The sequence below is a fragment of the Ursus americanus genome, chromosome 23, assembly GCF_024610735.1.
Source record: "Ursus americanus isolate L20-20 chromosome 23, mUrsAme1.1.p, whole genome shotgun sequence".
In the NCBI taxonomy this organism is placed as follows: domain Eukaryota; kingdom Metazoa; phylum Chordata; class Mammalia; order Carnivora; family Ursidae; genus Ursus; species Ursus americanus.
In genome coordinates this window covers 18,755,945-19,306,692 of record NC_142149.1, presented here as the reverse complement: position 1 = coordinate 19,306,692, position 550,748 = coordinate 18,755,945, and the positions used below count along the sequence as shown (strand labels likewise).

The window sequence follows — 550,748 nt, the reverse complement described above, 5'->3', positions numbered from 1 at the left end:
CAGATTATTTGATTCCATTCTGCCTATGGAACAATTTTTCCCCTTCTCTGAATATATGATTTATTTATGTCTCTGAGTCACTTGTCATGGTCTTTCTGCTTCATTCTGCCTATTTCTGCTTGGTGAACTCTGCCTCATCCCCCAGAGTCCCAGCTCAGGTGTTTCCTTTGTACATTTTTGTCCACTTACTCATTTTTTTCTCATAGTTATTCCTGCATATGTTCATTTCTTTCTTTCATTCTTTCATTCTTTTCCCATTTTCTTTCCTTCTTTTTTCCCCCACATTTTTTATGGATGTAAAATTTATATTCACTGGAATACATAGACCTTAAGAGTACAGTTTTGTACTCTTGTATGTATGAATGAAGAGTAAATTTTTAAAACCTTTACCAACACCACCCCGGTCAAGATATAGAATATTTCCATCAGCCCAGAAAGGTATCTTGTGCCTACTTCTGGTCATTCTCTACTATTTTGATTTCTACCATCATAGAATAGTTTTGTCTGTTCTTGAACTTTATGTAAATAGAATGATACAAAGCCTTATGTCTGACTTCTTTAACTCAAGCTAATGCTAAGATGTGTCTGTTTTTATGTGTATCTATAGTTGATTCTTCTTATTGCAGAGTAGTATTCCATTGCATGAATATGCTACAATGTCTTTATCTGTTCTCCTGTTGTTGGATATTTGGAACATTGCCAGTTTGTGGCTATTGTGAATAAAGCTGTTGTAAACATTCTTGTACAAGTCTCTGTAGACATGTTTTCATTTCTTTTAAGCAAATACCTAATAGTGGAATGCTTAGTCATGAGGTAGGTAGGTATATGTTTTAATTGTATAAGAAGGTGACAATATTTACTTTTTTAAAATAGCATTTATCACAATAAATTGTATTTATTAGTTTGTGTCTGTCTCATCCGTGGGTCTGATGGCTCCTCAAAGCTTGGACATATCCTTTTGTATTTATACCGATGCCTAATATAGTGCCTGGCGCATAGTTGTTGCTCTATAAATGTTGAGTGAGTAGCTATAGTTCTTTACTTTTTAAAAAAAATTTTTGTATTACTTTTAAGCACCTTTTTAAATTTTGTTTTATTTATTTATTTTAGAGAGAGTGCGCATGTGTGGGGGGGAGAGGCAAAGGGAAAGGGGTGAGAAAATCTTTTTTTTAACTCCTTTATTTTTTTTATTTAAAGGTTTTATTTATTTGAGACAGGGAGAGAGAAGCACAAGTGGTGGGGGGTGCAGAGGGAGAGGGAGAAGCAGACACCCCACTGGGCAGTGAGTTCAACAGGGCTCGATCCCAGGACCCTGAGATCATGACCTGAGCTGAAGGCAAACGTTTAACCAAGCCATGGCCTAGGGTGAGAGACTCTTAAGCAGACTCCACGCTAAGTGCAGAGCCTGACCTGATCACGATGTGAGACGAAACCAAGAGTCAGACGCTTAACCAGCTGAGCCACCCAGGCACCCCTTACCTGTATTACTTTTATGGAATTTATCACAAGGTATCTTATTGATTGTGTTCATCCTTTTTCTTTATTAGATTGCAGGCTTCTTAGTAAGTAGGAACTTGTTTTATTTTTGTTTGTATTTCCCAGAATATCTGTCACATTGCTTTGAAAATTACTTGTGATGTATGAATGAATAAACCAGCCTGTCCCCTAGGAAGTGAAGATCCTGGGACGGAAGAATAAGAGAAGTTTGCCTTCTGTGTCTTCTGATGGGAAGGAAGAGAAGGAAAACCTGGCAAAGCTTCTATTACATCCGTTGCTCAAATTTTTGGCTGGGGGAGCTCACTGAGACATTGGCCTGGGGAGACCATTTTGTACCATACTCTTTTATCTAATTTGCCTCCATTCCAGCAATATGGTGCTACAGTGAGGGAGGGGTTTTTACCTTCAGTTGGTGTGATTGGCCCCGAAGCAGGTTATGTAGATCAGTAGGGCCGTTATTGTTAGTGTTGCATCAGACACCGAAACAAAATATTAGATTTTCACTTTGCAGGGTGTCACTTGTGAAACAGAAAGTAGATACAGTATTTAAATATGTGGTATTGTGTTCTTATTTTGCAGTTAAATCCAGATGTGAATGTTTTCCAGCGGAAATTTGTGAATGAAGTTAGAAGATGTGAAGAAATGGATCGAAAGCTTCGTATGTACATTTTGGTTCCGTATGATGTTCCTATAATGAGTAATTTGTCTTAAATTAGAGACACTAGTCCTCTTAACAAAAGAAGAAAATACTGCAGGAGAAAAAGAAAGGAAGAATAGTCTTATGATCCTGATATTAAGATGAACTTCTTGTGTACAAGTAGATTTTTTTTTTTTTTAAGATTTTATTTATTTATTTATTTGACAGAGAGAGACGGCCAGCGAGAAAGGGAACACAAGCAGGGGGAGTGGGAGAGGAAGAAGCAGGCTCACAGCAGAGGAGCCTGATGTGGGGCTTGATCCCATAACGCCGGGATCACGCCCTGAGCTGAAGGCAGACGCTTAACCGCTGTGCCACCCAGGTGCCCCGTGTACAAGTAGATTTTGTGGTATTGGGGCTAGGTGGTGTTTAATGAAAACCTTGTCTGAGATGACAAGGCTGCAAACTGAACATATTGGTTATTTTTCTGTGGAAAGGGTTTTATAGCAGTACCGCATTATGGACTTTTTTTTTTTTCAAGATTTTATTTATTTATTTGACAGAGAGAGACAGCCAGCAAGAGAGGGAACACAAGCAGGGGGAGTGGGAGAGGAAGAAGCAGGCTCCCAGCGGAAGATCCCAGAACTCTGGGATCACGCCCTGAGCCGAAGGCAGACGCTTAACGACTGCGCCACCCAGGCGCCCCCGCATTATAGACTTCTGAGAGATAGGCCACAGACCATCATCTTATTTTATTTTAATTTATTAAATATTTTATTTATTTATTTTTAAAGATTTTATTTATTCATTTAAGAGAGAGACAGAGAGAGCACAAGCAGGGGGAAAGGCAGAAGGAGAGGGAGAAGCAGTCTCCTGGCTGAGCAAGGAGTCCAATGTGGGACTCGATCCCAGGACCCTGGGATCATGACCTGAGTCGAAGGCAGACGCTTAATGACTGAGCCACCCAGGTACCCCTAATTTGACATTTTTATGAAGGAAGAAACTAACACATTTATTAGGGTCCTGTTGAGAGTTGGGGTGTTCATATACTTAATTTCATTCATTCCTCACAGTATTCCTTCAGGTGGGTATTACCTCATTTAATAAATGAGGAAGTTGGGGTGCCTGGCTGGCTCAGTTGGTAGAGCATCCAACTCTTGATCTCTGGGTCATGAGTTTGAGCCCCACGTTGGTAGAGATTACTGTAGAAAGAGGTGGGGAGGAAGGAAGGAAAGAAAGAAAGAAAAGAAAAAAGAAACCAAAGATCAGAGAGGTTAAGTGACTTGCCCAAGAACAGAAGCAGTTATGCTGGAATCAGTATTTGAACCCCAGTTGTTCTCTCTGACCCCCAAACCAATGATCTTGGTATGCCAGCTTTCAGTTAGCTGATTGGCGAATTTGGTCTCTGCTCTAAAAAAGTCACTAGTTGTCACTTTTGTCTTCTGGTTTTTTGGGGCCTTACTCCATGTCACACTTTTTGTTTTTTTGTTTTGTTAAAACTGATCCGTTTTTCAAATTTTATGAAACCTTTTTGATCTGGAATTGTCTCACTAGTGTGCTAAATGTCAAATATTCTATTGAATTGTGCTTTTCTGTAGCTCCGCTCTACAACAATATCTACAAACAGAACCATCGTACTCTGGACTAGTAGTCGCACATGGTGGAGAACTGAAGTAGATGAGGTTTTAAGATCAGAAGAGGGAAAGAAGATGGTCGTGGGATGATAATCCTCTTTGGTGTGTCTGTGATTTAGAGAGCGTGCAGTGGAAAAAGAGGAACGTGGAGGAAAAAGGATTTACACGTTGTGCTGCTTTTATGTGAAAGTATCTTTATAGAACAAAGCTCTTTTTAGCCAGGTTACCGCTCCTATTTTTTTCCTCAGCTATTGGCAATTCCAGGCCTGTGCTATACCTGAATGTTTTGATTCTGTCATTTTAGGATTTGTTGAGAAAGAGATAAGAAAAGCTAATATCCCAATTATGGACACTGGTGAAAACCCAGAGGTGCCCTTCCCCCGGGACATGATTGACTTAGAGGTAAACAATTCTAAGGAAGCCAGATACGTTTCTTTCTACTTAAATGCAGAAATTATTTTCCTGTGTGGATGGAGAGTAGAGGAATTCTTGCTACAATTGTCCGCATTGTCTCTTGTTGTGAGTTTCTTGTGGAGACTTACCATAGAGCACTATCTTGAACAATTTCACTCGCCACCAAATAAATGTTTATTGCCTTATTGAAACCTTATTAGATTAATGTCACCTTATCTAGTAATTTATTAATCTCATAGACTAAATGAATAAGCAGCAGACTTTTCAATATTTTATCTATCCAAAGTCCCCTGAGAAATTCAACCACGTGTGTAATAGAACTTCTAAAGACAGATGATGTTAAACAAAAAATTTTCATAAACAAAATTGCCCCGGTAAAATGACATTTGCCGGGTAGATATAAAATGTGTTTGAACCATGAGGGTGGCAGGAGTTCTGTGGAATGGATGAATTCATCTGTCTTTCAGAACAAGCATATTGAACTTAGTTTAAGTTAATAGTCTGATTTTTTTTTTCCCCTGTAGGCCAATTTTGAGAAGATTGAAAATGAACTGAAGGAAATCAACACAAACCAGGAAGCTCTGAAGAGAAATTTCCTGGAACTGACTGAATTAAAATTTATACTTCGCAAAACTCAGCAGTTTTTCGATGAGGTCAGACTATTGTTTCTTTTAGTATTTGAGCAGCTGATATTACACCTGCACAAGTGGGCCATGTTGTTATTCCAGAAATTATTTTAATTTGCTAGTTTGAAAGCAATACCATTTTTGCACCGTTTTAGTTGAAGAAATGTCAGATTTTGTTCCATTTTTCATGCAGTACACAGCCAGTCATGGTTTTGTATATTTTTGCATTTTCTGCAATTTTTCATCACAAGATGGGGAAGGGAACCCTAAAGTAGTTGTGTAAACATAACCGAAATTTTTACATTATATTTTAAGGTAAGTAAAGGCTTCAGGTAAAAGTTAAAGCAACAAGACAGATTTGGTCCTACGTGAAATTATAACGAAGTTTTAATCTCCGAACTTTTATCGTCAAATTTTTATTTTTATTTTATTCTCTATGTTTGCTTATCAATCATGAGCACATTTGTAACTATCCACATAGCACGTCACATTTTAATTTTTCAAGAGTTTCTCTTTATGTTGTATGGAAATATTGGTAGGATGCCTGTTTTTGAAATTCCTGGATTTTCACGGAAACTCAATTGCACTACTTTATAGGGAAAAATGTAAATCAGTTCCTGGGTTAAAAATGTAGGTTGCACATGACAGTTTGCTGAGGTGAGCCCATGGAAAGGCATGGGAGCAAGGTTTTCAAAAGGCTTCCTTCTCCTAATTACCCCTGGAAAGGAGTCTTAGCTTTCAGCTTGGACTTGCTTTATTGGTGGCCTAAGATATCAGTAACTCTCTTTTTTACAGTAAGGTGTCTTTGCCACCGGATTAGCAATATCAGACACTTCAGCTATTGGTCCAGCCACTGTTCGGTGTGCCTTCCATAAAATTCTTTATTTCCTTGGCTCAACAACAACAACAAAATTTGACAAAGCTTTTTGAAAATAGAAGGCCTGTTTTAGTTAGCACGTGATATATTCTCTGTCTCTGTTTTTAAGATTTTATTTATTTATTTATTTGAGAGAGCGAGAGAGCGCATGAGCAGTGGGGAGAGAGAGAAACAGGCTCCCTGGGGGACCCCGGGGTCATGACCTGAACTGAAGGCAGATGCCTAACCCACTGAGCCACCCAGGTGCCCCAGGTGATGTATTCTCAGTTCTACTTTTAATATCTGTCTTTTAAGAAAAGACCAACTCTCTAGCCCTCTAGACTGGAGCCCGGGCTCTGTAACTAGCAGCATGAGCCTCACCTGGGAACTTGTCAGAATGGACATTACTAGTCCTCCCTCCAGACTCAGGGAATCAGAAACTCTGAGGGGGGGCCCAGTGATCTGTTTTCACAAGGTGACTCTGAGGCGCACTAGTTTGTGAAACACTGGGCTCCAGAAAGTCAGCTGAAGATGTGATACATTCCTCAGTAACTAGGGACTGACTCAGACAAGCCATGCTAATTAAAAAAATCTGTTGGGGCAAGGGACCAGGGAAAAGCTCATAAGAATTTAATTGCGAGATCATCCCAAGAATCAGAATCTGGCTATGTATCAAGAGAGGTTTGGTGTGAATATTCAGCTTGCTCACTGAGTGGAGAATTTTGAGACTGACAGAAACTTCTTTCACCAGTCCCCGATATCTCATTGCATTAGAGGGTGTGGGACAGTGTGATTAACTCTTTCCAAGTGTTCCAGGTCTTTTGCAACAGGCATGGCCACTTTTGCCATATGGTTTTAATGAACAAGTAATCTGGAATTCCCGTTGTGCACTGCCTAAACTGTTATTGTATTTATATTCATTAATTCACTGAGCATTTAATGAGCACCTACTCTGCGTGAGGCACAAGATGAGTAAGACATGGTCAAGGAATGCATCGCTTAGTCATATCAGGAAACATGCCAGAACACAGTCCCTCCATATGCCCACAGATGTGTGCTTTTCTAAATGTGTCCAAGCTGCTGCCCACAGATCCAGTTTCAACTGGCCTCAGAATCAAAACTCAGGTACTTTGAGCATCACTTGGGGCTTAATTCTTTCTCCTCCCCCCCCTTTCCCCTTTTGATATAGTCTTTGTTTATGACTGGGATGTTGCTGAAGTGTATGCAAATGTCTTTCATAACCTCCTGAGTTTAAGGAATGGAATAGGCTTCCTTGTCTAGTTCATTCTGAGAGAAAATCTGAATAAAGACTGGCAAATGGACTCCCTTATGGGCAGCAGTTACTTGAATTGTTTTTAAACAATACTTGTTACTAAAAACAAGGTACTAAAAACAAAATAAGAGAAATCACTTGGAAAGATGATCACAGTTTTAAAATCGTAAGTTCTGGATTTAGGAATTTTCTTTATGATTAATAAATCGAAACATGAAACACCCATGCTGAGAAGGCAGGCTGGAAGTCTTCATGACCTTCATGCCCAATCCACAATGGATTGTTTTGCCCCTTACTCAGGCAAAATATTTTTTTTTTTTTTCGTAATAATCTCGAAGTACTTTTGAGCGTGAGGCCTTGGCTGTGAGAGATTCTTTGGCTGCTTTTGTCATCAGTCTGTCTTGTTCCTAGCACCCTCACCGTAGCGCGGGGAGTCTTCTGACAAGAGCTACTCTGCCTTTCTACTCCGAGTGCAGAGTCCATGCCTTGCGGAGGCCTGCCGCTAGCTCATAGGCTCCGCCAGGTCCCTTTCAATGGCCCTTGCCCTGCTCTTGCCAGACAGCAGCCTCGCGTGTCACTGCCTTGATAGGAAATGAGACCTCACAGAGTAAGTGCATCTGTGCTCGTGAGTGCGCACTTTACATAATGCAAAAGATAAACTTGGGACCCTCAAATCTCGGAAACGTGATTTTTTTCACGAGATCGTCTTCCATGCCTGAAATTAGTGTTTGCAAATGGCCTGAAACACGACCAGTTCAGACCCTTCTTTTTTATATAATTTGGTGAACATGATCAATAATTTATAATAATGAGTTAGCAGAAAATGGCTAAATCAGGAAATGATTCTTTCCATCTTTAGGCATAGCGGTCATGATTGGCAGGATGTCTGGAAGGGGAAGAGTAAACATAAATTGAACATTCTTATGATTTAAGATGATTACAAATTCGACTTAGCCATTTCTTATCCAGAGCATTTAAAATGACTTGTTAATGATTATCCTTTTCTCAGTCTTCTTGCTTATGAAGAACTGTAAGAGCTGGAGAGAATTCTCTGCATCTTTTACCATAAGCACCCTAACATATGAGAGCGTAAAGAAGACTGGAAAAGTAATGGTTAATGGCATGCAGGTCCCTGCCTTCCTTTCCTTCTGAGTCTTCCATCCATCTGCTTTTCTTTACTTTTCTTTCCCATCTGCCATCTCCTCTGGGGCTTGGGCGAATACCTTAAGTGACGAAATGTGATTTCTCTCTCAATGTAGCTGGAAGTAAAAGCGTTTGCTCTTGGTAATTAACGCAGCTTGACCTGGGTGTGCTGTCGACAGGGTGCTGCTGAGATTCTGCTGCTTCCTCTTTCAGGGCATCTGGTCTTAGTGTTCTGACTGGGGGAAAGGTGAACCGGAGAGCACAGCGAGTAATTCAGATGCACACGGGCAGTGTTGTTACTGCTATTCGGAAACCCAGAATAGGATTCAGATACCCCACGATGCGGTTTCAGAGATTGTCTTAAAGGCCCTCAGTGAGCAGTTCTGGCCCTCCTAGTTCCCCATGAGGCACAGTTATTTTACTTAAAAATGTTTGACTTCCCTCTCTAAAATGTAGGATTCTGAAGTACGAAGTAGTGAAATTATTAATTAGACTATTAGTGCGAGTTTTCTTTTCATTTTAATTCTGTTGAGGTTTTACGCCCCCTGAGTCCCAGGGCAGCAGTAGACGACAGCGTAGTCTAGCTCTTCAGCTCTCTTTGCTGCTCCAGCAGTTGTCCCCTGTAGGGCACAGATGTTTGCACTGTGCCTCATCTTTTGGCTTTACTGAAAGCAGGTCTTGTGAACCCTGCGGGGAAGTAGGCAGAAGTCTTGTGGCGAGCAGTCAGTTTCGCGGGCTTTTGCCAAGGGACATCCCAAGAACAAGTTGAAATGAGGTAGTCATCTAGATCCTTAAAATGTGTTGCCTGTGGCTTGCAATCAGCTGATCTGATATTAAGAAGAAACCAAAAAAAGCCCCCTAAACTTCCATTCGATAGCAAGTGGAAACCTGTTGCCCCCATTATCTCTTCTTAAACTTTTTCACATCTCATGACAGTATTTGTCTGCCCTCTGACGTACTCAGGGCCTGCCCTTCCTTTTCTTTCTTTTCTTTTTTTTGGGGGGTGGGGAGGAGGTGGAGGGAAGGTTGAATGTTGATCTTGCATCAACTTTTAGAATTCACGTCCCCAGAAATTTCTTTCTGTTTTTTTTTAGGCTTTCAGCCTTATCATTTGGTTTTTATCCTCTGGTTTATACTCAATCCTAAAGCCCTCCCCCACACCCCTTGACTTTACCTTTATGGTCCTATCACTTATCAAGTGAGGTTCCCTTGTGACATTTTTTGATCATAAGGTTAACAGGAAGAGAATCGAATTGGTGTTTGGAATGAAAATGATAGAGAAAAATTCTCCTGATTTTTTTGTTTAGTTTTGCTTTTGAGAAGGAAGATTATTCTGGCTTATTTCTAGTCTTTGGTCAAACAAGCAGTGTGTGGATATTAAAGTTGGGGAGATCAGGTGGCAGAGAAGTTGATTGGCCTTTTTTTAGAGCAGCTTCTCCTTCCTGATAAGAATAAAAGGTGGTAGGATGTTTTGGATAGAGAGAGTCTAGGAAGTATAGACTTCCATCTGAGAAGGTCCCTCTCCTCCTTCATTTCATTGTATAAACTGTCATGGTGGAAATCATTTTAAATCTGAACCATTAAACGAGCCAACATACTCTATATTGGTTTATTATCGGTTACGTTATCTTCACTTGATTGAGATTATTGGCTTCCACTTTGTTCTCAGTGACCCTTAACTATATGGCCTAACATGAACTTTTTAATATTCCTAGATTCCTGGTCAGAAACTAGGACATTCAGATAGGCTTTCACTTCTCCTTCCCTTTGTTGATGCAGTGGAGTCCCTGGCCTGCCCAGCTGCTGTGCTGCTTCTCCTTTTGGAGAAGGAAATACTCTAAATCCCATGGCTTGGGGCATTTTATACAGTGGCCATGCTGAAAGCTGTCATGTTCTGAATTTTGAAGAGCATGGAAACCCAGACATGTGGAAACGCCCCTTCCACTTTTCTCCCTATCACGCTGTGCTCACGACGGTGGCGGTGCCTTGCTTTCTTCCTTGGAAAGAGAGTCTCCATCTTTCACATTCCCACCCAGTGAAAATTCTAGTCTGTAGCTGCCTGGAAATGTGATGTTGAGAGTATCTTCAGAGTTGCTTTGGTTTTGCTGAAAACGGAGAAACATTTCAGCTTCCATCCACACGCACAGGTATTTCCTGGTACTTTCATGGCTCATTCAGGGAAACACAGAAAAAATGGTTTCCACCAAGTAACAGATTTATACATTGTCACCATTATTTAGTGGTTTTTTTTCCCCTTTATTCTTTATTTCAAAAACCATTTCCCCAGATGCTTTACTGGGACAGTTAAGCTTTCTTTTCCTCTTGTTTCTTTCCTTTGTTTTCTTCCCCTATTTTTGTGGGTATGTCGTCTCTTTTGGTGGTTTTCTTCTTTTCCTTCTTTATTTTCTGAACTTATCTCCTGGTTCCTCGTTCCCTGCATGCCACTAACTATTTTCATTAGATATTAATTGATTTGTGAATTCAGGCTGAATTGCATCATCAGCAGATGGCGGATCCAGACTTGTTGGAAGAGTCCTCGTCCCTCTTGGAGCCAAGTGAGATGGGAAGAGGCACACCTCTAAGACTTGGGTAAGTACTCCTTCAGCCCTCTATAACTCGGTGGGGCCACATTCAATTTTGCTATCAAAAGAGTAGTGAAGCTGGGCATTCACTTGTTTCCAGGAAGTGTTTTCTTCCGAGCCTCTTGAGAGGTGTTCCTACGTCACTTTGGATTCAGTTCCTGAGCTCTTCTGTCAGCCCTCTCCTGGTTCTGGGAAGAAGACTTTGGGAGCCCTCGACATAACACTGCATAGCCTTGCGTTTGTCCTGTTTGCCCCTCTCCCCTCACTTCCTTTCTTTGTCTTAAAGCCTTCCATCCCATGGCGTGGAATAGAGTTCCCCATCTGGCTCTTCTCCCCACAGCTTCGTGGCTGGTGTGATTAACCGGGAGCGCATCCCTACTTTTGAGCGCATGCTTTGGCGGGTGTGCCGGGGGAATGTGTTCCTGCGACAGGCTGAAATCGAGAATCCCCTGGAGGATCCTGTGACTGTAAGACAAGGAAATTGCGTCCTGTGGAGTAGGTCTTGTAAAGGGAGCTCAGAGCAGTAACACTGCATGGTACCACCTAAATCTGACCCTCCCGCAGAGGAGCCCTTATGTTTCCCCCCGCCTTGATCTGCGAATAGGAAGTACTACTCCTTACCTCTCAGCTTCCGTCCTCTGAGTACCGATGATTTATACTGACAGATGCATAGACATTTTCGAGCCCCACCTATGTCGGTATTATTTGGACTATAAATATGTTTTTCCCCTTTATTTTAAACTTCAGCTTTATATACTTTCTGTTACTTCTCAGAGGCCAAAAGAAAATTAACTTTCTATGAAGATTAGAGCATGACATCTGGTTCCAAGTTTGGTAATATCAATGTGTAAGAAGAGAGAGTTCCTCTTAACTATGAGCTTTATAAGTTGATGAAATTTTTAGTTGGTAAGGTTCTTTGTCTACTTGTTTGTTGGGAGATTTAGAAACTTAGTTTAAAAATACTATATTGTGCAAGATCGGAGGATCTTCCCTACCCAGTTCTTTGCAAAGTAGGACTGGCTAAACATCTTGGCATTTGGCATAATGGGACGGAGCTCTTAACATCAGCCTACGCTAAGTGTGGTAAATCCTGATTTCAAGGATCACACGCAAGGAACATGAAATGTTCTGCAAAGAAATTTACTTTACTTTTGTATTGGTAATATTTGGAAGCCTGGACTTGGATTTTCTGTTGAAAATTATCTTTTGGATTTTCTTAAATTAGTATCTTTTGCTCCACGAAGAGAGATTGGATTGTGAGACTTCTCAGAGTGGTTGGGTCATGCAGCTGAAATGGTCTGGGTATCTGAGGCTTTTATCCTTTTATCCTCCTGAACAGGAGCGTGGGGCACTTAGGGTTCAGTGAGCCCCGAGAGGAGCAGTTGTGCAGATTCACCGAAGGCTGTCCTCGCGTTGTGGGGACATCGCAGTCTGCAGTGACTCCTAATGTGGAGCTCTTCTCAGGAATATTCAGCCAGGTTTCTGGGCAACAGAAACATTCTTTTATCAACAAATTGAGGGAAGGGGTCTGGATAGCAACAGCAGAGCGGCAGCACAGGAATGTATGTGCTCCAGTTTATTCTCCGTTCTGGAGAATTTAGGGATTTAAGACTCTTTGCCCCATTTTCTTCACTCCTCATTTCCTTTTATCCTTCTAAAGTTAGTTTGTTTTTTATTATAAAAACTCTAGGAATATGAGAAAATACAGGCAACCAGAGGATGGTTAACACCAGTTAGGCTTATTTTTTTTTTATCTTTCCCTGTAGTCCTTGTGTCAGATTTCACATGTGAACTTGGTATTTGGAATAGCCCTCCTCCCTGTCCCTTAGATCAAACTTAGCATGAAGCATGAGATTCCACATCAGCATTCTTCCCCAAACCCTCTCTTCCTTATAGTTCCTCAGTCCCCTTTATCTGGGAACTTCTAAGCATGGAACAAATGGGAATGGCTTCCTTTCCTCTCCTCCATCCTTACTCGGGCAGTGTGAGGTTTGAAGTTGAATTGGTAAAAAGGGCTCTATGGAGCTACAAGGAGAATCATCTTAGCGTCTGTGTTCAGCTCAGGGTTGAGCTTAAAAACAAATACAGAAGGGTTTTTTTTGTGAATGAGAGACTACAGGGCAAATGTTCTTGGAGCAGAGCTTAAATGGATGGAGGATGATAATTCAAGTGCAGGGTTGCCATATCCTTCAAAGACTCCCGTTGTTCCAGTATCACCAAGACAGTTGGGTATTTAAGAAATTTTCTTCCAGGCCAGAAGTCTGAATTCTCTGTTTTGGGTTTGGGGCCCAGGGTGACTACGTGCACAAGTCCGTATTCATCATTTTCTTCCAAGGCGATCAGCTGAAAAACAGAGTCAAGAAGATCTGTGAAGGGTAAGAGAATTGTGCCTCCCTGAGGGTGTAGCCAGGCTGCCTGACTCTTAAGCCTCAGAGTATAGAATAGCGAAACAATAACGCTTTTAGTCTACTTTGACACAGCGCATATATCTTTTAATAATATTAGGGCTATTTTAAACAATTAAAAATGACCTAAGTTCATTTTTAAAAGTACTGTCAAAACCATAATTTCCTTTCTTTGGAAAAAAGTAATTAGGACTCATGGTTTATAAATGCTTCATTGTTCCAGGACAATGGGTTTGTATACCCAGCAGTGTGCCATAGGCACTGTGCCCGCACACTTTTCTGAAATTCTGCCCATAAAGTCTCTTATCCGTGCCATTTTTCTCTAGTAATTTACAATATGATTTGTATTCCTGAGTTTTTAAAATTTTAATCTAAGGGAATTCAGTAGCTGCAGAGAATGTCAAATAGTTCAAATGTTATTGCTCCATCTATAGGGCACTTCATATTTGTTAATGATCAGCGCACGAGTCTGAGCTAACCCTGTTTTGGTCCTTCTGGTACATTAAGCTTACTTTCTGAGGTTAAGAAACTTCCGTGTTCGGGGCGCCTGGGTAGCGCAGGGTTAAGCGTCTGCCTTCGGCTCAGGGCGTGATCCTGGCGTTCCGGGATCGAGCCCCACATCGGGCTCCTCCGCTATGAGCCTGCTTCTTCCTCTCCCACTCCCCTGCTGTGTTCCCTCTCTCGCTGGCTGTCTCTCTGTCACATAAATAAATAAAATCTTTAAAAAAAAAAAAAAGAAACTTCCGTGTTCATCAGGCTGTGTCTGTGTGTTCCAGGTTCCGGGCCTCACTCTATCCCTGTCCTGAGACACCACAGGAGAGGAAGGAAATGGCTTCTGGAGTTAATACCAGGATTGACGATCTCCAAATGGTACCAGAGGGCTGGAGGGAATTTTTGTGTGTGTGAAATACTATAATCGAAGACCGTTCTCCTTCCTTGAAACACTAACAGTTTATTTGGCACCCACAGCCGCCAGGATGCCAAAATAAGAAGTGTCCATGGGTAACTTGTGCCCTTGGGAGCTGGAGAAAAGTTTCAGGGAATGACTGTTAAAAATAGCATAACAGCGTTAATCATCCTCAAACGCGACAGGAATGCTATACATCTGAAATTGTTGTTGCTTCGAGTATTCAGTTTCCCTCATGAGTCTGAGGTATTTTTTATGAGTAAAAAAAAAGTATACTTAGTTGAGAAAAAAAATCAAGTAATACAGAAGTACGCATCGAGTCAGTTCTGCCGTCTCTCACATACTCTGTCCTTCCAGAGGCAGCTGCTTTTAACAGCTTGGTGTTTAACTTCTGGTCACCTCAGGTCTTAACCACATGGTCTAGCCAGAGAGTCCTACTGTAAGTCTGGTACCCAAGAAGAGACTGTGTTAGATTTTTACCACCTCACCAGTGTGGTTTATACGCTCCATGGTTGTCATGAGGTCCTAAGGATGGAGTCATGATTGAGGCGTACATGGAAGGAAAGCGTGGCCAGTTGGAGCTTTGTTCCCTGTTGAAAGGATGTGACGATTGCCCTCTTGAAACATTAAAACATACAGTAGTGCCCACCCCCCCTTATCTGCGATTTTGCCTTCTGAGGTTTCAGGTACCCACAGTAAACTCCGGGTCTGAAACATGATCCTCCCCCTGACGAGGTCAGAAGGTTAGTAGTAGCCTACGTCACATGCCTACATCATTCACCTCACTTCATCTTCTCACGTAGACATTGTACCTTCTCCCATCCTCACAAGAAGGGTGAATACGGTACAATAAGATATTTAGAGAGAGAGAGACCACATTCCCATGACTTTTATTATAGCATATTGTTATAATTATTCTATTCTATTATTGTTAATCTCTTTGCATAATTTTTAAATTAAACATCATAGGTATGTGTGTATAGAAAAAAACACACTATATATAGTTAGGCAGTATTCACGGTTTCAGGCACCCACTGGGGGTCTTGGGTGGTGTCCCCTACAGATAAGGGGGCCCACTGTACTTAATCTCAAAGACAGTTCTTTCCAGCAGGGGCAAAATTGTCAGACATGTTGTAACTCCCATTTTAACTCGCTTTGTCATCTTTCCCTCCAACTCCCATTGTCTGTGACCCACCAACTTGACCTATTTCTAGCTCCTTTGAGATACACTTACCTGTTTAACCAAGGGAAGAGAGTTTTTTAGAACTGCTGGTAGGTGATAGGCCAATTAGCCTGGTCTGGGTTCTAGGGCTATCTTATCCCCTCCAAGACTTACGCGTAGATTTTTAAAAGGCATGGGCAACATGGTCAGAATTTGATCTTTGAAATACCCAGCCGTATGAACTGAAACTTTAAAAAGGAATTGAGGGGTGCCTGGCTGGCTTAGTTGGTAGAGCATGCAACTCGATCTCAGGGCTGTGAGTTCGAGCCCCATGTTGGGTGTGGAGATTACTTAAAAATAAAATCTTATAAAATAATAATAATAAAAGGGATTGAGTATCAAGGAGTGAGATGTGGGGGTGGGGGATGGGGAAAGAGAAAAGTAGATAGGGCATTGCTTACAGGTTTATCCAGCATCCTTCTAGAAGTTTGAATAGTAGTTGTAAAATTGTCAACAGCCAGAAGGAGAGAAAATAACTTTGTTCCTTCTCAAGTGATACAAGAGTTTCTCTAGTATGCTTTTTTTTTTTTTTTTTTTTTAAACCCTCTATGGAGCCCCGCATTGCATCGGGCTCCCTGCTCAGCGGGAAGCCTGCTTCTCCCTCCCCCACTCCCCCTGCTTGTGTTCCCTCTCTCGCTGTGTCTCTCTGTCAAATAAATAAAAATCTTGTGTTTTTTTTTTTTAAGATTTTATTTATTTATTTGACAGAGAGAGACAGCCAGCGAGAGAGGGAATACAAGCAGGGGAAGTGGGAGAGGAAGAAGCAGGCTCCCAGTGGAGGAGCCTGATGTGGGACTCGATCCTAGAATGCCGGGACCACGTCCTGAGCCGAAGGCAGATGCTCAACGACTGCGCCACCCAGGCGCCCCCAAATAAATAAAAAAATTAAAAATAAAATAAAACCTTCCTCCTTCTTAAATAAATAAATAAATAAATAAATAAATATAAAGCTCTGTGGAAGTCACCACCTAGTGCCCCAGAAAGTAGTTACTACTTTTTTCTGAATTGACTTGATGAGCCAGGTACGATGGAGCATTGTACATTTTAAAGAAAGGTGGAGATTTAAGGTCAATTTTCATGCAGAAGTGCGAGTGGTGGGCCGATTGGCTTAGCCGCTCTCCTGCTGTTGAAATCTTAAATGGTGATAAACAAGACGGTAGAGTGTGAAGTGTCCCTGCCCCTACCTCCCACTCCAGTCTTGGTGCCTGATTCCTGTGAGGGCAATATGTCCTGGTTTCCAAAGGATCAGCACCCCCTCTCGTCGTCCCCCCCCCCCCCCAGAAGCCTGACAGAAAGATAAAGCCTTATCTGCCCCATGATAACAGTGGTATGTGGCAGTCTAAATCTCCTCTAAGGCCTTGAGTCCTTCTGACCCCATCATGTCTCCTGTCCCTTGTTCCCTGGCATGGAGTCTCTTGGCATAGGCAGACGGTATTCACCACTGCCTCTTTCCCATCATTCCCTGATGCTGGCTTATGTCCAGGGCATTTTGCAGCTTACTGTTTTTAAGTGTGGATTTTGTCAATTCCCAGCCCTATGATGCAGACTTCTTTGAGTCTGAGTTACAGATTCTACGTGGAAAGCCATTGCTCTTTAATGATCCAGGTGAGCTGTGGATTTGGTGGGAAGATAAATAGAGAGAAACTAAAAACGATTTCCTCAGGTTTCTCTTCAGCTTGAAACCAAATGAAAATGAACGTAACTAAAGCTCTAATTTCTTGTAATTTGCTCCCCACCCTCCCAAAAAAGCCATTCTAGTCAGAAGAAGAATAAATCCCTAGCAGCCCTTCTCATAAAGCCGTGCCTCTTTGTCATTCATATCCTGAGACCTCAGCCTGGTGTCCAAGGATCTCTCCTTGTTCCTTTCTCTCCCACAAGGTTCTCAATCAAACAGAGGACCACCGCCAGAGGGTCCTGCAGGCAGCTGCTAAGAACATCCGTGTCTGGTTCATCAAGGTGCGCAAGATGAAGGCCATCTACCACACCCTGAACCTGTGCAACATCGACGTGACCCAGAAGTGCCTGATCGCAGAGGTCTGGTGCCCCGTCACCGACCTCGACTCCATCCAGTTTGCACTCAGAAGGGGCACGGTGAGTCCCCCACAACTGGGAGTGCAGCCAGGAAGAGAGGTTCCCATCCATAGTAACATTAATTGATTACATTCTTACGGCATTTTTACTTTCAGAGTTCCTGGATGTACTTATCTTGTACTCCTCTCGCATCCTAACAATACATCTTGTATACCCTTGTTTTCCAAGTGTGGAAACTGCAGTTCAAAAAAGATGAAATGACGGGGCACCTGGGTGCCTCAGTCCTTAGCCGGTTGCATGTCTGACTCTTGATTTTGGCTCAAGTCATGATCTCAGGGTCGTGAGATCCAGCCCCACATCGGGCTCCATGCTCAGCATGGAGTCTGCTTGAGATTCTCTCCCTCTCCCTCTCCCCCTCCCCCCACTCATGTGTGCATGCACGCTCTCTCTCTCAAAATAAATAGTAAAAAAAATAAATAAAAAAATAAAGACCAAATGACTTGGTCATATACCCATGATTCTTCAGAATAGCTCCTGACCAGAACATCAGTTTCTTTGTCCATTCTCTCTGCCCCTCAGACTGGTTGGTTTTGTTTTTTTTTTTAAGATTTTATTTATTTATTTGAGAGGGAGGGTGGGAGAGCACAAGTGGATGGAGGGGAGGAAGAGGCAGAAGGAGAGGGAGAAGCAGACCCTGCTGAGCAGGGAGCCCAGTGAAGGGCTCAATCCCAGGACCCCAAGATCATGACATAAGCAGAAGACGGACGCTTAACTGACTGAGCCATCCAGGCACCCCCATCAGACTGCTTCTGAGAGATCACCTAGCAGTCCTGTCTAGTAGTTAGAGTTTGAGAAGATAATGCTGTTTTCTCCATTAAAGGAGAGAACAACGATACTCTTAGAAAGGCAGATGAGGATGTCTACAGACAAGGAAGTTTCATGTTTTCTTTGGTTGCACATTTTAGATTTGAATTTTCTCACATAAGGATATTCTTTCCAACATTTAATTTAAATCTTTCATTGTAGATTTTATACCTAGTTCCAATTTCTCCAAAGACTGGGCAAGATCGAGATACAATTTACATAAAATAAAATGCACCCATTTTATATGTGTAGTCTGATGAGTTTTAATAAATATATATATATCTGTGTAACCACCACAATTAGGATTATCTAATTTTGACATATGTGTTTAATGTTTCCCAGGAACACAGTGGTTCCACTGTGCCCTCTATTCTGAACAGGATGCAAACAAATCAGACACCGCCAACCTATAACAAAACGAACAAGTTCACATATGGCTTTCAGAACATAGTTGATGCTTACGGAATTGGAACTTATCGAGAGATCAATCCAGGTGAAAAAGCTTGAATCTTCTCCCTCTAGAGGTTTTATTTTTTGTTTGTTTGTTTGTTTCTTCTAATGCCTCCCTTCAAATGTTCTTGAGTAACTGGCATAAAACTAACGATGTTGTCAAGACTTCAGCTGTAGTGATTCCTTCTAGGAGGTGCCCATTTTGACACAGGGAGGGAGGTTTATTGCTGGGTGGCACTGTTCTAAGAGGTGGTTTTATAGGTGTGAGCTCAGCGGGTTGGATTCTTTTGTGTGCCCTCACAACTGTGAAACACCTGGCTTTCTCTAGCATACCATTTGTAGGAAGTGCTTTAAGCAAAAAGTTTTTTTTCTGAGATGTTAGATATTTTTAAATGGCTTCCCTATTCCAGGTTAGACAGAGAAAATATAGCAATTTTTGACCATTTTAGACACAAAGCAGATTTCACAAAGCAAAAACAGGAGAGTTAATTATTAAATCGAGTCTGAGAATTTGTTTTTAGCTGGAGTCTTCCCCAGGACTGGCTTTGCTGTGGGTTCTGGGCTTTCTCCCACTCAACCTGTGAGCTTTATTCAGCTGAGAAATGGTTGCTGCCCAAGAGAAGAAAGCTGGCCGATCAAAGGAGCAGTGTTCCGGGGTTTAGAGGAAAGGAATCAAAGAACAAACCACACTCTTGCCGGGGCTAGAGACAAAACTTTCACTTCCTGTGTTCTGTGTTTAAAATGCTAGCGGTAGCCCTGATCTCATCCCAGCTGCTTTGTGAGGACGCCCAGATCCTGCCATGGAAGGTTTTCTCTGGGAGTCCATCTGACCAACAGCTAGGGAATGGGTGCCCTTGTACTAATCTTAGAGGATGAGGAGGAATGTGATGTGCTGCTGGTGGTTGCGGTTTTCTGTACTTTTTTCCTCTGCTTTCTTCATAGCTCCCTATACCATCATCACTTTCCCTTTCCTGTTTGCTGTGATGTTTGGGGACTTTGGCCATGGTATTTTGATGACCCTTTTTGCCGTATGGATGGTATTGAGGGAGAGCCGGATCCTCTCTCAGAAGAATGAGAATGAGGTAATGTTTGCTTCATCTGCGTTGGACTGAAACTTTGTAATTTCTCAAGCATTCATTATAAAATTATGATCCGGAAGTCTTTTATCCATGAATTTATAGAGAAGTTATAGAGGCTGTTTCAATGTTCATTTTAACTCTAAAGTGGTCATGTGCTGTGAAAGTAATTTCTTGTTAGCATTGTCTTTTGGCCTTTAAGCTCTCTGACCTGGGGTGGGTGGAGTAAATTAATGTGAGAAGAAGGGTCAAAAATTCTCAATAATGTTGTCACAGCACGAGCCACAGGGAGTGTGTTTCACTGACTTCTTTCTTCCGGTTCCCAGATGTTTAGCACTGTATTCAGCGGCCGGTACATTATTCTGCTGATGGGTGTGTTTTCCATCTACACTGGCCTCATCTACAATGATTGCTTTTCCAAGTCTCTTAATATCTTCGGGTCATCCTGGAGCGTACGGCCGATGTTCACTTTGTATAATTGGACGTAAGTTGCAAAGAAGCTCAAAGTCAAAGGTTATTCCTTTCCTGTTCAGCTCTGATTTTCCAGACAAGAGGTAAACTTATACTTCTTTAGGAAGTGGCAGACAGCGTCTCTGTTTCAGAAGAATGCATGTCCCCTCTTATTAATGCCCCAGCCTGGCAAGTGTTTGTGATTCCTTCAGCACTACCAAGAAACTGAGTGCCTGGGGTGCCTGGGTGGCCCAGTCAGTTAGGCATCTGACTGTTGATCTCAGCTCAGGTCTTGATCTTGAGGTCGTGAGTTCAAGCCCTATATTGGGGTCCACACTAGGTGTGGAGCCTACTTAGGAAAAAGAAAGAAAGAAACTGGAACTATAAATTTAGGTACATTGTTTCTTTTTGTAAATTAAAAGCAGATTCCCCCAAATTCCCTACTTAGTTGGATAGGTGTGTTTGTTGTGGCCTTTTGTTATTTCTTTTTTTTTTTTTTTAAGATTTTATTTATTTATTCGACAGAGATAGAGACAGCCAGCGAGAGAGGGAACACAAGCAGGGGGAGTGGGAGAGGAAGAAGCAGGCTCCCAGCAGAGAAGCCCGACACGGGGCTCGATCCCAGAACGCCGGGATCACGCCCTGAGCCGAAGGCAGACACCCAACCACTGTGCCACCCAGGCGCCCCCCTTTTGTTATTTCTGATCCCTCCTCATTCTCAGATGCTAGTCCCTCCTCTTTTATTGAAGAGACAAGACAGCTGTAGTAGTTTCTTTTAGGATCAGTTTTGGACCCCAGCAGTTTCCCTCTCTTGATAAAAATAAATGGAACTTTTCTCCTAACGTGGTAGGGATGAGACGCTTCGGGGGAACCCTGTTCTGCAGTTGAACCCATCTGTCCGTGGAGTTTTTGGTGGACCATACCCTTTTGGCATCGATCCAGTAAGAGCACTTCTTTCCTATTATGTCTAATACCAGATATATTTTTTAAAGATTTTATTTATTTAGTTATTTACTTACTTATTTGAGAGAGAGTGAGAGAGAGAGAGAGTGCACATGTGTGTGTGGGGGGGGAGGCAGAGGGCAAGAAGAGGAAAAGGGAAAGAATCCCAGGCAGACTCCGTGCTGAGCGCAGAGCCCGTTACAAGGCTTGATCCCATGACCCTGAGATCATGACCCGAGCCAAAACCAAGAGTCAGATGCCCAACCAGCTGAGCCACCCAGGTGCCCCTAACACCAGATTTTTAAACTGTAACCCTGAAGTGAGAGAATTGAATTGAAGATAGTTATTTGGTTTTCAGTTGAAGTATTTTTGGAAAGCCTTTGTGTATCTGTCTAGAGTACTTCCAAACCATAAGAAAGCCAAGGGCCTTGGGGAGCCGAATAATTTTTCCTGTGCTGCTTATTTCAGAGGTGCGTAATAATTTTGACCCTGGGAAGATTGACTTCTAAAATTCCTTCCCAGTTTATTTCTGTTTAACTTAGTTTGGTTTTTATTTTTAGCAGATATTTTAACAAAGCAGAAGCAGTTCTTTCCTATGGATTTTTAGATTTCCATTTTTATCCTTACATACTTTCAGAAACTTTTCCCAGAATTAAAAAACAAAAAAACAAAAAAACTTTGGGCAAACAAAGTGTGATCCAATCTTTTGTGTTGTGTGCTGAAAGGGGAATGGGGGAGGAGTAGAAGAATGAGCATTAGACAGGAAGGAGTACAGAGTTCCAGAGGAAAACAGATCCTTGTGGGCCAGAAAGATCAAGGTTTCTTAAATGGGCATTAATTTGGCCTTTAAAAAATATTTCAGATTGTTACAGATGAGGAGAAGTGTGTGCAAAAGCATAGAGGTGGGGTTACTCGTTTTGATTCTTATAAAAGCAAATGTTACTGCAATGGTCCCTGTAGGCCAGGCACTGTACTCTGCCCTCGGCACGTCTGATTCCACTCCAACAGTTCTAACAGGGAAGTACTGCTACCACTACCATACAGATATGGAGACCACGGCTTGGAGAGGTTGAGTAACATTTCACATATGCATTTAACAAATGTTTATTGAATCCCTGTTGTGTGCAGGCATCGTGCTTGCTGGGGGAACACATTATTTAAGTTGTACCTCCTGCCTTCAAGTAGCTTAGAGTCTAATAATAATATTAGGTAACGTTATATAGTATTCTGTACTTAACAGAAAGTTTTTTGTGTTTTGTTTTGTTTTGTTGTCTTGCGTACATCTCATGTGATGCTTAGGTGTTGAGTTTGAAGTGCCTGTTGGACGCACAGGTGTAAATGTCCATTAGGCAGTTGGAGCCATAGAACTGAATTTCGGGGGAGATGGGCTGAGAGAGAACCAGCCACAAGTTTTCAGGTTAGAAGTCACCAAGGATGAGCTCCTCACAGGGAAACCGGTTCAGAAAAAATGATGCCAGGCTCGCTGGTGGAAGATCTGGCTTATCCTGCTACTGAGTTTGCACTTTATCCGAAAGAAGACGATAGGGGTGCGTCGTAAGTTTGGGCACAAGGCAGTGACTGTGTCAGAGGCATTGACTTAGGAAACGTGATCTGATGGTCAAGCAGAGGCAGAGGAACTGTGGAAAACAGTACAGATGTCAAAGCCCTAGGTGACAAAGCTTAAGGCAATTAATATTTAAAAATAGATGGAACTCCCCCAGAAGACAGACTGGAAGAACAGGTGAATGACAAGCTTATGGATCCCACAGAACTGTGAAACTCCAACGCTGGGGAAAAGAATGTATTGAGCTCCAGGTGTTTCCTCATGACTCATTTATCCTTCAGGCTAAAATCAATCCTTCCTTCCTTCCTTCCTTCCTTCCTTCCTTCCTTCCTTCCTTCCTTCCTTCTTTCCTTCCTTTTTTTACCTTTTTCCCATTTCAAATAGATTCTTATTTTCCAAATAAATATATAAATAAAATAAAAAAAAATAAAAATAGATGGAACGATAGCACCGTGGGGATATGATCAGCAAAACAATGACTGTGGGAACATCTACAAAATAAATGTCCCAGCTTCTTCAAATATTTTGTAAGGAATAAAAAAGGAGAGTAGAGGGAGAATTTATAGATTAGATATTTAAGAGCTGTGTCAACGTAGAGACCTGATTTGGACTCTACTTTGAATAAATGAATCATTTTTTTAACAATTGGGGCACAATTAGGGAAGTTTAAATACTGATTATATGTCTCATGATATTAAAGAACGGTTGTTAATGCTTTGGGGAGTGATAAGAGTATTGTGGTCATGTTTTTAAAAAAAAAAATTAGTCCTGCGGCGCCTGGGTGGGTCAATTGGTTAAGTGCCTGCCTTCAGCTCAGGTCATGATCCCAGGGTCCTGGGATCAAGCCCCATGTCAGGCTCTCTGCTTGGTGGGGAGTCTGCTTCTCCCTCCGCCTGCCGTTCTCCCTGCTTGTGTACTGTCTCTCTCTGTCAAATAAATAAAATCTTTTTTAAAAAAAATTAGTCCTTACCCAAGGAAGGGGGGTGTGGCACCTGCGTGGCTCAGGCAGTTAAGTGTCCTGCTCTTGATTTCAGGTCAGGTCATGACCTGAGGATCATGAGATTGAGTCTCATGTCCATGCTGGGTGTGGAGCCTGCTTTAAGATTCTCTCTCTCGGGCGCCTGTGTAGCTTAGTCAGTTAAGTATCTGCCTTCGGCTCAGGTCGTGATCCTGGGGTCCTTGGATCAAGTCCTGCCTTCGGCTCCCTGCTCAGCCGGGAGTCTGCTTCTCCTTTGCCTCTGTCCTCTCCCCTGCTTGTGCTCTCTCTCACATTCTCTCTCTCAAATAAATAAAATCTTTAAAAAAAATTCTCTCTCTCCCTCGCCCCTTCTCCCCACCCTCGCCTCCCCGTCCCCAGCATGTGGGCACTCTCTCTCTCTCAAAAGAAGAAAAAAAAAAGAGTCTGAAATATTTACGGGTAAAATACATGATATCTGGACTTTGCTTCCAAATAATACAGAGGTGGGGAGTAGGTTGTCTGTATGATAAAATAAGATTGACCTTGAGTCAATAGGTAATTGTTCACCTGGGTCATAGGTAAATGCGAGTTTGTTACACTGTCCTCTCTACTTAAGTCTATATTTAGAATTTTCCATAATTAAAAAAAAGCTTTAAAAAAACAGATGAATAGTAGCGCCTGGCTCACTCAGCTCGTAGAGCACACAACTCTTGATCTCAGCGTTAGGAGTTCTAGCCCCACATTGGGTGTAGAGCTTACTTAAAAAATATATAGGTGAATAATAATATCCTATTCACAAACTCTGTAATGCCTTTTTGTTTCCTTGGGTTGTGACAGATCTGGAACATTGCTACCAACAAACTGACCTTTCTCAACTCCTTTAAAATGAAGACGTCTGTTATCCTAGGCATCATCCACATGATGTTTGGAGTCACCTTGAGCCTCTTCAACCACACGTGAGTTGCTGTGTTTATGTCACAAGAACGTGCATAGCTTAGATAATGCTTTTGCCTAAAGAAATCATGACATCTTTGGGGAGGGATTAGTAACTCAGAACCCCGTTCTATGTTAAAGAAGTGCTTTTATAACAATCTCATATTCTTAAATGAGGCTTAATTAATATTAGTCCCTTAACAATTCACAACTGCAGTAAAGATCTTTAAAAAACCTTATGTCATTTTCATCAAAATGAGTGAGTTACTTTTTTCTTTTATGTGTAACTCACATAAAATTATGAACTGTGGTCCCAGAATGTACTGTATTTTCCAGTCTCTTTCTCATGGGAAAAGATGGGTGGGCGTGGTACCAAGCCGTTCAAGGTCCAAAAGTTTAGAAGTCATGGTTAATGCTGCTTTGTCTCTGTTGGCCTCCAGCGCTCCTGGCTGTTGCTTCTTAAAGTGGTAAAGACAGAATTGAGGGAGCTGTAGGTAGGAAATCTAGTAAGTACTCCATTTGGTGTAGGGGTGACCCTGGGTCTGCTCACCATTTTTTTTTTTTTAAGTCAGCTCTATGCCAAACATGGGACCTGAATACACGACCCCAAGATCAAGAGTCCGATTCTCCACTGACTGAGCCGGCCAGGCATCCCTGGGTCTGTTCACTTTTAACATTTTTTTTTTCCTCTCTTCCTTTTTAGCTATTTCAAGAAGCCCCTGAATATCTACTTTGGATTTATTCCTGAAATAATCTTCATGACCTCTTTGTTTGGCTACTTGGTTATCCTCATATTTTACAAGTGGACAGCCTATAATGCCAATACATCTGAGAAAGCGCCAAGCCTTCTGATCCATTTTATAAACATGTTTCTCTTTTCCTACGGGGACTCTAGTAATTCGATGCTGTATTCTGGGCAGGTGCGTCAACCCAGAGCTGGACTGTCTTAGGTGGTTACCCTAGATGAGGAAGCCAGATATTTCTGTGGCTCTGGAAAAGCCTTTAAAAATCTCTTTCTGTGGTATTAGTTTTCAGCCTGTACATCCAGACCTAAATTCAGCCCATCCTCCTTAGCTTCAGAGGATCTAATGTAATTCCTGTATCCACAAAGGGTAGAATTTACAACTCTGATCCTATGAGACAATTCCTGGGCTTTGCCACAACATCTGCTAATTATTTTGAGAAGCTAGGTAGTGTTATTCCTAGATCAGTAAGAAAGTACTGTTTGGGGGGAGATTTGGGCTGCAGTTGGAAACTGCGTGTTTGATTAATGTGATGCACCTTGTCCTTACTTTGTAGAAAGGAATTCAGTGTTTCCTGGTAGTCGTTGCGCTACTCTGTGTACCTTGGATGCTCCTATTTAAACCACTGGTCCTTCGCCATCAATATTTGAGGAGGAAGCATTTGGTGGGTGTATTTTTATTGCTGAAAGTTACTAGATTTTTTTTCCCTTACGATCAAGGCAATTCCTCATCAGATATAATGAATCATGCACATGTCTATGTACTGTTAAAATGTACTTGTGTCATAACCCAGCATGAGCACTGGACCTGCTGAAATTTAAAAAACAAAAAACACATGTTTTTGCTGTTCGAACGTCTGGATTCAGCTTTGAGTAGCTCAGGTAGAAGAAACAGGTCATAAGTTTTTACCTTCCCGGTCGTGCTTTGCTCGTGCTGTGCTCAGCATAATCCAGGTCTGGGCCTGCCTAGATGCAGCGTCAGCCAAATCAAGGCTGCAAGAGCTGCAGGTAGGTGAACCCACTCATGTGGTTTGCCTGGGCAACCACAGGGCTGACGCTCAGACATTTTCTTTTAAAATGAGACCATGATACTTTCACCAACCAAGACATCCGGAAAAAAGATTTGGTTTAAAGAACATTGATTTTTTTTTTTCTTTTTAAAAAGCAGCACATACACTTGTGTTTACTTAACGTATGTGCGCTTATGAATTCTACACACACACACACACACACTTAAGTTGCCAAATTTTCATTTCTGGCTATGCAATAATGCTTACTTATTATACTACCTGGTAAAGCCCAAAAGATCTTATTGCATGACTCTCATACGGCTGTTAGATTATTATTCCTGTTGGAGAGCAGCTGAGTTACAAGACCCTCCTTCTCCCTTTTCTGACCATCTTCATCCTTCCATGTACCCTCCATTCGTCTCCCCCCCTCACTCCCTCCCTCTTTTGTTTCTTTCCCCCTTCCTCTTCTCTTCCATTCACTATCAGGAAGGGCAGCCTGTGGAGGCCCCAGTCAGCCCAACCCCGAGCCAGCAGGGACTAGAGGCAGCAGCGGCTGCAACAGTGAGTGAATTAAAACTGACAAACCATCACATTTTGTGTAAAGAGGTGGCAAACAGTGCAGCAGAATTCTTTTCAATTATATTGAGAGCATGGGACATGTGTGCTCTTGGGAAGTACGTCCTTGTTACTCACTGAGACGATGACAGAAAAGATTTCCACCTCTTATGAATAGATTCTAATGTCATCTTTTGCCATTGGTCTACTAAGTTTCTATTAAAAACTGTAAGTACAGTCATGTCTATGGAAGCAAAGTGACTGTTGTACCCTCTCAGAATTCCATCATCTTAATCCAAGATGGCAACTCTTGGACTCATTCCAGTTTCATGTCTGTCTTTTATAACCATGTATTAGATGATTTTTCAGTGTGGAGCAAGAACATTTCTGTGATTCTTGAATTAATTTCCCTGCTCTTTAAACTTCTGCTTTGGAGGAACGCGTGAACATTGGGTCCATTTTAGCTCTGACTTACTCTTCTGCCAGTGGGACCGTATACATGTCCACTCTTTTGTGAGAGACTCAGAGGCCCTCCTATCCTCAGCTGCTCCACTGAAACCTCCAACCTGCCACGGGTCTCATGCGCTCTCTGCATCTGAGGCAGTAAGCAAAGTCATCTGTTTGGATCTTTCCTTCTCTAAATACCAACTCATGATTCAGCAACAGCACTTTGAATGTTAAGCATTTCAGTATTTGTCCTTAAAAACATCTCTTAACCAAACTCTTTTAATGTGTTGATTATCAACTTAGCCTAGTCTATTCTAGGTAATCAATAAGATGTTTAAAATCTCACCAGCAGTGATCACGTATGTTACTAGTGTGATCTAGTGGCAACATACTCCTTTAAAAGAAAATGAAATATTTAGATGGATAACCATTTCCTTCATTAGGTGTTTCTGATCATTTTAAACTTAGAAACCTGCTGTAATCCTTCTAGAACGAGTCTCAAAGGGCTGACATTTTGGATCAGAAGATAATTTAATGTTGCTGCTTGAAATTATGTTCAAATAGGGACTTACTGTCGCCTTTCCTATGAGAATTTTTTTTTTTAAAGCCCACAAAGCACATACCATCCATGTATGGACACACTTTCCCAGTGCTCTTCTTTCTGCTGGTCTTAGCATATTTATGATGTGCTTCTGAGGCATCAGTCTTGATGCTTTTAACTCTGGCATCCTCTTCCGTGACACTATCCAAACTAAATGTCCCCAGTCTGGAAAGCTGCACATTCACGGGGTGTTCTTCGCCCCACTGGTTCTTTAGCGAAATATCTGGTTCTAGAGAGCAGCCTGAAGGCATCAGGATGGTCATTTTACAACAAGGGCCCTGGATTCTTGACCCTAAGCTCTTGAGGATACGATCACTGATCTGTGTTCTCTTCTCTGTCCTCTTGATTGTTTATAAATGGTGTGTCACGGTTTACTTTTTTCTTTTCTTTTTTCTGCTGATGTATATGTCTCATCCCCTCTTCCCATAACTCTCATGTCCTGTGTCGTGAAGGGACACTTGTTAGTGTCTGCCGGGGGAGGTGGTTCACCTGTCTGCCTCTCACTGTCTGCTGGTTGGGAAAAGCTTCAGAAATGACCTTCTGTTTTGGGAGCCTTAAAGCCTGAAGGCTGCCTGGACTCTGTAACCCCTGTCAGGTACACTGGGGTCCTCTCCTGTCCCCAGTGACCTTTGTTGTCCTTGCAGTCCACCTTCTGAGGGTTGTCAGGTGTAAAGTTCGCATGACCTCCTGCAGGTGCCCAGGGTCTCAGGGCTTCCCGAATCTGACTACACATCAGAATCACCTGGCAAACTTTAAATTTGTTTGTTTCTTAGGGTATTATAATGAAAGAAGAAGTAATAAAGATGGCCCTTAATTCCATGACCTAGGCAATCCCCTACTGACTTTAAAAAGTAAAATTAGGGGGCACCTGGGAGGCTCAGTTGGTTAAGCATCTGGCTCTTGATCTCAGCTCAGTTCTTGATCTCAGGGTCATGAGTTCAAGCCCTACTAAAACAAAAACACAAAAAAAAGTGAAATTAAAGCAACAGGTTAGAAAAAATAAAACAGTAGGTTAGAGAGTGCAAATAGTACAGAAAGTCCCCCTCTCCCCAGACCCCTTCTCCTGCTCAAAGGCAGGGACAATTTTGCTTCCAAATTTTTTCTGCATTTATCTTTTATCCATTAATATAAATATGTATATATGTTTGTACATGTATATGTATGTGTTTAAAACATACTAGGAATTGTGTTTTAAACTGTGGCACTCTTCTGCCCCTTGATTTATTAGGTTTTAAATTTTTTAGTGTATCCTGGGAGATTGTTCACTCTTTTATAGTTATCTAGTTGTCTAATTCCATAGAACATTTTGTTGGATATGCTAAAATTGTGTAATCACTCTCGTTGATGGATGTGTTGGTTGTTCCCAGTTCTTTGCTATTACAAATATGAATGCAGGGAACATCGCTGTCCATGTACCTTGATAAAATTTCATAAACATAGATGTTCCCAGCAGTGGGACTGCTGAGTCTCAAAGGGTACATGCATTTTTTGTCTGTGCTTGCATTTTCAATTTTGATAGACAGTAAAAATGATGATACAGTTTGTACTTGGGGAAATGTTTTTTTAAACATAGATTTCCCAGGCCCCACTCCAGACCTAAGTGTACAGTTTCTGGAGGTAGCATTTGAGAATCTGTATTTAATTTAAAGGTGATTCTGATGCAGCTGGTTTTCTGACCAGCACGGGAGAACCCCTGCTACAAGGAGAGAGACTTTGCCCGGACACTGAGTTCTGGTGGTCTGTAAGCTGTGGTAAAACGGGCACCTCAAGAGGTGAAGCTGTGAGTAGGGACCCCAGGTCAGTTGACCAAACCTGTTGGCACATCGTGCTGCTGCCCAGAAGGCCGTTTTGCAGGAGAGCAGTTTTTGAACCCTTGCCTCCTTTGGGCTCCCTGATCAGAACCTGGAAGAAGTGGGTCTAGGGGCTGTTTCTTTAGCTCCTTTTCCCCACTGGCAGGTTAGCACTCATTGCCATTTGTCTGACTTCACCCCAGTTCTGCCTGGTTTTTGCATTCAAAGAGTCCTTTTGCCTTAATAAACCCAAGCTTTTCCAAGTCAGGTTGACTTAGAAATTCTGGTTCTGGGGAGCCTGCTGAACGCAATGCGTGGGAAACGGGAAGAAGCAACACCCAATCAGCATCTGCCCACATGCCTGTAAAAGAGTTGTTCTAACTAACACTCCAGAATCCTCCACTGAAGGAAAGGAGCCTTTTCTTTTTCTTTTTTTTAATTCTGTATTCTGTAGCCACGGGCTGATGTACATTAAGCTTTTTTCCCTTCCCTGATCTAGGAAGTCCTTTGTTTCTGGGCAGAGACCCTGTCCGCTTCTGGGAGAGTTTGCTGGAACTCTTGGGTTCCAGTTGAAAGCTTATCCGATCAGGTTATAGTCACCATGTCATTTGGCTCCCCTCCCTCTTAGAAAGTCTGATCTTTAGTTCTAGAAAAACTTAGACCCCTGACAGCTTTACAGATAGAGCTACAGTCGTTGTAAGAGTCTGTTCATATAAAGCTTTCATTCAAGCAGGCATCTCAGCTAGCCTTGACCGAGGCCAGGTCGGTGCGTCCTGGTGTGGCAGGCAGGGCTGATGAGAATGAGGTGGGAAATGCGGCTGGGGCTGGGTCTGGGCCGGTGGTGGTTGGGACGGGGACAGTGGTTCGTTTTTACTTAGCTGTTGGATCAGCGGGTTTTGATTTTGTTGTTAGAACATATGCTTTTCTGAGGTTTGTATGTACTAACCATCACCCTTCCCCACCCCACAGAATGTCACATTAAAGCCCAGGCAAATTCTACTCTTTCTGTTCATCTGTGTAGGGAACTCTCAACTTTGGTGGGATCAGGGTGGGCAACGGACCGACAGAGGAGGATGCTGAGATTATTCAGCATGACCAGCTCTCCACCCATTCAGAGGACGCAGAAGAGGTAAGAGCCAGTGGCGTGGGCTTCCTCTCCTTCTCCTGTGGGTCAGCCCCCGTCTTGTGTGCGGAAGTGGCCTCCCTCCAGTCTTCTTGAAAGATGAAAACACTAATACTAGTGATCAGCCTGCCTTCTGGGCCTCTTCGGGCACCACAGCTTTTTGCAGCAGACCTGCTGTGAATGCCCGGTGCCCCCTGCAGAGCCCACGACGGTTGTGTTCCCTTGTCCGAACCCGCTGAATTCTGAGTTGCCCGCAGTACTCTGCGTGCCAGTCTCAGTGACTGACTGTGCTCCTGGAGCCCGAGGGCAGAGTAGGCCCAGGCTTCCCCGCTCTTGTTACTGGAGACACAGCCCCCTTAGGGTAGCAGCTTCATCCCTTGCCCCTTCCAGGGATGGTTCCAGTTGGAACTGTAGCCACGGGTACTTTTAAAGTCTTGTCCTACTAATGTGCTCCTGTTGCACATGCATTATTTGAGCTTTTTAAAAATGTTATTTGCCTACTTTTTACAGGGAGAGTGAGAAGTAGTAAGGCCAGATTAGACTTTGCCTTAAACAACCTCCAAGCTGGTTTTTAAAATCCAGTCTCCTTGTCTGACCACACTCACACCACAGAGCTTCTGAAATGAACTTTGGAATGTCATCTATTCATTATATTCTTTTTTTTTCTCTTTATGTTCTTTTTGAAGCAAATAGAAGAGGAGTTGGGGACCTAGGTGACTGAACTTTTCAGTCTGACTGACCACTTCCCCTATGTGTACGACATCTTTAAAAAGAACTTGTTAAGGGTTGGGTGTCTTTAAAAATGATGTATCTTAATGCTCTAAATCCCACTGGGTTTGCTTTCCGTGTATCCTGAGGAGGTCTGCCTCCAGCACATGAGGCCCATTTAATATTAACGGTTTTCCCCAAGAAACAGTCAGTAACCTTGTGCTCGTGACTTGTGACCGTGTGTGGCATGGCTTCCACTAAGTGTAAATTTGTGTTTACAAGCCTACCGAGGATGAAGTGGTAAGAAACAAGCTGGCTTTGCCTTCGTGTTTATCTGGGGCTTCTCTTCCCATCCTTGTGATCACTCTGCTGACCCTGCTGCAACCGGGGCCCACACGTGACACCCGCGCATCCCGCATTCACTGGCCATTTCTAACCAGTTCGTGAACCTGTGTTCTGAAAAAGCTCATCTCCATTAACTGCATCTCATGTCGGTCACCTCTGTCTTTGTTTCATTGACTTTGCTGATCTAATACCTCTGAGAATGGCTTTGAAAGGAGCTACAAGTAATGTCTGCTTTGGCATTCTTGAAGTGACCCCCTTGGGGGTTAAATCCTGTTGGTCTTTGCCTTCCTCTCCTGTGGTGTTATGTATGGTATGGTCGCTCTGCCGCTGGGAGTAGCTGTTTCCTCCTTGCTCCTCTGAGAGCTTGTGAGTAAAGCTCACCCTTCCTCCCTGTCTGAGATGCAACCAACCTCTTCCTACTGTCCTCATCAGCTTGATGATGCTTAAAGTGAGAATTGCTGGACCCTCACTTGGGGGTCAGCTCTACCTCCCTATGACCCAGGTGGGAGGTAGACAGCTTTCAAAAAGGAGGCTTTGCCTCTCCGATGTATCCCAGAAAAAACAATCCCATCTGCATATTATACCAGGTAATAGAAACAAAGTTGGCTATTCAGGCCACATTTGGAATAGAAGGCCTTCTAGCTCAGCAGTAATTCATTTAGCAATACACGAATTTTAAATTAGGTTTTTTAAAGGCCTTGCTGCACTGTTTGCATCTTCCCCCAAAACTTTTCTCTAAAATACCTTCCCTTTCCTGTCTCTCCTGGTCCTCTCTAAAGGGGCAGTGGGATGGGAACAGGAAAACCTTTGCTGTTCTGTGTAAAAACAGACCGTGCTCGGTCTTCCTGAAGGCTGGAGAGGCTCTTTTGCTGGCATCCGGGAGCCTCTGTGTTCCTGTGAGCTGCTCATCTGCGCATAGTCACTGGTTGAGCTGCCTGGAAGGGCTGGCTGGGAGTGTGTTCCGTGTTAGTGAGGAGCCCAGCCCTCTCCCAGTAACACAGCCTCCAACAACACTGCTCTTTCTAAGTGTCTTCCTAGTTGAGCCCCCAGTGCCATGGTCACCATCAGAATGGTCCTCATCTGTAAGCCATGTCCCAGGGGCTTTAGACATCCACATAAGATACACTGTAATTCAGCCTCCCTAGTCTCTGGCCCCTCAGCTCCCTCAAGGGTTCAGCTTCCCGTGGCTTCCTAAATAATGTGACATTTTATCTTTATCAGGCACATGTACAGTCTAGTTCTCCACAGCCAGATTTAAATTAACTGTTAGAATTATCTAAAGATATCAAACAAAAAAAAAATTTTTTTTTAAGTCCAGCCTACTTCTAGAACTTCCCCTTTTTGCTTGGCTGTGAAAACCTATTTGCCCCATGCAGGCCATTATTCCAGCCTGGTGGAAGCAGGGGAGCACTCAGCCCAGTTACAAACCAGGGCCAGGCTAGTTGATTTTTAAAAGGGAAATCTTTAAAGGCTGTAACCATTCAGCAAGGGTCAGTGGCACCTCTCCCTACTGTGTCATCCCACCCGGTGTGATCATCCCACCCATCCATCCACGTACTCATTCCATCCATCCATGTATTCATTCATCCCCCTCACCCATCCATCCATTGAGTCATCCCACTCACCCATCTGTTCATCCCACCCATTCATTCATCTCACCCATCCGTCCATCCCGCCCACCCATCTGTCCATCTGTCCATCCCACCCACCCAATCATCCATCTTTTCACTCATCCCACCCACCCATCCATCCATTAATTCTTTTATCTCACCCATTCATTCATTCACCCTCTATATGCCAAGCACTCTGGTGCTACAGAAACTGCAAGAAGAAAAACATAGCCCTTGCCTTCAAGGAACTCCCAGCCAAATTGAGGAAACAGCCTGGGTGACAGATGGTGTGATTAGGTGTGCCCACGATGCTATGGGAACACAGAAAGAGGACATCTGACAAGCACTGGGGTGGGGGTGGAGAAGAGGAGACCAGGAAGTGATTCCCTAAGGAGATTGTTGATAACTTAGTCCGGTCAAGCAGGAGTCTGTGGGAGCTGGGTGGGAATGCAGACGCATCAGTGTGTATAGATACCAGAAGGACACAGGCATGTGGGCCCATCACGTATTGGGGATAAACAGGTACACGGCTTGGCTGGAGCTCAGGGCCAGGAGTTGGAGAGCGGTGAGAGGGGAGCCTGGAGTTTCAGAAACTCCACGCGGAGTGTTTGGATAGCAAAGAGCCGGTCAGAGGGTGGGGAAGCCGGAAGTGTCACAGCATATGTGCGTTGCTGAAATGCTCTGGTGGGGGTGTTTTAGGGGATATTGGATTGGGGAGGGGTCACAGTCTGGAGGCATGACCAGTGAGTCCGATACAAGTCATGAAAGAATCGGGAGGCCTGAAGTGAAGTGAAGCATTTGCAGGGAGTTGGAAAGGAAGGGACGGATAATGAGATCAAGGAAATTAGAGCTGGAGGTCCCAGGGCCTTAATGTAGGCAGTGAGAGTGAGGATTCAGGATTGACTGCCAGGCTTGGGTGCCTGGGGCCCTAGTGATGACGCTCTGTTAGACATAGGATGTAGAGTAGACGTAGGGACTGGTGGGGTCAGAGGAGAACGATTAATGAGTTTGAGCGGCACTGAGTTTGAAGTGCCTGTGGCGCACTAGGAGATGTAGCACGGCTAGTTGGAAACAGGCAACACGGAAATGAAGGTGTCCATCTGGGTAGGACACACATGGCCTATGGGTGGCCGTCCAAGCCCTCAGCGGCCGTGCTGCCGGAGAGGTGTAAGAGCTGAGGCTGGACCTCCAGCATTTAAGGAAGAACCAAGATGGAGACTGGGAAGGAGCATCCAAGGAGGTAGGAGGAAAACCGAGGGCAGACGAGTGTCTCAGGAGGGAGGAGGAGAAGGCGACAGTGGGAGACACCTCAGTCTGGCCACAGAATGTGTTAGCCCTCACACCTGGGAGGCAAGGGAGCGGGTGCCCAGAAAGTTGTTTGTGGAGCAGAGAGGGTGGAGGGCAGGGCGCAGGAGGTGAGGAGGGGATGGGAGGCGCACCTGGAGGAGAGGGTAGATGGAGTCTGCAGCATCCCTCCCCAGTCACAGCTGACTCCTGAGGCAGCGACAGGCTCCTAAGTGCTTGGCTGCCTTTCTCACTAAAGCCTCACCCACCATAGTCTCCCCCCATTATATAGAGATGAAAACTTGCCCGAGGTTACAAAGCAGGAAGCTGGGAAGAAGAGAAAGTGCAGAGAGTGTGGGTAATGCCCGGAAGGGAGGCTTCCTCTGTGTTTTCCATTTCTCTAGGGAACCCTGGGTAGATGCTGAGAAGGGTCTGGTTCTATAGGAAACCCAGCAGTCCCTGCTTTCGTGGAGCTCTTAGCAGCAGAGACCAGTGCTCCTGGGAGCCGGGACCTTTCCATCCTCTGAGTGCAGGCCCTGGGGTGACAGCCAGCACTGGTGGGAAAGAGCTCTTAGCAGCGTTGTTGGGATTGAGGTAACGAGGATTACCCTAGTTTTTAGGGTAACTAGGAGGCTTGAAGCGCCTGTTGCAGAAGAAAAGCCCAGAATTACCCAGAGTGTAGATGGTCAGGTGAGGGAGACTGAGGCAGTCGCCCAAAGATGGCATGTTGTGCTGGCCCCTCTCCCTCCTGGCCGCACCCCGGAGGCCTGGGCTGTCAGCGCTTTACCATTCAGCTCCTTCTCCCGTCCTGCCCTCATGCAATTTCCCAAGACATTGCTGGCGTCCTTTGGGAGTGGAGTCATGTGAGTCTTGAAAGAAACTGGTGAAAAACAGACTCTGACCTGAAGGCAGGGCAGGCGGGAGGCCCCGTGCTGCTTCGGGGTTCCGGTCTCCGGGCTCCGGGTGGCCTGTGTGGGAGGAGCCCGGGAAGGCCCCGCCTCCTGTTCTTGGGCGGCCGTGATTGCTCCACCTGGTGGGGGGGGGGAAGAGGCCCGGCGTGCGCCAGAGCGGGCCCCGAATTCTTGCCTAGCGGTGCTTGGAGCGGGCGGGGGGGGGGGGGGGGGTTGGTGTGAGCGCCTGCAAGCTTGTTCTAGCTCTGCCCCTTTCTTCTGGAAACATTCTTGACGTGGAAAGGCAAGCTGGGAGAAAGGGAGCGTGAGAAAAACAGAAACAGAAAACAATAGATGTTGCGTGTGGTCTCAGTGAACTGGAGGGTTTTGGAAAACTCTTGTCAGCATTTCCCTGTGTCATCGTCTCAGAAGCCACAAAAGAAAAAGAAGGTTATCTTGCTCCCAACAGGTTGTAAGAATAATAAGTGAAGCAGCTGTAGAGGCTTAGTCTTGCTTCGGCAGCTTCTGGCCTGGTAGCTTCTCACCTGAAGCATGGCCAGGGTGGGGGGAGCGATGCTGCTCTCCTGAGTCAGAGCAGGGCGCTTCCCTCGGGCACTGTAGGGAGGAAGTCAGCTGGAGGAGGCCCAGCAGCAGGGCCCTGGGAGTCCCGCGTGCAGATAGTCCCTTTGAGAGCTCTTAACTCGGCATACATTCCACTCTCGAGCTTATAGCCTAGCGGGAAGAAAAAACAAATGTGTTGAGAATCATCTCATTAAGATGGAGGTCATTAAAATGTAGTGTATTAAGAGAAATGGGGTGTCCCAGTTGGGGGCTAAGCCAGGCAGGATTTCTGGGGATGGCGTAGCTGAAATCACCACCTGAGTTCAACGTTGGGGGTTCCTGGCCCGCCTGTGTAGCCGTTAGTGCTGGCGCTCAGGCCCAGGCCCGAAGCACCAAGTGGCCACAGCACCATCTGTGCGTCCCCTCCCGGCCTGATCTCTTCTCTCTGGTTTCCTCCCATGACAGTTTGACTTTGGGGACACCATGGTCCACCAGGCCATCCACACCATCGAGTACTGCCTGGGCTGCATCTCTAACACCGCCTCCTACCTGCGGCTCTGGGCCCTCAGCCTCGCTCATGCACGTGAGTGTAGTTCACTCAGGTTGAAACTTATGCTTTTCCCTTCCTCTGGGCACTGTTGAGGATGTGGGCTTAAGTAGAGGGGCTATACCATCAAGGTTCTGGAATTATGCAGACTCCTGAATCCCGGGAGAAAGATGTGCAAATGGGAGGACCAGTGCTTTTGCCAGGTTAACTATGCGCAGTAGTCCCCCTAAGGCTGCGGGAAGCCGGGGTGCAGCAAACACTTCAGGTGAGGGGCGGCAGAGCAAGGTGGAAGGCCCACAGCACCTCTTGCCAGACTGAACCGATGTCCTGTCTCTGCATTCCCCAGAGCTGTCTGAGGTGCTCTGGACCATGGTGATCCACATCGGCCTCAGCGTGAAGAGCTTGGCAGGAGGTTTGGCACTATTCTTCATTTTCGCCGCCTTTGCCACCCTGACCGTGGCCATCCTCCTGATCATGGAGGGCCTCTCGGCCTTCCTCCACGCACTGCGGTTACACTGGTGAGCGGCACCGAGTTCGGGGGGCTGGGGGAGGGCAGCTTTATTCTTGTACAGAATCCAGAGACATTAGGAAGTGTCTGCTTTCATTCACATCGTTATGCCCAAGGACCTGCATTAGGAGTGAGCTTCAGGAAATGTCCACAGAAAAGCACAGCTCACTTTTCAGAGCCCCCAAGGGAGAATTCTCTGGTGGGTGTTGTCAGATTCCCTCTCCCTGCCTTCAGCCTTCTTCACTGCTCTTGATTATGGCTTAAAAGACTTGCTGAGGTGGTTGGTATTTGGGGTTTTTTTTTTTTTGCTCTGGCATAAACTTTCTCCTATCTTCAGAGCAATGGAAGCAACTCTGGAATAGATTTGCAGTCCAGGAAGGTGCTAGAGCGCACTGTACCCCAGTTTTGTCCCCCTTGTTCTGTCATTGTGCTGGTGTGTTTGGGCAGGAGCCATGGCAGCTCCATGCAGATAAGGGGGTTCCTGGTTCCATAGTGTGTAGCTCAGTACCCTGAAGCAGCTTCTTCACAAGGGCAGGTTTGGATTTGTTTGTTTTTGTTAAAGTAGTTTGTGGCTTTTAATGGCTCTGCCTGGAGAGAGCTAGCTCAGCCCCAGGGCGTGGGAGAGGTGGGGTCTGGTCCAGGCAGTGACCCTGTGACCTCAAGGTACAGTTACCAGATTTAGCAAATAAAATTACAGGACACCCAGTGAAATTTGAATTTTAGATTAACAATGAACTTTTTTTTAGTATAAGTATGTCCCAAATGTACATGGGACATACTCATACTAAAAACTAGGCGTCCTGTACTTTATCTGGCTTCATGCCCTCCCTCTTTTGAGTCTCCACTTCCTCCTTTATGTTGTGATTCTCCCTCTCTTTTTGGGTCTCAAACCCCAGTGGTTCTGGAAGCTCTGGACCCTCTCCCTTGAGAAACACCCCCCAGTTTTACCCATTTAGGGAGTCACAAACTCCCTGACCCTTCCTCAGGAACTCCTAGACGAGATGGTCTGTGGTGCCATTGATCTCAAGATCAGAGAGTGTATGGAATGTCCCGTTACATCAGATTTCTAAACCTGAACCAAAGGATCCTCTTCCCCGTTCCCTTTATCTTTGGTTTTCCTCCTGACTTGGTCATGCTGAGCCCCCTCAAGATTCCTCTGTTTGCTGTTTAAATGACAGGGGACCGGGAGGCATGGAAGGGCGGGGCATAACTGGGACTTACTCTTCCCTCAAAAGCTCCTTTAAAATAACCTGTCCTCTGGCTGGCATTCCTCCGCCTCGCCGCCCTCCTCCCCACCCAGCTGTTGTTTATTTACTGTCCAGCCAGGAGGCTAGGAGCGCTGCGTGGCTCAGACTGCTGGCACGCTACCCTGTTCTCAGCTTATCAGCATACTCTCGCCCCAGCACACTTCCTCAGCCACTCGGTATGAGGGAATGTCTGTGTAACCAGCCTGTGGTGACTCACTGTTCCTTCCTTCCTTTCCTAGTACTTCTCTGTCTCCTGAGCCCTGGGCTTGTGGGCTTAGTGACTACCCCACCTGAATTCCAACCCAAGTGGGGAGCCTGTCGCCTCCTCCCTGGGCGGGCAGGGGAGCAGTCACGGTGCTGGGTCAGAACTATCAGAGCAGTGAGCCAGCCACACCGCAGAGGGAGGAAGGTCTCCTGAGTCCGGGCCTAGTCTCCAGAGTGAGCAGAGGCAGCTTGGGAGGCCATGTTCTGTTGTCGCCAGAAGGATTATTTCTTCCTCAGGGATACCTGTGGCCTTCAAGTGAAGGTATCTTCCCACGTTCCCTGTGAATGAGCCCAAGGATCTGATGAGTGACAAGAGATCAGGCTTCAGAATTAGGCCCACCTGGGTTCAAATTCTGGCTCTGTTACTGGCTGGGTGACCCTGAGGAGAGCACGTACCTCTCTGAACCTCACTTTCTTTCGTGTGAAGAGAGGATGATATCCACGTAACATGGTTGCCGTGATAAATATGAAATAACGCACATACTAGGCGCCTGTCACAGTGTCACGGCACATCATAAACTGTGTTCAAGGGCAGATTGCAGCCACCCGCTTAGAAGTGGGCCACCCTGTGGAGAGGGTATCTTGGCCTGGGTCCCCTTGTAAAGAAACTGCTTGTAGTGTTTAGAGAGGGGAGACCCCCTGGGGGAGGCACATCTGAATGCCTGTAGTTTTCAAGGAACGGACTTATCAGACAAACTTATGGGTTGCTTTGTTTGGGTAGTGGAGGTATCGCAGAGAAGAGAAACCCGAAACTCCTTTGTCGGGCTTTCAGAATCCATTGTTGGAGGTCCCGTTTGGAGCATTGCCCTTACTGAAAGGGGGTGAATGAAAAGGGTGCTCGTGCTCCCCCTCCTGGCCGAATGTGGATGTGCTGCAGGGATTCCTGGGCCTTCTAGTCCCCCAGGACTGTAGGAATTCTGAGTTGTGGCCCTCTTGTGAGGCTGGGGACAGCTTGTCCTACCGAAAATGGCTGTGGGATATTGCTGCTGTTTTCCTTGGGGTCCAGCCTGGGCGTCTTCATACCCGTCACTTTACCCCTGGCTGTCAGCTGGGGTTTCCTGATCCTGATGCAAGGGCTGCCCCATTATAAAAGTTCTGGATGTCTTCAGTGGGGACAAGAACAACAACGTCTGCTCTGGTAACAAACCACTAATCTGAGATTCATGTAGGGTCCTAAGAAGGTGGGTGATATATTTGAAAACAAGAGTGAACAGGCTACTGTCCCAACCTGCTAATTCCGTCTCCTTCTGATCAGAGTTACATGTCTCTCTATTTTTGCCTACTGTAATTAGCTGTCTTTTCTTCCTCAGGAAAGCAAAGGCAGGGATAGGGTTTGTCAGTTTGTGGACACCAAACTGACTTTAGTAGGAAGACTGTTGCCCCGTAGCCCACTTCCAGGAACCGAATCCCTTCTTACCGAGCAGATTCCACATACGTGTCAGTGCACACACTTGCGCACTCACAGATTGCTTGAAGGCCAAGGGAAGGTGGGGACCAGACTGTTGTAAGGAGTGGAGTGGCGCTGCAGCAGGACACCACGGGACGGTTGTGGGAACGGCTGGCCCGGAAGTAAGCACACCTGAAGTGTAGTTCCTGGCTGCCATCATTGCCCTGACATGTGGGCCATCAGACAGATGTGCGTTCAGGCCCTGGACTGTTCAGAGAGTGGCAGAAAGGGCCAGAGAAGCAGCTCAGCCCAGAAAAGAACTGCCTCTTTTCACTCACACCCCCCGCCAGGAAAGGAAGAAGACCCAGGACTCTTTTCCCATTCCCTCACTCAAGGAAACAAGGTTTCCTGTTACATAGCAGTGGTGAGCGCTCCGGGCACTCCCGTTTATCCTTCGGGGTCACTGGGGAGCCTTTGCCAGGTACTGCAGCTGAAAGGAAAGGATCTCCGAGAAACCCATCCGACTTCCCGAGGCCCTCCTCACAACCGTGGAATTCTAGAGGTGCATTTTGGTGGCTTGGGGCGTGGTGGGGCCCTGGAGGGTCCCTGGGTGGTGTAGCAAGCTCCTAAAAGAAGAGGCACTTGCAGGGCGGCGAGCAGGGCCCCCTGGGCCCCGGCGCAAAAGACTTCATGTTTGTACTTTCTCAGGAAGCACACATTTCCCTGGTTGGGAGGGAGAAGAGGGTGGGGAGCAAGATAGGGAGATTGCTTTCCAGCCTTGTTCTGGGAGGTTGAGGTAAGCGAGGCGGAGAAGGGACGTGAAGTCAGGCTGACCCTGAGATGCCCAAGATGTCCATGGTGGTGGCCACCCTGAGTCTCTAACCGCAGGCAGTGGCTGGCTGGTGGTAGAGGCGGTATCAGGCCATGTGTCAGAGGGACCGCCCGTGTGCTCATACGGCAGAATTTATGCACCTGCATTCCAGACACATGTAGCCCTTCCTTCCCTCTGGGCCCCCTGGGTAGATGCAGAGGAATGCCAAGAGAAGGATGGTGATCCCATGGGCATCTGAAAACTTCTGAAGCTTCTATTCCATTCGTCCAGTTTGGAATTTGAATTGTTTGTGTGATTAGCCGGCCAGGGGCTCAGAGTTCTGGACCCCTTGTAGACCCTAAGGTGACTTGCCCACCATCTCACTGCATGAATGCAAATGGGATGTGTCCAACCCTTTCCAGTTGTTCAGAAAGGCCCTTGCCATATGCAAACAGCCTAGTCAACATGAAGCATTCAGACCCAACCAGTGGATGAGGAGCAGGAACCTACCCCATCCCCACCGAATTCCCCCAACAGAGGCCTGAATGGCTGTAGCTTCTACGTTCTCGGGGTTGGGATATGGGGACGAGTCCAGATGCCGGGTTGAAATTGCTTTTGTTAGGAATCCTGTGACTGACTTCAGTTTGAAGCCCCCTCCCCCAGGTCCTATTTTCCCTTGGCCCAGGGAACCCTCCAGAGTCCGGGAGGCTTTGGGACCTTGGCCCAGTCCCTGGAATGTGGGGCTGGGAGGAGAAGGCTGCCTGTTCTTACGCCCACACGGAAAGTTCTGTTCACCTCTTCTCCCCAGGGGGTGGAGCCAGCAGCTCTGCAGTGTCCTCAGCCAGCACCCCAGGGCCTTTGAGGACCTCTGAGGACCTCTGAGTGCCACCACAGACCATCCACGATGCAGGCAGTCCTTCCAGTGTGCAGGCCTCTGGGCTTGGAGGCAGGAAGGAGCCCATTGCCCGTAGCCTGCCCCAGCCCCCAGCTCCGCCTGTCCTTGCAGGGCTTCTGGCGCCCCCAGGGTCACACAGCCCCAGTGGAAACTATTCCTCAGGGCAGCTCTCCTTGGCTTTTTTATCCTCTGAATCATGCATTTTTCTGCCCATATTTGGTGGTGATTTGGTTGCTGGGCGGCCATCCAGGGAGTATGCAGGGGGAAGCGTAGCCTGCAGCCTGGCTCTGCTTCCAGGAGTGCCGTCTTCCTGCCCCTCGGAGTCTGAAAGGGCCCCAGGGAGACCGGCAGCCATGGATGCTGAACTGCTTGGGAAGGGAGGTGAAGCTCTGCTTTTCCTTTCAGCCCCTGGGAGAAGAATTTGTTCTCAGATGTTTTTGTAGTTGAAGAGTATTTTTGCCATTACTTGGAGAAGACTCCCCCCTCACCTTCCTGGGAATTTCCTCCCCAAAGCATCCAGCCTTTACTCGCAACCCTCCCTTCTCCTTCCTCCTGTGAGAAAGAAACAAACTAGAAAACAAGGGCCCTTGCCAGAGTCTCTGGCGCTGAGCTCGCTGCCGCCCAGGGGCTTCCCTGAGAGGTTCACCGTGAGCCCCTGCGCCCCGGCCAGGAGCCTGGTATCTAGTCTCTACATTGCCCTTAGAGACTCAAACCAACCGCACTTCTGTTGCACATGGCTAGACAGAGTTTTGCGTAAACATACTCTGCTCAGCAGGAAGGAGCAGAACTGAGGAAAAACCAGTGAGGAGGTATGCAGGCACTCTTGCCTTGCCGAGGGCAGGCCCTGGCTTCAGAAGCGGGGATTTGTGTGTGCTGTGGGAAGTAGGCCAAGGCCTGGGTTTGGTGGGTGGGTGGCAGAAGGCCGGGCTGCTTTCCCAAGCTCAGCTAGGAAAGTGAGGCCTTGGGGAGGAGGGTCAGAGCATCTTTCTAGCCCACTGTGAAATCCCAAAAGGATTCTATGGAATGATGACTTTCCTTTTCCCTTTCCCCAGGGTCGAGTTCCAGAATAAATTCTACAGCGGAACCGGTTTCAAGTTCCTACCCTTCTCCTTTGAGCACATTCGGGAAGGGAAGTTTGACGAGTGATTCCTTTGTGGGGCTGTGTGCCGGCGGGCTGCCCTCCCCACTCCCTCCACAGTGGTTAGCTGTGCTCCTCTCGCCTGTTGGTTGTGCTCCCTGGGTACCAGGACGTGTGTGCCATCCCCGCCACCCCTCCTCCAGTCGCCTGTGAGTCATTTAGATAGACCCGTCCCTCCCTGGTCCCCTGCCCCCGCCAACTTTATGTGTAGTGTAGTGATTTTCTAGAGAAAAGCGGGCTCTGGCTGTCACTCACACCCACTGGGCACCGGCCCTGCCCTCCCAGCCTCCGTCCAGCCAAAGACAGCCCTTTCTCTGTCCCCTATCGGTAAACAAGTTAGTGCATTTTACCTTTGAGCCCGAAGCCCTAGGAAGGAGACCCGTCACCATCCACACCCAGACTTTGAGCCCCCTCTTCCTGCCACTGTAGTTATTGGTTGGGGGTAGGGTTGCTCTTTAACATGCCCTACTCTTGGATTAGCAGGGGTGGGTCTAGGAAGATGGTATCTGTCCTCTGCCCATCCCTCTGGTCTTCAGAGCAGTTGTTAATCAGGAATTCAGCTGAATGCAACTATGCCGGTGTGTGTAGCTTCTCCCTGTCACTCCCAAGGGTCCCAGGGTACCCAGCACCACCTCCCTTACCCGCGCCGGGGTGACCCAAACAGAGGTCCTGGCTGCCTCCTATGGCTGGATGCTTCTAGGCCATGCTGGGGGCCCTGCCACAAGCACGCCCTCTGGGCAGAGGGTTCAGACTTGCTCTTTCCTGGTGCAGACCCCAAGACCTACCTTCCCCTACCCCTAATCATGAGTCTCGAGGGCAGGACCGTGGTCATCCAGGGTGGTTCTGCCTGCAGACCTGCCTTCTCTGCCCTCCAGTGCCCCTCCCCACTTCCACTGGGGACCCAGTCAAGGGAGCGGGGTCCTGGGCAGCGAAGGCTGGCGCCGTTTACAGTTTGCGGATTGGAGGCAATGGCCAGGGCTGCAGCACGCTGGTTGTGAGAGCTGCACGGCCTTGCCCTGTGGGCCGATGGTGAGCACCCCCCCCTCCCCGCAACGGGCCACCTCTCCTGTCACCCCCATGCTGGGCTATGGCTCTTAGGGCCTTTTAATCATGTGTTGACACAGCAGCCGTGGCTGTTTCAGCTAAATTGAACCCTGTGGCCCCCAGTGGTAGAGATAATCCTCTGAATTGGCCAGGCCCCTGCCCTCCTCCCACCCTGGCTTTTCTGAGTGAGTTACTTGGAGCTGCTCATGACTCTCCTGGGCATGGGCCACGCACCCAGCTTCCCTGTGTGCTGGCCAGTGTGACCCTGTGCTGAGCCCCCTCCCCTCTGGGCCCAGTGGTTTACATGATGACCTTTGCTCTGTTTACAGCGGGGGTTTGAAGCAGAGCTCTTTGTCAGGAACCCTGCCCAAGGCCCTTCTGTTACACATTCCTGTGCTGAATAAAGTGTGTTTGACTCTACCAGGGAGGCTGCCTGTCCTTGTGCCCACAGCCCCTGTGTCGCACGCCCCTGCCCCTTTTCCAGCATGTCTGCTTTCCTGTGATCAGAGGCCACAGCTGCAGGCAGGGCAGTTTGTGAAATTCTCACCTCTCAAGTTTCCCAGGCGCCTTCCCCTCCCTGGAGCCCAGCAGCTTCATAGCTACTGCGTCTGGTGGGGAGGGGATCTGGGGACCCGTCCTCCTCTTCCTCTCCTGCCCTACCACCCAGACAGCAGGGGAAGAGGAGGCCTGGGCATCTGTCCACCTGCCTCTCTTCTCCAAGTGTGCTTTCCAGGACTCAGTAGCCTGGCTATTTTGAGCCCCAGTGCCCTTGGCCTTGGTGTTAAGTGGAGGCTCTCTATGGGGTTCGTCAGGGCAGTGGGAGAATGTGAGGTGCTGAGGTCGGCAGGCTGCTGAAGAGCCAGCAGGTGGGGTGGGCAGGGAGGGTGCCATCTCCCTCCTGACTGCCATGTAAGGCACCCACATTCTTCCTCAGTGCCCTCCCTCCCCATTCCTCCTGGGGCCTCCAGGATGGGGGCTGCGCAGGAATGTGAGCAGGAATGTGAGCAGCGAGCAGCGGGCTGACAGCTGCTGCCCCGGAGCGGTGAGGAGGGGCAGGAACACGGTGTTTTGGTGTTTCGTGTTCCTTATCTTCGAGCGCTCTCCTCCCTGACGGGCCACCTGCCCTGGAACAAGCTGTGGAGTGCCACACCCCCACCTGGCTCTACACACGTGCGCAGTCCAGGATGGGCCTTCAGGGGGAGGAGCTCCTTTAGTCTCTGCTTTGTTACTGACTCAAAAAGGAGGTTTAATAAGAATAGATATTTGGAATCAATGGAATAGAAATGAATTGAGAGTCCAGAAGTAAATAGATTGACTTTTACTTTGTGGAAAATTGAGCTTCCACAAAGGGGCCAAGACAGTTCAGCTTGGGCAGAACAGTCTTCCACAACTAGTATTTGTACAACTGGGTATCCACGTGCAAAAGAACAAATTTGGACTGCAGTCCCCATGCTGTATATAAAAATTAACTCAAAGTGGGCCGTCGATCTAAATGTAAAAGTTAAAAACTAAAACTCCTCGGGGAAATTCTAGGAGAATGTCTTTGTGAGCTTAGGTTAGGTGATGATTTTTAGATACAACACCAAAAGCAAAGCGATAAAAAGATTAAAGAGGGGCGCCTGGGTGGCACAGTGAGTTAAGCGTCTGACTGCTGGTTTCCCCTCAGGTCCTGATCTCGGGGTAGTGAGAGCGAGCCTGGCATCGGGCTCAGCGCTCAGTGCAGAGTCTGCTTGAGTTTCTCTCCCTCTCCTCTCCCCAGCCCTACCCCCCCAAAAGAAATTTTAAACAAACAAAAAAAAAAGATAAAAGATAAGGGCCTTAGGGCTGCCTAAGGTGGCTCAGTCAGTGGAGCGTCCAACACTTGATTTCAGCTCAGGTCGTGAATTCAGGGTCATCAGACCCAGCCCAGCATTGGGCTCTGTGCTCAACACAGACCGCTTCTCCCTTTCCTCCTCTTCCTCTGCCCCTCACGCCCCCGCCACATAGGCACTCCCTCTCTCTCTAAAATAAAATAAATCTAAAAAAAAAAAAAAGATAAGGGACTTAGTCTTACAAGGTTTTGTACTTTTTTTTTAAATGATTTTATTTATTCATTTGACAGAGACAGCAAGAGAGGGAACACAAGCAGGGGGAGTGGGAGAGGGAGAAGCAGACTCCCCACTGAGCAAGGATCCCGATGCCGGTCTCAGTCCCAGGACCCTGGGACCGTGATCTGAGACGAAGGCAAACGTTCAACAACTGAGCCACTCAGGGGCCCACAGGTTGTGTACTTTAAAGGATGGAATCCAAACTCTAACACTGGGAGAAGCTGCAAATCATATCTAATAAGGGACATATATCTAGCATATATATAAAGAACTTTTACAATTCAGTCATAATTATATAAGTAAATACCTTAATTTAAGAGGTAAAATTGGGGGTGACTGCCTGGCGCAGTAGAGCGTGCAACTTTTGATCTCGAGGTAGTGAATTCAAGTCCCATGTTCGAGTCCCAGGGGTATAGAGATTACTTTAAAATAAAATCTTAAGGGGTGCCTGAGTGGCAGTTAAGCGTCTGCCTTTGGCTCAGGTCATGATCCCAGGGTCCTGGGATGGAGCCCCACATCAAGCTCCTTGCTCAGCGGGGAGTCCGCTTCTCCCTCTTCCTCTGCTCCTCCCCCTGCTTGTGCACTCTGTCTCTCTCTGTCAAATAAATAAAAATCTTTAAAAAAATGTTTATAAAAAAGAATAAAATAAATAAAATCTTAAAAAAATAATAAAAGCGGGGCGCCTGGGTAGCGCAGTCATTAAAGCGTCTGCCTTCGGCTCAGGGCGTGATCCCGGCGTTCCAGGATCAAGTCCCACATCGGGCTCCTCCCCTGGGAGCCTGCTTCTTCCTCTCCCACTCCCCTGCTGTGTTCCCTCTCTCGCTGGCTGGCTGTCTGTCACATAAATAAAATCTTTAAAAAATAATAATAATAATAAAATAATTTTTTAATTTAAAAAATGAAAGGATTTGAGTAGGCATTTCTAGGAAGAAAACAGAACACAAATGAGCAATAAGCCCATTAAAAGATGATTAGCATCATTAGGGAAATACAAATCAAAACCACAAGAGGATCTGCCACATCAAACCCACCATGAAAGGCAGTAATAAAGGGACAATTACAAGTGTGGACAAGGATGTGGAAGAATTGGAACTGTAGTTGGGGGGGGAGAATGGAAAATGGTGCAGCTCCTTCAGAAAGCCATCTGGCAGTTCTTCAAAATGTTGAACATAGAATTAATATGAGTCAACGATTCAACTTCTACATATCTACCCAAGAAAAATGGGGGGAAAATGCATACAAACTTGTACACAGGTGTGCATCGTGGTATTGGTCATTGCCCCAAAATGGAAACAACCCAGATGTCTATTAGCTGAAGACTGGGTGAGCAAAGAGTGGCCCAGCCATCCATACGACAGGTATTAGTCAACAGTGAAGAGGAATCTAGTACTGACACATGCTACTACATGGATGAACGTCAAAAGCATCATGCTAAGAACCCAGACACAAGACCTTATAATGTGTGATTCCATTTGTGTGAAATTTCTAGAATGGGCAGACTGGTAGAGACAGATAGTAGGTTGGCGGTTGTCTAGGACTGGATGTTGGCTGGGGCCGGATTAAAATGGCAGCAGTGACTGCTAATAGGTATAGGGGTTCTTTTGAGGAATGATGAAAATGTAAAATTATTATAGGAACAGTAGCACAACTCTGAATTTACTAAAAACAACATTGCTAAATTGAACGTTTATTTTTTTTAAGATTATTTATTTATTTATTTGACAGACAGGGCACAAGCAGGGGGAACGGCAGACAGAGGGAGAAGCAGGCTCCCCGCTGAGCAAGGAGCTCGATGTGGGGCTCCATCTCAGGACCCTGGGATCATGACCTGAGCTGAAGGCGGACACTTAACTGACTGAGCCACCCAGGCGCCCCTGAATTGAACATTTAAATTGGTAAACTTTATGGTATATATCAATAAAATGGGGCAGGGGCTGGGAGACCTAGGGCTTCCACAGGGAGAAATTCCTCCCTTGCCCAGCGGAAAAGACCTAAGCAGAACTTCCGGGATCTAGTGGCCTTGGGCTGCCTCCAGCCCAGCCAGCTAAAGATGGACTGAGTAGGAACTGAGCCACGGAGGGGGGCGGGGAATACCAGGAGCCCTGGGGTATGGGCGGAGGGGGGCGGGGAATACCAGGAGCCCTGGGGTATGGGCGGGGAAAAGGTTGGATCCATTGCTCCTGTGTGTTTTTTTTTGTTGTTTTTTTGTTTTTTTTTAAAGATTTTATTTATTTATTCAACAGAGATAGAGACAGCCAGCGAGAGAGGGAACACAAGCAGGGGGAGTGGGAGAGGAAGAAGCAGGCTCACAGCAGAGGAGCCTGATGTGGGGCTCGATCCCATAACGCTGGGATCACGCCCTGAGCGGAAGGCAGACACTTAACCACTGTGCCACCCAGGCGCCCCATTGCTCCTGTGTTTAAGGGACATGCCATGTATCCTGATCCCCTTCTTATGGAATCACTGCACCCCAGACCTCTGCTGAGTGAGTCTGTGCTCTTGTCCAGGGAGTGCCCCACCTTGAGGTACTATAACAAGTGTGGGAGAGGGTGGCTTGGTGTTCCAGAAATAGGAGACAAGTCCATCAGCATTTTCAGGACCCCACTCTCCGTCCTGTCCTTCACTGGGGGCCTGAGAAGGACTGCCCCTTTTTTTGCCCGCAGAAGCCCTGGGTGGAAGGGGCATTGGAGCTTCCCTCAGATCTCAAGATTCTCAATGACCTGCCTGCTCTCCCAGCTCCCCAGCTGACCCGAGGCATGTCCTGGGTGTGGACTGTCCCCTGGTGGCGAGACAAGGAAGGAGCCACACGTTCCTCCTCACAGCAAGGTGGGTGGGATCCTACAGGCTGTGACAGGCAGAAAGGGGTAAGTGACCCTGAAGGTATTCTGGGGTGCATAGGCAGAAGGTCAGGCTGGCCAGGAACGAAAGAGGAGACAGATGGAGAGCGGAGAGCCCAGCTCACTTGTTCCATACACGTTAACTGAAAAATAAAGTGTGTCATGGGAAAATGATCAGACAGTACAAAAGGCCCTATTACAAAAGCCCTCCTCCCACCCTGAGAGTCCCAGTGCCCCACCCAAGGCAACCACTGTTTACAAGGCCTTTTTTGTTGTTGTTTTTGTTTTTAACACAAATGGGAGTTTGCTATACCCACTAATTTGACCTTTAAATATAAATACATATATATATAATATAAATACATATAGCTTGCAGAACAGTAACACCACACATCGCCCTCATCCTTTTTTTTTTTTAAGCTAATAGTTGATATTTCATCAGTTGATGCACCTTAATTTCTTCAACCACCCCCTACTGTCAAAGAGTTCCCAGCCTGGGGGGCGTGGGTGGCACAGCGGTTAAGCATCTGCCTTCGGCTCAGGGCGTGATCCCGGCGTTATGGGACCGAGCCCCACATCGGCTCCTCCGCTGGGAGCCTGCTTCTTCCTCTCCCACTCCCCCTGCTTGTGTTCCCTCTCTCGCTGGCTGTCTCTATCTCTGTCAAATAAATAAATAAAATCTTAAAAAAAAAAAAAAAAAGAGTTCCCAGCCTGGTGGGGAAGATGAGCAGAGACAGTGTGACTTGTCCCACGTAATCCGTGAAGCTCCTGCCCAGCATCTATGAGCTCAGGCCTTGAATGTGCTACAAACCCCCTGGAAGGTGTCCCTAATCTTTTGCTGCTTCCAGCAACCCCCACCACTCTAGATGAATCCAGATCCCACAGAGAGGTACCCTGAGCCTGACCACCTCCAGCCCAACTCCCCCAACAGAAACACTGGTAAAATGATCCTGGGAGGAAAGTCTGACAAGTCTTACCCAGATTAAAGGCTGTTTGGAGGGGGAATTGGAGAGAAGTGGAGAGAGGCCCCGGGGGCTATAGGCTATGGCCCCAGGAGGACACAGCTCTCTGGGCTAGTCTAGGAGCTGCTCCCTGGGAAAAGGTGAGAACCTTCTGATACCAGGAACTGACTGGGAGCAGGGCTGCACCTCCCACAGGAGCTGCTCGCTGAGCTGGGAACAAGGCAGGGGGACTGCAGTTTGTGCCTGTGGCTGGGCAGGGGGCAGAGGAGCCGGGCAAGCTCAGGGAACTCCCGCGTTTTCTTTTGGTTTCAGGCTCTGGATTCTCTGCACCGGCAACTCTTCCTCTGACCCCTCCCCTTCCTCTAAGCAGTTTCACTCAGGCCTGACAATCTGGAAAAAGCTACATCTGTATCCAAAAGGACCCAGAATCCTCTTAGAACGTGTGGTGCTCCCAAAGGGCCCACTGCTTCATGCCACCACATAGCTCCACCCCGCCCAGGCGGGCAGCCTGAAAAGTGGCATCGTTTGGGAACGGTGGCAAGAACGCTGGTCTGGGAGTTGGGAGGTCCGGGTTCCAGTCCTGGACATATTCTTCTACCGGTTACTGATCTTGTCCGAGTCACTTCCTTTCTCTGGCCCTCAGTTTCCCAATATGTGCAATGAAGATATGGGCTCCATCTGTCCTGCTTCCACTGCCCTTTAAGGATCAAATGGAGAGCCCCTAACTGCGCCCACCCCCCACCCTGCCTCACCATGGCCAGTCCAGACTCACATGACCCATCTCTCCTTCAACTTCCTGACCTTTTAGTTCCTCAAATCTGCCCAGCTCTTTCTTTACCCTTTCATGGTCTTCATGTATATACATTTTTCTCTGCCAGGAATGCTCTCTCCTCCCTCTTTCCTAGTCAATCCCAATTTAATTCATATTAAATGTCACTTCCTTTTGGAAGCCTTAGGCCAGGTATCTTTGTATTTCTTCACAGCATCACAACTTTACTTATGTTAGGGTGGCCAGTGTCCTGGGCAAAGAATTGCAAAAAGAGTAGAGGAAGAAGCAGGACAGAGTTTATTCTTCAAGGGAGGAGAGGAGTCAGACATCCAAGAGAAGTCACCTGAGTTTCTGTCAGGCTGGGTGTTTTTAAGGGGTTTTGAAGGATGTGAAAGGGCTGCAGCTGTGTCCTTGGGGAGGGGGTATGGGCGGGGGAGGTCGACTCTTGGCCAGGTAGAGCAGGAGATGTTAGAATCTTTGAGGGGCTCTGTCCCAGGCTCATCCGGGATATGGGTTGTGGTCAGACTAGAGAAGAGTATGTTTTGTAGTTGGGGTCTACTGTCTGAGAATGGAGGGCACCATAACCTAGAGAAACAGAGTTACGACCAAGTGCAGACACCTGTGAGTTTTGTCTGTAAGCTTTGCGGGGGGGGGGGGGCGGGAGTGGACTTTGAACAGATTCAATTTTTTTAGGACTAAATTAATTTATTCAGAGCACGTGAGCGGGGAGGGGGGCAGAGGGAGAAGGAGAGAGAAGCTCAAGCAGACTCCCTGCTGAACCCCATGTGGGGACGGATCTCACAACCCCGAGATCATGACCTGAGCCAAAGTCAAGAGTCAGCTGCTTAAACGGCTGAGCCACCCAGGCGTCCGGATTCCTTTCAATTTATGTAAGTATTTGGTTTCCAGGTTTTCCCTAGAGGAGGGTGGCAGTGCCTGGTACAAAATAAAACTCCAAATAAAAGTATCTGTTGGACAGTTGCCCGGATGGAGAACAGTAAATCACATGTGAACACCCTCCAGGAACAACGGTACCTGAAGGCGCTTGTGAAGGGCACCGGGTCACAGCCGGTGCTTTTGAAGACACGGGTCACGCGGTCCCGCACCACGTGCGGTCTGAAGACACGCTCCGGGCTCCAGTCGGGGACCCGGAAGCGCGGTCTCTCGGGAGCGGGCTCGTGCGCTAGCTTCTGTGCCACGTGGTCTGAGGCCCACAGCTGATTGGACGCGGGCCGTCCCGCCCCCTAGTCAAGTCGCAATTGATGCCCCGCGGGCCCCGGTCAGCCCGAGACCGCAGGACCATGGAGGCAGCAGCTGTGGCGGCGGTCCTGGGCTTCCTGCTTCTGGCCGCCGCGGGCCGCTCGGCCGGGGACGAGGCCCGGGAGGCGGCGGCCGTGCGGGCGCTGCTGGCCCGGCTGCTGGGGCCCGGGCCGGCGGCCGCCTTCTCGGTGTCGGTGGAGCGCGCCCTGGCGGCCGAGTCCGGCCTGGACACCTATCGCTTGAGCGGCGGCGGCGCCGGGGCGTTGGTGCGGGTGCTCGGCTCCAGCGGCGTGGCCGCCGCCGCGGGGCTGCACCGCTACCTGCGCGACTTCTGCGGCTGCCACGTGGCCTGGTCCGGCTCCCAGCTGCGCCTGCCGGAGCCGCTGCCCGCCGTTCCGGAGGAGCTGACCGAGGCCACGCCCAACAGGTACGGGGCCCGCCGGGTCCCCCGCCCCCTGCGGCCGCCTGCACCTGCCTCCGCCTCCCACCTCCCGCCCCGCGGCGCCAGAGGCCCCGCCCCGCCCCGCGGCAGCTGCTGCAGGGAGACTGAGCGGAGCGCTGGCTTTAGGGTCGCCCTGCCTCTAAAAGCCGTGTGTCCTTGAATAAGTCACTTAGCCTCTCAGAGCCTCAGTGGGCTCATCTGAAAAATGGAAATATAACATCACGCAGTGTTGGTCGTGAGGATTTGCACCGTGACGGGCGTAGAATTTGTGGTGCAGAAAATGCTATTCCTTTCCTTCCACCTTCTCTTGGAAAATGCCCACCGAGGAATGACACCCACCCCCTCACAGCCTCCGTTCTGGCGCTTGTCCCACCGCAGGGAGGTGGTGTGTGCACACACCTGTCTCCACATTAGACTATGGGGAGAGGGACCCCCCCTTCCAGGACAGGGACCAGTGTTGCCATAGAGCACTTAAACACTGTGCAGAAGGGGGCTCTAGCAGAGTTGGCTGGAAATGCAGTGTGCTCTCCCAGATAGCTGCCTGGCTACAGCTGGGGGCACCTCGGACGCTCCCGAACTGATCCGGACAGGCCGAGGCCCCGGACTCGAGGGCCTCAGGCTCCTCCTAAGACGGCTCTTGGCTTTTGGGGGAAAGATTTAAGAGCAAGGCATTTAGAGAAGGGACAAAGGTTTATTAAGTCTGAAAGTAAGAAAGGTGCCACTTCACAAAGTAGCCATCTCTCCTCCCAGATGAAGAGGACACCCCTTTGCCTCTAGAGAAGGGTTTTATAAGTTTTTCAAATTAGCTATCCGTATAGGGAGAGGCTTACTTTTTAACTTTGGGCGTTTTAAAGACTTTATTTCTTTGAGAGAGTGACTGAGAGAGCACAAGCAGGGGGAGCGGCAGAGGGAGGGGGAGAAGCAGGCTCCCTGCTGAGCAGGGAGCCCAATGAGGGGTTCAGTCCTAGGACCCTGAGATCATGACCTGAGCCGAAGGCAGATGCTTAACTGACTGAACCACCCAGGTGCCCCTAACTTTGGGTTTAACCTTTAATTTTTCCATTGCTTTAGGGTTGTGATTCGGGTTGTGGAATTACCCATGGGGAGCAATTTTCAGAATGTCCAACCTTTGTGGCTTTTACTACTGGAGGGAGTGGGGTCTTGTAGTTTTCCACGAGTGGGATCTTGTAACTCTTTTTATGACCTGCTGATTTTTAGGGTAAGGGTCAGCCCAAAACCAGAATGGCTTTACTTTGGTCACCTTGTCTCCCGAGCCTCCCTTCCCTCCTGCCTCAGTACTGAGTCCCCGGGCCACCTGGGGTGGGTCCTGGAGTGAAGCAGTAGAAGGGTCACAACTCCTCCCCTTTGGGCTAGATCTGTAGTGGGGGGTTGTTCCAGGGCAGGGGACCCTCGGAGGTTGGGGGACGTCCCCTCTGCCCCCAGGGACATGCTGCAGCTCACGCCTCCACCCGCAGGTACCGCTATTACCAGAATGTGTGCACGCACAGCTACTCCTTCGTGTGGTGGGACTGGGCCCGCTGGGAGCGGGAGCTAGACTGGATGGCACTGAATGGCATCAACCTGGCACTGGCCTGGAGCGGCCAGGAGGCCATCTGGCAGCGGGTGCGTGCCCCCCCCCCCCACCGCCCCCGTGTCCCTGCCTCCCCACAGCAAACACAGAGGAGCACTTGCTGGGGCCTGCACGCCAGCACCTCACTAGAAACGCTAAGGAGTCAGGCTCCCCTCTCTCCCACCGCCACAGCTGGTCAGGCTGCCGCTTCCATGGATCCTGTCTCCTCAGCAGCTCTTGATCTGCCTCATCCTCTTTATCCTCATTCATGGCCCCAGTGCAGTCTCTTGCCCCCTCTCCTTGGATGACCCCCCCCCCCCAAGAGCCTTTGAACAGAACTCTTGGCTCCTAAGTTCCACCAGTGTCCTTTCTCAGATGCAAAGCTGGTGGAGACCTGCTGCCCTCAACACGCAGGAGCTCCCCTCAGTTCCAGGCTTTTCCCCTGCCCTGGGGGCTTCCATGCCTGGGCCCTGAGGGCTCTGGCTGCTGGAGGTGGGAGTGGACTCTTTAGTCTCCCTGCAGAGCTGGCTTCACCCATCATTCTAGCTGGCCTTGTCCCGTGAAGCCTTCTAAGGCCCCTTCCCCGTTTGGCGAGAGCCCCTTGTGCCTCACCTCACCCTTGCAACAAAGCTGACCGATGAGTCAACTCACCTGTTCACAGGTCTGTCTCTCCTGGACTGTGGGCTCCTGGCAAGGGCCACGTTTGTCTTAGTAACTCTGGGGCTCAGCACAGAGAAGAGATGAATGAGTGTAGAGTGAACGCATTCATGAACAGAGATGAATGTATTTCTATGTATTTACGTGTGGGGCCCGCCCTCCTCCTCAGGTGTACCTGGCCTTGGGCCTGACCCAGTCAGAGATCGATGAGTACTTCACTGGCCCTGCCTTCCTGGCCTGGGGGCGCATGGGCAACCTGCACACCTGGGGTGGCCCCCTGCCCCGCTCCTGGCACCTCAAACAGCTTTACCTACAGGTAAAAGGACGGGGAAGGAGAGGGGGCAGAATTGGACAGTGCTACGTGGTCCTGGGCTAAGGAGCGGGGTATTTGGCCAGCCTCGGGGCTCTTAACTAGGCCTTGGGCAGTCTGTGTGCCCCGGGGGAGTGAGGGCGTCCCACCTCAGGGCGACGCCCACCACCTTCCACTCCCCTCCTGGCAGCATCGGATCCTGGACCGGATGCGCTCCTTCGGCATGATTCCAGTGTTGCCTGCCTTCGCGGGGCACGTCCCCAAGGCTCTCACCAGGTAGCGTTCCCCCCTCTCCCTCCTACTTGGCTCAGAGAGGGGATTTATTTTTCCCTGCAACATGTGATTTAAAGAAAAACTGAAGCTCTCCATGTAGGCCTGGGCTTGATGCCGGCGCTGCTGTTGTACTCAGATTTACATGACTGCTCTGTGCCTCAGTTTCCTCACTTGTACATATGGCTCGGCACAGTCTTAGCAAATGGTGCCTCTTATTTAGTGGTTCGTAGAGGTGTGCTGGTCCTCTGTCCTTTCTGCTCCTCTGTGCCACTGACCCTTCCTCTCCTATGGCTGGGAAAATTCTTCACGGCCCAGCGGACACCTCCCCTCCTTCAGGGAGCCTTGCTGGGGCGCCCGGCCTTGTTGGCACCTCCTTCGTGCCCATGAGCACCTGCTTCCCACCACCGTCACAAGGCTTAGTGCACGCTGCTGGCCTGGCTGGCCACTCCTTCACCTCTCGGCTGGGTAGCAAGAGCCTCGTTCATACATTCAGCAGACGCTTGTCCTCCCAGGCTCTGTGCTGGGCGCTGCGGCTGCAGCGACAAAGGTGCACTGAGTTCCGCCCCTGCTGGGTGAGAGGTTGGCAGGGGCGCACACTACAGTGATGTGGGCAGGAATATATGTGGGTCCCCTTCTCTGTCTAGGCCCCTTCTGCCTGGGGAAGAGGGGCAGCCAGGGCTCAGAGCAGAGGCAGCACTGGGCCAAATCTTGAAAAATGAGTGTTGCTTGTTTCAGCCGGTGGGAGGGGGAGAGAGAGCAGAAGCTCTACAGATGAGGTGAGGTACATAAGCAGGGAGGGAGGAGGAAAGGACTCCAGCCAAGGGCACAGTCTGTGCAAAGGCACGGAGGCACGGGAGACTGGGATGAGTTCCAGGACCTGCAGACAAGCCAGAGAGGCTGGTGATGAATACTGTGTCAGCCTCCAGGCAATGTTTGGACGCCCCCTCCACCCTGCGCCCTCCCCCACTAGGGTGTTCCCTCAGGTCAACATCACCCAGCTGGGCAGCTGGGGACACTTCAACTGCTCCTACTCCTGCTCCTTCCTCCTGGCTCCGGAAGACCCTCTATTCCCTATCATTGGGAGCCTCTTCCTGCGGGAGCTGACCAAAGAGTTTGGCACGGATCACATCTACGGGGCCGACACTTTCAACGAGATGCAGCCCCCCTCCTCGGAGCCTTCCTACCTTGCCGCAGCGACGGCCTCTGTCTACCAGGCCATGATCACAGGTTTGGTGCCAGGGGGAGCTGGGAAGGGGAGCCCCCCCTCCGCAGGGACAGGGGCGCAGCAGAGGTCAGTGGGGTGGGAAAAGAGCACTTGACCGTTTACCAAGCACTTGCACACACATCCCCATCTCAGTTAACCACACTGCGGTTGGGAGGCGAGCTCTGGAGCCAGGCAGCCTGCTCAAACCCTGGCCTGTGTGACTTGCAACAAATTATCTTCTTCCCAGTGCCTCAGTTGCTTCGTCTGTAAAATGGGGCTACCTCATAAGCAGAACGATGCCTGGCTCAGAGTAAGTGCCATTAAGTGCTGGCCATTGCAAGCCTTTCAGGTGGGCTCTGCTCCGAGCTGAGGCAGGTAATGCGGGCCAGAGGTTAGGGGTTGTGTTCAAAGCCGGTGGGTGCCCTTCCTGGTGCTCAAGGAACTCAGAGCTCCTTCCTGCCGCTTGCAGGGGAGGGGTAGAGAGGGGTCAGGTCAGCAGTGGCCGGGTGGGGAGGCCTCTGTGTCAGCCAGGAAGGGAGCCCATTGGTTCAGGCTGCCTCGAGAGCACTGGTCCGAGTGTGATCCAGGACCCGTGGCCTCAGCCTCGTCTCAGAGCCTGTCAGGTCTGCACATTGTCCTAAATCGGAATGACTTGGGCTTGGGCCCGGGAATCTGTTTTAACCAGCCTTCTGGGTAATTTCGATGCTTCGTAAAGCTTGACAACACTGGCCTAGAGCTCCCAGCCGGGAGGAGGAGGGGATGGCAAGGGTGTGTGTGATGCAGTGCCCTGTGGGTTGGGGGTTACAGAGGAAGGAGTGTTCCGTGACAGAGTCATTTAACTTCTTTGGACCTCCGTTTCCTTATCCGTAGAATGGGGTGAACGTTCCCCTGCCCTCTCTCCTCTCATCAGTCCTCTTCTCTGTCTCCCTCCCCCTGCCCCAACCACAGTGGACCCTGAGGCTGTGTGGCTGCTCCAAGGCTGGCTCTTCCAGCACCAGCCCGAGTTCTGGGGGCCGGCCCAGGTGAGAGCCGTGCTGGGGGCAGTGCCCCATGGCCGCCTCTTGGTTCTGGACCTGTTTGCTGAGAGCCAGCCTGTGTACACCCGAACGGCCTCCTTCCACGGCCAGCCCTTTATCTGGTGCATGCTGCATAACTTTGGGGGCAACCACGGTCTGTTCGGGGCCCTGGAGGCCGTGAACCGGGGTCCTGCGGCTGCCCGCCTCTTCCCCAATTCCACTATGGCAGGCACAGGCATGGCCCCTGAGGGCATCGGCCAGAACGAAATGGTCTACGCCCTCATGGCGGAGCTGGGCTGGCGGAAGGACCCAGTGGCCGATTTGGAGGCCTGGGTGACCAGCTTTGCGGCCCGGCGGTACGGAGTCGCCCACAAGGACACAGAGGCCGCGTGGCGGCTGCTTCTCAGGAGCGTCTACAACTGCTCTGGGGAGGCCTGCAGCGGGCACAATCGCAGCCCTCTGGTCCGGAGGCCGTCCCTCCAGATGGCGACTGCCGTCTGGTACAACCGGTCCGATGTGTTTGAGGCCTGGCGGCTGCTGCTGACAGCCACCCCCACCCTGGCCGCCAGCCCCAGCTTCCGCTACGACCTGCTGGACGTCACCCGCCAGGCGGCCCAGGAGCTGGTCAGCCTGTACTATGAGGAGGCCAGGGCCGCCTACCTGAACAAGGAGCTGGTCCCCCTGCTGAGGGTGGCGGGCCGCCTGGTCTACGAGCTTCTGCCCGCGCTGGACAAAGTGCTGGCTAGTGACCGCCGCTTCCTGCTGGGCAGCTGGCTGGAGCAGGCCCGGGCGGCCGCCGTCAGCGAGGCCGAGGCCCGTTTCTACGAGCAGAACGGCCGCTACCAGCTGACCCTGTGGGGGCCCGAGGGCAACATCCTGGACTATGCCAACAAGCAGCTGGCCGGGCTGGTGGCTGACTACTACGCCCCCCGCTGGGGGCTCTTCATGGAGATGCTGGTGGAGAGCCTGGCCCAGGGCCTTCCCTTCCAGCAGCACCAGTTCGACAAGAATGCCTTCCAGCTGGAGCAGGCTTTCGTCTTCAGCACACAGAGGTATCCCAGCCAGCCCCAAGGGGACACTGTGGACCTGGCCAAGAAGCTCTTCCTCAAATATTACCCCCGGTTGGTGGCTGGCTCCTTGTGACCCATGAACCACCCCTGGGTGGCCGTCTTCCCAAATTCCAGGCCTGGGCGGGTTCCCAGGGCCTGGAGCTAGACGGGCATCCCAGGAGGGCCCCAGGCCTGGGCAAAGGAACTCAAGACCCGCCGGAGGATCAGGCCTGGGAAATTGGGACGGAGGTGAGCTGCCCTCCTCCACCACCCCAAATTTGGGATCAAAGTACTGTTTTAATACAACTTAATAAACTGGTGAACCACCTGGGCCTGTCTGTCAGAATGTCACTACCGTGATGCCTGGGAGGACTCGGGGCTAGAGGACGGACCCAGTGTGAGGCTGTTTTTCCCTGCGCCCTTGCTTCGGCCTCCCCATTTCTGATACTAACACCCGACCTTGGAACCGGGAATGCCCTCCCAAAACGTTTACTTTCACACCCTCAGCAGCAAACTTTGGAACTTATAATTGTCCCTATGGGACAGAGGCACACCCAGGGGAAGATGTGCCCAGGGCACTCAGTGCCCACACGAGAGCCCACATCTCCTGTTGCAAAACTTTGCCCTACCTCTGACGAGCCACTGAAGAAGGGGTATTCCAAGCAGTGGCGTCATCTCCGCCTTGACCAGGAGCGGGCTGGGGAGAGTAGGCCCCAGACCCGAAGGAGGACTCAACCTTGAGATTAGGCTGGAGACACAACAAGGGGTGGGGACCCCAAGGGCGGGGGCGGGGCAAAGCAGGTGATAATCTAGCTCGGAGACCTGAGCCCTGCACTCCCGGGCCTCTCCCCACTTGTCGCCTCATGGACCGCACGGTCGTGCTCATCACCGGCTGCTCCTCGGGCATTGGCCTGCACCTGGCCCTGCGTCTGGCATCCGACCCCTCCCGGAGCTTCAAAGGTATATGAGGGGCTGGGGTGGAGAGAAAGGAGCAGCCCCTGGTCCAAGGGCACCCAGGTAGGGGTAAGCAGGGAATTCAGATCCTCCGTTTCTTTCCGAATCTCCAGTGTATGCCACGCTGCGGGACCTGGGGGCGCAGGGCCCTCTGTGGGAGGCGGCCCGGTCCCGAGGGTGCCCTCCTGACTCCCTGGAGACGTTGCAGCTAGATGTGAGGGACGCAGATTCTGTGGCCGCTGCCCGGGCACGCGTGACCGAGGGCCGCGTGGACGTGCTGGGTGAGCCCCCCACAACACGTGTGCAGGAGCCTGTCTGGCGCTGTGTCCAAACCAAAATGCCCCCGGGAACACAAAGAGGACAGAGAGGCAGGCAGGGTCTGACTTCTCTCCCCTCAGTGTGTAATGCGGGGCGGGGCCTGCTCGGGCCGCTGGAGATGCATGCGGCTGGCACCGTGGGGTCCGTGCTGGACGTGAACGTGGCCGGGACGGTGCGGACACTGCAGGCCTTCCTGCCGGACATGAAGCGCCGCCGCTCGGGACGCGTATTGGTGACCGGGAGCATGGGCGGCTTGATGGGTGCGTGGAATGGGGCGGGGCGAGCGGGAGGGGCGGGGCCTGGCGGCAGTGCCACGGGCTGCAGTGGGCTCCGGGTGGAGACCCTCCTAGATGCGCCTCCAAAGCCTCTTCTCTCCTCGAAGGGCTGCCGTTCAACGCCGTTTACTGCGCCAGCAAGTTCGCGATCGAAGGTCTATGTGAGAGTCTGGCGGTTCTGCTGCCGCCCTTCGGGGTCCAGTGAGTTACCGCCCCGGCCCCGGAACCCCTGACCCCTGACTTTGGGAACTCTAGCCCCCTGTCCTGTTGGAGCCTCTCTCAGGCGGTCTCCCTGGCCCCTCCCCACTGCGGCTCCCATTGACGGTGTGCCAGGGCTCTGCACGGGTTATCGCACCGGTGCTGCCATCCCGCTGGGAAGCTCCGGCCCCGAAGAGGTTAGGTGACTGGCCCAAGGCCACACAGTAAGGGAGCCAGCCAGGTTGGAATTCTGATGCAAATCTCCCTCACACCCCCAAATGGCTGTGGGGCGGGGGAGAGGCAGGGATGGTTTTCGCGCAGCAAACCAATTTTCAAAGGCTCTGGTTACCTCGGCGCCTGTCGCGGGCTTACAGACCCTCGTCCCGCCCGCCTCCCCCTTCCCGGCGGCGGTGCTGGGGTCCTGCCCGCTGGCTGCGCCCCCGCGCACTCGCCGCTCTGCGCCCGCAGCGTGAGCCTCATCGAGTGCGGCCCGGTGCGCACCGCCTTCCTGGAGAAGCTGGAGAGCGTCCCGGGCGGGGCGCTGGACGGCGCGGACGCCGAGACCCGCGACCTCTTCTCCCGCTACCAGCGCCATTTGGAGCGGATCTTCCGCGAGGCGGCGCAGGACCCGGAGGAGGTGACCGAGGTAGGCGCCGGGCGGGGCCCGGAAAGCAGGGACGGCGCGCGGGGGACAGCGGCCAGCCCCGGCCAGTGCGCCTCCTCTCGCCGCTGCAGGTCTTCCTGGCCGCGCTGCGCGCCCCGCGCCCGGCGCTGCGCTACTTCAGCACCGAGAGCTTCCTGCCCCTGGCGCACCTGCGCCTGGCCGACCCCAGCGGCTGCAGCTACGTTGCCGCCATGCACCGCGCGGTGTTCGCCGACGAGCCCGCGGAGGAGGAGAGCGCCGCGGCCCCGGGCGGCCCCGAGCTCCGCGCTCCTCCCGCCGCCGCCCCGCAATAAACGCTTGACCCGCCGCTGTCTGCCGCTCTCTCCTTGGTGCCCCAGGGTCTCGCGATTCTGGGGGACGGAGCCAGGCTGCTGGCTGCACCGCACCTGGGCGACAAGTGGCGCGTGCTGCGGGTGGGTGATCTGGAAAGATCGTGCTTAGCCCCGGTTATAGCTATGCGGAAACCGAGGCTCAGAAAGAAGAAGGAGCTAGCCCCGCCGAAGGGCAGGGTGGAGAGTGGTCCCTGGATTCCCAAGGGATGTCTGCAGCAGTTTAGTGGGCCCGGGAAGGGGGAGAGTCGGGTTGTGACTTGGCCCCCACTAGTCATGGGACCTCAGGCAAAGCCCTTATCTTCTCTGAGTCTGTTTTCTTATCTGTAAAATGGGTATAAGACCTATGTCACGGAGTGTATGAACGATTAATTGAGGTAATGTCTGGAAGTGCTGGGATGGAGGTCTTAATAGCAGGCACCGCTGTTATTACTGCTCCTAGTGGTGTTACTGTTGTAATCGTGTTCCTGTGTGGAAGCCAGATGTGTAAAGAAGAAACAAGGCTAAGCGAGTCAAAAGGATACAGCTCCACTCCTCCTCCTCTATGCCCCTGCCCTAGACAAAACTCAGCTGGAGGGATCCCCACCAGCCCAGAAGCTGCCACTCACCTGGAGGTTCAGCTCAGGATCCAGACCAGGCTGTCTGCCCAGTGGGCTGTCCTTCCTGAAGCCAGGGGAAGGGCCTGCAGAGTTGTGGGGCCAATCTCCCTCTAGGTTGCTGGAGGAGGGGTGGAGAACAGGTGCAGACTAGGCCATGAAGTTGCAGGCAGAGGAAGGACAGAGGTGGCCAGGAGATGGGGCCGGGGAAGGAAATGACCATTTGGAGTGGGCAGGGGCCTGCAGAGAACTTGGGAAGCTGGACTAGAGAGGAAGCTGCTGGGGTTTTGTGGGGGGGGGGAGGTATGGCATCTTGGCCTGCTGCTTCCTCCAGGTAATGGTCTTCTCTGGGCCGTTGACTGCTGGCCGCTTCTGCTCCTGGGACAGGGGACCTCAGCCAGGGGGATCCCTATCCTCCTGCCCTGCTGGCCCAGATGGTTCTGCTGTCCCTTCAGGATCCAGAAAGGCCACAGGAAGGGGAAAGGGCCAAGGTGGCATGAATTGCTGAGACCTGCTCTCAGAGCCCAGCTCCCCTCCCCCAGGCTGCTCTTTTGCACCCCTGTGTGAGTGTGTATGGCTTGTGTGTGTGTGCTCAAAAGGTCACCCCTGGGGGTGCAGACACAATGATGAGAAAGGCAAAATGTGACCCCTCCAAAAATCACATACTTTTTTTTTAAAGATTTTATTTTTAAGTAATCTCTACACCCAATGTGGGGTTCGAACCCACAACCCCGAGATCAAGAGTCCCATGCTCCACCGACTGAGCCCGCCAGGTGCCTCAGTTACATTCATACTCTTATAGTCTCAGGCAGTCCCATGACTTTGAAGACCATTTATATCCCGATGAGCCCCACCTAAGTCTTCAGTGTCCCCAACTCCACTGTTTCCTACAAACTCCAGACATACATCTCCAACTCCCTACTCAGCATCTCTTCTCAACGCCTAATAAACTTAATGTGTCCGAATGCCAAGTCCATCCCAGCCCTCCCACTGCTCCTGCCCGTCTACCACACTTCAACATATGACAACTCCATTCTTCTTTCTCACTCATCCCTCAACCAGTTCATCAGCAAATACCTTCAGTCTTCAAAGCAGATTTGGAAATCACCCTGGTCTATGCAGGCACCATCACCTCATCTGGATTATTGCAGTAGTTTCCTAATTGGTTTCCCTGATGCCACCCGTGCCCACCAATAGTAAAATTTCCACAGAGCAGCCAGAATAGTCCTTTAAAAATGAAAGTTATTTCATGCCTGTGCTTAAAACATCTACTGTGGTTTTCTAAGTAAAATCCAAGACTTTTCCCCAAGACCTCCAACACATTCTTTGATCTGGCCCCCACCTTCTGACCTTACCTCTCACCACTTCTCATTATCTGATTCAGCCCTACTGGCTTTCTGCCCCAGAACTTTTGAACTGGCTCTTCCTCTGTCCCGTTCACTTTCCCTAATCTCTGAATCTTCTCTTCCTTTAGGTCTTTGCTATTTCCCTGGACAACCTTATCTAAAATAGCATTCCCTTCCCTCCACTGTAGTCCCCTTACTTTGTTTTATTTTTCTTCATAGCACTTATCACTAGATGTGTTATAGATTGACTTGCTGACTTTATTGTTATACATTTATTTATAACTTTCACCACCCCATCCCAAGACACACAGGAATCTAAGCTCCAGGGGAGACCCTTTGTTTTGTTCACTGGGTGATCGTTGTACCTAGAACCATTCCTGATCATGGGAGACACAAATCCACATTTACTAAATAAAAACGACTGTTGGTTCACAACCTGGGCAGTTCCCTGGGTGAAATCTGAAACCGGCCCCTGTACACAGAGGGCAAGAAAAGATGAAAGAAAGAAGCAGACCACTCCAAGTTGGTAGGTGGTGGGTTTAATAAGCAAGTGAACTGACATACGAGACTTGTCCTGGGTGGCCGCAAGACAAGTAGATCGCCGCACTTACCCACCAGAATCTTAAAAAGTTTATATAGAAGCCTTCAGTAGGTTCGGTCACATGTAATATGCAGATGGTCTCAACAACATTGCGCTCTCAAGGCTCCCACTGTGGGAATAGGGGGCGGAGCGTATACTCTGACAGAGGACGGGGCGAGGAGCCTACAATTGCCTAGGTCCAGCTTGAGAGTCAACCGGCAGTCACATTTTCTTGATGATCTCCTCCAACAGTGACTCTGTGTGGGGCTGTGCTCAGATGTTTCAAGGTGCTTCCTGAGACTCTGCAGTTTGTTTCTTCATTTTGAGTCCTCTCTTTTAAAATCCAACCTAAGGGGGCGCCTGGGTGGCTCAGTCCCTTAAGAGTCTGCCTTCGGCTCAAGTCATGATCCCAGGGTCCTGGGATCAAGCCCCCATTAGGCTCCCTGCTCTTGGAGAGTCTGCTTCTCCTTCTCCCTCTGCCTGCTTCTCCCCCCGATTATTCTCTTTCTCACTCTGTCAAATAAATAAAAAAATCTTAAAAAAAAAAAAATCCAACCTAAGGTGTCTCCTGCCAGAAGCTTGGCCTCAGTGCCTTCGTGGCTCTATAACTCTTCCAATCCTGGACTCCAGGGGCAGATCCAGGCTCTGTGGGGCCAAAGGCTTATACACCTTCGGGACACCTCTTTATTTATTTTTTAATATTTTATTTTTTATTATGTTCAGTTAGCCAACATATAGTACATCATTAGTTTTTGATGTAGTGTTCAACGATTCATTATTTGAGTATAACACCCAGTGCTCATTGCAACACGTGTTAAGATTTTATTTTTAAGTAATCTCTACACCCAAGGTGGGGCTTGAACTTACAACCTTGAGATCAAGAGTTGCGTGCTCTACTGACCGAGCCATCCAGGTGCCCCTTAGGACACCTTTTTAGGGCACTTGCGTGGCACAGTTGGTTAAGCTTCTGCCTTCGGCTCAGGTCATGATCCTTGGGTCCTGGGATGGAACCCCACAGCTGGTTCCCTGCTCAGCGGGGAGCCTGCTTCTCCCTTTCCCTCTGCCCTTCCCCCCCTGCCCCTTGTGCTGGCTCTCTCTCAAATAAATAAATAAAATCTTTTAAAAAATACAAAACAAACCCACATAATTATGAAAATAAGCATTTGTTTAGTTTGGGGAAATAAATCACAGCACATTACTGGAATCTTGGAAATTGGTTTCCCTCCCTCTCGAGATCTCTGTGGACAACTCACTTGAAATATCTCCTGATGGCAACCTGGCTTCCTCTCCCCAGGGAGACTACCAATTCCAGCCTTTCCAGCCCCATTAGCTTCACAGTAAACCCCTTGCCACTAGGTCTCCCACCCTCCTCCCCTCTTCTCCTGTCTGGAGACCATCCTCTGGCAACTTCACTGAGCTGCCATGCAGAGTTCTCTGCCTCAAACTGGTTTTGGGTGATGTGGAAAACTCCCCACCGAGCCACAAGACCTCTGCCATTACTTCCTCATATGTTCCTGGAACACAGAGGGCCTCAACTTCCCCAACTGTGAAATGGGGATTCGGACAGAGTTGTCCTGCGGCCTCCCACAGGAGGCTCTTCGGACGGGGAGGGGGCCAGGAGGGCTGCGGGGACTCTGAGTCCTGATTTAAGGGCCACCCTGTGACCCCCACCTTTGTAATTTCTTAAGAGGAAAGCCAGGTGTTAGTTCTGCCTTTGCCGCTGTCTCCTGGGTAACCTGGCTGAAGCCATTCTCTTCTCTTAGGGTCTAAAGGGCATCCGCAGAACGCTGCTTTCAGGTCCGCCTTGCCCCCCACGGGCCAGACCCCTGATCGCTGGGACCTGGAAAGAAGGCTTCAACCACCTCCCCAGCCCGTGAGTTCGGCCCCGCCCCCTCGGCCGGGCTCACCCCACGCCGTACATAGTCTCGCGAGATCCCGAACCGAGCGGAGACTTTGGCCTTTCTGCCGTTCCGTAGCTCGGAGCCGCAGCTGCCGAACTAGTGCTTCCGGGTCGCCGCCAGGTAAGCCTCCGCGGCGGGGCTAGCGGAACGTAAGCCCAGAGGTCTCAGTAAGTAGGGGACCGATCCGAGCCTGAGCGTTTCCCTCTAGTCCCCTCCTTCGAGTCCCTGAAGACTCGGGCACAGCCTGGCAGGGGGGCCCAGGATTTCTGGATCCCCAGCCCTATGACTCAGGGGCTCTTGTCCAGCCTAGTTTCCCCGCCCAGGATTTCGATTCAGTTCAGCGACTTCTCCGCTCGGTCTGAGAAATGTGGAAACCGCGGCTTAGCGCATAATCCCGAGGCGCGGGGTACCAGGCCCCGTGCCCTCCCCCGGTTTCCTCTGGATCAGCACAGACCCCCGTCCCTGCGCCAGGTCCCCTCCCTTAGGTCCAAGGCCCAAGTTTTCAGCCTCAGCCGCTTAATCCCTCAGTCACCCACGCCTCGTCTCCCTGGCTGTCCGCAGGCCTGGGCAGCATGGCCGTATTCCGGTCGGGCCTCCTGGTGCTGACGACGCCCCTGGCCTCCCTGGCCCCTCGCCTGGCCCCCATCCTGACCTCGGCGGCCCGGCTGGTGAATCACACGCTCTATGTACACCTGCAGCCGGGCATGAGCCTGGGGGGCCCAGCTCAGCCCCAGTCCAGCCTCGTGCAGGCCACGTTTGAGGTCCTGGATTTCATCACACACCTCTACGCTGGCGCCGACGTCCACAGGCACCTGGACGTCAGAGTCCTGCTGACCAATATTGGAGCCAAGAGCGCCTTTCTCCCCCCACTGCCCAGTTCAGTCCAGAACCTGGCCCACCCACCGGAAGTGGTGCTGACTGACTTCCAGACCCTGGATGGAAGCCAGTACAACCCGGTCAAGCAACAGCTAGAGCGTTATGCCACCAGCTGCTACAGTTGTTGTCCCCAGCTGGCGTCGGTGCTGCTGTACCCCGATTATGGGCCCGGAGAGCTGCCTGTGGAGTCCCTGGATGTCCCCTTACCCTCCACCATCAGGCCAGCCTCCCCCGTGGCCAGGTCTCCAAAGCAGCCAGTGCGTGGCTACCACCGTGGGGCTGTGGGTGGCACGTTTGACCGCCTGCACAATGCCCACAAGGTGTTGCTCAGTGTCGCCTGCATCCTGGCCCAGGAGCAGCTTGTGGTGGGAGTAGCAGACAAAGACCTGTTGAAGAGTGAGTGAGAGAGACCCTGGAATAGAGCAGGGAAGACCCTCAGAACTCCTTAAACTTGCCCCCAGTTCATGATTGAGGAAGAGTGGGGCCGTCCTTTACTTCCAACCCTCCCAAATGTCACCCTGCCTGGCACTCAGCTGGTGCTGAGGAAATTATGTTAAATGAGTAAATGCAGCTTTCTCAGTGTGTGGTCTAGTCACCACTCAAAGCAGAATTCCCCCAAATGTGGAGCCAAGGAATCTGTACTTTTAAGAAGTTCTCCGGGTGATGAACCCTAAAGATAGAGACCTTGGCAATAAATGGATGAGTAGCTTGTAGGTAGCTGTGCCAGAGACAGCAAGAGGGGACTCGTGGTTGGTGGTTCTCGGAATTGTCCGTCTGACGCTGATGCTCCCTGGCACTGCTGGTTGTCTGGGCACTGGCCGGCCCCTGCCGTGACTGCTGTGCTTGCCGGCTGCCCCTCTTCGTAGCTCCCCTGACACAGACTACTTCCCAGCTTAGTCCTTTCTTCCTGCCACCCACCCCCATCTGGAGATTGGATGCTTAGGGACAGTCTTCCCAAACTTTCCTCCCCCCCAAAAAGATCTCACTGTTCTTTTGGGCTCCTTCCCCAGGCAAGTTGCTCCCTGAGCTGCTCCAACCCTACGCAGAACGTGTGGACCATCTGAGTGAGTTCCTGGTGGACATCAAGCCCTCCTTGACTTTTGATATCATCCCCCTGCTGGACCCCTATGGGCCCGCTGGCTCTGACCCCTCCTTGGAGTTCCTGGTGGTCAGCGAGGAGACCTATCGTGGGGGGATGGCCGTCAACCGCTTCCGCCTTGAGAATGTAACCCCTGAGGGAGACTGGCAGAGGGAGTGGATGGGGATGGGGAAGGCCACGTGGGGAACTGTTGGAAGTACCACGACCCCGGAGGAGGGAAGAGAGGGTTTAGGGTGGTGAGGAAGAGGCAAGAAGGAACTGGTTCCCAGCTTGCCCTTGGACACAGGCTCTACCTCGGGGATACGTAGGGGAGGATATGGGGAGGGGCAGCTCAGGTGTCACTGTCATCCTGTCCCTCCCTCCCTCTCCTCACCCCTCCTCTTTTACCACAGGACCTGGAGGAGCTTGCCTTGTACCAGATCCAGCTGCTGAAGGACCAAAGCCACAAGGAGAATGAAGAAGACAAAGTCAGCTCCTCTAGCTTCCGCCAGCGAATGCTGGGAACCCTGCTTCGGCCTCCATATGTATGTCTGCCTCCCTCTCTCTCCCATCGTGGGTGGGCTGGAAATGCTGGAGAGTAAAGACTGAAGAATTCAGTCTCAAGCATGAGTCTGAAGACCCTAGTAACTGGGGTTCCCTCTCCTCCACCTGCAGAAGAGGCCAGAGCTCCCCGCACAACTCTATGTGATTGGGCTGACTGGCATCAGTGGCTCCGGGAAGAGCTCAGTAGCTCAGCGGCTTAAGGGCCTGGGGGCATATGTCATCGACAGTGACCAGCTGGGCCATCGGGCCTACGCCCCAGGTGGTCCTGCCTACCAGCCTGTCGTGGAGGCCTTTGGAACAGGTAATACCTGGGGAGGGCTGGGAAGTGGCCTGAAGTGGGATGGCCTGGCCTCCTTGCCCAGTCCTGTGTCTCTGTTGTCCAGATATTCTCCATAAAGATGGCATTATCAACAGGAAGGTCCTAGGCAGCCGGGTGTTTGGGAACAAGGTAAACACACTCCTCTCCAAGGGTTTCTTAGCTGCTTCCAGACGCAGAGGTTGGGACCCAGTGGACCTCTCTGGTCCAGCGTGCCACTTTCCACTCATCTGTTCCCAACCACCTCCTCCCTTGGGCTGGCTCCATCTCTGAGGGAAGGTAAACTGTCCGCTTCCTCTGTTCCCCTCCTCAGAAGCAGCTGAAGATACTCACGGATATTGTGTGGCCAGTTATCGCAAAGCTGGCTCGAGAGGAGATGGCTCAGGCTATGGCCGAGGGTAAGTGGGAGGGATGATGGGAGCAGCCAAGGGGGACTTTTTATGCAGATTCTCCTCCTGGGAGCTTCCCCACCCCAAGCCAGACCTTCTAACTTTCCTTGGGACTAGGCCTCCTGGGCTCTAGCAGCAGGTGGGGTGTGCTGCTAGCAGTGATGGGGGCCTCCCCACAGGAAAGCACGTGTGCGTGGTCGATGCTGCTATGCTGCTTGAGGCCGGCTGGCAGAACATGGTGCATGAGGTGTGGACCGTTGTCATTCCCGAGACTGAGGTATCTGGACCCCATCTCCCTCCCCACCCCTACTGCAGACCGCAGCCTGCTCTGAGCCCGTGGGCTGACCTAGGCTTTGTCTGTGTCGAGGCTATACGACGCATCATGGAGAGGGATGGGCTGAGTGAGGCTGCAGCACAAAGCCGGTTGCAGAGCCAGATGAGCGGGCAGCAGCTTGTGGACCAGAGCCACGTGGTGCTGAGCACGTTATGGGCACCGCATGTCACCCAGGGCCAGGTTGGTGCCGAGGGAAGGGCTGGGTTGTGGGGAAGGAGTCTCCAGTGAGTGCCTGCCTGACCGTGTGCTCTCTTCCCCCAAACGTTCTGGCCCCGCTTAAAGGTGGAGAAAGCCTGGGCCCTCCTGCAGAAGCGCATGCCCCAGTCGCCGTAAAGCCCGTGGCTGACATTGAGTTCTCTGTGGGGCCAAAGTGGCCCCTGCAGCTGCCAGGAGATTCAGCAGTGAGAAGGAATGGGGGCCTCAGTGCTCAACCTGCTTGGGCCTAGAGGGCTCTGAGCCAAACTGGGGAGGGCAGGGCTGGGCCTGGTGACACACAGGAGGCCTACCCTGCTTGCTGGTGTTTGGCCATCAGTGAGGATGTGGCTCGTGGGGGAGCAGGCCTCTGGCGTTCTGTGCCTACTCTTGCCCACAGTGTCTTGATACCTATGGCTGACTGTGGCCAGGGCAAACACTGGAATGTGTAACAGAATTAAAGACGAATGTTGCCAGGTGCTGTCTGTATGGTGTCTGCTTCCTGTCCCCATGCCTCTGGGTGTCTTTGGAAGCCTTGAGCTGCAAGCCGGGAGGGCACTGGTTAAGAGCTTGGCTTTTGAAGCTAGCCAGACTGAAGTCAGCCTTGGACCTATCACTGATAGCTGTCTGCTTTGCGAGAAGCTACAGACTTTCTAGGTTCCTCGGTTTCCCTATCTGTAAAGTAGCATAACTTCGCTAACGGGCTCTCTGAAAGCCTTTCTCCCACTGGTCTCCTGCCAGATGCCTGGCTGCGTGTTGGAGGACCGGCCTCCCACAAGCCAGGCGGGGCCTCTGCCCTTACGGAGCTGGCAGCCCGGCGGGGTCGGCCCAGGTGGCCAGGCCTGCACCCCGCGGGGCGGGTCGCCTGCAGGGTGGGGGAGGAACACGCGTCCCCCGGAGCCGCCTGGGCCCGCACAGCGCGTGTACACGACTATCGACACTGTTCGGACGAGCCTTTTGAGGGGAACCCATTTTGCAGAATGTGCTTCACGTCGCGGCAGCACCCCGAGGGAAGGCAGAGACGACATCAGCCTCAGCTCCGACGCCAGTGTCCCCTGTCCACGGTTTCTGTGTTTCCGGGCTGCGCATGCGCGCCCCTCACCCCGCCCTCCGCCTCCCGTTCGTGGGTTGGTGGGTTTGGGTCACGTGGATGCGCCTCGCCTCTTCCTCGCGGCTGGGGGCCCGCCCGCGGGCTGGTTTCCGGTTCGGTGGGTTGGAGATGACGGAGCCGGGCGCCTCTCCGGACGACCCCTGGGTCAAGGCAAGCCCCGCGGGCGCGCACGCCGGCGAGGGGAGGGCGGGTCGGGCTCGTGCACGTGGGGGGGCCGCAAGACGAGGGGATTCCTTGCAGTCCCCAAAGTTCCCCCCGCCCTCCGGGCCCCGGGGCTGCAGAGAAGACAGCTCTCACCCCGCGCGTGCCAAGGTGGGGAGACAAGTGACGCGTGTGTGCACGAGTGTGAGGGGGCAGGGTTTGGGGCTCGGGGAGGTGCTGGAGCGGGGACGGGGGCAGACGGGATCCTGCGGAGGGGCGGCGCTCCCATGGCCTATCCGCTGTTGGCTCCCGGGGCAGCCCTGCAGTCGCCTGCGCACCCCGGGGGGATGTGTGTGGTGTGTGTGTGCGTTTGTGTGTACACACGCGCGCGTGGATCCTGCAATTGCCTGCGCACCGTGGGGGGTGGGTGTGGGTAGGGTGTGTGCGCGCGCGCAGTGAAAGGAGGTGCGGTCCCCGGACCGAGGTCTGATGAGCTTCTCCTTTGCTCGGTGCCGCAGGTGGAATATGCCTACAGCGACAACAGCCTGGACCCCGGTGAGTGCCTCCCCCACCATCTCCAGCTCCCTGGTAACACTCCCGCTGCAGCCGATAGATTCCCGTGGTCTTGCCGGCCACACCTGAGCACAGTCCACTGTCCCTGAACAGAGTTCCTGCCCTGAGACAGTGAGGGAGGAGCTGCAGGACAGGGGCAGGAAGCCTAAGGGTACACCTGGATCCCTCTGCGCTGAAGCAGGGAAGTGATGACAGTAGTGATAGCTAGCAACCTCACCCTCATTGTGCCCAGATGCCACTTTGTGAACCACTGCAGGCCCATGGAGCAGTGTGGACACCAGGGACAGGAGCATTGCAGCACGGCACAACAGGAAGTGGATGACCCAGTATGGGTGGCTTTTGGGTTGAAAGGGAGAGGTCAGCATTTAAGGATCAGGAAGCCATTGTACCCCAGGTGTCTCAGGGTCTAATAGTGTTCCCCTGCCCTACCCCTTAGTGATTGGGACCCTCTCTTTTCCAGGGCTTTTTGTAGAAAGTACCCGAAAGGGAAGTGTAGTGTCCAGAGCTAATAGCATCGGTTCCACCAGTGCCTCTTCCGTCCCCAATACAGGTAGGCAGCAACATGCCCCCACCTGGGGGGGCTCAGATATACCATCATTTTAGTAAATTTCCTAGACAGGAAGCTCCAGGCATCCACGTGGCGGTGCTGGAGGCCTAGTGTTAGACAGAGGTTCTCACCATCTCTCACCTCATCTAGGACATTAGGTTCTTCTGTCCATTTGTCTCTGGGCACCAGGTTTTCCTTCCCTGTTGGGGCAAGGTGCGTTAGCTGGGCCCCGCTGGGCCTCAAAATGACCTCTTCCTGCCCCCAACTTTGAGCGTAGATGACGAGGACAGCGATTACCACCAGGAGTCCTACAAGGAGTCCTACAAGGACCGGCGGCGGCGAGCACATACGCAGGCTGAGCAGAAGAGGAGGGACGCCATCAAGGTGACCGGGGAGGCCTGCAGCTCAGCCAGCGCAGGAGGCCCCATGTGTTCAGGTTCACTCTGCCCTGACCTCATCAGGCAGCCCCAAGCATCCTTGCGGGCAGCTAATCCAGTCCCTGGACATGAACACTTCCCTCCTTCCAGCACCCCCACCCCTTTGAGTTTCGAGCATGGAACTTGGTTCTCGGAGAGAAAGCTTGGTGCCAGTGTGCCTTCATCCCTCAGAATTAAGGAAGCCTTGTTTCCCTTGCTGTCTCCACAGAGAGGCTATGATGACCTTCAGACCATCGTCCCCACCTGCCAGCAGCAGGACTTCTCCATTGGCTCCCAAAAGCTCAGCAAAGCCATCGTTCTACAGAAGAGTATGGCCAGGGAGAGCCCTGGGAGTGGTTGGGGCCTGTGGGGCTGTGAAGAGGCCAGAGCCTTCTACCCACTCTCGGCCTGGCCCTGGTGGCGTGGTGGCTATGGGAGACTAGGGGAACGGGGGGTGGGGGGGAAGAGGAGACAAAGTCAGCCTTGTCGGTTGAGACTTCCTCTGTGCCCACCCCCACCCCAGCCATTGACTACATCCAGTTTTTGCACAAGGAGAAGAAAAAGCAGGAGGAGGAGGTGTCCATGCTACGCAAGGACGTCACGGCCCTAAAGATCATGAAAGTGTAAGGGGGACGCTGAGCTGGGGGAGCCAGGGATTCTGAGGGGACGCAGACTGACTTCAGTTCATACCTTCCTCTCGTTCAGAGGCCACATCAGATACTTCAGGACAGATAATACTCTCGCTCCCTTAGGTGGCCACTTAGAGGCAGGACTCTGTACCCCAGCCATCCCCGACGCACAGCAGATGCTCGAAGTGCCTGTGGGATTCGTGAAGGGAGGGGTGGAGAGAGGGGTCACCATTTCTGTCCCAGAAGCAGCACCTGGCTGTGCTGAGTACCTCCCCGCAGCTCTCCAGGAGCCCCTGCCTGGGGGAGAAGCTCGGGTACCGGGGCGCGACAGCACCTGAGCCCTGTCACTGCTCGTTTCCAGGAACTACGAGCAGATCGTGAAGGCACACCAGGACAACCCCCATGAGGGGGAGGACCAGGTCTCTGACCAGGTCAAGTTCAATGTGTTTCAAGGCATCATGGACTCCCTGTTCCAGTCATTCAACGCCTCCATCTCCGTGGCCAGCTTCCAGGAGCTGTCGGCCTGTGTCTTCAGCTGGATCGAGGAGCACTGTAAGCCTCAGGTACGGGGTAGCAGTGATCATGGGGTGGGGGTGGGGGGTCCTCTCCCCTCCAATAGGCAAAGTGGCCCAAGTCCTAATTTGTTCAGAAGGGGAGGGCAGCAGCTTTTAGGTTTTTTTGGGGGGGGTGTCTTCCTTCTTTGCTTCCCAGCCCCGATTTTCCTGTTAAGGTTTCATTTGGCAAGACTGATCTAGCACTTAAGCTCCGAAAGCCTAGCTCTGGCCTTTTGCAGCCCGCGGGCAGCTGCCCAGCGCATAGCTCTCATCACGGCAGCGGAGGCTCCGCACATTCGGGAAAATTCACTGAAGTAGTCTGCCTGGGGGTTTGTGGTTGTTTGTAACAGGGCAGCATGTGAATGCTGTCGCACCGAGTCTTCTGCTTCTGAGGCCTGGTTGCCTCTTCTGAGGCTTGACTTGCATCTGAGAGTCTCACTTCTTTGTTTCCTGACATTTTCTGGAAACGCTTTAAGCATACTGCAAAGCCGAACACTCATGAGCCCGCCACCGAAATGCTGCCATTCCCATTTCTTGTATTTGCTTTTCCATACAGCCAGCCATGCCTCCATCCCTTTCCCCATCCTGTTGCGGGGACATTTCAGAGTAAACTGTAGACCACAGTGTGGCCCAGGGGCTCTTTCTGTTGCATTCTAAAGAGCACACCTGGTCTAGGCTCGCGTCCCCGAGCCTGCGCGTTGTCCTCGCCTGAGCGTCCCGTGTCTCCCTTTGCCAGACGCTGCGGGAGATCGTGGTTGGCGTCCTGCACCAGCTGAAGAACCAGCTGTACTGACTGGTCCTGGGGCTGAACCTGCGGAAGAGCCGATGACGGGCCGGAGCCTCCTACTCGGCCACAGAGCCACTGGGCTCCTGAGATTGGACTGCGCCGCTGCGCACAGGTCTGCTGGATCCTGGTGTTTGGTTCCTCAGCACCCCCTCGTCCTCAATGGGGCTGGGGTGTTTGTTTTGTGAAAGCTTTAATTTATTATATTGACCACAAACCTCGAGCCTACTGTCTTTCCCCCTCCCCATGAAAGTCCTCTTGGGGGGGGGTCTGCTCTGGGCACCCCCAAGGGCTCCCAGCCTCTCCCCTTCCAAGCCTCAAATTTTTCCTCCTGATTGACACACACCTGGAAGCTACTATTTGCATTTGGTTTGGTCCCTTGGGCGACATCTGGCCCAAGTTTGGCCATTTTGGCAGTAGTTGGACGGGAAGAAAGGAACGCGGAAATAGTCCCACAGCCATGAAGTGTGACAGGCTGCCTGGTACCTGGGCCAGGGCTGCCAGGATCCTGCCCTCACCTGCTACTCCATCACCTCTCCTTCCCCGCTCCAGGTGCTGGAGGGAAGCGGCCTCCCTGTGTGCTCCTGCCCCCTCTGTCCCCACAGGCAGGAGCGCAGCACAGAGAAGTCAAGTGTGACACAGCACTACGTATTAAAAGTTTTTTTTTAATTTTCTAAACACCAACAGTGCAATTTTGCTAAAGTTACAATTCTGGAAAATGAACTGGGCCTCACAACCATTCCCAGCCTTCCCGTCAGGTGTATCTGGGTCTCTGCCATCTCCGTGCTGCCTGCATTTCTCCCAGGCCTTGGGACTGGGTGAAGGGGTAGAGAAGGTATTTAAAGGCCTCCTGGGGTGCAGAGCCCGAAGTCCTGGGTGAGGCCTCGGGCTCCTTGAATGCTGTGTACAGTCGCCTCTCTCTACCCTGTAGCCTTTCTCAGGGTTGACATCTGGGAGGATTGGTTATCCAGAGCAAATTAAGTATTTTTACATCGAATTATATTACAATAAACACTGCCAAGTGCTTTCCTCTGGCGTTGTTCCAAGGTGGAGCGTGCAGTTCGGGCACCTGCCATGTGGCCCGTGAAAGCGTGATCATCCGCTGTGAGCTCGCTCACTCCTGTGCCCGCACTCTGGCTCCTGCCCCCTCCCAGCGGCTCTGCCCAAAGGCAGAAAGCAGCAGGAACAAAAAAAGAAGCCAACCTGAAGGAGGCAGCCAGTGCAGGACGTCTCTCTCCATCCCCCGTCCTGCCGGAGGAGCCCTCAAGGGTCTGGGAGCTTCACGTTGTAATCTTCATCTGTCTCTATCCCGACTTCCTCCTGGGGCAGGGAGGCAAGGGAATGAGCCCCCCTCCCCGGACGGAGCGCCCAGGGGAGCGAGGACGGGAGGGGAAACCACTTACAAAGAACTGCTTCTTGCTCTTGGGGTATCCTTCCAGAATTGCATCAGACAGCTCTGTCGCCTGACAAGAAACAAACCCGCCCCCTTTCAGGTGGGCAGCCCGGCCTGGGGGATCCATGCTCTCGGGCAGTGGTCTCTCCTGGCCTTTCTCAGGGCCTGCCCGGAGCGCGCACACTCACCATCCTCTTCCGCTTCCTCCACTCCCTGCAGTACTTCTGCCGCTCTCTGTGCACCTGCACAGGGAAACAGCCGCCTCTAGCCCGCTCGGCCCCACAGCCGCTGCCGGGGGCAAGCTGCCCTCCCCGCTGCTGCCCGCCCCCCACCTCACCTGCTCTTTCTCTTCTGGAGTCACGTGGTTGGTGGCTGCTTTTATATTCTTCAGTCTCTCTCTGTAGCCAGCACATTCCTTCTTCAAGTCCTGGATCTCTTTCTGCATCTCCGGTGTGGTCAGGGCACTGGTTAAGTCCTTCAGCTCTGAAACCATAGCTCTCTGAGGTCACTTCCTACCCCTGAGGTAGGAGACTGGGCCGCTGCCTTGCTCTACTCCACACAGGGTCCAAAATGAGGTCCCTATTCTGGAAATGCTCAGCAGAGATGAAGGCTTACAGAATTACCAGCTTACTCTAGTTTTCTTTCCTCCTCCATCTACCAGCAGTGGTAAAGTGAGGCTGAACAGGCAGTTAAAGCAGCAGGCACAGAGGGAGTGTGGGCACAGCTCACTGATAGCGTTAGGGAAAGCAATGCGTGTCTTGCTCACTTATATTCAAAAGCCATTCATTAGCTGGTCTCCGTCTCTTTTCATACGATGCCAGAGGCAGCCCAGCAGAGACTCACGGCCGCAAGACAACACTGCAGCTGGCAAACCATTCACTCCGTACTTCCCGACCTCTAGACTGACCCTGACCCTGACCCTCGGGGCCCCTTCAGGGGCTGCCCAGTCCTACCTGCCTCCATGTGGCGGCAGCTCTGCTGTAAGCTCTGCACCTTAGCAGCGAGGGCCACGATCTGGGCATCCAGGCCTTGGAGGTCAGCGTCACTCACCATGGCAAACTGGTCCTGCCGGAGGTGAGAGGAAAAACAGAAGGGGGCTGATGTGAGGCACAGGAGGGGAAGCCACATGTGGGGGCGGGGGGCAGCATCACACACACAAGAACGTGGGGCTCCCCAACCCTCCAGAGGGCCGGGGAGAACAGGGGAGGGTCCTGTGAGAAACCACTCGGTTTAGTCCTCATCCTAACTAACAAGGTACAAACAAGTTAAAACCCGATGCCTGTCCTCCAGGGGCTTCGAGGCTGGCAGGATACTGAACAGGGCGGAGATCTCAGTTCAGTGGTAAAACCACTCACTGGGCTAAAGGAGTAAAGGAACATTCTTCCCAAGGTAGGGATACCTAAATTACACATTCCCACAACAGGAGGAACCGGGACAGGTAGGGGCACAGGGGGCAGTACTGAAGGGACTCGTACTGGTACAAGTGTGAGCAGCCCGTCCCATGAGACCAGCTGCTACCAAGGACAGTGCTGGGGCTCGGTGGGGGTCTTGTCCGCGGTGAGGGGGAGCAGGTCAGGAAGAACAGGAACGCCAGCCTGGGCGGCGTGGCCTCTATAGTAAGAAAAGGCAAACCTTCAGAGCAGCAGGCCTCACACTACAGCCTGCGCGCTAGATCCCGCCAGACCCGGGGTTTGGAAAACAACTTGACTGAAACACAGCCGCGCCCACTCGTGTCTCAGGCGGCTTTTGGTCTCCCAACGGCGGACACGAGTGCTCCTGGGGGCTGCGCAGCTGTGACAAGAGACCATCTGGCCGACAAAGCGCAAAAATATTAACGGTCTGGCCCCTCACAGAAGAAAATCTGCAAAATTCTCCCTTAGGCAATCTTCCTAGAGTCATCACATAATGAAGCCCATTTTAGGAAAATTAGCTTTGATGGTGGTTTGGTTCAGTTAAACTAATACTCAGTGTCTACCGGATGTTAAATACTGGGGCGGGGGCTGCTGAGCAAAGGACTACGAGTGAGAAGTGGGGCCTGCAGTCTAGTGAGGAGACGAGTAGAAAGACAACCCCAGTACAGCATCCGGCAGAGAGGTGAGCGCCTGAAGAAGAGGCGATTCGAGAATTCAGGGAAGGTCTCTGGAGAGGGTGATGCCTGAGGGGAATCCGAAAGGATGAGGAGGAGTTCGGGAGCAGAGGCAGGAGAGGAAGAAGGGACTTTAGAGCTCCAGGCAGAGGAAGGACACAGGAGTAATCATCTAGATGGTCTAGTACTGGTGAGCTGACCTGAAGGGAGAGGAGAGGCAGGCGGCCTGGGGCTCCCTGTTCCAGGGAGCGCTAGAGTTTGAGCTCGGGCAACGGCCCTCGATGAGCACCACGGACCATTCCGGCTGCAGTGTTTAAGCCGTCTGAGGCCAGCGGACGGCAGGAGGGTGTCGGGAGATGCGGAACACCTGAGCTCCAGCTGCCGCGCAGGGAGAGGAGAGGGCGGGGTCAGGAAGGGGGAAAGCCAACAGGGCACGAGGTAAGAGACGAGGGGTCCCCGGTGTCTGGGTTGGGTGAAGAGTGACTCCACCGAGGGAGAAGCAGGTAAGAGGAGCCCATTTGGAGGAGATGAGGCATTCTACTTCAGCAATATTGACTCAGAAAGGTCTGGAAGGCATCCAGGTGGTGGTCTGGCCCAGAGACACAAAATTAGTGTTATCTGTGTTGGGAGTGAGGGGTGGGGACAGAGGGCGAATCCTTGGGCAGCTGGTGGTTCTCATCTAGATGACTGGGAAAAAGAAACTTCCAAGCGGGAACGGATCTTGGCAGCAGCAATCTTCTGTCATCTATCATGGCCCGAATCTGGAAGTCTCATTAAGTCTGGATCACAGCAAGGGGAGAACCCGCTTTGATTTAAAGGGAGCCTGGGGCCATTTGCATGGCGTAAGACAGGTGAGTTTCATGGGGTGCCTCAAATTCTCCAGAAGAGAGTTCATTCTAGAGATGGATTCACCTAATGTCGGGGTCTCACACGGGCGATGATCTGCACAGGTTCTCCTCACCTGGTCCGCGAAATAGATCTTCTGCTTGCCGTACGTCTTCTCTTTGATTTTGCCTTGCTGGGCCAGCTGCTCCAGCGCCTTCACCACCGCCTGGGGGGGGGGGGCGGCAATCAGAGAAATGGCTTCGCGGTCCAGGCAGCGGGAATTTCAGCCCGAGACCGGGAAGCGCCCGACGAGCCTCCGGAAGCCCAAGGCTAGAATGGCTGCCTCGAGAGGGCAGCACCCCAGGCGGATTCCAGGGGCCCCACGGGGAGGAATCCCAAGAGAGGGTCCTCACCGCCTTGCCCAGTCCGTGCTCCCGCTGCAGGTTCCCGAACACGTCCTGGGCGCTGTAGGGCCGGTTCTGCTCCTGCAGGTACCTCAGGAGGATCCCGGGCGCTACGAAGAGACGGGGCAGCGGTAGGAGTCCCTCAACCGATCCCTCGCCCGCCCCCCGCCTGGGTCTCCCCCGCGCCCACGGCCCCGTTTACCTCCCGCCGCGGCCTCCGCCCGGCCTTTACTCATTGCCTTTCCCGCCGCCAACTCGGAAAGCCGGACGTCGCAGTTGCTCGGGGCAACGGCTGCTTCCGGCGACGAGAAGTGCGGGCCGCAAGCGGTGATTGGCGGAAGGGGAAGTCTTCGCGGCGCACAAAGCGACCCTTCCCGAGCGCCGTAGTGCAGTCGAACCCGGAGCCGGGCGCCGGCGCCCAGGGTCCCAGCGGCGGAGGCGGGGCGCTAGCTCGGGACCGCTCCCCCCGCACCCTCCCGCTCCGGGCGCGGGCCGGAGTGAGCCACTCCTTGAAGTTTCGAAACCCACTTCCAGCGGCGGCTGAGCTCTCGACCGTGAGCTGGGACGGTGTTCCAAGGGGGAAGAAAGCTTAGGATCACCTCCTGCAGGGCTAGCGACTTGCTCAAGGTCACAGGGTCAGTTACCCCCAGGAACGTGTCCTATCCCACAGCCCAAATGTTCTTTTTGTCGGTCAACCTCATTTGTAAAATAGGAACAAGAGGTACTAGCAGGAGGGTGGTTGGGGAGACACGAGAATGCCTGAGAGCCCTGGAAGCGTGGCGCTACCTTTACTTGCCGTTTGCCGAGCCTCGCACGCAGGGGGCGCTCAACACGTGCTGTGGTTTGGACGCCGAGGAAAGGCAGGGTTGGGAGGGGGCTACTGTTAAGCCACAAAGCTTGTAGAAAAGTTTCCTGTTGGCCGAGTTGATCTTATGGCAGCACCTGGCAGGTGTTTTCCACTCCTGCCCACAGTGGCCAGTGGGACAAAGCCTGAAATAAGTGTTTCTAGTTTCTGAGGTCAGTTGAAGGCCAAAGAGCAGCTGTCCCTGCAGCTCAACCCAGAGGAGGAGCATGGTGCTTTTTAAAACCTTGTTACCTAAAGTCTCATTAGCCTTTGAAGCACGCACTTAGTCTTCACACGCTAGGGAGCAATATTAAGAAAAATGGGGACGCCTGGGTGGCTCATTTGGTTGGGTGTCTGCCTTCGGCTCAGGTCGTGATCCCAGGCTCCTTGCTCAGCAGGGAGCCTGCTTCTCCCTCTGACAAATAAATAAAATCGTTTTTAAAAAATTAAAAATGATGGGACTGCAGGCTGGATGCCAGCCAAGAGTGCCAGTTGTGCTGTCTGGGCTCCCCTGGGGAGGGGAAGTGGCCTCATATGTGGTGATTGTTCTGACCATCACAAAGGTCACAAATAGGGACTGACAGGTGGGTCTCGCACACCGTGCTTCCTTTTCTGAGGCTGTCACCTCAGATTAATCACATCTCGGATTACCAAGAGAAGACTATCAAGGATAAGACACCATTCAACACCCATCTCTTAAAGATTGTTCTCATACAAGATTTATTCCCCAGCACCACTCCTCCCCCCCCGCCCCACCCATCCCCACCCCAGTTCACAGTGGAGGACTAAGGAGATTCAGAGCAGGATCCCCCAGGTACAAGAAACACCTTCTGAAGATTTTGCTCTCCTTCCTTCCTCCCTCTTGCCAACTTCCAAGGCCCAAAGCTACACACACTCATGCAAACACACCGAAACCCACTCCTCTTCCACACTTCCCGTTGTTTCTCACATCAGAGCTCATCTGTGGGACATCGGGGCTCTGAGAAGACAGAAGGTGTCCAAAGTCTGAGAACCGTAAAGTGGGGAGATGCCATTTACCCCTAACCTTCACACACACACAACTGACTATGAAACAGGCACCTAGCTCTTCTCCCTTCTCCCCATCTCTAGTTTTCACTCCTGGCCTCTACCTTTTCCATCAACCAAGAGCAAACATGTTGCACACTCCCACCTGCAGCACATGAAAATGGGCTCTGTCCAACATCCCTTGCCCAGGTATGGGGTGTTGGGGGAGTGGTCCCTGAGGATCAGCGAAGGGTTAATGCAGAGGGCAGGAGGACAGAAGAGTTTGGCCTGAGCTCTGACTGGGGAGGCAAAGAGAGGCTGTAGGCTGGCATCGGTTTAGAATGACCATTTTTAGTTTTGTCTCACATGATTTTTCTAGGGGCAGTAGAACAGATACCCCTTAAGGAAGTCTCTGCTGACTACAGACACATTCTTGCTAATGGGCTCATCCTTAAAAGAGGCCCCGCCAAGTTGGGAAGCAGTTGAAAATCAAAGTATTAAAGGAACTGAATAGGGAGTAATAGCTGGTGCAAGAAGAGCCGGTGGCTCCTGGGGTGAATGCCAATAAGCCACTTGTAAAGTGCTACTTTGACATCCCCCATGCGATTATTGCTTCTCCAAAGGAGGAGCAGGGGAAGGAATGGGAACATGGAAATGGATATGGTATGGTATTGCTTTGCTCGTTGCTCAGGCTGATGGTCAAATGGAGCCAGGGGTTAGCAGCACCAAATATAACCAGGCAGGTTCAGAAGATTCCATGAGACCAGGAGATACAGAGGCACTCGCCCTCTCAGCCAGCTGACCCCACGGCCCAAGGTAACGTCGAAGAGGCCCACCCCCACATCATGTTCACATTTCTTAAATTTCACAAGCACTATTTTGGAGCACTGGAGGTTAGGCCTCAAGAAATGAGGATGGGCTGGGGCAGAGGGAGCAGGCCTGCTCTGCAGAACCAAAAAACTTGCTTAGAAAAAGACAAATCAGAGATCATGGCTTAGCAAAAGAGGAAGATGGCAATGTAACTCTTTCAGCTGCTGCCTGACTTGGAGCTCCAAGGAGGTGATGGAGGGAGGGAGGGAAGGGTGCTTCTACCACTGAGGGCCCCCAAGCACCCATACCTAGAAGCAAACAGCAGCACCCCCTCAAAGGGGAACCGATACCCCTGATTACTTTGTTCCCCAAAAGTACCATTCTGATGGCGAGAAGCCTCCCTCAGGGGAGCACTCTCACTGCAGTGACAGCTCAGAAATGGGCGTCCAGCTGGTAGCAGGGGAGTGAGTATCCTCTCAGCAGGCCTGAGCTTCAGCCAGGCCACCAAGCATACATATATGATTCAGTGCATGGGACCTGGGTTCTTCCCTTGCCCCTTCACCTTAAGTGGGATAGGGAGAAAAAAAACCTAAACCACAGTGACCCCGAAAAGGAGTCTCCACCTCAGTGGCTCCTGGAACTGGCAGGGTCCAGCTGATTCAGCTCTGACTGGTCCAGAAGTTCAAAGTCATCCCCCTCAGCATCAGTGTCCAGGTCTGAATTGGGGGCCTGGAGGAAGCCTCTTGCTGTTCTCCGGGGAGGCAGGCCAGAAGGGCCTGGCTGGGAGGCCCCTGACAGGGCCAGATGGATCACGCCCTGGGAGACCAGGCTGGCGAGGTTGCTGGTGAGGTTGGACCCTGCAGGCAGGGCACCGAGCAGGAGCTCCGGCAGTACGGCTTCCTCCTGGCTGGCAGGGGGGTTCTGGAGCTCCTCATGCCCTGGTGGCGAACGGTACATCAAGCTAGGCATCCCAATGCTGGTATCGTCCTCATCATCCAGGCCAGCAGGATCCACGTTAATGGAAGGGAAGTCTGGGAGGTCTCTGGCAAAGGATTCTTCTGGATCACTGTGACCATCTAGGTCTGGGAGAATAGAGGGGTGTCTGAGACACAGCAACAGCCTGGCACTCCTGTGCCCTAGCCCCACAAAGTCAGCCCCATGTGACCCGATTTTTCTACCCTGAATTTCTCAGGGTGAAGCAAAACCTGTAGCACTGGTCGGCCTTTCCCCTCCAGTTATACACTGCTCAGATCTCTACTGGCCAAAGAATTCCCTCCCCTTCCTCCCCTATGCCACATAGCAGCCTAGAACCCAAGGCTACTAAGGGAGGATCTCAAGGAGAGCAGCAGTGCAATCCCAGCTACAGCCGTATCTCACCCCCCACCCAAAGCTGCTCTGCCGCCCGGTCCACACCTCAGAAAACAGGAGAGGAGGGGACAGTCTCCTCTCTGCCCAGAGAAGCTGAGCAGCAACAGTCAGAGCCATTATGAACTCGTGTCCACGGTTCCCCTCACCTTCAGAGCCTTCTGTTAGAGGTGTCTGGCCTCGTGAAAGATTGAATGTGCCGTTGTCTGTACAGGAGACCTCAGCATCTGAGTGCTCAGAGTCTGTGATGGCCAATTCCTTGGCAACAGCAGAATCATCCAGCTTAGGAAGAAAAGACCAACAAGCCTGAAGAGAGGATGCCATTAGGAACAGGTGCAGTTCCCCAGTTATAGCTCTACTAATTCGCTGGCCCTAAAGGCTAGCCTAGGGCCAGCTGTGCAACCAGACAAGACTGGGGACTTTAGTCAATATCTTGATCCCTTTTAGGCTGCCCCCCCCCCAAGGAAAACACCCTTACTTATCGATCTTGAGCAGGAAGGAAAGCAATCTGGGCAGTCAACCAGCCACTTACTCTTAAGCAAATAACTGATCAAGAGATTACTTTTCACAGGCGGCCAGGAAGACACATTGCCCAACATAAGGTGGGCCGGGCTGTTTAAAAGACAATCACATCAGTTCCAGAAGTTCTGCCATGATGATAGGGTTTGAAAGGAGACATGGAAGAGGGTGTGCTGGTCACCAGGCTCAAACTGAGATCTACGCTCACAGTCCCAATATAACACTAGCTTCTCTCCTCACTGCTCTTAGGAGTAAGGGGAGGGTGGGGCCTTGGAGCCCCCATAATAGGCCTGAAAACCTACTATGGCCTAAACGTGAGGTGCCATACGGTTACAGGAGCTAGAAGAACACTAGCCCCTGGTGTACTTCCCACACCCGAGATACCTGAGGACAGAAGGCAGCAAGCTCTTCTTCACTGTCACTGTGGTTGTCCAAGGCGCGCTCTGGGTGTAGAGCTCTGCGGCGCACTGCACAGAAAGAGCAGAAGGCCGTGACACCTTCGCTTCAGGGAAAAACCCCACCCGCCTCAGACTTCAAAGCATAAAATCAGAACAGAAAGAGAATGAACCCTCTGAATAGGGCCCGAAGCCTACATTACAATGCCTGGAAAAAAAACACAACACAATGCCTGAGGGTGGGCTGCTGAGCCTAAGTGCCAGGACAGGCTGGTAACACAGCAAAGATCTCGCTTCCAACGCCTCTCCCCCACCAGCCCCTCCACATTTTTGTTCTGGTCAGATGATCAACAACCCGCAGGACAGGCTGGGGGAAGACAGGATGTCAAGGGGAGAGTGGATGCTATCAGAGAGAGGGCAAAGGGAGACGCCCCACTGCGGTTAAACCAGGCTTTGAGGGCTGACACTATTCAGCTGGCTGTGCCGGAGGGAGCTGGGCCTTGACGACCAGCCGCAGGGCTCTCTGACTGCTAGGGCTTTATGACACCCCCAATCTGACCAGCCCACAGAAGGGAGGAGAGAGTTCACACGATTGTCATTCACATGTTGGAGGGTCTTAGGCTGTACCCTTCTGGCTTCTCAGGATCAAAGTATCACCTCTGGAAAGCAGTTTTTAGTAGTGAAAAGAGGCCTGGCTTGGGAGTTGCTATTTACTGATTGTAAAGTTCAATTTCTTTTCTCAAGGTTGTCAAGGTTCAATAAGATATGCATTAATAAAATAAAAATAAAATAAGTACAAACATGCAGAGCGGCCAGCACAGCGCTTGGGCACACGGAAAGTGCTTCATAAAAAACAGCAAACACTAGAGATCTCTATCTTCACTGTCTGACTTTTATTCAACTTAGGAGTGGCCAGAACTGCAAAAGCAAAACTCAGTAAGCCTCCACAGAGTTGCCTGGAATAAGATACCACTTTACCTACCACCCTCCTACACTCCCACCACATCCCACCTCTCCCACTTTCGGGGACCTACCCATTATGTCAGACCTCCAGGCTTTTCCTTCTCTTCCCCAAAGTGCCCAAGTGGAAGGAAGCCTCCCCTTGACACTTACATTGTCTCTCTCTCTGCTTGGACATCATGTAGCCACGGACACTGAAGTCCAGCCGCTGCAGAGCTGGCTTCAGCCGGACATAGGCTCGATCCCACAGTCGGTGGTACACAGCAAGGGGCCACAGCATGACAGTGACAACTGCGAGGAGGAGTGGGAAACAGCCGCAGAGTGGAGAAGGGGCTGGATGAAACAATCCTGACTGTCCCTCTGCTACTGTGTCCTCACCGGACACTTGGTTGGGAATAGCTCTGCTTGATTCTAGTCTCCCGTAACACTTGGGGGGTCTGGAGGGCAGAGACTTCTGCGGCCGCCTACGTGGCTGTGCACAGTAGAGTGTGGTGCTGAGATACTGAGCACAGAACCAGGTGTGGTCACTTGCATCTGGGTGTCACATGAACAAGGCTGGATGGTAACAATGCTCAGGAACGACACAACGTCATGTGAACAGCTGGCCACAGCATTAACGCCTCAGTTTTTCCAGCCCCACGCAAAGTTCATGCCAATAGGAAGTAACTAAATTTAAAACATTGTGTTCCAGGAGAAAAAGAAGTGCTCCAGGATAAGCAGAATCTAGTAGAGAAACCCCTAAAAGTTATGTTCTGCTGTTACACAATATACTGACTCTAAATAATTTCCTCTTAAATAGGGACAGACAGTCCTTTAGAGTTGGTAATACAATGTGTGTTAGTGGACCGTCATCAATTTCCTAAGCTGACTTGGTAAGAAAAGGACTTGGATGTGTGGGGAGCCTGTTATAGGCAAGAAGAAAGATATTTTCATGACACCAAACAGTTATGAAAATATAAAAGGGTTATTTCCTGGTGAACCAAAATGTAAAAGTCCTCCTCCTAGACCCAGAGTTAGGTGTGGCTAGAAAACCTAGGAGGAGGGGAAGCTCGGCGGGGGGGGGGGGGGGGGGGGCGGCATACGTGCCATACTTACGTATCAAGTAGGACAGCAGGAGCCCGGGGATGTAGCGGCCCAAGACGGCCAAAAAGGTCAGTATCCCACAGCTTAGCAAGCAGAACTAGAGGATTCAGGAAACAGGATTAAGTTTTTGTGACATGGCAGGAGACTGGGGTGCGGACAGGGGATGAGGTGGAGCCGTGACTGAAATGATTCTTCATGACCTGTGAGTGGGCAGGTCAGAATGACAGCTGTGTCTAGCCACGGTGGCATCCCGTGGTGACTCTGTTCGGGATGAAAAGGAGGACGTCCGTTCTATTCACACTCCTTTTCCCTGGCTAACCCAACAGGGCTGCACCTTTCCCACTGGGAAACTGGTTTGCATAGGCTTAGCCAAAAATTCTCTCTGAAAGCAAGTGTTGGTGGTGGGTTTTTTAAGTAAAAAAAAATAAAAGAAAAAGAAAAAAAACTAAAAAAAACGAAAAAACTCAACGACCTACCACATATTTAACCTGACCCAGAATGCACACGAGCAAGCTCTCCTTCCCGCCGGGCAGGAAGATGCTCAATCTGAGAGGTGGGCACCCAGAGGAGGAGTCCTCAGGCTCTTCCCTTGGTCCCAGTGGCTGGTCAGCAGCCCCTTCCTATCACTTCCCTTTGTCTCCACAATCATCACAGTGTTTCCTTTCTTGAATGAGGCTATGTAGTCAAAGGACTGTTTCAGTTTAGCATGAACTGAACTGAGAAGCCAGAAATGAAAGTGAAAAGGGAAGAGTCTTACCTTGCCTGGGTTTTGCTTTTTGAAAAGCACAAGATTCCTTATGAAAATGGTCCCACTAACCCAGACTTCAGCTACGTGGTGGCAGAGCTCGGGCACGCTGAGCAACCGAGGGTGCACAAAGCCCCAGCTATAGGAGAGAGAAGGGGGAGCTGTGAAAGGAGGGTGCTGAGGGATCCCCCCATCTTGCTGTGTAGGCAGCCAATGCTTCTAGGCTTCAACTGGAGCTGGGAGTGGCTAGTCCTGGGTGCTTTAGAGGCGAAGCGGGACTTTTTTCTTGTCTTGCCAGGTTGAAACTTGAATTTAGGGACTAGGAGGGCACACTTGTTCTGACAACTCCACCCTATGAGCAAGCTGCCCAATCCACGTGTATAAACCTGCCACCAGCTCCAAGGCACTTTGTGCTCAGAAACCTCTTCCCTGCACTCGGACCACTGCAATACCCTGTGACTGCAATTCAGGGATACAAGTAAAGCACAGTCTGATGCTGCTGCTGCTGAAGGGGAGGCGATGGTAGATGTGTCTCAGAGAGAAAATAAACACAGCAAAAGCAAAATAAACCACAGCAGAGGGAACGCCTTGGATCAAACACATGGGATGAATGAACTGAGAAACAGAGCAGGAGCTGTAAGACACAAGAGGAATCTTTGGCTTGCTGATGCCAGGAACCAATGTGTTTTCTGACCAGGAACTTTTTAAAAAGCCAGAGGTCACAGAACACATTAGATAACCCAGTATAAAAGCCAGGAGACAAACGAAATAAGCTGCCTCTAAGTTTTTACAGTAGGGCTAAAAAATGCAGCTAACTCCCTGGCATATCAGGTTATGGGGCACAATAATGCTGCTTCTTCAGAAACTTCTCTTGTGAATAGCACAGGACACCAACCATCTCAAAATACTGCTGTCTGAACTTCAGGATTTGTTAAGATGGTTATCTGGAACAGACTAGGTTCTCAGCTCATACTGTGTATCCGTAACATGGGGTTAACAACATGTAACCAGAATATTACAACAAGAGAATCAATCCGAGCAACAAAAAGGGATTTAATTAGTGTTCCATACCTCTCATTGTCTAACGCGTCGGGTCTTGGCACTACAATATTAAAACAAACACCAGCATTAGTCGGTAGGGAAAACTAAACATAAAAATGTTAGGCTGTTGGTCTGACAGCTCGAGTTTTAATAGGTTTGGGGGAAAGAAAATAGTAATAGCCAATAAAAAGGAGACACCATGTTATACTGACAGAGTTAGGGAACTGCAGACACGGGGAGGATGGCTGATGCCTGCTCATTTCTTGGGGGGGGGGGGCTAAGGGGATCCAAATGGAGCATCAGGGCCCCTTCTACTTACTACAACCAAGAGCCAAGGTGCACATGAAAAATGATCCATCCCACCCCTCAAATGTATCTTGGTTGCTCACACACACCAATGTGCACCAGGTCACTGAGGCGTGTTACAGCCACTCCAACCCCAGACATCTGCCTTTTCTCTTTGAAAAGAGACCCACTAACTACAATGAATGATGTCAAGTCTTTTGACATTCACCAACCATAAGACTGGTGACTGAACTACATGATTCCTTAAAGTCTTTACAAAATAGGATGGGAATGTATTCGCTGGTGTAAATATCCTGCCAACACTTCAAAATCAACATCTCAAAAGCAGACATCAATTTTCCCCTGCTCTCGTCCCCCACCCGAACTGCCTCCCCTGCCAGATGCTACTCTCTCTGCTACCTGGAACACCATTCTCCTACTCTCCTAGCTTTGAACTCCCACACTTGGCTTTTATCCCTTACTCTTCTGACCCCCTATTTATCAGTCTTCACGTGTCTTCCTTCTTCCCAGCTCCCAAGTCAGCCCTAGTTTGTTTCCAGGAATACCTCTCTGACTACTTCCCACACAGATACAGCCATAGTTTCCTATCAGGTCTCCCTCCCTCCCCTTTTACTCCTTCCATGGGATCCTGTAAAATGCTACCAAATTAATCTTTAATATCCCTTCAGCACATAGGGCTAATAAAAAAATGTTCACTGACCACCCGCTACTTATAGGATAAAGTCTAAACTTCTAGGCCTAACTTGAAAGCCTTGTAAAAGCTAATCCCAATATATTTTCAGATTTATCTCCTAGCAATCCTTTTATTAATGACCTCTTCATTCTGGTGAAAGTGTCTAATTCCCTGCTCTCAGGAGATGCTTTGCAGCTTCTGGTTTCTCAGACTAATCGAACTACTAGTCCCTCCAGAAACACACTTTTCTCTTCACCTGTTCAAATCTCTTGCTTCGTTCAAGGCCTGAGCCAGGGCCAAAATACATGACAAACGTACCGATCCCATACTGCCCAGTGACATCTCTGGTCCTGTTCTGTAACAGTCACCTGTCTTTTGTTTATGTATGTATAATCTTTGAGAAAAGGAACCGTATCTTAGAGTACTTTATATAAGTCACAATGCTTAGGTTAGTGCTTTGCAAATACACAATTTAAAAGAAATCCCTGAGAGGCAAATTGATACTGCCTTGGGAAAGATGCAGTATCCAATGATAATTTTTTTTTAACGTGAGGACTACTTATTCCTCCAGCCAATTATGAGGGCAAGAATATCTCAGGTGGTGGATACAGATTTCCTGAGCTTAATAACAATGGGAAGGGTGGAACGAAGCTCTAAGGAACTACTGATGGAGCCCCAGCCCTTCAAGTGTCTCCTAAAGCAACAATTCAGACATCAAAAGATATTCCCGGTTCTATATACTCCCTCATAAACCCCCAAAACTAAAGGTAAAAATTAAAGGAAAGACCACTTCCAGTCCAGATTCTTCTAAATGCTATCAAACTCACCTTTTATCTCAGGCCATATTTTGTTCTTCCATTGATCTATACATACAATGATCATTGAGCTGAATGCAAGTAGAAACACAAGACGAAGGGATGTCAGCGCAAAGAACCTACAGGAAAGGAAAAACAGAAGATGATTATCCAATTAAACTAATTTCAGAAAGGACCATCTGTATAACTCAGGCTCTAGTAAATAGACTTAAGTCCTAGTTATACACCTTAGGAAAATCACTTGAATTTTCTGAGTATCGGCAATTTTATCTACGGGGCAGAGATAATAATGTGCTTCTGTAAAGGCAGAGGATTGAATCAAATAACCTCTGAAGGCCCTTTCAACCTTCAAGTCTGCAATTCTATTAATTTCAGGGAGAAATTCATTCCTGATAACAACTTATGATGATGAAAGCAAACACCCTTCTACCAAATTAGACCCTAGTGTAGGGCAACAAACTGTTAGAGATGAGTTAAAAAGCATATAATTCAATTAGATATCCTTTTACAGACGGAGGAACTCAGCTCCAAGAAAGTAAAATGCTTCAGTCAAGGTCAGTAGAGAGTTAGCACTGAAGCTACATCTTAAAAGCCAGTTCTTCAGAATTAACACCAATATTCCTTCCTTCCTTCCTTCCTTCCTTCCTTCCTTCCTTCCTTCCTTCCTTCCCTCCCTCCCTCTTTTCTTTCTTTCTTTCTTTCTTTCTTTCTTTCTTTCTTTCTTTCTTTCTTTTCTTTTCTTTTCTTTTTTCTTTTCTTTTCTTTTCCTTTCTTCCTTCCTTCCTTTCTTTCTTTCTTATTGTACTTATTTATTTGACAGAGACAGCGAGAGAGGGAACACAAGCAAGGGGAATGTGAGAGGGAGAAGCAGGCTCCCCACAGAGCAGGGAGCCCGATGCGGGGCTCGATCCCAGGACCCTGGGATCATGACCTGAACCAAAGGCAGATGCTTAACAGCTGAGCCATCCAGGCGCCCCAACACCAATATTTCTTAAACATTTCCAAAAAATTGAAGAGGGAACATTTTTTAATTGATTTTATGAGGCCAGCATTACTCTGATACCAAAGCCAGACAAAGACACTACAAGAAAACTAATAGCCCTACATCCCTTATGAAAATAGATGCAAAAATCCTCAGTAAAACACTAGCAAACTGAATTCAGCAACATATTCAAAGGATTAATTTCAGGAATACAAGGGTAGTTCAACATATAAAAACCAATGAATGTAATATGTCACAATAGTAGGATGAAGGAAAAGTTAGTTATTTGAAGGAATCAACCACAAATAGATATTTACAAAAAATCTGGGAAATCTGAATACATACAGAAGCTATTAGTGAATTGCTGTTTATTTTTTAGGTGTGATAATGTTATAGAAAATATGTTGGTAAAGAGTCCCTATTTTTAAAAGATACATACTAAAATATTTATGAACAAAATGATGAGATATCTGGGATTTATGTCAAAATAACATAGTTTGGCAAGGGAAAGGATATGAAAGAAGATGAAACAAGGGGCACCTGGATGGTTCAGTCAGTTAAGCATCTGACTTTGGCTCAAGTCATGGTCTCAGGGTCCTGGGATAGAGCGCTGCATAGGCTCTCTGCTCAGCAGGGAGCCTGCTTCTCCCCACCCCCCTGTCTCTGCCTCTGCTTCTCCCCCTGCTCCTGCTTTCTCTCTCACTGCCAAATAAATCAATAAAATCTTAAAAAAAAAAAAAAAAAAAGGCAGGGGCGCCTAGTGGCTCAGTCGTTAAGCATCGGCCTTCCGCTCGGGGCATGATCCCAGGGTCTTGGGATCGAGCCCCGCATCAACCCCCACATCGGGCTCCCTGCTCCATTGGGAGCCTGCTTCTTCCTCTCCCACTCCCCCTGCTTGTGTTCTCTCTCTCGCTGGCTGTCTCTCTCTCTCTGTCGAATAAAAATAAAAGATTAAAATTTAAAGATTTTATTTATTCGACAGAGAGAGAGAGACAGCCAGCGAGAGAGGGAACACAGGGGGATTGGGAGAGGAAGAAGCAGGCTCTCAGTGGAGGAGCCCGATATGGGGCTCGATCCCAGGACTCTGGGATCACGCCCTGGGCCGAAGGCGGACACTCTAAACAACTGAGCCACCCAGGCGCCCCTAAAAATAAAATCTTAAAAAAAAAAAACAAGATTGACCATGAGTTGATAAATTCTAATATTTAAAATCTCTCACAAAAAGTGAAAAAAAAAACACATTAAAAAAACTAGTCCTTTTTTTTTTTAAGATTTTATTTATTTGTCAGAGAGAGAGTGAGCTCACAAGCAGGGGGAGCAGCAGGCAGACGGAAAAGCAGGCTCCCTGCTGAACAAGGAGCCCCATGTTGGGACTTGACCCCAAGACCCTGGAATCATGATCTGAGCTGAAGGCAGACATTTAACCAACCAAGCCAGCCAGGCGTCCCTAAAAGAACTAGTTCTATGAGTCTGTGTACTACACCAGCCTACGGCCTCTAAAGCAGTGCTTGTCAGTATCTGTAGTCAGTGCAGGACCACAAGCTGACTCTACCAGTCTGTGAGGAAGTCAGTATAAAAATTCGGGTAAACATTTAGAAACTTTTTATAGCAATCTGACCATTTTGAATCTAAGAACACATTTGGGTTTGTATTTTCTGTCCCTTTTTATTTATTTTTATTTTTTAAAGATTTTATTTATTTATTCGACAGAGAGAGAGAGAGACAGCCAGTGAGAGAGGGAACAGAAGCAGGGGGAGTGGGAGAGGAAGAAGCAGGCTCATAGCGGAAGAGCCTGATATGGGGCTTGATCCCGCAACGCCAGGATCACGCCCTGAGCCGAAGGCAGACGCTTAACCGCTGTGCCACCCAGGCGCCCCTTTCTGTCCCTTTTTAAACTTAATTTTTCTAGTAACTCATTTACATTGTATTTTACAAAAGTACTAATTTGCAACAGATGGGGGAAAACACCCTCACCACAGACGGTTCAGCAGGGCAGTAAGGCACCGTTTTTAAAGTCAGACTGGCTTGAGCCTGATTCTCTGAACACCCACTCTTAGTCACGTGACCTTGAATAAATTAGCTTAACCTCTTTAAAACCTGTTTCTTCATCTGTATGTAATGGTAGCAGTAAAAAAACTTGCAGATTGTTTTGTAGGTATTAGACACAACATACTTAATTGCCTATAAAAAGATCATACTTCATCTTGCTAAAAAGACAAGAAAAAAATACAAGCCTAACAGTTCTATTCAATTTTACAACGTAGAAGTGTTATTAGCTATTATCACAGCAATTGATTAAATAAGAGTAAGGATGACCAAGGTTTGGTTACAAATGATCTCTTCTCTTCTCAACTCAATACACGACCTAATGGCCTGAGATAACAGAACAATGCTAGAGTATGATCCTTATGAAGAAAAAAAAGCCTTATCTGTGCATATATATGAATACATCTACATATGCAGGGATTGGCAGAAGAACTTTAATTTTTGTTTCTAGACATTTTTGTACTTGTTTTCAATAAACATGAATCCATGTTATGTAATTTTTAAAACTACACAAAGAATGAAGGATGGAAAGAAACAAGAACTGAAAAATCTAGTCACCAATGATAACCCTATTCCAATTTTCCACCCCACCACTTAAAGGACACTGTAATTATACTTGAGATTAAAGAATGAAAGTAGCTTTACAAAAATAAGCCTCTAGAGCCGCCCCAGGTCATTAATCTTTTCTCCAAGGCCAGTTCATCATCCTAACAAACAAGCAAATTTAACAAGGCCAAGGATAAGGGCCCTAGAGCTTCCTGATCCCTAGTGCTGCTGCTTCTCTGTCCCAGCAGCAGGAGGGGGAGGCGCGACCACTGTTTCCTCCAGAGTTCTTGAAAAGGCTCCCTGGGGAGGCAATCCAGACTGTCTGCAATCTCCACTTCCCAGATCATAATTACAAACACAAATATAAACTGGGGTAGGGAAAGGATATTAAGCTCTCCTAAGAAAGACTGATTTTCCAAAAATAATGGCAGTAAAAATGCTGTTTCTCTAAGACCTGAACTATTTCATATTTTAGTAGCCTGTTATAGTCCCCACCTATGCTTCAACTCAATCCAACAAATACTTACTGAGTGTCCATTTTATGTGGAGGCCTGAGGTAAGCAGCCCAGTTACAGAAAAGAGTAAGACATGGACCTTTCTCTCAAGTAGTATTTATGTGTCTATCTGTGTTTGCAATGTAACATGACAAGGTAGTGATAACAAAGAAGAGGACATCTAAGCTGGAATTTAGAAGATAAATGGTAAGAATGGGGAGCCTGGCTGGCTCAGTCAGTAGAGCACGCGACTCTTGATCTCGGGTTGTGGGTTTGGGCCCCACGCTGGGTGCAGAGATAACTGAAAAAATAAAATTAAAAAAAAAAAATGGTAAGAAAACAGGACAAAAGGGTGTGGGGAAGAAGAGAGGACACTCAGGGAGAACAGCCAGCTGGTGTAACATATTTAAAGAACGACAAGCAGTTTTGATAGAACTGAAACACACGGAACACAAGGAGGGGATGAATTTGGGGACAGAGGCAGAAGTCAGATCATGAAGGGCCTTTTATGACAAGCATATTAGATTTTACCCTGCAGATAAAGGTGATACAGTAAAAAGTTTTACAAAGGCTGTATTTTTTTGGGTCATGAAGGCTGAATCTTCTTGAACAAGATTAATCTTCATCCATAAATTAATTTTAGGAACAGATTTATCTTTTTTCTTGAGTAAGCCAATGTAGGAACCTCAGAAGTTTTTCTGTGTGGTATAAAATAACATTTCTTGGGAAAATAGCTTCTTCCATTTGGTAAAAAGTTAATTAATGGAAAGATCACCTCAATACACTGCAGTTGACCCCTCCAAGGTAACCAGAAAATTAGCATCAACGTTCTCTTAGAGGTCTGACCGTCAAACATAAAATATGGGTAACCGTATGCTTCTTTCCTTCCAGGCCTCAATGCTAAAACCCTAAACAAAAGGAATATCAATCTCAGATTAGTGTGTTTTGAAAAAAGTTCAGAAGAGTAAGACATGGACCATGTGAAAAGAAGTCACATCAATGCTTATCATTTTACAGACGTGACCTGGAAGCCTACCTATAAGAAAACTCTGCAACTATGCGCAAACACAAGACATAACTGGGGGCGCCTGGGTGGCTCAGACGGTTAAGTGTCTGCCTTCAGCTCAGGTCATGATCCCAGGGTCCTCGGATCAAGTCCCACATTGGGCTCCCTGCTCAGTGGGGCATCTGCTTCTCTCTCTCTCAAAAATAAACAAATAAACAAAATCTTAAAAAAAAAAAAGACAAGATATAACTGAAGATAAAGTATTTCTAAGATTGGTACAGGTAAAGGATGGATGAAAAATGAGGAGGACTCTCCTGGACTGGTGTAGTCCTGCAATGCCTATTCATCCAGGCCAAAAAATTCACATGCAGATATAACAGTGTGTGAGTTTGATAAGACAACATGCGAAACATTTTTCAGCAACTAAATTCAGCGTGAAAATTCCCCAACTTAACAAAACAACTGCAAATGCTATCAATTCTGAATAATTACATATGAATTGTTCAATTTGGGGATTGCCCACAGCCTATTACTCCTTTTACCCACTGTGGGCTCCCAATCTATTCTTTCTTAATGATGCATTTTTTTTTCTTGTTCGTAAAAGCAACCATGTTTATTGGAGAAAGTTTAGAAAATGTAAGCGATAATTACAGATGAAATTAAAAATGAGGGGCGCCTGGGTGGCACAGTGGTTAAGCGTCTGCCTTCGGCTCAGGGCGTGATCCCGGCGTTCCGGGATCGAGCCCCACATCAGGCTCCTCCGCTGGAAGCCTGCTTCTTCCTCTCCCACTCCCCCTGCTTGTGTTCCCTCTCTTGCTGGCTGTCTCTCTCTCTGTCGAATAAATAAATAAAATCTTAAAAAAAAAAAATTAAAAATGAAATTAGTACACCATCTATGAAACAGTCTTACCAAAAAAAAATGTCTTGAACCTGAATCTCATCAAACCTCTAGATCCCACTACCAACTTACAGGAAATACAGAGCACAAGGGGAATACGCACAGGGATGCAATCAGCAAAATCCAGTCTGTGGAACACTTTATATGTCAAACTGGTTTCTTCAACCAACAAATGACAGAGGAAAGAAGACTGAAGGGGAACCAACAGAGTAAAAGAGATGTAAAAAAACAGAATCATCAGTCACAATATATGGACTTCATTTGGATCCTAACCCAAACAAACTGTTCTGTTTTCTATTTCACTTCTTTTTTTTGGGGGGGGGGGAGGGCAGAGAAAGAGAGAGAGAGAGGGAGAGAGAGAGAGAATCCCAAGCAGGCTCAACACAGCACAGAGCCCAACTCGGGCTCCATCCCATGACTCTGAGATCTTGATCTGAGCTGAAATTGAGTCAGGAGCTTAACTTGACTGAGCCACTCAGGTGCCCCCCAAACTATTTAAAAAAAAAAAAACAAATAATATCTAAATCTTTCTTTTTAAAGTAAGCTCTACACCCAATGTGGGGCCTGAACTCACCAACCTGAGATCAAAAGTCATATGCTCTACCAATTGAGCCAGCCAAGTGCCCCAAAACACAAATAATATTTATGAAAAAATTGGAAATTTGAACACTGACTAGAATCATTAATTTTTTACATGTGATAATGGCACTGGTATTTTTTTGAAGTCTTTACTTTTCAGAGATTCACATTCTAAAATACTTACAGATTACATCATAAGACACCTGGGATTTGCCTCAAAACAATAAAGGAAGAGGTAAAAAAAGAACTGAGGTACAGAAGACACAAAATTGGCCACGAATTGAAGAATTTTATTTTTTATTTTTTTAGATTTTATTTATTTGACAGAGAGAGACACAGCAAGAGAGGGAACACAAGCAGGGGGAGAGGGACAAGCAGGCTTCCCACTGAGCAGGGAGTCCGATGTGATGTGGGGGCTCGATCCCAGGACCCCAGGATCACAACCAGAGCCGAAGGCAGATGCTTAACGACTGAGCCACCCAGGTGCCCTGAACTGAAGAATTGTAAAGCTGGGTACATGGTGGTACATATTATTATTCTGTCTACTTATGTACTTATGTACGTTTTAAATTTTCCCTAAGAAAACATTTTTTAAAATGGCCCTTTGGGGAAGCGGGTGGCTCGGTTGGTTGAGCAACCAACTCTTGGTTTCAGCTCAGATCATGATCTCAGGGTGGTGGGATCAAGCCCCGCGAGTGGGGCTCTGTACTCAGGATGGAGTCTGCCTGAGATTCTCTCTTCCTTTCCCTTTGCCCCTCCCCCTGCTCTCTCAAATAATCTTAAAAAAATAATTAAAAAAAATTTTTTTAAATAAAAATGGCCCCTTATCTACATACATGCCCCCAAATGTGAGGAGATGTTATTCTCTTCATTTAAAAAAAATTCATATATAAACACTCCATGGATATATATGCCATATCTGGTTTAAAAACCTCTTTCTTCATTTAACAATACATAGGTATATTTTCCTATATCACCAGAAAAACATGAAAAACTTCTAAAATTATATCATACATATATACAATTAGTCTGTTAAATCTTTCCCTAACTGAACTAATATGTCTCTAATTTTTGATATAAAAAAGCTGAACTATGTATCACTGAGCATGTATCTCTGTCCTCATGATTAACGACTTTAAGTGGAATTACTGGGTCAAAAGGCATTGACTTTTTGTTACTGAGATACAGTATGCATACCATAAAACTCACCCTTTTAAACTAATTCAGTGTTTGTTAATATATTCACAGAGTTGTGCAACTATCACCATTATCTTAGAACATTTTCATTATCCCAAAAGGAAACCCATACCCGTTAGGAATCATTCTCCATTTCCCCCCAGTCCCTGAAAAGATACTTTTTTTAAGGGGGGGGGGGCAGAGAGGGAGAATTCCAAGCAGGCTCCACACCCAGCACGGATCCCAACATGGGGCTGGATCATATGGCCCTGAGATTATGATCAGAACCGAAATCAAGAGTGGTGGCTTAACTGACTGAGCCACTCAGGTGCCCCAAGATACTAACTTTTTAAGTGTCTTAATACATGTTGCCTAATTAACTTTCCAGAAAGATTGTGCAGCTTATGTTGCTAACAACCATATGCCAGTTTTTACATATTTTCCCCAGTATTAAATACTACCATTTTAAAAAACCTAATAGGGGCACCTGGGTGGCTCAGTCAGTTAAGCATCTCCCTTTGGCTCAAATCATGATCTCAGGGTCCTTTGGCTCAAGTCATGATCTCGGGCTCCCTGCTCAGTGGGGAGCCTGCTTCTCCCTTTCCCACTCCCCCTGCTTGTGCTTCCTCTCCCTCCATGACAATAAATACATCTTTAAAAAAAATTTTTTCGGGGCGCCTGGGTGGCTCAGCTGTTAAGTGTCTACCTTCAGCTCAGGTCATGATCCCAGGATCCTGGGATCGAGCCCCGCATCAGGCTCCCTGCTCCGCGGGGAGCCTGCTTCTCCCTCTCACATTCCCCTTGCTTGTGTTCCCTCTCTCACCGTCTCTCTCTGTCAAATAAATAAATAAAATCTTTAAAAAAAAATAAAAATAAAAAGACCTAATAAGCAGAAATTAGTAACTCATTTCATTTACATTCAAAATTTTTACTACTAATGAGAGTGAAATGTTATCTATCCATCAATTCATTATTTTCTGCTTTTTCCCCCTGTCCTTTTGTAAACTTTCCATCCCCTTAATTAGGGGTTAAAATCCAATTATCCATCTAAATAAAATATTCCTTGAAAAACCCGATTTCCAGAAAAATCACGAGAAAGTCCAAAACTACACAATTTTGAGGTTACCTATACCATGGATCCTCTTTACTAGTAAAGGTAAATTAGAGTTTACTATTATAAAGTTTATGCTATAACCATAAGCAAAATAAAGAGCACATGTTTATCTTCAATCAAAGAAGATACTATTTCTGGGTTCCTTTGTTATTACAGAGTAAGCCTGTCTCGCTGGCACTTCAGAACAAAGCCTCCCATCCTATAGGGACAAAAAGCCCATTATTGTGCAGCACTTGTGGCCGTCTGGTTAATGAGCCAGTCACTGGTAAATGAGAATGAAAAAAATTAACCCAACCCACATAATGTAGTGATCGTTGTTGCTTACACAAAACCAGAAATGAAACCAGCTAGCTGCTAAACACCTACCTTATGTTAATGGACAGAAAGCACCCAACCTTACAATTAGGATAGATAAAAACTGATGGCAAAAGGGAGGCAAAAAAAAAAAAAGTAAGCCAAGGCATCCTTGGGAGTCTCCCTGAGTACCAAAAGCAGCAAGACTAGCATTAGAAATGTGCTCAATACACTGCAACTGCAAGTGGATGTGCAAATTTTTCTCACAGAATATCTCTACTTAAATGGGCCCTGCCTTCCATTTCCTGTTCCTATTGTTTTTCTCTCATATTCCAACCTTTTAAATCAGAACTCCTGTACCTTTAATCACTTCTCAGTCATTTTTTTATTTGGGGGGTTTTGGGGGAAGAGGGAACATCTGTATTTTTTTAACCGTGGAAACAATAGATTCCATAATATCCTCTAGAATATAGGATGGTTAATTCTGACAAGTGACTGTCAACGCAGGTCTCAACAGGGATTCAGCTTGTGATTGCTCTAAAGCAATATCCCTAATTTAAGGACTGTCTAAAATCCTAGAATGTTAAAAACTGGAAAGGAGCTCCAGAGTCATCTAGCCCTCCTTGAATCATGTGCTGCTCTTCACAGAAGGGCAAGGGCTTAGGATGCACACACATCTCCAGGGCTCCTTGGTGCTCCCCTGATCTGCTAGGTCGGAGTTAAACCAGCAGGTAACTCCAACCTGTTCTTTTCTGAACCTGTGAGGATACACTCTCCCTGACTCAGATATTGTTCCCCCAAAGCACTCATTTCCAGGTGGGGTTGAGGCTAATGAGAACACTAGCTACTGGAAAGGAAGGGCTGACATTTCTGTTATTATCCTAGAGATAATAACATATCAGTGACCAGAAGCAATACAGACTGGGCGATTTCTGACATAATAGCTATAATTGCTCTGGAAACTGAAGAAGAAGAAAAAAGAACAAAAGCCCTGAAATACTGTAGAGCAAGACTATACATGTCTCTCTTCTGCGTTGTTGTTGTTTTTGTTTATTAAGATGTAAGAGGGCATACTCACAGGCACAGAAAAACCTTGACTGAGAGAATACGTATCACTGAAAGTTAAGAGCTACCTACCTGAACTCTGGTGATTTTTTTGTACTCCTATTCAATCCTCTAATACCTCAAAATGTATAAAACATCTCAGTTAATGATGTATTATTATTCAAAACAAGTAAGGAAAAAATTGTTCTAATTTCTCTCTGACCTGAGCCAATGATCCTCATACATTTTCTAAACATTTATAAAGTCCGAGAACTAAACAGATACTCTTCGACATTCCTAACCGAAATGTCAACACACATATAATACGATGCTACCAGAATGTTGTCTAGTCTTCATTTTGAACCTCAACCTGCCTCCCGAGGAAGCTCATTTCCTCAAACAACAACCTGTGCACTGCCATACCAAACTACCTTAGCTGTCCCTCTGCAGCCTTCCCGGGTATGAGTCCTCTCTCCAGACAGTGCAAGAGTCTCAAGAGCCAGCCCTGCATTTTGCTGTAGCTCTTCACCTTCAGAAGGCTGGGAATGTAACAAGTAACCACGTTCTGGATACACACAGTAGGCAAGTACCAGGAAATGCCAGAGATGAAGACCAATCACAAGGCTTTCAGAGACCAAGAGTAAGAAAAGAGGAGCTGAGTGAGATTCTAAGCATAGCATATTAGGAAACTTCAGCACACCCTGTTGAGGGCCAGCAAATTCAAGCTAAGTGCAACATTTAAAGATGTGCCTCCGTAGGCGCAGCTCATGTTCAGACCTCAAATCCACACTCTTCTTCAGAAGTGTCTCAGGCAAGAGGCATTATGACAAGTCCCCTCAGAAACAACACCATACATGCTACTGATTCATTTCTATTAACGCACCCTTGGTTTCATTATTCATTTAAATCCTGATGAAGTTTTTCTATGACAGCCAATCGCACTTTGATCCCGACTGGTTTACGGAGGACCAGTTTTCTCCCTAGAAGTACAATCTCAATGTAGGTAAAAAAACGAAGTTTTGCCTGGATGGTCTGGGGTTAGGAAGGGAAAGGAAGAGAGCATCATTTCGGAAAACGCTCCTGACTGAGGGGCGACAGTTAAAGGTCTCCGACAGAGAGGAACAAGACAGGAAGCAGGTACCTGAGGATCCAAGAAGCACTACCAAGAAGGAATGAAGAACGCTGTAGGAAAACTTTATCCCCAAGTTTGCTAAAGTCGGTGGAAGCGACTAATGCCAGAGCCTGCTGCGACACCCTTACCCTGAGTCTTCTCCAAACCGTGAAGAGTAATAGCTGACCGTGTGTCTTCCTGTCAGTGAATGTGAAATTGCTTCGCTCCAGTTCACTGAAAATCTTTCAGACAAAAGACTGGTTTTAAAACCAAGAACTTTCGGAGAAAAAGTATTTTTAGCAAAAACAAATTTTCTTTGGAAATACATATTTTGTTCCATTTCAGATTCACTCAGAATAAGGTTGATTTCATTCAGCTGTAGAACCCCCTCTATACTCATTCAGTTCCCTTGGAATCTGGTGGATAATCCTTTCCTAGTTATGAATAATCCCGAAGCATGCTCGGCAGATCGTAGGAAGACCTATGTCCACCTTAGGTCATGCCAACTGAGAAGCAGCAGTTCCATTTTCACAAAGCATGACACACAGACTCTTAAAGCATATTTATAGTCTCATTTTTCCAGCTGAGGAAGACACACACGCTTTTAGGCATCCTCAATTTCCCTGCCTATAAACCGTGCCTAAGGTTGGATCTCTAATTCCTTGGAACAGGGAGGAGCTGCAATCGTAAACGGCTTTGAAACGGGTGAAATCTCACTATCACTATTTCATAACTGTTCTTCAAAAGCTTATAATTTTCTTTCAAGTTGCAGCTCTGGAGGCTCTCATCGACGCTCAGACTTCCCAAACTTCCTTGAGCAGTAGAAAGGATACCTAACGTGCTAACCGCAGATCACCCAAGCTTGTTTTCTTACCCCACCTATGGATACCTTTGCACATCTCAAGCCTCACACATCTACCCCAGTTAACAACTGCTAAAATCAGAGCTCGGGGGATGGTCTTCAAACTACATTTGAGCAAACAAGACACGGGAAGTTGATGGCCTTAAGTGACACAGCTTTCGCTAACCAAAATGAGGCGCCCTCGCTCACTGCGAGCGGCTCAAGATGTTACCAGAAGCTCCCGCCATCTGTACGGGTTGAGGCTGCAGGAGCAGGTAAAGCGAGGACGGTAACTGGAAGGCCTTGGGGAGAACTGCGGTGCCAAAGCCTGCAGGCGGGATGGAGTGGAAGGAGGTGAGGCAAAATTAGGCAGGTACTGAAGGAGCCAATGCAGCGAAGAGAACAGGGGAGGCGAGAGGTAGAGCCCTAGAAAAACCTGACGAATTCGCGCCTGGGGAGGTTTCTGAGGGTCCAGTTCTCTCACCAGAAAGCCGCGTTCAGCCCCAGGCACCACAGGGCGCTCCTGGCTGGCCGCTCCCACACCAGGGCTGCCTGCACCCGGCTCAGCAGAGGCTCGTAAGGCCCCAGCACCTCCACCAGGGCTCGCTGCGCCGCCTCAACCTGCTGGTCTCGCTCCCAGGAGCCTGACATAGCGCGGCGGCCCCTGAAACTCGGCCCTGAAGATGGGCCTGGGGCCGCGGCCGCCCCCTCTGCCTCCGCCATCTCCCCCCCGGCAGCCACAACATCCGGGGCCGCGGCCCGACGGTCACAATAAACACCAACTGCGCAGATGCGCGAATCGGCGGGGGAGGCCGCGTCCATCCACAGTGCGCCTGCGCGCAGGCCCCAGCTTGCGTCTCTCCTGAGGAGGAAACACTACGCCAAAGTACGTCCCCCGCGCCCAGGCGCAGAGCCCGACCCGGAGCTGCGCACGCGCAGTCTGCTTGACTGAAGCCAAAGGAATAAGGACCCGCCATCGCCAGAACTCAGTTCTCATTGGAGCGGAGAAAGTTCGTGGGAGGAGCAGGTTGTTTGGCGCCTGCGTCGTGTGGCTAGCGGCTAGCGAGCCGTGGCTTGGCTGGCGGGAGCGGCTGCAACGCCGGTACCTGAGGAGCGATGCCGAGGGAAATCATCACCCTACAGTTGGGCCAGTGCGGCAATCAGAGTGAGCGAACCTCCGGCCCCTCCACTAGTCAGGTTCCTTAGATTCTGTGGGATCTCGCTGTGTGATCCTGGACTCCATCTGCCCTTCCCAGAATCGTAGTTTTCCGAAGGCGGGACATGCCTGACCCAGTGTCCAGTTGCCCAGCCTTGAGGGGCCCTCCCCTCCCAGTCGCTGGCATACGGCCCTTTCCTCTGACATGGGAGACTCCCGAGGCTTGACTTCCTATATTCGGACCTAGTCCCACAGCTCCTAATTGGAATCTGCCCAGACCCAGATATCCTCTTTCTCCCCCGTCCGTCCCCCCTCCCCCAGTTGGGTTCGAGTTCTGGAAACAGCTGTGCGCCGAGCATGGTATCAGCCCCGAGGGCATCGTGGAGGAGTTCGCCACCGAGGGCACTGACCGCAAGGACGTCTTTTTCTACCAGGTGCCCCCAGCGACTTGGCCAGGCGGGCTGAGGGAAGGGCAGGGGCCTGCTACCGGGAAACCTGCTGGGCAGAGGAGCCAGGGCGGCTGGCTTGAGGACGGAGGGCAGGCAGGAGCCAGAGTTGGGAGGATGGAGGACTGGGCCTTAGCTGATTGGGCCCCTCTGCTGGACTCCCCTTGACAGGCCGACGATGAGCACTACATCCCCAGGGCGGTGCTGCTGGACCTGGAGCCGCGGGTGATCCACTCCATCCTCAACTCCCCCTATGCCAAGCTCTACAACCCAGAGAACATCTACCTGTCCGAGCATGGAGGAGGAGCTGGCAACAACTGGGCCAGTGGATTCTCGCAGGTCGTTTGCTATTCCCTGGCAGGACCCACAACTCCCTCCTGGTGTGAGGACAGGCGGTATGACTTGCCAGAGAGAGAAGAAACCAGATCAAGGATGTATGAGTAGTGCAGAGAGAGAGATGGCTGAGGAGAGTTCTTTTCTCTAGGTCAACTACGTAATATGGTTAAGACGGCACTTGCTAGTGCTGTGTGCCAGGCTGTACTAAGTGCGTTACATGTAACTTATTTAAAGGTCCCCAACAGCCGTAGAGGCAGGTATCATAGGTTCACGGACTCTTAACTGCTTTTCCAGATTCCAAAAAGCTCTGAAACCAGAAGATGCTTTATAACTTATGTAGTAGCAAAACCGAATCTTGGGTGCCTGGCTGGCTCATTCAGTAGAGGAAGGGACTCTTGATTTCCGGGTTGTGAGTTCGAGCCCCATGTTGGGTGTAGAGATTATTTAAAAATAAAATCTTTAAAAAAACAAAACAAATCTCAGTGGAGACTGGCTATTTTATAGTTTCTGTCCAACTTGTCGTTACTCATATGTTTCATTGCACAAATGTTAATACGTTTGATTAACATACATCAGACACCCAGCTGGCGTTTTACTTAACATACATCATATGTACCATAGTACCTTACTAGAACGGGAAATATTTGAATCCCAAAACATACCTGACCTCAAGAATTTTAAATAAGGGACTGAGGAGTTGTATTATTACCTTCATTATACAGATGAGGAAACTGAGTAATCTGCCCAGAGTCACTTGGTTAAATAAAACTAGAGCTAGGGGCGCCTGGGTAGCGCAGTCGTTGAGCGTCTGCCTTCGGCTCGGGGCGTGATCCCGGCGTTCTGGGATCGAGCCCCACGTCGGGCTCCTCTGCTGGGAGCCTGCTTCTTCCTCTCCCACTCCCCCTGCTTGTGTTCCCTCTCCCGCTGGCTGTCTGTCTCTGTCAAATAAATAAATAAAATCTTTAAAAAAAAAAAAAAAAACTAGAGCTAATACATGACCCCAGGTAGTGTGGATGTAGTGTCTGCTCATAATGTCTGCTTTACTGCCTCTCAGTGCAAATAAAAAGCAGGGCCACTGTGCTCCAAAAAAGGCCTTTTATGTTCTATAAGGAGAATTCAGGGTGGCTGTTCTGAGGTCAGAGTCCTTGTCCCATGGTCCTGTTCCACTCTGACACTCCCTGTGTCTGTACAGGGAGAGAAGATCCATGAGGACATTTTCGACATCATAGACCGGGAGGCAGACGGCAGTGACAGTCTAGAGGTGAGTGTCTTAGGAATGCTGGTGGGAGCTCTCATAGGGAAGGCTTGACAACACCCTTTAGAAGCCACCTGTTAGATATAAAACCTACCCATGTGCCCTTTGCACACTGGACAAGCCACTGGGCTTTGCTGGACACAAGGCAGAGTCTCCTGAGCTGTATTGTGTGGAGGACGGAAGTGGAGGAGGGGGCTCGGGAAAATAGGAGTCCAAGAAGTTGTACGTTGGGTCCAGTTTGCAATGCAATACCTAGGCACTGACTGCCCCTTCCCCATGCAGGGCTTCGTGCTATGTCACTCCATCGCTGGGGGGACAGGCTCTGGCCTGGGCTCCTACCTCTTAGAACGGCTGAATGACAGGTAAGTGTGTGTTTCATGGGGCTGGAGGACTTAGTTTCCCAAGTAACTGGGAGGCCTTCCAGATACGCCTTCTTATTTGCTAGAACAGTGAAAGAGCCCTTCTATTTGCTCCTGTAGTTAGGAAAGGGAAGTTACAATAGCCAAGAACCTGGTCACATTCTGGGCGGTTGGATCTGGAGCCTAGCATCTAGGCCCTAGATGAAGAGATGAAGGTTCAAGGAGTAGGACTGGTTTAGAGTTAGAACCCTAGGTCCTAAGATGTGTCTCCGCCATTCCTCCTTTGGGGTTGCAGACTTCCAAAAGTCAAATCTCCCTTCTCTACTGATTCTGTGTCCCACCCCAATTTCCCCATCTAGATTCAGCTGCTCTCTGACTGTCACGAGCCCCATGTTTGCCAAGCCTCCAGTCTCTTACCCTGACCCTCTTCTCTTAACCCCGTCAGGTACCCCAAGAAGCTGGTGCAGACGTACTCAGTGTTTCCCAACCAGGACGAGATGAGCGATGTGGTGGTCCAGCCCTACAACTCACTGCTCACACTCAAGAGGCTGACCCAGAACGCAGACTGTGTGGTGTGTCCTGGGTTCTGCCATTCTCCACTCGCAGCACCCCTGTCTTCTTTCATCATTTTCCTGCACTTAAAAAGTCCATTTTGAGCCCTTCTGTTCCTCAGTCCTCTGCCAGTGCCTTTTGGATGGGTCTTTTTGGTCATGAAGCACCAAGGAAATTATGCTTCAGAACCCAGGATCAGGCAGAGCTCCTGCTCTTTTTGTCCCCATAAATTTGTCACCTTCTTCTGTCCCCCCCAGGTGGTGCTGGACAACACAGCCCTGAACCGGATTGCCACAGACCGCCTGCACATCCAGAACCCGTCCTTCTCCCAGATCAACCAGCTGGTGAGCCCCCACTCCTGGACTCTCTGGACTGGAAACCCCACCCCTCCCTGGGGCCAAGGCCCATGACACGGCGCTCCTGTCCCCAGGTGTCCACCATCATGTCAGCCAGCACCACCACCCTGCGCTACCCCGGCTACATGAACAACGACCTCATCGGCCTCATCGCCTCGCTCATTCCCACCCCTCGACTCCACTTCCTTATGACGGGCTACACCCCGCTCACCACGGATCAGTCGGTAGGAGCAGCCCCAGCAGGCCCTGCCCTAGCCTTTCTCTCCTCCTGCTGCCCCAGGAGCTGCCCTTTGCGGCCCCTAGAGGCTCTGTGCTCAGGGACTGGCACAGACTGTGCGACTCCGCGCCGCCCTGGTCTCCTCTCTCCTCTGCCTCTGGCTCCCCGCAGGGCCCGGGCTCTGGGGGCCTGCTGACACTCCTGCACAGGGGTAGGACCTTGCTGAGCGGAGGAGGGCCGAGGTTCCTGGTCCCACAGCAGAGGCTCAGTGTAGACCTGAATCTCGAGACACCGCCCCAAGAGACCACACTGGCCCGAGTTCAGAGTCTGATAGGGCTCAGGCATCAGACTGTGCCCTGAGTGCCGGCCTGGGCCCTGTGGCCCGCTGTCCCCTCAGGTGGCCAGCGTGAGGAAGACCACGGTCCTGGACGTCATGAGGCGGCTGCTGCAGCCCAAGAACGTGATGGTGTCCACAGGCCGGGACCGCCAGACCAACCACTGCTACATCGCCATCCTCAACATCATCCAGGGGGAGGTGGACCCCACCCAGGTAGGTGAGGCCCCTTCGTGCCACCCCCGGAACCCACAGGGGTAGAGGAGAGGCTACCACCACCACTGTTGGGTGCACCCCTCCCCCCAGGTCCACAAGAGTCTGCAGAGGATCCGTGAACGGAAGCTGGCCAACTTCATCCCCTGGGGCCCTGCCAGCATCCAGGTGGCCCTGTCGAGGAAGTCTCCCTACCTGCCTTCAGCACACCGGGTCAGTGGGCTCATGATGGCCAACCACACCAGCATCTCCTCGGTGAGGCTCACTGTTTGCACCTGTCCTCCCATACTTCCTTCCCTGGTTGGGCCTCACCTCTCCGCATCCCTGCTGCCCCTGCTTCTGAATCTCCTAATGTGTGGAATGCGCACACTTGGTTCCCCGGTTCTCTGGGCCATACTGCTGCTCCGAGTTCTTTGTGACCCCTGCTTTCTGCACACACCAAGCTCTTCGAGCGGACCTGTCGCCAGTACGACAAGCTGCGGAAGCGGGAGGCCTTCCTGGAGCAGTTCCGCAAGGAGGACATCTTCAAGGAGAACTTCGATGAGCTGGACACGTCCAGGGAGGTTGTGCAACAGCTCATCGACGAGTACCACGCAGCCACGCGGCCAGACTACATCTCCTGGGGCGCCCAGGAGCAGTGAGGACCCCAGGACGGGGACCTCATCTGCCTTACTGGTTGGCCCAGGCCCTGCCTGACTGACCACCCCCTCAGAGAACCGGTCAGGGACCTCACATATCTCTTCCTCATAAATACACACATGTACATGTACTCTGTATTGGCCTGGGGGTAGGCTTATGTCTCCTCTTATGAGACTATTTATGTTTAATAAAGCACTGGACATAATAAATTAAGTCACTGGTCTCTTAAAGCTTGTAGATGTGGGGAAGGGGGATGCCTGTTCTTTCTCCATCACAATGAAAGGGTCTTCCCCGACTTCCAGCCTCTTCAACTCTGAGCAAATGCCTCCCCTAGCTTTTCCTCCTCCTTCCTCATTTTGGAAAACATGGGTTGGGTCCACTCATGTGAGACATGTCTTTCCAGGGTAAAAAGGCTAACAGATATTACCTTACTCTCTCCTGACATTCTGGGTCCCAGGTTCCCCCCCCCCCAGTCAGGTGACCATTCCACCAGTTTCATGTTCCCACATCAGAGTGTCCTGTTAATCATCACAGCAGCAGGCCTGCAGCCACCACCCCCACCACCAGGCCCTGGGCAAGCAATAGAGTTCGTCCAAGTGCCTTCAATCTTGTAAGCAGGGTATGTCAGCCAGTTCGAGAAAGCCACTGGTCAGGCAGCTGGAGTCCAGGACAACCAGCTCAGGAGACCAAATCCAAAGCCTAGACTATAAGCAGGCCCTAAAGTGGGTCCATAGCTAAGGCTCCATAATTCTGTGTACAGGTGATGTCCAGTTTAAAGGGCCAGTGCTCTCCACTTCGGTGGGAAGATTGCAAGGAAGTAGTAAATATGTAGTGACCTAAATTTTCAGGATCACAAGGGCAAACAAAGTAGGTTGTCCCTAGATCATGGTGGATTGTCAGGGCCCCTCTTAGGCCCTTATGCACCCTAAAGGTGAGGTTTGGGTGACAATAGCAAACATGTATGGGGCCACTATCCTAGGCACTTCACATTATTTTGTTCAATGCTACAAAGTGATGGATATTATTAATCCCATTTTATAAATGAGGAAGAGTACCCAGGAACTTTGGGCAAATTATGATTTTTTCCTCCTGGTTCATTGTTGACCTGAGGACATCTTTTTCCCTTCATGGACCTACTTATCTTTAATAAAGCTTTGAATATGAACAGTGAGAAACATTTAGACCAGGCCCTTATGAACAAAAGGGACGGCCGGGCAGAGAACAGGCAGTCAGAGGCCGGGCCCTGGGCTGTCTGAGGGGTGGCGGGGAGGCCATTAGCCTGTTACCATCACAGTCAAAGCTTGAACTTGTCACCTTCACTTGCCAGGGCCCGCAGGAGGCTGACTCAGGAGAGCCAGACTGGTTGATGTCAACCAGCCGCCTGTCGTCTCGGTACCGAGGGTGACTTCAGGGGAAACCAGCGTGCACCTGGTGCCTTCTCGGCTCCACCTCTGGCCCCTGCACCACTGGGCACCTTGCCCGGCTCCTCTCCCCTTATCGCCTCTGCCCCTGATGACCAACCTTTCATCACCTGGGGTATCTGCTGGAGTGACTGGTGCTGAGTGGGGGTCATGAGCGCCGGCAGATGTGGCCACAAGCCCAGGGCCTTCCTTGGCCAGACCCAGTTAAAGGGTGTGGAGCCCCAGGGGGAGGAAACAGCAGGTAGTCCAGAGTAAAAGTTGTGTGTGGTTAGTACTCCAGTCACGTACCCCAGGCTGGATCTGCAAAGATGCCTCCTTTTCCCCACTGCGAGGGCCAGGCCAGGCGCTGCAAGCACAGACACACACCTCGGAGCCAGCTTCAAAGCCAGGCCCTTCCCCCCAAGGCTATTTCCAGATCACCCATCACCCCCGGCCAGCGCAGCGCCTCCCAGTTCTTGGCGAGTGGCAAACCCCCAACCATGTCAACTAGAGGGCAGCGAGGAGGCCAGGTGGAAAGGGAGGAGGGCCTCTGGGAATCAGGGCAGCAGGTGGTGCTGGTGGTGAAAACTGTGGTCTGAGAGCCTGCAAGCCATTGAAGTCACTGTCCCGGGGAGATGAGAGGTGAGGGTGGCTGCCGGGAGAGACGGCTCTCGCCCAGGACAGGCACCTCTCCAACTAAACAAATAAGAGAAAATCAGCCATTTCAGGGTACTATACCCAGAACCCCCGTGTGATGTGACCCAGGGACAGAGAGCCAGTATCAGGAAGCACTTTATGGTAGAAATAGAGTGCTATAAGCCAATCTGGAACTCGGGATTGTCCCTTTGGAAAGTGTACCCGGATGAGGCGAACAGGGGACGAGCACCAGAGTGGGTCGGGAGCTCACGGTCAGTGCAGACCCGGACAGGCGTGGTGAGTCAGTCCGCTCACCCTCATCCAGGGTCTCCGCTGGCCACCCGTGTGCTCCGTCTCCCGAGAAAGGGGCTCTCCCGTGGAGAGTCAACTCAAATCCAACACCAGTATACCTTCCAGGAAGGCCCACCTCCACCATTTGCTCACTTTCCATTCCTCTTGCGTATGCGGAGCAGGTAAGGGGCTGCCCTATGAAAGTAACGGGAACATTTTAAATTGATGTTCTGGTTTTCTAATCCATCATTTCTAAAGTTTTAGTGAAATGCCCTAGGACCTGATCGCAGCTGTGTGAATTGGTAAAATCAAGTTTCTTGCAAAGCTGCAGGTTCTTGTCAATCAAGGTCTGACACCCCTGTGAGACCCAGCTGGAAACGCCCTCCTCGTATCTCTGGCATTGCTAGAGTACTGACCCTGGCTATGGACTCCAGAGGTAGGCAATTCGTCCCTCCAACCCCGAAATCCATATGAACTATGAATAGGGTGACCAGCTCATCCTGGTTTTATTTTTTATTTTTTTTAAGATTTTATTTATTTATGTGACAGAGAGACAGCCAGCGAGAGAGGGAACACAAGCAGGGGGAGTGGGAGAGGAAGAAGCAGGCTCCCAGCGGAGGAGCCCAATGTGGGACTCGATGCCGCAACGCGGGGATCACGCCCTGAGCCGAAGGCAGACGCTTAAGGACTGTGCCACCCAGGCGCCCCTCATCCTGGTTTTAGCACCGAAAGCTCCAAGAGGCTCAAGAACCCCTCAGACTTGGTTTTAACTAAATTTCCCACATTCCCTCTGTCCTGAGAAAACCGGGATCATTGGTCACCCAAATGAAGGAACACCACCAAGAACGATGAGAAAATCTTGAAGCATTATCTATGAATGATCAGGGCTGGATTAAGGTATTGTAGACAGTTGTTCATTTTGTTCATTAATTAAGCAAACATTCATTAAAAATAGAGACCAAGTTGCCCATCAAGCTTCATAACGAACCCTACCTAAGGGGTTTTTCGAGTTTTTGGGGGGTAGGGAATATGATATATAATATAATTAACTTAAATGAAATAAGTTAAATATATTAATATAATTTTTGCACATGATCATATATTTTATTCCGCTTTCTTAAAAAACTACATAAACTGCCCACCCAATGTGGGGCTTAAACTCATGACCCTGAGATCAAGAGTCTTATGCCCTACCGAGGTGCCCCCGTCATTCTGTTTTTTTTTTTTAAGATTTTATTTATTTATTTGACAGAGATAGAGACAGCCAGCGAGAGAGGGAACACAAGCAGGGGGAGTGGGAGAGGAAGAAGCAGGCTTCTAGCAGAGGAGACTGATGTGGGGCTCGATCCCATAACACCGGGATTACGCCCCGAGCCGAAGGCAGACGCTTAACCGTTGTGCCACCCAGGCGCCCCCGTCATTCTGTTTTCTTAGTTAAATGACTCAAAATATAAGCTGTAAAATTTTAAGGGCTATAGGTAAAATATTATACAAAATAATATTGAAATCATTATTGAGCATTTAATATACACCAAGCACTGTTCTAAGCACTTTACATACATGAGCTCATTTAATTTTGACAACTGCATAGACAGGTACTGTCTGACCCGGATTTTTACAAACAAGGACACTGAAGGTCAGGGTCACACAGCCGGGCTGTGGTCTCTCCTGTCCTGGAAAGAGAAAACCTAGGAAGTGATGCATTAGCTGCCACATATATGGTGGGCTGTCAACTGCGGGAGCGGAGAGCCTCTACTGTGACCGTCCAGGGAGCAGAATGAGGGTGGTGGAGGGAACTACGAAGGGGCAGGTTGCAGCTCTGTGGCAGGAAGAGTATCCGCACCGTTGCTGCTGTCTTCAGGTGGAATGAGCGGCCACATGGCCTGTGAGTCCCCCTTCACCGAACCCCGTCAAGCAAATTCTGCGTGACAACTAGCCTGGAACAGTCAAGTCCTAGGAGATGGATGAGGTGACCGTAGTGTGCTTTCCAGCCTTAAGGATTTAGGAATTTCTTGGAAACCAATTTCGTTTATAATAAAGTATATTAATTTTTTATTTGTATTTATATTTATTTTTTGAGGCTCCACACCCAGTGTGGAGCCCAGCGCAGGGCTTGAACTCACGACCCTGAGATCAGGACCTGAGCTGAGATCAAGAGTCGGACACACTCAACCGACGGAGCCATCCAGGCGCCCCATGAATTCATTTTATTTTTATTTTTATTTTTTTATTTTTTTTAAAGATTTTATTTATTTATTTATTTAACAGAGAGAGAGACAGCCAGCGAGAGAGGGAACACAAGCAGGGGGAGTGGGAGAGGAAGAAGCAGGCTCCCAGTGGAGGAGCCTGATGTGGGGCTGGATCCCAGGACTCTGGGATCACGCCCTGAGCCAAAGGCAGACGCTTAACGACTGAGCCACCCAGGCGCCCCAAATATATTAAGGCCTACTGTGTGCCTGAACCCTTTCCAGGAACTGGGGATCCCTAGGTGTGTAAGCGAACGTCCTGACTGTCAAGAAATTCACAGCCCGACTGGGGCGCCTGTCTCTATCTCTGTTTAATAAAAATAAATAAAATCCTAAAAAAAAAAAAAAAATTCACAGCCTGAGACACCTACGCAGCAAAGTGACAGTTAAGGTGATAAGCACACATCGGCAGGGTCACCACAGTGTGTGCTCAGTAAATATTTACTGAGTGTTAGCAAGAATGAAAGGCTTCGGGAGGCCCGTGTGGGAGTCACACAGAGGAACGATCATTTGACAGGGTCTTGAATTCTCAGGGAAGCTTTCCAAGGGGAGACATAGGCGACGGAAGGGGGGCTAGCCTGTGCTAAGGCCCTTGCTGGCAGGGAAGCGTGAGATGGCGTTTACTTCTCTTCTGCGGCTCAACCACCCCCTTCCTGTCTGCTGGGGCGGGGAAGCTCACACCGGGCAAACGGGCAAACGAGGCCACCGGAGCCCACCTGGGGCTGAGGGAAGGCCAAACACTGAGCAAAGAGGTTATGGCCCAACCCAGGTCTGACGGAAGGCTTCCCAGAGAGAAACCAACGGGGCCTTGTGTGCAGGGGAGCCGTTAATGTGTTCACATCCGGAGGGAAAAGCATGGTAGGCAAAGGGAAAAGGACCTGAGGGGACCGGGAGGCCTAGAAACAAGACAGTGGGTTCTGGAAACTGCAAAGGCCCAAAAGGCGCTTTTGAAGGAGCAGCAGGAGACAAGGTCAGGTTGATACTCCAAGAGCAGACAGGTCATGCAGGGCCTTTTATGCCATGTAGAGTTTGGACTTTATTCTCCGAGCAAAGGGGAGCCCCTGAAGGCCAGCTGGGAAGCTTCAGCCACCAGCCTGCCCTTTCTGGACTTTTCACCCAAAATAACACCACACCCCTGCCCCCACCCCCTGCTCTCTATTCCCTCCTGTTCCCTAACTCTGCAAACTGATATTTGGCAGAATCTGGTATCAGAACTCTAGCCTACGTCCTGCGGCTCCTTCCTAAAAGTGGATTCTTAGACGCCGCTGCCCACGCCGGCGGCCCGCTCTTGATCATTTTGTTCTCAGGCACCGTGGCCTGCCCTGCCCTGCCCTGAGCTGCCCCAGACCAGCTCTGCTCAGCAGACTGCCCCACTTTCTTCCCTCCCCCAAAGCCCTCCCAGATCATTCCTGACCGGGCACACCCGGGGCCTCCCGCCACGTTCGACCACAACAATCCCCTTTCTGTCTGCAGTCCACCACATGCATAATTTCACGTGAGTTTGTTAGTCTTATCATTGTATTTTTGTTACGTAATTTCCTTTTCTAATACTCTCAAATATAACTCCATGTGTTCTCTAGAATGTTCAGGCATTCTGGCAAGAATTAAGTTCCAACAAATAATAGATTTTAAAATATGTACCCTCAAAAAACAATTTTTAAGGGGCACCTGGGTGGCTCAGTTAAGCGGCTGCCTTTGCATCAGGTCACGATCCCAGGGCCCTGGGATCCAGCCCCGCGGCAGAGTTCCTGCTCAGCAGGGAGTCTGCTTCTCTCTCTCCCCTGCCCTTTCTCCATCTCCCCCCCACTCATGGTCTCAATTGCTGTATCTCTCTCTCTCCAATAAAATCTAAAATTTTAAAAATTATTTTTTAATGATTTTATTTATTCATTTGAGACAGAGAGAGACAGAGGGGGGAGGGAGAGGCGGAGGGAGAAGCAGACTCCCTGCTGAGCTGGGAGCCTGAAATGGGGCTCGATCCCAGGACCTGGAGATGGTGACCTGAGCTGAAGGCAGACGCTTAACCAACTGAGCCACCCTCAGCCTGCCTTTAAAGTGAACGTGGGATAGTGTAAAAGGACATTGTTCCTGTTATATATTGCTGCATAAAATTCACTGCAGAACATAGAGACATAAAACACTGATTTACTATTTCTCTTGATTGTGTGCACTGATTGGGCAAGTCTTCTGCGGGTCTCTTCTGGCTCACTGGGCCACTGCAGATGGCTGGAACAGGTGGAAAGTCCAAGTTGGCTTCATTCACGTGTCTGGCAACTGGTGCTGGGTAGGAAGCCTCAGCTCTCCTTCTCATAACCTCCCAACCTCCAGCAGACAAGACCCACTTCCTTGCATAGCGGTCCAGGATGGTGTTCTTTTTTTTTTTTTTTTTTAAGATTTTATTTTATTTATTTGACAGAGACAGCCAGCGAGAGAGGGAACACAAGCAGGGGGAGTGGGAGAGGAAGAAGCAGGCTGGGATCACGCCCTGAGCCGAAGGCAGATGCTTAACGACTGCGCCACCCAGGCGCCGCTCCAGGATGGTGTTCTAAGAGGACAAGCCCCAGGGCGCAAACCCTACCCTACTGTGCTTGTGTCATGCCTGTCGGCCAAGGCACGCTTTATGGTCAAGCCCAGAGTCAATTCTCGGGGGAGCTACACAAGGGCATGAATACTGAGAAGCAGACTTCGCTAGGGGCCCTTGGTGCAACAATCCACCACAGATATAAAGGCTAGCCCTTTTATAAGAATTTAAACATGGTTGAAACAAAATATTGCTTTGGGTTCAATGGTAAGGTTAAGTCAGTCAGTCAGAAGGCGATTTCACGTCTGTGTATAACTCTGATTCCCCTGTAGCTAACTTAACAGCTAGGGCCTCCTAAGTGAGTTGCATAATCTCTTACATAAGCAATTAGATGCCACATTCAGTTATACATCATGGCCTGAACTTCATAAACCTATTTCTATAGGTAAACAACAACAAAGAACTTCTGTTTTCTTAACATCCTCCATACATAATCATATTCTTTATTCCTAAAAAAGAGTTATTACTTAAAAACAAGTATTTGTGAAAAGTCTAATTCCCACAAGTTATACATGACACCAACTTTCACCTCAGAACCAAATTTCTGCAAATACGGGAAATACAAAGATGGATAGGTTTACAATTTTTTTAATGAACGCATTTCTTTGTTTCCTCAAAGCGCTTAGGCAAATAAAACTTAAGATCTCCTGGGAATTGGGGGGATCCAATGTTTCAGCTGATCTTGAGACTAGAGCAGTTCCTCAGACACCTGCCGGGACGCCTGCTCCCTCACCTGGAAGATGCTCCCTCCAGAAGAGCTGGTCCCTGTCCAGTTCTGCATCACACCTCCACCTGGCTCCCTTCACTCCAGCCACGTTGGGCGTCCCCCAGGTCCTTCAACACTCACATTCTGACTTCCCAGCCCTCTCCACGTGTCTCCTCCTCTGGGGTCTCTCCTCCTCACTCCACTTCCTTCATCCGGCTGGCCCCTTACTCATCCTCCAGATCACTTTCGTGTAACTTCCAGGGAAGAGTTCTGGTTTCTCTATAGATGTTCCACCAGCACCCTCTATTTTCTTTGCCATAAATGTCACCACACTTTGTTATCTTATGGTTTGGGTTTTGTTTTTTCTCCCTGAGGGCAAGGACTGACCTGTTCATCGCCGTATCTCTAGTGTCTGATACATGGTGGAAATTCAGAGACATCCCTCAAAAGAATATAAATACCAAGCAGAAAGAAAACGATGAACAGCGCCTTCTGGATAGCCAGGTTCACGTACTCGAGATTAGGCACTTCACCCATACGGGAGCCTGTCGAGTCTTGACTCGTAGTCTACTCACTCTTATCATTTTTTTTTTTATTTTTAAAGATCTGTATTTATTTACTTGAGAGAGTGAGCGAGAGCACGAGTGGTGGGAGGGGCCGAGGGAGAGGGACAAGCCACTCCCTGCCGAGCAGGGAGCCCAATGCGGGGCTTAACTGGGGGCTCGACTGGGCGCTGGATCCCAGGATGCCGGATCACAACCTGAGCCAAAGGCAGACACTCAACCAACTGATCCACCCAGGTGCCCTACTCACTCTTATTTCAAACAAAATTCTAACCTATTTAGATGTATGAATTCTTAGACTAACACAAATTTGCAAGGAGAAAGGAGAGGGGTACTAGGGACTTTTTTTTAAGAGTTCTTTTTTTTTTTTAAGATTTTATTTATTTATTTCAGAGAGAGAGAAAGAGAGCTTAAGCAGGAGGGAGGGGAAGAGGGAGAGGGAGAGGGAGAAGCAGACGCCCTGCCAAGCAGGGAGCCCAATGCAGGGCTCGATGCAGGGCTCGATCCCAGGACCCCAAGATCATGACCTGAGCCAAAGGCAGATGCTTAACCAACTGAGCCACCCAGGTGCCCCTAGGGGTACTAGAGACTTTAAAGTAAAAGACGTTAGGACCCAGGCTATCACCCCAACAAGGAGAAAAGAGACAGAAAAATGACAAAAAGCCATAAGGAAGGGACGATCTGGCTTAAGGGTGAAAACACCTCCAAAGGAGTCTGCGGGCAGCTTAGCCAGAAGCAAAGGCTCCCTCCTTTGCTTCATGCCCATGCCTCGAGCCAAAAAGAAAAGATTGAATTTCATTCAGTATATTCCACTGAAGAAAAGAGAGGAGTAAAGAATACATTTTACAAATATTCCTACCAAAAATAATTTTTAAATTTTTTTAAAGATTTTATTTTTAAGTAATCTCTACACCTGATGTGGGACTCGAACTCACAACCCTGAAATATCAAAAGTCACATGCCCTACTAACCAAGCCAGCCAGGCTCCCCCTAAATAACTTTTAAATGTTTTAAGTTATGGGACCTAGAGAGATAAGCCTGGTTTTCTGGGAAATTCACTTATCTATGTGGAAAATCTTTTTTTTTTCCTGATAAAATGTAACAATGGCTGAAAACAATAGTAAAACAGTGAGGGGCTACTGCTTTTCCCCTGGAAGATGCAATGAAATTCCTCAGGGATACCTGCACTCTGTTCCTGCTCTCCTAGTAATTACCCCCCTATATTCCAACTAATGGTTCACCTCCCTGTCTTCCCCAAAGGCCAACGCATTTCTTGTGGGCTGGGACAGTGTCTCTGATCTCTGTATCCCTGATAACTACCACAGGTCCTAGGACATCGGAGCTGTGCAACAAACATTTGTCGGACAAATGAGAGAATGATGTCAAGGTCATCGCCTCTCTTCCCTGCCTCTCCTTTAACAAGAAGACATTAAAAGACCCACCGCACGTGGGACAGCCGGCTGGCTCAGTCTGTAGAGCATGTGACTCTTGATCTTGGGACGGTAAGTTCAAGACCCAGGTCGGGTGTAGAGATTACTTAATAACAAAATCTTAAAAAATAAATAAAATAAATAAAAGACTCACCCACAATCAGATCATAGTGTACCCCAGGGTAAATTCATGTGTTCGCCACATTGGCCTATAAATCAGGAATATTGTGACTTTAACCCTAGGCAGTTTCCAAAGAGAAGGGAAAGGTGGGGGATGGGGGAAGAGAGGTCATTTCTGCACCTTTAGAAATGAATTTTTTCAATTCCTTTCATGCATGACATAGGAAAAGATATCCCAAGATTCTTACACAGAGTAGCTATGGTGTCAAGGAACCAAACGGTGTGATGTTGCTGAATTTCTGATATTTGATCCTTTGGAAATATTCCCAACAGACACATTACACAATATCCCATTAGCACCTGAATGGAAACAAACTAGTGACAACGAGTATCTTACTTCCTATAATATCCAGTAATCGTCCTGAATCATGAACTGGATCTGTAGACAGCGGCACGGGCACACAGACTCAGCGGAAGGCAGGCCAGTGTCAAGGCCAGACCTGCAGAGTGAGCTGGGACAGGGGAGCGGTCAGAACCCACACAGCTGGAAGGTCATCCACGGGGTAAGGCTAAGTTGCCAACTGGATGTGTTCCTCTAAATCTACCCTGTGGCAGCTTGTCTTGGTCCAGGAGCACAGCCACTGTCAAAAGATGGCCAGGAGGAGGTGGTAAGAGTGAGAGAGAGCCTCAGGGGACCCCCAAACTATAGCTGGGCCAACGAGGAAAACACTGGGCCAGACACCCCCAGATCTTGCTCAAGGCTTGAGAACAATCCCTCTTCCTTTCCCTAACTTGCACTTCTCTCTGAGGACTCCCGCTCCCGCGACGGGCCACCCTTGCTTAGGATTCCTAAACCTAGAGGGAACTGCTCCCCAAAACCTTCCCTCGCCCAGTTAGATTCTGGTTCTGGAAAAGGCACTATTCTGAGTATCCTGAAGGCCCAGACCTTAAGGATGGAAATGAGTCGCAGAGAGCACTGGCTTAGAGGGATAGTATGAAAAAATACCAGGTTCCCTGAGGTTCATGAAAAGGATGAGTGGAGACGAACATAATAATGTTAGAGGCCTGTGAAGGCCAGACTACTACCTCTGCTTCTAGAACATAACCATAAACAATACAGTGAAGGGGGCCCCCCACCCAGAGCCCCTGGAAATCCTTGCGACCTGGCCCTCTTATGGACTGTAAACCGAATCAGTCCTAAGAGCACGATAAAATCCATCTGCTCTGGTGTCCAGTTGTGTTCCGGGATCTCCCCACGGTGACTGGTCCATTCCAACCAGCGGTGTTCCTTTGGACACATAGCATTCATTTCTCTGTAGGCATTGCAGGTGTCCCCTGCTCATTCAGCAGGTTTCTGACCACCATCTCTAACCCATGTGTGTGGATATGCCTCCGGATAACTACTGTTGTCAGGCGATACAAGAGCGGTTAATCCACAGGCCCTGAGCCACCAAACTGATTATTACTGCACTGTCGTACTCCATTCATTTCTATCCCTCCCGTGCGGACAAGGGCCCTATAAATGCGTGCGATGGTTCTTAACCTTTGCTGACTCATGGATCTCTTTGGGAATCTGCTATGAACCTCCCCAGAAAAAACAGACACATGGATTTGAAAACAATTTCACAGAATTCTTGACTCATAAAGCCCAGCCTTCAGACCCCAAGCCAATGCTAACAATTCCCAATGGCAAGAAATGATGACATTTCTAAAGAGAGGTAGTCAGAAGGGTGAAAGCTTCAACTTAATTCTGCCCTACTTGTTTCCCAAAGGCATAAAGACCTGCAAAGGATGTGGGAACACTAGTTGGTCAACCTCATCTGTGAGGTCCGGCCGGGTGCTGTCCTCACCTGTCCACCTAGCTGAGGCAGCAGCTCCTGTCTGAGACTGACACAGGCCTCTCCCTTGCCCACCCCAATACACTCCCCTCTGAGTCTAGCCCAGGCCTTACACACGTTTCCCTATGGCCACCCAGGCAAGCGGGGTCACTCTGACGCTCACCTTGTCACCTAGGAATAGTGGATGAAAAGGACTTCTACTGGGTCTGCTGGGCTACACCCTCTCTACACTTCCTTCTTCTCCCTTCATCTCTCTCTCTCTCTCACACCCACACACATGCACGCACACGCACACATGCACTCCAGCCATCACTCAGAAGAGCCAGAGTCAGCATCCTGAGGGCTCCCTGTAGCTGATCTCCCAGAGCACACCTTCAGGCTGGACTCTGCCGAATTTAATGGTGACTGCCACCCAGCCACTGGCCAGATTACATTTTCGGGGTCACTGTGACCTCCTCAAAGGCCAAGCATTCTCATCCGATATCTCTTCTGATACTCCAACCCTCTCTGCTTCAAAAATAACAACAACAACCACCAAACAGCCTTGATCTTGGCTCAAAACTAAATGTGCATCACACACACACACACACACACACACACACACACACACACACACGGTTGCCACCAGCCTTCCCCAACCTCTGCCAAAAATGATTACATATTTCTAACAAGGACTGACTGTGAATATAAACAAGGGTCTGTGGACTCCAGGGATAGGAAGAGGTCTCCCTGCCCTTCCATAGATTGGGGGCTTGCCCCATTCTAGCCTTTCTCCCAAACATGGGAAAGACAACCAAGGTGGCTTCTTCCTCACCACAAACATGTACCCTTACTCTAACTGAGAGAGTGTTAGCAAGAAAAGCAACACTCTCAGGTACCAAAAACACCTCTTGAGATGGACCCCAGAGTCAACTCTTGATGCTATGGACTATCCCATGAATTTCCACTTCTGTGAATAACCAGTCACTCCAGAGTTTTATTCCAAGATCCAGTCCAACTCCGGCCTTTCACTCTGTGCTTTCAAGTAATGCAATGTAATTAAAGTGTTATCACAACCTACTTCTCAGAACATTACTAACTAGACTTGTGATCTTAGGCAGGTCACTTCCTGTCCCAGGGCCTTGGTTTCATCATTCATTCCCTCCACAAATATTTATTGAGAAGCTAGTAAGTTCCAGGCACTGTGCTAAGTGCTGAAGAATGTCTCCCTGTATTGTCTGTGTGTTGATGTAAAGGGCTCCTCATTGTTGCATGATCAGGGCAATGACGGAGGCCGGACAAGGTATGAGCGGAAAACTGGGACAGGAGCACCTGTGTCTGATTAGTGGCATGGGGGTTTGTAAAAATAAGGGAGCTGGACTTCTTAATCAAAGAGTCTGTTATTCTAAGACCGTGCTGCATTCCAAACGGACACAGAAGCCATTTGGATATCCCGCGCCAGGGCTATGTGAGCAACCCCAGCCCTCCACTAGTGCAGATAAGGAGTTCGCCATTGGCGCTTTACCACTTGGCACTAACACCTCTCTTTCAGAGCGAATAGGAGCCAGATTCTCTTTATCAGACTTTGGCACGATCCAATTCTAATGATCACCTAGGAGTGTAAACGACACTTGGTCAAGTCAAGTCCCTTCCAATTCAAAGGTCAGCAAAGACATCAGGTATACCTGAGCCATACATACGCTTCACCGGGTGACGAAACAAACACGTCATTTGGGAAGGGAAAATCCAAACCCAGACACACATAGAATGAACCCTTCATAAGGTTTTCTTTCGAACAAAGCCAGAAATAAAACCTCTTGGTCTCTTCTTGCTGGAAACTCAATAGTCAGCCCAAGTAGCTGTAGAACAAAGTCTGCGAATTGTGGCTTATAATGAACTCATGCACCAGCTAACATTATTTAAGCCCTCAAATACTGAAGGGAACAGTGTTATGAATTCCTAAAAGGTCAATATAAATAATATCCATCCTTCTAGGTTATTCTTTTTCTGCTTACCTGTATCTTCTATATTTACTACAATAAATATGTTTTCATGTTGTAATGTTTGAACCAGGTAGAGGTTATTATTTTACATAGAATAAAGTGTGTCCTCTCCCATTAAAATATTTATTAGTTTTTTCCTGTCCTGCCAAGATAGTGGGAATCTGATACTGCCACATCCAAACTGCCTGGTAAGTTAGTTATACGTAAAATTCAGTTCTTACATTTTGTTCTATCTTGAAGTAGAAATGCAGGTAAAACACACGGCTTCCCCATTCCATTTTCAATTCCTCTATGCATCATATATATAATATATATCTATTGACCAAAAATCGTATGTGCTGAGACGCCATCTTGATGGTTGTACGTCAATGTGAATCTACTTCACCAAACTGTTCACTTAGAAATGATTAGAATGGTAAATTCTATGTTATGTATATTTTACCACATTAAAAAATAACTTAAAAGTTTTTTGGGGGACATCTGGGTGGTTCAGTCGGTTAAGCATCTGCCTTCGGCTCAGGTCATGATCCCAGGGTCCTGAGATCGAGCCCCGCATTGGGCTCCCTGCTTAGCAGGAAGCCTGCTTCTCCCTCTCCCACCGCCCTGCTTGTGTTTCCTTTCTCCCTCTTTCTCTCTCAAATAAATAAATAAAATCTTAAAAAAAAATTGCAATTGACTTGTGTGTATCTTGTAACCTTTCTAAACTCACTTATTAGTTCTAGTAGCTTTTTGTATATTCCTTAGGATTTTCTATGTACCATCATGCCTTATATCTTCTGTAAATAAAGACAGTTTGATCTCTTCCTTAAAAAAAAAAAGGTACCTTGGGGTATCTAGGGGACTCACCTGGTGGAGTCCCCACATAGTGTGTAGAGATCTCTTAAAAATAAAATCTTTTAAAAAAAGGAAAAGGGCCTCTCTGCATTAACCAAACAAAGGCTACCAGAGTCTAAGTTCTTTTTCTCTGTACCCTCAGATGCTTCTAAAATACACCAGGGAGGAGGAAACATGTCACACAGATGTCAACTCAGATTAGGAAAGCTAAGATTTAAATTACTTTGATTCTGACACGTGAGAACAGTTTGAGAATGACTTTGTTTCAGCCTGTGATTAACAGAAAACCACTTTAGGCCACGTGTGGTTTCTGAGTGGTGGAGGAGCATGGCAGAGGGAAGTGGACATGGGTTGTTTCCAGGGCTCCTTGGTTCATCAGCTCCTTATTTGATGACAGGGTGATTCAACCGGGGAGCACTGCCTCAGCCTGTTTGGTCTTGATCAGTCCAGAAAACACACTCGCTGACTTCCTTCTATCCCTAATTTATAGGTGGCCATGAAGCAAGTCAGGGAGGGGACTTTTCACTCGGGAATGCTCAGAACAGTCACAGAACTGCCCTGAGAACTTGCACAAAGGGATCAACCGAGACCTGCAGGCCCTCGGGTCAACAGCCAGTCTTAAAACTGGAGAGGTGAGGAGCTAGAGGGGCAGGCAAGCCAGGACTAAGAAAACCGGAGCTCTGAAACAAGCAAACAAAAACTATTCATAAGAAGTCCGGGAAACGGGCACCTGGGTGGCTTAATGGTTAAGCATCTGCCTTTGGCTCAGGGCGTGATCCCGGCGTTCTGGGATCGAGCCCCACATCAGGCTGCTCCGCTGGGAGCCTGCTTCTTTCTCTCCCACTCCCCCTGCTTGTGTTCCCTCTCTCGCTGGCTCTCTCTCTCTGGCAAATAAATAAATAAAATCTTAAAAAAAAAAAAAAAAGAAGTCCGTTAAACAAACTGAGGGTTACAGAAGGGAGGGGGGTGGGGATGGGGTAACTGGGTGATGGGTATTAAGGAGGACACGTGTGGAGATGAGCACCTTGTGTTCTACGTAAATAATGAATCGTTGAACACTACATCAAAAACTAATGATGTACTATATGTTGGCTAACTGAATATAATAAAAAATAAAAATAAAAATAAACATTCATAAGAAGTGCTAAAAGGTGAGAGGCACCTGGCTGGCTCAGTCAGTAGAGCATTCACCTCTTGATTTTAGCGTTGTGAGTTCAAGCCCCCATTGGGTGTAGAGATTATGCACATTGGGTGTATAAACCTTAAAACCAAAAAAAAAAAAAAATACTGAAAGGTGTACATAGGGCTGGACCCTCCAAATTGCGATTAGACTGCTAAGTAACTATTCTTAGAACTTTGTCATGTTACTTTAACAAACCAACTTAGAAACCAGCAAACTAGAACCACGTCGAAAATTGATTTTTAGGGGCTCCTGGGTGGCTCAGTTGGTTAAGCATTCCGACTCTTGATTTCGGCTCAGGTCATGATCTCAGGGTCCTGGGATCGAGTCCCCTTGCCAGGCTCCCTGCTCAGCGGGGAGTCTGCTTCTTCCTTTGCCCCTCACCTCCCCCTGCCCACTTATGCTCTCTCTCTCTCTCTCTCAAATAAATAAATCTTTTTTTAAAAAAGTCAATTTTTAATAACATCCTAAATGGTCTTATTTTAAAAAAATTTTATTTGAATATAGTTGACACACAGTGTTACATTAGTTTCAAGTCTACGACACAGTGAGTAGTTCGACAGCTCTATATGTTATACTGTGCCTAAATAGTTTTAATTAGCCAAATACCCCAGCCTGGCATAGATGGAGGGACGTATTGATAGCATAATAAACATTAGTAGAGACAAAATGGACCAAAAATTTCAACATACATATAAAAACAATGGAAGCTCTAGAAGATAAAGGAACAATAACTCAATCCCAAATGCTTGAAGAGATCGACTTATAAAATACAACAACACGTTAAAGCGGTCATAGGAAATATTGTATCTTACCATATTGGAAATATTTTAAAATTTCATCAGAAAAGGAAAAACCTGTGAAGGCATAGAAGCACAAATGGCTGGAACAATAGGATCTTCAAAAGGAAATCCGACAGAAGCACCAAGACAAAGGCATCATGAGTTAAACAGAAATCATCTTTACTGTAAGAAGAAAAGTAATTACAACTTTCACAATAAAAGAAAGGGAACCAGACCACGCACAATAATACTATTCCTTGTAGGTCATGCAAATAGAGTTTCTGAAAACAAAACAAAATACCCATGAGCCTCAATTTCTTCAGTCGGGAAATGAAATGTTGAAATAAACTGGGTACCTTGAACGAGCTAGAGGTGTGCTGGTCAGGGACAGAGGCCTTCAGGCAGCTCCCGGGGCAGCCAGCTGCCTCTGGCTTCCCTCTCCTTGGGGTGCTGCCGGACGCCATCATTTCCTGTGTGAATACTGTGGGGGCAAGGCTGGGAAGGCCTAATTAATAAGTGATCTCCGCACCCGTCCTGTCTGGCATCTGTCACCGTCCCCCCACCCCGCCCCCCGTAAACCAATATCGTGTTGTATGGTCGCAACATGGCGAACAGACAAAACCTCTCTTTCTACACAAAGAAATAGAACATATCATGGAAATGACAGAAACACTCCTATCTTTCTAAAAGCAACTTTTCCTGAAAATAAGTTTAAGGAATATCAACACTTTTTGAAAAGTTGAATACGTTTTAAGGCAGGCATTCCTAGCAAACTGTGTTTCTGAGGTAGACTGGAATGAGGGCCGAAGGGTCAGACATTTTATGACCGACACTGTAGCTATGACCGACGGTGAGGCGGCTGTGGCAATGGGGGTAACGTGGCCGTGAACTAAGGACAGTCATAGAATCTGAAAAATGCCATCATGAAATACATCATTTCCAGTGAGTCCTATAAAGAAGGATGCAGAAAAGTCATACAATCTAGCATTTTAAGTTTGCCCCATCCTTTTTCCAATGGGCACAAAGATATTAAGACAATTATTCGAAAAAAGACTTGTGTGATTTCTTTTTTTTTTTTTTTTAAGATTTTATTTATTTATTCGACAGAGAGAGAGACAGCCAGCGAGAGAGGGAACACAAGCAGGGGGAGTGGGAGAGGAAGAAGCAGGCTCATAGCTGAAGAGCCTGATGTGGGGCTTGATCCCAGAACGCCGGGATCACGCCCTGAGCCGAAGGCAGGCGCTTAACCGCTGTGCCACCCAGGCGCCCCTACTTGTGTGATTTCTTTCACAGAGGCACTGGTGTCATCCACAAATTTACCTTAGCGTTCAAGAGATTCCTAAAAGTTGGGGTGGCTCAGATGGTGAAGCGTCTGCCTTCCACTCACGTCATGATCTCAGGGTCCTGGGATCAGAGTCCCATGTCAGATTCCCTGCTCAGCGAGGAGTCGGCTTCTCCCTCTCTCTCTGCCTCTAACCTAATCATGGTCTCTCTCTCTCTCTCTCTCTCTCTCTGTATCTCTCGGTCTCAAATGAATAAATAAAATCTTCAAAGAGAGAGAGATTCCTAAAAGAATGTTCTCAAATTTATACTTGGGATACGTTTTCTGTTTAAAGTCAATTGTGAAGCGCATAGGGTGTAATCACAGGATACTTGCGTCTGCCTTCGGCTCAGGGCATGATCCCGGCGTTCTGGGATCGAGCCCCACATCAGGCTCCTCTGCTGAGAGCCTGCTTCTTCCTCTCCCACTCCCCCTGCTTGTGTTTCTCTCTCGCTGGCTGTCTCTCTCTGTCAAATAAATAAACAAAATCTTTAAAATAAATAAATAAATAAAATGTTTAGGTTTTCCCATGCGAAGTGTATTGGCTGGATCCTGGGTGCCTGAACTCAGCCGGCTCAGTCACGTTGCTTTTCAATGCTCTGGCTTCAATAAGGAAATGAAAAGGCTCAATTAAGCATATTGCAAAGGGATGCTCCTTAGGCTTTCATGTGCATACAGATAACCCAGGGATCTCCTGAAAATACAGAGTCAGGTTCAGTGCATCTGGGGTGGGATCTGGGATGGTGCGTTTTCACGAGTCTCCCGGCGATACCAAGGAAGAGCACAGCTAGAGATCAGTGGCTCTGCAAATGGGTGCGTGAGAATCACCGGCAGGCAGGGCTTGTTAAACCAGATTGTTGGGTCTCTGATTTAGAAGTTTAGAAATTCTGCATTTCTAAGGAGTTCCCAGGCAATGCTGAGGCTGATTGTCTGGAAGCCACACTTTGAGAACCACCGCTGTCAAGGAAAGGCTATTAGATTGGGAGAGAGAAAACGGGGGTTTAGCCTCAGCTGTTGCTCACTGGCCCTACGACTCCATCAGGCAGAAGTATGCTCAGCGGCAATTAACAGAACATTTCATTAGCAGTAGGCTACACAAATAATATAGTTTGTTTTTCTCCCTTCGTAAGTCCAGGGTTGGGGCATCTGTTAGGAAGCCACCTAGAACACCTGGCCTGTCTACCTTTGTGTCCCAGCATCACTCATGTGTGGCCTTGGTGCTCCTGGGTACAAGATGGTGGCCGGACCACGTTCCAGGCAGATAACTAGGAGCAGAGCAAAAGAGGCAGGGGCCTCCAGCTGCACTTGCCTTTCTGAAAAAGCTGCCACAGGAGTCTTACTCCACAACTTCTGTTTACCTTCCACAGGCCAGAACTGGGGCAACCGTAGACCCATCATTGAGAGGTGACTAGGGAGAGGCGGCTGGATTTGCCAACCAACATTAATTACCACAGTGACCTCGGACATACACACAGATCTTAAAAGAATATCAAGACTAGAGAAGCTCCCCACCCTAGCTAAGCACACATCTTGGCTCTCTGAATCCTAGCCTCCTCATCCGTAAGGTGTATAGGATGCACTGTGGGCATTTTGGGCAGGACGGTTCATCGCTGTGGGGCTCTCCCGCACACTGCAGGACACAACGCATCTCTGAGCTCTAGGCACCAAATGCCAGAATCCCCCACCCCCACCGCTGTGATGAAACCAAATAGGCCTCTGCGGGGCTGCAGATGCCTCCGGGTTGGGGTGGGGCATGGGAGGGGACTATCTTGTGGGATTGGAAGCCACTGTCCTAGATCAGGTCTGGTCCACAACTATCTGATTGTCTCTGGCCTCTTTCATAAAAGCTAGTTCGTTTTTGAAGTCCTGGCTACACAGCAGGAACACGGATCCCCGTTCTCCACCTCATGGTGGGTAGATATTCCATTATCTCCTTATTGCTACTTTTAGACAATTACTATTTTGCCTTGCTGAGAGGCCCTCCTCCTCCTGTGAGGCCCACGTTATCCACCACCATCAGATTCTTCTACCACTTACTCCAATGATCTACCTATTTTCAAATCACTCCTTCACGTCCTCCAGACCTTCCACTCCAAGCTTCACCTTCCTCCTAGATGACTTTTAGATCCGTATGGATGGTCGTGACTGGACTTGACCTCCTCACCTCTAATGCCCTTTCTAACTACTTCTCTCCAGTCACCCACACAATGGACAGACCTCAGCACTTGCCATCCTGTGAACTACTTAACCTTAAACTTGACTGGCTCCCTCTTGCCCCACCACTTCTGGCACCTCCACATTCCCGTTCCCCTTGTCCCATTCTTCTTCCTAATGTTGATATATGGATTTTTTTTAAAGATTTTATTTATTTATGTGACAGAGAGACAGCCAGCGAGAGAGGGAACACAGCAGGGGAGTGGGAGAGGAAGAAGCAGGCTCCCAGCAGAGGAGCCCAATGTGGGACTCGATCCCAGAACGCCGGGATCACGCCCTGAGCCGAAGGCAGACGCTTAACGACTGCGCTTCCCAGGCGCCCCTGATACATGGATTTTACTCCAAGCAAGCAGCCCCTTCCTAGCTGCACATCCTTTTCCACGCAGCTTCTGGACAAACTGGTCCATCCCTCCTATATTCCCCTGATCTTCACGCCGTCCTCCTGGTAAAACCCCAGCCCCAGCTCTAGCTGCCTTTCTGCCCTCTGACTCCCACACTTGAGCAGCTGAACGCGGCCGAGACAGCGCACACCCACGCTAAGTGTTGCCGTGACAACCGGGTGGTGGGCCGGTGGTCCCTCTACTCTTCGGGTTCCCTACCTTATCACCTCCCCTGTCATTCTCACTCTCAGCAGATAACTTCACTCCTACTTGACAGTGAAAATAGAAGCCATCAGTCAGAAGCCCCCTCAACTTCCTGCCCCCCACTGCCACCCCACTAAAACACTTATTTTTATCTACACTCATCCTTTCCTCCCTTTTATTGTGGGAAAAGTTTCCTTCCTGTGGTTAATCCCTCCACCTGAGCCCTGCATCCCAATAGCTCCAGCCTCCTCAGGGACCTTGGCTCTCAAAGTCCCCTCTCGGTGCCTGCAGCATTGCCACCGGAAACCTCTCCCATGTTCTAAACAGCGGTGTTCTCCAGACCCCACATTCCCATCGCCGCTGTGCAAACTTGCCCTTCTCTCTTTTCCTTTGCAGCCGGAGTTCCTAGCCTTTTTCCCACCGTGGATGCCTTTGGCTGTCTGGTGGATAATGTTCTTGAATGCCTGCGATATACGTAGAACTACCATGGACACCAATTACCGTGACATACAGTTGTTACGATAGATTTTTAAAATTCGTGACATCATTATCCATGTGCTTCTTTTATTCTTGTGTGTCCTCTGTTAATGCATTAAAGAGCAGAATCTTGGAGTGGGTCTGTAATAACTCCCATATTTTCAAGTAGTGATGATTATAAACATTATTTCGCAACATGTGTGTCAACTGTAATGTGAAGTAAAAATAGCTGTGATTTTTACAGGTGACAACGTCACAGTTACTACTAATACTACTGAAGATTGATGCCTGCAGTCATAATGGAAGGGGAGACGATATTTTAATTAGAGGTGGGTGAAAAATCAAGGTGTAGTTTTTTTTCCCATCCGAGTTCGTGGGTCCCCTGAATTCTGTCCATAGACCCCCTGGAGGGGACCCGTGCGCACCACACTAAAATGCCCGTTGTAAAGTCTATCCTCCCTGCCCACCTCCTTATCTTCCATTTGTGCCCCAATTTTATGATTCTTCAAATATCCATTAGTGCCAACTATGTATAATGGTAAGTAAGCTTCTGCAATCTGGTTTTTACTCTCATGGCCCAGGGTCAATATCCTTACCAAATTACTCCCAATCATTTCCTCCTTGGAATTTTCTCCTTCCTAGGCTTCTGCAGAATCCTTCCCTATGGCTGTGCCTTGAGCTGCAAGTAAAAACTGAATCCAAATCAAACAGCTTAAACCATAAGGAAAAATATATTGTATGTTTAAAAAAAAAAGATTTTATTTATTTGGGCAGCACAGCAAGGTTTTATTGAGCAATAGTAAAGTATATTGAATGATAGTACAAAGCTCCTGAAGACAGAGGGGACCCGAGAGGGTTACCTATTTATTTATTTTAGCAAGAGAGAGAGCTCATGCTCCTGTGAGCGGGAGGGTGGGGGCAGAAGGAGAGGGAGAAGGAGAAGGCAAGTAGAGGGGAGGGAGAAGAGGAGGGAGAGAATGCCAAGCAGACTCAGTGCTGAGTGCAGAGCCCAATGAGGGGCTTGATGAGGGGCTTGATCTCACGACCCTGAGATCATGACCTGAGCTGAAACCAAGAGTCTGACATTGAACTGACTGAGCCACCTAGGTACCCCAAAATAAATCCTACATATTAAGAAGTCCAGCTATGAAGGTGCTCCAGGGCTGATCAATTTCATGGCTTAGCAATGTCATCGGGGACCCAGGTGCCTTCTGTCTTTCTGCTGTACCACTCTTGGCATGATGACTTATCCTCAAGATGCTCTCCTCTACACATGAAAGAACGAATGTAGCAGTTCCAGGCGTCGTATCCAAACATGATAACCCGCAGCTAAAGAACAGAGTGTGTCTCTTCCGGTATGTCTATTTCTAATCAGGGAGGAGACCTTCCCCAGGAGCCCCTAGAAGCCTTTCTTCACATCACATTGACCTGGATTGCATCACATGTCCCTTCCTAAATCAGTCCCTGGCAAGGAAACTCTGATGACCATAATTGGCTTGGATTAATCAGGATTTATTGCCAAACCACTTGGAAGAAGGGTGGAATGCAGAACAAAATCAGGGCTCTGCCAGAAGTGAATTGGCAATCCAACCCCACTGATACACACTCGTTTTTCTTCTGCTTTTCGCTGGCCCTTTTGTTTTGTCTTTGCAATGCACTCTTCCTTCCTACCCCTTAAGTGTTGTATTCCATCAGGTTCTCTTCCCGTCCTTTTCCAGTCTAGGACCATCCCACACCACAAATTCTCCCTGAGCGACCCTATTCACCCCTATGGCTTTAACTGCCACTTGGGTGTGGCTCACTCTCCACCTAGAACTCGCTCTAGACCTGTGAATTCTCTGTCACCTACTGGGCCCTTAGCTCCATCTGGATATCCCATCAACCTGTGCGTCCTTGGCTCCACCTGACTTCCCTGTGTCCCGGTAATCATCAATCATCATTGAAATCTGTCCACTCAGACCCCTTCCTCTCCTTCACCCCCGTTACAGAATCAGTCATCTTAAACTCCTGTAGATGCTCTTCACTCAGTGTCTCTAGAATCGGTCCCCTCCTCTCCAAACCTGGGCAGGGCCCTGCTCCTTTCAGGTCTGGGTGGTAACCTTGCCTCTTGCTTTCCTCCAGCATACCTGTGTCACTGATGTTGGAGGGATCCTTCTCCAGCCCAATTCAGCAACCTTCAGTAGCTGTTTTGCAAGGCACATCCACGTCTGGTCCTGGCTGACTTCTCCAATACACTACCTGACGCTTTCCTCCTTTACCCTAAATGCAACATGCCACCTTTCACATCCAGCCCACACATGTGCTGCTTCTTCGACACCATCAGCCTCTTCAACACACACACACACACACACACACACACACACACACACACACACACAATCTTTTTTTTTCCTCCGTGGGCACTCAAAAATACTCTCATTTTTTGATGAAACTTATTTTTGTCACCTACCATGTGTTGGCCACATTTCCATGCTGATGATAGCTCTACCTTATCTTTCTTAAAAATGGCTCCTTTGGGTTCCTTAATAGGGATCACTGTAAGTTTACTTAAACACACCCCCCGGATGGACACATGGACAGCCAGGTTGCCCTTCAGCATCATAAACTCCGCTGCAGCACACATCCCTACATATACATCTTTGTGCATATGTCCCAGCTCATGTCCCTAGTTATCAGGGACCCAAGCGATTCCTGGAAGTAGAATTGCTGGGTCAAAGGTTATGTGATTTTACACATCAAGAGAACTGCCAGTTTACCCTCCAAAATGTATCCATATAAACTACCACCAATATAAAAATACTGTATTAAAGCATCCATTTCTCAGAACCCTCATCAACAGTAGATATCTTTAAATATTTTCTTATCTAATATTTTGCCTTAAATTTGAATTTTTCTGATTAGTAGTGAGACTGAATATCATTTTACATTTATTCATCATGAGCATTTTATTTCTTTTATCTATTTTTTTGACTATTCATTCCCTTTGTCGTCTTCCTCCTCTTCTTCCCCTCCTCTTCTTCTTCCTCCTTCTTCTTCTCCTTCTCCCTCCTTCTCCTCCCCTTCCTTGTCCTCCTTGTCCTCCTCGTTGTCCTCCTCCTCCTCCTTCTTCTTTTTTATTAAGAAACCCTACCCCAGGGCACTGGGTGGCTCAGTCAGTTAAGTGTCTGCCTTCAGGTCATGATCCCAGGGTCCTGGGACTGAGCCCCGCATCGGACTCCCTGCTCAGTAGGGAGTCTGCTTCTCCCTCTACCCTTCCCCCTGCTCATGATCTCTCTCTCATTCTCTCTCTCTCTCAAATAAATAAATAAAATTAAAAAAAAAAAAACCTACCCCAACGTGGGGCTTGAACTCACAACCCTGAGATCAAGAGTCAAATGCTCTACCAACTGAGCCAGCCAGGTGCCCCCTTACTTGTTTTCTTATTGGGGTTTGTATCCCCCTCCATTTTCTCTACCTGGCCAATTCCTACCAAACATTCAAGGCTTAGGCCAGCCCCCATTTCTTCCAAAAAGGTTTCTCCAATTCTGTGGCCTCTCCCCGCCCCCACCCCCAAGTTAAGCCCCCTCCTCTGCACTGTGTGCTAACCTTGCTGTGTGCCTGTCTCCACCACAGGGCCATGAGCACTGGGGTCTGTTACCTCTTCTTCCCCCCGTTCATATTAGTGTGCCCCTGCATAGTACAGTACATAATAAAAAAATGAGACAATGAGCAAATGATCCACAAGCAGGATCGCTTTTGGGGTTATTTCTTTTTTCCTATTCCTTGAGAAAACACTACATAACAAACTAGCCTGTGTTGTTCTGTTTCCTAAGGAAAATGTGAATTTCACATAACTCCGTACAAAAAGCTTCAGCTCTTCACCTTCATTGTTTTCGTTTTTCCTTGGCTTCATTTTGAAGGTAAAACCCCCTGCGGTCATAGAATCCCAGTCTCAGGAACTGAAGCTGCTCTAACTAGCTCCTCCCCCCCCCATCCCCAACTCACCCTCCTTCCCCCTCCTCATACCTCTGCCTCTTCACCTCCCCAACATACCTGCGCTCCTGCAGGCCAAGTGTCCAGGAAAGGCCAGAAATGAAGGTGCGGCCACAATAATGTTTTCCTCAACCTGGAATATCAAATAAAGAGTTTAGGGCGTTTAACAAACGTGTTTGTTTACAAATGCTGCATTTATCGTCAGAGGCAAACCAAAGCCTCGGACAAAGGAGTGCCACAGCCCGCTACATTACTAGAGCCTGGATCAGGGAGCACGGAGCCATGCAAACGGAACTCAGTACTCAATAATCGAGCCATGGGTGACGACCTTGAGACCCTGGATCTGAAACCCATGACAAAGACCATGAACCTGGTCCTTTTGCTCAACCTCAATAGAAGTGAGAGCTGAAACCAAATCTGTAGGATCGTGACAAATAATTAGGTTTTAATGCTTTGAAATTTATGCAAAACAACCACTCATTTTGCTTTTACCCTGAATAAGAGCTTTCATCTGTAGCAACAGCCAAGCTATACTTTGGTTCTGATTGCGCCGAGGGGTGATCGTAACAGTGGCTAGTGTGTGTTGAATGTTTTCTGTGAGTCTGGCACTTTCCAGATGCTCCTATATCATCTCGTTGAACCAACACGGACGGGTCAGTTCTCAGCAGAAATGGAAAGCACAACCTGCTAATAACTGGGAGGATTTACGTACAGCTCCGTACGTAAGCATGTCTCCGACCCATTTCTACAGGTGAGAAGGAGCCTCCAGCTGGTCAGAGATGGCTTCTTCAAGGAAACCCACCTTGCAATTTCTCCAACTCGGATCAAGTCACACGTTGTAGCCTGTTTGCCTATCAACTAGGATTTGAAGGAAGTTTTCCCACTTCTGGGAGACTAGAAGGAGGAGCAAGACACTGTTATTAATCATAAGAAAAGGTTAAAATTAAACTTTCTCATTTCACAAGAGTTCATAAACTGCTTACAGCTTATTATTTTTAAAAGAAGCAGACGGCTGTTCCAGACTCACAAGGAGGGGAGGGCTGGCAAGTTTACTCTCATCTCTAAAGCCTTCCTCTTCACCTGGGCACTCAGAGAAGGGCCTAGAAGAGCCTCTGAAGCCATCCAGCCCTTAGGAGCAGTCTGTCAGGGGAAGAGAGCCCCAAGGAGGAGCTCGAACTTCAAAGGAAGCACCCAGATCCTTCCTGAAAGGGCGAGGCTGCCAGTCCTCCTGGGGGACACCCCCAACAGCCTGGCCCAAGCAGAAGAAGTGGGCTGGGAGGCTGGGGTGGGGGGAGGGGAGGGGAACTGAGCAGAGGCCTGGGAGGGGATGGGCATGGGGCAAGCCAGAGTCTTCTAAAGAAGCCCAGAGGATTCTTGGCGGCCAGGGCTGGAAGGTGGCCGAGTTCTCATAAAAAAAGAGAAAGTGAGAGAGAAAAGAAAACAAAAAACTTCGTCTGAGCATGACTCTTGGCAGTGGTGCTTTTGCCAGTGCCTCTGCAGCAGCTCCCAGAGAAAGCCCGCCAGCCAGGGACAGACAGACAGCCCAACGGAGCAGAAGAGCAGCCAGAAGCCAGCCCCGCATCAGAGTGGGGACTGAGAATGTTCTGGGGGTGGGGGGTGCTGCACCCACTCTTCAGTAATTGGCTTGGAGACCACGGGCCATCCATATGGAAAAGATAAAGTGGATCCCTATCTTACAGCAGGCCTCCAAATAAGTTCCAGATGAACCAAAGACCTACAGGGTGTTTCGTTCAGGGCAAATTATGCTCGGGGACTAAGTTTGTCTTTGCCAATAATTTATTTAACACAGGTTCACTGTAAGAATTATAATTTATAGTAATAATATTTCACAAGCTAAGAGCATACAGGATAATGTCTCTTAATACATCAACAGAGAACTAATATATTCCAAACCAATGACAGATTAATTACATTCTCGTTCCAGGCAAAGGAGAGATGAAAGAAATAAAGTCCAATATTAGTTGAGGTGTACCTTTCTACGAGTTGGTTCTTGATAGTGTCAGTCCTTCCAACTAAACGCTAGGTATCAGCTGCCTGCTTAGGTCCCTCACTGCTGGGGCATGTAGCTAGCGGGAGACGGTGCCAGTGTCGGCAGGCAAGGTAGCTGCTCTGAAGATTATTACTGCTGGGACGGCTACACAGCTTGCACCACCACTGCCAAGGAGGAGTAGCCTCACTGAGACAGAAGCAGGGGCGCCTGGGTGGCTCAGTCGCTTAAGGTCTGCCTTTGGCTCAGTGTGTGATCCCAGCGTTCTGGGATCGAGCCCCACATCAGGCTCCTCCGCTGGGAGCCTGCGTCTTCCTCTCCCACTCCCCCTGCTTGTGTTCCCTCTCTCGCTGGATGTCTCTATCTCTGTCAAATAAATAAATAAAATCTTAAAAAAAAAAAAAAAGACAGAAGCAGATGTCGCTTCTCTTCCTGAGAGCGCTGTGTGGTTTAACGCCATTGCTGACCAAGGTAGCCTGGCCACAGCAGGAGTAAGTGTCTCAAGATCTCCAGAGAACTATTTAGATCAGCCAAGAGTAGCCTTGTCCAGACCAAACATTTTTGAGTTGCTGGTCATACCTCTTGGTTTTTAAAGTTTAAAAGTCCACCATGTGATGGACACCACGGCCGGCCATTACTATGGTGTCGATGATGTAATGGTCCTCTTCACTCCAGGTTCTAGAGTTTGATAAGAAAGTTCTACTATCCAACTTCAAAACAATTTCATGAAAACAAGTTCAAACCACAAACAACTTTGTCCAAAACAAGTTTTCAAAACATGGATTTGAAATCGTAACAAGTCAGTACACAACGCAGGGAACAAGCAAAACTACTACGGGGCATTTGGAAGACAACATAAAAGGACAGATTTATGATACTGGGAAAGGGGATGATTTTTTAACAAGGTATAAAACATACAAAACAGAAGGGAAAAGTAGAATAACTGTGTACATTAACATTTTCTCTATCCCACCAGATGCAGAATATAAAGAAAGACAAGCCATAGGGGCGCCTGGGTGGCTCCGTCCTTTAAGTGTCTGCCTTTGACTTGGGTCACGATCCTGGGGTCCTGGGATCGAGCCCCGTGTCAGTCTCCTCCTTGGTGGGGAGCCTGCTTCTCCCTCTCCCTGCTGCTCGCCTTCTTGTGCTCTCTCTCTCTCTTGCTCTCTCTCTTTCTCTGTGTGTCAAATAAATAAAATCTTAAAAAAAAAGACAAGCCATAGACCAAGTGACAATATTTGTGACCCATACGACCAAGAAAAAATTCGTAGAATATCTTATTATGTCTAAAAAAAAAAGCCCAATAGAAAAATGAGCAAAGGATATGAGCAGGCAATTCTGAAAAGTCTAACAACCACAACAAATCAAATCAAGCTCCCTTGTGATCAGATTGTGTGGAAATTACAATCATGAGATCCCATTGGGCGTCCATGGGATGGACAAAAATTAAGATCTGATACCCCAAGAGTGGATGCAGGTGTAAGGAAACGGAAACTCCTTTGCTGGTAAGAGTGTAAATTGGTATATCCATCCAGGAAAAAATATGTGAAAACTTGTTAAGTTTGTAAGCCTTCCAAAGAAGATGCACACGGCAGTGGTAGAGATATTTTCCTTCGCGTTCAGAAATGACCAATCCTGTATTCATTCTATATAACAGGGGATAAATAGAAACAATCTAATCACCCCTGCGTGGGAATAGAATAAACTATTTTATTCATCCAATGAAACCCTATAAAGCAGTTAAAAACAATGAAATAAATCTATATGTATCAACATTGCTAAATCACAAAAATCCAATGTGGGTGAAAAAAGCAGGTTACAAAAGGCTAGTATACTCTGATACCATTTACATAAAATTAAAACAAAAAATATAATAAAAATACAAAAGCATGCTTGTATGTTTAAAATTTTCTGTAATTTAAAATCAAACAGAGGGGCACCTGGGTGGCTCAGTGGGTTAAGCGCCAGACTCTTGATTTCGGCTCAAGTCTTGATCTGAGGGTGGAGGGATCGAGCCCCATTTTGGGCTTGGCACTCAGCAGGGAGTCTGCTTGAGATTCTCTCTCTCCTCCCTCTGCCCCTCCCTGCCCTGCTCTCTCTCTCTCTCAAATAAATAATCTTTAAAAGAATTAAAAAAAAAAAAACAGAAACCACACTGAGATACCACTTCACACTCATTAAGATAGCTATTATAAAACAAACAAAACAAAAAATAGAAAGTGACAAGCGTTGGTGAGGATGTGGAGAACTTGGAACCCTTGCACATTGCCAGTGGGAATGTAAAATAGTGCTGCCACTATAAAAGATGGTGTGGCAATGCCTCAAAAAATTAAACATCGAATTACCATATGACCCAGCAATTCTGCTTCTGGGTATCTACCCAGAATAATGAATAACTGAAAGCAGGGACTCAAACTTATTTTAACAACCAGCTCGTGGCAGAATTATTCACAATAGCCAATAGGTGGAAGCAACCCAACCTCCATGTCCATCTACAGATGAATGGATAAACACAAAACGTGGCATATACATGCAATGAAATATTATACATCCTTAAAAAGGAATGAAATTCTGACACACGCTACAACATGGAGTTACCCTAAGGGCATTACAGTGAGTGAGTAAGTGAAATAAGCTAGACACAAAAGGACATATACTATATAATTCCATTTATATAAGATGCCTGGTCAAAATCATAGAGACAGAAAGTAGGCTGTTGATGGGGATGAGGATGGAGAGCTTCTATTTAACGGTACAGGGTTTCAGTTTGGGAAGGTGACGAAGTTCTGGGGATGAATGACAGCGATGATGGCGGAACAGTGTGAATGTACATGATGCCACAGAACCGTACAATTAAAAATGATTAAAATGGTAAAGTTTATGTTAGGTAGATTTAACTGAAAAATAGAAACTGAAAAAGAGACTGGTTTGAACCCAGCCCCTCTGTCCAGAAGAACCACCTACCCACTCACGTACCCGCAACAACCGGCTGACCGGGTCCACCTGGACCGCCCCTCCCCGCCCCCACACCCGGGTCACTACCCCCGCAGCCCCAACGAGTCTCACCGCGCAGGCGCGGAGCTGGGGGGGGTGGGCGAGCAGAAGGGGCGTGGCCTCACACTGCGCCTGTGCCGAATTCCAGCTGTAAGTGTTGTGGGGAAATGATGTCCAGGTTGGGCTGCCCCGGCCGGCGGCAGCGGGGAGGCCCGCACTGCACACGCGCAGACGGAGCACTCGCGTCAAAAGACGAGGAGAGCGCGCGCTCCTCACGTCCTGCGAGCCCGGCTGTCAGGCGTTCGTCTCCGCCGTGACTCCCGCCGGGCAGGGCTGGCGCGCCCACGTCTGAAGAGCGATGCCCCGGGAGATCATCACCCTGCAGCTGGGCCAGTGCGGCAACCAGAGTGAGCGAGCGAGCGAGCGCCGGGCCCCTCCAGTCTCCGCTTCTGCCCCTTCGGGTCCCACCCAGTGCTTGGCATCCTCCAGTCCCCCTTTCCCTTCCATGAACCCCTGCCCTATTGCGCGCGCGTAATGAACACGCCCCAGACGGAGAGCCGCGCCTGGGCTGTGACAGCTCCCAGACCAGGTGTCTTGGGTGCAGCCTCTGAGTGTGACAGCCTCTGAGCCTAACCCTGGGCTCCTGAGGCCTTATGACTAGCAGACCCAGGCATCTCTCCCCATCCCCCAGTTGGGTTCGAGTTCTGGAAACAGCTGTGCGCCGAGCATGGCATCAGCCCCGAGGGCATCGTGGAGGAGTTCGCCACCGAGGGCACTGACCGCAAGGACGTCTTTTTCTACCAGGTGCCCCCAGCGACTTGGCCAGGCGGGCTGAGGGAAGGGCAGGGGCCTTCCCAGACGGGAAACCTGCTGGGCAGAGGAGCCAGGGCGTCTGGCTTGAGGACGGAGGGCAGGCAGGAGCCAGAGTTGGGAGGATGGAGGACTGGGCTTTAGCTGATTGGGCCCCTCTGCTGGACTCCCCTTGACAGGCCGACGATGAGCACTACATCCCCAGGGCGGTGCTGCTGGACCTGGAGCCGCGGGTGATCCACTCCATCCTCAACTCCCCCTATGCCAAGCTCTACAACCCAGAGAACATCTACCTGTCCGAGCATGGAGGAGGAGCTGGCAACAACTGGGCCAGTGGATTCTCACAGGTATCTGTGTGGCCATCCCAGAAAGCCTTGATGTTCCCGCCCCAGGGCAAGGCAGGCTCAGGCAGCCTGGGGATTTGACCAGACCAGACAATAAATAAGAGACAAAGGGATAACCTGACAAGAGGGACAGCCAGAGAGAGGCTTATGCAGACTGCAGATCATTTGCAAAATAGCTTTATTGGGCTGAGGGTCACAGCTGAGGCTCTGCTTGAGGGTGGCAGCGGTGTCCCAGGGTAGAGTTCTTGGTGCTGAAAAGAGATACTCCCTAGAACCCTCATCCTGACCCTCCCTTCCATGTCTCTCTCTACAGGGTGAGAAAATCCATGAAGACATTTTTGACATCATAGACCGAGAAGCAGATGGAAGTGACAGCTTAGAGGTGAGGCTCTGCCCCGCTGAAGGAAAAACAAGGCTGTAAAGTGCTGGGGACAAGTCAGGACGTAGCCCGAACAGGTGGTGTGATGGGGGCAATTCTACTCAAAACTAATTTTTTGAGCATCATATGTGAGGTATCGAGGTAAATAAGGTACAGTACTCGTCCTCAAGGAGATCCTAATCTCGATGGCATCAGCTCCTTAGGCATGAGTCTTCCTTCCCAAGGAGTGGCAGCCTGGATGGACACAGAAGAAGCTTTGAGACATGGGTGTGTTGGGAGTGGGGAATGAGACAAGCCTGAAGCCTCTCCCCCACATCCCTGGAGACTGCCTCTCCATCCCTCCCCCTGCAGGGCTTCGTGCTGTGTCATTCCATCGCTGGGGGGACGGGTTCTGGCCTGGGCTCCTACCTTCTCGAACGGCTGAATGACAGGTAAGCCTGTGTCTGGGGAGAGGGCATGAGCCGTGGTTCCCTAAATAAGGTCTTTCCTTCTTATGGCTTTTTCCTCTTGGACTGGAAGGCCTGGCACTGTCGCTTTGAGTCATTGGTAGGAACAGAGCCTGGCCATCCAGGGAATATCTTGGAAGCAAGAACTCCCAGGAGGGGGTTTGCCTAGGAAGAGGAAGGACCTGCAGGGTTTGATGGGTTTGATGCTTTAGGTTTATTCTTTTTGGCTCCTGGGCTCTAAGCACTCCGTTCTGCCCTTGCCCCCCTTTTGTACCAAGAGCTTGGCGACACTTGGAAAGGAATGGCCCTGTTAGCTCTAGAGAAGACCAAGATGGACAGTGATGGGGGTCCTTCCAATTCACTGTGTCACATTCCCCTTTCCCTCTTCTTCACCCCCAGGTACCCCAAGAAGCTGGTGCAGACGTACTCAGTGTTTCCCAACCAGGACGAGATGAGCGATGTGGTGGTCCAGCCCTACAACTCACTGCTCACGCTCAAGAGGCTGACCCAGAATGCAGACTGTGTGGTGAGCACTGGAGAGGGAGTGGGGGGCTTTGGTCCATCTCCTTAAGCCAGTGAGACATGGACACCCTGCCCTTCCCAAGCCCCTGCCCAGAGAACAGAGGACCAACAAAGTCATACCCGGTGGCCCAAATTATGAACTAAGGACTTGACTCCAAGTTGCTTTTAGTCCCTTTAGGCAGCAAGGCTCTCAAGAAAGTGTATACGCCCTGACATATGTCCCCAGTTAGCCTATTTAATGCCTACGCATGCTTAAATTCTCAGCCCAAGGGTCACTTTCTTAGACCTTCCCTGACCACCCGTTAAGGTCAAATTCCTTTGCGTATTTCAGACTGTAACTATACTTTTCTCGGAGACGGACCACGCTTGTTTTATCCTCCATGGTGTCTCCAGAGCCAGGCACAGTGCATGGCAATGGGGATAATCATATTTATTTACTGGATGGCAGAAAAGTGTCTTGTGACGCCCCAGAGACAGTAGTTTCCCTTTTAAGTTAGCACACCTACATCCTGGTTTTGTAGTTTAGAGGGGGCTAAGCTAATAACTTATCTCTCTGCCCCCTTTCTCCTCAAAAAGGTGCTGTGACCCTCTTCTGTCCCCCCCAGGTGGTGCTGGACAACACAGCCCTGAACCGGATCGCCACAGACCGCCTGCACATCCAGAACCCGTCCTTCTCCCAGATCAACCAGCTGGTGAGCCCCCACTCCTGGACTCTCTGGACTGGAAACCCCACCCCTCCCTGGGGCCAAGGCCCATGACACGGCGCTCCTGTCCCCAGGTGTCCACCATCATGTCAGCCAGCACCACCACCCTGCGCTACCCCCGGCTACATGAACAACGACCTCATCGGCCTCATCGCCTCGCTCATTCCCACCCCTCGACTCCACTTCCTCATGACAGGCTACACCCCGCTCACCACGGACCAGTCGGTAGGAGCAGCCCCAGCAGGCCCTGCCCTAGCCTTTCTCTCCTCCTGCTGCCCCAGGAGCTGCCCTTTGCGGCCCCCAGAGGCTTTGTGCTCAGGGACTGGCACAGACTGTGCGACTCCGCGCCACCCTGGTCTCCTCTCTCCTCTGCCTCTGGCTCCCCGCAGGGCCTTGGCTCTGGGGGGCCTGCTGACACTCCCGCACAGGGGTAGGACCTTGCTGAGTGGAGGAGGGCCGAGGTTCCTGGTCCCACAGCAGAGGCTCAGTGTAGACCTGAATCTCGAGACACCGCCCCAAGAGACCACACTGGCCCAAGTCTGATGGGGCTCAGGCATCAGACTGTGCCCTGAGTGCTGGCCTGGGCCCTGTGGCCCGCTGTCCCCTCAGGTGGCCAGCGTGAGGAAGACCACGGTCCTGGACGTCATGAGGCGGCTGCTGCAGCCCAAGAACGTGATGGTGTCCACAGGCCGGGACCGCCAGACCAACCACTGCTACATCGCCATCCTCAACATCATCCAGGGGGAGGTGGACCCCACCCAGGTAGGTGAGGCCCCTTCGTGCCACCCCCGGAACCCACAGGGGTAGAGGAGAGGCTACCACCACCACTGTTGGGTGCACCCCTCCCCCAGGTCCACAAGAGTCTGCAGAGGATCCGTGAACGGAAGCTGGCCAACTTCATCCCCTGGGGCCCTGCCAGCATCCAGGTGGCCCTGTCGAGGAAGTCTCCCTACCTGCCTTCAGCGCACAGGGTCAGTGGGCTCATGATGGCCAACCACACCAGCATCTCCTCGGTGAGCCTAATGTCCTGGGCTTCTTTGACCAGTCTGTTCCACTAGCCACTCTGATCATCCTGCCCCATTCCATTCCAGCCCCTTATCTTGTGCTGGTTCCCATCCTGGAGATTTCTATCTCTTTCAGCTCTTTGAAAGTTCCTGCCAGCAGTACGACAAGCTGCGGAAGCGGGAGGCCTTCCTGGAGCAGTTCCGCAAGGAGGACATCTTCAAGGAGAACTTCGATGAGCTGGACACGTCCAGGGAGGTTGTGCAGGAACTTATCGATGAGTACCATGCGGCCACACGGCCAGACTATATCTCCTGGGGCGCCCAGGAGCAGTGACTTCCTCCCTACCACTTCCCCTGGACAGTAAGCATAGTTCCCATAATGCCTGGTCCCTGTGACCCAGATTGCCCTCACCAGAAACCTTTCTAGGTTCATCTCCAGCCCAGGCGCTGGCCCTACTTCCTCCCTTGTCTGCCCTGACCCTTGATATGCTTGTTCAGCTCTAATAAAGTAATAAAGCTTTGTCGTGGCTATAGTCAGAGCTTGGCTGTGGATACAGTCAGGGCTCAGTCTGTGAATATGGGGGGGATGATCCATTTTCCCTCGCGGTTTCCAGGCATGTGGCCTTTACCTGCACTGGCTTCCTACCACTAGTCCAGGTCTCAGTGTGGTCACTGTTCCATTGGCATACGCCCTAGAACCAGGCTGCTCTACCAGAGTCAGCCCTACCTCTCAAGATTACAGAGAGTGACTGAGGTCTGCTCTGTCCTCGGTGCCTAAGCTCCTGCCCCAGGATGGATCAGTATTGCCCTAGACTCTTCCACTCAGGGAGTAGGCTGTGGGGGCTAGTGAAGGAGGGCCTGTAGCATTCTGAATGGGTCAGGAAACCTGGGACTCTGGATTCCCAGTGCCCAAGGCTATCGGATCCTTAGGAATGCAACCCAATTCAACCTAACTTGCTAAAGCAGGAAGGGAACTCGGGAGTAGGCTGAGCCCATCCTGATAAGGTATTGATCTATGCCGGAGAAGTTCTTGGGTCTGATCTTGCCCCAAGCTTCTCTCCATTCCAGACCCAAAGCAGTAGGCACACCGAAATGGACCCAATGAGGGCCCAGAAGCTGGACACCGGGGTAGGAACTGGGTAGTGCCAGTTGATGACTCACTGCCTTCCGGCCTCAGGGACGCCAGGAGGCCACCCCTGTGGCACTCAATGGAGAAGCGAGTGTGAGTAATTGCCAGCTTCCAAAACTGCCCTGTTGCCTGCCCCGCCCAGCACCCTGTGGCAGCCTGCTGGCTACGAGGAGGTTAAATCCAGAAGGTCAAGGAGGGTGGAGCCCTGTGGTGTCCAGACTCCCCTCAGTGTTGGTAAAAGCCTGGAGTGTGGGCGTCCCCAGGGGTGGAGCTCTGAGCTCTGGGGCTCTAACTTGTCCCACTGACAACACTCCCACAGGAAGGGTTTGTGTAAATAAGGATTTTTTTTTGCTTCTCTTCTACAAATAAATTAAGAAACAAACTAGAAAATTGTCTGCACCCATTGCAGCCCTTGGGTGTGGGGTGTGCCCTGTCCCTGCAGGGCCAAAGGGTCCACAGTTCCCTCAAATCTCAGAGCAGTCCAGGTCCAGGCTGGAGGCAGAAGGGAGGTTGTGACCTCTTGGCAGGCTCAGTCCTGCAGCTGCCCCAAACAGCCAGACTGTCCCTGGGGCTCGTCCAGGCCCGGGTGCTGGCTGGGAGGGGAGGTGTCTGGCAGGTCTTGGCATGGAGGAGAAGGGCTGCTGGAAGGCCTCTCGGAGGAGGGATTGGGCAAGTAGGCATTCACCAGCTGCATGATCTCTTCCACCTAAGAGAGGGCAGAGGTCAGAGGGTAGTAGGGGCCACTGGGTTCTCCTTTGTCTCCTCTTCCACCCAGGCTCTTCACCACGGCCTTCCGAGAGCTGCCCCCGCAACCTTTCCCTCCTCACCACCGCGCTCTCCTTCATTTGCTATGTGCCAGTCACACTTGGGTCTTTCTGCTTCTCTAAGATGCTGTTGTCATCTCTGGGCCTTTCCACCTGCAGTATCCTCTACCTGGAATGCTGTTCCCCCAGATCTTCCCGGGGCTAGCCTAAACGTCCCTTCCAGTATCCCTTCCTGACTGTCCCACCTAATGCTACGACCCCTTCCAGTCACTTCGTGTCACCCCCCCCCCCACCTTGGTAGCATTTATTACTGTCCTATAGTTGTTTTTTTTTTTTAAGATTTTATTTATTCGACAGAGACAGAGACAGCCAGCAAGAGAGGGAACACAAGCAGGGGGAGTGGGAGAGGAAGAAGCAGGCTCCTAGCGGAGGAGCCTGATGTGGGGCTCGATCCCAGAACGCCGGGATCACACCCTGAGCCGAAGGCAGACGCTTAACCGCTGTGCCACCCAGGCGCCCCTACTGTCCTATAGGTTTTGATTCCTTATTTAGCGTCTGACATCCTGCTCTAATGTAGGCGCCTTGAGCTTGTCTTTGATCACTGCTGCATCCCCAGTGCCTAGAGCTGTACCTGGCTCAGTGTTTAATAAATGTTTCTTGACATCCCTTCCCTCCCTTCCTCCTTCTACACCCTCTTCCCACTCACCTGGGGACTCTGCAGGAGGAGCTGGCTCTCTCCCACCCTCAGTGCCAGGGTGTGGGGGCCCATTAGCTGGCAGGCGGCCACATGGCCATAGCTGACACTGTGGATGGGCTCTGTCTCACCCGGCCGGGAGAGGGACATGGCCTTGGCTCCCAAGCCCAGGCATAGCTTCTGTGGAGTGCCCCCACCAGGCTCCTACGGACAGATAGGTAGAGTCAGGGTGGAAGGAGGGGACCCTGCAGCATTATTTTTGGTGGGGGGAGATGGCTGTGAGCAGGGAGTTTCCCGGTCCCCTCTGTGATCCACACGGCGTGTGTGGTGGGGCTTAAGGCTCCGGAGAGGTGAGAGCCCAAGGGCCAGTGACTCCTGGGGTTTGAGATGGGCAGCTGTGCTGGGCGCAGGGAGCGCAATGACCCACAGGGGGGCCTGTGGCTCTGGGGCAGAGGTGTAGGGCTTGGGCCACCAGAGTCCCCTCTCCCTTCTCCCCCTCACCGTGCTCAGCTCCAGAACGTCATACCGAGCAGCGCCGAACCCTGGACACTGCGCCGCCAGAGCCAGGTAGGCGGCCATGGCCTCAGCTCGGCCCATGCCCCGAAGCCGCTTCCAGCCGCCCAGCACAGCAGCCGCCGCACCGGCGCCACCTCCTCCCTCGCGGGCCACGCTTCCCGCCGTGCCGCCGGCCCCGCCGCCGCGCCGGGTCCGCTCCGCCCGCCTCTTGGCCAGGCCCGGGCTCCAGATTGCCCCGGCCAGCAGGGCGGCGGAGGGTGGAGGCCTGGGGACGGGGCGCGGAGGGTCTTCCCGCGGCGGGGCCGAGGGCGGCAGCAGGCGGTCCAGGCGCGGCAGCGGCGCCCTCGGGGAGAAGTCCCGGTGCAGGCTCTGCAGACGCAGCGCCGCCAGGGCGCGCAGCGTGTCGTCGGGCGGGGGCGGCCGGCCGCGCAGCAGCAAAGCGTGAGCCTAGGACGAGGCATCGGGTGTTAGCGCGGAAGTGGCGGCGAAAACACCTTGGGGTGCAAAAGCCGAGGTCTGGGTTCGAGTAAAGCCTCCCGCGAGTTTGCCATGACTGTTAAATGTGACGGCCCGGAAAGCGAGGGGTTCAGGTTGGGGGGGTCTTTTTGGCGGCGTGAATGCCGGAGATCCTCACCTGCTCAAAGAGGAAAGGCAGTTCGTGACTGTCTGGGGACAACCCCTCAGGGTGCAGGGGCCCATGAAGACGCAGACATAGTCTCCAACCAGAGTCCGGCGAGTCGTCCAGCCCGGCTTCCTCCGCCGCCAAACTGCAGAAGAGACGAGGACTCGATGACACGCAGAAGCGGGACCCCCTCCAGGGCGCGGGCCACCGGGGGCGGGGGTGGGGGAGGGGAGGGACCATGCTGGGGGCGGGGCCAGATGTTTGGGAAGCCTGGAAACCCGACTGCAAACCGCCCGCGGGCAGGGCCCCTCCGTGAACCAGCCAACGTGACTGTGCAGGGCAAGGGGCCTCCGCTCGGTAAACGTTTGCACAGGGATTGACCAGAGCTGAGAGGCAGAGAGGTTAACGGAGAGCGGGGCTGGGGCTGGACATTTACTTCTCAAACCTGGTGAGCACGTCGGCTACGAGAGTACCCCCAGCCAGGGCTCGCTCCTGGGCCCCTCGCTGCTCGTACAGCGCGAATGCGTTGCGGCTCCGGGCCAAGCCCAGCCGCCCCACCAGCTCTCGAGCAACCTGGAGGGGAGGAGGCATGAGGGGAAAGTCAGACCGCGCCGGGGTCTGGCCAACTGGAGGGCGCTTTCGGGTCTCCCAGTCCCGCCCCACACACTCCCTCCGCAAGTGATGAATCTCAGACTTGGGCAAATGTAGGGCCCAGGCACCAGGACAGCCGGGCATGGGAAGGGGGGGAGTGAGGTTTCAGGGGTCTTTTCTGGCCTTACCTCGCCCGCCGTGGTGTGGGAGTCTATGGCCACAGGACAGGCACCAGCCCCCGGACAGTGCACGGTGCACAGCAGCTCCTGCCGCTGGCTCAGCGCGGAGATCTCCGCCAGCGAAGGCACCAGCTCTCGGCCGCGCGTCCGGCCCAGCGCTCTCCTGATGAAGCGCGCATATTCCGCCAGTTCCGTGTCCGGGAGCGCCTGCTCCGTCCTGAGTTAGCGAGAACCCGAGGATCAGTGTTCGGGGGGGGGGGGGGGGCTTTCCTTCTCCCCCTCCCTCTCGCCTTCTTATTGTATCCTTTCTTCCCTCTCATGGATTCCCTCCCTTCCGACGCTTAAGGGGCTTGAAGGTAGCGACCCGCTCTCTTCTGAATCTACCCTTGGACCACCGCATGGAGCGGAATTACTTTCTAAGGCCCCGACAGCTCTCTGCTAACTGCCCCCTCCCACTTGCCAAAGTCTCCACGATCCTCCTTCGGGTTGAAATCCAAAATCCAGCCCCATTCCGCTCTGCAACTTAAAAGCCCTGGCTGAACTGCCTCAGCCCTCGGAGGAACAGCAACCCTTAGTAATTTTTCTGCCCAAAGCGGGGCGCCTTTTGTCACTCCTCCGCCCGAAAGGGGCTATGATCTTGTAATTCCCACAAAGACGCTGTACATATTAGCAGCGGTCAAGTCTCTTCCCTTCCCTAGGTCTAAGTTCTCCACCCGCCAATTTGGCAAGGCCTGTCATTCTCTCCCAGCCCTGCAGCTCCCCGGCCTTACCCCAGCCCTCCCCTCTCACCTCTCCAGATGCCCCAGGAGGTGCCCCCGTACAGCTCCCCCAGGCCGGAAGGTGCAGCTCATGCAGGTGAGGAGCTGCCAGTACCGAAGGGCCGCGGGGTCGTGGGTAGCGGGGGGCCCCGGAGGGCCTGCGGGGCCCGAGGTCTGCTTAGCCAGCTGCAGGAAGAGCTCGTCGCGGAGCGCGGGCAGGTCCCGGCAGGTCTGGAGCACACCCTGCATCAGGGGCCCGGGGCGCCGCGCCCCCTCCAGCGCCTGTAGCGCCAGGAACAGCCGCACCGCCTCCTCGCGCAAGGGTGCGTAGCCCGGACCTGCGGGAGGGTGGGGGCGGAGGGACGGTTTGGAGAGGGGACACAGAGCTGGGCCCTGGAAGGAAGGCATGAACCAGGGAAAGGTCAGAGGGAGTGTAAGGGGGGCAGGGGGTGGCAAGGAGGGGAGAGTACGAACGACAGGAAGAGTGAAGGGAAAGCAGTGGTCCCCACTGAGCCTCCCAGGCACCTCCCCCTCCGGAGCCACTAAGGCTGCATTCTGAGTTAGTGAGCTGCAGGGGCTGACTAAAGGACACAGGTGCAAACCCCAGATTCTGTAATTGGGCACTAAGAGCCATCACCACGGGCCAGAAACAGGCTGGACGGGGAGTCAGGAAACAAGGGTTCTTCTCCCAGCTCCCCTTAATCTTCTAGTTTTAGGACCCAGACTAGTCACTATTCCTTTTTGGGATGAGGCATAGCTGGATGAGGCCAGCGCGTTCTCCCAAAGTGCTGGCTTTTCCAGCAGCTGGAAACATAGTAGGACAGGGTCTTAAGAGTAAAATGAAAAATAGAGTGTAAAAACTCATGAAGGAGTATCAGTAGTGGGAATGAGACCCATAGAGAAGTGGGGGGGGGCTTTTTTCCTGTGCTGGCTTCCCTCTCCTCCACCCTGGGTATCAGTCTGGTCAGCTTCCATTCTCAGCCCTTTGAAAGTGAGGGGCGGGGACCCCTTTGGACTTCTAAGTCCCTGTCAGGCGAAGCATTTGGATTCCCCATCCAAGGGACTGGAGCCATGCCACCACTCACCTGGGGCGCTGACACCGTAGGGCAAGGGCAGGAGTGGAGCATACAAGGTGCCACTGGTGTGCCTCAGAATTGGGTTCCGACGGTAAATAAGGGCCACGGCTTCCGGGTCCCCGCAACTCTCCTAGAAGCCAGGGAAGGAGTCACAGGGATGGAAAAGGGGGCTCCCCATGAACTCAGAAAGCTTCTGGGTCCACTCCCTTCCTCCTTCTCCACGAAGTCCCCTCTTTCACACCTGAATGTCCCTAAGCAGCAGCTGGGTAGGGGTCTCCAGCGGCGCCTTGGACGCGATCACTTCTCTCAGCGCCACCCCCCAGCGTTCCGCCTCGGCCTGGCGCGGGGAGCAGAGCCGGACGCTGTGCTTCCGGCCAGACACGGTCACTGACCACAGACCTGGGGAAAGAGAGGCCATGGAGGGCAATGAGGGCCGGCTGGGGCTGATGCGCAGGGAGGTACAAGACTCCCCACGAAGTCTCACCGGTCTCCTTGGGACGGCGCTCCGGGCCGGTCACCGAGCACAAGCTGGTGAGCACGAGGCTCCCGAGGCGCCGCGCCCCCTTCCCGCTGCTACTGAACTGGTCCAGGGAGTCCCGGGTGAGCACGAACCAGGCCCGGCGCGTGGGCAACCAGGGCCTAGCCCCTCCTCCGCGGGGCTCTCGGTACAGCCAACCTGGGGGGAGGGGAGGGAGAAAAAGGGGCTGAGCAGGATAAGACGTTATCCCCTAGAGGGTTGGGATTGGTACTTCCAGAGTGCATGAGGTGCGTCCCCACCTTTCACGACGACGTCCGGGTCCTCCTCGGGCGGCCCCTTCTCCGGAATGAGGCTCCGTGTCTCCTCCCAGCTCTGCAGCCTGGGCCAGAGGGGAGGAAGGGTTGGGTGAGGCTGTCAGTCCTGCACCCCGCCTCCAGGGGGCTCCTCAGTCGGGGCTCCCCAGACAGCGAGGGGAGCCTGCTCCCGGCCTGGACACCCCTCCCCCAGGCTGTGGGAAACGCTGGGCCGTTCTGACCTCGCACCAGAAATAGCCCAGACCCCCCCTTTCTCCCCGCGCCCCCAGTCGGACCGCCCCCCCGGGACCCCGGCCAAACCACAGCGTCCGGCGTAAGGCCTCTCCCTTATTGCACAACTGCGGGAGGCAGACGGCGAGGACTGGGGTCCCGGGAACAGCCTGGGGGCTTCATACCCTGAGACGCAGGGGCCGAGCTCACCTGTCTGAGACCGGCCCGCTCCTCACCGGCTGAGTCAGCGTCACGTCCAAGGGGCCCTGGGGAAACAGGCGGGAGCAGCCCTCAGCATCAGAGCCGTCATCGCAAGATGCCCGTGGCTTCTGCCCCCAGGACAGCGCTGCTCAGGGAATTGAGGGATCAAGGAGTGGGGTTGTGACTTTGGGGGAGACAGCTGAAGCCGTGAGGTAGCCCCTTCTGCTAGTCTCTACAGAACAGCCCCAGCGAAGAAGTCAAGTCTCCAGCCTTGTCTCTGCTTTCCTTTGAAGATTTAAATCAGGGCAGCATACGGTGGGAGCACTGTGCAGGGAGTCCAGTCGGGAGACCTGGGTTCCAGTAACAGCCTGACCACTAACTCGAATCACTAACTGGCTGAGGAAACTTCACAGATCCTCTCAGTCTTTGGGACCTAGCTTCCCCATCTTTGAAAAGAGAGAGGTGGATGAAAATCCTTCTTGTTGAAAGTCACCCCCTCCTCCTCATTTTCCCTTCATTGGCTGGCAGACAGGCAGGTGGTGGGCACAGAGGTGAATGAAGGGAAGAGGGACTCTTTCAGTATAGGGCTTTCTCCAAGAACTTCTTATGTCCTCCCACAGACACCCCTGAGACTCAGTGGTAAGCAGAGACCCTCCCCCTTTGCTGGGGCTCAGGGAGGGCAGGCTGGAAAATGGCACACACTCTCCAGGGGAGGTACAGTTCAGGATTTTGCCCTTCTCCCCCCTGCCCTGGAACTTCAACAGAAGACTGGGGTCTGAGAGAGGCCAAAAACCCGTCCAGGAGCCGGGTCAGGCAGGAACTGTGCCATCGTCCCATCGCGCCCAGACTGCTAAAGCCAGGAGGGGGGGGGGGCAGGGACACCTGTCCCCAAGCTCGGGGGAGGGGGGTGGAGGTGGAGCATGAGGGAGGCAATGGCGTGGTTCACAGAGCCGACCCTGCCCAAGCTGGAAGCTTGGGGACGCCTGGGTCCTGTGCCTTCCTGGGACGAAGATCCACCTCTTTTCTGGAGGGTCCAAGAGGAGTTCTTAGCCACACCACCGCGGGGGCAGGTGCTGACCACTCTCTTAGACCAACTCCCCTAATCGCAGTCCCCTGCTTCCCTCCCTCCACCCCCCTCTATATTTATCCGCCCTCTGCCTCCGCCAGGTGCTGGCGCCGGCCCCAGCGGCGCAGCCCGCCCCACCCGGGCACCGAGCCACCGGGCCTGCTGGGGACCCCTGAGCGGGGGATGGGAGCCTGACCCAGGCCATAGCACACGGAGTCTGGTTGCCGGTGTGCAGGGGAATCCGGGAGGGGACGTCAGGGGATGGAGGTCTTCCAGACTAATCGAGCCTCAGTTTCCCCACGGGGAGATTCCGCAAAACCGGGCAGCCAAGTGTCCCTCACCATCCCTCAGGGATTCCCCAGGAGCCTCACCAGGGAGGGCCGAGAGTTCTGTCTTGGGTGGCAGGGTAATGACGAGGGGTCCTCGAAGAGTTGTGGCCCCCAGCTCCCTCTCCGTGGGGTCCCTGCCACGGACCCCAATCTGAGGATGCTTTCTCCCCCTCTCCCAGGTCCCCGCGGCGGGAGCTCCGGCATCTGGCCCCAGCACTCAGCGCTCACGAACTGGGAGCGGAGCGGACCCAGGCGTCCGAGCCGCCCAGCCGGCCTCGCCACATTCCTCGGCGCTGGCGGAGGCGGAAGGAGACGGGATGGGACGCGGGCCCGGCGGGGAAGGGAGAGGCAGGGCCAGGTCGGGCCACGCGTGACGCCTCCCCTGCCTCAGGGCCCCTAGCAGGTGGACAGCGCCCAGCATGCGGCGCGAGGCCCACAGGCACATCCCGAGTAGGGCTGCTCCTTGAGCTCCCGGGGGCTCCTGGCCCCCCAGGCAAAAACCTCTCCCACGTCCCCGTCCGCCAAGAGCACGGCGTTTGGCTGGAGTCTGGAGCAGGATCAGACGTGACGGACGCTTGTAGTGAGAGGGATTGAGACAAGGCTCCAAACCCCCAGGGACTTACCCTCCCGCCGCCCGCTGGACTCGGGGTCCGCAGCTCAAAGGTCTCCTCGTCCTCGTCCTCGTCCCCGTCCCCGCTAAGCTCGCCGTCCCCGTAGTCCCGGTGCAGAAGAGTAAAACCTCGACGGCAGCAGAGGAGCCACCACAATCCCCCGGGGAGAGGCATCCGGGCGAGCAGCCGGGGGAAGGGGGCGCGGGCAGCCGGGCCGAGCTGCAGGGGGTCGGAGAAACTGGCGGGGCTCCGACCCCAGCAGGGGAATGATGCAGCGGGAGGAGGGGAAGGGAGAGAGGGACAAGGAGGAGGCAGTGTCTGGCGCTGGGGTGCAAGAGGTCGCTTTGTAGAGCCTGCGGGGGGCTCGGTGTCTGGGCCCCCGGAGGGGGAGGGGGAAAGCGTCCAGGGCTGGGGGGGGGGGCAATGTCCGGAGCTGGGAAGTAGTGTCCGTTGTAGTGTCCAGCCCTGTGGGGGGCAGTGTCCGGTGCAATGTCCGAGGTGGGCAGTTCTCCAAGCTCCAGGGAGGGTCGTGTCCGGTAGGGTGTCCGGTGGCCGGGGCCCGGGCCGCGCGCGCTGCGCTCCCTGCAGCCCCGGGACTGGCGCGCTAGGGGCGCGAGCACAGCGCCGGGACCCCGCCTCCCCAACCCCCTCCCCTCCGAGCACCCCCCCTTCCCTCTTCTTTCTCTCCTCCCTTCTTTACAGGGCAGGGTGCAGTTTTCGTCACAGCCTCCCCTGCCCAATCCCTGTGCCTGGCGCCGGGCGCGGCCACCAATCAGGCCACTGAAACCGCGGCGGGTTGCATCATGTGCCCCTGGCTTGGTGACAGCGGGGAGGAGCAGAGGAATAAGGAGGGAGGGGGCGGTGCGATGTCAGCCACGCCCCCGTCCCTGAGGTCGGACGCGGAGTGCTAGTGATGTCACGGAAGCCCGCCTTCATGCCCTTGTTTTAACTCTTGCCTCACCAATCAACAGATTAAAAACCCTCTCGAGAAGGAGCTTTGGAGAACGAAGGGCATAGGGCATAGAGGAAAGTCCCGACTGCGGCTCTCTGAACGCCTGTCTCGTCTCAGGGTTCCTGAGAAAGGAAAGCTCTTTAGCTGCCTGCGCCAGGCACAGCTCTAGAGGCGGCCCCCCGCCCCTCGATGGAGTAGTCCAACTCTTGGGTCTGAGTCACCTTTTTAAGGTGAAGAAGCTGAGGCAGAGACTCGGGGAAGTGCAGACCCAGGTCGGAAATAAAACCTGATTTCGAGCGCACAGCTCACTGAACTCCAGTGGGGAGAGTGATTTAAGATTCAAGGGAATTCTGCGGTCTTCGAATAGAACGGAGGCCTCAGACTGAATGGCCTGAGGTTCTGTGTCGGAAGGGGTTAAGCGAGGCGCTAAACGGACGGGGCGGGGCGGGGCGGGGCCGGGCCGCGGACGGGGCGGGGCCAGGGCGACCGCGGGCGCGCGCGTGCGTTGCTGACTCAGCGGCGATTCCCGCGGTCTCCGGTGGAGGGTTCCAGGTTGGCCCCCAGTGGCTGCCTTGTAGGACCTTGGGGGGATCGGCGCCATCTCCGGGCCTTCCCTGGATCCTGTCCGCTGGTGGCGGTGGCTTTCGGTCTCAGCCGCCGGGGGCTCTAGGAAGGAAGGCTAGCCCGAGCTGGGCGGGGCGGGACAGGGCGGGGACGTCGGGCCAGCGCCTCCCTTGAGACCTCCCCGCCACGCCCCGCCTCTCTTGCCCCGGGTCCCCAGACTCTAGGCTGGAGTGGTCGGGGCAGCTTTGCTGACCGGATATTAAACTGCGAGACTTGTCGCACGTGAACACCATCCTGCCTACCGCGCTTCTGTAAAACAAAGACCAGGAATCAATGCGATCGTCTCTAGAGGCCATCCCGGCCTTGCCCTCGCCCCAGATGACAGTGGCCAGCATTGAGATTTCCCGAGATGGAGACATTCGAACCATATACACTCTTCCCTGTTTGGATCCCAGGCCCTTGCCTGCAGGAAAGTTCTTTCTGATGTCTAACCTCTCTCTTTCCGGGAGGCTCAGTGCATTTCCTCTGACCCTGTCCAGGGGGCAGATGGAGAACAGCAGTCACCCCCACCCCCACCACGCCCATGATAAAGACTCTGGAAATTTTCAAGTTGGAATTCTCTCCTTGGTTTTTCTCCAAGGTGAAAAACTTCATCTCAACTTTTTAAATTACCTGTTTCTTTTTTTCTTTCTGCCACAGAACCTTAGAAGGCACCGTAAAGTGGTCATCTAGTCCAAGAGCCTACCCAAAACCGGAATCTCCTGGCCACTGTCCCCACCTACCACCACACCATGCACAGGCACACACAGTCCCCAGCAGCCTTGGCCTGGACATTCCAGAGGCCAGGAACTCGGTACTTGCTAAGGGAGCCATTACTGGATAGCACTGTGGTTGTTAGAAAGCTCTTCCTTGTGCTACTTTAAGAGGAACCCCAGCCCTCCTCTCCTGGCAGCTTTCCCGCCTCACATCTTGTTCCGCAGAGACCAGGTGAAGGTGGAGGGGGTGACAGTGCCTAGAGCTTCAGCAGGCTAAGCAGCTCTGCACCCCCACCCAGACTCTCAGCGCCTTCCACTCAGAGCCAAGCGAGTTGAAGGGGGAGGGGAAACCCACCGGTTCTGCCCTGCTACAAATCACTTCCAAGTCGGTGACTCAAAAATAGTAACAGTTGTTGGGTTGCATCTCATTTCCATGTTATCAATTTAATGTGGCAAAGTACAGAAGCAATTCCTTTAGGTCCCTACCTCCTTCTCAGTGTTCCCCCACCTTCTCCCCTTTCCCACTACCCTCCCTGGAATCCCGCCCTCCCCGCCTTGCTTCGCAGCCCTAGTAGTCCCAGGAGGAGACACTGTGGGTCTCAGTGGGAGCCGAACAGGAAGAGAGGCGGGGCCGGCGGGGGCAGCGGCCGCGGGGGTGAGGCCCTGGGCTGCAGCTCCCACCCCGCAGCAGCCTCCGCAGGTCCTGGCGGAAGCGCAGGCCCAAAAAGGCGTAGAGCACGGGGTTGAGGCCGCAGCGGGCCAGGGCCAACCCTCCGGTCACCAGCAGTGCCAGATCCTTGCGCTTGCTGGCAGGGCAGCTCCGCTCGCGGGCAGCCAGTAGGTCCGCCGTATCCAGTAGCAGGGCGAGACTGTAGGGCAGCTGCAGCACCACGAAGGCCGCCACGAGGGCCACAACGACGCGCAGCGCACGCCGGCGCTCGGGCCCCCTGGCGGCCAGCAGCGTGCGGCCCAGGAGCGCGTAGCAGGCGGCCATGACGCCCAGCGGCAGCGCGAAGCCCAGGGCCACCTGCGCCACGGCGCTTGCCCCCTTCACCGTCTGCGTGAGGCCCTCGGGGAAGACGAGACGGCAGCGCCGCTGGCCTTCCCGCGGCCCGTCCTGGCTGAAAAGGAGAGCAGGCAGCGCCAGAAGCAGCGACAGCAGCCACACGATGGCCGAGACCATGTGCGCGCGGCCGGGAGCAGAGGGCCTCGGTGCCGCGGGGAGGGCCCGCGTGATGGCCACGTAGCGGTCGGCGCTGATACAGGCCAGGAAGAGGAAGCCGGCGTGGAAGGAGGCTGAGTAGAGGCCTGAGATGGCGCGGCAGGTGGCACTTCCCAGACTCCAGCCCTGCAGAGCCCCGGCTGCGGCAAAGGGCAGGGTTAGGGCCAGTAGAAGGTCGGCCAGGGCCAGCTGGAGCAGGTGGGCAGAAGTGGGCGAACGGACAGCACGTCGGGCTGCCAGGTGGGTGGCCAGGACCAGGCCATTGCCAGCCAGACCCAGTGCAGCCACTACCAGGGAGACACTGGGTTGGAAGGCCCTACTGAAGGCCTGGACATCCGCCTTGTAGCAGAGCTCTGGCAACGGCTCCACCGAGTATGCCTCCTCATCCTCCCCAGAGTAGGCGCCCCTAGAGATCTGGGGAGGTCAAAATGAGAGAGACCTAATGAGACATCTTCCCACACACCTCCTCCTCCCACACATAACTTCCAAGCTGGGAGCTGCTGTGTGACAACAGTGTAGAGGGAGAAGATACAAACTCTTCTCCAAACTCTTCCTAACACAACCTCCAACGGGCCTTGGCTTCCACTGCAGCCCTCCTGACTCTGCATCCAGCTTCCTGGCGGACCTTGTCCTTTCTGGATCTTGGTCGCCTAATATATAATGTCGAGATTAGAAATCCTGACCACCCCAAGTGGCAGAGTTGTTTGAAATAAGAAAGATAATGGATGTGAAGCGTCTGTGCTCTCCTTAGGCCAAGGTTTCTAATTTTAATAACTCTTGGAGCTTCAGTCTGTTTGCAGCGCCCTCTCCTGGAAGGACACGCACATGCAGGCTTTGCCTCCGAGCTCGTCCCTGGACTCCAGGCATGGTGTGGAGAGGCCCCCCCTCCCCACCCCACCTCTAACCTCCAGTACAGGTACACTGAACTACTTATGCCGGGGGGGGGGTGCTCAAGGGTTGGGGCTCAGGTTTTCTGATCTCTGTTTCAACCTCGGACCTCTAGGTTCAGCTCTCTATTCCCCTCAGCCCAGTCCCATCCCCCAACCCCAGCCTCACATCACCAGCCCCGTCTGTCTGGGAGGTCCCTGATCCCAGAGCGCTCCAGATATTCTGAATAGGTCAAAGCATGGCAGAAGCTTGTTACCAGGTGGAGAATCCCATCCCTTTGCCTACCCTCCCTCTCTATAACCCTTCCCCCCAGCCCTCACTCCCACCTGCTCTGCGGGCTCCGTCCCCATCTCTGGCTACACAGGTTTCTGAGGTATAGCCACTGGGGAGAGAAGTTAAACCAGTGGGACAGGAAGGAAGGGGCGGGGAGAGGGACCAAGAGGGCGGTGGGGATTAGGGTCTGTGGGTTCCCTTTACCTAACTTTCCCATTCCACCCCCTAATTTTTTTTTCCTCTTTCCCCTGCCAGTAGAAAAAGAATGGGTTTGGGAATATCATTTGCTAGCTACCTGTGTGATCTTGAGTAATTTTACCTCTTTGAGCCGCAGGTTTCTCATCTGCAAAGTGGAGTAAAGTAAAAATGTCGAATTCACAGGGTTATGAGGGTGCCTAGGACAGGTGCCTGAAGCATAATTTGCCTTCAGAAAATGTTAGATTGTTTTACTTGCTCTCTCCATCTCCAGGTACCAACCCCCCGCTTTTCTTGGATTTTTGGGGACCTCTCCACTGGCCTTAGCCTTCCTTCCCCCACCCCTGCGGCCACAGTCCCTGCCAGCCTCGGGTTATTCAGGGTATTTCCCGGCGGCTGGAGGCTCTCTACCCCCGCCCTTTCGCAGCAGGGCTGAGGCGCGCGCTTGCGCGGGGTCCGGGAAAGCTGCGCGTGCCGGGAGAGAGAGGCTGGGGAAGGGGGGAGGTGAGAGGAGAGAGGGTGGGAAGGAGAGAGCGAGCAGCGGAGAACCTAGAACGAGAGAGAGAGAGAGAGAAGGGAGAAGGGTTGGGGGAGTGAGAGGATAGAGGGAGGGGTGGGTTAGGAGGAGAGACAACGATCCGCTGCGAACCCCAGGAGGAGACCTGAGAGCCCGAGCTGGACCTGGAGCCCTAGACGGAGCCGGGCACTGGGAGGCGGCCGCCGAGACCCGTCAGCCCTGCACCATGTGTCTTCGGCTTCTCTGCATCCTGCTCGCCGCGGTCTCAGGAGCCTGGGGCTGGGGCTACTGTGAGTGCCGGGCTCAGGTGCAGCAGGGTGGGGCCGGGGAGTCCAGTGCCTGCAGGGCGGGTCCAGCCGCATTGCGGCTAGGTGGTCGCGGGTCCCTTCCCCGGCCGGCGCGCGCTTGCTCGTTCCCATCCTTCCCTGCCTCTCCCCCGCGCTCCGCAATGCAGCTCCGAGGCTGGCGCGCGCTCCCGGGCCGGTGCTGGGCTCCGAGGAGCCGAGGATCCAGCCGGCCCCGGGCAGGGATTTGGGACGGAGATCCAAGCGGGAGCTGGTGCCTGGGCTTGAGGGTTGGGGATAAGGGTGGTACTGGTGATCCCACCTGGGGTTAAGGTTTTGCCAGCGTCTGGGGCTGGGCTTGGAGCTGGCCCAGGGTCTAGGGTTTGGGGCTGGGGCTGGATTTTGAGGCTGGGATCCAAGCAGGAGTTGGTGACCCTGATCGATGCTAAGGTTGATCGTGGAGCTGGTGATGCTGGTATGACTGGCGGGGTTTGGGACCAAGGCCTAGATTTGGGGTTGGTGAGGGTTGGGGGTGCTGATGAGTGGGATTGATGATAAGGCTGGGGCCGGATGGGTACCTTGGGCTGACTGGGGTTCTGAAAGATGCTGAGGTTTGGGGTTGTGTTTGGGGGAGTACTAAGCCTGGGGTGGTACCGGGGCAGTCACAGAGCTAGGGAAGGCCTGGCTTAGGGGTCCCCCAGAAGGAGAAGGCAGACTCCCCTGAGTGTGCAGCTGTTGCTTAAGTTAGTGCTGGGGTGGCTGCTGGGGAACAGAGAAGGAGGAGCTCAATGTGTGTGGTCTTTGGAAGGACCTGGGAGGGGCCGCACCACCAAAATGTCTGTTTCCCCAACCCAGACGGCTGTGATGAGGAGCTGGTCGGGCCTCTGTACGCACGCTCCCTGGGGGCCTCCTCCTACTATGGGCTCTTCACTGCGCCCCGCTTTGCCCGGCTGCACGGTGAGCGAGGCACCGCCCCAAGGTGTGGTCGGAACTCTGGAGGGTTAGGGATAACGGGAGAGCCGGTGGAAAAAGCCCTTGCCTCTTCTATAGGCATAAGCGGATGGTCTCCCCGAACTGGGGACCCGAATCCCTGGCTCCAGATCGACCTAATGAAGAAGCACCGCATCCGAGCTGTGGCCACCCAGGGCTCGTTTAACTCGTGGGATTGGGTCACACGCTACATGCTGCTCTACGGGGACCGAGTGGACAGCTGGACACCATTCTACCAGCGAGGGCACAATGCGGTATTCCAGGCCCCCTGTGCACACACTTGGAGAACCTCTCAGTTCTGCAACCTGGGCTGGGCACTAGCTTGGTCGTGGGGACACACCTGAGGAGCAGTGACTTCCAATCTGGGGATTCAGTCCACAGGGACGGTCTGCTCACCATGTGTGCAAGACTTTCTCAGATGACAGCGTTTACCATACTTTAGGATCAAATCTGGGAGAGCTTCTTGAAGGAGGTGACATCTGAGTTGAGCTTTGAGGAAATAATAGGGTGGCAGGAGAGGGCACCTATTTTTCTAAAGCCATGAGGGCCCAGGGGATTAAGGAGAGTTTGCTTTCTGGAAGTGGATATTGGCTGGGAGGCTGCAGAGAAACAAAGCAGAAGGTGGGGACCTGGTCTCTCCCCTGCCCTTCCCCCTCAGACCTTCTTCGGTAACGTGAACGAGTCGGCGATAGTGCGCCACGACTTGCACTACCACTTCACCGCGCGCTACATCCGCATCGTGCCACTGGCTTGGAACCCGCGCGGCAAGATCGGCCTGAGGCTCGGCATCTACGGCTGCCCTTACAGTAAGAGCGCGGAGGGCGTGGCGGGGGGGCTTCGGGGGACAGTCTTCCGGTGCTCGGCCCACCTACTGTCCCTCGCGCAGAGTCCGACGTGCTCTATTTCGACGGCGATGATGCCATCTCGTACCGCTTCCCGCGAGGGGTCAGCCGAAGCCTGTGGGACGTGTTCGCCTTCAGCTTCAAGACCGAAGAGAAGGACGGGCTCCTGCTGCACGCCGAGGGCGTCCAGGGCGACTACGTGACCCTGGAGCTGCAGGGGGCGCACTTGCTGCTGCACATGAGCCTGGGTGAGCTCAGCTACGGGGGGGTGCGACCCCGGCGGTTCTGCCGCCACGCCCCTCGCTTCGCCGCCTCCGCGAAGCCGCGCCCACTCCCGATCTTGCCCTTCCTTTCTGTTTGGGCCAATCTGTCTTCCTCCTGCACAGTTTGGTGCTCGCAAAACACTGGACTCCGAGTCAGGAGATCTGGATGCCAGTCTCAGCTCCACCTACCAGTGGTGTGTCCTTGGACAAGACACTGCTCCAGTCTGTTTCCTCATTGTAGAAACCTTATATATACTACCCGTACATATACGTATAAAGCCAAAGAGTTGTTATTTTGTATCTCATTAGCTTGTCATAACATCCTTATGATGAGGTAGAAGCAGCTATTGGGAAACAGGTTAAATGATTTACCGTAAGTCCCATACTCGCCAGTGGCCACCTCTCCACCCCCAGCTGAAGACATCCAATCTCTATATGCCCACGGTCCCAGGCTGCCCTGGGCCCTGTGCCAACCCTTCTCTGTGCTCCTGGCTGCTGCTGCACCTGGGGGCTAGGCCTCTCTGGGGCTCTGCAGGTTGCAGGTCTGACCCTGCTTCTCCGTCCCCTCAGGCAGCAGCCCCATCCAGCCCAGGCCCGGTCACACCAGTGTGAGCGCTGGTGGCGTCCTCAACGACCAGCACTGGCATTATGTCCGTGTGGACCGATTTGGCCGGGAGGCAAACCTCACCCTGGACGGCTACGTGCAGCGCTTTGTGCTCAACGGTGACTTCGAGAGGCTGAACCTGGACAACGAGGTGAGCAGAGTGATTCATTTAGTCAAGTTGGGGTGCTGGGTGGGTCGATGGGGGACAGTGCTTTTCTCTACCATGCTTTCCAGTTCCTGAAGATCCTAGCAGCTCTTGGCAAACGTGTAGCTCACAGGCCTGGGTTGTTGTGGCTGTGATTGCTGTTAGCAGGCAGATTTCCTGGGCACCACCCCCAGAACAACTGACATGGGATCTGGAAATCTGGGTTTGGGGATGGAACAAGATGAGAAAATTGCCCCGTTGGATTGCCCGACTCTGTGGCCCTGATCTGCAAATGAAGAATCCCAGACAGGTTAATTGACTTACCCAAGGGCATGCAGCCACTCGCTGTGTGGCAGAGTCAGGGCTAGCACCCAAGCCTGGGGAGGCCCAGCGAGCTTCCAGCTTTAATACCAATACTGGGGAAATTTTATAAAGCCAGGCCAGGAGCCTGGGAAAGCGTGGGGTGGAGGAGCGAGAAAGGTGCGCATGCGCGTTCTGGCACCCAGGGAACCTAACCCTCCCACCCCGCCCGCAGATGTACATTGGGGGTCTGGTGGGCCCTGCGCAGAAGAACCTTGCCTATCGGCATAATTTCCGCGGCTGCATGGAGAACATAATCTTCAACCGAGTCAACATCGCAGACCTGGCCGTGCGGCGCCATTCGAGGATTACCTTCGAGGCCAGTGGGCTGGGGGATCAGGGAGGGCGGGACATCAAAGCTGCTTGGAAAGCAAAGAGAATCAGATAAAAGCTGAGGATCCCTCTCTCCCCAGCCAAATGCTCAAGCTGGGGGGTGGGGGGTGCATCACGGACTCACAGGAGGTGCAAAGGCCACCCCTCCCTAACCCTCAGTTAAGAAGCTGTGGTCTGGTCTAACCACATCCTCAATTAATGCTCGAGGAAAATCAGGTGCAGAGACCCGGCCGGAGTGGCTTGGCCGGGGATGACGGACTTGTACAGTGGTTGAGTCGGTCTTGAACCCAGGTCTGTTTTGGTGTGGTCCCCACCCCCCACCCCACCCCACCCCACCCCACCTCTGCAGCGAGTATTCTAGTGCTTGAAGCTGCCTCTCCGGGCTGGGAGGAAGGGAAGGAGCCGGTCGCCCTGGAGACGGAGTCAAGCAGCGAGAGCCTGCAGAGTCCCCCAGGGCGACTTGGTTGGAGACCCCCTCCACAGCTGGTTATGTCTGTGGGGTGTGGGAATGGCCCGAGTGGGAGGTCTTACCCCCTCCCCGGCACACACCCCGACGGAGGGCCGTGTGTGTGTGTGGGGGGGTCTTAGACGGGTATGGAAAGTGAATTCCCCGCGGAGGCAGGCGGCACAGTCATTCTCTCGGGGGCTGACGGAGCCTTACTTTCGTCCGCAGGGTAAGGTGGCCTTCCGTTGCCTGGACCCGGTCCCTCACCCCGTCAACTTCGGAGGGCCTCACAACTTCGTGCAAGTGCCTGGCTTCCCGCGCCGAGGCCGCTTCGCCGTCTCCTTTCGCTTCCGCACCTGGGACCTCACGGGGCTGCTACTCTTCTCCCGCCTGGGGGACGGGCTGGGCCACGTGGAGCTGATGCTCAGCGAAGGGCAGGTCAACGTGTCCATCGCGCAGACCGGCCGGAAGAAGCTTCAGTTCGCTGCGGGTGAGCGGGGGAGAGCGGGGGCAGGCGCCAGGGGGCCAGAGAGCGCAGGGGAGGAGCGGGTGTGGGCCTGCCCCGAGGCCCTCGGCACTGGAGAGGGCTGAGGCAGGGGAGGGAGCAGGCGGGCGACCCCGGGCGCGGGGAAAAGGGGGGAGTAGATGGGGGCGGGGAGGCAGATCGGAGAGCCTAGGGGGTGCTGGGAGAGCCGGGAAGCCTGAGGAGTCCTGGTACCCGCTAGCTCCAGGGGGCTCCAGAGGTGCGTGTGACTCAGACTGCCTCAGCTGTTGGGGCTGGTGAAGACGGACAGTTAGAGACGCCGCTCAGGGTGATAAGTGTAACGGAGGGGGCGGTGCCTGGGCGGCTCAGTGGGCTAAGCAGTGACTCTTGCTTTCCGCTCAGGTCGTGATCTCAGGGTGATGAGATCGCCCCCCTTGGGGAGCTCCGCACTCAGAGGGGAGTCCGCTTGAGATTGTCTTTCTCCCTCTCCCTCAGCCCCCTCCATGGGCACTCTCCACTATCTTCTCTCTGTCTCAGATAAATAAATCTTTAATATATACATTTAATACATATTATATATTATTTATATATTTAACATATATATTTTAACATATTATATATTTTATATACATTACATATATATATTTATATAGTGTAATGGAGGGCACATAAGCACAGAGTGAGGTTGCTGCTTTCCTGCTTAAGACACCCTTCTCTCAGAATGTGGTACTTCCCACACCCACACCATCCTTTTTTCCTGTCCAGGGTACCGCCTGAATGATGGCTTTTGGCACGAGGTGAATTTTGCAGCCCAGGAGAACCATGCAGTCATCAGCATTGATGACGTGGAGGGGGCAGAGGTCAGGGTCTCATACCCTCTGCTGATCCGCACTGGCACCTCATACTTCTTTGGGGGTAAGTGGAGCCAACCTGGCCAGACCCCTGTCTCTGGGTGGGAAGGCACCACCCAAGTCCCCTCAGATGAGGCTACCTGGAGAGTTTTGCAGGGATAAATCCCTCTCTCCCCTCTGGAGCCTTGGAGACTGGAAGGTCATTGCCATTGTCTCTGGGCCCCCTGTCTGACTTTCCTTTGGCATCTCCCTGGGGGAGGGTCTCTGGGGTCTCCCCTGGGGAGGGCCTCACAGGGGTGGTTGCTCCAGGTTGTCCCAAACCAGCCAGTCGATCGGGCTGCCACTCCAACCAGACGGCGTTCCATGGCTGCATGGAGCTGCTCAAGGTGGATGGTCAACTGGTCAACCTGACTCTGGTGGAGGGCCGGCGGCTTGGATACTATGCTGAGGTCCTCTTTGACACATGTGGCATCACTGATAGGTATCCAGAAGCCCCTCTCCCTGCAAGAGGTGACCCCTCCAAAGCCCTGTTCGGTGGTCTCCCAATGGGAGTGGGCTTTCTCATAATCTCCCTTCTCCTGGTCCCAGCTCCTCAGTCTCCCACCTGGAGATGATTCCTCCTTGACCTCTTGTCTTATCCTCTTGTCCTTCTTTACCTAGTTCTTCCGTTAAGGTGACACATGCTCAGAATGGAAATGAAGCATCTGTTCTTGGTCCTAGAGGGTTTCCTTCTAGGGGGGAGGGGGAAGGGGCAGGTAAACAGTAGTCCGTGAGCCCTGAGGCCTGCCTAATGTGCTAGCACTTAGGCTTGTACCTGGCTAGTTATGTTGGGTTCTGGTGTTCTCAGGAGCCAGAAGTGAAGCTTGTAGGGAGCAGACCCCATGCTCACGCTCACAGTAAGGCGCCTTCTCTTGGTGCTGACCGCCTTCCCTAGGTGTAGCCCTAACATGTGTGAGCATGATGGACGCTGCTACCAGTCCTGGGATGACTTCATCTGCTATTGTGAACTGACAGGCTACAAGGGGGAGACCTGTCACCAACGTAAGCCAGCTGGGGGATGGGGACCACTCAGGGGCAAGGGAGGCCAGGAGGTTGCTGGGGATCACGAGGCTGCTAGAGCTGGTAGGACTGGCCCTTCTAGGCCTCTGACCCCATAACTGCTCTTTCCCTACCCCACGACCTACCAGCTCTGTATAAGGAATCTTGCGAGGCTTATCGGCTCAGTGGCAAAACTTCTGGAAACTTCACCATTGATCCTGATGGCAGTGGCCCTCTGAAGCCATTTGTAGTGTACTGTGATATCCGAGGTAAGTGGCTCTGATGGGCGGTGAAGGGGCAGCTGACAAGGTTGTGAGGGGGTGTGGGGGAAACAGGGGATTGAAGGGGAGACAGGGGCCCAGCAAGATTAAACTGGGGTAGGGGGTAAAGGATGGCAGAGGGGAAAGGGGACACTCAGGAATTTGTAATCTAGCCTTGCAGATAAATTCCAGCTTCCTGATCCAGGCCAGCTGTCACATCTCCAGCCTACAAATGTCGAGGGCCCAGAGCTGGGCTGGAACGGAGCTGCTGGCCACATTTATTGGCTCTGAGGAGCAGCAGTGCTGGTGGAGGTGGGCAGGGAGATGGTAAAGAATCCCCATCTCGAGCCCAAGCTCTGTCCCTTCACTCCCCCAGAGAACCGAGCATGGACAGTTGTGCGGCATGACAGGCTGTGGACAACTCGGGTGACAGGGTCCAGCATGGAGCGGCCATTCCTGGGGGCCATCCAGTACTGGAATGCCTCCTGGGAGGAAGTCAGTGCCCTGGCCAATGCTTCCCAGCACTGCGAACAGTGGATTGAGTTCTCCTGCTACAATTCCCGGCTGCTCAACACCGCTGGTGAGGGCCTGGGGCGCAGAGGGCGAGGCGCGGAGCTGGGCGGGGGGGAGGCTTGGGAGGTGCTTGGGAGGAAGGAACCAGGGGTTTCAGCTGGAGCTCTTGAACCTTCGAGCCAGGATCTGGGCTGGTTGGACAGGGGAGAGTGGAGCCCAGGGGCTATTGGAGGGATGGGGCCTGGAAACTGCCTACACGTCTTCCCCAGGAGGCTACCCCTACAGCTTCTGGATCGGCCGAAATGAGGAACAGCACTTCTACTGGGGAGGCTCGCAGCCTGGGATCCAGCGCTGCGCCTGTGGTCTGGACCGGAGCTGCGTGGACCCCGCTCTGCACTGTAACTGTGACGCCGACCAGCCCCAGTGGTGAGGGGCGCAGGGACAGGGCGTTCAGGATTCCAGGGGCAGCGGAGCGGCAGGAGCTGAGCCATTGCATCCTGCCCCCCACAGGAGAACCGACAAGGGGCTGCTGACCTTCGTGGACCATTTGCCCGTCACTCAGGTGGTGGTGGGGGATACGAACCGCTCCAATTCTGAGGCCCAGTTCTTCCTGAGGCCTCTGCGCTGCTATGGCGATCGTGAGTGGCAGACCCCTTTTGTGTGCCCTCCCAGGGTTGGCTCTCCAGTTTGCAAAATTTAGGCCACCTGACCCGCTGCGGGTCTCTAGGACATCCTGCCAGACACCTAGCTCCTCCTGGGATGGGACCCCTCTGTGTTGTTCCCCTGCACCTTATTCTCTTTCGTTAGACCCCCTCCTCTCCCCATGGCTACCCCTAGCTCTCCCCCTTGCCCTGTCTTCCCCCACCCCACCGGGAGCTCCCTTACTTCTCCACCCTCCAACCTCCCTGACAAGGCTCTCCTGGTTTTGCAGGAAATTCCTGGAACACCATCTCCTTCCACACTGGGGCTGCCCTACGCTTCCCCCCCATCCGTGCCAACCACAGCCTTGATGTCTCCTTCTACTTCAGGACCTCGGCTCCCTCGGGAGTCTTCCTAGAGAATATGGGGGGCCCCTACTGCCAGTGGCGCCGACCTTACGTGCGGGTGGAACTCAACAGTGAGCGGGCAGACGCTGGGAGGGGACATGGGCTAGATGGAGATCTCTGGGGGAGGTAGGGTAGGCAGAGGCTGGGGGAAGGCACAGGGGCAGATGCCAGCATGGGAAGGGCTTTAGGTAACGGTGGGTTCTAGACCCAGCTCTGTCTTGGTAGCTGGCTTTGTGAACTTGGGTACTTACTCTGGGCCATAGGCCCCTCACGTGGGAATAAGGCAGCTGGACCCCCGAGGTGTTTTCCACCTGACTAGCTATGCTTCTAACCTCAGAAGTGGGGCTGGGAAACTGCTTCAGAGATCTGCAAATCTCCTGAAGAGACCAGGAGCGTAAGGTTTTGAGGAGTTTATGGGTTTTGTCCCAGGCTGAGGACAAACTGGAGGGACATTCAAGGAGCTCCAAGGAGTGAGGAAGAGAGGTGGTATGGGGGAGCGGTCCGTGAGGTCTGAGTCCTTTCTCCCCACCCGCTGTGTTGTCCAGCATCTCGGGACGTGGTCTTTGCCTTCGATGTGGGGAATGGGGATGAGAACCTGACGGTGCACTCGGATGACTTTGAATTCAACGACGATGAGTGGCACCTGGTCCGGGCGGAAATCAACGTGAAGCAGGCCCGGCTCCGTGTGGACCACCGGCCCTGGGTGCTGCGGCCCATGCCCCTGCAGACCTACATCTGGCTGGAGTACGACCAGCCCCTTTATGTCGGTGAGCGGCAACCGTGCACCGGGTCTGAGGCCTCTTGCTCCTTCCCGCCCTCTCACCGCAGCGCTCCCTGCTTCCAGGAGCCCCGTGTCTGAGGTCCCGATGCCCTCTGCTGCAGAGTGGGCCAAGAGCTCACCTCTCCCCTCTAGGCCATGGATTTTATTCCATGAGTTCATTCCCCTTGGCTCCCTTCCCAACCCCAATACTCATCCCTGTCTCCGGCTCTACACCCATTCCTTGACCTGCCCGCCCTTCCCAGGATCCGCAGAGCTTAAGAGGCGCCCCTTCGTGGGTTGCTTGAGGGCGATGCGTCTGAATGGAGTGACTCTGAACCTGGAAGGCCGCGCCAACGCCTCGGAGGGTACCTCCCCCAACTGCACAGGCCATTGCGCCCACCCCCGCTTCCCCTGCTCCCACGGAGGCCGCTGTGTGGAGCGCTACAGCTATTACACGTGCGACTGTGACCTCACGGCTTTTGATGGGCCATACTGCAACCACGGTCAGTGCAGCTGCTTACGGGAGGCCCGGGAGCCACAGGGCGCAGTGGGGTGTAGGGAGGGCAAGGGTAGGACAGAGGGTGCAGAGTTAGCCCCAGAGACAACTAGAGTTGTCCCTGGGTTCCTGAGCTCTGGGGCGGCGCCGTCTGGCAGCTGAAGAAGCCGGGTGACTCCAAGTCATAAAGTGGGGGGTGGGGGGGAAGGCATGGTGAAGCTGGCTGGTCCTAAAAGAACTCAAAGCAGCCGGCAAATAACTTCCCCATCTTCCCACTGTCACCAAGATGTCACAGGTTACCCCCCTTGCAAGCATGCCTGTCTCAGGCGGCTCGATGCCCTCCTATGCCATTTCCTAGTTGATAACCGCTGAGCTCCTAAAACATGTCTTCAGCCTGGTTCTTGGTTAAGGCAAGCCTTGACATTCGCCGTAGCAAGATTCTGCACATGAACCCAGACTGCATCCTTCCTAAGGCTGGCCTAGGAGGATGCGCGCGCAGGTAGGTTAACGGTGTGAGAAGTCTGCAGGAGCAGGGAGATGCAGGGACTCGGGGACCAGCAGAGGACCCCTGGCCTTGGTTTGGAAGTGTGAGCAGTGGCGAGTGTACCAGAGGGCATCACGATGCTTCGATTCCTTTTTTTTCTTTTTTTTTGAAGGTTTTATTTATTTGAGAGAGAGAGAGAGAGAGCGCGTGCACGAGCAGGGGGAGGGGCAGAGGAAGAAGCAGGGAGCCCGATGCAGGGCTCGATCCCAGGACCCCGGGATCATGACCTGAGCCGAAGGCAGACGCTTAACCGACTGAGCCAGCCAGGCGCCCCCGTGATACCTCGATTCTAATCTTGGCTCTCCGCATACTGCGTATCCTTGTGGCAGTCGCTAGCCATTCCCGTGCCTCCGTCTCCCCATCTGTAAAAGGCACGGGTTGTACTGGATGATCTTTTCCATTTCTCACGGTTTGAAGATTTCATTCTGTGACAAAGGGGACCTAACGGTGAATGGAGGTATGCTGCGATAGCAGCAGAACCCGAGGGCAAGGTCCCCGGCGGCCCGTGGACGACATACAGCGTCGCAATCCGGGAGCGGCGGCCCTGACCTCCCTCCCTCTGCCTGCAGATATCGGCGGATTCTTCGAGGCCGGCAGCTGGATGCGCTACAACCTGCAGTCCGCGCTGCGCTCGGCGGCCCGGGAGTTCTCGCACATGCTGAGCCGGCCGGTGCCGGGCTACGAGCCGGGCTACATCCCCGGCTACGACACTCCGGGCTACGTGCCTGGCTACCACGGGCCCGGGTACCGTCTGCCCGAATACCCCCGGCCTGGCCGGCCGGTGCCCGGCTACCGCGGGCCGGTGTACAACGTCACGGGAGAGGAGGTGTCCTTCAGCTTCAGCACGGACTCCGCCCCCGCCGTCCTGCTCTACGTCAGCTCCTTCGTGCGGGACTACATGGCCGTGCTCATCAAGGAAGACGGTAGGGTCCCACAGGCCGCGCGACTCCAGCTTCCTGCCAGGCGCCCTTCACCTTCCGAACTCCTGGTTCGCTGATACAAGGCCCCGAGCGCGCTCCGAAGAGGAGGGTTGTCGGAGCCGAGAGGAGCCCCCCTTTCTCCTGCCCCTCCCACAGGGACGCTGCAGCTGCGGTACCAGCTGGGCACCAGCCCCTACGTGTACCAGCTGACCACGAGGCCAGTCACCGACGGCCAGCCCCACAGCGTCAACATCACCCGGGTCTACCGCAACCTCTTCATCCAGGTGCGCGTGGAGGGACGGGCACGAGGGGGGTGAAGCCGCTCAGATCGCAGCCAGGTTGTGGCCCCCGGGGAAGGTGTTAGCATGAGTAGAGCGCATCCCAATTTACAGAGGATTTTCGTGTGTGTTACCTTCTGTGAGCCTCACGACGGCTCCGGGAGGCCGTTCGGGGAGGCGGGCGTGCTTACGTCTGTTGGAGGGCAGTGCAGGGGCTCGGGCAGGCACGTGGCCGTCCACAAAGTCTAACCACGGGTGGCTGTTGGGTTTTTCATACGGAACCCTTCATCCGGGCCTAGGGGCTGTCCCCCTAGGACTGAGCGAGGGCTCCCCAGCTGCCTGGACGGCACGGGAGTTCCTGCAGGGTCTTGGCTTCGCCCTGGCCTCGGGTCCTGCCTCCCTCAGCGCCTCTCCCCTCCCCGCAGGTGGACTACTTCCCGCTCACAGAACAGAAGTTCTCGCTGCTGGTGGACAGCCAGCTGGACTCACCCAAGGCCTTGTATCTAGGGCGTGTTATGGGTGAGTTGCGGGTGCTGGTGCGTTTGGGGTGCGGGGAGGGCTGTGGGTGAAGTCCCTGGAGCCCAGAGGAGCGAGGGAACTGGGACCGGCTGTGAAGGTGGTGAAACGAGGGGCAGGAAACCCGCGGACAGTGAGCGGGGCCAGGTCGGGTGGTCCCAGCCCCTCTCTCTCTGGGCCTGCCTCTCCCTCAGAGACGGGGGTGATCGACCCAGAGATCCAGCGCTACAACACACCGGGCTTCTCGGGCTGCCTGTCTGGTGTTCGGTTCAACAACGTGGCTCCCCTCAAGACCCACTTCCGGACCCCTCGACCCATGACCGCGGAGCTCGCCGAGGCCCTTCGAGTTCAGGGAGAACTGTCTGAATCGAACTGCGGAGCCATGCCACGTCTGGTCGCAGAGGTGCCGCCTGAGCTGGATCCCTGGTACCTGCCCCCAGGTAGGTCCAGGGGACACACTGAAGGGGGAGGGTCGACAGGGAAGGGAAACGATTCTTGCCACGGAGGAGGCTTCTCCTGACTGGCGCTTTCTCCTCTTCAGACTTCCCGTACTACCACGACGAGGGATGGGTTGCCATACTTTTAGGCTGTGAGTAGCATGATCACGACCCTGACCTAATTCTACCCTCTGTGAGCATTCCCTCCCTGCCCTGGAGCCCCAGGGCTGAGCGGGGCGAAGGCACTAGGCGCGTGGGGGTGCACGCACGGATGAGCTAGGCTGTGCTGACGGTAGTTGAGAATTGAGGATGCTGTGGACTTTTAACTGAAATGAAAAAATGGGGCTATAGCTAAGGGATGAGGAAAGGGGGTTCTAGTAACTTCTAGAGAGGTAAGAAATGGGTAACTCCAGGGATGTGGAAAGAGAATACTAGGAATCGAAGACAGCAGGGGTTAAGCTGGGAATTCAGACCTGCCGGACCCTTGGGAATGGCTCGACATGCTCGAACTGCGGACAGTCATCCACATACACTTTTGGTCGAAAGCATACACGTGTGTCTGTACGCAGGAGAAACCCCCAAGATCGGCCCTGAATTGTTCCTTTTTTCCCTTTCAGTTTTGGTGGCCTTCCTGCTGCTGGGGCTAGTGGGGATGTTGGTGCTCTTCTATCTGCAAAATCATCGCTACAAGGGCTCCTACCACACCAATGAGCCCAAGGCCACCCACGATTACCATCCTGGCAGCAAACCTCCCCTACCTACTTCAGGCGCTGCCCAGGTCCCGGCCCCAACCCCAGCCTCCACCCCAGCCCCAGCCCCAGCCCCTGCCCCAGCCCCTGCCCCAGCCCCTGGCCCCCGGGACCAAAATCTCCCCCAGATCCTGGAGGAGTCCAGGTCTGAATGAATCAGGAGAAGGGCTTTAGGGACCAAGTCCATCTCCTCTGAATCCCCCAGGTCCCACCTCTCCCCACCCCGTCAGGGACATTTGGCTTCTCTTAGCTGGTTCTGCTCATCCAGAGGATGCCCCTCCTGCCAAGTTCGGTGGGCAGAGCTACAGATGGGACCAAAAGGAGTGGCCGACCTCACTGCCTACACCAACGCCCTCCCTGTCCCCATTTCCCCAGGCTCCTGGTTGTTTGCCTGCCCCAAAGGAGAAGCTCCATGGGGTTCAGAGAGGCCCTCTCTGCCATCCCTGTCCCAGCTGCTGCCAGGGATTAACAACAGAGTGCAAGGGAGATTAACTGCTTCCCTTCAAATATTCAATCTCAGCAGGGACAGATGTGTGGGATTGCAGGGATGCACAGGGCATGGGGGGAGGAGGCTGCTAAATCATATCCCCTAGCCTCCCCTCTGCCCTGCAGAACGTCTTCCATCTGCTTCCACTCAGTTGGGGGTTAGGGAAGGCTTCACTGCTGTTCCCCACCCTCTCTTTTTTGTTTTTTCCAGAGACCAAGAGGCCTCGCTTTTAGCACCTTAGCACCTCCGCTGCTTCACACGCTTTAGCCAAAGCCATAAAAAAAAACTTGCAATGTAGAGAGAATAATGCAGACACACTGACTAGCCAGCCCTCTATTCTTCCTCCCTCTTCCAAGATATGCAATAGCCTTGGTGCCTGTCCAAAGGCTTGGCCCCCTCTCCAGTGCATGAGGAGTCCTCTTTCCTCCGCTCAGAGATGCTGCTTCGTTTGCCCAGGAGGTCATATTCTTTATATATATTTTTTGTTGCAAAGTCTCTCTCTAGAGAAACTCTATATATTACTCTAATTTTTTAATTATCAGTTTATATATTAAAGAAAAGAACAATCAACTGTCCTGTGCTGTGCCCACGGTCTGTAGTTTTTGCTTCTCCCATGTTGGAAGTCTTGTGAGGTCTGTTGGCCACTCACCCAGCCTGACCCAGCCTCCACTCTGAAGCCGTGCGCTCAGAGCCAGAGCCGTTCTAATAAAGCAGTGGCAGAGCCCCAGTCTGTGCGTGGTAGCTGGCGTCGTGGCGACGGGATAAGCGGGATGATTTTAAGGGACCTCATCTGAGGGCTCAGGAATTTCTAGGGGGAGCCCTCAGAATCCTTGCATCACCTACCAGAAGCCTGACTGGCTCTCGCCAACTCCCAGATCTCAGTGGACAAGTGGGAATGAGAACGCTTCAGTCCGAGCTGCCCCTGTACTAGCGTCCCTGGATCCTTCTAGCCTCAAAGTACACAATACACAACTTGCCAAAATGGATTCTACCACTTTATTCAGATAAGAGGTCACAAGCCACAGGACTTTAAAGTGCGTGAAATTCACTGGCAATAAAGCCGCACATATACCAGCCTCCCCCCAGTCCCTACCACCTTGCTCCATCCATCGTTCCACGGTCTGGGGGGAGGGGTTGAGACCCGTCATTAAAGGGGGGGGGACAGCGAGGGGAAAAGGATGGGAATGCTGGCGGAACAGGAGTATTAGTGGTCTGAAACTGGGAAGGAGGGGATTCTGCACACTGAGGGAAGAGTGGGGTCAGTCTAGCCTCTCAACGGCTGGATGTAACGTGCTGCCCCTCTTTTCCAGACAGACCTAACTCCTCCTCCTTCATTTGTCTCTGGTTTTTCCCTGTAATTTACGAGTACTTCAGAGTCCACAGTCCAGCTGGAGGGTGCCCCCAGTACACAATGAATACAAACCACTGCAGAAGATTTCAGAATCATGGTGGGGCTGGCCACTCAGGTGGCAAGGGGCTTCCGTCAGGAGCTGGCTGGGCGTGTGCTCAGGGCTGAGCACAAGCGTGGTGCGTGAGGATATGTGAGTGTGTGTGCATGTCCCACCAAAATCCCTAGGCGACAGTTTGGCCAGAGGGAACCCCACTCCTTGCTTCATGGGACAGCCAGTGGGGTTGGAGGAAGGGAGTGGTCAATATAGACTAGGGAAGAAAGGCTTGGATTCCCTGGAGAAAAGAGAAGCCAGCTCCCTATTCCAACATTCCCTGGGCCAGCCTGTCCCTGCCCATGTCCTTTTTACCCAGCGCAATGCTCTTTATTCCCTGTCAGCTCGACACACCAGCCATAGACACACGGGTAGCTCCTTGAGCTGGCCCCATCCTCGCTTACATCTTGTGAGGCAAGGAAGCTCCTCCTTCCTCCACCAGGAGCTGAGACAGAACTGGAGGGGAATCTTCCAACCCCTGTCCTTCCCTCTCCCTTAGGAATAGGATTTGGGCAGGGACCCCAGAGACCTCAGCTCAAACTCCACCTCAATCTGCAGACCTTCTCAAAGAAATAAAGTGCTTTGCTCTTCATGAATCCCAGAGAGAATGGCACCGTGGGCTGCCACAGGAGGCTGGCCGGCTTCCTCTTAACACTTCAAAACCTTCTGCCAGTGCGCGCGGCGAGTGCGGTGCCGTCCCAGACACGTGCGACTTGGGAGCCCCTCACCCACCTCCAGACACTGTCAGCTCACCCTTTCCAACAGCAGGTGCAACAGACAGGAAAGTAAATCACCTTCACAGCCTCCCCCAACTCTAGTCCAGGCCTTCTCCCATCTACCCGGAAGAGATAAGCAACAGAGGCCCCGGGGCCTCTAAAGGGAACGAAAGGCCCGAACAACTCCAGAGCCTGGAGCCAGAGTGCTCACGCCCAGCCCGGCACGCCCCCCATGCTCCTTCAGCAGCAGTACGAGGCCGAGGCCCGGCGGCAGTGGCCAAGCTGCAGCTTTGGAAGCAGCCGGCAGCGCACCGGCTGCTGCTGTCAGGAATCTGAGAACGTATCCACGCATCTCCAGAGTACGCAGAAGGCTTCTCAGAGCCTCTTGGGCCCCAGACTTAGCCGTTTAACTACAGTCATCAGGATGGCGCTCGCTCTCTGTCTATGGAAAAACAGCACTTAGTTCTCTTTCTCCCAGTGTTGAATATCTATACTCAGAACCCATGCTCTTCGAATTTGAACGCTGCCAGGAGGGAAGAGGTAGTAAGGTGACCCGTCTTCCCTCTGAAGTCACTCTGTGCCACCGGCCAGGCTCACCTTTGACCCAGGCCACTCATAAGCTCCAGGTATCAAACTCCACTTAGCCAGTCCTCTCTAGGTCCTACGACCACAGAGAGAGATGCCGGCGACCGAATTACACAAGGACCCTTGACTTGGAAAGTTAGAAGCACAGGCCAGTGCTTGTGAGGAACTGCCCAGGTTGACTGCTGAGGCCCACAGCCTACGTAGCGGACAAGAAACCACACTGAGTCACCCACCCCCAGCCCGTGCTCTCTTCCTCTGAGGCTTGAGACGCGGTTTCCCACTTCTGCAACTCTCTCTCCTGGGGGCCTGGGCCCTAGCTGCCTCTGTCCCCCCTCTCACTGAGACAGTTTGTTCCCACTGGACACAGCCGAGGCCTCGCTGCAGAGGGAGTGGGTGGGGGTTCTCGGTGTGGGAGACACGTAGCGCAGGAAACTCGAGCAGCGGTGGTGTGCATGAAGCAAAGACAGTGCCGCTACCGTAAGCGCTGGTGTGGGGCCCAGGAGGGCTAAAGGACATCGGTCTCCCTCTCGATCCCCACGTACTTGAGGGCATCAGCTTGGCTGTACCTGTCCCGGAGCAGGAGGAACCAGGTTACTATCAAGGCTTTTGTGAATGGACAGATGGAATCCCCTCCGTTTTGCTCCCTCTCCCACCCCCACTCCCACTCCCTCCCACTCCCTCAGCAGTTTACAACTGCTCCCACTTCTGAGGCAAGACACCCGAGAGCAGAACACAGAGAAAGACCTGACCACCATGAGATGGTCTCCTTCCTCCGTATCACCCACCTTCAGCCCCCAGATCAATTCTAACCCCTTCTGCCCCTGGCACCACCTCCCAAGGACCATTTCCGGCCGCCTCACCTGTAATCAAAGAAGAGCTCTTCACCAGCTTGAATTGCCCTTTTAGCAAAGATCCCAATGCGATGATCCCCATTCACCATGACCACTGCAAACAGGACAAAGCCAAGGCTAGGTTCTAGTCAGCTCCAAGCCAACAATCGGTGGTGCTGGGCTAATTTCCTCCCAATTCCCAGTGAAAACATAAATAAAGTGGAATTAAAAAGCAGTCAGTGATGACAGTTGCCTCTGTGCTTTTAGATCTGTTATTCTGGCTGGTGATATAGGAAGAGAATTATCTTTAAAAGATTCTTGTTTGGGGGAAAATGGCTATAACGTATTCAGTGAAGAAAGCCAATTACAAAACAGAGACTCAAAATGGTACCAGATGTTAATCATGACTGTCTTTGGACAAAAAATAACTCAGCAATGAAAAATGTTACATAATGGGCAGAAATCATAGTAAATAAAGCATCCATCACCCACCCCCCCCTCCCGGGTCACTGGGGGCTCACCTTTGGCATAACAGTTGGGGTTCACCGAATGGTTTGCAAATCGAATTTTGTTTCCTTTCCGGGTAGCATCTACTACAAAATCTATATAAAGAGAGATCATGAGCTCACCAGGCAAATCCACAGCTTCTTGAACCCGATTTCAAAATCAATTAAACGGTAACAGAAATAATCCAGCGGGAATTCTGAAGACCAGCAGCACGCAGTATAAGAATATGGCCTCAGTGTGTGTGCTCCCTTTGGGTCCCCCCCTTTTGTTGGAATTACGGATCTCCTCTTCCCATCTACTGGGCAGGGAGATTTCTGAGGTATAAGTGCTCAGTGCTCCGATTACAAACAACCCAGGAATGGGGGTTCTCCCAAAGCAAGTGAACTGTGGCTCGTGGTGTCCTGAAGTTCAACCTCCCCACCTTGCTCCGTGCACCTGCTGGAGAAATCACAGCAGATCTGAACATGGGCCATCGTAAGGGCAATCTGGTAGAAAGACCTGTCTGAGACCGCGTTGGGGTAAGAGAAAAAGACTCCATACCATTGTTGAGGTTGAAGAGGAAGCTGGACATGTATTTGTCATAGACCTTCCCCCGCCGATCAGCCTCATCCTGAGAGATAAGCTGCAGAGACAGACGGGGAACAAACAGGGGGATCGGGCTGTCCGCTCAGGGCACGATCCCCTGCCCACAGAAAGGGCTGGGAGGGGGCAGTGCCACACACAGGTGCTTACTGAGTATCATGGTGAGAATCACAGGAGAGAGCTCAAGTTAGTTCATTCCAATCCCCACCCAGTGTGACCAGTATGAACGCTGAAGAGAGCTCCCAGCCCGCCTCCCTTGTGTGGCCTGAGCTGGCAAAGAATTTCAGAAGAGTGGTTTATCTCAGGATTGCAAACACTTCTGTGGGATCCCCCAAGAGGCCACACGGGAACTCAGCTGAGTTATTTAGAGAGTAAGTCATAGAGATCTGGCCCACAGAAAATCAGAGTTTCTCATCAGTATGTCCCCAGATAGGAATGTGGTCCAAACCGATAGCACTCACCTCGCCACAGTATTCAGAAATGAATTCGTTCTTTTGCACGGACTCCTTAATGAAGGTGCCCCATCCGGCCACATCTGAGGGGGCCAGCAGCAGGTGCTGGGGAAGAGGGAGTCAAACCTCAGACTACAGGGCATGTGTGAGCGGGCAGGGTATGTGCTGGATGTGCACGTGTGCGGGGGGTGGGCAGGGTGGAAAGAACGAGCAACTGTTAAGAGGATCTGAAAACAGAAAGAGCGCTAACTCATTCGGTTCTGAGGAGAGGAAAAACAAAGAAGGGAGGTGGCAAAAGGAACTGTGACACCTCCTCCTCTAGGCCTTGGGGCCTCCTGGACCTGAGCCCCGAGGAACTCGCTGCTGCGGATCAAGTAGAAACAGACAACATCCGTGATGTGTTCGTCCTCTCGGCTCCTCTCAGGCTGGCCAGTTCAGGGGTCATTTTTCTAACTCCTCCCCGGGACAGAAAACTTCACTAATTCAGTACATGCGTGTCCCTTAGGATTTGCTGAGCGCTTTCCCATAGAAGCCCTCCAAGGGGCCGGTGGAAAGAGGCTGCTGGGGCCAACTCTGTCTTTCCCCCTCCGTTATCCAGCCCGCAGTCCTGAGAAAAGCCCTCACCTTCTTGAGGCCTCGCTGGATGCTGCAGTTTTTGCAGGAAACCACCTTGCAGTCCCAGTGCTCTGAGGCCCCGCAGGTGAGGCACAGGTCGGGGTCACACTCTCGCACTGCCAGGTAGCAGGGACACTGCTTGGTGTTGCACTGGGTCTTACAGCGACAGCCAGGAAAACGATTCTGACCTGGGGGGGAGGGGAGGGTTAGAAACAAAGGCAGGCTAATGCTGGGGCTCAGGTCTGCCTCGACGGTCTGCAAGGAAGTCAATCTGATGTGTTTGGGGAAAGTTGGCAAAATAGAAGAGAAACTCCCTGGACAATAATCATATAGTCAAGTTTCTTTCCAGAGAAAATGGAGTGCCTCCCAACATTCATGCCTAGGAGTCAAAAAAGCAGGTTCAACTATGGAGGGGTGTTTCCTAGAGATTCCTCAACAATGCTCTCCCTCCCCCTTGTTGGTGGAATTTGGAAGGGAGGTGGTGAGTGGCCCACAGAAAATGAAATCAGTGCTTTTCACTGCTAAAGCATCACCATCAAAACAAGAATCATTTTGAGAACAGAATGCATCCGTTCTAAGCTACCCTCCTCCACCCACTGCCCTCCCCAGCACAAGTGCCCTCCACTGTGGCTAAGATCGGTATCTGCTATGCGTTAGAAGGTATTACCGGCACAACTGCCTGGGCACCAAGTTCTGCAGGCTCTGGAGGCTGTTATCAAACTGTTCAGCCTTGAGCAGGGAAGGGCATGATGCAATAAGAAGTGAAGGAGAAGCACGTTTAGCCTCTGTCCTACTTCTGCTGATGTCCAGATAGACCTGATATGAAAGCTTCAAGTAGTAAACTAAAAGAGCCGTGTACAGAATCGGAACCCGTATCTGCTGTAACACAACATCCTAGAAAGGGAGATTGTGACTGCGCCTGAAGGAAAAAGACTCCCACGTTTCTTATTTCTTCCCTGGAAGGTAAAGACGGAAATGTTTCTGATTTAAGTGTAATTGTTGCTTTAGAATCAAACACCTACGGGTTTTTAAAAAATGACCTTTCCAGATCTTAAGTATCTTGTTTCCTCTATAGAATGCTTAAAACACAGCAAAGAGAACATCAGAAGGCCCAGAGGCATCAAGGGGCACAGGCTGGGAGGGAAAGGCAGGCTGCACCAGGGCTGACCGTCTGGGAGGACTACAGGGGAAAGCGGAGAACTCTTACAGTCTGGGTTGCACTGGCAGAACTTCTCACAGAAATTCTGCGTCATGATGCAGGGGCAGGTGCTGTCACAGGGGCGGTCTGGATGGTCACAGGGCTGGTAGTTGTACACTTGTGTGGAAGAGTTATCTAGAAGAGAAAAGAACAGACCAGAACACTGCTGTGCCCGCACCCCCTAGCTGTCCTTCCTCCCAACTGTCCAACGGCCCCGACTGGTGGAGGCTATCCCGGCCATCATCTTGGACACACATTTAGCACCTGAAGTGAGTAACACTCAGAGACGATGGCTGTCTATCAGCTACCATGGGGAGATGTGCTTTGTGGGGAGAGTGTGGAAATGGCCCAGAACGCAGAAGAGCCATTCCAAACACGAAACGAAGTCTGGAACCTGGCAAACGGCCCACTATGCAAGTCAGAGACCACAAGGCTCACGACTCTGCCTCCGGATAGGTGCTCTCAGTTGCAGTGAGAAGCTGAGCTGTTCTCAGCTGCTGCAGGGAAATCTGCAGCCCCCGGAAGCAGTGCAGGGTCAACAAGTGCAGCTGCAGGTGGGGCAGGGGCGGGGACCCCAGGGGTGCGACCTTGGGCTGAACTGCCCAAGAGCACCCTGCTGCAACTCACCTTTCTTCAGCTGAATTTTCCTGCAGTGGGCAGCCCACAACCTGAAAAAGAGAGAGGCATGGGTCTGGGTCATGGCTCCGGGGAACTCTGCAGATCTGGGTAAATAACGACGTGACCTGCTTTGAGGGACTCTGATGAGTGGGGAGTATCCTCCCCAAATCCCTTCACAGGAGGCCTCTACCCTGGATGTGAGAGTCCAGCTGCAGTCCAGCTGCTCTATGCTTCAAGATTTAAATATAAACAACAAAGATGTCTAAAAAACAAACACAAAACTCTACCCTCTGTGTCTATTATAATGCTATTGTTTCTCCCTCTCCTCCCCCTCCCTCCTTCTCTTTGGGGAAGGGGGGATGTGGTGAATTGCAGGATGGGGAGGTGGGCAGACTTCTCAGGAATCTGCTGCGTGAAGAGACTGAAAGGGAGAAGAAGCTACAGGGACTTCCTTCTCTATCTAGAATTGGTGTCAGTTCCTTCCTTCAGTAGGTGATAGTCATTAGGGAACTGAGGCAGGCAGAATGCTGAATTAAAAAAAACCCTTCCAACTCTACACAAAGGCTAGCTAAAAGACAGTGTTACTATGCAACTTACAAAAACAGTACGAGTGCCAAAAGAAAAAACTCTGGTCAGAGTTGAGAAGTGGGAACAGTAGTCACTAACCACCCAACGAGGAGAAATGGCCTCAGGGTGGAGCCATGAGGCCAGCTCTCGTCCCACTGGCCAGGAGCTTAAAGGGAAACCAGACACTTATCTCCTGGTCCATGGCATCTAGGGACGGGAGAAGGGCTGGTCCAAGGCACGGACCCACAGGGAGCATGGAGAAGCCTGGCCCTTTAGTTATGCAATGCTACACTCAAGAGGGAGGCAGTTGGGGAGTCCAAGGGGAGGTCAGAGCACAGGGAACAGAAAGTCCTTTGTCCAACCCTTGCCTGTGCTTTCTTTTCTTCTTCTGCGACGGGTTCATGAGCTCATCTGTTGGCAGCTTCAGGATAAGTGATTCTTTGACTGCAAACTGAAAGACCTGGAAGAGAAATCCAATGGGACCTGTCAGTCCTTCTTGAGCCAGGTGGTCAGATAAGTGAGCCAACCAGGTGCTGGGCGTGGGAGCATTCTGGAGAGCTCGAAGACGGCTGACTGAGCATCTCTTTGCTCAGGGAGAGACACAGTGGCACTGGGATATCGCATCACTGGCCCTGGGGTTAATTCTTAACTATCTAGCGTGACTCGAGAAAAGAGAAACATTGAGCACAATTACAACTTTCCTGGTCAGTAGCTTTCATCGACACCTCTGCCTACCAAGCCACCAGTGGGATGATTCTTACCAACATTATCTGTCTCTTCCTAAGAAGGGAGACTTTGGGTACCTTGTGTTAAGGAGTGGAAGAGAGGGCACAAGCAGCACCACTTGGCTAACCACTAGCTCCCCCTGCTGGTATGAAGAGGGCAGAGCTTTGTCTATTTCAGTAAGCCAGCATTTCTGGAAGGCTGGCTTCCTTTCAACCTGCTTCTTCCCTTATTCCATTCGTTTTTTGCTTTTTCTTTTCCCTTTTGGCTATGGGCCCTCTTGAGATTCTGCGAAAAGTATAAATCTTTTTCTCGGGAAAATACACACAAAATTGTGTTGCACACGATTCTGTAGATTTTTAGGTTAAGAACCTGTGCCTCAAGGAAATAGGTATGAGCTCCAAAATGAAAGCAAAGGGCACTTCTCTTTATGGTTCTATTGCTTGTTCTAAGTAGAGGTATCATGAAGAAGAGGCCACAGAGACTCCTCCAGAAGTCAGGGAGCTAAGCAGCATGGTACGGTTCTGGTGTTCCTTTCCTGTTGGACAGACCGGCCCTAACACCTGGTGACTCCCTGTCCTTGCTCTTCAGTCTGTCTTCTCACTGCAGCTGGGCTGAGACGGAGGGCACTGGGACACCAGGTCCCACTGCCTCCAGAGCATCAGTGGCTGCTACCAGACTGTGATTCTAGCAATGGCATGAGTGAGAAGGGTGTGGTCCAGGCCCAGCCATCGGGGGTGGCAATTAGAAAAGCCTAGCGATAGAACATCTGGAGGAAAAAGCAACTGCGGAGACTGACGGAGGGGATGGGAGCGGCAGCGGCAGGAGCAGGAGCATGCCAGATAAGACGGTCCCCTGAAAGACCTGGGAACCCCTTCTAGGAAAGGCATACACATTTAGAAAGAAAGGCAGGAACCAAAAACAAAGAACAAAGACCAAAACAAAGCTAAGAGTGTAGAAACATCCAGAAGAGTTAGAGAGTGGCTAGAGGCAGAAATAACAATTCAGCAAGGAGGAGAGCAGATCCCCAAGCACTTCCAGGCCTGGCATTTGCAGAAGGTCCCATGTTTGGAAAACCTACCTCGTGGCCCAGAAGCACCCACTCATGAGGGACGGAGCCTAAGACGGCTTCCCTAGAGATGGGCAGCCACACAAGACGGCAAAAGGGCTGACAGAGCAGTGGATGGAAGGAGGGCCCCGCATGTCCCTGCTCTTCTCTGATAGTACCTGCTTGCACGTCTTTGTGCCCAGAAGTCTGGCTATGGAACAGAAGTTGTTGAAGTAGGTGCCATGAAAGACTCGAAAAAGGGACTCCTCAGCCCCAGTCCACTCCACAGGCTCCAGGGGCGCTTCCACCACACAGAGCTGAGGTGGGGCCGGACTAGCCTTCTGCTTCGTGGGGGTCTGACAGCGAGAGTTGGCCTCTAAGAGAGGAGAAGGTAAGAGAAACAAGAGAAGAGAGAACACGGCTGTCATCCACAGTTTGCCACAGACTCTGAAGTACTTCATGCTACTTTTAGGAACGAAAATATCCCCAGTCTCTACTGCCTACGGGTGAAGCTGTAGAAAGAACCATTTTTCAAAGGTAGTGACTTTAAGTGTTAGGCAGTGATCCCGCGTTTACCAGAAGCCTTGTGTAGAAAGAAAAGACCATTTTCTGCCCAGTGTACCTGAAGAACTGGAGGCCCAGTCATTGCCTGTATCCCTGTCACTGTCCCCTTCTTTAGTCTCCGCCACAGCAGAGGCTGAAGTGTTGGAGCAGGAAGCACCGACCATGTGGTGCCTTCGCCGGCGACGACCGGAGCACTTGGAGCGAGGGTTGTGAAGCATGGCGTACTCCTTCGCTCCTTCCTGCAATGGACACGTTACCAATGGGAAACGGACCAGGCCCAGAGTCACCATCCTGATCCCATCCTCACAAACCACCTTCTTTAACACCTGTGCTTACATGCAATGAGACTGTCTTTTTTTTGGCTCTGTACCATGTAAGTGTGACCATATAAAAGCTGCTTAACAAACATTCTACAGGCGCCTGGGTGGCTCAGCTGGGCTAGCATCCAACTCTTGATCTCAGCTTGGGTCTTGATCTCATGGTTGTGAGTTCCATGCTGGGTGTGAAGCCTCCTTAAAAAGAAGTATTCTAAAACTTGTACATTTATACCTCTCCGCAGAAGAGCTGTCCTATAAAGTAAGCTTAAAAAAAGATATAATCTGTGCAACCCATTTGCATGTCAGCTACACAGAATTTGAGAACACATTCTCCTGTAGATGAGGCAATGAGGTTCAGAGAGGGGAAAGGACCTGCTTCTCTTATACTATGTATTAGTATATATTCTAATATATTATATAGTATATAATATACGGTATAGTGTTAATGTAATAAATATTATATATATAGTATATATACTAATATATTATACCATATATGCATACCATGTATTAGTATTTAGCTCATTGTTCCAGAAGAGGTACAAGAATCAGGGTTCCCTGTCCCCAGGCCACATTGTTCTTTTTATTCTACTGCATTGTTTCTGTTTCAATAATGAAATATGTAGTCCTTAAATTTGTACAATATCACTACTCACTTCTAAAACTTCCCTCCAAATCAGCATATTAAACTTGGAAGGATACTATTTCATTACTTCATAGCTACGTTTTATTTAAAAAAAAAAAAGAGAGAGAGAGAGAGAGAGAGACCAAATAACTATCATTCAGCTCGATCATCCATCTATCTTCTCATCAGACTTGATTTCTGAACACTTCTAGCTGTTTCTGAGAACCAAATCTACATGTAAAAGATAAATGTTTACTATTACTAAGGATATTCAGATTAATATCCTGTAGGCCTTAAAGGAAATTCTGAAAGAGAAGTTTTAAAATTAACTGAATCCGACATCAGGTTCCTGTGCTACCGCGGGCACACACAGCATGGCTCACGACTATTCTAACTCAAAAGGTTTAACATAAACATAATTAAGCCTCCAGAGCTAATTTTAGCTCATGGGAAACAGAGGGTAGAGAAACAAGTTAAATAACAGCAGGAGACAACCACAGACAAATCCAGAATAGGGAATAGTATCCTACAAGACAATGAGCCTGGATTTAAAAAAAAAAAAATGGTGTGATGATTTGAGATTAAAGGAGACTGAAAAGACGTAATAACCAAACATGATGTGTGACTGGATGACCTTGGTTTAGACAAAACTCCAAATCCAGCTATTCTTGGTACAGCTGAAAAAATTTAAATATGGAATGGACAGATGATATTATGAAATTCTTGTGAATTTTCTTAGGTGTAATAATGTGGTTATATAAGAGAATATCTTTATTTTAGGAAGTGCATGCTGAAATACTTTGCAAACAAGTATCTCAATACCTGCGACTCGTGTTCAAACGGCTCAGCAAAAGACGCAGATACAAATAGAGGAGCAAAGCAAATATGGAAAAAATGTCATTAAATCTAAGACAAAGGAAATCTAAGACAAAGGCATCTTTCACCTTCTTTGCATGATTGAAAATGTTCTTAATAGAATGTGTGTGGGGAAATCAGTCGAGCATTACAGTTGAATATGGACTGACTTCTAAAAAGCAATAAAAGAAAAACCACACAGACATTTCTGTACAAGAGTTGGCCTTGTACAAGAGGCCTCTGCGTGAAACACACACGCAGAGACATACATTTTGGGCACTGACAGCATCTTTGTGAAGCACGTACAGGGTTCCCGGGTAACTGCTGTGAGAGGGACAACATATAAATGCTGGTATGTTGATATAACATGGTGTACTTTTTAAAAGTGTGGAGTAATTTATTAATTTTTTAAAAGATTTTTATATATTTGAGAGAGTGAAAGAGAGAGAAAGAGCACATGTTGGGGGAGAGGCAGAGGGACAGGGAGAAGCAGACTCCCCGCTGATCAGGGAGCCGGACATGGGGCTCGATCCCAGGACTCTGGTATCATGACCTGAGCCAAAGGCAGATGCTTAACCCCCAGGTGCCCCAAGTGTGGAGTAATTTAAAAAGCACGGCTTGTAGAGTTAGACCAGAGCTTGAATTTCATTATTGCCATACCACTGACACATTAACAAATTTTGGACAAAATACCCATAGCTTCTCCACCTCGGGATGTTGTTGGAAGCATGAAAGTAAAATAATATATGGCCAGGGCCAGTGTGGTACTTGGCCCACAAGAAGGTGTCAAAGCACATCAGGGAGAAAATAAATCAGACGAAGTCTATTTGTTCTTTTGCTATTATCATATGACTCATTTTCCAGATATATATCCAGTGGCACTTTCTACCATCTTTTCTTCTATTTTCTCACTAAAGATGGTCCCAAAGGCACTTGGCTGTATAACCTAATTTTAATTGGTAGCAGAAATTTTATCAAGGTATTTTATTCTTTACCTACCCTCACTGTATGGTGCAGAAAGCAAAACTCTGTCTTTGGCTAGTCCAAGGGAACCTATTCCTTTCTACTTCTAAGCGAACTGCCTTCCCACATGAATGCAGGAGAATTTATGCTGCTGCATCCAAGTCTGTCCATCAGGAAGGTCCATCTGGCTTCTGGTTGTTTACCTTACAATGAGACATCAGTGCTTTCACGTGTTATTTCTCATATGTTTATATGCATTTAAAGGAAGACAGTAAAGAAAATGCTGTCACATACATGCACTCCTCACTCCATAAGACTAACTTCACAGTCCTTAGTATCTGGGAGCTCCTTAAGAGCCTGGCTGGCTCAGTTAGTTAAGCGTCCGACTCTTGATTTCGGCTCAGGGTCGTGAGATTGAGCCCCACTTCAGGCTCTGTGCTCAGTGTGGACTCTACTTGAGACTCTCTCTCTGCCCCTCACCCTGCTCTCTCTCTCTCTCTAAATGGATGAATAGCATTTTTAAAAAAGAGTAGAAGTCACGTTTTATCTGTGCTTTATGACTCCCAGAGTGCTACATATTGGCTCATTTGGTTTGTATTCCCAGGAGCAGAAAACGGAAGGACCATTTCCTGCTAAATTTTCAAGAGTTAACAACGGCAGAACAGTTTAAGAACATACCAGCAAGGCACACCAGGCTGCTCAGCCAGAGAAGCATGTGACTCTTGATCTCGGGGTCATGAGTCTGAGCCCCATGTTGGATGTAGAGATTACTTAAATAAATAAAACTTAAAAAAAAAAAAAAAAACCCAACATACCAGCAAAAGGAAGCAGTCTGTGCCACATGGCTCTGGTTCAATCTTGATCTCTTTGTTCTTGCGTTTATATACATTAGGGGTGGCGTGAAAAGCTGGAAAACACAAAACTGTACTGTTTCCAATGGTTTATCCACTTCATAGGATGGGGAAGAAAAAAAACTGAATCAGGGAGCCACTGTGGGAAAATTTAGATATAAACAGCTACCATCAGGGTGCACAAAATTTAATCATTTCTGACATCAACAATCCTTTCAAAGCTAATAGGTACTCAGGGACACTTAGGTTGCTGGTTATTCTGTCCTGACCATGCAAAGCACATCGCACTACAACTGAACAAGTGACTATCGAACTGGCCCTTTGTAAAACAGTCATCAGATCAGAAGCCAGGAACTCCATATGATTAACTGAATAAACAGAAGGAAATGGAGTTTGGGGATGGAGAACAGGAGAACATTTCAGAGTTGCCCCACTCACGGTGAAGGAAGCAGTCGTATTTGAAGCAGCGTCGACAAAACAGTGTGTGGAAGGAGTGCAGAGACTGCTCCCGCTGCACGGACTTGGCATTGGGGCCGTCGATGTTGGGTGTGCACTGAGGGGGAAGTGCATTGGGATCTGACATCTCTGTTAGCTCTCGATACCTATTTTTAAAAAGAGAGATAAGAATTCCTTCTAAGGAAATGTCTTCGCTGAGAAAGTACAGACTGAACACTGACAGTCATCCAGGTACAGCCTGCCAGGGGAAGATGGGTTTTTTATGGGTCTCCTCGATGACGGAAGGGTGTGTAACTAAGTGGATATGTCATTGCAATTGTGCTGGGCTGGGCGTATGTCTGAAAGTAAAGAGAGGGAAAGATTTGGTAACTATGGTGCTAGAGTAACTCTCCAGAAAAATGGCAGAATTTAAAAAGTTCTCTGCCCAAACTTATTCAAAATCCAGCAAATGGTGACCCTTGATATGGGAATGGGCATTTAGAGGTAATAATCAGGAAATAATCAGAAATAATCAGGAAATAGTCAGAAGTGCAAGCAAATCACAGTGTATTTACCAGGAACAAGGCTTTTTATGAACCCAAAATAGGCTTGAATAAAAGTTTTGCCTGAGCACTCTACATGGCCTGAGTGGGACAGCTTCCCCTACCTCTCCTTCATGTCATCTGGAACACCATTCTCAGGGAACATCGAGGCAATTGCACTGAAGATCATGTCATTTGGGAACTGTTTCTTGGAACTCTTTTTGTTGCCTGAATTGGAAATGACAAAAGACTCCTGAGTTCCATAACCAGAGCACGCAAACAAAGCTGTTCGGTCATTCTCCCTTCTGTCGCAGCACTTTGATTAGGGCGGCTGTGTTAACCCGACCACTGACCGTTCAGGGACATAAAAAGAAGGTCAGTGCTGGGGCGCCTGGGTGGCACAGCGGTGAGGCGTCTGCCTTCGGCTCAGGGCGTGATCCCGGCGTTGTGGGATCGAGCCCCACATCGGGCTCCTCCGCTGGGAGCCTGCTTCTTCCTCTCCCACTCCCCCTGCTTGTGTTCCCTCTCTCGCTGGCTGTCTCTATCTCCGTTGAATAAATAAATAAAATCTTTAAAAAAAAAAAGAAGGTCAGTGCTACCTGGACTTATCTAATAGGCGACCAGTAATAAGGAAATCAGAGTCATGTATAGATTAATGACAAAACCCACAGTCCAAGATGGAAACTAGAGCGGAAACCAGGAGTTTTCATGGCGAGATGTGAATACTAAGAACGCCATCATAATGGTGGTGCTGAAGAACAACAGAGTGACACTATGTCCCAGGACATGTGATTAAATAACACAGAACATAATTAAACATTAAGTTAATTAAATATTAACAACACAAAAATGCTTACGATAGAAGATCAAATAAAAAGTAAAATTGTGTGTGTGTGTACGGGTGTGTCTGTGGCACAATCCCATTTCACATGATGTATATGAACACGTTGATTTACATAGGTACTTTAAAAAACCTGAGCTATAGTTGACACACAGCGTTACATTGATTTTAGGTATGTATATATTCTTCGTGTGTGTGTGTACTGTATATACACACACAATTTTTTAGATCCAGAAGGAAATATTAATGCTGGTTATTCCTTGGTAGTAAGGTTATAGGATAAGTATATTTTCTTCTTTATAACTTTCCATGTTTCCCAAACACACTACTTTGTCTTCCCTTTAAGTGGACCAAACAAGAAGCATCAACAGCCTTTAATAATCAACAATCTTTTCTGTTTCTTGCTTCTTCCCTCTCCCTGTCACTTTCAAAATGGAGTACTGACCTTCAAGAGCGTGTCTTTTTCTCTTTCTTGTTACTGGCAGATCTTCTTTACTGTCATCTTGCTTTCCATCCGAGGTGTCATTGTGCCCCTCCTCCTCCTCATCTGAGTATTGATTCAGAGCATCTACCAACTCCAGGAAAACTGCATCACTAATCAGGACAGATCCAGGGATCATCTCTGGAACATAAAGATTAGATGGATGAGCAGGGATCGTTTCATGCTCCATTAGTCCTTCTAGAAAGGTTTTCTTGTATTCACTCCTGAGGCCCAGAGATATAACATATGTACGTTTTTATATGAACAACCAGGAAATTACAATAATTTCACTGGCTCTTACCACGGCAACAGTTCAGCTGGCTAGAGTGGGAAATCCAGTTACATAGGCTTTATTCTCACTAGGGTAGTTCATTCCTCAGTCACAGATCAACCTGTATTTACGGTCCAAAATCTCAAAAAAAGTGTACAAACAATACAAATGGAACAGATAAAGAATGATAACATGAAAATATACTTGGTTTTGCTGCCGACGGCTTGGTAGTGACTTCTTTGAATCAAAAGACAGCATTACCTTCCTAAAACCATACTATAGGGGGTTACACTACAACCTAGGATAAAGTCTTTGAACATGAGGGGGCGCTGTGGGTAGAAAATGCATTTTCAACAGTACCCACAAGTGTCAAAACAGCTGGTGAGGCCATAGGTTTGCAAAGCCATGGGGAGTCTCTCCCTACCTTCCCACTTCTTACACACTCGCACCCTTTTCTAGAACTACAACTAAATCCAAATAACTCACTTTCAGGATAGTCAGAATGTTATAAACAATTTCTGGGAGATCCAGGGTATATCTGGATCAAAGACAGACAGAGGGATCATGCTCATTGCCATTCTCAGAGAAAGGGAAATGAAGAACAAAATGGCTTTGCTGGATTTATGGAAAACTCCTAAGATCATACTTCTTTGTGCACTAAACTTCCTCTCCAGCCACTGATCACTATATATATGCATAATTCTTCTATGTCCCAACTCCTTTGTCTTTACCTTTCTCTTTAAAAATTTTTTAAACTTAAATTCAATTTAGTTAACATACAGTGTATTATTAGCTTCAGGGGTAAAATTTAGTGATTCATCAGTTGCAACAGAACACCCAGTGCTCCCAACTCCTTTTAAAATTTAACTGAGGGGGCGCCTGGGTGGTGCAGTCGGTTAAGGATCTGACTCTTGGTTTTGGCTCAGATCATAATCTCGGGGTCATGGATCAAGTCCTGTGTTGGGCTCCGCACTCAGCACGGAGTCTGCTTAAGACTCTCTCTCCCTCTCCTTCTGCCCTTCCCTCTGCTCTCTCTCTAAAATAAATAAATCTTTAAATAAATAAATAAAATTTGACAAGGGACATTTTTAATATAAAATTGTTACTCCTAGCCATGTGATGACATTGAAATATTCTTCAGCCTGTACCCACGAGGCAGCAGATAAAAGCAAAACGATGACATACCAAAGAAAGGGCACCGTTTTAAAAAAGTTTTCTCCCAAAGAGCCCAGCACCACTACCTTCTTCGCCATGGACTTTCCCATCATAGTTATTGATCAGCTCTTCAATGAAAGTCTCATCTTCTTCTTTCACCTCATCTCCCATGTAGGGAATATTGCACAAAACTGTCTCATCTTCTACCTGAAATCAAATCAGATGTGATTCATTCCATGAATCCACTATGCATCTTCTCTTTCCTGTTTAATGGACTCTTTGCTGGGCCTTTTTCGCTGCGTCAATTTCCTGAAAATGCCTTTGGTTACAGAGTTTCCTGCATTTTTAAAGACTGGCCATTTTGTTTTGCCAGGAAAACCTCAAATGGGAGGGGGAAATGCTACTCTTAGGGAAAAAAAGTCAGTTTAACTACTTGAGGATATCAACTACCAAATGTTTAGCCTGATACTAACAATAATATTTCCACCAACATCTAGAATCTGACAGCAGACTTATTATTCACAGTGATTCCATCTATTACCTAAGTTTATCTACTAAACATCATTGTAAAATTGGCACAGATATCACTTAAACAACAGTCTAAAAAGTCTTCAATTCTAATTCTCCTCATAAGTGGAGACACACAGATGAAAAGGAAGGCTTCCAAGAATATCATCTGCAATATAACTAGAATAGTTAGAACAGAAACTGGGCAACCATAAAGTTTCTGGATATTCTATTATACAGACTAAGACTAACCTCCCATAATCATAATAAAAAACCATGATTATAACTCATGTCAATCACACTCAGTGGGAACCTAAGTCAATTACAGCATGAGCCATGAATATTTCCTGGCTAAAGAAACAATACTAATGGATTTTTGTTACTGTTGTTGCTCTGCAGAAAACACAGTCATGCTTAATTCCCCAAGTATTAAGTAAAATTACTGTGAAGTTTTATTCTAAGAGAGGATTCCCTTTTGCAAACCTATATCCTATCCCAGTCAGCAGAACTGTCACCAGGCAGATGATAAGTAATGGCAGTATTTAGAGAGGACTGATTATCAGAACAACTGATCCTAGTAGGAATCAGCATAAAGGCCCAGATGAGAGGCTCAGGGTCCCTGTGCACCTCTGTTATCTCAGTTGCTGTCATAGCATCTTGCCTTAGGGGATTCAGAAAGGATTGCTCCATCAGCAGGGATATGTCAACCTGCTTAAGCCTCAAGTGTCTGGTTTAGACTGCATTTAACTGCACATGTTACAAAATTGGGCCAAAGTAGTAAGAGAGAATTGGAGTCTTGCCCAGTTTCATTCATTCAAAAAAGAACCACTATCAACTCGAAAGTACACTTCAGAGAGCACAAAACCTAACCAGTTAGAACAACTCGCAATATATATATATACATAGATAGATTGATTAAGAGTAAATATATTACAAAAACAGTCTGCCCTGCACGTCCAAAGGTTAAGAATAATCTGACAATTTTTACCCTAAGAGAAGTGCCAGCATACTAACATAAGAAAATCATACAGTTTGCGCAATTACCCCAGTGCTTTCAATACATACCATAAAGTTCTGCTGGAGAGGGGACCAGGAATACATGATGGGAACCAAAGCAACTGTGTTCAGAGACCTCATTAACATATGTTGGCTTGCAAATCCTGGGAAAATGCTCTCTATGGTACACTGAAATATAAGCAAAGACATGAAGAGGGCAAGGCAAGCACACGACACAAGAGAGAACTGTAGTTTCCTTCCAAACTGATCCCAGTAGTTTTCTAATTCTTACAGGTTAAGAGGCTGAGGACTTTGTAACAATCAGCTCCTAAAAGGAACCACTGGACTATAAACCTCTGCAAGGTCGGAGCTCGCTCTCATTCATCTTTGTGTCGCCCACAGACTCCAGCACGGTGCCTCTCACACTCAACTGGTGTTTATTTCAATTTAAAACTGCTGGGTTCCTTGGTGGTACACAACAGCAAAGGGCCTCTGAAAGTCCTAGGAGATGAGGAAGTTTTCCTGAGGACCTAAACTTTAAGACAGTTGACATCAACTTAGCTGCAGAAGTGATGGAGACAGTACAGGGGGAAGCGAATCAGTACAGAAATTATAGTCATATTCTGCTTTGGAAAAGGAAATTGCTCTCAATACACTATCCACTTTTTATATTTTATTTTATTTTATTTTATTTATTTATTTTTAAAGATTTTATTTATTTACTTGAGAGGGAGAGAGAGCAAGAGAGAGAAAGAGTACGACCTGGGGTGGAGGGGCAGTGGGAGAAGGAGAAGCAGACTCTCTGCTGAGCAGGGAGCCCGATCTGAGACTTGATCCCAGGACCCTGGGACCAAGACCTGAGCCAAAGGCACACGCTCAACCGACTAAGCCACCCAGGCGCCCCTACTTTTTAAAAATATTACCACTTAAGAACTAGGATGATTTTTAGATTTATACCAAGGAATATCCCTTTGATCAGTATATTCCTGTCCATTATGCTGGGCACTCCTTTTCCAATATCAAAGTACCAGATGTGCCAAACAAGGCACAAACAAGGTTGTTTTGAAGCTTGTACACAGAGCCCAGGAAAGCAGGCACTAAATGTTTTGTTTTTCTGTTAAAAAAAAAAACAAATAAAACCACTCATGATTACACTCATTAATTGAGGAGAATAATAGGTGAATAGGCTTTTCTCTAAGCTACAGATTTACCATCCTAGTTATTCAAAGCTGACTATAATAGCTATATCCATTATCCTTACTTACTTTCTAATAAGTCACGAATACAGAAAACAAACAAACAACTTCGGTCCAAGGAAGCAAGGAAGGCTGAACTTAGACACCTGAAAGTACCTTTTTGAGAAAAGGATGCCCACTCACGGGCTTCATCAACTGCACAGGTTGGACACGAAGCTTCTTCCATTCTTCATTGAGGATCTGGGTTTTTTCTTGAACCTTTGCAAAATTTGCTACATAGAGAGCCTAGAAAAGCCAAGGGGAAAATGGTTAGGATTTCAAGAGAAAAGTTTTAAAAAGTCCAGCCCTCCACATTGGATCAATATATCAAAACAGATAAGCCGGGGGTTATTTATGACCTTGGCACCCATATTTGCTTGAAGCCGTTTCAGTTGCCGGAGTCGCATGTATTCAGATTTGACTTTTCTTTTCCAGTAAGTGATGCATTTGGAAGTTGGGGGATTTGGCATATCCATTTTGCTGCAATCTAAGAGAGTCAGACATGAGAAAAGGCATTTTACTGCCTGGAAATGAAGAATTCCTCAAACTCAAATAAACATGGTCAGTCATGCTTCCATTCCCACCGCATTTATTCATAAAACACTGTTTAAAGAACCCACATCTGTGAGCTCAACAAAAGGTTTCAATTAAAAAAAAAAAAAGACTTCTAATCAGCAGTTCCTGGCCTGATCACCAAAAAGCTCAGCCTCTATCCTCTTGTGGTACCTTGTTTTTAATTCAGCACTCAGGAAGTTCTCTCACAGATATTTGGGAATTTGGATTACTTGGAAATTTGGAAGCCTACTCAATACCTTGACTAAGAGAAATGTTCAGCAGAGATCAAGTTAATATCAAAGAGCTTCAGGGCACCTGGATGGCTCAGTCGATTGAGCAATCAACTCTTGGTTTTGGCTCAGGTCATGATCTCAAGGTCGTGAAATCAAGCCCCGCATTGGTCTCCACGCTCAACCCAGAGTCCGCTTGAGATTTTCTCTCTCCCTCCCCCCTCACTCTCTCTCAAATAAATATTTTTTTAAATTAATTAATTAAAAAAAAAGAGCTTCGGGGCGCCTGGGTGACACAGTGGTTAAGCATCTGCCTTCGGCTCAGGGCGTGATCCCGGCGTTATGGGATCGAGCCCCACATCGGGCTCCTCCGCTATGAGCCTGCTTCTTCCTCTCCCACTCCCCCTGCTTGTGTTCCCTCTCTTGCTGGCCGTCTCTATCTCTGTCGAATAAATAAAAAAAAAAAAAAGAGCTTCATGCAAAATTTGCATATGGAACAGAAGACTCCTGCTATGGAAGAAGGAACAAAGTATAGTGGTCCCCACTGCCCACAGGAGATACGTTCCAAAACCCCGAGTGGATGCCTGAAACCATGGACAGTACTGAGCCCTACATATACTATGTTTTTTCCCCTCCACACACACACCTACAATAGAGTTTAATTTATAAATTAGGCACCCAAAGAGATTAACAACAAAAACCAACAATAAAATAGAGCAATTATAACAACAACAACAAAAAAGAGCTTCATGGAAAGATCCACCCACACTACAAAACTGTAGCTGCCAAATTGTCTGAACCCCACCACATTCCTAGCAATAAAGGTAGGACATGGCAACAGCATAATCTCATCTCTAAGTCAACAGGGAGACACACAGAAATACAACACTGCAAATCACTTTTTTGGGGGGGGGTGTTGAATTAAGGTTCAAAGTTCTAAAAAAGTACTCACTGTAACATACTTCTACTTACCTCATAGAATGCAAGGGGAAGTGTCTGGTTTTACAATGTATCTTCCTTTCTTCAGAGGAATGGCAAGACACAAAGGCAAAACAAATGTTCAGCTTTTCAAAAGAGAATAGACAGTGGTTTTAAGTCAATGGAGCACATTTTTAGACCCTAATACTCAGGATGCGCCCCCAGAACTACAAAGACTTTGAGGTCTCTGCTATCACTATTTCTACATGTAAGTCAGGCCCCAATCATACTTGATGCCATTTGTCCTTTCTTTTATTAAATTCTATCCTTCCGGTCATGTGTGCAAATATATTTTCACAACAACAAGTTCACATTTCTGCTTTTCTGAACCAATTTCTAGGCTCAGCCAGCAGACCCATCAATTATTTTAGATAAAGAACAAATATTAAGTACATGTAAAAATTCAATAAAATCTGTAAGGTTATGTTTTTATTCTATATTAACTACTGAGATTTCTTAGAGAACTATTTCTATTCATTTCACCTAGCATTTTAAGTTAATGAAAACTTTACAAGGAGCTATGAAGAGCCAAAATTTGAAAGAGAAACTAAAGTTTCAGGCCTTGTTTTTTAAATTTTACAAAAAAAATTTTTTCTTTTGGAGTTTAAGAACATATTTCTTCTAAAGACACATTTAATTACCTGTTTTTCCCCCATAAGAAATGACAGCATCGATAAGAAAACAGCGAAATTTAACCCACTGTCTCACATCTGTCACAATCAGACATGATCATAATATCTCATGCACATGGACTTTAAGAGCCTATGCCTGATTGTTTTGTTTGAAGAACCAAATGGATTGGGGTAATGCAATGTCAAATTTAGAGGATAAAGGAAGGAAAGCATAGCAAAGAAGCAGACAGACTCACTGTGTTTACTATTAACTCAATCAAGTGATTCAAGAGCTTAAAAACAGAATACCCTGTGAGTTAAATATTATCTCTCTGGGGGAAGGGAACAAAACAACAATAGCATAATCTAAGATTCTGAATCCCAGACTGCTAAGGTGCTGGGTTACAGAAAACAATAACAAAAACAAACAAACAAATTAAACAGATTTGAATTTCTTTCCCACAAATTGCACCATCTCTCTTCCTCCTACGTCTTTTAAATACTTCTCATTCCTCATGGAATGGGGCCAAAAGAGGGGCTTTTTTTTTTTTAATGATAAAACTATTCAAGTACATACAACACACTCATGTGTAATATTAAGTACATTGCTCATATAATTTCTGTCCTGAACAAGCATAATAGTCGTCTGCTCCAGAAAATGAAAAAATGGTTCAAATCTAGGACAAAACTGCCTCTCTCAGAAACCTTACGTTACTCCTATTGAGACCCAAACGTTATAGATCATAATTCAGTGAGACTTCATAACCTCCTAAAAATTGGTTTTGCACTGCTATCCTTATCCCATTTTCTGGAGGAGCACGTTTCCCTTTTTGCAATAGTAAGCTTATGTCAGGTTGCTCTGTCCATTTAAAACTGGGGATCAAATAATGGAAAAGAACAAAATCCACAGCTGCTAGGGTATGTGTGTATAGATTTCTTACAGATGGCCACAGAAAAATATCAATATTTTTGTTAAAGAAAGGAGTTATAATTGAAATGTGACCTGCAGTCTGTCAAAAGAGATGACAGGACACACAGTCCAATAATTAATGGCACCATTTCTAATTTTACTCAAGTGCTTTATTTGGCCAGAGGAGTGTAACACATACACACAAAAATGCCATTGCATTTTAACCAACTACAATGTAAAGTAAGTCACACTGCCTCCTTTCATAATTAATGTGATATTTGAATCTCATGTGATCATGCGCCAATATTTATTTTGCCTGGCTTTTTAATGGGTCTTCAAAGTCTCTAAAAGTTTATTTGGCAGTTAGTCAGCCCCCACAGACTGTATGAGGAAGACAAGACATACTGTTTGGAACAGACAGGTATGATTAAAACAGACACGTGAAACATAGCTGTAAGATGGTTTCTCCTAGCATCTGCATGCTGACAACTATCACTTCAAAGATTTTTTTTTTTTTTTTTTAAATCAGGACAGGGTTGGGATGGGACGGCAGATATGAAGGCTTCTTTTTTTTTTTTTTTTTAAGATTTTATTTATTTATTTGACAGAGAGAGAGACAGTCAACGAGAGAGGGAACACAAGCAGGGGGAGTGGGAGAGGAAGAAGCAGGCTCCCAGCGGAGGAGCCCGATGTGGGGCTCGATCCCAGGACTCCGGGATCACGCCCTGAGCCAAAGGCAGATGCTTAACAACTGAGCCACCCAGGCGCCCCAAAAGATTTTTTTTTTTTTAATTTAAAAAGCAAACAAACAAAAACTCAGCATTCAGTAGAACATATCTAGAGAAATGGGTTCATTCATCTCGGGCAAGGGGAGTAGCACACAAAAAATACTTCATATTTCTACCAGATGGATTCTTTTGTTACTGACACATGCACAACAACCATTTACATTCCAGTCAAGAACTAGGCCAGTACTTAAGAGCTTTTCATTATATTCACTTAAACATTGAAAATAAACTCTAAAACATATGCTGTTTTGGTCAAGAAATTTAAGAATAAGCCTTTACATATATATATATATAACTCCTACAACTTAATAATAAGATAACCCAATAAAAAGTTGGCAAAAAATCTGAACAGGTATGTCACCAAAAAAGATATAGGAATGGCAAATAACTGCACAAAAAGATACTCAATATCAATATTAGTCATTAGAGAAATGCAAATTAAAACCAAAATGATGGGGGCGCCTGGGTGGCTCAGTTGGTTAAGTGATCAGACTCTGGATTTTGGCTCAGGTCATGGTCTCAGGGTTGTGACATCGAACCCCAAGTGAGGCTCTGTGCTGGGTGTGGAGTCTGCTTAAGATTCTCTCTCTCCCTCTGCCCCTCCCCCAGTGTGCTCTCTGTCTCCTAAAACAAACTAACTAACCAACAAACCCAAAATGATGGACTACGACACACACACTAGGATGTCTACAATCAAAAAAGACTGATCATATCAATTGTTGGTGAGGATGTGAAGCAACTGGAATCCCTGTACCTTGCTGGTGGGAGTGCAAAATGGTAGAGCCACTTAGGGAAACAGTTTGTTAGCTTTTTTTTTTTTAATAAAGTTAAATATATAATTACCATACAACTTGGTATAGTTTTTATTATAGTTTCTATTATTTATCCAAAAGAAATGAAAATATTTGTCCCCACAAAGACCTCTACAAAAATGTTCACAGCACCTTTATTCATAATAGCCAATAAGTAGAAACAACACAAATACCTATGGATTGCTGTATGGATACAAATTACAGTATATACATAGGATAGAATACTATTCAGCAATAAAAGGGAACGAAGATTTCCTCATTCCTACACACGCACGATGTATCTGAAAAGCATTATGCTAAGTGGAAAAAATCAGACACACAAAAAACTATGTACTATATGATTCTACTTATAGTGCATTCTACTAGAATGATTCTACAAAGGGCAAATCTAAGTGGCAGAAAGCAGATCAGTGCTTGCCAGGGGCTGAGGCTGGGGAAAGGGATTACAAGGAAAGAACCATAAAATGAACTTCTTTGGGACTCTGAAAATGTTCTATAATATGGTTGTGGTGATGGTTATATGACTGCACTTTTATGAAAACTCACTGAACTCTACATAAAATGTGAATTTATCATATATACCTTTTTACTTCAGTAAAGCTGATTAAAGAAAAAAATAAATCTTTCTTGATGATAGATTAATCCAATAATTTTTCTAGAGACCTTTACTATTAAAAATCAGTAGTCAGGGGTGCCTGGGTGGTGCAGTAGGTTAAATGTTGGACTCTTGGTTTCAGCTCAGGTCGTGATTTCAGAGTCATGAGATCCAGCCCCACGCCAGGCTCCAAGCTCAGTGCAGAGTCTGCTTAAGACTCTCTCTCCCTCTGCACCTCCCCCCTGCTTTCCCTTTCTCTCTCTCTCTAAAATAAACAAATAAATCTTTTTAAAACATCAGTAGGAAATTCCACCTTTAAAAAAAACTTTGAGCCAGGGCACCTGGGTGGCTCAGTAGGTTAAGTGTTTGCCTTCGGCTCAGGTCATAATCCCAGGGTCCTGGGATCTAGTCCCGCATTGGGCTCCCTGCTCAGTGGGGAGTCTGCTTTTCCGTTTACTCCTCCCTCTGCTCATGATCTCTCTCTCTCATGCTCTCTCTCAAATAAATAAAATCTTAAAAAAAACCACAAAACCTTGAGCGACTTCACAATGAATAATAACAGAATGATCAATATTGGTTCATTAACTGTAAAAAAATGTTACCTGCATGCTAATGTAAGATGTTAATAATAGGGGAAACTGAATATGGAGTCTATGGAAACTCCTTCTACTATCCTTAAAATTTTTTTGCAAATTTAATACTGTACTAAAAAATTAAGTTTATTATTTTTTTTAATTAATGATTGGAAATAAGAACTACCTTACAGGGGTGCCTGGGTGGCTTAGTCAGTTAAGGGACCGGCTCTTTATTTCAGCTCAGGTCACGATCTCAGAGTTGTGGGATTGAGCCCCCTGTTGGGCTCTGTGCTCAGTGGGGAGTCCGCTTGAGGTTCTCCTCTCTCTCCCCCCAAAAATAAATAAATCTTTAAAAAAAAAATCTTACCTTATCTACATGTCAAATCTCCACAAAAAAAGAAAGCTTATAAAAACAGAAATCTTTCCCCAGAAAATTGGATCTCAATTTGTTTCAGAGGCTAAAACTGGAATGTAGTCTGTCACTAGCTGGAAATGGGAAATGGGAAAACTTCAATGAAATGTTTGGAGATACAACATTTAAAGAACAATATTCTTAAATTTAGAGAGGTTGAGATCAGCATATAAAAGTTCCAAACTATGAAGTTCTTTCACCCACATAAAGGGACCCCTTTGCAGAACCCTTTGGGGCACGTTCAACATCTTTACTCCTTTCTTTTACAACAAGTAATTTTGTCAAACGGCAGGCTAAGTAAGGCTTCAGAGGCAGATGGCACTGTAGATTTTTTAATTTTCCATCTCATTCTTTCCTTTTTAGCTCATGGTGGAGTTGAAACACAAACAATAGGGGTGAACCTACCTCTGCAAAGAGCTCTAGAAACACACAATTGAGTCATTTCGGTGATCACCAATTTCATCAACATTCCATTAACATCAACTCTGTGGCTAAGTACACAGCTTGACAGATCCTGCAATTAGGATTTTTAAGCACATCTTTAATTTATACCCTCTCACTTCTCCAAGGTATTTACATTTGTTATTAGTTTGAGCTTCTGGCACTCTGCATGTAGAAAGAACCTTACTAACAGGAAGCTGTGATCCTGAATTCTTATTTAAAGGAAAATTATAGCATTAATATTTTTTAGCGTTGTTTAAGAGAATCAGGTCATTTGCGCAGGAGAAAATGTGATAAAAATCAAAGCAGGATTAGTCTTTGGGAGACCCATAGGAAAATGCTGGCTCTCAGGATATGTAATGCTGACTTAGAAGAGTTAAAGCAGTCTCCTAACAGGTTGGAGCCCTACCTTGGCTGGTTCTGTACTACACTAACACAAAGCCTAATCTTTAGTGATTGCTCATTATCATTTAATAAAGGGACTTTATAGTTATTCCATTTCAAATCAAAGTATTAAGGCAAGTGTGTCAGAAAGCACACCACATGAGAGGCACTAAACCCCAACTATCCATTCAATAATTCACGACTTTAAGGTTTGGAGCACTGAGGTCCCAAATGACAGGTTGATGGAGTAAAGAGATAGGAAGGAACCTATATTCAGATATTCTGTTTGGACAAATTATTTTTTTTATTTTTTTAAGTATTTTATTTATTTATTTGACAGAGAGAGATATACAAGAGAGGGAACACAAGCAGGGGGAGTAGGAGAAAGAGAAGCAGGCTCTCTGCTGAGCAGGGAGCCCAGACTTGGGGCTCGATATCAGGACCCTGGGATCATGACCTTAGCCAAAGGCAGATGCTTAACGACTGAGCCACCCAGGCACCCCTCGTTTGAACAAATTACAAAAAAAAAAAAAAAAAAAAAAAGCAAGCTAGGGACTTTCTAGAATGGAAGCATTTCTTAAGAGCAGTTTTTCCTTTTTAAACCTTCCCCCTCAATCCTAATCCTTCTCTTCACCTTTCTCCATATGCTTTTTTTCTCTTTTCTTTTCAGTTTTTAACCACCCTATGTAGAAAATGTAATGTGTTTTTAGTGTTGTTGCCTCAAACCTTTTTTGGGAAGTTGCTAGTCAGCAAGTAGAAACTTTTTACACTTAGTCCAAGACAAGAAAAAGACACACTTAATGAAATGAAGAGTTACATGTTTCAATAAGGCACAAAGCAAGGGCAGGAGCTGTTACCCACAGGACTAAGGAAATCAAATTTTTTATCTCAAGAATTAAATAGATGAAATTGATTATTTTACATTGTTTTTAAAAGGCATGCTAGTTCAAAGGCAAGTAAGTATAAGGGAAACAAGTCTGACCACATTTTCTCACTTTTTCCCTTCTCACAAAAGTCTTCTTGGGAGTAAAATTTCATTTTTTAATCCGAGGCTCCTTATTCTATTGCTGTTGCAAAGAGAATTAAAGTAACACCATAGTGAACAGGTCATTTCCACTTCAGGGAGTTTTAAGGCTGTGCTTCAGCATCAAGTTCCATGATTGGTCTAAAAGTACTCTGCCAGTTAGTAGCAGAATTAGGATCCAGAATTCCGGGCTCCCAAGTTCCAGAGATCTACCGTCTATTTATTTTTTCCACAAATATGTGCTGAGCACCTAACAATGTGCCTGGCACCGTTTTAGGCGCTAAGGGTGTATCAGTGAATAAAACAGGCAAACATTCCCGCCTCGGAGAGTTAATTCACAGTGGCTGTGAGACACACACTCATAACAGTATTATTACATTTTTATGGATGGTCCTTTCCTTTATTATAAGTGTGTTTAAAAGGGAAAAAAAAGTACTTATCTCCTAACATACACCGTCTTCTGTGTAAGTAATCTCTTTTATCACTGCCACACCATCCCGGCCCTGGGGATTCCAAGGCTTAAAATAGACAAGCTCTCACAGAAACCTCTGATAGAGTTAGCACCTTCTCCGGCTGGAAACTTCCTTCAGTGCCGGTTTCCTAAACTTAAAAGCACCGGTGGGGGTGGGAGTTCTCTTCAAAGGCATCACTGCAGTAACCGTGGAGAAGAGACCACACTTTCCACGCCGTCTTTGCACACACCCAGTTGTTCGTCAGCCTTGGCTCTTTTCCCTCATCCGCGCCCCTCTATCGCTAGTCTCGCCACCCAGCTACCCCATTTACAATGCTACAGGTCACCTATTAAAAGCCCACTCTCCATATTCCACCGGGGCACTAACATCCTCCTACATCTCTTCCCCTCCCCGCCCCCCCGAAACAATTTCTCAGTAAGAAATAAGTTTATCCCGCATTTCCTAACTGCCATGTCCCAAATACAACACCTTGCCTTTGCTTCAAGGCGCTTCCCCTTCTATCCCTCGATCCTCACGAGAGTTCTGGGGTGGGCAGGGACTGACTGGCCCGAGACCAGATTTAGAGAGAAAGCTGTTATTCGGGGCCGGGACTGGGGAAGAGGCGTGCGAGGCGCCTAGCGCGCAAAACGTGAAGAGGCACTCTGCACCGGCTGGACCCCGAAAGTGAGCGCCCCCTTTCATTTTGCGCCAAGGAACCTCCCTCGCCTCACCTTGGTCCCAGCCCTATTTTTACTGACACCCCTTCCTCAACACCCCCCAAAGTCATCACAAACAGCCCCCACGTCTAGCCCTCCCTGTGCGCAGCCCCAAGTCCCCGGGAGTTCACCTCGCTAAGGGCCCCCGCAGGTGCCACCGCCCACCCGTGCCCTCTCCGCTCTGGGGCTCCCGCCCACCCAGCCCACCCCGCCCTCCAACGGGAGTCCCCATTCCCCGGGCCCGCCCCCGCCGCTCCTCCTCCCGGACACACCGCCCGCCCTCCCCGCCTCAGACGCGGTCCTCGCCGGGGGCTCGCTCATCCCTTCGCCCCCTTTCCTCGAGCCCTCGGACGGAGAGGGAGCGCCCCGCTACCCCCGGCGGGGCAGGCAATGTGCCCTTCCGCTTCCTCCCAATTCTCTGACCCCTTCGCCTCTCCCTCCCTCAGGCCCCGAGTGGCGAGGTGATGAGGCCCGGCCCCACCGCCCGGCCCGGGCTTGTTTACTCACTCACCCTCCATCCCGAGCCGCAGGGACCCGCCGCTAGGACGCCTGCGCGCTGCGGCCCCGCCCCCGCGCCGCGGCCCCGCCCCGCGCCTCCTCCCGGCGCCTGCGCACTGCGCCGCCCGCGCCCCACCCGTGGGGCCACCTGGGCTTCCTTCGCACGTCTGTTGTTTGGCGCCAATACCCCGAACTCAGGAGTGCGAGGTGTTGCAGCCGGAGCCCGACGGTTTCCAAGGCGGCTCTGTCAGGGGACAGGAAGAGCTCTCGGGGAGTCTCCCAGAGCTACTAATATCTTCTCGGAGACCCTATCTAGCGGTTGCACCATCTTCACAGGCTGGCGACAAGCCACGTTTCGCTTCAGCATTTGAAACCAACACTGAACCTCTTCATACTGATCCCTCACACCTACCGATACTTCCAAACACCCGTCTACGAGCTCTAAATTATCCTTCTTGCTTTATTTACACCTGACTTCCCCATTTCTGTCAAACGTTGTCCCAGTCACTTAGATTCAAATGAATAGCCTTGTATCAAAGTATCTCCTCATGAAATACCTGTAAGTTACAAAGAAAAAAAAAATAGTAACTTTACAGGACAGAAGCTGGCAGACGTTGGCTTAAGCAAGTGGTCAAAGTTAACATTGCTAGTGCTGAGAGATAGTGTTATGAGGCGCCCCTCAATATGATGCAATGAGAAGGGCACAAAATCCCTTCTGTAGTATTCTTCCAAAAAAATGCATAAGCTGCTTTTAATCATAAGGAAGCATCAGACAAATCCAAAATAAGGGGTGATCTACAAGATAACTGGCCAGCATCTTTAAAAATGTGATGGTCGTGAAAAACAAAGAAAGAGTGAGGGGACGCTTGGCTGGCTCAGTAGGTTAAGCACCTGCCTTCGGCTTAGGTCATGGTTCCAGGGTCCTGGGATGGAGCCCCAGGTTGGGCTCCCTGCTTGGTGGGGAGTCTGCTTCTCCCTCTGCCTCTGCCTGTGGGTCCCTGGGCTTGTGCTCCCTCTCTCTCTGTCAAATAAATAAATAAAATCTGAAAGAAAAAAGGAAAGAAAGAAAGAAAGAAAGAAAGAAAGAAAGAAAGAAAGAAAGAAAGAAAGAAAGAAAGAAAGAAAGAAAAGAAAAGAAGAGAAAAGAGAAAGAAAGAAAGAAAGAAAGAAAGAAAGAAAGAAAGAAAGAAAGAAAGAAAGAAAGAAAGAGGAACTGTCCCTGATTGGAAGAGACTAAGGAAACAGGACAATTAAATGTAATGTGTGATTCTGGATTGAATCCTGGTTGGCGAACAAGAACACCAGTGGGATAATGGATGAAGTTAGAGTAAGGTCTGTAGACTAGTCAAAAGTAGTTTATCATCTCAGTTCCTGGTTTTGGCAATTGTACTTCCTCAACATTTGAGGAACTTGGCTGATGGGCATATGGGAACTGTCTACCATTTGCAACTCTTTCGTAAACCTGAAGTTAATTCAAAATATAAAGTTAAAGAAATAAAACTTAAAATACAAAAATAACATTACTTTGAATTTGTCTCCAAATGCATAATTACAATAGCCTGTAATGCCCATTTTTTCAGATAATCTTCATAACTCTATGAAATAGGTAGGGAGGATTTCAGTTTTACATACAATACTATTCTGGCCTAAAGAACTTAAAAGACTTCCCTCACACAGATGAAAAATTTCTCTGTCAGGTCTTAAACTCAGGTCTCTGGATTCCAGATTTAGTGTTCTTTTCCTTATATCAGAAACTTTGGCTTTGCTTTTTTCTTCTTGCCTCTATCTGATTACCAAATCAAAGCAAATATTCCTTCATACTTAGCAATTTGCAATAATATTCCTTTCTATTCCCCCTGCTTTCTAGACCAGTGGTTTTCAAGTGTGGCTCACATTTAAATCACCCGGCAAGCTTTAATTACTATTGATGCCTGCCTCCCACCTCCAGAGGTTAATTAATTAGTCTGGGGTATGGCCTGGGCTTTAAGAATTCTAAGAGAGGGGCGCCTGGGTGGCACAGCGGTTAAGCCTCTGCCTTCGGCTCAGGGCGTGATCCTGGCGTTCTGGGATCAAGCCCCACATCAGGCTCCTCCGCTATGAGCCTGCTTCTTCCTCTCCCACTCCCCCTGCTTGTGTTCCCTCTCTCGCTGGCCATCTCTATCTCTGTCGAATAAATAAATAAAATCTTAAAAAAAAAAAAAAGAATTCTAAGAGAATCCCAAGTGATCCCATTGTGTAACCAAGTTTCACAACCGTTATGCCACAGAAATAATTGTTGAAATAAAGAAGGTAGGTTAAAAGAGGGGGACAGAGGCAGCAGGTTAAAAAAAGGATTATCTAAGGAGGAGAGATGTTCAGAAGATCTGAACGTCAAGACTGAGACTGGGAAGAGAGATGGGAACCATCAGGTCATTGCTGGTAACTAACACCATGGGAGTGGACAGCATTGCCTTAGGAGAGTAAGCCAAGTGACAAGAAGAAAGATACGAGAAATTGTGTGGTAACGAAGACTACATGGCTACAGAAATATTTTGAAGCAGAAAGGAAGGACGGTGAAGAGGTTTCCCTCAAAGTTGTGGGTCAGAGTCATGCGGCCCAGCTTTAAGTGCACCCCCTCACTACGCCTCCCAGCCCTCCTGTATCTCTCTCCCTGCTTCAACCCCAGTACTTCATGCTCACTCCCATGCTGTTACCCCTATCCTATCCACCATGATACTTGACACAGGACTAAACCAAGCTTTAGTAATCCTTGAGCACTGGAGGATTTTAAAAGCAACTTCTCATATCACCGTTAAGCATGGGGTTCTTGGGGAAATTTTGTCGATTGGTTCCTCCTCACTGTGATGGGAGAGAGGTTTTTTTCCTGAGACCAGGCTTTTCTTAAAGACTGTGGTCCATGACACACGATCGGCCAATGTTTGTTTGGCCAGCTCTCTTCCTCTATAACTTTTTTTCCCAACCCTTCAGGTCTTTGTCCTATAAATTCATAGAAAAACTGTTGGCAAGTAGTTGGCAACCGGACCTTTGAAAAACAGTACCGTCACCCCTGCCCCACTCCTCCCAACCCCACCCCCAGGCAGTTAATAGGAGAAAGGAATAACTCTGTCACTCCTGGCCTCCAGTTGCTCATCTTGCTTTTAACTTGGAGGCCTCTGGGGCCGAACGAAACTGGACAAAGTGTGCTGAGGAGCCTAATAGGGCTGGTTCTTTTTCTGAAAGTTCCTTATTGCGGAAAAATAAAATTATGTGTTTAATTTCTGTAACCTGATGCCTGATTTGCCTTGGCAGCCATTCTCCCAGGCTTGGCCGAGAGTCCAGCAATACTACTGATTAATACCAGCTCAACTTGCTCCCCAGAGAAGAAGAGCATTATTTACTTGACCATTTTCTTAAATCCTTTTTAATTTGCATGTATTTTAACATGATCTTATTGGCTTTAACATGCTGTATCTGACCTCTGGCCCCAGTGAAGCCTTGGGGAAGACTTCTGCTCTGTGCACTCACATCCCCATCACCAAACAAGATTTTGTTCAATCCAGTGATTAGAAATGACACGTCACATGTTCTATTCCTTTTGGGGCTGTCGAGTTCTAAGTGTACTTTTGTCCCCTGCTGGTCTTCAGGCCACTGGTAGAAAGGGAGGAAGATGATGCTTCCCAGAATTCAAAACAGTGCTTTCTCTATTATTCCTTTCTCCCTTCTAACCTTCCTCCCTTCCTCCTTCCAGGTTGCTTTGAATGGCGACCCTGGGCTCGTTCTGCCCCTCCCTTGTAAAGCCCACAGGGATATCAAATAGCGTTTCTCCGAGGGGACACAGGGACCAAGGAAAGCTTGGGCCCCAGACAGTCCTTGACAGGGAACTGTAAACACAGCTGCAGAGATGGGAGCAAACTATCCTCCCTTCCCCCTCCCCCCTCCCCCAGTTCCCACCCAGAAGTAGGGAAAGGCCACCCTGCTGTGCAGAAATAAACAACAAAACAAAGCAAAGCACAACCTAAAAGCCTGCATGAAGGTCACCAGAAACTGGGGCTGCTGCCCAGGCCTTGATGGGGCCAGCTGAAGTGCCAGACCCCTCCCTGAACACTTAGAGGCAAAGGCAGCTCCAAAGCAAGTTGAGGTCTGGACATTACTGAGCCTGGAAACATGGCTCAATTTTTGAAGGCTTTCCACTCCTGGACACTTTGTTCTCTGATCTCAAAAACACAGCTATCCGCCCCAGGTACTTAGCTCCTGACCCCTAGTTGCATAGGGATCATAATAATGCATTCAATTCAGCAAGTAAGAACAGGCCCACAATAAACCCTTGTTCATGGCTGTTATAAGTTTAAACTCTGAGCCTCCAAGCCAAAATTTAGAAAGGGCCTCCTTAGCCTTTGTTAATTACAAAATAAATAATTCCAGCAGGAAGGGACTTTCTCTTTTGGGGATTACTTGGGTGGGATTCATGCCTTGCTTTGCACATACTCTGAAAGCTCCAGCCCCACAGCTAGGGTGGTGCTGCCCATTCTTGCTCCCTTGGCACAGTTAATGCAGGGCCTTGATCTCATGGGACACGCCTTTGGCACAGCCTTGCCTGGGAAGTAGCCCCGATCGGGTGGACAGCTAATGAGCTGTGCTTCCTTTCTGGCCATCAGGGTCCTCAACTGTAAAACTGCAGAACTAGAAAAGTGATAACAGCCTTCAAATACTGTCCATTCAGTATGTGCCCGGCATTGTGCTGAGTGCTTTACAATGGGTCATCTCATTTCATATGAAGTCAGTAATATTCTTATCCTCATTTTACAGCTGAGAAAACTAAGGCTTAAAGAAATTCTAGAACTTGCCCGAGGTTACCCAGCTCGTAATTGGTGTGGCCAGGATTTGGGTCCAGTTGTTCTGATCCCCAAACCCATGCTCTGAACCCCATCATTCTACCTCCTCCTTTCTCTGAGATCTTCTAGCTCTGATATCATGATTCTGGATTCTCTCCATGGCTTTCTGTTCTCACCAACAGTGCCAGAAAGGGAAATGTGTTTGGGACTCTGCAAGTTCAGAGGAAAACAGTTCCTGAAGGGTAAGGGGCTCCTTACTCCCTCTGTGCTGGAGATGCCAATCAAAGCCGGACTCTCCACAGACCCCCATATCAGTAGGGAACAGCCTGTATGAAAGACAAACAAATCCTAGCCAGACAGGAAAGGGGAGTTCCTCTTGTTTCTGTAACTTCCCCTTCTCTCTTCCCTGGCTTATCAGCAGGGTCCCACACTGCTAATGCTATGGCCCTTTGAACCCCACTCTAGCTAGGTTGGGATACCAGGCTACAGAGATGCTTTTGGAGCAAGAAAAGAACATTACATACATCCGCAGATTATATCCATGACACTGTACATAAAGGAACAAACATAAATCACATTTATTTACATATTTAACAAATCACCTTTAACATTCATGTAATCAGCTGACACTGGACTGGGTGTGAACCTACGTTATTTCATGTAATCCTTGCAAAATGCCTGAGAGGTGGGCATTGTTAGCCCCATTTTACAGAGAAGGGCATTGAGATTCAGGGAGATTAATAACATTGGCCATGGCCACATGGCTGGTAAGTAGGAGGGCTGGAATTCTATCTGGCTCCAAAGTCTATATTCTTCTAAATAAAAGAAGTGCTGCGTCATGAAAAGAACAAAATTATAGAACTGGAAGGATCCCAAAATATCTTGGAAATGCAGTTGTCATAAGTATGTAAGTTACACACTATGACAGTAAATACCATTTATCACATGCTTACGAGTACCAGACATTGGGTCAAATGCTTGACTTGCATTATCTTTATTGCTGACTGAGATACACACTGGTAACCCCATTTTGCAGATAAGAAAACATGCTCAGAGCAGTTAAGTAATTGCAGAGGGTCACAGACAGCAAATAAGTGATGGAGCTGGGATCCAAACTCAAGTGTGCTAGACTCCAGAGTGTGTGCTCTTAACCACTAAGATAATGGAAATCATCATCGTGTAAATAATAATAATAATAATAATAATAATAATAATATCCTGCTCTAAGGGTTTTATATCTTATAACTTATAAGTATTTTTATTATTCCCATTTTGCAGGAGAGGAAAATATTGCCTTTTGTAGTATTACTTAAGCTCACATCACAGATACCACGCATGTGAAACGAACATATACTCCTGCTGTCTTATTTGCTTAACACATGTTGGACAGTATGATCTAGAAAATGTTTTATTTCATAATGTCATGAGTACTTTTTGTTGTCCATCCAAAGCTTTAAGGTCTTGGGGAAAAGGATGTGAAAAGATACTGTCTATAAACAAAGCAGGCATAGTCAGGAGGGGGATCGCACTGAGAGGAGAAGTCCCCCCGTGGCACGAGCAATTCTGTTTGGTTGTCCTTCTGGCTAGTCTTCTGCATCCCTGTCTATTCGGTTCTCTTTGGCACGTTGGCTAGCAAGTTGGCGTCCGTCAGGTATTGTGGAGCAGAGTTTAAGCACTTAAGCTTCAGCATCAAGATCTGGATGTCTGCCAATATGAGTTGCATGAGTTTGGGCAAATTACTTAGCCTTTCTGAGCCTCAGTTTCCTTGTCTGTAAAGCGGTTGCTATGGCACCTAATTTAATAGAGTTGTGAGTTTTAAATGAAACTATCTGAGCATACTGCCACGCATCCTCGGGGCATCCCCATGTTATATAACATCAAAACTCTTGGGGTGTTGAAAGTGTGTAGAAGGGTTCCTGGGGGTGGTTTCATAGGATAGTCCTGAGCAATGGAGGAAGAGTGAAAGCAACCTTGGCATCTGGCATTGGGTCCGACAGCAACCATGAGTCAGCCCCAGGTGCCGAGGGACCAGCAGTGTTCTCAGCACTGCTGGGCGTGTGCTACGGTCACTTGGCCGTGACCCTCTTCAGTCATGCTGTCTGAATGTCGTCCTTACAAATCTAGGATGTTTTTTTTTTTTCCCCCTTCAGAAAAACAGCCTCTACCATGTGATGTCATGGTCTAGCCTGGGTCAGAGAAGGAAAGGAGGAGGAGGATGTATGTACATAGTTGGGTGAAATAGGATCTTCTTATTTCTGGAGGGGTCTATCTGGTCCTGGAAGAAGCTCTCTATCCTTCTCTCCTCTTTCAACCCCATTTTCAAGACCCAGTAGGAAATCAGTATTTGGTTGTAGAGTGAGAAGGAGATGATAAATCATAATGGTTAAGACATGAAGCTTAGTTATCATCAAGCAGTCCTGAGTCCAGATCCTGACTGCCAATTACTACCTCTGGGGCCCTTGGGCACATTACCCCTGTTTTCCCGTTTTACCCAGCGACAAGATAACTCTGATGTTATGGTAGTAAGGTTTTAAGAAATACTTGCAAAGCACTCAGCACATGTGTCAGAGAACATACTGTGCATCACATAGTAATTCTTCAGTAAATGGTAGCTACTGTTAAGTCCTTGGCAGTTGATGAGGAATATGGCTCGACCATTTTATCTGCTTTTTACCAACTTGAGAGTCAAAGTTTTCTCTAATTCTTGCCTCTGAGAGATGGCCAGGCTCCTCACACGGAGTGTGCCATCATTCTGGAGATGGAGAGAGATGGAGATGTTGTGTCCCTACACCTTTGTCTTCCCTCCCTGCTGCCTCCCTGCCCTCTCAAGAAATCTGTCTCCTCTCTCCAGCTTGGAAGGATCAGCCCCTCCCAGCCAGGACTTCTGGCTCCCCTGACCCTGACTCTCCCCCACATCCTCTCCTGTGCTCTGCTCTTTATTTTGCAGACAGCTGGGGAAGAGGCCAGCATGTGCGAATGTCTCTACATCGTAGAGATGTTAATCCCAGGATGCTCTGCATGCAATTTCATTGTGTAGGAGGTCCCCAGTGCTTTTTACTCCCCCATATGTGGTTCTGGATTTGTGTGTGAGTGTGTACGGGGAAGGCTGAAGATTAGAAATGGCACTCTTAAGGATCGAGTCACCTCTCCCCTTGCTTCAGGCAGGATGTTCCTTCGCCTGTAATAAGAAAGGAAATTTACATGGCAGTAGGATCCTTATCCAGAAGTCAATCTAGGTTGGGGCCAGAAATCTCAGGTCAATGTCCAGCTGGACCAGAACCAGATCCCTCTCTTCCCGAGCACTAGGAGTGGGCGTGGGATAGGGACAGAGGACTAAGGAGGTGTGTAGGAAACAAAGACCAGACTCCACTGGATATAAGACAAAGACTACAGATAATATTACATTACAGTTAAAAGGAAAGAAGCACATCTATATATGTTATCGTGAAAAAACCCCAAGACACATTATTAAGTAAAAAAGAAGTCATCAAAAAACAGAGATATTAAATCCCACTTATGTTTTTTTAAGTCCAAAAAATGTAGGGAAGTGAGTGAGAAAGGAATGAGGGTATAAGGTTTTCTGTGTTTAAATATTTTGCAATGAGTATATACTTGTGTGTTACTTGCAATGAAAAAGTATATTTTTATAAGCAAAAAGTATATATTTTAAGGCAGAAGTGGGCTTGGGAAGGGAAGGGGGCCCCCAGAGGTGGAGAACAGGACTTTCATAAAAGAACCAGCCTCTGTCCCTGATGAAGCCCTTCTCTGTCCCCTCGCTGCAGAACATGGGACTATCTTCTATATGGCAACTTGGAAGAGGAAAGTGAGGTCTCTGGTCCCCTTTCAGCCCCAAAGGACCCTAATAGCAGACCCCCAGTTGCTAGGATGCCCCCAGCGGTCCATGAAACAGCCAAACATCCAACTGGTAAGGAAAAGTGGTAAGAGGAAAATCAGGAGGAGGGAAAATTCCCAGGTTCTCCAACAGGAAGGTTTAGATTCCCAAGTTCAGCCATGACTACAACAAGCTCCCTTTAGGAGGTCTCCACATTATGTTGCAAACTTAACCCCAGCTCCAGGCTAAAGATAACATTTTCTACGGAGTCACCAATATTTTCCCTTTTGATTCTAATGTCATGTGAAAATGTTGAGCTCCAGAGATATGAAATGACCTGCCCAAGATGACACAGCAACACAGAGACAGAATCTGCCTTCAGAATCCTAACCAATGCTTATTTGTTTGTTTTTATCAATGATACCGTACTGCCCTATTTAAAACCCAACTTTTGTTTTTGTCAACTTTAATCTTGACCCTAACACCAGTCCTAATTCACAGTGGGCTCAGGTGTTTCTGGCCCCAGCCCAGTGGAAATGGCTGGGTTTGTTTTCGGTCCCTCCACGCTTCCCCTCCCATCTCATCCATCAGAAATCTCCCTCCTGACCATGTTTCCTTCTGGAAAGGGCAATCTTGGGTGGGAGGACACAAATGGATTTGGTTGCTGGCCTGAAGAGACTCTGGGGTTGTCTGGCTCCTTTCTGCACATTGCAGAAGACGACTATCACCAGGAGGGCTCTGGGGTTCATGCCAAGTGGGCCACCTCCTTTCTTCTTCCAGATGCCTTACTAAGGCAACCTCTTGACCCTGGCAATGGAGGAGGACAACAGGCTTTCAGTGACCATTATGCAAGAGCCTAAGACCCTGAGATGAAGATTGGAAGAGAGATCACGAAGGATAATTTGTGGTGGGCAGAAATCAGTAAACTGGGACAAGAGCAGCAGCTGAGTCCAGGGGTCAGTGTCTGGGAGTAATTTAGGAAAGTTCAGTGCTGACAGCTGTGTCTGGAACTGAGCGTCAGGGCCAAACCAGCTCCTGGGCTGCTGGGCTGCTTCGAGCTAATGAAGCTCTGGCTCAGGACACAGAGACAGCTGTGGTGTGGCAGAAGTCAGGGCCCCTGGGGCCCCAGGCTCAGCCTTGCTGCTTCCCAGCGGTGTGACCTTAGGCAAGTCCTTTAAGAGAGAAGAAAAGGAAACATTCACTGAGTGAGCGCACTGCCCTTTCACATATCATCCTCACTACTGCTTATGGAGAAGGATAATGTCCCTATCTTACATGGGGGGAAACAGATGGTCAAGGTAGCCAAAGTCCTTCGTGGAGCAGGAAGACAGAAGTGGGATTTAGAGCTACTGAGCTAAATTCTGGGCTCTTTCCCCTGAGCTTTAGCTTCTTCCCAGTAAAACGGGGACAAAAATGTACCCACCTAGTGAATGAAGTCACCCATAGTAGGTTCTAAACCCTTCCCTTCTCACAACCTTGGTCTTGAAGAGTAGTGGCCACCTTCTTCCTGGGAATGGAGTCATCTTTCACTTTTGCCCCTCCCCCCAGTCTGGTTTGTGGCCACCTTCCTACTAGGAATGAAGTAATCTTACTTTTGCCCTTCGCCCCAACCAGGTTTGTGGCTCTAGGCTTCAGGAGGTGCCTGGAAGGGAGGGTGTTTAGACTCCGGTTTCCCCTCTGCCCCCAGCCCCAGGACTTCTCCCGACTCTGGAGGACGGGCTCCCTCCTCTCCTCCTCCCCAGTTTTGGCAGGCGGGCTGACATCAGTGGGTGTTCCCAGTGAAGGGGAACTCTGAGCCCAGCTCCAGGCGCCCCTTCCCCCACGGCCCAGGGTAACCCCAACCCCCTGCCTTAGATACTGAGGCGTGGAGAGGCCCTCTGAAGTCCCAGCCCCTTCCTTCTCCAGGTCCGTGAGAGCAGGTCGCTAACCCCCTTTCTCGCCCCCGCAGCGAAGGAGAAAGGGCGATAGGGTCGAAGGAGAAAGGTCAAGCGGATGCTCGGAGACCCCAGGCGCCACGCGGCTGAGCCCAGAAAATGCATCCCGGTTCTGGGGTTACGAGGGGAGCTGTCCAGCCCCGCAGGGTGAGCTAGAAGAGAGAGTGGGCCAACGCCGACCCGGCGGAGGGAGCGGCGGGCGCCAGGGCCGGGTGGGGCAGAGACTCCCCCTCCAGCCCGCCGGCCCCGGGCGTCGCCCCCGCCCCCCACGTGGCCGCAGCCGTCCCAGCCCTTGCGAGGAAGCGGCGCGGCTTCCTGGGGCTTGGGCCGGCGATATAGGCGCCCCCGCCCGGCCCCGGCTCAGCGCCACCGCCCCTCCTCGCCTGCTCGCCGCGCTATGGCCTCGCTCCGGGCTGAGCGCGCCGCCGGCGGCCCGCGACTCCCTGCGACCCGCGCCGGGCGACCGGCTGCGCTCCGCCTCCTCCTCTTGCTGGGCGGTGAGCGCTGCGTCCCGGGCCCCGGGTGGGAGGCGCGGGAGGCCCGGAGGGGAGGGGGGCTGGACGGCCGAGGCCAAAACGGGCCCTGGGGTGCGGGCGGGACAGCGCTGTCCTCGGACGGTCCCCGGCCCCCTTCGGTGAGGGCTCAGCGTAAGCTGCTTCCCACTTGGAGGAACCTGGGGTGCCGGGGCTCCGCGGAGAGGTCTTGGGAGGTCTGGGGCTGGGGAGGAGGAAGAGGATTTGGGGTCTGGATGTGAGTGGGAGGGAGCTGGTATCAGCCCTCTCTTCTAGTCACTGAGGCACCCGTTGGGGGCCCGGATTATTCCTTTTTCTCTTCTGAAAGTAGCCCTGACTTCCTAGGGTCTCAGACCCCTACTCCAGACTCCACTGCTTAGATCCCCGCCATCCCACCTCCCTCCCACATTTCTGTTCACAGCTGTCCTGAAGCCCCAGGAGTCCCTGGCTCAGGTTCCTCCCACTGAGAGCATCTTGAAGTCAAAAGGTGTGTATCCCGCAGCTCTGGGAGGGTGGCCTAGGGCAACGAGGAGAACCGGGTTGGTAGGGAGGGTCCCTTTCCCACAACCCCAATTGGCAGCCCATTAAACTCCCTTCTGTTCTCTCCTGGGGTTCCTTGTGGTCCTTCTTGCTCTCATCCCACCTGACCCCCACCCAGCTCTGAGCTGCTTCCTCACCTCACAGGTGGGTTAGAAGTCCCCCCAAAAAGTGTGTGGGTGTTCTTGTGGGGCTGGCACGTGGAAGGCATTAAAATTTTTATGAACTGAGACTCTTTCCTTGGAAAACTTTCTGAGACTTTCCTGATGTTTGCCCTGTTTGAAGACAGAACAGTGTAAATACCTGGACGAGAGGGCTTGGAGGGAGGGGCAGGGGTGTGGTCAGTGTGAAGCAATCTGTGCCCACAGAGGACAAGATGGAGAACTATGAGAGGACTATCCAATTTTGCTGGCAATCTTATAAGGAGGAGATGGACTCTATCCCCAAGGACTGGTGCGACTGGGCCATGATTAGCAGGTAGGGGCAGTGCCAGGGAGCTTGGGCCAGGGGCGGGGGCTGCTCCTTGTGGGTGGGCCTTGAGTGAGTGTGGGACATTCCCCTCTCTGGGCCCAACCCATACTCACTCTAGTCTTCCCTTGCCCCCAGGCCTTATAGCGACCTACAGTATTGCTTGGAGCATTTTGCAGACTTATTTCAGCTGGGCTTCCCCAATCCCCGGGCAGAAGAGATCATCTTTGAGACTCACCAGATCCACTTTGCCAACTGCTCCCTCGTGCAGCCCACCTTATCAGACCCCCCAGAGGATGTGCTCCTGGCCATGATCATAGCCCCCATCTGCCTCATCCCCTTCCTCGTCACCCTTGTGGTGTGGAGGAGTAAAGACAGTGAAACCCAGGCCTAGGGTGGTATGAGCTTTTCTTCCAAGCTATCTTGCTCCTTTATCCCTGCCACCACCAGGTTTCTCTTCCCCTCCCTGCCTCCTTCTCTCACTCCCACGCCCTCCACAGATCCTTGGACTGATGGAAATGGAAACCCAGTGGTGTCATGGCACAATTTCTGTAATCTTCAAAATAAAACTTTTTTTTTGTACTGTCCCCTCCCCATCCCAGAGTTTCTGCCATTCCCACAGCTCTGGGCAGCAGAGTTGGAAGATTCTGGATAGCAGCACTGTTTTGTTCACTTGTCTCCTCCCCCCACCTGAAGGCCACCCCCTCCACTGCTTCCTCCCAAGGCTGGGCCTTTCCTGTCCTTATCCAGACCCAGCACCGGGAAATATACAGGAAAGAGACTCCCTTCCGGTCTGCACAGCAGCTGGGGAGGTGTGGGGAGAGGGGGAAGGGTGGAATCTCTGCTGTGACTCCTGCAAGAATGAAGCGGGACCACCCAGGAGCTCTGAATTGTCCTCGTCTTCATGCCTCAGTTTACTCCCAGGGCTTGGGACTAGGAACCGTGATATGACCAAAAGAGTCCATCCCTAAGGACCTCAGGATTGAGGGCAAGGGCAGGGGGGACTTAACTCTACTAAGTCTGCCACAGGACTCCCCTTCCCGGTCCCTGGCCTCATCCTATGTTGTCCTGGACCCTGGGGGTGTGGCCTACAGCCTGGCAGCATACTGCCCCCTGGTGTCCACTAGAGCTAACAGCCAGAAGATGGACATGAAGAAACTCCAAGCTGAGGAGACTAGACCCTGAGATTAGACATCTGTCATCTCCGTAGCACTCACTAGTTCTTAGCTGGATCCTTCTACCAGCTTCCTAAGCCATACTGATACTCCCTTAAAACACTTTCCCACTTTCTAGGGACATACCTAGCCTCTGAACTCATCATTTTATATACAGACACTCTTACATGTTCCACAGTGAGGCCCAGTTGTTTGCCAGAGGACCTTCACTTCCAGTTCTTCCAGATCATCAAAAATATGAGAGAACAACTTTGTTCTCCATAAAGACACCTGTTTATTCTTTTTGGCACCTGGAGCCTCTTTTCCTTCCCTCCTTTCTGAAATATTTACCTCTCTGAGGACATGCATATTCATTTCCTGGGACATGCCCGTCCATTCCATAGATATATACCCGTATGCTTCCTAGAAGGTATCTACTCGTCCTCTGAGACAGACTTCTCTCAGGACATGTCTGTCTCTCTAGAGGCATATCTGTTTCCTGGGCCATTTTGAGTTTTCACCTGAAATAAGTCTTTGCTCTGTTTCCATGAATGCATTGGTCTTCCTCAGGGGTATATCTGTTCTCTTCTTGGCCCATATTTGCCTTCGTGTGTTTTACTAATATACATCAAGGGCATGCTGGTAGAAGATAACTGTGTATGGTATATTTTGTTGGAAAAATAAGCTAGGGCTTGGTTTCTGCTCTCAATGGCTTCCACCTAATAGGGTAGCTGACATGTACACAAATAAACAAAAGCAATGCAGTGTGTGATGAGAGTCATGCAAGGGATATAAACCAAATGTTATCTAAGTGCAAGAAAAGGAGTCACATCTAGCTGCGGTGTGACCACAGGAGGGTGACTGTGAAGTTAGTACACGAGTAGGCTCTCCATCGTAAGGAGTGCGTTCCCCCGAGGGAAGAGAGGAAAAAAAAAAAAAAAGAAGAGGTGAATTAGGAAGTTATTGTGATATTCCAGGCTTGAGAAAAAGAGGCCATGGGCCAAAGGAGTGATGAATGAGGAAGCAGAAAATAAAAAGTAGGAGAGATGATTAAAAACAGGGGAGGACATCAGCAGGACTTTGGAGATGAAGGAGAGGAGAGGAGGGCTGACTCAGGCTTTGAATCTGAGTTACTAGGACAATGATGGAAGTAATGATAGAAAATGGCTCTAGGAAGAGGAGCTGGCAAGAAGAAAAGGATGTACAATATGAGGTGCCAATAGAACAAGCTTTTATGTCCCACAGAGAGTTAGAAATGGGAGGGGTGGTGGTGGTTGTGGTGGAAATACAGATTAAGGAGTGTTTTGCACAGAAATGCCATGTGAAGCCATGAAAATGATGAAAGTTCTCAAGACAGAAGGTGTATTGAGGGGCGCCTGGGTGGCACAGTGGTTAAGCGTCTGCCTTCGGCTCAGGGCGTGATCCCGGCGTTATGGGATCGAGCCCCACATCAGGCTCCTCCGCTATGAGCCTGCTTCTTCGTCTCCCACTCCCCCTGCTTGTGTTCCCTCTCTCGCTGGCTGTCTCTATCTCTGTCAAATAAATAAATAAAATCTTTAAAAAAAAAAAAGAAGGTGTATTGAAAAGAAAGCTGAGCTTAGGTTCTTAGGAAACACTCACATTTAAAGAATAAGGGGGAAGTGAGACAAAGAGGAAGATCAGAGAGACAGTAGCAGAGCAAGGATAAAGCAGTGCCATGGAAACAAAGGAGATAGTGCCCTTTGAAAGAACCTTATCGATTGAATGGTTCATCCATTGGCGCAACAAGTGTTTGCTGGGTACTTTGGTAGATCAGGAACTGTGCACAATGAAGGATGGACCTGAGTGGGGGAAAGGTTAAATGATCAGGTAGGAAATTGAGAGGGTGACGAAATCAAGGAAACTGTGCATATTTTCAAATACGGGTGACCTGAGCATATTTGTCAACTAGGTGAGAGGAGCCAGAGGAAAGGAAAAGAGGGAAGATGATACACAAAGAAGTCCTAAAGGCAGTTGGAAAGGAGAGGTAAGAAGATACGCCAAAGGGTTGGTCTTGTAAAGGAAGAGTGATGCTTCTTCCTTTGAGTTCAAAAGAAAGAAGTAAAAGTGGAAAGGAATTCTTGTGGGAAGAATCAAGTGTGGTGACAGAGGGGGAACGATTAGGAGGTTCAAATGCTTGGCCTCAAGTTCACAAAATGGGAAGGGCATTCTGCAGAGAGAAAGAAGATGGAGACAGGTGGAATGACTTGAGGAATAGAAATATTTGAAGAATTACCTGGAGGGATGTGACAGGGAGTCAATAAAAGACAGTGCTGGGCTACACTGAAAGCTCAGCAGTGCAGTTAGTCAGGGCCTGGGGGCTCAGCCAGCATGTTCTGTGATTTTTTCCAGTAATAGGACTCGGCCCAGGAGTTGGGGGAGGGGGAGAAAATGGAGGTGGGGGCAGGGAGCAACAACCCTGGTTTGTAAAGTGACCACCAGGTAAGCAAGCAAGGGGACAGAATGGGTTAGTCTAGGCTGGGTAAGGAGTCAAATAAGACCAAAATGGCTGCGGAGACTTGAGACTAGGAAAGTGAGGACGTAAGGGATAGATGGCTGTGGTCAAAGCGGGCAGCTTTGAATCGTGGAAGCCGAACCTTTTCCAGCGATAAAAGCTACAAATGTGCTTCCACGGGTGCTGCAGGAGACCAGGGAATGGTGCAGTCGAAGGACATAACAGTTGAGGGGACTGGGGAATTGTGAGGCGTTTGTTAAATGTAACTGACACGAATGTTAATACTAAAAGAAGCCAAGCAGAGGGAAACAAGCCTAGGTAGTTCTACTATCAAAAATTGTGCCGCTTTAGAGAAGTCACTGCCCTTCTCTAGAGCTGAATGAGAAGACTTCTCGGGGCTCTAAGCGGTAAGGATTTTTAGGATAATGGCAAGGGACTGGCTGATCTGCAAGATCCCTCCGGTTGGGCCGCCCCTCTCCGAAGAGACGTCCGGAACCTTTCTGCTGTGCTTTTTGCCCGGACGTGCCGAAGCGGAGGCCGGAAGTCCTTTTCCCGGAGGTTCCGGGTTTCCTGGGCTACTACAATGGCGATGAGTTTCGAGTGGCCGTGGCAGTATCGCTTCCCGCCCTTCTTTACGTGAGGCTCAGACCCCGAGAAGCCCCGCTGTGCCTCCCTCCCCTGCCCCGGACCCCAGGCTCAGCCCTGATGCTTCAGATGGGGAGGGGGAGAAAGGATCCGGTCGCCACCACCCTCAGTCCCCCACTTTGTCCCCCAGACGCGCCTCCGGCAAGTGCTGCCTCTCGGTCTCTCACGCCCTCTAATTCTGCGCCCCACCCCCTTCACCCGGCAGGTTGCAGCCGAACGTGGACACTCGGCAGAAGCAGCTGGCCGCCTGGTGCTCGCTGGTCCTGTCCTTCTGCCGCCTGCACAAACAGTCCAGCATGACGGTGATGGAAGCTCAGGAGAGCCCGCTCTTCAACAACGTGAAGCTACAGCGTATCCTCCCTCAGGCTCTTCCACAGCCCACACACATGCACTTCCACGCTTTCCCACATGCCCAGACTTCACACACCCCTTCACCCACAGTAGGCAGGTTCCCACCCAAACTGGACTTGGGAAAGAGCCAGGATGTGTTAGCTGACTTCCATTTTATCCCCAAACCCCAACGCAGATACAACCTCAGATCCTCTTGACCTAGGCAGTGACAGGTACCCAGGTGCCATTCAGGTCTTAGAACCTCTGCCCTGAAGCCAAGTCCCAAGCTTTTCAACCCAAGCTTTTTGACTCTGAATCTCCTGTCCTCTTCTGAGTGAAGCTCAAACTCTGGTACTACCTTTAGTAATTTTCTCCACCTACTCGCTTCCTCCCAGGAAGTAAAGGTCGTTTGTTTTTGCTGCCTGATTCATACCTAAAATATCTGTGGAGAAAGTCTGAAAGAAGGAGAGAGGACAGAGGGTCACAGATGGTAGTACTGTTCATTTCTAAAGCTCTTCCCTTTAATTGAACTAGTTTCTCTTTACCTTCCTCCCCCCAGTATCCAGGAAATGCCAATTTATAGCCTGTTGGGGAATTGCACATACATGAGTGTGGGAGGGAGAAGAAGGGGACAGGTGGTTCTTGACATGGCACTGGCCCTGAGAATTTTTATCCCACCCAACTCAGTCCATCAGTGCCCTTCCCTTAACTTTAAAACAGGGAAGCTCCCTGTGGAATCAATCCAGGTTGTATTAGAGGAACTAAGGAAGAAAGGTGGGTTCAGGTCCTCACATTTCCTTATTTTTCCTCCTACTTGGGTTTTCCTGAGGGCACACTGGCACAGGTTTTTGCCTTTTTTTTTTTTTTTTTTAAGATTTTATTTTTAAGTAATCTGTACAGCCTATGTGGGGCTCGAACCCACAACCTTGAGATCAAGAGTCACACTCTGCCAGCTATGCCAGCCAGGTGCCTCACAAGTCTTTGCTTTTAACAACTTTTTTTCTCTCCCCTGGCTTGGAGTCCATAGTATCCTATACAGGAGATAGTCCAGTTCCCCAGGTCCTTTTTCCCTATTGGCAATCACCACTGAAATCTCTCCATCTGTGTTCTGAGACCTGGAGAGAGGTAGAAGGAGAATTGGTGCCTTGCAGATGGCAATAATAAAACAGATCTTGAATTTTGCTTTCTGAAAGCTGAGTCTCTTCCACCGTATTCCGCCTTGGTTTTGCCTTCTGTCCCTTCTTAGCATAAGATGCTTTCCTAAGTATCTGTTTTTCAGGGAACCTGGAATGGTTGGATAAGAACAAGTCTAGCTTCCTGATCATGTGGCGAAGGCCAGAAGAATGGGGGAAACTCATCTATCAGTGGGTGAGACTATTTTGCCATGGTGACCCATGGTCAGATACCTGGTGTTCCCAGGTCTAGACCGAGCGAAGTGGGAAGGGGCAGAAAGAGGAAGTATAGGTCTTCCAGGCAAGCCTCTTTTAGTGACTCAGTTTCCCTGGCTATATAGAACTTCCCTGCCTTTGACTGTAGGAGGCCAGAGGCTACGCGAGGCCATGTTTGGAGAATGCAGTGCTGGGAACCATTAGTACTATTGTTGGCTGGAGTCTCTGGCCACAGAAGATAAATGAGGAAAGGAAGAAGGAAAAAAAAAAAAGCCTGGGGCCCCTCCCCCTCTGCACCCTTTGGGGCTGTCCACCATATGAATGAGACATTCTGAACCAGTGTGGGTGTGGGGACAAACTCTCTCCCCAACATTCCTAGCCACCACCAGCCCTAAACTTTCCCAAGGGAGAGAAGAGGGGAAGCAGCATCAACAACCCAAATATAACAAACTCATGCCACCTATTCCTGAACAGGAAAACAGAATGAGAGGTCACTTCTCAGACATGTGAAGGCCTGTGGTTTAGTGGTTCTGTGTATGTGTGTACACGTATAAATATAGCACCTGTGGGGTTTGCGGTGTTTAAGCCACTCCTGCCGAGGTGACAGTGAGCCCTGGTTTGGGAATAGGTGCCATTCCTGGGTCAGATAGGTGGAGCTGGTGAGCTCGCCTTCTCCCAGGAGATTTCCGGTCCTTATTCAATCCCCATTTTCTGTGTCCATAGGTTTCCAGGAGTGGCCAGAACAACTCCGTGTTCACCCTGTATGAACTGACCAATGGGGACGACACAGAGAATGAGGGTAATGCTTCTCCCTTTTCCCCCCAGTTTTGTCATCTGAATCCTCTCCAGTCCTTGTTTGATAGTCAGACTTCTCATCCCTGCCTTTGAATTCCAAATACTACATGATATAAGGACTCTTAACCCATGTCCAAGGTTTCCCTAAACCACCTGAATTTATACGCAAAATACCCCCGAATTTTGTCTGTGGGGATATGTGTGCATTTTTCTAGGGATAGAGTCCATATTAAAAGATATTGAAGGGCATCTGTGACCCATGAAAAGTTTAGAATTACTGGTGTAGATACCGAATGAGGAACCAGGGCGGGAGATTAAGCCACAAATCTCATTCCTTGCTGACACAGGCCTTTCTTTCACCCTTTATACTTACAGAGGGCTCAAGATTTGTGGGCGTCAGCTGAAGGGATTGGGCCAACACCCCCATCCCCACCCCCAGGCCTTTTAAATACTTTGGTTTCTGGTCAGGCAAGGATTTGTATACTGTTTGATTTTTACATAGTGTAAATATATTCTTAGCTATTTTATCTCTGGATTCATATTCTGATCCCCAGGATCACCAAAAGTTCCAGTCTCAGCTGGAGAAAAAAGGGCTCCTCCCCTTTCTGCCAGGCCCTGGCTGCCATAACAGAATTTACAGCTCTTGGCTGTTCCCCCCTGCCCTGCAGGCCTCTGCTTGCTACTCCCACCATCACCCCATGACTTCAGTGCTGCAGCCTTGCCCAGCCCACCACTCATGCTGGGCAAAGCTGGAGGCTTCCTCAGAAAGCAAGCTCCCTGACTCAAGAGGTAGGCCCCCGTAGGGGGTGAGGTGTGCGAACCTGTTAGGGCTTGCCACCTGCTTCTCACCTCTCCCTGCAGTATCTTGCCATATCTCGAGATATTCAGCTGGCCCTTGGCTCCCAGCCTTGTTCCTTTTAACTAGGAAAGGGCAGATACCGGTGCTAGAGCTTAACAGTCTCCTGGTCAGAGGTATGGCTACACTTCTTTGTGGTAGGACAGGTGCTCCTGATGGGTACAGGTGTGCAACTAGGGTCAGAATCCAGTGACAAGGACCTTGGCCTTCCTAGGCTCCACTGTCCCTCACAAGCAGGTGGTGTCACTCTTGGACATCAGACACTCATGGCATGGGGGTGGGGGATACACATGAGGGTTGAGTCTAACAGAAGAACCTGGAAAGGAGAATAAGCATGAACTCTCATTCATGCTGACTCGGGCTTTCTTTCAGCCCTTACTCTAAGGAGTACCCAGGAAGGGTTGGTGGCGGCTGCCGCAGTATAGATGGCACATATCTCCCCTGGCCTCAAGGTCTCAGCTTCCAGCTAGACTCTTCTCCTCAGAGGCCTTGAGCCCCCAGGAGCTGAGTGTCCCTGACTCCCCATCTCTCCCTATCCAGAGTTCCACGGGCTGGATGAAGCAACCCTACTTCGGGCTCTGCAGGCCCTGCAGCAGGAGCACAAGGCTGAGATCATCACCGTCAGTGATGGCCGAGGCGTCAAGTTCTTCTAGCAGAGACCTGTTTCCTTTTACTTCTTACCTCCCACCCTTCCAGGGCTTTCAAAAGGAGACAGACCCAGTGACCCCACAGACTGGATCTGTGACTCCACCAGACTCAAAAGGGCTCCAGTCCAGGGATGGGTTTCCCATGTACCCCGTGTGTCTGTCCCTGGGGAAGGGTGAGGTCAAGGTGCCAGGGAGAAAAGATGTGCTTCTCTTTGCCCTACCTCCTTTCCCATCCTAGACTGTCCCCGAGCCAGGGTCTGTAAACCTTTAACTCCACATGTGTTCACACGTAAGTAACATACACACACGCACCTGCACAAGCTTCTGTCTCTCCTCCTTCCCACCCCCTTAGCTGCTATTGACTCCCCTCTCAGGCTGGTGCTGGATCCTTCCTAGGGGATGGGAGAAGCCCTGGCTGCAGGCAGCCTTCCAGGCAATATGAAGATAGGAGGCCCAGGAAGGGGCCTAGCAGTGAGTGGCCAGATTGGGCACTGATTTATGATATTAAAAAGCTCAACCCCATTTGCCTGCCTGCCGTTGGAAGTTACTACTGGAATGGGCATGGGGAGGGCTGTGAACCGTTGCTCTCTGAGTGAACCCCAGCCTAGAAGAGGGGAGAGGCCTATGGCCTTTGTAAATGAAAAGGTCCTCCAGTGCTGGCAGGCTCCAGTGAGCCTGTGGCTTTACATCTGCTGGGTGGGCTGTGTGGGGGAGTGCTGATGGAACACAGCTTGGGGACAGACTGCTTTCTTCCTCTGAATTGGAGTAATTTAATGGCTTCCCCTTCCCTCACCGTCTCCCCCCATGAAAGTCCTGAACCACTCTGAAGCCCCTCCCTCCATCCTTCTGGTCTGGGTGGGGTAGTTGAGGCCAAGGGGAGCTGAAGGGGTGTAAACCGGATATGGACTTTGGTTTATTGGGAACTTTGGCAAACAGAAGGAGGAGGAAGGAGAGCCCACATAGCAAAAACAGCTTCTGTGGCCAGGGCCAGGCTGCGGCCAAGGTAGAGAGGTGGAGGGGATGGGTGACCGGGTCCTTGGCTTGGGGGGAGGGGCTTGCCCTGGGTGCGGACACCCATCCCTGTGCAGCCCAGAGGGACAGGGGCTTGGGAGAAAACCAGACCTTTCCACTGACCTCTGTTTTTTTCGGCCTGGGGCTACCCCGGACAAACAGGAGGGGGTGGCGCTACCTTATCTGGGGCGTGCAGGCGGGTGGTAACCTTCCCTTGAACCATCCCCCTTTCCAGGGCCCGAGAGCCGAGAGCCGTGGTTACGTTTCCTCTCCCAGTCCTCCCAGTCTCAGCATCGTGCCTCCCCCACCCACTCCCGCCCCCAAACAGGTTTGCGCACTCAGTGCGGGAGGACACACGGCCGCTTTGCACAGGGTCGGCCTCCGAATGAGCCTGCAGGCGGGTGCGCCTGGACGCTAGGGAGAGGAGGGCCTGCGGCCGGGGGCGGGGCGGCCGAGGTGAGGGGCTGCGCACCCAGTTCTGCGGGCGGCCCTGGGGAGGGGGGTGGTGGTGAGGCCGGGGGCGGGGCCGGGGCGGGGCAGGAGGGAGGGCGAGCCGGGGACTGGGGGCCCCAGCAGCTCAACCCGAGCGCTGCGCACCCAGCCAGTCCGCCTGTCAGGCCGCCTCCTCTCCAGCCGCCCGGGCTTACTGCCTTGCGGTGCCGGCCCTTCCTCATGCAGTCACCCCCGACCCCCGAGACTGCGGTCCCCATGTCCCAGGCGGAGGCCGACCTGGCCCTACGGCCCCCGCCGCCTCTCGCTGCCGCTGCCGGTCAGCCCCGCCTTGGGCCCCCTCCTCGCCGGGCGCGCCGCTTCTCCGGGAAGGCTGAGCCCCGGCCGCGCTCTTCCCGTCTCAGCCGCCGCAGCTCAGTTGACTTGGGGCTGCTGAGCTCTTGGTCCCAGCCAGCCTCACCCGTTCCGGAGCCCCCTGATCCTCCGGACTCCGCAGGTCCTGGCCCCGCAAGGAGCCCACCGCCTAGCTGTCCAGAGCCCCCCGAGGGCACGTGGACAGGGGGAGCCCCCGTGAAGGCTGCAGACTCCGCGCGTCCAGAGCTCGCGGGCTCTGCAGGAGGCCCGGGGTCCCGGGATCCGCCGACAATCCCCAAAGCTGCGGCTCGGGAGCGGCAGCGGGAGCAGGAGGAAAAGGAGGATACGGAGACCCAGGCAGTGGCAACGTCCCCAGACGGCCGATACCTCAAGTTTGACATCGAGATTGGACGTGGCTCGTTCAAGACGGTGTATCGAGGGCTGGACACTGACACCACGGTGGAGGTGGCCTGGTGTGAGCTGCAGGTGCGGCTGGGCGCCCCCTCTGTGGCACCTCGGGATGGGACCCTTTGGAGGTCTTGGGATGAAAAATCTAGGGGACAGCAGCAAGGGAGAGATCTATCTTTCCAGTCAAATGTCCAGATACTCCTGCCCACTCCCCTTGCTCTGATGATCAATGGATCTGGCTGATTCTGGGCTGCAGAAGGATAAACTGAGGGCTCCCCTGTGGGTTTTGGACGGTCTAACTTTAAAGTCTTTATACTTAACCCTGAGAGCTGGAAGATAGGATGCAAAATCAGGTGGGGAGCCACTTCAGATCTGAGGGGTGACTGGCCTCACCAATCTCCTGCAGTGGTTAGTATCTCTTCCTTTCCCTTTCCTCTTAAGTCTTGAGACCCTCAGTGTGACTCTGATTCTCCTTCTTCACCCTGGATCTTTGCAGAGTAGGGGGCTGGGGTGATGGAGGCCAGGAGCTGGGGCAGGATCCTCTCCACTTCCAGAAGATTTAGAGTGATGGTGGCAGGATGGGGCCCTCCCAGGCCCCTTCTGGAGCAGTCAGATTTCTAGACTTCTCCACAGCTGGGGGAGGGGGAGACAGAGATCTCCAGCCTTGGCCTGAGTCCAGTCCTGCTCCTCATCCCACTGTCTACCTGGGCTCTCCCTTCCCAGACCCAAAGGCACTGAACCCAGCGGGCTTTAGGGGGATGTTGGTGTGAAGGACCTTCTTTCCATGGAGGGAAGAACCCAGTTAAGTCTGGGCCAGCAGCTTTGGATTCAAACTGGGGGGCAGAGCCTGGGTAAGGGTCCTCCCCTCCAGCCCTGGCACTGGGCTTGCCCCTTGCGCCTGCCAGTGCCGCGCCCCAGGCTCTAGGCCAGGCATGGAGAGGCAGCCAAATGGGGGGGGGGGGGGAATGAGAAGGGGGCGGGACAGCCATGGGGCAGGGGGCGGTCTCCTGGCTCCTGGTCCTGGATCTTTCTCTGTAACTCCGTCTGCAGCCCTCCTGCCTCCTGTCTGGATCTAGCAGTTCCCAGTTTCTGGGGCCAACCCCCTTGAAGGCCCCAATTTTCTGCCCGCTGTCAGCCTGCTGCCCGCCTGCTGCCTGCCCACTGCCAGCCCTGGGGCGTCCCTTCCCGCCCCACAGGCTGGCCCGGGAGGCCACAAAGGCACTATTGAGCTCTGGGCTCCTGGACTGGGCTGCATAAAGGCCCTTGTGTCCAGCGGGGGGTCCAGGGGTGGCCCCAGGCCCAGGATGGGCGTGTCCTTGCAGCAGCCTGAGGGGGAGGACCGAGAATTCGGGGTATACAGCCTGTTGGGCAAGTGATGACCTAGCCTCCACAGTAGGCTCCAACCCTCACCTCTCCCCCAGCCCCTTCCCATGTGCCCCTTCCTCCTCCCCATGGGAGTCCTAGGCCTGTCGTGACCTTCACTCCCATCCCCTACCCCACAGACTCGGAAACTGTCTCGAACTGAGCGGCAGCGATTCTCTGAGGAAGTGGAGATGCTCAAGGGGCTGCAGCACCCCAACATCGTCCGCTTCTACGACTCATGGAAGTCAGTGCTGAGGGGCCAGGTTTGCATCGTGCTGGTCACCGAACTCATGACCTCCGGCACCCTCAAGACGTGAGCTCTGTGCCTGGTGGTAGTGTTGGTTGGTGGGATAGCTGGTGGTGGGAGGTCCCCACTGCTTCTGGAACTTCTTCCAGGTTCCTCAAACTCTAGATTTAGGTCCAAAACTAGGCTCGCTTCCTCTCCCCCACCCCTACTGCGTCCCTGCCTTGGTGGGTGGCAGTGTCCACCCAGCACTCCAGCCAACACTCGATCTCCCCAGATGCCTCCTTTATCTCCATTCTGTGCATCCGCCTTCCCCCATCAGTCTGTCTCCAAGGCCTCCTTAAAATTCCCCACTCTGCCTTTCCCAGCTCCATCGTCTGGAGCCCTGCAGCAGCGCCCTCACCGGCCTTCCCCGGCTCTGCCCTCACTTTTCCAACCTATCCTATCATCCTGCAGTCTGGGGAATCTCTCCATTCCTTAAAACCCCTTCAAGGCTTCCCACCACCCTCAGGTTAAAGTCCACACTCTCTAACCTACTCACCGAGTCCTTAGGACTTAGCCTCATCTTGAGCCTAGGTTCCACAGGAACCAAATTCCCAGCACCTCCTCCCACCCTGCCCTGTGGTTGTCTCCGTGCCTTTGAGCACAGTGTCCCCTCGCCTGGAAAGTCTCCATCCCTTCCCCTTTTCACCCTTGAACCCCTACTCATCCTTCAAAAGGCAACATAAAAGTTATTTCCTCTCTGAAGCCCTCCCCCACGCTCGGGGCGGTTAGTCATCCCTTCCCGCGCACTCCCCAGCCCCTTTGGCGAGGCCCTATCTGTAAGTTTACCGCTGGACAGTTTTGTACTCTCACGTCTAGCTACCACACCCCCTACTCAGTTTCTCCCTGGAGCGCAGCGAGGACCTGAGCTGGAATAAAGCTGGCAGAAGATGCGTAGGCGGTGGTGCCAATGGGACCAAGGGAACTTCCCAGCGGGGGTCCCCTCCCCCACCTCCGTGTCCCCACCGCGACCCTGGCTACGTGCCTTTCCTCCAGGTACCTGAGGCGGTTCCGCGAGATGAAGCCGAGAGTCCTTCAGCGCTGGAGCCGCCAGATCCTTCGGGGGCTTCATTTCCTACACTCCCGGGTACCCCCCATTCTGCACCGGGATCTCAAGTGCGACAACGTCTTTATCACGGGCCCTTCGGGTTCGGTCAAGATCGGGGACCTGGGCCTGGCCACGCTCAAGCGCGCCTCCTTTGCCAAGAGTGTGATCGGTGCGTCCCTCCAGGAAGTCCTTGCTATTCCAACCTACCCCCTCCTCCCGCCGCCCCCCACCCACGTCCGAAGAGAGCCTGGGGGCCCTCTCTTCCCAGCAGGGCCCTTTGAGTTGCACAGAGTTAGAAGAGCTTGGGGAACACAGGGCGGGGGGGGGGGGGGAGACCTATGGCATCCTCTCTCCTCCTGACCACCCCAACCCCCCCCCCCCCGCCCGCCAACACACACACAGTGGGGAAGGGTCCGTCACTAGTACTCCAGAACTCTCGGGGTTGCCCCCTCCCCGCACCTCCTGGCTAGCCTGTGGTACGCCCAAGAGGAGGCATCATCTATAGCCTGATGCCTGCTGTGGATCCTACAGGGACCCCGGAGTTCATGGCTCCTGAGATGTACGAGGAGAAGTACGATGAGGCCGTGGACGTGTACGCGTTCGGCATGTGCATGCTGGAGATGGCCACCTCAGAGTACCCTTACTCCGAATGCCAGAATGCCGCGCAAATCTACCGCAAGGTCACTTCGGTGAGAGGGGGTGGGGAGGACGGAGAATTCCAGGTCACCTCCCATTTTCCTGCCCCAACCAGCCGGCGGTCAGTGCAGTTTCCCTTAAAGAAAACAGGCTAGACACGAAGATGGTCTGGTAGATACTGAAGGATATTGGATGCACGGACGCCCCCCCCCCCCCGCAAGCCCCCCACCCCCGCCCCAGTACTAGCTGTTTAGAATAATGATGTGTGTAGGGCTCCCTAGAGTTTACAAACGATTTCACATCTGATCTTTCACCCGCAGGGAGGGCCTCTGCTCTGCCCTGCGCTTTACAAATGGGAAAACTGGCACACAGGGAGACTTGTTCAAGGGCATACTGTCGATCCCTGGGGGAACGGGGACTTGAAATCAAACCGTCTAGTAGCTGTCGCGGTGCTTTTACGATTGCACACCCTGCTGCCTCGCGCGGGGTGGGAGCCAAGCAGAGAGCCGGGGCGCAGAGGCCCGGAGGCCTCACGCAAGCCCTTTCCTCCAGGGCACAAAGCCGAACAGCTTCTACAAGGTGAAGATGCCCGAGGTGAAGGAGATCATTGAAGGCTGCATCCGCACCGATAAGAACGAGAGGTGGGCTGGAGGGGGCGGGCTGTGTGTTGGGGGAGATTTGAGGGGCGGGCGGCGGCAAGGCTCCGCTCACGTGCGCCACCCTCAGGTTCACGATCCAGGACCTCCTGGCTCACGCCTTCTTCCGGGAGGAGCGCGGCGTGCACGTGGAGCTGGCGGAGGAGGACGACGGGGAGAAGCCAGGCCTCAAGCTCTGGCTGCGCATGGAGGACGCACGTCGCGGGGGGCGCCCACGGGACAACCAGGCCATAGAATTCCTGTTCCAACTGGGCCGGGACGCGGCAGAGGAGGTGGCGCAGGAGATGGTGAGCAGGGGACAGACTGCCCTGTGGATGGGCTTATGCGGGGCCTGTGGGCATCGACTGAAGGCGCCCGGGTGGGACCCCTCGGTGGTGGGAGAGGCACCCAGCTCAACCCTCTCAGAGGGTCTTGTAAGTGTCGCCCTGCCCCTCCCGCCTCAACAGACCCACACGCACACCCAGTGTGCGGACTCCCTGCGGATTTCCTTTTCCAGAGCAAGCTCTGGGCCCTCCAGCCTTCCTTGCTTTACTTCCTGCTGATCCAATTTTCCTGGAATACCCGTCTCTCCTATCTATATCTATCTATCTATCTATCTATCTATCTATCTATCTATCTATCTATCTATCTATTTTCTTTTACACCCTCCCCCCACCTTCCGCCCTCCCCCCGCTGTCTTCCTCCATGCTCGGACCATGAATTTCAGGAAACCTGTTCCCTGTAGAGTCAAAATTAAATGCTTCTTTCCACTTCAACAGGTTCTCCATTACAGGACCCACCACCATCGGTCTTGTTTTATACCAGGAGACATTCCTTTCTTTCTCCTCGACTACACTCTAAATTCCTTGAGAGCAGAGACTGTGTTCTATTGATTTTTCTATCTCTGACAGTGCTTGGCACATGGTTGGAGCTCATTAATAATCCCGCACTGGTACATGGCTTAGAGCCCTTTCACGTGCATTTGACTGTTGTTACCAACCCTGCATGGGGGGGTTTCTCCTGAGGTACTGAGGAGGAGATGGAGGGCTCAGAGTTGAGTTGCTTGTCTGAGGTTCTGAGCGAGTAAGTGGCAGAGCTGGATTTAAACTCAGGCCGTTCAGGTTTTAAGTCAGATCACCCCACCCCACCCCACCTCCCTTACGTGCACAGCGAAGCTTGTCCATGAGATGACCTAGGAGATGATGAACAGAAGCTGCCAGAGGCGGAGCTGGGAGGTAGAAGATGCAGAGCTGGTTTAGGAAGGCCGGAGGTGGGGGGGGGGGGAGAGAATATGAGATTCCTTTTTTTTTTTAAGATTTTATTTATTTATTTGAGAGAGAGAAAGCAGGAGAGGGGGAAGGGTCAGAGGGAGAAGCAGACTCCCCGCTGAGCAGGGAGCCCAATGTGGGACTCAATCCAAGGACTCCGGGATTTTGACCTGACCCGAAGGCAGACGCTTCACCGACTGAGCCACCCAGGCACCAGAGCCTGAGATTCCTGATAGAAAAATGACAGTTGAGGGGGCGCCTGGGTGGCTCAGTCAGTGAAGCGTCTGCTTTCAGCTCAGGTCGTGATCTCGGGTCCTGGGATCAAGCCCCACAAGGGGCTCCCTGCTTAGCAGGGAGCCTGGTTCTCCCACTCCTGCTCCTCCTTCCTGTGCTCTCTCTTTCAAATAAATAAATAAAATCTTAAAAAAAAAAAAAAAAGGAAAGAAAAGAAAACGGCAGTTGAGAGGGCGGGGATCATCTATGGTAGGTCTGGGTCAGGAACCCGAGAATGTGTTTGAAATGTGGCATAAGAGCAGGTCTCCATAGCACAGCTCACACCTGACCTGGGATCAGATCTTGATCCATTACTCACAGGGCTTCTTGATGATGACACTATTGACATCTTTATTTGGGGGACAGTCCTGTGCATTATAGGATGTTGAGAAGAATCCTTGGCTTCTACTCTCTAGATGCCAGGAGCCCTGAGGTGTGACAGCTACAAATGTCCCCAGATCTTGCCAAATGTTCCCACTTTCATCCTGAGAGCGATTGACCTACTAGATAACCATGAACTAGTCACAGCTTTACTTATGTCTAAAACAGAGCTAAGACCAACCTCAGAAACTTGTTGGGAGGGTTTAATGATGGTGAAGTAAAGAGCTGCCAGTTACCGGGCACAGCACCTAATCAATGAATGTGAGTGCCCTTTCTCCTGGAGAAATATTCCAGAGGCCCCAAGAACGTGTCCTGATGTGTCTTTGAGCAGAGTCCTCACCTCCCACTGTGTTCCTCACCCTCTGAACTCCAGGTGGCCCTGGGTTTAGTCTGTGAAGCTGATTACCAGCCGGTGGCCCGTGCAGTACGTGAACGAGTTGCTGCCATCCAGCGAAAGCGTGAGAAACTGCGCAAAGCTAGGGAGTTGGAGGCCCTCCCCCCTGCACCAGGACCCCCACCAGCAACTGTCCCCATGACTCCCAGCCCCCCCAGCGTCTTCCCCCCTGAGCCTGAGGAGCCGGAAGCAGACCAGCACCAGCCTTTCCTCTTCCGCCATGCCTCTTACTCATCTACCACCTGTAAGTCACCGCCAACTGTGGCATTTGGGACGTGACCTAGGTCCCAGAACCCCTCTCCTCTGCCCCGCCCCCCCCCCCCCACCGGCCCAGAAGTTTAAGTCAGCAGCACCGTCACTTACCCTGATGTCCACATCTAGCTGCGCAGCTCCTTCTGGGAAAGAATTCTCACAGCACCAGGCCCCTCCTTGCTCAGGCAGCCCCCCTGCTCTGCCACCATTCCCCTCTACTTCCCCTTTTTTGATCCCCTCCCTCCACCACCAGCGGATTGCGAGACTGATGGCTACCTCAGCTCCTCCGGCTTCCTGGATGCCTCAGACCCTGCCTTTCAGCCCCCTGGGGGGGTGCCATCCAGCCCCGCTGAGTCCCATCTCTGCCTGCCCTCGGTGAGAGGGGTCACGTGGGGGGCTCCCAGCCATTCCAAGCCTATGACCTATCTTTCTCCTTGTGAAACCCAACCCATGACCTGGCCCCAAGTCCCTGGAAATCTACCACTCTGTCCTCATCCTCCCTAGTTCCCTCTGCCTAGTACCCCAGCACCCTTGACCCCATCTCCCTAGATCCCAACAATTATCGTCCTCTGACCTCATGAACACATTTCCTATTTCAGGCTTTCGCCCTATCCATTCCACGTTCAGGCCCAGGCAGTGACTTTTCCCCGGGAGACAGGTAGGTTCGGGTAGGAGTTGGGGTGCTGGGGTGAGGCATAGGGTGCTCTGGGCTCCCGGTGTCTACTCTGACACTCCTATCTCCATTCCTTTTCCAGCTATGCCTCAGATGTAGCATCAGGCCTTAGTGATGTGGGAGAAGGGATGGAACGCATGAGGAGACCCCTAGGAAGAAATCTCCGGCGCAGACCTCGATCCCGGCTGCGGGTCACTAGCGTAAGAAGGGGGCACAGGGGATGGGGAATAACCTACAGGACCAGGAGGGAAACTGCCAGGGGGGTGAGGGAGGTCAGCCAAAAAAGGGGAGAGCAGTATGTGACTGGTACCCTCGAGACAGCCTGTCTAGTTTCTAATACCAGACTTTGGGGACAGAGTCTGCTTCTCTCCACAGTCTGGCCACTGTCACTTGGTTGGAGGGGGTGGGGACATGTGATGAAGACAGAGGGCCTGACAGCCTCCCTTCTGCTGACTTTGAATCTGAAGGTCTCAGACCAGAATGACAGAGTGGTTGAGTGCCAGCTACAGACGCACAATAGCAAGATGGTGACCTTCCGATTTGATCTGGATGGGGACAGCCCGGAAGAGATTGCAGCTGCCATGGTGAGCGGGAGAGAGAGGAGGACAGAGTCTTTGGGTCCAGGACAGGAATCTCCCGTCTGATGTCCCCTGGTGCTGAACTCCCCCTTCCTCCCACCCAACAGCAAGGGTTTTTAAAGTACAGTGACACTGAAGACATCTCTGCCCTTGTATTGGGAGAGATTTTTATTTACTCACTGAGCTTTGGCTCCTCAGCTGGAGCAATCTGATAACATAGGGCATACACAAGTACTGTGGTCAAATACACGCTACACACGTGATCCTGTGTCTGTGAGTAAAGGGTGGCCTGGGGGCAGCGGGGGAAAGAGGGAGAACTTATTCCAGGTCTTGACAGAACAACAGTGAAGACCAGGAAGGGCGGGTCTAGAGGAAGTACAGCATAAGGAAAGGCATGGAAGTAGGGAGTGATTTGGAAGGTGGGGCTTGTGGGGGGCTTCATGAGGAAACCACTGTCACTAGAACTGAGGGTCCCTAGAGGGGAATTGTGGAAGCAAGGTTGGGCACGTAGAGTAGGCACAGATTATAGACAGTCTTAAGAGTTAGACAGAGTGTAACATGGTGAGAATAGGTTTTAAGAAGACCATTCTGCCATGGGAAGCGGGAGAGGGTTGGGGGTAGGGAATCATGGCAGAAAAATACAAGAAACTACAAGTGGTCCAAGGAGAAAATGGATTATGGGGGAAGGGAGGAAGAAAAGGGGTGAATCTGAGGGTTGTTTCAGGAAAATAAGCTACTCTGTAATCCAGTCATTTATTGACGTAGCGGTACATATAGTAGATGCTCAGTAAACACTTGCTGAGTTGAAATGATAGGGAGTTAGGAAGAGGGGCTATCATAGGTGACTTGTAGCGTGAAGAAGCTCGTGGGAGCAGACCATTAAAGGAGAGAGGAAGCTGGAAAATGAAAGCAGGTTTTCTCAGGGGTCATGATGAGCTGGAATGACAGAGGGGCAGGCAGGATCCTCCCCAGGAGCAGGATATGGTCAGGCAGGGCCTGGATCTAGGATCCAGAAGTGGATCTAGGAGTTGTCAGCACAGAAGGGAGAGTGAAGGGAGATGAGCTTGCAAAGCCAGAGGCAGAGACGGTCCGAGAGTAGGTCTCAGTGGATACCCTCCTTTCTGGGATGGGGAGGAATAGGTCACCAACAGACACAGAGGTGGAGCCTGAGAGGTTGGAGGAGCCCCAGAAGATGTTAGGGAAAACTGAGTGAACAGAGTTTCAAGGAGATGACATAGGGTGAAGCCTAAGGCAAGACCACACTGGTTTTTGTCAGGAGAAGGTCTTTGTGGGAGACCAGTCTCAGTGGAGTGGGGGCGGTGGATTCCAGCCTCTGTGGTGCAGGAGGGAGGGGAATGAGAGAAACATCAGAAACTCTCTTTAAAGCTTCTCCTCCATCGTGTCACTCACCTTGTACCCAGGACAAAGACAAAATATCACTTGACACACAGGCTTATCATCTGTCTTCTAGCCACACTGGATTCTAAATGGTCCTCCGAAGAGGCTGGATGCCTTCCCACTTCTGCCTCCATCTGCTCAGGGGTCTCTTGCCTTGAAAGGCTTCTTTACTAGACTTTTAAGCCCACTCAGATCCCACACAGCCAAAGTGACCCCCTCCCCCCGCAATGGACCACGGGGTCCATTGCCCTCTTTTCTCTCCCTACCATTGTAGCCTCCACTCCTCTGCAGCAGAATTCTCCGGAGACTTGGATCTGCTTTTGCTTTTTGCCCCTACACCATGAATGGCTGGCCACCTGTGGTTAGAGTAAGGGCCCAATTCTGGAGCATGGCCTTTGAAATTCACAGCATTCCCAGCTCTGCTCTGGTCTTCACTGCTTTGTGAATGTACCATGTCCTTTCATGCCTCAGAGCTATTCCTCATGCTGTTCTCCTTGCTCTTCTCTTCCCGATGAACAGCATGGAACAGAGAACAGGGGAAAGGGTGGGCTTTCACATAAGACCCAAGTTCAAACTTCAGCTCTGTGATTCACTAGTTTGGTGAATTAGAACAAGTTTTTTAACCTCTCTGAATCTCAGTTGCTCATCAGTAAAATGTAGATGATAATACTCATTTTGCCAAGATGTTTTGATATAGTATGTAATTTATGATGTATGAGAAATGAAATTATATGAGAAGTATCCACACGTGATAGGTCCTCAGTGAAGGGTTGCTTTCTTACTCATCCTTCAAGGCTCAGCTCTGTGAAACCATCCCAGCTCTGTGAAACCTTCCCTCATCCTCCCGGGTGGCATGACCTGCTCTCTCTTTGGAATGGCATTTAAAAAAATTATGGCCAAAAACATATAACATAAAACTTACCATCTTAACCATTTTTTATTTTTAATATTTTATTTATTTATTTGACAGAGAGAGGGGGCGAGAGCACAAGCAGGGGGAGTAGCAGGCAGAGGGAGAAGCAGGCTCCCCACTGAGCAGGGAGTCCGACCTGGGGCTTTATACCAGGACCCTGGGTTCATGACCTGAGCGGAAGGCAGGTGCTTAACCTGCTGAGCCACCAGGCGCCCCCATCTTAACCATATTTAAATGTATAGTTCGGTAGGGTTAAGCATATCCCTGTTGTGAAACAATCTCCAGAACCTCTTCATTTGCAAATCTGAAACTCTGTACCATTAAACTCTCCCTTTCCTCCTGCTTGTATAGATTTTTGTCTATATGTTGATCATAATGCCTTTCTTACCACAGGCTGACTTGCAGTATATTATGTATTTATGTGTCTCTTCCACTAGACTTTGGGCTTCTTGGGGACCAGGACTTTGTTTTATGCTTCTCTGTATTCCTCACCTAGGACAGTGTACCTGGACCTAGAACCATGCCTGACGCATAGCATGTGCTCCAGTGTTTGTGAAATTGAATGTTACTTTTACCATCGATTGCCTTATTTTTACTTAACTCTGTGTGTGTGTGTGTGTGTGTATGTGTGTGTGTGTGTGTGTGTACACGAGCCCTGCAAGAGCAGGAGTTGTGTCCAAAAGCATAGGATGCGACAATGGAAAGAACTCAGGCTCTTGCTTTAGACAAATCTGGGTGCAAATTCTGTGATTTTAGGCAGACTGTTTCTGAGCATTGCTTATCTTAACTCTCAAATGGGGATGTGACTACAGACCCCGGAGAGCCATTGCTGGCGTTAAATGAAATAAGACCCGTGAAGCATCTGCGCTATAATGCATCCTAGGAATGTTAGCTCCTGTCCTTCAGGCTGTAGTTCTCCTTACACCACACGGTGCCTGGCATACAGTAGATACTTACTGAATACCTGCTTTAGGTTGGTGGTTGGCAGAGCAGTGAGGTGAAGGGTTAGCTTTTAAAGATCAGTGTAGGGGGGCAGGGAGGAGTGGGATCACTGAGCCCTCCCTCCTCTTCCTGCTGACCCCTTGCCAGGTGTATAACGAGTTTATTCTGCCCTCGGAGCGAGCTGGCTTCCTGAGCCGTATTCGGGAGATTATCCAGCGAGTGGAGACCCTGTTGAAGAGAGATACTGGCCCTGTGGAGGCTGCTGAGGTCTCCCTGAGCCCCCAGGTGAGACCCTTCGGGTCACCTCCACCTCTCTGCTCTAGACTTCATTGCTCTCTGCCTTCACCCGTCCCCTTGGCTGTACCTCCTTCATGTCTGGGACCCTAAGACAATGGTTCTTTTTTTCTTTTTTTTTTTTTAAGATTTTATTTATTTGACAGAGAGAGACAGCCAGCGAGAGAGGGAACGCAAGCAGGGGGGGTGGGAGAGGAAGAAGCAGGCTCCTTGTGGAGGAGCCTGATGTGAGGCTCAATCCCAAGACCCTGGGATCACGCCCTGAGCCAAAGGCAGACGCTTAACGACTGTGCCACCCAGGTGCCCCGAGACAATGGTTCTTACCCCATTTGAGAAGCTGAGGAAAGCTGTGGGCCCTTGTTCTAGAAAAATGTGTTCAATGTGTACTTTTCAACTCCATTTTGATAGAATTTCAGTCTTACAGAGAGAAATTGCAAGAACTGCACTAAGAACTCCTAGATACCCTTTGCCCAGATTTGCCAATTGTCAGTGTTTGGTCACATGAACTTTATCACTGTCTTCCTCCCTCCCCCCCTATTATGTACATGCACATATTATTTTTTTCTGAACCACTCGAGAGTAAATTGCAGACATCATACCTTTACATAGCTGTAAATATTTTAGCACATGCGCTTGTGAGTCCCTTGGAAGTCCTCTATGGATTCCTAGAGGTTCATCGGTCCCAGCTGAAGCCCGCTCTGAATGTCCCATCTGAGACTCAACTCTTCCCCACTGTGACCATGGGCCCCATTCTCTCCCTCAGGAGGAGCCAGCACCATTACCTGCCCTCTCAGGCCCCCTCCCAGACCCATCCCGTGGTATGTACTGAGTTCTGTCCCTGCTTACTCATCACAACCCTTGGGGTTTCTCCTGGGAAGGGCATAGGGAATGGGGGACTGGGAACTCAATACTCCTTCCTCGCCAGCAGAGCTCCAGAGCAGCACCTCCCTGGAGCAGAGAAGCTGGGCAGCCTTCTCCACCTCCTCATCTTCTCCTGGAACCCCCTTGTCTCCTGGAAACCTGTTTTCCCCTGGAACCCCTGTTTCCCCAAGTCCCATCTTCCCCATCACTTCTCCCCCATACTGCAGCCCCTCCCCATTCTCCCAAGTGTCTTCAGATCTCTCACCACACTCCCCCGGCTCTCCACTTGTGTCCTCCCCCAGTGCCGCCCAGTTCCCCGGCCCAGCCTCTCATTCTCTGCAGAGCTCAGTCCTCCCTTTTCCACCTGCCTTCTCTCCCGGTTGCTCCCAGGTCACTCTTACTCCTCCTTCCTTTCCCCCCTGCCCCTCCACTTCTCTCCTCCCCTGCACCACAGCAACCCCTCTCCTCTCTCTGGCTAGTGCCTTCTCACTGGCTGTGATGACTGTGGCCCAGTCCCTGCTGTCCCCCTCACCTGGGCTCCTGTCCCAGTCTCCTGCAGCCCCTCCTGGTCCCCTACCTAGCCTGCCCCCGCCCCCTCCCCCTGCTCCTTGTGGCCAGGATAGGCCTTCACCCCCAACAGCTGAGATGGAGAGTGAGGTGAGTAGGAAACCAAGAGGGATGGTTAGGGGCACTCCATTCTGGATCATTTCCTTCCTCATGGACCCACACTTTGTAGGCCCTGCCAAATCCTGCTCGGCCACTCCTGGGTGAAGCCAGACTAGAGCCCATCTCTGAAGGTGAGGCCTCTGATCACTGACCTCCCCCTGCCCATTATTCTCACTTCATATCCTGCCACTGATTTCTCTCCCTCCTTCCATGATTCCTTCCTTGTCACTCTACAGAGGGAAAGCCGCAGCTTGTGGGGCGTTTCCAAGTGACTTCATCCAAAGAACCAGCTGAGCCTCTTCCCCTGCAACCAACATTCCCAACTCTCTCCAGTTCCCTGAAGCCTCCAACCCCTCAGCTGACCTCAGAGAGCTCAGACACAGAGGATAGTGCTGGGAGCGGGCCAGAGGCCAGGGAGGCTCTGGCTGAGAGCGACCGTGCAGCTGAAGGCCTAGTGGCTGGAGCTGAGGAGGAAGGGGACGATGGGAAGGAACCCCGAGTGGGGGGCAGCCCCCCACCCCAGAGCCATCCCAGCCCAGTGTGGATGAACTACTCATACAGTAGCCTGTGTCTGAGCAGTGAGGAATCCGAGAGCAGTGGGGAGGATGAGGAATTCTGGGCTCAGCTGCAGAGTCTTCGGCAGAAGTGAGTCTGGGGAGGAAGGACAAGAGGTGGACTTGGGAGAGCCAAGTGTGTGGCTAGCGCTCATGCTCCTGGTGTATCCTCAGGCACTTGTCAGAGGTGGAGGCACTACAGACACTACAGAAAAAGGAAATCGAGGACTTGTACAGCCGGCTTGGGAAGCAGCCCCCACCGGGTATCGTGGCCCCAGCGGCTATGCTGTCCAGCCGCCAGCGCCGGCTCTCCAAGGGCAGCTTCCCCACCTCCCGCCGCAACAGCCTGCAGCGCTCCGAGCCCCTGGGCCCTGGTGAGACTGCAGTGGCCCAGCTCCCATCTTTCCTGGGTCCCCTTCCCTACTGATCTGGCTTTCTTCCAGGCCCTGGGGGTCTGCCCCTTGGTTTGGGAGGACTAGCGCCCCTCTCCTCTCCCCGTGGCCCCTTCCCTCACTCAGTGCTCTCCCTCCCCATCCTGCACCCAGGCATCATGCGAAGGAACTCCCTGAGTGGCAGCAGCACCGGCTCCCAGGAGCAGCGGGCAAGCAAGGGGGTGACATTCGCCGGGGATGTTGGCAGGATGGTGAGGGCGGGCCCAAGGGAAGGCGAGCCCAGGGAATGGTAACTGACTGCAGCTTCACCCTCCTCCCATCCTGGAGGTTTCTTCAGTGCTTTTTCTTTTCCCTCCAGTGAATTCAGAACAGAAGCCATGTGTCTGCCCCACACCAGGGCCCACCATGGAGCTTGTGCTCTCAGAATCTGCTGACCAACACAATTCTGCAAGAAGGCCCCAGTACTGAGGGAGTAGAAGGCCAAGGGGGCACGGAGAGTGCTGCTCCATTATAGGGAAGAGCCAAACATGTGGGAACCATTTACTCTGTGTAGAAGGTGTCAGTTCTGCATCCTCATGCCTCCACCTCCCCAGCCGAGCGTCAACCACTAAGCAATCCCACTCAAGCCCTGATGCTCCTAGAGACACACTCCCAGCTGAGCAAGTGTAGGGGGTGTACTCACACTAGAATTAGCAACAGCCAATAAAAATGCTGGAAACTAGGATTCTGTGACCCTCTATCTGTCGTGCCTTTAAGAACAGGGGGGTAAAGCCTTGTGGGGTAGGGCAGGGGAAAATTTAGAAGAGACTCTCCTCACAATGGGAAGCAAGGCTAGCAGCTGCCCAGCCTTCTGACTTCCTGCCAGCAGTTCATGAGGAAACTGCAAGGTAAATGATCTGTTTGACCAAGCTAAGATCTCATCCAGACCCCACCTTAGGCCTAGAGAGGCAGGCCCAAGTGGAAATTAAGGAAGGCTGTCCCTCATCTTTCATCTACCCCTCTCTCTCAGAATGGGAAAAGGCAGGAAAATTGGAGTAAGGATGTTTTGTTTTTAAGGGTAGAGGACAGAAGAGTGACCTTCCCTCCCTGAAGACGTGGTTCAGTCTCACACAGCCCTGTGACCCACCATGATCTCTCCCTTAAATCAGATGGAAAGATCTCACGGAAAAAGCAATTCTAGTTAAACATTTACAGCTCCCTGGGGCAATGCCACTGCTGCCCCCACCGCCTGTGGAGCTTTCCAGCATAGTCATGCCATCCCTCAGCCTTAACACACTCATTTGGCTCCAAGAGAGGTGACTCAGTTTATTATTCTCAACCTAACTCCATCTTTCCCATTTTAGGCTCCAACACTACACAGAGCTGCCACCCCCACCCCCGAAACAGCTAAGTCCCTGGGAGGTAAAGAGGGTAAACCACAAAGTCAGAAATCCTGAGAAAAGCCAAGGTCATGTAACTCTCAAACAAAGAAACAAAATACAAGCAGGGCTCAGTGACTGGAAACAGTTTGTGTAAAGTGGGCAATATTCCCTTGACCTGGCCAAATGCAAAAAATTCTTGGGCTCAATCATCGTCCAAGGTTGAGGCCAGCAATGCTGTATGCAGGCTTCGATTTTTATAGGGTCATGGGGCATCATCCACCATGTGAAGGGGCTCCAGCAGGTTGGAGACATGCAGTGCCCATCCGGTTCAGGGTCCTGATGCCCTCTCCAGGGCTCGGGCTCGGGCAGCTTTGGCCTCATCCTCCAGCTCATCTAGGAAACGCTCCTGGGACACGGAGTAGAAGGTGTAGCCATCTGGGGAAGTGGGTTCAGGAAACCTCTTGGAGTATACATATTGCCTTTTCCCAGACTTTCTCCACCACCCTTTTTACTCTCTCACCCTCCCAAATCAGTGATTCGATCTTCTGCCCTCTGCTTTTCTGAGCCCTGACCCCGATTCCGTTATTATTAATACGTTGTATTAAAAAAGCATCTCAAAATGACAAAATAAGGTACATTAAACGCTTGGCTCGGCAACAGAAATGGCCAAGACTTCATAGCTCGGGCTCTTTTTAGCAACCCCCACACTGCCCTACTACGCGCCTCTGCTCCCCTGCCCCCTTATGCCGTCTCCTGAGCCTACAGTCTGGATGGATACAAATAGCTAACACCAGGGCCCCGATGCCCAGGCCGGTCACGATGTTCCGGGTCCGCCGCTGTGGCAGACTCTTCTGCCACTGGGCGAGCTGCACCTGCCGCATGAATTGCAGCTGCTCGGGAGTCAGCTTCTCCCGAGTCGGGTCGATGCGCTGAGCCACAGGGGCCTTTCCACTCTTAGCATGGACAGGGTCACCAGCCCCCGGCGCTGCCATGTTGCCGCTCCGCCCTTCGTAGTCCCAGGGCGCGAGGCTTGCTGGGAATAACTGTCCAGGGCCACTGCAAGGGAGGCTGGGAGTTGTAGTCCGCGTTTTCTTTCTCAAAGCGAGTGCGGCTCTAGGTCTTAGAGGAAGAGCGCAGCGGGGCGGGCGGGGGGAGGAGTCGGCAAGCGGCGGAGCTTTCTGATTGGCTGAGGGGTCTGCGGCCGTTGGGGCGGGAAAAGGCTGTGGAAGGCTCGAGGCCGCGGTGGGAATTGGGTTTTCCTCAGACTTGAGGCGAAGACAAGCGCACAGAAGGGGACGAGGAAGCCAGAGTGTGGCAGAAGACTCCAGAGGGAAGCTAAGGGGGTCGGTTTATGGGTCCAGGGAGCCGTCCAGGGATACCCAAAGGCTTCTGAAAATGGACGGACCTGTGAGGTCAAGATTGGCCTCCCTCAGTGACTTTCAGTTCGGAGCTGTCGCCACAGAGACGATCGAAGACGCTCTGCTCCACCTGGCGCAGCAGAATGAGCAGGCCGTGCAGGAGGCTGCCGGCCGGATGGGCAGCTTCAGGGAGACCCGGATCGTGGGTGTGGACGCAGGGCTGGGCAACGGGTTTCAAGGGAGACTGGGGCACCCGTCTTTGAGACTCAGTGGGAGTCTCTCATGGGAGACCCAGTTTACCTTATTCATTCAAATAAGTGTTGTTAGTAACTGCTAGATGCCAGGTGCAGGGGATGTGGTGGTGAACGAGATCCACCAGCACCCTACCCTTGATTTCAACCCGTACCGAGGGCTTATCCGCACCACTTGGGAGAGCAGGACAGAACGGAGACCCCGTCCCTGCTTTGGAGGCTGTAGAACAAATCCGTAAACGACTAGGTACCAGGACGGCTAGATAAGTGACATACCAGATCGCAGAAGCTTTTATGCGGATTGAAAGGAGTGATAGGGTGAGGCGAGGGTAGGAAGAAGTAAGGCAGACCTCGAAGAAGGATGACATTTTGGCTGGTGAAGGTGGAGGAGGGGGACAGCGTTTCTACCAAAAGGGAAGGATAACAGGAGTAAACCCACCGAAATAGAGAAGCTTGGGGTGAGTGTGGGTGGAGCGCTTAAGTCCACGTTGTCCAGAGCATGTGGAAGAATAGCTGAAATTAAAACTAGAAAAGTAGTTTGGAGACATTCTGTGTGGAATGCCAAGGGGAGGAGTTTATACGTAGCTTAGTAGGGAAACAAGAAGGCATTGAAGGTTTTCAAATAGGGGAGTGATGTGACTTTAGCCTTTGCCCTAGAAAAGGTTATGTTGGCTGTGATGTAAAGAATGGTTTGGAGTAGAGAGAGGGACAGGAGGGAGGTAGACCAGTGGAGTCTGTGTCAGTAATTTAGGCAATAGGACAGAGGGAATGACAAGGGAGGATGGATTAAAAACATTTCAGAGATGAAATCTGGGACTCTGCAATGGATGAATTTAAGAGGTGAAGAAGGCAAAGGTGACCATGCCAAAGGGTTGAGGCTAGAAGAATGGGAGTATAGTGGTACCATTACGAGAAACGCACACATCCATTAAAAAATAAAACAGGAGGAAGCGTGACCTTTGGGAAAGTAACAGCTTTGGTTTGGATCTACTGAGTCTCAAGTGTTTGTAGAACATCTAAAGGAGGGTTTCTAGTGAGCTGTTTAAAAAATAAGTCAGGGGGCGCCTGGGTGGCACAGCGGTTAAGCGTCTGTCTTCGGCTCAGGGCGTGATCCCGGCGTTCTGGGATCGAGCCCCACATCAGGCTCTTCTGCTTTGAGCCTGCTTCTTCCTCTCCCACTCCCCCTGCTTGTGTTCCCTCTCTCGCTGGCTGTCTCTCTCTCTGTTGAATAAATAAATAAAATCTTAAAAAAAATAAGTCAGAAGAGAGGTCAGAACTAGACATAAAGGTTTAGGAGTTATCTTCATAACGATACTGTTGAAAACTGGTAGAGAATGCATCTGAGAGCGAGAAAAGAGAAGCAGGTCAAGACAGTTCCTCGGGAGACATTTTGTGTTCAGGCAATTGGAGTAGGAAGAAGAGTCATGAAGGGAACTAAAAATATGGTTGGAAAGGAAGGAAAAAAACCAAGACACCTTTGGAAGCCAAAAGTTTCCAGAAGGATGATGGTCAGCAATTTCATATGCCTCAGGGATATGAACGACGGAATAAAGGTTGCAAAAGGGTGATGCTATTTAATAATTTGGACATATTTGCTGGCCTTTGAGATCATTGTTTTAGCAAGTTAGGAAAAGTTGCCAAACTGCAGAACGTTAGGGAATTCACGAGGAAGTGGAAGCTGCAGGTTTAAGCCAGGCTTTCAAGAAAGTTAACAGTGATGGAAACTAGGGAGATGAAGAGCGCTAGATTAAGAGGGTAGAAGGCGCGGAACTTTCAGTTAATAAATGTGTTTGTGAGTGCAGGAGGGAGATCCAGTAGAGGGGGGAGGCCTAACCATCACCCATTGCACCTAACCCTAGCTTAGTTTTCTTGGCAAATTGAACTGGAAAATAGAAACAATCACCCAGATATTTCAGGCCCAAACCAAAACCAAACCAAACAACTATGTACTCACACACAAACAAAACAGAAACAAAGCCTAAACTCCAGCAAATAAAGGGACTAATAACACACAATTATATGTTCTAGGGTATTTCGTTTATTTGCTTAAACTAATTATCTTCTGCTAATTTTCTGTTGGGCACTGAGAGCCGGGCTTTAGCTTCTGCAACAGTAAGGTTTAGTACATATGTGTAATGTGTATCAAATAGACTGTTCAACTTTGTGCTAGCACGACTTCTACATGCCTAAGAAAGTCAGATTTTCTCTGAAGACACATGGCCATTTGACTATGCGGAATTCTTTACTGATCAGTACTAAAAGTCTCAAGTTCTACAGGAGCTTCCTTTGTTGAGAACTAACATTTACCCTTGTTTCCACCCTCTAATGATATTGCAAACTAAACAGAATTCTATCTGGGGCTGTTCTTTCAAAGAGAAACAGAGGCAGCCTAAGATCTTGCCAAGGTACCTTGCCCTTCCCACCTCCCCAGTGACTTTGCTCCCACACCCCAAAATGGGCTATGTTCCCTGATCTAGGGGACATTTCTTCAAAACAAGCCACTCCACAGTAACAAACTTGCTGCTGGGGAGAGGCTCAGCCACTGCAGATTTACCCAACAAACTGGTGGTGGGGAGATGGTGTCCAGCTGTAAGGTGAATCGTGTTTGTAAAGCAATGGGAGTTCTCCAGAGGGTGGTTACTAAACAAACAGGGTTATAAAGAATATCAAAGCTCCAGGAGGGACTTTGCTGTTCCTGTCAACATTCCACTGAAAACAGAATATAGGGGTTAGGGTTTTTATCTGTCCAAGAATCTCCCTTGAAGCTGGAGGTTCCCAGCATGGTGTAGAGGCCAGCTCGACCAGCTGGTATGTTTGTGTGTAGCTGGCCAAGCCTTTTATCAGCTGAGACCCACAGGAAGGCTCAAGGGTCACTAAGGGGGCTTGGTAAGCCCTTGTCTTTGGTGCCCAGTCAGCCTCCTTTTCATGCCTCTGACCTGCCTATTGGCAGGAAAGGGAACTTAGCTCAGCTTGGGTTATTTCAGTCTCCTTTCTCACCCCCTGACCCTCTTCCCTTGACCCCATCATGGCTTTTACACAACGCCAAGAGTTCACAGAGTGGTTTTGGTTGTACCTTGTGAATTAGTCTCTTCTTTCTTGTTTTGGCAGAGTTTGTTTTTCTCCTGTCTGAACAATGGTGTCTGGAGAAATCCGTGAGCTACCAGGCTGTAGAAATCCTAGAAAGGTAAAGCCCTGTGCATAGGTCTTTGTGAGTGGTACCTCTCAGAAGGACTAATATACCCTTAAACATCTTTAAAAAGGAAAAGAAAAAAAGTACTGTCGCCCTTTAGCACGAGACCTGGTTTGGCACCCTCTATTACTTACAAGTGTCCATGTCTCAGCTACGGACTGAGATTGGAGAGGAGGAAATCCGCATAGTTTGCTGCACAAACTCCTTTTAGTTTGTGAGAATGTGGATTGTTTACTCTCCCCTTCCCTTCCTTCTAGGTTTATGGTTAAGCAGGCAGAGAATATGTACAGGCAAGCCACGACCCAGCTGAGAGAGAAGAAGGAGCCTCAGAATTGGAAGGCTCTGAAAGAGCAGCTTTTCAGCAAGTTTATCCTGCGCCTAGTGTCCTGTGTTCAACTGGCCAGCAAGCTTTCCTTCCACTACAAAGTAAGGAGCTGGGGTCCTCCTGCGCACCTGTTAGCAGAAACCAGCTCGTCCACAGAGGACTGAGAAACCTCCCAAGTTAGGTGTTACTACTCCTGTGGAAACTCCAGGCTGCAATTATGCTTCCTAAATAAGCACACCACACCACACACACACACACACACACACACACACACACACACACAGAGAGAGAGAGAGAGAGAGAGAGAGAGAGAGAGGCAGTTCTTAAATAGCCTGAAGTTCTGTTCCCAAGGTGTAATTGCTGGACAGATGCCATCATTTATACAGGTCACCTTTCCTCCCCTTGGACCCAAGGACAGTTTATATAAGGTGCCTGAATTGCCAACAGGCCTATCAGTATTAGACAAACTGTTACATTTATAGAGGATAAAATGTTTCCATACCCCTACCCAATGCCTGTATGGTAAAATGTTCCCTTATTCCCGCAGCAAATATTCACTGTCTTCTATGGCCAGAGGCTGCACTAGGTGCCATGGGTACAACAAGTAAAAATATTGCCTGCGCTGTCAAGGAATTTATTATCCAATGGGAGAAGACACGCAGGCAAACAATGTGGGAGGGTGCTCTGATTCGTGTAAACACAGACAGCTGTGCGTGTACCTCCGCGGCCTGGGAAAGTCAAGCAAGTGTATTTTCTTGAAGCGGGTAGGTAGGCGTGGGGAGGAGACGGGTGGATGCTAAGAAAGAGGCAGAGGAGTTCAGGAGAGCGGGGAGAGCGGAGGAGGAAAGGGAGCTCCAGACACAGGAAACAGCACGTGTACTGGCTTGGAGAGCTGGACAGGCTCGGGACCTGCAAGTGATCCTATGTGACAAGCGTGGGGCGTGAGGGGCAATTGCCAAGAGAGAAGATGTGATGAAGGCATGGGCTGGATTGTGAGCAGCTTTGTGTGCTATGCCAAGATGTGTGACCTTTAGTCTGACACCCTTCTCTCTCTCTCGCACTGTTTTGTTTTTCTTCGCTCAGATTATCAGCAACGTTACAGTCCTGAATTTCCTCCAGTCTCTAGGGTATGCACACACTAAAGAAGAACTGCTGGAGTCAGAGCTTGATGTTTTGAAGTCCCTGAACTTCCAAATCAATCTGCCTACTCCCCTGGCATATGTGGAGATGCTTCTGGAGGTTTTAGGTACTCTATTCAGTGTGTCAGGGCATGTGGGTTGGAATCTTCCATAGAAGGCATAAGAATGTGCCCAGGGGTCTGGAAGCAGTGGGCAGAACCCGCCAATGAGAAACAGCAGGAGGCCTGGGATGACCGAGTCATGTGCTCCCACTGGTGCCTGTCAGGGAAGGAAACTCCGGTCTCAGCACCTGGCTGCTATTTGGACTCGCTAGGCACTCTCTTACTGCAGGATCAAAGAGGTGATTTTCTAGAGAGGCATGAGATAAGAGGGGAACAAATATACTCTAATTGTATATACACAGCAGATGGAGATTTCTTAATCTCTCCCTTTATCCTTTGAAATTGACCTCCAACTAAAGAGGTTTCCTACAGTAGAACACACTAGCTCAAGAGCTTTATGTCACATGTAACGGTGATTATGATCAGAGAGGACCCACTTACCGCTCTTTGCCATGCCCATACTCCATCTAGGATACAATGGCTGTTTGGTCCCGGCCACACGGTTGCACACAACCTGCCTGACCCTGCTCGACCTTGTCTATCTCCTGCACGAACCCATATATGAGAGCCTGCTGAGGGCATCAATTGAAAATTCCGTACCCAGTCAGCTGCAAGGGTAAGGCAACTCCTTTAGGGTAGGCCTCTTCCAGGAACAGTGAATTAGGAGCATACCTCGAGAACATACCACGGGGATGGAATTTACCCAATAAGGCATCCAGTCCGCAGTTAACCTGTGCAGGTTACCCGGTTTTAATGAACTCCCAATATGTTGCTTGGATGCAGATGACTGAGCCCAATAGGCAAAAACCCTAAAGGGTTTTGCTTTTAAATTTAAATGACTGTGGGTGACTAACATACTTTCTTTCATAGTTCTTCCTTTACTGCTGCTTCGATTGGAGATTACTGGACTGCCTTCTAGTCGCTTAGGAAAAAAAGCCAGTCACAGGGTTGCAACTTGGACAAAAGTGTTTGATTACTGTAAAGTCAGACTGGTAAAAAGGCTCCCAGTTACATTTGTTAGGGAGACAGACGGGACAACAGAGGCCGATAAACCAGTCAGGACGTTCAGGTTTTAATCCCAGGTGGGTTAGGGGAGGGGGGCCAATTAGCCATTACTTGGCCATTTCCTTCCATATTTAAAAAAGTCCAAGATGATCAACATAAACAACTCACAGTTGAAGTCCCATGCCCTAGTATTTGGAAGATCAAGTTCCATTCAAGCTCCAAAATTAATATGGTTTTAATCACTCAGGGAAAAGTTTGTTTCAGTGAAGGAAGACTTCATGCTGTTGGCAGTAGGAACCATTGCGGCGAGTGCTTTCATCCAAAACCACGAGTGTTGGAACCAGGTGCGCACCACTGAGCGGGACTGGCACGGTCAGAATTCACTTAATAGAAAGCAGTCTCCCAGCAGTTAGAGGAACAGAGAAGACAACTTATAAAAGAGAAGTCGAAACCCAGCATGAGGATGCGTGATTTGTGGGAGGAAACACCAGGATATGTCTGGAAAGTGCTCTCCAGTTTTCCCCTTATGGAACTGGAAATGGAGGACCACGTTCGGCTTCTTCCTTTCCCTTTCTGATGATAACCCACTCTTATGTTCAGGTCCAATAAGTACATCCTCCCCAATAGAAGACAATAGGCCCAAATGCCCTCTTCGTATGTCAGACCTTATCTCCAGCAGAATGAAATGTCTAGCAGAAACTTTCCAGGCTAACACTAGCAGGGTAAAGGGAACCTAATGTCATCTGGCCCTTGGCAAACACTGGGATCTGGATTTAATCTTCTCTGTAAACGCAGAGAAAAAATTTACATCTGGCTTGAGAGAACAGCCCGATGTGTCTGTCTGTGCACTAAAACATGTTGGGATGATTTAGTAATACGAAATCTGTCTGTTTCTGAAGGTTGTGGGGCATTTGCGGAGCATCACTGGCATCGCCTTGGAAAGCATCGCTGAGTTCTCTTACGCAATCCTGACTCACAGCGTGGGAGCCAACACTCCGGGGCGACAGCAGCCTGCTCTTCCCCCCCTGGAGGCCAGAGCTCTGAGGGCCGCTCCCTCCTCCAACACTTGAGGCGCGCTCAACCCACCACAACCCACCACGTACAAACAGCCTCCGTCCCCGCGCGCCCCTCCTTTCGTTTACTCTCAGACTCAGGGTACACAAGTTCCAAGTATCTTTTGAACTATGTTTTGTATTCCAACTCCATGCTCCTTTTTCTGCATCAAAGAAAGAGTGAAAGCTGACGAGCATGTCCTTTTTGCCGTATCAGACTGAAAATGTCAAGGAGCTGGGAGGAGACAGAACATTAGTGAAGTTGGTTCGTTTTTGTTTAACAAGATATTTATAGCTTTTCCTTAACTGTTCATTTCATTGAGAGAGAACACCAGACATGGAAATTAGTATTAGCCAGGGGCTTGAAAACCGGGACTGTTTGGGTGACCTTGACTGAGCATCAAGGAGGCAGCCTTTATTTCCCCTTAGAGTTAGCGTAACATCTCTGTTCTGTCATTGAGATGTATACAAATGGGGCTTCCTCTACAGCTGTTTCCACTAGTGTTAGTTTTTTAAAACTAACACTAATCCATCTCTAAACATGTTTCGACAGAATTTCCACATCCCTGCACTTGAACTCAACACTCCCAGAATACAAAGTACTCTATCTTAGTCAACAAAAAACCCAACAGTGCACCTCTGGGCAGTTATCAGACTGCAGTGAATCTTTTATTACAAATAATTAAATCTCTCCATAATGTCTCAGACAATATCAAACACCATTTCATATTTCTAACAGAGAACAGAGCAGGCAGTCAGCACTGGAACCAAGTGAGGACAAGTGTTAAATTTCAAGCTTCTGATCACACCCCCTGGTGACCAAAGCTTATGTGTCACTTTCTCACGTGACCGACTGTACGTCTCACACATCTTGTCACAGTGGAGACAGAAGTTTCTAGTTCATCTTGTAAGTGCAGGCAGTTGAGAGAGATAAAACCCAGTGAAAACACATCTATCTCAATTCAACTCAGTTAACAACAACAACAACAAAAGTAAATTTAAATTAGTTGTTTTGAGGGGAAAGAGGGCAAGGAAGGTATGGGGTTAGTTAAGAGTCAAAACTATGACAAACGCTGGTAGCTATACACGGCATGTTGTAGCTCTGGAAACTACCTGTCACGTGATATTCTAAAATAAAGTGGCTTCTGTGGATTTTTTTTCTTTTTTGGTATTGTAAACATGTGCTGTTTAATAGTACCCGAATTTAATTTAAAACATTTTTTTCTCTTTGCAAACAAAACAAAATTTAAAGCCTTTAAGGCAAACATCTCCCTAAGGAAAAAAAAAGTCATTTGTTATAAAACTGTGAGGACACCCAAGCAAGCCCCCACTTAAGATTCGTCAGCATGAACTTGAGAGCTTTTGTCCACTGTTCCTCAGAGTTAAACTGGGTTTTGATGGAATAGGAGCCGCCACTGCCTCCTGTGTCTTCAATCTTGCCTTTCTCCACATCCATCCTGCAGATGGACAGAGCAGAGCTCATTAGTAACTGAGACCCGAGTTAAGTCAGTTCGGGCAAATGGGCAGGGACTTGATCATGGGACCATTCACGTCATTTTATCTATTAAAGAACTCTTGGCCAGGAATGCTAGTGTATTTTGGATTTGCTTGAAAGCCAAACATCAAGAAGGCTGTCACAAGAGCCTCATTGTCATTGCAGAGTACAGGGACAGGTCACACACCCAAACAAATGAGAAGCCGGGAGCAGAGGGCATGTGGGGGTTACAGTACTCCTGACCGTTTTCCTAGGCATCCCTGAACTTATAGGGAGAGAAGGGAGGCAGAAGAAAAGAAATGCTTTGTTTTGGGGTGACAGAAGCAGCTCGGTGTTACTCTCTTGAACTAAGGTCTCTATCACTGGGCTCCTACAAAATTTGACCAAAGGAAGCATTCCTGTATATTTCCAAGGGCTGAAGGGGAAAAACTTCCTGAAATTAGAGAGCTGGTTTGAGCTCTGTGCTACAAAAATCCCCCCAAAGCACCAAAGATAATATTCTTTCTCCTCAGGGACCAGGCGGTCACATTCGGTCCTGCTTGGAATGCTGAATCCGTCTCTTCCCATCAGTGTTATGGGATTTTGCAGCATTGCCTGCTTTCCCACCATTTACACTGTTTGCTTCCATTCTTACTGTCCCTTCAATTCTGCTCAGTTTGGTCCCACTCCAGGTGCGTTCAGCATTAAGGAATACTGACCTGTAAGGAAGACAAAAGCGTGTCTCGCCTTTCTCAACCTCTTCTTTGAACTGCTGCACACAGTCCAGGAACGCCACCATGGCATGGTCAAACTTGTTGTCCCAGAAAAACCGCAACCCCCCAGAACAATATAATGGCAGCTCCTGCCCAAGAAGAGAGAGAACCAGCTGAGGGGGCGGCGCCGAGACAGGCTACCAGAGATCGCGGCCAAGCCCAGCAACCTCTCAAGTCATGTTCTGTCTGTATTCCACTGGGAACAGTCCACTTGGGCCAATCCGATGCACCCGGAACTGCTTCGCCATCACCGGAAATGTATTAAACCCCTATCTCACAGTGATTCCTTTCGACCCCAGCACACACCTCCTCCTCCTTTGTGCCCTCAGCCCTTTTCAACAGACTGTAAAAACCTCCTTGGTGTCTCCAGGCCCCGAAGAGCTACTCCCGAACTAGACAAGACACTGAACAAGACATGGGGTCATGAGACCCCTCTAAGAAAGAAAGAAAGAAAAATGCTATTATCAAAAGTAACCCATTCCATCAGGAGGTACAAGGATCCTGCATTCCACTGAAAATGGGGCTTCCCAGAATACCTTCGATTTGTCTGTCAGAGACTCCAGATACGAATGGTTGCCGTAGGGAACAAGTCGATACCTAAAATGAAGACGCACACGGAGATGGACAGAGGATTCCTTCTAAAGTGATTACTGGAATGTTATAACCCGGTGGTTTTCAGCCTTCATCCTACCCAAGGACTACTTTTATTTTTCCCACCCCTCTCTCTCACCTCCCCATAGACTCCATGTTTAAAAGACGTTGTTTACCAAACAAACTACAGTTACTATATAATTGTCTGGGGGTCTTTCATTGGTACGTGTAGGTTTTGTTTAGGCTGAAAAAAACAAAAGCTGAAAACAGCTTGAGGAACCACCAAGGGTCTGCACACGATGGGCTGGGGACCACAGCTCTGGTCGTGCAGTTCAAGGACCGCTGGATGAGTGGAAAGAGCCCTGTCGTAAGGGGGGAAATTGGAAGCGGAATCTCCACAGACAGAAAACTCTGTGTGTTGGGAGCAAGGGCTCCGGCCACAGCAGAGGAGTGAGGGGCTGGAGATACAGATTATATCCGGGACGCGCCACACCCCAAGAAAGGAGGGGCAATTCTTACCTCTGGAATTTCAGGCCCATCTTATTGGCCAGGGCATGCAGCAGCAACACCGTCTGGCCCCAAGCAGCATTGATCTCATTCCATTCCACGGGAACACTGGGCAGGCGACCCAGTCGGAAGTTATTGATCGTGCCGAACTGTCCGCTGTGCCTGGAGGAAGGCAGGAGGGTGGGGGGAAGTACAGGGACCCCTGAACACTCAGCAACTTGAGACTTCGGGCTCACAACCAAACCCTCGCATGAATGTCTCTCCTCATCTCCACACTCACATACCCAAGCTCTACTTGGCACTTTATTTATTTATTTAAGAAGCTCTATGCCCAACGTGGGGCTCAGACTCACGCCCCCAGGATCAAGAGTTGGACGCTTTACCGACTGAGCAAGCCAGGCGCCCCTCTACTTGGCACTTTATTTATTTATTTATTTATTATTTATTTAATTTATTTATTATTTATTTATTTATTTATTTATTTATTTATTTATTTATTTATTAAAGATTTTATTTATTTATTCGACAGAGATAGAGACAGCCAGTGAGAGAGGGAACACAAGCAGGGGGAGTGGGAGAGGAAGAAGCAGGCTCATAGCGGAAGAGCCCGATGTGGGGCTCGATCCCATAATGCCAGGATCACGCCCTGAGCCGAAGGAAGGCACTTAACCGCTGTGCCACCCAGGCGCCCCTACTTGGCACTCTAAATACATGTCCAAACGTGAGTCGTCATCTTTCCCCCTGTGCTCAGATGCCAAAGCAGAAACGGGGAACATCATTCTTGAATGCTCTCTCTCTGCTCCCTCCCCTCAAAAACCACCAAGCTCTCTTGATTGGACTTCCTAAGTATCTCTTCAATCTATCCACTTTTTTCCAAACTCAATGCCGCTGCTCTATCTTCGTCCGCTTAGAGTCCTACTGACAAGTCTCCTTACCACTGGCACTGCCCTCCTCCCCCCAACACTTCCCACGCCGCAGGTGAGGCCATCATTCACAAATGCAAATGCAAGTATGTCACCTCTCTGCATAAAATGCTTCAGTGGTTTCCACTGCCCTTTGGACGAAGCCCAAATCCCTTCATGAGGCCTACGAGCTCCCTGGGGAACTGGTCACTCTCCAGTTTCATATCCTGTCATTCTCCCCTTTACACTCAATCTCCAGTCACAATCAGCTCCTTTCAGTTCTCTGGACTCACCACTCCCACGTTCCTCTGTTTCTCTGCACATGACGTTCTCTGCCAGGAACAACCCCCCTCTGCAGACTTCCACTTCACGTCTCAGCTGAAACATCCACCTCCCCTGGGGCGGACTTTCCACGTGGCCTTCCCAAATTGAGCCAAGGGCCTTTATGTGGCCCCAGGGCCCCCCACCCCGGGGGGTTCACAGTTATCATGCTGCATCGCAACTGGCTACCACAATATAAGCAACTAGAAGGCAGAATGCATGTTGTCTGCTGCTGCCCTTCTGGTGCTGAACACGGTGCCTACCACGTGTGAGATGCGCAACAAATACTAGTTAAACGGACAGAATGTCGAATAAGTACGTCCATGATCCTAGGGGTAGCACCCAGGCAGATGACAAGGTTTTCATGGGACTGGAGGGCTCACATCTTTTCCTTTCCTTGGGGGAGTGGATGTCACCAAGCTCTAGAACTACAACCCCCGGAGGTGCCTATCCCATCACAGGGAATGAAAGCTACCTGGATGGGGAGACCACGTACAGTCCTACTTCGTGGGAGGCGGGCACCCCGGCCTAGTGGATGGCAGCTAAGGTGTACGTGTGCAGTGCTCCCCAGGCCCTCCTCCCCCTCCAGCCCGCATTACCAGATGTGGAAGGTCGCATTAAAGACGTTAGTTTTCTTCAGCTTGTCCAGCTGCATCTGGGCATAACGCATCTGGTTTTCCACACTCTTCAGCTCGTCGTCCAGCTCCAGCTGTTGTCGCTTAAATTCACTGTATTCCTTCTGATACCTGTGAGCAGCAAGGTGGCCACTGAAAGCTGTCGGTCTGGGGCTGAAACTTCTCTCTCACCGCCCCTCATAACAATTTAGTCTGGTGGTTACGGTGAGACCTAGTTACAGCACCCTTTCCATTCGGCACAGATCCCGTTCAAAGGAACATACAGGCCCTAGTTGCTCTGCCTGCGAGGGACAGAAAGGTCTCAAATTCCAGCTGCCCACATGCAAAAGGTAGAGGAAAACAGGACTCTCCTAAACCAGGGCCAAGCGCCTCTCCTATTTTGATCTTTTACAGAAGTGAGGTGAGGGGGTTAAGAGTGGCTTCTTCCGTGAACTGACCGTAACTGAACGTCCAGAACTTCATTTCTATGCACGTAACGGTCCTTTACAGTTAGCATATACCATTTCCAAGGGAACTTGTTCACTACTTTAAAAAATTAACTTTTTTCTCTGTCATCACTTCCCCAACTTCAGTTATTGTGGACACTGGGTCTCCTCCCCTAGGCAGAGAGTTCCCTCAGGTCAAGATCACCAGTGAAATTTTTGGGCTGGGAAAGAACGAATGTAGGCCAACATGCTCGTCTTTCCAGAGGAGGATGCCAGCTTGGGTGGCTGACTTCAGTTCCCTACACGGCAGAAATGCAACCAGAACCCTCGTTTCTCTGCTATTTAACCGACACGCTTTTTTCACTTAATCAGGATGACCCCTCATACAGAACCCTCCCAAGAGACCTTGAGAAACAGGGCCTGGAAACAGTACGTGAGATCTGGAGCCGACAAGCTGCCAAACGACAGGCGTCTGCAGCTTACAAACTACTCAGACACATTCAGTTAGAAGCCACTTCTTCTCCTGGGGCCTCGAGGCCAGGAAGACAGAAGAACAGGGTGACTACTCACTGAGCTTCCTCCTGATCGAGTCTCTCAGCCTCAGCCTGGACCTTCTCGAGATTTTCCGCCACGATCTTACGGTTCTTTTCCACATCTTCCAGCTCCTGGATCAGCCTCCCCTCCTCCAACGCCAGCTCCTTCAGCTCCAGCTGCAGCTGCTCGCTGTCGTCCTCGCTCATCTGCTCTAAGATCTCCAAACAGCGTCTGCCAAGGACACAGGCAGAATATACTCACCGCAGGGAACCTGCGACGCTGTCTCCCTGAGCGGCGCCCAGCCCCCGGGCAAGAGCCGAGCAGTCCCAGAGCAGAGACCGCTCTCAGCTCCAGGTCTCGGTTTCGGGCACTGGCTCCGGAGGCACTCACTTGTAGTTCTGACACTCATTTTCAGTGACGTTGAGCTGAGTGTCCAGCTGGTCTAAGAGGGTATCTGTGCATTCCTCACACAGTGGGTGATCCACATCTGTCTGGCCTGACATGATGTCAAAAAGGTCCCCAGTGACCTGCAAGTGTGGGGTGTGGCAGAGTCAGGGTAGGGCCTGCCCCATGCGACCTGGCCGGCCACCTGCTCTAGCAGCCAGGCCCACTTGCCTTCAGTCTCCGGCTGAGGTTCTCCATGGTGCCGCCATCAGATGCCTCCCCGATCAGAGTGAAGCTGTTGGCACTTTCTGTAGACATCATCCTGCAGACAGCCCCCCGCCCACGGGCCACATGAGGGAGCAGAGAGGCCTCCTCCACCTACTGCAGTGTCGGTGGCAGAGACTCTCAAGCACCGGCTGGGGCCTCAAGGCGCATACCCACTCCTAGCCCGACTGACCTCCCAAGGGTACCTCTCTCCCAAGGGAAGGCCATGCTGGTCTTCCACAGGGGCACTCAGCACGAAGGTTGGCCTGGATGGACTAAGGAGGGAGAGGGGGCATCAAAAACTGACGTGTGTGTGAGTCCACAGTAGGAAAGGAAGGAGAATCAGGAAAAGACCATTTTTAAATATCACACCCCTCGCCAGCAGCCTTCACATGCATCAACAACCAAGCACCTGGACGTCTAACAACATTGGCTATTTTAAAGCTTTTCAAGAGCCCATCTCTTTTATTAGTCATTCATTCCCTCAGACCTTTCTCAATTCTTCATCACGACAGCCACTGTCCCTTCCCACTGTGTGAATGGCTACAGGGAAAACCAGTACTGGAAGGTGATGGGCCAGGTATAAGAGAATATATCTTTTCTGGAAAAGCCGAAAGGCTAGATGATTTATCTCCATCACCTGGCTCCAGGTCTCAATTCTGGGTTCCATTAAAATTCTACTGGCCTTTGGCAAGGAACAGGGGGCTGGGGAGTGGTAGGCACCTGGCTGGGGGGATGAATCTGCGAGAGACACCATCCTGGCGAGTTTCGAGAAATGGCTCCTGGGAAGGAAATAAGAGGGCATTAGAATTCCGGCAGCGTAGAGGCAGAGTCCCGAACAGCCTCAGCACTACCTGCCTTTACCCTTGACTGATCACTGCAGGATGTGATAAACCACAGAGACTTAAGAAATAGGTATTACCTAGCCAATCCTTGGATATGTGCACGAAGAAAGGACCCCTGGTACAGACAACCCCAAGTCCCGTGTGATTTTTTGAGGGAAACGACATCTCCTAACTATGTTATGCTCTACTGTAGTTAAACTTGTATTTTCTCAACACTTACCAGTTAGGGGTAGGGGAGAGAATGCCCTGAATCACGGCACAAGGAAAAAGCCAGATCAGACTGCAGTGAAGTTTGCCATGGCATACAACAAAATAGATAATTTATATGCTTTTGATACTTTGATATAATTTATATGTGATCAAATTCTTATGACATCTACCTTTGACAAGAAAATTATCACTGACGTTATCACAGTTTAGAAATGACATGTTCGGGGACACCTGGGTGGCTCAGTTGGTTAAGCATGTGCCTTCGGCTCGGGTCATGATCCCAGGGTCCCGGGATCGAGTCCCACAAAGGGCTCCTTACTCAGCAGGGAGCCGGCTTCTCCCTCTGCCCTCCCCCTGCTTGCTCAGTCTCTCTGGCAAATAAATAAAATCTTAAAAAAATAAAAACGACATGTTTGGGGTGCCTGGATGGCTCAGTTGGTTAAGTGTCTGCCTTCAGCTCAAGTCATGATCTCAGGTCTTGGGATCGAGCCCCGCATTGGGCTCCCTGCTCAGCCGGGAGTCTGCTTCTTCCTCTCCCTTCCTCCCCCCGCCCCCAGCCCCTGCTCGTGCGCACACATTCTCTCTCAAATAGCATCTTTCAATAAATAAAAATGGCATGTTCTCTAATACTGACGATCCTTCCTGGCTAGAGTAATCACACTGTAGTCCAAACCAAGCTACTGTGGAAAATGGAGAGGAGTGGATATTAATAATTAGCTAAGACAACAGATGTAAACCAGGTATGCCTTGGGATGACCTGGACACACAGGTCATCTCGTCTCCCACCTATAATGGCTTGTAATTCTGCTTCAAATAAAAAGCCTCTCCCCACATTTTTTAATTATGCCTCATTCAGTCATCGTGTGACCTCAGGTGCACTTCAGGGCCTCCTCAATGATCCACAGTGGCCTGGTCATGTAGAACAGCTCTTATTAACCAGAAATCCCAAAAGTCTGGGGGCTCCTGAAGCACCAAATACCCTGTAGAAACCCAGTTTGCATTCCACTGTTTCATACTTCTCCTGAGTTAGCCTCTTCCTCTTGAGTCTCTCCTGGTTTCACCTGGGCTGTGGCAAGTAATGGCGCTAAGAACAAGGAAAATTAATATTAGAGTTAGGAGGAGTCTTAAAAAAGCCAGAGTGTGTATGAAAGTACGGGAAAACAATAAAAACAATCCTCATCACCAGTCCCACCTCCACCTTTTTCTTCAAGTACCATTTGCACATAGATAAATCTTTTGTCTTCCTTCCCTTACCCCCATTAAATCAGATTAAGGAACTGTTAACTTTTTCCCACTGCAGTATCATGACTGTGTTTTTAAAAAGACACCTTATCTTTCAAAAATACTTACCAAAACATTTACAGTATTTTTGTTTGGGATTTGCTCCAAAATAATTTGGGGTGGGAGGGGAATAGATGGGGATGCAGATGAAACATGTTTTAAATATGCATTGATAATTGTCGAGTCTAGATAATGGGTATGTGAAGGTTCATTATATACTCTGAAGTTTTCCACAACAAAAGTTAACATCCCTTTCCTCCAGAATAACTTGGAAGGAACATGAGCGAACTTTCTGGGAAGATGAAAACTTTCTACACTCCAATGATCTGAGTAACATGAGCTTATCCATTTTGTCAAAAATGCACAGCTAAGATTTGTACATTTAAAGGCATGACATTTTTAATTTATTTTTATTTTATTTTATTTTTATTTATTTTTTTTTTTAGGCATGACATTTTTTAAAAAAGAATAAAAAAACAACATAATTGGGGATGGGAAGTGAGTGAAGATACAGAGAACACAAGAATGGCAGAATGTGGTTTATTGTTGAAGCTGGGTGATGGATATGAGGGAGCTCATTATCCTATTCCCTTGACTATATGATTGAAATTTTCTGCAATTAAAGGTTAAAAATATATTAAAGAGTTAATTCCACTCAAAAAGAGAAATTGGTAGCAACAATAATAGCTAACACTTGAGTACTATTTGCCCAGCATATCCCTAAATACCTATGTTCTTCATCATATTCGATCCTTACAACTACCCTGAGGTCGTTTTACCTTTTACAGATAAAGAAACCAAGAAACTCGGGGTTAGAAAGTAAAGTAACCTGCAAAAAGCCATTCAGCTAGTAAATGACACATGATTTAAATCCAAGGAGGCTGACTCTGGACCCAAACACTTATTTAAACTATCTATTCAGCCTTTTCTTTCTTTTGTCTCTAACTTCATCTCACTCCTTGGGACTTTAAGACTCTGTTTCTCCATCTACCTGCTGTTGGCCACTGGATAAGTCACTTAACCTCTCTGAGCCTCAGTTCCTCATCTGTAAAAGGATGGCTGTACTCCTCCATTGGGGCTGTTGCAGGGCTAAATGATGTAATGCATGTAATGCATTTGCTATATGGCGAGCCCTCAACAAATACTGTTTATTATTATATATACATATTCCTTTACTCTGAAACAGCAGGAGCAGAAAACTAAGGGCCTTTCCTTAAAATAGAAAGCTCTCAGAAGCACACTCCTTCATGTTCCCGTTGAGAAAACAGGGAGCCTGAAAGATGAAGTGACTTTCCTAGGTTCACAGCGAGTCTGTGGCAGATTACAAAGACAGCCACCTTAAGACCTACATCTCCAAAGCTGCCCACTTTCCACGATCTTGACCACCCTCTTTCCAAGGGTCTCCCTGACCTGTGAGCTCCTGGATGGTGACACGATCCAGGATCTTGAAGCTTGTGTCCAGTTTCAGGGGCTGGCTGCAACGCTGACACACGAAGCTCACCTGCATGGTGCTGCTGGAAGTTTTAGACCCCTCCATCCCTGCAGCGGTAGAGACGAGGCGATGTTAGGCTGAATCAGCGCCCTTGGACCCTAGGTCCGGGGCTACCACCTGCCCCGCTGGGATAGTGAAGGGGGGAAATCCTCGCCCACGCCGTTCCCTGTAGGAGCGGTCGGATACCAGGCGGTCCCGTTTCCGGGGCAGCCCTGGCAAAGGCAGTTTACCAGCCCAGAGTCAGCAAGCGGCTTCGACAGGAGCCGTCAGGGTTCCCAGGCTCCCTTCTAAAGCCCCGTTTCAACCCCCGACGCTCGTCACCTCGGGACCCGGAGCCCGCCACCCTGGTCCGGTTTACCGCGGGGGCACCGTGGCGTCGGGTCTGTCCGGGAGCGAGGCCTCCAGGGCTGCCATCGCCCAGTCTTCTGCCACTTCCCGGTCGGTCAGCGGAGGACTTCCGCCCGGACCGGACGTGACGTCATGACCGTCCTGTGTCGCTCGGGAGGTCGGTCCTGGTCTACTTGCTTAAGGGCCCCGCCGCGCCACCTAGAGGCTGAGCTGGGAAGCGCGGCAGGCATCGGCGGGGGGGCAATGGTAGCGAGGGGAGATGCAAGGACCGAGTTGGAAAAGAATGGGGAGCCTTACCCGATCTGTAATTCTGGGACTTTTGTTTAGATTTGCTACTTTTGAACGGAACCACTTTAATTCTTCCTGCAGTATCCGTTTTAAAAATTTCTCCCTGGGGGAGCTGGGCTTTCTTTCAAATGCCCCTGAAAGAGTGATAGACGCACTTGGAGGGGAAGGTGAGGAGGTAAATTTTATTGTGTTTTATTTTATATTTTAAAATTTCAGTTATTAATTAGGGAAAATCAAGCGCTTCATATATCACATATTCAGTTATTAAATTTATAAAACTAAAACATTTTTGTTTTGGTGCAGGAATAGACCACGATCAATGGAACATAATACAGTTCAAAAATAGACCAAGTTTACGGGGGATTTACTATGTGGTAAAAGCTAGTATTTCAAATCAGTGGGGAAATGAGCTACTTAGTAAGTGATGATTGGAGCCAAAGAGCCATGTAGATAGCAGAGAGCTGAATCTCTACCTCCCTGTTTATACCAAAAGAAGCTCCAAGTTGGTCACAAATTTAAGCATCAAAAACTCAACGGTAAAAGGTACTAGATGAAAGCGTTAGTGAATATTTTTTTATAATCTTGGAGTGGAGAAAGTCTAACTATGACATGAAAATCAAAAACCAAGAGGAAAATATGGAATTTTACTCCTTAGAAATTAAAGCTTTCTGAACCATCAATGACTCTGTAAAAAAATTTTACAAAAGAAAAATGTAGAAAATAATTGCAGCTCATAAGACAGGCTAATTTCCTCAATATACAGACCTCTATTCAATCAAAATACAGAGCTTTATTCAAAAAAAACACCAAAAGACCAGTAATGAAATGGGCAAAAAATATGAAAAGGTGAACTCCCAGAACGACAAACGATTGATAAAGTAATAGATGTTTCGTTTCATTTGTAATTAAGTCAATGGAAGTTAAACTTAAGTGGGGCAGCATTGCTGATTTATGAGATGGGTAAAGGCTAAACCAGTTGATAACATCCAGTGCTGATGAGCATTCATGAAACTCTAGAATACCATTGGCTGGGAGTGCAAATTAGTATAATCTTTTCAGAGGTCAATTTGGAAAGGTCAATCAAATTTTTAAGCGTTCATATTCTTTGACTCATAAAATCTCTTTCTAGGAATTTTCCTTTTTTTTTTTTTTAAAGATTTTATTTATTTATTTGACAGAGATAGAGACAGCCAGCGAGAGAGGGAACACAAGCAGGGGGAGTGGGAGAGGAAGAAGCAGGCTCATAGCAGAGGAGCCTGATGCGGGGCTCGATCCCAGAACGCCGGGATCACGCCCTGAGCCGAAGGCAGACGCTTAACTGCTATGCCACCCAGGCGCCCCTCTAGGAATTTTCCTAATAGATGTACAAGTGCTCAAAAATATACGTATAAGAATTTCACTGCTAAATGTCCTTCAGTCATAGAGGATTGTTTAAATAAATTATGGTATTATTCATTCAACAGAATACTATGCAACCATTAAAAAGAATAAAGTAAAATTTTTTTATTTGGTTAATTTGGCCACTTCGAGAATGGTCTGAAGAAGGGCAAAGGTGGCAACAGGGAGACCAGCTAAGAGGTTTTTCCATGAATTGAGACAAGAGGTGTCAATTGAAATAAAAATTATGGGCAGTATACATGGTATGATTTTATCTGAATAAAAAATAACATGACATATGATATGACATGTATTATGTGTTATGTGGACAATGGGACAGAGACTTTTTCTTCTACTTAAGACAAGCGTGTACTGCCAGATTTTTTTCACAATAAGCCTACAATTCATTTCCAACAAAATTAAACCTTTATAGGAAGATAATATAACAAATACAGGAAGTTAGGAGAATAGTGTCATAAAGTTACCCATAATGTCACCACACTAGAATTTTTGTTTTCCATTAAGACGTGTTTTTCCTGTGTACCTTAACGTAGTTGGATTTGTATTTATAATCTGTATGTAATTTTTGTATCTTGCTTTTAAAATTTAATATTGCATATTATTTTACATTTTGCTACACAATTTTTGTAATTGTCATTCTCTTGGCTGCCTTATGTTACATCAAATGAGTGACCTTAATGTATTTCTTTTTTGCTGGAAATTTCCCTTGTCTCCAGTTTGCGTGATTACGATAATGCTGCGATGAAGAGCTGACCGCTTCCTTGAGTTAGAGTCTCACAATTGGGATTACTGAATTAAAAGAGCATGGCTGTTTCATGTCTACTAACATCAGCAGTTGCTTTAGAAAATGGTTGCACATAATTATATTCTGCCTCCAATAATGTATGAGAGAGCCTGCTTCACGATGCCCTGGCCAGTATTAAATATCATATATCTGAGGACTAAGGGCCAAAACAAATGGCACTTCCCTGTTATTTTCATCGGCATCGTTGTTTACTTGCATATAGTGGGTTGCTTTAGTTTCTCTTTTGTGAAGTTTCTGTTTGCATCCTTTGCCCATTTATCTGCTAGGTTCTTAATATTTTTCTTAACATTTTTCATCAATTTATGTGAATTCTATTTAATTAAGGTGTTTTCCGGATGTGCAAAAGTTTTACATTTTTATAAAGTCGAATCTGCTTTTTTTCTTGGTGACTTCTCTTGCTTAGAAAGTTGTGTCCACAGAATAAATAAATAAAGATTTAAATGAAATTAAAAATTTTAAAAGATTTTATTTCTTTATTTGGGAGAGAGAGGGAGAGAGAGCACGACCGGGGGAGGCGCAGAGGGAGGGGGACAAGCAGACTCCCGCTGATCACGGAGCCTGATGCAAGGTTCGATGCCACAACCCTGAGATCATGACCAGAGCTGAAATCAAGAGTTGGACATTTAACTGACTGAGCCACCCAGGTGCCCCCAAATTAAATTTTTAAAAAAAGAAAATTGTTCCCACTTCCAGAAATCATGTTCCTATTATCGTAAATGTATGCGATTTTCCTGTAATTGGTATTAGATGTATTATGCAGAACCAGATTGGGCTTCTCCTGGTGTTCGAACTAATTAGAGGTTACACACTTCTTCCTCTTGGATCTTTCAGCCTGAGACACCCCCCCCCCCCCCCGGAGGAGGTGAGGGGAATCATCCTAAAGGGATTCTCACCTTGGCCTGGTGTGGCCAGTTCCCGGTCCTACATTTCTTGCTGCTTGGCTGCCACTAACACTGTCTCAGAAAGGCGTGGGGGATGTAACGAGCTTCTAAAGAGTAGAGCATATAGAGGCTACAACGGAGGGCTTAGAGGTCTAGGTTGCCTGGGTTCAAAAACCTATCTTTGTCATTCACCAGCTCTGACCTCATACAAGTCTGTGCCTTGTTTCCTTATTTATAAAATGAGAATAATAGTATATGTCATATAGGGTAGTGTGATGATTAAATGAGCTAGTAATATGAAGCACAAAGAGCGATGCCTGGCACATAGTAAATTCTCTGTGCGCCCTGCTGCTTGGAGGATAATGACAGCATGCATAGTGCTTGAGGGATTGTCAATAATGGACAAAATACCCTAAGTCGATTTAACAGATATTTATTGAGGACCTACTATGTGCTAGTCACTCTTCTACTTCTGGGAGGATACACTGGCCAACTATTCGAATAGTTTATACTCTAGAGGAGAGAATTTGACAATAAACTTGTACACAAATGAGATGATCAGATAATGGTAGTTATTAAGGGTTGAATTGTGCCCCACAAAATATGTTGAAGTCCTGACCGCCAGTACCTGTGAATGTGGCCTTTATTTGGAAATAGGGCCTTTACTGATGATCAAATCCATGAGGTCCTTAGGGTGGGCCCTAATCCAATTTCACTGGTGTCCTTTTACAAAGGGGCGATCTGGATACAAATATGCACGCGGACAGAGGAAAGACAGGTGAAGAGACATGGGGAGATGATTGTCTCCAAGCCAAGGAACACCTATGGATCCCGGGATCCGGGAGACCAGGCCTGGAACAGGTTCCTCCCTGGCACCTTCAGAGGGAGCACAGTCCTGATGACACTTTGATTTCAAACTTCTAGTCCCCAGAACTGTAAGAGAATTCTTTTCTCTTGATTGGCTCAGTCACTTACGCGTCTGCCTTCAGTTCAGATCCTGATCCCAGGGTCCTGGGATTGAGCCCCACATCGGGCTCCCTGCTCCCTCTCCTCTCTGCTCCCTCTCTTTCCTGCTCGTGCTCTCTCTTGCTATCTCTCTCTCTCAAATAAATAAAATATTTTAAAAAACAAGTGAGGAGATGGAGAAAAGCATATTCATACAGGTAAAGCTAACAGGACCTGCTGATGGATTAGATGTGGGGAGATGAAGAAAAGAGAGGAATCAAGGTTGACACTTCCATGTTTGGTTTGAACAACTAAGTGGATAGTTGTCCATTACTGAGATGGGGAAGAGCAGGAAAATAACAGGTGTATGGAAGAATCAAGAATCCTGGTTTGGCCACGCCAAGCTTGAGATGCCTATTTGCTACCCAAGTAGGAATGTCAAATAGACTATTGGAGATCAGTGAAGATGTCAGGACTGGAGATACAAATATAGAACCATCAGGATACAGATGATATTTATAGCTATGAACATAGGTAATACCTCTTAGGGAGAAAGTGTAAGTGGAGAATAATAAAGGCTGTTGGACTAAGCCCTGGAGCATGCCGCCATTAAGAAGGGAGCAGTGAGGGGCGCCTGGGTGGCTCAGTCGTTAAGTGTCTGCCTTTGGCTCAGGGCGTGATCCCAGCATTCTGGGATCGAGCCCCACATCAGGCTTCTCCGATGGGAGCCTGCTTCTTCCTCTTCCACTCCCCCTGCTTGTGTTCCCTCTCTTACAGTCTGTCTCTCTCTGTCAAATAAATACATAAAATCTTAAAAAAAAAGAAGAAGAAGAAGAAGGGAGCAGTGGAGGAAGAGCCAGCAAAGGAAATAGGTCACCAGTGAAGTTGAAGGAATGTTGGAAGAACAGGTTGCCATATATGTTTTGAAAGGTGGAGTGGTTAGGGATGCCTGGGTGGCTCAGTCAGTTAGGTGTCCATTTCTTGATGTTGGCCTATGATTTTTGGTCATGATCAGGGTTGTAAGATCTAGCCCCATGTTGGGCTCCCTGTTCAGTGACAAGTCTGCTTGAAATTTTCTCTCTCCCTCTCCCTCTGGCCCTCCCCCCTGCTTGTGCACTCTCTAAATAAATAAATAAATAAACAAATAAAATCTTTAAACTTTTTTAAAAAAATGTGGAGTGGTTAATGTGTACTGCTGAGAAATTCAAGATGAAGAGAGGTGACCCCTGGTGCTATTAGTAGGGCAGTAATTAGTAACCTAACAAGAACTATCTTAGAACGTGGGGTGGGAGAGCCTGACTGGAGTGGATTGGAATGAGTGGGAGATGAAGTAGAGTAAGAGACAATAATATCATTCAAGAAGTCTTGGCATGGAGAAGAGCGCAGAAATGGAGTGATAGCTACAGAGGAACCTGGGCCCATTTTTCACAAGATGGGAGAAACTTGTCATGTTTGGAAATGATCCAGTGGAGACGGATAAACGTAATATAGGGGGAAAATGGATAATCACAGGAGCACAGACCAAGGGATCTTTCCTTCAGTGAAAGAGAGGAAAGGCAGAAAATACTTGCCGGCTGGCAAATTTGGTGGGGAGAGGAAGTTCTCATTTGCTTGTTTTCTCAATGAATAATGAGCCAAAATCATAAATTGGATGTGGTGGGGGAGGGATAGTGAAGGATTAGGGAAATGAGAAAGCATGACAGTCATTTGGAGTGGAGGAGAGTACATTTGTCAGGGACATGTAGTAGGCTCTCCAGCAGTGTTGTGCACCCATCTGAGATTTGTGGACATGAATTTAAAGTGAGACCAGTCGTCAGTGATCATGTTTGATTCACAAGCACCAGAAATGAATCGAGTTTGTTGAATGCATTGGCTCTTAGCAATTGTTCACTGAATGAATGAATGAATGAATGAATGAATAAATAAATAAATAAATAAATAAATAAATAAATAAATAAATAAGTGGAGTATTATATAAAACATTTGGATAAGGGAGGAGGAAGGGAAATAAAGAATAAATGTGGGGCGCCTGGGTGGCTCAGTCGATTAAGCATCTGCCTTCGGCTCAGGTCATGATCCCAGAGTCCCAAGATCGAGCCCCACATTGGGCTCCCTGCTCAGAGGGGAGTCTGCTTCTCCCTCTGCCTCTCACCCTGCTCTTGTGCTCTCTCTCACTCTCTCTCAAATAAATAAATAAAATCTTAAAAGAAGAACAATAAAAATGAATGTGTATCCGTCTACTTACAACCCACCTGAAGACAAAACACAATTATTTGAGAACAAAGCCATATTTCAACAAACACAAATATATTGTTTTCAACTTAAAGTTGTTAATTCTGAAAGAAATGCAGGGTAATGGTGTACTTGAAATAGGATGAACTTAATTAGGGAAAGCATTCCTTTTTTTTTTTAAAGATTTTTATTCATCCATTTGTCAGAGAGAGAGAGAGAAGGAGCAGGGTAGAGGGAGAAGGTAGGTAGAGGCAGGTAGGGGGAGAAGCAGACTCCCTGCTGGGCAAGGAGCCCAATGCAGGCCTTGATCCCAAGACCTGGGATCATGACCCGAGCTGAAGGCAGACACCCAACTGACTAGCCACCCAGGTATACCTGGCAAAGCATTCCTGAAGCTAAGTTCCAGATCAGAGTTTGAAGGTTACTAGGTACAAGTGTTAACAGAAAGCAGAGGTAAAAGAGAGAAAACTAGTAGACATTACTAAGCAAGATGGGTAGTATGGGCTATGTTGCATACAGTCTTGAAGAAATGGAAAAGGACTTGGAGTCTGGAAGCAACGATGATAATAATTCTATAGTTTAAGGAGTAAGCTCTTCATGCTAAGCACTAACGGGTAGCTCAGTTGACAATGACTGCTATTTATCTGGTTCCTGCCTTGTGTCCACACACTGTGTGAGTTCTTTTACGTATTTATGATTTCCAATATTCACAAACACTCCACAGAATTACATATTATTTATTTATTTATTATCAAAATTCCTTTTCACAGATAAAGGAATTGAGACCCATTATTTCAGTCATTTCCCCAAAATATCACAGTAAGGAGCTGAGGTAGGATTTGAACTGAGGTATCTCTCTGATTCCAAAGGCCATGGTCAATGACACTTCATCTAACTGTGTATTCCCCCCACTCCCCTTGTGCTTAGCACAGAGGCCTTCCCAGGATAAACACTGAGCATCAAGAATGACCCCAAAATGTAAATCAGACAACCTGCCTTCATACTTAATCCAAATTGTTTCCCAACAACCCTCCCCACCCTACTCCCATCCCCCACTCACTAACTAGTCTTTCAATTTCTTCAACAGGACAACCTCTTTCCTTCCCCCCCGCCCCCGAGCATTTGCTTGTGCTGCGTCTGTACCTTTGGAGGCACTTCCCCCTCACTCTTCCCATGCTAACCCTTTTATATCCTTTAGATCCTAGCTTGTCACTTCATCCGAGAGGCTGTCCTTGGCCATTCTATCTAAAATAGACCCCTGGTGTTCTCTACATCAGTCATTTCTTTTCTAACATTTATCAAATCTTGCAATTATGTTGTCAGGTTATTTTCTGATATCTTTCCCCAGTATTAAGACCCGGGAGGCCAGAGAACTTGAGTCTTGTTTAGCTTTGACTTCCCTGAGATGTGCTTTTCAATACAGGAGTCACTAGCCACGTGTGGATCCTCTGAATTGAGATGTGTGAAATTAGTGAAATACAGTCAGTGTGAAATTCATACTGGATTTCAAAGACTTGGCGTGAGAAAAGAATGTGTAAGACCTCATTCATATTTTTATATTGATTACATGTTGAAATGATGTTTGGATAAAATGGGTTAAATCTATGATTAAAATTATTTTCACCTGTTTTACCTTTTAATGTGGCTACTAGATAATTTTTACTCCTATAAGTGCCTCGTGTATTTCTAGGCTCTGGGACAATGCTGTCCCAGGGCCTACCTAGTACATTGTCCTGCCCCCATTTTATTTTTATTTTTATTTATTTTTATTAAAGGATTTTTTTTTAAGATTTTTTTTTATTTATTTGACAGAGAGAGACAGCCAGCGAGAGAAGGAACACAAGCAGGGGGAGTGGGAGAGGGAGAAGCAGGCTTCCAGCAGAGGAGCCTGATGTGGGATTCCAGAACGCCGGGATCACGCCCTGAGCCAAAGGCAGACGCTTAAGGACTGCGCTACCCAGGCGCTCCCTGCCCCCATTTTACTGCGTGAAATAACCAATGTCAAGAGACAGAATGAATGGATGAGTGAAGAGCTATGGTCTCTGCCTCCTATTAGGAAAATAGATAAGGCACTGTCCTGAAAGTCAGGAGATCTGGGTTCCGGTCCAGGTTTACTGGAAATACTACGTAGCCTTGGACAAGCAATGCCCCACTCCTGGTGTCAACCTGCCCATGAGGCAGCTGATCTCCGAGGTCTCGAAGTGTATGAGACTAAGTGACGGAGAAAGGTGGGGAAGCCTGGTACAACAGGACTTGACTTCTGTTTGGCTCTAGCCTAACACGAGCTTCGGCCGACGGGAAGAGGCAGCAAAAATCACAGGCTAGAACCCAGAGCCCAGCGCCGGGACCGCCGGCTTCCTCGGGCCGACGTCACTGGGGCGCGACGGCGTGGTCCGTCCCGTCCTCGAGGCGGCAGCGGTTCATAAGGTCCCTCTGGGGAGGGCGAGCGCCGAGCTAACAGAATGTCAAACAGTACTCGAGTCTCTCTAATGCTCAGTTTTCAGCAAACCACCCACTGTCGCCCGCCCTTCTACTTCACCCTTAACCGGCACAGGAAGCCGGGAGATGGGAGTCCGGCCCCGAGCGTCCAGAGCTGGACGCCAGCGCGGCTGCGCAGGGCACGTGCGCCTCTCCGGAGTCCCGGCGATTGGCTGTGACGTAAGTTCCGGCGTGAGCGGCGAAAGCCGGGAGGGCGAGCGAGAGAGCGAGCAGGCAGCAGGCAGCAGGCGGGCGGGCGGGCGGACGGCACGGAGGGAGGGAGCGAACGAGCGAGCAGTGAGTGAGCCAGCGAGGGCGGCCGCGTCCCTAGAACAGCCGAGATTCTTCCCGTCCCTCTGACCCCCTTCCCGGAGCCCACAGCGCCTCCGGTCTCCAGTGGAGCGGACACGGCCCGGCCCGGCCATGGCCTCGTTGCTGAAGGTGGATCAGGAAGTGAAGCTCAAGGTAGCGGCACCGGTCCGGGCCTCCTAACCCCTCGCTTCGATCCCCGAGCAGTCTGACCGGCTCCCCACTCCCCATGGCGTCTTTGTCTCCCTGGGGACACCAGCTCTGAGCTTCCGCTCAGCTCAGCCCAGCCCCCCACTCCCGGAGACGGCACTGGGGGAAAGGATAGTACAGGGTGGCCTTCTGAACCGCGTCTGGTGGTGGAGAGCCCCGGGGAGACCTCCGCGGACACGTGGTGGACTCAGCACTTTAAGCCAGTGACAGCTGGAAGTCCCCCAGCCCAGCAACGTCCCCGCCTCCGGATGCTACTGCTGCTCTACCCCTACACTTGGCGTCAGGCCTGCCTGGTATCAAGGGCTAGGTCTGGATGGGGGCTTGGCACGTTTGTGAGCTCACATCTCCCCTGTCTACCTGCCTTTTGTTTGCTCTCAAATTCAGACAGCTTCAGACACAGGGGAGGGAGGGTGGGAGGGAAGACAGGTGGTGGGTGCTACCCTCAAGCCCTGCTTCCCTCTCCTGAGATGGAGAAATGGGTCCTCAAAAAAATAAAGTATTTACAGTCTGGGGGCCTCTCAGCTTCTCATTACAATTACAAGGTGAGGGGAAGACAGATGGATTTGGGTTTTCCCCTCCTGCCCCCACCTCTGTTGCTAGGTACTGACTTGCTGATACTGAATTGCTCTCTCTGTTCACTTTAGGTTGATTCTTTCAGGGAGCGGATCACAAGTGAGGTGAGTACAATAAATAAAAAAATAAGCGGTGGTTGATAGTTGGGAATTTCCCAAAGAAGAGATCTGCAGAGAGAGACCGTCCCACAGCTATTAATTGAGCTGTATTTTCCTTAATCTTTAGGCAGAAGACTTGGTGGCTAATTTTTTTCCAAAGAAGTTGTTAGAACTTGATAGTTTTTTGAAGGTGAGAGACCCTTTTCTTCTCTTCAAATTCCCCAGTGTTTTTGGCTCTGGTCTTTCTGTCAAATGGGAGAAATCATGTGTTGATTCTATTTTGTTTTGTACAGTAAAACACTCTCATTTCTTGCCCTTCAAATGAAATACTTCTTTGTTCATTTTGAAAAGACTAATGTTGTTTTGGGGGTGGGTGTCTCTCTTTCAGGAACCAATCCTAAACATCCATGATCTAACTCAGATCCACTCAGACATGAATCTCCCAGTCCCTGACCCCATTCTTCTCACCAATAGCCACGATGGACTGGACGGTGTGAGTGTCCTGCATTTTTCTTTGTATTCGGAAGCAGCAGTTCTCTATTCTCTGTTCTCTACTTCCTAGTCAGTTTGAACACGTGCAGAGGCAACAGTGGGATTAGGGTCTGGGAACGAGGGCTCTTACAGACGTGGTGATTCCAGCATACCACTTTTAGACCCTGGTTTTCATTTATGGCATGAAGTGTATAACCTAATGCTGCTCTGTCCTAGAGTGAGTTCCAAATACGACTAATAGCTACAGGTTCCCTTAAGTTGTCTGGTCTGTCCCCGTGGCTCTAAGCAAGATTTTTCTCACCTGTTTCAGTGTCTTGAGTGTTGTTACAGGATGAGCAGTTCTTGCTGTAGAACTGCAGTTCCCGTCTTTGCTGTGTACCTTCAGCACCCAGTGCTTGTCGGTTATGTGTCCACGTTTTATATTAACAGTGATAACACTGTATTGTTGTCTGAGTTACTGTCTCATTGGTAGAGCTTGCAACTCTGGAAAGCAGAAACTGTCTTAATCAACTTTGTATCCCCAGCACCTAGATCTGTCCCTGGTACACAGCAGGTGCTAAATACATATTTGTTGATCAAATATTGTGCTTCTTTGTGGAACCAGAAGATTTGTACATATTCCCTTAATTATTCTCACCCCGCATTGAATGGTTCATTTTTCCTATTTATGGTATCCACCCCTCTCCCCTAATTGCTCAATGTGTCAGTTGAAAGGTTGGTCTTCCCAACTAGGGTGTAAGTTGCTTTGTGGCAAGAATCTTCCCTTAAAGCCCTGTACGTGCTGAGTAAATTGTGCATAAATTAAAACAACGTATGGGGCCAAAGAAGGGATTCGACTTGCTCGAAGGGTAACTTGTGATGGGGTTATGGGTGTCAAGAGCAAGCTAATTCCTGTCTCTGTACCCTTAGCCTACTTACAAGAAGCGAAGGTTGGATGAGTGTGAAGAGGCCTTCCAAGGTAAGAGCCAACGCTACCCCACCCACTCCCTGGCTTGCAGCCCTGAGCAGGAGGATTGATCGGGCAGTCTGTGGTCAGGAAACAAGATCAGATTTGATTTTCCAGAGTTAGCATTCCCAAGTTCTCCAAACATGGTCGTTATTTAGCACCCAAAACCTAATTTCCCAATAAACAGGGAGGGCTTGACTTAGTGTGGATTGCCAAGGGAGAGAGGTTCGAGGTGGCTACACATCTCAGGTTTTTCACAGAAGTCCCAGTTTTGCATTATTTTCTCTTCTTCAGTAATAGTTGGTACATTAAATTTTTAGAGCATATATATATATATACATATATATTTTTTTTTAAAGATTTTATTTATTTGACAGAGATAGAGACAGCCAGCGAGAGAGGGAACACAAGCAGGGGGAGTGGGAGAGGAAGAAGCAGGCTCACAGCGGAGGAGCCTGATGTGGGGCTCGATCCCGGAACGCCGGGATCACGCCCTGAGCCGAAGGCAGGCGCTTAACCGCTGTGCCACCCAGGCGCCCCAAATTTTTAGAGCATATTGTAATTTCCTTGTTCTTTAGACCTTGGGCATACTTTCGACACTCATTTGCTAATCCATACATTTTCTCTTTTTGATTCTGTTGGTGGGGTCATGGTTTGTAGATAGGATTGTGACAGATGAAAGACAGAGGTCATAGCATCTGATGGGTTTGGGGAAGAAGAGAGAAGGCTGGGGGTGGGGGTGTTAATGTCCTGCCCTCCACCCCAATCATTTGACCTTCTTCATGTCCCTACCAGGAACCAAGGTGTTCGTGATGCCCAACGGGATGCTGAAAAGCAACCAGCAGCTAGTGGACATTATTGAAAAAGTGAAACCTGAGATCCGGCTCCTGATTGAGAAATGCAACACGGTGAGGCAGGGGCTAGTGACCTGTGGGCTGACCCTAAAAAGCCTGGCTTGAACTATGGAAATGTTGGATGTGGGGCAGGAGGCATGGAGGTGATAGAGGAGTTGGCACACGAAGTATCTTGGCTCCCGTGCTCCCAGCATCTGGTCCTAGCGGCATGGATTGTATACTTCGTGGCTTCGGCAGAAAAGGCAAGGGTCCTCATGGGTATATATTGGTCCTCTCACCCTTCAGGTCAAAATGTGGGTACAGCTCCTGATTCCCAGGATAGAAGACGGGAACAACTTCGGGGTGTCCATTCAGGTAACGTGCCTGTATTACAAACTGGAGAGGAGGGTTCGGAAGGTTTACTCTCCCTTTCAACCTGCTTTGTTTGTTTTCCCTTGGTCTGCTCTTTGGGTGACATGGAAGTGACTTGACCTTAATACTTGTTTTTTTTTTTTAGGAGGAGACAGTTGCAGAACTAAGAACTGTTGAGAGTGAAGCTGCATCTTATCTGGACCAGATTTCTAGGTAGGGCTTCTTGGGTTTGGCCCAGGAACTGGGGGCTGGTGATACGGCAAGCACCGTCCAGGGTCTCCTGCAGCTTCTTCCTCTTCTCTCTCCTTTCAGATATTATATTACAAGAGCCAAATTGGTTTCTAAAATAGCTAAATATCCCCATGTGGTAAGTAAGGGTTTGGGGTCTGAGGGTGGAAGTGGAAGGGAAAGGGAGGAGTGGCCATTTCTCGGCAAGCGCTGCCTGTGGACAGGCTGGCCTTGGGAGCTAGCCTTTCCTCCGCCCTCCTTTCAGGAGGACTACCGCCGCACCGTGACAGAGATTGACGAGAAAGAGTACATCAGCCTTCGGCTCATCATATCCGAGCTAAGGAATCAATATGTAAGTCACCTTGGTCCCTGCCCACAGTCACCCTGGCTGTTAGTCCTGGCGATCATTTTCTCGCCACTCCCTGGGGTTTGAGATGGGGGATGGAGTGGGATAAAATGAGGAGGATGAATTCTCATCGACTGAGTGTTGAGAATTACAAGCTCACTGAGGGCGCGTAGCTGGGGATCCCCCTTTCTGTTTGGATGGCCGGGAGTGCAGTGCAGTACAGGTGTGAAGATGTGGGCATTGGAGGCAGACAGGCTTGGGTTCAGAGCCGGTTCTTTCTGTAATCTGTGGCCTTGGGCAGGTTGTTGAACCTTAAACTTCAGTTTCTTCATCTCGAAGATAGAACTTCACTAAGATAGAACTTAGATTATCTATGGCACGAAGATGGGGTTTTTTTGTTTCGTTTTTTACAAAGATGATTTTTAAAAATGAGTGAAATAAGGGCGCCTGGGTGGCACAGTCAGTTAAGCAGCCAACTCACGATTTCAGCTCAGGGCGTGATCTCGTGCGTAGTGGGAGTAAGCCCTGCATCTGGGTCCGCGCTCAGCAGGAGTCAGCTTGAGATTCTCTCCCTGTGCCCCTCCCCTCACTCACGTGCATAGGTGTGCATGATCTCTCTTTCTCAAATAAATAAATCTTTAAAAAAAAAAGTAAGATAACACGTTAAAAGACCCAGTACAATTGTTGGTTATGTTAGGTGCTCCATAAATGTTAGTTGTTATTAGACGCTTGGGGCCTGGGAAGTTCCTAGGAATCCCCAATGTGCGGGTATAGAGAGGAGAGGCAGCCACGCTAATTGAGGTTCCAGTGAGTGAGATTGGGATTCTGCATACGATTGCTTGGGGCTTTGTGGGTGTATCTGGCTTCTTTGGGAGGTTGGGGTGGAACAAATGTGATTCCCTGGCCTCTTCTCCCAGGTCACTCTACATGACATGATCCTGAAAAATATCGAGAAGATCAAACGGCCCCGGAGCAGCAATGCAGAGACGCTGTACTGAGGCCAGGGCCAGGGCCAGGGGACTCTGTGAGTCTGGCTCAAGACCGACATTGCCTTGGTTTGTTACATGACTATCGTGATGGGGAAACTGGCTGGAAATAGTAATCACACCTCTCTCTGTTTTTAGTTAGAGTCTAATGAAACTCTCATGTAGTTCTGTGACGTGTTTACCTCTTTTTTCAGGCCTCAGGAACTCTTCTATTTCCTTCCCTAATACCCCACACCCGATCTGTCCTAATTTCTGGAGAAGTCCAGGTCTGTGTGTGCAGGATGTTGGCACAGGAATACTTGTGTTTTCTCTCCCTGCCCTCTCCCTTCTGTGTCTTGAGCTTTGTGTTTTCTTCCTTCTGTTGATTAGCTGATTAGAAGCTGAGGGAACTGGAAGGAAAGTGCTAGGTGTTTTTTAGGAACTGGGGGTGATGTAAGGTTAGTGTCTCTTGCCACTGTGTGAGACATTGGATCCTCCCTCCCATAGTTTCCCTGATGATAACTTAGGGTCTCCCATCCACATACATCCCACCTTGAACGTGATCATGACAAGAAACACCTTAGGCCTTCTGCCAAGTTCCTAGCTCCTTGAGATGTTTTTATAACTAGGATTTTCATATACACCTGTGTGTGTGATCGACGCATATGTACAGGCATGCACACACATGCCTTCCTCCTCCGCTACCTGATTTCCCCATCCCATGGTCTGTGTTGTTTTCCTTTGTCCTGCTGCCCCCCCATCCCATGAATTCTGTCACACACACATCGTTCAGAAGGTGATAGTCGTCTTAGTCCTCCCCCACCGGGGCCCATTGTTCTGCTATTACATAGAGCCTCTTGGTGCCTAGAGGCTGGCGAGTTGGAGGAGAGCTGACACATGAGAAGCAGAGGATTTGGGGAAGACCCCTTCTTCTGTGACTTGGGTCTTTCTGGGCGTTATTGTAAAGGCTGGTCCTCCGACTCCTGGTTGCCTCTTCCTAGGCCAGTTGTAAATTGGGCTGGGGCTGTCTGCAGCTGTGAGGGCCAGATGCCGCTGCTCCTGCTGGGCGCTCCTGTGGGACACATAGTTCTCTTATTTATAGTGTTGTGCTTCCAAGGAAAGCAGCACCTGTGTGTGTGTGTGTGTGTGTGTGTGTGTGTGTGTGTGTGTGTGTGTGGGCGTGCATGCACACACATGCGTGTACGCATTGTGTGTATGTGAAGATCTGCTGGGCAAGTCAAAACCATAGAAGAGTTGCCTCCTATTTCTCAAATCTTCCAGAGATACCACTTGGTACAGCTTTTCTGTTAACCCTCATCAAACCCCCACTTTTTTATTCTGCCGCTGCTGGAGAGTCCGTATCTGCGGTCAGCCTGCCAGTGACTCCCTCAGTGTCTGGTTCTGACTTCTGTTCTTCTGCTGTCTTCCTCTTGCCTCAACCCCAGTCACATTCCCACCCGGCTGCATCATTCTACTCCCAGGATGCTGTAGAGGAGGCAGGATGCTGTCTTCCCATGAATAGTCCTCAGTAACAAACCAATTGCATTTTGGTTGGACGGTGCCCCTACCCACCCTCCGGATCCCTTCCAGCTAAAACCCTATCCCCCTCCTACCGTGTGTTTCTTAGTTTCCCTTTTCGTTTGTTGGAGTATTCTGCTGCCCCTCCTCACTCTATCACCCTTGGATCGTAATGTAAAATTCTCTTACCATGTCAAGAAATTATTAAAAATGCAGGTACTTTGACCTCTTTCTAAAGCTGCAGACCCTGGTGCGGTGCTCTGGTGGCTAGGGACATACCCACACTCACATGTGTGCGTACGGGGACACCCACCTCCACGTACACCTCCAGCCACCCTATCGGGTGTTTGTATGACAATTGAGCTGCCTCTTTTCTCTAAAATAATGGAAAGACTGAGGCTTCTGCCTACCAAGAGGCAGGGGTGGGTCCTTCATTTGTGTTCAGTCTGAATTATGTGAAAGTTAGCTCTTCCCAAACCTTTAAGCTGCTTCCGTCTTAACCTTCCAAGATTCCAGTTCCTTGCTCTCTCGGACCCGTGATACCGTGACCTGCCAGTAGAGGCTGCTCTAGGTCCGCATGTGGGGGATCACCTGGTTCAAGGCACAGCCTACCCGGTCATTTTCTTGACCTAATACTAATTTTTCCCGCTGAGCAGTGTCTTAAATTTCTTGAGGAGATGCCAGGGATTCCTGCTTTTGGTTTTCCAGTGACTCGGGAGGGCTGTCTAGGATCCTAGCTCTCTCTGAAATAAAGTTTCCTCAACTTCCACCTTGCAGAGTAGCCTTCTGATACCCAGTGGTCCCCTCATTGTCTCCGCAAAAAGAGATTTAAGGTCTTGAACGGTGGAAGAACATCTGCTGTATTGTTTTTCCAGAGATCGGTAGCAGTGGCTAACAATTTTTTGAATGCCTATTCTGTGTTAGGCTCTCTGTTAAGTGCTTTATGTGCATGACCACATTTAATTTTCACGAATCTGGGGTAGTTTACCCCTCCTTTGTAGGTGAGGACACTGAAATTCATGAGCAGGAACTCCGCTGAGGTCCTACAGCGGAGGGATCTGGCTGCTGAGCCCAGGCGCTCACCTTCCCCACTGACTAGATAGGAGAGACGGGATACTACAAAGCAAGGGCTTGGCCTTTGGCAGCTGGCCAGCACTTATTGCTGAACTGGGCTGTGGGTTGTGGGAATATTGGAGGGTGGTGCCTGCTAGGAGGTAGGGAAATGGATAGTTCTGGTGCCTGCGTGTAGCACGCAGCGCTTAACTGGGCATCTGAGATTGGCGTTCTTCCTCAGACCTCTTCTGAGTGAAAGGTAGAGTTTAGAGTTAATCCAAATGCCCTCTAGTCTGGCCTGAGTGACGGCAGTCAGAGCTCCTGCCGTGCCGCGGCCAGGAGCTCAGGGGCAGGGGAGAGCCTATGCACGTGGAAGTCGTGCCTGGAGCCAAACCACGGAACAGAAAATTGGAACAGAATTATATAAATTAAGGTCAGAAATTTCCTGTCCAACCCACAGGGTGGAGTTTTCTCCATTCCTATCCATCCTACTGAATATAAGCCCTGATTTGATGTCAGTAACTGGAAGGAGCAGCTGGTAGGACTCCTCTTTCAGCTGTCCGCATTCACCATGAATCTCAAGGTAGTCCTCGTGTTCCTGGCACTGTCCCTCATTACCATCTTTGCCCTGGCCTATGTCTTGCTGACCAGCCAAGGTGGCTCCAACCAGCCTCCCCGCTGCCCCTCCGTGTCCCCCACTGCCCAGCCCCGGACACACCCCGGCCAGAACCAGCTGTTCGCAGACCTGAGCCTGGAGGAGCTGACAGCTGTCATGAGCTTCCTGACCCAGCAGCTCGGGCCAGGCCTGGTGGATGCAGCCCAGGCGCGCCCCTCGGACAACTGCGTCTTCTCGGTGGAGCTGCACCTGCCCCCCAAGGCCGCAGCCCTGGCCCACCTGGACAGGGGGAGCCCCCCACCTGCCCGGGAGGCACTGGCCATCGTCTTCTTTGGCGGACAGCCCCAGCCCAACGTGAGTGAGCTGGTGGTGGGGCCACTGCCACGGCCCTCCTACCTCCGGGACGTGACGGTGGAGCGTCACGGGGGCCCCCTGCCCTATTACCGCCGCCCCATGCTGGGCGCTGAGTTTGCCCAGATGTGGAAACATTTGAAGGAGGTGGAGCTACCCAAGGCACCAGGCTTTCTGGCTTCTGTCTTCAACTACAATGGCTCCACTTTGGCACCTCTGCATGCCACCCCCAGTGGCTTGCGCTCAGGGGACCGTGCTACCTGGATAGCCCTCTACCATAACATCTCAGGTGTTGGGATTTTCCTTCACCCAGTGGGGCTGGAGCTACTGCTGGACCACAGGGCCCTGGACCCTGCCCACTGGGCTGTCCAGCGGGTCTTCTACCTCGGGCGCTACTATGCAGACTTGGGCCAGTTGGAATGGGAGTTTAAGGCTGGCCGGCTGGAAGTGGTTAGGGTTCCTCTCCCCCTGCCAAATGGGGCTTCATCCTTGAAGTCCCGGACCTCCCCAGGTCCTCTCCCCCCTCTTCAGTTCTCACCCCAGGGCTCCCAATATAGTGTGCAAGGGAACCTGGTGGCATCCTCCCTCTGGACATTTACCTTTGGTCATGGGGTGTTCAGTGGCATGAGGATTTTTGATATTCGGTTCAAGGGTGAGCGAGTGGCCTATGAAGTCAGTGTCCAGGAGTGTGTATCTGTCTACGGTGCCGATTCACCCAAGACAATGATGACCAGATACTTGGATAGCAGCTATGGACTTGGCCGTCACAGCCGGGGCTTGGTTCGGGGAGTCGACTGCCCCTATCAGTCTACGATGGTGGACATCCACATACTGGTGGGCACAGGGGCAGTCCAGCTGCTCCCGGGGGCTGTGTGTGTATTCGAGGAGGCACAAGGAGTGCCCCTTCGGAGGCACCACAATCACCTCGAGAGTCATTTCTATGGTGGTTTGGCCGGCTCGGCTCTTGTAGTCAGGTCTGTGTCATCTGTAGGCAACTATGACTACATTTGGGACTTTGTACTGCACCCAAATGGGGCGCTGGAAGGGCGGGTCCATGCCACGGGATATATCAACACAGCTTTCCTGAGTGGGGGTGAGGAGAGCTTCCTCTTTGGGAACCGTGTGGGGGAGCGAGTGCTGGGGGCAGTGCACACGCATGCCTTTCACTTCAAGCTGGACCTGGATGTGGCAGGTGAGTGCTCGGGGGAGGACTGAGACTTGGGGTGGAGCAGAGGGAAGGGAGACCCCCCAAATTGAGCCAGAAGCAGCAGAGGGTGGCAGGCCGGCACCACGATATATTGGGGCAACAGAGCAGGGGCTCATTGGAGCATATTCGGCTGCAGTCAGCCTGAAATTCTGGTGTCCTGGGTATCTGGCCGAAGGCAGAAGGGTGTCCCTACCCGACCCCAGTCACCGGCCCCTCCGCCTCGCTGTGGTTGTGAAACTGGCTTAAATGCAATGGCTGTGCCTAGCTGCCTTCGTCTCAAGTGCCTCTGTGGCTAGTGAATTTGCTCCAGCAGTTGGGGCTCTTTTTTCCTGATTCTGGGGGTCAGTGGAGGTGGGGAAAGCAGGGGCCTGAGCAGAGGTAGGAAGCAGCCTAAGGTTTTCAGCGTAGAGTGATCCTGGGGCACGAGGAGGGGGGTGATTGGGGGGGTTGCTTCACAGGATTTCATAAAACAGGACATAAGATAGCGGCCCCACCATCCTCCTGGGGAGGGTCATCCCATCCCTGCCAGCACATGTCCTCACCGCCGGCCCTCTGGTGACAACGGCCGGCACGCAATAGGCTTGCTGCAAGTGTAGAAAGGGATTTCTCAAGTGGGGCTCAAAGCACAGAGAGGACTTGCTGCTCCTGATGGGTTTTTGTCAAGAACAAAATAACGAACTTAATCAAATCACAGACTATTAGGCCCAGAAAGAAAAATAGAAATCTACCAGACCCTTGCCAAACTGAGGAGGGTGGGGGGAGATGGGGCAAGAAGTGACTGCCCCAGTATAATGCTTTGTAAGTACGCAGCTTTCTTGTGAAACATTTTCTTACCCTCTAGACTAGAAAGATGTGGTGTGGGGTGGGAGGAGAGCTAAGAAAATAGCATGATTGAAATGAGTCTATTATCTAGATTATTTGACGTATTTGGAATAGGACCTTGGTTTGAAGTTTTTCAGCATTTTTGGCATTAAAGAGCCTTGTCTCGGGCAGTAAAGTCGAGTCACACGTATTGGTTCCCTGTCGTGTGGAGCATGAGGGACAAGCAGCAGAGGGGCTGGCCTCAGTTCTGCTCTCTGTGTAGGGTGCTGGGTGCCTTCTCAATCTGTCCTGTTTAAAGGAACTCACACCCAAACCTGCAAATCATCATGTGCCAAATGGGGACGATGGGTGTATGTGACAAGTGCAGTCGAGTTCTGGGGAGCTTTCAGACAACATAAGATCTAAATCTACTCACTTCAAGTGGTCTTCACCTTGTGGGGAAGGAAAGCAGAGTTTCAGAGCTGGGAGGAAGATGCAGGGCACCCTGGAAGGGGATTGGGTTTTTCCAGCCAGCTTCTCCAAGACAAATCTCTCTTTCATAGTTACAAGAATGTAACTAGCCACCTGCGTGTGCTTTTCCACTTACAGAGCTCAGCCACAGAACAGCTCTTATTATGCACACTGTAGAGATTCAGAAAGAGAATCAGAGAAGCCAAGAATCGGTCCCAGGTCTCCTGGGTAGGCCGGTGCTAACAGAACTCTGTGGTGATGGATAGTCTCTATCTGCGTTGTCTGATACGTTAGCCACTAGTCCCATGTGGCAGTTGAGCACCTGTGGCTCATGTGACTGAGGAACTGAATTTTTAATTTAAATGGAACTAGCCACCTGTGACTGGCCATAGCCGTCTTGAACGGGGCAGGTTCAAAGAAGACGGGCTAGCACTCGAATACAGACCTTCCGGCTCCCAGCACAGAGTGCTCTCTGACGAGCTCCGCTGCCCTTTGTCAGGCTGGCACAGTGGGCATCTTGGGGAAGACAAGGGACTGTCTCACCTGGTGTGGAACTCCTCTCCCCCCTCCCCCCCCCCCGGCAGGGCTGAAAAACTGGGTGGTAGCTGAAGACGTGGTGTTTAAGCCTGTGGCAGCCCCTTGGAGTCCAGAGCACCACCTGCAGCGCCCACAGCTGACACGGCAGGTCCTCGGAAGGGAGGACCTGACAGCTTTTTCCTTGGGAAAGCCCCTTCCCCGCTACCTTTATCTGGCTGCCAACCAGACTAATGCTTGGGGTCACCAGCGCGGGTACCGAATCCAGATCTACAGCCCCCTTGGCATACACATGCCCCTGGAGAGCGACATGGAGAGGGCCCTCAGCTGGGGGAGGTGAGGAGGGCTCTGGGGGCTGGGTGGTAGGGACGACGTGTCCTCTTCCCTGTCCCAGCTCTTGAAGACCCCAACTCACTACCCTTGGCTTATCATTCACCCCTGTACCTCCTGTCAGCTCCAAGTAGATACGGGATGGGCAATGGTCTCGCACAGAATCGAGTCCAAAGGACTTCGAGGCCAGGAATGGCCCCTGACAGTTTCTGACACCACCTTCCTTCAACATTCCTGGTCAGATACCAGCTCGTGGTGACCCGAAGGAAGGAGGAGGAGTCACAGAGCAGCAGCATCTATTACCAGAATGACATCTGGACCCCCACTATGGCCTTTGCTGACTTCATCAACAATGAGACCCTCTTAGGAGAGGTTGGTAGCCCCAGAGGCAGAGGAGAGGGGCAACTTAAGCCTGTCGTCTTGGCTGCCCAGCCCCTGACAGTAGGTTGGAGGGAATGGTAGGTTTCCAGTTCTCAGATTCAGGGGCCAACGCGGGTCATCCCTCTTGGGGTGAGATTAGTCCTGGGACACCAACCACCCTGCAGCTTCTCACAAGGATCACCCTGCTTGCTGTGTGGACCCGGGGCTGGGTGGGGGTGGAAGCAAGGCTGAGCCTAGAGGTTGGGGATTGTGGCTGAGGAGGGGTGGTTCTCTGGGTCTCGCCTCCACGAAGTATTTCAGCCTGTCTCTCTTCCCGCAGGACCTGGTGGCTTGGGTTACAGCCAGCTTCCTGCATATCCCCCATGCCGAGGATGTCCCCAACACAGTGACTCTGGGGAACAGAGTCGGCTTCTTGCTCCGACCCTATAACTTCTTTGATGAGGATCCCTCCATCTTCTCCCCTGGCAGCGTCTACTTTGAGAAGGGCCAGGATGCTGGGCTCTGCAGTGTCAACCCTGTGGCCTGCATCCCCCACCTAGCAGCCTGTGTCCCGGACCTGCCCCCTTTCTTTTACCAGGACTTTTAGCCCCAACGGTGTGGTGGGACATGGAGGGGGATTGCTGAGACATTTGTGCCTTTCTCTCTGTTCCCACTTCCTGCTCCCTTGACTCCTACCCTCTTAATGTTCCTTGGGAGACCGCCTCCCACGTTAACCCCTCTATATCCCTTCCGTGAATTCTTATTTCCAGTTCGTTTTGTTTAAATGATGGATCTATACAAATGATATGATTATTAAAATATTCAAACAAAACACCACAAATTCTACCACTCAGAAATAGCTAGAGTTCACATTTGGTGAACGTTATACCAGACATTTCTTTATGCATGTGCATTGAAATGGAAGAATAGATAGAATTTTGTAAAAAAAAAATAGATGGTGTGTGTGATTTATAATAAAAGGTACTACAAGATATTTATTGCTTGAATTTCTTCTATTTGACTTTTGAAGTATCTAGAATCCCCCCCTCCCCCCGCCTGGGGAATATCAAGGACTCTGGCCAAGGAAATTAGCAATGGAAGAAGAGAGGGCAAGAGGGACAGACCAGGCCAAGGAATGCCGCTTGGGAAGCTGGCGGTGGGGGTTTCCTTGGAAGCAGAACAATAGTTCCAAGTTACAGGAAAGGGAACATCTGGCCCTGGGAGGTGGGGGTTGGGGCAAGAAGCCTGGCCGAGGGGGACAAGGGGCTGCTCTGCGCAGACGCAGCCCCTTACTGGTGGTGCTTTTCCAGGCTCAACTGGTCAGTTGCATTATTTTTAAATCCCACTCTCCTTCTGCGTCCCCCAGCTCTCCCCGGTTCCAGCCCTGACCCGGAGAGCGGAATCTGATTTGGAACCTGGAAGACAAGCCATGTAAGGTCTGGGGAAATCTCTGCCGCTCTGCTTCAGGCCCGCCCCCCAAGCCCAGCCTGCCCCGCCCCCTCCCCAGCCTTCCCGTGTCCTTCCCACCCTCCCCACCCTCAGTATCCTGAGCGGCTGAACACTGGGAACCTCAGCCAGAGTCCAAGAGCCCCCCGCCCGACCCGTATAGGAGCCAAGAGAGACCTAACTCCGCAGACCCGAGAACACGCGTCTCCACTCTGGTGCAATCCTCTGTCCTGCTGCTGTTCACGGACAATGAACCAGAAGACCACTCTGGTGCTCCTCGCTCTAGCCGTCATCACCATTTTTGCCTTGGTGTGTGTCCTACTAGCTGGCAGGGGAGGAGATGGGGGCGAACCCAGCCAGCCCCCCCGCTGCCCCTCCGTGTCCCCCACTGCCCAGCCCCGGACACACCCCGGCCAGAACCAGCTGTTCGCAGACCTGAGCCTGGAGGAGCTGACAGCTGTCATGAGCTTCCTGACCCAGCAGCTCGGGCCAGGCCTGGTGGATGCAGCCCAGGCGCGCCCCTCGGACAACTGCGTCTTCTCGGTGGAGCTGCACCTGCCCCCCAAGGCCGCAGCCCTGGCCCACCTGGACAGGGGGAGCCCCCCACCTTCCCGGGAGGCGCTGGCCATCGTCTTCTTTGGCGGACAGCCCCAGCCCAACGTGAGTGAGCTGCTGGTGGGGCCACTGCCACACCCCACCCACCTGCGGGACGTGACGGTGGAGCGTCACGGGGGCCCCCTGCCCTATCACCGCCGCCCCGTGCTGATGCGAGAGTACCTGGACATAGACCAGCTGATCTTCGACAGAGAGCTGCCCCAGGCCGCTGGTCTTCTCCACCACTGCTGCTTCTACCAACGCCACGGACGGAACCTGGTGACGATGACCACGGCCCCCCGAGGTGTGCAGTCAGGGGACCGGGCCACCTGGTTTGGCCTCTACTACAACATCTCAGGGGCCGGCTTCTTCCTGCACCCCGTGGGCTTGGAGCTGCTGGTAGACCACAAGGCTCTGGACCCCGCCCGCTGGACCATCCAGAAGGTGTTCTTTCAAGGCCGCTACTATGAGAGTTTGGCCCAGCTGGAGGACCAGTTTGAGGCCGGCCTGGTGAACGTGGTGCTGGTCCCAGACAACGGCACAGGTGGGTCCTGGTCCCTCAAGTCCCAGGGGCCTCCCGGTCCGGCTCCTCCTCTGCAGTTCCATCCCCAGGGCCCCCGTTTCAGTGTCCAGGGGAGTCGAGTGACCTCCTCGTGGTGGACTTTCTCCTTTGGCCTTGGAGCTTTCAGCGGCCCCAGGATCTTTGACATCCGCTTCCGGGGAGAACGACTAGCTTATGAGATCAGCCTCCAAGAGGCCTTGGCCGTCTATGGTGGAAATTCCCCTGCAGCAATGCTGACCCGCTATATCGATGGCAGCTTTGGCATGGGCAAGTACTCCACTCCCCTGACCCGGGGAGTGGACTGCCCCTACCTGGCCACCTACGTGGACTGGCACTTCCTTCTGGAATCCCACACCCCCAAGACAATACGTGATGCCATTTGTGTGTTTGAACAGAACCAGGGCCTTCCCCTGAGGCGACACCACTCAAATTTCTACTCCCACTATTTTGGGGGCCTTGCAGAGACAGTGCTGGTCCTCAGATCTGTGTCAACCTTGCTCAATTATGACTACCTGTGGGATATGGTCTTCCATTCCAGTGGGACCATAGAAGTCCGCCTCCACGCCACCGGCTACATCAGCTCAGCGTTCCTCTTTGGGGCCGCCCGAAGGTACGGGAACCAGGTTGGGGAGCACACGCTGGGCACCGTCCACACCCACAGCGCCCACTTCAAGGTGGATCTGGATGTAGGAGGTACGACATCCCTGGGGAAGCAAGGGTTCCTGCAAAGGGCCTGAAAAGATGTCTATTCGCTTTGGGATTTGGGGAAGGTCTCCAGGAAAGGAAGAGCGGAGCACGAGCGGCTGTTTCGGAGTTTTGTACTTCCTCTTCGGCTGGACGGGAGAAGGTTGGCTGCTGCATTTTATTTGGATCCTAGCTCATTGGCTGGGTGCAGATCTGCCACCCTCCCTCCACATGACCTCATCAGAAGATCTTGAGAAATGGCAAACTCAGGGAGGAGGAGGGATCTGGGCTCACAAGATCCCCTTTGCCCTCGTCCCTCCCTTGTTCTCATACAGGTCCCACTTCAGGGAGGCCACCATTGGTTTTGTAGTTCATTTCTGTGTGTCTGGCCTGTGGTGCCAAGGTTTTGGAGGACCTGTTTGCCTCTTGCCAAGTCCCTGGCTCACACAGGCCAGTCACGAAACACCCCAGGTTGTACATTTCCTTGGGAGGTGAACCCCCTCTTCTCTGGGCACAATACACTTAAGTGTGAGGGGGTGGAGTGGGTGCCGTGGAGTGTTCAGATAGCTCCTGGGGTTGGTGGTCCCAGGGAGAGCCAAAGATACATGATGGCTTGGCGTCTGTCTTCTCATTTTCCTTCCCCACATTGAGTCAATCACCCATTTTTTTTCTGTCTGCCCGTGAGATACGTCAAAGCCTTGCTGGGCCGACCTTCTCTCTGCCCCTTCCACTCTTCTTCTCCGATCCGGGGGCCACCTTACCAGCCCGTGCCAGGGTGCTCCTGCATCTAGCTCCAACTTCCCTAGAAGGCCCTTGCCCTCAGAATGCAGCTCCCCTGCCCCCCACCCAGTGCTGCCTTAGCCACGCCCTCACCCTCCCTGTCCCCAGACCGGCCACAGGTTAGCCACAGGTTAGTCAGGCTTCCTGCTTTTGCTCCTGTGCCGCCCCTGCCTAGAACTCCCAGCTGTGTCATCTCTGCTACTCACATCTCCTGAGACAAGCCTGAAAGGCACCCAGGGAGGCCCCCTTTTCCTGCCCGCACCTGTATTCCAGGGACCTTGGACCCTGAACGCGCTCCTGTCACACTGCTGGCCTCTCAGGGCTTCGCCTTCTTCAGCCTCCGTGAGAGCAGGAGGGAAGGGATGGGGCTTCACTCCTCTGTGCCTCCCGGGGCTGGGCCCAGTCCTCTCCACTAAGTGTGCAGGCTTAGTGAATGACGTCCCTGAACAAATGCTTTACAGGACAACAGCTTTGGCTGAAAGACCAGGGAGATCTTGGGCAGAGGGAAGGGAAGCAGACACACTCCGTTCTGGGCAGCTGCATGACCAGCCCTCCCTCCCACTCTTCCCCCGCAGGACTGGAGAACTGGGTCTGGGCCGAGGACATGACCTACGTCCCCACGGCGGTACCCTGGAGCCCCGAGCACCAGATACAGAGGCTGCAGGTGACCCGGAAGTGGCTGGAGACCGAGGAGCAGGCCGCCTTCCCCCTGGGGGGCACCATACCCCGCTACGTGTACCTGGCCAGCAACCACAGCAACAAGTGGGGTCACCCGCGGGGCTACCGCATCCAGCCGCTCGGCCTCGCTGGGGAGCCGATGCCCCAGAACAGCTCCTTGGAGAGAGCCTTCAGCTGGGGGAGGTGAGTGGCGGGGTGTCAGAGAGCAGCTGGGGGAGGAGTGAGAGGGAAGGGTGCGTTAGGAGGGGCAACTGGGAACTCAGTTCAAACTGTTTTTGAGCAGAGGTGAGAGCTCCAATAGGATTTCCTAGTTATCAAAGGGCAAGCCCTGCATATGCTCCCAGCGCAGGGCTCAGGCTCAGGCGGGAGAACCCTTCTCCACGTTGGATGTGGGGAGAGGCCATCCTGTGCAACGGCAGGGGGACGAACAGGACGATGCAGAGAGAGGGTGTTTACCCACCTGGGTGGCACCAGAGTTACTGTGTGACTGAGATGGGAAGCCTGAGGTCCATGCACTCAGCCCCCTTCCATCACAATCAGGCAGCAGGACGGGGTTAGTGACCATGGAGGCCTGACCAGTGCCTCCCTAGGTACCAGCTGGCGGTGACCCGGCGGAAGGAGGCGGAGCCCAGCAGCACCAGCATCTACAACCAGAACGACCCTTGGGCCCCCACCGTGGACTTCGCTGACTTCATCAACAACGAGACCATTGCTGGAGAGGTCAGCTGACCGTGGGAGGGTCACGGGAGGGAGACCAGGGGCACAGCGATGAACCCCACCTTCTCTTTAGTTCCCTGAAACCATCTGCCTCCCGAGGGGTGGAGCTGACCCCTGCCTTCTGTGCATTCCCCGCATCCTACCTCCCAGAGGGAATCTTCCCGAGCTGGGAGCTCGCTTGCAGATGCTCCCTGAGGCCCGTGCCCATCCAGGAGACCCTGCAGCTCTCTGAGGCTTAGCTTCGTGGACTTTGTCCTTTTCAGGCACAGGGTTTGAGGAGGGCTGGAAGACCAGCTCTCTCTCGTGTCTAACGCTTCTCTCCTGTCTGGCTTGACCTCTGAAGGATTCATTTCTGAATGTCAGCCTTTTCTGCCTCCTAAACCCTGATCTCCCCTGTCCATCTTTGTCTCAGTCATAGGTAGGGAACCCTTGGAGAGTGAGGGAGAGGCAAGCTGAAAGCGCCTGTAGGTGTCATCCCTCTGGGGGTGGGTGTGAGGGTGGTAGGATAGGAAGTGTCAGAGACGAGGGCCCAGGCGGGACAGGGAGGCGGGGCTTGCTGCCAATGTGAAATTTACTAGTTGATTCCTGGGCTGGTAGGAAAAACTGTTTAAAGACTTAAGATCCTTTCTCAGCTCAGGTCTTGATCTCAGGATTGTGAGTTCAAGGCCCACGGTGGGCTCCACGGTGTGTGTGGAGCCTACTTAAAAAAAAAAAATAGGGGCGCCTGGGTGGCACAGCGGTTAAGCGTCCGCCTTCGGCTCAGGGCGTGATCCCGGCGTTATGGGATTGAGCCCCACATCAGGCTCCTCTGCTGTGAGCCTGCTTCTTCCTCTCCCACTCCCCCGCTTGTGTTCCCTCTCTCGTTGGCTGTCTCTATCTCTGTCAAATAAATAAATAAAATCTTTAAAAAAAAATAGGCTTAAGATCCTTTTGAGGCGCAGGGTGAGGAGGGCTGGAAGACCAGTGGGCTGGCAAGGTGAAGCCTCACGTCCAAGGCTACTGTAGGAGGCGGGCTCGTCCTTCACAAAGCCAGGCCTCAGGATCCTCTCTCTTCGCCCCTGCCAGGACCTGGTGGCCTGGGTGACAGCTGGTTTCCTGCACATCCCACACGCAGAAGACGTTCCCAACACGGTGACTGTGGGGAACGGTGTGGGCTTCTTCCTCCGACCCTACAACTTCTTTGACCAGGACCCCTCCTTCGAGTCTGCGGAGTCTGTCTATTTCCAGGAGGACCAGGATGCCGGGGCCTGTGAGGTCAACCCCCTGGCTTGCCTTCACCAGGCTGCTGCCTGTGCCCCAGACCTCCCCGCCTTCTCCCACGGGGGCTTCTCTCACAACTAGGGGGTCCCCGGGCCAGGGTGTGTGGGGAGGGGAGCAGTGGGCATTGGGCCAGGTGCCCTGGTGCCCTCTTCTCCTTCCTTCCACCCCGAAGCTCCCCGCCTCCCCTTTCCTCCCAGGCCCCCTCTCTATCGCCCTCCCTGACACCCCCTCCCTGCTGGGAGCATCCTGAGCCTGTGATGCCTGGCACTGGGGGAGGGGCAGAGACACAACTCAGCTTTGTTGACCCCAGACCTGCTGGGTTCCTGTCCCAGAGAGAAGAATGGCCAGCTGAAGGCCGGACTGATGGCCAAGCTTTTCCCAGAAGATTCCTGGGTTTTTTTGTGGTTTTGTTTCTGGTTTTGTTTTTTTTTGCTTTCTGGCTTTCCCAAACCTTTTTAACCCATCTCCTGAGCCTCCTCATTTCCTCCCTTGAAAGGTGAGGGTGGTGTTGCTGCACTGGGAATAGTCCCCTAGAAGCCCCAGGGCAGGGTTCCTGCCAGGCCTAGGCCTCCACGAATGAGCTAGAAGGGGTTCCTTAGCTCCCATTCCTCTTATCCAAGTCCTCCTCGCCCTCTTCCTTCCTTTGCCTACTGCCTTCTCTTCCTGTTGCTCCCTGTTCTTATAGCCTGCGATTTCCCTCCCAGCCCTGAGAAGATGTTCCTCTGTCCTCTGTCTTCACTTCTTAACTTAGGTCTCCTCTCCCTCTTCCCATGGAAGTCTCAAAATGCAAGGGACATCGAGTTTGAGAGGACAATTCCCTGTCTTTCCCCCTGTGTCTGTCACAAGCCAGAGTAGGAGCCCTGTCCTGGGGCAGGCTGTAATTCCCAGAAGTTCTCTTCTCCCCTTTGTATTCACCTCCCTGGCTCCCTCTGGCAAAGGATGATCACACAGCAGCAGCTCAAGTTAGCATTTGAGGCAGATTTGTGGGTAACGAGGAGCGGTCATTTGTGCCAAGGTGTGTGACCAGTGAGCTCGTGTACCTCCCAGCGGCAGACATGGACGGCAGGTGGGCGCCGAAGGTGGGAAGCAGTGAGACCTTGGAACTCCAGTGGCCATCATTTGTGACCATGCAAATGAGCTGGGTGGGGTGGTTCCCCTGACGGTGTCCCTCGGGGGCTCTGGGTGAGGGGTGGGTGCACCCGTAGTGAGAGATTGGAAACTACAGAAACGCCCTTTCCTAGAGGATTGGTTGATTAAATTCCTACGCAGCCTTACAAGGCGGTGCCATGCAGCTCTAACGAGAACGCTCTGTGTGGACAATAGGGAATGATCTTCCGATGAAAACGGCAAGGCACAGAAGTGTGTGTGGCGCACTTCTCGTTTGTGTGATAGAAAGGAGGAAACTATAAATACATATTTACTTATATACACATATTCAGAAGAAACCAGTGAAACTGGTTGCTTTGGGGGAGGGGTGCGGACAGAGGAGGGAGGAGACTTGGCACTCTATACCCTTGTGTATATTTTGAATTTTGAGCCATGTGACTGTATTACCTATTCAAAGTAAATAAAAAATGGGCCCAGATAGGACCTGACCTGACCTGTTGGTTTGCTTGTTTGTTTTTTATTGACAAGTCTTTCAGGAAGGGGGGAGGGTAGGGGTAGGGTAAGTGCATGAAGATGGGGGCCCAGGGACTCAATTTGGTCAAGTTTCTGAGACCCAGAGAAAGGGATGCGGCCTCTGGTAACTTCTCTGCACTCTCTGGCCTGTCCATCCCCGAAGACAATGTTAAGCCTCGGTCTCTCTCGCTCCCTGTCCCTGTCTCTGTCCCTCAATGGGAAGCAATGGAGAGAGGTGACTTCTGCCTGCTGGGATCCCGGGCCAGGCCAGGAGGTGACACACAGGAAACCGATTTGGGATTCCACTCAGCTTCTGACCAGAGGGTGGTCCTACGTAGGGAGCTCAGGCATCACAGAAGCTTCTGCTCCCTTCTGTGCTGCCCCAAGCCCAAGCTCACTTCTGGGTCAATGAAACAGTGGATGGGCACGAGTCAGCGAGCTGGAGAGAAACTAGGACCCAGAGAACGGGGAGGAGGACTGGAGCGAGGAGAACAGGCAGGTTCATGTATGGCTCCCTCCGGGCCAGAAGCAGGAGTGACAGAACACAGAGACCGAGGATGAGGAGCGCCTGACGACTGGGACAGAGGGGAAAAGCGCTGGATGCCCTGATCTGAATACTGAGAATTTTCTCTGTTACATGCAGGTCCGTTTTCCACCTCGTACGGCTCCTTCTTCTGGCCACCCGCACAGTGGTCAGTGCTGGGGGAAACGGACCGAGGCAACGCTGGTGTCCGCCCCTCCCCCCACCCCATCGCGCTCACCTGAATCTCATGACCTGGAAACCCACGTCCACACCAGAGAGCATGAGTGCTTGCTCGCGGTCATATGTGTGAGTGGGTGTTGAATGCTCACCAGCTTTTGTCTGAAAATGCGGCTGGGTGTGGTTGTGTCTCTACATCTCCCCACAGGGGTGACACCTCCTGCCCCGGCCTCAGATGAGAGGAGGCAGGAGGAACATGTGGATCATTAGAACACCTGCCCAACTGGGGTCAGGAGGGCTGCAAGGTGGACCCCAGCTCCCTACCCCAACCTGGTCTCTTCCTTAGACGTCTGAGGCAGCTGAGAGTGTCGGCCTCACATCTGTGATCCAGTGACAGGAGTGAATACTCACGAAGCATGTTACATTCTGAAGGAACCGGTGCCCCCAAAGTGAAAATCTTTAGGACATGGGCCCTTTGCCCTAAGAGGAGCTGGACAGGGGGAAACCTGAGGCTTAGCTCAGAGGGCACAGCTGGGACTTCTCTAGGAATGCAGACACTAGAACACTCTGGAAGGAGCACAATGTGCCTCTGTTCTCCTCCTGCAGCCCCTGGGAAGGGCTCCAGCCCCAAGTGCAAGGGGATTCTTTCATGCATTTAACAAAGATTTACAGCGTGCCTTCTAAGGGCCAGGCACGTGCACTAGGTAAGACGCACAATTTTTGTCCTTGAAGGAGCGAGGTTAGGAAAGGACAGTTGCAGTCAGGACTGCAGGGAGGAGGGAGGAGGACAAGAGCAGGGGCTCCTGACTCAAACCTAGGGGCTGGGGAAGGCTTCCTGTGGGACATGATGTCTAAACTGGGGACAAGGCAGAGAGGGGGAAGAATTTTTCAGGCTAGGGAACAGCATGAGCAAAGGCCAAGAGGTAACAAGGCAGCACCGTCCAAGTGCCCAAGTTCATTGACAGGCACGTGGGCTATAAGGAGAGCCCGGAGGGACAAGCAGCGGACAGATGAGGTGTGTTCTTGCAAGCCGCGGTTACCCTAACGAGAAATGCGAGCCATGAAAGGATTTGGGGCAAGGGAGTGACAAGCGTCAGATGTGCCTTTCAGGACATTCCCTCTGGCCCAGATACAAAGAGCGGAGTTGACAGAAGTCCTGGCCATGGGCAGTGAGTCAGAAGTAAGAAATGATGGTGGCGTGGACACCTGGAGGGCCCCAGGGAGGATTCCTGTGGGGCGTCTGGCCCCGTGAGGCCCTGTTTCAGAGCGTCCCGATCAGAACCCCCACATCTGGATGCCTCCCTCCTCCCGCCATCTGCCAAGATTACTGGGAAAGTGGGGCGGGATCTCTGGTCCCTGACTGGTCCTTCTCCAAGCAGCCCATTACCTCCTGAATGGAAGCGCATCATCGTTAACGAAACTTAACGGATCACTTGGGAAAGTCAGTTGCTGAAGAAAACTCCCACCCAACAATCAGGCTTTTCTGAAGTCAGTGCGGTTATGTGGTAATTGGTAAGATCATCCTCGTAGACTTTATACGGTGCAAAGTGAGTTTGAAAAAGATTTAACCCCTATAAAAGAGAAAGTACCTGGCGCCCCCCTGACAGCTTCTTTGACTGGATTTAGTGATGAGGATGGACTCATTAATTCCACAGCCTCTTTATCTGGTTAAGGGGGACCCCACCCTTCGGGCTCCTCCCAGAAGGTTCTCCTTCAGTTATCCGCTCCTCTGCTTGTATTTTCCCTCTCTCCCTCTTGACTGGCTCTTCTTCTCGACTCTAATCTCGCCAAGCCTTCCCCGGGACCCTGCATCTCCAGTGTGGGGGTCTTCTCTCTGCCTGCGCCTTCACAAAAACTCCTTCCTCCAAGGAGTGTCCTCCCCCCATCACTCCTCTATCCACTGCCCTCCCTCGGCCCCACAGCCATAGACGCTGCCCCGACAAAGGTCACCAGTGACTTCTAAATGCAAAATCAATAGGCCTTTCCAGGCGCCTACTTTCCAGACCTCTCAGTGGCATTTGACAACACCGCCTACCCCCTTCTTGAAACTCTCTCCTGTCTTGACTTCCCCACGTTCTGACCCCTCCTTGTCCGTATCTGCTGCTTCTCAGGCTTCCACGCCGGCTCCTTTACTTCTGCTCCCCCACCAGCCCACATAGCCCCAAACCTTGGCATTTTCTGGGACTCTGTCTTGGGTCTCCTCTCTTCTCTGTCCAGAAGTCCTCCCCACCCCCACCCCCGACCTTGGCCTGTCTTACTTTAACTGCTCATACTTGTTGTTGGCCCAAATCTGGATTTCTAGCTTAGAACATCTCTCCCACAATCCAGACCCATAGAGCCAATCACCCTACTTCTAGGCATCTACACTGGGACTTCCCATGAGCCCCTCAAACTCAACCTTGTTGGTTCCCCTTACACTTGCTGCTTTCCAGGTATATCCTCTCTGGTGAAAAGCCCATCAGGTCACAGGAAACTTTTGCGTCACCTAAGATACCGTGCTCGTCCTCACCTACCCCCGTCCAACCAGGCACCCGGTCCCGTCACCTCTGCCATTAAACATCTCAGACTCAGGCCTTCTTTTCTGTCCTCGAGGTCATTGGCCTCATCCTGGCCCTCTGCCTCTAGTGTGTCCCATACCCAAGTGCCGCCCCACACCGTAGCCAGGGACGTCTCCGTATGATGCGGACCCGAGAGGAGCGTGACCTGTGCGGACCGGGTGGGGCTGGCTGACCGCTCAGGGCCTCTGGGGCAGCAGTTCTGCTGAGACACCCCGTTCTGGGGCCCAGTCTTCCATCTGCAGGCTGGGGGTGGACTCTGGCTCCCAGGGATAAACTCATCCCATTCATAGAGGCTGGGGTCACGTTTATTCAAAGCGAAATATGACCTAATGAGAGGAGCAGAGCGTGTGGTCCTGCCTCCTGAGTAATTCTCCAAAAGGGACACCTTTTCAGCAAGTTTTTAGGGTATTCGGCCTGACAGTTGGGAAGATTTGAATGAAGTTATATCAGAGGCACAATGTGACAGCAAGACCTGTAGGGAAGGTGGCCAGGGGTGGCCTCTGCTATATACCAGCTCCCCCACCAGCCAAGGCAAAGGGCTCTCCCCTGATCGTGACCCACCTCCCCATAGGAGAACCTGGCGATACCTTACTGGAGCGAACATTCTTGACCTCTGCTTGGCAACACAGGTCAGAGAAACAAGAGCCGTCCTAACAATGTGTTCTTAGCTGGGAGCTGAGACAGTAACTTCCCGAACAGCCCGGACTCGAGTTCCCTGGCTGGGGCACTGCCTTGTAGCCAGGGCTAGGCGTTGACATTAGATCCTGGTCCCTCTGGGGCAACCCTCTCAGGTCCCCTCCCTTTTCGGGGGCTTTGTACTGTCACTCAACAAACATTACTGTCACTCAACAAACTCTGCTCTGCTGACCACCACTCTTTGGTCTACCTCCTCCTTCTTCGAAGCGGCGTGACCGAGAACCACAGGCACGGAAGGAAAAAGTCCTGTAATGCCAGCAGAAAAACAAATGTTTTATCTTTGTGTGCAGGACAGAAAATACGAGTAAGCAATTCACAAAAGATACACAGATAGCCAATGAACATATGAAAAGATCCTCAACCTCTCTGGTAATACAGTAAATACAAAATAATAATGAGATACTATTTTTTTACGTGAATATTGTCAAAAGAATTTTAAGATTGACAGTATCTGAGCCTGGGGGCGGGGGGGGCTCAGTCGGTTAAGCATCTGCCTTCGGCTCAGGTCATGATTCTGGAGTCCTGGGATCGAGCCCCTTGTCGGGCTCCCTGCTCAGAGGGGAGCCTGCTTCTCCTGCCTCTGCCTGCCGTTCCCCCTGCTTGTGCTCCCTCTCTCTCTCTCTGTCAAATAAATAATAAAGTCTTTAAAAAAATTAAAATATGTATAATGCCTTTTTTCCGCAAAGAGCTTCTGCAGAGTATGAAAACCAGATCCGCAAAGGGGGTGGGGGTTATTATGGGATGCAGGACCCTGCCTTTCGCACCACTTTGGAATGGGCACCACTACCCCTACTACTTTAAAGAACAAGGGAAAGGAAAAGCCTTGAGTTTCCATATCAAAATACAGCTGAATGCGGGGCGCCTGGCTGGATCAATGGGTGGAACATGTGCCTCTGGATCTCGGGGTTGCGAGTTCGAGCCCCACATTGGGTGTAGAAAGTACGTAATACAATCTTTAAAAACAAAAACCAAACTACAGCTGGATGTATTAATGTTTCTGGATAATCTGACTTTTTGTTATCGATTTACCTGGTTTAACTCTCCCAGGCTCTGAGATAGCCTCACCGTCTACCCGCAATTACGACCTTGCTTGAAACACGTACCACACAAAACTTCCTGATCTTACCTCTTCTGCCCCCCATTTTGTCCCCACCTCACATCATACACCGACCTTTTGGCCATTCCTTGCCCATGCCGAGCTTCAGGTTTCTCTACCTTTGCACTTTCTGCTTCCTTTGGCTGCCAAGTCTTTCTTCTTCTCTGCCCAACGAACGCATTTGGCCTGCAAGGTCCATCCAATGTCTTCCTGGGCAAATCTTCCTAGGCAGGTCCACGTTGGAAAGGATTCTCCCCCAGGCTCACAAGGGAAGCATGTCCCCTCTGCGGAGCGCTCAGTCTCTCCTTGCTCCCCTCAGGACCTGGCCGCCCAGATGACGGTGGCCTCCTACACGTGAAGTGGCGGAGAATGGAGATGGCTTCGCTCTCTGCCTCTGGAACATTTCAGTGGAGGGTTTCCTGGAGTTGAGGGCCATGGGATGCTAAGTTAATTCCACAGCCAGTTTTCCAAGCCCCCTGACCTCTGACCTGGCCCATCAGTCCTGCTCAAAGGGGAGACAAGGGGATTTCTGTTACACTCTGCACCTGCCCCCACCGCCGCAGTTTCTGACTGGCTCCACACCCTATGTTCTCCCCTCCAGGGATCGAGGCTGCTCACCTCCCCGCCGTAGATCTGGCTCAGCCCGTCGGCCGCCCAGCTCCTCCCAGGTGCTTGGTGTTCCCAGCATTGCTCTCCAGCCCGGAGCCTGCAGGTGGGGTTCTGGCTGATGGCTGGCGAGGAGTAGGAGAGAGTGATGAGAAGCAGAGCCTGGAGGGAAGGGGGATCCAGCTGGAGAGGTGAGGGCCGGTGAGTCTTGCCTGCAGCCTCATAGGTAGCCAGGCAAAAGGTTCCATCTGGAGGGTGGAGGAAGAACCCAAGGACAGTCCCTTTCTGTCCCTGTTCCTTCTTCCTCTTGCCTCCCCCAGCTGTGTTTTTTCCAAAACCTACCCTTCCCCCACCTTGGATCGCCAACCCTGACCCTGAGTGTTTGATCTGGAACAGGAGGACAGAGGCTTACGTGGGCCACTTAAAGTCCAGGTTCCTACTCCAGCCCCACCTCCTGAACTTGGCCTGACCCCTGGCCCCCTCCAGCTCCACCCCTATCCCCACCCAACCGTCTGCCCTTGGCTGCTTGTCTTCAATGCGCCCATCATGCCTCTTGCCCAGCAGCACCGCTCAGGAACCAGAAAACTCCAGAGACTCAAAGAGACATCCCGCGGCCAGGTCCTGTCTTTTATCTTTCTATTTCCCATTCTGCATAATGATTCGAGAGCCTAAGGACAATCCACAAGATTTAACTATGGCTATCTTCATTATTTTGTCCCTGTGTAGTGTGCTGGTGACAGGCATGGGTGAAGGTGGGAGTGAGAAAGGAGTGGGGAGGGAATGTAAACCCAGCCAGCCCCCCCGCTGCCCCTCCGTGTCCCCCACTGCCCAGCCCCGGACACACCCCGGCCAAAACCAGCTGTTCGCAGACCTGAGCCTGGAGGAGCTGACAGCTGTCATGAGCTTCCTGACCCAGCAGCTCGGGCCAGGCCTGGTGGATGCAGCCCAGGCGCGCCCCTCGGACAACTGCGTCTTCTCGGTGGAGCTGCACCTGCCCCCCAAGGCCGCAGCCCTGGCCCACCTGGACAGGGGGAGCCCCCCACCTTCCCGGGAGGCGCTGGCCATCGTCTTCTTTGGCGGACAGCCCCAGCCCAACGTGAGTGAGCTGCTGGTGGGGCCACTGCCGCACCCCACCCACCTGCGGGACGTGACGGTGGAGCGTCACAGGGGCCCCCTGCCCTATCACCGCCGCCCCGTGCTGATGCGAGAGTACCTGGACATAGACCAGCTGATCTTCGACAGAGAGCTGCCCCAGGCCGCTGGTCTTCTCCACCACTGCTGCTTCTACCAACGCCACGGACGGAACCTGGTGACGATGAACACGGCCCCCCGAGGTCTGCGGTCAGGGGACCGGGCCACCTGGTTTGGCCTCTACTACAACATCTCAGGGGCCGGCTTCTTCCTGCACCCCGTGGGCTTGGAGCTGCTGGTAGACCACAAGGCTCTGGACCCCGCCCGCTGGACCATCCAGAAGGTGTTCTTTCAAGGCCGCTACTATGAGAGTTTGGCCCAGCTGGAGGACCAGTTTGAGGCCGGCCTGGTGAACGTGGTGCTGGTCCCAGACAACGGCACAGGTGGGTCCTGGTCCCTCAAGTCCCAGGGGCCTCCCGGTCCGGCTCCTCCTCTGCAGTTCCATCCCCAGGGCCCCCGTTTCAGTGTCCAGGGGAGTCGAGTGACCTCCTCGTGGTGGACTTTCTCCTTTGGCCTTGGAGCTTTCAGCGGCCCCAGGATCTTTGACATCCGCTTCCGGGGAGAACGACTAGCTTATGAGATCAGCCTCCAAGAGGCCTTGGCCGTCTATGGTGGAAATTCTCCTTCGGCCCTGCGAAGCCGGTACACAGATGGTGGATTTGGCTTGGGTCACTTCTCTTCAACTCTGACCCGGGGGGTGGACTGCCCCTACCTGGCCACCTACGTGGACTGGCACTTCCTTCTGGAATCCCACACCCCCAAGACAATACGTGATGCCATTTGTGTGTTTGAACAGAACCAGGGCCTCCCCCTGAGGCGACACCACTCAGATATCCACTCCCACTATTTTGGGGGCCTTGCAGAGACAGTGCTGGTCCTCAGATCTGTGTCGACCATGCTCAACTATGACTATGTGTGGGATATGGTCTTCCACCCCAATGGGGCCATAGAAGTCCGCCTCCACGCCACCGGCTACATCAGCTCAGTGTTCCTCTTTGGGGCCGCCCGAAGGTACGGGAACCAGGTTGGGGAGCACACGCTGGGCACCGTCCACACCCACAGCGCCCACTTCAAGGTGGATCTGGATGTAGGAGGTATGACATCCCTGGGGAAGCAAGGGTTCTGGCAGAAGGGGCTGAGGTCTCCGTGCCTAGCTTTACGAATTGTCATTGAAACATTAAGAATATAAAAGCGTATGAAGTAAAGGTGAAAGTCGGATTCCTCAGAGATTTTCATCCTAGCAGATGGGTTATTCTTCCATGCTTAACAAAAAAATTCTTCCATATTTTTAAATATGGCATCTGCAATATTTAATAAATTATAACATTTGTTATATTGTATACCATCTGTAAATATGCTATATGGAGATAAATATTTAGAATTTTTATTACCAAATTTGGATCATAACGTACATATATTTTGCCACTTCCGTTTTTTTCACATAACAACATATCACTCATGCAAACAACAGTTACTGAACACAATTTTTTTTTTAGAGAGAGGGAGTGGGGGGAGGGGCAGAGGGAAAGGGAGAGAGAGAATCTCTTTTTTTTCTTTAAAGATTTTATTTATTTATTCATTAGAGAGAGAAAGAGACAGAGAGCACAAGCAGGGGGAGAAGCAGAAGCAGACTCCCCTCTGAGCTGGGAGCCTGACTCGGGGCTTGACCCCAGGACCTGGAGATCATGACCTGAGCCGAAGGCAGGCGCTTAACCATCTGAGCCATCCAGGCGCCCTGAGAGAGAGGAGAGAGAGAGAGAGAGAATGTTATGCACATTCTACACCCAGCATGGAGCCCAACACAAGGCTCCATCTCATGACTCTGAGATCATGACCTGAACTGAAGTCAAGAGTCGGACGCCTAATCCAACTGGCCGCCCAGGCGCCCCATGAAGGCATATTTGTGCCAATCAGTGCACTAATGCGATTTCACAAAAGAAACAACATCCCTACTCTCAAGAGGCTTCCATTCTAATGGAGGAGTGGAGAACATGCAGAGTGCTTTGAAAAATGTGTTTGATAGAAACATTTTTATGCTTAACAGCTCTGTGCCTCAGTTTACCCCAGTGTAAAAATGGTGTAACGGAGCATTCCTAGTAAGACTGTTTGAGGATTAATGATGAGTACTTTAAAACACTTTCTCTTTTAAAAAAAATTCTTTCTTTCTTTTTCTTTCTTTCTTTCTTTCTTTCTTTCTTTCTTTCTTTCTTTCAGTAATCTCTACACACAGCATAGGACTCGAACTCACAACCCCGAGATTGAGAGTTCCATGCTTTTCCGCCTGAGCCAGCCAGGTGCCCCAAAAACACTTTCTCTTTTGAAATAATTTTAGACTTAAGGAAAGTTGCAAACATTGTCCAGTTCCCATATACCCTTCACCCAGCTCCCCTAATGTTAACATCTTCCACGACCACAGTATGGCGATCAAAGCCAAGTGCTTAACATTATTACAGAGCTATGAACTCAACTACAGACCTTACTAGAATTTTATTAGTTCTTCCATTAACTTTCTTTTTCTGTTCCAGGATCTAACCCAGGATCCCACACTGCATTTAGGTGACTTTTCTCCTTAATTTCTTCCAATCTACGACAGCTCCTTAGGCTTTTCTTGTCTTTCATGACCTTGACACTAGGGAAGAGGTTGGTCATTATTTTGTACAGCGTCTCTCAGATTGGGTTTCTCTGGTACTTTCTCATGATTAGATTGAGATCGTACTTTCTTTTTTTACAAGAAAACCCGAGAAATGACATTATGCCCTTCTCAGTGCATCATATCAAGGGGTATATGAGGTTGATATGTTTTATTACCAGTGATGTTGACCCCAAGCACTTGGTGAAGATGATGTCTTCTGGCTTTCTCCATCGTGCAAGTTAGTACTTTTCCGGAGCACCGGGGTGGCTCAGTCGATGAAGCGTCTACCTTGAGCTCAGGTCATAATCCCAGGATCCTGGGATCAAGCCCCACATTGGGATCTCTGCTCCGCAGGGAGCCTGCTTCTCCCTCTCGCTCTGCCTGTCACTCCCCCTGCTTGTGCTCTCTCTCTCTGTCAAATAAATAAATAACCAAATAAATAAATAAATAAATTTTTAAAAGTTAGTATTTTCCATTTGTAGTTAATAAATATGTTGGAACAATTACTTTGATGCTATGCAAATATCTTATTTCTTTTCTTCTTAAATTCTTGCCCACTAATTTTTAGCATCTGTTGGTAGACTTTTTTTTTTTGGCAAGAATTATTACTGCAATATTTCCCTACTGGTCATTTCAAATTTTTTTCCTCATTCTTTATACATGGATTAATTAAAATTCTCCACAAGGAAAAGTTATCCTCCTTTTACATTGATTTACATATGCAATTATTCATAACTGCAGAGATTCATGGATGTTTATTTTATTTTAAGGGTTACGGCCCAGCAGGATCATTTATTCTGTTCCTTGCACTGTTCCAGTATTGGCCGCTGGGAGATGCTTCCAGTTGGTTCTTGTGTCCTTTGGATATGCCTCCATCCTTTTTTGAGTGCTGCTTTCCTTGTGCAGCACAGGATTTTCCAATTTTTTTTTTAATTCATTTGAGAGAGAGAGTGAGCACAAGCAGGGGGAGAAGTAAAGGGAGAGGGAGAAGCAGACTCCCCGCTGAGCTGGGAGCCTGACTCGGGGCTCAATCCCCAGGACCTGGAGATCATGACCTGAGCCGAAGGCAGATGCTTAACCCACCGAGCCTGCCAGGGGCCCCAGGATGTTCCAGTTTACTCTTGTATCCTCCCTGCTCCAGCCCTGGAATCCAACAGCTTCTCCAAGGAGCTCTGGTTCCTTTTTACTGGAGGATACTCTTTAGAAACCAAGCCCTGGGTCCCGGGAGTGCTCATGAGCACCGGGCCGTCGTTGCTTTTAGGCTCGCTCATTGGACTCAGCTGGAAAATCTGCGTGTGTGCTCTACCCGGCACGCGCATCTCTCTTCATCTCCGCCCCTAAGCGAGGACAGCTCTTCAAGCTCCTTGAACCGCGCCTGACCCGTAGTGAGAAGGATTAGCCGTTGTTGTTCTTGTTGTCCACATGAGCCCACTGTGTGGATGTTCCAGAAACAACTGTTGGCCTTTCATTGTCACCTACGGGTAGAAACCCTGGGGTGTGGACTGGGGGCAGTGAATCCCCAGAAGGAAAGCCAGAGTCTACTTCACCAGTCTCTGCTCTCTGCTGGTCCTTGGAAGGTATGGCGGGAGCTTCGGCATGTGTTCATTTATGGCTCTTTAGTCCCAGGTCACTTAAGTTGACTCCTAATAGGGTACCTCGTTAGATTCTAATAAAATCATTCAAAATGCCCAGAGCTCAAAGAACAGACTGTGCCCTTGGCCCTGCTCTTAATTCCTTGCCAAGCCCCAAATGATAGGAAGCACCCCCAAGCTCCGGCAGCAATGGGCCCCGGGCTCTGATTTTCCTTCCCTCTGGCCTGTTTGTCCGCTGTCCACGCCTGCTCTATGTGGCTCTCCTCTGTGGGCTGCTGTGTGGGCAGTGTAGAGCCAGAGCACGATCAGGGTCCCCAGCACCACCATGATGCTAACCCCACACCCTTGGTGACAAGCCAGAGCACGTTACTTAAATTCTCTAAGCCTCAGTTGTCCCATCTATACAATGGGCACAAGTGTAGTCCCTCCTTCATAAGGTCGTAGTACAAGTAATGTTCAACTGTTACTCTGTTCACGAGAGGGCAGTTCTGGTGATGCTATAGGGCTTCAGACATGAGGCACAGACCCTTTCCTCGGGTCAGAAGGAATCAGACTCTGCACATCGCCAGCGAGGCTGCTCCCACCTCAGGTCCACCATCCTCCCTTGCAGGCCCTCAAAGGGAGGAGGTCAGTGGAGGCCCAGTCACAAGGCATCCGGGATTATTACCAGAGACGACATCAGGAGGAATGACCTTCTCCAAATCTCTGGATCGGGGAGATCTTGGGGAGAGGGAAGGGAAGCAGGGACACACTCCGTTCTGGGTTTCTCCTTGGCCCCACTCTGAAGTGGTGAGTGGCAAGGAGGGGACAGAGTCCAGAGGGGACAGGGCAGCTGCATGACCAGCCATCCCTCCCACTATTCCCCCACAGGACTGGAGAACTGGGTCTGGGCTGAGGACATGACCTACGTCCCCACGGCAGTACCCTGGAGCCCTGAGCACCAGATACAGAGTCTGCAGGTGACCCGGAAGCGGCTGGAGACCGAGGAGCAGGCCGCCTTCCCCCTGGGGGGCACCGTACCCCGCTACGTGTACCTGGCCAGCAACCACAGCAACAAGTGGGGTCACCCGCGGGGCTACCGCATCCAGCCGCTCGGCCTTGCTGGGGAGCCGCTGCCCCAGAACAGCTCCTTGGAGAGAGCCTTCAGTTGGGGGAGGTGAGTGGCGGGGTGTCAGCGGCTGGAGGAGGTGGACCTAAGGGCCCATGTTGCTGAGAAGCTACTTTGCCCCAATCCCCCGTGGGTGTGCATGCACACACACACACACACACACACACACTCCTGTGTGCCACCCAAAATGGAGCCTGCTGGTTGGATGGAAAGTTCCGTGCTGACTCAAATATACTAAGATGTCGGGGTGGGATCTAGGTTGTGGGTACACAGTGTTCACTGCGCCTTGCTTTAACTTCTCTGCATGTTTAAATGTTCACAGTAAAAGTTGGAGGAAAGAACAAAGAGTAGGAGAGGAACACGGGTCTGAGGGATCCGCCCTAACATCCAGGCATTTGACATCGTGGAGCGGACTGAAGTTGGGACTCAGGCCACATCCGCACACAGGCCTCCGGGGTGCGGGCTCGGGTCCGGGTGGACGCGTGAGGATGCCATTCCCAGCTGAGGTCTCAACAGTGGGCCGGTGGACCCTGGAGAAACGGGATATGAAACAAACTCGAGAACTCCATGGGACAGAGAGACAGAGAACAAGTGTACAGAGAATGATAACGAGGCTCGACACCACGAGACCTTTGCGCTATTTCCCCTTTGTGCTCCCTCTTCTGTGCAGCTTCGGGCAGTAGGACAGGCTGATGACCTCGCGAACTTACCCCAATCTCCCTAGGTACCAGCTGGCGGTGACCCGGCGGAAGGAGGCGGAGCCCAGCAGCACCAGCGTCTACAATTTGAACGACCCTTGGACTCCCACCGTGGACTTCACCGACTTCATCAACAACGAGACCATTGCAGGGCAGGTCAGCTGAGAGGGAGGAGGGGGAGGCGAGAGGGGGAGGCGAGGGAAGCAAGGAGGATTCGCTCCTAAGCCAGATTCCTTGGGGGTCTTTAGAACCTACTAAGAAAGAAAGCTTTGTGATTTCACATTTTTCCTGGGCTGGTGAGCTGAAGCCTCACGTCCAAGGCTACTGTAGGAGGCGGGCTCGTCCTTCACAAAGCCAGGCCTCAGGATCCTCTCTCTTCGCCCCTGCCAGGACTTGGTGGCCTGGGTGACAGCTGGTTTCCTGCACATCCCACACGCAGAAGACGTTCCCAACACAGTGACTGTGGGGAACAGTGTGGGCTTCTTCCTCCGACCCTACAACTTCTTTGACCAGGACCCCTCCTTCGAGTCTGCGGAGTCTGTCTATTTCCAGGAGGACCAGGATGCCGGGGCCTGTGAGGTCAACCCCCTGGCTTGCCTTCCCCAGGCTGCTGCCTGTGCCCCAGACCTCCCCGCCTTCTCCCACGGGGGCTTCTCTCACAACTAGGGGGTCCCCGGGCCAGGGTGTGTGGGGAGGGGAGCAGTGGGCATTGGGCCATGTGGCCTGGTGCCCTCTTCTCCTTCCCCCCACCCCGAAGCTCCCCGCCTCCCCTTTCCCCCCAGGCCCCCTCTCTATAGCTCTCCCTGACAGCCCCTCCCTGCTGGGAGCATCCTGAGCCTGTGATGCCTGGCACTGGGGGAGGGGCAGAGACACAACTCAGCTTTGTTGACCTCAAACCTGCTGGGTTCCTGTCCCAGAGAGAAGAATGGCCAGCTGAAGGCCGGACTGATGGCCAAGCGTTTTCCAGAAGATTCGTGTTTCTTCTAACAGTTGTTAAATCTCACTTTTTTTAACAAGACATGATTCGCATGCCATTAAATCCACCTTGTTAATATGTACAAGTTAGGGGTGTTTAGTATATTTACAAGGCTGTGCAACTTTCACCCCATCCAATTCCAGAGCATTCTCATCATCTGAGAAAGAAACCCCGGACCTGTTAGCACTCACTCTTTTTCCTCCAACCCCTTCCCGGCTCTAGGCCACCTATTCATCTTTCTGTCACTACAGAGTTGCTGACATTCTGGACATTTTGTATAAATAGGTTCATACGGTACGTGGTCTTCCGTGATTGGCTTCTTTCCCTCCACCTCACGTGTCTGAGGCACAGCCATGTTGCAGCAGGTGTCAGTCCTTCCTTCCCTCGTGGCTGAGCACCCGCCCACCGCACGGATGGACCACGTCTTGTTCATCCGTTCTTCCACTGATGGCCATCTGGGTTGTTTCCACTTTGTGGACAATGCTGCCGTGAACACTCGTGGACAAGCCCTTGTGGGGACAAACGTTTTTGTCTTGTCACACACCTGGGCATGGAATTGCTGGGGCAGCTGGTCACCCGCGGCTTAACCTTTTGAGGAACTGCAGACTATTGTCCAAAGTGACTGCACCATTACTTTTCTTTTCTTCTTCTTTTTTTTTTATTGTGCTAAAACATACATTACATAAAATTTACAATTTACAAAAATTGACCATTTTTAGATGTACGGTTGAGTGTCATGAACATTCAGAAGCTCTCTGGGGCCTGCCCGGCTCCTGCGCCCTTGGGTCTGGAATCTGAAGATGGGGCGTCTAGAGACCAGCTGTTCTCTCAAATACCAGGGCAGCGTCCCCACTAGGCCTGTGTCCCCCTTATTCCAGCACATTCCTTCTCCTCCCTTTGTTCCTCGTCTTCCTCCTCCTCCTCTTGCTAATTCAGCTTCCGCTCCCTGGCGTTTCCCTCCTCTCACTACCTGAAGAAAAATGTTCCTCCTGTCATCTTGTCATCTGTCTACGCTGCCAAATAATCTTCTTCTGAGTTCCTGCCATGGACGGAGACCACGTGGAGTATGCTTTTGAGAGGGGGTAGGATGGTCACGTGACCACAGCAGTTCAGGGGGCTCTGTGGGAGAAATATTCCCAGGGCCATGAGTGACAGTGGCCTCTGTTGCAGCAACCAGCACAGATGACTGGAATGTCACCGAAGATAGGAACGAGAAAGCACCAGGAGCCTGGCCTCCAGGCCAGGAGCTGTCTCATCAAGGGAGGACATGCCAATAAGCCGGGGGTGTCCCAGTAGGGATCAGCCTGGCCTGGTCAGGCAACAACCTCCAGGCCCTCCCATCCCCACTGGCCTTCCTGGGGTATAGACTGTGGATGGCTTAAATAAGAACTGAAACAGTTTCCAGAAAAGAACATATAGGAGTAAGGTGGGGAGGTGCCTCCAGACCAGAGAAACCCATGGGGTATGTGGTGTCCACACCTCTGCTTCGAGAACTTGCCTACTTCTGTCGGTCTCTTTTCTAGGAAAGGGGGTTATGGGGTCAGGAAGAGAGGGGATTCCTTCCCCAGGAGGAAGTCCAGGCCACTGACCCAGCCCTAGGGGAGGGCAGGCCGTGGCAAGAGGGTAATTGAGTGCACAGAGATTCGGGTCCGGCTCAGCCTGTGAGCAGAGAGAAATGGCAAACCAGGAGCTCAGACACCTTGGAAATCCCGTGGTTCCCTCAACAACTGCCCCAGGCTCAGCCAGGTGATCCGGAAAGGAACTAAGTTCTGGCAAAGGAACCTTCATACAAAGACTAAAAACCACAGGAGCCACATTCTCGATTCAAGAATTGCTGCAGGATAGGGTGAGAGCTTTCAGATTGAGAAGGGGTCGAGGCAGAGCTGGTTAAGACAGTTAAGCTGATGCTTCTTTCCATTTTGTTTCTAGGCTCAGTGATTTAGTGTCTGTTTATCCTCTCAGCCCAGATAAATACCCTGTTTTGACTTTCTTGTGTTTCCTTGTGTGAAAAAATTTGAACTGCGATGGGTATAGATGCTCTCATCTCGCCTCCCCTCCACCAGCAAGCAAATGCTAGGGGACGAGCCAAGAATGCTTTTCTTGGCTGTCCGAGCTCTGATTCTCCTCTTGCAAGGAGGGGGGAAGAGGGGACCTGTGCCCCCAGGCTGAGGTCTGCGTGAGGGGTTCTGCTACTGTGGCTCTCCGGCTAACCGATGAGTGTGTGATGGGGCTCCCTGCTGGGGTCAGAGCGGACAAACTGAGCCACTCCAAAGGAGTGGGTAGGTGCACAGGGAACTCTCAGGAAAAGCCCAAGGCAGGCTTGCTGGAAGGCCTTCCTGGGAACACCCCCTTCCAGCCACAAGAAAAAGAGCAACCAGACCCTGAGGAATGTAGCCCAGAGAGACCCAAACCGTCAGAGTAGCACAGCTGTAAGGGGAACCTGGTGAGTGGGAAAGAACTCTGGGAATGTGGGTCCTCCAGGGACTGTTAGACCTACAGCCCCCACGGAAAGGACCTCGACCAACACACACACACACTATCCATGTGAGCTGGTCTTTTAGTAGCACCTGCTTTGTGTCCCCCACTCCAACACTTGGCCCATGGCTGAAGATTGGCCCCGTTTGCTCCACTCAGGCTCTGCAGGCAGGTATCTGCAGCTTCTGTAGAATTCTTCCTCCTCCTCCCCACATCTGGAGTCTGTGAAAGGAAATCAATTATAAGGCTTTTATCCCAGACACCTGCCCATGGCATGTTCCTCATACTCCTTGACCTTACGTCTGTGGGCCAGAATATGATGGGGGGACTCCCCCTTTCTTAAGGACACTCAAGGAAAGTGATGTCTCAGTCTTTCCTGCTTCTCCCATTGAAACGGAGCCAGTATGGTAGAGACTACCATGGGTGAGCTCATTTCCATCCATTGCCTCACAACAACCTTGAGAAGCAGATATTATTATAACTCCCATTTTACAGATGAGAAAACTAAGATTCAGAGGGATTAAGTAACTTGCCCCCAGTCATCTGGCTAGTAAGCAGGGGGCTGGGCTTGAACCCAGGTCTTTGTGGAATTATGTTTCACTGCTTTCTCCTATCCCACTGCTCTTCCTCACTGTGTGGGGCCTGGTTAAAGAATTCAACAAGGTGATGCTTGAGAAGGAGTGTTGAACTTAGCACCTGATCCATGGTAAGTGACCCTGTAAGAACAAAATCAACGCGCAATGGACCAGAGCAGGAATATGCACGGTTGCCTTAAAGCAAAGGCTCTTGACCTTGACTGTGTATTAAATCATTGGTGGAACTTGTAAAACTCCACATACCCAGGCTGTACCTCAGACCAATCACATCCAAATCTCTGAGGGTGAGGCTCAGATATTTGCAGCTTTTAAATGTCCCCCTGGTGACCTCAGACAGCAGTTCAGTTCCAAGCCGGCCAGAGGAGGCTTGATATATAAAGATCTACAAAGAATGTGTCTAAAATATATAAATAATGTATTCATCAAAAGGCACAGAAAAGGGGTATTACAGAGTCTGCCCCGGCAGGACAATCTGACCCTGTCTAGAACAGAGGACCCGGCCCGAGGCTGGACATGTCCAGCCCTGGAGACACATTAGCCACTTGGATGGAGGCACGAGACACCGTCAAACCTAGCTCGTGACCGACAGCTGATCCTTATTCACAGCTCCTTGGGCTACCTTCCCACCACACCTTGGTCATGGGAAGAAAATGGCCAAGTCACTTATATCTCTTGTACATGTGCACAGGAACTTACATCATGTGCACACGAACTCATCGGTATTCTGATAAAAATTGCTTTTGCTTTGACAGTTACTATAAATGAAGATTAGCCTGCAGGTGTTACTTTGATAAATTTAGATCTTCCCTGAAAGATGATCCCCCTGGGTGATCTGATGAACCTGGTTTCTGATTTAGGTCCCTCGCATGGACTGTGGTGAATTCACCAAGAAACCATATGGGGTGTCCTGGAGACATCAGCCAGATTCTCCTGCCACAAACCACCCAGCCTTGCCTGGATTTCACATCTAACTTCCAGAGCAGAAACTCAGTGTAATCAAATTCTCACCTTCCTTCTCTTCTCCTCCTACAGTTTTTCCTTGGCCAACTGATCCTTATAAATCTTCAGAGCTCCTTGGGGGTGCCTGGTTGGCTCAGTCGGTTAAGCATCCAACTCTCGATTTCGGCTCAGGTCATGATATCAGGATCGTGAGATCGAGCCCCACGTCAGGCTCCTCACTGGGTGTGGAATCTGCTTAAGATTCTCCCTCTCCCTCTGCCCCTCCAGCCCCACTCGCACACACCTGCTCTCTCTCTCGCTCTCTCTCTCCCTCTCTAAAAAAATAAAAGTGTAAATAAACCTTCAGAGCTCCTTACTCTCTGCCAGACATGTGAGATCATTCACAAACTGGTTTCAGCAACCCTTGCCATCCTGATGTCCCACACTCCAGATGCCCCAACCGTGTGTCCTTCCCCAGTCCATTCCCATCCACTCACACCTCTGCACCCCTCTCCTTCCTTCTTCTGGTTCCTCCCTCTTCTCCCTTCCTCCCTCCTTCCTCCACTCATTCATCCTCAAATAGCACCCCCTGAGCAAACCTAGTTGCTTTGTTCTCCCTGTTCCCTTGGTACTTTGGACAGAACCCTACGAAAGAGGTTCGTGCACTGAGTTCTAGTTCATTATCTCCATGTATCCTCCCTTCACTCCCCGTCTGAGAGACTGAGCTCTCTGAGGCAAAACCCATGTCCTATTGGCCTCACTGGCCTGGTGCCTACCATGGTGTCATGCTCATTATGGATGCTTAAATACCTCTTTGTTGAAATCTGAACAAACAATAACTGTTGTTATAGTCAAGTAATTCTCTGTCTTGTAAAAAGCCATTTCATATCCAGTTTTCCCTTTTTGACTACCTCAAAAAGAAAGATCTAGGAAAGCCCAAAGATTCCAAGTGAAAAATCACCCTGGCTCTACAGGTTAAGCCAGGACATGGGGCCAAAGGGCGACACTGACACCCTGAGCCTGAGCATTCCCTCTCCAGATGAGACCTGCACCGCTGGAACCATTACACAGCAAAGGTCACAGGAAGGGGGGAGACGGGACAGAAGGTTTCCAAGTAGGTGGACATTGGCAGATCTGTAAATCAGTTCCCCAAGCTGGGAATTTCCTGAAACAGGAGAGGCCTGGAGCCTGGGATAGACCCAAAGAAGCATGGGGTAGGAGGGTTAGAGGCAGAGGCTGAGCATTGGACCCCCAGATGCTATAGAATTTGGCACACATGTGGGAAAGGGTGTTTGGGAGGCAACATCCTCAATGAGATCATGTTTTTGTCATTCCACAGCATGGTATAGTGTCCATGGTGTGGCTTCTAGAACCAGATTACTGGCATTTGGATCTGGCAAATGTCGCCCTTGGGCAACTTATTTAACTTCCCTGTAGCTCGTTTTCCGTACCTGTAAGATGGGGACAGTAATCAAATCTACCTTGGAATTTTTATGAGGATTCAATTAGTTAACACATGTAATTTTCCAAAACCAGTTCTTTTTTTTTTTTTAAGATTTTTATTTATTTATGTGACAGAGAGACAGCCAGCGAGAGAGGGAACACAGCAGGGGGAGTGGGAGAGGAAGAAGCAGGCTCATAGCGGAGGAGCCCGATGTGGGACTCGATTCCGGAATGCCGGGATCACGCCCTGAGCCGAAGGCAGACGCTTAACGACTGCGCTACCCAGGCACCCCAAAAACCAGTTCTCGACATATTGTAAATGCTCAATGAATGCTAGTGTTTAATAGTTTATTAACCAGCATCTGCTGGGCGTTTCTGTTACTGCATAACAAACCACCCTGAAACTTAATGACTTCAAATCACAAACCATTTTATTTGCTCATTATTCCATAGGTCAGCTATCTGGGCTGCGCTCAGATGGAAAGTTCTTCTGCTGGAGTCACCCGGGATCACTCCCACAGCCACAGATCTCTGGCAGATGGGCTGGAGCTGGATGGTCTTATTTGGTGTCACTCCCATGTCTGGTGGCTGGGGCTGGCTATCAGGTCACATGCTACAGCAATGAGTGTCAGCAGACCAGCCTTGACTTTTCCCCTTTGTGGCCCAGGTTCCAACTGCAGCCCCAAAAGGATACGCCCTAGTGAACGAATGCTTTCCAAGCCAAGGCACAAGATCAAGCCCAGATTCAAAGGATGGAGATGTAAACGTCACATGTTGATAGGAAGACAGGCAAAGTCACAATACAAAAGTACAGGTGGCCGTGATGAGAAGAACCGTCACAGTCATCGACACACGCGACCATGCTGGTACTGGATAGACACGCAGAGCTCAGTTCTGAAGGCTGGAAGGGATGTTTTTGTGGCCCTCAGGGCTCAGGATAGCAGGGAAAGGGTTGAGACATATGCAAAGTAACTGTAATGCAAGGTTTGAACATGAGAAGTGCCCCAAGATAGGAACAGTGAAGTGCTAGGGGAGTTCAGGTCCGTGTGACCCTTTACAGCTGAGGAAGGGTGAGCATTAGTGGGTTGGGAAGGCTTTATTAGCTTGCCCTTGAACATGGTTAGAATCTGGACACGTAGGGATGGGGAAAATTGTATTCCAGATGGAGGGAAGAGCAAATTTGGGAAAAGCAAGGTGCATCTGGGAAATCCAAACCCATCTAATAAAGAACTAGAGTGAGGGGGGTCTATCAAGGAGAGATTGGAAACATAAGGCTAGAAAGATAACCTGGGGTCTGATTGTGAGTAAGCTTGAATTTGAACTTCATTCTGGAGGCAATGGGGAGCCACTGGATATTTTTCAGGTGACAAGTGAGAAGAACTGTATTGTAAGAAGGCTCTTTTGCCAGCAGTCTATCGGACAGCTTGGGCTGGCAGCGAGAAGGGCAGTAGGAGATCATTAGGTAAGGGAGTGACTAGCAGGTGTAGGCAGAGAGATTGACAAGGAGCAGCAAGAGTAGAAAATATACAGTCAGAACCCAATGAGGCGACATCAAGGACGACTCAAAGTTTGCCAGGCTCAGCGCCTGGAGGATGGCAGAGGGAGAGAGGTGTATACAAAGCAAGAAAGTCTGGAGGAGGAACAGGTCCGGAAGGAACTCATGGATTTGGGGAATGTATGGGACATTGAGGTGGTGTCCAAGCAGAGTCCAACATCATGCCATGGGAGGAGGAAGAGGAGAAAGGAGAGGAGAGCTTGCTGGAGCAACACTGAACACAGAGAGGGTGAACATTTCAAGGCAGCTGTCAGAAGTGTCAGATGTGGCCGAAAGATCAAGGATGAAGAAGGATGGGACAAGGCCAACCAGCAGATGTGACAGTGAGAAGGTCATGGCGACTTCCCAGTGGAGCCGAGGAGACTGAGTTTACGCGGGGCTGAGGAGGGAGCAAGAGGCTTCCTGCTTTCTGGAATCCAAGGTTGGAGAAATCCCCTGGACTTCCGGGACTCCAGGGCCACCCTCCTTCCACTTCAGCCCTCCTAAAGTGAAGGAAATCTTTAAAATCCTAAAAATAGAGCAAACACTGTCTTTCCCTTTCATCCTAGAGGAGAGAGGCACGCAAGACTCTCCCTGCCTTTGTCCCTCTGTCTCCTGCCTGCTGGCCAGAGATTGGGCACTGTCAGGACTCGTGTCCAGGGAGACAGGCGTTGGCGGGACAGACGGCTGTTTACTTCCTAGCAGAGCCCTGCCGTGTTTTCATAGCTCAGAATAGTTCCTTGGCTTTCTGCAGGCCTGGGGTGGGGGGGCGGCGGGGGAACCTCACTGTTTGTTTTCAGGACAATTCCAGGCCTCACCTCTTCCTCTTTCTCTGCACTGTGGTCCTCTTTTGGGAATTCTCAGAGGGGGTAAGGTGTGGGCTCAGAGGGTCCAAGACTACTGATTTCCTAATTATCTCCCCCCAGCCGGGCTCCGGAAGAGGGAAGGGCTAATAACTGGCTGTACTGCAGGGTGTTTTGGTTGGGACGAAAATGCTGTGGCCATTAAGGAAAGAGTTGATTAAAAGACAGCAGGGCAGAGCTGGGGGAGGAAAAGAGGGGGGAGGAGAGAAGGGGAGGGGACAGCCCCCTCCCCCAATCTAGATCTGGGCTGGTCGCCAGCCTCTGTGTGGGGAGCTCCCTGCCACTGGAGACCCGTGGGGGCTTCCCGGCCCCCGGCCCCCTGGCGCCCCAGCCCCCAGCAGCTCTGGGCTGCCTGCTGGCCACGCTGGTGTCTGGACGGTACCTAGAGGTGGGAGGAAGAACTGGCTTCACTGAATACTCCTTTGTACTCCGAATTTTTTAAAACTATGTGACTATGTTGCCTTTTTTTTTTTTTTTTTAAAGTAATGTCTACACCCAACGTGAGGCTCAGTCCCACCCCGGAGATCGAGACCCCCCCCCCACCTCCGCCTCCACCAACGGAGCCAGCCACGCGTCCCGTGACTATAGAACTTTTGAAAATATTTTAATGGAAAAGATATGAATACATTTATCTTCTCATTCTAGCCATAAGGGATCATTGACTTCTGTTCGATCTTTAGAAGTCGGGCGCCAGCTCGCTGGAGTGACTTTCAAAGGAAAACCAAAGACTCAGGAATGTTAACACAGAACGGAGGGTGACGGTCACCAAGGCATATTTTGTCAAACCCAGATGACTGTAGTGACACACAGCTCTTTAATCTTCCCTCGTAATCTTTTATTTTCCTTTTAAATGCTAGTGATAGTGGTGGGGGAGGGGCGGTCTCTGAAGCTGCCTGCCGGAGGCCTCAGGGTATTTCTGAGAATCTTCTAAGGAAAACCAAGACCCTCCTTCTGCCCCACACCCACCTCTACCCAGCAGCCCCCACCTCACTCCACCTCCCCCCCCCCCCTCAGCCCAGGCTGAGCTCTGGCTGCTGTAGGACTTAGTTTCCCTTCTTTCCTCGGCCCCAATTCTTTCAAAGAATTTCGAAGAATCCATGAGCTGAAGCAAGGAGGGGACGGCAGGTTGGGACTGGATCCTTAGTTTGAGTCACATTTCCTGTCTCACCTCAGACAGCCCCTCTTTGCCTCTGGGGTACAGACCAGAAAAAGCTCAAAATGAGCTTTTGCAAATAGTTCTGACCACTGTTTTGGAGACTGCCTCTGCAGTGCACCGTGGACGAAGTTTAACCCCTGGCAGGAAGGATCAAATGTGACAGCAGGATTGTGTCCTAAGGGCTCGTGTGATTTGGTACCGCCAAAGGGGTTGATGAAGAGCGGGAGGACTGTCCACCATCTGGCGGGGAGGGGGCTGGTTGACCATTTGTGGAAACAGGATATTCTCTGGGGGGAACAACAGCGTCTTTGGGGAGGACAGTTAGGGAAGATGGGGGGAGACAAAGGAGGGTCCGTCCGTGGTTCCTATAAGGGTTCTCCTTGATCACCCACCAGAGCCTGGGGTGACAGGAGGTAGTGAGCGGGGAGTTCCTCACTGCTGACGATGAAGCAAGTGCCCTCCAGCATTTTTCCGTGGACAAAGTGTCCAGCCCATCCTGAGACAGGAACCATGCTCCCCCCACCTGGTCAATAGCTGCACAGTCCAAGGTCCTGAAGCTGAACTTTCTCACCACGCCAGAGATAAGTCAGCCATTTTCACTGGCTAACAATGATTAACCCCCCTCTCCCTCCACCTGCTGTCCCCAACATGTTTTCGTAAAAAAGAAACTGGGTCACCCGTTGAAAAGGTGACAGTCGTCAATCCAGCCAGTGTCTACTGTCTACCCCTAAACACTTCACCCCCACCGATCACTTGGTAGGGAAAAAAAAAGCAAATAAAGAAATTTTTACAAATAAAACTGGATCTCGTACAGCTTGAGCTCATCCTTTAGAGGGGTGTGCTCTGCTCCAAGCCCTGGCTCGAAGCTGGGGTTTGCATCCCTGCCTCCGTGTGCAGACAAGACCCTCTCTAGCGATGGCCCCTGAGCGAGGCAAACGGCAGCTCCTTTCTCAACAGAACCCAGAGCCCCAAGCAGAATAGAGGACCGGGCTGCAGGTGAAGTCAGAATTTCTTTTTTGGTAAGAAATGCCATTTTTGGATGAGGTGTGTGGCAAATTCTGGCTCCTTTCCCGCTTCACTTTCCTGTCGGCAAATAAACTTGTTCGGGCAAGTGAGTCAGACTTGTTCTTGGAGGAGGAGGTGCCAGGACCAGACTGTACTTTCTGGCCCCTTTCCTTCATGTTCTTCCCAAACCAAGATCCCCAGGCCTCTGAGTTTCTGTTTGTGGAGAAAGTGCCTGAGGAGTGCCCGGGCTAGTGTACCTGTCAAAAACAGAAAAGGGGGGCCTCTATAATTTTCCATCCTTATTGCTTCCCAGACTCAGCTAGTCATCACCCCAGAAGGCGTTAGTAAGTCCTGAGTCATCTCCACTGAGGACAAAATAAGAAGGAACTCATTTATATTTGTACCAATGGATTCAGCTTTAATTTAAGGATTCTCCCGTTGACATCGCCGTGAAAGGCCTGGCCTCCCTGCCCCACTACATTGTCGAGATCCCTGAGGACATGGGGATTTAACTTTGAATCCTCAGAGGGCCAGGAGGGTTAAACGTTTGTCGAGTTAAACTGGAGAACTTCTTGAGGGGGAAGCTGACAGGATTTAGGGGTAAAGATGGAAGCCTGCCTCCGGGAGACCGGTCTCTGAGTGGATTCTCGCCCAAATCTCTAGCAATGGGATGCTTTGTCCACAGTATTTACCTCAAATAGCCACAAGTTCTTTGAGGATCTGAGAACTCTACAATTTCTCTCTTCAGTCAGCTTTCCAGCAGACACAGGTCCTTTGGGGCCTCGTTCTTTTCTGCACACGATAAAAATTTGCTGGAGGCAGCAGGAAGGAGCGGGAGGATGGAAAGGTAAAGACTAGTAAATGGTCTCATGATGTACACAACTGCTCTGACCAAGAGGGTCCCCCTCCCTGGAGGGCAACCTGCCAGAAGGCTGCCCCATATGCCCGGAATGGGTTATCAGCCCCGTTGTGACTCTATCAACGCGAGCCTTCTCCGCGTGGTTCTTCCAGAAGATAGGGCTCTCCACTGGCTCCCCATCTGCTGATCACATGACGGAACCCCGCCCGACTCAGAGGCTCTGGCCCCAAGCAGCCCAGACAGTGGCCTTTGAATATTTTGTCAGAGGATCTGCCTTATTCACCCTGGACTCACCTCAGACCATAAAAAATCCAGTCCCCAGGGATCCCCACATAGTTACTCAATACCTTCAAGGAGGGCTTATCTAGTAGAGGGAAGGGGCCATCTCTTCTGATGGGGCCTCCTACCTGTGGCCTCGCAGTCCTGACAATGCAGAACACCCCCCTCCACACCCCGAGCCCCACCTGCAGCGCCCCCACAGCCACCACCGCCACCATTGCGGCTCTCTAGGCTAGAGGTGGCGGGATGGCGCTGCTTGGAGCAAGAGACAAGATGGTCAAGGGCAGTTGGAGTCCGCTTGAGCTGGGTGGGAGCCCAGGGGAGGTGGGGGTGAGACTGCACATCGCACCTTCTGGATGACATTGTAATAATTTCCAGCATGGAATCTTGTCAACCTTTGCTACCCACTCATTAGCCCTGAGTTTCTTTTCCTTGTCCCCAGTCTACCCCTTACAAGGCAATATGGACTTACTGATGGGAAATCCAAGCTCTAATCTTTAAAAAATGTCCGCCCATCACCTGATTCAGCCCCCTGCTCCCTTCAAGAGGTCTAGGGGACCCAAGTGTGTGAGGCTTTGGTCTCTGCACTGCTACGGGACGATTTCTGCTTGGGCTGGCAGCGTTGTCGCTCGTAACTTGGTATCTGTCACTTTTATCTATTCCTTGTCACATCCATGGCTATAATGAAATCGCATTGACTTCCTGGAGACCATACTGTATATGTACGTATCCGTATGTATATGTATGTGTGTGTATGTGTGTATATATACACACACACACACGTGAAAGAAAGCTCAAAATACAGAAACCCCTCAGGGAGATGCAAATTAAAACCGTAATAAAATATCACCTTACATGGGCGCCTGGCTGGCTCAGTCGGAGAAGCGTATGACTCTTGATCTCAGGGTCATGAGATCAAGCCCCACGTTGGGTTTAGAGATTACTTAATAAACTAATATTTTAAAAAATATATATCACTGTACACCTGTCAGAATGGCTAAAATCAAAAAGACAAGAAATAACGCGTGTTGGCAAGGAGGTGAAGAAGGGACTCTCATGCACTGTGGGAGAGAATGTAAATTAGTACAGTCACTGTTGAAACCAGTATGGAGTTTCCTCAAAAAATTAAAAATAGGAATACCAGGGGTGCTCAGGTGGTTCAGTTGGTTAAGCGTCTGCCTTTGGGGGCGCCTGGGTGGCGCAGTCGTTAGGCGTCTGCCTTCGGCTCAGGGCGTGATCCCGGCGTTAAGGGATCGAGCCCCGCATCAGGCTCCTCTGCTGGGAGCCTGCTTCTTCCTCTCCCACTCCCCCTGCTTGTGTTCCCTCTCTCGCTGGCTGTCTCTATCTCTGTCAAATAAATAAACAAAATCTTTAAAAAAAAAAAAAAAGCGTCTGTCTTTGGCTCAGGTCATGATCTCAGGGTCCCGGGATAGAGCCCCACATTGGGCTCTTTGCTAAGCGGGGAGTCTGCTTCTCCTTCTCCCTCTGCCCCTCCCCCTGCTCCTTCTCTCTCTCTCTCTCTCTCTCTAATAAATAAATAAAATCTTTAAAAAAAATAGAAATACCATATGACCCAGTAATTCCACTTCAGGGCATTTACCCAAAGAAAACAAAAACACTAGTTCAAAGACATATATACACTCCCGTGTTTACTGCAGCATTATTTATAATAGCCAAGCTATGGAAGCAACCCGACTATCTATCCACAGACAAATGGACAAAGAAAATACGGTATATAGAGAGATACGAATAGATACACACACACATATACACACAGGAATATTACTCAGTCGTAAAAAAAAAAAAAAAGGGTGAGCTCTTGCCATTTGTGACAACACAGATGGACCTTGATGGTATTATGCTAAGTGAAATAAGCCAGACTGAGAAAGACAAATATCACATGATTTCCCTTACATGTGGAATCTAAAGAAAACAAAACAAATGAAAATACAGAGAACAAACTGATGGTTGCCGGAGGGAAGGAGGGTGGGGGGATGGGCAAAATGGGTGAAGGGGAGTGGGAGATACAGGCTTCCAGACCTCATGGAATGAATGTCACCGGGATGAATGGTACAGCAGTCGATGATACTGTAATCGGGAATGCTGTAGTCGGAATACAGTCGGTGGCATTGTAAGAGTGTTGTACGGTGACAGATGGCGGCCGCGCTGTGGTGGGCACAACACAACGTATACAGTTGTTGAATCACTATGTTGTACACCTGGAACTCATGTAACATTGTGTTACAGCTACATTCAAATGCATTAAAAAAATACAGAAGTTACATTCAAATGTATTAAAAAATATATACATACAGAAGCCCCTTCCAGAGTCCCCCGGTCACCAATTTGCAGGTGTTTTTATTGAGAACCACATATTCGTTGCACTGTTTTGCATGAACACGCATCATTCTACTGCTTAAACTTGTGTGTTAAAACCCCAAAGGTCCCAACCTGAAGGCCATTAAATGAATGAATCAGTGCTTTCAAAGATGATTATTTTCTGGCCCTAAGAGACACAGAGCCAACACTGGGAAGAGGGTTTGAGCTCCCAGACCAGAAGCACTTCAGAGACCCTCTGCAGTTAAGAAAGGCCCAGCAAAGTGATGGTTCCCAGGATGATAGAACTGACTGTATTTTAAAAGGAATATTCTTTAAAACGCGATAGCTAGAGCACCAAGACTTTTCTTTGTCCTCTAATAAGTGCGCTCGCAGACAGGACATCAGGACCTTTGCAAGAACCATGGCAGATTTAGACTCTGTCCTGTGTCTCTGGCCTGGCTTCGGAGCCAGGAGGGCAGTCCGTGCACTACCCAGCAGCGTGCCCAAGTTAATAATTGGCCCTGCCGAGGACATGGCAGATCAGGCTGTTTTTGTGTGCCTGTTTTTCTATTTTACGTAAATCACCCCGAACATGTTTGCATCAACCTACTGACGATGCACCTTTGATCAATAGATTTTAGACAAAAGTAGTTTTTGAGTCCAAAGATCAGGGCTGGGTTGACCTGCAGACTGCATCCAGGGTGTATAAAAACAGGGGCAAGGCGCAGGCTGATAGCAGAGCGATCACCACCACGTCTGTACTCACTGCAAGGGCTCCACGGAAGGCTGCCTGAGGAGCCAGGGAGTAAGGATGGAGCACGGAATGAATGCTCTTCATGACTTTGGGATCCAGTCCACGCACTACCTCCAGGTCAATTACCGGGACTCCCAGGATTGGTTCATCTTGGTGTCGGTGATCGCAGACCTCAGGAATGCCTTCTACGTCCTCTTCCCCATCTGGTTCCACCTCCGTGAAGCTGTAGGCATCAAGCTCCTCTGGGTAGCTGTGATTGGAGACTGGCTCAACCTCGTCTTTAAGTGGTGAGTAAGAGCCAGACAGAGAGGAGCTCGGCAAGGGAAGAGGCTGGCATTCTCTCTGGAAATGTCTGTCCATCGCAAGTTGCCTTCTCTGTGCTATTCGGGAAGCCACAGGTTACTCCCCTCCCGACCTTGGATCATCTGCTTAAAGAGGAAAGACAGAGAGAACCCTGTCAATGAATTGAAGATACAGGCAAAGCTATTTCATATGGATGGAAGGTTGTAAGCAAAGAAGCAGAGTTTTATTACTTCGCAGCAGAGTAGGGAACATAAAGATAGATGTAGGAAAGCTGATGTATGAAAACAGGAAACACGTAGATAATTTAAAAACCCATTGCATGGGGAAATGAGGAGTAACCCAGAGACCTGGGCTCCAACCCTTGTTCAGCCACCTACCGGCGATATGTCCTGGGCAAGTCAAAGCAACTCTCTGAGTTTCTGTTTTATAATCTGTAAACTTAGGTTATCTCTGGGACCTTAATAATCATTCCAGTTAACATTTACTGCACGTTCAGTAAGTACTAGGCCAAGTGCCAAGCGCTTTGCGGTGGTACCGGTGGTTACTACTATGTAACAGATGAAGAGACAGAGGCATTGAGATAAGCAAGCGCGACGAGATCACATGGCGGTCAGTGCAGAGGCAGCACTCCAGCCCAGGCAGGCTGGTTTCAGAGGCAAGCTTCTTAAGAACTATGTTATAGTCAATGCTGATGAACCGACTCTCTCAGCGGGCAGGAGGAAGCCCTAATTCTAGCGTTTGTCAATTTCCCCTGTGGCTAAATCCCCACTGGGGCCACTTGCAATCTATTGATGGGTCAAGCTTGCAAAAATCCTACATATTTCACAATTGTCAGCCAGTACCATTTGACTGTAGCACGTTACTGGCTTGGCCTCTATTTCTGTGTCTAGAGAATAAAGAGCTTGGGCCAGCTAAGACCTTTACCATCCCTGAACTGTGTATGTCTACTGTCATGTGATTCTGAAGACCCTTCTAGCTCTCGTATTCTTTGGCCATAAAAAATAAACGTCTTTTAGTGTCCAAAAAAGTAATTGTCATGGGGTTGAGAGGCCCAAAGCATATCGATGTGGTTCTGAAACCTCTGTTGAATAATCTAAGTGTTGTCTGTAATGTCCCCTATTCAACAGCATGACCTGAAAAAGTAAACAGGTGAAGGGTTATTTTAAACATCTGATCTCAGTTGAAGAAACATGAATTTTCTGAGTTGGCGGAGGTCAGAGTTAATGGCTGTCTCCGATTTCCATGAAAAATCACTATTCCATCCCCGGAGGGGCTGACCCTTGACACCGTTTCCACAACGAAAAACATATCTAGTACTTCTAAAGGGGAAGGGGTTTGTCTGAGCTAGATACCCTGTTCCAAGGCAGAGAGGATACAAAGGAAGCAGCGGAAGCTGTCTATGTGCTTACAGAGAGCAATTCTCACGGCAAGGAGGCCTCATCTCCTGAGGGCGCTTGTCCCTGAGTCTAGGGCACATTCTCTGATGTCAGAGGAAACCCAAGACTCCCTGAGACCTGAGGCAAGAGCATAGGGACCTGGCAGGATCTGCAAGTCCAAGTTGCAAACTGTAGCTCTGTATGTGTCCTTCCAGAACAAATTCTTCCTGGGGTTTAAAAAAAGTCACATGGCTTCCGTTAATATGGATTTTTAGGATCTTGGGTTTATTTCTGTTTGAATAAATAATACATTCAAATAGTTTAAAATTCTAAAGTTATATAAAGGACGTACCAAAAAAAGTCTCCCTCCCCACCGCTCTGCAGCCACCCAGGTCCCCTTCTTGGAGGCAGCCAAAGCTAATAGCTTTCTGTTTAGGATCACACGAATCTTCTCCTCATACTACTCTCTCTTCTCAAAGGTGTGGGCTTCGGGCAAAAGGGTTCCTTCAGTAACCCCAGACACGGGTTCTGCTTTTTTACAGGATTCTATTTGGACAGCGTCCATACTGGTGGGTCATGGACACTGATTACTACAACAACAGCTCCGTGCCACTGATAAAGCAGTTTCCAGTCACCTGTGAGACCGGACCCGGTGAGAGTCCCAGCCCCGGCAGAGACAGAAGCTAGGTGCACCTTGCATGTCATGGTGGCCACCTGTCAGCAGTCACCGTAGACGAAGCTGTCCTTGAGGGGACAGGAGGAGGTCCACTCCTTCAAGCTTTAGTCATAGTCTTCTATTGGGTACAAATCCATTTCAGCTGAATTCAAGGAGGCCTTCCTGAAAAACACATTACCGCTACTTTAGAAATCTGCCTAATATTTCCAGAACCTAAATTGCTAGTCCAGAGAGGCGAGGTACTCTTAATGGGCAAAGGGCTCATGAGAGTAACTGCATTATGGTCCTTTGTCCAGGGAGTGAAAGCAGGAGAAGCCTAATCCCCTGGCTGTCCTTCTCCAAGGCCTGGCCAAGCAGATGTATCTTCCTGAGCTGCCTGTCCAGTCCCACACCAGGCTTGCGCTTTACTAATTACAACCAGACAGTTCTTGTGTGATCAAACGATAGATGAGATTTCCTTTCTCAGTAGGCAATGGAATAGCCAACCCCTTCACTCACCCTTAATTCTCGGTGCCATCAGCCCTTCCTCAGGGACCCCATCCCTGACTCCCAAGCTAGGGCGTGGCCCTTAGCTATTTGTTCACTTCAGAGCATAGTCATTCATTCAGATGTCATTTGTTGAGCTCCTCCGCCGGGCCACACATGGTTCTAGGTCCTTGGAGTACCTTAGTGAATAAAACAAAGATTGCTGCCCTTGTGCAGCTGAAATTTGAATGGTGTGTGTGGGTGTGTGTGTGTGTGTGTGTGTGTCCACGCACAATATACAAAATCATTGAACTAAAGGTGAAAAGTCTCTATCTGGGATATTGCTAGGGGATGTCCTCTATCCATCATCCATCCATCCATCCATCCATCCATCCATCCATCCATCCATCTTTCCGTCTATAGGATATATAGGATATTAGAAGTAAAATATATAGGATATATATAATATATCGGATATTAGAGTAAATATATAGGGTATTAGAAGATGATATATATATAGGAATAAATATATAGGATATGAGGAGTAAATATATATATAGGATATTAGAGTAAAATATATAGGATATTAGAAGATGGTAATGAAGAGAGAGAAGAGGAAGAAGAATAGGAGGAGGAGGTAAGAGCAGAGAAGAGGGAAGAGGGAAGAGGAGGAGGAGGAGGAGGAGAAAAGGCAAGGCAAGGCTTTATCTACGGGATTCCCTGGAAAGCACACTTGGCTGTAGGTTAGCATGCAGGAGGTCATGCTCCCGTGCGTTGCATGGGGGAGTAACGCATTGGAAGGAAGAACAGAAACCAACTGAGCAGGAGAAGTCTAATTCGGATTCGGTCTCAGCCAATCCCACGGGGAGCTCTGAAGCTGGGGATGGCCCTTCAGAGTTGCCCTGAAGTGTGTGAAGAAGATCACAATTTATACCGCAATATAGAGCGGTGATTGGGTGGAGACTGCCCCTGGGGAGAGGGTAGCCCTGATCAAAATGGCTCTCATCAGCCCAGGGCAATGCCGGAAGAAGGCTGAGAGCTGAGGGCCATCCATGACCACATTCTCAACAGCTGGGAAGAGAAGTCCTTCAGTCTAGAAGGGAATCTGGGTGGCACATCTCAAGACCTTCTATCTCTCAGGGTAGAATGATCAGGAAGTATGGGTTGAAGTATTAGGTAGGGTGGTCAGGGTAGGACTCCCTGAGGAGAGATTTGAGCAAAAACTTGAAGGAGGCAAAGAAATTAGCAAGTAAATTTCTGGTAGAAGAGTTCTCTGGCCAGAAAGACCAATAGCTCAAAGACCCTGAGGTGGGAGTATGTTTAAAGGAGCGCAACAAGGCCAGCATGACCAGAAAAGAGTGAACAACAAGAGAGTGGAAGGAGGTGATGGAGGGCAGATTGACTTGCAGTTATACACCCAGTATGCTGATTCTTTGTGTAGTCTCTCGACTGTTAACTGCAAGAGCTGGCACCTTCTCTGGTTTTGCTCACCACTACCCCCAGAGCCTCATACAGTGCTGGGCATGTGGTAGGAGCCCAATAGATCTTTGTTTAATAAATGACTAAATGGGTAAATGGATGGATGGCAGGATGGGTGGATGGATGGATGGATGGATGGATGGATGGATGGATGGATGGATGAAAGGATGGAAAGATGGGTGGTGGATGGACAGATAGTCGGATGGAAGGATGGACGGGTGGATGGATGGATGGATGGATGGATGGATGGATGGATGAAAGGATGGAAAGATGGGTGGTGGATGGACAGATAGTCGGATGGAAGGATGGACGGGTGGATGGATGGATGGATGGATGGATAGAGGACATCCCCTAGCGATATCCCAGATGGAGACTTTTCACCTTTAGTTCATCCATTCATCTCTTCCCTACCCTTTAGGGAGTCCCTCCGGTCATGCCATGGGCACAGCGGGTGTATACTACGTGATGGTCACATCCACCCTCACTATCTTTCGGGGGAAGAAAAAGCCAACCTACAGATTTCGGTAAGAACTCAGCACTGGGGTGCAGGTGGTGGAGGGCAGGAGGTGACTGTCTCTGTAACGGACACACACACACCCCTCGCCCTTCCTCACATTCCCCACAGTTGGCCCACCCCACCTTCGGCTGGTACTGAGCAGAGTTGCGACAATTCTGCGGAGGGCAAACGTGAGAGCCACAAGATGTCAGGGCTGGAAGGGACCTACGAGCGCAACCCCTAACTTGACAGATAAGGAAAGAAGGCCTAACACGGTAAAGGGACTTCTCAAGATCAGATAGTGTAGGACTGGCAGGGTTTAAATAAAAACCCATTTTTAAAAATATTTTATTTATTTACTTGACACAGAGTGAGACAGCGAGAGAGGGAACACAAGCAGGGGGAGTGGGAGAGGGAGAAGCAGGCTTTCTGCTGAGCAAGGAGCCTGACGTGGGGCTCGATCCCAGGACCCCGGGATCATAACCTGAGCCGAAGGCAGACGCCTAATGACTGAACCACCCAGGTGCCCCTAAAAACCCATTTCTATATCAACCAAAGAGTCACCTTGTCCAGGTTCAAAGAACAAAGAAACATAAGACGTTCCCACTACAGAGAATCCAGAGCATGTAGCCAGGGTGCAAATGCTTAATGATCACACATATAAAATAGGGGAGCTTAGCGTTCACACGTGCAAGGGTTCACCACGAGACACGGGCATCGCTGAGCTTTGGAGTACGGGCTTCAATTTACAAAACTTCCACTGACTCTCCCTACGTGCCAGGCTCCGGCGCTCCTGCCAGGGCTGCTCTCCTCGCTAGGGGTGCGCATCTGGGCTCGGTTGTCACCGCCTCTTCTGTTCCAGGTGCTTGAACGTCATTTTGTGGTTGGCATTCTGGGCCGTGCAGCTGAACGTCTGTCTGTCCCGAATCTACCTTGCTGCTCATTTTCCCCATCAGGTTGTTGCTGGAGTCCTATCAGGTATCAGCTGCTTTGGTTCTCTCCCTTCCTGCCCGTCCTGTGCTGAGTCTCCCCAACGGGGACAAAACCCGAGCATGCCACTCGTGTTCTGGGTGTCAGCAATGCTGTTAGCACTTCAGTGGGTTGAAGGTTAAGGGTGGGTGTTCGTTTCTACAGGAGGGCCCAGATCGACACAATTAGATACGTTTCAGAAGATTTGCGATACATCATGTTAACTTACCCAATTGAATTAGCTTGAAATTTCCTTACTTTTCATAGTCTTTATTTCTTACTGGTTTTCAAATGGAAATGGTCCTTAGTTTAGTTGGTTTATTTTTTTTAAGATTTTATTTATTTATTTATTTATTTAGAGAGTCAGGGAGGGGCAGAAGAACCTCAAAGAGACTCCGCGCTGAGCGTGAAGCCGGACCTGGGGCTCAGTCTCAGGACCCTGAGACCATGACCTGAGCTGAAATCAAGAGTCGGATGCTTAGCTGTCTGAGCCACACCCAGGCACCCCGGCCCTTAGTTTAGTTTTAAGGGAATCCACCAAATTTAGCAAATTAACAGTGTTCTAGAAAAGCTCTTTATTTGGGTAAATTAATTTGCAAACTTACAGTTGGTCTTTCTTATAGGTTCAGAGTTTTGAATACAGTTGAACAATGCAGAGGTTAGGAGCATGGACACCCCCCCCCCCGCCAGGCACTCAAAAATCAGCATGTACCTTTGACTCCCCCAAAACTTAACTACTAACAGCCTACTGTTGGCTGGAAGCCTTACCGAGAACATTAACAGTTGATTAACACACATTCTGCATGTTATATGTATTATATCCTGTATTCTTACAATAAAGCAAGCGAGAGAAAAGAAAATGTTATTCAGAAAATCAGCAGGAGTAGGGGCACCTGGGTGGTTCAGTCAATTAAGAATCTGTCTTCAGCTCAGGTCATGATCTCGGGGTCCTGGGATCAAGCCCCACATGGGGCTTCCTGCTGAGCGGGGAGTCGGCTTCTCCCTTTGCCCCTCCCTCCTGCTCATGCTACCTCACACTCTCTCTCTCCCTCTCTCTCAAATAGATAAATAAAATCTTAAAAAAAGAAAATCAGCAGGAAGAGAAAATATATTTACAGTGCTCTACCATATTTATAAAAAAAAAAATCTATGTATAAGTGGACCCACCTAGTTCAAACCCATGTTGTCCCAGGGTCAATCAACTGTACTTGTGTTTTCTTAGATCCCATTTATAAGGGGCAGAAAAGACTTAGGTTAAGTGTAAGAGGTACTAGAATACATTGTGGGAGGTGCTAGAATATAAGACCTTAGGGAAATTGTAGACTTTTCCCCCTGGAGATGGGTGAGAGCAGAACACAGTAGCATTACAAAAAGACTGAAGAGTACAAGGGAGATGATGGTTTCATGACAGCCACGAAAGTAACACAGCGTTTAGTCCTGGGTGCCATGTTTGAGGAAGAGTCTAGAAGCCATGTTACATGAAAGACCTGAGAATATTTAGGTTAGAGACAGGGATACCTGTCTGCAAACGTGCTCTATACAGAAGTTCTAGATTTACAACTTAACTCCTGCAGAAATAACTGAGACCAACAGATGGCATTGGAAGGGGGGCGCATTTCAGCTTAGCACAAGGAAGAATTTTTGATAATCAAATCCGTTCAAAGATGAAATGGGCTGCCCAAGTGGGACTGAGCTCTCTCCCCCTGTGGGTATTCAAGTAGAAACATGAGGACCCCCGACAGGAAACATGTGTGCAGTGGGAGAATGTATACGACATGACTCTTCCATCTGAGAGAGTCTATGGCTGAGGACAGGCTGGAGTTGCATAGGGCAATAAACCAGGTGACTCTCTAATCTAGCTTCTGTGATTTAATGCCACATTGGCCGGATGAATGATAGGCCACCCATTGCTCCAACCGCTCCCCCCCGCCCCCGCCAGCTGAAGGTCCAGAGTCTTCCCTATTTCTCACGGTCATTCTTTCTTCCACGCAGGCATTGCTGTTGCTGAAACTTTCCGCCACACCCAGAGCATCTACAATGCCAGCCTCAGGAAATACTTTCTCATCACCTCCTTCCTGTTCAGTTTTGCCATTGGATTTTACCTGCTGCTCAAGGGGCTGGGCGTAGACCTCCTGTGGACACTAGAAAAAGCCAAGAGATGGTGTGAGCGGCCGGAATGGGTCCACATTGACACCACGCCCTTTGCCAGCCTCCTCAAGAACTTGGGGACCCTGTTTGGCCTGGGGTTGGCTCTCAACTCCAGCATGTATAGGGAGAGCTGCAAAGGCAGGCTCGGCAAGTGGTCCCCATTCCGCGTCAGCTGCATTGTGGTCTCACTCATCCTCCTGCACCTCTTTGACTCTTTGAAACCCCCATCCCAAGTTGAGCTGATCTTCTACGCCCTGTCCTTCTGCAAGAGTGCGGCCGTGCCCCTGGCATCTGTCAGCCTCATCCCCTACTGCCTTGCCCGCGTCCTGGGCCAGCCGGACAAGAAGTCTTTGTAAGGGGTGTGGAGCCTTCAGTATTCAAAGTCAATGACCGTGCCAACCACTGAGGGTGGCTAGGGTCTCCTGCCAGCCCGTTTTGAGGCCAGAGGTGCTAGGGTCAGCTCAGGCGACCCCTTCCTCCTTTGCAATTCTAATTGTATTGGGTGGGGGCTTTTTTGGAAAAGCTACTAAGGCTAGTTGAGAAAGCCTTATCTGTTAGAAGTTGGGTCGTTCTGGATTTTTCCCTGAAGACTTACTTGTTCTTTTTTGAGATATACAAAAGCAAGACCTCCAGATAGGGCCCACTCACAGTCCCAGGCTGGGGATCTCAACTGAGAATTTTCTACCTGTCCCCATCCTTACACAGAAAAAGGAAAGGAGCAGTGGATTTGATAAAGAAAGAGGGATGATAGCTTAAGGAAGACTTTTTTGTATCCTGCATATCATGCAAATTATGTTACACAATATTTAAATGGCTTTGATTATATTTGAATCTTTAGGTAAGGGACTCTGAATAGTGGGGGACCAACTTAAAGTATAATTAATAGGTAGTTAATGGGGTAATTCTGCTTCTTATATTTTTCTAATATATATCCATGGTCTTTGCATTTACTAGGATTTCTGAATGGCCCCAGGGCCCTAGATTTGTGCTGGGTCAGAGCATTCAGATATAGTCAGCTTCTCCTCTATCACCCTAGATCTTCCTCCTTGTTGGCCCAGCTCTGCTTTCCCTAGAATTTTCCACTGGCTCCACATCCTGCTGGATACCGAGATGCCTAAAGGCAGCTCTGGGTAGTGCTTTTGTATGGTTTCGTTAAGCTCTGAAATCTTGGGCAAAAAGGCCAGGAGAGGCAAGGATTCCTCTCTCCAGAAGGTCACTCCAATGTTACTTTTGATTCCTAGAGGGTAAATATGACTCCTTTCTCTATCCCAAGCCAACCAAGAGCATATTCTCGGAGGAAAAGCCAGCTCTCCCTTGCCTGTTCTTAAGTCTCAGCTGAGTTGCAGAATATGTCTTTTTAAAAAAATGTTTAAGCCTATTTATTTGAGAGTCCTTGTTTTTGCTACTAATTATATAGTTCACCATATATTACCATTCACACCAGCCATCCTGGTCATAACATCTTTGAAAGAAAAATATATATGTGCAGTATTTTATTAAAACAGCATTTTATTTAAGAATGAAGTCTTGCTGATTACTGTATTTTAGATGCAATGCGATCTGAAGGTTCTAATTCTGGCTTCGCTAAATTTCTAGCTCTTTTTCTATTTCCCTAAACAAATAATTTAGTCTCTGTGTACCTATATTTTCCCTTTGGAGAAAGAAAGTCTTGGGCTGGCCAGGAGTGCCAGTGGAGCTGGGGGACCTACAAAGTGTCCACGGGGGCACAGGTAGCATTGAGGGCATCAACACAGGCACAATATCATTGGCCAAGATTGAACATTAGTTACCAGACCACAGGTCAGCATGAGTTGCTCTGACAGATCAAGCTGCAACTTAAAGGCAAATACACGGGGTCATTACCAAACTAAGCAATCAAGGAATGTAAGTCATAGCAGCAGAAAAAGACTGGGTAGACTCTGGATTCCAGGAAGCCGGCATCAGCAAGGCTTGGGGTTATGGTTAAAGAAAGTCTAAACAGAGCAAGTCCCAGCAGCACGGAATGCTCAAGGGAGTTATTGAAGTTTTCTCCCCAAATGATCCATTTCATCCTGGGCGCAGGGCACCACCTCCGAAGGCCTGGACTCTTCAGTGTAACCCTGGATTTATCGAGGACGAGATCTGCTCACTCCCTTCAGAACTTTGGAATGTGTACCTTTGGAAAAGTTGAGTCCTCCTACGGGATTTGGTTGCTTCAGGGGGCACGAGGCCCCTCAGAGACTCTACTGGTCTTCCCAAGGGAGAAGGGAAATGGTCTTAATCTGTCTAAGCTGAGCCCCATTGCTCGGCCTGATCCCCGCCCCCCTCCTTGATGATTTACTTGTTCTCAGGGACCAGGTCCAGGTTTCTTGCAATACGAATCTGGCAGAAAGTGAATAGCGCCCCTGCCCCTAGCAGTTGGTGAGGTTGATAGGGACGCATAATAGACACTGAATACATCTTCATTTTATGTATTCATTCAGTTAATACACTTAATCCTCCCAACATCTCGGTGAGATGGGAGCTATAATTTATCTGCACACATTACATATGAATAAGAACAGAGGGGGTGGGTATCTTGCCCAGAATGGTGAAGCCAGTTTAAGAACCAAGCAGTCTATGGGGCGCCTGGGTGGCACAGTGGTTAAGCGTCTGCCTTCGGCTCAGGGCGTGATCCCGGCGTTGTGGGATCGAGCCCCACATCAGGCTCCTCTGCTATGAGTCTGCTTCTTCCTCTCCCACTCCCCCTGCTTGTGTTCCCTCTCTCACTGGCTGTCTCTATCTCTGTCGAATAAATAAAATCATTAAAAAAAAAAAAGAACCAAGCAGTCTGACTCCAGAGTCCAAGCTCCACCCTGTAGCCCCTCACAGGGATGGATGCCAGTAAGACCGGCGGCTCTTTCTCACTGGCTCAGTCAGTGGAGCCCGCGACTCTTGATCTCAGCGTCCTGAGTTCAAGGCCCACTTTGGGTGTGGAGCCTACTTAAAATGAATAAATCATTAAAAAAAAAAAAACACCAAAAGACCGGTGGCTGTTTCAAACGATCCTTCAGATGCCAGATACAAATTTAAATTCAGCCCAGAGAGAATTTGTTTTCTTGTGGTCGAAGGAATTAGAAAACTTTGAGTGATCCTCCCAGGGAGTTAGTCTTAGTTTCTAAGTAGGAAGATACAATATTTCAAAGGCAATTTTACAAAATAACTGTTAGAACAGGCATAACCATATTCGTTCAACTTTGGCTCTTGCTTTTCTTTCTTTCAAAAAAAAGAGTTTAAAAGTCATGCTCAGACTATCTGGGTCAGACAGGAAGTAACTACAATGGAGATAAAACGAGAAGACAAAATAACCACAAAGAACTTTCGGTATAGATCCATGTACAGGTGCAGAAAATGAAGAGACTGTGAAGATTGCTTAGGTCAGAGAATCCACAAAGACAGGATTGCTACCTTTCCTTGGGATGGTCACCTGTTTCCTCGAGAAACAGACAGTGCTAAAGGCTTAGAATTTGTGATGGGAAACGCTGAGCAGAAAGAGCGTGAGCCCGTGATCAGCTCCTAATTGCCCGTAGCCAATGTGTTAGCGTATTCTGACCACTGACCCACTGCCCAGGTTACAGAGGTGTGCTTGCTTTAGAAATGACTGGTGAGTCCTCAGGGTGGAAGTAAACGTAAGTGACCGATGACAGTTTTAAACCAAGATCCGTGTCATGTCATGGCATAATTTGATAGATTGTTCTAGCAGTCCACCTGGTTTGAGGAAGTACACTTGGGGATGATATGTGCGCACGCACACACACACACAATATATATGTAGATATACAATTGTATTATTGCCCTAGGAAAACAGACCCATTAAGAAAGTACAGCTTTGGGACGCCTGGATGGCTCAGTCGTTTAAGCTTCTGCCTTTGGCTCAGGCCATGATCCCAGGGTCTTGGGATCAAGCCCCACTCTGGGCTCCTTGCTCAGTGGGGAGTCTGCTTCTCCCTCTGCCTCTGCTCCCCCTGCTTGTGCTCTCTCTCTCTCTGATAATAAATAAATAAATAAATAAATAAAATCTTAAAAGAGAAAGAAAGTACAGCCTCTGCTGCCAGGGTCAGCCCTGCCACACCACAGACAGACTACGGGCTGAAGGGTTTTGTTTTTAACAACATTTATAATAGTTTTTAAAAATTTATAACAACTTTCTTGAGATATAATTCACATATCATACAATTCACCCATTTAAAGTGTACAATTCGGTGGGTTTTAGCGTATTCAGAGAATTGTACAGCTGCCACCAGAAATCAGTTTTACAACAGTTTTGGTCACTCCAGAGAGAAACCCTGTACCCATTAGAAGTCACTTCCATTTTTACCCCACTCCCCCAGCCCTCAGCCACCAGTGAGCTACTTCCTGTTTCATACATTTGCCTGTTGCAGACATTTCATACCAAAGGACTCATACAATATGTGACCTTTTGTGTCTGCTTCTTTCCCTCAGCATGACGTTTTCAAGGTTCATCGGTGTTGCGATAACATGTATTAGTCTTACATTTCTTTTCATGGCCAAATAATACTCTACTGTATGGATATACTAAGTTTTGTTTATGCTATCTGGCTTGCGTCCGCGTTTTAGCTGTTATGAATAACACTGTTATGAACACTTGTGTACAAATATGTGTGTGGATGCGTGATTTCCTTTCTCTTGGGTACGTACGTAGGAGTAGAATTGCTGCGTCATATGGTAACTCTCTGTTTCACCTTTCGAGGAAGCGCCAGACTGCTTTCCCAAAGGTTTAGCGAGGAAAAGTTTTAAAATGTTTTCCGTCTGTCATCTCTTTTGATTTCCTAGAAGCCTACCCTGTCTGATAGCTTCATCTAATTCCTCACTTTGGAAGAGGTTCGCAGCAGGATTGATGAGGGGCTCAGATTTCACATGATGAAATGTCAGTGAGCTCCTGGTACTTAAAAAAAGCAATGGCTTTATTCCATTGTTCCAGCGTGCGTTCCAAGAGCACTTCATTGAAGACATGTCTGGATATTTGAAGTTCCAGCCCTAATGAATTGACTGCTTGTAACCTGTCAAAATTTGCTGACCTGTTTCCTGAACACCATTCCTTTAGCTGCTGAATTATTCACATTTATTGATTTCTATTCCATGATAATTGGCCGAACTAGGACAGATGCCTTTAAGGCTGGTATGTGTAAATAAAATAGGACAATATCATTGGTATCCAAGGGGTTTTTCAAGAGCCTCTTGAGAACGGAAAACACGCTGGCCAAATAGCCTTCAGATGATGTTGTTAAGGAAGGAATTGACTAGAAATGGTATGAAGCAGCAGCCGACAAAAGTCACTTCCATTAGAGAACCAAGAACCTAATTAATCTGGAAGAGAAACCAGCAATTGTCTAGTCCAGTGATGGGCGACACAAAACCCAAAATCCAACTTCAGAGTGAAAGATCAAAAAGCTGCCTCTGGAACATACAAAAAAAGCAGAAACCCATAAATACAGAGAACAAACTGGTGGTTGGCCGAGGGGAGGGGTCAAATGGGTGAAGGGGAGTAAGAGGCGCAGGCGTAAGTCACGGGGATGAAAGGTACAGCCCAGGAAATACAGTCCGTGGTACTGGAACAGTGCCGTACGGTGACATGGTGGCTCCGTTGCCGGGAGCACGGCACAAGGCGGAGAGATACTGAATCACTATGTCGTACACCGGAAACTCATGCCACATTGGGTCTCAGCTACACTGCAATACAAAATAATAATACAATAAGTAAAAATAAAAATCTGCCTCTGGGTTGCTGCTGCTTCATGAAAAAGAAAAAAGGCCTATAAATACTTTTATTTTTCCTGAACTGGCCCTTATTAAAAAAAAAAAAAACTGCTCACTCTGAATCCTATTCAAAAATTTATTTCATAGATACAGAAATGAAGGTCTAGAGAGGTGAAACAGCTCCTCTACGTTACGTAAGTAACCTGTCCTCGGGTCTCCTGATTCTTAGCAGAGAGTGGTCTCCCCTTTGCCTGTGTCCTGCGTGTCGACACGCAGCTGTTGAAACAGAAGTGAACGCAGAGCCAGCGTATTGGATCCAAACCGGGGTTGTTAACCCCGTGGGAGCCACGGCTACAATAACCATGCTCAAGGGGTTTTTTAAAGATTTTTAAAAAAGATTTTATTTATTTATTTGAGTGAGCAAGAGAGAGAGAAAGAGAGCGAGAGAGAGAGAGAGAAGGGGGGGCAGAGGCCGAGGAAGAAGCAGGCTGCCCGCTGAGCAGGAAGTCCGATGGGGGACTCGATCCCAGGACCCTGGGATCCTGACCTGAGCTGAAGACAGACACTTCACCGACTGAGCCACCCAGGCGCTCCTTAAAGATTTTTTATTTATTTGTTTGAGAGAAAGAGAGAGAGAGAGTATAAGCAGGGGGGCAGGGCAGAGAAAGAGGGAGAAGCAGACTCCCCACTGAGCAAGGAACCCGGATGCTGGTCTCAGTCCCCGGACCCCAAGATCATGACCTGAGCCGAAGGCAGACGCTTAACAACGGAGCCACCAGGCGCCCCTCAAGGTGGCCTGTTCTTAATTATGTTATGCGCTCCTCTCTGCCTTTGCTCTCAGAAATCTTTCCGGGGGGGCACCTGGGTGGCGCAGTCGTTAAGCGTCTGCCTTCGGCTCAGGGCGTGATCCCGGCGTTATGGGATCGAGCCCCACATCAGGCTCCTCTGCTGGGAGCCTGCTTCTTCCTCTCCCACTCCCCCTGCTTGTGTTCCCTCTCTCGCTGGCTGTCTCTCTCTGTCAAATAAATAAATAAAATCTTAAAAAAAAAAAAAAAAAAAAGAACTCTTTCCAGGGCAGAAGTGTAACTAAAACAAGAAGCAGCTTGGGGGTTTTTATGGAGTTTCAGGGGTTTCGCGTGAGCTTTTGTTGCTGTTGTGGTTTTTTAAGCAGGAGGGTGGTTTTCCAGGAAGCTCATTTTCAATACTTTTCTTTCTTCTCGCTCTATCTTCTGCTTTTCACGTTTCACAGTCATTGCCTTCAGAGCAGCCAATTCGACTCCAAGTCTGAGCACCGCTAGGACTCTTCTCACTCCGCCCCAGCACAGAACTGGGGATTCAGTGCTGTGTCAGCTGCATTACTTTCTACCCGGAGGCAAAAGGAAGAAAACCGAATTCCTTCTCCTCCCTGGTGAACTGTTTGGACTCCTGGTCCAGGGCATGCGGCCAGAATCCCATCTTTTCTCCTCCATCTCCCCCACTAACCTCCTCCTTTGTCCTCCACCTGTCCTGGGGCCACTGACCCCTGCTTGGTCGTCCCTCCTGAGGAACGCAAATGAGCCTTTTGAGAAAGGTAATCTAGCTGAATTGATTTGATAGCCCCTGTGGCATAAATCAGTTTTCTTAATTTTGGGTATGTCTTTAGACGGCCAGGGCCCTCCTTACAGGTCCATTTCCCGCCCCACCCCCCCATACAGTGACTTGCGAGGGAGTGACAGCGGCAGCATCTCTCCCTCCAGCAGCATCACCCCTCCCTGTTACAAGGACTGCAGTGAAACCACCAAGGACACCCTGCACCAGACCTTCAAAGGGTTCCTGTGTTTCAGGAGCTTTGGGTGAGGCTCCCTTGCTCCTGACAGGTATCCGAATTGATCCAGAAAAAGCTGATGCAAGCAGCCCATCTTTGATCTGGCTCTCCGAGCTTTGCCACGACACACGGTGGCCACCAGCTCTTACCTCCAGAACTATGCCCTCTCTCGTGTTCTGCACGGTATGCTTCTGAGAACTTCCACAGGGCCAATGACCCCCCACATAATAACTGTCAGACTGGTGAGCTAATTCCTCAAACTGGGGGAGGGCTGAACTCAACCCATGTTAAGAAAAAGAAAAGACCTGGAAAGGATTCTGCCCACTTTAGACTCTTTCATCTGATTTCCAATTTTAGTTACAGGTTTTCTTGGGGGATGCCTATAAGATTCCATCCCTGAGGAAAAGGAATCGGGGAGATGCTTTGATGAAGGATAGGAAAGTGCTGGAGAAGAGTTCAATGAGGGGAAGAGTTGCCCTCAATTTTTATTTGGGCTGAGCCTCCTGGGAAGCGAGGGGCAGAGAAGATGAAGTTGGAATGTTTCATTGTTGTCATCGAGAGGGGATAATCTCACGCTATTACCCCATCATTTCCATACAAAAATCTAATAAACCAATGGTTCTCAACCGGGAGTGATTTTGCCTCCCAAATGATGCTTGGCCATGTCTGGAGACATTTTTTGGTTGTCATAACTGGAGACGTTGCTAGTGGTATCTAGTAGGTAGGGCTCAGGCAGGCGGCCAATCGTCCTACCAGGCACACCCCCCCCAACAAAGAATTATCCTCCCCCAAATGTCCATAGTGCTGGCGTTGAGAATCCCCATAACAAACCCAAGAGAAAGGAGAATCAATCACAGTTTGCCTGGAAGAATTTTCTCCAGTGAGTGTTTTCAACCCAGCCCCAGAGTACTGCTTTGCAAATGGGTCCTTCTGGTGGGCCCAGCAGCCCCTCCTCCAGTCCTGTCTCAAGTGGGAGATTTATCGTGCTAAATTCTAACATCTTTCCCTCCAACAAAGCCGACTTGTTAAAGTAACTGGAGTCCTTGCGTCTGGGGGCCTGGAAGTAAAACCAGTCTTGCCTCCAGGCTTTTTGTAGAGACCCTAAAGCTGAACGCGTTGTGGGTATCCACACACGTGGCCATCATTAAATACAGGATAAAGGTATAGACGGATTGAGAGTTTCAGCTAAAAGTTAGGGTGAGGCGAGCCGGGTCTGACAGGGAGCTACCAAGTATGAGTTTGGTAGACAAATTGCGCTCCCCCCGGAAGGGCTCTGGACGAATTTAACATTGTTGTTAAATCACCAGGGAGAGGAATGAGTAAAACAAAACACATTCTTAGATGGACAAAGAACGTGGTTGAGACACACTGCCTAATACTGGGCTTAAGTCCTCCGAGCTTGGGGTTGATTTATTTAATGAAAGCAGAAGAGATACTTCTTTGATATCTCATTGCTACAAAACTCGGTGTCCATTACTATTGGTACAAACTGTTTTAATTTTTGTTAATTGCTAATGAAAAACATTCTAATTGGATTGTGTCACACTGCCCTAATTAAGGCTGAGAAAGGAAAAATATCAACCCCAGGCCAAACTGCCTTTTTTTTTTTTTTAAGATTTTATTTATTTATGTGACAGAGAGACAGCCAGCGAGAGAGGGAACACAAGCAGGGGGAGTGGGAGAGGAAGAAGCAGGCTCCCAGTGGAGGAGCCTGATGTGGGGCTCGATCCCAGAACGCCAGGATCACGCCCTGAGCCGAAGGCAGATGCTCAACGACTGCGCCACCCAGGCACCCCCCAAACTGCCTTCTTATGATGATGTTAAGAATCTCCTAGAAGGGGTGCCTGGGTGGCTCAGTTAGTTAAGCGTCCGACTCTTGGTTTCGGCTCAGGTCATGATCTCAGAGCCCTGGGATGGAGCCTAGGTTGGGCTCCACATTGGGCGCAGAGTCTGCTTGTCCTCCCCTTCCCCCTCTGCCCCTCCCCCTGCACCTCTCTCTCTCTAAAATTAATAAAATCTTTTTTTAAAAAAAAGACTCCACTAGATAAATTGATTTTAAATGATATGTAAACTTTAACTAATAATAGTCTATTCCAGTGAACATGTTTCCTTGCTTTCTAGTTGTTAAATATTAACTCCTACCCAAGATAAATTATTAAAAAAAACAACCCTGAACTTGCCACAAATACTTATCCGTCTCCTTCCTGTTTTGTACAGCCCCTTGATTTAATGTCCTCTTAGCTTTTTTTTTTTTTTTTAAGATTTTATTTATTTGAGAGAGAGAAAGAGCAGGGAGAGAGGCAGGAGGGGAAAGCAGACTGCGCTGAGCTCAGAGCCTGTCGAGGGGCTTGATCCCAGGACCCTGAGATCATCACCTGTCCGGAAATCCGAGGCTTCACCTAGTGAGCCACCCACGCACCCCTCCTCTTTGCCTCTTGATATGACTGTCCCGTTTTCCTATTCTGAATTCAGTTTTTAAAAAAAGAAGTGCCAGTCTGCTATGGACCCGACGCTGTCATAGTAACTGAAGAATTGGTGCTACTTTTTTGTAAATGTTCCTTTGGCAGCTCTGATTTATTCTGCCTTCTGAAATCTAATTTTCTCCCCTCTCCCCATGAAAAAAAAATAGGTCCCTGCCGCTCGACTCCTTACAGGTGAGCCCTCAGCAAGGTCTGAGGCTGGATCTGCCAGGGGACAGTGGATGGATTCCAAACAGGTTTCAGACCCAGCACGTCTCTTTCGTACCCGCAGCTCTCCAGTCCTTCCCCGACGTCTCTAGATTGTAGAGCAAAGAGTTCTGATGCCAGAGTTCACATTTTCCCAGGCCTTGGCACGTACCTATGAAGACTTCCTGCTGCAACACGAAACCTATTGCTTGATTTATATTATAACTGTCTCCTTTATATGCTCAAATAACTGTTTTAGACGCAAAAAGGTCAGACCCCAGAATGTCCTGCAGTAGATACGGTAATTCACATGCAACTTTCCAGGAGAGTTATCAAACTCACCTCTAAACTACATTTTTCCTTCCTCAAAACTCACTTCCAGACTTTTTTGTGCAACAGAGCGTTTTACAGTGCTGTAAACTTTCCATGTGGTGTTCCTTGTCACTTAAAATCATGAAATCCACACGTTCCCTAGAGCCAGCAAAGGCTGCGTTCCTGTTTTTAAGATCAGTCACTGGTGTTGCCTAATGTCACTATACCATAGTTTGCCGAGCCATGTCCTTATTTGGCATCTGGATTATTTGGATTATAAATAGCAACACATGAACATCTTTGCACAAATTACATTTTTTCCCTTTTGGGTTATTTCCTTCGGGTATATTCCCAAAACTGGTATTACTGGGTCAAAGGTTTGAAAAGTTTCATAGCTCTTGTCACCCACTTCCAGCATATTCTTGAGACAGACTGCGGCATATTTGAGCACTGGAAATGTTGAACCGGGTTTCCCACGATATACAATAAGAGTAACTTGCATTTAACTTCTCACAGTCTTCAGTGAGGGAAGGAGTTACAAAATGTCAAAACAAAACAAAAGCCAAGACAGCAGCACTCTTGCTGTAGCCAGAGACGAGCTCTGAGCTCTCGTTGGTTAACTTGGTAAAATGTCCACCACAAGGGCTCCGTAAGATATCTGTGTTCCAGGCTCTACGGAAAACAGCCCCCAAGCTTCTGTGAAGTACCGTCAGCTCAGCGCTGTGGCTGAGTAGTTTCAGGGAGAATTTAAAGCCGGCACTTGGTGAGGAAGGTGGGAAGAGAGGTAGAAAATAAAAAGAAGAGGTGCCTGCATGGCTCAGTTGGTTAAGGGTCTGACTCTTGAATCGGGCTCAGGTCAGGATCTCAGGGTCATGAGATCGAGCCCCACATTGGGCTCTGTGCTCAGTGTGAAAGCTGCTTAGGTTCCCACCCTCTCCTTCTGCCCCCCACTCGTGCTCACTCTCTCTCTCTCTCTCTCTCTCTCTCTCAAAAAGATAAGAAGAAAGGACGTGCTCTGCTGTCATGGCTGCCTCTGTGCTGATGGCAGCAGCGCCGAGAGAAATAAGCTGGTTCTAATTCAGATTATTTACCGCTTGAAAGTGACTTCTAAGAACTGTGATGCTAGAGGACCTTGATATCCTCAGTTTAAGAATCAAAACCAAAACAAAACAAAAATAACCCACTGAGTCATCCTTGCCATCTGGTTCCTCAGGCTAATAATAGTGATGATGGTGGTGACAAGGGACACGCACCAAGTACTATGTGCCCGTCACTTTTCGAAGGGTTTTACCCACAGCAGTCATTTCATCCCCTCAACTTCCATTATTGTGCCCACTTGGCAGATGAGAAAACAGAATCAGAAAGCTAAGAAGCTTCCCCGAAGTCACAGAGCTAGTAAATGTCTGAGCCAGACTCGAACCCAGACAACTGACCACCACGCCTCGTGCTCTGACCACCGCCTCGGGTGCAGCGAGAGAAAAGGGTTCAGGGATAGTTCGATGACGCACTACAATACCCAATTGTGGGCTCTCTTAAACACTTCTAAGTATTTCTTTCTCTTTTTTAAAGATTTTATGTATTCATTTGAGAGAGTGAGAGAGCATGAGTGGAGGGGAGAGGGAGAAGCAGACTCCCTGCCAAGCAGGGAACCCGATGTGGGGCTCAATCCCAGAACCCCAGGATCATGACCTGAGCCAAAGGCAAATGCTTAACCATCTGAGCCACCCAGGTGCCCCTTCTTAATTGTTCTAAACATGTGTTACCTTTTTCCTTACTCTGTATTTTGGGGGGAAAAAATCAAATAGAAAAGGGAGTGCAATGAACTTCTATATACGCTTCATCTGAATCACCAACTATTCACATTTGCCATACTTGCCTTTTATCTCTCACTGTATATGTACATATTCTTATATTTCATCAGTCATTTAAGGATGATTTGCAAACATCATGCTATATGCTTCAGGTGTTTCCTAAGGACATAGACATTCTCTTACATAACAGTAACACGTGTTGCTTTTTTAATCCCAAAGAACCTCAGCTTAAGAAAAACAAATAACTGGGGGCACCTGGGTGGCTTAGTCGGTTAAGCATCCAACTCTTGATTCTGGCTCAGGTCAGGATCTCAAGGTTGAGGGATTGAGCCCCCCATCAGGCTTCACGCTGAGTGTAGAGGCTGCTTGGGATTCTTTCTCTCCCTCTGCCTCTGCCCCTCCTGTTCACACACCCGGTCTATCAATCTAAAAAAATAAATAAAAAATTTTAAAAAAGAAAAACAAATAATTAATAATAAATAATTATTTTCTGTTTCATGACCACGCACTGCAGGTTAAACGGACTTTCCTTGCTCACTGAAGCTCACTGGCCCTGTTTAATCCTTGCCCAGCTGCCCAGCTGTACCCCATCTCTGCTGGGGAACTTTCCAGAACACTCTGGACTCCTTGACATCACTGAACCTCAGTTTCCTGTCAACGCTTTGAGTGTCATGGTACCAATCTATGCACTTCCTTCCTTCTCTGAAAGCCAACAAGTTGCTTATTTAATTACCGTAACACTCAGTTTAGTTTAAAATTAATATCATATTTTACTACTGTAATGGAAATTTTAAAATCCTAAAGGTTTTTAATTATTTTTTCATAAAATCTCTTACAATTACAACTTAGGTAAACAGGGTCCCTCTTTCAATTTAATGATTTTTCAACTAAAATATTTTATTTCTTTAACTAGTATTTATTAAGCATCTATTATATCTTAGGCATTGTTGGAATCAAAGTAGCTAGCGCTGTAGGGACCCCTGGGTGGCTCAGCCAGTTATGCATTTGCCTTCAGCTCAGGTCATGATCCCAGGGTCCTGGGATCGAGTCTCACATGGGCTCCTTGCTCAGCAGGGAGCCTGCTTCTCCCTCTGCCAGCCCGTCCCCCTGCTTGTGTTCGCTCTCACTCTCTCTCTCTCTGATTAAAAAAAAAAAAAAGTAGCTAGCACTTTTGAGTAATTAACATGTCACCAGGGACACCTGAGTTAATCCTCACAACTATCACCATTCCCATTTTCCAGATGGGTAAAGGGAGAAGTTAAGTCATTTGCCCCAGGTTGCACAACGAGCCAGAATGCCCAGGCAGGCGATCTGCCTCTGTCCGGAACCCCTGCTCGCAGGCACCAGGTAATCCAGCGGGGAGTGCCCCAGGGTGGGGCGGGGAGCTCATCCGTGGGGCCAGTAACAACACCAGCACTTGTGAGATAGTGGGGGACGCTTGCCTTCAGAGGGGTTGGTTGTGGTCGAGGAAGAAGCCCAGAAGGCAGTTCCATTTCCCCTGCTCCTGGGCGCTGGCAGATAAAACAGATCAGCAAGAAAAGCGTGCCTCTGCGTGGGTGATTATTTCCATAAACACTGACGATGGAGTCTTGGCCTTACTTAACTTGGCTTCCAGGACATTCTTGGTGTTTCTACTCCCTCTGGCCACTCCTCCGTCTCCTCTGTCAGCTTGCTCATCCTCCCGCACCCTGCCTTTCAATGACTCAAGCTCTGGCTCAAGCCTCGTTTCCCTCACGTCCCATCCAGGGTTAGAACCACTGTCTGCGCTGTGTACCTTCGGTGTGGCCCTTCGGCCTCCTGCTCTGGGCTAGGTGGAATGCAGCGGGCTCCTATCCCGGGGCTTGCATTTGGGGTCCGCAGAGGAGAGCCACAAACAAGGGACGAGATGGAGAGAGAGGCCAGGGTATTGATTCCGGAGGGGTCATGCTGCACCCTTTTTCACTGATTTCCATAAACCTCATCCACGCTTTTATCAACAACAACCTTCTTACAGTCTCCTCAAAGTATCCAGCTGGAGCGCACCCTCTGCTTCCCACAGGGGCCTCTGCCTAACCAACCGCCAGGGACTGTCCCATCAATATCCCCCATCCAGACCAACGTCCACTGTTTTCTAGAGCTGTGCGTTCAACGACTCAGTCCGCTGCTCCACCGGCATTTCTCGCGGGTGCCTCGAACGCAAAACATACAAACCCTGCGTGGCATAATAACATTGCTGGTCCTTGTCCCCTGTTTCCCGCGCAGAGCTCCTAAAACCTTGGAATTTCTAAGCGATAAGAGTGATAAAGGTGTCTTGATATTCATAACAAACCCCTCTGAACCACACCTGAGTTCATGTTAATGAGGTGGCTTCTGGAAAGCTCCTAAGGAGAGTTTGCCAGGGGAGCTGGCCATGTGATTATCATGGGTTGGAACTTGCCGTCCTCCTGCTGTGACGGGAGGGGGGGGGCAGCTGGAAGTTGAATCAGTCGCCAATGGCCAATGATTTCATAAATCGTACCTATGTGATGAATTCTCCATAAAACCCCAAAAGGACAGGGTTCAGGGAGCCCCCTGGGCTGGTGGACACCTGGAGATGTGGGGAGAGTGGTGCACCCGGAGAGGCTCCCCACCATTCCCCCTACCGTGCCCTGTGTCTCTCTTCCATCTGGCTGTTCCTGAGTTCTATCTTTTTATAATAAAATAATAAACTAGCAATTTAGTAGGTAAAATATTTCTCTGAATTCTGTGAGCCACTCTAGCAGATTAATCCGATCCAAGGAGGGAGTCTTTGGAACCCCTGATCCATGGGTCTATTAGTCTGTCAGAAGCACAGGTGACGACCTACGATTACAAATGGCATCCAGGGGCGCCTGGGTGGCACAGCGGTTAAGCGTCTGCCTTCGGCTCAGGGCGTGATCCCGGTGTTTTGGGATCGAGCCCCACATCAGGCTCTTCTGCTCTGAGCCTGCTTCTTCCTCTCCCACTCCCCCTGCTTGTGTTCCCTCTCTCGCTGGCTGTCTCTATCTCTGTCAAATAAATAAAATCTTTAAAAAAAAAAATGGCATCCAAAGGGCAAGGGGGCGAGGGGGCGGGGGTGGGTGGGTCTTGCAGGACTGAACCCTCACGCTGGGGAATCTGACACTATCTCCAGGTAGACAGTCAGAATCGAGTTGAATTGTGGGACCCCCAGCTTGTGTTCTGAGACTTGCTTGTTGGATGTGCGGGCAAACGACCCTCTCCACACTCTGGAATTGGGTCCGGAGCCCAAATAGTGGGGAATGGGGATAACTACTAAAGGGCATGGGATTTCTATGGGGAGGCAATAAAAATGTTCTAAAATTGATCTTAGTGGGGTGCCTGGGTGACTCAGTTGGTTAAGCGCCTGACTCTTGACTTTGGCTCAGGTCATGATCTCAGGGTCGTGAAATCGAGTCCCGTGTTCGGCTCTGCACTGGGTGTGGGTCCTACTTGGGATTCTCTCTCTCCCTCTCCCTCTGCCCCTTCCCTCACCTGCTATCTCTCTCTCTAAAATAATAAATAAAAAAATTTTTAAGATTTTGTTTATTTGTTAGAGAGAGCAAGTGAGAGGGAGAGTACGAGCAGGGAGAGGAGCAGAGGGAGAGGGAGAAGTAGGCTCCCCACTGAGCAGGAAGCCCGATGTGGGGCTCGATCTTGGGACTCCAGAATCATGACCTGAGCCGAAGGCAGATGCTTAACCCACTGAGCCACCCAGGCACCCCAATAAATAAATCTTTTTAAAAAATTTTTTAAATAAAAATAAAACTGATCATAGTGATTATTCCACTCTGTGGATATAGTAAAAAACCAACAAATTGTATGCTTTAAATGGATGAATTTTATGGCATGTGAATTATAACTCAATAGAGCCCTTACTGAAAAAAAAAAATTCCTTATAGGACCTCCATGAGCCGGCCTGATCTGGGCCTCACCCTCCTTGCCCCTCACCCTGCACTGTGTAGACAGACTAGCTGCTCCAGGTAACACCCAGGCCTCCTCCGGGCTTTTCCCCAGACCTCCTCTCACGACTCTGTCCCCACTTCACGTAGAAGTCCCTCTCCAGTCCAAATCACTTTCTCAAGGAACCCTCCTTGCCCGCCTACCCGGAGCCCAGATCAAGAGCCCTGGTGGACCCAGGAGCAGCCCTGCACCCTGCTCTCCGGCTCATCAGACTGATTCTCTGAGTCATGTCTGTCCTCCCCAGCTAGACTCAAAGCCCCACGAAGGCAGTGCCACGCCTGCGTTGAACACCATTGTGAGTGACCTCAGGCCCTAGGGCAGAAGGAGGCCTCAGTAGGTCTTTGTTGAATAATAATGGAAAATACACAGCTATTTGCTGAAGAGTTGGAAAACGGGCTAACAAATTATAGATGCTCGAAGCTTAGAGCCCCACACATGACTCAGGAAAGAGACATTCTCAGGCACTCCCAACCGAAAATTAGAAAGAGGTTGAAAACCCAAAGGACAAGGCAGGCTTACGCAGAATAGAAACGCTGGCCTCTTCCCAGGAGAAGCTGACTCCCCAGTAGGTGGGGAACCACCTCTCTCCGCCAGCCGTTCTAGAAAGTCAGGGCCGAGGCTTGCTGCTGTTTTGCAAGATAGAGACTGACCCTCCCAGGTCCTAGGATAAGAGAGATAGTGTTAACCGAATCTTGCTTCAGCCCCACGGGCTTTCAACGGGGGGTGTTTGCTTGTCGTCAGTGGTCACACCTACTGGGGCTCAACCAACCTTGACCACATCGCCTCAGCCCCTGGGACGCCGCCGTCCCCTGACATCTTTGTGATGCTTCGGACATCAGGGGCGCAAGAAGACACACACAGGACGCCCCAGTGATAACAGAGCTTGTTACTATGCAAGTACTGACACCGTGAGGTCAAGCTTCGGCGGCTCCATCGCCAAATGTGCTTGTCTTACTTCTCTGCGTTCCCTTTCCGGGGCTGTTTGACACTCTCCTGGGTTCAGAGCAATTTTTTTGCTCCTCTAGCTTTGTGGAGTTACAGTAATCTTCAGAACCACGAGGAAAAATAATGCTATCTCTGAGAAACCAAGGTTCAGTTTCTGCATTGTAAACCGCCTGATTTTGGACCAGCGTCTGGAACCTGGTCACGCTTTTGAACCTGAGCTTCCGTTTTCCATTTAAACTTGACAGATACATCCATAAGATCTTAAAAATCCATTCTTTGGGGGCGCCTGGGTGGCTCAGTCATTAAGCATCTGCCTTCCGCTCAGGGCGTGATCCCCGAGTCCTGGGATCGAGCCCCGCATTGGGCTCCCTGCTCCACTGGGAAGCCTGCTTCTTCCTCTCCCTCTGCGCCTCAGCCCTGCTTCTCTCTCTCTCTCTCTCTCTCTCGCTCTATCTCAAATAAATAAAATCTTTTTTAAAAATTAACATATCTTGGGGCACCTGGGTGGCACAGTCATTAAGCGTCTGCCTTCAGCTCAGGGCGTGATCCCGGCGTTCTGGGATCGAGCCCCACATCAGGCTTCTCTGCTGGGATCCTGCTTCTTCCTCTCCCACTCCCCCTACTTGTGTTCCCTCTCTCACTGCCTGTCTCTCTGTCAAATAAATAAATAAAATCTTAAAAAATAAAAAAATTAAAAATAAAAAAATTAACATATCTTGGTATAGTTACCCTTTGCATAAATCATGTATCACCTTTTTTGTTTTGAGGTCTTCAAATGCTTAACTTATTTTATTTTTTTTTAACATTTAAAGATTTTTTTTTTTTTAATTAGAGAGAGAGAGCACAAGCAGGGGGAGCTGCAGGCAGAAGGAGAAGGAGCCCGACTGAGCACTGACACAGGGCTCCATCCCAGGACCCTGAGATCATGACCTGAGCCCAAGGCAGACGCTGAACCCACTGAGCCACCCAGGCGCCCCACTTAACTTATTTTAGTTCCTCATAATTACTTTTCCCTTTTTAACGTCAAAATTGTTACAATTTGGTCAGTGGCTTCCTTATCCTTCCACCACTATTGTCTGAAATCCTTGTTTCCTAGGCCCTTCTAAAGTTGCCTGGCCCCAGGATGCAGAACTGTCCTCCTGTAAGTCTCCGTTCCGTTTAGTGACAGCCAGCGGTTAGCACAAGCCCTGCTATGTGTGGGCTCCAGTCAGGTTCCGAACAGAAAAACACGTTTCTGTTAAAGGTCATGAGCTCAAACCAATCGAATTCACTTTTTTTTCCAATATAAAATCTTTTAACTTACCTTCTCTACACTATTTCTGCTTCCAGTGTTCTATTCCTTCACCAATGACGCCGTCACATTTCCTTCTGTTTTGTATTCCTCCTACACCTTACCGGCCACCATCACGCCATCCCTCTGCGGACGGCGGTGTCTGTTGGGTTGGTCTCCTTGCTGCTGTTGACCAACCTGTCCTCCCTCCACAAGCATCAGGAAACTCAAACCCCCAACACACACACACACACACACACACACACACACTGACCAGAGCCGACATCCTTCTGCGCCTTGTTTGCTCCCAGAGGCCTCCTGAGAACCAGACATCTTTTAAGACAATGAGTCCTTCTGGAGTAAAATCCTGACTGAGGGAGTTTCAGGGAATGTTTGGATTTTGCTGTTGCTGTTTTGCTAAGTTGCCCTCTGGGAAGCTGACATTTATTCTCACGGGATATTTTAATTTAATTTTTTTAATTGTAGTTCTTGCTGTTTCTGATTTGCAAAAGCAAAGGAATGATAAAGAAGACCGGTTCCTTTCAGAAGTGCTGCGAACCACTGAAAAGCATAGGGATGAAAATGAAAAGCGCTCCAATCTCATCACCCAGAAAGAACTCCGGCTAACATTTTGAAATAAGACATGTGGACTATAACAAAAAGGGACCAACGGACAGCTGAAAGAGCTGCTGAGCCTCACGCAAATATTTCGTCTGAGATTCCTCAGGGTTTCTCCAAAAGGTTAACAAAAATGTGAGAAATATGAAGAGCTGGTTGGGCCACAATGCTTTTTTTTTTATCCCCAGCCTTAAGACTTGTAATGAGGGCCGCCTGGGTGGCTCAGTGGGTTAAGTGTCTGCCTTCGGCTCAGGTCATGATCCCAGGGCCCTGGGATCGAGCCCCACGTGGGGCTCCCTGCTCAGTGGGGAGTCTGCTGTCTGCCTCTCCCCCTGCTTGTGCTCTCTCTCTCAAATGAATAGATAAAATCTTTTAAAAAATATTGCGTTCGGGGCGCCTGGGTGGCACAGCGGTTAAGCGTCTGCCTTCCGCTCAGGGCGTGATCCCGGCGTTCTGGGATCGAGCCCCACATCAGGCTCTTCCGCTATGAGCCTGCTTCTTCCTCTCCCACTCCCCCTGCTTGTGTTCCCTCTCTCGCTGGCTGTCTCTATCTCTGTCGAATAAATAAATAAAATCTTTAAAAAAAAAATATTGCGTTCAACTCTAAAAATATATGTATTTATTTATTTATTTACTTACTTACTTACTTAGATTAGGGGGAGGGGCAGAGGCAGAAGGAGAGAATCCCAAGCAGGCTCAGCACGGAGCCCAACCTGAGGCTCAATGCCAGGACCCTGAGATCATGACCTGAGTCCAAATCGAGAGCTGAAGGCTTCACTTACTGAGTCACCCAGGCACCCCCCCATGACTACCCTATTTAAAATTCGAACCCAGGGTGCCTGGGTGGCTCAGTCGTTAAGCACCTGCCTTCGGCTCAGGTCATGAGCCCAGGGTCCTGGGATCGAGCCCCGCATTGGGCTCCCTGCCCCACTGGGAGCCTGCCTCTTCCTCTCCTACTCCCCCTGCTTGTGCTCCCTTTCTCGCTGTGTCTCTCTGTGTCAAATAAATAAAATCTTTTTTAAAAATTTAAAAAATAAATAAAATAAAATGCCAAACCACCCTGCTACCTTCCTTTTTCTCTGCCCCCTGCCATCCTCTGTGTTCCCAATGTCCTTCCCTCCCCTTCCAGCTTTTCTTTTGTTTTCTCTTGTTGATCAGATTTATGGTTTGTTGTGTGTCTGCATCACTAAAATATAAGCTATACTAGGACAGGAATTGTCCTGTTCCCTGACATATTCCAAGCACTTAGAATTGTGCCTGGCACATGGTAGGCACGTGGTAAAGATTTGTTGAAATTGGTTAGTGCTCAGGCCATAGCAGTTGGTAAATAATTTGAATACATCAGCTAAAAATACCCTATAAAACTCTCCTTTAAAAAGCAGCCAGAGGGTAAAAGAAGCAAAGCACATCATGGGAAAACGTTTGAGGTTAGCAACCATTGTAAATCCAGAATGATGGGGGTGTCTGTGTGGCCCAGTCGGACTCTTGATTTTGGCTCAAGACATGATCTCAGGGTCGTGAGATGGAGCTGCACCTCGGGCTTCCTGCTGAGTGTGGAGCTGGCTTGAGATTTTCTCTCTCCCTCTGCCCCTCCCCACTCTCTCTCACACACGGAAGGAAGGAAGGAAGGAAGGAAGGAAGGAAGGAAGGAAGGAAGGAAGGAAGGAAGGGGAGAGAAAGAAAGAAAAATCCAAAATGGTTGCATGCAGAATTAGAACACCCACCATCCCGCTGCCCTGCCACCCACACCCTCAATTTCGGAACTAGAGGTAGCACAGCCTTGCTGGTGTAGAAAATGCTGGTCCTTCTGCTTTGTCGGTTCTCAAGTTCATTTCAGGGTTCAAGCTTGCTTTAGTTCAGATTGTGACTTTTTTTTTTTTGAAATTTTCTTTATTTTGTTTATCAATTTGAGAGAGAGAATGAGAGAGAGCATGAGAGGGGGGAGGGTCAGAGGGAGAAACAGCCTCCCTGCTGAGCGGGGAGCCCGATGTGGGACTCGGTCCTGCGACTCCAGGATCATGACCAGCCGAAGGCAGCTGCTCAACCAACTGAGCCACCCAGGCGTCCCAGTTTGCGACTTCCTTGAACATTTGGAAGTTTCTAATCGGCTCTCGGAGGATTTCAATGTTCGCCGTCTTACGATGCAGCTGTCACTTGAAATGTCTTTACGTGAAGTTCTCAGTCAGTTTCAGTGTATTATAATGCTTTATTTTCCTCTTTCTGGAAATCTTCTCTTCGTTTGCTGGGGTTTCTCCGACACGTCAAATCAAATCAAATGTTGTTTGTTTGTTCCACAAAGGGAGCAGAAGCAGGAAGCTTGCTGAGTCCTTCAGCCAGCGTCTCTCTTTCCTTCACATCTAGAAGGTTGTCAAGTTTACATTCCAGGTGACTGTTGACACCGCAGAGGCCGGTCTTTGCGGCCACCACTTCCTTCGCAGGTTGCTCAAGCTCCCTATGCATCCGTCTCCCTCGACCCCCCAGTGGCTGTGAAATGGCATAAAAATAGTGGAAGCCAGCTTTCTGAGATGTTCTCTATGCTTGGAGGAAGTAGTGAACAAATTCAACGTGTGTCCATCCGGTTGTATTATGAACTCATCAGCATGTCTTGCCGTGAAAGCTTATTGTGAAGAATTTTATAAAAACAAACCATCCACGGGGACACCTGGGTGGCTCGGTTGGTTAAGCGCCTGACTTCAACTCAGGTTATGATCTCAGGGTCCCCACTGGGCAGGGAGTCTGCTTCTCCCTCTCCCTCTGCCCCTTCTCCCACTTGTGTTCTCTCTCTCTCTCAAGTAAATAAAATCTTTTAAAAAAAACATCACCCACTGATTTATTGCTGGAGAATATCTAGATTCTTATAAAGCAAAGTTGCCTAGAGCAAAGGATAAGTGAAATAGCCAGAAATGGGGACCATCCATGATTTCAATCAATGATCGAGAGATAAAAGGGCTGGAGGAAGTCAAACAGAGGGGAAAAAATGATGCAGAATTTCAGGAAAACGGAGAAAAATCGAGAGACAACCTGGAGGTGACATTCAAGCCTCAGCTTAAAAAGAAATGAAAAAAGAAAAAAAGTCCACAGTTGTCTTGGAGCCATTCATAGAGTCAGTATGAAGGAATTCAATGGGAGCCTTGGAAAATGGGAATAATGAACACTGTTTTCTGAATTAAGTTAGGACCCAGCACTATTCAAAATCTCTGGTCTTGGTGGATGTAAATGCATAAAATATCAAGCATTTATTTAACCAGAGAAGGGTTAAACCTCTCAAAAATGCAAACGACAAATCCTTTCCAGAAGGCCATACCTCATCTCTTGATTCCCTGCTTGCATTTTGGGAAACAGCTGGTGACCCCACAATCCACGGACAAGGTCCAGAGCAACAAGGGAACAAGATGATTAGATGCCTTCTTTCAGGCTGGCTGAACGAGCAGCGGCTCTTTTATTACCTTTTTTTTTTTTTTTTTTCCCTTTCCTGGCAGAGGCCTGGGCAACCACAGGCCCACAGCACCCTCTGCTGTTGAATTGCAAAGGACAGTACCTGGCTGCTGGGACCAAGGTGGCTCACGGATTCTGATCTTGAGCAAGAGGCAAATTACAAGAGCAGAAGAAATTCGAAATTAGTTTCCATGCGAAACCTCAGGATGAGTTCATCTTGCTGGTAACAGACAGCAAAGGCAAAGCAAAATAAAACTGGGCAGCTGAACTTTTCCAGCAAGACAGCTGTTCAGCCTTTTCCAAGCTGAGTGGAAAACCCCAATTCACCCACACCAAGGCTCCAACACAGGAAAAATACGCCTTTTCTAGTGTCATTTGTGAAGCACATGTAATGCTGTCTCCATAGAGATTGAGCCCAGAGTAACAGGGAGAGGGAGAGAAGCGCGCTTAGAAGTAAATGTAGGAATTGAGGAGCTTATCTTCTGGACCCCCCCCAAAGGATAAGCCCCCAGCTTTTTAGTTCCAGCATTATAATGTACGTGCGTGCCCTAACAGAGGTAAAATTAGAGGCTACATGACAATGTTATAATGGAAGGCTTTCACTTCTATTTGTAGATTGCTTAATTGATCCTTTTTCCTTGCCAAAGGCACCAGACAGCCTTGAGATCCTTAAATGCTCCCATCTTAAAATCACTTATTTAACCATGAAAGAGATACTAGTTTATAAACAAAGATATTCATCATATATATACATTTGTGTGGTCTTTTAAGGAATATGAGCTGACAGAGACCACACAGCACGGCGGTCAGGCAGATGGACCCGGGAGCCAAGCTGCTGGTTTAAAAATGTGCCCTGTCGTTTACTAGCTGAGTGACCTCAGGCAAGCTCCTTACCTCTCTGTGCCTCAATATCCTCATCTGTCAAATGGGGTTGACAATAGGATCTATACCCTAGAGTTGTTATGAGACTTGAGTGAGTCGGTATTTGTAAAGTGCTTCGAACAGTGTCTGGAAGAACTAGGTTAAGTGCTGGTTTAATACCAATCAATAAGTAAACAGTGCCAAACAATAATAAAATAAAAAGTGTGTGGTGGCACTGACATCTGCTTTTCTTTCTTTTTTTTTTAAGATTTTATTTATTTATTTGTCAGAGAGAGAGCGCACAAGCAGGGGGAGCAGCAGGCAGAGGGAGAAGCAGACTCCTAGATCAAAGAGCCCAACTCAGGACTCGATCCCAAGACCCTGGGATCATGACCTGAGCCAAAGGCACCTGCCCAACCCACTGAGCCACCCAGATGCCCCTCAGCAGAGGTTTTTTTTTATGAAGCATGCCTTCCCTGTGTTGGTGAGGTCTTCAACTGTGATGTCTTTGTCACCTTTTTTTTGTTTTTTGTTTTTTTGAGAGAGAGAGCGTGCGCATTCGGGAGGGGAAGAGCAGAAGGAGAGAGAATAGAGAGGGAATCTGAAGCAGGCCCCACACTCAGCACGGAGCCGACTCAGGGCTTCATCTTGCAACCCTGAGATCATGACCCCAGCTGAAATTAAGAGTCGGACACTTAACCAACTGAGCCACCCAGGCACCCCCTCTTTGTCACCCTCTTTCTCCTTAGGTGCGATACAGGGTTTCCCTTCTGCTAAGGGGGAGAAAGGTGGCCTCTTGGGGTCAGCCGTGGTGGGGGAGGCTCATTTGGGTGAAAAGCAAAATGAGCTTCATGTCTGTCTTATCTTTGGCCTCCTTGTAACCGCCAGATAAAAGGCTCCTGAAATACATACAGCTCATCGATGAATCCAGCAGCCCCTTTTAGCCCCTGGTCCCCGTCTGGGGCTCGGGGACAATTCACGGCTCTAGAATTTCTATAAAGGGCTCAGCAACGGCCATCTGCTTGGAAGGGAAACCAGCAGAGCTGTCAAAACACACCCGTTTCATTTGCCTGTTCAGCACAGTGCTTTATTTGAGATGGCCTGGATGCTGGGGATCGTCAGGGGCCACCCCCATCACTGCCACGACTCCCCCCCATTCCCCTCCCCTGCATTATCCTCTTTTACTTCACCCTGTTCTTTTCCTCTGTGACTTGACGGAGTGTATAATTTCACATTTATTTGCTCGTCTCCTTCCTGTCTTTCTCCTCCGTGGCCGTGCATGCCGCCAGCATGGGGACCGCAGCCGTGTTATTTCCCGGTGCGGCCCGCTCCTTAGAACAGGGGCCAGCACACATTACCCCCTCGACAAGCGGCTGAGGGCTAGATGGACAAATGGCCTCTGCGGTGGCTTCTTACATGCACGAGTCAACAACGACCAAAACAAGTTCGATGAGATGAAAGAGGAGGGAGGGACTCTGCCCAGAAGACAATGTTGATTCCTCCCTTATTTCTGAAGAACTTGGCTTTGAGGTTGGTGTCTGAGGACGGACAGGGCTATCTCCCAGCACGCCTTGACAGCAGGGTACTTCTGCAGGGCGCCGATGAAAGGACACGAGGGAGAGAAGCCTGTCCCCGGGGGAGCCTCTTTGCTCTGGACACCGGCCCCGCTCTCCTTCCTTCAAGTCGAGAGCTTGGCCCTCTGTCGGCTGTCGTCTGCACAGAAGGTGCAGACCTTCCTGGAAAAAGAAGGAAATTTCTCCATCACTCTTCCCCGAATAGCCTTGGTTGCCCTCCATTGAGGACACTTTAGTCACCGTTTGGATCTAATTCAGGAAAGGAATGGGAGACACAGAAGCTTTCTGCAAGAGGGTTTTTCATTAGGGTATGTTGGGCCATCTGTTTTCCCAGTGAGGCCCAGGAGTGTAAGTTCTTATTAAGGAAAAGACCTGGCATTCCAGCATAGCTTGGCTGACTCCCTGGTTTCCACTCAGGACCGGAGGGTGGGGTGGGGCTCCAGGACATGTGGGCACAGTGCCTTCCTGAATTCAGTCTATCTCCGTCTCTCATCTGATGTCTTCTGTTTTTCGTGCTGACATCTGACCCGGTACCTACTATGCACATAGAGTCACACGGGCGACCCTCACCTGGGAACGAGCCCGGCATCTGCCGCCCCAGCAATTCACGGGCACCTGTGTCATAAGACTTAAGCAGAAGGAGCCCCTTCTCACTATTTCTATGCCATACAAGTGGGTTAGAGCAACGTTCCTGAATATACGATCTGTGTGTGTGTGTGTGTGTGTGTGTGTGTACGTAAGACGATGACATTTTGTCTAATTCCTCTTATTCTGCTTGTGCTCATTTAATGTTACTCTAGAAAATGATGAAACCCATTCTGCTTTGTTTTCTGACCCTCACAAAACACAACCGACCCTTGTATTTTCCTAATCGAGTTATTCCAGAAAGCTCCTTCTTTCTTAGGATGCCGAGTTCACATCCCCTATTCTCAAGTCAAGAAACTGAAGCTCCGGGAGTCTCAGCAGGAGACGGGACACCCTGGTTTTCCTGAGACCTCCTGGTTTGGGACTGGGGTTCTGGAGCACCCCTTGAGCCCTTAGAGGAGTCTGAGTGTGGGTCATAAACGAAACGGTTACTCTAGGTCTCTGTGAGCAGAACCCGCCTGAGTGGTGGCAAGCTAGGGTGGCCTCCAGTCCACTGCTCGTTCATTACACCCTGATGAAGCAGGAACAGAGGACAAGGGGAGATCACACGCACACACACACGAAAATGAATTCAAACGGGTCTCTGTCAAAGGGAATCCTGCCTGAGTCCTTCCATAAGTAAGGAATCTTCTGTGAGGTAAATGTTACTTCCCCATCTCCCACCAGTGGATCTATTTTGTCCTGCATGACTTTTATACTACGGTTTGATCCTAAAACACAGCACTCATTTAGCTGAGAAATGCAAGTTGCGGAAGAGCGTGCTGCCATTTGTTTCAAGAGGGAAGATTTAGGCACCTCAGTGACAAAATACTGCCAGAGGATACGTAAGAGGTTGGTAACAGTGGGGGCGCCTGGGTGGCGCAGTCGTTGGGCGTCTGCCTTTGGCTCGGGGCGTGATCCGCGTTCTGGGATCGAGCCCCACATCAGGCTCCTCTGCTGGGAGCCTGCTTCTTCCTCTCCCACTCCCCCTGCTTCTCTCTCTCTCGCTGGCTGTTTCTCTGTGTCAAATTAATAAATAAAAAAAAAATCTTAAAAAAAAAAAAAAAGAGGTTGGTAACAGTGGTTGTCTCTGGTGAGGAAACTGGGTGAGTCAAGGGCAGGGTTGGAGGAAGACTTTACATTTTAAAAATCTCTTGGGGCCCCTGGCTGGCTCAGTCAGGAGAGCCGTGCAGCTCTTGATCTCAGGGTTGTGAGTTCAAGCCCCACGTTGGGTGTAGAGAGTACTTAAAATCTTAAAAAAAAAAACCAAAACTCTTGATGACACTTTCCATACCCCAGGCAGCCTACTGATGCAGCATTAATGCCTAAATGTTGCCTCAGAAACTCAAATTCTCGGTCCTTCTGCCCCCCGCTCCGGGCAGCCGGGCTCTAATCCTCCTCCTGGCCCCTGCTGAGGTCCTCAGACTGGACTCCTGTCCCTGACAAGGAGACTGCCTCGTGACTTTTGATCTTACCAGGGAGCCATCTCAGCTGCAGTGGACCCTGTCAGCTCTCCTCAGGGGGTCTTGACACGAGGGAAAAGGATTCCCCGCCAGAGCTGTACCGACCCAGGGGCCCAGTGTATTTACAGTCAGCACTCAATCTGCAGGTAAAGCGGAACAGAACATTTAGGCAAAGATGAAGTGTTCTTAGGTCATCTCAGGGAACACACAAAGTGGTCCCCCCACTTAGAGTTGAATATATCGCTTGTGTGTCACCAGACCGCAGAGAATTTAAGTGCTGCCATTACCGCCACTTTGCTGGGGACCAAACTGAAGGTTGAAAAAACAAAAACACTTTCCCAAGGCAAACAAGTGACAGAACCCAGGATTTTTTTTTTCACTTGTATTCTTCAATGGTGAAATAGAACATCATGGAATAAAACAGACTGTAATGAGTAACTATAAAGCCAACAACGATGTAACTTCCGCCTGGTTCAAGAACACAGAACACTCCCAGCACCCCAGAACCCCCCCTCCCACTCCTGTCTTGGGTCCCTTCTCCATCCTGCTTCACTCCCTCCCCCTAGAGGAAAACACTACCCTTTTAAAATGAATCATTTCCTTGCTTTTTTTTTTTTTTTCTAGTTTTACCACCCATGGGTGCACAAAGCCAGGATTTCCACTCAGGTCTATGAAACTGCAACGTCTATGTTCTTATCTATGTTTTTTTTCTTTTAAGATTTTATTTATTTATTTAACAGAGAGAGAGACAGCCAGTGAGAGGGAACACAAGCAGGGGGAGTGGGAGAGGAAGAAGCAGGCTCCCAGCAGGGGAGCCAGATGTGGGGCTTGATCCCAGAACGCCGGGATCACGCCCTGAGCCAAAGGCAGACATTTAACAACTGCACCACCCAGGCGCCCCTCTTATCTATGTTCTTAACCTCGAGGTCACGCTTCCTCTTATACCATCAGATACTGAAGGATCGGTTTAAATCTTCCATCGAGTGTGAATTTGTTTCTTCTTTCAGCTGTCAATTTCTGCTTCATGTGTTTTGAGGCTGTTATTAGATGCACACGAATTTAGAACTATTTTGTCTTCCTTTGATCACTACAGGTCCCTCTGGAGCTCTAACAATGATTCTGAAAGGCTCGCTGGTCTGACGCCAGCTCTCTTTGGCTCAGTCTTCCACAGCGCCTTTCTCCAGCCCTTCTCTGCCTCGGTAACAGACGTGGAGGCTCCTTCTCCGCTCTTTGTATGGCCTCTTGACCTATTTGCAAAGTCACTGATGCTTTTTAGTTCTAAAATACAGGACTAGGAAAATAAGGACAAGAAAACAAGGAGCTCTGAATGAATCGAAGCCCTCGGCTGAGCCTCCAGACTGGCTCGCCCTGCCCTTAGACAGTTACGTTTCCACAGGCAGAAAGGTGGCAACTGCTTTAGAGAAGTTAGGACACTTGTCACCGTAAAGCTCCCTGGTGCAGGTTACTCTAACAGGGGCCAAATGAGAAAGCTGTTTATTCCCCAACAGATACTCATCGCATACACACCCCGGAGAATACTGTACAAATCAGTCATATGCATGTGCCACCACGACCATTTCAAGTCAAACTATTTTATTGTCCAAGAGACTCTTTCTGTGGTCACGGGAGGCCCATTCTCCACTGCCGGAGCCCCAGACCGCGTCCTCACTCCTCGGCACTCTGAGTGCTGATGTAGTCCTGCAGGAGCGCCCGCACCTCTGCCCGCCGGCTCATCCTGGTGGCCTTGCCCTGGAAGCGGCCTTTCTTCCCAGCTCCTTTGCCCTCCAGAACCTCAGCCACCCTGGGGAGCAGAGACACAGTCAGGGAGGACGTCTCCGAGGGAAAAGCCACAGAAAAACCAAAGGCAGCCCTGACTCTTTCCCCCAGGGCTGAGGGGAGGGAAAGGAAGAGTAGTCGGCTTCTAGAAATCCTTCTTCAAAATACCGGCACATGTGCACAGATACAGAGTACATGTTTAGTGTAAGAGTCAGTAACTAGGGGAACAAAAAATGAACTAGTATGTGTTGTTCCAGGCATTAAAAAAAAAAAAAAAGCGTGAATAACTGGACACAATGGAAGTATCTAGAAATGGGGGGGCTAGATAAATTATGGAAACCTCCAGGGAGCGGGGTGAGTGTCCACGAGAGGTAAGGGGCTGTGGACACAAATGCCTGTGGGAAGCAGCAGTGCAGCAAGCTGCGGGTGAGAAGCGGGGACGGCGGCAGCGCGATGAGCCTGGCCTGTCTGAAGAGGGCGCCACCAGCCCTTTCCTTGCAGCTACTGCCATGTGGGAATGCAGGCCCAGTGTCGCCAGAGCGGACCTTCTTTTCCTTTCTTGAGAAAAGCTAGAACTCTGTATTTTTATGTACAAATCCAATTTTAAAATGTAACAATGATTTTGAAAATTTAAAATACTACACAGACCAAACCATTCTATAGGCCACAGCTGGCTGCCTGTCAGGGAGCTGTGCTTTCCATTCCTGTTTCCCTGGGGCTCCTGGGGGGCTCCGTCGGTTAAGCATCTGCCTTCGGCTCAGGTCATGATCCCAGTTGGTTAAGCATCTGCCTTTGGCTCAGGTCATGATCCCAGGGTCCTGGGATCGAGCCCAGCGTCGGGCTCCCTGCTCAGGAGGGACTGTCCTCCTCCTCCCTCTGCTCCTCCCCTTGCTCGTCTGCTCCTTCTCTCTCAAATAAAATAAAATATTTTTAAAAATAAACAAATTCTTATGTTTTCTTTTTTTTTTCTTTAAGATTTTATTTATTTATTTGACAGAGAGAGAGAGACAGCCAGCGAGAGAGGGAACACAAGCAGGGGAAGTGGGAGAGGAAGAAGCAGGCTCCCAGCAGAGGAGCCTGATGTGGGGCTTGATCCCAGGACTCTGGGATCATGACCTGAGCCGAAGGCAGACGCTTAACGACTGAGCCACCCAGGCCCCCTATGTTTTCCTTTGAACATATATTCATCAGAGCCAAGTGGACTCTGAAAACCCTAAACAACCTCCGTACCTAATTTAAGGTAAGAAAACATCAACGATAACATGAGGGTAAAGAAATTCAACAAAGTTCTAATTTTTCCATAACAATGATATCTATGCCTATTTTTATGCTTAGTCTTAAAATCCTAATTTTTTTTCAGATGCCCGAAGCACCTGCTGCACCCGCCTAGGGACGAGCCGGCACCTGAGTTCACGCAGCACTTACGTACCTCGGTTTCTAAAAGAAAAAAACAGAAAGCACAGGAGATGCGGAGCACAAAAGACCCAGGTCTGAGTCTTAGTTCTGCCACCGTACTTGCGAGATCTCAGGCACAGGACACGTGCTGTCCCTTATTTGCAAAATTAGGAATGATGGTGGTGGTACTCATTCCCGCTTGGCCCACCTCACATGCCTGTGATGTGACCCAAAATGAGATCACAGAGGTGGCGGCCCTTTTCCCCGGTCAAGGGCTAGAGTCACAAGTCAGTGCAGGCAGTCCACAGAAGATTACCTGGGGCCCAGGGTCTCCACGGCCTCAGCCGGCCCTGCCAGTAAGAAGAGCCCGGCACCTTTCTCATCGCCCACAGTTAAGAACAGGAGGGTCTCCTAGGAGGTAAGAGAAGGAGATAAGCCCTGATACTTAAGAAAGTGGGGTCAATCCCCCTAAACCCTGCCCTCTCCTCAGTCTCAAGATTAGACTTCTTGCCCCTAAACCATGAGTGATGTTCCTGATGAGTGACAACGCAGCCCCACACCCCAGCCCGCCAGGGCCCAGAAACTTTTTGAGAATGACTACGGGAACTGAGATTAAACATCAAGGAGGCAGAGGGGGAAAAAAGGCCAGGTGCTAAATGCCTTTTGTGATCTGACTCCCACCCGCCTTTGTAGCCTGGCTGCCGCCTTCCCCCACGCACCCTGCACCTGCCGCTGCCTAAAGCTCCGTTTCCCTCTGCCCGGTGGCCTTTGCTCCTTTGTCTGATGACCACTAAGCAGTCCTCCAGCCCCCTGCCCGGGGGCCTCCCCACTCTTCCAGGTGACCTGTTCCTCCCCTCAATTAGAAATGTCGACATACACGTTTGTCTCCCAGACTCCGCTGTGAGTTCCTTGAGAATCAGTACGCTCTATACAGAATTAGGAAAGGAGACATACACACTGCTTGGCCTGGAGCAGGGACCCCAAAAAGTATTTTTTGGAGTAAATGCAAAAGAGAGACTGGGAAATCACGAAGCTGCAGACTGTCAGGATGGGCAGGGGCACTTGAAGCCAGAGGCAAAGGAAAATGGAAGGATGGCCCTCAAAGGGCCTAGCCAGCCCCATCACTTCTAAACCAGGCCTCTGGCACACGTAAATCTGCGTGGCTTGGATGAGTTCCAGCTCTGATAAGGGGAACTCAGAAGCTGGTAACTCTCACATCCCCAGAAAGGTCAATATCAGAGCTCTAACTCAGCACCTGAAACAGAGCTTGGCTTGTAGCTAGTGCTAAAAACACCAACCAACCAACCAAACAGTACTGAATGAACTTCTATTTCCTGCTCCTCATGTGTTCATGTGAAGGGACCTCAGCTAAACTGATGCCCCTCACTTAGGTCTCCACTCAGGGCGGACAGAGAATCTCACGCTCCTCTTACCTCGGACCCGATCTCATTGGCAATGATATTCATGAACTCAGAATCACCCTCCTTCCTACAACAGAGGACACAGATGTGAGACCCAGCTTGGAGAGGGAGCTGGGAAACGGCAGGGAGCCGCCCTCCTCCTCACAAGGCTGGCCTTGCTGCTGTCTGTGTGGAGTCCCAGACTCCCTTAGCAAAGACAGACGGCACGGCTGAGCGCCAGCAACGAGGCCTTCCCAGCAGTTTACAGCCTGCTTTGCATTCGTGTGAGCCTCTCTCGAACAAGATCACCCAGGTAAGGACAGATCTGGTAGGTGGTGAAGGGGGTGAGGGAAGCTGGTGATGACAGTTACAGTCACAGTGCTGCTGGGAAGATGCTCTTATCGAACCCAGGAAGTCTGGCGCATAAAGGTGTACTGGAAGGTAACACATCTCCTAGGGTCTGCTCGGCCTGGAGGAACCAGTGAGCAACCCGCCTCCCACGACGCACTGCACACAGGGGACAGGCTGAACCCCAAGCCTAACGCTCCCACACCTTGTCTCTCACCTATGTAATGTGACCACACCTCCCCAGTCCGGGCTGTTGGGGAGGCTGTGGGCCACGTGCACGGCCAGGTCTCTGAGCAGATTCAGGTTGTTCTGAAACGGATGCCATCACTCAGCGGACAGGAGGAGTAACACGCGAGTCGCCATCCTCCCGCCACTTCTCTCTCCCCTCCCTCCCCGCTCTGACGAACTACACAGCCGGCTGGGCGGAGGGGTCGGGTCTGGGGAGCCTACTCCAGGGCTGCCCTCTCCGTCCTCTGCGGAGTAAGTCACCTTCTGCAAGAGCTTGGCAGAGTTCTGTAGCTTCTTCACGGCTTCCACGTGCTCCTCCGCTCCACACCTGCAAGGGAAAGGCGTGTGGTCACCCGCCCAGCTTCCCAAACGGCTTGTGGTGCGGGGTGTAAATCCATGAGGCCCTTCTGGACAGTGCATTCCCTCCAGATGGGGACCCGGGGACATTCCTAAGCAACTGAGGAAGAAGATATAAAAGAAAGAGCCATTTCGCGTGGGTCTGACGTATTGTCCAAAGCGCTTGATCATTTATGATTGCCTCTCACCCCACCGAGATTAGAGATTACAGTCTCCCCGACCGGTAGACCGATAGGAGAGCTGAGCTTGGGGCACCCAGGACCTCAGACACGGGGGGGGGGGGGGGGGGGAGCTGGAGACAGGGGGAGGGGAAGGGGGCAGGGGGCGGGGGGGGGGGAGAGGGAGGGGGCAGGGGGCGTACTTCAGCAGCGCGGTCAGTGCTTTTTCAGTTCCATGGCTCCTCTCCATCCACTTCAGCACCCGGTTCCCAGCCAGAAATGCCAGGTTGGTCTTGTTCTTTTTCCCCTTCTCAACGCCCAGAATTTTAATGACCTACATGCGGCAAGGGGGGAACACATACACACACACGAACTACAGTGGTGGCAAGACCTGAGGGTAGGAGCTCCCTAGACCTGCCCCCCAGCTGGGAAGCAAGAGAGGGGTGACTTCACCGAGGCCGCCTCCACTGTCCCCCTCAATCACTCCCAGCTGGTCATGACCCCCGCTTCCCCAACGCTCTCCCCCCTAGCCGCTCGGGAGCCCTTCCTCGCCTACCTGAAGGTCACTGAGATTGCTCACATGGGTCCCACAGCACATGTTGGCATCAACGCTCTCGATGGTAACGACTCGAACGGGCCCCGCGTGATCGTCCGGCAAACCCCGGCCCCTCACCTGGAAGGCGACAGAGGGAGAAGAGCCATCTGACTGCTGAGGAGGGGCTCTCGGAGCACCATTCCTTGGACGCTACCCGACTGGCTCTCCCTCACCTGCTCCACCTCCGGGTCATCCAGGCTCAGCTCTCGCACGTTCACAGGCAGCCGGGCCCTGATTTTTTCATTGACGCTCTGCTCGATGGCGGCCACCTGCTCTACAGTCATGGAGGGGCTGTCCAGTTCGATCACACTCCGGACTCGCCCTAACTCCCTGCCAGAAGAAGCAGAGTGGTCACTGGATGCTGACGATGACCACGGTGACGTAAGAAGCTTTACAGAGAAGGTTCGTATAAAGTATCTTACTTAATGCTCATGAGAATCCTGCAGGGTAGAGACTGTCATTTCCTTTTCACAGGTGAGGGCTCAGAAGGAACGTGAGCAAGATCACGTAGCCAGAATTCACCCCCTGGGTCTCTGGGCTCCAAACTCCATGCTTTTTCCTTCTCCCATCCTCATGTGTCCCCTGAGACACACAAGGTCACCCACCACCCTATCCGAACGGGAACAGGAGAACACGGCAGATTTTGAACACTACCCTTTCTTTTCTCCCTGCCACTCGCTTACCCGTTGGGGTAGTTGGGGACCTGCGACCTACGGTTAGTCTTATGCCCCCTGCTCACCATGATGTGGTCTTCAACCCAAACAGATGGTCAGCAACTGCTGTGATGAGATGCTGCCCTGAGCAGAGAGAACAAGACACAGGGAATTGTGAGCAGCACAGCCAGCCTCAGATTCCCACGCTATCATCGCAGACACTCTCCCTGTTGAAAACCTGACGGGCACTGGTTTCATACTCTTGACAGATATTTTATTGAAAATCCTCATGAGGGGGCGCCTGCCTGGTTCAGTCAGTTAAGCATCTGACTCTTGATTTCCGCTCAGGTCATGATCCCGGGGTCATGGGATCGAGCCCCACGCTAGGCTCCACTGTGCATGGAGTCTGCTTAAGATTCTTTCTCTCCCTCTGCCCCTTCCCACCCCGCACACTCATGCCTGCTCTCTAAAATAATACATACATACATACATACATACATACATAAATAAGTAAGTAAGTAAGTAAAACCCTCATGAGGGGGCGCCTGGGTGGCTCAGTCGGTTAAGCATCTGCCTTTGCTCAGGTCATGATCCCAGGGTCCTAGGATCGAGCCCCGCATCGGGCTCCCTGCTCAGAGGGGAGCCCGCTTCTCCCTCTGCCTGCAGCTCCCCCTGCTTGTCAGTCTCTGACAAATAAATAAATAAAAATCTTTAAAAAAAAGAAAGAAAAGAAAAGAAAGGAAAAGAAAAGAAAAGAAAAGAAAAGAAAAGAAAAGAAAAGAAAATCCTCATGAGAACTCTACAAGAAGCTCATGATGCCATTTTACAAATGACCTATTTCAGAGGTGCAGGATGACTGCATTGACAGTGGAAGGAAGTGAAGAGCTAGCTTTAGAAGATAAACTGACAGGACTCTGTGGCTGGCTATCCCCAAACAGGTGTCTGCACTGACTTTCAGGATTCAAGCAACCAGGTGGATGCTAATGGAAGATCAAGTCTGGGGGAAGAGATGCCTTTTTAAGTCCATTTTGGACATGCTGAATTCAAGAAGCCCAGGAGATATCCGGGTAACAAGTGGGAAGTTGGTAATACTCAAACCCAGCAGTTATTCTAATACTTTTACTTTGTTTACATTGGTTGTTCTTTTTTTTAAGATTTTTATTTATTTATTTGACACAAAGAGAGAAAAAGCAGGGAGAGCGGGAGAGGGAGAAGCACACTCCCTGCTAAGCAGGGAGCCCGATACGGGGGCTCGATCCCAGGACCTTGAGATCACGACCTGAGCTGAAGGCAGTCGCTTAACCAACTAAGCCACCCAGGCGCCCCTGTTCATGTTGTTTTTATACCACTTATCATATCTAGCCTGAATTGGAGCTCATTCTGAAAGTCCGTCCTTTACACAAGGTTACCTCCTAGACAACCCAAACCACATCTCAATCATCACGGCATTCCCCATGCATGGCAACCGCCCCTCCTGCAGGGCCCCCACGCCACCCCACCTACCCGAATGCTGCTGCATGTGGTCAAACCTCCGCTCCCAGTCCACCCGGACCTGGACCTCGGTCCCAGGGGCCAGGGGTGTCTGTGTGAAATGATCAGCTTGGGCCCCCCGGCGGGTCACCCGCAGCACAGAGATGTCATTGATTGTACCATGGTCATCAGGCTGGGGAAAGAAGTAAAGCTAATCAGTGGAGGGAGGCAGAGCTCACCTTAACTCCTAGATACAAAGACCCGCTAGGGAAAGTGTGTGAGAAACACACCCAGACACCCATATATATTGTTCTTCAGAACAAAATAACAGAATTGAAACAAAAATTGTAACTACAGCAACGAAGATTTTAGTAAAACCCGAAAAACCTTAATCGTCACTATCACTGCCTTAATTTAGATTCTTATTTTTCAAAAGTTTCTAAAATGGTTTGAATCTTCCTCGCTCCCTCCTTCCACTCCATCCTCCGCACTACTACTGGCATTAGATTCAAAAACATTCACTCATTTTAGGAATGCCTGGCTGGCTCAGTCGGTGGAGCATGTGACTCTTGATCTTGGGGTCATGAATTTGAGCCCCACGTGGGGTATAGAGATTACTTTAAAAAAACAAAAACATTCATTCACTTAAAAAAGATATCTAGGGGCGCCTGGGTGGCTCAGTTGGTTAAGCAGCTGCCTTCAGCTCGGGTCATAATCCCAGGGTCCTGAGACCAAGCCCCACATTGGGCTCCCTACTCCTAGGGAAGCCTGCTTCTCCCTCTCCCTCTGCCTGCTGCTCTCCTTGCTGGCGCGTGCGTGCTCTCTCCCCCTCTCTCTCTCTGTCAAATAACATAAATAAAATCCTTAAAAAATAAATTAATTAAATAAAATAAAATAATTAAAAAATATCTAGTGCCAACTGCTTACAAGACACTGCGACCAAGAATACAATGTAAACCAGACAAGACCCCCCACGGAAATTAAGAGTCCGGAAAAGAACACGACACACACACAGGTCATTGCAATATGAACTACAACACGCCACAATGTAAAAAAGTACACTGCTCTCGAGGAGCTCAGACGAAAGAGACCTGATAGTCTCAGGGAATCAGGGAAGACTTCCTGAAAGAAACGATATATGAAGTGAGTCCTATAGTTGCCTGAGGTCACAGGTCTTCCTTCAGCAGAAAATCCCTGTAATAATGATGACATGGATATGAAATCGGAACTTTCTAAGTTTACTAAACATGTTCTTTTATGTCACTTCTTTGCCTAAGTACCTCCACGGCTCACCAGAGCTGCTTCTTTTTTTAAGATTTATTTTTTTGAGAGAGAGAGCGAGCAGGAGTAGGAGGGGCAGAGGGAGAGAGATCTCAAGCAGACTCTGTGCTGAGCACAGAGCCCCACTCGGGGCTCGATCCCACCACCCTGAGATAACGACCTGAGCCAAAACCAAGAGTCGACGCTTAACAGACTGTGCCACCCAGGCGCCCCTCACCACAGCTTCTTGAATGAAGTCCACACACCTTAACACATCCTTCAAGTTCCTCTGAACTGGCCCCAATTTACCTTTCCAAGGTCATCATCTCCAGCCTGCCATCAACACACACCACAGGCTCCAACTACATCGGACTATTTGCAGTTAACTAGACATGACAGATTCCTTTGGCTTCCCTGCCTTTCTTTGTGCTATTATCCCTGCTAGAAGAGCCTCTCCCATAATGCTCACCTTTTTGCTGCTATTACCCTCCTTTCCCGTGTTCACACTGGACCGTGCTCCTACCCAACACAGCACCAATAAATCTGTCTTCTGCTGTGCTCCTTCAAGGAAATCTTTTCCAGGCCCTGGCAAACACCCTAAGCTAACGCCTAATTCCTTCGCACTTGCTGTTCTCCTTGCCTGGAATATTCCCCATCCCCACCAGCACCATTAGGTAATTGCAATGGCTTACCCCCTCACTTCACTTCGGTCTCTACCGAAATAACGTGCTCCCTACCTAGGAGAACATCCCACCACTGTCTTTCCCTCAAGCTTTAATTTTCTTTATAGTGTTTACCATACCGGGCATTCTATTTTATCTGTTCACCATTTTGTCTGTCTTCTCGGATAAGTACCCTACGTAAGTAAAGATGCTGCCTTCTTCACCCCTTATCCTTAGCCCCTGGAATAAGTACCCAGCATATGCTATGGCCCGATAAATATCTGTTGGGTAAACAAATAACCCGGATTGAACTAACTGCCATCTGCACTCATCACGGCCGGGGCAGAGGAGCACGAGGGCATTTTCCACCTGAGCAGGAAGGAATGAAGGGCTTCCTGGAAGGGGATCGGGGTGAGGCGCGGGCCTGGTACCTGTCCCCCGCCCTCGGGGAAAAGCAGCGTGTCTTCCAGCACCACATGGAAGCCGCTGAGCACTTCCTTCTTGCCATTGCTTCCTTCGGTCTGCAGCTCGGCGGGGCTGCAGGAGACCACGGTGGTGGTGAACTGCACAGAGAGGGACAGAGAATAAGCCCGACCCCAGCCCTCAGGCCACTGGGACGGAGTCTCCCTCGGCACCCCCTCCGCGCGGCGTCCCGCTCCCGCACCGCCCCATCCGCCCTCGCCCAGCCGGCCGCACCTCGCGGGCGTAGCTGTCCCGCTGACACCGGAACGCCATCGCCGCCGTCTCCCGGGACGCGGGGACCCGCGCACACAGGAACGCCCGCTGGCCGACGGAGAGCCGCGCGGGACAATCTTCACCGCGGGCGCGTCTCCGCGCAGAAGCAAGAGGGCAGAGGATGGGGTGTGGCTTGGACAAATTTACTGCAAATGCGATTTGCGATTTGCAGACATTCCGAGGTGCCTAGCAACTGTGTAAAGACTTTGGAAAGGGCCAGAAGAGAAAATAAAACAAAACTGCGTGCGGCATGAACTTGTCAAGGCACTCAATTTAGCCCCGCGCAGTCTCGGTTGGGTGGTACTGATTTGGATAGACGGCCGCGCTGCCCAATTAGAAATTAGGGCTAGCCCCATCTGCTACTGTTGTATTGAAATCAACAGATCCAGAACGTTATGTCATTGTGTGATAACGACTGTAAAAATAAGTGAGATTTTTTTTCCGCACAAAATATTCGAAAGCTGGTGTGTATTTTGCACTTAAAGCACCTCTCAGCTTGCACTGGCCACATCTCAGTACTCAGTATTATCACATGCACTCAATAACCGCAGGTGACTAACGCTACCTAATTGGACAGTGTAGATAAGCAAGGCTAACACAAGTTACAACCTGTAATCAGTATCTTAAAACATTAAACGGATTAGATGTTAAAATTAACTTTCTGCTCTCTTAACTCAGCTAATAATGAAGTTTGAAGACTCCAGGTGTTTCAAAATGTAGGACTTTTCAAATTTTCGGCAGTAATGCAGAGCATACCCCATCTGCTAGGTAACACGCTCCACTCGGAACCCTGGACAACATCATGTCATCAAACACATCGTTTATGCTGAGAAATAAATGCACTACATGGAATAAACAAATACTGTAAATAGCTCCACATCATTTTAGGTTAGGTTTTGCTGCCAAACGAGTTTTGCTGTCAGTTCTTTTTCTAAGTGGGTTTTCAGAACTTTTTGGTTTTCAGAATCGTGGATAAGAGGAGGGACATATGCTATACAAGTTCATGTCCCAACTCTGCCACTTATTGTAACCTGTTCAATCACCTATGAAGAAAAGGCCCAATTATAAGACTGATATGAGGTTCAAAAATTTTTAATGAGATAATATATAAAGACTTAGTAAATTGTAAAACATGATACAAATACAGCTTTGTATTATCAGGTTTTTTTTTTTTTTAAGAACGAATGTCAACAGCACAATGGGCAGAAGATATAGACAGAGCACCTTAGAAGAACTACCAATCACTAATAAACACTCAACAATCTTATAATTAAAAGTAAATTAAATCAGGTACAATTTTTTACCTTCACAAGTATCTAAAAGGTTTTGGAGACTAGGGCACTCTGTTGGTGGGAGCAGGAAGCTGTCCAATTTCAATCTAAGAGCAACTTGGCAACATCTATTAAAATGTTTCAATGTATCTACTCTTTGACCTGGCAATTCCACTTCTAGAAATCTACCTTACAGATATTCTTGCCAAATATGTAAAGATAACACATTTTTATTTTATTTCATTTTTTTAAAAGATAACACATTTTTAAATGTTCATTGCAGAATTGTTTGAAAATTAAAAAGGACCAACAACCACCTAAATGTCCCTCAATAAGGAATCAGTTAAATTATGGAAAATATATTCAATTGAATACCATGTAGCCATGAAAAAGATTAGGTCTGTATATACTAATTTGGAAAGAGCCCCAATATATATTAAGTAAAAAAAAGCAGAGCTCAAGAAGTACATAGTATGATTCCACTTATGTTCACACACTGCATTGGCTTGTATGTCTACTAAATTATAATATATATTATATATAAGTAATCTACAAAACCATAGATGTTTCATATTATTATACATTGTTTTACATATCAGATAACTATATAATACAATATAATTATATAAGCTATAGGTATTAACGGAATGTATAACATGTACAGCATATATACATATATAGTCATAGAAATTTGTCAGAGAGGGGCGCCTGAGTGGCTCAGTCAGTTAAGTGTCTGCCTTCGGTTCAGGTCATTATCCGGGGGTCCTGGGATCCAGCCCCATATCTGTCTCCCTGCTCAGTGGGGAGGCTGCTTCTCCCTCTCCCTCTGCGCCTCCCTCTGCTCCTGCTTGTGCTTTCTCTCTCTCTCAATAAATAAAATCTTTTAAAAATTTGTTTAAATAAAAAAAGAAATTTATCAGAGAAACTGTTAACAGTGGTTACCCTTATTGAGGGAGTATAAATTTTACTCTAAATTTTATGCCCTTTGGGACACCTGGGTGGTTCAGCCGGTTGGCCTTCTGCTTGGGTCATGATCTTGAGGTCCTGGGATTGAAGCCCATGTCAGGCTCCCTGCTCAGCAGCGAGTCTGCCTCTCCCTCTCCCTCTGCCCCTTCCCTCCACTCGTGCGAGTTCACTCGCTCTTTCAAATAAAATCTTCTAAAAAATTATTTAATAAATATATTATATACCCTTTCATACTATTTTTTTTATATTTGGGAGCTCTGTTATTAGGTGTGAATATGTTCATTATTGTTCTTGAAACTTTTATCAGTATATAATGTTCTTGTCTCTTATAAACTTTTTAAAATTTATTTAAATTTAATTAACATATAATGTATTATCTCTTTCAGGGGTACAGGACTGTGATTCATCAGTCTTATATAATACCCAGGTGCTCATTACAACACATACCCTCCCCAATGTCCATCATCTAGTTACCCCATCCCCCCCCCCCCGCTCCCCTCCAGCAACCCTCAGTTTGTTTCCTATGATTAAGAGTCTCTTATGGTTTGTCTCCCTCTCTGGTTTCATCTTGTTTCATTTTTTTCCTCTCTTCCCCAATGATCTTCTGCCTTGTTTCTTAAATTCCACATATCAGTGGGATTATATGATAATTGTCTTTCTCTGATTGAGTTACTTCACTCAGCATAATACCCTTTAGTTCCATCCACATCGTTGCAAATGGCAAGATTTCATTTTTGATGGCTGAGTAATATTCCACTGTGTACATATACCAGACCTTCTTTATCCATTCATCAATCCCTTTTAAACTATTTTGTTAAACTATGTCTATATATTACCAATATAAACTTTCAAGTTCAATTTTTTAAAGAAATCTCAGTACTTTACTATGAGTTCAAGGGCAAAGTCTGGGTATGGCATTTTGTTTAAGTACACATCAGGCACTCAAAAAATGTTTATGGATGAATGGGGTAGCTGATGAACAGAAGAGTAAAGAGACATAGGCATTAACTAACATAACAATTAGCTTTGAAAGTATAAAGAAATTTCTGGAGTATGCAGAAAGCTGAGGCGGGTTTCTGGCTAGCTCTAGGGGTGGCGATACAGCAAAAGGCTGGTTGTGGTCTGAGAAATAGGAGCACTGACCTGGGCATGAGAAAATCCCCAGTTTGGTTACAAGCCTGCTCCCAACATCTTTCTGCTTCCAATCTCAACAATGAGGACCAGGATCTGTGACATCCACCCCTCCCCTTGAGAGGAACAATAGAGGTAGAAAAGGATTGCCTCCAGGTGGAAGAAGTGCAAGAAGGAAAGAGACAGAAAAGCGTTCTTGCAGATTTATTTATAATCTATCTGCTGCTTTTTGGCTTTTGCTCTACCACATATATACACATGCTCAAATACTCAAGAGAGCCCTGATGACTGGCCCAAACACAAAGATTACAGGCAATTGGTAGAAAGTAAGGAGCCCCACCAGTCTCCTCCTCTCCTATCCTGCCATCTGATGCAGCCATACTCAGGTGCCTGGGAAGAACAAATAAAACATGAAGAGGACCCCGAAAAAGAGCTTCAAAAAAGGGGCGCCTGGGTGGCTCAGTCGGTGAAGTGACCTAAACTCTTGATTTCGGCTCAGGTCATGATCTCAGGGTCCTGGGATGGAGCCCCATCTTGGACTCTATGCTCAGCGGGGAGTCTGCTTGAGATTCTCCCTCCCTCTGCCCCTCCCCCCTGCTCACATGCATGCTTTCTTTCTCTCAAATAAATTAAAAAAAAAAAAAAGAGCTTTTAGGAAGGTTCAGAGATCCCAGAGATCCCACAGCTGAAGAGCTGGCAAAGACCCCGGCCCAAGCTTTTCAGAGCAACTGGAAGATGCCCCAGCTTCCACCCCAGCTCTGCCATACAGAAGTCAATTACTTGTTGCATCAGCACTGTCAGAATCATCCTAGGGAAAGAACAAAAGACAAAAGCACCTGTAGAATTTGCAAAGCATGAACATTTGTGTTCACAAACTCTTCTCACTCCTTCCCGCTCTCCAAGATTTCTTTTGTAATTTTCTAAATCACACAACTTCCTGGTAGGGTAACACGGAAGGATTTATACTTTGGAAAAGAAAATCAACCCCTGGTGCTCAATAAACAACAGTGTGTCAAGCATCACTTGGTTTCAGGATTTTAATTCACGCCACGGCTCCTTACAGCTGTAGAGACAGTTAAGGGGGCCAGGTCTGCTCTAGGATAGAGAAGTAAAGGGGAGATGGGAGGGAGGAGGGTCTTGCTCGGGTTTTCTACAGCCTGGAGAAGAACATTCGACCTCCTACGTCAGATTCAAATTTGGCTGACATGCACTGAGCACTACTGTGTGCTAGGGACCATGACAAGAGCTTTCTAGTATCTTATTTTTTCAGACTAAAAGGAAACCGAAGGGTTTAAGGGCAGGCTTTACTTACATCAAGGTCATCCATGCCAGGGGGAGGTCTCTTGGTGTTGACCTTCTTCAAAAGCTAGTGGAAAGAAGAAAGTAATTACAAGAGAAAAGAAGGGCAAGGGGAGAGCAAGCTGTATACAGATGGACCACAGAAGGGTCCCAGCCAGAAAAATGCCCCTAACACATCACTGGAACGAATTGAAGAAAAGTAAATCGATCCCCTTCATTTATTTTTATTTTTATTTCTTTTAAGATTTTATTTTTAAGTAACACCTGATGTGAAGCTCAAACTCACAGTCCTGAGATCAGAGTTCATGCACATTCCACTGACGGAGCCAGCCAGGAGCCCCGATCCCCTTTTTAAAAGGAAATCGACACACACAGAGCATCCTCCTTACTAATCCAGGTTAGGGTCTGTTAAGTGTTTTTGCAACTTGAATAAATAGTAGCTGAAATTCTAAAACCAAATAATGCATGGCAGGGTGCAACCTAATGGGAACTAGTAATTTGCTTTACGATGTGAATTTTTATACTGCCTAGTTTGAGCTTCCCGTGAAGTTGTGTGACTCAGGAAACACACACACAGAAAATAAAAGAAAGAACAAGAGTTAACAGAAGAGTTGGGAAAGGTTTTGCCAAACTTTCTCAAAATTCTGCAACTGGTGAGGGAAGGCATGTACACGGTTTCACTAGTACTCATTTCTCTCCTTCTACTAAATAAACATTGCACAGAACACGTAAAGAATACGAGCACCAATGAGGGGAGCTCATATGTGTCTGTCTAGCCCTGATGACAGTCCTCCAGAGAAACGTGTGCAGGGAGACACAGGGAATGAGCAGGAGGGGCAGAAAATGGCATTACCTCTGCGTAATGTTCCACCTGAGCCAGCTCCACCTCTTCATCCCCTTCCCAGTCCCTCCAGTTATCAAAGTCCACAGACAACCACACTGGCTGCAAGAGGAAAGCGCAGAGCGTCACGGGGCAGGAAGCGCAGAAGTGCGCGGAAGAGCGTGGCCGTGTGCACAGGGGCATGCGTGGGGAAAAGAAGGTCAACGGGGGCGCAGTCTTCTCAAAAGCACCTCTTTGATGGATCCTTCTCCAGACTGCCATTATTATCATCCACAAAGATTTGCCAGGAACCTACTAAGCCCCAAGCACAATGCCAGGCATTGTAGGGGATAGAAAAGCATAGAAATTCGGCCCTCCAGAAGCTGACTGACTAGAGGGATAATATATCTGGAAAGATAACTGTGTCATAAAGTATCATGGGAGTCAACCAAGCAAGATAGACAAGCTGCATTCCCTGGAGTGGGGAGAAAACCCTTGGAGGCCTGTGTTCCAAGCTCCTACACTTAGACAGGAAAGAAGTTATTCACTCATGAATTTAACAGCTGTTTATTGAACACATACTATGGGCCAGACTCTGAGCTTGGCGTTGGGATTATTAAAATGTTTGATATGTAGTCCCAGCCATCACAAAGCAAGTAGGGAAAGGAAATCTAAATAAATCATTATAATACAGTGTGGAAAGTGTAGTGGTGGCTTACACAGGGAATATTATAGCTCCCAGAAAGGAGCTAGAGGAACCCAGGCTTTTCAGAGTAGCAGAGACTTAAAGGATGAGCAAGGGTTGGGTGAGCACAGGTAGCCATGATGGAGGCTTTCCAGGAAGAAGGCACAGCTTGAGCAAAGGTAAATTAGTGAGAAATAGCCTGGTGTGTGTCAAAGAGCTGCAGGCCATTTGCTGTGGCTGGAATGTGAAGTTTAAGGCAGACACTGATGGGGTGTAATGCTAAAGAAGGGAAGAGTAGCCGGGTCATGAGTTTATATGTCCTGCTATGGTGCTTGGATTTCAACCGAAAGGGTGGGAAGTGACAAGCTCAAATCCCTAGAAGAGCTGGGGAACTAATGAAAAGGATTAAAGTGTGCTGGTCCACATGCTCCGTTTACAGCTCCATCTCTAGGCACTTGGGAATTGCTTTCTTTATTTTTTAAGTAATCTCTGTACATGGGGCTTCTTGAACTCACAGCCCTGAGATCAAGAGTCGAAAGTTCTACCAACTAAGCCAGTCAGGCGTCCCTAGCATTTGGGGATTTAGACCAGTGTGATCAGGGTCTCCATTTCCGAAGAAAAGTTGATAATCTCGAGTTTTATGTGAAATCTGCACATTTTTATAGGTCATCAACTAAACAAAACTAAATGTCAATAACCAATCAAAATAATCTGTAAATACTGTGAAACTACAAAAACAAATTCGAGAGCCAGACCAGTCAGGAGATAGCTGATTTTCAACTTTTAGCGGGGAAGAAGCCACTTCTTAGGTAGAAAAATAACAGGGTCAAATGTGTGTTTTAGACAGACCATGCTGGAAGCCATGCGAAGGATGGCCTGAGAGTGAGGCTGAAAATATGCAATAAACCTCACCCAGTGATGGATGAGGCCTGAATTAGGAAAAGATGAAGTAACAGATTCAAGCATATTTAGGAAGTCAAATAGGACTTTGTGAGTGATTGAATGTTGGTGGGAAAGGAGCCAAGGGTGATTTCCTGACTTATGTCCCCAGGTGCAGAGACAGCACAGGAGAAAGAGCAGGCCATTCCCCACACACCTACCTTGATATCTTCTTTGGTGAGTCGGGGCCAGGCCACCTTCTCCTTCCATTTCCTCACAAAGCAAGTAATGGAGCGACCAGAGCGCTTATCCTGAGAGTCCTGCCAGATAGAGAGCCTCATCCTTAGGATGTGAGGTTTAGAATGAATCTCCAATTTTCCAAACAGCCTTTCCACCCAGACCTTACTGTCCCACCCCACAATTACCTTGGAGTTCACCTTAGCATAGAATTCAATCTCATTGTACAACTCCACTCCATCGGCATTCTTGCAGCTGAGGAGACAATGGAGCTGAGGAAATGCGGGAGGCTGAGCATGTGGGCATTAAGAGAAGGGAAAGGTTCCTGGAAACCAGGACCTTCAGAGAGGAAGGCCATTACCTGAACACAATACGATGGTCTTCGATGAGCACATGGACATCGGTGCTGTCCTCAACACAGAACTCCATGAACACGTACTTGGGCCTGTCGTACCACAGGGTCCGGGCATGCTGCCTGCAGGGGAGTTGCGGTGGGGCTTCATCGGGGTGGGAGAAGGAAGACTGAGGGCATTTGGGAAAGGTGGAAGGAAGGGAAAATTGAGGGACGTTTTATGCTACAGCCCTGTCAAAGTGGAGCTAAATGAGACAGAAGGGGGTGAAAGCGGAGTGATAGGAGTGGGGGTGTGCGGTCAGGGTGAATCTGGGGAGAATTCAAAGTGCGAGAGTTGAGAGGGAGTTATGGAGAACATTCCCCACCACTCCAAAGTTACAGAGACCTGGAATCTGGAGTTTCCATAGGACCTCGCAGGACCCAGAGCGCCCAGAAAACGTGGGACGAGAAATCTCCAAGGAAAAGGGCGACCGGAAACACTCACCTTGCCATGGTGGCTCCCCGCTACCCGGTGGCGTTGGGACTGCGAGCCCGGCTATCTTTAGATCCTGGGGACGCCCCCAGCAGCTGCCTCTCCTTATATGGTTGGGGAAGGCTTTAGAGAAAGGGGGAACGTGGCCCTACAGCCAAGGGATCTGCACTCCGGAGAGACTCTGGAAGAGCGTAATCCCGGCAGCCCTTCACATCTCAGCGTCTCCAGAAATGTACAGGTTAGGAATAGACGACCCACCTGCGGGGAACCGGGACAAGGGCCACACTAGATGCACACCGAATGACTTGTCCCTGGCTTCATTCATCCGCTTCTCCAACGCTTAGTGCGTTCAGTGTCTGATTCACAAGAGGCGCTCAATAAAAAATTACTGGCCCGAATTAAAGCCCCTGGGAAGGCCCGCCCCCGTGACGGAGGACTGTTTGGCGTATGAGCCCCGCCCACCCGCTCCTTCAGGTTTCCCGGACTGCGCGCCGTTGCCATGGCAGTGAGGGGGCGCGGCTGACGTGCGGCGGCGTTTCCGGGAAGATGGCGGCTGTCGAAACTGCTGCGGAGCCGGTAACGGTGGTGGCAGCTGTTGGTCCAAAGGCGAAGGACGAAGAGGAGGAGGAAGAGGAGTCGCTGCCCCCGTGCGAGACGGTGCGCTGGGCCCCGGTGGGAGCAGTGGCGGAGGCCGGGCCTGGGACGGCCGCGTTCTCGGAAGAGGCGGCGGCCGAGGAGCCCGGCGCGGCTCCGGGGTCCCCTCCGGACTCGCCCGGCCGGACGCTGCGGCGTCTGCGGGCCGAGCGGCGGCGGCTGGACTCGGCGCTGCTCGCGCTGTCCTCGCACTTCGCGCAAGTGCAGTTCCGCCTGCGCCAGGTGGTGCGCGGGGCGCCCGCGGAGCAGCAGCGCCTCTTGCGCGAGCTCGAGGACTTCGCGTTCCGCGGCTGCCCGCACGTCCTGGGTTACGGGGGGCCTGAGGACCCCGCCAGCGACGATGTCGATGGGCTCTCAGGGGACCGGCCACGATTGCGGGGCGAGAACCAGGTGAGCAGCTGGGGCCGGGCCCCGAGGGACATGGGAATAGGACTGGGTGGGTGACGATGCCGACGGGGACGGAGGTAGCAGTGGTGAGAAGCAGGCCGGTCTGGGTGAATACTGCGCGCGTCCGAGAAGAGGAGGTAAGACAGGTGTGCGAGTCCTGGGGGGCAGGAGGACAGAGAGGCCTGGGAACCTGATGGTGAGGGGTGCCCATCTATGGTGTGGGAAGAGATGCAGGTGTGGTGACGTGCGGGACAGAAGAGTGGTGAGCAGAGAGCATTCAGAGGGAAACAGCACAACCAACCAGAGCATTGCTGCTCCCGCTCACCTTCGCCGTTGCCTCATAATGCACCTAAGACCCAAGGACATTTGCTGATAAGTACCCCGACCTGGGGTTGAGAACATTGGCTAATGAAGTGTAAGTGAATTGGAATCCATGGAAACTTAGATCTACTGCCTGTTCCTGCTTTCCTGGAATCTAGAGAACGTCTTTAATATTTAGACTTTTCTATGGGTGGGAGCTTTGGTGAACAGCAGGATCAGTTAGTAATTGAAAGAAACACAACTCATGATTATATGCATTTCCTAATGCTGGTATTTTAAACCTCCTTGCCCATCCTGCCTAATAACTAGATATTATAAATGAAGTCCCTTTACTAACTGTGACAAGATCCATTCAGTTAGCCTCCAGTGAGTAATAAGAGTCTGTGAGCCATGCCAAGAGAACATTTCCTTGCAGTCTTTGAATCTCTGGAAGTGCACAGCTGAAGAGACTTGCTGTCTTCTCCCCCTTTTCATTCTTCAAGTTACAATCCGTTTACGCCTTTCTTCCCACTTGAATTGGTTTTAAGCAAGAAGACTTATCAGTAGCAGATATTGACTTGCTTATTTTAGTCTGAAATGTTTCCAGTACAGTCCTGTGTTTACTGTTCCACCCTTCTCTCCACATACCCACAGCTTTTCCCCATTCTTTCTCCTTGGGCTGGCTAGACAGCTTCCTCCAGTCAGAGCTCATTATTTGGAATGTCTTGTTCTGTACCTGTTTCAGTTCCGTAGCCTACAGCAAATGTGTAATGAGAGCTTACCCTGGGCCAGACTTGGTGCTAGGCATTGAGGGTACAAAGTCAAGGCCTTTGCCCTAAAGGCGTTCATTGACTGGGGGACAGAATCCTCAAGAAAGAATTCCAATGGGACATGAGCTAGAGGAGAAGTGTGTACACAACACAGCAAGAAATGGTCAGCTTTGTCTAGGGAGATCTAGGAAACCCGAAGGCTAGTTAGGCCCTCCTACGGTAGGTTTCTAAGAAACCACAACACTCGGAAAGGTTTGGAGAGAAAGTATCCTGAGAAAAGGCTTGCTTTCATGTTGAGTAAAGCTAAAGCAAGAGGCTTGCTTTTAAAATAGGTTGAACAAAAAGTTAATTTGTTGTTTATCATTTATTCTCTCTCATATCTTCTGGAGGGCTTGGTAAGTACCATTTGAAGGTTACGTTTAATATCCTATAGACTGCTGGTTTAAAATGCAGCCTTACACCTGCACGTGAGGTGCTGGTTTTGTTTTGTTTTTGACACTCAAGAAAGTTAAGAAAGAACTGGTATTTGAGAAAACATTGGCAAGACTTTACCACCCTGAAGGGTTTTTAATCATTTAAATGCAGAAACGACCTGATGGCCAACAGTGGAGAAAGGAATCCCTGGTGGGGGAAACTTACCAGACTTTTTTTTTTTTTTTTTTTTTTACATGGTTACCTTCCCACTCCTGTTATTGGCTTTTGAATTTTTTTTTCACTGCCCCAGGCACCTGCTTTAATTCTTTTGATTTTGCAGAAGTCTGTAATGCATTGGAGGGGTTTTGAACCTTAAGGAAACTGGTTATGAGTTATAAATCCTTTCTCTACACCCTTATCTCTAGATTCTCTTGCAAAATTTGGCTGCAGAAAGTGTTCAGGAGTTGATCTGTGGTAATTGGCTGTGGAGGATGGCATGTTTAGTTCCTGGGAGGCTGTCTTGGCTAAGATAAGTTGTCTCAATCCTAACTAGACTTTGAGGGGGGGAAGCTATCTTAACAAAAGGCTCTATTGTATTCTTATTCTATTTCCAGTAAGGGACAAACAGCTTCTTAAAGAAAACACGTTTAATAAATTGCCCTGGATGAAATCTCTATTCTCATTTTTGAACCTATCTTATGAATTCTGTATTTCATTGGGATTATTTGGAAACATTTTATGTTTCACTAGTCATTATTAGCTTGAGAGGATTCTTAATGTGCCTGGATTTTTCCTTTTCCTGTGAAATAGACCTAAGTATTTTCTTGTCTTAGAGTGAACAGGAAAAACGGGAACGTCTGGAAACCCAAAGGGAGAAGCAGAAGGAACTTATACTACAGCTCAAAACCCAGCTCGATGACCTGGAAACGTTTGCTTATCAAGAGGGCAATTACGACTCCCTGCCGCAGTCCGTGGTCTTGGAAAGACAGCGGGTAAGCAGATACTAGAGGCGCCTCCCCCCTTTCCGCCCCCCACCTAAGGTTACCTTGTCCCTTCCGGCATTCACAGGATGTTCTTTCTTAGGTTGTTCGCCCTTGGCCTTACTGAGAATCCCTTTGCTGGCCCAAATCAAAGAGAAATGGGACACGTCTTTGTTCACACATGGAAACACAAGTTCCAGAGCTCTATAATATGATAATTGAGCTCTTTCTTTTTGGTGGTTATTAGTTATAATATATAATAATAATAGTAATTTTTCATTTGCTCATTAAAACAGTTCTACTTCGGCACATCCTACAATGTAAATTAGCTTTTTTCCCCACCACCAGCTGATAAATATTCCAGGAATCCAGACTGGCTTTAATGCCGTATTTATTTAAGCAGTGCCCGGGTAGACAGGTAGACCTGCTGGCACAAATACAGCTACCGTCTCCCCAACAAACACGTTTGTCCCTCACTGTGATGTGGCTGTTTCTCTGGCTGGGCTGTAGTTACATTATCTGGGTTTCAGACTGTTCCAGATCTTGTCACTCGGGTATTTTGACTGTAACACACTTGGATGTTTAGTAGAGATTTTTGTTTAGTTGCTAGAGTAGGGCAAGAAGGGAGGAGGAGGACTAGACACTAAAGGAAGTCAGTGTCTATTGTCTTGGAGGCCTTGGGGGAAGCTAACTCTGAGGCTTCTTGGCTCATCAGCCACTTTGGATTATTCACACTGTTGTTCTTCTGAAAGTTGCCTGGCCTGGTAGAAAATCTGCCGTTGACAGGAGCCATTTCTGTCCGAGAGGACCCAAGGGCCCTTGTCACTTAGGAGAAGTAGCTCTGTGCTCTCACCTTGCTCAGCAGTTACATCGTTTTCTCTCACAAGTCTGGGCGTTCTGTCTGTCTGATTTAAAAGGTAGGAAGCTTACGAGCAAATATTCTCCTTCCTAACCCTTTCCCTGAAAATGCCAAAGGCTGTGCTCATTGCTTGTGGTCTTGATAGGTGATCATAGATGAATTAATAAAGAAACTGGACATGAATCTGAACGAGGACATCAGTTCACTGTCCACCGAGGAGCTCCGGCAGCGTGTGGATGCCGCTGTGGCTCAGATCGTCAACCCAGCCCGAGTGAAAGAACAGTTGGTTGAGCAGTTGAAAACTCAGATCCGAGACCTCGAGATGTTCATCAACTTCATCCAAGGTCAGGGGAGGGGAGGGGAAGAGAAGGGTGGACAGAGATCATAATAATTATATGTAGGGGCACCTGGGTGGCTCAGTCGGTTAAGAGTCTGCCTTCAGCTCAGGTCATGATCCCAGGGTCCTGGGATCAAGTGCCCGCATCGAACTCTCTGCTCAGCGGGGAGTCTGCTTCTCCCTCTCCCCCTCCCTCTCCCTCTGTGTGTGCACACGCTCTCTCCCTCTCTCGCTCTCAAATAAATAAAATCTTTAAAAAATTATTATTATTATATGTGATCCGAGTACTGGTACTTTTAGGTTTCTTGATATACTGTGTAGGAAGTTTGATCACTCAGTAAAGTAGCCAGCATGGTAGAATGGAAAGAACAGGGATTTTATTTTATGTTTTTAAAGATTTTATTTTATTTTATTATTTTTTTTAAAGATTATTTATTTATTTATTTGACAGAGACAGAGTCAGCCAGCGAGAGAGGGAACACAAGCAGGGGGAGTGGGAGAGGAAGAAGCAGGCTCATAGCAGAGGAGCCTGATGTGGGGCTCGATCCCACAACGCCGGGATCACGCCCTGAGCCGAAGGCAGACGCTTAACTGCTGTGCCACCCAGGCGCCCCTAAAGATTTTATTTTTAAGTAATCTCTACGCCCAATGTGGGGCTCGAACTCACAACTCCAAGATCAAGAGTCACATGCTCTGCCGACCGAGCCAGGCAGGCGCCCCAAAAACGTGGATTTTTTTTTTTTTAAGATTTTATTTATTTATTCGACAGGGAGAGAACATAAGCAGGGGGTGTAGCAGGCAGAGAGAGAGGGAGAAGCAGGCCCCCTGTGGAGCAGGGAGCCGATGCGGGGTCCGATCCCAGGATCCCAGTATCATGACCTGAGCCGAAGGCAGACGCTTCACCGACAGAGCCACCCAGTCGCCCCAAAAACATGGATTTTAGAGCCATCTAGTTCAGATCCCAGTTCTGCCACTTCCTGGCCTCGGGTCCTTGGGCAAGTTCCTGACTTCTTTAGCGCCATCGTCCTCACCCGTGAAGGATGATTCATGCTTCCCTCATGCAGCAAATATGTATTGAGCCAGTCACTGTTCCACACAAATAAGATATTTGTAAAAGTCTTATCATGTGTTAGGCGCTAGGAAATACTCTCTTTCCTCCTCTTTGTAACTGCTGGCTGCAGATGAAGTGGGAAGCCCGTTGCAGGCGGACAGCGCGCACTGCGAGTGCAAGGCCACTGGGAAGACCGGCAGTGGCCCCACCAGCACGGGCAGCGGCAGACTGCCTCCCGGCAACAGCAAGAGTAAGTACAGCTTCCAGAACAGGCCAGTCTAGAGAGAGAAGAAGTAGATTAGTGGTTGCCTAGGGCTTACGGGGTTGGGGAGAATGGGAATGGGAAATGCTAACAGTACAAGGTTTCTTTTTGGGATGATGGGTGCAGAACTCGTAAATGTACTAAAAGTCACTGACTTATACACTTAAATGGGTGATTTGTATGGTATGTGATTTATATCTCAATATAGCTATTATGAGCCCACGACAGTGCAGTCCAGCAACCCCCTAGGTGGCTCGTGGCTTCACGTGGGACCCATACTGTAGCTCAGAAGCAAGACTAGACCTCAGCTCGTGACTCTGTGCCATCGTGGCCCTAACTGATGAGCCATTGCATTTTCTAAACAGCGAAGGCAGAAGACGTGAAGAAGGTTCAGGAGACGGGGCTGCACCTCATGCGGCGTGCGCTGGCAGTGCTCCAGATCTTTGCCGTTAGCCAGTTCGGTTGCGCCACAGGCCAGATCCCACAAACCCTGTGGCAGAGGGGCCAGGCTGACAGGGACTACTCCCCCCTGCTGAAGAGGCTGGAGATCTCAGTAGACAGAGTGAAACAGCTAGCCTTGAGGCAGCAGCCGCACGACCACGTCATCACCTCTGCCAACCTCCAGGACCTCTCCCTGGGAGGCAAGGACGAGCTGACCACGGCTGTGCGGAAGGAGCTGACGGTGGCCGTCAGGGACCTGCTGGCGCATGGCCTCTACGCCTCCTCGCCAGGGATGAGCCTGGTCATGGCCCCCATCGCTTGTTTGCTGCCAGCCTTCTCCTCGGCCCCCGAGGCCATGCACCCGTGGGAGCTCTTTGTAAAGTACTACCATGCTAAGAACGGCCGTGCTTATGTGGAATCCCCCGCCCGGAAGCTCTCCCAGTCCTTCGCCCTGCCGGTCACGGGAGGCACCGTGGTGACCCCCAAGCAGAGCCTTCTGACGGCCATCCACGTGGTGCTGACGGAGCACGACCCTTTTAAACGCAGCGCGGACTCCGAGTTGAAGGCCTTGGTGTGCATGGCACTGAACGAGCAGCGTCTTGTGTCCTGGGTGAACCTGATCTGTAAGTCGGGGTCACTCATCGAGCCCCACTACCAGCCCTGGAGCTACATGGCGCACACCGGCTTTGAGAGCGCCCTCACCCTGCTCAGTCGCCTCAGCAGCCTCAAGTTCAGCCTTCCCGTGGACCTGGCCGTGCGCCAGCTCAAGAACATCAAAGATGCCTTTTGACCAGAGTTGCCTGGGCCCTACACCAGCACCTTCTTCTGTCGAGTAGGGGTAGATGGTTAGTCTTCTAGGACAGAAAGCGAGAGGAGGAGGAGGGGTTAAAGACGGTCTCCCTAGCCAAGTGACTGCACAGTCTGTTTTCCCTACCAGCGTAGCATCTCAGAGATGCTGGGGACCCTCCCGTTCAGAGGTTCTGCCCCGGTGTATAACCCGTGGGCACGGATATTTGAGCCTGTGTAAAAGAAATCAGCCAGGGCACACAGTGAATGGACCGCCTCATCGTGCCACATCTGCTTTTTCCCAAATCCAGGTTGCTCTGACCATTCTTTTTAGGGTGTTGCGTGACATGAGGGAGTTGTTGGTCCCGGAAGACCTTCAACGTGAGGCTCCTGTCCGTCAAGCTGGGAGCCATGTTCCTTCACTTCCCAAAGGTTCACGAGTCGCCAGGCCAGAATTTAAATTCCTTTATGAATACTGACACCCCTTCCTTCCTGACCCCCAGGTCAGGAGAGGCCGTGTATGTTCCCCAGTTGCCTCTCAAACTAGGAATGGGGATATGTGAGCACAGCATTTCTGAGGGAGTTCACCGAAAGTTGATTTCAACGTGGGCCCTTTTTTGTGGGTAAGCACCTGAAATCTGTTCCTGACAAGGTGGCCCTCTCCTCACGGCTCAGACAGTGGTCTTTTGGATTTAGAGCTGGTTATTTACGGGGAATGGCAACCATTGTCTGGTACCATGTCCTCTGGCAAATAACCCTTCCTGTGCACACCTCCCAGCAAGGCACTGACACGATCTTTTTGGAAGTCAATCCGCCAGAGGTATACTCCCCGAGAGAACCCTTGCCACCCAAGCCAAGTGCGAATGGGAATACGCTTTAGCGATCAGCAGCAACTCCTCCCAGGGTTGGGATTCCACCTGTGCTGGAGGCTGGATGATGGAGGGTGTCTGATCACACAGCAGGGACTAGAGCAGATCACCATTGACAGAAAAGGGACTGAGCATTTCCTTGTAAAACCGACTCTAGAGTGATCCTATTCGGTTTTCAGTATTTTAGCCTTTTGAGTTCATATTTATCATTCAGCTTGCATACTGCTTCCAGACTGACCAAAGATGGGCAAAGTGTATCACTTTCTGGAAAGCCAAATGGGATCTCAATACCGCCGATTCAGCATTGTTTCATGTATTAAATCGCCAGCTGCACTTTGTGTCTGCACTAGTATGTAGTGCATTTTAACTTAATTTTTTTCAGCAACATATTATTTAAGATGTATTATTGACAATTCATTAGAATTAGTCCTTCCGTGTGAAACAGGATAAGTGTAAAATGTGGAAAATGATAAATCTGTGATTGCTAATAAAATCATAGTATTTTATGTAGCTTCTCTACAAAGACCTTAGAGACTCTTGGCTTTGGTTTATAAGTCTGTCCGTGCATTATGAGCCCATCTGATCCAGATCAGTATTTCCTTGAGCAATGTCTGGCTCTTGGCCTTTCTGCCTCTTCTTGGCCCCCCACCCTGGGTCAGCTTGGCTTTGGTGGTGTTTTCTTTCCCCCGGACATCATCCCCCCATCTCACCCCGGCCTATGGCCCCATTCCCACAGCACACCTCCCCATACGTACCACTTTGAGAGCTGGCACTTTTTTTTTTAAGGAGGGAGAGCACACGGGGGAGAGGCAGAGGGAGAGGGAAAGAGTGGCTCCAGCAGACTCCACACTGAGCACAGAGCCTGACGGGGCTCTGAGATCACGACCCAAGCCGAAACCAAGAGTCAGACACCCAACCGACTGCATGACCCAGGCGCCCCTGGAGCGGGCACTTTTAAATCCATTTGTCTAGATAGCATGTAGGGTGGATGGTAACTGGTAAAGCTACACCACACAGCCCTGGATCACCCCAGGATTACCTTTTTCTAATCCTCACAAAGACTAATTTGTAACAAGGTTTTGTGTTAGGATCACAGGAAGCATTTTTAAGTCATCCTAATTTTTTAAAAAAAATTTGAGAGAGCACGAGTTAGGGGAAGGGGCAGAGGGCCAGAAGCAGACTCCCCCCGTCGCCAGCCTCATCCCCAAATGGGGAGCCCTACATGGGGCTTGATCTCAAGACCTGAGATCATGACCTGAGCCGAAACCAAGAGTCGGATGCTTAAGTGAATGAGCCACCCAGGCTCCCCATAAGTCATCCTAATTTAATTCTCACTACTTGTAAGGCAGGACAATATCTTCCCGATTTTATAGCTGAGTATCTTGAAGTCAAACATTTTGTCCAAAAACAAAACGAAAAAAACCCAAAAAACAAAAAACATTTTGTTCAGGTTTCTGTGATGGAAGAGCTGAGATTTTGAACTCAAGTTGCCTGAATCCAGATCCAATCCTATCATGTTATCTCACTGTATCATGCTGCTTCCAGATCTTTTGCTCCTCTCTCTCCTTTATCCACCACCTCACTCCACCATCACTTTGGGGAAGAGAAGGTATTTCCCACATACCCACCAGAAATTGCTGCTGCCAAGGGACTAGGCCACAAAGAGATGGGCAGACACCACTGCTCTACCAAGTTCTTCACGAAACATAAAGACAATGTGTAGAAACGCAGACAATCCCGCCAGCATCCCATAGTCATAGCTGGTAGTCATTGATATCCACATTATTAAGTCAGAGTTCTGTCCTTGGCTTGGGGTGAGGCACACAGGACAAGGCAGGAGAGAAGGAAACAGCCTAGGTCTAAGCATACGCAAGAACAGAATGAAAAAGAGCCATGGATGTGTATCCATACAGGGCAGCCTCCACTGTTAGAAAAGTATGATCTGCAAAGCTTTCTTAAAGATTTCTAAGATGGGGGCACCTGGCTGGCTCAGTTGGTAGACCATGTGATTCTTGATCTCAGGGTTATAAATTCAAGCCCCACATTGGGTGCAGAGATTACTTAAAATCTTAAAAAAAAAAAAAAAAGTTTCCTAAGGTGTTCTGCATTCATTCATTCTTGAATGCCTGCCAGTTGCCTGGGCCAGGCTAGATACTGAGAAAAGAGATAAATAAAACAAAACATATCCCCTGCCCTCAAGGAAGACACAGTCTAAGGAGATACCAAACCAACTGGAGATTTTGTGTAGCTTGTTAAAAATTGCTGGGTCCCATCCCAGAGATTTTTTATTCAGTAGCTCTGGGGTGAGGCCCAAAAATTTGCAATCCTAACAAGTTTCCAGGTTATGCTTATGCTGATGCAGCTGGTCTGGGGACCACACTTCGAGAACCACTGATCCAAACCAAATATGTACTTTTTAAATTTTTTTTTATTTATTTATCTGAGAAAGAGTGAGTGCTCAAGCATGGGGGGAGGGGCAGAGGGAGAGGGAGAAAGAAACCCAAGCAGACTCCGCGGTGATGCAGGGTTCGATCTCACGACCCCAACATTATGACCGGACGCCCAACTGACTCAGCCACCCAGGCGCCCCCAAACCAAATATGTTCTATAATAAAGATGACTATGGATTGGATTGCTGTGGGAGCACAGATTGATTCTGTCCAGGAGAACTCTGGAGTGGATTTGGATAGGATTTTTGCCTGGCTACAGTGGAGGAGAATAAAGACACATGGAACCACCCGAGTAGAGGGTGCGGAGAAGTGAGGAAATTAGGCTGCAGGAAAGGAGAGGTGCGTTCAGACTTTGGTGTAGAGAGCCCATGAGGAATTTCAAGCACATAAATGGCGGATTGAAGAGTTGTGTTGAGGGAAGCTTCCCAAAATAAGCTCTATAGATCATAGGGCTCCACTCCAGGCTGGAATTGTTATCTCCCAGGTTGGAAATCCATCTCTCATAAACATAGCAAGCAATTCTGACCCACATAAAAGTTTGAGGAGGAGAAGAAAAAGATCTGGGGCTGGATCGGTGAGGGGGCAGGTGGAAAAAGACACAAAAGATTTAAAAGACAACGAAAAATTCAGAAAATTTAGTACTAATTTGATTTGGAGAGTGTGAGAAGAGTCCAAGGCAATTACGAGATTTCAGGATCTGGTTTCTATTTTCCAAGAGAGACACAGCAAAAGAGGCAGCAGCAGATAAGGAGGAGGCTGGGAGCAGACTATGAAGATGGAAATGGGCAGGTTGGTGTGGCGTAGTGGGAAGAGCACTGGGTTGGGAATGAGAAATTACTCTTTGTCACCATCTCTGTGACTTTGCTGCTCTAGAATTGTCCTCTCAGAGGCCAGAGTAGATGATCTCCGAGGTCTCTTCCAACTCTAAAATGTCATATGCCAAATTAAAACAAAAGATTTTAATGGAATATAGAAATGTAAGTACATAATTACTGTGATAAACTACTGGAATAGGGTTGTGAGGGCTGCAGGGAAAACTGGTCCCTGGAGAGCCTTAAGAAGTGAACTGATAAGGGGCGCCTGGGTGGCGCAGTCGTTAAGCGTCTGCCTTCGGCTCAGGGCGTGATCCCAGCGTTCTGGGATCAAGCCCCACATCAGGCTCCTCCACTAGGAGCCTGCTTTTCCCTCTTCCACTCCCCCTGCTTGTGTTCCCTCTCTCGCTGGCTGTCTCTGTCAAATAAATAAAATCTTAAAAAAAAAAAAAAAGTGAATTGATGAAACCATGATTGTTCCCACATCTTGCCTAAGACCAATCCTGTAGATGCTTCAATGTTCAGATAAGCAAAAACTGTAAGATGGTTTCCCTTTTTCTTGAACTCAGAAGACAACTAAAGAACCATCAAAAAACACTTCCAGGGATGGTGACTCTTGATCTCAAGGTCCTGTGTTCAAGCCCCACCTTGGGCATGGAGTCTACTTTAAAAAATAATAATATAATACAATATAATATAATTAATATAATATAATATATAATATAATATAATATAATATAATATAATATAATATAATCACTCTTCCAGTAAGTGATGGAAAATAATTCAGTTTGGAGAACCAACTAGACCTGGGTTCAAATCTAGATTTGAATCTCATCTATGCTACTGCTCAGGGTCAACCTCGGATTGGTAACTTATCCTCTTTTATCTCAATTTCCCCATGTCTAAATGGGAGGAAGATACCCAAGATGCAGAGTTGTGAGAATTAAATAGGCTGTGGACTTACCTAAAAAGCCTAGCACTAGCCGGTAATTTCTGTGGCATCACTAGACTCCAAATATTGGGAATAGGCACCCTTGCCTGATTGATCTTCGTCTCTCCCTCCTTACGTCTAAGAGTGCACACTAACGGAAGTCCTCTTTTGCGGACTCTTGCAAGGCGTAAATATCAATTTAAAACTGTGTCCCCTCCTAGCGCCCGAGGAAGGAACTACAACCAAGAGTACGGCAGAGCAGCGGAGTCAAAAATCTGCGCTCTTTCGAGCGTTCCTTGTTCTCCCAAACTCCGCGAAATAAGGGACTCCTTTGCTCTTGCCCACTGCCGAAGCTACTAATAAAGTTTGATTTGAATAAATGAGCGCCCAGGGTCCGCTCTCCCCGCTAAAGCTTCTTCCGCCCACAACGGATTTCGAGAGGCGGGGCAGGCTTGAGGGGCGTGGCCGGAAGTGAGATCAACGCACCCCGGGGTGAAAGGTTAGCGGAAGTGTCCTTTCTTCCTTTCTGCTGTAGGCTCGAGTGCTGGTGTCGGTGAGTAGAGGTTTGGGTAGCATGTTCCAATCCGCCGCCATCCGCGGCCTGGGGTGGAGTTGCCGGGCGGCGCCGGGCGCTTTCCCCTGCTCGGTGTCTGGCGGCTTCGTGGCGGTCTTGTGCTACGAGCAGGGCCCGCGGGCGGCCTGGGCCGAGATGGCAGAGAGCGCAGCGTCAGTTTCCGGGCCCCAGCCTCGGCTTGCGCGTTTCTGATGGGCCCCTTCTCCTTCCTCTGCAGAGATGGGCAAGTTCATGAAACCCGGGAAGGTGGTGCTGGTCCTGGCCGGACGCTACTCCGGACGCAAAGCGGTCATCGTGAAGGTAACGAGCCTCTCGAGCCTCTGCGGCGCGCTTGCTTCCCGGGAGTTGGGCCGGTTTCGGAGGACCTGCAAGCTTGGAATTCAGGAGCTAGCTTGGCGGGGTATTCGTCCCTGAGCATTGCGGGTGGGGGTGAATGCGTGAGGGCTTTTGAGAGAGGAGGGTGCAAAAAGGGAGAAGCAAATGTGAGTGGAGCTGGGCGCCTAACACACAAGGCGTCCTCTGTCAAGGAGATTTTTAAAAATAATAGTGGCCAACGTGTATCGAGCGCTCGCTTGGTGTCTGGCATCGCCTTGCTGGTGTTGCCATGTCCAGTCCTTGAAGTCACCTAGGGGGTTCCTTTCTATTGCTAACGTGTAGAGACCCTAAGTAATTCAACTGAGATAAAAATGTTAAGTGCTGCGGCTGGAAGTCTGTAAAAAGAGGAGAAATTGTTTCTAGTCCAAATGATCACTTAGCATATTCTACCCCTCACTGTTGGCCTTCTGCCTACATTTTGTAGCCCCTGGTGAGAGCTCCCTAAGCTCTGGCCACACACACACCTGCTTCTGGCAGCCTTTGTTCCCTTTCCCCCCTAATCTGAGACTGGTTTTTGGAGCCAGACTGCCAGTTTTGGAGTCCTGCCTCGATCCCCCACCAACAGTGCAACCGTAGGGGAAGTTAAGAGATGCAAAGTCCTTAGCACCAGTGCTTGATACAAAGCAAGCAACTCCGTCAGTGTTAATATTGTTCCTTTTAAATCTCTTACCTCCCAGGAGCCTTCCCGGGTTCTTGTGGGAATGAATACGACCCTTACCTATTACTCTTTGTGCCGCGGAGCACAGTGCTCAAGACCGCTTTGTGTGGTTTTTCCCGTCGTGGGTCTCAGACCTGGGAGCCGGGGTGTTTCTTTTATACATGCCCCACATCTAGCACAGGGCCTAAGTAGGCCCTCAGTCAGTGACATGTGATTTTTGCTTGTTCAGAACATTGATGATGGCACTTCAGACCGTCCCTACAGCCATGCTCTGGTGGCTGGAATTGACCGCTATCCCCGCAAAGTGACAGCCGCCATGGGCAAGAAGAAAATCGCCAAGAGGTCAAAGATCAAGTCTTTTGTGAAAGTTTATAACTACAATCATCTCATGCCCACAAGGTGAGCATTTCAAAAATGTGAATGAGGGGTGCCTCGGTGGTTCAGTTGGTTAAGAGTCTGCCTTCGGCTCAGGTCATGATCCCAGGGTCCTGAGATCGAGTCCTCAAAGGGCTCCCTGCTCAGCAGGGAGTCTGCTCTTTCTCACTCTCTCTGTGCTCGCTTGCTCCCTCTCTCCCTCCCTCCCTCTCTCTCTCTTTCTCTCAAATAAAATCTTCAAAGCAGGGATGGGAATGACGGGACTTTCTTTTTGCCCCTCTCTGCCCTGCTGAATAAGGAGACAACCTTGCAACCATTCTAGTGTGGGGAAGAGACATCATTTTCATGTGTCACTTACGAAGTGGTGGTGGTTTCCAGTGTTGCTTCTTTAGTCCAGTGTGGAGCTGTGTTGTACCATTTTCTGTGATGACTTCCCTGACTTGGCCAAGCAGGATGGAAAATCTCTTCCAAGCTTGCCCTTTATCTGTCTCCTCACCTGAAAATTCTTTTTAAGTGTTGGGTAAAGATCGTTTCATTTGTTTACATTCAGAGTAAACACGGGCACTGGATCTGGCCTGCCTCTCTGCCACTCTTCCACTTTCCAGGATACTTATTGAAGGCTTCCCAAAATGGTTGGTAGGTAAAGGCAGCAAGCCTCCCTCCACCAACTATTTCCACTGGGCTGCCAAGCCCTTCAGTCCCTGGCCTTCCGCAGTATCGTGCGGCATACACACTGTCTTGGTGCGTAGGTTATACGGAAGTACAATGGTTGAGGGTCCTGAATAATGAATGGCAGAACCCAGCAGTGTGTGCCTTACAGTGTGCTGCCAGGGGCTGCGTGTTTACTCGTAAGCTGTCTGAAAAGGGCAGAGCTGTTACTTAGGTGCTGGGAAGCAGTGAGACCTCGGCAGCTAGCCGTCCAGCTTTTGTACTGTCAGCAGTGAGGCTGCCCCTGCCCGGGCACAACTCGAACAGCACTAAATAAAATGACTCCAGATAGAAAGCTGGCCAGCTGCCATGATCACAGTGAAGGAGCTCTAACAAAATGACAGGCCTTAGCTAGAAAAATGGTCACTGTGGAAAGTTGAGAGTGAAATGTGAAGTATTTCAATGGTTTGAGTCCATGTAAAGGAGTCCTTTTAAATTGGGAATTTCTGAAGAATATTCTCGGGTCTTTGGCACAGCTCCTATGGATTGCTCCTATGGAGACAGACCCTGACACCCCAGTGTCCCAGGAGTCCTTGGGCTGCGTGAAGGGCCCTGGAAGCGTGTGGGCTGCCCTTAACCTCCCCACCATTATCCCCAGGTACTCTGTGGATATCCCCTTGGATAAAACTGTCGTCAACAAGGATGTCTTCAGAGACCCTGCTCTTAAACGCAAGGCCCGACGAGAGGCCAAGGTCAAGTTCGAGGAGAGGTAAATGGATTTTGGTGGTGGATATTGGAATATGGTGGCCCTATCTTCCATGAGGGGAATTTGGTTTCACTGTTTTTCTCAATGGTGTCCTTTTTTCCCCCTTCTAGGTATAAGACCGGCAAGAACAAGTGGTTCTTCCAGAAGCTGCGGTTTTAGATGTTTTGTTTTCAGTCATTAAAAATACCAAAAACAAAAAAATCCCTGTCTGCCTGCGGCATGTATTCTTAGACTGGGAAGGAAGAACTTCCTATGATGAGACATTGGGTGGTGGGTGAGAGGCTGCGGGAAGATACAGAAAGTAATGCCTTTGTGAGACTTGGACAACTTCTGTCCTCAACCTGGTCATCCTTTTCATCATTTGGACACCCTCGGTGGGCAAGGTGTGAGCTACTGAACTGTTTCCCCAAAAAGGAGTACTCCTGACAGGTGCAGAGCAGAACCTGGGCCGCTCTACTCCCCCTGTCCCCCCCCCCCCCCCCCCCGTTGCAGACACCCACAGGCCCCACTTAGTGGGCACTGGCTACTTTGGATAGAGAGCCACCAGTCTGAGGATCTCAAACCAACCACAAAGTGCCGTAGTCCCACTTCGAGATTTAGTAGATCAGAATATCTGGAAAGTTGGGGCGCCTGGGTGGCACAGCGGTTAAGCCTCTGCCTTCGGCTCAGGGCGTGATCCCGGCGTTATGGGATCGAGCCCCACATCAGGCTCTTCCACTATGAGCCTGCTTCTTTCTCTCCCACTCCCCCTGCTTGTGTTCCCTCTCTCGCTGGCTGTCTGTATCTCTGTCGAATAAATAAATAAAATCTTTAAAATAAAATACCCCTTTAAAAAAAAAAAAAAGAATATCTGGAAAGTTATCTGCTGACACTGGTGCTTCTCTGATGACGCCCACCCTGGAGAGCTGCTCTAGATGATGGGGTGGGACTAATGAAGGCCTGAGCCCCAGAAGAACCATTCCTAGTGAGATCAGGAGAGGTCCCCAAAAGGCCTGGCTAGCAGAGACCAGCAAGAAACAGTGGGATTCAAGGGCCTTGGGCACTGTTGTGTCACCCCTGTTGCCAGAAGGGTATTTGGCCCTTCCGTCTGGCATTTTACCTTCCACTGGATACCTGTGCCCCTGCTGTGCTGGTAAAAGCTTTCCAGCTGAGCCGGTTCTAAGTCTCTCGAGGGAAGGAGGAGTCAAACAGGTGTATTCACCAAGCACTATGCTTGGCACACATCCACCTGGGATCTGGGGAAAGGGCTGGGTCTGTAAATGACTCAAAATCCTGGACTGGATACTAGGAAAGTCTGTTGTGCACTGTATCCTATGTGTTCTCGTTTAATTCCTCACCCTTAAGTATTGGGCATCTCGAGACAGACGAAGCAGCTTGCCTACTCAGTCACAAATGGAAGCAAATTCAAACCCTCTGACTAGAAACTTAAAATTCCCACTCTACCCCGAGGCCCAAGTTCAAATACTGTTCCAGCCTGGTTTGGTTACCGCTTGACTTACAGCCGCATGACCTCAAGCCAGCTTTCTACAATTCCCTGCTTCCGAAGTTGAGAATCCCACCCGGAAAATGTCAAAAACAACCAACTTTGTGGGGTGGTTGGGAAGATCGAGTTATCTCCCGTGAAGCGGATGCCGTGCTGGGCACGGAAGAGCCCCCCAGGCGGCCGGCTGTTAGTAGGGCTTCGTGAACGTGCCCAGGCTTAACCGGCCCGCTCGCGTTTCTCAGTCACCCTTCGTTAGTCTGCTCCGGGGAAATACCTTCACAGCAGACAAGATTCTACCGACAGGCTTGTACGGGGATTAACAGCCTGGGAACGAGCGGTTGACTGGGGTCCACATTCTGTTTGCTGTTTGTGGGTGGCTTCCCCTCAGGCCTCAAGGCGGTGAGGTCAGCTCCCAAGCCCAGAAGGTCTCCTCCCAGGGGCGGGGAAGCCAGCCGGGGGCGTGTAAACCTCGGCGGCAGGGGTTTGGCTGAAATGAAAGTGGAAGCGAATTCTGCAGGCAGAACCCTCCGAAGCGTATCTCAGGCCCGGCTTGGAGGGGACGAAGCCGCCTCCGAAGGTCCAAGCAAGAGTTTAGTTACAAGGGACACGGCCACTTCGTGCCCAGCTCTGAAGCCTCAGCTCTGGTCAACCGGACCCCAGGCCCGTGTCAGTGATGGATGATGCCGTAAGCGAGGAGTGGGGGGTGGGGGGGAAGCCGAGGAGCATTCCTCTCGGCGGGGAGTGGGCAGGTGTCTCAGGGGCCGGGGGCCAAGCCTCCCCGCCCGGCTCTGAGACCTGCTAAACGTCGGCGGAGAAACGGCTGGGATCACCTCTCCCCCAGCGCACTGCCTCGGAGACAGTCCTGTAACCTGCACCTCGGAAGCCCAAGGGTTCCTTGTGTGGCTGCGGTTTTCTGAGAGAATTCACAGTTCTCATTAGATACTTAAAGGGTTCTGTGACCCAAAAGCTAAGACTCATTCACACCCTTATCTCCTGAGATCTTACCCAACAAACTTCCCCTCCTTATATTTTATCCTAGAGTTGAAATAGACAGTTGCTCGCCTTACAGTTCATTTCAGCGGAACCCTGGGCCCTCTTCCGGGTCACAGGAAGACGTGGTCCTCTTCCAAGAGCTCACCTAACCCCTGCGTGCTGTAGTCTTCCCCTGCCTGACCTGTGAATGCCCCGACTCCTGCCGGACTAAGACTGGCCCCCTGTCTAGCCTGTTCGCCCTTGATCCCTAGACAAGCCAGCACTGTGTCTGATGCAGTCGGCACTCCATGAGTAGCTGTGGAATGAATGAGTCTCCTCCCCTCTCCAGCTTCTTCAGCCTTTCCCTCCCTGCTCCTCCCCCATCTGTTACAAACACACAGATGTCTTGCTGGGGAATCTTTCATTTGCCCCACAAATGTAATAAGAAAGATCACAGGCTCAGGGCGCCTGGCTGGCTCAGTTGGTGGAATGGGGCAACTCCTGATCTCCGGGTTGTGAGTTCAAGCCCCACGTTAGGTGTAGAGATTACTTAAAAAAAAAAAAAAAATAGGGATGCCTGAGTGGCTCAGTTGGTTAAGCATCTGCCTTCAGCTCAGGTCATGATCCCGGGGTCCTGGGGTGGAGTCCCGTGTCGCGCTCCCTGCTCAGCGGGGAGTCTGCTTCTCCCCCTGCTTGTGCTCTCTCTCTGACAAAATCTTTTAAAAATTAAATTAAATTAAATTAAATTAAATTAAAAAGTTAAAGCAGATAATCCATAAACCCATAAAGACTTAGCACACTGATTGTTAATGTTACTGCCAACCTTTCAGAACCTCAGTTCCCATGATTATCTTGATTCAGCCCCATCTTCTACCTCTGCCAAAACTACTCCCTTAAAGGGCCTTTCATATTGAAAGGTGGGTTCAGGAAACTTTTCTTTTAATCACACTAAGTTCATTATTGAGAGACGACCTCTATTAATAACATTTTGGGGGACGCCTGGGTGGCTTAGTCGGTTGAGCATCTGCCTTTGGCTAGGGTCATGATCCCAGGGTCTTGGGACTGATCCCTCATCTGTCCGGCTCCTTGCTCAGCAGGGAGCCTGCTTCTCCCTCTGCCTGCCACTCTCCCTGCTTGTGCTCTCTCCCTCTCTTGACAAATAAATACATAAAATCTTTAAAAAAATAATAATAACATTTTGGTGTCTGCCCAGAGTTTTTTTATGCCTTTTAATTTTTTTAAATATTTTATATTTTTTAAAAGTAATCTCTACACCCAATGTGGGGCTCGAACTCATGACCCTGAGATTAAGAGTTTCATGCTCTTCCTAGAGTGAGCCAGTCAGGCACGCCCTGCATTTTTGTATGTTAATAAGGTCCTTACGAAGTAAAACTTTTTAAATCAACAGAATAGGGATTATACTTCTATACAGTTTTATATCTTGCATTTTTGGCTTATTGTGAACATTTCTTCATATCGTTAAATGTTCTATGTCTTTTAATTGCTGCATGATATATTTATTTAGCTATTCCTCTGTTGTTGGATATGTAGATTTCTTTTTGTCAGTTTTGTTGTTTTTTTATTGTTTTGCTTTTGTTTTTTTAAAGATTTTATTTATCTGTCAGAGAGAGAGACAGAGCACAAGCAGGGGGAGCGGCAGGCAGAGGGAGAAGCAGGCTCCCTGCTGAGCAAGGAGCCCGATGGGGGACCCCTGAGATCATGACCTGAGCCAAAGGCAGATGCTTAACTAACTGAACCACCCAGGCATCCCTATCTTGCCGTTTTTAGAAAAAGATTTAATTTAATTTATTTGAGAGAGAGAGCTCAATCATGAGCAGGGGGGAGGGATGGAGGGGGAAAGAATTTCAAGCAAACTCCTCACTGAACGTGGAGCCCAGTGTGGGGCTCGATTTCACCACCCTGAGGTCATGACCTGAGCCAAAACCCCAAGAGTCAGTCGCTCAACTAACTGAACCACCCAGGCCTCCCTGTTTTGTTCTTAATGTAAGCTCTACACCCAATGTGAGGCTTGAACTCAGACCCTGAGATCCAGAGTCACGTGCTGCATGCTCTACTGGCCAAGCCACCTAAGCACCCCTCTTTTTGTCTGTTTTAAATAAAGCCACAATAATAATCGTTGTACATAACTTCTGGCTATTTCCTTATAAGTAGGACTGGTTTTTTGTCGCTCAGTCTCCGTGGTCATTCTTTTTTTTTTTTTTTAAAGATTTTTATTTATTTATTTGACAGAGAGAGAGACAGCCAGCGAGAGAGGGAACACAAGCAGGGGGAGTGGGAGAGGAAGAAGCAGGCTCCCAGTGGAGGAGCCTGATGCGGGGCTCGATCCCACAACGCCGGGATCACGCCCTGAGCTGAAGGCAGACGCTTGACGACTGAGCCACCCAGGCGCCCCTCAGAGGTCATTCTGAATTCGTTCATCATCGTAGTTGGCCTGTTAGCAGATTTAGCACAGCTGCGGGCTCCTCTTCCGTGAACCCTTTCTTCACACTCCCGTTCTCCCTCCAGGTTCACTGACCCCTCCTCTGCATTCTCCTTGGCTGGTGCTTCTTTGTTCCCCTGACCTCTTACTGGTGGGCGCCCCAGAAATCAGCCCTTGGACCTCTCTATGTCTGTACCTCCCTCGCTGTTGCTCTCATGGAGTTGTGACACTCTCTTGTGATCTTACTTAGTTTTGTGACTCTGTCTCCCCTGCATGAATAACCCCAAACATTTCCTTCCGGCCGGACATCCTCCCTGAATACTAGATCCCTAGAGGCAACTGCTACTCTCCATCTCTACTGACATGTCAAATAGGCACTGCATACCCGACATGTTCAAAATAAGCCCTTTGTTTTCTGCCCGAAATCTCTTCCACCCACGGCCTTCCCCATCTCAGAAAATGGCTCTCATTCCCTCCAGTTGCTCAAGCCAAAAAGCTTGGAGTCATCCCAGGCTCCTCTCTTTCTTCCACACTCTATTTCCAATCCATCCGTGACTTCAGCCAATCTAGGCTCCACTGCCCCTCACCGCCTCCATTACTCCCACCTGGTCCAAGCCACCAACGTGGCTCTCCTGGACACTGTAATGCCTCCTCGGTGGCCTCCCCGCTTGTGCCCTTTCCCCACATCAGTCTACTCACACAACAGCCAAATCAACCTGTTAACTTTTAAGCCTGTCTGTGGCTTCCCACCCCACATTGTATAAGAGGCCCTGCATGGTCCGACCCTGTTTCCTCTGTGACTTCATCTCCGGCCACCGTCCCCTCAATTCCTCTGCTCCTACTCATTGGCTTCCTTGCTATCCCTCAGATCCGCCCGACAAACTCCCATCTCAGGGCCTTTGCACCTGCTGTTCCTCTGCATAGAACTCTCGCCCCATGTACACATGGCTTGCTCCTGCATGTCCTTCAAGTAAATGATCCAGTGTCGTCTCAGCAAGGCCTGCTCTGATCACCCATTTCAGATGTACTCCAACGTTCTCTCTCCTCCCCCTGCTTGGTTTGTGTCCACAACACGTACCACTAGCACACTGTAGATTTTATTTATCTGTTTATTGTCGGGCTCATCCTCTAGAATATAAACTCCACAAGGAAGTTGTGTCTGGTTTTTTTTTTTTTTTTAAGATTATTTATTTATTTATTCGACAGAGATAGAGACAGCCAGCGAGAGAGGGAACACAAGCAGGGGGAGTGGGAGAGGAAGAAGCAGGCTCATAGCAGAAGAGCATGATGTGGGGCTCGATCCTATAACGCCGGGATCACGCCCTGAGCCGAAGGCAGACGCTTAACCGCTGAGCCACCCAGGCGCCCCAGAAGTTGTGTCTGTTCTGTTCACCGCTGTGTTTCCAGAGTCTGGAGCAGTGCCTGGCACCTGGTAGAAGCTCAGTAGCTAGTTGTTGAAGGAGTGAATGAGAAAGCAAATGAGCGCGTGGGCTTCTTCTAGCCTCCTTTCCTTGGAGCGCTGCTCCATCCCCCCTCCCCCCGTGTCTCTGACAGTCCCCAGTCCTGGCCCTGGCCCTCCTTATCTTTGGCCAGGCCTTCTTCTTCTTCTTCTTCTTTTTTGTTTTTTCCTCTGCCATTCCTTTCGTCTCCCCTGACCCCTGACTGGGTATCCTCGAGGGTTACATTTTTAAGGCTCTGTCCCTGAAAGAGTTCTTCCTGCCATTTGGCTTCTTCCATCACCACATGCCGTTCCAACCTAGAGTCCTCTGCACCAAATCCTGTCTTGACCCTGTGTCGTCAACGGCCTGGGGTTTGACTTACTTTGGCCCATTAATTAACCCTGACAAACTTCAGGCCCCTCATCTATAAAATGAGGATTAACAGGGGCGCCTGGGCGGCTCAGCCAGTTAAGCGTCCGACTCTTGATTTTGGCCCAGGTCATGATCTCAGGGTCATGGAATCAAGTCCCACAATGGGCTCCATGCTCAGCACAGAGTCTGCCTGAGATTCTCTCTCTCCCTCTCCCCCTCCCCCTCCCCTCACACACTCGCCCACTTTCTCTCTCAAATAAATAAATCTTAAAAAAAAGAGAGAGAGATTTAATAAAATAGAAAGCATTCAACATAGCACGCATTATGTGCCAGGCACCATTGTTTCCAACAAAATTATATATAGGTGGAAATTGCTATTACGCCCATTTTACAGATGAGGAAACCAAGGCACAGAGTTCCATAACTTGCTCATTGTCTTGCAGTACTAAGAGGAGCTGGATGTAAGCCCCAGGAGTTTGGTCCCAGAGTTTGTGCTTTTAACTGTTACATGGAACTGCCTCCCAATACCCCTGTGATGGACATAGACAGCATGAGATCTTATCTCATGGGGCAGTTACATTGTAAAGTTGGCAAGTAAGGCAGAAGTATGTAGGTAGTCAAAATTAACCTTAAATCATTACCCCAGCGCTAGAGTATCCAGCATTTGCAGTCCGTCAACGAGCTCCACGTAGAATGAATTGCAGTTCTTTTCCGCGGAGCAGCAGATGCTCATTGGCTTGTGTTTAGGAGACCCTGTTACCAAGTGCGTGAAGTGAATTCATGTAAGTGACGATGATCAGCCTGTGTTGTCCTTCAGAGGGCCCTACAAGAGAGAAGTTCCGGTTGGGAGCTGGAGACAGGGGACAGTTCTGTGATTCTTAAATTAAGGTGGGGTCCAGCTGTGCCCAGCACCTAGCAAGCCCCCAGTAACCACCGGCTCACTTCCTTGCCTGTTGGGTCCCTGGCTTTTTATCAAACTCTTGACATCCAGGTCTACACTCTTGGCATCATCTCTCCAGTTTGTCCCCGCTGCCTCCTTACTAGAAACATCCAGAGTCCTGGAGCTTTCCTCATGAAATGTGCCTACCCGCACATGCCCACTGCCAGCGGCCCAGCTCAGCTCCTGCCACGTCAGTGGGAATTAGAACCTCAGAGTCTCACTCCTTTATTAATGGGATGAACCCCGCTGCTTGGGTTCATCCTGCCATGGCTGCCAAACTGCTCTCTTAAACACCGTGCCCACCCCTTCAGCCCCCCTCAGAAATCTTCACTAGCTCCCCATCTCCTACTGATATCAGATCTGAACTCCCCTGCTTGAATGGTTCTTTTAAAAACTCTATATTTATTGGGGCGCCCTGGTGGCTCAGTCGGTTGAGTGACCGACTCTTGGTTTTGGCTCATGTCATGATCTCAGGGTCATGAGATTAAGCCCCACGCTGGGCTCCACGCTCAGCACAGAGTCTGCTTGAGATTCTTTCCCCCTCCTCCTCCTTTCCCCTCCATCCCTCCTACCGCTCATGCGCTCTCTCTCTCTCTGTCAAATAAATAAATAAAATAAAGTCTTTTTTTTTTTAATTGGGAAGATAGGGATGCCTGGGTGGCTTAGTTAAGTGTCTGCCTTCGGCTCAGGTCATGATCCCAGGGTCCTGGGATCAAGTCCCGCATCGGGCTTCCAGCTCAATGGGGAGCCTGCTTCTCCCTCTGCCTGCCACTCCCCCTGATTGTGCTCTCTCTCTGTCTCTCTGACAAATAAATAAATAAAGTCTTTAAAAAAGAAAAAAAAGGAAGATATAGGATACCGGAACCACATTCCCATGTGAGAAAATCTTGGCTGGAGCTGAGGAGAGGCTGCCACTTTAGTGGGGACATGCTCTCTCCAGTTTGTGAGTCCCAGCACTCCCTATTATCTACACTGACTCCTTGGACTCATTGATGTCATCTAACTGGCCCTTAAAGACACCTTATTTGTAGAAATATAAAGAACTGAGTACCTTTCTCACTACTCATAAACCAGCATTATTTGGTCAAGGCCTAGCTTTCCTCTGCTTAAAAACAGAGTGAACTCACACTGAATGTCTTCAGTGCCCTCTGTAATATGCTCCCATTCTGGCATTCATTCACTGCATTCATTCATTCATTCAACACACATTGACTGAATGCCTGTTTTGTGCCAGGGACTCTGCTAAACACTGGGGGTACAGAGATGACTAGGACAGAGTCCCGCCTTCCCAAGTGAGCTCACACTTCTCTGAGCTGACCTTATTTATCAGGCTTCCCAACCACAGAGTGAACCCTGCCAGCTAACGTCTACCCCATCCCAGAAACAAAGGTGCATTTATTCGTATCCCTGCTGTCATTCCCTTGCCCATGTTGTCACTCTCTGTCTCTGGCCCTGCTTCAAATCACACTCAGTCTGAAAGGCTGCTTAGTACAGTGGAAAGAGTGGCAGTCAAGGGACAAGCTGGGAGATGTGGAGTAAACTGCTCCCCCACTCTGGGCTTGATTTCTTTTGGGGGGGGGCCTTGATTTCTTCACTGGAGAGCACAGATTAGCAGTCTGGAGTCAGACTGCATAGGGTTGAATGACTTTGGGCAAGTCACTAACATCTCTGAGCTTTGGTTTCTTCATCGGTAAAATAAGGTAAAGAGGGAATTTATCTCATAGTGTGGTTTCAAGAATCGAGTGATACAATCCATATAAAAAGCTTGGCACATGGGGCGCCTGGGTAGCGCAGTCATTAAGCGTCTGCCTTCGGCTCAGGGCGTGATCCCGGCGATCTGGGATCAAGCCCCACATCAGGCTCCTCTGCTGGGAGCCTGCTTCCTTCTCTCCCACTCCCCCTGCTTGTGTTCCCTCTCTCGCTGGCTGTCTGTCAAATAAATAAATAAAATCTTAAAAAAAAAAAAAAAAGCTTGGCACAGTGCCTGACATACAGTAAGTGCTTAATAAATGTTAGCTAATAGTATGACATTTTGCCACTCTAAGCCCCCACTCCTTCTGGAGGCCTCCCTACTGATGTTAAGCCCTACGGGATGATCCCTCCTCCATACTCCAGATGTCCTCCACAGTCCATTGTGTGAACGTACACGTGGTCTTGGGTAGCGTTTCCTGCAGACCCAAGGGCTGGTCTCTTGTCCCTGTGTCTCCCTGTGTCAGTGCCCAGCACCCCTCAGCAGGAGCTCCGTGTTTGTTAAAAGCAAGGTCTCCTGCAAAGAACCAGCTGTGGCTGCTGCCAGGGCTCCTCGGGCGCCCCCCAGAGGCCTCCAGGGATGAGGCCGGCCAAGTCCTGAGGAGAGCAGGCCAGGACCAGCCCGGGGCAGGGGAGCAGGGCTGGGCTGTTCTGGAGCTGAGTCCCAGCTCTGCTGTGGGACAGTCCCCAGTAGGCCCCCTTGCCCTGGGCTCCTTCTCCGGGAAGGCAGATGGGTGTGTGCTCATTTCCCCACGGCTCTAACAGGCCCTCGGTGCCCTTCGGGAGGAGCAGGCCAGACTGAAGAGCAGGCTGCAGGAGCTGCAGAAGCAGAGGGGGGCGCTCGGGGACCCAGCCCGAGACCAGGTAGGCTGGGGGAGGGGTGTGGCCTGGGAGGAAGAACTAGAAGTTCGTTTCTCTCCTTGCTGTGTCGCCTGAGTATGTGGCTTGAACTCTCTGGACCTGTCCTCTCATCTGTAAAGTGGAGCTACCGAACTTGCAGGGTTATGTGAGGACAAGCTAAGATCTTGGGTCTAAAGTGCGAGTACAGGCTTGACCTGCGTTCATCTCGTTTATCCCGCTCTTCTTTCAATCAATCAATGTATTCGTCCCTGGCATGGATCACATGGAACACTTTCCTCCTGAGGGGCAGGGGTGGGGCGTCTCCCACCCTTGAAGGCTGCATCAGCCTCCCCTCCCCCACCTCCAGGTCCCATTCGGGGTACCTGCGATCCCCCTGGTGTTCCGAGGACACACTCAGCAGGGCCAGGAAGCGCCCAAGTGTCTGGTTTCCAAAGTGCGGATCTGCTACCCTCTGCCCGGAGGCTCTGCTCTGATCACCTTCGATGACCCCAACGGTGAGTTCTCCCAGAGGCCCCGGGCGGGAGGCAGGGTGGCTTCCCAGCACTGACCCTGCGCCCCCGCCCCAGTGGCCGAGAGGGTGCTGCAGCAAAAGGAGCACGAGATCCGCGTGGAGGAATGCCGGCTGCGGGTGCAGGTGCAGGCTCTGGAGCTACCCGTGGTGACCTCCATCCAGGTGACGAGCGGCGGGGTCCTGGGCCATGCAGGGGCTGCAGTTCGCTTGGGTCCCGGGCAGTGGGGCCGGATCTCTCCTTCCTGTCCACCCCTAGGTGTCCACTCAGGTAAGCAGGCAGAGCGTGCTGGTCAGCGGGTTTCCTGCCGGCCTCCAGCTGAGTGAGGAGGAGCTGCTGGACAAGCTGGAGATCTTCTTTGGCAAGACCAGGAACGGGGGTGGCGATGTGGAGACTCGGGAGCTCCTGCGCGGGGGTGTCGTGCTGGGTTTCGCTAAGGACGAAGGTGAGGGCCCTGCCCCCGAGATTGGGCTGATGGAGGCCTCAGGCCTCAGACCCCAGGAGAGCAGAGCCCCTGATGCTAGAGGTCCACCCCTCTCTCTCCCCGCAGTGGCCCAGTACCTGTGCCAGGTTGGCGACTTCACAGTGCCACTGGGCAGCCAAAAGTTCCCTTTGAGAGTCTCTCCCTACCTCAGTGGGGCGATCCAGAAGGCTGAAGTAAGTGGGAAGATAGAGAATCGGGGGCTGGGCCAGGCGCCTGCCTGCCAGATACTTGCCCAAGAAAGGAACAGAGTCCCCAAACCCCACTCCCCTCCCCATTGCCAGCGTCTCTGGCCTCCTTGTTCCTCCCCTGCCCCCAGGCGTCTGGCCCGCCCCCAGTCCCTGACTCTCAGGAGCCTTTCCCCATCTTCTGGCTCCTTTTTCAGATCGAGGTCCGGCCGGTGCCCCGGTCAGTGCTAGTGCTCAACATTCCCGATGTCCTGGATGGCCCGGAGCTGCAGGACATCCTGGAGATCCACTTCCAGAAGCCCTCCCGTGGAGGTGGGGAGGTGGAGTCCCTGAGAGTCGTGCCCCCGGGACAGCGGGGCCTGGCAGTCTTCACCGCCACCTCGGGCTGAGAGCCTGCCCTCCTCATAGCCCGCCCCCCTCCACCAAGCCTCTCGAGCCAGGCTGGAGTTGGGTGCGCGGAGGCAGGAGATCCTGCAGGTCAACAGCGGCAGGGATTATGGCTTGTGAAATGCTGCCCAAGAGTAATAAAAGTGGCGTGACCGTCTTCTCATTTCATTTCCTGAAAGGAAACTTGATTTGAGCATGGAAGAAGGAACCCTAACCTTCCACTCCCGGCGCTGGCCTTCCGGGAGCCCACCTTCCCCTCCAACTCTCAAGAGGCAACATCCAGGACCCAGGGTTTGGCTTTTTATTGACACAAACACAAAGGCAGCTTCGGTAAAACGGGGTGGGGTACACGAAAGCAGAACTCGCACTTCACACGTTTAGGCCTCATTTAGACAATGAAGAGGCTGAGCCCCTCCCCCCACCTCCCACTGGCAGTGGCTGGGCAAGAACCCTACCTAATTCCAGAACCCTACCTAATTCCGTATCAGAGAGCAGAGGGAGTTACACCCCTACTCCAGGAAGTCCCCACTTTGGTTCCAGCGGCCCAGGTCTGAACCCACCCCCCTGTATTCCCCTGTTCCAGCTCCCCACCCATGTAAACAAAGTTTGGGGCTGAGTTCGAAAAGCTGCCCCCTGCTCTGAGAAAGCAGCGGGCCTCCCTTAATGACGCGGGAAATGTGCTTTGATTTTTACTTTGGTCCCAGAACAAGAAACAGATGGCATTGCCTCTCAGAGCTCTGGCTGGTAAATGCCACACTTATCCGCAAGGCGGAGAAAGCTTCCCCACCGCCTTCTCCTTCACCACCCCTAGAGAAATGACAGCCCCAGAGACAGGACATGGCACAGACCCCAGGAGGCTCGGGGCTGCCCCCCCCCAACCTGCTGGTACACACACAGATTTTTGGCAGTGTTGTGGGACCGGGAGGCAGCAAAACCCCAGCTCCGGCAGAACGAGGAAGGCACTGGGGAGTACAGGGTGGAGAAGGAGGTGTGAGACAGGGACACCCCCCCACACCCACACACACGCACAGGTTTTCCGTTGCTAAGGCACTGAGAACAACTCCAGAGAACTCAGTGAAGGCTGGGGAGCGGCGGGGGCGGGGAGGCTCTGTGTCTCTCCCACAGAGTTGCGACCTAGGGGAGCAGGTCTGATTCCCACCCTTGTTGCAAGAGGCAACCTTGGTTACGAGGGGCAGAAAACCTGGAGGTGGAAGAAGCCCAACTGTGCTTAAGGAGATGGGGACAAGAGGACAAGGCCATGCAACAAGGTGACAGAGTTCAGAGGTGGGCACTGGTCGGCCTGGGTTGAAGGGACACGAGGGTGAGACAGGGGACATGCTGGATTCACACAGATTGGCCCCATATCCTGAGCTGACATTTCAATTCTTTGGGGGTGGGGTGGGGGCGGGGCAGGGGAGGAGGGGGAGATGAGGCAGAGGGGGAAGCACACAGAACTGGACGGAAAGGGATTGGCTAACCTTGGCACAAAAGCAGCACAGCAGGCCCAGGGAAAGGGTGGGGGCAGGAAGCAGCCGGCCTCCCTCTGACCCTCCCTGTCCCCTTGGCAGGGCCCAGACATCCAAGTGGTCACTTCCCAACCTCTTCCGAGGCCAGGAAGGGGGGAGGGGGTAGCCCTGCCTAAGGAGACAGAACAGGGCAGGGGAGAGGTCATCAGGATAGAGACCTTCGGGGGAGAGAGGGCAGAGCGTGATGATAGAGGATGAAATGTGAGAGAGTCTGTTGACCAGCGCAATGCGGCCCCCGCAGCGTCTCTCTTCCCGGGCCCTGAGGGTCCGCCAGCGCCCGCCCTAGTTCTCCTTCTCCGGTCCAGGCACCAGGAGGACTTTGCCCACATTCTTCTTCTCCTGCATCTGCCTCATGGCGTCCGCCACCTGGACAGGAAGACAAGACGCGGCTCCCAGGGCCGTCCGGTCCCTCCAGAGAGCCAGCCCTCCCCTTCCCAGGAATCCCAGCCCTGGGAGCCCAGCCTGCGGGGGTCCCACCCCGACCCTCCCGGCAGCCGTCCCACCTACCTTCTCGAAGGGCCACACGGAGTCGATGTGGGGTTTGATGCGGCCCTGGTTGTACAGAGCCAGGAGGCGGGTCACCACGCCGCTGACCAGCTCCACCTCACCCTCCAGGTAGCCCAGGTGGAAGCCACAGACGGCGCGGTTGGCCGGCAGCAGCTGCAGAGCCGTCACGCTGAACTGGTTCCACCACGTGCGCGCCAGGGCCATCAGGTTCCGCTTGGGGCCGGTCAGCAGGTTGGCCATTCCTGCGGGACGAGGGGACACGGCCTGTGAGTCCAGGTGCCGGGCGCATCCCTGGGCAAATCCACGCTCGCCGGCCCCCCGTGGGCCTCGCACGACCGTCCACAGCGGCGCAGCGAGCGCCGGCGCCCCCCCACCTGCTGGCTGCCAGGCCCAAACGGACGCCCGAAACTCAAGGACTGCCCTTGACTTTATTTATTTGTTGATTTTTGTGTGTGTGAACAGTTTTTCAGATGAAAATGCAACTCGCCCAAGAAGCCCAGGAGGGTAGGACGAAGGAAGGCAGACTGACGGATTTCGCATGCGGAAGGATCCCCACCCAGGAGCATAGAAAGAACACAGAATTCCCTGTGTGTGACTCGCAGGAACGGGAGGGAATGAGAATGACGTCAGCTGCGCCCCGAGGCAGCAATCTGAACACGGTACCCAGCCCGGCCTAACCCTAACCCTGATGCTCGCTTGAGCGCCGGAGACCCTGGGCCGCTGCATCCCACCCTTCAGACCCCCGGCTTCCCCTACAGCGCTCTCCATCCCCCGCCTGCTCACTCACCATAGGTGACCACTTTGCCCATGGGTTTGAGGAGGTTGTAGCCCTTGGCAGTATCTGACCCACCCAGAGGGTCCATGACGATGTCCACTCCTGTCACGGGGGCGGGGGGGCAGGAAGAGCGTTAGGAGCCGCAGCTCTGGAGTGCCCCTCCCTGTCCTGGGCCACCCTGCCCCTGCCCACACCCCAACCCCACCTTTGGGGGAGATCTTCTTGATCTCATCCACGTAGTCAGTTGTGTGATAGTCGATGGGGTGTGTGACCCCGTTCTCCTTCAGCATCTCGTGCTTGCTGGCTGACGCCGTGCCGAACACCGTCACGTTCTCCACCGTGCGGCACAGCTGCAGGGCGGCCATACCCACACCCCCTGCAGCAAGACGCTTTCATGAGGAGGGGACGTGGAGGCACCCCGCCACCGCTCTCCATTCTTGCCGCTCGAGGACTCTGCTCATCCCCTTCATTGGGCCTGGGCACATTCTGAGGCTTTCTCTCCTCACAACCAGGTCCAATATCCATGACTGAGAATTAGGGGGGAGGGTAGCTGGCAAAGGAGGGGGTGCCGGGTGAGGGCACGTTGCTATGGATAGCACACCAGGCTGGACCTGGCGCCTGAACGTTACCACGGCAACAACACTGCAGAGGCCTCTGGGAGCCACAGGCCAAGGCAGCCTGGTGTTGCCATGACGACCGTCCAGACAGGCTGCAGGGAAGGGGCCGAAGGAAATCTGGGTGGGGTAAGGAGGGGGGACAAAGGAAGGGGGCCTGTCACCTGCGGCCATGTGTACCAAGACGCTGTGGCCGGGCCGTAGATTGCCGAAGTCAAAGAGGACCATGTAGGCTGTGATGTAATTGACCAGCAAGGCAGCGGCTTCCTCAAAGGTCATGCCCTCGGGCATCTGGAAGGTCTGGGCTGAGGGCACGGTCACCTCCTCCTGCCACATGCCTGCCCGGATCAACACCATCACCCGGTCCCCGACCTTGAAGAATGAAAGAAGAGCATCGTTCAGTCCCTCGCTCATTCACCCACTGGCGATTTATGACCTTCCACTCTGTACAAGGCCCTCTTCCTGACAATGAAGTAGCAACAGAAGCAGCCACAGTCCTCGTGCTCATAGTAATACTACTACCATGGAAAACAATAACAACATACCTTTACTGAGTGCCTGTCAGAGGCCAGGCCCTATTATAAGTGCTACAGTGAGTTTATTACATATAAATGCTCGATTAATCCTTCCCAGCTCTTTGAGGTACATATTGTCCTTATCGCGACTTTACAGATCTTATGCTTCACTATTGTGCAAGATCCCTGAATGCAAGAAGCTTATAGTTCGGGCAGCATGAAGTATAGTTAAAGACATCAAACTGTTTTCGTTAAAAAAATGGGCTCAGCTGTTTACTGACAGTGTGACCTTAGGCAAATAAAAACTATTTAACCTTTTTGAGCCCCAGTTTTCCTGTCTTTAAAATAGAGCAATTATGAGGATTAAGTGGCAAAAAAAAATCATTCTGTGACTTTTAGCTCAATGTCTGGCACAGAGTAAACAGTTCGTAGTATTAGGTAATAACAATGATAAAGTGCCTGTAAAGATCTCCGAACAGCTAGGGCTGGTGCAATCACCTCACGAGAAGCATTTGAGCCAGCATTGGGGGCCCAGAAAACACCTTCACCCAGAGACAGGGGGTTGGGGTGATTGACAAGGACAGCCACACAGCCCCCAATCCAACAGGAAGAGGCATCCCGCTCCCCTGCGCCCTCTCCCCTGCACCAGCCACCTGCACAAGAGCCTCACTGCAGGAGGGAAAGGGAGCTAAGAATATGAAATCTTTCCCTCCAGCTTAGCATCTGGGGTCAAGAGGAGGGAGGAAAGAAGGGGGGCAATCTCTGGAGAAAGCAAGGCCTCTCCTCACTCTCTGAAGGCCACGGATAGGGAAGTGTGGGTACTATTCCAGGACAATCTGGGTCTGTTTTGGTCCCTGCCAGGAATTATGGGAATTCTGTATATTAAGGAGACTTGGGATCCATGGGAGAGAGGGCATGGGACTCCCACTAACACTCCTTTTCATGTCCTCAAGCCCCCACACTCTACTGACAAGGAGGACTGAAGGCAGGCTGGGATCTTTCCTTGCAAGCACTGGCCTGAGATGAGGTCTGAGGAATGGAAGCATTCCACCCTCGGACTCAGGTCTAGGAGACTCAGAAATAGCCCAGGACTGCTGGAAAGTGCAGTGGTCAGCCAGGTTTGTGTCCAATCTGACCCAGAACAAGGCTCACCTACCCAGCCAAAAGCTGACCCCTCAGCCCATCACAGGGCAGGGCCATGACCCCTCCCCAGTCCAGACATCAGGAGGGAAGGAGGGCTCTCCCCACAGAATCCAGCCTCTTACATCAGGTTCTTGCCTTGGACAGGATATCCTGTATTTACTAAGCGGAAAGTGTGGGGAGGGAGGTTAGGTGGGCGGCCTTCAAACATGAACTACCATCCCCCCCACACACACACGAAATTCTCCTTAGCACCTTCTCAAGAGTGGGATTACTTAGGAGTCAGTGGAAAGGGTGGGGCCATAGCGGGATGGAGGCCGAAGCCCTTTAAGGAGGAGACGTTGGCATGCACAATATATTCAAGAGTTCCAGCTCTGGGATCTGGGACTAGCAGGTCCTGCAAGAGGAAGGCCGCATCTGAGGGCGCCTCTCTTGCAGGGAGCTGATTCTTAAAAGAAACCCCAAACGAATAACATGCAAAGGCTTCACCCCAGGTTTCTCAAAAAGTTGCTCATTTGGAACTCTCCGCTGTCCGGGTTTGTGGCCAAGATTAATGATAAACGAAAGGAGAAACAGACCGGCAGAGCTGGGCCAACCTGCTCCCGGTGCCACACCCCCTCCCCAGTCCGAATGGGCACTGCCAGGGTTTCTGAGGCGAGGGTCCTCCCAGAGGAAGGCAGAGGCATGTTCCCCCCACCCTGTCCCAGTTCCCCAACGTTCCCAAGTGCAGCCTGGGGTCATGGCCCGCTGGCTGAGTCACTGGAGGAGGAGATGGTGCAGTCACGAGATACAGAGAGCCTAAGACAAAGATCTAGAGACCCAATCTCACCCCCACCAACGCCTAAATCAGAGTGGCAGTGTAAGGCCGGTGGGAGAGCTGATGCCAGGCTCCCTCTCCTCCATGATGGGCGTGCCTCCTCTCTTTGGCCCTGATCTGGGAGGGGCCTCCTCACACCCCCACAGACCACGGGGCTGCATGTGACTGGGGCTCTGGCAGGGTCATGCGTCCCCGCCCAACCCGGACTACAGAGCTCCTCAAGCTCCTTCGGGGAAAAAGGCGCTAATCGGTACTCAGGGTCACAGACCACAATTACCCAAGGAGTGTTTGGTGGCAGGGGTACAGGTGTGGTTTTAATCGGGGGGCTGGCAAGGGGCGGCGGGGGGGTTGTGGCGGTAAGGTCGTTGTGCGCATGCGCCTGGGTGCTTTATTGTATTCCTCCCCCCCCCCCCCCCGCTTCAAACTACCACCGCCGCCGCCGCTTCTGGGCGGCGGCCACAATTAAAAACAGTTGGGGAGGGGGCGATAACTCTACCTCCAGGACCTACCCTCCAATATAAACCCAGTTCCCCAGGGACCTCGTAACACAGGCTCCTTCCCAACGCCTTCCATGCCCTTTTGCCCGGATCAGTGCCAGTTTCCTCCGCCCTGCCACACCCCCGGCCCCCGCCCACTCCAGCCCCACTACCCGGTGGCCTGGGCAGCCTCTCCTTGCTCTGCCCTGTCCCGCTCACCTTGCGGTCGTTGACTCCCTCGCCCACCGCGATCACGACGCCGGCGCCCTCCATGCCCGGAGTGAGGGGCAGGGGCGGCAGCCGGTCGTACAGCCCCTGCCGGGCCATAAGGTCGGCGAAGTTGAGCCCGCAAGCCCGGACGCGCAGCGTCAGCTCGCCAGGGCCGGGGGCCGGGGGCACGGCCGGCCGGCTCTGCAGCTTCACCTTGTCGTAGCCGCCGAAGCCGGTGAGCACCAGGCACCGCAGCGGCGGCGGCGACGCGGCGGCGGCCCCCTCGGAAGTCGCGGATGGCTGGGCGTCGCCAGCGGCCTCGGTTTTCGGGGGCTGAGAAGAGGTGTCTTCTCCGGCCCCTGCTTCGGCCGTCGCCACCATGGTGGCCGCCTCGGCTACCTCTCTCTCAGCCGACATGTCTGGGACTCCCGACGTGCGCGCAGCTGGACCGAGGGTGCACAGCTGGGGAGGGCGGGGACGTGTCGGGAGGAGCGGCGGCTGCGGACTACGCGCGGGAGGGGCGGGGCGCCAGGCCAGGGGCGGGGCCTCGCGCGCCAACTTAAAGGGCCAGGGCCACAGCACGGGTGTTGGAGGAGCGCGAAAGGTGGAGACCAGGAACATCTGGAGAGAGACCGGCGCGAGGGCATTCTTAAGGTCATGCAGACTGCGACTTAATTTGCTTATTTATTCATCATAAACTTTATGCAAGTTAATATGTAAAAGGACAATCTGAAGAACGATCCCAAAACCTGAGCTTACATCAGATTTGGGGAGCCGGCCACCTGTGGACTAGAACCCAACTAAGCTGTTCCTCAGGCTCTAACTCTACCCATATGTGACCCATTCGTGTGGTCTTGCAGTGGCAACTTGAAGCAGGGAGACCGAGTCTTTAAAACTTTTCATTTGACTGTTAAGCTCCGTGCCTCAACTTTCCCTTCTGTAAAATGGTGCTCTAAAAGATAAAATTAAATCGAATATAACCGATTTAAAGAAGCGCTTTTAAAAGGTAAAAGATGCTATGCAAACTCAAAACAGTGGTGTGATTATCATTAGGTTCCGGATCAAGCCTTTAATGAGTAGAGCTTGTCTCTGGCTGCATCAGGGCTGTCATTGTGCGCAATTCTATTTTCCTCTTCCTCCCCACTCTGTCTCCCCGAAGTATCCACCAGAGGACGCAGCTCCCCCAAAACTTTCCACCCTGAGCTTGGCTGGAGAAACTTCCCTGCTGGTCCAGGCCCGCCGTTAAGCCACCCCAGCCCCAGACTGGGCCGTCCGTTGCCATGGGGACGGAAAGCCATGATGTCACCATTGACCGGGTGGGTGTGTTGGAGTTCATACCCTCATATCCCCAAGACTCCCTGCCGGGACGTTGAGAGAGGAAGGGGAAGACGGAACCCCAAAGACTCCCTCCTTCTCCTACCACCTCGCGCCCCCTCCTGTTCAGGAAGTGGATGGCTGCCCCCGCGCGTGTCCGCACTAGCACACCGGCGTGCACGCGTGGGCACGCAGAAGGCCCGAGCCTCGCGCGTTTGCCGCTTTCACCCTACCCCTCAGAACTTCACTTGAACTCTGCCCCGCGCCCCTCTCCAAGGAAGTCAACACAGTCAAATAAGCCCGGCTTGGCCCGCCCCAAACCCTCAGGGGTTCTCCAGAGCACCCCAGCGAGCTGAAACCCTGCTCGGTGCCTTCGGATTCCCCGGGCCCCGCCCAGCTCCTCTGGGCCCCGCCCCCCCGGCTGCGCGGGCGGGAGGCGGGGCCGGGGGCGCGGCCGTCGGGCTGGGGGCGGGGCTTAGGGGGGGCCGCGGCCCCGGGCGGGGGCTCGGCGCGGGCCCGCGAGATGCCGGTGTCGGCGGCCCGAGCGGCTGCAGCTGCAGCGGCGGGGGAGGCGGCAGCGGGGCCCCGGAGGGGGGCTGCGCAGGGGGCCGGCGCGTAGCCTGGACTATGGAGGGGCAGAGCGGCCGCTGCAAGATCGTGGTGGTGGGGGACGCGGAGTGCGGCAAGACGGCGCTGCTGCAGGTGTTCGCCAAGGACGCCTACCCCGGGGTGAGGGACCCGCGTCTTGGGAGGAGGGCGCTAAGGCCGCGGGGGTGGGTGATTAGGGCCCTATGGACGGACCGAAATGGGTGCCGGGGTAACGAGGGTCGAGAGAGAAGGGCTCGGAAAAACAGGGACCGAGGGAGACGTTGGGGGCTCTGGGGGACTGCAGAGGATTTGGATGGAAGGAATTGGGGACCAGGGTGAGATGAATGGGGTTTGGGAGAACCAGAGGATCCAGAAGGGGACTCTAGGGGAATGTCGGGGGTCCTGGGCATTGGAGAGGGGAAGAACTAGGGGCTGAAGGGACCGGGAGGGGATCTGGGAGCCGAGCAGATATTCCGCTTAGGCAGCCGTTCCTGGGATCTCCCCTTTGCCCAACACCAGACCAACTTGTGTCCAGGGGCTGGGCTGGACGGTGTGTGGGAGTGAGGAACGCATTTGTCTGGGATGAAGACTGGAGGATCTCATCTTGACCCATCCCTCTCTGCAGAGTTATGTCCCCACTGTGTTTGAGAACTACACCGCGAGCTTTGAGATCGACAAGCGCCGCATTGAGCTCAACATGTGGGACACTTCAGGTAGCCAAGTCCCTGGGGTCACCCTGACTTCCTAGGCCCCCACCCTTGCCCCTCCCTTGGCTAGACCCTTAGGCTCCAGGTAAGCCCAGTCCATCCATCCAATTTTAGGAGGAAGGAAAATTAATTTTCTGCTTAAAGCCAGAGAAACTGAGGCAGAGCTTATAGGGACATATAGAAACCTTGTCCTGTGGGAGAAAGCCCAGTATCTGATCCTCTCAGCTGGATTCTGCCTACCTGGGAAAGTTGGGAGGAATGGATTTATTTTGGAACGTGTTTCTTAGGAGACAGGGCTGGGTTTAGAAAAGACATTTAGAATTTCTTTGAGGGATGGGGAACTGCTTCTCTAGACTGAAGTCTAGAAATCTGAGATGTCCCAAGTGGGTGGGAAAGCTCTGCCCCTTCCCCTCCTCCAAAAAAAGGAGGAGGGTTTTTATTTTACTCAGCTCCCCTGGAGGGCTTTAGAAGATGTCTGTCAAAGCCCAGAAAGCACATGCAAAATTTTGAGAATGTTGAGAGATTTCATAAGCTTCTCAAAAACTCAGAAAAGATTAAGAATGATTACTTTTAAAGAAACCCCTAGGGAAGTAGAGAGCTGTTTTCTGCCATCTAACCTCCCCTCTCTGCCTGCTCCCCTCCTTGGAGAAACCCAGACTCCTTCATGGGTATTAATAACTGCTCTTTTCCATTCTCTGCTCCTAGCATCCCTTGGCCAGCATTGGTAAGGTCTCCCATTCCCTTCCAGGCCTCCCACCCACTCAGGACCCTCCTCTGTCCCCTCCCTCCCTGTCTTCGCTCAGGTTCCTCTTACTATGATAACGTCCGGCCTCTGGCCTATCCTGATTCCGATGCTGTGCTCATCTGTTTCGACATTAGCAGACCCGAAACACTGGACAGTGTCCTCAAGAAGGTGGGAGCCTGGGAAAGCAGCACGGCTAGACAGAGGGGGACCAAAAACCATGGTCCTGACACAACATGGGCCAGGAGGAGAGAGTGATGCCTGGGGCATGGTCATCAGCTGGAGAGTGTGTGAAGCTCTTGTCCTTCCCCATCCCCTCACCCCCCACTCCCCCCCACCCCCACTTCCTGGAAGTCTGTCCTCAGAGCTGGATTCGGCATCTGGGGGAGATAGAGGAGGGCAGGGAGAAGTACTCAAGGGATTCCTTATCCATCCTTCCCATCTCCTTGGGTGTGGAAGCACAGATGGAGGGGATGGGAATGCTGCTCCAGGAGCTCAGGAGAGCCCTGTGGTCTCCTCTCCAGGCCTCTATTTCCATGAGAAAAGCCCACGTTGAATGGACAGAAGTCAGCTAAAGCAGCCCTAGTTCCCAGGTGGGGGAGGGAGGGCAGATTGGTCTGTTCTCAGGAACAAATTTGGGAAAGCGGGTGGGAATGGGAAGGTATCACACCGCTAGACCCTTCATGGCCACTGAGGTAGAAGCAGAGCCCCTGACCCCACAGCCCCACCCAGCCCTTTCCTCCCTCCCCTTCTCCTACACCCCATCCTGCTTCCAGCCCAAGCCCACCATTCCTACCTTCTTGCTCACTCGGGAGAGTCCAGAGGGGTGCATGGTTTCTGCATGGTGTGAGGAAGGGTGTTCTCCTAGCGTGGAGCAAGGGTCCACCGTGTGCCTCCTCCTATCCCTCCATAACTGTTTTCTTCCCCCAAATAGTGGCAAGGGGAGACTCAGGAGTTTTGCCCCAATGCCAAGGTTGTGCTGGTTGGCTGTAAACTGGACATGCGCACCGACCTGGCCACACTGAGGGAGCTGTCCAAGCAAAGGCTTATCCCTGTTACACATGAGCAGGTGGGACTCTTGACCTCTGACCTAGTCCCAGCCTAGACCTCTTCACCTCTGCCCCTCCCTATCTCTGATTTGAAAACACCCTACTTGGCTCCTCCCTTGCCCTGGCCTCTGACCTGATCCCTTGACCACACCCCACACCCCCAAGCCCTCAGCCTCCCTGCCCCTTGCTGAGCTGCAAGTAAGTCCCATAACTTCCCGCATGCACTCCATCCTTCCAGGGCACTGTGCTGGCCAAGCAGGTAGGGGCTGTGTCCTACGTGGAGTGCTCCTCCCGGTCCTCTGAGCGCAGCGTGAGGGATGTCTTCCATGTGGCCACAGTGGCCTCCCTTGGCCGTGGCCATAGGCAGCTGCGTCGTACTGACTCACGCCGTGGACTGCAGAGATCTGCTCAGCTGGCAGGCCGGCCGGACCGAGGGACCGGGACCGAGAGCGAGATACACAAGGATCGAGCCAAGAGCTGCAACCTCATGTGAGGGCCCGGGGTGGGGCAGAGTGTAAGGAGTGCGGTGAGGGCACAACCAGTCCCCTGCAGCACCTGACTTCCTGACCGCCTGACTCTGGCAGGGACTCCAGGGCGGGCTGAGGGAGTGATTCTCCTGGGCAGGAGAGCTGAAGGCAGAAGGGTGCCACCATTCCCCACGCCCTCATTCCCCTCCTCTCCACAGGAAGTGGAGGAAGCCAGCAGGACAGGCATCTGGGCTGGGAGCTGGGCTGGGGAGGGGGTTGGGGAAGCCGGCATCAAGCAGCGACTTTGGTTAAGTCTTAGTAGATGAAGGGTGCCTTCCCGCCCCACACCCAGGATCCATATCCTGGCCCTGGCTTCCTTCTCTCTAGGGAAAGTGTCCATTCTGTGACCTTCCCTTTTTCTCGCCTTTCCCTTCCACAGCTGTTCTTACTCATCCTAACCTCCAGGCAACATGCACTAAATTAAAAAGCAAGTTGAGAAGCCCCTCCCCCATCTACCCACAGTCCTACCTCCTCAATCCCTTCCCCCAACTGTCCCCAAATAAAGCCCATGTCCATGGAAAACGGCTGTGGCTTTAGTTTTGTTGCTTGCTAAAAACCCAATCTACCAATTTCTAGCAGCGGGAGGGGAAGTTAGACTTCAGGAAGAACTTTCTGGTCTGTGCCCACAGAGGAAAAAAGCCATGGGTCAGATTAGCAGTGTCCTTTTAGGAGCCAGAGGTGGGGGAGTGAGAGATCTTGGGAATATTCATCTCAGTTAATGAGCCGGACAATCCGAAGGCCATTGGGGGTTTTAAAGTGGACTGATGTGCAATTCATTCCTCAGCCCAGCTGGGGCCCCCTGCTCTGCTGGGAGGGGGTCTTGCTGAAGTGGTCCAGGCCCCTCGGACACCATCTCCACTCCCAGCTTGGAATCTGCTGGTGCTCTAGGAGTTGTGGGGGTAGGGAAAGTTTCAAAAGCCTGCACGTCACAGAAACTGACTCGTCTCTGCGGTGAAGTTACCCAAAGGGGCAGTAGTTTGATTCTGGGGTTTCCTTGGAGGTGGGGGCAGGGGCTCTCACCTCCTTTCCGTCTTGAATTCCTGGATGATTTTGGAGGGAACATCAGCTGTGAGTTAAGGTCACTGCCCCCCTTGTCCCCCCCCCCCCCCCCCGCCCCACAACCCCAGAGAGGAGGAAAGCCGGTGGAGGGGCTGGCTGGAGCTCTCCGTTGTCAGGAAAGACAGTGCTGGTCTGTTTTCTTGGGAGTCTGGTTTCACATTGTCCTGTATTCCCTCCCTGGCTCTGGTCCCACTGGCCTCTTTTCGGTGACATTCTCCCCCAGGAACCATCCCTGGCGGTCCCCTCCCCCAGCCCCAGCCCGTTCTTCCAGACACTCTCTGGGAGAGAGCACAAACCTCACCCTCCCATCTGCTGGGTTCCCCCCGAATTCGCAGCCCATCCCTCCCTCGTTCATTCAGTGGATATGCACTGAGCACCAGCTGCGCCAGACCCCGGCTTGGGGTTGTGACAAGACCTGGCTCTGTGCTCTGGAGGCCAGCCCGACGGGGACGAGAGGTACCCCAGGTGTGACAGTGCCTTGCCTGTGGGAGCTCCTTACGGCCTCAGGCACCCAATCCTCCGAGCCAGGTCCCAAGGGTTACAGAGGAGTTTGTCTGGCAGGCACGGAAGGGGTAGGAAAGGCGCTCTGGGCTGAGGGTATAGCATGTGCGAACACGTGGCGATGAGAAAGAGTGTGGCACGGTTGGGGCTGCCCTGGCAAGGAGGGCAGAAGACAAGGCCAGGAAGGGACATCGAGGCCACCGCAGGGCCCAAAAAGGAACCAGGTCTTCATTCTGAGGATGTGAGGAGGGACCAGGGATTTCAAGCAGAGAATGAAGGGACCAGGTTTGGTTTTTGGATAGATGGGTATCTGGATGAGGTGATGGGGGCTCGGGGGCATTGGGCTCTGAGATGTGTCGTTTAAAACAGCTTCTCCTTCCCTCTGCCAGGACCCAGTCTTGAGAGGAAAGGAAATCCCACCCACTGCTGGCTCGTCAGACACCCCTTTCCCTCCCTCTCCTATAGGACCCCATCCGGGTCCATCTCAGCTAATCTCCTCCAGGATTCTGGGACAGCTTCAAGGGTACTGGGCACCCAAACTGAGGTTAGGAGCTGACTCCAAGACCCTCCAAGACCCTCCTCCAGGATCCCGAGTCCTGGATGGAGGGTGCTGGAGAGAGCTGGCGCCCAGCTAGGGGGCTCTGAGGACTGACCCCTCCTCCACAGGGACCCGCCACACCATCAACCTGGGATTTGGGGCCATGGCTTTTTTTCTTTACTTTGGACTTTGATGCAAAGCAGACTCAAGCCTATAGCCACCAAAGTGCAGAGCGCCTGGGCCCCTCTCTTCTCCCAACTGCCCTCTCCTGCCTTGCTCAGGGAATGCAGATGCATTTCAATATCCGCCTAAAGCAAACATAATTAGGAAAATAAATCAGCGGGGGAAACCCCCAAAGTTTAATACGTTTCCAATACCACCAGGAACAGGTTGTAGTCTCCTCTGCAGGTCTGGGGTGCCAGACGTTTGATTTCCCGGGAGGAGGCTGTGCTGCTGGGCTAAGGAGCTCAATGGGTGGGAGGAGGGAATGGGGCTGCTTCTAGATCCTCAAAGGCCCCAGCAGGCTGGAGGGAGAGGACTCTACCCACACCCCCACCCCAGATGCAGAAGTCAGACCCAGTCAGACCCAGCTTCCTCCTCCGCAGCTGTTTCCCCCACAAATTAGACACCCGTTTGGGAAACAATGTAGCCTCGTTAATCATTTAATGAAATAAACAACTAATCACGCTGTGATGCTGCCAGTGTTTCTTAACACACACACACACAACCCCCATCAGCCTGCCCTGGAGGGAGGAGGGAGAAGGAAGGGGTGAGGGTAGGGGCGGGGACTTGGTCTAACCCCTGAAATGCTTCAGCGGACTGAGGGTCATCCCCTTGGGACTCCAGCCTTCCCCGAAGGGACAGTCATGAAAAAGAGCTGGAGATTTGGAAGCAGAGGACCTGGGTTTCTGCTCTGCCACTTCCTCCCTGGGGAGCCTTTGGTGACGTTCTGCACCCGTCTGAACCTCGGTCTTCACACCTGGAAAAGAGCTGATCGCCATGTCTACTCCGCTGTGCTGTTGAGGAAGAGTCAGAGAGGAGGAAAGCTATGGGACCGCTGTTTGCCCCTTTCTAGGTGGCCGAGCGGGTGTGTCAGCCTTTACTCCTTACAGCTTGCGCTTCTGAGCCTGCCTGGGGGAATCGGGAAAGGCCTCTTGGAGGGGCTACTTATGCTCAGGATTCAGAGGCTGGAGGAAGGCCAAAAGACAGGAGGGGGAGGTCTGCGTGTGTTGTTCCCACATCTATCCTGAGGGCTAGAGAGAGCGTTAATGACTCCTCCAAAGGCTGAAGTCCTTTGGTCCCAGATTTTCTGAACTCCCCCATAAACTTTTCTGAAGTCTCTGCGTGAGAACACCACGTTGCCATGGTGACCTCACCCCAGATAGGCTCAGACTGGTCCTGCAGGCTGAGGGAGGTGGGGGTTAGGGGTCATGTCCCTGAGGTTGCCAGTGTCACCAGGACCCTAGCAGGCAATCCTGGTACAGCTGTCTCTGCCTCCTCTGTACTCGCTTCCCCAAGAAAGGGGTTTGGCTCTTCCATGGCATCCCCCCTCCCCTTTTGCTCTCTGCCAACAAAAGAGTTCCTTCTACACAGTGCAGCCCCCTCCCACCTTCCTCCTTCCAGCCGGAGTCTGTCTCCATCTCTAGTAAATCCCTCTCCTCGTGGGTGGGGGTGAGGGTCAGAGAGAGGGGAGGCTCCACGTCCAGGCGGGTGTGGTGGCTCCCCAGCAGCTGCCCACCCCAGCAGCCGCCCACCCCAGCAGCTGAAGGAACGAGGGGCCTGTGCGTGAGCGCCCCTCCCCCCACAAAAATGCCTCTGCTGTTGACTCCTAAATAACAGATGTCTGTCTGCATATTAATGAGATTGGACGAATAATTGGTGAGTTTTTCATTCAGTGTCAGAATGAACCCGGAGGCCTTATGTTCATGCACACAGACACCCGCTCACCCTCCATCCCCCCTCACCCCCGCCCCACTCTCCCCTTCCCCCAGAGCACAATGAGAGACGCAGATGCTGGCGAGTTTGACCCACAAAGGGGAGACCTCCGGGGTCTGGGCTAGGTTTGTCAGCTTCTCCCTCTTGATCACAGTCTCTGCAGACCCCCGGGGGCCTAAGCTTGCATTCGTGAGACACCAGGCAGAAGGGGCCCAGGAGAAGGTGGGAGCCAAAAGGTAGAGAGAGTTGTGGGGAAAGGCAGGTGCAGCCCAGGGGGAGCAACAAAGCAGTGGCCTCTTTCAGGGAGGTTGTTCCTCCCAGGAGCCCGGAATCAGTGGGCCCCATACCCGCTTTAGCCCCTATGACAGGGTGTGGGGTGGAAGAACAGGGATTCTGGAGTTAGACAGCTACCATTTGCCAGCTGGGTGTTCTCTTGCCTGTTTCCCAACCTTTCTGGGCCTCTCCTACTCTCCTTGGCTCCAAGGACACCTACCTTGCAAGACTGAAAAGATGAAATGAGATCCACTATGTCAAATGTCCGTCCTAGTGCCTGGTTTGTAATAGGCCAGCGCATATCAGCTCTCCCACCACCGATCCCCCAAACACACCAAGACAGTTTCAGAATTGCTGCCTCTCCTGCCAGCCCCACCCGCGTTAGGGCAGGGGTTAATTGGAAGTTTAGTAATGATCCCGGCTGACTGGAAATCGGGAGGGAAAGAGACAAGACGGAGAGGGGCAAGAACAGAGAGATGAGATGGACAAGAGAGAGAACTGATGGAAGCCCAGGCCTGGAAGAGTAGGAAAGAGACCAGGGCGACCGAACCACACGGGATGGAGAAGGTAGTGCAGGCAAGTGGAGTGAGTCCCCTAATGAGAGACTCGATTCTAGAGGGTAGATTTCGAAACCCCGGTTCTGCCGTGAACTCGGCCTCAGAAGCCTCCTCCCTTCCTACCACCTCAGTCTCTCGTCTGTAAAATGTGGGAGCTGGCTTACTCTCTAAGGCCCCCGCTCTGTGTGTGAGAACGTGAGAGTCCCTGGGGCCCCACACCTACCCCCTCTCTAGGGCCCGGCAGCCGCTCTTGCTCGGCTCCTCTCCCCCTCGGTAAAGGGATCCGCGGCACCAGCACACAACTGTCCATTGTGTCCTAACGAGGGACGAGCAGGGAAAACCAATCACTTAGGATGCAAATGAGGGGCGGCTGCAGCCTCCCAGCTTTGCCCGAGCGCCTCTCTTCTGCCCAGACCCGGGCGCTGCCCCCGTGGGGTCTTTCTCCCTCGCCCCCAGTTCCCATCTGGTCCTGGAGAAGGGGGTGGGGGTGGGCAGACCACCTTCCCATGGTCGCTCCCTGCCAGTCCCTGCAAGGAGCCTCAGCCCTCACCGCGGCCCGGCTTCTCTCGCCACCCCAAAGGGCAACCAGGGCAGCTCAGTTTCTGTTTTTACCTGGGCTGAAACGCATCTAACATTCAATTAGCCGTTTCGACGTGTACAATTCTATGGCATTTAGTGCAGTCACTACGTTGTGCGGCCGCCGTCTCTCTGGGCTCGGGTGTCGTACTCCCTCTGCCCCTTTCTGCACCCCCAGCCTCCGGTGGCACAGGGAGGCTGCTGAGGCCTCAGCGGAGTCCAGGAGTAATGGAGGCTGGTGTTGAGCTAAAAGCTGAGAAAAGCCCAGAGCCAGCCTGGGATTGGAGGGCACAAGGCCTGGGCTTTAGGGTGGAGCCAGAGAAGACAGGAGAGGTCATCACTGCTTTCCCGCAGCACAGCCCTGGGACCCTATCTTCAGGAAATGGCCTCTTGAATTAAAAAAAATTTTTTTTTCTTCTTCTTAATTTCTCTGGCATTTGGTTAGAAACCAGAGGAGGTTCTGGCACAAAACTTCGTTTCCATGACTTTAGAGCCCCTGTGGGCTTGGGGATGATCCCAGCAGCAGCAGGCTTCTTACTCTGGCAGCTGCAGAGGGCCCCGAGATGGCCCCCAGGAGCCCGCAGCCCCCAGGAGAGGCCTCCCCTCCACAGGCCCCGGGGACAGGCTTCCCCAAGGAAAGATTTTACACCTATGTGGCCCAGTTTATTCCATAGACCTACAGCCTAACAGCTGGGAAGACACCCATTACGTTGTAGTTTGAGTTTCTCTTGCTAATAGGCGCTACCATTCGCTTTTATGTTGTTTTCAGGAGAAGACGGCAAACATCTGCCTACCTGTGTGTCTGTGTTACCTTCAGATTCACCCCTTTCCCCCCCTTTCCTCGTCTAGGACGTGTGGTCATGTTTTAAAACAAAACAGAACAGGACTCTTCTGGAATTAACCAGTGCCAACTCCTACAGCATCGCAGAGAAAGAAACTTTACAGGGTCACAAACTTTCTTTTATCTTCTCTGGCCCCTATCCCCACTCAACTGGGGTCCACACTCCCTCTCTCCCAGACAGACACAGCCCAGACAACATAATGAGGGTATTTCCATCTGTGTTCTAATGAATAGGGAGTCCCGGGCTACTTAGTTCCGGCTCTGCCACCAATTCACTGGGCTACCTTTGGCAAGGACCTCAGTTTTATCACCTATAAAGTGGGAATAACAATTTTTACCCTGGCCATCTCCCAGGGAACAAGTGAGGAGGGAGAAATAATAGTTGTGCCAGTGCTTTGAACTCGCAAAGAGATTATCATGAACATCATAATTATTTCTCCAGTGATGGCGGCAGCCGTTTATCTGTCTTGAGTATCCAGCCTGGAGGGGGCCTCGCTGGAAGACACAGGGATAGGGGAAGTGGATGTCCACTGTCTGTGTGGGTGTTGGCTTGATTAATCACAAAGGAGCTGGCTTCGTGGCAGGCGAGAGAATCAAGGAGGAACTCTGTAGGTGTGGGCTGAGAGGAGGAAGTAATTTTTGGACACCTAGATCTCTTACACTGTTTTTGGAGTAAATCAGGGTCCTAGGAAAGTGGGTGGGAAGGACTGAAGGGGATTAGCACTCCAAGGGGCAGAATGCAGCTGGCTTTCCAGGGACTAGTGTTGGGGGGGGGGGGGCGTTGGATAAGCCCTTCACTCAATGGGTCCATTCATTCATCCTTGAACTCATTCATTCAGCAAATCCTCATTGGGCACCTAACAACGTATGTACCAGGTACTGGGGCTGGGTTCCAAACAAAGATAAAACGATACTGATCCTGCTCCTGAGGACCTTCCAGTCAAAGGGAGAAAATAGAATATACACACAAATGACTTACTGATGGAAGAAAGCATCATTAAAGAAGGGTGGCCAGGGTGCCCGAGAGGGAGCAGCAGGTGGGGCGCTGGAGAGCCTGGATTTCAGCTTGGGACGGCTGGTTTAGGAAGACTGGGCGGAGTGGGGTGGGGGGAGGGAAGGTGGTCAGAGAAATGTATCCACAGAAGACTTTCCCAACTCTTTCTGGATCAGGCGCTTCTTCCCTCAGTTCCGCCAGCTGCAGAGGTTCTCACTTGGGCCTTCCGGGATCTCCTGGCTTCCTTTCCACCCAGTCAAATCCTACCCAAGCTCCAAGGGTCAGCTGGAGATCCTTCACCCAGGGGTCCCGCCACACAGCCCCCAGAGGGCTTCTGGACCAGAAGGCACAATCCTGTGAGGGTTTCCCGTGGCTTTCTTGCCTCCCACTTTGAACAGTAAGCCATCTGAAGGCCAGAAATGGATCTTTTCTCCCTCCTTTCCACAACCACAGCGCACGCGCAGAGAGGTTACTGGGGACCTGGGCACGTAGTCTCCCCTCAGTCACTAACCTATTGTTACTCACCGCCTCCTAGGATTGGTTCCCAGCACAGTTTAGCCCCGCACAAATCTTTCTTTGAACAAGGCTTTGCCACCTCCTTTTGTTGTGTGACCTGGGGCAAGTTGCTTGACCTCTCCAAGTGTCCTGTTCCTCATTTGTGTGTTGGGAATAGCGCATGGCACTTAGCAGGAATGTGGCCAATGATAGTCATCAAGGATTTACTCTTGCTGTTGCCCCGAGAGCTGACAAGATCAGGTGGTCCGTGAAGCCAGGGCTGGCCTTCCATTTCTCTTCCCTTCTAATTTAGTCATCTTCTCCTCCCATCTGCCTCCTTCTGTTTTGTCCTCCTTGGGTCTTTCCTGTCCCCACTCGATGGGTCTTGCCTGCCTTTCTCCCTCCAGGCCAGCTGTCCTCCCCCCCCCCCCCCCCCCCCCGCCAGCGGCTGGCTCTCACTAGGTGAGGGTTGTCTACACGCCTTGCTCTCCATCAGTCAATAAAGATAAATTACAAAATCATTTGTTTTATGTGTTCTAGTTACCTTGCGGGCTGTCTGAAATTGCCTTTCTTTAGGAAGCCCCATTTGCATATCTCTATGCTGGAGTCAAAGGCTGCAGCTGTGGTTTCACTGCAATTTAAATATTAATAAAATCTCTAGCTGTTTTTTTAAGCAGTCTGGCCCTTCTGCTCCTAGGCTGCTAATATAATTTAATCTTTGTCCTTTGCTTTGTATTTATTGAAAGGGCCATTTTAGAGTCAACTGAAGCCAGCTGCTGCAACCTTGGGAGATAAGAACCACTCTCCCGCCCACAAACCTTAGTCTTCCTTAAGAGGTCCAAGAGCCACCTCTCCCGGAGACCAAACAGACCTCAGGTAACATTTTACACCGCTCAGCAGCCCCTTACACTTAAGCCAGTGGTTCTCAAACTTGAGCTTGCTTCGGAATGAGATTGCTGGGCCCCGCAGCCAGTTTCTGACTCAGTACGTGGGGCGTGAGGCCCCGGAACCTGCATAGTTGACAAGTTGCTCCTGGAGGTCTTTTTCACCCTCCCCCGCTTAGTCCCCATCAGGGGATCATGGTTTGAGGGTCCCTCCACTAAGCTGCTTGTGAAACTGCCATATCGTTCTGGGTCCTGGAAACGAGGTCTCTAAAGTCCGTCTGTGCCGGTCCCCATAACTTGGGGGGAGACTCTCCAGTCTCCCATTGCTTCCAGACCCTCCAACCATTGCTTCGATTTTCCTGATCATTCAGACTCACTTCAGGATCGCCAGTCCCCAGCCCCCACCCCGCTGCCCCCCTCCGCCACATGTCCCCAAGCCCTGCTCTCTACAGGAGCTGGCTGTCTCCAGTTCGCCTTAATTTTCTATCTGCCCAGATTCATTTCTTTAATTTTCTCCTCGTTATGGGCAGATTTACAGGCTGTTTGGGGGAGCTAAGCATCACTGAAGTACGGTAAAGGGGCCTCTGGCTCAGCCAGTCTACAGCCTTTGATAAGCAAGCTCCCTGGGTCCCTGGCTAGCAAGCCCTATTCTCTCGGGTTTCCGTGGGGAGATCTGCCGTTGCCCCTCGCACTGCCCTTCTCCCCGCGCTGCCCGCCTCTGGGGCCCTCTTATCTGCTCCTCGCAGCCTTCGCAGGGTACATTCTGGGCAGCTTGGCTTCTTCCGCTCCAACCACCCCAACACTGACTGATTCCTTTCTTTTTCTTCTGCATGCTTCTGAGCCGATACTTTGTTGATGATTCTGGTTGCATTTTTTAGGAGGGAGATAATCTACAGAGCTCTTCTCTAGGCCCCCCTCCCTGCACCTGCATGATAATCCCTCCTCTTCTGCCCTTCCAGCTCCTTTGCATAAATTCGTTTGTGAGATGAGATAAAGGCAGTGGGACCCCCTCCCCCCATGCTGCTGTGCCCAGAGGGCTAGACTGTGGGGTGGAACAGCAGGAGGCCGTCTTAAAGCCAGAGGTCAAAGGAGCGAGTAGATTTACTTCATCATCAGCGAAGCCTCTAAAACCCGGCCAAGCATCATGAGGCCAGGGCCAGAAGCTGACTTCCGGGAATGGCTACGCAGAGCTCGAGAAAACACACGGGGTGGATACTTGTCGGAAGACCTCGAGAGATAGTTACAGAAAACTTTTTATGTGTCTCAGTCATCCCTGCTTTCACCCAAGATTCCTGGGAAGGCTGAGTCCTGGCTCACCCCCAGGGTTCAGCAAGCCGTGGCTTGTCACTGTGACTGAAGACTGTGTCAGTAGCACTCGCTTCCCACCTGCCTTTACTGTTCCCACCAAGCCCCATGGACTCCCTCCCTGGTGGGTAGACAGTGGGGCTGGCATGAGCCCAGGAGAGGTGGTGCTGTAGGCGAGGCTGAACTGGAAGGCTTTTGTTGTTGTTGTTGTTAAGAGCTTACTTTCAAGTAATTGCCACACTAAACCTGGGGCTTGAACTCACGACCCAGAGATCAATGGTTGCAAGCTCTACTGACTGAGCCAGCCAGGCGCCCCTGGACCGGAAGGCTTTGATCACTGAAAGATAAGCAATAATAAGCTGGAGGCTGGACGGAGGTGGAAACAGGCAGCCGTGAGCCAATCCTGCCAGTCTCTGCTGAGGGCAAAGGAGGGCTGCTTTCCTCGGGGAGAGCTGCCGCTGGGAGGCAGGAACATTCTATTGCCTCCCACAGTGGCCTGCAAGAGTCTCGGGTGCTAGTTCCCCTCACAACCCACTCCTCTCCCCAAACTCCCTTGAGGCTTGAGCCAGTGCCTCTGACCCGGGTCCGGGACGGATGTGGGTGGGAAGCTGCACGGTGGGGCAGAAAGGGCATGGGTTTGGGTTTCCAGGTTGTCACTTACCAGCTGTGCAAACTCTGAGCAAAATCTTCTCTTTCCCATTCTCCTTTTTCAAATGAGGTGACAAATACCCACTTCCTAGGGCTGTGATGACGACCACATGAGACCAACGTGATGCCAGTTCCTTCCTTTTTCTCCATTCTTCCCTCACCCACCCACCCTCCTTACAAACGTGGCAGTGCTGAATCGTGTGAGGATTTAAATTCTCTTTGCCTCTAAGAGGACTCTAATCTCTGAACATGTGAAGACCAAAAAATGATGATACAGATTCTTATCCGTGGATTAAGTATGTTAAATAGGAGTGGTTGTCAGAAATCTCAAGATACCCTTCCCAAACTCCTGTCCCCCGGTTATTCAATCAAACACTAATCTAGGTCCTGCTGTGAAGGGGCCCTGCAGCTGTAATTCAGGTTATGGACCTTAAGATACGGACATCGCCCTGGATTACCTGGTGGGCACAATCGAATCACCTGAGCCCTTAGAAACAGAAATTTCTCTGGCAGGAGCTAGATCCGGCAGTCAGAGATGAAGGGGAAATCAGAGAGACTCCAAACATGAGAAGAGCTTTGACCAGTGTTGCTTGTTGGCTTTGAAGATGGAGCTAGGGGTTCATGAGCCTAGGAATGTGGGAGAGGCTAAGGATGACCTCTGGCCAACAGCCAGTAAGGAAATGGGGATTCTCAGTCCCACGACTGCAAGGAACAATCTGGCCAACAACATGAAATGAGCTTGGAAGCGGATTCATCCCCAGAGCCTCTGGAAAGGCACACAGCCCTGCTGCCTTGATGTTGGTCTTGCGAAACCCGAAACAAAGAAACCAGTTGAGCCAACTTGGCCTTCTGACCTACAGAACTGTGAGGTAATAAATGGATGTTGCTTTAAGCCATTAGGTTTGTGACAATTTGCTGTGGCAGCGACAGCAGATACAGTAGGAACTGAGGTCTCCTCGATTAACGCTCGGGGTTGGTACTATTGTCACCCCCATTTTACAGATGAGGAGACGGAAGTACAGTGAAAGGGTCTGAGGAGGTCTGCAGCTGTAAGCCACAAGAAGTCACGCTCGGTGGAAGTGTTTGCTACCAAGTTTATTTGCAGGTGAACAGCACAACATTTACAAAACATTTTGTACAATCAAATCTATATGCCCTCACACGCTGGGGGGCTAAGGAAGACCCGCTCCTTCCAACAGCTATAAACAGTCCTGGATAATGAGTTGATGAAAAACACTTTCTCTTCTTTCGGCAAACAAAATTATTTATGAGGCTGTACGGTTCAGCAATAGGAGGCAAAGAGAAAAAAATTACCTCAAGGAAAGCAACAGCTCCTTTCCTGGTGGGATCCGTCATTTTACAGACATGAAATATTCATATCGGAGATCTTATGCTTCAAGAGGAATGGGTAACATATCAGAGCTACAACAATAAATACTGTATTTATTTCTAACGGGGAATTAGAAGGCTCTCTTCGGACTCCAATTCTTGAAAAGATTCTGCCATTTCAGAGCACATCCATGCTAAGATATTCTTTAGAAATCCAGGGACTATAGCACAGACTTCCGGAGATCAGGGCCAGCGTGACTCCCCTCTCCTCTAACTCTCAGGGTTCATATTTATATCTATTACCTGCCTCTGAATCCCTCTGGCCCCCACCCGTGCTCCACTCCAACATCTGAGAGCTGCCCAAGGACTGTTCTGATTTTAAGTCACGTCACAGATTCCCCAAGGACTCGCTTTCCACTGAAGGGCCTGACTCTTGGCCTTTATGAACACGGGGTTTTAGAGAAGCAAACTTAGGGAGACCAGCTACTCTCGTGAGGCTAGCCATTCTGTGCCCCCAGCTCTAAGCCGACATCCCCAGTATGAGGAATAGGGCTGATAAATAATGAATCAGCATCTTGCTCAATTGGTGGGGTTTAAATGGTTTTAAATTCTTTTCAGGTGAAAAATTACGACAATTTTGTGCTCATGGCAGATTTCAAAGGGTGACTTGAAGCAGAAAATCTTTAAGAGACCCTTGCATTGCCAGAATTTCTTCTCAGGCTGAGATACATAAAATATTCAGTAACCGGGACTGTGGAAGGACTGAAGAGCCCCCAGGGCCTGGAAAAAGGCTGCTTCTTAGGATCGTTGTCAGGGTCCTATGGAGACAGGCCCCAGACGCTACGGACATGGCTGGCTGGCGTGAGCAGCAGCTCTGCGAATCTGCGGGATCAGGTAGGTGTCCAGCTCCTGGCACTGGTAGAGGGCCACACTGTCCAACACCCACTCTCGGGTCACCACAAGTGCCTCACACATCTGCCCAATTGCTGGGGACAGAGAACACAAGCAGAAATTAGTGTCACTGCACTTTTTCCCAGACCAGACTCTTGTCAGTCTACTCCGGGACCTGGCTGTATGAGTTCACAGCGTCACTCAGGTTGGTGCAAAACTGCTGATCGTAAGTAATGCTTCAGGACACAGGACCTCATTCAGAAGCCTGAGGAATGACTGCTGGTGAAAGCCTACAGCCTCTGGCAACTTTACTAACATGAACTCCAATATGTTAAAGGAAAAGTCACCCAGGGGCGCCTGGGTGGCGCAGATGGTTGAGTGACCAACTCTTGGTTTCAGCTCAGGTCATGATCTCAGGGTTCTGAGATCCAGCCCAGCGGAGTCTGTTGGAGATTATCTCACTCTCCCTCTGCCCCTCCCCCTGCTCTCTCTCTTTCAAATAAAAATAAAATCTTAAAAAAAAAAAAAAAAGGAAAAGTCACCAGAGAGCACAAAACAGCACTGCAATTTAATGATTTTGCAACCTCTTAGGTGAGAAAGCAAAACAGTATGACGAGCATGATCACATGTGTGTAAAATACATGCATGTACATATATACACACATATGCCTGGGACAATGTCACCTTCACCATCTCTAAGTGGTGGGATTACTGGGATTATTTTATTGTGTTTGTGCTCATTTATATTTTATGTGATGAACATTAATTAATATCTAACCCCCACCAATGGAAATAGCTCATGTATTACTTATTTATAATGCAAAATGAGCAAACCACAAGAAGTTTTAAAAGGACATTTTAGCCATTCCCTCCTTCCTTCCTTCCTTCAAATATTCACTGAGCACCTAGAAGGTCCTAAGAACTGTGTTTTTTGTTTTTGTTTCTTCTTAAAGATTTTTATTTATTTGACAAAGAGAGACACAGCGAGAGAGGGAACACAAACAGGGGGAGTGGGAGAGGGAGATGCAGGCTTCCCGCGGAGCTGGGAGCCCGATGCAGGGCTTGATCCCAGGACCCGGGGATCATGACCTGAGCTGAAGGCAGACGCTTAACGACTGAGCCACCCAGGCGCCCCAGTCCTAAGAACTGTGCTAATCAAACACTGGGTGATCTGTGGTGAAGCAAACTCATCACACAGGACCCTGTATGTCACAGGCACATGCCCACGGCCTTCTGGAGCCCCACACGGGCGCACCATTACTCCAGTTGACTGAACGGGACATTTAGATCTCAAATCGCCACAGTCACCTGCATACTTCATTTGGGCCCTGCCACCCATCCTCCTCTGGACAAAGGCTTACAGCGAGACTTACCATGGAAGCCACTGTCGTCCGCCCAGGCGTCCGGCTGCACGACCACCACTGGGTGAGTACCCTGCATCCCGGGAAGGAAACAGCATGGAGGGTATCAGAGCTGGACTTCTCTGCAAGTCACTTCACCGCTTCTTGGTGGTGCGCTGAAGCGGACTACGTTAGGCGCAACCACAGAGGGGAGGGGTAAGCGCACGGGGCAAAAAGGAAGTGCTGGAGGGAGAGCCTTCGTAGTGAATGAAATACTTAGAGAACTCCAGTCTTTCTGGATCCACCACACATGGGCGTTTTCTGGCACTGGCCCACGATCAGGGAAGGCTCGGGCGAAGAGAGGCTTCTGAGGCCCACTGGCAGGGTTCCCAGGGACCGATGGGGGCCAGCCCTGCTCAGTCACAGGGCAGATTTTGTGCAGTCCCCCTCTGACAGGGCATCAAACACTCACCTTGCTGAGAGTGAATGATGAAGGCTCCCTCACCACAGAAGCCCCACAGAGGTGCACCATCCACTCTAGCTGATCTAAATAGCACAGAGAGACCTAGAATCACCACCGTGCCCTACACACTTAACCTGGGCGCTCTACCCCACGCTCCCCTGGATGAACGCTTACAGCAAGACTTCGAACTGGGAGAGTGTCCATCTCTGCTCCAAAAGGACAGAGAGGCCTTGAACGAGAATCGATACCAGGTATGCATTCTAAGTCAGTTTGCCACCGATACGTTACCCCGGGCATCGGTCCCCAGAAGGCCCCTTGGTAGATAAGGTTTGATAGTCTCTCAAATAAAACAAGATCCAATTTCCCTTAATTTGCTAAATTGCCGGCTAAGGCGCTGTGAAAAAATACCCACTTGCCTTCCCTCCCTCCCTGCCTAATTCTGTGTTGGTAATTGATAATCACGGCCACTGAGGGCACCATCCTGGGTGGTAATTACTGCAAATGTCAAGAGACAGGAAGATAATTCAGTCAGTCAAAAAAATACACATCATCCTGAACGGAGACTCAGTACATCGGGGGGAAGGGCTCCACGCTGAGCTGGAATCGACCTCTCGGGGGAATAGAAATCAAAAGGGACTGTAGCGGTGTTCCACCTGCACCCGGAAAATCAGAACAGACCAATGAATGGCTCCTGGGCCTCTTTGGGTGCTCTTTTCTCATCAGTCCATTTCTGGGGATAACGGAGGTGGCTCCTGTTTGTCTAAATGAACAGAGGTCAACTGACTCATCTCCAAAATGATACCTGCCAGAGACCTGGTCTTCATATACCAAAGAACAAAAACACTGAAAAATCCCCAAGTGGCACTTGGAAATTTCATAAAAATCCAATCAATAACCAATAAAGAAGACAGAAGCAAAATTACTCTGCCGGGCTCTCTTGCTGCCACTCATCGGTCCCCGCCAGATGCCAAGGCCATCTTTTAAGGAGCAAGAGAACCTGATCCCTGGAGAGGAAGTGGGCACAGAAGCAAAGGTGGGTGGACTTTGTTTTGAAAAGAACAAACCAAATCTGTACACAAGCCAGGGCCTCTGTGCCACACAGCTCCGGGGTGGAGCCCCACAGCACTGCTGAACATAACATCACATGCAATGTCCGAGTTAATTAGAAAATGTTCACCCAGAGCCCTTCCCTGCCTGCTCTGGGCCTGTGTGGGGCCCAGGCCCACAGGGCTTAGTAGCTGCCGTGTTTGTTTCTCAGTATCAAATGAAGACGATTTCGGAGGAGCAGAATTCTTTCTTAGCATTTACAAACCTGAAAGGTATCTTCTCCCCACCTCCTTCTTTCCCTCCTTTCGCAAACCAAAGGGCCGTAAGGGCACCTCTACTCCGTCTGAGCACAGAACGCTGCATCCTAGAAGCTAACTTTTCACGGCCTTCAAGATCTTGAGAAGGGGCGCAGGGCTGGTTTTTGGACAGAGGGTAACATTTAGGTGTGGTTTTGTCCGACAGATGGTAGAGAAACAGAATACGCTCTAGAGGACTTCGCCAATCTGAGGAAGCCCCTTAAAACGGTCTCTCCTGTAACACTCCACCAGGGAAGGGAAAGGCTGGTGCCGGACTGTGTGCTTCTCCCAGTCTCTTACCTGTGGGCATGTTGGTAAAGGGCCCATAGCAACAGACTTCTAGGCCCCTGAAGATCTGGGAGAAGCGTGGGACAGAGGGATGGAGAGAGAGAAACACTAATTATAAATGAGTATGCATTTTATAAAAAACAATACAAACAGACTCTCCAAAACGAAGGACTTTCTTTTTTCTTTACCACCTGATCATTTCTGCCGCTTCCCAGAGACCATGAATCCCATGCCCGAACACTGACGGATTTTAGAAGACTTCTAAAAAAAAGCGTGTGTGTAGTGCACCCACGCTACAGCCAGTCTTTGGTAGTCAGAGGCTCAGCATCCCGCTCTGCCACCAGTCAGGCCCAGGCTCCTTCCTGGTGACTTCACTTCTTGTTGAGACAAAAGAAAAACGAGCCCTCTTTATAGTTAAGAAAACGCTTGGATGGCAAGAAATTCAACCTGTAAGCTGCAGTTTGTTTTTCCGGACTTGGTACATCAAGGCTAACCAGCACCCTAACTGGCAGAGAAGTCTATGTCGATTTTACGTGCTCCTTTCGTCCTCTGACTTTCTTCTGGCCTCTGACCATCTGTTCCTACCTTCACACTGCTCTGAGAATGGCCACTGTTCCTTCCGGCAACCGAAACGGCTTTTCTTTTCTCTTTCTTTTTATTTTAAGATTTTATTTATTTGAGGGGCACCTGGGTGGCTCAGTCGTTAAGCATCTGCCTTTGGCTCAGAGCGTGATCCCGGAGTCCTGGGATCGAGCCCCACATCAGGCTCCTCGGCCGGGAGCCTGCTTCTTCCTCTCCCACTCCCCCTGCTTGTGTTCCCTCTCTCGCTGGCTGTCTCTCTCTCTCTGTCAAATAAATAAATAAAATCTTAAAAAAAAAAAAAAGATTTATTTATTTGAGAGAGAGAGAGCACAGGAGGGGAGGGGAGGGCAGAGGGAGAGGAAGAAGCAGACTCCCTGCTGAGCAGAGAGCCCGATGTGGGCTCGATCCCAGGACCCAGGGATCACGACCACAGATTATCCTGCACCCCCGACGCGCCTCTTCCACTTACATACAGTGCTCGCTAGCACCGTCCACAAGAACTTTCTGAGGCCGCCTGGCTGGCTCAGTCGGTGGAGCATGTGACTCTTGATCTCGGGGTCATGGGTTTGAGCCCCACGTTGGGTGTAGAGATTACTTAAATAAGGAAATAAACTTTAAAAAACAAAAGAACTTGCTATGATGATGGAAATGTTCTATATTTGTGTTAATAAGGTGGCCACAAGTCACATGTAGCTACCAAGCTCTTGAAATGTGGTTACGGTGAGTGAGGAACTAAACTTCATATTTTATTTAATTTAGTTATCTAGAATTTCAACAGCCTCGTGTGGCTCATGTGACAGGCGGATTCTTATACATACACTGGCACAGGTTCTTAGGCAAGCACTAGGGTATCATTTATTTTTTATTTATTTTTTCAAAGATTTACTTATTTATTTGAGAGAGAAAGAGAGAGAGTGCTCACTGCGCAAGCACCAGTGGGGGGAGGGGCAGAGGGAGAGAAAACCTCTCAAGCAGACTCCCCACTGAGTGCAGAGCCCAACGTGGGGCTTGATCCCACAACCCATGAGAGCACGACCTGAGCTGGAGGTTTAAATGACTGAACCACCCGGGCGCCCTGCTAGGTTAATCATTTAGAAGAAATGTGAAGCTGTGTCAGTTGGCTGGATGGGTATCATTTGGGTAACCATCCTTCTCTTGACCCTCTTTCTCCCCATTCCACAAAAAAGGAACCTGCCTAGGCCTGGAACTCACCTCCTTTCAAATAAGAGAAACCGGGGTACAGAAAAATCAGGAGCTAAAAACTCACGAAGGCCTTCAGGAAATGAGCCTCTCCACTCTCATCTCAGCTACAGCCACAGGAATAAGAAACAGCAGCAGGTCGGGGTGCCTGGGGGGCTAAGTTGGTAAAGCATCTACCTTCGGCTCAGGTTGTGGTCCCAGGGTCCTGGGATCGAAACCCGCATCAGGCTCCCTGCTTGGCGGGGAGCCTGCTTCTGCCTCTCCTCCCCTTTCCTGCTCTCTCTCGCTATCTCTCTCTCTTTCTCAAATAAGTAAAGTCTTTAAACAAAACAAAACATAACAACAAAAAGAGGAGCAGGACAAGTCTGTTTCTGTTGTGACAGCGTCCGCATATGCCACTCTTAGGATCTGTATGAAGAAACGGCATCCCAACCAGCTGACAGGATCTCGCTGCTCGTAAGGTTGAAAGCTCTCCCCAGGCGGCTGGCTGGAGCCAAATGGTGCCGTGAAAAGGACAAAAGATTAGGAATTTTTATATCCAAGCTGACACTCACTGATGAGGATGTCTAGTTATGAGATAAGAAATTTGAAGTTTCAGCTCTACAGACACATTCCTCTCCCACAGGAAAACACTATGGCGACATTTAGTATCTTCAGAATGTCACTACTGTGACCGGGCATCTTCCATCATTGCCATCCCCAAATCAGGAAAAATCCCCAAATGTTGGAATTTCCTTTGAAGGAGGAAGAATCTGGTGCTAATTCTGCCTTGCACGCAGGGAAATACAAACAAATGACTGGCTCCCACAGAACTCCCCTGGGGTGAAGGCAGAAGCAGAGACAGCGCCAGCAGCTTTTCTTGGCATCTGGAAGTTCCTTGATAGGCTCAGAGGGTGGGGGTGGGCTGACCCCAAGGGTTCAGAGCCCTGCCCAAGCAGTTTTCTCTAGAAAATCACCTCTGCTGGTTCTTGCTCAAGTTCTATAAAGGGACAGACGGTGCTCCGTATGGGACTGTTTGGAAAGGCCCAGTGGTGCACATTTAAAAAAAGGAAGAAACACAGACTAGGCACGTAAGCACTCGGTCAGTGAGCTGAGAGAGCAGCCAGCTCAGGCCCGACAGGCAAGTGTGAAATCTTGCCCGGACTTCTCCCTGAGAGGGTGACATCGCTTTGGCTCCATCATCTGCTACAGTACGACCTGGGGAAAATCAAGGAGTCTTTCTGGGCCTCCAGTCGTTCATTTGTAAAGTTGTTAGGATAATCTATTTTTTTTCCTCTGTGAAATCTATACCTTTCCAAGAAACTGTGGTATTTTTTTAAAGATTTTTTAATTAAAGTTTTTATTTATTTAAGTAATCTCTACACCCAACATGGGGCTCTAACTCACAACCCCAAGATAAAGAGTCGTATGCTCTTCTGAATGAGCCAACCAGATGCCCCTAGTATTAAGATTTTTTTCCCCAGTAATCTACACCTGATGTGGGGCTCAAACCTACAACCCTGAGATCAAGAGTTGCATGCTCCACTGACTGAGCCAGCCACATGTCCCAAGAAACTAGGATATTGTTAAGAGCTCAGATTCTGGAACTTGACTACATGTGTTCAACTAATCATGGGTTTCCAACTGGCTGTGTGAGCTTGGGCAATTCACTCAACGCCTCTGAGCTTTCATTTTCTCATCTATAAAATAGGTATAATTAGGGGCACCTGGGCGACTCAGTCAGTTAAGTGTCTGACTTCAGCTCAGGTCATGATCTCAGAATCCTGGAATCAAGCCCTGTGTCAGGCTTCTGGCTCAGCGGGGAGTCAGCTTCTCCCTCTCCCTCTGCACCTACCCCTTCTCATGCTCTCTCTCTCTCTCAAATGAACAAAATCTTAAAACAAAATAGGTATAATTATAGTACACACCTCATAGGGCTGCTGTAAAAAATTTTTTAAAAAGATTTTACTAATTTGTGGGGTGCCTGGGAGGCTTAGTTAAGCGTCTGCCTTCGGCTCAGGTCATGATCCCAGGGTTCTGGGATAGAGCCCCATGTTGGGCTCTCTGCTCAGTGGGGATCCTGCTTCTCCCTCTCCCTCCACCTGCCGCTCCCCCTGCTTGTGCTCACTCGCTCTCTCAGTCAAGTAAATAAATAAATAAATCTTTAAAAACAAAGATTTTATTTATTTGAGAGAGATACAGCATAAGGGAGTGGGGAGAGGCAGAGGGAGAGAGAGAGGTAGACTCCCCACTGAGCAAGGAGCCCGACATGGGGCTTGATCCCAGGATTCTGAGATCATGACCTGAGCCAAGGTAGATGCTTAATGACTGAGCCACCCAGGCACCCTGGGCTCCTGTAAAATTATTAGTTAACGTGATTGTGTGTTCAGAGCAGACCCTAGCATACAGTATACATTATGAAGATGTTAGCTGTCGATTTATCAATCACTTTCTCTTCTTGCAGCAATGTCCACTTTGCTCAATGCGTCTCATCCCCCTTGCAGCAATGTCCACACTTCTCTACAGAAAGACACCACGGTGAAGTGGAAACGAGAAAGGCCTTAGCTTCACATCTGTTTCAAATCCCAGCTCTGCCACTTACCAGCTGAGGTTTGAACCCCAGACTGGAGTCCAAAGTACATAGCTTCCCTACACCTCTAAGTTCCTGCATTCATAGCATGGAGAGAATACTTATTTACCTTGCTGGGCTAGGAGAACTGAAAAAGAACCTAGGGGTGCCTGGGTGGTGTGGTCAGTTAAGCGCCTGACACTTGGTTTTGGCTCAGGTTATGATCTCAGGGTCGTGGGACTGAGCCCCAGTGTTGGGCTCCAGGCTCAGTGCAGTCTGCTTGAGATTCTCTCTCCCTCTCCCTCTGCCCTCCTGCTCATGCGCTCTCTTTCTAAAACAAACAAATAAATCTTCTTTAAAAATTAAAAAAGGGGTGCCTGCAGCGGTTAAGCGTCTGCCTTCGGCTCAGGGCGTGATCCCGGCGTTATGGGATCGAGCCCCACATCAGGCTCCTCCGCTGGGAGCCTGCTTCTTCCTCTCCCACTCTCCCTGCTTGTGTTCCCTCTCTTGCTGGCTGTCTCTATCTCTGTCGAATAAATAAATAAAATCTTTAAAAAAATAATAATAATAAAATAAAAAATAAAAAAGGGGTGCCTGGGTGGCTCAGTCAGTTAAGTATCTGTCTTTGGCTCAGGTCACGATCTCCGAGTCCTGGGATGGAGCCCCGAGTTGGGCTCCCTGCTTGGCAGGGAGTCTGCTTCTCCCTCTGCCCCTCCCCCTGCTTGTGCTCTGTCTCTCAAATAAACGGTAAAACAAACAAAGAAACAAACAACAAATAAATAAATAAGAACCTCTATGGAAGCACCCAGCTAGTGCTCTAGCAGTGACGATGCAATGCCCCTTACAGGTGCATGAGACCATCTCCACGGGGGGACTGGAATGCAGCGTGGTGGGTGCCATGTCAACATGGCAGAGTGGGCCTTTACCTTTCTGTCCCGGGATTCTCTTGCTCGCTTCGGACCTTGGTGGTTTCTTCCATTCACAACATCTCCTCTGACTTCAAAATCATGCTGGAAGAAACCCAAAGCAAACCACAGGGATCAGAGAAAGAGAAGCCTCCTTCAATGGAAGTAGAGTATATACATCGTATTAAGGAATTCAGTACTGCCAGGCAGAATTTTGACAACCTCGCCCCTGCCCCCAAAAAATCATTCTTTCTGGTGGATTGAATGAAATGACCAGCATCTCAGCTGCTGAAATCAATTCGCTGAAGCAAATCTTTGTGGGTAGAAATGAACAATTGGCTTTTCACCTCATCGGGACTTAATGTTTTTTAATTTTCAACATCTGTCTCTTCTCAAAACATTCAGTTAGCACTGAGATTAAACTGTTAATACTGTGCTGTTATAAAGGAAACTGGAGAATTCCTGATCTCTTAAATCAATTGCGTATTACCATCTAAAGAAATAAGGGCTTCTCAGATTTCCATCGAGAGATTTACAGCTAATGAGACCAAAATGATAAAATATACATTAACACACTAAAGAAAGCACTTTTTCAAAATCACTGGTTCTGAATGGTCAAGGATGAGGAAATAAAGAATAATGGGACTGCGGAGGTTAGAGCTTTTGGGCGAATTCTGGGAAAGAATGCTTAGGAATAATTCTGACCGAAACTCGATTGTAGGGAAGACAGCCGTGAACATCACCATAGGCTGTTATTAGAGTAAAGAACACTTAACATTTCATAGACACTTGAGTGAGAAAAGTCTAGCGCTAAAAATGTCACCTATTTGAAGCTGACCCTCAAATTCCTTGTCCTGATTGCACCCCCGTGCCTACTTAAGCTCTCTACCTGGAAGTCTACTATAAATCCCCAAACTCACACATCTAAAACAGAGCTCTTGACTTTGCTCCTGCCTCCCGTTCTGCCCCCTCTCAGGATGCTTCTCCTGGGTCTTCCTTATCTGATTTACTATTACTAACATCCACTCTATTGTTCAGGCCCAAAACCTAAGCCTTAGCCCCTCAATGCCTCCCTTTACCTCATCCTCCAAATTTAACCCTTTAGCAGGTCCTATCTCCAAACATAACTCAAACCAACCTCTTCTTACCATCTCCATGCCACCCATTACCCTGCAAATAGAATTCAAATTCCTTACCACAACTTCCACCAAATCCTACCTGATCTAGCCCTTGTCCATGACCTTCTCCAACCCCTGGTCCAACCACTGCTCCCTACATATAATTCCCCAACTGCTGCTCTCCAGCTATACTGGCCTATTTTTCTTTAATTAATAAACCAAACTCATTCCTACCGCAAGACATTTATGCTTGCTGTTCTTCTGCCTGTTAACATTTGTTCCCTACATTTTCCCAGGCCAATTCTTGGTCTTTTAGGTCTCAGCTCAAGCTTTTCAGAAAGCCTTCCCTGGTGTCCCTAGGTAATCAACCTCCTCAGTCAGTTGCTAGTCTGTTCTGTATAGTTCTCCACGGTAAGTAAGTAAGTATGTATGTATGTATTTATTTTTAATTATCCGGCTACTATCATTCTTTTTTTTTTTTTTAAGTTTTTATTCCATAGTATTTATTGGTTTTGTTTGTTTGGTTTTTTAAAGTAGGCTCTACGCCCAGTGTGGAGCTCAACACGGGGCTTGAACTTACAACCCTGAGATCAAAACCTGAGCTGAGATCAAGAGTCAGACGCTTAACTAACTGAGCCACCTGGGTTCCCCTTTTATTGGTATTTTAAATGCATCTTTATTTATTGTATGTCTTCCCTCAATAGAACAGGAATCCCAGCAGAGCACGGACCCACCAGTCTCATCTGCAGCTGTATTCCTGTTCCCCAAGAGCAGGATTATATTAGGTCACGGAATCAAAGTTAAAACCAACAAAAACGTCATTTGATTAATTATGAATATGCTGAATAGAGCATAGTAGTTTAAAACTGCTTTTGCTAATTTTATTTTGCCTGATCTGTTGTCACTGGCAGCTCTTAGATGGCTCTGTTCTAAAATTATTCCTCCTCCTACGCTGTCTTATTTACCTCACTGTTCTCAGGATCGTAAAAGTAACATCTCTTTAAAGGCCTCTGAGTTTTAAGCACATACATTTGCATATTAATACGAAGGGTTTTCCTTAGAAGACTGTGGATAACGAGTTTTCTACAAAGGTCGATGCACATGAGATCAGGTGGGCCTGTTTCTCAGGCTTACGAATCTTTTCTTTCCGCTTTATAAATTCCTTTTCCTCCCTCTGAGGAAAGGATTGTTTCTACTGAAACTTGAACAAATGAGTGAGAACGCAGAATTTCCTGCGTTGCTCTGTGCAATTCTTGATGATTCACATCGTCAGGGAAAGTCTTTGGAAAGCAGTACAAGCAAGGAAGTAGAGAAGTGTTCAGTGATTCTGTGACAGCGGCACCAAGTCTTTTTGATTCGTTTGTAACATCGAGTACGTACCTCATCTAGTATCTTTCTTTCTTTAATAGACTGGGTCACCCCTAAAGAGATGACAGAAAAGACAGGTCACACAAAGGCAGAAGAAGGTGCTCTTTTCATGGAGGTGGACGGGGAAGCGATTCGGGTAACAGCGCAGACGGCAGAACACTGAGTAGAGGTCCTCTCTCTATAAGGCCACAGCTCCCTAATAGATTTTCTTCTGCAGACACAGTGCTGGCTTAATTTAAACATTATAAAAGTGCCTGCTGCACATGGATTTCTGCCTGGTATTAAATAAATCCTCAGTTATGTGCTAACTTTGCTAGGAGCAGATTAGGTCCTATTAGTTATAAAAAGAAATCCATTTTCCCCAACATCACCAGCTTATTTGAACAAAGAGATATGCATTCAAGATAAAGCTAGTTGAGTGTTACCATTAAAGACCTTTTGGTAATTCAGATTCAGCATCAGCAGAAACCTTAGGTGTTAAAAAATGTTAGGTGTAAAAATGCAATTCTGAGGTGTTAAAGGGAGGAGGGGAGACATTATATTGTACTTACAGAAATAGCTAACTACCCATTTTCCTCCTGCGATACCCAGAAAATATTTCAGTGTCCGTTCACACACAAACTCAGCATCTGCAGGATGAAAAACATCCAAAGGATTAGAAGCTGAAAACAAAAATCAGGAAGTTCTGCTGTAAGAAGCTAAAGTGCCCCCAGCTCCTTATGCCACTTGAGATCAATCCGGATTGATGATTCCAACAGCCCTGGTGATAGACTCAGAGGCTGGAAGCATCTCTAATTATAACCAGCAAGTGTGCATCTTTGGAAGCCCGGAAGAGGCTGACACGAGGTTAACACCATAGGAAAGGTCTACTTTATCTTCTAGGAGCTCAAGATGTCTGTCACCGTGTTCAAGAAATTCCCCGAGTCAGTAGTACCGATACATGTGGATGGGGAAGGTCTATGTCACTGGACGGCAAAATGTGAAAGGACACAAGTACGTGAAATCCTGAATCTGAAATGTCCACGTAAGTGATAAAGTTTCACCCCAGAACATCTGCTGGGGAGTCCTAACTCCTTAATTCCTAATTTTTCTGAGAGGGCCAGGCAAAGAGACTATTTTCACAGCTTTTCTCTTTCCTACGTATTTCAGAAAGCAGTAGCTGAAGAATCAGTTCTGTTTTTTCGTAGCGTTTCAAAGGCCCCCTTTGAAGAACTAAGCAAAATGAGGAAAGAACACTTAGTTTTAAACAGGAGAAATGGATTTAACTAAATCTTAAACACAGGAGGCCATCTGCCAGTGGAAGCAATAGCCATTTTTCTCTCCCAGAATTCTTCACGAGTTAAAAAAAAACTTTTTTCTTTCTTCAATTTTTAAAGCTTTTTAAACTGTTGTAAAAGTTGATTCAGTAATAGACTTTAAACTCAGAATTCTATTTTAGTTCATTTTTAGTTTAAAAGTAGCCAATGTTGTATTGCCTTTGTTTAAAGACTGAACAACTTTAATTTGCATTTTAAAGTTTTCTTTTCACCTTTCAGCAGCTTTGCTCCTAAACTACAGCTTCAGATACATTAAACTTTAATGACATTCATCTCTAAAACAGTACTTAGTTCAAAGTACCTTCTCCTGGCACCTGATTCCTGTGAGCCTTATCCTCCGACCCTGTGGTACAGTCTTTGCACCTCAGAAACCGAAGATCTTAGAGGTTTCGAAGGCACTGTGCCCCTGCCCAGGAGTGCAGACCCTACACTCAAGCGCCAGCAGCTACACGACAGAAACATCCTGGAGAGAACCACTGTACTTCCGGAGAGTCACTTTCACTCGAAAGGTTTTCAGACTTGAACTACAGTCTTCATCTTCTGTGTGCCGCACACACTGCTCTTTGCTTTCTGGGGCCCAACAAGGGAGTCCACCTCCTCTTCCAGAAAGCAGCTCTTCAAATACTGAAGACAGTCGACTCGTTAACTTCAGTCTTTTCATTTCTTCCTCTGTTCTTCAAATGACGCTGCTATGAATGCCTGTCCCCCATCCTCGTCATCCACGTCTGGATAAACACTCTAGTTTAAGTTTGTCACTGCCCAGCCTCAGAAGAAAGCACGGTGCTCAAAGCAGAGCACGTCGTCTTCCGGGCAGTCGCTCCCGCAGACGATACAGCCGGGGGGGTCAGAGTCTACACTTCGCTTGCTCTGGACACTAGGATTATGTTCATAAGGCCCAATTTCAAATGAGCTTTTTCAGCAGCCCTGAGATGTTTGCTTAGATTTAAGCTAAAAGCCTCTGGGGTCTCTGTGATCATACAAGCCATAATTAAGATTGAAAAAGAGGAAGGTGTAGGACAAATGAATTTTCCCCTTCTCTTTTTCCTGGTTCATATGCTAGGCCACCTCAGAGCGGACAGTGGACTTGCTTCCTGAAAAACTGTCAACCACACTCAATCCAGGTGTGCGAGTGGAGCTAGGACACGGAGTGGACATGGAGCTGGCGTTTCCAACCGCCCAGATTTTGAGTGCGAAGTCGCTTCATTCCCCTTTGCCCCATGTGTTCCTCCAGGACTTGGGCTCTGCCTTATCAGACAGCCCTTCACACAGTGTGGTCTAGGCAGGATGGACTAGAAGTGGCTCGCCGTTCTGGCTCACTACTCTCCAAATCTTAACCCAAACAAAAGGGGGTCAGGACATAGCCAAACTATTATTTTTCTTTCATAAATAACTGATCGACTGCTGGAAGATTGTCATCCATGCTTTGCTTAACAAACTCTCCCATTTCTTCATGTAGTTTTATGCAACAGATGCAACATGCTCTATCAGGCTCTTGGTATACCTGTTTTCATGATGACATGAGTAGTCTCTTCAGAAATTTGATTCGTTAAAGCGATGTGGTGTTTTTTGGCAAACTTCTCCACAAGCATCTGAAATCAAATGAAATATTACATTATAATAAATTACCTCTAGTACACAGCTTAGACTGTTGGTTACCCCAGCTTTGACTCTCCATTTTCCTCACAAAAGGTACATCCCTTTTATTCAAATGGGCCTGAAGGCCCAAAATAAATAGTAATTTAATAAAAATTATGTAGAAATCAAGGAAAGCATTCTAAAATAGTCTGTGCTTACAGACACGGAATTACAACCCAGGATTCAAAATAATAATTTTTCCCTTTAATAGCAGATATCATTTGATTCCCTAAAACAGTTTCTTTGCAGAGTGATACTCGACTATAATTTAGATTTATCAGCCTACACTCTATAAGCCAAGAGGTAACCAGCCTATTCAGAAAGGTATGCCACAGATATGGATGTGGCTGAAAAACACGGTTCAACCCTCTGATAGTTACAAAACATTCAAGTCAAGACGCTTCTAAAGGTCAGTGCGGAAACTATCAATTCCTCTTAAGGATGAGGATTGGAGGAGACTCAGATGCTTCCCAAAAGAAAGCTACAGCCTTCTAGCTATAATCTATCAGCCAAATAAAAATCAATAGGCAGTAAAAGGGATTAACCAGATCCATTATGGACACAGCTGACATCATCAGTAGCTACTGTTTGGTAAACAACTTTGCTTCCCAAGGGCCATCATGTACTGGTCATGGCCACCCATGCCAATATTTCTGCGCTGTACAATGCTGCCGCGGAGAGCAGGCATCTTTCTTTCAAGCTGCCTTGCTCCCTACTGCCACAGGGCACTGCAAAAGGGAGGCTAGAGAAGCTAATGACATCCTCCCCCTTTTGCCACTGCCCTCTGCCAGGATCATTAGCAATTCTGAACTGATTAATTGCTGAAATCCCAGCCTTGAAACAGTGTTCAGTTAGAAGAGCAACTGCTAAAAAGATCATCTTAATATGGGCTTTGGAATTAATCATGTGTACTACAGTCAGCAGCTTTCATAATAAATTTACCACACTTCAGCAACTCTGAATGGAGCCTAAAAGTTTTCTTCTGGGCTTGCCTAAAGACAACACGTACCCAAGTCACTTACAGTCTAATCTGCAGCTCTGAGTTGTCCACAGCAAGAAAAGATTAGATCATTTTAGCCTCTCGGAAAAGCTGAACTCACAAAACAAAGGAAAGGGGAATGCTAATTTTCAATGAATAAATGGGAATTCTAGATGTACAGGGAAATGATCAAGAGCAGTAGAAGCAGACAAAGGTATGAATTTTCAGAACAGACAGCTGATCTGGGCGCATGGTTGTGAGATGGGAATTCTAGCATTATTGATGAGAATTTATTCACTGTATCTACTAGGGCAGACACAGGTTACTCTCTGCCCTTTTAGCAGTGGGATACATTTGGCCCCTGAGCCACTACCTATAGAGAGGAGGAGAAATGGTTCTAGGAAGGATATATTAAGAAAGGCTTAAAGGAAGCCTAGGAAGGATATATTAAGAAAGATACTTAAGAATGACTGGGTCATCTCTCGGTGTGCAATAAATGGCACCCACTATTGCATCCATGTGATACGCTGGTGTGTTATCTTACGATTTTAAAGAAATATTCATTCAACTTACTTTATTATGAAAGGATACCAATGGTGATTAACTACCCTGGGAGGTCAATTTCCTATGATGTCTGAAATCTACACTCTGCCCAAGCAGAAACAAAATTTCAGTGGTCTTAATATTTTAATGGATATTTTTCTACAATGTGAAACAAATCCTATTTCTGGTACCAGGGGCTCAAGGACATGTCAAATCCTAATAGGGAAGGGGTGCTGTAGGGCAGAAATGATAGAGCAGGCTATTGAATAACTGGGTTACAAGCCAGGATAAAGACAAACACTGGAGAAATGCCACTATCTGGCCATTTGCTTGGGACCACTTTGGATTTAGTTAATTATGCTCGTAAGCACACAGACATAAACCAAGGTGTTTCCTCTGGGGATTAAAAGTATACTTACTTGCTTTTTCAGAAAAAAAATTAAAATTAAAAAGCTCTATATTATACCCAAAGCTATAACCTTTCTGTTAATGTTTAATAATTATTTTAAGTAAATATATACAGAATAGTCCATGCTACAGCTTTATCTAGGTCCCAATCTTCAGAAATTAACAATGGAGGGGCGCCTGGGTGGCACAGCGGTTAAGCGTCTGCCTTCGGCTCAGGGCGTGATCCCGGTGTTATGGGATCGAGCCCCACCTCAGGCTCCTCCGCTATGAGCCTGCTTCTTCCTCTCCCACTCCCCCTGCTTGTGTTCCCTCTCTCGCTGGCTGTCTCTATCTCTGTCGAATAAATAAATAAAATCTTTAAAAAAAAAAAAAAAGAAAGAAATTAACAATGGAAATTAGATTACATATAATCATTCTTGGTTCCTAGATTTCTCCCTATAGGTTATTCATTGCTAGTACCTACTTAAAACTAGTTGTAATTTGTTAAGAAATCTCAGTTGTTAGGGAGATACATAAATACACTCACAAATTCTTTTGGGGTTAAGCCTGATGCCACCATAGATATTGTTCTGTTGATTCTTTTTACTGAAGATATAACTTCTGGCTTCTCCCTGCCCACAGTGTCTTCCCTCTTATTATACCCAGCAGTATTAGCAACATGGACAGCAGCTGTACTCTTGGCTGATTCTTCAACTTGAAATTGGGGTAATTTCAAAGCAGAGGTTGAAGTTGGCATGCTGCTAACATGAGCTGGCTCTGGGGCTCTGTCTGCAGAGGGGTCAGACTCAGGGTCATCAGAGAAGAGGCTGATTCCAGACTCGAGGTAAGGGGTTCCCTCTGAAAGGCACAGGGGAAGAAGTTAGCCCAGACGACGATGAATCTTGAATTACAAATACTATTCATCATGATTCTATATTTTAAAAATAAAAGTTTAAGCCAACTGACTAAAGAAATATAGCAGCATTTTATTGCTAATGACAGGAATACAAGTAACTTTAAATATTCTTTTCGAAGTTTTTATTACCTATATTCTCCAACTGTTTAACAATGACCGTAAAGAACAAGGTACTTTTGTAAGGAAGGAGAACAATTTTGAAAAATTAGACAAATACTCGATTTTTCTTTATCCATGATGATATCATTGTCTTTTTGACTTAATAAATCATCAGATATCATTACCAAATTAAAAATAGAAGACCATTCCTGAAACACTTCAGAGAACGTCACTCCATCAGGAAGTAAGCATAGCCAAAGAGAAAGCATGAGATCCCTAAAATGACCTTAATGAACATGGCCAAATACGACATTTAGTGCCAAAGAGCACCTCTTATGATAATGTGTTTTTGAGGACTAATTTAAAACTTTCTTTACTGATTGAAACTTTGATTTATAAGCCATAAAACACACCATTCATTTAAAGTGATTTATAAGGCATAAAATGCATAGTCATTTATATTCATTAATTCATAGAATAAGAGCTTACTTTGGAGATTTGACTCATTTTTCAATAAAGGACAGGCTGAAAACTTTATTCTAGGGCCCTAGAATTCTTTATTTTTTACTTTTTTTTTTTTAAAGTAATCTCTATGCCTAATGTGGGGCTCAAACTCATGACCCCAAGATCAAGAGTTGCACCCTCTACTGACTGAGCCAGCCAGGCACCCCTAGGGCCCTAGAATTCTTACTTAACAGTTGAAATAAAATATTTAGAGCACACAAGACTCTCCCATCCTCAAAACTGTTAGAGTTAAACCAGTAAAGACAGATTAAGAGCTGCAATAATTTTCATGTAAATTTGGATTAATATTCAAGCTATTTTTCTAAAATGGGTTTAAGTATAAGAGAAGCATTCGTTATAGACTAGACATGCTAGACATCTGAAAAGTTGATTAGCCAAAATATCTTTAGGTCAGATTCAAAGTAAAACAGAAGTGTTTTCTCCATTAGAGCAGATGAAATATTACCCAGATCTGGTCTTAACAAAGACTGCTCCACGACCTCTTGGGCCTCTGACTTAGTCGGTGCTTGTTCCTCCACACTGATGACCTTAATGAGCTCCTTTTGAGACGGGCAGTTTGTGTTCTGAAGATTCCTTGGGCCGCTGTGCACATACCACCTGGTATCTAACAACCGGGATGGAGAAGGGGAAGACCTAGAAGAAGGATGAAGGGAGAAACACACCACCACAGTTTGTGAAAGGACTCATCATACTTCCTGGGCAGCGGACGCGAAAGTGGAGCAGCTCACTGTCAGGGAGATGGGGAATGACTAGCGAAAAAGAACCCAAGTGACTGCCCAGAAGTCTGGATTCATGGAGCCTGCCAACGTGTCAGGGCTGACATATAACAGCTCCCCTTAGGGCCTGGGCTGAGGCAGGATATTTCTCAGCTGTTTAAAAGCGTGTCAGCAAATTTCACCAAATTCTCCACTGCCACTCACTCAATCAAATTCTATCCGCTCTTCCACTTGAGTCCAAATGGATGTATCAGAATCAGATCTCTCATGAAAATAGAAAGCTGATTAATTTTGACATTTCTGCACTCACTCTTTCTGCCCAATTTTAGCAGAATTCATAGAAACATCCCTATCTCCTGCCTTTTCAAGATCTAAAGCCATTCTCAAAACAAAAGCCAGCTATAAAGTACTGTCAGAAGAGCACATGCGCCCAGTGATTCCATCCTCCACTCTTTCCGGTGTTTAGGGCTTTGCAGAATAAGATACTTAGCAACAGATTTATTTAAAGGATACTTAACAGATTTGAGGAATTCATCCTCAAATGCATTAGTTATCGTTTCCTTTAAATAATAAACAATGGCTACTAAATAATCAAATACAATTTTTATAATATACAATCTATTATAATGGATTATATAATATTATAACATAATAATAATAATTATAATACATCAAATAATTGTCTATTAAACAATTATTGGGTGTTTACTACAAGTCAGGCAATAAAAGTAAGCCCTGTGCATTAAAGATGAGCAAAACCTGAATCACCGCTCTCAGGTAGTCTAGTAGAGAGAGGACGTTTAATCAACGTGTAGGTTCTTTTTTCTTTTTTCTTTTCGTATATGTATGAAAAAAGCAACAAGAATCAGACGCTTAGCTGTCTAAGCCACCCAGGCACCCCAATATGCAGGTTCTTTAATAGAAGTCTCTATAGGGTACACTGGGGAGGAGGAGAAGGTATAGGAATATTTAGTATAAATATTAAATGGTTAGCTCAATTGATGGCAATGAGGTCATTCCCTCTAAACATGGGCCAGTGCTTATGGAGGCCAGATCTTTGCATTCTCTCACAGCCACAATGTCAGTCTCCCAGCCTCAAAAATATATCAGTTCAAGAGGCTTGAAAGATAGTATGATTAGATTATTGACAACTTGTCACTATTTTCAGGAAGACAAATAAAAAATAAAAGTATATGTACACACAGTAGGATCTCAATAAATACGAATTCTATTTCCCTCCTAGAGTGGTGAGATGCAGGCCTGCGATGGCTCTGAGGTTCTGTCCTGAACTTTCAAATAGGAAGAACAGCCCCAACCTGTCCTTTTACCCTTACAGTACTGTAAAAATCCAATGAGGAAGCAGATAAAGTACTTTGGAAAATATGAAGTGCTACACAGTCTTATCTCAATAATGATTTGCATAGACATCCCTGAAAGATAGTCTGACTTTTCCTGGGGTCAATCAATAGCTAAACTTTTTCTAAAGAGGCCAAAACTTCAATCAGGGCCAAGGCTGCCTGTCTACCTCAGCTCCCAGGCTTGCTGAGGTTTCAGTTCAACGTTTTATTCTGCCCTTCAAAAGGGACAGATCTGTGCATTTCTCACCTCGTAGCTCATGCCTTGTACAGATCCAGAAAACCTACGTGCAATTAAACAAAAGAAGTGTCCCAGAGCAATGAGAGGTTAGAAATGGCTCTTTACAAAAAAACTAGAAAAAGGATGGTGAAAAAAATTTAAAAATAAGAGTTCAATACAAGTAAAGATGTTATTTAGAGACTACAACTTGACATGTATTACGTCTTACCTTCTTGTTCCTGGTTCTTTATTTTTACTGGTGGAACTATCCAGAGATACTTGAAATTTGTCAGCAGAAAGGCTTTCGGGATTCTGGCTTATAGGATAGTCACTACTTTTCTCTGAAGTTAATATTGCTTGAAATGGGATGAGAAAACAAAGAAATCTACTTTACTGCTTTGTCCTGATGGTGATAATTCAGGTGAGGATATCGATTTTTTCGAAAGCAGCAACCTGTGACAATCAAATTGATTTTTAAACAAGTATATCAGACAGAATTTTGTAGACCTAAGTGTTGCAGCACCAGGTGAAACTAAATGACTCAAAAATCGTAGGGACAATGAAAGGAAACAGTTCAGGACGGAGTCAATGAAGATACCTGGCAGAGACGAGGCTGGGAAAAAACATACATTTTTTGGCCCTGAATGATAAGGAAACAAGAATAGGAAATGAATTTTTATCTCTGCAGCAAAATAAATTATTCTGAAATCCCCTTAGATAGCAGGGAAGAGAAAGTACTGGAAAGCACAAAGCACATTCCCTACTGCCTCCACATCAAAGACTGCAGAGGATGGGGGGTTGAACTTTTTGCACGTGTGGGGAAATAAGAGGGGAGCGGTCGGATGAGAAAGAAAAAAACAGGTGACATTTTGCTTCCCATTTTCAATGACTCAGAAAAAAACAAGCCAAAAAAAACCAACACACACAAAAACCAAGGTGCTGACTGATAAGGAACCTTGAAGGAATCTATGGAACAGCTGATGAAACGGCACAGGAAAAGGAAAACACACACAACAGACCCAAGGCAAAGTTCTGGCACGTTAGTGCGTCCTTTTTATTTATTAATTCCTCCAAATGTATTATTGTACCACTGCTTTCTAGGAAATGCCTTCAAGGCAGAAATCTTTAAAAAGCAAAAACAAACACTTAAAATTACAAATGTCTTCTACCCATTAAAAAGTCACTGACGACTATAATTTATTTTGAGCTTTTATTAGTAAGTCAAGGCAGAAAATTTTAAACAAAAGGCAATACTAATTAAACTGTTTTTTAAGTCACTGGGTAGCCTGGGGGGAAATAATCACTGATCTCCCGAGTTATTCCTCAAATGCATTATTTCTAGTTTCCTTTATGCCTATTTTTTCTGGACCTGTGCGTTTCTAGGAACACAGGAACTCCCAACTGCTGAAAGCAAGCATTCTTACAGTGAACCAGCAGGTTTTTCTTTCAACTGTGTATCACTTCCCCCTAAATACAGGGTGATAATTGATAAAAGGTAATGTGTAGTCTCTAAGGAATCACACCAAACAGAATTAACCACTGGAAAGGGTTAAAATAAAAAAGTGAAAGAGTGTGTGGGGGAGGAGCCTCAGACACAAACACAGATATTAAAGTCATTCCATTGTCTAAACATCTGGCATATGAATTGCTCTTTTCTTTTTAAAGATTTTATTATTTGAGAGACAGCATGCGAACGCTGGAGAATGTGAGAGGAGGGTGGGGGGCCAGAGAGGGAGGGAGAGAATCCCAAGCAGATTCCAAGCTGAGCGCAGAGCCCCATGGGGCTCAATCCCAGGACTCCGAGACCATGACCTGAACCGAAACCAAGGGTCAGATGCTTAACCGACCCAGCCACTCAGGTGTCCCGCTCTTTTCGATACAATAGGGCTCAAACTACAAAGAAATTAAACTAACCTGAATTGGATTCGATACCTCAATAGTATACAAAACACACAGGGCAAAGTTTTCTGCTCTTCTTCTTCCTTAATCCTTATTTCATAAAGCAGGACCCAGAGCCCAAGTCCTAGAATAGTCCCTCTTAAATCACCCCCTCTTCTGGGGGGGTCTTTTTTTTTAAGATTTTATTTGAGAGAGAGAGAGTGTGTGTGAGAGAGAGATGAGGGGAGGGGTAGAGGGAGAAGCAGACTCCCCACTGAGCAGGGAGCCTGACTTGGGACTCGATCCCATAACCCCATTATCGACTTGGGACTCGATCCCATAACCCGGTATCATGACCTGTACCGAAGGCAGATGCTTAATGGACTAAGCCACCCAGGTGCCCCTCTTCTGGGGGGTCTTAACCTGTTATATTCTTCATGGGTAGGGAATATGGGCTAGACCAAACATTTAACAAACTTACTGACTGCCTATTATGCATTAAGAATTATGCAAAGTATTGGGAGAGAAATCAAAGGAAAAAACAACAGGGAAGTAGGAAAGATATTAAGAAATTATAAACTACAAAGTACAGGACCTACAATGAAATAGAGTTTTAAAAAATACATAATCCAGGGGCACCTGGGTGGCTCAGTCGTTAGGTGTCTGCCTTTGGCTCAGGGCGTGATCCCAGAGTCCTGGGATCGAGCCCCGCATCAGGCTCCCTGCTCCGCTGGGAGCCTGCTTCTTCCTCTCCCACTCCCCCTGCTTGTGTTCCCTCTCTCACTGGCTGCCTCTCTCTGTCAAATAAATAAATAAAATCTTAAAAAAAAAAAACAAAAAAAACCACCATAACCCACCCACCCCAACTGATTCAGAATTTCCAGGGCAGAAGCCTAGGAATTTTTAACAAGTGCTTCCAGGAATGAATATATTGTGGGACAGAGGAGCTCAGATGTGTCTAAAAATCACTTCCACTGTAACGGACTGTGATCTTACAAATGCTAATGTTTGCTTTTGAGTGACAGGTAATCCAGGAGGGAAAAATCCCAACCAAATGCCTGATATGAAACAGCTTTACATGTAGAGGGAAGTATACATAATTTATAATGGGTAAGGATACACATTTGCACAAAAATATGCAGGCTTGGGAATGACCTCGAGATAAACCACAGGACAGATCTATGCTAAGGGCAGAACATTTGAGGTGAAGACCTTTCATCATTTTAAGAGGGCCTTCATCATTTTAAGAATATTGGTTCAGGGCACGTGGGTGGCTCAGTCAGTTGAGCGTTTGCCTTCAGCTCGGGTCAAGATGGGGGGGGAGGTCCTGGGATCCAGCCCCCTGAGCCCCCCCACCCCACAGGGCAGGCTCCTTGTTCAGTAGGGAGTCTGCTTCTCCCTCTGCCCCTCCCCCTGCTTGTGCTCTCTCTCAAATAATAAAATCCTTATTTTATTTTTTAATATGTTATTTATTTATTTGTGAGAGAGAGAGAGCACAAGCAGAGGGAGCGGCAGGCAGAGGGAGAATCAGGCTTGCCGCTGAGCAAGGAGTCAGATGTGGGACTCCATCCCAGGACCCTGGGTGGCTCAGTCGGTTGAGCGTCTGCTTTCGAGTCAGGTCATGACCCCTGGGTCCTAGGATCAAGCCCTGAGTCTGGCTCTCTGCTCAGTGGGGAGCCTGCTTCTCCCTCTGCCTGCAGCTCCCCCTGCTTGTGCTCTCTCTCTGACAAATAAATAAAATCTTAAAAAAAAAAAAAAGAAGTTTGCTTGAATTTTAGTTCAACTCAAACCAACTCGAGAGGAAAAGTCACAAAACTTGAGTTGATATTAACTTGATACTCACACTGTTTCAGAAATAAAGCCACAAAATTTCAGAATTCATACCCAGAAATTTCCTTTCAGTAAGTCTGGGGTGGGTTTTTGAGTTTTTTAATAATGTGAATTAAAATATTTACTGAGTGCCTACTGTGTTCTAAAAGTTCTCTGCCCTCATGGAATCTACATTCTAGTGGGAGGTGAGGAGGAATTCTCAACAGTAAGCAAAAACAAATTGTGTATGATTAAAAGTTCGTAAGGGTTATGAAAAGAGTAACAGGGTAAAGTGGAGAAGTCAGAGAGGTAAAACTTGCAATAAAAAATATGGTGGCTCATGCTAGGTCTTAGTGAGAAGTAGCATTTGAACAATTTGTACAAGATATTTCAGTTATGCCAATGTAAGAGGTCATGGAGGACGCTCTCTGTGGAGCTAGGAGAAAGGGCTTTTTTCTCTTTCCTTTTTTTAGTAATGTCTACATACAACATGAGGCTCGAACACACGACTGAGCCAGCCAGGCACCATAAGGACTCTTTTCTTCTCTTCTTTCTTAAGATTATTTATTTATTTATTTGAGAGAGAGGGAGAGAGAGAGGAGAGGAAGCACAGAGGGAGAGGGAGAAGCAGACTCCCTGCTGAGCAGAGAGCCCAACATGGGGCTCGATCACAGGACCCTGAGATCACGACCTGAGTTGAAGGCAGACGCTGAACCAACTGAGCCACCCAGGCGCCTCGCACCTTTTATCTTTTAAACCAGGAAATTTTCATAAGCTTCTCCTCTCTCCTCTCAACATTTATCCACCTACCTCAGAACTCTGCGGATGCTATGAGAAAGAAGACTGTGAGTAAGTTTACTTTAAAGGATAGAGTAAAAGCTCCTGACAAAAATGTTACACAGAAATTCAGAAGAAATTTTCAAAAAGGTTTTCAAATCCATAGTACAGCATAATGTGTAAAAATATAGCATTTATGAAATTTTAAAATGAAGGAAAGCAAGCCACAAGAAACACGCTGTCTGCAGATCTTCAGGAAAAAATAAATGCACACACACAACACTCCAAAGAGGAGACAGTAGATTTACACACGTATTCAAAGCCAGACAATACCATTTTCTACGTTGTGCATTAACATGGCAAGTCTAGTCTGTTTTTAGACTGAAGATGGTGAAAGCACCCCAAAGAAGAGAACTGTGCTGGGGACGGGACTTTGGGCTTCATTATCTGGGAGATGAACAAATGAAGGTACAGTTACAAAGAAAGCATTTAAGGAAATACATTTTGAACCACTGCCATAGCAACAGAGTCCCCAGCTTCTCATGCATGAGCTACTGTTTCTCCCTGAACACAAAAATACTGCAAGGCGCATTCTGGGACCAGGGCCACACTGTTCTGGAGAATTGAGACTTGAGTTCCTAGAAAGAAGAAAAGACAGGCCCTAAAGGCCCCGGCAGAGCTGCAGAAGGGAGCGACGAAAAAGGAACCTTCACACTAAGTTAGCTGGGTAGGTATCACGGAGACAGTAGTGAAGAACACTTTGGGGGGACTCACCACACGTGCCTGTCCCTAAGCAGCAGCTCCCCCCCGCCCCCCCACCGTGGAACCCGTGCCTGCACACAGCCTCTCACCCATGTGTCTGTGGCTCTGCCCCTATTTACAACCTGCCTGATGTGCTATCTTCCACAAGGCTCTGTCCAATTAAAGACTCAAACTTTCAGCTCGCTTTCCTTCATTTACTCCACGTTATTCCTCAGCTCAGTGCTCACTTCTTACAGGAAGTCAGCTCTGATCAATTCCAACCTGCCTGGATACTCCAAATGCCTTCGCTCAGAGGTCCATCCGGTCTTGTTGATAACCATAATGCTGGTATAAAGTGCCTGCCTCTCCCACATAACTGGACTTTTTGTGGATCATGGTGCAATTCCTGACAGCTAGGACAGCTCTCTCAAAACCAGAACGCGCATTAATTAGGGCTTTGGGACCTGACACCACTGTTAAAAGGACTAAGTCTGAGTGTTGTTTTTTCTAAGCTTTCTAGAATGAAGGTTTGCCTATTTCCAGTCTCCCGCATCATACTCAGTTTCCTATGGGGTCCCCGTAGCATCTCTTCTTTGTGGGTACTCAGTCAGACAATGGCACTTCATGACTGTCTTGGTTACTCTATAAGGTAAATTAGTTGTGAGCAGGGAACGGAGGCAAGGCTCTAAATAAAATTACCCATGGAGTGACTCAGCAAACCTATGCTGAGCAAAGAACATAAAATGTCAGAGTTAGGCCCACACTTTTTTTTTTTTTAAGAGTTTATTTATTTGAGAGAGCGAGAGAGCGTGAGCATGAGTGGGGGGAGGAGCAGAGGGAGAGGGACAAGCAGACTCTGCGCTGAGCACGGAGCCCAATGTGGAGCTTGATCCCAGTCCCGAGATCATGACCTGAGCCGAAATCAAGAGTCAGATGCTTAACCGACTGAGCCACCCAGGCGCCCCTAGGCCCACACTTTTTAGAAGGATAAAGACTTAGGGAGAAGAATTCCGCTTAACATACCAGAGTTAGGCCAATATGACAAACCTTTTTCTGATGTGTTTTGTTCCGGATTTAGCAGATCCTCCGGGGCACCAGAACCTGCTAGGAGGGAAGGGGAGCTGCGAGAAGGCTGGCTCCCGTGCTGCTCTAACACGGCTTCCAGTTCCGCCATTTCCTGCTGGAGCTTTATCAGGTTATCTTGCATGGTATCCCTCTGCTGTGAACACAAGAAATGACACCAGGAAAGTCACACTCTTCCAGCAACTTGCCACAAAGCAAGGATATGTCACACCAATTAATTTTAGCATGGGAACCGAAGCCACCTAGTATGGAATTGTGAGTTCTGGCTGAACACCCTTTAATCCAACCATATTCCTGCAATTAATGCCCATGAAATTATCTCAGAATGTTGTTAGAGTGGGGAAAAAAAACACCTCAAACTCTCCCAAATAGACTTGGCTTTATCGTGATGTCCTTTCAAAGTTGGTTATTTTCTTTTAAAGCGAGGGAGCAAAAAAAAAGAAACAACGAAGGTAACACGATATTTAAAATTAGCATGATTCTGTTAACATTTTACACAGGCTGTGTTTCACAGACTTGGTACTGTAGAACTCTTACGAGATTTAGATTAGTCCGTATAAATAATGTCTGATTTCTAGCTGGTAAGGGCTGTTCCTTTTCTGGGATTCTTTGACCATTTAGTTTCTAAAAGAGAGAGAGCAAAGAGCTGATCCACTGATTTATCTATTTGTTCCTTTGACAACTATTTGCTGACCATGTATTATACGCAAGGCACTGTTCTAGTGCTGGGGATTAGAGCCCTCATGGTGTTGCCATTCTGCAAGCGGAGAGGGTACCTAGAGATGACCTGCTGGAGGGAAGGATCTAGCACAAAGAGCCCTGGGTAATCCTGTAAGGACAGTTACTGTTTTCAACTCAAGAGAATGGGCGCTTTTTTTTTTTTTTTTAAGATTTTATTTATTTATTTGACAGACAGAGACAGTCAGCAAGAGAGGGAACACAAGCAGGGGGAGTGGGAGAGGAAGAAGCAGGCTCCCAGCGGAGGAGCCTGACATGGGGCTCAATCCCAGGACTCTGGGATCACGCCCTGAGCCGAAGGCAGACGCTTAACGACTGAGCCACCCAGGCGCCCCCAGATAATGGGCTCTTCCTGCTTATGGGGCTTCTGATGTTTATTTCTCCGTTTTAAGAAGAAATCTGCTAAGTCTTAGGTTTTTGATAAGCAAAGTACTTGGTAAATAAGGAGCTTTCCAAAACATACATTTCTTCATCACTGGTAGAAGGCACATCAATGGTTGCCGGCAAACCCCAGGGAAAGACTGTTTTACCCTCTGTTGCTTCTGATCCTTGCAAAATGACATCACTCGCTACTAAAAACAAGCCATCTCCTTTCTCCTGCAATACCGAGTTCACAGTTTTCAGGTTTTTATGACCAGAAAATGTATTCCCAGCGTCACAAAGGCTTCTGCTGCTGCCCTGAGATCGCCCTGCTGCCAACCAGCAGCGCCATTGCCACCACGTGGTGCTTGTGGGTAGTTCTGTCGCTGATCACACCCTGGCCCTGGGGCGGCCTCAGTAAATCTGGAAGGAAACCAAGTGCACAGCCAACTGATAAGCTTCAGAAGCTGTATTAGTCACTTCTGGCACGACCATCACATCTAACCTCTCTGTGGCCATGAAATAGGTTAGAAAATCAGGAAAAATAGTAACAGGAGAACTGTAATTAGAGAACTTTCCTTTGGGTTTTCCCAAAGGAATTACTTTATAACCTAAATTCCCTTGTAGGTAATTGCCCAGATACACTTGGGAGACCAAAACCAAATTGCTTACCGAGGCTTTTTTTTTTTATTCTAATTCTTTAGTGTTTCTGGAATTAGCCTTATTCTTTTCTATTCCCAACATGCTACTCTGATCTTTTTTAATACAGCTGCATTACTGTGGAAGTTCTTTAAAAGCCATTTTTACCGTGTCTCTTTCTTCCATAAGGATTTTAGTGGTATACCACTGCTCAGTCAATACCTTCTGAACACTATATAATTATTACTCATTACTGCCCTCAGGATAAAGTCCAAATTCCTAAGCATAGCATTGTTTTCCTAAACTACTCATATGTCGTTTTCCAGTTACACAGGACAGATCTGTGCTTTCTGGACATTTCATGCCTCTGCGTCTTTGCCTTGATTGCTGCCTCCCTTCTCTATCTGGAAAAATTCTTCTCCTCTTTCAAGGCCCAGCTCAAATGGCTCCTTCAGAAGTCCCCACCAGCTACATCTACTATCAGGAACAGATGATCCCGCACTACCTCTTTTATACTACTAATGCATTAGCATATGGAAGTGGAATACCGACGTTTCTTGATGGGAGGAATCCTTCCTTAATCATTTTTGTATTCCCAATGCCTAGCAGGTAGTTAAGTACTCAGTAAATGTTTGATGCAAAAATGAATAAATAATTAATTAATCCGTCTTTGATAAAAAACAGATACTGATGGTACCAAACTAGGATTTCTCTATCTCCTATATACTTCTCCTTAGTTCGATTAAACAGATAGAGGGAAAAGATCCCACTTCAATCATTTTGCCTGTCTGTGCTACTCTAGACTTAAGTTAGCCAGGAAACCTGACCTTAAGTCTGTTTTGGGGTAGATGCTTGATAAAAACACTTGGCAAAATGAATCTTCAACAAATAGACATATCTCTGTGAATAAGATCAGGAATGTGAAAAACAAGGAGGATGGATAGAATCAGAAACCAGGACCTACAACCTTAAAACACAAGGGACAAAAAGGTGAAAGGCATTGGTGAAAGGTCGACAGAGCCCCAAATCCACACCCAGAAAGATTCATAGGAGTTGCAGAGGAAAGGCCTCCTTAGTCTTTCTGTTCATTTAGTCACCATGGCAATCCCGTAGGCGGGGAGAACACTGGTGACAACTCAGGTGCAGAACGGGTTTCTTCCTGACTCCAGAAGGTTTCAGTCCTAGAGGGATCTGCTCTGTACAGAAAACGGGCAGGAGAAGACAAGCCCTTTCTTTCTATAGTCCTCACAGCAAGGCCAAGAATTAGAAGATTTTAAAACTGGATACCACCTGGTTTTGGCAAAAGTACAGGGAAATGGGAACCATCAAGTCCACGGGGGCTGGAAGAATACAGCTTCATTCAATCTTTCTGAAGAACAATTTAACAATATGTATCAAAGACCAAACACTCCAGTCCTAGGAATTTATACTAATGAAATCATTGGGAACGTGGGCAAATATTTAGCTATCAAGATACTACCATACGGGGGGTGCCTGGGTGGCGCAATTGTTAAGCGTCTGCCTTCGGCTCAGGGCGTGATCCCGGCGTTATGGGATCGAGCCCCACATCAGGCTCCTCCGCTGGGAGCTTGCTTCTTCCTCTCCCACTCCCCCTGCTTGTGTTCCCTCTCTCGCTGGCTGTCTCTATCTCTGTCAAATAAATAAATAAAATCTTTAAGAAAAAAAAAAAAAGATACTACCATATGGGTGCCTGGCTGGCTCAGTCGGTAGAGCATGCAACTCTTGATCTTGGGGTTGTGAGTCTGAGCCCCGTGTTGGGTATAGAGATTACTTAAAAAATAAAAAATAAAAGATATTACCATAGTGCTGTACATAATAGCAAACTGTGCCTCTTACCCTGCAACCCTCATATTCGGCAACAGGTCAAATAAATCATGGCTCACCCAAAAGACAGAATACTATATAGTAATTAAAAACTAATCACTGAAGAAAACTTAATGACATAGAAAACACAACATTACAATGTAAATACGTGGAGTAGGATATAAATTTTTTTTTAAAGATTTTATTTATTTATGTGACAGAGAGACAGTCAGTGAGAGCGAGAACACAAGCAGGGAGAGTGGGAGAGGAAGAAGCAGGCTTCCAGCGGAGCAGGGAGCCCGATGGGGGGCTTGATCCCAGGACCCTGGGATCATGCCCTGAGCCGAAGGCAGACGCTTAACAACTGCGTCACCCAGGCGCCCCGGACATAAATATTTTTTAAAGATAAGGTATACACATATCCTTGTGCACATACAGGAAGAAGAATGAAGACTATGTATCAGTAAGTTAATAAGAATGACTACTGAGTAACCCACAGAATTTAATCTTTTAAATAATTAATGTATGCACATGGTATAAATTCAAGGCACAGGATAGTCAGAGAAAAGTAGGGCTTCCTCCTTCTCCTCCCAGTCTTCTACTTCCCCACTCCGAGGGCAACTACTATTACCTGTTCTGTGAAGATGCTGGTGTGAATCTTTAAATGCTGTAATACAGTGCTTTTCCGAGACTATTCTTCCTGGAGTACTGAAACATTCCTGTTATCAAATGCCATAGATATGACAAGGCTCTTATCCCATTCATAAGTAACCCTGATATTGGTCTTGAGCACGAGATATAAGAAGTAAAATTGTGTGCTTTCTTTTTTAAAGAAAAAAGGGGACTTACAGGCACCAAAGAACAACTACCAAATTAGAAGAGAAAGAACAAGAAATCTCTACAAACAACGCAAGGCTAGATTGTCTCTAACAGAAAGAGAACTCTGTAGGCTCCAATTTCGCCCCGAGAATGAACACACCCCCTCTCTTTGATACAGTAGTGCTCTCATAGATATACTTGCTATAGGGAGAATTGGTTTTGAAGGTTTAGCTTATTCATTAAATTCCAGATTGAGTGTGCTGCCATGAGCCAGCTGGTCTGCACGTATGTGTGTGTATGAAATAAAAGGCAGCATGAGTCCCGTTCAGATGCTAACAATCTACTTGGAGGAGACCAGGTACCACACACAACTGTTAGACCATTCATTCTAAAGGATGATACACGGGGCGCCTGGGTGGCACAGCGGTTAAGCGTCTGCCTTCGGCTCAGGGCGTGATCCCGGCATTCTGGATCAAGCCCCACATCAGGCTCCTCTGCTATGAGCCTGCTTCTTCCTCTCCCACTCCCCCTGCTTGTGTTCCCTCTCTCGCTGGCTGTCTCTGTCGAATAAATAAATAAAATCTTTAAAAAAATAAACAAAGGATGATACAAGCAAATGTCAGAATGTGGGGTGCATGCTCCCGAACGCAGAGGACACGACAGACACCCCCACACACACACGCTCTTTACCTGAGTGGTTAGAATATCACTCTGAGAGGACAACCCTGAACGGTCTTCAGAGAGGCTTGTTTCACTCTGATACCCGGATGCCACTTCACCTTAAATGATAAAAATAGCTTCAGATGTAAAAACAGACAGACAGCACACACTGCAACTTGCCGCACCCATGCCTTCCCATTGGCAGGACAAACTTCACTTTCATGTTATGTAAAATGATTAAGCTCCTTGTTTTGGGACACTCGGATTTCCTCTCAGAAATCAAAACAACGAAAACCAGAAAGAAGTCCACCAACAGTTAGATCTCATTCAAACAGAGAAGATGTGCTAGCTGGGTAAAGGACTTTTAGGGAAAGGCACCTTAGGAGGAACATGGGTAAAGTTTAAGAAGCAGTGGCTTTAGTTGGAAGCTTGTAAAACGTGCTCCCCCACAAGGCATCAACAGTTAGCTCATTTCTAGAACACGACGGGGCAAACGCAAAAACCTGGTTCCAGTACCTAAGTCTGAATCCACACTCTGTTCTTCGTGATTATCTTCGTCCAGGCCAAGCTCCCGTTCATCATCATCATCTGAAACCAATGCCTTGTCGCTCAGAACATCCAGGTTTTCAGACTGATGCCTCACTTGTTTGGAAGGGGGATCGAACATCAAGAAAGGATCCTGGCTGTTTGTAGTCACTGTCAAGTCTTCCAATGCACTGTGCTGTGAAGAAAATAAGCTCCCAGAACACCTTGCTTCCTCACTAAGATAATGTTCCTGGGATGCCCTTGCTGATGGTCCCTGGTTACTGAGGTCACTTAAACTACTCTTCCGTGAGTCTAGGTTCTCCTCTGTTTTCTTAGACAGACCCTCTGTGGCAACAGCATTGTGACTGGTAGGCTGAGAAGGTGTGTTGGTTACTTTACCAAATAGTAAGTGTTGGAAGCATGGAAGCTCTTCCTCTTCACTGCATGTGTTCTCTTCCGAGGACTCTAATTTCCTGGCCCCTCTTTGGTGACCCTGGGCCAAACGTGTTTCGTCTAAAGGGCTTCTTCTGAAGGCTCCTTTCTGGACACTTTTGCTAAAAACAGCAGATCTTTCCCTAATGTCACTTTCAGCAAAGCTGCTTTTTCCCTTTATTTTGTCACCATTTAATAGGTCATCAGGTGTCTCTGAACAAACCTGAGAAGCGCAAGTGCTTCCCATCGGTTGTTCGGGGTTATCTGAAATTAGACATGGAGAGAAATCTGCATTAACAGACAGAACTACGCCTTCATTTTCTCCTTGCCTTTTCATTTCCGGATGTTTACAATTACTTACAGGAGGGCTTTGCTTATAGACTTCAGGTTGCATAAGACCTAATCTGAGCATAGCATTTAATTTAGGTCCTCGGTGTCTACCTAGTTCTGCCTGAATGTTTTCACCACTGGAACCCACTTCATTAGTACTGGAACCCACTTCATTAACACTGCTTGAGCTGACTTCCTTCAAAGTGCTTTCTCTAATGTTATTTTGGCTAATTGTGCTCACTGTACTTTGAATGACGCTCTCATTTCCCATTGCTCTTTCAGGTGACATTGAATGCTGCTCAAACCTTTCCTCTGACGGGTTTTTCTTACATAGAGTTTTAACAGATGATCTGATGGGAGAAAGTGGTGGTATATGGTAAGGGTTCTGGGAAATTCCATGGTTATTTGCAATAAGGAGTTCAGCTTCCTTGCCTCTGAACAGAGATGACTGACAAAGCCCAGAGCCTCCTTTTATGCTACATTTGGCATAATCACCTGGCTTCTTAGCTTGCTGACTAACTGCAGAAAAGCCTGCAGTTGCATGAACTGCCTGCACATGCTTGATTTCAGACTCTTTCTTTCCCTGATTTTCTTCTTTTTGTCCACCTTCAAGAGTGACTTTTGGACTTTGTTTCCTTAAGGCCCCGGAGTGGGCACAGACCATTGCACAGTCCTTTTCTGGATCTTCTGGATTTGAAAACAGAGCAAATGACTGACGCTTTGAAACCTTGAATGTGTTGTATAAATACTGTGTGTCAAGTTCACTCTCTTCCATTGCTATTCTTGTCTCCTGAGTGTGGTTATCTTCACATGTCAGTGGATCTGCAAAACCCTCTGTGTCATTTCTAGTATCTTTAGAACAACCGTGGATAGGTTCCTTGGGGTTTTCAGTTGCTGCGCACAGATTCGCACGTCGATTTGGTGCTGTTTTTGTCTTCCTTAGGGTGTCAGCTTCCAGTAACGAGATACTGTCCTGAGTGCCGTAATCAGTATCAGGTACCAGTGAAATACGGGTACTCTCCACAGATCTTTCAGTTTGCAAACCTCTTCCTCCACCCAAGAGCAGCTCTTTGGGATCTCTGGTACTATCAGACACTTGAATCCTTCCTAGGCTCTCTTCTGGTTCTTCTCTTTGAAGGCTAGGGTTGACAAGCTCTTGAGGTTTATTAGAACTTGAACAGTTAGCAAAAAAACCAGGCACGTTTGTCAAATTTAGCTCTGGGAAAGTATGACTGGCAAGTCTCTTATTTATCTGTTCCCCTGGCTTACTGCCCCTCCTGGCTCCAGTTGCAGGTTCTTTACCTTCCATGAGCTGAAGCGTTTTGCTGTGTCTGACTGGCATTTGGTCCAAATGCTGTTTCTTCATCTCTTCACTGCTAGAACAACTATCGATCTGTAGTTCGCCATGATCAGGCGGGCTTGGATTTCTACTGACTACGAATTCAAGTGCACAAGCGTGCCTGGTGGAGGACTTCCTCCTCAGCCTGTTCTTCTTAGGGGCTTTCGAACTGGAGCTATTTAATTCCAGTTCCATATTGCTTATACTGCTGCTTATCGGTTCAGCTTTGCTTCTAAAAGCAGATTCTTTTTCCAATGATTCTGTTGGGTTAGCATTTTTCTCGTTCTGAACATAATCACCTTTTGCTTCATTCTCAGGACCGTTATTTGTAATATTCATCACATGACCATTTTGTGCGATTTGGTTGGTTCCCTCAACTAGCTTTTCAGGAGTCTTTGGAACAACGGCCAAATCTACTTTCTTGATAAAATCCTCAGGAAGAAGGCCTGATGTAGTTCTCCTTTTACACTTTGCTTTATTTGTGAGGGGATGGGCTCGCGTTGTCTGAGGTTCTATAGCACGAAATCCTATAATTAGGTCTTCATTCGTGTGGCTAGGGAGGCTCGCCCTCCTCCGGTAGGTTTTCCCAAATATTTTATCTTCGATATTACTCTCTACTGACTTGGGGTGGACTCTTTCACTTCCACGTATCAAAGCAACCTGAGGATCACTGGCCATTAAATCTACTTTCTCAGAAGAACCAGAATATCCGTCCACTTCATTTGGAACTTCTACCGCACCAGCTACTCCAGTATTCGAGTCAGAGCCCCCGTCATGTGAGTCATCAGAAGGTAACATTCCATCACTTCTGGAAAACCACTCATTAACTTTCTGTACGCTACTATTCAGCGTTATCCAAGGAACATCTTGGGAATCTCTAGGACTGTCAGAGCATGCAGGTTTCTGCTTCCTCGGTTCTTTTCTCCCATGCAGGGGATCAGCATTCAGAAGTACCTTTTTCTCTGTGCTGGGAGTCTGCCTATCATTACATGTTTCCTTACTTCCAGCCCATCTGCTCTGTTGGCTCCTTGCTGAGCCAAGCTGTTTGCTTTTATTACAGAATTCAGCCTTTTCTACATTCATTCTGTCTTTAGTGAGTAATAAACTGCTGTTCTCATGCTGTAATGAGCTGGTATGAGTATTTGTGCCACATGGCTCCACATGCAAGTTTGAAACAGAAATACCCTGATACTTTTCTGGATGCTTCTCAGTTGCATGCTTCTCAGTGGTGGTCAAATCTTTATTACCGGATTGATGATGTTCAATATTTGTTATGTCCTCAGAAATTTCACAGGCAGCTGAAAGTATACAAAAACAACAAGGTGCTTAAAAACTGAATTATCATGAAAAGAATATATACATTTAATACAACTTGGGGGTGGAAATAAAGCACCTGGCTATTTTTAGAGAAACTAGCCTCATAAACCACCAAGTATACTGAAGATGTAGCTCATGCACTTTCACAGAATTCCTGTTTATCTAGATTCTCATTATTTCCACTCAAAATACTTAAAATTTTAATTTCAGAATTTTCCCTGTTCATAAACCACACCTCCTATTTCCCTAACCTCTGACTAAAAGCAAACTGGGCATCAGATAGACAGTGATCTGTTCTATCTTTAGACTCATACTCCCTATATTTAAATACCAGTGTACAAAAGATGAAACACAAACACATCAGTTAAAAGTAAAAGGCAACAACCAGTTACATAGGGTACTATTATAATCACATCAGCCTCGTGCCATTGAAACAGATCAGCCTGTACCACGATACTTGAGAAAGAAAGACATTCTAACTCTGTTGTGAATTATAAATGTCCCAAATGGTCTTCAGAATAATCTGATTACAATACGGGATCTACCCATTCTCTCTTCAGTGCTCGTTAAGTTGGGAAGACTTGTCATTACCCTTTTTTGCAGGATTCAAACTGGCTTCAGCCCTGGCTCCTTGAGGGGTGATTTGTAACAACTCGTCGTCTCCCACACTATGGAGAAAAGACAGAAGCCTTCATGAGAAAACACTAGTTATACGCTCACAGAGTTGTCAAATAAGCAAGATCGAGCATTTCAGCTCCTCTAGGTACGGTTGCAGTAAGCTGATCAATTTGATTCAATTTTTGAAATTTGCGCTCTGCTTTAGTAACTTCCAGTCAAAATGAAATGGTCAAAGACTGAGGAAAAACAGCCACAAAAATCAGAGGAGTTGTATAGATACATTGCTTTATGGACGGGGAAAAGAGAACTAAAATTTAAATGATAGGCAAACAATAGCCCAAAGATAGTAAAGGAAAAAAAACCAACATAACTTAAAAGTCTATCTTAATGAGAAAGCAAGAGCAAAGATACTTAAACAAAGGGAGCACTGGGATAGAGTGGACACTGCCTCCGTGCTTCTCTTCTAGCTAAAAAACATTTCCTCCCAATGAGAGATGAGGAAAAAGTCATTTGCAAACAAGATCTGACTGGCAATGGTACCACCATAGTTCAGACAAGCCATCACAGATCTTAGGGTCAAGCAATAATTCCTAAGGAAAGCAATTTGACAGGTAACCCAGTTGGGAGGTGGGTGGCTTGTAGATTATTGTATAATTTATGTAGACAACACTTGAGAGATAGATGGAATTAAGGAACAGAAAAAGAATTGAAAATGAAGTCTTTTAATATTTTCAGGAGCCAAACTACCACTGTGCCTGAGGAACTAAGTTAGACACAACCATCTGCTGGAAGCAAGTCTGAGCAGAATTCTGTTATTTTATACTCTCCTGGACTCCACTCAGGTTTTCTCACCTATAAAAAGCAAACGACCTTTAAGACCTATTCCAATGTCATGATTCTAACCTAAATACCAATCCTTAATATTAATTAACTAAATACAAAATGCCAACTTCATGGACAAAGGCTCTCTTTAACTCACCTGCAATAACTTGCCTTATTAACTGTATCTTCAGAAGAATCAGATCCTAAAAAAATTCCCCAGATAACAAATCAATAAGAGGATTTTTATTGAAAGGATTAAACTCGATGAATGTACTTGTTGCACAACAGATATTCATTCAATAAATATTACTGCACACTGACTATATATAAAATCTGCAGACACAATGATACATATGGCAGGTAACAAAGAGAAGTGGTTACAAGCACAGGCTCTGATGTCAGAATTCCCAAGCCTGAGTCACAGCTCTGCCACTTGCTAGCTTTGTTATCTTGGCAAAATGTCTTAACCTCTGCGTGCTTTTATTTGTTCATGTGTAAAATAAGTATAATAATATTAACAACCTCGGGGGTTTGCCATACATCTTTAATAAGCTATGCAAGTAAGGTCCAACAGCGCCTGGACCGTGGTAAGTGCCCCCTGGTATTCGCTATTATAGTTATTTTGATTATTTTTATGACACCACACCTGTTGTCTCGGGACTTATGAGATCTTTAAGAGGGGAAAAGACCAAGGATCTTATTTTATAAAGAGGTGATCGCTACATCTTTTACTCTGTTTATAGAACACCATGAGCCTGGAAAAATACATTATTTTATTTTCACTTCCCAAAGTTCCCAGCCATTGTATAAATTATGAGGCTTTTGTTATCACTGTAAGACACTAATCCAGCAACTATTATTCTAAACTTACAAAACCTGTGTCTCTTACCCAATTCAATGTAGACAGACTTATTCTGAGGCTGTATCTGCTGCTTTGTCCTCAGAGATCTCACAATTCCAAGGTCAGAGAGGTGGACACTAAGACTGGTTTCCTGCTAAGCAGTACAGTAAAGAATGATCAACTAATTGTTGGTCAGTTCTGTGTTTCTTTTCTTAGAGAGAAACTCCAGGCCATGGACGGACGAAACAGACCATCATAATTAGCTAAAATCTGATACCTGAAAAAAACACTTGGCAAACTACAAATCAAAATGAATGAGTTATGTGTGGTTTGAATATTTTTTCCCTCTCTGTTGTTTTAAACTTTTCTAAACTGAATATGTATTATCTATGTAATTGTTGAAGAAAAGCATATTTTGAAGCTAATACTTTGTGTTACAGTATAGACAGGGAACGAGATTCATTTACTGCACATTTCCAATCACATCTGATAACAGGGTTATGAATAAAAACCCAGCAATCCTAAGAACATTCAGTACAGGAAAGAATATTTAAAAATCCAACATTACTTTGATGAAGCTTTCCTTCTTTTTGAGTCCTTCAACATCTACTGAAAAATGAATGCTGGTACGATGAGAACTATTATTTTTAAAATCTGCATTATTCATTCATATGCAAGTAACAACAGAGCAAATCACTGCATTTTCTTTGACAATTACACCTTTTAAGTTGAAGCAATTTTCAAATGGTAAAAACTGACTTTTTTCCCAGGCAACTTTTCAAAGAAAATAAATTAGAAGATACTTCCTGAAGAACTGCAGTGAGATGATTATTTTAAAAACTAGCAAGCTTGAACCTTAAAACCATCAGTGACCTCATGGCTACTTTAGACAAGCCAGAATGGATAAAGAACTAAAGCAGGGCATGGACCCAGAAGGTCTCTCTTGTCCACACTAGGTAAAAACAGGGACCTTCTCTCGGCTCTTCTAAATCTTGACCAATCACTTAATTTACTATCTTACCTTGTTTACTGCCTTTTTTTTAAAGAAGTTTTTTTTTTTTTTTTTAAGATTTTATTTCTTTATTAGAGAGCGATTGAGTAGGAAGGAGAGGGAGAGACTCTGAAGCGGCCTCTGCATTGAGCAGAGCCCAACGCAGGGCTCGATCCCATGACCCCCAGATCATGACCTGAGCTGAAACCAAGAGTAGGACACGTACCGATCGAGCCACCCAGGTGCCCCATGTTTACTGACTTTTTATGTAAATCCATGAGCATCTAGCACCTTCACTAATTCACAATGCTCAATAAAGAGATGTTACCAGAATAAATGAAAATGGCTTTACCAAGGCAGGGTTTTCAGGCTCACTCTGTCGAAGTCTTTTGGCACGGTTTCGATAGCCCATACTTTGGATAATAGAAACTTCCTCCTTTAGATGGTCAGGAGAGTTATTTTCCTTTTTTGAAAAATTATAGCTGTTTGCAACTATGAATTACAAAGGAAAATGTTATTGTTGTAGTTAGAAACAATATAGTAACTGTATCAAAAGAACCAAAAGAAATCCTGTGCATGCTCTCTCTGGTTTATTAAGACAATGCATTAAAGCTTACCTATCATTTTTTAAAATCTACTTTGGAAATTCTACTCCTAGGAAACACACAGACTGTCAAAGTTATTTCTAATTTTTTTAATACCGAATCCAAGATACCAATGATGCAAGACACACCATTATTTTCTACGCCACTCAGAGAGAAAAAAACACTAAATTAACAATGGCACACCGCAGGTGGTAAATCACTCCTAATTTTGGAGATGCTAAAATGTAAAAAAAAAGTGCATCTCAGGACCTATAAAATGAGGTGTGAGACCAGTGGGAATGATTTAAAAAATAAATCACAGATAAAGAGTTAAAATTAACCTAGACCAAAAGGTGTTATTGCCTATTCACAGAATAACTGTGAAAACTTCCGAGTTTTAATGGACAGCCAGCCACTTGAGCGCCGGCCCCTGGGGCTACGCAACACTTACACTGCAATCCTGTGTCCAGCTCGAAAGCATGAATGATTTTCAACAGCTCTTCAACAAGTTGACTAAATCTTGTACTTTCTTGTAGGCTTCTGAAATTAAATTGTTTGAGAAACACACTCAGCAAAGGATTATCAACTTTTTAAGGACACTAAAATAAGGAAAGATGTGTAAACGAAAAACAGATGTAGCAACAGCAAAAAAATTATATTTAGAGAACAGAGCTATTAGTGACATTACATTACAATCAAAACATCATCAACATCAGAACAAACTGTGTGGCAGGATTGGTTGTTTTCATAATTTTTTTTTCCTTTTTGCCATTCAAGCCTACCAAAAGCCTGTAACTATCTAAAATTACAGTACTCTGAATCCATAGTAGATATACATCCACTGTATAGAGATCTTATCATTCTTTTTTTTTTTTTTAAGATTTTATTTATTTATTTGACAGAGAGACAGCCAGCCAGATAGGGAACACAAGCAGGGGGAGTGGGAGAGGAAGAAGCAGGCTTCCAGTGGAGGAGCCTGATGTGGGGCTCGATCCCGTAACGCCGGGATCATGCCCTGAGCCGAAGGCAGACGCTTCACGACTGCGCTACCCAGGCGCCCCGAGATCTTACCATTCTTAATACCTGAACTCCAGCCACCCAACCTTCTAATTTGAGCTCTCAGGGATTTCTGTGAAATGATGATTACGTTACTTCAAAAGCACAGATAGACTGATGTAGGAAAGATGTTAGGGTTTGAAGCCAAGAATTCTTGAGACGTCTTTGGTGCAAAAAGGTGGTTTTATTAAAGCCCAGGGACAGGACCTGTGGGCAGGAAGAGCTGCACCAGGGTCACGAGGAGTGGTCCATTATATACATTCAAGTTGGGAGGGAGTTAGGGATAGCTTAAGTCTCTAAGGAATTTTGGGAGCAAGGTTTCTAGGACCTTGAGGGGGCTAGTTATTGTTAGGAAAAGGTCATTTATTAGTGTCTAATAAAACCTTAGTCATGAGACCCTTCAGATGTATACGGGTGGGTCATATGCTTGGGGGATGATTGCCAATATGTATCTTGGGGGTAGAGATAAAGGAATTTTTATATGTTAAAGTAGACTTACAAGATCCTGGAGGGTCAGGCTAAGATTGCCATTTGCCCTTAGCAAAGTGTCAACATGGAGGCAGTTGAGTCCCTAGAGGAAGGTCACTCTGCCTGTTTCAGGGACTTGTCAATAGGCTGTAAGTAGTAAGGAAGTTTAATAATTTTTCTTCTGCCTTTGTTTCCCACATCATAGATGATAATGTCCAAAGAGAGATTTTGGTTTAGGAAAGCTGCAGGACAATATAATTCATTTATTCCTTTAAATATCTGAGTGAGTACTATGTGCCAAACATTGAAAACACAGTGCTGAGACTGAAAAAGCCAGTGCCCTAAGAGAACTTATATCCTGGTGGGAGAGACCCACAACGTATAACCACACTGTGCGTGTATAAATAAGTAGAAACAAGCGCAAGAAAGAAAAAGAAAAGCAGGACCTGGAGACAATGGGGGCAGAATGGTACAGTCCCACTTTAGATAAGACTGCACGCTTTTGCGCCATTCAGAAGCATTAGAAAGAAGCAATGAATTGCTCATACCTTCATAAGACAAACCCACTATAAAACTTTTAAGAAAATGACTTCAGAAATAAGTCATTTAGTACTTAGGCTTACTCCATCAGCCTAACACTCATTTATATATTTTTCTACTGATGAATAGTTTGACAGGAACCCCAGCTCCGTTATTAAGGAATTTCTACTTTTGCCTGTTGCTGTTGTGTCCAACCTCCCATCACTACCCAAGTTAGATACCTTTTGGTTATATCGTTCTTACACAAAGGACATTGTGAAGGTCCTTTCCTCTGGTTGAGAAGTTTCAGCATACAAAACCTATAAGTTATAAAGAATGAAAGAACAATTCAAGTTACTTTTTTTCTGGTAGAGAGTATTCAAAAGGCAAATAGCCATGAAAAGATAATCTCACGACTGCCCTTAAGAGCCATTTTAAAGGTAATGGCAGGTGAATTACAACCAATGGCTTTAATTGTTTTTAGATGCTGCATAAGCAGAAACCAAACTACATAAGCAGTGATCTATGAAAAATGAACTTACATGCATATGGCTGACTGTTATGATCAAATTAAACTTATTAAAAAGTTAATATGGCATATTTAATGATATATTCATAATTATCTCACACTGCATAACCAGATATAAATGGTAAATAGCTTAAGTAAAATGATCATAATTAGTTTAAAAACTCAGTACGTCACTACAAAGGTATAGTAAATCAAGACAGTGTGCTGCTGGGGCGCCTGGGTGGCACAGCGGTTAAGCGTCTGCCTTCGGCTCAGGGCGTGATCCCGGCGTTCTGGGATCGAGCCCCACATCAGGCTCTTCCGCTATGAGCCTGCTTCTTCCTCTCCCACTCCCCCTGCTTGTGTTCCCTCTCTCGTTGGCTGTCTCTATCTCTGTCAAATAAATAAATAAAATCTTTAAAAAAAAAAAAAGACAGTGTGGTGTTGACATAAGGACAGACATATACATTGATGAAACAGAACCGAGAGTACGGAAAAACCCATATATCTACGGTCAATTGATTTTCAACAATGGCACCAAGACAATTAAATAGAAAAAGAATAGCCTGGGGCGCCTGGGTGGCACAGCGGTTAGGCGTCTGCCTTCGGCTCAGGGCGTGATCCTGGCGTTATGGGATCGAGCCCCACATCAGGCTCCTCTGCTATGAGCCTGCTTCTTCCTCTCCCACTCCCCCTGCTTGTGTTCCCTCTCTCGCTGGCTATCTCTATCTCTGTCAAATAAATAAATAAAATCTTTAAAAAAAAAAAAAAGAAAAAAAAAAAAGAAAAAGAATAGCCTACCAACAAATAGTGCTGGGACAATCAAACAGTCATGTGCAAAAAGATGAAGCTAGAATCCTAATTCACACAATCCAAAAAAGTTAACTCAAAATGGATCACAGAATTAAATGTGAGAACTAAAACTATAAACCTTTTGACCTTGGGTTAAGCAATGATTTCTTAAATACCAAAAACAACCAAAGAAAAACTAGATACATTGGACTAAATCAAACTCAAGAACTTTTATGCCGCAAATAATACCATGAAGAAAGTGAACAGCCAGGGGCACCTGGGTAGTTCAGTCGGTTAGAGTCTGCCTTCGGCTTAGGTCATGATCTCGGGATCCTGGAATGGAGCCCTGTGTCGGGCTCCCTGCTCAGCAGGGAGTCTGCTTCTCCCTCTCCCTCTGCTCCTCCCCACCTCCCTGACTCCTGCTCTCTTTCAAATAAACAAAATCTCGAAAGAAAGAAAGAAAGAAAGAAAGAAAGAAAGAAAGAAAGAGAGAGAGAGAGAGAGAGAGAGAGAGAAAGAAAGAAAGAAAGAAAGAAAGAAAGAAAGAAAGAAAGAAAGAGACAAAGAGACAAAGAGAGAAAGAGAGAAAGAAAAGAAAGTGAAGGGCCAGTCCATGGAATGGGAGAAAATATTTGCAAATCATATACCTGGTAAGAGACTTGTATCCAGGATATATAAATAACTCTTACAACTCAATAATAAACAGAGAAATAAACCAACTAAAAAATAGGCAAAGGATGTGAATTTTCTCCAAAGAAAATATACAAATGGTCAATAAGCACATAAACAGATGCTCAATATTATCAGCCATTAGGAAAAGGTAAACCAAAGCCATGATGAGGTGCTACTTTACATCTACCAGGATGGCCATAACCAAAAATATGTATTGCAGAAGATGTGGAGAAACTGAAATCCTCATGCATGGCTGGTGGGAATATACAGCAATGCAGCTACTTTGGAAAACAGTTTGGCAGTTCCTCAAAATGTTAAATACAGAGTTACCATATGACTCTGGAAGTCTGCTCCTAAAGTTTCTTCCCAGGAGAAATGAAAACCTACGTCCACACAAAACTTGTACACAAATGTTCAAAGCAGCATTACCCATTATAGCCAAAAAGCAGAAACAATCCAAATGTCATCAACTACTGAATGGATGGACAAAATGTGGTATATCCACACAATGGAATATTATTCAGCCACAAAAAGAACAAAGTATTGATAAGCTACAATATGAACTTTGAAAACATCATGCAATTGACCTTAGAAGTCAGACACAAAAGGTCATATATTGTATGATTCCACTTACATGAAATATCCAGAAATATCCAGAATAGACAAATCTATAGGGACAAAAAGTAGACTTGTGGTTGCAAAAGAGGAGATGGAGGGAGAATGGGGAGTAGCTGCTAATGGGTACAGGGTTTCTTTTTGGGGTGATGAAAATGTTCTAAATTTGGGGCGCCTGGATGGCTCAGTCGGTTAGGTATCTGCCTTTGGCTCAGGTCATGATCCCGGAGTCCCAGGATCGAGCCCTGAGTCGGGTTCCTTGCTCAGTGGGGAGTCTGCTTCTCCCTCTGGCCCTCCTCCCTTTCGTGCTCTCTCTCTTTCACTCACTCTCTCTCTCTCTCAAATAAATAAAATCTTAAAAAAATATATTCTGGGGGCACTTGGGTGGGTCAGATGGTTAAGAGTCTACCTTCAGCTCAGATCGTGATCTCCGGGTACTGGGATCAAGCCCTACGTCGGACTCCTGGCTCAGCAGGGAGCCTGCTTCTCCCTCCCCTCTGCCTATCCCCCTGCTTTTGCTCTGTCTCTCTCTCTCTCTCAAATGAATAAATAAAATCTCAAAACAAACAAAAAATACATATATATATATATATTCTAAACTAAGATTGTAATGATAGTTGCACAATTGTGAATATAAACAAACAAAAACCCATAACCCTGAACTGTAACTTAAAATGGGTGAATTTTATAGCATGTAAATTATATTTCAATAAAAACGTTATAAAAAATCTCAAGAGGGGCACCAGGGTGGCTCAGTTGGTTGAGCGACTGCCTTCAGCTCACTCAGGTCATGATCCCAGGGTCCTGGGATTGAGCCCCACATCGGGCTCCCTGCTCGGTGGGGAATCTGCTTCTCCCTCTCCCTCTGCCACTCTCCCTGCTTGTGCTCTCCTACTCTTTCTCTCTGTCAAATAAATAAATAAAATGTAAAAAAAAAAAAAAAAGGCTCAAGGAAGGGAGAAAGTGTACTTATTTTCATAGTCACCATGTGTGCCGTGATAGCTGGCATAACCAAGTCACTCACTAGAAGTCTAAGGAATGAAGAAGGGTCCAGCCTTCTGGGACAGGTGGGCTTTTAGAGCATCTCTGGATGGAGAACAATTTTGGTAGTTATCTCAGCGAATATGGCTAAGAAGACATGAAGGACAAATGCAACATATTCTAGTAAGTCTGCTTCCTTAAAAAAAAATACTATTCCTACTGACTGGTGGTGTCTATAAAGATCAATCTTCCCTTAGGAAGAAGACAAAAGACTCAGAGAAAAGACAGGTAGAAAAGGAAAAAGGGAAGAGAGCAGTAGAGACAGCTGTGGGGACAATCATTATAAGCAGGGATTCACTCATACCACCAATATTTACTACATGTCCAGTACTGTTCTAGATGCAGGGGATTTGGTGGAAAAGCAAAATAAAATCCATGCCATCATAAAGAACAGAATATTCTGGCGAGGGAGGTGACTGGGGAAGGGAGCAGATATAAGCAGTAAAAAGAACCACGAAAGAAAAGAGGGAGTTGAAAAGGCGCAGAGAGCACTTTTTACTGACCAAGTTCTCAAACACACAGTGCCCTCTCTTACTCTACACAACAACCCTGATGTATTGTCTTCATTTTACAGTACAGATGGGCCCCAGGGATGGTCAAGGAGACTAGGGTCCTTCTTCACCTATACAGATGCTTCATGACCATGCCGTACTCAACAACCGTTCTATAGCGTAGGGGACAGGGGTGTCAAAAAGCTACCTGCACTGTATATAATCCCCTTTAAAGAGCCACAGACGAGGCTACCACTCCTTGAGAAGATGCAAATCCTACCCATACTCTACCATAATGGCCCTAGGAGGCATCAGTGTGTTATACTGGCAAATGATATAATTACACAATTCATAGGAGGGATAGGGAGGGAACCTCCCAAACAGAGTACTGCAGCATACAGCAGCTAAGCCAGAGTGACAAGCTACATTAGAGTGCTGTAGCCCATACAAGAATCACACAAATAATGCGGGGGAACTAGGTACGTAGAAATCAAGTATATAGGTCAAGTAGAACCAGACATAGGTTCCAATCTTTCCTTACGCTACAAAAAGAACAGATGCCTCAAGGTTGTTAACTAAACTCAAAAGAGAAAATGAACTTGTACATGACTTGAAAAGACTAAGCTAAGGAAAGTACTGACAGACCAATGGAACATAGGTATATCTTTCAAGGCTGAGAAGAATTTGTTAAATTCCGTTTTAGAGCTCTGGGGAATCCATGTGATGCACCAATGAAATGAGAACACATATATATAAGTTCTACATGAGGTTCTCAGTAAAAATGTCTGAGTCTTTTTTTTTTTAAGATTGTATTTTTTGGTAAGATTTTATTTATTTATTTGTCAGAGAGAGAGAGAGAGCGCGTGCACGCGTGAGTGCACAAGCAGGGGGAGTGGCAGGCAGAGGGAGAAGCAGACTCCCCGCTGAGCAAGGAGCCCGATGTGGGACTTGATCCCAGGACCCTGGGATCATGACCTGAGCCGAAGGCAGATGCTTAACTGACTGAGCCACCCAGGCATCCCTAAGATTGTATTTTTTAGTAATCTCCCCACCCAATGTGGGGCTCAAACTCACAACCTGAGACCAAGAATCACATGCCAGCCAGGCACCCCAAGTTTTCAGCCTCTTCACTTTCTAAAGCCCAATGCTTAAGGAAAGACAATATATTTTTTAGGCAATGTAGTATGCTTTCTAAAGAGTGGCGTCAGATTTTTAAAGCTGATAAGAAACAGTAAAATCACAGTGACACAAACTAATTTTGGGGGACTTTCAGAGTGCTCATTTCTGGGCATGTCTACATCCTGAGCAGATTAACAATGTTATGGAAACTCATTTAATTTTGAGCTGTTGGTACAAATCTATCCTGGCAGGAAGCAATAAATTAATAGTTCTAAGTCTGGGCAAAATAAAGGCAGGATGACTTCTGGCTTCCTACAATTACATTGGGTGCCCTGGATTCCTGCCAACAGATCGTGAACCAATGCAGTCCCTCGTTAAAAGGAAATAAAGACCCTGAGAGCTCCATAGCTTAGCACCTCAGCATCCATTCATGTTGCTGGTCCCACCAAACCTTGTCAGTTTTGATAATAGGGCTCTGTCTTCTTGATCAAACCTCTTGTTTGTATTTAGTCCTAATGATCAAGAATCTATCTTGAGCTCTTCATCTGGAAGATTGTGCCTAGGTTCCTCGCCCAGTACCCCAGTCCCATGGGTTAAGGTTCTTGTCTCTTAGGGACAGGAATCTTTTTTTTTTTTTTTAAAGATTTTATTTATTTATTTGACAGAGATAGAGACAGCCAGCGAGAGAGGGAACACAAGCAGGGGGAGTGGGAGAGGAAGAAGCAGGCTCATAGCGGAAGAGCCTGATGTGGGGCTCGATCCCGGAACACCAGGATCACGCCCTGAGCCGAAGGCAGACGCTTTAACCGCTGTGCCACCCAGGCGCCCCTCTTAGGGACAGGAATCTTAACCCTAACCCTCAGCCTCCTATGGTTGGATCCCTGTCACGTCTCTTCCCTTATCACCACCACCCTACACTTGTGTTCATTTTTGCTCCTAGACTCCTGAGAGACTATGTTCAATCTATTTGTCAGATTATCCATGTCTTGCCTATTTCTACATCTCTGATGTATCAACCCATTGCTAAATTCCAGAATTCCCTGATATCATGATCCAATATATCTGGCCATCGAACCTCTCTGACACTAACTCACCACTTACCTGGAATGTGGAGATCAAGACCAGAGCTGAAGTCAGACACTCAACCGACTGAGCCACCCAAGCATCCCCCGACACAACTCCTATACATGGATGCAAAGTTAGTTTCTTTTCCCTGGACAGTCTACTTTCTTCTCTTCATACCTTTGCCTGTAATTTCCTTCTTCCACAAGCTCTCAAAGTAAGGAATGTTCACAATGCAATCTCTTTACTCTCTATAATATTATATATTCATTACTCAAGGTGACGGGAAAGCATACAGTACATTTCAGAAAGATTCTCATGAAGAAACAATGAAAGTCCCAGCATTTAAAAGGTTAATTTTCATCTATCTATAACTTTTTAAATATTGGGCCTTTATTTATTTTTAAAGATTTTATTTATTTATTTGAATGAGAGAGAGCAGAGCCAGAGAGAGAGCATGAGCAGGGGGAGGGGCAGAGGGAGAGGGAGAAGCAGACTCCCCAGTGAGCGAGGAGCCGGACACAGGGCTCCATCCCAGGACCCCAGGATCATGATTTGAGCCAAGGGAAGACACTTAACTGACTGAGCCACCCAGGTGTCCCAATACTGGGACCTTTAAATTTTGTTTAATAAAGTATCAATCTCAAAAAACCAGTTCTATACCACAATAGTTTGAGAAGCTTCCCTCCAGGGGCCACAAAACTAAAAATCCTTAAAACAGAGGGATAAAGCTGTGCTCCCTTGGCACCTGACAGGAAGAAGGGCCTCAGGAATCAGAAGGAAACTCATGGGAGCAGATCTAGGACGGTGGGGTGGCACAGAAAAGGGGTGAGAGGCAGTGGGAACGGGCTCTGGATCCTTATTGGCACAGATGAATGGGAAGAATAAGGTAGAATTCAGAGGAAGGAAAGGGCCAGCTAGCGGGTAGACTTGGGTTCGGGTATACCTCCAGAGGGAACGGGTTTCTTTCAGCTTCAGCCAGCCCTCATTATCCTTATCCAGAAGGATTTTAGGTTATGGAAACATACTAAGAATCTGATGACAATTATGGGCTGTCTTTCCCAGGAAATTGCACATGCCTATAGCTTTTAATCCAATTAAATTTAAAACTGAATATAATTCTAGGACATGCATGAAAACCATTCACAAATCCCAAATGAAGAACTCCTGAATTTAAAAATTCCTTAAAAAAAAAAACAAAAACACCTCCTGAGGGGGCACCTGGCTGGTTCAGTTAAGAGAGCATGTGACTCTTGATCTCAGGATTGTAAGTTTGAGCCCCACGTTGGGTATAGAGATGGAGGGAAAGGAGAGGCAGGGGCTGGGGGTAGAAGGGAAACGTGCTCTCCATCTCATAACATTTTGTGCTAATAAACTCATGACCACAGACCTGGCTTTCACTTCCGATTAAAAGGGAAAAATATCTGGGGGCGCCTGGGTGGCTCAGTCGTTAAGCGTCTGCCTTCGGCTCAGGGCGTGATCCTGGCGTTCTGGGATTGAGCCCCATGTCAGGCTCCTCCGCTGGGAGCCTGCTTCTTCCTCTCCCACTCCCCCTGCTTGTGTTCCCTCTCTCGCTGGCTGTCTCTATCTCTGTCGAATAAATAAAATCTTTAAAAAAAAAAAAAAGGAAAAATATCTAAAAACAAATTAGTTGGCATTCAGGGCAAGTCTCAATCACAGCTTTACAACAGGGAGGAGAGGTCCCCCTTGTTCCACCAAAACACCTACCAAATGTGTTCCCAAATTCTTTCATCAAGAAACATTTTCAAACGGCAAGATCCTTAAAAATGTAAAAATAACTTGAATCATTGGTATGAATGAATTTCAGCCCAAATATAAACTGATATCAGATCCTTTCCTATCTTCACAAGGATTACGAAGCAGGCAAACACTGGACCTTAGAAGGAGAAATAGAGGGACGAACAGAAATAACAGAAAGGAGAAACTGGGAAATTGCTTATTGCACAATCGCCTGCAATCTGCTTTCACCCATGGACACAAAAACAAACAGCTGTTCAAAATGATCTCATATCCCACTGGATAAATATGCCAGTGTTTTCCCAGGAACTATGGTTACAACCAACTTCCAAAGGCTGTCTAAGTACTCGGAGGCAGAATGAAACAGAGTTCACTTAACTGAAGTAGCTAAAGCTTCTGTAAAGTTAGGTATTTCCTGTGTTGTGAAGAATAAGCACAAAAGCTAAATAACGGAGCCACGTGAAACATTCAAACTTACTTGCAAAATATGTGATCACACTTCGTGGAAACAGGCTCTTTGATCAACTCCAGACTAGAATGATAGGGAAAAAAAAAAAAAAAAGGAAATGAGGCTCAATAATTCATTTCAATATAAATAAATTCTTGGTTAAGAAGTGCAACTTTAGGGGCGCCCGGGGTGGCGCAGTCGTTAAGCGTCTGCCTTCGGCTCAGGGCGTGATCCTGGCATTCTGGGATCGAGCCCCCGCATCAGGCTTCTCCACTAGGAGTCTGCTTCTTCCTCTCCCACTCCCCCTGCTTGTGTTCCCTCTCTCGCTGGCTGTCTCTCTCTGTCAAATAAATAAATAAAATCTTAAAAAAAAAAAAAAGGTGCAACTTTAAGCTGCTATAACCAAGTCAAGGTAAGGCTTTAAGTTCATTTAATAAATATTTATTAAATATCTGCTGTCCTAGGCGCCAAAAATACAGCAGAGAATATGATCCTTACCTTCCTGAGCTTTCAGCTATCAAAACAGAACATACTACTCTTTTCAGTACTCTATTATCTTTAGCATTTAAAAGATTGGCTGACATTATTCCATTATTCACTAGTTTTCACTGATACATTTTTCAAGCTAAATTTGGGGGGACATCCTATATCTTAACTATACTTTAAGCTCCATGAAGACAACAAACTTCTTGTATTTTTTTTTTTTTTACGTGTGACTGCCTTTTTATTTTAAATTTCTTTCTTTCCTTTTTTTTTTTTTTTAACGTAATCACTACACCCAGTGTGGGGATTGAACTCACCACCCCGAGATGAAGAGTCACATGCTCTATGGACTGAGCCAGCCAGGCACCCCTTAAATTTCTTAATATGGAAAATGTCAAGCATTTACACAAATAAAATAGTAAAATGAACTCCATGTATCATCACTCAGTTATAATGCTCAAAGCCAGTCTTATTACATCCATACAAACACCCACCCAAAGTCCAGATTATTTTAAAATAAACCCCAAGAGTCATTCATTTCATCTATAAATATTTCAGAACATACTTTTAAAAGACAAAGATCTTTTTATGGCGACCATGAAACCATTATTACTCTCAAAAATTAATTTTCTTTAGGGTGCCTGGGTGGCACAGTTGGTTAGGTGTCTGATTCTTGGTCTCACCTCAGGCCTGATCTCAGGGTCGTGAGATCAAGCCCCACATCAGGCTCTGTGCTCAGCATGGAGTCTGCTTAAAACTCTCCCTCTATCCTTCCCTGCCACGTTCTCTCTCTCAAATAAATAAATGAATCTTTAAGAAATAATAATTCCTTTATAGCATCGGATATACAATATTCTAATTTCCCTCACTGTCTCTTAAAATGTAATAATTAAATCTATTTAGATCAGGATTTAAACAAGATCCATGCATTGCATTTGGTTGATATGTCTCAGGTGTCTTTTAATCTACAGATTTCACCTCTCTTTTCCCCCTTGTCATTTATTTTAATAAGTAGGTCATTTGATCTGTACCATTTTTTTTAAAAGATTTATTTATTTGAGAGAGAGAGGGAGAGCACAAGCAGGGGGAGGGGCAGAGGGAGAGGGAGAAGCAGGCTCCCCACTGAGCAAGGAACCCAATGTGAGGCTGGATCCCAGGACACCAGGATCATGACCTGAGCTGAAGGCAGAAGCTTCACTGACTGAGGCACCCAGGCACCCCCAATCTGTACCATTTCCCACATTCTGAGTTTTACTGATTGTAACTCTATAATGTGGTTTAACATGTTCCTCTAGCCTCTAGCTCCTATAAACTAGACCTCCAGGCTCGATCAAATTCAGATTCAATTTTTTGGCAAGAACACTTTACAGGTGGTACTGTGTGCTAGGACTTTTCTGATGTCAAGGAGGTTCATGATGCTGGGTTCGTGATTACTTTGTAAAAAAACAACGTAATAAATACTCACCAACGAAAATTTAGAAAATAAATAAATAAATTTAGAAAACTATTAAAATCTTGAGAAAAGAAAATTCATCACCCAAATTCCCATCCCTGCCGGTCCATTCACAAAATCTTAGTATCTTCCTGAGATTATTTCATTTACTAACAGAACAAGGAATTATTGGGCAGCTCCTATAGGCAAGTACTGTTCCTGGAGACAGAGCTAGAGCAGGACTAAGCCTGTCCCCAGAGAACTTTCATTCTCGTTGCGGTAAGACAGTTAACTGAGACTTAAACAAGAACATTTGGGAATAAGGGCTAAAAATAAAAATAAAGCCTGCTAACAGGGATGGGGAGTGCTGGGGGGGGTGTTTGTATACAGAGCGGCCAAGAAAGGCCTCACTGAGGTGACAGTGGCAGACAGTTGCATAACGTGAGGAAACAGGCTGTACAACAATCGGGGGAAGAACATTCCAGCAGAGGGAGCAGAGAAGGCAAACTCTAAGAGGGCCCCTGCCTGCTGTTTCCGAAGGTCAGGAAACAGGCCATGGGGAAGCGCTAGTAGAAGAGGTCAGAGAGGCAGGGGGGAGCCTGAGGAGGTAGGAACCTATAGGTGATTTTAAGTTGTTATCTTTTATTCTGGACGAGAGCTTCAGCAACAGATTTTTAGTACAGTTCAGCCAGGACATCAAACAAGAGGCCACCTGTGTGTGACAGGAATGTGGGTCTTTTCATGACGTGTTTCACTTTTTAGAAAAGGATCCCAAGAAAAGCTGAGGGACAATAGCCTCGTTGTGAAAGGTTTGGTAACACAACTCTTGTGATCACAGGGCTTCTGACGCAGCACAAGTAACAGAGAGGAAAATACCACAGGAAGTCAGAAGGCCAGGTTTCTACTACTAGTTCTCCTTCTTATTAGCAGAGTGACCTCAGGCCAAGCCCTTGACCCGAGCCCCGGGTTCCTTCTCTGTCACCCACTCTACCAGTCTCTTCAAGTTATTGTCAGAATAAAATTAAATGTTACTTGGGGAAATGTTCACAACCTGAGATGACTTGTACCAATGCGAGAATTATTATCCGGACCTAATGTGATTTTAAAAAGAAAAACCACTGAAAAAGAGAACTCTGATTTGCTACTAAATCACAATTCCTCAGATAAGCTACATATCAAAGAAATTCTCAGTAAAGGCGAAATTGGATTTAGCTATGATACCAGATGGCTTTCATTCTCACCACTGACTCAACTCTGAAATAATTATGTTTCAGTATGGTAATTATAAGCCGAGCTATATAAACATACTGTAAACACAAACTTTAAACGGATGAAAACTTTGATATATAAAAGGTAAGGACGGTTGAAAAAAAGCTTGAAGAGGTAATGGGAAAAGGGGTGTCTGGGGGGCTCAGTCCGTTAAGCATCTGCCTTTGGCTCAGGTCATGATCCCAGTGTCCTGGGATTAAGTCCCGCATCGCCTTGTATTGGGCTCCCTGCTCATTGGGGAGCCCGCTTCTCCTTCTGCCTGCTGCTCACCCCTTCCCCCCATCATGCTCTCTCACTCTGCTCTCTCTCTCTCAAATAAATAAATGAAATCTTAAAAAAAAAAAAAAGAGGGAATGGGAATGAGAAAAGTTAGACAGTCCTCTTCTAGGTCCTGATGAAAGTAAATGTTCACTATGAGTGCGATTCAAATATTTAAACACTGCTCAGGTCAGGCAATATTTTAGTCTTACTGTGTATTTGCATTTTGGGCTTCCAACATGGGTATAAGTGATTGGAAAGAGAAGCTGGGTTAGATTTGAAAAACCACCGCCACCTACCAGGATACACATTTTAGCAAACTTTTCTGAAAGTCAAAAATTTTATAGAGTTGTGTGTAAAAAGTTACAAAGAACTACTGATTATCAGAAATCAACACCAATGGTAATTTAAAATAGAGGCCAACAGAAGGTATTTTAGCTCAAGAGACCTCAAAGAAGCTGGAAGCCTACCCTCTAGCTACCGTAACACTGTTTCTAGTTATATTCAGGAATCATTTATTAAGACACGATTGCAAATTATACTGTTTCTGGGCACTGTTTTTTGTTTTAAACTTTTTATTTATTTGAGAAAGAGAGCTCTCGAGCACGAGAGAGGGGAGGGGCAGAGGGAGAGGAAGAAACAGACTCCCTGCTGAGCAGGGAGCCCTTGACTGAGGGGCTCATTCCCATGACCCTGGGATCATGACCAGAGCAGATGTCAGATGCTCAACCGACTGAGCCACCCAGGTGACCCACGGGGACTGTTAAATAAACAAAAAGTAGAGTAGGTATGATTCCCAACCTAGAACTTTCCATTTGAATGAGTTTAAGGTTTAACAATGAAGAGAATGAGAAGTTTTAGTTTAAAAACCTAAGTCTATTGCTAATAGAGAATAGATTAAAAAAAAAAATAGGGAGCTGGAAAACATACAATAGCTAACTGAAAATGAAAATTCAGTATTAACTTCAACTTTCATTCTTGCATCTGTACTTTTTATGTATCTGAGTTTTTTAATTGATGGTTTAATTTGCCAGAATGAGAAAGAACATTACATTTTTATGACTGAGTCTCATGGAAATGTAAAATAAATGGAGCCCGATGCCATTCTATTGAGGACTTTTTGATCACTCTTTGTAATTATCATGAGTAAGTTTTATGCTGTTTCAAAAGTAATTTTTTTTCCAGTTGTCATTTCCTGCTTCTCTGGCTCTGATGATTCATAAAGTAGGCTATAAATCTATTTAGCTCTTGTTATTTAGCTGAAACGTTGAAGGGCAAGGGAGAGGAGGGCTACTTATAAATCTTGTATCTCTCTGGAAATGCAACTTGCATTTTCTTTAATCTTATTTACTTAACACCAAATATGAAAAACAACTTTGAAGCACAAAGAGAAATTTACTTAAATCTACTCTCCTTTATTGAAGGTAAGGGCAATAGGTGCAGCTTTCCAATTTACTTTATGAATATTACCCACCACTAACCATCACCATATTAAAAACCATTAAACTATTAAGGAATCAATTTAGCTTATTATTTAATATCTTCAACAAATGTTTAGTGAGTGACTACTATGTCCCAAGTGCCCTGCTCTAACCACTAAGGATACGGAACAAAACAAAACAAATAAAAACCCCTGCCTTCATGGAGTTTAAATCCTATAAGGATAAAGAAAAAGAATAAACAAATTATACAGAATGTTAGATAGTAATAAGAGCTACGGGGGAAAAAAAACAGGAAAGGGAAATAAAGAGTGTGTTGGGGTGGGGCGCCTGGGTGGCATAGCGCTTAGGCGGCTGCCTTCGGCTCAGGGCTTGATCCCGGCGTTATGGGATCGAGCCCCACATTGGGCTCCTCTGCTATGAGCCTGCTTCTTCCTCTCCCACTCCCCCTGCTTGTGTTGCCTCTCTCGCTGGCTGTCTCTTTCTGTCAAATGAATAAATAAAATCTTAAAAAAAAAAAAAAAAAAGTGTGTTGGGGTAACGGTGTTATCATTTTAAATAGGGTTGTCTGGAAATGCCTCTTTGAAAAGGTGGTATTTTTTTTTTTAAGATTTTATTTATTTATTTGACAGAGATAGAGACAGCCAGCGAGAGAGGGAACACAAGCAGGGGGAGTGGGAGAGGAAGAAGCAGGCTCATAGTGGAAGAGCCTGATGTGGGACTCGATCCCATAACGCCGGGAGCACGCCCTGAGCCGAAGGCAGACGCTTAACCACTGTGCCACCCAGGCGCCCCGAAAAGGTGGTATTTTAATCAAGATTTGTAAGCCACGCAATTATCAGGGGTAGAACATTCCAGGAAGAGGGAACAGCAAGCATAAAAGCTCAGAGGCAGGAGAGTATGTTCTATGTCTGAAGAAGAGTTAAGAGGCCAGAATGACCAAGGGTGCCTGAGTGGCTCAGTCAGGTGAGCATCCAACTCTTTTTTTTTTTTTTTAAGATTTCATTTATTTATTTGAGAGAAAGAGAGCACGAGAAAGAGAGAGAGGAAGAGGGAGAAACAGACTCCCCACTGAGCAAGGAGCCTGATGTGGGATCTGATCCCAGGACCCTGAGTGGTGACCTGAGCTGAAGGCAGACACTTAACTGACTGAGCCACCCAGGAGCCCAGCATTCAACTCTTGATCTCAGCTCAGGTCTTGATCTCAGGGTTGTGAGTTCAAGCCCCGCAATGGGATCCATGCTGGGGGTGGAGCCTACTTAAAAAACAAAAAACAAAAAAAAAACACAAGAGGCCAGATTGACCAGAGTAAAAGGAGTAAGACGGAGGACGGTAGGCAACAATTCTTCTAAGGTTCCTTTCTGGCTTTTCACCAAGACATTTTGAGGTATAGTTTTTAATTATTTTGTAGATTTAGCAAATGCCAAAGATGTCACCTAGTGACTACTTGGGGTTCATAATCTTTGTTGTGCCATAGACCCCCTTTGGCAGCTGGTGAAGCCCATAAACACCCTTCTCAAAGTAATGCTTTTAAGTGCATAAAATAAAAAATATAAAATTATACAAGAAACTAATTATATTGAAATAAAGTTCCAGCCACAGGCCTCCAAGGGTCAAGGAGGGTCAGCAAATTAAGAGCTCCTGAATACACACAAGAGAATTTTCCTGAGGTGATAAAACTGTTCTATATCTTGACTGGGTTACACAGATATATACATTTGTCGAAACTCAAGTGACTTGCATACTTAAGATCTCTGCATTTCACTGTATGTAAATTATGCCTCAACTTAAAAAAAAACAACACAAAAAAGCCTTGAGGGGCGCCTGGGTGGTTCAGTCAGTTAAGCAGCTGTCTTCAGCTCAGGTCATGATGGATCGAACCCCATGTTGGGCTCCCTGCTCAGCAGGAAGCCTCTCTCCCTCTTCCTCTGCCTGCTGCTCTGCCTGCTTGTGTGTGCGCTCTCTCTCTCTGTGTCAAATACATAAATAAAATCTTAAAAAAAAAAGAAAAAAAAAAGAGTCGCATGCTCTGCTGACTGAGCCAGCCAGGTGCCCCAGTAGTCTTTTTTTTTTCCCCAAAGATTTTATGTAATTATTTGAGAGAGAGAGATAAAGGAAAAAAAACACGAGTGGGGGGAGGGGAATAAAGCAGACTTCCCACTGAGCAGGGAGCCCGACTTGGGGCTTGATCCTAGGACCCCAGGATCATGACCTGAGTGGAAGGCAGACACTAAACCAACTGAGCCACCCAGGCACCCACCACCCAAGTAGTCTTATTTAAATATACAGGGCTAGTTCAACCAAACACCTACCCACTCACAAGCGCAAATCATTTGTGATTTTATTTTGCCACTATTAACTATCCCCATTCCAAGTGATTGAGCTGTTTTTAGAGCTTGGATGAAAAGGCCAATTACTCCAAACCAGATTTCTGCCCCAAAGTAGAATCAATCAAGACAGTCTGTGAGCTAGGAAAGATGGGGAGCTGAGTGTGTTAAGGGAGTAAAAAGGGAAGGGGAGAGGCAGAGTGGAGAAAAAGGGTAATTTCTTATATTCCCAAAGCTCTTAAGATAAGCAGCAACTTTAATAGTCTATTCTTAATAGATAATTTTTTCTTCTTAATATGTGCAAGGCCAATTCTACTTATTTGCATAGGATATAATCAAGTAAAGAAGAATCTCAAATTAATAAACTCTTCTGTCAACTTACCAGATTGGACACTCTAAGATTTTCTGCATGGCATTAAGGACATTTTGTACTTCTTCAACACGATCCGCAGGTAAATCCATTTCTTCCTGTTCCAATGAATTTTAAGGCATAAGCTTAAATATATGTGTGTACATTTGTATGCACACACACGTTACTTTGAAAGGTTTATAAGAACAACAGCCTAGTTTCATTAAATGTCATTTTTAAATAAAAAATTAAAGATTGGAGTGCCTTAAAATTACACCAATCATAGAATTAACGACAAAAGTTTTATTTTTTTTATTTTGAAAAGCTGTTTTTTGCAATTAAGACCATTTAAATTCCCTATTTTTTTCCCCCACATAAAGCCTCCAACCACTTCCTTTTGGTCTTTTCCTCTCTCCAAGAAAAAGAAAGCCATAGTGGGATGAGATGGTAGCCTCATATTTCTCCAATCATCCTGGCTCTTTTCTTTTTCTTGCTGAAAACCAACCTCAACAAAAACAAAACCAACACCAACCGACGCTCCCCACCCCTGCTCTTCCCCATTGTTTTCCACTGGTCTGCATTCATCTCACGATCCTCTTTAGGCACATCCATGCCAATAGCCTCTGTAACTACTGACGCCCCTCTACTTTCTTCTTGTACCTTGTCAGAAACGCATATGAAGCCAGTTCTTTCTTAAGGGCTCTCCCTCCAACTAAATCCAGCCTCCTCCTATTCTCAGACACATTCCTAGCCTCTTTCCTTCCTCAGGATCTCATCACATATACCAGCCGGTCTTTTTATACTATGATGCGCCCCTCAGAACACATTCCAGTTCCTGCCACCAGGATCCCCCCTCGGACACACCCTGCCCCCCAATCCTCAGTGCTTTCCCTGCCCCGAGACCCACAAAGTGTCCCCGTCCCCACGATTTCTCCAGACTCAACGTCGTAGGCTTCTCAGGTTCCATCCTCTGCCGGTCATTGCCAGGTAATACCCATCTTGCTCTCCCACAGTCCACACCTGTTTCCTGTCCCACGGAGCAACCCTTGGACCCTCTCCCTTCCCGTAGGCTCTCTCACCTTCACCCAGAGCAAAGCGTCGGGGCTTCCCGGGTCCAGGGGCCCAGTTGTCTGAAAGACCCCCGGATCGCCCTCTATCCAGAAAGCCTTACCGAGATCACCCCGCGCAGTCGCACTTTCAATTTATCTGTAATTCCCGCGCTTTCCTGTTGCCACGGAAACCGGCCGCAGCCACTGAGCGAGAACCTCTCAGAATACGAGATTGAAACACGTTACGGAAGGGCGGAGCAGAGAGAGCCGAGAGTCTCTCCAGGCTCCCGATTGGTCATCCATTCTTTCCCCGCGTTACGTAATTAAAAAGAGACGGAAGAGAAAGAATTCACCCGGAGTTTTCCATTAGGCCCCTGCCCCCTCACCTCTACGCTTCCACTTGCGGCTTATTACGTCACAGAGTTTGCTGGACTAGGGCCGGAATCACTACCTGAGGCCCGAAACCGAGCGCAAGGTAGTGCCTGAAACAGTCGCAAAAAGGGGCCCTGTTCCCTCACCATTTCCGCCGCAATGGAAGTCTCCAGTTTAGGTAACTAAAAGGATTGTTGGGGGGGGGGGGAACTACGATTTCCAGCATGCATTGCGGATCGAGAGGCCTTCGCCACAGTGTTCCTTGGAAACTGTAGTCCTATGGAGAGGCGCTTCCGATACCGGAAGCGGGCGCAGTTCTCACGGCAAGCCAGCTGATAGCTCGAAGAGCTCCGTGCGGTTATGCACGTCAACAGATATGGATTGGAGTGTTAGGTTTTCGTATCTTGAGAGCGGCGAATAGGCTAAAGAACCTACAAGTCCCAGGAAGACTACAGTTCCCATCCAGCCCCGCGAGTCTCGGGCAAGGAGTCCACTAAGGTCAGTGACCTAAGAGGACGCGGAGGGCGCCGAATTTACCTGGGAAGGGGAAACGGGATTCGACCCGCGACTGCGCACTCGTAGTTCCGCCCCTCTGCCCCAGTGTTTGTTATTGTTGTGCTGTTCTGGCGGCTCCTGCCCCGCCCCTGCCACGCATGCTCGACCAATCAGTGGGATGGTAGTTTTGAGGGACAACTAGTAAGAGCCAATCACCTTGTCCGAAACTCAAAAACTGGGGACTAGGCCCTCTTTCTATCCGCCATGTTAGATTCACCCCGCAGGAATAGCAGCGGAGCTGGCTGAGAACGGTTTTTGCACTGGCCTCCGGCAGGCGCCCCCCGGGGGCGGGGAGCTGGTAAGGAAGCAGCTGCGATTACGGAGGGGTGGGAGCACATCGCCACTGAGAGGGTTAGTAGAAGTTTAAGGAAGGGATCCTGCAAAAAAGAGGGGGTTCTTCTTCCGTGTCTGGGGGGCAGCCAGTCTTGTCAGTGACCGGATGAGAGAGCAGTTCGGGTTGAGCGGCCGAGGGGGCGGATACTGCCAGAGAGATGGAGGGTCTGTGGCTCAGAACGCTCGGCATCTGGTGATGGAAGGCCGAGACACCCTAGTGTCTCCCCCTCAAAGGGGGCCCAGGCAAAGAAAACGAAAGAGAGTCCTCCGAGGGTGGTGACATTGTCTTGAGGACGTGGAGTGCTAGGAAACGATAACTCGAAGACTAGGATAAAGTCTGCAAGGGGGAAAAAAATGGCACTGCCCACACAGCCTCCCAGCCCCATCCCCCTCGGCTTGTTGAGAACCTCATAAAGAAGTCTCCTTGGTCGGGGACCTCTGGTATTGGAAAGACACCGTTTTTCCTTTTTGTCAAACTCTAGGTCACGCATTTTAACCCCCAAATAGCTTGTCAGGCCTTTGGCGGAGGCAGTAATCAAAGTTCAGTTTCCCAGGTCTGCTTCATTAACGGGATTTTTTGGTATCCTGAAAAAACTGACGTAGAGGAAAAACTGATTGTGCCAAGCAGAGGGTGAGCCAGTGGCATGAACTTATAATAATGCCGGTTTTGAAAGCTGAAGGCCTAGGCCCCAGCCATCTGACTTTACTGGCTTTAAACCTACAAGGACAGATGGTGCAAACCATAGCTTCGGTATTTCCACAAGTTCAAGAGTAATGCTCTTGCTGAAAGAATTTTCACATAAAAGCCAAGCAGAAATAGGCAATTCTTTATGAAGAAGACCTGGATACGATCCAGCTTAGCTAGAATCCCCCACTTCCTGTTTTCTCTCATCAGCCTACCAGCTGGATGAGCTCCAAGGTAACTAAACTAATTTTAATTGTGTAATTTGAGAAAAGGGGAGTTAGATTAGTTTCCTTCCTTCTGGACTCTCAAAAGTGTGGAAGGGTTTCTCGGAAGTTGAAAAGTGAGAATGTGTTTCAGAATATCCACTTTTTGGCTGACTGAATCAGTTACTTCATTTCCCTGATACTTTTTGCCCAAGATTCTGGGGAGTTGATGGGAATTCTGTCCAAATGTTAAGGACCCCAAGAATTGCATTCCATATAAATGAATACTAGATGTCAGCAGATTGGTGCTAGAAACTGGTATTTTTTTGATAGTGAACTTGGCTCTAGGTAAAGACAAAGAATGAAAAAAATTGGAGAGTAATTGTTTTGGGATTAAAAAAATTCCTGATCCTCAGAGAGTTCAAGGTCCTTTTAAATGACAGCCTCAATTGTATTGTTTCACAGGGCAGTGCATTTTGGCTTCTGAAGACTGATTTATTGTAATCATTTTTATATTTGAGTAACGTTTTCAGAGAACTTGCACACACGTTTTTATTTGACCTATTTTACAAAGTAAGGAGCTGAAGCTCAGGGGTTAAATGACTTGCTCACCATTATGTGGCTAGTACTGTGTCAGAGCTGTATCTGGAGCCCAGCTCTTCTCAGCCCTTTTGCTCCCTCTCCCAATATGCTGCAAACTCCTGAGACTTAGTCTTATTCATCTCCTGCTTCCTGTGCCTAGAGCAGAATCTGGTTCTTTGAAGAGATTTCTTAAAGATTTGTTGATGAATATGTTTAAAAGATGACCTTTTTCATTACAACTTGGGTTTAGATTTTAACAAACTATTTTTTCATAAAGTCATAAGAACAAACCAATCTAACAACTCATCAGTAAATAAAATCCTTACTAAAAAGCCAACTGACCAGAGGGGCATCTGACCGGCTCAGTCAGTAGAATTTGCAACTCTTGATCTTGGAGTTTTAGGTTCAGTCCCATGTTGGGTGTAGAGACCATTTAAAAATAGAATTTGGGGGGGGGGGGATGGGATAGACTGGTGATGGGTAGTAAGGAGGGCACGTATTGCATGGTATAACTGGGTGTTTTCCGCAACTAATGAATCATCAAACTTCACATCAGAAAACAGGGATGTACTGTATGGTGACTAACATAATAAAAAAACATTAAAATAAAAAAAAATAGAGTTTTAAAGGAAAAAAAAAACTGACCAGAGTAGACATTCAGTTACAAAACTGTTAACTTCTTAGGCATGATAATGGTATCGTGGTTTTCAAAAAGTCTTGTTTTCTGGGTTGTTTTTTTTTTTTTTTTAAGAGTTACATGCTCAATTTTATGGACGAAGTAATGGCTGGCTGTCAAAATAATCCAGTAGGGAACAGGTATTGCTGTAATAAGATTAGTCCCGTGTTGATAATTATGGAAGATAGCTGATGGGTCTTTAGGGGTTCATTGTATATTAAGTTTCTTCTTTTGTATATGTTTAAATTTTCCCATAATTGTTTTTTTTTTTTTAATTAGGTTACTATAGTTGTGTTAAAACAGTTGACTACTGTCGATTCATACTGGGGGAATTGGGTGGGGGTAATACAGAAGTGTAGATGAAATGAGGGTAGCCTTTAATTGTTTATTCTGACTATATGTCCACCACTCTCTATTTTAATGTATGAAATTCTCCATAAAAGAAAGTAAAACTATAAAAAAAAAATACACATGAACTTGGATGAAAGGTGTTGACTGCTACCCTGTAGTTTCTTGGCTAATATTTTGTCCTCTAAATTGTTAAAACTGATGTAATAAAGAACCTGGGTTGCTCAATTTAGGAAAAGGCTGCTTTTTCAAGAAAAAATGTAGAATGTCACTTTTAAGTTAAGAGAAAGTAAATTCCCTGAGGGTAGAGACCTATCGGTCTTACTCTTCTCTCCTGCTACTAGCAGATATTGAGTGGTACCCATTGAATCAACGAATCATATAAAGTTCCAGAAAATCCGAAAGAATTTTACAAATGTTAGATGATTTCTGTGGGTGTGGCCAAAATTTACACGGTCTCAGCATGCATTTAACAGTGAGATTTGGGGGGTACCTGGATGGGCCTCTGACTCTTGATTTCAGCCCAGGTCCTGTTCTCTGGGTCGTGGGATTGGTGGGGCTCCACGCTCAGCAAGCAGTCTGCTTCTCTTCCTCTGCCCCTTGCCGTGCTCAAGTGCACTCTCTTTCTCTAAAATAAATAAATCTTTTTAAAAAAAACACAAAGGGGCGCCTGGCTGGCTCAGTTGGTTGAGCATCCAACTCTTGGTTTCAGCTTGGGTTGTGATCTCGGGGTCCTGGGATCAAGCCTTGCATCAGGCTCTGTGCTCAGCACAGAGTCTGCTTGGCTTGTCTCGCTTGCTGTGCTCCTCCCCCCCCCCCCCCACTCACACTCACGCTCTCTTTCTCTCTCAAGTAAATAAATAAATAAAAATCTTTAAAAAACAAAAAAAACCCAAACAGTGAGATTTGTTTTAAGCCACCCACCAGATTGTAAGTAGCAGAAGAGCAGAGACACTGTCTTATTCACTGCGGTGTCTTCCTAGCCTAGCCTGTATTAGGGCTTCACAAGGATTTGCTGAATGACTTACGCAGTTTATAGAACCGGCTCTAACGTATGTTCTCTCTCTCCTTATCCTCTCAACGCTAGCCCCACAGCATGGAACCACAGGTTACTCTAAATGTGACTTTTAAAAATGAAACTCAAAGCTTTCTGGTTTCCGATCCAGAAAATACAACTTGGGCTGATGTAGAAGCTATGGTGAGTGTTACTTGGTTTCTCCATCCTTGAAGCATAATTTTTTCAAAGGTAGCTACTTTTAACTGTGTTGTTTCATAGCTGTCATATTTACCTTTTCTAGGCCTTTTGGAAAATTACTTTTGACAGGGGTTCGGTATTCATATAGGAGATGGGCATCACCACCATCCACCCCCACCCCCCGGGGCACAAACAAATTCTTTAATTTGCAGCTAGGACTTAGAAAAGCTGTTAATTTTAGAAACAGTGTGAGGAATGAACTGGTGTGGGCCCCACCCTAACCAGGCCCCAGCTAATCGTTCTCCTGCCTGAGAGCAGATATGTTACTGTGGTTTGTGAACCATCAAGGATATGACCTATGTTTTGCAAGCTGATTGTTTTTATTGCTAGGTCAGAGGTTGAGTATCTAAAAGTTTATGCAGTGGGGTCCCTGGGTGCCTCAGCTGGTTAAGCATCTTAACTCCTGATCTCAGCGCAGGTTTTGATCTGAGGGTAGTGAGTTTGAGCCCTGCATTGGGTTCCACGGGCGTGGATCCTACTTAAAAAAAGAAAAGGAAAAAGTTGAGCAGAAAAATCTCCCACAGGTGCTTAGCTGCTCATCTCTTGTGTTGTTATCAAAGCCTTTCCGCCTCCTGGTTTGCCCTTTGTACTCTTCTGTTTTTATTTGGTTTGCAGTAGTGAATGTTTTACTTCCTATGCAACTGTGTTTATCCAAGGAAACCCTTTGGTAAAAGCGTGCTTTTATTTGGTTATGTGGTATGATAACTAAAAAGGAACAAAAAAAACGGGCAGACTTCACAAGATGATCTGATCTAGATCTCTGTCTGCAGCAAATACTTCTTTATACTGTCCTAAACAGGTGGTTATCCAGAAAGTTGGGTCTGTTTGTCAAATGATCTGAAAATTAAACACAGTTAGTGTTCTTTTTCTAGTAGTTAAATGAGTTGATAGCTTGCCTTTTTTCTTTATTGTAAATTTTAAATTATTAAAAGGTAATATATGCCCATTATAAGAAGTAAAACAATCCAAACGTCTATAAAGAAAAAGTTACTCTCTACTCCTTCCTCCTTCCATCCACTATTCCCACCTCTTTGGGGTAACCAGTGTTAACAGCCCTGTGTATACTTACCCACATTTTCCATGTTCATACAGATTTCATCCTAGGATCATACTGTAAACATAATACTGCAGGGTGCTTTTTCCCCCAACAGTGTATTACAGACAGTTCTCAATCCATAGATAAGGATCTGAGCTCATCCTTTTTAAAGCTATGAATTGTCTATAGTACTTTGGTGTTGTCATACCATAATTTTTTTTTTTAAAGATTTTATTTATTTATTTGACAGAGAGAGAGACAGCCAGCGAGAGAGGGAACACAAGCAGGGGGAGTGGGAGAGGAAGAAGCAGGCTCATAGCGGAGGAGCCCGACGTGGGGCTCGATCCCAGAACGCCGGGATCACGCCCTGAGCCGAAGGCAGACGCTTAACCGCTGTGCCACCCAGGCGCCCCTGTCATACCATAATTTAACCATTTCTTACTGAAAGAGTGTATCTAGTTTTTTTTTAATTGAGGTATAATTGCCCTATAACATTACACAGGTTTTAGGTGTACAGCATAACAATTCTGTATTTGTATATATTGCAAAATGATCACAGTAAGTCTGGCTAACATCTGTCACCACACGTAGTTACAATTTTTTTTTCTTCTGATGAGAACTTTTAAGATCTACTCTCTCAGGAACTTTCAGATATACAGCACAGTATTATTAACTGTATTCACCATGCTGTACATTACATCCCCAGGACTGACTGGTTTTGTAACTGAAGTTTGTACCTTTTACCACCTTCACCCATTTCATGCACCTCCCACCCCCTGCCCCCAGCAACGACCAATGTGTTGTCTGTATCTATGAGTTGATTGTTGTTATTTCACTTACTTAGTGCCCTCAAAGTCAAAAGGGTTTTGTTGTCGTTGTTGTTGTTGTTTTGCTTTTTACCATTGTATAATAAACTACAGGAGAGATCTCTTTGTCTATATAACCTATGCACTGTTCTGTAGGATAGTTTCCCAAAGAGAGATTAATGGGTCACAATGCATGTAATTTTAAATTTTAATAGATACTGCCAGGTGCTTTGCAGAACAATTGTAGCACCTAATAGAAACGTATGACAAGGGGCGCCTGGGTTTAGAGCATCTGCCTTCTGCTCAGGTCATGATCCCAGGGTCCTGGGATCAAGTCCCGCATAAGGCTCCTTGCTCAGTGGGGAACCTGCTTCTTCTCCCTCTGCCTGCCGCTACCCCTGCTTGTGCTCTCTTGTCTCCATCTCTCTCTATCAAATAAATAGAATCTTTATTTTTTTTTAAAGATTTTATTTATTTGTCAGAGAGAGCGAGAAAGAGAGCGTGTGAGCATGCACACAAAAGCAGGGAGAGCTGCAGGCAGAGGAAGAAGCAGACTCCCTGCCCAGCAAGGAGCCGGACACGGGACTCGATCCTAGGACCCTAGGATCACGACCTGAGCTGAAGGCAGATGCTCAACCAACTAAGCCACCCAGGCATCCCTAAATAGAATCTTTAAAATATATATATATAAAAGAAATGTATGACAGTACCCTAAATTTTTGACAACATTGGATGTTACGGCTCTAAAATTTTTTCACCATTCTGTTGAGATGACATCTCATTGCTTAAATTTGCATTGTTCTGGGGCGCCTGGGTGGCACAGCGGTTAGGTGTCTGCCTTCGGCTCAGGGCGTGATCCCGGCGTTCCGGGATCGAGCCCCACATCAGGCTCTTCCGCTATGAGCCTGCTTCTTCCTCTCCCACTCCCCCTGCTTGTGCTCCCTCTCTCACTGGCTGTCTCTATCTCTGTCGAATAAATAAATAAAATCTTAAAAAAAAAATTTTGTATTGTTCTGACTACCATTACGGTTGAACATCTTTTCATACATTTGTTGGACACATCTGATTTCTCTTGTATGAAATCTCTATACATTTTTGCCCCCTTTTAACTGGGTGGTTAATCTTAACAATTAGCAGTTTTGCAGATGGTCTTTGTGTATTGCAGATAATAACCCTTTGTTATGAGTTGTAAGTAACACCCCCCCCATTCTTTGTCTTTTGACTTTGTTCATGTTTTTTTTTCTTCTATGCCATTTTTGTGTTTAATTTTTATGTAATGAAATATGCCCATCCTTTCTTTTATGACTTCTGGGTTTCTGTTACAACTTGCCTTTTTGATATCTTGATCATATACCATGTACATTTCGTTTGCAGGTAAAAGTTTCATTTGATCTGACCACTATTCAGATAAAATACCTGGATGAGGAAAATGAAGAGGTAAAGTATATGACGGTACCCATGGCCAGGTATCCAGAATAGGGATCTTATTTCTCAAGAGGGATGGTGGATTGAAAAGTTCAGACTAGTGTTTTTTTCATTGTGTAGTGGTTTAAATGTACTTGATAATTGCATGTTCCAAGCCAACAGTGGCATCTGAGATGGAGTTGAGAGATGAGGAAGCAACACTGAAGAAGGAAATTTGAGACATAACTTTTAAAACTATGTAGTGATACAGTTCAAATATATCACAAGCTGCCATTTAGTTTATAGTAACAAAAATAATGGTAAACCTTTATTAAGTGGTGGTTACATGTCAGAATAACAACAATACTATGTATTAGGTGTTGCGTTATTATCTATCTTTTACCCATGAGGAAACTGAGGCCCAGAGACGCTAAGTAACTTGCCCAGAAGCACAAAAGCTTGGAAATAGTAGAGTAGGGGGGTTCATTCCATACCTCCTGGCTCCAGAGCGCAGGCTCTTAACCGCTGTATTATGCTGCCTCTTACTTAATGTACCTAAAATAAAAGGAGGATACAGGAGTTAAGCAATAAAGTCCTCCATTATTCACAGTTAGTTCATGATACTGGAATAGCTGAACCCCAATCTGAGATTGTGCATCTTATCTGTGAGGTTGGTCCTAGTAACAAAAATGTTCAATTGAAGTTTATAACTTCCTGTTGCTTTTGTCCTTTTACAGGTATCCATCAATAGTCAAGGTGAGTTCCTGAGAGACCCTTTTCAGCTTTATTTAAAAGCTTTAGTCTGTTCATGAGCACGTACGTTTCCATTTACACTCAGATCTTGCTGCAATATTTATTTTAGAGTGGAATTTAATATACAGGAAATTGATACCACACTCACTCAGCCATGGGTATTAGTTACATAGTGGATTTTTATTTTGTAGCGGTTTTTTTTTTGTATATAGATTAGTGCCTTTGATTGGACCCTACGGACAGCTTTAATGGAAGGTTCTCTTATATTTAAGATGCTAATCTTCTGAAAATATGCTTCCCAGTTGAACACATACAACTCCGTTCTCCCAGTTTTGCCTTTGTCCCTGACTTGGTATATATATTACTGTCAACTTACGAACATATAAAATGGTATTCCAGAACTTATTTGTAAGATGCTTGGTTGTTCAGAGCTCGGAGCGCCTTTTCCCTATAGGAAGAATATTCTGTTTGAAGGTTAGGCTCCCATGCTAGTCCCCGCAAAGCTTATTTTAACCAGCTCTAATGGTAGTTGATGATGATAATTTTATTGTGCTTCGATTTATTGTGCTTTGAAGACATTGCATTTTTTTTTTCAAATTGAAGGTTTGTGGCAACCCTGCATCACTTTTTCCAACAGCATTTGTTCACTCTGTGTTGCATTTTGATAATTCTCAAAATACTTCAAGCTTTTTCATTGTTATATATATTATGATAATCTGTGATCAGTAATTATGACTTGCTAAACGCTCAGGTGATCTTTAGCATTTTTTTAGAAATAAAGTATTTTTTTAAATTAAGGTATGTACTTTTTTTTTCTTTAGGCATAACGCTCTTACACACTTAATAGATTGTAGATGGTATAAACATTTTTGTATGCACTGGGAAACAAAAATTCATTTGACTTGTTTAGCGATATTCACTTTATTGCAGTGGTCTGGAACGAAACCTGCAATATGTTTGAGGGCTGCTTATATTAACACTACCCGTGAACTCCCTTGCGTCCTGCGCGTCACGGAACCTAGCACGAGGCAGCTGGGTTGAGGTTTCATAGCTGGAAGGCTCCAGTAGCCGGGGAGGGGGCACACACGATGACACGGGACTTAAGAGAGAGAACTAATGTACAAGTAGTTTCTTTTTGCAGTGGGATTGGAAGGGAATTTGTCAGCAGAAAGGTAGCAGCTGTTCATGTATAGGGATTGTAAGCAAAAAATTCTTAAAAGTAAGGATTGGCTGTCCTTAAATAGAATCTTTTGGGCTGGTGAAGAAATATCACAGTGTATGTTCTTTGTCTTTTTAGGGGAGTATGAAGAAGCACTTAAGGTAATAGTCATTTCATTTTATTTTCAAATAATTTTTAAAATATTTATTGACTAGGGGTGCCTGGGTAGCTCAGCCAGTTAGGCGGCTGCCTTCAGCTCAGGTCATGATCCCAGAGTCCTGGGATTCAAGCTCCACATCAGGCTCCCTGCTTCTCCCTCTGTGCCTACCCCTGCTCGTGCTCTCTCCCTCTCTCTCTCTCAAATAAATAAATACAATCTTTTAAAAAAATTTACGGACTAAAACTAGAACCTGAATTCCAGTAGCCAGGGGCAGAAACTAATGAAACACAACAGAACAGATTTTGAGAGAGAATGTGACGAGTAGGGCATACCACTCAGCAAAAGGCAGCTCCTCATAGAAAGGTTCTTTCTAGTTACTGTTTCCTCTCATTTGTGGTCTTGGTATTGCTACTGTAGCATTTAAAAATACAGAGAGGCGCCTGGGTGACTCATTCGGTTGGGCGTCTGACTTGTGATCTCAGCTCAGGTCTTGATCTCAGGGTCATGGGTTCAGACCCCTCACTGGGCTCCACTCTGGGTGTGGAGCCTACTTAAAAAAATAATAGTTAAAAAAATAAAAATAACTCTGTGAAATGATGCTTTCTGGTTCACACTTCTCGTCTCCTTTCTTTACTTTGTTTCCTATAGAATGTTATAGGATAATGCGGGAGAATGTAAGGTACAAACTATTGAGTTCACCATTTTTTGCTTATCAGTAATGATTTAGAGCAATCCTCAAGGTCCCTTCTTTTAAGGCATGCCCAGCTGTCCCTTCATTACCACCTTTGTAATTAAGATTTTTCTTTAAAGTTTGACTATCCTTTATGAACTTCTAGTCCATGACTATCTTCCATACTCACTTTTGGTCTAGGGAGGGAAAGCAAGATTTTTTTTTTGTTTCCTTTTTTAAGTAGGCTCCATGCCCGCTGTGGAGCCCAAGGTGGGGCTTGAACTCACAATCCTGAGATTAGACCTGAGCTGAGGGGCGCCTGGGTGGCGCAGTCGTTAAGCGTCTGCCTTCGGCTCAGGGCGTGATCCCAGTGCTCTGGGATCGAGCCCCATATCAGGCTCCTCCGCTAGGAGCCTGCTTCTTCCTCTCCCACTCCCCCTGCTTGTGTTCCTTCTCTCGCTGGCTCTCTCTGTCAAATAAATAAATAAAATCTTAAAAAAAAAAAAAAAAAAGACCTGAGCTGAAATCAAAAGTTGGAGGCTTAGCTGACTGAGCCACTCAGGTGACCCAAGACAAGAGTTTTTTTAAACTGGGAGCTGGATTTATCCTTTTTGTTGCCTGGTCGAAATTGCCATTGTGGGTGCCACTGGATTCAACAGTTTAGCCAGTCTTGGTTTTTATTTAGAAATCCTTATTTACCAGCTAGTTGCTTGGTTTTGGACATTCAGGTCCCGCACTGGTTTCTCTTAGTTGAGATACTCATCTCTTAGTAATCTCATGCTTCACAATTTCCTTCTTCCCCAGTTTTCATGTGTTCTTCCTATTTCCTCTTTGCCTTTTTTTTTTTTTTTTTTTTAAGACAGAGTGCAGGGGAGTGAGGGGTTGGGCAGAGGGAGAGAGAATCTTAAGCAGGCTCCATGCCCAGTGCAGAACCCAACTTGGGGCTCAGTCTCACGACCCTGAGACACGACCTAAGCCAAAATCAAGAGTCGGATGCTTAACTGACTGAGCCACCCGGGTACCCCATTTCCTCTTTGCTTTTAAGCTGTTGTATTATGCTGTCCCCCACACCCTTCACCCTTGTCCAACTCAAGTCTGTGGTCTTCAAAACTCAGATTTCCCATAATCACTGCTTACCTGTCTAGTCAGAAATTCAGACCTCGGGGGGTACCTGGGTGGTTCAGTCGGTTAAGTGTCTGCCTTCGGCTCAGGTCATGATCTCAGGGTCCTGGGCTTCCATCAATCCCTGTGGAGCAGGGAGTCTGCTTGTCCCTCTCCCACTGCTTTTGCTCGCTCGCTCTCTCTCTAATAAAATCTTATAAAAATAAAAAAAATCTCAGACCTCGGGAGTCTAGATGTTGTATAAGCCTGCCCTGTCTCAGGAAGCAAGACTCTTTATATACATTTTTACATAGTACTTGCTATATGATATTTAAGATCCCATGTTTATATTTTGACGCATTTCATTATAGTCATTTCTTGAGCAATTTTTTCCACAGACTGTACCATACATTTACCAGCCTCTTGGCTTATGGTCTAGAATAGGAGCTGGCAAACTAGCCAGTGGGCCAGCCATGGGTTTTTATAAATAAGGTTTTATTGGAACCCAGCCGTGCCTATTACATATCGTCTGTGGCTGCTTTTGTGCAGACTTGAGAAGAAAACGTATGGCCTGCAAGCCTAAAATATTTATTATGTGGCCCTTTAAGAAAATTTGCTGATCCCTGATCTTAATACCTTTCCAACTTTTTGGCCATAGAATGCTATTTTTAAATGGAAGCTTAAGTCCGATGTATAAAAATAAATAAAAGAACAATTCTTGTCACTGGGTGACAAATGGGGAGATCTAGAAACTGATGGACTTGACCCCTTATCTCTTGGACACTGGAGTACCTTCATGGAACCTCAAATGTTCCCTGAAGTAGAGTTTTCAAAATAGGATTTTTTAGAAGATGCTCTTCAAAAAAAGGTAACCACTCAAGCATGCTTTCCAAAATACTATTCTTTTTTTTTTTTTTTTTTAAAGATTTTATTTATTTACTTGACAGAGATAGAGACAGCCAGTGAGAGAGGGAACACAAGCAGGGGGAGCGGGAGAGGAAGAAGCAGGCTCATAGCGGAGGAGCCTGATGTGGGGCTCGATCCCATAACACCAGGATCACGCCCTGAGCCGAAGGCAGGCGCTTAACCGCTGTGCCACCCAGGCGCCCCTCCAAAATACTATTCTTAATGGAAAAATAAACAGTTATAGGATATAACTTTAAATTTCTTGGGTTCTGGTAGTCTGGGATTGACAATTTTGAAAAGTTGAGATTAAAACCTATAAGTAGGGTCATACATAAAAACCAGTTCAACAGAAAAGTAGTAACCCAGTTAATGAGAACATCTCACCTAATAAAGTGCTATCCTAAACCTACTTTTGCGTTTTTGATAAGAAAACCATTCCTAGTTAACATTTGAGGCAAAAAACAGCAGGATGACTAACAGTGTAGTATATGCCATTAGATTTAATAAAATAAAGATATATCCTAATATTTTCAGCGTAAATCACCATACCCCTTCTGTTTAGATGTCTTTGAGGTTTTTCATTTGGGAAAGGAAACTCACACGATATGTTTTTATTTCATAACGTATCCTCTCAGATGGCAGTTAAGCAGGGAAACCAACTACAGATGCAAGTCCACGAAGGCTCCCGTGTTGCTGATGAAGCCCTGCTGCCGCCACCTGTACCAGAAAAGCGGCCAGTCGTGAGGGCAGGGAAGAAGCCACTTGCACATTATTCGTCACTGGTGAGGGTCTTAGGATCAGACCTGAAGACCCCAGAGGAGCCTGCAGCACAGGTACAAAGAGAATGGACCTGTCCCCCTAGTTTTTCTAGCCTTACGTCTCATCGTCTCTGGTGTAACCCTTGAGCTGTCCATCAGAGACTTGGGAGTTACTGTGACCATCTGTGCCTGACTCTCTGAACCTGGTAACTGGGTACTTCTGGAGAAGGGGCAAGAGGGTGATACAGAGACTTTGTTCTCCTTTTATACTCCTTCATACTCTTTATTGGGTTTTGTGTTCTTTTTTTGACCATACCTTTATATTATTTCACAAAAGAAACTTCAAAATACTACATTTCAGGAAAATTATTTTAAACAAGGCTGCCTGGCTGGCTCAGTTGGTAGAACATGCGACTCTTGATCTCAGGGCTGTGAGTTCGAGCCCCACGTTGGGTGTAGAGATTACTTTTAAAAAATCAAAATCTTTTTGAAAAAATAATCATCTTAAACAGAAAAAAAAAAAGCAGCCTCCAAGATCTTGGGTTGTGTTTCCTTGCAGCGGTTTCCACTTGTTCCCCGTGACTCAGACCAGCCTCAAGACAAGCCCCCAGACTGGTTCACAAGCTACCTGGAGACAGTGAGTGTTCTCTCTGATGTAGGTTTTAGCAGCCGTGTGGGCACAGGTGGAGTGTGGGAGAAATAGAAAGCTGAACCCAGACGTCTCCTGCCTCTGGCGCAGGGGAATAAGGAGGGATAGCTAATCACTTCTAAACTAGAGCAGCTCCAGTCCAGAAAGCTCCTAACTTCTACAGGGGTGTATCAGAAAAGAGGGAGCCTAATCCTAAGTTTGAGGGGAAGGAACAAGTCTCTATGCTTGAGAAGGAAGAGCTTAGAAATGTCCTCATCAAAACAATTTCTTGGTATCCCCTTTGAACCAGTGTGCATGTGGAAAGAATAGGCCTTCTTTTGCCACATTTCTCTCCATTCGTTCAGTAGCTACTAGCTGCTGCTGTTCTTTTACCAGAGACAGGGAGGTGTCTGGTCTGTTTGGTCTCTTCAGGCTTTTTTCCAATGTTGGAACTGAGGGGTTTTTTTCCCCATCTTCTGCTCTGTATCCTAGTTCAGAGAACAGGTGGTTAAAGAAACGGTTGAGAAACTGGAACAGAAATTACATGAAAAGCTAGTCCTCCAGACCGCATCCTTGGGTTCTTGTCCATCCGAAGTCTCAATGCCCATTTCAGAGGAAACACTGTTTTTGCCAGAAAACCAGTTCAGCTGGCATATTGCTTGCAGCAGCTGCCAGAGGAGGATCATCGGGGTGCGCTACCAGTGCAGGTGAGCGGTCCCGTCGGAGCTCAGAGCTGTTCGACCACCTCCGAACAGCCTTCCTGGCATTCTGGAGAGGTCGAGGGAGACGGGGCACACACTGTCTCTGCATCACACATGGATAGCAGCTCTAGATTGGAAACAGGCTATTCATCACCCACAAGAAATACTGTTTAAAGGGTAACTGTTCACATTGATGTGTTCAGATACACATTTGAACTAACAGAGCCAGACAAAGTTCTGTTCCCAGAACAAAATTGTATCACCAGGGATTATCTCCCTGTTGTTCCAAATGCTTTCGTATCTTGCTTTCTCCCATAGATTTTCCTTTGAAATGGATACATGTTAAGTGCTGTTACCTCCATTTTACGAGGAAACTTGGGACAGGGCAGGGCCAGGTGACATGCTCAGGTTACCACCTAGCTGGTAATACAGCCAATATGGAAGTCTGGTGTCCTCTCTCTTGACCTCTGGTACTTCCCACTTGCCATGCTTTTCCCCACAGCCTGTGCCCATCCTACAATATCTGTGAAGATTGTGAATCAGGGCCATACGCCCATGACTCCAACCACATCCTACTGAAGTTGCGGAGACCTGTGGTGGGTTCCTCTGAAGCGTTCTCTCAGCCGAGGTTCCCTGCCCCTCGTCTCCCTGCTGCTCTGGAACAAGCCAGGTAAAACCATGAGTACACGGATGGGCATCTTCGTTGTGGTGGTGGGGCATGAATCACAGGACTGCAGACAGTCCCCTTAGTTCCTACACATTTCCAGTTGATGGGTGACCATGGGGACGATGGGCCGAAGCTTATGAGACAGAAGTGAGAACCGTAGAGAGGAGTTAAGCTAGAAGCTGGCACTGATGGAGCGCCCGCTACAGGTGGCTCCGAACAGCTGCAACACTTGTTCATAAGGTTCACAAGGTTTGTTTTTAAAGACTTTCCATTTGTGACCTCACAGGCTCCAGAAACAGGTCGACAAGAATTTTCTTAAAGCAGAAAAGCAAAGGTTGCGAGCTGAGAAGAAACAGCGAAAGGCAGAGGTCAAGGAACTCAAAAAGCAGCTTAAGCTGCACAGGAAGATTCATCTGTGGAGTTCCATCCACGGACTCCAGAGCCCCAGGTCCCCTTTGGGCCGACCAGAGAGCCTGCTGCAGTCAAACACCCTGATGTAAGTCCGGGAGCCCGGGGCCAGGGTGGGCACCGAGGCTGGAGGTCCAGCCTTCCGAAACCAGAACTTCAGCCAGGTTTTTCCTTTTTTTTTTTTTTTTTTTTTTTTTAAGATTTTATTTATTTATTCAACACAGAGACAGCCAGCGAGAGAGGGAACACAAGCAGGGGGAGCATGAGAGGAAGAAGCAGGCTACCAGTAAAGGAGCCTGATGCGGGGCTCGATCCCAGAACGCTGGGATCACGCCCTGAGCCGAAGGCAGACGCTTAACGACTGCGCTACCCAGGCGCCCCGTCAGCCAGGTTTTTCTCTTAATCAGCAGTCCTAACAGCCAAACTCTTAAAACTTCCTGTCCTATGGGCGCCTGGGTGGCTCAGTCATGTGAAGCATCCAGCTTTGGCTCAGGTCATGATCTCAGGGTCTTGGGATCAAGCCCCTTGTCAGGCCTCCAAGCTCGGTGGTAAGTCTGCTGAAGTTTCTCTCTCCATCTCCGCATACTCGCTAGCATGCACATGAGCGCTCTCTCTCCCACTCAAATAAATAAATCTTAAAGAAGAAGAATTCGAACTTCCTATTCTCTGATCCTAGCATTCTGAAAGAGTGGTTTGGTAGTCACTGTCGACACTTTAGAGCAGCCACTGAGGTTCCAGACTGGGTGCTGTGCCCTGTCTTCAGTGGAGGCAGTTGTGATCTGACGAGCCTGACTCCAGTTCTTTTATTTATCCACGCTTATCCTCACCATAGCTTTTCAGTGCAGGAGTAAGATTTGTCTTTGTTGTTTAAGATTTTATTTTTAACCAACCTTTACACCCAACACGGGACTCATATTTACAACCCAGAGATCAACAAGAGTCGTGTGTTCTACCGACTGAGCCAGCCAAGTACCCCAAACCTGTTGTTTTTCATTTTTATTTATTAAGATTTATTTATTTATGGGGCTCCTGGGTGGCTCAGTCAGTTAAGCATCTGACTTCAGCTCAGGTCATGATCTTGGGCTCCTGGGATTGAGCCCCCTGTCGGGCTTTGTGTTCAGCAGGGCGTCTGCTTCTCCCTCTCCATCTGCCTCCCCCACTCGCTTGTGCGCTCTTGCACACAAATAAAATCTATTTTATGTATTTATTTGAGAGAGAAAGTGAGAGGTGGGTGTGGGGAGAGAGAATCTCCAGCAGACTCCCCACTGAGCATGGAGCTCAACGCGGGGCTTGATCCCACAACGCCGAGATGACCACACTGAAATCAAGAGTTGGATGCCCAACCAACCAAGCCACCCAGGCACCCCTGTCTTGTTTTTTCAAAAATTCTATTAGTATTACTTTTAAAAATATTTTAAGTAATCTGTACCTCCAGCGTCGGGCTCAAACCTACAACTCCTAGATCAAGAGTCACATGCTCCATTGACTGAGGCAGCCAGGCGCCCCCCTATTAGTATTATTTGTAAGGCAAATGCATTAGTACGTTAAGAGTTACTCTCAGCCTCTCGAACCCCACAGTGTTAGATATTCAGAAGCCATCATACCCAACACAAGTGATTATCTGAATTTCTCTTCAGGTTCCCTTTGCAGCCCTGTGCCCCTGTTATGCCAACCCTCAGTGCAGCATTTGTGGATGAGAATTTGCCTGATGGGACTCACCTTCAGCCAGGAACCAAGTTTATCAAACACTGGAGGATGAAAAATACAGGAAATGTCAAGTGGAGTGGAGACACAAAGGTATTTTCCCTCCCATGGAATGAAGATGAGGTGATTTGAAGTGACAGTGCTCAGCTGACCGGCTTTCTTTCTCTTGTCCCCGTTCTTTTCAGCTCAAGTTCATGTGGGGAAACCTAACTTTGGCTTCTACAGAAAAGAAGGATGTTTTGGTTCCCTGCCTGAAGGCCGGCCATGTGGGGGTCGTGTCTGTGGAGTTCATCGCCCCAGCCTTGGAGGGAACGTACACTTCCCATTGGCGTCTTTCTCACAAAGGCCAGCAGTTTGGGCCTCGGGTCTGGTGCAGTATCATAGTGGATCCTTTCCCGTCCAGAGAGAGCCCTGAGAACATTGAAAAGGGCATGATTCGCTCAAGCAAAGCTGATGAGCTCACCTGCCAGCAAGAGGTGAGCACTGGAAGGGGAGACTAACGCTCCTCAGCCCACTCACAGCTGGCCTTTGTCCAGAAATCAGGAAGGGTAGCTCCTCCCCCAGCACCCCGGTGTGCTTGCATTGGGCCCATTCCTCAGGCTTTGTTTGCATGTCCTTAGGATCTTAGTGCAGGCATCCCTCAGTGCTCTTGTATCTTTGTAATGATGTTCCGCCAGCCTCTCTGCTGCACGTGGACAGACACGGCTGCCTGGCCTGTTGAATGGCCGGACTGATGTTCCTGAACATCCCATGCGTGTGTTCCCTAAATACTGAGGAAGCCTTGCCCTTGTTTTTAGTTGTAGTTTTTGTAAGCAACTTCCCTTAATTAAAAAATCATTCCTTTTTTTTTTCTTCCCCCCCTCCCCAACCCCCCCAAGTGGTGGAGCACTGTTTCTTAGGGCATTTTACTGCTTAGATTTAGTTAACCAAAGTTAACGTCCTCTTTATTGACAACTGTTACTATGGTTAATCTCACTTGTCATTAAAGGAAGCTGGTGGGGATTCCTGGGTGGCTCAGTTGGCTAAGCATCTGCTTTCAGCTCAGGTCGTGATCCCAGGGTCCGAGCCCCACATCGGGCTCCTTCCTCAGTGGGGAGCCTGCTTCTCTCTCTGCCTGTCATTCCCCCTGCTTGTGCTCTCTGACGATCTTTAAAAAAAAAAAAAAAAAAAAAGGAAGCTGGTGAAGGAGGTCGTACATGAACACACTGTATTATTTTTGCTACTTTTCTATAAGTCTAAAATGATCTCAAAACAAGTTTTAAAACATGTTGAGGTACAGCAGTATTTTGGTTTTTAGGGAGGCAACTGTCAGTTTACCTTTTGAGTTCAGTTGAGAGCCTAAAATTTGTCCCAATGGTTTGTCTGTATAGGAAACTTTTCTGGCTAAAGAAGAAATTCAGCTTGATGAAGCAACTGAGCAGACCAAAGGGACAGGAACTTGCATCCCACAGAAGACAAAAAATGTTGCCAGCGAGAGGGAGCTCTACATCCCATCTGTGGACCTTCTGACTGCCCAGGTGGAAGACTGAGCACTTTGGGGGGCGAGGGACAGAAGGCAGTGGAGAAAGAGTCCTTACCCTGTTGAGAAGGTGGTCTAGCCACAGGCGGTACCCGGCGAGTTAGAGATCTGCCCACTGGATCTAGTCAGATGCATTGAATAGCAAGGGCTGTGGAAGCAGGCCTCTAGATGTTTCTTCTCTGAATTGGGAACTCAGTCTTGGGCTTCCCCACAGCTTCCCTTTAGTCGCCTCTGTGTTTCTGCTTTTCGGGTTCACTTTCACCCCCACTGCATTTTCTCTCCTTCCTGCCACTTGGTTATTTGGACATCTTGTTCCCACTTCAGTCTTCTTGATTTCACTTGACTGAGGTGAGGCATGAATTTGAACAGAGTCCAGGAAGGTGTGGAGCTCAGTGGCCTACAAGTCCCCCTCAAGACAAAACCTGGCTTCAGCATCCACTGCAAGTAGCCTAATATTGTGCTTTCTGTCCTCAGGACCTGCTGTCCTTCGAGTTGTTGGATATAAACATTGTCCAAGAATTGGAGAGAGTGCCCCACAATACTCCCGTGGGTAAGAATGTCATTCATCCCCTGTTGTTTATTAACAGACACAAAAGTGTTACACCCTAGACGGCGGTAGTGAGAATTTTATTCTGAGGAAATACATGGCAAGGATTTCTCCTATGGTGTGACATTAAAACCGCACCCGTAGGTCTATTTTCCTTCTCTTCCCTGTTGTCGATCAGAGTTAAGACATGTTTGTGCAAGGCTTCTCCACCATAAAGGGACCCTTGAGGCACCTGGCTGGCTCATTTGGTAGAATGTTTGGCTCTTGGTCTTGGGGTTGTGAGTTCAAGCCTCATGCTGGGTGTAGGGATTACTTAAAATCTTGGGGGGGGGGCTCTTCTCCATTTTTCTCTAAACATTATGTTCTTTTATTCTTTTACATTCCTGGTTCTCTGTCTTGGCCATGGTTTCTCAGACAACTGTGATCCTTCCTGCATTCATTGATCTGAGATACTTCCACACCTAATGGTCTGCAGAAATTATTTACAACAGGCCTTGAAGCATACCTAGGTTTATTTCAGCCCTGCAGGGGGCAAGAAGCCTGTGAGCTATTGCTTCTAGACACTGACCCTTAATGATGTGTTGCTCTGTTGTTGTTGATGGTTCTTCTGTCTTCATTCTCCAGATATGACTCCCTGCATGTCTCCTCTGCCGCATGACAATCCCTTAATAGAGAAGCCAGGCTTGGGGCAGATACAGGAAGAGAGCGAAGGGGCGGGATTTAAAGTGCTTCCTGGTAAGGGGATAAATATTTGTCACGTATTCTCATTGTCCCCTTATGTATCACACCGTCTTCACACACACTCCCTCCTACCTTACCTTAGCACGTCAGCGGGTTTTCTGTGGCCTCTCGTCTTGTGAAGTCTCCTCACCTTCACGTGGAGCCGATCGCAGCTGTTCCTTAGCGTGGGACGTGACTAGAGGGAGCTCCCCAGCAGCAAGTACAGTCAGGGCTCGTGTCTTTCAGATCCCGCAGCGTCAGCCAAGAGGAAGGCTCAGAGCACGGCCTCCGTGGAGGAAGCAGAAGACGACCTGAGTGGGACTCAATTCGTGTGTGAGACTGTAATCCGATCCCTTACCTTGGACGCTGCCCCAGACCACAACCCACCTTGCAGACAGAAGGCCCTGCACAGTGAGTGTCCCCGAGTTCCCGCAGTGAGCAGCACGGTGTCTGAACTGTGACTGCCCGGCCCGCGTAGGAGGAAGGGCTCTGCTCCACTGAGCCTGGTGGTTGGGTGAGCTTTGTTAGGGTCTGGATCGTGGTGGTTTCTGTAGACTCCACACACTTGGCCTGAGCGTTTTAATTCTAGCCTCGGAAGCAAAGCAGCCACCAGAACCCATTTTCACACTTTTCTGAGGCACAGAATCACAGCTGCGTGACTCACGCACAGCAGCCACGTGTGCTGCCTGGATCCTATGCGGAGGAGACTGCCCGTAAGCTGACCGAGCTTCGGCAGAGACCTCCACTGGCCGCTGAGTGGTGTCCTTTCTCCAAGGACACAGGCCAGGAAGTAGTGGGCAGAAGCAGGAGTACCAAACTTAGTTTCCCAAGGTTAAATTCTGCTGTCATCAATTTCCTTTATAACAAGAACTTCTAGATAACTGGATAGGTAGAGACCATACTATGTATTTCTAGAACTATCCAAAACTTCAAATTCTAGTGCATCAAAATATGGGAAAATTTCTTGCGTTTATTATAATGAAATGGGATCTTATACCTTTAAATACGATTTGTCTCACTTTTGTTTAAAATACAGTCATTTCCGGGGCGTCTGGGTGGCTCAGTCGTTAAGCGTCTGCCTTCGGCTCAGGGCGTGATCCCAGCGTTCTGGGATTGAGCCCCGCATCAGGCTCCTCTGCTGGGAGCCTGCTTCTTCCTCTCCCACTCCCCCTGCTTGTGTTCCCTCTCTCGCTGGCTGTCTCTCTGTCAAATAAATAAATAAAATCTTTAAAAAAAATAAAATATACTTATTTCCCTCCCCCCCACTTACGTACAAATACATAAAAATGTTTGTAGTAGTTATCTCTGATAGGATTATATTTCCTTCATCCTTGTTTTGCCAATTTTCTGCCATGACTCTCCATTACTTAGCAAAGAGGAGGAGGAAAGTAGGCGTACAGTCCTGCAGTACTCACTACCTAACGTTTTCTCTTGTTATAGCGCCGTCAGCTGATACATCCGTTTTGATTTGTCTTTAAGATTCATGGCACTTCTCAGAAGCCTTGGTGTTTCTCCGTACCTCGTGAGCTTCGGTTCTGGCTTTGCCTTGGCTTCAGACTTAGAATGTGGCCATTACTGGTTCTAGTGGCAGCCCTTTCCCTCTGGCCACCCCTCTCCTCTGGCTTTCATGATTATAGCTTATGACCCACAAGGCTTTATCAGGTAAGGGTAGCACTGGGAGCTGCTTTTAGCTTATAGCTTAAAATGGATTGCTTTCCTCCTTTAGTGAAGTTTGCCTCCCCTGAAGAGGGACCACTTGGAGATGAGCGGGAGGAGGCTGTCCATAGTGCCAAAGAAGCTGTTGTGGAAGAGGAGGAGGAAGACGAAGAGGAGGATGAGCTCAAAGATGAGGTTCAGAGTCAGTCCTCTACTTCCTCAGAGGATTATATCATCATCCTGCCTGAGTGCTTTGACACCAGTCGCCCCCTGGGCGACTCCATGTACAGCTCTGCGCTCTCACAGCCAGGCCTGGAGCGAGGGGCTGAAGGCGAACCTGGGCTGGAGGCTGGGGAGAGAGTCCCTGCAGGGGAGAACCAGCGGCAGGAGCAGAGCATCAATGACATCCTCATGACCTCACAGACTCTGGACACAGTGCCCCTTACCCCAGAGGTGGTGGGGCCTCCGCCACAGCTGTCCAGGTACCATCTACACCCCCCTCAGCGGGGCTCTTCTTCATGGGTGGAATAGGGAGGAAACAACTCAATCTCTTTGTCAGTCAGAAAAAGAGACTTTTTCCCGTAGGAAAGTCTGCATTTAGATGAATAAAAGTCGTATTTCTCAGAATTTGTGGATTCTGAATTTAAAACTGTGCTTGTTCTTAATTATCTAAGTATAGTCTGTCTACTTCTGTTTTGATCATTGAGAGCCAATTTTTTTAGTTTGGCTTGGTTTGTTTTTTTGCTTTTGCTCCCAAAACCGAGGATCGAAGAGAGCCAGTTTTTAAACACGTACATCCCTGGACCTTCCTTCCCCATTCTACTGACTCAGTGGTAAAGGGAGCAAAACTCACTCTCATGTTAACCCAAAGTATAATAGGAAGTCATCTACTATGAAAAAAATATATTCTTCATCATCTGCTGATGTGTGTCATTGTTCTGTCATGGTATGGCAGATGGTGGAGCCTTGACTAGGATTTACATCACTCTCTCTCGGAGCTAGACATTTCCCTCAGTTAGTACCACTTAATTGGGGGGGGGGGGTTGGGGGACCTGACTCAAGCCGGCCTCTCTAGCTTGACTGTGGCTACAGAGGAAAACCAGAAGTAGCATGAGCCCTTCCTCCCTGATCCCTACATTCGGACATGAGATGTGGATCAGAAAAATGAAGCCTTTGTAGACAATCTGCCACAGCTGTGCCATGTGTGGTTTCTCCAGCGTTCCCATAGGTGCCTTTTCCACTGATTTTCGATGTTGTGTCTTTCTGAAAGGAGCCCTCCTTGTGCGCAGCCGGATGGTTTCCCAGAAGTGGATGTACCAGTTACCATACCTGAAGTGTCTTCAGTCCCCGATCAGATCAGAGGAGGTAACGACCAGCCTGAGCTTGATGTCTTTTTCTGTGCTCCTAACAAAACCAGGCATAAATAGGCACTCTGTCTTTGTGATTCTTGGCATGATTCGGAAACCTGCCCTTGTCTTTTTTCTGTGGTCCTCCCTCACATTCTTTTCTGTTCTCTAACTTCGTATTAAACGAGACCTCACAGAGGTGGGCATTGTGCTACAGTGGAAAGAACACAGGCTTTGGAGCTAGACCAGTCTAGGTTCCAGGCCTGGCTCCCCCTTTCCTCACTGTTTGACCTTGAAACGGTTCAGCACGGTCATAAAACCTACAGGGCTCTTTTCTTACCTCCAAAATAAGGAGACTGGCACCTTGAAGTTGTTAGTAGACCTTCAAAGTCACTTCCCACTCTTAATTAAAAAAAAAAACAAAAAAAACCTAAAGTACTTAGAAACTAATAAATGAGTGTGATAGGATTATAGACTTAGTTTTTCTGATTCAATAAACGGTCATCTTGGGTTGCATTCTGGACAGTTCCTCCTTATCACTTAAAATCACCTGCAGAATTTCCCAAATATTTTAAATAAATAAATAAATGCTGTGATCAGATTGCTGCTTGCCTCTCAAAACTCGCCTCGCCGTGAGTTAAACGCTAGGCATTTGTGGATGCCGCATCTAACCGATGGCTCTTTTGCTTTTAGAGCCCAGAGGCTCATCGGGACTTGTAAACAGCAGACAGACGAGCTATGACCACTCAAGGTAACTGGACCTTGTGCAGCCTCTTCTTCAGAAGCAGGTGGATATCCTAGTATTGCTTCTGCTTACACAAGCTTCTCAAGGCATGTGCCACCTCCAGAGCGCAGAGGAGGAGAGCCATCATTCTTCCATGTTCTTATTTCTCCTGAAGCCTGTGAGCAGCAGTGAACAGAGGGCTACAGTTACGATTGAGGGTGTTCACATTCCAGGGGCGCCTGGCTGGCTGCTTCAGTGGAGCATGTGACTCTTGATCTTGGGGTTGCGAGCTCGAGACCCACATTGGGTATAGAGATTACTTCAAAAAATAAAATCTTAAAAAAAAGGCGGGGGGGGGGGGCGCCTGGGTGGCACAGCGGTTAAGCGCCTGCCTTCGGCTCAGGGCGTGATCCCGGCGTTACGGGATCGAGCCCCCCATCAGGCTCCTCCGCTGTGAGCCTGCTTCTTCCTCTCCCATTCCCCCTGCTTGTGTTCCCTCTCTCGCTGGCTGTCTCTATCTCTGTCAAATAAATAAAATCTTAAAAAAAAAAAAAAAAGGCAGGGGGGTTCACATTCCAGACCAGTATTCTCAAATTCACCTCACCTTAGTACCAGAGAAGGCAGAAAGGTCACGGTCCACTGTGCATCTTAGTTATGGTTTCTTACACACACCTGCCTCTCTGCTCCCAATCATCTCAGGGCAGTGGCAAGGGGGACTCTTCCCTACAGTGCCCAGAAAAACCACATTTCCTTTGGAGGTGTATCCTCTGAGATGACAATTAAGCAGACAGATTGCTAATACCCCTCTGTGCCCTTGACCGCATAATTTTCAGCTGGGACAGAAAGCTGGTGTACTAACCAGAGGGGTGTGTGGGCTGCATGCCCTTACCTTGCAGCAGGAGAGCTGGGCTCTACATCAAACAAAGGTTTGTAGCTATGAAACTAATAGGAAAATAATCACATTCTCTTTTACAGCCAACTTTTTTCCTCAGGGGAATCCATTTTCTTTCAAGGATTAGAGCCCAGATTAGCTTGTAGGAAGGGAATGGTTTGTGTCCTTTAGGGACATAATTTGGTTTTCCTCCCCAGGCACCACCACCACGGGAGCAGCATTGCTGGAGGACTGGTGAAGGGCGCTCTGTCTGTTGCTGCTTCTGCATACAAGGCCTTGTTTGCTGGGCCACCAGTCACTGCCCAGGTCAGTGTATGTGTCCTTTTCCTGTACCAAAGCCAAGTCACTGGAGAACATGCTGCTGCCTGTCTGGGTGGGAGAGTAGTGTGGCATTCTGCCACTTTCTAGCTGTAGGACTTTGGAAAAAGACCTAATGTTTGTTGAGGACCTGTTACGTGTGGGGAGCTCTTGCAAGTACGTGCTACAAGGTGAAGACGACACAAGTCCCTGCCCAAAGACAGTGGGACACAAGCGAGGTAAACAGTACAGTGTAAGATCGCACGCCGGTGTTCTCGGAGAACACCTCAGCCTGCGGTGGGCCCCTGCTTGGGGCCAGAGAAGGCTTCCTGGTAGATGATGCCTGAACTGAGTCCTTAAGGACAAAATAAGTATGTGCCAGGAAAGAGCAACAGAAAGAGCACTGTGACAGAGACTAACCAGTAAGAAGAGTTGGAAGTGTGAGCCCGAAAGATGAATTTGGGCTGGGAAGGGTAAGAAGAGAAAAGCCCAATTTATGTAGGTGGGGTGCTGTGGTAAGTGGTTTGGATGTTACTTTAAGGCTAGTGGGGGTGGGGGGCAGTGAATGGGCTTTAGGAAAATGATTAACATCAGATTTGTACCTAGTAAGATAACTCCACTACAGTGTGGAGGTTGGGGGAACCCTAAAGCAATCCATTCGAGAATCCATGTGTAGGTGGAGAAGGGTAGAAGAGAAAGAGAAATGGCACAACTTGGAGATCATAATTAAGAGGCTGCAAAGAAGTCAAGGAGGAATCCCAAGTTTCTGGCTTTGGGCAATGGATGGTACCATTCATTAAGACAGGATGTCCAGCGGGGCGCCTGGGTGGCTCAGTCCTTAAGCATCTGCCTCTGGCTCAGGTCATGATCCCAGCGTTCTGGGATCGGGAGCCTGCTTCTCCCCCTCCCACTCCCCCTGCTTGTGTTCCCTCTCCCGCTGCCTCTCTGTCAAATAAATAAATAAAATCTTAAAAAAAAAAGGGGGGGATGTCCAGAAAGGAGGATATATTTGGGCAGGACGGGAAGAAAATGAGTAGCTCCTTTTTGGATGGTTGGAGTTTGAGGCCCATCCAAGTGAGGTTACCCACAGTGCAGCTGGGCAAGTGCCTGCGGCTCACAGAGGAGAGGTGTGGCCTGGAGGTCAAGTCACCTGCACACACATTCTAGCAGAAACCACGTGACTGGGTTAGAGTTTCCGGGAAGAAGGGGGTGTAAAGCAAGAACAGCCTTTAAGGAGCCCCTAAAGAAGAAGGGCCCCGCCCAGGAGCCTGAGGAGGAAGATGTGCTAGAGCTTAGGGAAGGGAGCTTGAATGAAAAGGAGGTGCCAGTGCCCCCAGGGAACAGGGAGCAAGTGCAGAGGACTCAGAGTGCAGGTCGGCCTCATCCTCGAGTAGCTGGAGCACAAAGGGAAAGAGCAAAGCTGGGCCACGGAAGTCAGAGCGGGACAGGTATTTCTGCAGCTGGCCCAGCCGGGAGCAAAGGAGGCTAGCAGTCAAGGTGAGGGGATAATTCGCAGGAAGAGATTTCTGAGGTGGCGAGAGACCACGGAATGGCAAGCAAAGGACATGTGGAAGGATTATCCTGGAAAGGAGGATGGATAATTTATGCTGAAAGAGGGAAGAAGGGAACAGTGGAGTTGGGTGTAGAGAGAAATGCCAGATACTGTGCTCAACACATATCCACACTCTGGTTCTAATCCTCTCAACAACCCTGCCAAAGAGGTATTTTTTATCTGTTTTCTACCTAAGAGAATTGATGGCAGTCAATACAGTTGGTAAGTAAATGGTAAGAGGATAATCCAAGAATGAAGTCTTGCCATTTGCAAGGACGTGGATGGAACTAGAGGGTATTATGCTAAGCAAAATAAGTCAGTCAGAGAAAGACAAATACCATATGATTTCACTCATGTGGAATTTAAGAAACAAAATAGAGAACATAGGGGAAGGGAAGGAAAACTAAGATGAAAACAGAGAAGGAGACAAACCATAAGAGACTTAACTCTAGGGAACAATCTGAGGGTTGCTGGAGGGGAGGTGGGGGGGATGGGGTAACTGGATGATGGGCATTAAGGAGGGCACGTGATGGAATGAGCACTGGGTGTTATGCAACTGATAAACCACTGAACTCCACCCCTGAAACACTAGTAATACGCTATATGTTAATAAAAAAGAAAAAGTGAGTTAGGGTAATCCAAAGTGTTAGGGTTTAGGAAGGTTATGTGTCCACCATAGGGCTTGGCCCAAAGAGGGAGGTAAAGGAATGTTAGCTCCCTGTTTTGTGGATTGTTCTTAAAGGGGGGGGGGGTGCCAAGAAGGTTGCCCAAGATGTCATTTCCCAGTTTCTTGTTCAGCTGCGCTGCATAGCTGACCGTCCTCTCCAGGTAACGGCCTCTGCCCCTACTTCCACTGGCCCCATCAGCACAGTAACCTTTACCTTCATGGTGTTTCCAGTGCTTGCTCGAATCTTTTCCTTCACCAGGCCAAAGAATGCTTCCTTCTGAAGCCACCGCCTCCTCGTCCCGAGGGCACTTCTTCAGTTGCCCGATTCGGGTACAAACATAGGGAATCCCGAGCAGGGCGTTCCCAGTCCTCCCTCAGGTGGCCATACAGTGTCAGGTGGACTGAGTGGCCATACCCTTGCGTTGAATTCCCTGGTATTTTAAACAGATCTGGAAAGATGTGTATGATTTACAAGATAATAACAATTTACAAGGCACATAAATGATACCGAAAATGTTGCTCTGCTTGACTACACAGCCAATAGTTTCTGACGATCAGACAGCAGCCCTGATGGCCCATCTCTTCGAAATGGGATTCTGTGACAGACAGCTGAACCTCAGGCTGCTGAAGAAACACAATTACAACATCCTGCAGGTTGTGACAGAACTGCTTCAGGTCAACAACAACGACTGGTACAGCCACCGCTACTGAGGAGTGGCCTCGTATTAAATCACTTTGCCTGCTGCTCAGAGATGATCTTTATTCTGTCCTTGGGGGCGTAGGGGAGAAAGCCCTGGCTTATTTTTTAATCTGATGAATCTATATAGAGCCCATTATTGAATTATCAAGACAGTACCTGCATTACAGTATTTTTTGGAGCAAATGAAAGACCAGAACTGAGACAGAGACATCGGATGAATTGTAGGAAAACGGTTCTTCAGTTGATTTGGATAAAGCTGCTGTCTCCATTTCAGTGCATTTAAGAGCATAACTTCCTATAGAACCGTTTTTCTTTCTGCTTGTATCAAAGTTGAGTGTTTTTCTTTGGTTAAATGTGGATGTTTCTATGGGGATATCTGTTGTCAGTTTTTAAAAGAAATTAACCTTGGAAGTTGTATTCAAGAATTCTTACAATTTTTCTAGCCTACCCCAGGTCTCACAGCTATGCGGTATTGAAGTGACACCCAGAGCCCCAGAGAAATCTTGTTACTCTTCCTTGTTCAAGGACAAAGTCATTTCCCTGCAAGACTTAGTAATCAGCGCTGTTGTTTATTCTAAAGACCCCACTGGTACATTCGAGAAGATTCCTTCTGGGTCTCCGCACTTCGTGAGAGGAGGAGGGAGTGTGCTCATTAACCCACCAGCACCTGTTGAGCTGTGTTTACTGTAGTAATTTTGCATACATTTTTCTTTATTTAAGGAAACAAATTTAAGTAGATAGTGTGAAATATTTTGCTAATACTATAGAGAAGGGAAAAACTATTAAAAGGAAGAGAAATGTAAGTTACCTTTTTTCCTACCGTCAGGGCGGCGGATGTTAGAGGTGAAAAGTGAAAGGCAGGCTCCTAGGTTAATCTCGAAAAGTTAGTTCAGGGGTGGGCAAATAGGAAATGCTGATGACTTCTTGAATGTTTGAAATCCGTTCAAAGGTATCTAGCATTAGTGAGCCAAGAACAGGAGGCGGCTGTTTTGCAAAACTTGGATGACAAACTCTAAGTTTTGAGTTAATCCCAGAATGAATGAGAAAGCTTTCTGCCAGGGGCCCAGGTCCTCATTCTGTTTGCAGAAAGGAGTCTTGGGTACAATGGGTGAAGGAAAAGGTAACAAAAAAAACACTAAAAGCTATTATTCATGAAAGTGACTTCCTGAAAAAAAAGACTCTTACCCTCATCCAGAAGGGGGAAGGACAGTAAACTAGTATTATTTAACCTGGTTGGTATTTATAATGAATGGTGATGTTGATTAATCATTAGTCATCATGATGTTTATTTACACTATATTTCTTGACCGCTATTAAATAAACCAAGATTCAGACTGCAAGCCAACCAGGCTGTTCATTATTTAAAACGTTTTTATCCGGGCTTCTGGGTAGAGGCTGAGCGGCAGGGTGTGTGTAATCAATTGGGTTGATTTCGGACGGGACCTATTCTGACCTCCTGAGTCGTACTGTAGGGGTCCAGGAGGACCCCGGGGGCCGGTCGTCCGTGTACATAACCGCTTCGAGAATGGTGAAATAAAGGTTCTTAGAAAGTCTTACCTGGAGTGGCTGGTGCTTGCGGAAGCAGCGTCCGGCCCCAGCGTGGTCTTTGAAGAGAAGAGCTCTTCTCTCGCCGCGGCGTCGGGAGGGGGCGGGCCCCTGGGAGGAGGGGGGTGGGTCCGGAGGAGCTGGGGCGGAGCCTCCCTAGGCACCGAGTCAAAGCTTGGGGCGAGCGCCCGGGTTCCCGCAGTTTCGATTCTGCCTGCAGCCGTTTCTGCCCTCCTGTCGCCCGGGGGTGGGGTAAGGTGCTCCCCAGATTTTCCTTTCTTTCCCTTTGGGAGGCAAGGGTTGAGGGACCTTCGGTGCCTTCCAGCCTCACGCAGGCACTGGCGGGTTAACAGGCTCGACTAACGGCCTCGGGGCGTCTCGCAGGACTTGCAACTCTCGAGAAATCCCAGCTCCTGTGGCTGCTCCCCTACTCGGGCCGCTGGCCGAGTCCTCCAGGGAGGCCGGGGTCGCCGCTGCCCACGCTGTGCAACGCTGCGCGTTCACTCCCCCAAGACTCTGCCGAAGGGGGCCAGTAGCCTGGTCAGCCCCAGCCGGTGGGCCCTCAGGTCACCCTGCCCTACAAGCCCTTCTCCCCAAAGACACATTCCAGAAATCTCACTCTTGGCTGACGGGAGCCCCGGATCCCAGACCTGAACCAGGTGAGGCGCTGTTGATGGGGGCCCAGGAAGGTCCGGTGTGCGGCTTACCTTGCCAGCTCATTCTGCCCCCACTCCTGAGCCTTTGGGGAAGAATCTGGATTTTTAGCCTTTACCATTCCTTAGTGAAGGAGAGATCCTGACCATTGCTCCCATCCTTCCCCAGGCATTCTTTCTTACCCCACAGAAAGCAGTGAGGAACAGGCTTCTGCTCTCATTCAGGGCCATTTTAAGGTTCTTGGGCACACCTGTGACCAGCCCAGCCGTCTTGTTCCCAAAATTCCCTGCCTTCCAGCTAGGCCAGCACCTGCCCAGGCTCAGGAACGGAAGCTTGCTTCAGCTCCCAGGCTGGGAGGTCACAGGCCTTTCTGCCCCGGTGTCCTGAACGCCTCTTCAGAGTCACCTTGTTGCAGAGGGTGACGGGACTCGGGACTATGGCCTCCCCCACCGCCCACCAGCCCGTCCACTTCCTTCCCTTGAAGCAAGTGACAGCTCAGCAACTTTCCCAGAAAAAAAAAAAAAAGTGCTTGGCTAGTCGCTTGTAGAAGTCCCTTACAAGGAAATAACTTCTGCTTTTCTTCACTCTTCCCTCTTGCAGGCTGATTGAGCTCCCCTGCAGTAATGAAACGCCCCGAGATTTCTGATCCCAGAGTCCCACGTAAATGCTGTTTTCCGTATGCTAGCTTCCTTGGGCAGGAGCTTGCTGAAATTGGGGTGGCGCTCTTTGCCCATCTTGACAACCCAAAACCAGAGTGACATCCGGTCTCTGTGCTAACAAGCTTAGCACTGAATTCTGTTCTTCTCTCATTAGTGAAAACTGCCCCTGAATCATGGGTGAGACGTTCTCCCAGTTGGGCTCTCGGGAGGAGGAGAACAAGTCGATCCTGCCCCCCGGCCCGGCCATGGGCGGCAAGGCTGCCTGCTACTCCAGCACCCGAAGCAGCAAGTCTTTTTGTTCCCGCATGCCTTGTGAAGGGGCAGCCAGTGCCAGCTATGTGACTTGTCCCACCTGCCAGGGCAGCGGGGAGATCCCGCAAGGTGAGTGGCCCAAGGCTTTGGAAAAAGCCTGGAATCCAGAAAAAGCTCTCGGCAGCCAGCAGGCCCCTCTGAGCCTCCTGGAATGGAGTTGGGTCTCCCCGCTCTTGGTCCCCCAGCTGCAGGCCGGGCAGCGAGATGTTCACCTGCCCTGTGCTTACTGCAGAGACACCCCCACCCCTTCTGCCCTGGTGGTTCTCCCCAGCCCAGGGGGTCTCCAGCCTCCCTACCCCCTTAGCAGCACTGTACCTTAGGATTCAGAAAGTGACAAACGACCTCTTCCAAAGAAGCTAAGCTTCTCACTCATTTGCTGGTTGGTGCTTTCTGGAAATTCACACCTGAGAAGGAAAATCTCCCTTCCATCCAGAGCCGACAAAGTTGAGCTGCTATCATCTGTCCAGCATTCCCAGTCCTGCTCTGGGGCAGTGGTGGCATGCTTCTGACTCGACTCTGTGGGGTGGAGGCGTGCTCTGGCAGGCTGGCACAGGAAACATTCAACATGCATACTTCTTAGCCCTCACTCTTACCTTCTTTCTCTCTACAGAGCTGGAGAAGCAGCTAGTGGCCCTCATCCCCTACGGGGACCAGAGGCTGAAGCCCAGGCGCACGTAAGCCCCTCTTCTCCCCTCAGCTCCACGTGCTGTGGTCACCCCGGGAGCTCTTTGTCTCCCCCATTCTGCCTCCCCCCCGAATTCTTCTCCACCAGAAGCCTCACTGAGTTCCTATATATTAGCTCCGTTTCCGGGATTTTTCTTGGTTTAAGAAGGCTGGGCACAGCCGATGAGGCCCGAGGGCACTGGGTGTCCTGAGCTTCGGTGCTTCCAAGAAGCCTGGCTCCCTTGTGAAAACAGAGAGGCGCTCTGGACTCTGCAAGGCCTTTCGGAAGGGAGGCAGTGGCCCCGGCTGCGCTTAGTTTGGGGAAGTTCTCTCTCCTCTCTGTGGCAGCTCACACCTGCCTGTTGTCTTCCCGGTGGAGATGGAAAGCCAGCAGCTGCCCATTCTGAGATACTCAGAGCCTCAGAGGCAGCCCTGAGTCTCCCGGGAGGGGGTGGTGACCCTGTTTGTCATCTGGGTGTGTCCGACGTGAATGCCTGCCTCCGCTTCCCAAGGTGCTCAGCTGCAGGCTGGGAGCCCCCGCCCGCCCTCCGGCCCCCTGCCCCAGACCCTGAGTCCGCCGGTGCCCCTCATAAATACCAGCGAGGTGCTGTCTCTGTAACGCCTGGCTCAGTTGTGAATTAGAGAGACGGATGATGTCCTGTTCTGAATATTAATTTTAAAAATTCCGAACTGTCTGTGTGGACATCTCTTGAGCGATGGCAGCTGGCCCTTGCTGAGCTGCTGTGCCGGCGGCCTCCGTGCTTTGTCATGCTTTAGCCCGTAGCAAGTTCTGTGAGGCAGGTACACGTCTCTCCAGTTCACAGACAAGGAAACTGAGGCCTAGGGAGCTTCAGTGGGTTGCTCAGAGCTCCTGGGCCAGTGGGGTACAGAGAGCTGGGAATGGCAGCCAGGCTGCCCGCCTCCCGATCCTGTGCTCCGACTCACTTGGGGCCACATCTGCACCAGGGCTGGTCCTCCTCAAGACGGGAGGTAAAAGCACAGTTGGGGGGGGCTGGTGCCGGGGAGAGCCTTGTGTGGGGAGAGGAGCGCCCCTCTCTGCCCAAGGGTGCGTCCTATGCAGACCTGTCCCCTCCTCTACCCCGGGCCCTTCCGCTTTCCCACAGGAAGCTCTTCGTGTTCCTGGCCGTGCTCATCTGCCTTGTGACCTCCTCCCTCATCGTCTTTTTCCTGTTTCCCCGGTCCATCGCCGTGCAGCCCGCGGGCCTCAACTCCTCCACGGTGGCCTTTGATGAGGCCGACATCTACCTCAACATAACGGTGGGTGGCTGCCTGCTCCCCTGAGCCCCACCCCGCCTTGCCGGCAGCTCCCCTCTGTAGCCCTTGTCCGGGGTTGCCATCCCGGAGGGTGTCACCCAAGCCTGGGGAGAAGCAGGCGCAACCGTGAGCCCCATAGCAGACTGTGCCGAATGAGGACGGTACACAGCAAGGGGCCAGAATCAGGGCAAGAGGAATAAAACACAGGCTGTGGTCGGGGGACATGCCTGAGACTCCCTGGGTGGGTGGAACTGAACAGAAGCCTCACAGGATGAGCCTGGGTCCTGGGCCAGCTTCATGTCTTATGGTGACCCCTTCGCCATTAAGAGTCCCTCCAAGGGGCTCCTGGGACTGGGCTTCGGCAGCTGAGGCCCAGAGTGGGAGTGGGGCTCAGTCAGTTGGGGAGGGTGCGGTGGGGGGTGGGAAGCTATCTGACCTCTCCTTTTCAAGGATGGTCACCTTCCCACTTCCCTTTCCCTTGTCTTCCCCCTCAGAATATCTTAAACATCTCCAATAGCAACTACTACCCCATCACTGTGACCCAGCTGACCATCGAGGTTCTGCACCTGTCGCTCGTGGTGGGGCAGGTCACCAACAGCCTCCTCCTCCACGTCGGCCCTTTGGCCAGTGAACAGGTGACTCCCTCGCCCCGGCCAGCCCTGCCCACAGGGGTGTGGACACGGGTGGTGGTCAGAAGGCGCCGCTGGGGTTGGGGCTCACCCTATATGCCTTTGGTTGACAGATGTTTTATGCAGTGGCCAACAAAATCTGGGATGAAAACACATAGTAAGTATCCCTTGGTCTCTTCTGCCTTAGCCCTTTCCCCGGCTGGAAACCCAGGCTTCATCCCTACCAGATTTCCTGACTGATTTCCAAACTGATTTCCAAACCCCTGACAGATTTCCAAACCCGCCAGCCAGCGTTTGGCCCTCACTCTCGTGGCCAAGACTGCAGTGTGCAAGGGGTTCAGGGTCCCCAGGCCCGTGCCTGTTTGGACTTAGTTTGGAATGAAAACAGGCCAGAATTTGGTTAATTCTCACAATACGTGACCCTGGGCTCTTCAGCCCGAATCGCTGAGAAGAGTGTCTTGGTTTCTGCTGAGGGAGGGGTAGCACACATCTCGGCCAAGCCTGTGGGGCTTGGAGGAATGATGCGGCAGCAAGGGTGACATGCCCACTTTACAGGGAGAGAGAGAGTGGGAGTGGCATTTGGGGCCCCTGATGGAAAAGAGCCCAGGAGCCTGGAACCTACAGGTCTCCTCCAAGCTGCCAGGCTGCTCAGTGTGAAACATGGTCCCGTGTTCTTTCTCTCTCAGCAAAATCTGTTCCTGGATGAAAATCAAAGTCCACCATGTACTTCTGCACGTCCAGTAAGTAGGGCTTGGAGCCCGGGCGTCCCCCTGGCCCACATCTGACCCCAGGCTCCCCTCTGTTCCACCCTGTGGGAGGAGTCACCCAAAGCTAACTCCCTGATCTTCGCAGGCTTTTGGGAAAGCAGGTCCGGCCCCTTCCCTAGACCCCACCTTGCTTATAAGCCATCAGTGTGACAGCCACAGAACTGTCTGGATCACAGGTGGGACAGTTGTCCCAGGGGCTTTCGAGAGTAGGGAGCAGAAGGAAGAGCGTGGGGTGTTTGAGGGAGCCCCTCCTCCCCAGAGAGCAGAGCAGGGCCAGAGTTTTCCTCTTCCCCCTAGACACAGCAACAAAGCCTGCTTCCTCTCCAGGGGCACCCTGACCTGTTCCTACCTGAGCCATTCAGAGCAGCTAGTCTTCCAGAGCTATGAATACGTGGACTGCCGGGGAAACACGTCAGTGCCCCACGTGCTGGTCCCTCACCCGCCGTGACCCATCTGCTGTTCCCGAACTCCAGGCCCCTGCCAGCCTGGGCCGTATCTCCCAGCGCCCAGGGAAGGACTACAGTGACTTTGCCAAAGGAAAAGCTCTGCTTTATTCTACCTCCCCCTCCACACACACCCTCAGCACAGGAAACCCTACGTGGAAGTGAACTTCACGCGCCCACATGCACACACGCACGCCCCTCAACGTCCTCTGACTGCCACGGGAAAAGAAGTCTGGTTCTTGTAGGGGCCAGCGCCAGGCTTTGCCCTGGTCTGTCTTGAGGAGAGTCTGACCTGATGTGTGCTCAGAGCTGCCTTCGTGCCCCTGGACTGGCCTCCGCCCGTTCTGTGCTGAGCACCTTGCTTGTCTCGCTCCTCTGGGGCTGGCCTTCCTCCGGCCTGAAGGGAGAAATCGTTCATTTTATGTGGCTTTTAAAACACGGATCTTTTTCAAGTTCTCCACCCAGTGATAGGAAAGGGACTTGAGGGACACGCGTGCTGTCTCCTCCTTCCTGCTTTGGTCATGTGACGCGGTGGCGGTGCTGGTCTGCTGCTGTCCTGCTAACTTGTGCCCTGACAGGATTGGCTACGGCCCTTGGGCTCAGCAGCCTCCCTGGTTAAAGACTGTCCCGGTTCCTAGGAAGGCAGAGCTGTTCTCTGGCTAAGGCATCTCTCCATAAAAACCATTTTATCGCAGCAGGAGCAGACATAGTAGGGGAGGAGAGGGGGGCACGCCGGCACCCCCTGAGCCTCTCCAGGAAAAACAGATGAAACCAGAGTCCTTTGGGGAGGTATTTATTGAAGTGAGGCTTCTGGCTGGTGGCAGGCCCACGACCCTGAGCGCATGTGACCGACACAGGTGGGTCGGAGGGTGGTGCGAGGGTGGTGCGAGCTGCCTGCAGAGCTGAAGCTGTCGGGGTCCCGCCGAGCTGCTGGGCTCCACAGCATCCCCGGCTTCGCTCCAGGGCCCATCCTCTGCTCCCAGAGGCCCCTGCTTCCCTTCGGGCACGGACAGGCTGGAACTGCGCATCAGTAGGGACTGGGTCTCGACCTCTCCTCATTGCGGTCCCTCAGATGAAGCGGCGAAGTCCCAGATACGGCAGGTTCCCCCTGGGCTCCAGATGGTGGCGGTTTGTGGTGTCACTGAGCAGGAATGGTAATGGCTCACTGAAGGGAGCGGTGGTTTTTGTCAGGCCGGGAGACGAACCGAGGTGGTGGGGAAAGCTGAATGTGAAGTTGGACGGTTGGAGGGGGGCAGTGGTGACAGCACCTGGTTAGCCGGCTGGGGGGACAACGGGAAGGAAGGAGGTTGTCCTGTCCCTGCACTTTTGTGCCTGAGTGACTGGAGTCAAGATGCTGGCAGGAGCACGGAAGTCCAGAAAGGCCAGGCGGGAGTTGCTGTGTCAGTTGCCAAATGTAAAGGATTTATATTGTATTCAATAAACTGTACTCAGTGTTAAAGAATAGAGAGTCTCCTGTGAGTAGGGAGGAGAGCTGGACGACAATCCCGGCCTGTTTCTGGGTGTCCGAGTGCCTGCCAAGCTCTCTTCCCCAGGCCCTGAGCCCCTCTGCTAACCTGTCCTGCCTTCTGGCTGCGGAGAGCGCTCCCAGGACCTCACTCGCTCTCTCCGTCTAAGTTCCTTCCCTATTCTCATATTCCTGTTCTGTGCCCCACCCCAGGCGCCCCTGCTGCCTCCCTCAGGAAACACTGCACTGAGGGGCCCCTTCAGCCTGTGTGGGCAATCATGAAAGGCCCAGGCATCCCCTCACCAGCCCCAGGTGGAAAGGGGGACAGGTTGTGGAGGGACCCTGGCGTGTCAGCTTTCCGAAGTGGTGAGGGGGTGGAGCCTGACTGCTTCTGGGAAAGGCTGAGGTGGAGGAAGGAAGAGGCCTGTGGGGTTTTGTGGGCCAGTCCCCCTTCCCTTCCCAAGATCGGGTGTCCTGTACTTGAGGCTACAGCCCCCCTTTCCTCTGAGCTCTTGCCACCCCTGCCTCCCATCATCCATGCCACAGCTTAGCGCCCACTATGGGCCAGGCGTTACACTGGACTTGGGGGGGCCCTGACTGCAGCTTCTAATGCTGCTCCAGGCCTGCACGGTGTGAGGCAACCTCTCCCTCCCCAGCTGTGTCTCAGTAAGCCTCGGCCAGTGGGGAGGGGTGATGGCTCCAGTGAGAGCCCTAATTGTAAAGCCCCCCAACAGGGGCATAAGGGGCTCAGTTGGTTAAGCATCCAACTCGACTCTTGATTTCAGCTCCGGTCATGATCTCAGGATCGCAGGATGGAGCCCTGTGTGGGGCTCCGTGCGCAGCGAGGAGTCTGCTTCTCCCTCTCCCTCTGCTCCTCCCATCACTCACTCGAGCCCACATGGGCTTGCTCGCTCGCTCTCAAAATCTTTAAAGCCCCCGACAGACCTATCCTTGCTAAATAACAGCCGGCAATGGAGCTATAGACTTGGGAGGCCCAAGACCAAGTTCTCCCATCGGCTTTGCCTGTCGAAGCATGGAATCACCCATGCTGCGTCTCCCACCCACCCCATCCTCTTCATGGGTCCTCATTCCCCCTTCCCTTCCTCCCAGTCTCACAGTGCTGACCAGCCCCTTGATTCTTCTTAGGAGGAAGTCACATTTTATCCCTGGCTAGCCGCCTCTTCTAGAGTGGATCAGGAGGGGGTGACTTTGGAGATACTGGGGCTGGGGAGGGGCTGAGAAGCGGTCATCTGTGTTTTTGCTGATGGCCAGTGGAGTTGACGGTCTGTCTCTGTATCACCACTGCTGCCTGTAATTCGTTGACTGAGAAGAGGGAGAGACAGGAGGCAAACCGGGTTAGTTAGCCGTTTCTGGGCCTGCTGTTCTAGAACATTGTATCAAGCCTTTTGAGGCTAGAGGAATAAAAGTAAAATGGAGCGGCCCAGTCCTCATCGCAACGGGGCTAGCATCAGGCGCTCTCATCCTTTGCACCTGGGTCAGAGCAGCCTTCTTTCCAAAGCTTGTACTGTATTACGTTGTCCTCATCAGGAGTGACCACCCCGGGTCTGAAGGCCTGGATTGAGCCAGGCTCCAAACTAAGGGATTGTGATGCCTTCTCTCTCAACTGCCGCCTTCAGTGGTCCTGACCCTCTGTTAAGGAGGTGGTATTATGTCTCTCATTTGAGGGATGGGGCAGATGAGGCTCGGAGGTGCAGTCATGCTGCTGGGGAGTCACCGCCTCTCACTTCGAGTCTTGCCTTCCTCCTGCTCCAGCTGCCTCGGCCCCAGTCAGCACTTACAACAGCCCCTGTTCTGCTTCTCTGGCACCTGTCCTGTCTTTCCGAACAGACTCAACCCCTCCGTTTCTGCTGAGTGCTGAGCCACCCGCCCTCCTAGACATTTTTATGAAGGCAACAAATGGGAGGAATGGGCCGTCCAGCGGTGACTATATCACTGCATATAAAAGCTTTATGTAACGGACCTTATAAGTAATTGCAGCCCCTCCCGCCAAGGAAGCCTCTCTAGAGTCCACACACACTTACACACGCAGCCAGAGTCTACCTGCCTTTCACACTGCCTCACCGTGAATCGTGAGTGCTCGGTGTATTTATCCGGGTTTAACTGGAATAACTTCCTGAAACCTGATGGTGAAACAGAGCACACATTATTCACCTGACAGTTTCTGAAAACGGAACACGGCAGAGCTGGACCCTCTGCTATGTGTCTGGGGGGGCAGGTGGCAGCCCCTCCCTAGGGCAAGGCACAGACGGAGCCCACCCTGAAAATTCACAACTGGGAAGGTGCACTGTGATTCCCCGTTCCCGACTTCGCAGGGCTCAGGACATGTCTTGTTATGCCTATGACTCCGATCCCACCCTCACTCCCTCTGACACCCTCATCCCGGAGGAGGGGCTGCCACCCTCTGCAAAAGTCAGCAGCCTCCTTTGCCCACCCCAGGGTGATGCAAACGTCCCCAGGGGGAGTGGCCCCCAAGTAAAGGCCAAGGATGCCCGGGAGAGTCAGAGGCAGTGGGAATACCGATGTGGATTTTGGACTAGAGGGCTTGGGTGGGAGCAGGGACTCTCTCATCACCGGCCCTCCCAGGCATCTCACTTACTGGGCCCTTGAGGGAGTTTTGTTCCTCCCGGGAATCTGTTAAAGCTGGATTGCCCTCCAGCTTGATGGGTCCCTACTGAGCCAAGCTGAGGACCTGGCTTTTGGGAATCCGGCAGGATGTGCACGGAGGTGCACTGAGTGAGAGGGTCCTGGGCGTTCTGTTGCCTTGGCTGAGGCGGCGGTGGCGGTGCTGGCGGGGTCTGTGACTGCTCCGGGAGCTGTGGCTGGGTGGGGGGCGCCTGTGGCTGTGGTGGCGGCTGTGGTTGCGCTCCTGGTGGCCTCGGGGGCAGTGGCAGCTGCTGCTCCTGTAGTGACTCCCGAGGGGACTGGGATTTTTTCTCAGGTTGGCCTTCCTCCTCTTGGAGTTTCTTCAGTTCCTGGCAAGAACCCCCCCCCACTGCGAGTGGCATCCTCACCCCTCCCCATCCAGTCACCCATCAGCCAGAGACACTGCGGGGAGCAAGGCAAGCCATCAGTGGACAGGCAGAGGTGGCCCGAAGGTCTCTGTTCCCTGGACTTGGAGGCTGGGCTATCTCCCTTCACCCACCACAGCACCCGAGAACCGTTTCTTCGGTGACAGTGCCCCCGGCACAGCCCCAGCCCAGGAAACAGCAGCCTCCAAGCACCTTGGGAGCTGTGCACTGAAAACAGTTTGCAGTGCGGGAGGATACAGAATGCTTTCTTGCAAACGCTTTGAAACAGCACGTCCAATAGAAATATTATGCATGCAACAAGTAATTTAAAATCTCCTAGTAGCCACGTAAAAGACCAAGAAGAAAACAGGTGGAACTAATTTGGATGTATTTTAGTTAACCCAATACCTCCAAAACATGTAATCACTATGCAAATACTGATGAGAGAGTTTATATTCTGTGTGTTTGTACTGAGTCTGCCAGACACAGCATGCATTTTATAGTTAATAGCACGTCTTGGACACTACATTTTGATCAAAAATAATTGCTTTAGATTGAGATTTCCTAAAATTCACAGTTGAAGATTTACATATCCAAGGTGTTCTAAACATACGTCAAAGTTTTCCAATACATAAAGAGTATTTGTTTTTAAATTTATATTAAAATTAATTAAATGTATATAAAATTTTAAATTCAGTTCCTCGCTCTCACTAGCCACATTTCACAGGCCAGTGGCCACCCTATTGGACGGTGCATCTTTAAAATCTCTCAGGCCGGGGCGCCTGGGTGGCTCAGTCAGTTCAGTGTCTGCCTTCGGCTCAGGTCACGATCCCAGGGTCCTGGGATCGAGCCCCGCATCAGGCTCCCTGCTCGGTGGGGAGCCTGCTTCTCCCTCTGCCTCTGCGTGCCACTCCCCCTGCTCGTGCTCTCTCTCTGTCAAATAATCAAAATCTTTAAAAATAAAAAATAAATAAAATATCTCAGGCCTGCTCCTCCCTGGGTCCCCCACCAGGCCTCAGCCTAGTGCAACAGCAAAGTTGAGTTACCCTAATACACACACACACACACACACACACACACACACACCAGTCCACCCAAGAGAATACCAAAGGACCTTACTTTCTTCCTACCCCCAGCAAACAACATTGACCAAATCACAGCTTCCTAGGGATCTGTCTCCCCTCCCGTTCCCTTGCAGCCCCTGCAAGGACCTTGATGAACCTGGACCCCCCCATGCACCTGCTCCTGCCCCTCCTGCCCCTCCTGCTCTTCCTGCTGCTGCTGCTGTTCCTGCTGCCGCTGCTGTTCCTGCCGCTGCTGCTGCTGCTGGGCCATCAGCCACCTCCTCCGGTCCAAAGCCATCTGCCTGCGCCGGGCCTCCCAGTGGTAAGCGCTACCCATGATGGTGGGGGTGACAGAAGGCCTTGGAAGGGGGGGGCAGGCAGAGCACAGGATGCTGCCCCCACCGCCTCTGCTTTCTCTCACGCCCACCCCACTGCCTGTAACCAGAACCACCTCACAATGGGAGGAGGGAGGCGGTCTTCCTAGGTTGCCTAGGGAATGTCTGTAAACCGCATCTCTCTCCAAGGCCCTGGGAAGGTGGAAAACACCCTTCCATCTTAGCTTTGAGTTTCCAGGGGCCCCAGGGACAGTTTCCAAGTCAGCTAGCTTTTGTCTCTGATTTCTGTCTCCCACCCTTCCCACGATTCCAGCACCCTCCTCTGGCCCTCTGCTGACGCCTCCCTCCCCGCCACCAAGGTTCTCTGGGGTTACCTTTCCCTCAGTCTTCCACCTCCTCCTGCTATGCTGAGTCAGGAGAAAAGAAAAGAAAAAATCCAATGAACTCTCACGGGGGTCTGAGCCCCTGTGAAGGCAGGGGGGCTAATTTGCCTGGGGGTTTAATATGCTGGGCTCAAGCCTGGGGTCTGCCTCTTCCTCTGATCTTGGAGACCCTACATCACCTCCCTGGGCTTCAGTCTCTTTGCCCGTAGAATGGCAAGGGTATTACTTGTTACTCCCTTCACAGGACCGGCATCAGGACCAAGTGGATTAATGGATGAGGAATGTACAAAACAAAGCAGAAAATTACCCAGTTGCGGGTTAATATTTTTTATTCTCCTACCCAAGTTTCATCCCCGGTAGGTGGAATGGCCAGGGGAGGGGATCATTTCCTGCAACCCAGGAAGGCTTCTGGGGGCAGGGACTGGTTGGGCTATTGACTGCTAGGCTACCTCCTACACCCACGTGCCCTTACCCACAGGTAACAATCTTTCTAGAAGCAGCAGAGCCTGAGTCCAGCTTGGGGTCTGGGGGCAGGGGAAGGGCATGGGTGTAAAAGGCCTTTAGAACCAGCCCCAGCTTCAAACACTGTGCTGGTGGAAAGCAGGGTGCGGTGGGAAGGTGACAAGGGAGAGCAGCCCTTGAGCCAAAGAACAGGTTGTTGGAGAACCTGTCAATTGGGGCAGCTGCTTTAATGGAGGGAGCCCGGGCTGTGGAGTCTAGCACACTCGGGCTGAATCCTGCTTGTGCCACCATTAGCTGGTTGGTACTTAGGTAGGTCACTCTGTCTCTGAGCCTTTCTGGTGACACTGTTTGTATAGAGGCCGCTTTCAGGCAACAGCCTTGAGCAATGGAATGTAGAAAGGGCCTGCGGCAAGCCACCACCAAACTGAATACAGACAGGCTTCTCGGGCAACCCGCGTCAAACTATCCGATCAGGCACAGTTACCAAAAAATGGAAAATTCCGTATGTCCCCATACCTCCTCACCTTCCATCTTTAAATACAGCCACCACCCACTACCTCGTGGCAGACCAGACCAGCTCCCCTCTGCTCCCCTGCCTGCGGCTCCCTGTACATGCACAAATGTGGCCTAGTTGCTCTCTCTCTGATCAGTTTCCTCCCCTGCAAAGTAGAGATAATAATACCTCCATCCAGAAAGTGTTGTGATGATTAAAGGAAATAATCCACGTCAGGCACAGGATTCAATAAACAGAAGCTTTTACATCCCAATAAACCTATCGTAAGTTTAGGGGCGCCTGGGTGGCATAGCAGTTAAGCGTCTGCCTTCGGCTCAGGGCGTGATCCCGGCGTTATGGGATCGAGCCCCACATCAGGCTCCTCCGCTAGGAGCCTGCTTCTTCCTCTCCCACTCCCCCTGCTTGTGTTCCCTCTCTCACTGGCTGTCTCTATCTCTGTCGAATGAATAAATAAATAAAATCTTAAAAAAAAAAAAAAACCATCGTAGTGTTACAGAGCAATCTATCCTAGCTGCTAATTCAGGAAACAAACGGGTGAGCCCTGGCACTCTGTCCCGGCCAACGGCTCCATCCTGGGGAATCTGGAGGGGGCCAGACAAATCGAAAGCATAGCTCCTGGCTGGGTTTGCCAACACCGCTACCAAACCAACTCGGATAAATTCTTTGCTAGAGAAGCCAGTAACTCAAGAGAGGAGGGTTTGGAAAAGAGAAAGGGAGAGATTTATTTCAGGTGGCAGCAGCTAAGGAAGGTGACAGGCTTGAGCCTTAACAATCGACCTCTCCAACAGCAAGACGGACACCTAGAGTTGTCTAGAGCTCAGGAGGGTACGTGCAAGAGAAGAGGCAGAGAGCATCTGACCGTGCGGATTTGGTATGTGGTCAGCCCATGATTATGGGCGGGGAAGGGAAGTGTCAAGTGTGGTCTCTACACATTCCATTGCTATCAGCGCTTCTCTGGTCTAGCGATGGGAATGTTCCAGTCATTGTCAATGCCTTAAGAAAATGTGATAAGAAATAACCATTGGGAGGGGCACCTGGGTGGCTCAGATGGTTTAAGTGTCTGCCTTAGGCTCTGGTACTGATTTCCAGGTCCTGGGATGGAACCCTGCATTGGGTTCCTGGCTCAGCAGGAACCCTCTCTCTCTCTCTCTGCTCGTGCTCTCTCTCTTTCTGTCTCAAACGAACAAATAAAAATCTTAAAAAAAAAAAGAAAAAGAAAGAAAGAAAGAAAGAAAGAAAGAAAGAAAGAAAGAAAGAAAGAAAAAGAAAGGAAGAAAGAAAGAAAACCATTGGGGTCTGTGGTTGAGCAAGAGGGTTTGCTGACAATAGCTTAGCCTAGCCTGCCTCAAGTGTGCTCAGAATGTTAGCTAGGGTGCAAAGGGAGCTTCCTTGTCTGGCCCCATTTCTGCCTATAGAAGTCTCCCCTTTTGTACAGCTCCTCAGAGCCCCCTTCTACTTGCCAGACGGGATGCTACCTAACTCATGAATCAGTGAATAAGGCCAATTAGGTCTTCAAATTTATTCCGCTGAAATTTTTTTTTAAACACATTTAGTGGCAGTGACAGGATCCAAGCAAACTTCTGATAGCATTTGGGGATGAGAAACAGGTGTGGTACCCCGTGAAGCTGGTGCGTTCTCTGGCTGGCTGGTTCTGAGGGCCGTGGGTAAGTTCTAAGTCTGAACTCTGCTCTTTTTGCATGAAAACTTGACCTAACAGACCGCACAGATCCTTACTTGGTGGGAAATCTCCGTCCTTGGTTTTGTCCCCGATTCCATGCTGGGAACCGCTTGGTGACAGCTGCAATTCCCCGTTTAGAATCAGTCTGCAGTCCCCATTCTCTGGGTCTGCTGGTTCAGTCCTTTCCCCAGTCCCCAGACTCCACACTGGGAACTGTTGATGGTTACCAGCTGGCGTCAGACTGGGTCCAACTTAAAATGAACTGGGTCCAATAAGTAAAAGCTCTTGGTAATGGGAATCTTGGAAGCCAAAAGAGCCACAGATGGAGGGCATGGGTTGAGAATTTAAAAGCTGTTAGGGGGCGCCTGACTGGCTCAGGGGGTGGAACATGCGACTCTTGATCTCGGGATTGTGAGTTCAAGCCCCATGTGGGGTGTAGAGATTACTTAAAATCTTAAAATAAAATAAAATACTCCGGGTTAAGTTGGTCATAGAATGGGTTAGATGGACACTAATCACCCACAAACCCCAAAGAGATTTCCATGTACATGGGGTAAAACAGCATATGATCCCCAGCCCTGCAGCACATCACTCTTAGGTATTAATCTGGCTCCAAGAGACCGAAAAAGACTTAATTAAAAGAAATAGAATCTCTTATTTATTTGGTTGTTTGTTTGTTTATTTATTTATTTGAAGGGTTTTATTTAAATTCCAGTTAGTTAACAAAATAGGATCTTTTAAGTCTAAAGAATTAAGCAAGCCATCTTCCAGCATACCTGCTTATTTTTTGTCTAACAACTATAGTCCTGGAAGCTGTAGATGTCTACAAAAATGGCAAAATCTTACAAAAAAAAAAAGCTAGAATTACATGGCCATTATAGGGAACGTTCCAATCAAAAAAGATCATTTATTTAAGACATGCACTTGAAGCAAGGGTTCCTAAATCAAACACAATGGCATACCTATTTTTGTTGGTATGCAGAAGTTTCTAAAAGGCTTCAAGAGTCCAAAACAGCTTCATTAAATCATTACAAAAGGCCGATGAGGTATGCCTGGGTGGCTTAGTCGGTTAAGTGTCTGCCTTCAGCTCAGGTCATGATCTCAGGGTCCTGGAATCAAGCCCCACCTCGTCTCTGAGCTCATTGGGGTTTCTGCCTGAGATCCTCTCCCTCTGCCCCCCCCACCACCACTTGCGCACGTGCTCGCTCTTAAATAAATAAAAATAAATAAATAAATAAAATGAAACTGCCCAAAGTTGCAGAAGATCCTCTTCAGCATCTGTTACTTCTTAGTCAAAGGCTGAACTTAGGGCCAAGAATTTTCTAAGCCGAGGGGCGCCTGGGTGGCTCAGTCGTTAAGCGTCTGCCTTCGGCTCAGGGCGTGATCCTGGCGTTCTGGGATCAAGCCCCACATCAGGCTCCTCTGCTGGGAGCCTGCTTCTTTCTCTCCCACTCCCCCTGCTTGTGTTCCCTCTGTCGCTGGCTATCTCTCTCTCTGTCAAATAAATAAATAAAATCTTAAAAAAAAAAAAAAGAATTTTCTAAGCTGAGGGAGGACCCCCACAAGTCTTTTGAAGAATTTTGTCATTATTGGGGCCTATGACCCTGGGCTGCCAGGTACTTATCACTTAGGTACTTGTTGGTAGGACCCGGTGAAGGCCAAAAATGGATACCCCAAGGATGGTATTCAATATCCTCAGTCTTCAGTATGTTCTCATAGAGAGAAAAACTAGCAAAATAGCAACTAATCTTTGACAAGCCATTCCTCGAGTCTTCCCTGTTTGCACTGATTGGTCTAGTATTCAAATATGCAAACAGGGGCATCGGGCGGGTTCAGTCCCTGGAGCATCTTGATCTTGGGGTTGTAGGTTCGAGTCCCACTTTGGATGTAGAGATTACTTAAAAAATATAAAATCTTGGGGCGCCTGGGTGGCTCAGTTGTTGGGCGTCTGCCTTCGGCTCAGGGCGTGATCCCGGTGGTCTGGGATCGAGCCCCACATCAGGCTCCTCTGCTGGGAGCCTGCTTCTTCCTCTCCCACTCCCCCTGCTTGTGTTCCCTCTCTCGCTGGCTGCCTCTCTCTGTCAAATAAATAAATAAACTCTTTTAAAAATCTTGTTATATACATATATAATCTTAAAAGAACAGCAAATAAGTGAACGAAAGGAAAAAGGAATCTGTGGCCGGCTTCAGAGCTGGTTTGGAAGCTCTTTCTAAGGTCACCCAACCTGTTCTCGCTGCCCCATTTGTAAGTGGATTATCTCCTGAGATTAGCGGATCGCTAAAAAGGCAGAATACATGATGGGAGGGCACCTGTCTGACTGAACTCGTGACCATAACTGAGCTCTTGAAAGAACTTTGGACCAAGACTGTAAACCAAGGCCCAGCAAGCTATTCACCTTACGGCGACGACAGCTCCAAGGCCAGGCATGCAACATAACACCTTATCCCCCCTCGTGGCACCCTCCTAGGGCTCCACCATCAAAACACAGGCCCAAAGATTGATGTCTCGGTTGTAAGCAACTGGGACACTGGAAGAGATTGTCCTCAAAGGCCCTTTACAAATTCCGTGACATCAACTCAAATGCCCCTGCATTTACCCTTGGAGGACTGTCCCCACAAGCCCCTCCCAAAGCTGATGGGATTCTGAAGGATTTTGTATAAACTGCCACATTACTCCCTTAAACAGCTAAGGGGAAACCAAAATTAAATTAATGGGATTGTGCGGTACAGTCCGAAATATGTACTGCTTGTCTCGCTGAAACCTGACAAGGTATCTGAAAGGACTCAATAACACTATGATCAGAAATTTGGCCAAATTAGGGGCGCCTGGGTGGCTCAGTCATTAAGCGTCTGCCTTCGGCTCGGGGCATGATCCCGGAGCCCTCGGATCGAGCCCCACATCGGGCTCCTCCACTGGGAGCCTGCTTCTTCCTCTCCCACTCCCCCTGCCTGTGTTCCCTCTCTCACTGGCTGTCTCTCTGTCAAATAAATAAATAAAACCTTTAAAAAAAATTTTTGGCCAAATTAGAAGCCAATATTCAAAGACTGATAGGATTTTTTTAAGACCTTCTCCCCTAAGCTAAACGTACCCAGAGGGAAGAAAAACCTTCCAACAGTTGATAATCATTTAGGTGGCAACCCTGTTCTTTATGAATTAAGGATAGCTGTCCTTCCTTTACAAATCTAGTCTTTACAGGCTAGTTGCTGGATGGCTCCAGATGTTTCCAGAATTGTTATTCAGAGTCCAGATTTATCTCAAAAGGTTTTGCATTTTTCCCCCTGTGCCTTTGAGATGTAAATGTTCTACCAGAGTAGATGGTCTTCCTGATCTGCAGACTACAGGGAGATAATTCTTATCGGAAGAAAAAAAGGAGGAAAGGTCACTTGGAACTTGATTTGTCAAGGACAAATATAAATCCTCAATGTCTTCCCCACAAATGTTAATAGAAAAAGTCCTAGTCACCTGAGCAGGTAACCTTAATTTCTTCCATTTGTCAGAGAAACAACGTTGATCTGACTCATTTAAACTGTGAGTTTTATATTTTGTACCTAATTCATGGCAGTAATTTTTTTTTAACTCTGCCCAGCTCAACGTTTGTTTTTTTTTTTTAAGGAAACTCTTTTTTTTTTTTAAAGATTTTATTTATTTATTCGACAGAGATAGAGACAGCCAGCGAGAGAGGGAACACAAGCAGGGGGAGTGGGAGAGGAAGAAGCAGGCTCACAGCAGAGGAGCCCGATGTGGGGCTCGATCCCATAATGCTGGGATCACGCCCTGAGCTGAAGGCAGACGCTTAACCGCTGTGCCACCCAGGCGCCCCTTTTTTTAAGGAAACTCTACCCCCAACCTGGGACTTGAAAAAAAATGACCCCAAGATCAAGAGTCACATGCTCTATGAACTGAGCCAGCCAGGCACCCCCATGACAGTACTTGTTAAAGATTTTATGTGTGTGTATGTATGTATGTATGTATGTATGTATTTGAGAGAGAACAGGAGCGGGGCTGAGGGGGAGCAGAGGAAGAGGGAAAAGCTGACTCCATGCCAAGCGCGGACCCTGATGCGGGGCTCAATCCCATGATCCTGAGATCATGACCTGAGCTGGAATCAAGAGTCGGAGCCACCCCAGCCCCCCATGGCAATAATTTTAAAATGGAAGTTGTAGGGTCTCTGTTTGTATCTTTCTGTGTATTTGTGTGTGTGTGTGTGTGTAACATGTGGTATTTTCCACCTCTGGGTGATACTGCCAAAATCAATTTGTAAAAGAACTCTATTAAATTAGCTTAAAGAAAATTAAATTCTGGGGTTCCAGGCTGGCACAGTCGGAGGGGCGTGTGGTTCTTGATCTCGGGGTCGTGAGTTCCAGCCCCACGTTGTGTGTAGAGATCACTTAAACAAATAAAACTTATAAAAAAAAAGAGAGAGAGAGAGAGAGAGAGAGAGGCACCTGGGTGGCTCAGTCGGTTAAGCGTCTGCCTTCGGCTCAGGTCATGATCCCGAGGTCCTGGGATTGAGTCCCGCATCAGGCTCCCTGCTCAGCAGGGAGTCTGCTTCTCCCTCTGCCTGCCCCTCCCCCTGCTTGTGCTCTCTCCCTCTCTGACAAATAAATAAATAAAATCCTTAAAAAATATTTATTTGTTGGGGGGGAGTGGCAGAGGGAGAGAAACTTAAGCAGACTCTGCACTGAGCACATGGCCGCTGTGGGGCTCTGTCTCATGACCCTGAGATCCCAACCTGAGCGGAAACCAAGACTCCAGCACTCAACTGACTGCGACACCCAGGCGCCCCCCGCTTTGGGCCCCCCTGGGCCAGGCTCCCAACACCCTGCCGTCCGCAGCCAGTTTTCCAGGTTCTTCAATCAGCCCACCGCACACCTGAGTCTGTGTCCAAGTCTAGTTAGTTCGAATCTCTTCTGAAGCTCAGTTTTCTCAGTTTTCTCATCTGTTAAATGGGGATCATAAACCCTGACCCACTTTCCTCACAGTGTGGTTGGGAATAAGGACCCACCAATAACCAAGATGTAAAACCATCTGCCGAGAGGAAGGGTCCCCTTCATTCTGTGGGAGGAGGACGAGGAAGAAAGCTGAAGTTGGGAGGTGTGCCTCGGTTTCTTCAGATGTAAAATACCATAAATAACACCTTCTCTTTGGGATTGTTGAAAGACCAAAAAGAAAATGCGGGGATAAGGGAAGGGGAGTGGGGGGGATGGGGAAACTGGGTGACGGACTTTAAGGAGGGCACATGATGGACTTGAGTAAGGGACAGGTGGGGCTAGATAGGGAGAGAGAGAGGGGCTCTGTGATCAGGCTCCCGCTCACAGAAATCCCAAAACGTGGAGGTGTGGGGAAACCAGAGATAAGGGAACGAACCCGACCACCCTGCCCTGGGTGTGTGGGGTGGGTGTCTTTTTTTTTGATAATCATCTGTGACCAACAAAGACTAACCAGACCCTAAAAAGGAAGTAAGCCATTGAAGGTGTTATCACTAGTCCTTGCTCAACTGTGATATCATAGCGACGTGGAAAGGATTTAAGTGCTCTGCTTAGCTTTCTGTAAAAGACCGACCCTAAAGGCCTCCTTGGCAGCCCTGTTGGGACCCTTCTCACTCTTGAGAGGTTTTCTGTATCTTCACTTAGTAAACTTGGATCCCCTTACTCCCTTTGACCTCGAGATTCATTCTTCGACTCCCTGAGACGAGAACCTAGCTCTCCTGCTTCAGAACGAGCGCTGGGTATTATATAAGACTGATGAGTCACTGACCGCTACCTCTGAAACAAATAATTCACTATATGTTAATTGAATTTAAATGTTAAAAAAATGAGGAAAAATGTGGAGATTAGCTGGCACACAGTAGGTGCTAAATAGTGGCAAGCAAGTTTTGAAGCCCCGTTCTTGGTTGAGTAGAACTAGTTTTATGGCTATAGTCTAGCTGGACACACACACAGCTTGCTCTCCAGCACTCAAGCCCTTATGTGTTAGCCCCAGGATCCTGAACGCATTCGGGGTGGGAGGTTGCGGGCGGGCACTCTGCTGGCCCATGCATTGCCTCCACCATCAGTAAGTCCGGGGAGTCCTACGTGCAGGGTTCTCAGGCTTGCAGTAACACCCACCTGGGTGAGAGGAACACAGTGTAGCAGCTCCAGGCTTCTCTGTTCACGTCTCTCGGGGAACGTGAAAGTGCATCTAGTTAATAACCCTCACTTTCTCCTATGCTCTTCTATCAACTCATCCCCAGTTCTCGGAGGCTCCCCAGTCACTAACGATCTACAAAGAAGACCCAAACATTTAGCTCATGCGTTATGGGCACCCTCCTTTTCTCGGTCTCCCCGCCAGAAGATTCTAGAAACTGCTTTGCAGACTCTCCTCAGGGACTTAGAAGGTAAGGGTGAGAGAAGGATGGTGAGGCATTGGGTCGCGTATGTTGGTGGTGAGCGTTGAGATCCTGAAAACCGTGTTTGCTGCTTCTCTCCGTCTCTCTCCCTCAGCCACCAAGTCCCGTCGCAGAACACTTCTCCCGCTGCTATTCCACACGTGCCTTCCAGGAGAGTCTTGTTCAAAAGCCCGTGGTTCTGCATTTCCCACATGCTCACGGGACCCCCGCGCCGCTGTTCTGGGCACCACACTTTGAGCCGCAAGACTGTGGCAAACTGTCCCACCTCGGGTCATTTTCAAAACGGGGTCTGTGGGACCCTAACTTAGGCAGCTGTTGCTAGAAAAAGCAACCTCCTTTCCCCACTGCTGAGGCCAGCCCTAGAAGTAAAAGCTCTCGTTTGTACCTGGGAAAAGGAGAAGGGGAGAAAAGGACTGCGGGGGAGACGGGTGGGTCAGAGAGAAGGGCGAGGAAGTCCGAGGAAACAAAACGGTCGGTCTCTCCAACCAGGCCTCCTCTCCAACCCGGTCTCTTCAACTGGTTATGAAAGCTGAGGTGATGGAAAGAACCTGATGGAGCCGTGCAAGAGGACCGTGTAGACGTTGAGATGGAGGCAGGGCTGCCGCAGGACCAGGCGAAACAGATACGGTGGGGCGTGGACTTGAGGACGCTGGCAGGGACCCGGCAGCCCTGTGGAGCCCGAGGACGGAACAACTTGGGAGCACCGCACGGGCACACGTCCTCTGGTTGTGCACAGGCTTCCCCCACAGCTCTCTGAGGAGCGGATGGGGTTGAATGGCAGCAGGAGAGGAATGGAAGAGCATGGCAGACGCCCCTTGGGGACCACAGGGACACGGTCATGTTCACTGGTGTGACCCCAGGGCCCATGCGGTGACAGGTGCAGAGCAGGTGTGACACCAAAGAACCAGCTGAATCAAAAATTTTATTTTAGAATTTTATGTAAGGACTTATTTATTGGGGCGCCTGGGTGGCTCAGTCGGTAAGCGTCTGCCCTGGGCTCAGGTCGTGATCCCAGAGTCCTGGCATCGAGCCCCCCATCGGGCTCCCTCCTCAGTGGAGAGCCTGCTTCTCCTTCTCGTTCTGCTGCTCCCCCTGCTTGTGCTCACTCTCTCGCTGTCTCTCTCTTTCAAATAAATAATAGATGCAATCTTTTAAAAAAATAAATCAAGATTCATTTATTTATTTATTTATTTATTTATTTATTTATTTATGTGAGAGACAGAGCGCAGAAGTGCGAGGGTCAGAGGGAGAAGGAGAGAGAATCTCGAACAGATTCCGAGCTGAGCACGGATCCCAGGACCCTGAGATCATGACCTGAGCCGAAACCAAGAGTGGGACACTTAACTGACTGTGCCACCGAGGAGCCCCTGAATCAAAATTTTTAAAAACAGGTTATCAGAAGATGTTTCACGGCAAAAATCCAGGGGCGCCCGGCTGGCTCAGTCAGTAGAGCGTGCGACTCTTGATCTCAGAGCGGGAGGACACAGAGATTACTCACACCTAAGATCCTCGAAAAGGAAAGAAAAAAGAAAAACCCAGAAACCGATCTAAATATATAGGAGGACTTTTTACTATGATGAAGGTGACATCCGAAACCGATGATTAGATGGGCCATTCCACACCTGATGCTGGGACAACTGGCTAGGCATCCAGAAAAAAATGAAGTCAGACTTACACCGGAACTCATGCGCTAGGACAAATACGAAATGCGCTGGAGATGGAAATGCAGAAAGATCAACGATTCAAAGGACGGTGGGCAAAGACTCTGCACACTCAGTTCACAGAAAAGAATGGGGATCTTAAGCACGTGCAAAGATGAACCACCTTGCTCAGAGAGATACCGCTGGATAGCCTGCAGGAGTCTGATAACAAGACGTTGGGCAAGGCTGTGGGCAACGGGCACCGGCTGAGAAAGCTGGCTGCGCTCCTCGAGTCTCTGTCCCCGGCTTATCGTTCCCAGCTGCCTTGAAGTGACAGCCCGTGGGTCCCTGGTGAGACTGCAGAACACGTGGACACGGGCCTGACCGTCACGACTTGGTGTGGCCCTGACTTTGCCAGCACTCTGGTCCGTGCCCATCGATGCGAGCTGGGAAAGGGAGACCCGCGTTACCCAAACTCACAAGAAGCTGGTGCGTGAACTGGAACGGGAAGTCGTTTTTTATGATATCTTCTTTATTCCTCTTTAAGTAGGCTCCACACCCCACACGGGGCTGGAACTCAGACCCTGACCTCGAGAGTCCCTGGCTCCACTGACTGAGCCAACGAGGCGCCCCCCGGCTCGGGAAGTCGTCAATGTGCAACGGGAAATACTCCGTGGCCACGACAGAACGTGCAGACCTGCCATCCACAGCACCTCATTCTAAAGATCGAAATGCCCGCAAAGCTCACTTAGGGAGCACACGATGGCCTCGTGAGCGTGGAAGCGAGGCCCTAATTACCACAGGCCACAAGAGGTTTGCTCATCTCCTTCTGTACGTACGGATCGCATGATATAACATTTATTCCTTCGCTGAATCAACTAAATACACTAAGCGTCCAGTACGTGCCAGGCGCTGCTCAAAGCGCTGGAGATATAAACGTGGACAAAACAGACCGAGATCCCCGCTCTAGAACTTACACGCTATTGAGCTGAAAGGCGATAAACACATGTTTAAAAACGTGGAGTGGTACGGAATAAAGAAAGCCGGTAGGGGAGAACGGGGCGGGGGGGGGGGGGGCTGGGTGGAGGAGGGGAGATGAAGCCCAGGATTCTGTGGCGGCTGTTCATATTCTCAGTTCCTCAGATTTTATTTATTTATGTGACAGAGAGACAGCCAGCGAGAGACGGAGGGAACACAGTCAGGGGGAGTGGGAGAGGAAGAAGCAGGCTCATAGTGGAGGAGCCCGATGTGGGGCTCGATCCCGCAACGCCGGGATCACGCCCTGAGCCGAAGGCAGACGCTTCACGACTGCGCCTCCCAGGCGCCCCATATTCTCACTTTCTAGACGAGGTGACGACAGAGAAGTGACATGCCTGAGCTATGGCCCCGGTGTCTGCCAAACAGGTCTCGTGCTTCCCAGTAATGATGTCCAGTAATTTCTTGTCCCCTCGTCTCCCAGTTCAGAGGTCTCCGATGGAAGGGGGAGGCTGAATCGAGGCGGCGAAGGGACAGCTTAGGTCACACGAGGTCAACCGGGCTGAGAGGCCAGGTATTCCGGGCCGATGCTCTCAGGTGCCACACCGGGCGGCGGCTTCCGGCCCGTCTGCGAGGAGAAGCCCCGTGTGTCCGGCTCGGCAACACTTAGTCTCCCCGTGGGCTGGACACACGAGAATCGCCTCTCCTTTCCTGGTGCCCGCTCTAGGCCCCGTGCCCTCGGCTTCCTAGGCCCAGCCGGCCTCTTCCACCACGTCGACGGTGTGGCCCTGGGCGAGCGGCTTCACCTCTCTGCCTCAACTGCTCCATCCGTAGCTACGCTGTGCAAGTCTGACGTGAAGAGAGCGCGCAGCACGGGGGGGGGGGGGGGGGTGGGACCCAAACCAGAAACGTCTCCGTGTTGTTGTGTGCCCGGCTCCATCGCGTCCGTGCCCCAGCCGCGACCGACCTCTTCCCTGGTGCCTCGTGGGACCCAGGACCCATATTCTAGACGACTGACACCTGGGTCACCTCATTAGCTACGCCTGGGTTCCCTAAATCCCGTTAAGGAAGGTATGAAGGTCACCACTTCTCCACTGGGGAAACTGAGTCTCGGGAGGTGAAGGGGTTTGCCCAAGGGCCGGGCTGATGGGCCCAATCTCGGGTCCCAACTTGTCTCTGGAGCCCTCTCCAGGGGAGCCCAGCCGGGCGCTTCCCGGTTGGTTCCCGGCGGCCTGGACCCAGCAAGCCTGCAGGGTCCTGCAGGGTCCTGCGAGATGACCCGCCGAGTTTCCTGGAACCTTGGACCGCTCCGCCCCAGCCCCCTTGCACAGCCGCTCTCCCTCCCCAGTGCGCTCGCTCATCCTCCCCTCACGCCAGCAAAAGCTTGAAACCCAGCAACCGCTCGGCCTCCGCCCAGGTGCCTCTCCAGCGCGGCCTGTCCTCCCTGCGCGGAAGGGGCGGGGCATTCAAATTAGAAATGGCATTCCGGGGCGAGCGACAGAGCAACGACGGAGGCACCGGTTCTCTTTTAAAATGTAGAGAATTAAAAACTGTGCGCCAGAGCCTAGTGACCCGTGACGGCCACGGCACTGTCCGAGAAGCGAGGGAAGCGAGGCGCGGAACGAGCGCGACCTGGCTCACCGTGAGTGCGACATGGCTGGCGGCGCGGCGGTGGCGGCGAGGGCGGGGCGCAGGGCATCGCTTCTCGGCCTTTTGGCTAAGATCAAGTGTAGTATCTGTTCTTATCAGTTTAATATCTGATACGTCCTCTATCCGAGGACAATATATTAAATGGATTTTTGGAGCTAGGAGATGGAATAGGAGCTTGCTCCGTCCACTCCACGCATCGACCTGGTATTGCAGTACTTCCAGGAACGGTGCACCCCCTGGGGGGTAACACTCGTGGTTGCCAAAGATAGAGGTTTTGCTTTTTTAAGTACTTGTTTCTTTTTCTGCGGCACGGGTCTTGTCGGTCCTACTTTAGGGGCGTGTGGACGACTGTAATTTGCCAAGGTTTATTTGCAGTGACCACTTTTTCCTGTAAGCGGTAGTGAGGCGTACTGATTGGCTTTCCCCTTCTTACCACACTTTTCTTTTTGCTTCTGTGTCTGCGATGTTGAGTTCGTGGGGCGGCATACTGTCTCTCCGCGGAGCCACAGCGTGAATGGTTTTTAGGCTTCATGGGCCCCAAAAGGTGTCCGTTCTTGTTCTTCTTTCTTTGACAACTCTTTAAGAAGTGTAAAAATCCATTGCTGGCTCTCAGCATACAGGAACAGACCTGGGCAAATCTGCTGGCTGGCTGTAGTTTGCAGACCCCTGGTATAAAAAATACCTACTTTGTGTCCAGGGACAAGGGCTCCCTTCGGGTTTCTTGACAGTCCTCTGCCTGAACTGGAGAAGGGCCTTACTGACAGTTGCGTGTGGCTTTGGGACCAAAGTAGAAACGGAGAGTTCCTGCTCGCTTGTGAGTCTCCTGGTTTTTTCCAGTCACCTTAAAGACGTTTGCTGAGCACCCACAATGTACTCTTGACGAAATGCCTTTCCGTTCGCAGAGATTTCCAGTGATTCTTCCTTAAACGCGTGGTTCCTGCAGTTTCTCTCAACCTGAAACCATCGATCGGGTCTTTTTTACACTCCTATAAATTCCAGGGCAGATGAGGATTAAAATCTCCAGGACGGGGGCGCCTGGGTGGCACAGCGGTTAACCGTCTGCCTTTGGCTCAGGGCGTGATCCCGGCCTTATGGGATCGAGCCCCACATCAGGCTCTTCTGCTCTGAGCCTGCTTCTTCCTCTCCCACTCCCCCTGCTTGTGTTCCCTCTCTCGCTGGCTGTCTCTATCTCTGTCGAATAAATAAATAAAATCTTTAAAAAAATAAAATAAATAAAATCTCCAGGACGACTCACGATTCCGGAAAATGAATCGAGCCAAGGACGATACCCTTCCACCCAGTACGCATCCTTCTTCAAAACCTCAGCCCCCGTGCGGAAGAATCTGTCACTGTCTCTACAAGAGACTTCTTTTTCTCCCCTAGGCTGAAACTTACACTCAAATCCAAAACATCCGCCACAGAACCTCTTGGCGTTGTCCTGGCTTGTTGCCCTGTGTCGTTATATGCCCTTTTATCGGTCCCTTCAGGTGCCAACAGAAATGGCCAGATGTCACCTCTTCATGCCTCATCCCCACGAGACTCTGAACATCACCTTTCCCACTCATTTCTCTTCCTTCTCCCCAACACCTAGCAGGTTTGAGCAAGTCTGGGATCGGATGGTTGGCACATTAAATTAGGTTCCTGGGGTGACGGAGAGTGGGGGGAGCCTACAAGTGTTACAAGACTAGGGTTCCCCCACAGTTGAAGAAGTATCTATTGAATGACTGCTAGGTGCCAAGACCGAACGACAGGTGTGCCTCCTACCCCGAGAAACCTTATGGTCTCCATAACGTAGAGAAAACGGAGCAACAAATCGTCGTGGGTCCAGGATCGTTTCCAGAACTGAAATCTCTACATACCCTGCAAAGGATTTCTTGTCATGGGTTGCGCACAGTCCTTGGCCAGCAGAACGTCCCCTCGACTGGCGCAAGGCATCCGTTTCTGTTGATCCTGAGATATCCTAGGAACTCATACCAACGGCTGAACACGCAACAGAAAATGGACAAAGGATAGACAGGCCCCGGGGGGGGGGGGGGGAGGCAAAAGAAAAACACAGGTATACTCTGACATCTGGCCCCTGGGGAACATTTCCCCCCCTTGCCAGTCCCCTCGAGCCCCCAAAGGGCCTGGGCCACCTGCTTCATGCCACGGACCCTAAGATCGATCCATTCCCTCTGTTGCATCACACCGATGGGGCAGGATGAGCTTGGGGGGGGGGGCAGCGCAGCAGAGGCCATCAAGAGACTCACACACCCCTTCCCCCCACCCCCCACCCCCAGTCAGAGAGGGAAGTAAACCCTACAGTGAAGCAGCACAATGTTTAGGGGATCCTGTTGTCGGGGCCAGGCAGGGACATCCCCTCCAAAGCCCAGAAAATGGCTTCCTCTTTATACCCGAGACTACTGAGAGAGAAGGAAGCCCAGGGCCCAGCGGGCCTCCTCGAGTCCTGGAAGCAACACCTTCCACACGTAGACACCCTGCTTGGGCTCACGCACCAGGTGACGGGGAAGACCCTCTGGAGCAGAAAAGGGCTCTGAAGCCCTGCGAGGGGGGCAGGGGAGTGGGGGCAGCCCCGCCGCTGTTTGGGCCCCAGGACCCGGCAGACCCCATGGTGCTGAGGGCAGTGGGCGGGTCCCTGAAGGAAAGAGATGCTCTGTGGAGTTAGGGCAAGCCGGGACGGTGGCGGCTCGCACCGGAGGGCCCTCCCTGCGGGTTCCGGAGCCAGGCCGCTGGGCCACCGACGGCAGGGACGTCGTCGCCTTCTGAAAAGCGGCTCCTGGGGAGACAGCTGTTTACCGGGGGACTGTCGGAGGCCAGGGCCCCGGAGTGGACTGTCCGTCAGACCTGCGGGTCCTGACGTCAGGCGGCCCAGCAGCAGCGGGCCACCCTGAGATAAACGTGGGGTATCAGGATCGAGCCTGAGCAGGAATAAGAGACCCCCAATGACCCCGCCGGCCTTTTGTTGGCCACCCCGGACCGGGCACGCTGGGCATGTGGACAGTGGGGCCACAGGGGTGGCCGTGGAGGCCCCACGCCGGCCAGCATTCCTTCGGGGGCCCTTGGTGGGGGGTACTGGGGCCAGGCCATTTCTACCGTGGGGATGCAGGGCTCCTCTGGCCGGCCCGTCTTTGTTTCCGAAAACTTTGACCGGCCCAGCCTCTGTCAGATGCCTCGGGGCTTGAGGCTCTCCCAGCCCACACCTGTCTCCTCCCTCTGTCTTTCAAAACATCAACCCCCCCACCCCACCCCCACCCACGAACTTCTTGTGCTCCTCGCTCCGTCGGGCAACTTCCTCCCAGAGGACCCGCCTGCCACCTAGGACTCAGACTCAAGTGGTCAACTTTACAAAACATTGGTCAATTTGAATACGTAACGCTCATGTCTGTCGGAAGGAAGGAAGGAAGGAAGGAAGGAAGGAAGGAAGGAAGGAAGGAAGGAAGGAAGGAAGGGAGGAGAAAAAGACAAACGAAACTGGGAACTACCTGCCGGTCCATCACAGGCGGGGTTCATCTCCAAATGATATAAGAGATCCCAGAACGGGATCAGAAAGAAAAAGAAGAGAGAAACACCGACTGGATAAAACACGGGCAAAGGTCACGCAGGTCAGGGGGAAAGATAACAAATGTGGTTTTTCACATACGGAGATGCAAAGATGAACAAAGATGTACAGAGAGAGAAATGCATATGAAAACGGTCCCGAGATGTCGGGAGTTATAACCTGCGAGTTTGGCAAAAATCCAAGAGTCGGGTGAGCTGCTGGGTTCGCCAGGCTGCAGAAACAGACGCCGCCGGAGACCCCTCAGGGTGCTCCTCGAGTCCCCGCCCCGGATCCACGGTTCAGGGCGAAGGTACCAGGGACCAGGAGGGTGCGACAGCTTGGTGGAGGCACGTGGCTCTTGGGCGAGGGTGGCTCCAGCCTCAGGTCCTCGGGCACCGCTGTCCGTGGGTGTGGATTTGTGCGGGCTCTGGGGCATGACGGGGCGGGGGTTCTGACGCAAGTTACCCTGGAGTCCGTGAGCTCAGGAGAGGCCAAGACCCGCGCCAGGAGGGGAAGAGGGTATCTTCAGCGGGAGAGGCTCCTTTGCAAGGAGTGGAAGCGTCAGAGGGTCCAAATACGTGGGAACCCGTAAAGTGACTACTGCAGACCCCAGGATCAAGTAGAGAGGTCTTGTGTGGGAGAGGCCTGAAGAGCCGTCAGGATAACATGTGCCGGGGGCTGGGTAAGCTGGGTTGATGGCTCACCTGGTTTGATCCTCACTGCTTCAAGGGATGTTTAGGTGCTGGGCCCCGGTCCAAGTGTCCGGGCCAGAGAAGCAGAAAAAGGAGTCCAGGTGGGATCTTCCCAGAGGCAGGGAGCTGGGGTGGGGGGTCCTGGGGGGAGGCGGGGTCCTGGGACAAAGCACATAGGCGACCTATCTTACCGGGGCTGGTGCCAGCTACAGGAGAAACTCAAAACCAGGTTGGGGGCCGAGAGGGGCACCTCTCGGTGGGGGAGGGAGGGTGCACGAAACAGGCCCCACGTTTAGGTGTTATTAGGACCCGGCCTTCAGCGAGGAGATGAGGGCTGGGGAGAAGTGACTGGCCAGATTGCTGTTTCTCCCCCAGGGAGGGCCGACTCCCGCCCGGCATTTGCACACAGGGCCTGGGAGGCTACCCCGTCAGGAAGGTAAGTTCCTTAGGGTCCAGCTGGACCCCGCGCTTCCGGGAGAACGAGTGAAAGAGAGATGGTCGCCAACTCCACGGGAGCGAGGGAAACCCCAGGCCGGGAGAGAGTCACAGAGCCGAGAGCCGAGAGCTAGGGCAGGGCCCGACCCAGGTGCGTCGGAGCAGCAGCCCTCCTCCCCTCCAAGGTCCACGTCCGGTTCTCCGGGCTCCCTCCGGCCGACTCCACCGGCTGCCGGGGCCTGCGCTCGAGACGCAGGCGAGGTCTTGGGACAGGGTGAGGGCGGCAGGTCACCCGACACGTTCCTCCACCTCTCTGGTCTCGGTGATCACAGCTGAGAAGTGAGGGTGAGAACAGTTCCAACTCGCTCCGGGGGTCGTGAGGATCCAGACGTGGATAGCAAGGCCTGCGGGGCAGGTGCGTCCGGCGCGCGGCGGCGGTGCGATGGGGGTTCTTTCCCCGCAGGGTTGACGCCACTGAGTCGTCAGTTGTGCTTAAGGGGCGACCGTGCCGGTCCCACGGCTAAGTGCAGGCTCTGCGGAGAACCAACGGAGCAAAGAAACAAGACGGGGGCGGGGGAGAGGTTGGCGGGGTGGGGGTGTCTCAGTCGCGGGAGGCTGGAGAGGAGGTGGGTGGGGCGCAGGCCGGCTCCCAGTCACAGGCACCTGCCCCGGCCGCAGTTCGGGGCCCCGGGGGGACGCGCCCCTCCCGGAGGCACAGCGTTGACCCCGCGGCTTTCTCGGGAGCACGCAGCTCCCCGTCACAAACCCCCCCCCCCCGCCTTCGGCCGGGAGGGGGTAAGCGTTCCGAGGTCGGAGTTCCGGGACCCGGCGGGCGGAGGCCAGGGGTGGCGCGGGACCGTGGTGGTACGCCCCCCGGGGAGGGGCATGCAAATAGCCGGTCATCCTCCAGGGAGGGACGCAAGGGAGCGGCTGGGGATGTGAAAATTCACCAGGAACGCGGGGGATCACTGCACCCGCTAGCGCGTGTGGAGCGTACCACCACGGGGTAGTGAGCCAGGAATGTCGCCGGGGCGGGAGGGGGGGAGAGGGGCGGGAGTGTGGGTATGTGACCCCGCTCACCGTGAGTGCAATATGGCTGGCGGCGTGGCGGTGGCGGCGAGGGCGGGGCGCAGGGTATCGCTTCTCGGCCTTTTGGCTAAGATCAAGTGTAGTATCTGTTCTTATCAGTTTAATATCTGATACGTCCTCTATCCGAGGACAATGTATTAAATGGATTTTTGGAGCTAGGAGATGGAATAGGAGCTTGCTCCGTCCACTCCACGCATCGACCTGGTATTGCAGTACTTCCAGGAACGGTGCATCCCCTCGGGGATCATACTTACGGTGTAAAAGACAGGTTCAGTCCCAGGCGTTTTTCTTCGTCAGTGTGTGTCAGAATAGGCTGTGGTTTGGCTTGTAAGGCTTTCTGCAGGGCTGGGGCGCTCTCCGTCGGTTTTCCCCGGAGTCTTCTGGCGCGCGAGTGTTTCCGGTAGTCCTGATACGCGGTGGCGCGGCAGGAGGCTGCAGAGCCTGGCTCTAGCAGTCTTTGGCGTGGGGGGCTAGAGCCTGACCTACCTCTTTCGTGGCCTGTATTTGGTTGATGTGTGCGCCAGCGGCCATCAGGATTGGGTTTCCCCGTGTACTTGCTGGCTTTTCTCGAAGGGTTTTTCCTGCTTTCTCGTCGCCGTTTTCCCGCACTTTTCGGTAGAAACACCCAACGCCCGTGCGCACGTGACTGGACCTCCAACTCAGCGGACGTCAATGGAGCGCTCTGCCGGCGCCCTTAACCGTCCGGAACAAAGGACTGGCAGCTGGGGTCGTGGTTACAGAGGTCTTCCCCGGTAGGGAAGGACAATTCGTTCTTCCACATCTCTGTATGGCAGCGTTTACCCACCCTGGTGGCACCCCAGAATCTCCTGGGGTTTCGTTTAAATCCGACTCGTGGCCCAGCACCGCCGTACAGCGGTCGAATTCGCGTCTCTGGGGCGGGGGCCCGAGGCTGGTGTTACCTCCCATCCCGCCGGCCGGAAGCGTTCCTTAGGGCGTCTGGGAAGATGCCGCGGGCCAGCTGCTTCTGAACCCTGAATTCCCCGTGACCACGGAAGTGCTGGACGCGCTCCTGCAAATCCAGGCACAAGTGGCTTCACGGTAGCCCCGGGACCGGCTTCGTGTGCAGCACAGCGTGGGCACTCAGTAAACAGTGTACCGATCAGGAAATAACGGATGCCCTGGTCCTGGCACAGCCAGGAGACCACCCATTCTAGTGGGGAGGCCTTGGGACCCATATCCTGGAATCTGTTGAGGGCCAGCGAGGGACGGAGCTGCCCGCCCTGCGGTGCTGGGTGCTGCCGCTCTGCGGAACCAGGTGGACCCCTTCCCCGAAACCATCCTCCAGATTTGTTTTAGATGTGGAGACTGGTGACGCCGCCTCCCCCACGAGGCTATGAAAAGTTTTACAGCTTCCATAATGAGGCTTTCCAGGGAGAGCAAGGTGGCTCCCAGGCAGATTCAAAAAGGGTTTTGAGAGCAAGGGGAGGGAGGGTCGGTGTGTTTATGAGGGTGAGTGGAGGTCCCGGGGTAAGGACACCTTACAGATGACACGGGACCTTCTGTGATCCTGCCTTCCATGGTGGGCAGTCAACAGACGTCCATTGGATCAGAGTCTGATGTAATAAGGAGGGTTCCAGCAAAGGGGGGGGGGGTGGTGGTGTCGTGGGTTGCTGTGAGAAGCTGAACCTGCTAGTGGAGTTTGGGATATGAATGAGTCTGTGAGGGAAGGGACATGGGGGTGAGGGGACAATTAGGGCAGGAAAGAGCCCACCAGAAGCAAGCGTCCCCTGGGGCAGTTCCGAGGCCCAGATCCTACCTTTGAGGTGGCTGGGCAGGTCAGCCTGATGCAAATCGGCCCCCCACTCTTGCCTCAGATTGCAGTGTCCCGGTTTCCCCCCTCACGTGGACGTGCCCGAAAATTCTGACTTGCATTGAAATTCTGACTTTGAGCCCCCCCTACAGTGTCAGGCAGGCCTTCCTGATTCAGCTGGCTTTCATCCCACCTTCTCGTTTGTTGACTATGCATCGCATGCTCCCAGTAGGGACACAGAGCCAAATGGGAGAGGCCTTGGGCCTCAAGAGGCTCACGGCCAGGTGGAAGCCACAACCATGTGTTCATCTCTCTCAGTCCCCCGTGCATCAGAACCTGGTGTTCTGGCCATCTGGGCAGGTGTCTTACCCGGGTCCTGGGCCGGATGCTCCCTGCTTGGGGGCGGGGAGGAGAGAGGAACGGTGTCTGGCTTCTCCCTAGTTCCAGGACCAAGCACTGCCCTGGTGGGTTGAGTCGCAAGCGACACGTGACTATGTGTTCAGCTGGAACCGGTGGTGATGGCAGGAGGCCCAGAGTCCAGGGCGGTGGGTCCGGGTCCCCAGCTCCGACGCTGGCAGTCATGTCTTGCTGGGCAGATCCACTTCCCCAGGGTAAGAAAAGCCAAGAGCTTTGTGACTGGGCGCCCTGCTCTGTCCGAGGGTCCGTCCGCTCTGTAGTGCGTGCCGCTTTCCGAAGGGGCATCCGTTCTCTTGAGAAGGATTCTCCATACAAGTCACCCTGCACCCCCCACCCCCGACCATGAAAGCCTAGGGGGCAGGAATCAGATCACAGTCGCCTCTCAGGGTAGGGCTCTGTCTGATGGGTGCCCAACCATCATCTGCATGGACACGATGGGTCAATCCCGTGGACTCAAAGAATCAAAGGTGGTTAGGTCACTGTTCTGTTGTTTTGTTTTGTCTTTCTTTGATTTTTGGTTTTTAAGTTCGTTCTTGGCCCAATGTAGGGCTTGAACTCATGACGCTGAGATCAAGAGGCGCACGCTCTACTGACAGCCAGCCAAGCACCCCTGTTCTCCCCCCCTTTTAAAGAGTTTATTTATTTGAGAGAGAGAGAGCGTGCGCGCGCCGGGAGAGGGGCAGAGGGAGAGGATCTCAAGCAGATCCTGTGCTGAGCACAGAGCCCGAGGCGGGGCTCTATCCCAGGACCCCGAGATCGTGGCCTGAGTCAAAATCAAGAGCCCCACGCTTAACCGACTGAGCCGCCCAGGCGCCCCCTGCTCTGCTACTACTCAAAGAAAATTCCGGGGGCGGGGGGAGGCGGGCACCTGGCTGGCTCGGTCAGTAGAGCACCCGAGAGATTACTTGAAAATGAATTGTTGGGGCGCCTGGGTGGCACAGCGGTTAAGCGTCTGCCTTCGGCTCAGGGCATGATCCCGGCGTTGTGAGATCGAGCCCCACATCAGGCTCCTCCGCTATGAGCCTGCTTCTTCCTCTCCCACTCCCCCTGCTTGTGTTCCCTCTCTCGCTGGCTGTCTCTATCTCTGTTGAATAGATAAATAAAATCTTTAAAAAAAAAATGAATTGTTGGGGGCTCCTGGGTGGCTCAGCCGGTTAAGCGGCTGCCTTCGGCTCAGGTCATGATCCCAGGGTAGTGGGATCGAGCCCTGCATCGGGTTCTCTGCTCAGTGGAGAGCCTGCTTCTCCCTCTCCCTCTCTGCCTGCCGCTCCCCCTGTTTGTGCTTGCTCTCTCTCTCTCTCTCTCTCTCAAATAATAAACTCTTGAAAAAGAAAAAGAAAAATCCAGGAATGTTACAAAAATGTACGTGTGGTGCCGTTTAGGGTCAAAGGTGGCATCTCAAGGTTGTGAAGGAAAAATTTACATTGAGCTGCAGAGTAGACACCGAATGGTTAAAGACTGGAGCCGTTGAGAAAGAAGACGACAAAGACCTAGGGGGAGATTTAGGATATTATTTTATAACCTGAAGGAACCTCTCATCCTTTCTAACTTTGACTCAACATCCAAAAACTGTTTAAAAAAACAAAACAAAACTGATGAATAGCATGATATGAAAAATGACTTTTTACAAGTTTATTTACGTATTTAGTAATCTCTGTGCCCAGCGTCGGGCTCCAGCCCAGGACCCCGAGATCAGAGGTCCCCCACCCTTCCGACAGAGCCAACCCGGTGCCCCAAAGAAATAACTTTCAGTGGAACCTTAAGCACCTGGAATCACCACCCTGAGCAAGGCCGAGAAAGACAGCTATCCAACAGAAGAAAATATTCAAGGCTTAGATGACAGAGGGGCAGCCCCCTTGATAACGTAAATTACAGATACAGGCCCAACCAATTCACCCAGCCAGAAAAGGGCCGAAGTCGCTGAACCGAGAGTTCAGAGCGAGAACAGGAACGTGGCTCTCACATGCCGGAGAAGGCACTCGGCCCGGTTCTAGAAGTACACACCAAAACAGCGCTGAGGTACCATGTTCGCCACCTGTAAGAAATGGCCCTCACCTTGCGCCCCCCTCCCTCCCCGCGCCAAGCAGTCCCAACTCTGTTGCCACGCGGAGTTCTCGGCGACCCTGGGGAAGGGGGTGCTGCGTGAGGACGTCCGCTGCGCTCTTCCAGTCGCTGTCGCCGATCCCCCGAAATTCAAGGCACCCTCGCGGCGAGGGTGGCCAGGACGACGACGACGACGACGACGACGACGACTACTACGCCGCCGCCGCCGCCGCAGCACGTACGGTGAGGGCACAGGGGCGCAGGGGCACAGGGGCACAGGGGCGCAGGACCGGCCTCCGCAGGGCGCAGTTTGCAGGCACTTGGGTCCGTGCGTGTGGATCAGAGCAAACTCCGCGGGAGCGAATCACGTCGAGGAAACGGGAATGCCAAGCTATTGCTTCGCGGCGCGAATTCTTCCACTTCACCAACGTCATGGGGGGGGGTGCACAAAATCCCGTTGTCAGGACGGAACCGGCCGGGGGCTCCGGATTCTTTTTTTTTTTTTTTTTTTAAGATTTTATTTATTTATTTATTTATTTATTTATTTATTTATTTATTTATTTATTTATTTGACAGAGAGAGAGAGAGACAGAGACAGCCAGCGAGAGAGGGAACACAAGCAGGGGGAGTGGGAGAGGAAGAAGCGGGCTCCCAGCAGAGGAGCCCGATGTGGGGCTTGATCCCAGATCGCCGGGATCACGCCCTGAGCCGAAGGCAGATGCTTAACGACTGAGCCACCCAGGTGCCCCAAGGGGCTCCGGATTCTGGGGCGGAAGACTGCCCTGAGGACACGGACGCGAGCAGAAAAGTGTCGAGCAGGAAGGGGGTTGGGGGTGCTGGCTGAGGAGCCGTCGCCGTGGAGAGGCGCGGGCACTGGCCGAGCGTGTGGTAGGCAAGACCTCATCCATTGAACCGCTTGTTGAATGTGCGGTATGTGCTGGGGCGGGGAGAGCGAAGTGACCCAAACTGAGGTCTCGCCTTCACGGGCTCCCGGGAGCCCGGCGGCGGCAGCCGTGACAGCTCTGCCTCCGCAGTCCCCGGCAGCAGCCGCCCCCGCGGCCCGGGTCTTGGCACGGGAACGCGTAGGCGGCGGGAGGTGGGCCGCCCGCGGGGTTTGGGCTCGCGGCGCGCGGAGGCGGCCGGGGGGTGGAGTCGGGGCGCGGCGGCCGCACCTCCTCCGGGAGCTAAGGGCGGGGCATGCAGATTAGGCGTTACCGTTGGGCGCAGGAAGGCGGGGGCAACCAGGGATACGGGATTTCTCGTTCCGAGTGAAGAGAAGGAATCATCTGCACAGAAGTCTAGTGATACGGATGGAACTATCGACGACGCAAAGGAAATCATGCCAGGAGTAAGGGTGTGGGTTCTCACCGTGAGTTGAACATGGATGACGGGAGCACGCTGCCCGGGCGGCGAGGACAGCTGGCATCGCTTCTCGGCCTTTTGGCTAAGATCAAGTGTAGTATCTGTTCTTATCAGTTTAATATCTGATACGTCCTCTATCCGAGGACAATATATTAAATGGATTTTTGGAGTTAGGAGATGGAATAGGAGCTTGCTCCGTCCACTCCACGCATCGACCTGGTATTGCAGTACTTCCAGGAACGGTGCACTTTCCCACCTCATTTACCCGGTAACGAAAGTCAGACTGTTTTTGTCTTGCCGTTTCCGTCGGCTGGTTTGGGTTTTTTTTTTTTTAATTCTTTGGGTGTCATGCTGGGTACTTGTGGGTTCTAAAGATCCCAGGAGTTGCGTCTTGTTGCGTGATGGTGTTCTCTTGTTGTCCGTTGTACGAAATCTTAAGTGTCAGGAGTGGTGTGGGTTCGTTTCTTCAGCTTTTCCAGCTATTTTGGGTTGTCTTCTCGGTGTTCTGTGTTTTTTCCACCCGCCCCCCCCCCCCCCCCCGCCCGGCCTGTTGCTCCTATTTTGGAGCTGCTTTTTTTTTTTTTATCTGATCCTGAATACAGGCGTTCTTGTCTCCTCTGTCTCACCCCCATGGCCGACTTTTTCTTTCTGCATCCCTTGGGCTGGGATTGGTCCACGTTGTTCCTTTCGGGGCCCCCCGCTTGGTTTTAACACACTCACTGCGTCCCCTTGCTCCCGCCATGTGTCCAGTCGCAGGTTATTCCCTTGAATGTTTAGCTCCTGGCTGTGTGTGTGTGTGTGTGTGTGTGTGTGTGTGTGTGTGTCTCCCTCTCTCCTTCCCCGACATAACACGTGTGGTTCCCAGTGATCTCAACAACAGCCTCACTGCCGATTTGTGTGTGTGGAACACCAGGCCTCTCAGTTCCCCACCTCGGCTAGGCTGACTCTGCCGAAGGCACTCACTCCCCTGGTCCGACCCTAGATCTTGTCACTACCAATTGCTATAACCTCGTCCCCATCGCAGTCGCCAGTCACCTTCCCTCCCCCCCCCTTTGCCCTTTGGTACCGCCTACCACTTACCACTGTCCCTTCACCCCCAGCCCCCCCCCCCCCATGTCCTCGCGTCCCTGGTGACCGAGATCGATTTCCCTGCATATACCCTCCGCTCCCTTGCCACGTCCTTGGTGCCACCTGTGCCGCTGAATGTAGTTGGGAAAAAGCATACCAACTAGGCTCATCTGGCTCCCCTCAGCTCTTGGTATGCCAGGGAAAACTAGACATCCTCAACATCTGCTACCGGGCATCCAAGAGGCCCTTACACGAGAGGTAAAAGTAAAGCATAGTGGGAAACGGCTTTATGAAAAATAACCAGAAGAATTTAAAGATACCACAACCACATTTTAAATAACTTGATACTTTAAGGTTCTCTTGGGACATGCTCCAGATGCCCGGAACTGCTCATTGGCTGTCATACCGGGCCTGTGGGGGGTACTGCTTCCAGACCTCAAATCCATACCCAACAGGTTCTGGCTTGCCACTACTACTGGTTCTTCCTGCACTTGCATTGTCAGAACAGTTGAAGAAATTTTTTGTGACCCTGGTTGAATTGCAAATTCTGGCATTGGAGGAAATTCATCTAGGATATTGTGATTTGGAGGCATGCGGTCGGAGCTGTCCCTCTTGTAATCCCGTTCAGCATCCTCTTTAGAGGCCAGTCCTTTGCTTTCCTCTTCTGATTCCTCTGACGGTACTATAACGATTGGTCTCATGGAGACGGGCTCCTCTGTCCGGGTTCTTTCCTTTTGTCATTAGGGGTGTGGAAAGATGAATGAAAATTTCCGAAACCTCAGTCGCTTTCAACAAAAGCAAATTTGAGCCTGCAGAGATGGTGTCTCCCATCTATCTGCTTGTCTGTCTGCGGGAAATAGGAATGGGTACTTTTTTATTGCAACAAGGCAAGGAGAAAACGGGAGGACGGTGGGTGCCACGGCGACGACTTGTTCCATGACCGCGGCATCACCCCTCTAAGGGATTCCTTCATTCCTCCATTTCCTGATCCTTGTAGACTTTCTCGGCCTAGCTGCGGATGGAGGAATAAATGCAGGCAGGCAGGCCGGCAGGCAGGCAAGAATATGCCTAGAATGATCAAAGAGCAAATCGTGTCGAGATACAGGGAAAAGATCGCCAAGACCCCGCGATGGTACCAGTCTTCGGTTTTGAGAGAGAAGAGCAGCGGCCGAAGCTGGCCCGCCACTCACAGCTAGGCCGTGGTGGTCTCTGGTTGGACATACACAGTTTCACACAACAGTGGCAACCTTAAAATAACCAGTCATTTTACTAGCAAAATGAGTCTGTTCGGGGATGGCAGAGGAATCGCAGTTAGGGACATGCAAGCTCCGGGGAGCCACAGCCAAGTCCGAAGAGGCGAGGGGAAGGTCGGCTATTTTATTTTATTTATTGGAAGGTCAGCTTCTGTTTAGGTTTTAGGAGGAAATTGGGGAGGGAGGCTTGCTTTGAACAAAAGTTCACTGGAGAACAAGAGTTTGCGGTTGTGGCAATTTCTCATTAACCTAAGTGCAAGCGGTGGCTTAGTGCCTTGTTGCTGGGGCAATGCGGGGGGGGGGGGGGGACGTGGGACGGACTCTATCCTTTCTCTTACAGGCAGATGAACTACTATGTGAAAAGGTTCTCCCTTGTCAGAATAATTTTTATTTTCCTTCTCTGGAATCGTGATGCATGAAGACAGACGTGAGAGCACTCCGTACTCGCGTCCTAACGGGGACAGAAAAAGAAGAATGTTGTCCGAACGACAAAATGGACCGAACACCCCCCTCCCCCCCCCATCCTGGCCAATACGAATAACTGCTACTACTTTACCAATTTGCAGCTTTGGCCCCGCTCTATTTTTCCTTTCTTCTGGATCAGATTTATTCAGCTACCCAATCACTGAATTACCCTGACTTCCCGAAAGCATCTGTAGGGCGGGGGAATCTTTTTCCTTCTCCCCTTTGAGATTCTTGGGGTGGGGGTGGGGGATGGCTGGGGCTTTATAACAAGAGACAGACTAACAAGAGAAAAACAAACAAGTTTATTAGTGTGTATAGCTCATATATACACGGGAGAAACTCGGGGATGAGTAACTCAGTGGGGTGGCTAGAACTCGGACTTACATAGCCCCTTAACACAAAACGAACAGAAGAAAAAGAAAAAGGACATAGATAGATAGGTAGATAGATAGATAAATTAATTTTCAGAGAAGTGACAAGACAAAGTAAAAGGGCTTAGAGTTTCTAGGGTGGCAAACTGTGGGAAGGTAAATATAGGGGGGAATAGTGGAAGGTAAGGGCCGGCCAGTAAAGTCTGTTAGGTAGAGTCCTCTGGTGCCGGTCTCTGGGCCGATAAGGATCTAGCGTTGTCGGTGATTAACTTCTGTGCACATTTACGTCCTGCTCTGAGGCAAATCGGAAGAGGGTAGCGTTCTTCCTTCTGCTTGAGCTAAAAAATAATCCTTATGCCAAAGTGGCATACTGGGGGGGTGGGCTAGCAAATGCTGCTGCTGCCCTTTACATCCCATTCAAAGGCAGGCCTCGCTTGCTTAAACTCTTCCCACAAACCCACATCCTATACCTAATAAGCCATTCCTGACACCCTCGCCGTGAAGCGCGTCCCCTCTGAACTTTCGCAACAAGCGACAACCCAATTCGTCTCGTTAACGGGTGTGTTCCTGCTGGTCTTTGTTTTTTGGTTTTTTCTAAAGATTTTATTTATTTATTCGACAGAGATAGTGACAGCCAGCGAGAGAGGGAACCAAGCAGGGGGAGTGGGAGAGGAAGAAGCAGGCTCATAGCGGAGGAGCCTGATGTGGGGTTGGATCCCGTAACACCGGGATCACGCCCTGAGCCGAAGGCAGACGCCCAACCGCTGTGCCACCCAGGCGCCCCTCCTGTTGGTCTTTGGCTGGGTGGTGTTGACAAGTTACTCGAAGGACCCTATGGTAACTGCAACAGGGGATGAGTTTTGTTCTAAGAAGCAAAGTTTTCTCTTTTTTTCGTTGGGAGACCTGCAGAAGTGAAGACCACAAGCCACGAAATAACCGGTATTCACAAATAGAACTGCTCAAAAGAGCAACTTAAAAAGGGGAGGGGAGAGAGAGAGGGAGGGAGGAGGCTGATCTCATCTCTCAACGCCTAGGGCAGGACAGGTTCGTAAAAGAGAGGGGTGGATAGATACGTGTCTGCATCTGCGTGGATGTGCGTATATACAGGACACA

General features: G+C 49.5%; 35 protein-coding genes, 4 long non-coding RNA genes, 3 other non-coding genes and 1 pseudogene across 91 annotated transcripts in view; 27 read left to right on the top strand and 16 right to left on the bottom strand.

Annotated features, from left to right (window-relative positions):
• Positions 1-43,079, top strand: part of ATP6V0A1 (ATPase H+ transporting V0 subunit a1) — a 57,650-nt gene extending 14,571 nt beyond the window's left edge. Inside the window, exons 3-23 of one of the 5 annotated variants that reach the window (XM_045781761.2) lie at positions 2,077-2,155; positions 4,073-4,170; positions 4,707-4,835; positions 10,566-10,669; positions 11,003-11,129; positions 12,955-13,037; positions 13,844-13,937; positions 17,075-17,287; positions 18,434-18,584; positions 19,484-19,623; positions 19,944-20,101; positions 20,918-21,008; positions 24,369-24,487; positions 25,168-25,384; positions 25,764-25,871; positions 26,703-26,777; positions 30,631-30,738; positions 31,723-31,740; positions 36,596-36,713; positions 37,024-37,195; positions 42,842-43,079. In XM_045781761.2, the coding sequence (XP_045637717.1) occupies positions 2,077-2,155; positions 4,073-4,170; positions 4,707-4,835; positions 10,566-10,669; positions 11,003-11,129; positions 12,955-13,037; positions 13,844-13,937; positions 17,075-17,287; positions 18,434-18,584; positions 19,484-19,623; positions 19,944-20,101; positions 20,918-21,008; positions 24,369-24,487; positions 25,168-25,384; positions 25,764-25,871; positions 26,703-26,777; positions 30,631-30,738; positions 31,723-31,740; positions 36,596-36,713; positions 37,024-37,195; positions 42,842-42,935 (2,496 nt within the window). In that variant the 3' untranslated portion in view covers positions 42,936-43,079. The remainder of the gene's footprint in view (positions 1-2,076; positions 2,156-4,072; positions 4,171-4,706; positions 4,836-10,565; positions 10,670-11,002; positions 11,130-12,954; positions 13,038-13,843; positions 13,938-17,074; positions 17,288-18,433; positions 18,585-19,483; positions 19,624-19,943; positions 20,102-20,917; positions 21,009-24,368; positions 24,488-25,167; positions 25,385-25,763; positions 25,872-26,702; positions 26,778-30,630; positions 30,739-31,722; positions 31,741-36,595; positions 36,714-37,023; positions 37,196-42,841) is intronic. The other 4 variants (XM_087854370.1, XM_087854369.1, XM_045781760.2 and 1 more) reach the window with 4 other exon arrangements.
• A 1,102-nt stretch (positions 43,080-44,181) lies between these two features.
• LOC148107947 (uncharacterized) lies at positions 44,182-49,314 on the top strand (annotated as a pseudogene).
• Positions 49,315-51,344: 2,030 nt separating this feature from the next.
• NAGLU (N-acetyl-alpha-glucosaminidase) lies at positions 51,345-58,738 on the top strand. Of its 2 annotated transcripts, XM_045781666.2 has the most exons (6): positions 51,348-52,313; positions 53,804-53,951; positions 54,725-54,871; positions 55,056-55,141; positions 56,109-56,365; positions 57,291-58,738. In XM_045781666.2, exons 1-6 carry the CDS (start codon positions 51,889-51,891, stop codon positions 58,499-58,501), a joined length of 2,274 nt encoding a protein of 757 aa, XP_045637622.1. In that variant the 5' UTR covers positions 51,348-51,888; the 3' UTR covers positions 58,502-58,738. The 2 variants fall into 2 exon arrangements, with proteins under 2 accessions (XP_087710497.1, XP_045637622.1); XM_087854371.1 differs by lacking the exons at positions 53,804-53,951; positions 54,725-54,871; positions 55,056-55,141 and having other exon boundaries at positions 51,345-52,313.
• A 151-nt stretch (positions 58,739-58,889) lies between these two features.
• HSD17B1 (hydroxysteroid 17-beta dehydrogenase 1) lies at positions 58,890-64,028 on the top strand. 4 transcript variants are annotated; one of them, XM_045781668.2, is made up of 6 exons: positions 58,890-59,367; positions 59,475-59,642; positions 59,760-59,939; positions 60,062-60,155; positions 60,621-60,798; positions 60,888-61,122. In XM_045781668.2, the coding sequence occupies exons 1-6, from the start codon at positions 59,271-59,273 to the stop codon at positions 61,107-61,109; spliced, it is 939 nt and encodes a 312-aa protein (XP_045637624.1). In that variant the 5' UTR covers positions 58,890-59,270; the 3' UTR covers positions 61,110-61,122. The 4 variants fall into 4 exon arrangements, with proteins under 4 accessions (XP_045637624.1, XP_087710500.1, XP_045637623.1 ...); XM_087854374.1 differs by having other exon boundaries at positions 59,475-59,939; positions 60,865-64,028; XM_045781667.2 differs by having other exon boundaries at positions 59,475-59,939.
• A 1,652-nt stretch (positions 64,029-65,680) lies between these two features.
• COASY (Coenzyme A synthase) lies at positions 65,681-69,796 on the top strand. 2 transcript variants are annotated; one of them, XM_045781746.2, is made up of 10 exons: positions 65,681-65,735; positions 66,130-66,840; positions 67,455-67,669; positions 67,936-68,067; positions 68,198-68,387; positions 68,470-68,534; positions 68,716-68,800; positions 68,971-69,068; positions 69,159-69,305; positions 69,408-69,796. In XM_045781746.2, exons 2-10 carry the CDS (start codon positions 66,141-66,143, stop codon positions 69,456-69,458), a joined length of 1,683 nt encoding a protein of 560 aa, XP_045637702.1. In that variant the 5' UTR covers positions 65,681-65,735; positions 66,130-66,140; the 3' UTR covers positions 69,459-69,796. The 2 variants fall into 2 exon arrangements, with proteins under 2 accessions (XP_045637702.1, XP_045637699.1); XM_045781743.2 differs by having other exon boundaries at positions 68,449-68,534.
• A 626-nt stretch (positions 69,797-70,422) lies between these two features.
• Positions 70,423-75,104, top strand: MLX (MAX dimerization protein MLX). 4 transcript variants are annotated; one of them, XM_045781751.2, is made up of 8 exons: positions 70,423-70,578; positions 71,088-71,124; positions 71,603-71,692; positions 71,967-72,073; positions 72,335-72,434; positions 72,629-72,728; positions 73,096-73,297; positions 74,025-75,104. In XM_045781751.2, the coding sequence occupies exons 1-8, from the start codon at positions 70,468-70,470 to the stop codon at positions 74,079-74,081; spliced, it is 804 nt and encodes a 267-aa protein (XP_045637707.1). In that variant the 5' UTR covers positions 70,423-70,467; the 3' UTR covers positions 74,082-75,104. The 4 variants fall into 4 exon arrangements, with proteins under 4 accessions (XP_045637707.1, XP_045637708.1, XP_087710501.1 ...); XM_087854375.1 differs by having other exon boundaries at positions 70,462-70,740; XM_045781752.2 differs by lacking the exon at positions 71,603-71,692 and having other exon boundaries at positions 70,424-70,578.
• Positions 74,718-80,809, bottom strand: PSMC3IP (PSMC3 interacting protein). 3 transcript variants are annotated; one of them, XM_045781754.2, is made up of 8 exons: positions 78,983-80,356; positions 78,790-78,890; positions 78,513-78,602; positions 76,419-76,530; positions 75,803-75,948; positions 75,654-75,707; positions 75,476-75,535; positions 74,718-75,392 (listed from the first exon to the last, which is right to left on the bottom strand). In XM_045781754.2, exons 1-8 carry the CDS (start codon positions 79,014-79,016, stop codon positions 75,336-75,338), a joined length of 654 nt encoding a protein of 217 aa, XP_045637710.1. In that variant the 5' UTR covers positions 79,017-80,356; the 3' UTR covers positions 74,718-75,335. The 3 variants fall into 3 exon arrangements, with proteins under 3 accessions (XP_045637710.1, XP_087710505.1, XP_045637711.1); XM_087854379.1 differs by lacking the exon at positions 75,654-75,707 and having other exon boundaries at positions 78,983-80,809; XM_045781755.1 differs by lacking the exons at positions 78,513-78,602; positions 78,790-78,890; positions 78,983-80,356 and adding an exon at positions 77,752-78,506.
• A 151-nt stretch (positions 80,810-80,960) lies between these two features.
• On the bottom strand, positions 80,961-102,293 carry RETREG3 (reticulophagy regulator family member 3). The gene is made up of 9 exons (XM_045781747.2): positions 101,957-102,293; positions 89,354-89,460; positions 87,578-87,608; positions 86,519-86,645; positions 85,774-85,858; positions 84,832-84,969; positions 83,708-83,790; positions 82,954-83,086; positions 80,961-82,521 (listed from the first exon to the last, which is right to left on the bottom strand). Exons 1-9 carry the CDS (start codon positions 102,193-102,195, stop codon positions 82,064-82,066), a joined length of 1,401 nt encoding a protein of 466 aa, XP_045637703.1. The 5' UTR covers positions 102,196-102,293; the 3' UTR covers positions 80,961-82,063.
• A 178-nt stretch (positions 102,294-102,471) lies between these two features.
• On the top strand, positions 102,472-107,548 carry LOC123781957 (tubulin gamma-1 chain). The gene is made up of 11 exons (XM_045781748.2): positions 102,472-102,637; positions 102,950-103,062; positions 103,246-103,413; positions 104,603-104,671; positions 104,948-105,027; positions 105,470-105,596; positions 105,834-105,920; positions 106,007-106,156; positions 106,547-106,699; positions 106,790-106,951; positions 107,140-107,548. Exons 1-11 carry the CDS (start codon positions 102,589-102,591, stop codon positions 107,335-107,337), a joined length of 1,356 nt encoding a protein of 451 aa, XP_045637704.1. The 5' UTR covers positions 102,472-102,588; the 3' UTR covers positions 107,338-107,548.
• Positions 107,549-137,653: 30,105 nt separating this feature from the next.
• On the top strand, positions 137,654-142,236 carry LOC123781961 (tubulin gamma-2 chain). Its single transcript, XM_045781757.2, is given in 12 exon segments — positions 137,654-137,901; positions 138,186-138,298; positions 138,484-138,651; positions 138,962-139,030; positions 139,379-139,458; positions 139,873-139,999; positions 140,601-140,687; positions 140,774-140,815; positions 140,817-140,924; positions 141,309-141,461; positions 141,551-141,712; positions 141,840-142,236. Coding segments are annotated over 12 exon segments (1,356 nt in total). The 5' UTR covers positions 137,654-137,852; the 3' UTR covers positions 142,038-142,236.
• Positions 138,810-151,909, bottom strand: PLEKHH3 (pleckstrin homology, MyTH4 and FERM domain containing H3). Of its 5 annotated transcripts, XR_015721289.1 has the most exons (14): positions 151,254-151,908; positions 149,245-149,300; positions 148,810-148,889; positions 148,517-148,708; positions 148,274-148,431; positions 148,042-148,162; positions 146,988-147,294; positions 146,208-146,415; positions 145,865-146,001; positions 145,441-145,573; positions 144,792-145,253; positions 144,303-144,494; positions 141,653-143,538; positions 138,810-139,261 (listed from the first exon to the last, which is right to left on the bottom strand). XR_015721289.1 is itself a non-coding variant. In XM_087854366.1 (13 exons), exons 1-13 carry the CDS (start codon positions 151,413-151,415, stop codon positions 143,362-143,364), a joined length of 2,376 nt encoding a protein of 791 aa, XP_087710492.1. In that variant the 5' UTR covers positions 151,416-151,909; the 3' UTR covers positions 138,810-143,361. The 5 variants fall into 5 exon arrangements, 3 of the variants coding, with proteins under 3 accessions (XP_087710492.1, XP_087710491.1, XP_087710493.1); XM_087854366.1 differs by having other exon boundaries at positions 138,810-143,538; positions 145,874-146,001; positions 151,254-151,909; XM_087854365.1 differs by lacking the exon at positions 151,254-151,908 and adding an exon at positions 150,673-150,838 and having other exon boundaries at positions 138,810-143,538.
• Positions 151,910-154,050: 2,141 nt separating this feature from the next.
• On the bottom strand, positions 154,051-155,972 carry CCR10 (C-C motif chemokine receptor 10). Its single transcript, XM_045781689.2, has 2 exons — positions 155,949-155,972; positions 154,051-155,148 (listed from the first exon to the last, which is right to left on the bottom strand). The coding sequence occupies exons 1-2, from the start codon at positions 155,970-155,972 to the stop codon at positions 154,081-154,083; spliced, it is 1,092 nt and encodes a 363-aa protein (XP_045637645.1). The 3' UTR covers positions 154,051-154,080.
• A 703-nt stretch (positions 155,973-156,675) lies between these two features.
• On the top strand, positions 156,676-170,979 carry CNTNAP1 (contactin associated protein 1). Its single transcript, XM_045781519.2, has 24 exons — positions 156,676-156,897; positions 157,747-157,848; positions 157,942-158,135; positions 158,540-158,687; positions 158,768-158,971; positions 159,557-159,741; positions 160,271-160,414; positions 161,102-161,363; positions 162,123-162,272; positions 162,518-162,689; positions 163,143-163,249; positions 163,396-163,515; positions 163,883-164,086; positions 164,289-164,445; positions 164,530-164,657; positions 164,951-165,136; positions 165,611-165,832; positions 166,089-166,328; positions 167,435-167,788; positions 167,942-168,069; positions 168,489-168,582; positions 168,774-169,019; positions 169,121-169,168; positions 169,634-170,979. The coding sequence occupies exons 1-24, from the start codon at positions 156,834-156,836 to the stop codon at positions 169,918-169,920; spliced, it is 4,146 nt and encodes a 1,381-aa protein (XP_045637475.1). The 5' UTR covers positions 156,676-156,833; the 3' UTR covers positions 169,921-170,979.
• Positions 166,842-200,831, bottom strand: EZH1 (enhancer of zeste 1 polycomb repressive complex 2 subunit). Of its 5 annotated transcripts, XM_087854363.1 has the most exons (22): positions 200,768-200,790; positions 197,645-197,753; positions 192,531-192,622; positions 191,133-191,260; positions 190,891-191,019; positions 189,608-189,727; positions 188,122-188,242; positions 186,574-186,750; positions 185,413-185,515; positions 184,749-184,912; positions 184,275-184,366; positions 180,758-180,938; positions 180,315-180,511; positions 178,733-178,824; positions 177,807-177,847; positions 177,189-177,314; positions 175,991-176,169; positions 175,376-175,471; positions 174,873-174,954; positions 174,347-174,427; positions 173,856-173,940; positions 166,842-167,290 (listed from the first exon to the last, which is right to left on the bottom strand). In XM_087854363.1, the coding sequence occupies exons 4-22, from the start codon at positions 191,247-191,249 to the stop codon at positions 167,155-167,157; spliced, it is 2,319 nt and encodes a 772-aa protein (XP_087710489.1). In that variant the 5' UTR covers positions 191,250-191,260; positions 192,531-192,622; positions 197,645-197,753; positions 200,768-200,790; the 3' UTR covers positions 166,842-167,154. The 5 variants fall into 5 exon arrangements, with proteins under 5 accessions (XP_087710489.1, XP_087710487.1, XP_087710488.1 ...); XM_087854361.1 differs by lacking the exon at positions 197,645-197,753 and having other exon boundaries at positions 200,768-200,831; XM_087854362.1 differs by lacking the exon at positions 200,768-200,790 and having other exon boundaries at positions 197,645-199,644.
• Positions 200,832-210,671: 9,840 nt separating this feature from the next.
• On the top strand, positions 210,672-213,435 carry RAMP2 (receptor activity modifying protein 2). Of its 2 annotated transcripts, XM_087854359.1 has the most exons (5): positions 210,672-210,695; positions 211,346-211,478; positions 212,265-212,330; positions 212,749-212,857; positions 212,987-213,435. In XM_087854359.1, the coding sequence occupies exons 1-5, from the start codon at positions 210,687-210,689 to the stop codon at positions 213,240-213,242; spliced, it is 573 nt and encodes a 190-aa protein (XP_087710485.1). In that variant the 5' UTR covers positions 210,672-210,686; the 3' UTR covers positions 213,243-213,435. The 2 variants fall into 2 exon arrangements, with proteins under 2 accessions (XP_087710485.1, XP_045637650.2); XM_045781694.2 differs by lacking the exons at positions 210,672-210,695; positions 211,346-211,478 and adding an exon at positions 211,499-211,828.
• Positions 213,436-216,960: 3,525 nt separating this feature from the next.
• VPS25 (vacuolar protein sorting 25 homolog) lies at positions 216,961-221,658 on the top strand. Its single transcript, XM_045781580.2, has 6 exons — positions 216,961-217,111; positions 217,326-217,471; positions 218,171-218,224; positions 218,730-218,818; positions 219,562-219,637; positions 221,030-221,658. The coding sequence occupies exons 1-6, from the start codon at positions 217,059-217,061 to the stop codon at positions 221,140-221,142; spliced, it is 531 nt and encodes a 176-aa protein (XP_045637536.1). The 5' UTR covers positions 216,961-217,058; the 3' UTR covers positions 221,143-221,658.
• A 143-nt stretch (positions 221,659-221,801) lies between these two features.
• Positions 221,802-237,887, top strand: WNK4 (WNK lysine deficient protein kinase 4). 5 transcript variants are annotated; one of them, XM_045781579.2, is made up of 19 exons: positions 221,802-223,437; positions 224,862-225,034; positions 226,004-226,224; positions 226,587-226,744; positions 227,244-227,332; positions 227,418-227,634; positions 229,622-229,886; positions 230,148-230,269; positions 230,494-230,552; positions 230,650-230,767; positions 231,035-231,151; positions 234,546-234,683; positions 235,456-235,510; positions 235,618-236,210; positions 236,290-236,350; positions 236,456-236,864; positions 236,948-237,147; positions 237,319-237,416; positions 237,524-237,887. In XM_045781579.2, the coding sequence occupies exons 1-19, from the start codon at positions 222,820-222,822 to the stop codon at positions 237,524-237,526; spliced, it is 3,714 nt and encodes a 1,237-aa protein (XP_045637535.2). In that variant the 5' UTR covers positions 221,802-222,819; the 3' UTR covers positions 237,527-237,887. The 5 variants fall into 5 exon arrangements, with proteins under 5 accessions (XP_045637535.2, XP_087710482.1, XP_087710483.1 ...); XM_087854356.1 differs by having other exon boundaries at positions 235,621-236,210; positions 237,319-237,887; XM_087854357.1 differs by lacking the exon at positions 237,319-237,416.
• A 563-nt stretch (positions 237,888-238,450) lies between these two features.
• Positions 238,451-239,561, bottom strand: COA3 (cytochrome c oxidase assembly factor 3). Its single transcript, XM_045781581.2, has 2 exons — positions 239,305-239,561; positions 238,451-238,961 (listed from the first exon to the last, which is right to left on the bottom strand). Exons 1-2 carry the CDS (start codon positions 239,516-239,518, stop codon positions 238,855-238,857), a joined length of 321 nt encoding a protein of 106 aa, XP_045637537.1. The 5' UTR covers positions 239,519-239,561; the 3' UTR covers positions 238,451-238,854.
• A 329-nt stretch (positions 239,562-239,890) lies between these two features.
• Positions 239,891-247,939, top strand: CNTD1 (cyclin N-terminal domain containing 1). The gene is made up of 7 exons (XM_045781639.2): positions 239,891-240,090; positions 243,244-243,319; positions 243,583-243,751; positions 244,734-244,896; positions 245,362-245,506; positions 246,143-246,239; positions 246,795-247,939. The coding sequence occupies exons 1-7, from the start codon at positions 239,922-239,924 to the stop codon at positions 246,963-246,965; spliced, it is 990 nt and encodes a 329-aa protein (XP_045637595.1). The 5' UTR covers positions 239,891-239,921; the 3' UTR covers positions 246,966-247,939.
• Positions 247,595-258,047, bottom strand: BECN1 (beclin 1). 5 transcript variants are annotated; one of them, XM_045781629.2, is made up of 13 exons: positions 257,944-258,047; positions 257,504-257,632; positions 255,829-255,896; positions 254,481-254,539; positions 253,964-254,032; positions 253,725-253,815; positions 253,500-253,636; positions 253,146-253,340; positions 252,115-252,261; positions 250,305-250,454; positions 249,731-249,791; positions 249,141-249,283; positions 247,595-248,404 (listed from the first exon to the last, which is right to left on the bottom strand). In XM_045781629.2, the coding sequence occupies exons 2-13, from the start codon at positions 257,628-257,630 to the stop codon at positions 248,236-248,238; spliced, it is 1,416 nt and encodes a 471-aa protein (XP_045637585.2). In that variant the 5' UTR covers positions 257,631-257,632; positions 257,944-258,047; the 3' UTR covers positions 247,595-248,235. The 5 variants fall into 5 exon arrangements, with proteins under 5 accessions (XP_045637585.2, XP_045637586.1, XP_087710479.1 ...); XM_045781630.2 differs by having other exon boundaries at positions 257,907-258,041; XM_087854353.1 differs by lacking the exon at positions 249,141-249,283 and having other exon boundaries at positions 257,907-258,041.
• A 9,119-nt stretch (positions 258,048-267,166) lies between these two features.
• On the top strand, positions 267,167-274,075 carry PSME3 (proteasome activator subunit 3). The gene is made up of 11 exons (XM_045781578.2): positions 267,167-267,425; positions 268,124-268,156; positions 268,278-268,340; positions 268,539-268,643; positions 269,552-269,600; positions 270,384-270,496; positions 270,728-270,796; positions 270,939-271,006; positions 271,106-271,160; positions 271,287-271,373; positions 272,285-274,075. Exons 1-11 carry the CDS (start codon positions 267,384-267,386, stop codon positions 272,363-272,365), a joined length of 765 nt encoding a protein of 254 aa, XP_045637534.1. The 5' UTR covers positions 267,167-267,383; the 3' UTR covers positions 272,366-274,075.
• Positions 274,076-274,228: 153 nt separating this feature from the next.
• AOC2 (amine oxidase copper containing 2) lies at positions 274,229-280,567 on the top strand. Its single transcript, XM_045781577.2, has 4 exons — positions 274,229-277,062; positions 278,934-279,219; positions 279,456-279,585; positions 279,914-280,567. Exons 1-4 carry the CDS (start codon positions 275,475-275,477, stop codon positions 280,178-280,180), a joined length of 2,271 nt encoding a protein of 756 aa, XP_045637533.1. The 5' UTR covers positions 274,229-275,474; the 3' UTR covers positions 280,181-280,567.
• Positions 280,568-280,600: 33 nt separating this feature from the next.
• LOC123781837 (uncharacterized) lies at positions 280,601-282,828 on the bottom strand. The gene is made up of 3 exons (XR_006776822.2): positions 282,688-282,828; positions 281,197-281,889; positions 280,601-280,988 (listed from the first exon to the last, which is right to left on the bottom strand). It is a non-coding gene; the product is annotated as an uncharacterized LOC123781837 (long non-coding RNA).
• On the top strand, positions 281,269-287,894 carry LOC123781834 (amine oxidase [copper-containing] 3). 2 transcript variants are annotated; one of them, XR_006776821.2, is made up of 4 exons: positions 281,269-282,868; positions 284,215-284,500; positions 284,858-285,037; positions 286,100-286,237. XR_006776821.2 is itself a non-coding variant. In XM_045781576.2 (4 exons), the coding sequence occupies exons 1-4, from the start codon at positions 281,269-281,271 to the stop codon at positions 286,373-286,375; spliced, it is 2,292 nt and encodes a 763-aa protein (XP_045637532.2). In that variant the 3' UTR covers positions 286,376-287,894. The 2 variants fall into 2 exon arrangements, 1 of the variants encoding a protein (XP_045637532.2); XM_045781576.2 differs by having other exon boundaries at positions 284,908-285,037; positions 286,100-287,894.
• Positions 287,895-294,105: 6,211 nt separating this feature from the next.
• LOC123781833 (amine oxidase [copper-containing] 3-like) lies at positions 294,106-303,752 on the top strand. The gene is made up of 4 exons (XM_045781574.2): positions 294,106-295,855; positions 299,856-300,141; positions 300,818-300,947; positions 301,182-303,752. Exons 1-4 carry the CDS (start codon positions 294,106-294,108, stop codon positions 301,455-301,457), a joined length of 2,442 nt encoding a protein of 813 aa, XP_045637530.2. The 3' UTR covers positions 301,458-303,752.
• Positions 303,753-310,587: 6,835 nt separating this feature from the next.
• Positions 310,588-316,809, bottom strand: LOC123781880 (uncharacterized). The gene is made up of 3 exons (XR_015721288.1): positions 316,670-316,809; positions 312,471-316,414; positions 310,588-312,035 (listed from the first exon to the last, which is right to left on the bottom strand). It is a non-coding gene; the product is annotated as an uncharacterized LOC123781880 (long non-coding RNA).
• Positions 316,047-325,421, top strand: G6PC1 (glucose-6-phosphatase catalytic subunit 1). The gene is made up of 5 exons (XM_045781649.2): positions 316,047-316,276; positions 318,211-318,320; positions 320,707-320,812; positions 321,647-321,762; positions 323,746-325,421. The coding sequence occupies exons 1-5, from the start codon at positions 316,047-316,049 to the stop codon at positions 324,255-324,257; spliced, it is 1,074 nt and encodes a 357-aa protein (XP_045637605.2). The 3' UTR covers positions 324,258-325,421.
• Positions 325,422-328,393: 2,972 nt separating this feature from the next.
• On the bottom strand, positions 328,394-346,449 carry LOC123781939 (uncharacterized). Its single transcript, XR_015721287.1, has 4 exons — positions 346,325-346,449; positions 340,707-340,848; positions 336,486-336,656; positions 328,394-329,610 (listed from the first exon to the last, which is right to left on the bottom strand). It is a non-coding gene; the product is annotated as an uncharacterized LOC123781939 (long non-coding RNA).
• Positions 346,450-352,549: 6,100 nt separating this feature from the next.
• AARSD1 (alanyl-tRNA synthetase domain containing 1) lies at positions 352,550-362,128 on the bottom strand. Its single transcript, XM_045781585.2, has 12 exons — positions 361,976-362,128; positions 361,711-361,842; positions 359,391-359,550; positions 357,974-358,031; positions 357,408-357,564; positions 357,196-357,312; positions 356,843-356,973; positions 356,386-356,452; positions 356,114-356,205; positions 355,582-355,636; positions 354,465-354,559; positions 352,550-352,778 (listed from the first exon to the last, which is right to left on the bottom strand). Exons 1-12 carry the CDS (start codon positions 362,012-362,014, stop codon positions 352,643-352,645), a joined length of 1,239 nt encoding a protein of 412 aa, XP_045637541.2. The 5' UTR covers positions 362,015-362,128; the 3' UTR covers positions 352,550-352,642.
• Positions 362,129-365,571: 3,443 nt separating this feature from the next.
• PTGES3L (prostaglandin E synthase 3 like) lies at positions 365,572-370,633 on the bottom strand. Of its 6 annotated transcripts, XM_087854351.1 has the most exons (8): positions 370,040-370,133; positions 369,664-369,777; positions 369,491-369,557; positions 369,287-369,385; positions 367,535-367,624; positions 366,695-366,748; positions 366,163-366,190; positions 365,572-365,772 (listed from the first exon to the last, which is right to left on the bottom strand). In XM_087854351.1, exons 1-8 carry the CDS (start codon positions 370,057-370,059, stop codon positions 365,765-365,767), a joined length of 480 nt encoding a protein of 159 aa, XP_087710477.1. In that variant the 5' UTR covers positions 370,060-370,133; the 3' UTR covers positions 365,572-365,764. The 6 variants fall into 6 exon arrangements, with proteins under 6 accessions (XP_087710477.1, XP_045637547.1, XP_045637545.1 ...); XM_045781591.2 differs by lacking the exons at positions 365,572-365,772; positions 370,040-370,133 and adding an exon at positions 370,385-370,633 and having other exon boundaries at positions 366,011-366,190; XM_045781589.2 differs by lacking the exons at positions 365,572-365,772; positions 370,040-370,133 and adding an exon at positions 370,139-370,378 and having other exon boundaries at positions 366,011-366,190; positions 369,664-369,824.
• Positions 370,634-370,636: 3 nt separating this feature from the next.
• On the top strand, positions 370,637-378,762 carry RUNDC1 (RUN domain containing 1). Its single transcript, XM_045781584.2, has 5 exons — positions 370,637-371,170; positions 373,485-373,643; positions 374,636-374,834; positions 376,009-376,128; positions 376,506-378,762. Exons 1-5 carry the CDS (start codon positions 370,673-370,675, stop codon positions 377,369-377,371), a joined length of 1,842 nt encoding a protein of 613 aa, XP_045637540.2. The 5' UTR covers positions 370,637-370,672; the 3' UTR covers positions 377,372-378,762.
• A 4,121-nt stretch (positions 378,763-382,883) lies between these two features.
• RPL27 (ribosomal protein L27) lies at positions 382,884-386,029 on the top strand. Its single transcript, XM_045781713.2, has 5 exons — positions 382,884-382,985; positions 383,224-383,306; positions 384,269-384,438; positions 385,721-385,831; positions 385,939-386,029. Exons 2-5 carry the CDS (start codon positions 383,226-383,228, stop codon positions 385,985-385,987), a joined length of 411 nt encoding a protein of 136 aa, XP_045637669.1. The 5' UTR covers positions 382,884-382,985; positions 383,224-383,225; the 3' UTR covers positions 385,988-386,029.
• A 1,735-nt stretch (positions 386,030-387,764) lies between these two features.
• On the top strand, positions 387,765-397,812 carry IFI35 (interferon induced protein 35). Of its 2 annotated transcripts, XM_045781623.2 has the most exons (7): positions 387,765-387,996; positions 395,989-396,087; positions 396,431-396,578; positions 396,651-396,757; positions 396,852-397,038; positions 397,144-397,250; positions 397,460-397,812. In XM_045781623.2, exons 1-7 carry the CDS (start codon positions 387,985-387,987, stop codon positions 397,649-397,651), a joined length of 852 nt encoding a protein of 283 aa, XP_045637579.2. In that variant the 5' UTR covers positions 387,765-387,984; the 3' UTR covers positions 397,652-397,812. The 2 variants fall into 2 exon arrangements, with proteins under 2 accessions (XP_045637579.2, XP_045637580.2); XM_045781624.2 differs by lacking the exon at positions 395,989-396,087.
• Positions 397,813-397,936: 124 nt separating this feature from the next.
• Positions 397,937-404,681, bottom strand: VAT1 (vesicle amine transport 1). The gene is made up of 6 exons (XM_045781622.2): positions 404,239-404,681; positions 401,236-401,443; positions 400,663-400,833; positions 400,470-400,559; positions 399,683-399,924; positions 397,937-399,541 (listed from the first exon to the last, which is right to left on the bottom strand). The coding sequence occupies exons 1-6, from the start codon at positions 404,644-404,646 to the stop codon at positions 399,458-399,460; spliced, it is 1,203 nt and encodes a 400-aa protein (XP_045637578.1). The 5' UTR covers positions 404,647-404,681; the 3' UTR covers positions 397,937-399,457.
• A 1,386-nt stretch (positions 404,682-406,067) lies between these two features.
• On the top strand, positions 406,068-411,942 carry RND2 (Rho family GTPase 2). 3 transcript variants are annotated; one of them, XM_045781722.2, is made up of 6 exons: positions 406,076-406,272; positions 406,757-406,844; positions 407,642-407,751; positions 408,515-408,649; positions 408,868-409,118; positions 411,106-411,942. In XM_045781722.2, exons 1-6 carry the CDS (start codon positions 406,171-406,173, stop codon positions 411,116-411,118), a joined length of 699 nt encoding a protein of 232 aa, XP_045637678.1. In that variant the 5' UTR covers positions 406,076-406,170; the 3' UTR covers positions 411,119-411,942. The 3 variants fall into 3 exon arrangements, with proteins under 3 accessions (XP_045637680.1, XP_045637678.1, XP_045637679.1); XM_045781724.2 differs by lacking the exon at positions 408,515-408,649 and having other exon boundaries at positions 406,068-406,272; XM_045781723.2 differs by lacking the exon at positions 411,106-411,942 and having other exon boundaries at positions 406,078-406,272; positions 408,868-410,240.
• Positions 411,936-415,022, bottom strand: LOC148107946 (uncharacterized). The gene is made up of 3 exons (XR_015721286.1): positions 414,632-415,022; positions 414,243-414,335; positions 411,936-412,270 (listed from the first exon to the last, which is right to left on the bottom strand). It is a non-coding gene; the product is annotated as an uncharacterized LOC148107946 (long non-coding RNA).
• A 5,814-nt stretch (positions 415,023-420,836) lies between these two features.
• On the bottom strand, positions 420,837-481,071 carry BRCA1 (BRCA1 DNA repair associated). Of its 7 annotated transcripts, XM_087854347.1 has the most exons (24): positions 480,141-480,244; positions 479,095-479,180; positions 471,535-471,588; positions 463,241-463,318; positions 461,407-461,495; positions 460,724-460,863; positions 459,429-459,534; positions 458,697-458,742; positions 457,691-457,767; positions 456,967-457,080; positions 453,673-454,377; positions 453,187-453,275; positions 448,081-448,252; positions 442,058-442,184; positions 439,983-440,170; positions 438,545-438,855; positions 435,955-436,042; positions 433,689-433,766; positions 433,150-433,190; positions 430,673-430,756; positions 425,429-425,483; positions 423,795-423,868; positions 423,356-423,416; positions 420,837-422,077 (listed from the first exon to the last, which is right to left on the bottom strand). In XM_087854347.1, exons 2-24 carry the CDS (start codon positions 479,172-479,174, stop codon positions 421,932-421,934), a joined length of 3,003 nt encoding a protein of 1,000 aa, XP_087710473.1. In that variant the 5' UTR covers positions 479,175-479,180; positions 480,141-480,244; the 3' UTR covers positions 420,837-421,931. The 7 variants fall into 7 exon arrangements, with proteins under 7 accessions (XP_087710473.1, XP_045637719.2, XP_087710470.1 ...); XM_045781763.2 differs by lacking the exon at positions 480,141-480,244 and adding an exon at positions 481,020-481,071 and having other exon boundaries at positions 453,673-457,080; XM_087854344.1 differs by having other exon boundaries at positions 453,673-457,080; positions 480,233-480,368.
• NBR1 (NBR1 autophagy cargo receptor) lies at positions 480,521-509,940 on the top strand. Of its 4 annotated transcripts, none has more exons than XM_045781769.2 (21): positions 480,521-480,660; positions 484,952-485,062; positions 488,336-488,398; positions 489,103-489,121; positions 490,416-490,438; positions 493,750-493,947; positions 494,432-494,509; positions 494,993-495,207; positions 495,704-495,871; positions 496,155-496,364; positions 497,914-498,073; positions 498,166-498,456; positions 499,351-499,497; positions 499,974-500,049; positions 500,671-500,781; positions 501,013-501,177; positions 502,493-502,904; positions 503,693-503,787; positions 504,462-504,519; positions 505,582-505,690; positions 508,438-509,940. In XM_045781769.2, exons 2-21 carry the CDS (start codon positions 484,961-484,963, stop codon positions 508,609-508,611), a joined length of 2,874 nt encoding a protein of 957 aa, XP_045637725.2. In that variant the 5' UTR covers positions 480,521-480,660; positions 484,952-484,960; the 3' UTR covers positions 508,612-509,940. The 4 variants fall into 4 exon arrangements, with proteins under 4 accessions (XP_045637725.2, XP_045637724.2, XP_045637723.2 ...); XM_045781768.2 differs by lacking the exon at positions 480,521-480,660 and adding an exon at positions 480,699-480,980; XM_045781767.2 differs by lacking the exon at positions 480,521-480,660 and adding an exon at positions 481,201-481,335.
• Positions 509,941-510,371: 431 nt separating this feature from the next.
• Positions 510,372-517,011, top strand: TMEM106A (transmembrane protein 106A). Its single transcript, XM_045781774.2, has 8 exons — positions 510,372-510,804; positions 511,613-511,839; positions 512,381-512,444; positions 513,558-513,711; positions 514,203-514,343; positions 514,451-514,494; positions 515,024-515,077; positions 515,432-517,011. The coding sequence occupies exons 2-8, from the start codon at positions 511,632-511,634 to the stop codon at positions 515,550-515,552; spliced, it is 786 nt and encodes a 261-aa protein (XP_045637730.1). The 5' UTR covers positions 510,372-510,804; positions 511,613-511,631; the 3' UTR covers positions 515,553-517,011.
• Positions 517,012-518,258: 1,247 nt separating this feature from the next.
• On the bottom strand, positions 518,259-521,442 carry CCDC200 (coiled-coil domain containing 200). The gene is made up of 4 exons (XM_087854726.1): positions 521,281-521,442; positions 519,630-520,005; positions 519,055-519,153; positions 518,259-518,335 (listed from the first exon to the last, which is right to left on the bottom strand). Exons 1-4 carry the CDS (start codon positions 521,440-521,442, stop codon positions 518,259-518,261), a joined length of 714 nt encoding a protein of 237 aa, XP_087710852.1.
• A 13,736-nt stretch (positions 521,443-535,178) lies between these two features.
• LOC123802892 (U2 spliceosomal RNA) lies at positions 535,179-535,369 on the top strand. Its single transcript, XR_006782685.2, has one exon. It is a non-coding gene; the product is annotated as a U2 spliceosomal RNA (small nuclear RNA).
• A 5,563-nt stretch (positions 535,370-540,932) lies between these two features.
• Positions 540,933-541,123, top strand: LOC123802893 (U2 spliceosomal RNA). The gene has a single exon (XR_006782814.2). It is a non-coding gene; the product is annotated as a U2 spliceosomal RNA (small nuclear RNA).
• Positions 541,124-546,540: 5,417 nt separating this feature from the next.
• Positions 546,541-546,731, top strand: LOC123803279 (U2 spliceosomal RNA). The gene has a single exon (XR_006782813.1). It is a non-coding gene; the product is annotated as a U2 spliceosomal RNA (small nuclear RNA).
• The last annotated feature ends 4,017 nt before the right edge of the window (positions 546,732-550,748 follow it).

Bases quoted from the DNA above. Each gene is read 5' to 3' on its own strand.
- NAGLU (XM_045781666.2), top strand. From the start codon at position 51,889: ATGCCCCGCGGGCCCCGGTCAGCCCGAGACCGCAGGACCATGGAGGCA. The intron at 52,314-53,803 runs GTACGGGGCCCG...CTCCACCCGCAG, and splicing joins ACCGAGGCCACGCCCAACAG to GTACCGCTATTACCAGAATG. The intron at 55,142-56,108 runs GTAGCGTTCCCC...CTCCCCCACTAG, and splicing joins GTCCCCAAGGCTCTCACCAG to GGTGTTCCCTCAGGTCAACA.
- HSD17B1 (XM_087854373.1), top strand. From the start codon at position 59,271: ATGGACCGCACGGTCGTGCTCATCACCGGCTGCTCCTCGGGCATTGGC. The intron at 59,940-60,061 runs GTGCGTGGAATG...CTCTCCTCGAAG, and splicing joins GAGCATGGGCGGCTTGATGG to GGCTGCCGTTCAACGCCGTT. The intron at 60,156-60,620 runs GTGAGTTACCGC...CTGCGCCCGCAG, and splicing joins CTGCCGCCCTTCGGGGTCCA to CGTGAGCCTCATCGAGTGCG.
- COASY (XM_045781743.2), top strand. From the start codon at position 66,141: ATGGCCGTATTCCGGTCGGGCCTCCTGGTGCTGACGACGCCCCTGGCC. The intron at 66,841-67,454 runs GTGAGTGAGAGA...CTCCTTCCCCAG, and splicing joins AGACAAAGACCTGTTGAAGA to GCAAGTTGCTCCCTGAGCTG. The intron at 68,801-68,970 runs GTAAGTGGGAGG...GCCTCCCCACAG, and splicing joins GGCTCAGGCTATGGCCGAGG to GAAAGCACGTGTGCGTGGTC.
- MLX (XM_087854375.1), top strand. From the start codon at position 70,468: ATGCGCCTCGCCTCTTCCTCGCGGCTGGGGGCCCGCCCGCGGGCTGGT. The intron at 70,741-71,087 runs GTGGGGAGACAA...TCGGTGCCGCAG, and splicing joins CTCACCCCGCGCGTGCCAAG to GTGGAATATGCCTACAGCGA. The intron at 73,298-74,024 runs GTACGGGGTAGC...TCCCTTTGCCAG, and splicing joins AGGAGCACTGTAAGCCTCAG to ACGCTGCGGGAGATCGTGGT.
- PSMC3IP (XM_045781754.2), bottom strand. From the start codon at position 79,016: ATGAGTAAAGGCCGGGCGGAGGCCGCGGCGGGAG. The intron at 78,603-78,789 runs GTGAGGACCCTC...CCCCCCCCCCAG, and splicing joins AGCACGGACTGGGCAAGGCG to GCGGTGGTGAAGGCGCTGGA. The intron at 75,536-75,653 runs GTGAGTGTGCGC...GTTTCTTGTCAG, and splicing joins GGAGGAAGCGGAAGAGGATG to GCGACAGAGCTGTCTGATGC.
- RETREG3 (XM_045781747.2), bottom strand. From the start codon at position 102,195: ATGGCGGAGGCAGAGGGGGCGGCCGCGGCCCCAGGCCCATCTTCAGGG. The intron at 85,859-86,518 runs GTAAGACTCTTC...TGAATCCTCTAG, and splicing joins AAAAGCAAAACCCAGGCAAG to TTCTGCTTGCTAAGCTGTGG. The intron at 84,970-85,773 runs GTAAGTATGGCA...TCCTCCTCGCAG, and splicing joins CCTGCTGTCCTACTTGATAC to TTGTCACTGTCATGCTGTGG.
- LOC123781957 (XM_045781748.2), top strand. From the start codon at position 102,589: ATGCCGAGGGAAATCATCACCCTACAGTTGGGCCAGTGCGGCAATCAG. The intron at 102,638-102,949 runs GTGAGCGAACCT...CCCCTCCCCCAG, and splicing joins GGGCCAGTGCGGCAATCAGA to TTGGGTTCGAGTTCTGGAAA. The intron at 106,952-107,139 runs GTGAGGCTCACT...GCACACACCAAG, and splicing joins ACCACACCAGCATCTCCTCG to CTCTTCGAGCGGACCTGTCG.
- PLEKHH3 (XM_087854365.1), bottom strand. From the start codon at position 150,834: ATGCCGGAGCTCCCGCCGCGGGGACCTGGGAGAGGGGGAGAAAGCATC. The intron at 148,163-148,273 runs GTGTGAAAGAGG...CCTGGCTTCTAG, and splicing joins TGCTGCTTAGGGACATTCAG to GAGAGTTGCGGGGACCCGGA. The intron at 147,295-148,041 runs GTGAGTGGTGGC...ACCCTCCCGCAG, and splicing joins CTACGGTGTCAGCGCCCCAG to GTCCGGGCTACGCACCCTTG.
- CCR10 (XM_045781689.2), bottom strand. From the start codon at position 155,972: ATGGGGACGGAGCCCGCAGAGCAG. The intron at 155,149-155,948 runs GTGGGAGTGAGG...TGACCTCCCCAG, and splicing joins GGACGGAGCCCGCAGAGCAG to ATCTCTAGGGGCGCCTACTC.
- CNTNAP1 (XM_045781519.2), top strand. From the start codon at position 156,834: ATGTGTCTTCGGCTTCTCTGCATCCTGCTCGCCGCGGTCTCAGGAGCC. The intron at 159,742-160,270 runs GTGAGCAGAGTG...CCCCGCCCGCAG, and splicing joins GGCTGAACCTGGACAACGAG to ATGTACATTGGGGGTCTGGT. The intron at 161,364-162,122 runs GTGAGCGGGGGA...TTTCCTGTCCAG, and splicing joins GAAGCTTCAGTTCGCTGCGG to GGTACCGCCTGAATGATGGC.
- EZH1 (XM_087854361.1), bottom strand. From the start codon at position 191,249: ATGGATATGCCAAATCCCCCAACTTCCAAATGCATCACTTACTGGAAA. The intron at 178,825-180,314 runs GTACTATCAGAG...TTTCTCTTCCAG, and splicing joins GCACAAAGACGTGCAAGCAG to GTCTTTCAGTTTGCAGTCAA. The intron at 176,170-177,188 runs GTAAGAGTTCTC...CCTCCCCCCCAG, and splicing joins CTGCCAGTGCAACCCAGACT to GTCAGAATCGTTTTCCTGGC.
- RAMP2 (XM_087854359.1), top strand. The intron at 211,479-212,264 runs GTGAGCTAGAAG...TTCTGTTCACAG, and splicing joins GAGCTGTCCAGCCCCGCAGG to CTGTCCTGAAGCCCCAGGAG. The intron at 212,331-212,748 runs GTGTGTATCCCG...CTGTGCCCACAG, and splicing joins GAGCATCTTGAAGTCAAAAG to AGGACAAGATGGAGAACTAT.
- VPS25 (XM_045781580.2), top strand. From the start codon at position 217,059: ATGGCGATGAGTTTCGAGTGGCCGTGGCAGTATCGCTTCCCGCCCTTC. The intron at 218,225-218,729 runs GTGGGTTCAGGT...TCTGTTTTTCAG, and splicing joins AGAGGAACTAAGGAAGAAAG to GGAACCTGGAATGGTTGGAT. The intron at 219,638-221,029 runs GTAATGCTTCTC...CTCCCTATCCAG, and splicing joins GGACGACACAGAGAATGAGG to AGTTCCACGGGCTGGATGAA.
- WNK4 (XM_087854355.1), top strand. From the start codon at position 222,820: ATGCAGTCACCCCCGACCCCCGAGACTGCGGTCCCCATGTCCCAGGCG. The intron at 230,270-230,493 runs GTGAGAGGGGTC...TTCCTATTTCAG, and splicing joins CCCATCTCTGCCTGCCCTCG to GCTTTCGCCCTATCCATTCC. The intron at 237,148-237,318 runs GTGAGACTGCAG...TCCTGCACCCAG, and splicing joins CTCCGAGCCCCTGGGCCCTG to GCATCATGCGAAGGAACTCC.
- COA3 (XM_045781581.2), bottom strand. From the start codon at position 239,518: ATGGCAGCGCCGGGGGCTGGTGACCCTGTCCATGCTAAGAGTGGAAAG. The intron at 238,962-239,304 runs GTATCCATCCAG...CCACTTCCCCAG, and splicing joins GGCCCTGGTGTTAGCTATTT to ATGGCTACACCTTCTACTCC.
- CNTD1 (XM_045781639.2), top strand. From the start codon at position 239,922: ATGGACGGACCTGTGAGGTCAAGATTGGCCTCCCTCAGTGACTTTCAG. The intron at 243,320-243,582 runs GTAAAGCCCTGT...CCTTCCTTCTAG, and splicing joins GCTGTAGAAATCCTAGAAAG to GTTTATGGTTAAGCAGGCAG. The intron at 243,752-244,733 runs GTAAGGAGCTGG...TTCTTCGCTCAG, and splicing joins AGCTTTCCTTCCACTACAAA to ATTATCAGCAACGTTACAGT.
- BECN1 (XM_045781629.2), bottom strand. From the start codon at position 257,630: ATGGAGGGGTCTAAAACTTCCAGCAGCACCATGCAGGTGAGCTTCGTG. The intron at 254,540-255,828 runs GTATGAAACAGT...TTTCCTTCCCAG, and splicing joins AAGAGGCTAACTCAGGAGAA to GAGCCATTTCTCGAAACTCG. The intron at 253,637-253,724 runs GCAAGTGGGCCT...CCACACTTGCAG, and splicing joins ACCTCAGCCGGAGACTGAAG to GTCACTGGGGACCTTTTTGA.
- PSME3 (XM_045781578.2), top strand. From the start codon at position 267,384: ATGGCCTCGTTGCTGAAGGTGGATCAGGAAGTGAAGCTCAAG. The intron at 270,497-270,727 runs GTGAGGCAGGGG...CTCACCCTTCAG, and splicing joins TGATTGAGAAATGCAACACG to GTCAAAATGTGGGTACAGCT. The intron at 271,007-271,105 runs GTAGGGCTTCTT...CTCTCCTTTCAG, and splicing joins TATCTGGACCAGATTTCTAG to ATATTATATTACAAGAGCCA.
- AOC2 (XM_045781577.2), top strand. From the start codon at position 275,475: ATGAATCTCAAGGTAGTCCTCGTGTTCCTGGCACTGTCCCTCATTACC. The intron at 279,220-279,455 runs GTGAGGAGGGCT...ATTCCTGGTCAG, and splicing joins AGGGCCCTCAGCTGGGGGAG to ATACCAGCTCGTGGTGACCC. The intron at 279,586-279,913 runs GTTGGTAGCCCC...CTCTTCCCGCAG, and splicing joins ATGAGACCCTCTTAGGAGAG to GACCTGGTGGCTTGGGTTAC.
- LOC123781834 (XM_045781576.2), top strand. From the start codon at position 281,269: ATGAACCAGAAGACCACTCTGGTGCTCCTCGCTCTAGCCGTCATCACC. The intron at 282,869-284,214 runs GTACGACATCCC...CTTCCCCCGCAG, and splicing joins GGTGGATCTGGATGTAGGAG to GACTGGAGAACTGGGTCTGG. The intron at 284,501-284,907 runs GTGAGTGGCGGG...GTGCCTCCCTAG, and splicing joins AGAGCCTTCAGCTGGGGGAG to GTACCAGCTGGCGGTGACCC.
- LOC123781833 (XM_045781574.2), top strand. From the start codon at position 294,106: ATGCGCCCATCATGCCTCTTGCCCAGCAGCACCGCTCAGGAACCAGAA. The intron at 295,856-299,855 runs GTATGACATCCC...ATTCCCCCACAG, and splicing joins GGTGGATCTGGATGTAGGAG to GACTGGAGAACTGGGTCTGG. The intron at 300,142-300,817 runs GTGAGTGGCGGG...CAATCTCCCTAG, and splicing joins AGAGCCTTCAGTTGGGGGAG to GTACCAGCTGGCGGTGACCC.
- G6PC1 (XM_045781649.2), top strand. From the start codon at position 316,047: ATGGAGCACGGAATGAATGCTCTTCATGACTTTGGGATCCAGTCCACG. The intron at 316,277-318,210 runs GTGAGTAAGAGC...GCTTTTTTACAG, and splicing joins CTCAACCTCGTCTTTAAGTG to GATTCTATTTGGACAGCGTC. The intron at 318,321-320,706 runs GTGAGAGTCCCA...CCTACCCTTTAG, and splicing joins CACCTGTGAGACCGGACCCG to GGAGTCCCTCCGGTCATGCC.
- AARSD1 (XM_045781585.2), bottom strand. From the start codon at position 362,014: ATGGCGTTCCGGTGTCAGCGGGACAGCTACGCCCGCGAG. The intron at 356,974-357,195 runs GTAGGCGAGGAA...TGCCGCATGTAG, and splicing joins GCAATCTCAGTGACCTTCAG to GTCATTAAAATTCTGGGCGT. The intron at 354,560-355,581 runs GTAAGAGGAGCG...CTTACCTCCTAG, and splicing joins CCAATGAGATCGGGTCCGAG to GAGACCCTCCTGTTCTTAAC.
- PTGES3L (XM_087854351.1), bottom strand. From the start codon at position 370,059: ATGGAAACTCCAGATTCCAG. The intron at 369,386-369,490 runs GTAATTGTGGGG...TCTATCTGGCAG, and splicing joins ATGCTAAGGTGAACTCCAAG to GACTCTCAGGATAAGCGCTC. The intron at 367,625-369,286 runs GTAGGTGTGTGG...TTCCTCTTGCAG, and splicing joins TCACCAAAGAAGATATCAAG to CCAGTGTGGTTGTCTGTGGA.
- RUNDC1 (XM_045781584.2), top strand. From the start codon at position 370,673: ATGGCGGCTGTCGAAACTGCTGCGGAGCCGGTAACGGTGGTGGCAGCT. The intron at 371,171-373,484 runs GTGAGCAGCTGG...TTCTTGTCTTAG, and splicing joins GATTGCGGGGCGAGAACCAG to AGTGAACAGGAAAAACGGGA. The intron at 376,129-376,505 runs GTAAGTACAGCT...TTTTCTAAACAG, and splicing joins GCCTCCCGGCAACAGCAAGA to CGAAGGCAGAAGACGTGAAG.
- RPL27 (XM_045781713.2), top strand. From the start codon at position 383,226: ATGGGCAAGTTCATGAAACCCGGGAAGGTGGTGCTGGTCCTGGCCGGA. The intron at 384,439-385,720 runs GTGAGCATTTCA...CATTATCCCCAG, and splicing joins AATCATCTCATGCCCACAAG to GTACTCTGTGGATATCCCCT. The intron at 385,832-385,938 runs GTAAATGGATTT...TCCCCCTTCTAG, and splicing joins AAGGTCAAGTTCGAGGAGAG to GTATAAGACCGGCAAGAACA.
- IFI35 (XM_045781623.2), top strand. The intron at 396,579-396,650 runs GTGAGTTCTCCC...CCCCCGCCCCAG, and splicing joins CACCTTCGATGACCCCAACG to TGGCCGAGAGGGTGCTGCAG. The intron at 397,039-397,143 runs GTGAGGGCCCTG...CTCTCCCCGCAG, and splicing joins GGGTTTCGCTAAGGACGAAG to TGGCCCAGTACCTGTGCCAG.
- VAT1 (XM_045781622.2), bottom strand. From the start codon at position 404,646: ATGTCGGCTGAGAGAGAGGTAGCCGAGGCGGCCACCATGGTGGCGACG. The intron at 401,444-404,238 runs GTGAGCGGGACA...TCATTCTTCAAG, and splicing joins AGGGAGTCAACGACCGCAAG to GTCGGGGACCGGGTGATGGT. The intron at 400,560-400,662 runs GTGGGGTTGGGG...CCCCCGTGACAG, and splicing joins CAAGAAGATCTCCCCCAAAG to GAGTGGACATCGTCATGGAC.
- RND2 (XM_045781722.2), top strand. From the start codon at position 406,171: ATGGAGGGGCAGAGCGGCCGCTGCAAGATCGTGGTGGTGGGGGACGCG. The intron at 406,273-406,756 runs GTGAGGGACCCG...CCCTCTCTGCAG, and splicing joins CCAAGGACGCCTACCCCGGG to AGTTATGTCCCCACTGTGTT. The intron at 407,752-408,514 runs GTGGGAGCCTGG...TCCCCCAAATAG, and splicing joins TGGACAGTGTCCTCAAGAAG to TGGCAAGGGGAGACTCAGGA.
- BRCA1 (XM_045781763.2), bottom strand. From the start codon at position 479,174: ATGGATTTACCTGCGGATCGTGTTGAAGAAGTACAAAATGTCCTTAAT. The intron at 448,253-453,186 runs GTAAAGAGCGTG...TTGTGTTCACAG, and splicing joins GTGATATTCTAACCACTCAG to CAGAGGGATACCATGCAAGA. The intron at 430,757-433,149 runs GTACGTACTCGA...GGTTTCTTCCAG, and splicing joins AAAGAAAGATACTAGATGAG to CATGATTTTGAAGTCAGAGG.
- NBR1 (XM_045781769.2), top strand. From the start codon at position 484,961: ATGGAACCACAGGTTACTCTAAATGTGACTTTTAAAAATGAAACTCAA. The intron at 502,905-503,692 runs GTACCATCTACA...TCTTTCTGAAAG, and splicing joins CCTCCGCCACAGCTGTCCAG to GAGCCCTCCTTGTGCGCAGC. The intron at 505,691-508,437 runs GTCAGTGTATGT...TTGACTACACAG, and splicing joins GGCCACCAGTCACTGCCCAG to CCAATAGTTTCTGACGATCA.
- TMEM106A (XM_045781774.2), top strand. From the start codon at position 511,632: ATGGGTGAGACGTTCTCCCAGTTGGGCTCTCGGGAGGAGGAGAACAAG. The intron at 511,840-512,380 runs GTGAGTGGCCCA...TTCTCTCTACAG, and splicing joins CAGCGGGGAGATCCCGCAAG to AGCTGGAGAAGCAGCTAGTG. The intron at 513,712-514,202 runs GTGGGTGGCTGC...CTTCCCCCTCAG, and splicing joins ACATCTACCTCAACATAACG to AATATCTTAAACATCTCCAA.
- CCDC200 (XM_087854726.1), bottom strand. From the start codon at position 521,442: ATGGGTAGCGCTTACCACTGGGAGGCCCGGCGCAGGCAGATGGCTTTG. The intron at 520,006-521,280 runs GTGCATGGGGGG...GGTTCTTGCCAG, and splicing joins GGCAGGAGGGGCAGGAGCAG to GAACTGAAGAAACTCCAAGA. The intron at 519,154-519,629 runs GTAAGTGAGATG...TTTCACCATCAG, and splicing joins AAAACTCCCTCAAGGGCCCA to GTTTCAGGAAGTTATTCCAG.